Source organism: Accipiter gentilis, chromosome 26, assembly GCF_929443795.1.
Source record: "Accipiter gentilis chromosome 26, bAccGen1.1, whole genome shotgun sequence".
Taxonomy (NCBI): Eukaryota; Metazoa; Chordata; class Aves; order Accipitriformes; family Accipitridae; genus Astur; species Astur gentilis.
In genome coordinates, this window is record NC_064905.1 from 19,576,781 (window position 1) to 20,149,770 (window position 572,990).

The 572,990-nt window shown below is 45.2% G+C and overlaps 12 protein-coding genes and 4 long non-coding RNA genes across 45 annotated transcripts; 7 read left to right on the forward strand and 9 right to left on the reverse strand.

Moving 5' to 3' along the window:
- Positions 1–367: 367 nt before the first annotated feature.
- Positions 368–13,992, reverse strand: C26H5orf24 (chromosome 26 C5orf24 homolog). 2 transcript variants are annotated; one of them, XM_049829899.1, is made up of 3 exons: positions 13,861–13,992; positions 4,357–4,786; positions 368–2,471 (listed from the first exon to the last, which is right to left on the reverse strand). In XM_049829899.1, exons 2-3 carry the CDS (start codon positions 4,781–4,783, stop codon positions 2,431–2,433), a joined length of 468 nt encoding a protein of 155 aa, XP_049685856.1. In that variant the 5' UTR covers positions 4,784–4,786; positions 13,861–13,992; the 3' UTR covers positions 368–2,430. The 2 variants fall into 2 exon arrangements, with proteins under 2 accessions (XP_049685856.1, XP_049685855.1); XM_049829898.1 differs by having other exon boundaries at positions 368–4,786.
- A 5,308-nt stretch (positions 13,993–19,300) lies between these two features.
- Positions 19,301–43,354, reverse strand: DDX46 (DEAD-box helicase 46). Of its 4 annotated transcripts, none has more exons than XR_007509719.1 (24): positions 43,250–43,354; positions 40,856–41,044; positions 40,438–40,578; positions 38,468–38,585; positions 37,404–37,569; positions 36,953–37,104; positions 36,530–36,643; positions 34,671–34,836; positions 34,204–34,324; positions 33,675–33,850; positions 33,107–33,228; positions 32,230–32,308; positions 30,326–30,408; positions 29,409–29,573; positions 28,902–29,064; positions 27,782–27,975; positions 27,073–27,210; positions 26,443–26,592; positions 25,615–25,812; positions 24,756–24,974; positions 22,803–22,947; positions 22,078–22,151; positions 19,928–21,279; positions 19,301–19,599 (listed from the first exon to the last, which is right to left on the reverse strand). XR_007509719.1 is itself a non-coding variant. In XM_049829871.1 (24 exons), exons 1-23 carry the CDS (start codon positions 43,264–43,266, stop codon positions 21,232–21,234), a joined length of 3,138 nt encoding a protein of 1,045 aa, XP_049685828.1. In that variant the 5' UTR covers positions 43,267–43,354; the 3' UTR covers positions 19,301–19,599; positions 21,201–21,231. The 4 variants fall into 4 exon arrangements, 3 of the variants coding, with proteins under 3 accessions (XP_049685828.1, XP_049685827.1, XP_049685826.1); XM_049829871.1 differs by having other exon boundaries at positions 21,201–21,279; XM_049829870.1 differs by having other exon boundaries at positions 19,301–20,117; positions 21,201–21,279.
- A 1,510-nt stretch (positions 43,355–44,864) lies between these two features.
- Positions 44,865–50,885, reverse strand: CAMLG (calcium modulating ligand). The gene is made up of 4 exons (XM_049829895.1): positions 50,676–50,885; positions 48,750–49,204; positions 47,912–47,977; positions 44,865–46,233 (listed from the first exon to the last, which is right to left on the reverse strand). The coding sequence occupies exons 1-4, from the start codon at positions 50,839–50,841 to the stop codon at positions 46,042–46,044; spliced, it is 879 nt and encodes a 292-aa protein (XP_049685852.1). The 5' UTR covers positions 50,842–50,885; the 3' UTR covers positions 44,865–46,041.
- A 2,258-nt stretch (positions 50,886–53,143) lies between these two features.
- Positions 53,144–79,343, reverse strand: SEC24A (SEC24 homolog A, COPII coat complex component). Of its 3 annotated transcripts, XM_049829867.1 has the most exons (23): positions 79,148–79,343; positions 73,486–74,007; positions 70,993–71,160; positions 69,254–69,331; positions 68,756–68,922; positions 67,979–68,151; positions 66,837–66,939; positions 65,904–66,030; positions 65,437–65,546; positions 64,932–65,044; positions 64,138–64,256; positions 63,441–63,496; positions 62,912–63,118; positions 62,486–62,606; positions 61,738–61,896; positions 61,034–61,207; positions 60,513–60,623; positions 59,935–60,110; positions 58,308–58,445; positions 57,535–57,639; positions 57,302–57,394; positions 56,637–56,740; positions 53,144–56,229 (listed from the first exon to the last, which is right to left on the reverse strand). In XM_049829867.1, exons 1-23 carry the CDS (start codon positions 79,218–79,220, stop codon positions 56,115–56,117), a joined length of 3,312 nt encoding a protein of 1,103 aa, XP_049685824.1. In that variant the 5' UTR covers positions 79,221–79,343; the 3' UTR covers positions 53,144–56,114. The 3 variants fall into 3 exon arrangements, with proteins under 3 accessions (XP_049685824.1, XP_049685823.1, XP_049685822.1); XM_049829866.1 differs by lacking the exons at positions 53,144–56,229; positions 56,637–56,740 and adding an exon at positions 57,003–57,130 and having other exon boundaries at positions 79,148–79,319; XM_049829865.1 differs by lacking the exons at positions 53,144–56,229; positions 56,637–56,740 and adding an exon at positions 57,044–57,100 and having other exon boundaries at positions 79,148–79,319.
- Positions 79,344–79,497: 154 nt separating this feature from the next.
- SAR1B (secretion associated Ras related GTPase 1B) lies at positions 79,498–95,210 on the forward strand. The gene is made up of 7 exons (XM_049829897.1): positions 79,498–79,693; positions 84,212–84,285; positions 87,906–88,025; positions 88,834–88,899; positions 89,464–89,567; positions 89,725–89,856; positions 91,300–95,210. The coding sequence occupies exons 2-7, from the start codon at positions 84,228–84,230 to the stop codon at positions 91,414–91,416; spliced, it is 597 nt and encodes a 198-aa protein (XP_049685854.1). The 5' UTR covers positions 79,498–79,693; positions 84,212–84,227; the 3' UTR covers positions 91,417–95,210.
- Positions 95,211–98,513: 3,303 nt separating this feature from the next.
- Positions 98,514–108,570, forward strand: LOC126051127 (uncharacterized). The gene is made up of 6 exons (XR_007509723.1): positions 98,514–99,548; positions 99,945–100,975; positions 102,165–102,376; positions 102,941–103,079; positions 105,927–108,081; positions 108,434–108,570. It is a non-coding gene; the product is annotated as an uncharacterized LOC126051127 (long non-coding RNA).
- Positions 108,571–118,154: 9,584 nt separating this feature from the next.
- JADE2 (jade family PHD finger 2) lies at positions 118,155–231,314 on the reverse strand. 15 transcript variants are annotated; one of them, XM_049829881.1, is made up of 14 exons: positions 200,541–200,600; positions 197,925–198,401; positions 197,493–197,605; positions 193,214–193,271; positions 190,102–190,187; positions 177,528–177,685; positions 156,621–156,790; positions 145,139–145,350; positions 140,944–141,111; positions 140,310–140,426; positions 133,713–134,174; positions 128,316–128,433; positions 123,596–123,724; positions 118,155–121,065 (listed from the first exon to the last, which is right to left on the reverse strand). In XM_049829881.1, the coding sequence occupies exons 4-14, from the start codon at positions 193,269–193,271 to the stop codon at positions 120,164–120,166; spliced, it is 2,580 nt and encodes an 859-aa protein (XP_049685838.1). In that variant the 5' UTR covers positions 197,493–197,605; positions 197,925–198,401; positions 200,541–200,600; the 3' UTR covers positions 118,155–120,163. The 15 variants fall into 15 exon arrangements, with proteins under 15 accessions (XP_049685838.1, XP_049685837.1, XP_049685840.1 ...); XM_049829880.1 differs by lacking the exon at positions 200,541–200,600 and adding an exon at positions 198,518–199,130; XM_049829883.1 differs by lacking the exon at positions 200,541–200,600 and adding an exon at positions 198,518–199,130 and having other exon boundaries at positions 197,476–197,605.
- Positions 231,315–231,457: 143 nt separating this feature from the next.
- On the forward strand, positions 231,458–232,068 carry LOC126051129 (uncharacterized). The gene is made up of 3 exons (XR_007509725.1): positions 231,458–231,676; positions 231,808–231,865; positions 232,031–232,068. It is a non-coding gene; the product is annotated as an uncharacterized LOC126051129 (long non-coding RNA).
- Positions 232,069–252,637: 20,569 nt separating this feature from the next.
- Positions 252,638–265,006, reverse strand: UBE2B (ubiquitin conjugating enzyme E2 B). Of its 4 annotated transcripts, none has more exons than XM_049829903.1 (6): positions 264,909–265,006; positions 257,485–257,565; positions 256,723–256,748; positions 255,573–255,662; positions 254,026–254,114; positions 252,638–253,205 (listed from the first exon to the last, which is right to left on the reverse strand). In XM_049829903.1, exons 1-6 carry the CDS (start codon positions 264,962–264,964, stop codon positions 253,077–253,079), a joined length of 471 nt encoding a protein of 156 aa, XP_049685860.1. In that variant the 5' UTR covers positions 264,965–265,006; the 3' UTR covers positions 252,638–253,076. The 4 variants fall into 4 exon arrangements, with proteins under 4 accessions (XP_049685860.1, XP_049685861.1, XP_049685862.1 ...); XM_049829904.1 differs by lacking the exon at positions 264,909–265,006 and adding an exon at positions 261,200–261,301; XM_049829905.1 differs by lacking the exon at positions 255,573–255,662.
- Positions 265,007–268,616: 3,610 nt separating this feature from the next.
- Positions 268,617–290,370, reverse strand: LOC126051128 (uncharacterized). Its single transcript, XR_007509724.1, has 3 exons — positions 290,287–290,370; positions 284,617–284,766; positions 268,617–270,074 (listed from the first exon to the last, which is right to left on the reverse strand). It is a non-coding gene; the product is annotated as an uncharacterized LOC126051128 (long non-coding RNA).
- A 284-nt stretch (positions 290,371–290,654) lies between these two features.
- On the forward strand, positions 290,655–307,926 carry PPP2CA (protein phosphatase 2 catalytic subunit alpha). Its single transcript, XM_049829893.1, has 7 exons — positions 290,655–291,020; positions 303,650–303,859; positions 304,370–304,543; positions 304,735–304,824; positions 305,278–305,439; positions 306,218–306,336; positions 307,114–307,926. Exons 1-7 carry the CDS (start codon positions 290,919–290,921, stop codon positions 307,184–307,186), a joined length of 930 nt encoding a protein of 309 aa, XP_049685850.1. The 5' UTR covers positions 290,655–290,918; the 3' UTR covers positions 307,187–307,926.
- Positions 307,927–308,011: 85 nt separating this feature from the next.
- On the reverse strand, positions 308,012–318,236 carry LOC126051126 (uncharacterized). Of its 3 annotated transcripts, XR_007509720.1 has the most exons (6): positions 317,942–318,236; positions 316,412–316,598; positions 313,808–313,900; positions 310,480–310,606; positions 308,656–308,877; positions 308,012–308,112 (listed from the first exon to the last, which is right to left on the reverse strand). It is a non-coding gene; the product is annotated as an uncharacterized LOC126051126 (long non-coding RNA). The 3 variants fall into 3 exon arrangements; XR_007509721.1 differs by lacking the exon at positions 310,480–310,606; XR_007509722.1 differs by lacking the exons at positions 310,480–310,606; positions 313,808–313,900.
- A 276-nt stretch (positions 318,237–318,512) lies between these two features.
- On the forward strand, positions 318,513–333,740 carry SKP1 (S-phase kinase associated protein 1). Of its 3 annotated transcripts, XM_049829901.1 has the most exons (7): positions 319,547–320,115; positions 321,436–321,532; positions 324,044–324,117; positions 325,345–325,488; positions 326,192–326,332; positions 327,101–327,162; positions 333,666–333,740. In XM_049829901.1, exons 1-6 carry the CDS (start codon positions 320,083–320,085, stop codon positions 327,134–327,136), a joined length of 525 nt encoding a protein of 174 aa, XP_049685858.1. In that variant the 5' UTR covers positions 319,547–320,082; the 3' UTR covers positions 327,137–327,162; positions 333,666–333,740. The 3 variants fall into 3 exon arrangements, with proteins under 3 accessions (XP_049685859.1, XP_049685858.1, XP_049685857.1); XM_049829902.1 differs by lacking the exons at positions 319,547–320,115; positions 333,666–333,740 and adding an exon at positions 318,513–318,640 and having other exon boundaries at positions 327,101–328,374; XM_049829900.1 differs by lacking the exon at positions 333,666–333,740 and having other exon boundaries at positions 327,101–328,374.
- Positions 329,135–404,908, reverse strand: TCF7 (transcription factor 7). Of its 3 annotated transcripts, none has more exons than XM_049829891.1 (11): positions 404,507–404,908; positions 404,341–404,407; positions 403,844–403,950; positions 354,218–354,350; positions 351,007–351,097; positions 345,163–345,273; positions 344,713–344,875; positions 344,449–344,556; positions 340,407–340,455; positions 338,275–338,349; positions 329,135–330,497 (listed from the first exon to the last, which is right to left on the reverse strand). In XM_049829891.1, exons 1-11 carry the CDS (start codon positions 404,711–404,713, stop codon positions 330,436–330,438), a joined length of 1,173 nt encoding a protein of 390 aa, XP_049685848.1. In that variant the 5' UTR covers positions 404,714–404,908; the 3' UTR covers positions 329,135–330,435. The 3 variants fall into 3 exon arrangements, with proteins under 3 accessions (XP_049685848.1, XP_049685846.1, XP_049685847.1); XM_049829889.1 differs by lacking the exon at positions 329,135–330,497 and adding an exon at positions 331,574–334,078 and having other exon boundaries at positions 338,277–338,349; XM_049829890.1 differs by lacking the exons at positions 329,135–330,497; positions 338,275–338,349 and adding an exon at positions 333,868–334,078.
- Positions 404,909–478,186: 73,278 nt separating this feature from the next.
- On the forward strand, positions 478,187–494,568 carry VDAC1 (voltage dependent anion channel 1). Its single transcript, XM_049829507.1, has 9 exons — positions 478,187–478,228; positions 484,898–484,967; positions 485,547–485,596; positions 486,295–486,447; positions 486,538–486,590; positions 488,800–489,027; positions 492,105–492,255; positions 492,724–492,781; positions 493,613–494,568. Exons 2-9 carry the CDS (start codon positions 484,901–484,903, stop codon positions 493,702–493,704), a joined length of 852 nt encoding a protein of 283 aa, XP_049685464.1. The 5' UTR covers positions 478,187–478,228; positions 484,898–484,900; the 3' UTR covers positions 493,705–494,568.
- A 1,189-nt stretch (positions 494,569–495,757) lies between these two features.
- Positions 495,758–502,935, forward strand: C26H5orf15 (chromosome 26 C5orf15 homolog). The gene is made up of 3 exons (XM_049829641.1): positions 495,758–495,900; positions 498,960–499,582; positions 501,343–502,935. Exons 1-3 carry the CDS (start codon positions 495,801–495,803, stop codon positions 501,472–501,474), a joined length of 855 nt encoding a protein of 284 aa, XP_049685598.1. The 5' UTR covers positions 495,758–495,800; the 3' UTR covers positions 501,475–502,935.
- The last annotated feature ends 70,055 nt before the right edge of the window (positions 502,936–572,990 follow it).

The window sequence follows — 572,990 nt, forward strand, 5'->3', positions numbered from 1 at the left end:
ATGCTGTCAACAGGCATCTTCAACCAGAGTTTAGAAGCTATTAAAAAAAGCCCAGAGAAAAAATTGTTAGGTTTTAAAGTATTAACTTTATTAATAAATATACATCCATATGATGATGTAAATACAGATCATGAACACTACTCCATTCCCATACACATAATTGCACACGAGTAGCTCAAGTTCATGGACATAAAAACATACACAGTATCTAATCAGGCTTTTTACAGCAGAGGACGGGGTGCTGATACTAGTTATTTAACAGATTACTGTTTCCCCCAAAGTAAACCTGTGGAAAAGCAAATGATGAAAGATTAAAGTATCAGAAAGTGGTTCAAATTTCAGAATACAGATTTTTTCTATTTGAAAAAAAAAAAAAAATCACAAGGAGAAAGGTCTAGTCTCTACTGAAGTCATAAATATATTTAAGCAGTGTTAAAATATATGCATTAAAATAGAGAAGAATAAACTTCTTTTGTGGTCAGAAATGAAGTCTGCAATTCAAAGTATTTATGATTGTTACCAACTGTTTTAACTGTCAACTCTAAGGATAGCATGAAACATTATTATACATATAACAAAGAACAGCAGAGTCACAGCTGATGAAACCATCGGACAAATGACTTCACATTGCTCTGCCTTTTAAAGCTCTTCAAAAATGGGGGAGGGAGTTAAATTCTCATCTGAATTACTCTGTGTATTGTAGTTCCAAGTAATTCTTTTCACAGACACATCACTTTTCACTGACAAGGCTTGGTTTTGTCCTGACTGAACTCTAAGATCTTTCAGACAAAATGAAAATATATTCATTCAGAACAGAGATCTTCAATGGCTCTTGATACATAGTTATTTTGATTAGTTTAAACTAAATCCAAGATATAAAGAACATTGCTTTAATGACAAAGCTAACTGCTGATTTTAAAAATACTATCTTTGATATCAAAGTCAGCCACTTCTGATGGTATCTGATTTTTTTCTGCCAAAATATGGTGCTAGCATCTTGAATATGTCCAGTGCAAGACTTTATAGTAGCAAAATTATTTGGTTTTAAAGTTTAAGTAAATTTAATCAGAAACTGAATAGTAGTTACTATATGTATATTAAACAGTGAACTTGTATAGCATCATTAAGGAATAATAGCAAGCTAATATATTTCATTTGTGCATAAATAAGACGTTAGAAACTTGATAATTAAAAGAAATTATTAAAAAACAAACTTGACATGTAGATCTTCTGAACAGTGTTAACACACAACAGTGATCCTAGCTTATGAATAGCTGAATTATGATATATAATATAAAATAAGCAATTTACCTTACAAGTAACGTTTTCATACTATGGGGGGAAAAGGCCAGTTTTCCCATTGGTACTAATAAAGTTTAGGCATTAACATGCTGTTTCAGTGTTTCTCATGGAAAGAAAGGTGTTGGAAAAAAAAGCACAATGTATTCTGCAGATTATACATAGGAAAAGCAGAAATATTTGAAAATTCCTCTTCTAGTTCACTTTGAATCTCTTAACTTCTTTTTTCTTCCCCTCACTGCATGGCACCAGTAAACTATAGTTAGATAAAAAATAAACCAGAATTAGGAAATGCCCAGCAGTGCACTTCTGGTCTCCTTGCTAAATCTAGAGTGCCAGGCAGCCCATTACAGACTCTCTGAACACTTTTCTACTTTATGCTCATCATTTCACAATTGACAATGTTAATTGTTTTTTACTGGGATTATATTCCATCTGATATAATTAATAAACACTGTAATGAACAGAAATTGCTTAGATGATTTCATTATTTCATCAGCATACTTGAATACAAAATTCATTATACTAGCAGAACAGCAATACATCTGCATTATCTCCTGACACACAGCACAGCACCATTGAGTAGATGCACAAGTGAGAAACCGAACAGGAGCAAACAGGATAAACAGGAGGAGGTAAGAAGTGGAGTTTCTCCAAGGTACAGTGGTGACATGCAACACGTTCCTTGCCAGCGAGGTGTGACTCTCCTGCAGTTATTACATTCAGCTGAAGAGGACTGCTTTCCCAGCTGAGTTCAGGAAAGAACTTAAAGCAGTCTTTTGTTGAAAAATCATCTGATTAAAAATTCCCAATACAATACAGATCCTGAGGGTGAATTAACTCATGTTAGCATTTTGCATGTGTCAGAAGTTACATCATTCTGAGAAAGACTGCTAAATTTCAGACTTGCGAGTTTGTTGAGGAACAGAACGTATAACTGGATTTCATAGCTTCAGCACGAAGAAACTATTTTTTAGTAGCAGTTTAGCTGCCATTAGTTCGTCTATTGACTAAGGAGCCATCCAGTATAGTTGAGGTTCATTGTCTTAGTTGCCAGTGCATACACAGTTCCCCCAAAACAATTCAACACACCTATTGTAAAGTACAGCATAAAGTCCAGCTCAATATGTGTTAGGCATCACTGGAACACCTGAAGGCTTGCTGCTTTTTTCCTGATAAAAAAGGTATGAAACATGACATCTGTTTCTTAAGTTGTCATCACTGAAATCAAGAGTTCTCATCAAAATGACAGCAGGCCAGAATAGCATTTATGTTAACAAAAATTATCAGCATCATTACTCATTCAGCACAGGCTCAATTAACCCAAATTTTTATGCTCCCCCAAATCTGCAAACTCTATATGTTCCCCCCTCCCCAGATATTTGAAGCTACAAATTTATCATAATGTCATATTATACGTGAAACAACTTAAACATAAACTTTCTTCAAGATGGGGAAAAAAAAAAAGCATTAATTCCAGTGAAATAAATTTAGAACAAACAATATGCAACATTGAGGACTGATTTTTTCTGAAGTCTAGATTAAAGTATTTTACACACACACTCGCACACTCTCTCACATGTAAAAAAAAAATTAAATGCACCCAGTTGAAAAATGGAACATTTCTTTTAGAAGGAGGGGAGGTTTTAGTTTGAGTCAAGAAAGGTATTTATAGTTAACCAACAACATTTTTTTCAGCTTGCATGCATAGATGAATTACTTCATATCTGGGGTCTAGCAGTGCAGTAAACTGCATCCTGTTTGCATCAGCTATACAGTTTGCTTTTATAAATCATGAAAATGGCGTCCTTTGGTAGATATATAAGCTTCCATAACTTAAATATAGTATAAGTGTCAAACAACGAAATAACTGTATTTCCAGGAATATCTGGCAAAACTAAGTCTGAAAACTTGGCAACAGTGTATATTTAAAAAGTTTAATTTGTAAACATTATAGATTAATACTTTAAAAGCTATTAAACTGTCGCCACCTAAGCACAGATTTTAAAGGCAAAAAACAGTGTAAATAGCTATTTACAGATTTAAGAACATACTGTTCAATATTAACCAAGTGCGTAACTAGAATGAACAGTTCTTAATTTCCTATAAAATATTTCAAATTTCAAAGAATTATTTGTGGTTTGGTATACATACTATTAGGCATTTCAAAAGTACACAGCAGAATCCTGTAACAGCATAACCAAAAGAACAGCTATCACCTAAAGGCAAATTAGCTCGTATTAATAAGGCGCTGTGAAGCTGTAATGTGCTGTACAAATGCTCAGTTTTCCTTAATATTTTCAAAAATATTTTTGGAGCATCAGTTGAAATTGACTTAATGCTACAACTCCAGAAACAAAAGCCACCTGAAATCAGCACTTTAAAAAAAGGTTGGGTTTTATTGTTTGTTTGTTTTTTAAGTATCTATTTGAGGTCTGTAGAAGCTCCTGCAGAAGTGGAAAATGTAGCTTGCTGCTTTCTTAATCCATTTTTTCTTATCAAGTAAGAACTCATCTGGCCAAGTTCCTTATTGTGGGGTAGGCCACATCATGAACCAACAGCCAGCTAATTCTGTCCTTCTTATTTCAATTATTTAATGCATAACGACACAACTAGATTTACCAGAAATTGAATGTAAAACTAGGAACATGGACATCACTTAAGTATCGACACCAAGGCATAATGCATCACTTCAGACTTTCTTATAAATTATGACTTAAAACCAACAAAAAAACTTTTTAAACCAGTGCCTTCTCAACATTGAAAAGATACTGAATTGCACCCGTAGCCTATGGCATTATTTGAATAAAAATAAAATCTAGAATCTCAGACTTAGGCAAACACTACAACAAAATGCAAGAAACATGCCAAAATTCAGAGTAAAGCAGATTAGTAAGGAGTTACTAATTCCCTCCTTTCATTCATTTGGCTGTTTGATTTTGCTACTAGTTTCACCAGCAGCATGTACTCCTCTGTTATGCACCATAGGGTAGGGAAAAGCTGCACTGCCACAAGTATAACTTAGATTTGCAAGCCGTGATAGAGCTTTAATGCTACCTGGAGGTCTGCCTGGGCTGACTTTGTATCCTGCTGCTTTAGTTGTACCCAAGGGTCTGCCTGGACTTGTCTTAAATCCAGCTGCTTTGGTGGTCCCCAGGGGTCGACCTGTGCTGGTTCGGTACCCTGCTGATTTTGTGGTCCCTGATGGCCTTCCACGTTTACCAGATCGGTTGAGGTTTTTCTTTTTCTTTAGTTCATCTTTTGTCTCTATATTCCTGCCACTTGTGGTCTGCAAGTGCGATTCGTTCAACGCATCTTGTCTCTGGCATGCAATTGGTTTGTGGCTGACTGCGTGGCTGTATTTACTTTGCTGTGTGGCATACAAGTCAAACTGATCGGCAGATCTCACATTGTCTTCGTTAAGGCAAGAACTCTTGCCGGTCCCACAGAAAGCTGTATTACTGCTGGCAACAGGGTGCATCATTTTCTACCAAAAATAAGAGAGACAAATATGTATCAATATACAATAATACTGCACCATTCCACAAGTGAGCATCTTTCAAAAGCTACGTCTATTTCTTAAAATTAGTCTGAACTACTTTGTCTATTTTTAATAAACAGTATTGATGTCAGTAAATTACTTTTTAAGATTAGTTTTATTAAGCTTTCACTTGAGGTTTTGCACAGTAACCTTTACACAGTTAAAAATGACAATTAAACCCATGTATTATTCAGATAGGTATAATTAGGGAAGAAGTATGTTACAGAACTGAACAAGAGCATTTAAGCAACCAAATATACAATATACACTCACCCACCACAGTTTCAGAACCTTTCTAACTGAATCTCATGTAAATTCTAGCCATCTAGTTGTTAAGATTAACCTATTGCTTGTGAGTCAAGGAAAAATATGGTTATCACTCTCTTGATTTAGTAGATACAAGCGCCTGAAGATTTTTTTTTTCCATTTAACTGCAGCAAATTAATAAAACACTGATCAGTTTTGTCATTTCTTGTCACAATTAATGTGACAGAAAGAAACAGGTTATGCATTCAGCAAAGACAATGGTGCCATAGTTGGGAAAGCAGAGGTACAGAATGAATCTATTACAAAGTACAAGATACTAGACTCCAGAAAAGCCACTGCTGTCCTAGTTAGAAGAGCAGGTGCAAGTTGCTGGTAATGCCAACTCCAAGGTAACAACTTTGGGAAAAACAACATGACTCCTGTTACAGACGTGCACGCTGTCACACATCTCCAAATATTCAGGAAAACAAATGTGGTCCGTCAAGGTCATCAACTGTTTTATATAGCCTGCTCTTTTCGTTAGACAAAAACAACTTGAGCTGTGCTTTGTTTACAGAGGTTTACTTGTTTAAACAAGAATCAAACCCCTATCTTCAGGATGGCAGAAGGGTGACGCTCACCTGCATGTTACTGCAGGCTAAGCCCTGTTCCAATGGACAAACTGATGTCCAGCTGCTAGAAATCATGTACAGCCACCATCATAATTACGAGCACCTATTTCTAAGTAAACTGGTTATGCTTGTATCTATCATATCAAATCCCTGCAGCATAATGTACTGGGGCAGAATCACAACAATTAACAATATTACTAGTATACTAAAACGTTTTTAGGATTAATGCTTCTAAATACCAACTGCACAGATACTGCCTCAGATTTCTTAAGAGTGGCAATACTATAAGAAGCCAGCAAGGCACACAAGGAGCAACATGATCTTTTCATCCATTCAACTATACTGGTTCTACAACTTCAATAAGCTGTAAATACTCAGTTTAAGATAGTAATATTTAACCATGCTGAAGACAAGATTAAGCCAATCAATACCTGGCACATCAGAGTGCTTCTGCGCCCTACAGACATGCTTAGGACACCAAATATTTCTTCCTGTGGTAAATTTCTCTAGTAGATAAGGTCTGGAAGATTTATTGTATTTTCCCTGCAGTAGTTCTGGAATATCTCCTACAGCAACCCAATTTAAACTCTACCATTGATTACTGAATTTATTTGGCAGTTATGAATGTCTCCTCCCAGCCAGAGAGAAAGTGTACAGCAGAGACAGTCTGTTTACCCAGGAGTAAATCCCTGTGCCCTTTTCTTCTGATTACAATGGATACATTCCCAGAGTAACACCCAATTTACAATTTACCTTGGCTCGTCAAATGCGCATTACAGTGTATGCATTACTCTTGTGCAAATACTCGAATATGGTTTTATGTCAAATAGTGAAATTATGATAGCAATATCGTTTAAATATTTAAATATTCTAGCAGAGATTATCTGAGCGCTACAAGTCTGGTGTGCTGAAGGGGGTACGGTGCAACAAATGTGAAATCACTGTTACTGCAGGTGTTGACTAGCAAACGAAACAACTAAGAATAATTAGCAAGTCTGCACTTAGCAAAGAACAAGTAAGCTACAGGTCAAGAGACCAGACAGACTCTTCTGTGCAGCAATAAAAAGGAATCTTAAGGTTTTCTACAATTAGCAGTCAAAAAAAATGTTACCTTTCTTTAACCCCACTAGAATAGGGCCCACAATATCACAAAAAATACCTGAGATTTTTCATGATACGTAATTGCCAACATAAGGGTTCTGATAGTATACTTCTGCTGCTGAGAGGGTAAGCCCAGCGGCTCCGAAAGGCTATTCATCTGTTTGTTGATACACTAGAGGACACTTGGAATGGTTAGCAGCATTCTTGTCTCAGTACTCACTTTAAACGCAGGAATACTGGCTTCACCCCAAAAAGCCTCTCCAAGCTTGACTGCCACAAAGAAGGATCAGTTCAGCTGCCCAGTATCCAAGGAACACACCAGAGCAGGGAGAAGGCACTGAATAAAGTGAGGGCCTCCGGTATTTCTCAGGAGACCGACCACCACTCAGACTTGCTCCTGCCTATGTTACACTCCTATTCTCTGCTTTTTCTCCTCATTACAGTCAGGGGTTTTTTTCCTACAGACACCATCCATCCTTCCTGAGAACTATCACAGGTACTCCTAGACAGTGAATATGTCCTGCTGTAACTGCCAAACGTTGGAGCTTCATCACCATATGCATGTGTTTTGTGTCTACTGTAGTATCCCTGAGAGCTCTTGACAAACACTAACTTTACATACAAAACCTGGCTGATGCTAGTTTACCTTCCATCTGGCAACAGCCAGTATCACTGTAATTGATGAAAGAAGAAAGACATACAAATCAGTAACTGTTTAAAATTTCTTACAAGAGGAAGCTTAAAAAACCCCACACACTGTTGGTGGAAGACAGCCAATGGGATTTTTTTTAATGCTCCCCCCCCCCCCCCCCCCCCCCCCCCGTTTTTCATCAAACCATGAAAATTTCAAGGAGTAGCCAAGGTTCATTTTGTGTTTTTTTGATTTAAGACTTTTTTGAAAAGTTTTAAAAAGGAAATCTGTAATTGAGCTTAATTACCCTAACATGGACATCTCCAGCATAATTTTACTTCGTTCACATTACAGCAGGGAATAAAAGAATGTAGTGAGTCTATCTGTAGAGTGGAACCAGGTTTCTTGGCAGGGAGATATACAGTATAAATGAGAACTGGTATAAAATGCAAAGCTACACCAATTTAAAAATCACACTGTAGCTAAACTGTGGAGCCAAACACATACAACTTTGTGTGCGAGCATTCTTAAATAAAACTGGCCAGAAAAGTTTTCAGTGAAATTGAACTTACTTGTTTTAAACCTGTAAATAGACATGTAAAAGATATTTGCAACAGTTTACTTAAATCAAGTTTTTAAACTGATTCAACTGACTAGTTGAATGTTTCTATGTAAACAAATAGTTAAGATGAGGCATTGTAGTAACAAAATTGAGTCGTATTTCAAAAAGGTTTTTACTGGAAAGTGGCTGTGAAGGATTTTCTGTATGGGTCCTTTTCTATCTGGTAATTTATTTCTATACAAATGCTGGGGAAAGGAGGAGACAACTGGATAAGCTAGCTTTGGGAAAAGAGAGGCAGCATTAGAGCTTCCCATGCAACAAAGCACAGAAGCCCCACAGCTGCTAGAAATAAAGAAAGAAACAGGACCATCCATGCAGGACCCACAAAGCTTTGCTGTGGGGGGATTTCTGGGCATGGTAACAACCCCTCCTTTTAAAGTACAGCTGCGCTGCCACTCTCTTGCAAAGTTAACCTGCTTTAGCACCAGCGAGGTGAGTCTGAAGTTTTGTTTTGCTCAGATGACAGCCAGGCTACTGATCGGTCAATACACAACATATGAGGCTGCTGTTAGGATTCTTTTGTATTTCAGAGTCAAGCTTGATATCGTTTGCTTTATTCTGCTGGGAGATGAAACAGTGTGCTGGTTTTGGCTGGGATAGATTAATTTTCTTCATAGTAGCTAGTATGGGGCTATGTTTTGGATTTGTGCTGAAAACAGTGTTGATAATAGAGATGTTTTCATTATTGCTAAGCAGTGCTTACACAGAGTCAAGACCTTTTCTGCTTCTCATCCCACCCCACTAGCCAGCAGGCTGGGGAAGTTGGCAGGGAACACAGCCAGGACAGCTGACCCCAACTGACCCAAGGGATATTCCAGACCATATGACATCACAGTCAGGATATAAAGCTGGAGGAAGAAGAAGGGGGGGACGTTTGGAGTGATGGCGTTTGTCTTCCCAAGTCACTGTTAGGCGTGATGGAGCCCTGCTTTCCTGGAGATGGCTGAACACCTGCCTGCTCATCGGAAGTGGGGAATGAATTCCTTGTTTTGCTTTGCTTGCATGCACAGCTTTTGCTTTACCTGTTAAACTGTCTTTATCTCAACCCACGAGTTTTCTCACGTTTACTCTTCTGATTCTCTCCCCCCCTCCCACCGGTGGGGGGAGTGAGCGAGCGGCTGTGTAGGGCTTAGTTACCAGCTGGGGTTAAAACACGACAAACAGAAACCACATTATAGGCAATACAGACACAGCAAGAAACTTATGAAATTTCACCTAATTCCACTGATATGACAGGTTTTGGACAGACAGAGAGTCCGTCCTTGTATCCCCAAATACAGGTTAACATACTGCACCGCTCTAGCTTTTAACCGCTAAGGCTTCTGTTACTGGTATGGGCCGTCCCTCTCTAGGCTTGAAACTATGCAGAAAATCCCCATTTGTGTCTTGTTCACAACACAAAATTTTAAGATCAAAGCTACTCACTTCACATTACATAAGAACGCCCTCTTGGATTGTGACATGATGCTGTCTTTAGCTTTCAAACATCACGCCCTTTGCCTTCTTCATGGGCAGAATTCAGCTGCCAGCGTAGACAAGATGAAAACTTTCACAAGCAAATAAAGTACACAAGCCCCCAGAACAGGCACTTGCTCATTACCTATTGTATACTGAGTACTGGACCTGCGACCCATTATCTGCATTAGCAGAATAATCAGTTCCAATATAAGAAGCAGGCAACTGCTCTGGACTCACCCACCCCAGCCTGCTTTCTGTAACTGCAGCCTGGTTAGCACCAGAACAGTCCTGACTCAGCAACTGCTTTTGACTTCTGGTAAAACACGCTTGAGTCTGAACAAAACTGGAAGTACACCTATATTATAGGTTTTCAAATGATGGAATACCAGGAAAGGTAAACTCCTATCACCAACAGGGACAATTTTTTTTTAATGAGGGTTAGTATATAAAACCCACTCATTTTTCTGAAGTTTTCCACAGCTGAGCTTGCAATAGTTTCAACAGCATTGATGAAGCTGTAGGAGGCTGTAGAAGTACATTTTCATCATCATCCAACACAGAAAAAGTATATGACATGCTAAAAACCACAAGCAGATACAAGTATTATTTCTGCACTAGTACTCTGAACGTCACTTCTACCAATTAAAACCATTGCAGTGGAGCACAGGACCAGCTCTGTTCAAGATCTCTGCATAAAGAACGCTCTATGCCACATACAACAGCACAGGGCCTGCAGGCCCTGGGGAATACCAAAGGGCTCATTTTCCTTGCAGGGCGGGAGTTCAAGCAGCAGCAGCGATATTTTCCCTTTCAAGATTGCAACAGAGATACAGTATAGGTTCTGCTCTTCTCTCTCAGGATAGCTGGTGTGAGAAATACTTTCATCACTCAGTTAAAAGAAAGAATTACATAAATTTAAATGTTTTTAAAGTGTCCCTTTTATTGTCAGCTCCTTTTCTCCACATTAACTCTTGCTAAAGTAGGGCTTTACCCAAATTTTAAAAACCTGCAACCACTTGTTTTCACAATGTTGCACCCACCTTAAGTATTCCCATAAATGTAAATATTTTAAAAATACTAACTATGAAATCCTATCAGTGGTACAACATACACTGTAACACCTGAACCTACATTTGAAATCTAATCTACTTCTGAAGCTAGATAACCAGTTCCTCCAAACTGTGCTGACGAAGCACTTTCTACAGTTGATTGCATAATATGATTTTTCTCGACACTAGATAAAATATATTAAAAACAGCCCAAATATAAGAACAATTTATTTACAGCAGTGACTTGCTAGAGCTACTACATGACACTATGTTGTTTCTTCAATTTGCAGTCTCATGATTTTGAAAACAGTTTCTTTCTCAATTATTCTTAGTGCAAAAAGACTAAGAAATTAAGAGTTCCCCAAGCAATACAAAAACTTAGAAGTATTCCTCCAGTGACCCAGCATCATTTTCTTACATGATGGTAGTTAAGCGAAGAGTTATTTGGAGCTGATATACCCAACCCCTTCAAATTCCTCTTCCCCAGATGTGCCAGGCGGAGGGGGAGCCTTCCCTCACAAAGGGGCTGCGACTCCTGCTCCTTACTGGAGAGCTGCAACCTGGGTGTATCTCTGCCTCTGGGAGTTCAAGCCTTTCGACTCAGGCACCCTTGGAGAAACAGTGCTCTCCAAAGGCTAAACACCAGCTTTGTATTAAACACAGAGATCAGCACTGCTCTCACAAAGATTAGATGTTGTCAGGCGCTAGCTAGGCTAAGTGTCAAGTAAACTGTGAACTTTTAGGGATCGTTCATGATGTGATTGCAGAACCAAGCAAACAAGTAATTGTTAGGCTTTCTAACCTTAAAAGACAAGTAAGTCATATCGAAGGGCAGAGTTTCACTAGATGCTAACATCAGCAAGAATGTCAGCTGACTTCTTCCCACCCTAAAATTAAGATCATATAACCATGTGATAATGTGAAACAGAACACCTGAGAGGGTTAAGATAGCTTCACAAAAATTAAGGAAGATCACGTCAATGATTTAATTAACTGTGCACCTCCAGTTACACTGACACAATTGACAGTTTGGTTTCATAATCAGTAGAAACCACTCCAAATCCGCCTTTTTTCTGAACGGGACAATCTTGCCCTTTTGTCGTCTCCCACATTCCCACTCCCTCTGCCAACACTAACTATTGTGCAAGAGCAGGACAAACCAACACAAGGGATCTAACCCAGGTGAAAACTAATCCAACAAGAAAGCAAAAGCAGCAGTCGGCTGGCATTAAGGCAAGACAGGAACAGAAACAAGCATTTCCATTAGAAGCACAGAGACAGAGGCCCCAGGTCAGCCTAAGCCACGTTACCCACTGGCTGCCACTGACCCACTCGCCATTGGTCCCAGTTACTTAAAAAACTAACTAGACCTCAAAAAGATGACTTTGACAACTTAATGGACTTAAAAGACCTGAATGAAGGGCATGACAAGTCCCAAACACAGCACCAGGGAATGGAGGTTGGGGAAAACGCCCACATCTGGGGATGGGGCAGCACAGAATCAAGGCAGCCATCAGGCCAGATAGACTGGCTTAGAAGACTAAGGTTGTGAAACTGCACCCTGATTATTCTGTGGTTCTGTAATTACCAAACTTCAAGGCAATCCAAATATGCATATGAATGATGGAGCAGGTAGAGGTAGATCTTTACAAAGAAAGGATTATTAGTGTTTGTGAAATTGTCCGTTCACCTCAAGGAGCTATTCCCAGGTAAACAGGAGCAGACCTCACCACAGCCTAGAACAATGGCTTTGAGGAGCTCAAGATGCTTATTCATCTCTGTGGGTGTTCTCGCCCACCCGCTCTTCTCCCCAGGGAACAGACCTTGCTGTAGTCTAGAACAATAGCTCGGAGAGGTAAGAGGTGCTCATTCATCTCAGTGGGTGTTCTCACCTACCCTCTCCTCTTTCCATAGCCTCCTCCCACAAAAGGGTTTTGAAGCTTAAGAGATAGATCAAACACCTCCTTCCTGATGTGCACTTCCATGGTGTTTTTCTGCGACAGGACTGGTGCAAAAGGCTCCAGGCACCTGTCAACACACCCAAACACAGCCACTGCAGCATACTTATGCTAGACCACAGAAAAGACAAAGTCCACTTGTTGAATCTGTTCAACAATGGTCAATGGACAAACATGTGGGACTTTTTTCTTTAGGGTTGCATCTAAAACCTGAAGGATACAGATACACACAAAAAGAAAGAAGTTGTAAGAGAAAGTGTGGCATCTGAAGACTGAAATAGAAATAAACCATCATTTAAGAAATATATTAACTCAGTGTTCCCCCTTCTCTTTCATTTTACAAAAATAAAAACCATGTAGATCAAAACAACTGTTACTTTCTTTAAAGAGATATCCAGAGAAAAATGCATACAAATTAAAGGTGCAACTATTCACTAATTAATTACCCCAGAAGGGCTATGCACGAATATGGATGTACTAAACTATCTGTAACTATATGCAAGAAAATACACCACTCACACGCGTTTTGCTAGAACGCAAAGAGGCTCAGAAGGAACATTACAGAGGTTATCCAGATACCCTGACATGCAGGTGAACGAAGGCATCCGCTACCCAGGTACGCCAAGGAAAGACAACCATGGACTGTACGTACGCATTAAGATCCCACACGCTAATGGAAATCTAAGTAAAAAGCACTGCATATACACTATCCCCACTCACAAGAGCTGTAGGTGCTGAAGGGAATTAATAATTCCTGACCGTGGCGGAGTGACCAGGCTGGGACGCAGCAGGAGGCCCCAGCTCCACCTGAGGAGGCCAAGGGCCAGCTGAGGGGACAAAGGGGCGGCACAGCTCCCTCCGGCCCCGGCCCGCCGCCTCAGCTGCCACCACAGCCGCGCCTGGGGTCACTGCGGGGGAAAGGGGGCTCGCCTCCCGTGTCACCTGTCTTGCGTGGGTAGCAAGAAACAGGGCCCAGCCCCCCGCCTTGGCCCAGGGCACGGCCCGGCTCCCTCCCGCCCGGGCGGGGGGACAGCGGGACGGGGCGGCGATGGCGCAGCTCCCCTCCCGCGGCCCTGCGGGGCCGAGCTCCCGTACCCCGGAACGGAGCGCAGGCGGCCCCCTCCCACCCCCCACCGTGAGGAGACCGGGGGATCCCCCTCAGCGGCGGGGCTGGACGCGGCCGGCGGGGGAGGGGAGGGGAGCGGAGCTCCAGCTCGGCTCCGCTCCCCTCCCCCGCCGGTCGCGTCTCCATCTTGCCCGCCCGCCGCCTACCCACCGCGCGGAGAAGGGGTCGGGGGACCGCGGTCCCCGGCCCGCACCTACCTGAGGAGATCGGGGCGGCCTGCAGGGCGGCGGACGAGCGGGCGGGCGGGCGGGAGCGAGCGGCCGCCTCCCCCACACCCCGCCGGGCAGCTGCAGGGAGCGGCGCTGCGGCGGGCGCGGGCGGGAGGGAGGGCGGGGCGCGCTCCCGAGCGGGGGGCCGCGCCGCGGGGGCGCGCGGGCGGCGAGCGTGCGCGCGCGGGGCGGGGCGGGGCCGAGCCGAGCCGGCGGAGGGGGGAGGGGGGAGGGGGCTCCTCCCGCCTCTGAGGCGCTCAGTGTGGGGGACCCGCCGCCATTTTGTCCTGCGGGCGGGAAGGTGGCGGGCGGGCGCTGGGCTGAGGTGCGAGGCGCGCAGGGGGCTGCCGAGGGGCGAGGTGAGGGGAGGCCGGCCGCCCTGACGGCACCTGGCTTTCGCACACAGGAGAAGGCAGGGCCGCCGGGCAGGCAAGGAGGGCAGCTGGGATGGTGCGCGGCGGCCTCGGGTGCAGGCGAGCGATCGCCATCGCTATCGCCCTGGGCCTCTGTGACAGGGCAGGGGAGCGCTTGCACTGAGCTGTCGTTCCTGTTCTTCTCCACCACATAGCAGCATTATTCACATTCATCTTTGCAGCTGGCTCCCAAGGATAGATCACCCGATCTATTGTGTAGTAAAATAAAGCATAGAACGTGGCCTGTGTATGTTAAATACCGTAAACGGTTAAGCACATTCATGAAAGCTGATTCAGGATGCTTGGTGTTTCCATTACTTTCATTTGGATAGAGGAGTGTGATATTTTCTGTCCCAAAAGTACACGTGTCGCAGTCAAGCTTTAGGGCTGTTTTAAAATAACATATTAGGTTAGTTCTCTTACACGTCGCACTAAAGACATTTCCAATGTAAATCATACAAGGGTTGAGTCCATGTACCATTAGCCACTGGTGTTTTGCAGCACCAGCTGCAATGAAGTACTGTTATTAAATATTTTGCCGTTTCATCCATCTATGTTCTGAAGAGTTTAGTATTGCAGTGGCACTTCGCTATAAACAAGGCTTTATAGCTTCGAGCAGGAACAGCAACTTCAACTATTTCCAAAAAGATCCCACAGAAACGGGAATTTTAAGTGCCCGACACTTTTCACAATCTAACCTTCTGTTGTCAAGGTCAGTTTTAGTATAACAATGTGACGGCCCACTTTATTGAGGGCTATGACCAACAGATTTTTTTATCCACGTTTGTTAATGATGCTGACAGCATCAGTGCCACTGTATATTCATCCAAACCTTCCTGCCCTCTGATAGCGCCCTTGGGCCACTGATGGACAGTAGCACATAGACCTTCAAACCACAGGGTCTAAATGAGCACGCGAGTCCTTAAATGACTGGCACGTGAAAGAGTCTGAAAGATGTTCTGTGTTATTCAGATGAGGTCTTAAAAATAAAAGCGAGAAAGACCAGGCAGAAAAAGAAACTGCAGCTTTTACAAATGGCTAATTCTGTTTTTCTAAATATTTTCCTCTTCTGCTGTTGTTTGGGCAGCTGACTGCTGTACTCCAACCCTGTGGTACCCCATTTCTACAATACTTGGAGCTCTTCAGGCCGAAAATTGCTGTGAAACATCCTGCCAAGACGATGGTTCATTTTTTTTGCCAGTGCTTCCTAATGCATGCAGGAATCCTCACTTGCAATATAAGAAAGCAGCAGGGAAAAGCAGCATTTATTTAGCTTAATTTAGCAAATGATTCATTTTATTTACGAACCTCATCTTTCTGCTGTTTTTAACTCTTGCTGGAAATGCTGCCACCAACCAAAAGTGGTAGAGTTTGATACCTCTTTGGTATCCCGTTATTTTCCTTTTAATATCTTAGTCTGGAAGGTGATGGAAGTCAGGCTGGGCTCAGGCTCCTGATTCATCTAGAAGAAACCTTGATCTCAACAGCATGCAGAACTGGTCAGATACTAGAGAGGAGTGAACTTGTAATGTGACGCAGTGAAAGGTGCCATCCCAAGAAGCTGTGAAACCTGAATCGGGCTGTTGTCGACGCTATTGCCAGCAGACTGGCAGAGCGAGATCTAAATGTTTGACCTTGGAGCTGGATGTGCCTCCGTGAGGGTGCTGCCTGTGTGCGACTGCTCTGTATTGTGCTCCAGGCAAACCCACGCCAGATGAGCCAGCTCCGATGCCTACAGTGCTCAAATATTAATCTGGTAGCAACAGGGTCCGGTTTCCTCATCCGCACGCTGTGCTAATAAAAACAGGAACCAAACAAAAGACAAATTGGTCTGCAACTGTCTTGTTTTGTGAAATCTCCCCAGGACCTGAAGCAAGGCTGCTACTCAGGTTGCAAATCTGCTTCCTCCTTTTCTTTCTCTAAAGGACTGCTCTTGCTAGCAGTAGCGAACGATTACATTAATTATCTGTAAGGTAAAAGATGCAACGAAATGCCGCCCCCTCCTACATCCAGACCGCAAAGTCCCATTCCCCTCCTCCCTTACTAGACATCTCACTCGTGGATCCAAATTTTCAAGAAGAGGAAGGGCCTAAAATCACAAGTTCCTTCTGGCAATGCATGACCTTCTCGGCAGACCTCAGCTACGCAGTGCGCTCAGCAAGCCGGGAGAATTCAGCACCATAACTGCCACAACCTCCTGTCTATTTAACTATGAATTATCAGAGCTGGTAATTTCTACAGATTCACTCGTTTGCTAACATGCACAGGCACAGGAAACGTAGGTTTTAGTTAAGATGAAGGATTTTCGTTAAGTGTAACATTTTCCTTGCTCAGCAGTTAGTTTCAGAAAAGTTGCCCAGTGGTATTTATTGTCTGAGAAACACGTTTGTGATGATGAACTTTGTACTTGGAATGGCCAAAGTATAAAATAACTTAAGAATCATATGCTCACTCCGCAGTAGGTTATTAATAATTTCTTAGCTCACTAGCACTACTTAGTTCTGAGATACTAATTAATTTACCTCTGCTTATGCTGGTCAGCTTGACAATTTTGTATCTTTTCCTTTGACTAAAGAAAAATATTTAAATCTGTTTCAGATGAGAAGTCTCAGAAAAGCAGTGTTTGGGTGGCAATCACTCAGACTAATGGTCATTTATTTAAAAACAATTGTTTCCACTGTAGCTAAAAATTATGAAAACAAATCTTCCTTTCTAGCACTGTATAAACATTTTACAAAATGTACATTTGGGGACAAATTTGAGTCCAGCTGTGCGCCTTTTATCTTTACGTTTTTTGGTTGCTCTCTGCCTCCACTCCCCCCATACAGCCACAGTTAGCTAGAAGCCAGAATTTCTTCTGCAAACGCCCGAGCTCTAAGAACACAAACTTGTTTAAGCTGAGACCATATTTGGAAGAGATCTGGGTCAAGAAAAATAATCAAAGGAAAGTGCATTCCTTGAGCGTCACGTGAGGAGGCCAGAACGAGTAACTCGCTGCAAGTAGGCTTGTGGCAAGGGCTGGTTTTACACCAACATTCACATTGAGAACCACCTCACCAGCCTATTTAAGGGCATTCAGGCAAATTTAGAAAAGGCTCTCTTAATGGAGGTGTTCAGAAACACAACATCAATAGTACGTGTCCACAGTAGAAAATTAAAAACTAATTCTAGCAAGCTACACAGGCTCCATTCTCACAGATACACATACCTGTCTCTCTAAGCCTGTCACTATTTTCACTGAAGTAACTGCCATTTCTTACAAATGTAAACATGTCTGAAGAACTGAAATAACAAAGTGCACTCTCTCTCCCTGAGACTCTGGCATTCTTTTTCTTATTTTAGGAAGATCCTAGATCCAGCCTTTGGTGTTTGTTTTATGTTTGGCTATTACAGTTGCAGAATTTTAGCAAAGCTTTGCTTAAAAATCTTTATTTTTTTTGTCTTCCACTTGGAAGACTCGAGTGAGAAAAGCTCCTACAGATGGCACTTTGAGCCTCAGAATCTTTTATTTAATTAGCAGCCAAATGCACATTAAACAGACTGCACTACTTTAATTGTACAAGTAAAATCTCAAGCAGCCAGGACAGGGAACAGCTATGGAACGTGCCAGGCTGTGATCTACGCTCATTACATTTTTGTTACAAATTTTACAGCATAAAGACTAACATGTAAAGTAAGCCTTAAGCTGCCTATTTAATGAAACAAAGAGTGGTGACGATGTGCAGTATCGTTAGGGTAGTATAAAATTCTGAACCGTGATTGCACACATCTTTCATCTTACTGTGAATTCCGTCTTTCCCACCCAGCACACTGGATTTAGTCCTCCTCTCCCATTTTCCTGGCTAGGGCACAGAGCAAAACCTCTGCCCAGTTGCCCACTCACGTCCATACAGAGAGTAGCTTGACGTGCTGCATCAGCTCTCACATGCAAACGGCCACCACAGCGACAGATGGGATGTCCGTATTAAAATTTCACAATGTGGTGAGGAATATTGCTGTTTCAGTCTTTGGTGGGCCACTTGCACAGAGAACAAGGGAGCCAGCAGGGCTGCGATCAAAAGTCTTGCTCTCTCCCTCCCCTAACCTCTGATGTGGACCCGCTGGGTCCAGGACCTCAGGCTGTGGTGGAGGTTTGCCACGGAAAACAGTGGCACGGGGCTCCCCTTCTGTGCCTGCAGCCACTCCCGGTGCTCACCGTCTCTTCCACATTCACAGACCTTCACCTACACAGCAGTTCTCTCTTACTCCACTGCCACCGAAAAGTGCCAGTGTCCTGTCCCCTGAGAACAGCAACACTCCCAGAGTATCGCCCCTCACCACCTCCACTGCATGAGGTCAACACTGCATTACTGGCACACACGTGCAGCAACTCATTCATGATCCGCTATCAAATACTTGTATCACTCATCCACCCCAAATACCACTGTTTACTCAAGCACTGAAAGTGTAAGGCAACCTAGAAAGCTGGTAGTGTATCACCCTGGGCAGATAACAGAACAAGCTCTGCTTACGTGCATTAACAAATAAAATAAAAAAAAGAAAAAAAAAAAAAAGAAATACAGCATCCCTGTGCTCTTCCAAGAACTGGTGACAGGAATCTGTCCAGGGTAGATTCCCTGGAAAGCAGCCAAACTGGGATGTTCATAAAGATCTTGTCTATATCCATGGAAACACTTGGAAAGAACTAAATATAACATTTTTCATTACTTGTGTCTTCTCCAAACTTTTATTCTCATCTTGTTTCCACTATTTTTTCCTTCTGTATTTGTTAATTTCAGAGTTTCTTCTCCTCTGGCTTACATACATTTCGCTCCTGTTTTCATGTATCCAAACACCTTCACTGTGACTTTCTTAGCTGAGTCAGAGCTGCATCTCACTGCATTTCAAGCAGAAAAACACAAGCACTAGTTACTCTACACATCACCCTACTCCAAAAAGTATGAGGTTAACTGTCATAGGAAAAAACAGAGAAGCAATGTAAGTGCAGAAAACAGATAAGCTATTCAGAAAGACAGTTTCTGAAAAATATACATTGAAATTATTTTTATTTTTGCTGGAATTTTAAAAAACATAGGAATATTGACATTGCATTTAAAAACCCCAGGAAGTTAAAGATTATACATTGTTGCATCTCTGAAATCCAACAGTGCAAAGCTGGAAATCACAAAAAATGTCTCCGTCATGCCGTTTTTAGGAGATACCAATATATATATGAACATTTTGAAACAAGGTTTTTAAAGAAGTGTCAGGCTGTCCAAACTTGAAAGTGCTCTTCATTAAATACACCAAAATCTGTCACTCTTCAGGGGGGACACTGTCAAAAAGTCAGACAATTCAACAAGTTGTATGAAACATAGCAAAACCTAGTTCTTAACAGAAGGAAAACCAATGTATTTAAAGGGAACCATAGGGCTTTAGTTTGAGATTTCTGGTTTAAATTTTGAGAAGTGTTATTGTGTGTGTGCTTCTTCTCTTTGTTCTACTCAATGTATTAATATTGGCAAGTATTGGGTGTTCTTACCCTAAATGTATACTGTTAGTTGGTATAATCATTACTTTTCATTTCCTGTATTGCAAATAAGGTACGCTGACATTAGAGTAACAGACGGTTGTATGCAAACAGAAATAGTCATTTAAATTACCTGAAGTTGGGAAACAGAAGTTGTGAATTTATACAGCCATGATGCAGGATCTATGATTTGTCTTCACCAGGGTTAAAGCAGTATATACACAGCTGTTTTAAAATGACACATTTCTTCTCAATGTGTCAGGTAAGAAAAGCTTTCTACAAAAGTCCTTTTGCAAGTCATCATCTTGAAAGTCTTGCAGCTGCTAGAATGAGACGATTCAAATTGCTACCGCTTAGGCTCCAGATAAGTAGACAGGAAAGTTAAATGCTTAAGAGTAGTAAGTGTCCATCATGAATACTAATGGTTACGGGGATGAGACCTCAAAAACAAAGGTCTTGTCCCAGTAGCTTATTGACTGCAATGATAGTCAATATTTGTGGAATTCACTCATAAATATTATTCATTTTTACTTAAAGCCATGTCCTAACAGTAATAAAGACGACAACCCTGGGGGAAAAATCACATTAAATGTATATATAAGAATACTATAAAAAAGTGACAAAGTCATATTCCATTACAAAAGAGGTTTCTCTTTTTTTCTGAGAATTTCTTTTTAAACTAAACAGGCTTTCATTCTTATGTCAGAGAATGAGGGAAAAAAAAAATAAATCCTAAAATTATGATGTTTAGAAAAAACCAGGAAAACTATTTTCATACTACAAAACATTTCACTTTACAAAAACCCCGTAGAGTTGTTCTATTACCTGGATGATAAAGACAACATGGGATGTGAAAAGGGTAAGAAGATCTTAAAACTAGACCTCAAGTATTTCTGGATAAAATTCTCTACTCTGATCACTGCAAGACTCTCTGACCTTAGGGGGACATTTGTACAGGGAACGAATGTGTGTGGAACCAGCCAGAGAGATGCTATGGATCAGGAGAAAAGCCTGCCTTTATTTTGGTGTTTTATAATTTTTCCAGTATAAACTGATATGGCATGAACCATCCCCACAATATGAAGCAGGTACATTCTAACAATTTCCAACACAAATCCCAACAGTGTTTAATTTACTTAACAGTATAGTCTGTCAGAAAAATTAAAATCTGTTTTATTTTATATTCTTTATGATGAAAAGTATATAAACTGCAATTTTAAATTAAATCATGCTCCGCCAAAACTGGTCTGCTTTAAGACTGATAACTTTAGTGGAGAGAATTAAGATGTTTCAGCAAGTATCAATTTTCTGTTAAAAAATGTCCGCAAGACAAAATAAAAAAATTCTTAATTTACAATAAGCAGTGTAAACAGCAAAAACAACAGAAGCCACAAAGTTTCACGCACCAGCCACTGGCAGACAGATAACTCCAAATACTCATAGAACTTTGTATCTTCCTTTGTTGGTTGGTTGGTATGAATTTTGCTGCAAATAAAGAAGAGCATAATCACAGTTTGAAGTGAAAAGGGATAAATGAATTTCAATAAATCCACATTACATGTACATTAGCAATTCCTTAGCAATCACCTTCCTTTGGAAAACATTTTTATGGGAAGGTCAACAATTTTGAAAAAAAAACCAACCCCAAACCAAAAACAAATCCAAAAACTAACCCCAAAACTATCAATAATGTCTCACAGCAGGACCACTGGAATTGACTGCTGATTTGAATGGCTACTTAAGAGAAAAAGCCAAAGACACTGTCAAGTCTAATGTAGTATCACTGAAGGTTATTCTAGAGAAAGCCAAGGTTTCCTCAACCAGAGAACTCAAAATACAATTTCTCAAGACAGTATCTTGTTTGAAAACAGAGTATGTTGAACATAGACGATTATTAGCTGGGTACGCTGTGAAGTTATGGCAAAACAAATCTCTCAACACATATAAAGTATTAAAATGAGGGGAATAATTCGCCTCTCCCCTGCCTGATGGTGCTGAAATTAGGAAATTTATTGGGACCTAACTCTTCAAGGGGTCTTCATTCAAAAAGCTCTGTTAATGTGTTATCTCCATCTGCTGGCTGGATAATAGCCGTATATCTGGCTGATTGAACACAGCAATATATTTTCTAGGCTGTTCAATGAAACAATGTTTTTGAGATCTATAGGTCCCAGCCCCTGATATTAATGAAAACATATGCCAGAGCGTCAACGTTTGTAGAAATCAATCTCACAAAGCATAAATTAAGGCACTTTCCCTCTGCATTCCGGACATTTCACTCACCAATCTGATGAGCTCCTCTTTTATAAGTCGTGTGATTTCTGCCTTTGCTTTCTGTACAGCCAGTTCATTGGCACCTGAAGACAAGAAAATATTACTATCTTAAACATTTTCTGTATGTGAAGCCCACAGAATAAACACTCCTTGCTATTTTCAGATAAAACTTGCTGAATATCCTAAGCTATTTGCTGAAGAACACTCTAGTATTGTACAGACTGTCACAGCTAGACTGTGTTCTGTTTTAAGGAAGATATTTAAAACACAGTCATAAGTTACACTATTCAGAAATACCTAGGATTAGAGGTTTCTTTGAGAAAAACTTTACTTAACCATCATGAGATTAGCAATGTTTTTGTGTGGTAGTGGATGTAATTTCTTATACCTTTAACAGCCAGCCCCCCCCCCCGCCCCGATCCATTTTCTTCCTTATTTAACAGGGCACAGACATCTTTGTGCTTATTCTTTTTTTCTTTCCCTCTCCTCCAAAACTGATTCCATTTTGCTGTTGTTCTGTGGCAGGGCAGTCTTCTGAGGAGAAGCATCTGTGATCGCCATGGATCACTTGACAAAGTGTATTAAGATAAATGACTGTTTCTTTAGTAATTGCAAAGTTAACTACAGTGGGTCTGTAACTGAGCACCTGAACACTGCAACTACAGAGATTCCATGTCTAATTACAAAACTAGACTCCTATCTTTAAGTGAAACATTTATAAAAAGAATACTTACTTTCTATAGCCAAATAAATCTTTCGTTCTCCTTCCTTGGGTTCTTTGCCTGGAGGGAAGTAAGTTCCTCTGATTGTAATAGCAGCTTCAGAATATTCACTGATTCTCTGTAGTGCTTCTTTGGAGGTAACTTTCCATCTGGCAGTCTGCAAGGCAAAGGATATGGGAGGATCAATGAGGAGAAAGGCATCACACAAAATGGCAATCCAAAGGTTAGTTGACATTTTAGACAAACAACAAGAACACTGCACTGTGAAAATCAGTCATGTCATTCTACTTTAAAAATGTAGACTGAAATTTTAGCCAGTTATTTTTATGCAAGTATATTTAAAAAACATCTGCCTCATGTCAGCAAGATAAAGTTATGGAAGAAGGAAAAAAGAGAATGGATGCATAGTACTATTGAAGCAAGAACTCTATAGAGACCTTCCATGTTGCTACACTTAAAGTTAAAAACTTGTTATTTTTTCTTGCGATTTTCTAAAGCAGCACTCAAGTATTTTATTTAGCACTTTTTGTACAGGAATAGACTTCAAGGGCAAACATACACTGTCAATGGCTGCAATTACTTCCCTTTAACAAAATAAATGCTATTTATTTCTACATAGTTCATTGGTTAAAGACAAAAATAAGTAAACCTTAAAATCTTCATAAATAAAGCCTAAGGAATAAACACTGCCAAACACTCAAAACCCTGTAAAAATTGTCCCAAATCTCTACAATATCCTCAAAAATACTTCATTATGATAAATGCATCCCATTAATTTAGACAATGAAATTACTAGAAAGCATCTAGTAGATTGTTTTTAAGTTACTTGTAGACTGAGACAATTGCATTAATCTGACTCTCAGAAATGACTGCACCCGTAATCGGGAAGCCTACCCTATGCGTATCTGACACGCGATGGTATTGAATGGTTGTGTAGTACTGCTATAAAAACCAGCTTACAGAGTCAGCTGTCATTCTTGCTTTAGGCAATCATTTTATCTTACTTTATCTCTGTCACCTCAGATCTGCACTGTGTTCAGTATTATACACGCATACAGTACAAGAGGAGTACCACTTCCTTATAGAGATTTTCAAAGGACATAATGAGCAGTGGTGATCCTCACTGATGAACTGCCATATATACATCAGTGTTTCAGAGAAGATGTTACAAAATATTGAAGAACAAAAAGACGACCAGAAGAGAGCTATTCTTTCTAGTGCAGCTCTACAAAAAAAAAGTAATCTAAAGATCTACAATTTATTTATTTGCAGACACACACATGCAGACAACAGAACAGTTACCTGTCTAGCCATTATGGGCAGGCAATGCTTTGTACCTAGCAAGCGTATCCTTAAAGGGTTTGAACGATCCTTAGCAAAATTATAAAATCTAGAACATGTTCTATGAATGAGAAACCGCTTAGGATAAGAATTAAGAGGATTTCTGAGAGGGGAAGGGTAACAAACTAATAACACAACAACCTGATAAAATAAGGCAAACATGGTCAGAACCTCAAAGATAAATACAAGGAATTTGTGCTTGATACTGTGGAATATAAATCCTCAAAATAACAGATGAGGTAGACTAGAGCAGCAATATTGTGAATGGCAAAAATACTCAGGTAATAAAAAAGCAGGCAGCAGTATCAGTCACAGTAGTATGACCTTTGAAATAAAATGCCAGACAGTGTCAAAGATTCAGATAGAAGAGAAGTCAGTGGCAGAGGGTGGAACAATTTTTGTATGATAAGGAATGCTTGTTTTTCTGATATTCTCTGGAATATGACCAAAGCACTGTGTATCTATAAACTGAGAAATAATCACAGATAATGTAGTAATTTCAATTAGGTATGATAAGAAATAAAGACAAAATATTTTATTGTTATAATCATAGTCTAAACTATGAAGATAGCCTTTGTTAAATAATGGTCATTTACACTTGATTATAGCAAAATGGTTACTTGCCTGTGGGAAGTCATTGATCTCTAATTCTTCTTCATATCTCTTAAAGGATTCATTTTGTCCTCCATCCTGTTTCTCTTCCTCCTGCTTCTCTATGGGTACATAATTGAGCTTAGCATTGATTTTTTCAGCCAGTTGCTCTGCAATGGTCTTGGCAGATACAGTAGGAGCCTGAATTGTGCCTCCTCTCAGGATAGCATTTGTAGCCTGCTGCATCACATCCTGTAAAAATATAGGTCCATGTTGAGAACAAGGTAGCCAAAGGAAGTCCTATATAAACCAACAAGGGTTTCATTAAAGCTTTTTATGTAATATAATTGTCCACCTAATAAATACGTTCTCCAAACTTCTCTTTCTCTTCTTTCCTTCCTCTCAATAATAACTCCCCTCACATCTGCACAGAAAAGATCTTACTGGTCTTTTGTATCTTCAGCTCAAAATACCTTTGGACAATCCAGATCACATTAACCTAAATCTAAATGGATTGTATAACACGTGCTTCAAACAGAGAGAGATGTTCTGCAACTCTGCTGAAGCTGACAAAACCTAATTGTGTAATTTTATCAGTAATGAATTAACTCTTTGCCAGGGCAGACAAAGCATCTCCAGTTCTGTATTAAATCTTATTATCATATTACAAATTACAAATCCTACAACTACAAATTACAAATTACAATTACAAATCCTACAACTTGTAACTGAGTTAGCCCAGCACAAATGAGCTAAATAATGCAGTATATTTTTAGTGTGCAGAAGCACTAAATAAAATGGCAGCCACAGAACAAAGGAATTGCTTTTATTTAAAAAAAAAAAAAAAAAAAAAAGAAGAAGAAGAAAAAAATTGCTCTCTAAAGAGCCTGACCTTAAAGTGGAAGGGGACCAATACTTGTGCCTCTGCTCCAAGATTCTTCTGGGCATTGATTCTCAAAGCCAATCTTTTAGCAATTTCCAATTTTTCTGCATTCCCAGCTGATGGTGTAGGAGCATTTGATGTTCCTGGTGCTGCCATGTCTTTTACTCTTTTCTTTGAATTGAACATGCTTTCAATTTGTTCATCGATCTAAAGAAAATAATTATTATTACATCACTGCATTTACCATTAGATAATCTTATCATCCTAAAGAAAGAAAACACTAAAGTGCATTTAGTTTACATGCTTTTAAAGAAATTAATCCTATATGAATGGTAGAAGCCTGTCCAGAACTACAGATCAGAAAAATGAACAGATCATTAGGAAAAAGTCTGAACATAAGTGTTTACTTTCCAAGCCACAAAAATGACTCTTAACAAACATTAAAAAAGGAATCTAGTAAGGTTTTAGAAATAGAAAATGCTACTATGAATTTCTTTAAAACAGTGCAAGTAAAAAATGTTTGTAATGGAGAGCAATGGTTCTATTTCATTTACACAAGATTAATATTACAAAGAAAAGAATTTCTGTGACATTTACATAACTACATTTATTAAGTATAAAATATCAGTAAGTCAGAAAGATACTTTCAAGATCTTCATAGCTATATATCTTTTATATCGAAGAAGAATACACAGAGGTATACTCATGCAATTTAACTAAATCAGTAGCATAGGACATGGAGTAACAAAAATCTGCAACATTATGTAACCTACTGGGAAAAAAAACAAATATATTGGAATTCCTGAAGCAAGTTAAATCTTATTTTCAGGTGCTTACATCAACAGCTGTATCTTCATCATCTGAATCCTGCAAGCCAAGAGCTGCTTTTTGTAGCTTCTTTCTTTCATTAGCCAAAGCCTGTTCTGTTTCATCAAATTTAAAACCTTTGCCAGAGAATCCACTGCTTTTTTTAATCAACTTTCCCTCCTGAAAATAAAAACATGTATTTTCATACAGAGAAGTATGTCCAGTAGTCATAAAATAACTATAAAATTATACAAATAATTTTGAAATTATTTAAGAAGCAATATCTAATGGAAAAACTCCAAAGTCACTCTTCTCAGCATAAGCAAGATCCTCTGATGGCAGGAGCTCTAGAAATAATAATACAAATTCTGTGAAAGAACTTCATTATCTTTTATGTGAATTTTGATAAAAAACAAAGTGCCCCTTATACAGTAGGCATTTCTCTATCACATACCAGATGATAATATTTAAATTCTCAAGAACAGTCCTGTAAATGACATTCAAGATCCCAATCTTGAAAATAGACACTTACCTAAGCATACGTATGTGTTCTCAATGAAGTCAGTGAGATGACTCATGTATGTATACTGTACCAGTGGACCCACATGCATACGCGTTAAACCCAGACCAAAGCCCACTACAGAAGAAAGAATTACTTACAGCCTTCTGTTGGTCTTTGAAGTCAGCCCAGAGCTTCTCCAAATCAGTAGGAATTGGATTCCCCGACAATTCTAAAGCCTTAATGATATCACCAGCATACCGTGCCTGATCCTCAGTAATGAATGTATACGCATATCCCTGGTCAAAATTAATTTAAAAGATAATAAAGAAAAATCCCTGAAGACACTTTATCTCTAAATTTATTGAAGCACCCTTGCACAGACACAGTTGTTCTGGTCAATAAAACTAACTATGATATTTACGCATAAACTTTTTTTAGTGGGAACGTAGAATGAATAATGTCATTTCCCAGGAAGCTGATACAGAGACAATCAACCACAGATGGTAGAAACTGAAGTCTTTCCTTTCAATCTTGTCATAGTTAAAAGTTTGGAAAATAAAATCTTATAAATTTAGTAGGGCACATTTCCAACAGTGAAAAACACCCAAACTTTCAGCCACAAACAGGATTTAAAAGAACGTTCATACATCAGAAGAATGTGCAAGTTCCAATCTTCACAGTGCTAATATTCAGAATATATTTTACACACGATCACTCAAAAACCTTAGATGTGCTCTAAAGGAAAACCCTCTTCCCACCAATAATGTAAACAACTCCCTCTGTAGCTATGCCTTAGGAACACTTTGATCAAGCAATCAATAAGGAAAAATTTTCAGTAATAACCAAAAGACAACTGATTATACATACTTTATTGCCAGCTCGTCCAGTTCGGCCTGCTCGATGCACATAATCTTCATAATGGTTGGGACAGCTATAATTGACTACCAGCATCAACTGTTTTACATCCAAGCCCCTTGCTGCTACAGACGTGGCCACCAGAAGTTTACAAATTCCATTCTTGAAATCATTAATTATGCTGTCCCTGTCATACTGATCAATACCTGCAAGAAACCAGACAAAACAGTTAATTATAAAGCTCTGCTCTGAGCCAAAAGAATTTGTACACAGGTCAAAACACCCTCCAACCTCAAACAACTGAAAGCCTAAGCAAATAAAATTTCAATACATTCACTCTTTTACAGGCAACATACATTAGCCCAAACAATCGCTCTCTTAGTCTACTATCCAGAATAACAAAACTTTTAGTTTTTCCACTACAAAAAGATGTTTTCCCATACCAAGATCCTCAAAAGTTTCTTTAATATGATTCTGTATGTGACTTCTTATATTAAATGGAGACATCATTTGGAGGTTTTTTCTGTTCTCTAAAGGCAATAGAAGTCTCAGAAGAATGATCATATTCTTCCCTCTTCCATTGTTGCACTAAATGAGCAGTGGTTTTGTACTTATTGGTTACCGTATTTTTAAAAGCATTATATATAGAAAGTTTTAAAATACTCTGGGATGGACAACATTCTAAAGAGATTTCCTCCTCTTGCTACTAAACTACTGCTGTTATATTACTACTTGATGGCAGAAAAGTGAAACAACAGCTGCTATTATTGTGGAATCTCAAATAAAAATATCATATAATATTCCCCCCAATGGCATTCACTGCTCTACAGCAGCAAGTAGTTAGTAATATTCCCCGAGAGGTGTTCACTCTCAGTAACAATCCTGCTGCACAAAGACAAGACTTGGCATCTGATGACATCTCCCAGGGAGCAATAAAGAGTAATTATGGAAAGCTATCATGCCTATTTCAAATTAAGAGACAAATATCTTTCCCAATTATAAAGCAAAAGCTGCTTAGGAAGAAATAATAATTGGTACTATACAGGAACTAAGTAACTTATTCTTTATAACTACTGAATACCAATATTCTAGTTTGGAGTTGTTAATATAAATCCTTAAGATTGCAAATTACCTCCATGAAGAGACAAGCAAGGGTAAGAGGCTCTCATTAAATCTTTCAACAACCCATCAGCGTGTTCTTGTTTATCTACAAATATGATAACTGATCCTTTCTCCTGATAGTGTCCCAGCAGCTCCAGTAACTTCAAAAACTTGTTCTCCTCTTCTATGACAATCTGGAAAAAGACATACAAAAGCAAAGCAGAAAGAGTATAAATTGTATCTTCAGTCATTAAACACATTCAGGCAGGTACAGGAGATGACTTTTTCAGGCTGTTTCCACAGCTCGTGGCAAAACTGCTGTTCAGCTTAGTGGTATAAGAACAAGTTTTAAAAAAAAAGCTATCACATTGCATTTGCAGATTAGGGTGTTAGTTTATCCTGAGTTCAGCTTTAACAAAGTCACTAAACTTCTAAAAAATAAAAGCTCTGTGGGTATATTAGTTTATATTCAATATTGCTGGAAATAATCTTTTGCAAGCAAATGAGAAGATGAGCAAGGCAGATGTGTGATACTCACAACATGTTGCTCCACATCAGAACAGACAACACTTCTGCCTCCGACCTGCACTTCTATAGGTTTACTTAGGATTCTCCGAGCTAACGCCTCCATAGCTCTGGGAAAAGTAGCAGAGAACATGACAGTCTGACGATCAGGCCTGACGTTGTCTACAATGCGCATAACCTGGTTTAAGAGAACATTCCTTGTTAATATCCAAGTACTGTAACTGAACTTCATACAGATAGAGAGCTGTTGTCTTTAAAGTTAGGTGGTATCAGCACTACACAGACTACAAAATATTTCTCTACAGATTTCCTCTTGGGACCTAGGTGCTGGCATTTGAAGACAGGCATAACTTGCTGGATTCAAAGGGAAGTTGAGTGGCAATATACAACCCAACAACAGCCCAGCAGAAATATTAAGACATGCAGCAGAAACCCTACAGCTCAAGAGCCAAAATAAAGGAATTTTTCTAGTTTTGGGGGACAATATAGCCTGATGACAAGTGAAAGAGTCCTGGACGTCCCAAGCTGCCAGCAAGTAATTTTTCACCAACATTTTCAACGTTTTGTTCCTGCTTCCTGCACGACATTACCACCAGACATCAAAGACTTTATAAGCAGGCTTCAACTACTAATATGACACCTGCATCAAGGGATTACATACAGTTACAACATGGCCACAAGTACCCAGAACTACTGTGCCAAAAAAAAAAAAAAAAAAGTATATTAGAGAAAAATCCAAGCTATGTAAGAATTTATTGAAAACAAAGCATGTGAGGATAATAGAAAAATTAAAGAGTCAGTTTAAACTGTTGTCCATATGTAGCACATCTTTCTGAATACTCATTGGCAGAGTAATAATAACGTAGCATTGCAAAATCCTTTAAGTGGAAAACAACATCTTGTGGCAATATCACTCAAGTCATTAATTACCTGAGGCTCAAAACCCATGTCAAACATTCTGTCTGCTTCATCAAGTACAACGTATGTGACTCTACGGAGATTTGTTACCCGACCTGTGAAAGGAGAGGAAAAAACACATGGGAAACAAAATCAAATGGAAATTTAGTTTCCCTCAGGAATAATTTTTTTTAAAAAAATGTTATATAGTCTCACTATCTTCTAACAAAGACATTAATTAATTTTTTAAAAAATTCACTAAATGTGAATTTTAATGTTCTCATTTTAATCACATATACATTCTGGGAAATGTGTAAGTATGCACAAGGCCCTTTATTTTGTCAAACTCTTCTCTTGCATACCATCATAGGGCCAGAAGAACCTGTAAAATTCAGAAAACTGCCCTCGCCAAAACACATCATAAAACTAAGACTGAGATGAAGCAAGGAGCCACATCAGCCATTATCTGACAGCGCCACCTAGAAAAAAACATATTAGAGATTACAGCGCATGTGTGGAAGGCAAAGTCCAGTGCTAACTGTTGCAGCCTCAGAAAAATTCCTTTTACACATATAATATGTAATGCTTCCTTGGAGATAGAAATAACTATTTGAGGATAATCATACTAATTCTAGTTAACTGCTAATAATATGCATAAAACAGAGTAAGCAGTCTTTTAAAAATGAATATTTAAAGATTAAAACCTACCCAGTAACATTACTAAGTGTAAAATTAAGAACCACCCCAAACTCTGGGACAGCTGGAAACAAAATAAGCAAGTTGTATATCTGTGAACATTTTGAAATTATGATGGACAGGATAATTAGCACCCTTCCCAAACAAATAGCTAAGATTCCCTTTCATGAGAAGGATTTAACTCAAGAATTTAAGAATCATATTCTCAAACAATATTAACATGTGAACACATTCAGTTCCAAACAACTGTGGAGTGACACTGTCAAATGCTCGCAGAATGGAACAGATTTTTCACGTTTTCGACAACTATCACTCAGACTTGTGCCTATCAAACTACAGTAGAATTTGGTCCTCTCAGCTTCAGCAAATTGTAGCTGAATCCTCAAATTATTTTTTAGAGATTTAGCGCTGAGTTTTTTTAAGATATGGAATTCATACTTAAGGAACAAAATAAATATTTCTTAAAATCTACATATCTATTTAACATCTTAACACTTTCATCCCCAAATAATAACTTTGTAAAATTACTTGGGAACAGCATTAATGTACCTACCTTTGACGATTTAAGTCTTGGAAGCCCAGTTCTATATGTCTTGAAGGTACTTTTTCCACAGAAGTTAAATAATGTCAACAGTTTAGTAGAGGTTTTGATGTGGAATAATTTAATAATAAAACTTTATCTAATAAGCATGCAATGGTTACACTAGGACAAAACCTCTTAAAGCTGCAGCGGCTCAGTTTAATCAATCTGAGTATTTGATGTAAGGTCAGTTCTTTTGCTTTTGAACAGTTATTTAGGGAGGGCTTCTTTGTCTGTTTGTTTTTTAAAACCAACAGATAAAGGCAGTCAGATGCTTTTACATAAAAGTGCGTAACTGCTGAGCTACACTAACAATAATAAAGCATCAGTGGGCAGATAAAATAAGCAACTCTTATATAACCTTTATCTAAATGACTTGAATTTAAAAAATTTGGACCAGCACATTTTAAGTTTAACAATGATAAACATTCTCAGAAACTCTTCAAGAATGTAGTATTTCCTGTCCTCCCCAAAAAAGTCAAACCAATGTATTATTAAACCTATTATTAGTACTATACATTCTCAATAGCTAGATAGTGCAGCCTGAAGAGATATAAGAAAATTCCATAAGACCATTTATCAAAATACATGATCTTTTGAATTTGTTAGAATTACACAACAAATATAAAAAAATCTCCATAGGAAAAGGTTTTCTACTCACCATTGTTAGCTGCTAACATGTCAATCATACGTCCAGGTGTGCAAACAATAATTTCAGCACCTCTTTTGAGTTCAGCTATCTGATTTCAAAACATAGTAAACAAACTATTAGAGTGGTCTTTTGCTTTGTGGTTGTTTGTTTTTTTTAAAACATGTATCAACTTGCAAAAAAGAAAACGACATACACTGTAATACAGCTGTTCTACTAATGTGAATTGTTTATGTAAAGATTTTACGCAGCAGTTTCTTTAAGCCTTTGGAAAACTTTGCTTTCCAAAAGAGTAACTTCTGACAACTTGAAGTTGTTATAATAGGGATATGACTTCTATACAGTTAAGGGCCTATAAGAAGTGTCACATGTTTATCGGGGACAACTGATACTAAATAAACCATGTTCCATCACAGATGATCACTGCTGTTGTTTCCATAAATGCAGGTGGGGAAACCCCTTGAAATTAATCTCTAAGTTACTCTAACATGCAATATTTCATAATGCAATAAACGAAAGTTAACATTTTCTGGCTTTTGTTATCTTGAGGAGAACTCTCATAAAAGTATAGCTTCTCAATAACTTTCAAACTATCACATCCCACTAATAGTTTAACTATTGCCATGCTCAGTACATACATAAAAAGAAACAGTCTGAAACTTTTCAGGACCATACTTGAGAATTTTCAAGATTAGTACGTTTAAGGCTAAGTTAGGTGGAAACGATTAAGCCTTTGCATTACAACCATTCATACAGAGAAAATCCATAATGAAGGCTGCAAAAGTACTGGATTTACGGGAGAGAGAAAGGAACTAAATCCACTGAGAAAGTAACATTAACTAATAAAGTTAAAGAGTTATTTGACAAGTAAGGTATGTCTTTTGTGTACCTGTTCACTGATTCCTGTTCCTCCATAAACACAGACAACTCGAAGCCCAAGTGTCTTTGAGAATTTCTTGCACTCCTTGGTAATCTGCAAAGCCAACTCGCGAGTAGGTGTCATAATGACAGCTGAAAAGCAAAGCATTTTCATCATACATTGTAATATAAGAGATGTTGTTAATTATACAACAAAAATTAATCATTTGTAATAATGTTTACAGCAATTTACTTATATATATTTTTAAAAATGTAATTTCAAGAAAAAGAGAATTAAGACAGTACGAGGATGGAGAGGAAATCTGGTCAAAGTTTCAAAATCAAAGGAGTAAGGTCTCCCTTTCCAGATACATGGACATGCAAGTGCTCTTGAAACAACATTAGATAGCAAAGTGATCACGAACAAATTAAATAGCACTGTGATCATTAACTAACTAAAAAAAAAAGCCACTCATAAATGGTGATCAGTAAGTAACCATTCCTCCCTATAAACAAGTGAAGAACTGAAGACCCTTCTGAAGTGTACGGTTGAGTTTTTATTTATTTAAATAGCAATCTTGAAAATAAAAGCTTTGTACCTATGGGACCTTCTCCTTCTTCTAATGCTCTCTGATCCATAATGTGTCTGAACATGGGCAACAGAAATGCAATAGTTTTCCCGCTTCCTGTTTTAGCAATGCCAATCAAATCACGTCCATTCATAATCGCTGGGATAGCCTGGGTTTGAATGGGAGTGGGCTTTTCATAGCCATGTCTTAAAGAAAGGAAAAAAAGATATTTTAAGAATAAAATACACAAAATTTCACAGATGTGAATCACAAAGTCATGCTAAAAAAATTTGCATACTTGTATTTACATATGCGTATCAGTGCCATTCAAAAAACACAGCTTAAAAATGAGCAGTAAAAGCATGATACAAATGGCAGAAGGAATAGTTCATAATAATAGTGCCATACTGAGTGATAAACACTGATGACTATATATGTAGCATCTATAAACATGGGCACGTTGCATTATGCAACAAAGAAAAAGGTTTTTCTCATAAACATATGATAGAACACAGTGAGCAAAATCAAGCATGATATAGTTCATAAAGTGCTTGCTTACTTTTTGAGGGCAGTGAGAATCTTCATGGAAATACCACACTGTACCCAGGTTTTTATTGGTTTGGGGCAGCCTTTTCCCTTGACTGTAATTCCCTCCAACTCCAGCCTGTACACATTCACCTCTGAAATAGAGTTTGCATTACAACAGAGTCAAACTTGACCTTCCTCTACCACCTTGATCTGTCCCTGAACATGAAATATTAGTTTTAGCACCACCAGAATTAGCTTGTTATACATAAATACAGGAGGCAGGTGGAAAGTACTCTGGTAAATTTTTCACTGAAAGCCTCATATATAATGATATGAAGTTATAAGTAATAGGGTTCTGACTGATTCAATGTTTTTGTATACCAAGTTGCTCCAAATGCTCTTTATATTCCAAAAGAATTTGCTGTTTTTCTACACATCAAAATCCATCTTTCTTTTCTTCAATAGTAACCAAGGTGTTCTGGTTGTATTTGTCCTTACCTTCTTGAGTCATTTTAGCTAGTTCTGGTACTTCAACATAGAAGTTTTTCCTGAAAGGTTCATATTCTATCTTCCCATGATCCACTGGTTCTAGCAGCTTTCTCTGCTTGGTCTGATAGCCAGTCAGGGCAGTCTGAAGATCAACTTCCTCCTCTTCTGAGGAATACTGCATAGATTATAATTTGTGTGTAAATTAGTATGAATGATATTCTGAGAGGCTCTGTTTTTTCATTTACAAAGGAACTTCACGCAGATGTTCCAACAATTCAACAGTTACTTCTTACCCTATTAGACCAGGCACTGAAAACCCGCTCTCAGTTTAAGAAGAGTCCCAACTGTTCTTTCATCTATTTCTTTCATGTTTCTCCCAAACCTTAACTTTCATTGTGTGCTGTATCACTTTCATGACTTTATGAATACTACCAGCCTTGTCATTCAGAAATAATCACTGCCGTGCAACAGAAACAGTAAGAGGAAAATATTAAGAAAAAAAATCCAGCCAGCATACCACTGATTTGTGTCCCACTGCAGTCACAGTTCTGACAGATGCACTCAACTCAGCTTTAAACTAGCTGAGTTCTACTAACACTGGAACTGCAGCAACATAGAGCTTACCATGACCTAGCTGAGCTACAGTGCTAGCAGGGTATCTAGTCTACGATTTGGGCAAGGCTGTCTCAGACCCCCCCGGACAGCAATATACCTATACACTTAACTACTATTCAGGCCTACAATACCACACACAACCACATTAAGCACTCAATATTCCTATTCTCCTGAAAGCATTTTATGAAGGCAGTTTGGTCACAGAAGAGTAATTCTGAGAAGTTCCGGTCCAATCCCTGAGCAAGATGGCTCTATGAGAATCCCAGAGCATTGTGCTGTTAAAATTCAATACTCATGCTCATCTGCCATTGCTCAACATGCAGAAAAATGTGTACTGTAAAGACTAGGGGGAGATCTACCAATTCATTGAACCCACATCCAGAAAGGGCAGCTTACATTTATCTACTTGTACCACCTCTTCCTACTAAAACACTGTTAGTTACAGCCACTGTAACAGACAATGCTTATATATTTGGTTTAGGGTGCCCTCTACTAGAACACGACTTGGCACAGCATTTTGTAGCCCCAGGCAGAATCAAACTCCTTTCTACTCTTTCCTAAACTGTAAAATGAAAACATCTACCTCTCATTTGTGCTAAAAGAGATGTCTCATCATGATTTACGAAGTATTTTGAGATCTGTAACTTACAGGTATTTCGGGAATGAATATATTTCTACTTACAAAAAAATTCAGCAGAACTGTAAACCTAATTTTTTTCAGATTAGATACATGCAACTGAATGTGCAGACTGAGCAGCTGTATACATACATAAACACTCTATGCTAGCTTGTGGGTCATTCACACACAGGATCACCAGGACTGCCTGCCCAATTTCAGTAACATAAACACATGAACTGAACACACACTACACGTGACATACACCAGCCCAGCCATATTAAGAACAAATACAAAGCCAGGCAACCTGATGCACTCATTCAGTTCTCATCTGTATAACACTGCCTCTGAACAATAAAATGGCAATGGCAATTTCTAAAAAAAAACAAACACAAACAAGAAAAAACTAACAAAAAAAACCACCAACAAAAAAAACCCACCCAAAACCCAAAACCAAAGAACCCCAAACAGTACAAGTAACAAGAAACTGCATAAGATCAAAAAACCTTCTGACCAGTGTGCTGCGAATTAAATACCTAAATGTTTATCTCCTAGGAGATGGAAAAATCTCATTCTCATGCCTCTTATCAGAGGCACATTGCCTTTTCACAGTAGAAATACAAGACACTTCCATTACCTCCATTGCATCTTGGTCATTCTCCATGAGCTCCCCTTTCTTCTTTTCTGACTCTGCAGCTGCTTTTTTGGTTGTCACCACGGTTACTACTTTGGTAACAGTTGGTCCAGTTTTCTATAAAAAGTTAAGAAAAATTATTGCACTAGCGTATAAAACAAAAAACATACTGTACAAAATATATAGAATATTTGTACTTCTGAATGCATTATGCTGGGTTTTTTTCAATTCCTTCAGTGAAATTTTATCAGAATAATGCTTGATAAAAGCACCAGGAAATTAAAGTTAAGGCAAACAGGCATTAAGTGCATCTAACTTACTTCTTGCTTTTTTGCACATCCTCTCTTTTTTCAAAGCCATTTTGATATTAAAACACTAAGTAATTTTTAAAAGACAAAGATAAAAAATCTTAATAAGTGATTTCACCTTTTCACTCCCACCTCCACCTTTCACACTTCTCATATTGAACTTCTTGACTTCTTCTTTTACTTCTTCCATATAAGCATCCAAAGGATCTAATTCTTCATCTTCAACCTCGTTGCCTTCTTTTTCTCCTTCTGCAGTTTCCTCTTCATCATCTAATACGAGCAAGAAAGACGGGAATAAAACAGGGAAAGAGAGAAGTGCTCACATGTGTTAAATTATTAGTCTACCCAAATAACTACAGTCCGGTTTTATTACTGTATCATTTTTCCTCATACAAATCTCTCCAGTTTGTTAATCTCAATTGTATCTTAAACCATTTGAAGCCACAACTAGATTTAGGCTGTTATTTTATAGTTCACCTTCTGAGAAGTAATTAAATGCTTTAAAGATAATATAATAAAAACATTAGGAACAAAAGTATTTTAACTGTCCTATATAAAAAGTTAAATACCATCATCATCTTCTAAACTCCATTTTTTCCCCTGTTTCATCTCTTCAATTTCTTTTTTCAGTTCTCCTATGTTTTCCATAGCCTTCTTGCGTTGTTCTTCCCTCCATTTCTCCACTCTTTCTTTTCGTTTTCTCATTTCTTCTTCTAGTTTGTTCTGATCAAAATTCTATGATAAAAAACAACCAAATAGTGAAAATAAATGGCCACTGGCTTTAGCCTATGCTTCTTCAAACAAATGTAACTGTTGTGTGAGCATGCTGTAGGAGACTGGACATCCACAAACTTATCACAACAGAAGTAAATGAAACATACTAACATCAACTATAATATTTTAAAGTAAAATAATGCAGTTACTATTTTACTTTACATGATAGTAGCTGCTATATAATTTTTAAGATAATAGCAAATTAAACTTTCCTTTATTTACTAGGGAAAAAAAACGTAACTCACACCAGTGAGTTTCAACTCATTTTAGCCATTGATCCATAAAAGACTAAAGAATTATCACGTTACCCTCTACTTCCAAAAGTCCTTCTAGTACAAAAACCTGTGATTGGTTTATGCCTGGGGAGCTCTCACTGACAGTGCAGCCACTGTTAACAAAGGAGCGTTAGTAACAACGTGCTGGTCTAGAAGAGTTAGCTAGAAGGGCTAGTTTGGGAATTCTTCATCTAGGCACATCTTTTCATGACATGGAACAAGGCAAAGTGAGCTTCCCTCTCCCTTTGTTCTTTGATTGCTGCCTGGGTCCAGAGGCCAAAAAAATTTTCAGCTCATCTGTTGACACCTAATGTGTGAAAAATGTGAGATCTTCACACTTGCCTGTGGTTCACAGTCTAAGCAGTTTGAAATCCTGAACTGAGAAGAATGTTTCTTATGCCAAGAACTGGAAGTGTACCCCATGACAGGAGTTTGTGTTACTGAAGAGAACACTCTCTCATTCAGTGGGGATTTTGTTCAGCTCTAAGAACAGGTTTTCTTTTGTTGATGCAGTAATCTATGGCTAACTTAATTCCTGGTTTAAATTCTTATCTTATAAATTTATAAGTGTTAAAAGCTTCTACCTCAGTGGCCACGGTATTTGTGGTGGCATCTTTATCCTTCTCTTCTTCTTTGTCTTCTTTGTCTTTTTTCTTTTCTTTGGAAACTTCCACACCTTCTGTCTTTTCTTTAGATCTTGATCTGAAAAGTAAGATCAAAGATTTCTTGGAACATTACAGCTTTTCTTAGGGCAGGGATACACATGTGCTGGATAAAAACAGAACTATGAACACCCTGTACAGGCTTATGTTTTCAAATACCTTACAAAGCACACTGCCTCCCAGAGAATTGTGCCATGTTATGGAAATATTCCCTTTAACTACTACCAGAAATGCAATCCACCAATTCACATGCTTTAGCTCTGTTCTTCTCATTTCTCTACAGGGGGAAGTTGCAGACTTCATTTCCAAACACTTATAATTGATACGCTAGTGGTTCTGCAGGTTTTTTTACACCTCCTTGAAGACAGCGCTTAGAAAAGAGATACTAAAAATTTCCTGTTTGTTGAATTTCTAGAGAAAGGTAAAGTGATCTAGCATCTTGCCACAGAAGCTTGAATGTCCCCCTGAGCGTACAGTACTGGCTGAAGGACATAGAACCACCTCTCTCTGGGAAAAGCTACTTATGTAACTCAAATGTAACATGCAGACTTGCATTTAATATAAAAACCGTTTGTCACAGATTTTATTATCCTTGCTTCCAATTAAAAAAAAAGAAAAAAAAAAGCATCCATGTGCTAACTCATGACAATAAATGTAAAATTCACTTTAGCCAATTAAATCTCATTGAGCTACTCTAATACAAACCATACACTTATTCCAAAAGACTTTGTGATTCCAGCTTCTCACGATTTCTAGATTGTCACCAACTTGCTTATTCTTTATACAGACTGCTGTTAAAACTTACAGACTTCCCACGCCTTTTACAGTATAGCATGATTATATGCTGTTTGTAATTATATCTGAAAAATCCATTAAAATATATTTAAAGGAACATAACCTGTAGTAAGTTTTTACACATTTCTAAACTCAACATCTACAAAAGTTCAAGCTTCACCTCTTTACCAAGTCTATTTACTAGACAGTTTTATTCAATTATAAACCCCTAAGACCAGTACTTGTCAAATCTGTATTGACTGCAGCACTAAGCACACCCACAGAATTTAACAAACAGCATCTAAAACAGGTGGTGGCTTTACCAAAGCAGACTTTTTGAGCTTCACTGAAATGTTACACTATATACTTTATTTTTCTGCAAAAATATCATTTTAAAAAAAAAAGCAGATTTCAAACGTTATTGACTTACAGTCTTTAGAACACCTTTTGTGTAAAGAATGGCTTAAACATTGAGCTCAGGTACAATCAGTGGCACTTGTAACAGTTCGGGAATTCCTGTTATAGATGTTACCATGATGCCATTTATAGATCCCCTTCTCCTACCCTACCTGCATTTTTTAAAAGTCTTGTACATTTCCAAAGAAATAAATTGCTTTATTTGAGGAAGAAAATGATACAGCACATCACTGAGAACACTACACTGGAGTAAATCTGGTAACTAAAACTTACTATTCCCTAGAAATTTACAAGTTTGAAGAAAGTTATACTACAATGTAATGCCTGTGCTAGAGAGCACCTGTACTTTATTAACTTGGGCATACACGCTGGGACACAAAACATTACTTATTGATACTGGAACCCGAGATAACAATGAAGCACTACAAAACTTTCAGAATGAAATTCAATCTTAAAGTAAACTGCTTTTTTTAGCTGCCACAACTTGGAACTTTTTCTTTTACAGAAACATTCTCACAACAAACTGTGTTAAGACACATTAAGCAGTGGGAAAAGATCATAACAGTACACTCACATAGTATTCTCCTTATTCTATAAACCAAAGCTTTGCATAGCTTTGCCTGATGATTCCCTCCATCCTACCAATACTTTTACAATATTTTGTCACTATGACATTGATTATAATTAGAGGACACAAATACCTGTTTTCAGTTTTCCTGTTTTTGCTTGGACTGGAAGATCGAGACCGTCTACCTCTACTTCTGCTTCTAGAGCGCCTCCTCTCTCGGCTCCGCGATCTTCTTCTCTCTCGGCTCCGTTCCCTTTCTCTACTTCTTGAACGTCTGCCACAGAAAACAAATTGTATTTATTTAGCATATGATCGTAGTAAAATTTTAGCCTGCCATTGAGGAACCAGTTGTAAAAGGAATCCCAACAATAATCAAGACCACCAAGAGCTTACAAACTCCAGCACCAGGAGATAGAAACCATTTAATAAGCAAAAACATTAAGCATAGTAAAATCTAACATGAACAACAGCAAACTAACCAATTGTAGTGGAAGAACATATTCAGACAACAGGCATTTTTATCTACTTTGACTGGAATTGATAAGTCATACCTTTGACGCTTTCTGTCACGTGATCGGGACCTTCTCTTGTCCCTACTGCGTGACCTCTCACGTCTACGTTCTCGATCTCTACTTCTAGAGCGTCTGTCTTCTCCGCGTTTTCCTCTTTTGTCAGATGGAGAACGACTCCTAGAACGGCTACCAGAGCGTCCACGTGACGCAGAGCGCTTCCGATAATGCCTGCATCGTAAATTCACAAAAAAAGATGAACATGAGCATGAGAACAATTTACAGTTAAAGGATATTTGTCATATTTAGGTGGACAAGCCAAAAAAAAAATTATTTATCGTAATTTCTTGGACTTTTTAAATTTCTAAACATTTGTAATCATCTTGCCAAACCGATGAATATACATACACTCCTGATGATGCTGAAACTAGAAGGATTACTTGGTCAAATTTTTGTTTTGGTTTTAGAATACTACTATAAGCACATCATGAGAACAAGAGAACATCAAGAACAATTTCCTTTTTGAAAATCCACTGGTTTCCATTATACATAGGAGAAGATGAAGACTCTTTGAAGCTACCTCAAAATTTGTCAAATACATATAACTGTTCCTTGTTGCTTTTTATACAATATATGACTTTTATTCAGGTAACCTAGGTAAATTTATATTTCCATTTATTTTTCCAGGACCCGCAGAGCCTTTCTCCTGACAAGGCCTAGTAGCCAGGCTCGGGATCCACAAAGAAGCAGAGAAAGCAAGACCTCAAGCCCCCCACCTCCTTCTCTCCCTTCCATCATTGCCACACAGGGTTGTATTACAACAGTATTGACACTAAAAATAATATAGTTTATTTCAGCACTTTAATATATTTAGGTACTATGTACATTTGGAATCAGTACAGTAGCAGCACAATATCCATATACTGCCTACCGTCAGTACAACTGAATGCAAAGAACATCTGTCAGCATTAGATATCTCTAATTTCTTTCCCATCTCTGTCACAAAATGCCATGGGATTTGCTCTGTACTTCCCCCCTTTCTAATCCTTTAGTTTTAGAAAACTAAAAATTTCTTTTTAGTTTTCCTCTACAGTGGCAACAAAGCTGAGCATATGATTTCCAGGTTCATCATCCCCAGTCTAATGAACATCAACTCCAGCACACGCAGCCCACCCCACCTACCTCCACCCACTATTCAGTCTCACCCTCTTACTACGTCTTCATTTTTAAAACTTTTTGTGGGTATTAAAATAGAAAATCAATACAAGTTTAAACCCACTTTTTCTATTATTTTTAGCCAAACAGAGCTGTACTGTGATAAGCGAGGGAGTCCTGCTAGCTTGAGCGTCAGCAGTTTGGCATTCAGTTCCCAGGAGATTTTGCAGCCTGAGTCTCTAACAGTGTCCCGCTGGCACCAACTGCTGCCCTAGCTAGTTTGAAACTAATTTAGATATATCTATGGGAGTACCCAGCTCTTCACTGAATCACTAATTTGAACCCAAGCCGGCTGTTAAAATTTCAGCTCATGTGCCTCACACAGTATAAGTCTCCGTTAAGGATCTAGGAAGCTGTTACAGTGCAGGCACAACTGCATGCGGAGACTACTGTGTCACAGTTTTAGTGTTAATATCTGATGGTTACATTAAACTAGGAAACGGAGACGTATGCCACAACAGCACTTGCAAATTCTGGAGCTGGTTTAAAGCCCGACAGGTGTGAGCAGCTCCAAATCATCTGGCAGCACAGGCTTGACCCGAAACACACAAAGTACACGATCCCATTGCTGCTGAGTGGGTTACAACACCTCTTCAGGTGTTTATACCAGCTGCAAGGGGACAAAAGACATGCGAATCTGCAAAAACGTCTAATCCAGATAAAAAAGCCTACCGAGCTAAATATGACATTCCTATTATTTTAAAACAAGCCAGCAAAGGCCGGCTGGGCTGAGAGAGGCTGGGGGCTTCTTCTCCGTTACCCCCAGCACCTCGGACTCAACGCCCCCCACCAAAACCGGCCGCTTGTACCCCCCCCACAGCACACCACACCACACCACCCCCACCCCCCGCCCAGAGCCCCGAGGCGCCTCCGGGCCCAGACCCACGGCCGGCTCCTCACAGCGGCGGAGGGGCTCGGCGGCTCCGCGGGGATCGCGGACCTTCCTCACAGCGCCTCGGCCGCGCGGCCCGACGGGGTCCCGAAGGCCGGCCCGGGGCCCCGAAGGCTGGCGCAGAGCCCCGAGCCCTCCCCAGCCCTGCCCTCAGAACCAGCTACGAGCTCCCACCGCCGGCCCGGGCCCGGGGCCTGCCGTGGCCGGGCCCGCCGCCGCCCTTTGTTCCCCACCCCCCCCCCCCCGCCACGCCGCGCCGCCACCCGAGGGAATCGCCGAACCCCGAGCGCGGGCCAGGCCGATGGCGGCGGCGACCCCGTTGCCCTCACCTGGACTCCCGGCCCATGGCGACGGCGGCGGCGCGGTCCCTGCGCTAAACGGCGGCGGCCATTCCGCGCCCCAGCGGCCGGGACGACGAGAGGCGCGGCGGGAAGTCTGCGGCCCCCCCCCCCCCCCGCTTCCTGCCCGCCGCCCGGCTGCGGCGCCCCCTGGCGGCCGGAGGGCGCAGCAGCGAAACGGGCAGGAACGGGCGGCTGCCACCGTCCCGGCGCTCGCCGCAACTGCCCGGGCAAAGGCTTCAGCCCCGCTGCCCGGTCCCGGCGGGATTCCCGGTGAAAAACGTCCTCCGCCGCACCACGACCCTCTTCCCCAGCCAGGACAAACCGCCAAGGAAGGGGGTAACAAATATACTTTTAATAGAAAACGGTCAGTTTGGCAATAAACGTTAAAGAGAGTTATGTACACGAACAGGGAGAAGTTAGAAATGGAATAAAAGGGGTTCATTTCTTGACCCGAGGTGAACGAGCACAAGCCCCTCCTGGTGCTGTGCCCGCTCACCCAAGGGTGGGGAGGCCTCCTCCAGCCCACCCCAAACTCACCGGACAAAAAAACCCAAGCGTTTACGGGCTGAAAAGTTCCACGTTAGGTCTCGCAGCAAGATTTCTTTCACCGCCTGAGAAGAAAACACGCTTCGTCTTTCCGCGCACGTAAGGATGGTGCAAAGGCTTGAGTTGAACGTACATACAGCAGGTGGGTCAGCCCTTTTCTTAGTATTTAGCTGATCAGGATTAAAATTTTTATGCTGAAGATTAAAAATTCATTGCTTTTTGCAGGTGTTAATACACAGTATTTTTGCAATTTATTCTTATTACGTTTAGGCATATAAATAGAGTCAGAACAAGCGTAACTTTTGAGCAACCTCATTATTTACATATCTCAACCTTAAATGATAGCTATTTCAATGTGCTGAAACTCCTGTCTAATATGAACAGATTTAAAGCTTCTGAATAAATATTTGTGCTAATAGACCTAAGTCAGAATCTTTTGCAGCCCAGCCCTGGACACCTTTAACATAATACTCACTGTAAAATAATCAGTAAAAAAACCCTGAAAATGGTCAAATCAAAACATAAGCTTCTCATTTTCATGCCACGTATATCTAAACAAACATATATCTAATTCAGTAGTCAGAAATGCAGCACTAACGATAGCAGGAAGCTTTAATAGAAAAGAGTAATCAGAAAGCAGGGCCATTTACTTTTAAACAGGCATAATCAAACACTGCTGCTCCCTAAAAAAATTTCTGCAGACAAATACCAAAATAAGTAAGTGTTTCCCTATGCTAAAAAAGGTATTGGCCTAGATTACCTGAAAGTCCAGATTCTAAACAGAAAACTACAAGTTGAAAATATTACTAAATTTAGCTTAAATAGAAATTTTTACAGATTATCAGCGTTTAAGCTGACTATTTGGAATGACACTTCCTTCCTCTCACTGTGCAAAATTCATATGAGATTGAAAACTAAAGCATTCGCTAGCTTGCTACTTTCTCCAGTAACAGGATTCATCTGTATTTGTCTTTTCACCTATGTGGTTGGATGCCCACAGAAAAAAATACAAAATGCTATTCTCCCTTCATACATAGATCTTCGTGTGGGAGTCAACTCAAAGCACTGTTTTTTATTTCACTGTCACTTGTGGTATACAGGATTTTAACAGGAATGGCTACTGTGGTTTCACTGGGGCAATTTCACAAACACACCAAAAAAGTTAACGTAAACAGCTCTGCTGAATCAAAGACTGTATACGGTTGGGTTGTAGTATTACACAGCAGGAGCAGAACTCTTCTGCAGTTAAGATCCTGTTTACATGCAATGTCTGGTAATAAAACAGATACAAATGGCAGAAATTAATGTCTTATTAGAAGTTGTCTTATGCAATCCTGCAAGGAGCTAGAAAAAAAAAATAGTTGCCTTTTAAGTTTTACATATACTAGAGCAAACATTTCATACTGTAGGTTGGTTACCAATATATACAACTTTCCCCTCATGAGATGAACTGTTAAATAATGAAAAAGCATCAGAATGAAAGCACATGTATGAGCTACACTAGGATTAGGCTGCTGGAAACTCACAAACAGGTGAGACGAACAATTTTGTTTCTTCCTATTTTTTGATTAATAACATTTGTAAGCAACAGGGTTTTTTTTTGTTGTTGGTTTTGCTTAGCTGTTTTGCACTATAATCATCAAATGAAATTAATCGCAATCACAACAAATAATGTATAGCAAGGCAAGGATTAGGACAACAAAGTGGCATGTTTCACCAACATTCTCCAGAAGCAGCTACTTGGTTCAACATTCTGAGTTTGAACAACAGAATACAGGGATTTCTTTTATTTAGAGCTTTCTTAAAAAAATGGGAACATCACAAAATGAGCAGGTCTTGTTAGCTATAGTCATACTGGATATATATATATGGTTCTGCTGAAAGGAATTCTCTTTGTTCTCACTGGAAAGAACAAAGGCAGCTTTGTAAATATTTATGAAGGAGGCTGAGAAGGGCATCATCTAACTAAACCAAATAAATCATCCACTGACACTTGCATCCTATTCTTCACATTTGTAACAGGCAGACACAGTATTTAAATAAACTGAACCAATACAACTGGCAGTCTGGGACCTTGCTCTTCCTTTCCCAAAATGACTGGATTTAAGGCTCCTTTCAAGCATTCCAACAGGTAAGAATTTCAATGAAGGTTTAAACCTGTCTGCACAGTCAGACATTAAAGGAATACAGTCCAGAAAGCTTTAGTGTAACTACCACGTTGAATTCTACAGCCATCATGGTACTTCAGAACCAAAAACCAGAATAAGTTCATGGCAAAAGATAAAAGTAAAGAAATAGACACAAAGGTCTGTGAAAACATCTCCCATTTTGCTGTAGGTGTCCATGGAGCGACTAATCACTTCTGCAGGGATTCCAGACAGTAAAAGAGCAGCCGTTAATACTGTCGTTTTCACCTTCTTCTCACACTAAACGAAAAAAAACAAACACAAAAAACCACACACAAACAGCATTACATTAGTTCTTCTGTTATAGTGCAATTCTGCTTTACATTTCACAAATGTTGTGACGGTTTCACACACAGCCAGGCACATTTCAAATTTATCGGTAAGATTAGCAGCTTTGGATTGATTCTCTCCAGACACCCTCCAGGATTCACAACACTTATCCTAACTACAGATTCATGTTGTGATGGATCCAATGGAGCTGAGTGAGAAGCTAGTTAACAGCAGGTAAAATTCATCACAGGTATTATGCCTACTTCATGCTGGCACTACAAGCAGGCTGTAAAGTGGGGCTGTGCAGCAGCTTCTGCATGAGCAGGAAGAGTCCCAGACAAGGGCAGCCTGGGTGTAAGAAGCCAAGCCAGGCATCTCCACTGGCAGAACAGGATTAATCTCTTCACACTACTTGGCAAAAAATAGTTACTTTTCTAACATATAAAAATGATTTAGAACTGAAAACCAACTGTTTCTTTCTATTTTAGCATGACTCCCTTTGGCAATTTTATCCTCTCAACTCAGAAATGCCCAAAAGCCCTTTTGAAAGCTGTGCTCCTGTCCTTAAGATAATGAATCCTGAGGATGCAAAGTCTGACAGGCAGGAAAAGATGATAGTGGCTGAAAGTTTTGGCAATTTGATACTTGCTGAACATCTTAATTTAATCCAATCTAAATTAAGCTTTCAAGAATCTTCCTAGGTTTCATGAGAGAAAAATGAAGGATAACAAGCTGATTGACCTCACCTGGGTGTAAGTGCAGTAAAAGCAAGCTGTGGAAAGGCACCACCTCTTTAAATTCTGAAACTGAAGAGCTGATTTTAAAGACAGCAGAAACAAGATCAAAAAGATCTAGCAGATGAGCTAGTGCAAGTCTAAGGCTAATTCTACTGTTCTGTGTTGTGACACGTCAGCTTAGAGTGACTACTATGAAGTTTAGTTTTCAATGATATACTTAACTACAAAAGAACTGCTGATTTATTCCGATTTGCTACAGGTAATCTATTATTCCTTTAAAATGCAAATTTTCCCTTTCAACTATGGCTTGAGCATCATTCAATCCTGCTTTGCACTGTAGACCTGACAAAATCATCAACCAAATACTTCAGCACAACTAACTGGTGTAAATATATAAAGCAAGTATATAGCAAATCTTGCTAATAAGCAAGTTTCACACACGAATAAATTTCAAGCTGCTATTCAAACAGATACTAGCAATGGAATCTAGAGCCCTTAAAACCCAAGGACTGTCTCATTTTTTAACGAACACCCTCCCAAATTTCATCCAGGTATCGCATGCAAAGAGCTGCTGACAGAGCAAACAGTAACCACAGAACAGTGTGGTCTAGGAGAAAAGCAAAGATTTCCTGAAGACATGAAAGAACTACCTGGCTTTCCTGGTCCGATGCTTTCAATTAGGCTACAGCTAAACAAGCTGCTAGTCCATGTTTTCACAGCAACTTTTAAAAAAGATTTGGACTAAATCTGGGAAGATTAAAAACTAGTATAAACTATCAGCATTTAGAAACTCTCAATTCTACAGTTTAAAACAAGGGAAGAATACTTCACATGCATTGGTCCTAAAACAATACAATCTAAGCACAAGTTTAAATTTAAAACATTTCAAATTAATGAAAAAAATATTTTACCTTTGGAAAGTACTTGGACAGTCCCATGTAAGCAAGTTGCAGAGTAAGAAACGGTGCAAATATTGACTGAAGGAACAGAAAAGAATATACAAAAATTAACTTGGTCAGAAGTAATAGCTAATAAAACACAGTAATTTAATGCTTCCCAAGTCATAAAAGAAAGTTACATAGGTAAAAAAATGATTTTTGGACAATAGCAACACTATTCTTGAATACTACAAACCTAAGTAGACAAGTTACATGTCAAAAATGAGGTTCTGCTTTATTTTCTTTGAGCCTAAAAACCTGAAAACCTGAAGCATACAGCAGCATGTAAAAATGAGCCCAGTGATCCAGGAGGTGGCAGGCTGTACCAGCCACACACCTCTGTATGATGTACTGGCAGACACCAGGAATATTGAGGAACTACTTTTCTCAGAAGACTGATAAATGAGTAGGATCTGCTTCTCTTGGACAACTGTTATTGTTCTTACTCTATTATTCTTTTGTAGACTCCAAACTAGAAGAGCAGTTGACTCATGCTCACAAAGATGGAAATAAACTTGCAGGGGACTGAAGCTGCAACAACTATTCTAGTGCTTCTGCTCCTCAAACACTACAGGCCAAACGCGTGCTACTCTCAGCTGTTAACACAGTGGCTGTGTTAGGTAACACAGATTCATCTTAAAGAATTTAGAGATTTTTTTAAGGTTTTATACAGTTGTTGGAAACGTAGCGTGCCTGAAGTTCCAAACTCAGTCGTTACTGATGGACTTCAGCCCTAGATAAAGGATATTTCCTAGTAAGTTTGCAGTAAACTAGCAAAACAGAATAGGATTGTTTGTTTCCCTGAACTCACCAAGTACTTGCACACAAAAGCCCTGACTGCGATGGCAAGCAGAGCACATCCCACCAATCTAAAAATGCGGAAAGAGTCAAACTCCTCCACTGCATTCCCATTCTCTTGGCTTGGCTTCTCATTCATCAGCTGGTTCCTCAGCTTCAGAGCTTCATCAAATCTGGATAAGTACTGGTCTAATCCATGTCTAGGTGGCCGTGGTGCAGCTTCAGATGGCAGTTCCCCTCTATTACGGTGACGGAGCTCACTTGTACCCTCATTGACAAGCTCTGGAGTTTTACTGTACAAGTCCTTATCCCCTTTGAGGTCTACCATGCTGCCTGCATGGTCAGCTGTGCCTGCCATACTACAGACAGAATCACCAAGCACAATTCGCTTGGAAACTGAAGGAATGGGAAGGGAGTTTGATTTATCTTGTTCGTGCTGAAGCTTTGATTCTGTGTGACTTTCGTCATCTAAAGAAGAGAAACAAAAATACAGAGTTATGCGCACCAGGTAAATGGAACACCATTTGAGCCATACTGGATTGGGGTCCTGGGTTGATGCCTCCACTTCCAAAGTGAAAAGACAGATTTATGATTAATAAATGTGCTAATTATTAATCACAAAGCCATTTGACATACCTGAATACAAGCAATCCCATTTTAAAAAGAAACGGGTTCAGCTCATACACAACCTACTTGTGTACCAAAGGAAACATTTACACTCAGACTTTGGTTACACAACAAATGATAACAAAAAGGGAAGAGCACAGCATGGCCCAGACTGAAAACACTCATCAGCTTCACCAAAATTACATTTTTACACAGCTGGACTCAGCACACTCCTGGATCTCCTCCATCAGCCTACAAAGAACCCTACGTGTACCTGCTTTTCATTGCAGGGCACTCTTCAGAAACGGCGCAGACATGAGACAGAAAGCTGTGCAACACTGGTTAGAAGTTGAAGCTGTCAGTCAGCAATAGAGAAATTAAAACATCAGACTTCCTTAAGCAACAACGTTGCATGCCCAAGAGGAAAGTTGTTCCAAATACGTGAAGTAACATTAGAAAAAGGACTAATATTTACAGAAAGTGCATCACATGGAAGGAGCATTAAAGACTGACAAATGAGCAGGCAATAGAAGGAGTGTACTTTGTCTTGTTCTTCTCTATTGTCAGAGGCAAAGCAGTGTCAACCTGCTCTATGTTAAACCTGAACACCCCATCTTAGAGCGAAAGAGATGATCCTAGAGAACAAAAACCAAACCGAGAGGTGTGCAGAACAGGTCTGGTCCTACCAGAGAGGAAGAACCAATGCTTAAAGAGTATTTTTCAGCATTAAAGCATATTGATTCATGGCTTATGGGCACCCTTGTAAACTGAAATCAGAGAGCTCTTTCCTGACAAGACAGTCAGCCTCCTCGAAGTATGTACAGAAATATAAATGACCTACCTATGAATCTGCAAGAAAATTTTGCATGTCAACCACAAGCACCCAATGACTGGTTGTTATCCAAATGCAAGAAAACTTCGATATGAAAACACAGCTATGAAAGTAGTTACTGTATGAAAACGTAGGGGAGGTTCATCGTTTCTTCAACCAAGAAAAACTACGTGAAGGGAAACGACAAGCTTGTCTGCTCGCTATGGATGAACAGTAACAGCCCCAAGACCCGATCTCGGCACATTTCTGGTGACACACGTATTCTATCCGCGGGTCTCTCGAGGACCAGAGAAGGTCGTGCTTGACTTAAAGCATCGCTGAAACGAAAGATCGCACCGAGAGGCCAAACAGCAGCCGCTGGGAGCCAGCCACTGTCCCGTGAGAAGACTGCGGGGGGGAGCGGTTACGGCAGAAGGAGGCCGCAGCCGGACCTCACCGCCAGCCCCGCGGCCGGGACCCCTCACACCGCCGCCGCCGCAGCCCCGCCGCCACCCGGCTCACCCTTGCCCGCCGCGGGCCGGTGGAAACCCATGATGCGGTTGATCCGCTCCTCCGAGTTCATCAGCAGCTTCCTCCGCCGCAGCTCGGCTCGGCGCTGGGAGGCCGAGAGGCCGGCGGGGGCCCCCGGGGGCGCGGGCACCGCTCCCGCCCCGCCGCCGTCCTCCATCCCCGGCAGAAGAGGCCGCGGCGTTACCTCAGCGCCGCACAATGGGGCCGCCCCACCTCAGCGCGCAGGCGCCAGTGCCGCCCGCCTCCAGCCGCTGAAGCAAGCGCCGCCATCTCGCGTAAGGGCAGGAGAACGGGGAACCGCGCGGGGAGAGCCCTCGGCGCGGCGCGCTCACTGACCGGACGGCGCCCGCACTGAAGATGGCCGCTCCGGCCTCGGAAGTGACATCACGGCGCGAGAGGCGATGGCGTCAGTGCAGCGAGGAGGCGGGAAGGGAGCGATGGCCGCGGGGCGGCGCCGGCCCAGCGGGGCTGAGGTGGCGGCGGGGCGGGGGGACGCCGCGCTGAGGGAAACCTGCAGCCGGGGTGAGGCGTTTTGCATGCCTATAGGAAAAGCAAACCAGCGGTGACGTGACTTAATGCTCTGAGAGCCGGCGCTGGCCAGCACCTTCCTTGGTTTGCTTAAAATTCTGGTTTTGGTAAACCTGGCAAAGCCAGGAGGAAAATCTGCTTAACGATGCAATATAAAAACTGGTATAGGCTGGTAGCATTTTCCTTATCATACAGAGAGATATTTCTACAGAGTTTCTGTGTAGAAACTTAAAGCATTAGAATAAGCAAACGTTCACGTTCTAACCAAAGTAGTATTTACCTAACACTCTGTAACTAGAAAAACAGTTAAAACTGTGACCGTACAAAAGCAGCAGAACATCAGAGGCGTTCACAAGGCTAAGTTCACAGAGATGTTTAATTTCCAGCACGCAACGTTTAAACTACAAAGCGCGAGCCCCCGTTGCGCTCCTCAGGCAGAACAGATCAGCGCGCTGAGGGGGAGCGCAGTGCCGGGTTTTGAGATTTTCTGTTGGAAAAGCTTTGAGGGCTGCTGTGCAGCTGAATTTAGGAAGTTAGCTTGTCACCTCTGGGCTCACTCCAAATGAGGGAAGAGAATATGCTGATTATTAGAGTGCCAGGAAACAGACGTTTTTGTGTGGACATGAAACGGATACACAGCATAGGGAAATGCCTTCTGGGTGCTGGTAGGCAGCACAGGTCAGCTTCCCAAATCGTATTCCCAGTGTAGTGTCACCACACTGCTGTTAATATAGTGAGCAGCTGAAGAGATTGACTATTCATATTGAGGAAAAAAACAAGGGAAGAAGGACCTCTCAAGGATGCTAGAGTTACTGTAACATTATAAAACAAGGAGTGTCTTCAGTTCTTTCTAGCAAGATACAGTTGGCATAACATCCATATTTATGTACAATAAAAAGTCTATCACACCTCTACTTGCATGACAAAAAGCGACAAAACTGGGCTACAGTATTATTCCCTTAGCTGAACACTCACAGAGCTAACATGCGTAGCAAAAGGACCCGAAAGCCGAACCACATGAAAACAGGGACGTGGATACTTTCCATCAATAATTCAAACTAATTACCTTCAACATCCTTGACACTGAATGACTTGCACTCCTTAACTCACAGACTGCGCCACAGGCACTTCAATTAGAAGCAGGACTCAGCTTCAAGATCCTGTACTTGCGAGTTCCAAAGACCAGTGCTAGGATGGCTGCCTGTTGAACGCCGAGCTACAGCTGGAGTGGTGAAATTCAGCAGCAGCAGGACAAATCGTTACATGTATTGGGGAAAAACTTTATGCCAACAAGTCCAGTTAATATTTCTGTGATGCTAAGTGATTTAGAGAATGATAGGATTCTGTATTCAAAAAAACCTGATAAATACAGAGGTAAAAGTACCAAGCTCATGCATTAACATATGTATGATGAACCAGAAGCAGCAGTGATGACAGCTCATAAAAAAAAAAACAACTGGCAAGCATAAGATGGAATGACTATTACAAAAGAAGTGTTGAAAGACTAGGATGTTAAATGAAGATACCAGGTTACCTACAATAAAATGGATCACCATCTTGGGAACACTGCTGAAGGATAAATTCCAACCATAAATGTCAGCTGGCTCTTGAGACCAACTTCCAGCCAGATGGCAGGGTACCACATGGTGGGGTGCAGCACCACTGCGGGCTTACTGGAAGAACAAACCCCAAGGTAGGGCTGAATAACAGTGCTGACTGACAGAGATGCTCTGGAGGGACAAAAAAAAATGCCAGTGACAGAAGAAAAGTTTGAGTCAGCTGGAAGTAATTTTCTCAAATTCCCTCTCAGTTTTTATCACCTAAATACTACATTTTAGCTAAAAGCAGAATTTATCACTTTTGGTACATGGTATTTATCTCAATTGATCAAATACATTATTTATAAGAAAGGACTGATGGACTTGCATGAGTTCTTTCAATTAATTTTATTGAGTAGCCAAATCTGATAAATTAGCACAGATAAAATAAGCATTTGCATGTGTTACAAATGACTTTTTACAGGAATAAAACAGTGAAAATTACAAACTGTAAAAAGGAGGACAAGTAAATCCTGTCTCAAATTCAGAAGGGGGAAGATTTATAACTTCATACTGAAGATCAAATGTTTGAGTTCAGAAAACAAAGATTTAATATTACAATATTATACACTACTTTACAAAATTAAATTTACTATAAGGATTACATCCATAATAGTAAACAGAACCTTAAAATCACATTTAATGGTCCCTTACTTAACAGCCATTCTGCATCTTTGATTAAATTCTGTTAAGAAATTAATTCTAAAGAAAAGTGAATCATCTAGTTATTGCAACACAGTCTATGTGGACTTAGACTCAAATATATTAAATTAAAAACGATAATGAAAGCAAAGTAAAATGGATGGTAACAATGTTGGCTGAACACTAATGTGTCAAATACAGAAATAGTTTAAAAAAAGAAAGTCTTCAATTAGAAAAATAGAGTACATTTGCAGTGGTAGAGTTGTCGTGCTGAGATCTAAGTACCAGAGCCACTCTTGCCCATTTTTGCAGTTCATCTTCAGTGTCCTCATTTTTCAATTGCGGGTAAAAATGACACATCATAGGTAGTTTGTGTGTTCATCTGTCCTGTATTGCCCTTACGGCAACACAAGGTGAACCAGCAGGCCTTTCCCACTGTGAGGGAATAAACTAACAAAGTTCAATACACAATTTCTTCCGAAGTGAACTCCAAGAGGGTTCATCTGAGTCTTGTTTATAACGTTTTGCTCTGTAACACTTAGGGACTCTACTTCAAAGTTATTAATTGCCACAAAGACTGGCATCTTTAGCCATTAGTCTGGTATACATAAAGCAATGAAGCCATCTCCAACATTTTATGTTTTTAAAAAAAATAAGGGATATAGTAGCAAAATACAGTCACAGTAAGAAACAGACTTTGGGTGGGCTGTTAGATGCAAGGATGCATTTCAACATCTGAGTGATAATATTCCCCAAACACAAGTTTTAAGTCATACCCTATGCAAGTGCATAGCTTCCATTTATGATTTAAAGAGACCCTTTCCGCTGGGAAAAAAAAAAATCAGACTGTCAAAACTTAAAAAACCTCTTCACTATGACTAGAAACCGTGCAATTCTCTGAAAATCTGTTCAAGTAAATATACTCCTGTTTGCTATGTAGACAGCAGACAGGGAAGCTTAAATTGGTTCTAATAGTCTTTTCATGCTATTTTAGACATTGTTCTGAACTTTAGCTTCTTGTGCTCAAGCGACAAGAACAACTTCCGCAAAGAAACTTCTCCCCTGAAGTAAGGCAACTCCTGACAATCACGTGCAGCTACAGCCTGAAATGGCAGCAAATGATTACCCTATGATGTCCTTTGACATTTGTATCACAAAATGTAAGTTAACTAGCCTAATCACAGTACACGTTTGACCACTTGTGTTTTACCTGTTCAAGTTACTTGCCTCAGAAAGTAGGTTTTGCAAGACCTTTAAGTTTACCACTATTAAACAAAAAAGCAAACCAAGACTTTTCTATATGAAACACTTCCATGGGCATTGGGATACAGTAATTAAATACTCTTTATGTTGGTAGCTTTCAGTGATAGCTTAATCTCCAAAACAGAACAATTACAAATACACTTTTACAAAATGATTTAAATATTTTTGTATATAAATTTTCATTTCAAGTTCAATGTCAACTTCCATTTGTAGCTCTGGCAGGTATCTGAGAGTATATTTAAAGCTTTTATTTGATGCACACTGGCTTTGGACCTAGGCTCATTACACAGCTGCAGTAAAAAAAGTTGTGGTTTTTTTTTTTAAAACTTCAAGTGTGTCTCAAACCATAAATAAATCTTCAAACACAATATAATATTTTTCATCTTTGGAAAAATAGTTTCTTTTCCAATTTTTAACATCGAAATATTCAATGTTGCCTTGAAACATTGTTTGAACTGCTGTCATACAAACTCACTTCAGAAACACACTAGATTTTAGGGGCCTAACATTCAGTTAATGTAAACAAGAGCCAAAAGTCTAAACATAAACCAAAAAATCTGAAATAACCTTCCTTGCCCTTCTCCTCCCACACCATTCACAAACTAAAATTAGAACTATTCCTCTTACTGAAGAAAAAACAAAGCTTGCCATCTACCTAAGTCTACTTTTGCTGCTGACTCAGCCACTGACTTAAGATGTCTCTCATATAGGGCCCACTCCTGCCCACTATTTTTTAATTAGAATACTGACTTATTAAAAGCTTTAACAAATTCAGCCATCTTGTCTGGGTTAAGCTTACCTTTAGTCCTATTAGCCATAATCCAATCCAAGCACTGGATTCTACGCTTCATAAGTATTTGTTCGTTTCACAATGAACAGTTGTTTCATTGCTACTTTAAGCATTAAGTTGAACATTGAGATGTTCTGTCTGTAATCACTGGGTGCACTTAGAAAGAATTTCCCTGCAAATCATGATCAGTATTGTGAGGTTTTATATCTAGCAGCAAAAAAAAAATTTAAAAAAAATGCAAAGAGTTACAGAAATATACATTTTGAACAACAAAGAACTCTTTATTTTACAAAATGTATTTCACCTTTTCAGTATTGCCTTTGTAAATGTACTTCATGCTGCAACTACTTACAGTAAAAACATGATTTGCAGCAAATTAAAGGTGCTCAGCCAGTTCCAACAGTTTGATTTTTTTTTTTTAAGGTACAATATTATGTAGTTGCACATTTGATTCTCAGATGTGGTCCTTTATTTGCTTTAGTTCGTTGAAATCACAGTGAGAACTTCTCATCAACTGCCTCAGGCCACAGATTTAATGAAGATACTACAAGCACAATCGTTCTTTACTGCAAAATCTTTCCTTAAAGAAGTGAGCCAAAGGCTAGTGTTTCATTTATTCACTTGCTGCTGTATATGAAGGAGGAATTCATAGTATGATAAGGCTGATTCTGTTCTGTCTTCAATCATATTTTGCAGAAAACTTGATTTCAATGGACTGTCGTCCCTTAAAAATGAAAATATAAGCATTTGAGTGAAATAATCATTTGCCAAGATCTACAGTGGAATGCATTAATAAAGCTACAGGTCAAGTGGCAAGATATTTCAAGAGTTTAAGGACATATGAAAAGAGGGTCTCAACTAGCCTTTGTGATTAATCCTAACAAGGGCAATTATCAGCATTTACAACACTTATCCAACATTAACTAAAGATTGTTCTATGGCGTAGTCTTTTTTTAGTCTGGAAATTCTAAGTAGAGACAACTCATAACAAGTAATTTCCGTTGTCAAATCTGTTAGGGGCAGCATGCACTGTTGTTAAATTTTCATTAAGAAAGTTCGGTATATGATATCCAAATACGTATTGTTAAGAGGTCCCTAAAGAAGCACAAAGACCGTTAAAAAACCACTTACTTTATTATATATAGTATAGGAAAGAAAGGTCTCTGTTCTCTCAGCCAAGAAATGAAAGCTATTGTTCTGATGGATTCTGCAGTTTCAAGTTCTGGGAGATGTGTCTAAGAGGCAAAGGGTATTATTAATACATACATGATATTTTTCAGAAAAACAGCAAAAGGAACACTTAAAATAGCCCAACTCTATCCTAATCATGTATAAAGGAAACCCAGACAGATAAGTTTTGTGATGTATAGTTTTAGTCTAGTCTCCTTTTAAAGGGCTTGAAACAGTCAGGTGCACTAAACTGGTATCAGCAATTGGCTATCAGAACAGTGATGACAGAGCTGTGATTGATACCTGTTTTATTGCAGAAACTGAAGGATTTCCCACTAACCCACTGTGCTTGCTGTTTGCAAGTATTCTCAGTCTGCTCCCACAGTTCTCAGAAACTTAATCATTGCCAGCCTCTTCTTACTGTGCTTTCATGGGAAGATCCATAGAGTTTTAGCCTGGAGAAACTCCAAGAGAGGTAATAGAAATTCTTTCTTTCTTTCCCTGAATCTGGATTTATAGTGAACAATAACTAAAGGGCTAATATTTGAATAGTAGTATTTCAGTTCTCACAAAAATAATATTCTGGCAGGACTGTACCATTCGTGTACAGCAAAGTAAGCACGTACCATGTTCTGTGGTATTGAGCCATAATTTGGAACTCCAAGGACTTGGCTGATAAAGCTCTGCCCACAGTTCTTCCCAATCCACAGAAACATTACCTGAAAGATACCCAGTAATACCAACATTAATCCAATGCAAAACCACACCTGAGCAGTCTCTTACACATTTTGAATTCTCAGAAAGAACGTATCAAGTAAATTTGGATACTTTTTAAGATCACCACCACCACACAACTTACAGAGCCAGCATCCATAAGGTAAGCACCATCCCTACTCAACTTCTCCACTGACAGCTGGAGAATGGGTGGCTGAGGTATAGTTCTATCATTTATGTTAAGAGCCCCCTAAAGGAAAAAGCAAAAAAACCAGTGGTTCACATCTTGATGCATTGAAACAGGCACAAGAACAGAAGGTTAAATAAGAATAGGATGTATTACACTGAATACTGAAGCTGGACCCTTTTTCTCCATTTAGTTCAAGTCATACTTCAAGTGCATAATTTACTAATGAAGCTTATAATGTTTTATTTGGAGAGGGTGTACTTCATCAACTTCATCTTAGTTAATTAGTTCTAGAACTGGAATATCAGATTTGCTATGTACAAAAGACATGATTTCTAAAATTTTTCAGGCTTTTACACAGACATTCACTGTTCACAGAGCTATTTTGACATTTTAAAATAAAGGAAACTACAGAGGGACAAAAAGCATGTTATACTGTCTTTACGTATATGTGATTCATAGTGCAAGATAATGACACAAGGCAAAAAGTGAAGTAATTTAGAAAAAACCTTCCCCATCCACCCATAGCCAGAGCACAGCTTCTCTCCAGAATTCCTCAATCCAGTCCCAAGTAACAAATGCATAAATGCAACAAATGGGAAAACATGAAACAGTAAGTTTTAGGTACACAGCTTTAACATAGAAAACGTGAGATTAACACAAATATATTTTCACATCATACAAATCTTTGGAACCAGACAAACAGACCATGTAGCAATGCAAATACTCACCTCATCTGTGAGATTATCAACTCTGTACAGACTGGGATGTGTCATAAGCATGAGGTAAACAAGGGGCTGGTTTTTCACTTGACACATGGTAAAAATGCGTTCATCTAAACGTGCGTTTGTCCCAGTTTGAAATGCTTTCTGCAAGATCAGGCATTTAATTTGACCGTTAAAGCAAAGTCAGATAAGCTGAATTTAGCGCAGCATCTATTGTTTATTTCTAACTTACTTAAGTCTTAGGGATGAGCCATAGGTATCTTCTCATGGTATGGTATTTTACCACTGCTATTTTAATTCTCCATAGTTCTCTTCAGTGTTTCACATATAAATCATACAAGTCTCCTTATTCCCATTTCTGGGTTCTAGAATTAACTGTGACCTTGCACCATCAATCCTTTCTAGTGAGCGCTACAGCTGAGATGACAGCATCTTGAAATATATCTCTTCTAACATGCACCTCAAAAATGCTACTTGACGGAATTTAAAAGAACAAATATTGGAGCAGTTTACGATTGCTTCAATGTACATAATCTTAGGTTATTGTGGATTTACAAGAAAGAGATACTCCTGGCTCGATGGGACAAAAAAACCCAGCTAGAACTGAAACAAGGGCTCACTCCTCCCACTTGACTGGGTCAAACACTTACAAAGTCTTCTACATGAAAAGCTCACATGTCAGGATGAACATGCTAGTAACAACATGCTGGGTAATTCCTTATCAAGAGGCATGAATCAGAAAATTCTCTCTAGAACAGAAAGCTAGCTTGTCCAATACTTACAATCACTTCTAGTATCATTTCAGCGAAATACAGTCAAAAAATACTTACATTGAGTAAATACCGTGAAATGCTTTAAACCTTTTGCAAGATCAGGCAGCCAACTACCTCCTTACCAGCCAGGTAGCTCTCTTAATCCACACTGAACTGCTATGTGGAGCTACGTTTCCAGAAATGCACAAAAATTAGATTTCTGAAAAATCACTCTACCAGTACCCTGCCACATTCTCTAGACTAGTCAGTGCCTTTAATATTTTCCTATTCCCTTGCCTAAAACATTTGTATTTTTTTTTAATACACACTTCTGAACTCCTGCTTCTCAACTCGATCATTCTCCATAGTGATATTCTTTAAATGTCTTCTCTATCTCCTATCACTCTCCTCTGCAGGCAAGAGCAGACCTGATACATTTGCTCATTTGCTCCATAAAATTCTCCAAATCCCTCCATTTTTCATAACAGACTCCAAGATAAAAACATATTCACCACCTGTAAAATCCTACGTTATCTACCCAGGCCTGAGAAACAATTAAATATGATTCATTCTACACTGACCTTTCAAGTAATCAAATTCTGGGGGGCAGAGAAATGGAATTGTTATCTTGAGAGAACTTTTATCTATGCAAGAAGGATCATTCTCAAATCTAAAATCTCTCAGTACTCTAATGGCAAATTGCAGGAAGGCTGGTTTTATTAAACAATCTAAATGAAGCAACTTCTCCATTTTGAGTCCTTCAAAAATACTGAAAGAGAAGCTAGATGCTATTTTGTACATCGAAGAAATGTCTTTTTACTTCAGGTTGACATGCCCAAACAGACAATCATGCTCTTGCACAGCTTCCTTGTAACTCTTACCTGTTTTAAGAGTGCCAGTACATAAAGTGGAAAGAGACGTAGTGAGAAGGGGGCCATGAGACCAGGTTGTTGAATGCTTAAGACTGATGAACGGTAAGCAGATAAAGAATCTATCACTGCGTTGACCAAGGCATCCCGAGCATCACTCAGGGTAGCAGAAACTGATCGATCCACAGCTAAAAATAGAGCACAAAGCTCAAATAAGAGGCTTTTCGTCCCTTGGTAGGAGTACAGTCACATATGTTAACTTTTCTCATTTTAACATATATTTCCATGCATCTTAATAAGCTTTTACTACACTATAGAGGAAGCCAAGACAAGTGATTCAGAAAAAAAACCAGCCAGGGGCCCATGATGATGACCAGAGTAAGTCCAGGTGACTATATACATCTATACTGATACTTTACCTAAGCCAAGCATTAAAAAAACCCAACCAACCAACCTCTTAGGTTTGCAACTTAGAAAGCACTCTTAGAAAGCAACAATCTTTTCTTCTAATGTTACTCCCTAGAGGACTACTGCTCAGAGCTTTAGGGCTATCATCCATACCCATCCAAACGAGCTCTTATCGTGCTTACCCATATTGGCTAACAGCCCAGTGATGGCTTGTACATCTGCCCCTAGGTAGACCTCACTCAGTGTTGTTACAACAGGTAAGCACATAGTGTGGACACGAATTCGTCTTTCACCTGTAAGAAAAGAAAAACTGTAGTCTCCAAACATAACTTTTGTTTTATGAAAGAATACAAGAAATACCACTGTTTACTCGATAGCAAAAAGAAAATTTAAGATTTAATCTAATTTATCATACAAGTGGTGAATCAGGCCTTTTCCAGTAACTTTTAAAAATGGTTAGGTCTCAGTTTCTGGGTTAAGTCTACCTATTTTCAGACCAGAACTAAGTTTTCCAAGAAACTTCTCGGTCTGGAGGAAGCAATAACATCAACAACATAAGTAACATATCACAGCTGTAATCTTGATACTAGATAAAATAGTTTGTCTAAGGTACTGCAACTGAATTGCAGCTGATAAATGGACACAAGAAAACTTATGTGAATACTGTACTGTCAATGCAGCTAACACTACCTGTATATCTTACCTTTGCTGGATGTGTACAGGAGAGCTGACTGAAAGGAAACAACCTGCATATCAGTAAGACTCTCTTCTACTGACATTTGCACAGCATATCCTGCATCTGGGTTTACATTGGGTAATGACAACAAGTCTGTAGATCGTACGAAGAAGTTCCCATGGAAGGTATGAATGGAAAGACCTACAAGATAAGCATGGCATCAAATAATTTTTATTTTTATAGTCGTGAAGTACAGACAGCACGTACACATGTGCCTTCACTGTTAGATTGCTTTGTATCAGAATGTTAAGATCATTCTCAATGAAATAAAGCATCTTCAGATAAGGTAAACATCCTAAACAGACAACTAATCCACAGAATCCACGAAGCCTCACAGAAAGCAGGAATTAGGAAGTCAAATCAATGCAGAATAGTAGTAAGTCTCTAAACTGTAAAAACAGTCCCTTGTTGAAATAGCAGTCCAACAAAATTTCCAGTTTTAACCACTGTAAAATGGAACTTGGATGCCAGTAAAGATACTGCAAATACAGTCTTTAATAAATGGTCTGATTCCTGGTACTGAATTTTACTTTTCTAATCTTTGTCTTTTAACCATTTAGGCTTGCATAACAGCCAAAATACCAATCAAAACATTTCTAAACAACAGTAAACACCCACTTCCCCTCTGCCTGCCTGCCCCACTCCCCCAAACAAAAAAACTGCATTCAAACCTTTGGTGCATCTTATCCTCATGACAGCCTCAAACCCAATCTTCCTAGTTAAATATCGTTTCAGTTCCTTTTGCAGTTTCTCCACCTGGACAGGGTTGTGTTTGTGATGGTAAGACTGGTAGTAATAGACACTACCTGCAGAATACCTTGATATACAACCTGAAACAAAACCAACATATATTGGCAGATTGCAGACAGTTGCTGGTGTTAAGTCTTTTAAATATACCATTTGAATGCAATATTCCCTTTAATTATTAAACTGTTCACACCTGCAAATAGTTGTTGCACAGTTACAGACCGGCATACAGAGACATAGATGTAACACAACTGTATGTTCAAGTATGTGCGTAGTTTCAGGTGTTAAAATAATTTTCCATTGGCCTGAAATTACAGGTACTTTGTCACTTGAAAGTGGTTAAATGGAGAAGAAAATAACTAAAATGCTAATGCAGCTTTTTCTAAAGATGTTTACACTGATGGTTAAAAGGCATAAAAGAAGGAGAGCCACTTATACCAGGATCACAAGAATCCTGACTCACTAAGGGAGAATATAAAAACAGCTAGGTTAAATCAGGAAAGACTGAAAGATTACATTCTATTCACTGTCACTGCTCATGAAGGATGAATTTGCATCTTAACACACTAGATTCATTCAAATCATGTTTATATACTAAATATTAATGTAGATTCTATGTATTTGCCAGAAGTACAAGAGTTACACGCCCCAAAACAGTTTAATATGACTTACCTAGAGAAGCCAAGTCAGAATATTGTCCACTAAGAAGAAATAAATCCACTGCAACCTGTTGCCCTGAGCAGTCCAAGGCTAACTTCTTGTAAAAATCAGTCGATGGTGTCAGATGTATGTCCTGTTATTACAATAGAGTATTACAAAATACAAAAGGAAATTCAAACAGATAACACATTTAATGCCTGTTTTCAGAGACACTAATAATTGATTCTTTATCACTGATTACAGTGACATCTTAAAAAAATCAGATTATTAACCTGTGTTTATTGTCCTTGGGGTTTTTTTTGTTCTTTCTACCACTTTAACAAAGGAAGGTTAGCCCAACAAGAGAACGACAAAATTAACACAAAACAGGCAATTCCAGAATCACCTACATGTACAGAATAGGGTAGTCAGTTCTCTCAGCCTTTTTGCTTTTCTAACCTTTGCAGTTGCTCTTTGGTTTGGCTCTTCTCGTGACTTGAGTGCTCCCATTCCCACAGATGGAAGCTGCGTCTGGAAGACAGAGATTCTACCTCCAGTGGGGGACATCAGTTTAAACGCAGCCTGTAATGCAGGCCCCAGAGCACTCTGAGTTTCCAGGGACTTGGTAAACATCTGTGGCAAGGTCCTCAACAGATCTTGAATTAGCTACAATTGAGAAAACAAATGTATTAAGGCTAGGAGTCTTTAGAGTCGTCTTCTTTATAGAGCTGATTGCTCAACATACATAAACACATATAAACACTTCTAATACTAAGGTAGTAAAGAAAAGGCCCTAGCAAAAGTCAAGTACTGTCTTGTTTCAGGTTGGCAAAAGTTCACTGTCACATAGATAAAGTAAAAGACCTCTTTTTTCCACCTCATACTTGGCATTTAAACTGTAGGTGTTAAAGAGCATTAAGTAATCCAGAAATTATCAAGTGTATCCCAAACTATGTGAATGTCACTAGTTCTTTAAGGTCGTTCTTACCTCTTTATTTTCATTTAAATTTACTAGTAAGTTTTCTGGCATTGGTATAAATACATCTGGAAGGAAAAAAAAAGTATTTATTTTTAAAAAACACATCAAGCTTCCCCCAATTCTACTTGCCAACCATTACACCTATTGAAAAAAGAATACAGTATCAGTGTGTAAACCCATTTAAACACAATTACGTGGATTTCTTTTTTTTTCTCTCCTAAGCATACCTGTGGCTAGAATGCCATGTTAGAGTAGCAATCAACAGGGCTGAAGGATAATTAAGACTATTAAGTAAAAATACATAGCGAAGATTTTTCTAGTGTTCATTCTGCCCTGCCCCATAACATACAGTAAAAGGTGACTTGAAACTAAAGGCAGAAGAACAAGCGCTAAGTATCAGTCACCACAGAATCTGTAACAATTTACCAAGCATCGGTATTTGGGATCATAAGAGAAATCTAGATAACTGTACAAATTAAACTAGAAATTAGGAAGGCTGTCTTCATGTTTTACATCATGAACAGCCACAGCATTGCTCATACATCAGGGGCTTCATAAACGAACACAGACATATGCTACTTCTAAAGCCATTACTAGGGAGACTAAGGATCTGATCTAGAAACTCTCACCAGACATATTTTTTAAAAAGGCTGTCAAAACCAGCAGTCATTAGTAGATACTAATCACAGAATTTATTTCTGCATACCTTCAATATCTGAAACTATAAGCATCTGAGGCTGAGAAAGACCTTCCTGAAGACTGTAGAAATGGATTGTGCTGTCAAATGTTATGAAGCCTATTTTTGTTCTAGTGTTCCCAGGAAGCCTAAAAATGAGACATATGGTGTTCAGCAAGATGAAATTTCTTTTCTGCAGGCTTTTTTTTCTTTTTTTTTTTTTTTTTAAAAACATCCACTGCACCTGTCCGAGGTTGTTACCAAGTAGTTAGCTTAACAGCTACACTGCAACAGCTTGACTAAGTCATTTTGGAGAAAAAAAAAAAAAAGAAAAAAAGGAGCTCATAGTAAAGTCACCTAGCAGACACTCAAGATTTTTAAGAGGGTATTAAGAAATGGAAGAAAAGGAAGAAACAAGCTGCAAATATCAAGCAGCATTTATATTGGTTCAAACAGCATGCATTTTATGAAAAGTTTATTAGATGTAAGCACTCCTTTCAGCAAATGCTTTTCTGAACTTCAGCTTTTAAAAAATACAGTTCAAAAGACATCATAAACAGGATGTTTAGTCCTTTGGGGGATTGATGAAGCAGATAGGAAAGAGCCAGACTGAGAAACAAGACTCAAAATTACTTTTGATACCAGTGTAGCTGTGATGGGAAATAGACTACAGCTTTACACTACATTTTAATACATCATTGGCCACTGCTGGCCAATGCTAGGAAATTTCTCTTCTAGACAGGAAGTACTGGCATGTTGATGTCTATCACAACATTCCTCATTAGAGGAATGAAAAAAGGAGATTCTAAGAAAAAGGTACTTACAAGTCAAGATTGTCCAACAAGGTCTGACAGACTGTATTCAAGTATCCTGTCTCTACTGCATTATGAGAGACATCAAACACAAAGAGGTACACAGGTGGTTGAGGTGGACGTAGCTGAGCAAAAAAAAGATTACCTTTAATTTTCAAATTAACATTTATTAGATTGGGTTTATTCATTCCACTGCAAGTTTAAACTCTATTAAAACAGCATACAGATGACAGCTAAAACTTCTGAATGCGTTTGTCTTATTCAGTAGCTCTAGAACTATAGTTTTCTTCCAGAAGACCTACAAATGCCTACATATTTTAAATGCAGAACTTTGACATCATAAATGTTTAGAAACGAAGAACTATCTGAAGTCCTTCCCATGAGTTCTCAGATACACTCCTTGAGGCAGCAACTGTTCTACTAAGCTGAAAAGCATCCTCTATAACAAGGCTTTTTCTGACTTCCCTCTGGAAATAAAACAAAGGGAGAGAATAACTAGAAGTAAATAAAGCCTTACCATGTATTCAGATGGAGCCATAAACTCAATAGTAGCATTCTGGACTTCAGGTCTTTTATGAGGTTCTCCATAAACTCTTGTCACAGGATTATACATGAATTCTTCAGGAACTATGCAGATAAGTTTATATATTATTACTTGACACTAGTATTAGCTGTCCTGCATTTTAAAACAAATACATCAACTCTTTTGTGCCTGTTGGGCAGTGCTTCTTGGAGAACTACACTAGATAGGACAGCTACTTTGTCACCTGCTAGGGTACCTTGGAAGACGACATCAGACCTACTGTGCTTCATTAGTGACACCACTGTCTTTGCCCATGGGAAACATTTCTCATGGCTCACAGCCCCAGCATGACTGATGACAATCCCTAGTACTGATACGGCCAACAATATTACAGTCTCAAAGGCCAAGGTGGGAAAGGTTAACCTTAACAGTTTAAAACAATAAGCACATTTAAAACCTACCATCATTCACTCTATAGCACAAATTGCATTTCCATCTCCTTTGGTCTAGAAAGCTGACAAAAGGGTTAATGTATGTCCTGCAGGAACGGCATCTCACAATAGTACTTGAAGTGACCACTGGCAATTGCTGGAAAAGAAAAGCTTCCTGTTTTAAAGCATCACCACACTACAGCTATTCATCTACGATAACAATGTTATCTTCCTGGTTAGCTAGTCAAAACATACTTGTTGAAGGAAGTATTTCTGCATCCTCACAGCACCCCTACAATTCCTTAATAAGAGGACTGGTTGGAGCTCTAACCTATTTGACTGCATAAGTTCCCTTTTCAAGCCTCTAAAGTCTTGCATTTTACGTTGATCGTTGAAGACCAAGTCCTATACCCAATACAGATTAAAAAAAATCAGAAAAAACCCCCACATCTTTGAAAAATTACTTAAATTGTGAAAAATAACAATGTTTAAAAGAGGCACTGCTAAATTCAGTCTTCTGGCTATCTGAGGACATCCAAACCCCTTTGACTTTGTTAATTCTTTATTAAGAATCAGTACTAGGTTTGGTATAGGAAATCAATAACTACAACTGATATCTCTGACAAGATAAAGCTATCTAAGCAATACTGGAATTTAAATGTGTTGCCTTCTGTCACAGTCCAAGGGCTGTGCTGCCTTTAAGCTTCTGGTTCTTTGAGGTTTGAGAGGGTTTTTCTTAATTAAGAAGTGAGGCTTGAACATTTAAAAATGGCAGGGAGATAAATTTCAGAAAAATTACAATGATCTGTATGGAACAGTGAAACGTGAGTTACCAGGGTAATTTTTCTGGGCCAAGATTAGCCAATGTACTTGCCCTTCTTTTATAATCCATTGTCCAGCTCTGGACTTTAATACAGGAATAGTTGATATTTCAGCATTTAAAGTTTTGAATATTTGTCATACCGATAAGTCTTTGAAAGGATGAAGCAGGAGCCCCAAAGGAAGTTTGGCTTTATTCAATAAGGCCTGAGTTTGAGGAATATTAGTCAGGGTACAGCGGAACAACCTACATGGAGGACAAAGGGTTATTTTCAGAGGCTTTCAGATAATAAAATGATTTCAGTAGTACAGAGCACCCTTATATTTTTCTAGAGCTGGTGATGGTGAATATCCATTTCCAGATAAAGCATCTTCTCCAACTCTGTCAAATCATTCTGTTTTAGTCTGAGCTTGACCCACAGTACCTACTTTGAGTTCTTATGTTATTTTATACACATGCTCTTTGCACAGAACTGAGCATCACTTTAGTCACTTAAGTCAAAGCTAAGCCTAACAATGTTCAAAGTTGCACCAAATCTTTATATATGAAGTGTTATTTTGGAATACCATTTTGAGGTGGCCTTACATACAAATCTGAACTAGTGAAATTTAAAAAGTTCTCTTAAAACTACACAAAACTAACTATAAACAACCCCACAGTCATTTCAGGGACTTCAGAACTTAGTGGCTTCCACAAGTGCAGATGTACACAGTACTTCTGCAAATCCAGTCCAGTTTGTTTGTTTGAACAACTTCACAAAGATGCTGTTATTTCCTTTATCTATCATAAAAGACTTGGAAAGCAAGAGTACCTGGTTATACACAGTTTGGTTGGTGTCCTCAAAGAGAGGACTTGAATAACCAATTGACAGACTCTTGTTTGACATTCCATTTACTCCATTGTTTTAAATGGTTACTTCAATATGGAGGTCACTCATGTTTCTGCATTCACAGTCTTTTTGGTGTACTTCACTCAAGTGAGTTAACTCCTATTTTATATCTTTTCTCAATCATACTCACTGCCAGCTATATTGTAAAGTTTTTGTGTTGTACCTATCTATAGCTGCCTTGCAAGCAATGTATTTTTCCCTCATACTTTCTACACAGATAATTTTCCACATTTCAAAATTTAAACCACTTACCGCCTTTATAATAACACAGTGAAGCCTGTTTTCAATGTTTTCTACTCACAAAATTAAGGAAATATTTTGTGAAGAGTTATGTCTACAAGTAGGCATTTATAATTCTACTTATTTTGATGAATTATAGCAAATGGATAATCTTACTCAGGGTTACAATTGAGCTTCTGGATGTCCTCATGCAAGTTTGGGACAGGAGCCTTCAAGAGGGTCATAGGAAGAATATTCCTTTCTTGAAGAAGATTCACAGGTCTTAATCCTTCTTGCTGTAGACTCAGGCCCCCCATAGATGCAGTTAAGTGATTAGTACCCAGGGCAGGCTAGAATCAAAATTTCAGAAATTAACACCAATTACTTGGATGAAACCCACAGTTCATTTAAAAAGCAAACATATTTGCCTTTCAGTTTTTTGTTTTGTTTGTGTATTAACTGCCATTGTATTACAACAATACATTTAGAAATAGTACTTGCTACATAAACTTGGACTTAGGCATGTAACATAACAGAGGTAAAAATTAGCATACATTTGCTACTAAGCTCTTGAAATACAGAGGCTCAGCTAGTGAAAGTGTTCGTCAGTTTGCTTTGAAATTTCAGGAAAATAACCCAATACTCCAGCTAACAATAGCAACCTGAGGGAAGAAAAACATGCCAAAAGCAGCTGAAAGTTTTAAGAGTAATATTCTTAACAGATTCAAGGATAGGAAACTTCAGAAAGAGCTGGCACCCAGCTTTTCCAAACTGATACAAGGCATCAGTAAAAGCATTAGTTTTAGACTACATCTACCATACTGAACAAACGGCACACCAAACAGCAAACCGTAGGAGCAGCACCCCACAGATGCACAACACACACCAATCTTCGCTTTTCTTTACCCACATGCACCACGGGTAGTACCAAGATAAAAACCAGACAATTTTTACCTGGTGGAAATGTTTAGATCCATCCGGATATTGCAAAGCAGATGCTTGCATTCCTGGTGCTCCAGGTGGAGAAGTATTTTGGTAGCCTGGAGGTAAGGTAGGGTAAGAATACCCAACACTTCTATTCATCTTAAGATTTGGAGGTGCAGGAGAAGGATGTGGAGTTGCTAAAGGCAGAGAAGACAAAATACTTAAAATTAATTGCTGAAGAACAGCAACTTGCTCAGTGTGTTAATAAAGCAGGAGGGCTTTTTGTTGTCATTTAGTTTCTAAGTGTAAACAACTGATAACTGCTGTCAATTTTACAAAATGTTCTTAACTGCTTTACCATACTTACAGGCAGACATGCCCATTGTCAATGCTTCAAATTTCATATTTAGTTTCAAGACATCGAACCAAGTATATATGTTTGTACATAAATGCCTAAAATTCTGTCTGTCACAGACTCTTTTAGAAAAAGTTACATAATAATAAACATTTTTAATTCCAAAGCCTTACCCATGAGGCCACCACCTTCTATTGCATCATAGCTGTTTTGCACCACAGACCCATCGCTGGCAGCAGATGTAGCATTGCCTATTAAGAAACACAGCCTCAGTAAAAATTTTCACAAGTTACTAAGAAGTAGGATTTATTTGCAATTACCTCATGACCTGCTGAATGAATATTAAGATTACTTTGGAACTACTTTGTTCTGTCCCAGGACGAAACAGAATTAAATATAAATCTTAACCTCTTTCTCACATACACTTTCCCTGCTGATGTGACCTCAAAAAAGGACATTCATAAAACCCCACAATCTTTTTTCAAGGAAAACAAAAGTCCCTACACTGCTGGTTGAACGATCTTTTAGGATTACTTCAGATTAGATATTTGCCTTAACTTCCAAGCTGATACACAATAAAGTGTCAGGGTACACTTCCTTCTCAACAGAAAAGTGTCTGTAGGCTAGCTGCAGTTTTCAAAGCACCTTAGAATTTAGGTACTGAGTTGCCTGAAGAACTTTTTCCACTGATAATTCACAGAAACACCAAATTCCCTTCACTTACACACTTAGTCCAGCACTGCTCACCCAACACCAACAGTTCTGATATGGTCACATACCAGTAAAGATATAAATTCCAGCTGAGAGAAGAAAAACCTTGACATTGAGAGAGTGCTCCTAAAGGACTGCTTTTTGTAAGCTAGCTATGTCTCAATATACAAACCCAATTACCTATTGCTAAGGAGAAGTAGGTACTCAATTTAGTTTTTATTATCATTAAAATCTTTAAAGGTGGCCCAATGAAAGGAACTTGCATTATACACTGAATCTTGCTAGTACGCAACAGTCGAGCTACTTCACAGACTAAACATTTCTATCTCTCCATGGCCCTGGAAATGTTTCTCTTCATTTTGAAGAAAAGACTTTCTAAGCAGAAGCAGTTTTCTAGTGCATTTCATATGTTCAAAGCTAAGCTAAATCTCAATATACTATTCTTGTATTCACACAGCTACCACATACAAGAAACTGTCAATCTGAACATGCAAGGAACCAACAGCTTTGACAGAACAAACTATGTATGTAAAAATAAAACTGCCGACTACCATGTGGCCCCATCTAGCATGGGCACTAAATGCAATACAACTATAGGTCTGTTTGATACAGAGCCCTGATGAGTTCTTAAACAATGGCATATTTGTGCAAGGCCCACAGGAGACAGAGGAAGTCAGGTATCTGTCTTCAACAGCTGACACTTAACAGCCTCTAGTAACAACCTTCAGAAAATGAACAAATCCAAGATATGTGTTTCAGTGATTTTACACAGAAGGGAAGAATAAGGTACAGCTACATAAACAGGCAAGGAATTGCAGGGTCTGCATTTTAGCTTTCCTTGCAGAATAAAACAGTACAGGAAGTTATACACAGATTATGTCCTCCACAGCAGTCAAGGATGCAGAGAAATCAAAATTTCAGTATCACTTTAGAACATTAAAAATAAAAGAGATGGCAACTATGGGAGACATGGACATGTCAAACAGCACTTAGGAATCTATTTTGAAGTGTTAATTGTTTTATTAACAACTGTCAACAATAAATATTTTACTTCCTTCCAAGTCCTTACCTGCTCCTTTCAGATAAAATTATGCTGCATTAGTATCAATTTTACCATTTGAGTGTCTAATAGAACAGTGTACTTGACTTTAGACCAAGTTGTAATGTGCAAATTCAACAAAAAGAGCAAATTATTTCTTACCGTCTCGATTTGCAGCTGAATTTAGCAGAGACTGTGTATTAGGTGGTCCTGCTGTCAGTGTTGATGGCCTAATTAAAGGTGGACCACCAACTGGTGGAGGTCCTAAAGGTGGCCTTGCAGGAGGGTGGAGTGGAGTTAAAGGCTGAGTCACTGGTGGAGGTGCAGATCCTGTAAAAAGATTAATTCTTAGGAGGAGTTTAAGCCAGCTGAAAAAGTCACAAAAGTTTTGTTACAAAAACATGCAGATTGAACTCTAAATATTCCTCTTATTCAAATGATGAATAGCATGACATACATAAATACTAACATGCATCTAGAAGGTTTAACAACTTCGGATTGTTTCTGTCACACTCTTCTCATACTGGGTTCCTGTAGCTATTATCCGTGATCTCTCTTTCAGCTTTTTGCTGTTATTGTTGGGAAGAATTTCAAGAGGTATAGAAAGCATCCCAACTTCAGTTACTAAGTCTGGACTTTATAAAGTTATAGTACAGCCCCATATGAACGAACTAGTAAGTGTCTAAACAGATCCCTTCTGACAGGATGCTCATCTTCCATTTCAATAATCTGATACAAAACAGCAACGTACAGATTCTATAGCTACTAAAATTGCTTGGGAAAAAGATTTCACTTGGGAAAGCATCAGCAATGCGCAGTTTGAATAAACTTGCTGCGCGAGTGTGAGGTGTTTTGCTCTGAAATGTTTAACCCTCCACGTTAAAAGTCACAGGAAAGTTTTTAATTGCTTCTGTTTTGAAATTCTAGGACTTTCTCAAGCCAAGACATTTAGAAACCCAATTGCTTTTCTTCCCTTCAAATAATGCCAAATCCTAAGAGCACTTCCACCCCTTTTTTCCCTATTATTCCAGAGGCCAGTAAAACTGCCCCTTTAACTCTGGGAAGACACCAATGTTTTAATATAAAAGCTAGCCTTTCAAAAGATAAGGCCAAATTGTACAGTATTAGCAGGTCTCAACATGGTATAGAAGCCTGTAAGCCATACACAAAAGTATACTGACGAATTCCCCACCACACAAAATATGCAACTTCATGAGCCTCCACAGTATGGTCACCTTTAAGGGAGGAGGGAGAGAAAAAAAGGAAGGAGAAAAAAAAATTACATTCAGTGAAGTTACCTGTTTGTTCGCTTAGTGTTTGATACTGCAGAACTAACTAATAATTGCTATATGCAGGCAATACTATCACAGAACTTGGAAGAGATTCTGTGTCTGAGAGGCTGTCCAAAGTTGGCCGTGCAGGCAGGAAGCTGGCAGAGCTTTGTTGTAAGAATGAGCATGATCAGCAAAACAAGCTAAATTAATTTTAAAAGTGATCATTGTTCTACAAAAAATTACCAGGGAAAGTGCTCAGGAGGAATCACCGTTGAATGGACATAAGAACTCTGTTATTCCAGACACTCGCTTATTTCATATGCCACTTTCCAAAATTTCTCAGCACTTTCCTCCCTAACTCCAAATTCCTAATTGTTTATTCCAATAAACTGCCAGAATTTGTTTCATAAATTCTGTGAGCTTAAGACAGTTTGAATATCCTAACAAAATTAGTCAGGCATGTAACAAAAAAACTAGCATCAAGAAAAATATCTAAGGAGTCTAAAAGCATTTCACAAGAAAAAAATATTTGCTTTAACATATAAAATATTTCTGTATGTAACTCCTGTTAGCTCAGTTTAAAAAATCCCTCTGTAAGGAGGAACAGCAATCTGGCAAAGAGAAGCTTGAGTATTAACTTTGTTTCCCTAATAATCACAAGTTATATAAGAGAGCTATTTAGTGTTGAAAAAGCTTTTCGCCACTGCATATACCACCACACAAGCAGCAGTAACAGAAGTGGTAATTCTTTGCATCACATGCTTTCAGAGTACATTCTAAGGACTGACAATTATTATTAGATAGTGAAAATTACAAGTTTGGAGGAAGGAAGCTTTCCATTCAACTGGCCTCTATTTCAATGGCACAGAATGCTTTTCAGTTTTCTTTCCAGGCTGTCCTCAAGTTGTTTGCATCAACCTGACTTAGCCTGTTCAGAGAACTAGATGAATCAAGTGATTAACAGAAAGGCTAACAAGTTTTAAACAGCAAAAGACCATACTCTCTCAACAGGACTACAGTTTTCAACCATGAAGTCCCAAAGTCCCCACTTGACTGAAGCATGCCAGTGCTCCAACAGCCACCCCAAGGAATGGTGGAGGTCACAGAAACAGCACTACTCACACACAGCTTCCCAAAACATCGAGACACCATTCAGGAGTTACCTGCTTCAGCCAACTGAAATGCCTGACCCACACACAGAACTTCCATTTCTAATCCAAAGAAACCACCCCAGTATTTGTGATGTACATTGTCTCAAAGTATCTCCTTTGACAACCTTGTTTCACAAGCACAATGCCTCTGCATAGTCAATTCTATATACTTTTCTTAAAAAGGACACGGAGAAATGGGCACTGGTAAAATATAAAAAATTTATGGTTACCTGGCTTCATATAGCTGTTCTGAAGTGGAGGACCTCCTGGAGAAGCAGCATATTGATAATTTCCTGGAGGATTTGTATCTCCTGATAACGACGACGGTGGCTGAGCTGACCCTGTCCCCGTCATGTGAGCCAAATGGCTTGTTTGAGACCCAACTGGCTGACTCACAGGAGTCTGGCTGTACTGCCAGTTTGAAAGCACTGGTGGGCTAGCTCCAGGAGGAAAGCTACCAGCAGATGATATAGCAGCTGAGTTTTGCAATGCAGGCAGCAGCACTTGTGGAACAGGACCTGTCTGTTGTACTGGTGACCCAGAGAAAGGTGCCACTGGTGGTCTATTGAGAGTCTGCCCAGGTCCTTGATAATTGTTTAATTGAGAAACGTTCTGAGAGCCACTATAGTTGTACTGTCCAGAAGTCTGATGGGGAGGAACCTTTGCTGGCATCTGATGCGAATACAATCCCGGAACTGAAGGGCTATATCCCTGGCCATCTGATGAATGCATCAGCTGATTTTGAACAGGGCCTGGAAGAAAAAAAAACCAACAAACCCTTTAGAAAGTCAGTGTTGTGTATCGCTTCTGAAAATCAGAGATGTTCCTGGGAATCTCTTTCCTTAGGATTTTATTAGTCTCCAAGCCATAAAAGTAATCTTTCTTTCTTTTTTTCCCCCTCAACCAACCAGGTGTAAGCGACAGAAGTACTGCTGCAGGAGACATGAATTTGATAGGATTTTGCACTTAGATCTTTGTTTTGTTTTACAGTAGCCTCGCAACCACTAAGCATTCCAGTGCCTGAGCGCAAATCTATCCTCCTAGACTGAAATTCACATAGAATACTATTTCTATCTTCAGAAACACCCAAAAGCAAGCCAACCAAAGAGGAGTGCTCTCCCATACAGCTGGCAGCAGTACAAGTGAGAAGACAAAGCGGAAGCATCCATTACGTAATAACTCGGTTTCATTTGACGATTGACACCAACTTAAACTTTAGCTTACGGCAAAGGCATGAACACCCAGTTTCAGCATAGGTCACCATGCTGTTTCTCAAGTAACAGAGTTAATCTATGAAAGTTTCTGCAGTTAATTTTAGTAAGAGAACTATTCCATACACATACCACTCATGTGAGTAGCTAACTGGTCACGAACATGGAATGAAGGGTGATTTTATCATAAAATAAGTATCACCAATCAGGAAAATAAAACTTGATATGTTAATGGTGCATTTTATGTATTTGTTGGTTGGTATAGCTGAACCAAGTTTTACTCTCATTTGAAGAAAAAAAAAATTGAAAAAAGGTTAGTAACTCCAAACAGTAAACAACTCTGAGCATAATCAGATTTCTGTTTTACACAGGAACACAAAGAGACAGAGTAATGTGAGATTTCCAGTGCAATACAAGCTCCTTCAAGAAAGTTACTACTACAGGTTGTTCACACTGTTGCCATAAAATGAACATTCTGAAAAGAGACTAGAAATTTTCAAGTGAAATCCTTCTGAGCAGAATACACTAGATAATGCATGCCACAGCCAGCCATGACTCCTTAAAAATTACAAAAGCGCTTTCCAATGTTGTATCATTTATTTAAGCCAGCCACGCTGTGGCTCCCCCCACACCCCCCAAACACACAGTTTGAATACTGGAGACATTCCACATACACAGTTAAAACATCTGAAAGCAGAAAATATTCTCTTCATGGTTTAGAGTTAAGATCCTTTTCTTTGCAACCCTGTACTATTCTCCAGATTTCCAGAATTAGTTAAGATTTGGACAATCTTTTGGAACCTAGATAAACAAAAGCACTTAATTTTCCAGACCAGAAATGCCTCCAGGATTCAACACTTAAATTTTCAAAAACATGCCAGAGAGATAAGCTTGGAAAGTGGATATATATTTACCATACAAGTACTGGAAACAGCTGCTATGAGAATGAAGTCACAGAATTTCATTTAACATTGAAACAGAGACAGCTGGTTTCCTATTGAAACATTCTAGTTAAATTTCAAAAGGTGAGGAAGATCACATTTCCAAGTTAAAATAACTTTGAACTCAGGCATTTCTGACAACAAATTAGGCTAAACGCAGAATACATTAAAATACTTAGGACAAACACTGCACTGGTCATTTAGCTCCTCATTCCCTAGAAAGCCTTAGGCTATGGATCAGACAGCTGTTACTTCACTGAATATCGTACATATCCACGCTAACTACATAGTCAAGGCAGTACTACAGTGCCAGTGACCTCATCCTCACTGCCTCTGTTATTTGTGCATAAAAAGCACATACCATATTATTCTCCACCCATTAATCTCAATGCTACTTATCGTTCAGTTAGGAAATCCAGTTATACCCTGCTGTCCTTACAATGCTCCTCACAAATCCTAGTAATTAATAATTCTCTACAACCAACAGTGTCTAAACAAAAAGCTTGCAAAGATGAAAATGCTAACAATTATAACTCACCTTTGAAAATTACCCTGCGGTGTATCAGATGGGTTTTCAACAATCGATTTACAAAATCCATTGTAAATTAAACTTGCTAACTCTAAGAATGATGAAGAATTCTTATGTGATGCCAGGCCTCCTGAGTGCATCAGCATGTACACCGATATAACAATATCACTATAAGCCATATGAAAAATACAGAACAAATACAAATTAATTTCATAACTTGATTATTCACGTTAGAGCACGACTCCGTAGCCTAGGCAGGAATCAGAATACTTGGACTGCTCTTACACACACTGTTTTCCCTGCTTGAGGGATAAGTTTGAGGATAAAGCAATGGAACTGACCTGATATCTTCTACAGCACTTTGCTTTAAAAAAAAAAAAATAAAAAAAATTAATTCCCGAGAGCATGATGTTCCAAATTTCAATTTTTATTTTTAAAGTCACAAGCACAACGAGAAGACTCGATAGCCTGTGCGCAGTTCACATTTCCAAGACAAGCCTGCATAAAGCTGCCAACAAAACTAAAGCAACAGCATTGAGGGGTGCAAACCCTTTCCAAAGGGCTTCACAGTGCACAAAAACTTCTCAGGACTTGCTGTTTTGCTGCTGCCAGGTACCCATCTTGACCTGACCTCTTTACTGAGGCCTACCAGAGAGCATGTAGGCTCTCCAGCTTTCCCCAAATGCTGCTGCTGGTTTTCTGTGCTGTTCTGTAAAGCCAGGAACCAACAAGGAACTCAGTGTAGACTGAAGAGCTAGATCACCTGCATGGCAGCAAAACCACCAACACTCAGAGACCAGAGAGACGAGTTAGTAATACGAGGTAGGCCACCTACTTCACAGCGAAAGACGCCTCTACCGGAACACAAGGTCATCTGCCATTTCTAAGAGATCAGGAACAGCACCAGAATATATATAAAGGTTGCCTGATGGTTCTATAAAATGAGGGGTCAAAATATTAGTGCAGAAGGCTAGGAATCAAGTCGTATTTTCTGCCATACAGAATTTCAGCATGACCTACTCCAAGCTAGTTATTTAGTACATTGCTTTCACTAGCTGCCACCTCTCCAACTTCCAGGGAGATGCAAGATAAACATACTGAAAAGCTGCATCCCAACCAAACTGCCATGGGATTGGTCACCACCAGTGCCCACTTCAGCTGACGTTGACCCACTGGTTTCCAAACCAACAGCTTCTAAAGCATCTCATGACCTCAAAGCACCACGCCTAAGATACCACATAAGGAGAGCAAAACAGTTCTAAAAGAATTGTTTCTCCTTCTTGTTTGCACTTCAGATCTATTAACTGGAAAGCAAATTAGTAACCTACAGTTAAATGAATACAGAATACTGGTCCTATTAAAAGAAAAACACAAATGAAGTAGAAAAAGGTTGTTGCTAAGCAACCTGATGCTCTGTGCTAAACAATTTCCCAGTCAGCACATGGTGCTGCTGTGACAATTTACTGCCTTCACTTTATGGACACGCAAGCTTGGGAAGTTACCTGCAGTAAAGCAAGCAACAAGTTGAGAGGAAGAGCTGACAGCTATATAACAATTTATCGTTCTGTTGACAGCTTTCTTTCCTCATAGACCACTGTAAGTACCTCAAAAGTACTCTCAGTACCCTCTAGTCTGTTTTAAAAAGCTTTGTTTTTACTGTAAAGGTCAAGGATTGCAAGCACCTTCTCAACATGTATTTTAAACAATGCTAAGAACAGTGCATGCTTGAATAATCAAATTTATTCAAAAGGCCAGCAACCCAAACCTTATCTCTAACATACCATAACAACTGTTTGATTTTATTACTTTGTATTTGCGTAACTCTAAGTTTCGGTTCTTTATTTTTTATACACCTGATGGCCGGGTAGCCTGAAATACCTCCTCCTCCGACTGCCTCTCCAGAACTTCCATTATGTGCTTAATCTGACTACAGGGAAATCAGCAAACATGAAGCAATGCCAGTCTGTAAATCATCCCACTCGATTACTCCATTAGCTAACGTTCTCTTTGTACATTCTCTGCTTAGACCGTAAACTCTCCAAAATAGAGGCTCTCTCTTCAAACTGTATTCATACGCTTCCCACTTTCTTGACCCTATAAGCAACTATATGGTTGTTTGTAAAATGCCATTTTGCAGATGACTTTGAGGAAATGTAATAAGTGCGCTGTGAAGGAGGAGGGGGAAGACAAGTCAAACCATTTAATTACTCGTGCATAAAACAGAAAAATCAAAAGATCTCATTATAACTGAATTGCTTATGATGCAGCGCAACTACTGAAACACAGAAGCATGTAATTAAGGAACCAAGCACAGAGGATGCTGCCTGTATATGCGAAATCAGGAAATACTTCCAACAGCACGGAATTCCACAAATGCAAAGAAAACAGATACGGCGACAAGGCTTGCCTTGTGTTTCTTTCTTCCTAGCTTAAAAGGCTGGTTAGTCAGTTATTCAGTTTCACCTTTGACATCTCATTTGTGAAAATCAAAAACAACAAAAAAAACTATATATACATATTTTGAGGGGAAGAAAGTCATCAAGACTGTCCCAGACCGTAGCACAAGTAGCAAGACAAAATAAAGACAAGATAAAAAATAAAAAAAGCCCCGTTTCGCTGCAGCCAGGTCTCCCCCCCGCCAGCGATAACCACAGTGCCACATGTACAGCTCCGTTCCAAAGGGTCAGGGGCGCAGAGCGCTGCCTCGGCTCCCTCGGGGGTACGGGCGGCAGAAACATCGCACAGACCGGGAGACGCTCCCGGGGCGGGGTGGTGGTGGGGCAGAAGGACTCGGTCACCCCCACTTTTTTTTTTTTTTTTTTTAACACCCCCCCCCGCCCCGAGACGCCGGGTGTCCGGTGAGGGCGTCGCTAGAGCCGGACACTCAGCTGCCCCCGGGGCCGCTGCGAACCCCGCCCGTTCCTAAGGGCTGTAACTGATCGAACCGAGCAGCTAACACCCCCCCCCCCCCCCCCCGCCACCCCACCCCTCGTCCGCCGGCTCCCCCCGCTCCCGTCACCCGGGACGCCTCCTCCCCGCGGGCACCAGCACCCTTCCCCCGCTGCCCCCGGGGAGAACCACCGCAAGGCGGCCCAGGAGCGGGGGGGGGGGGGGGGCTAAGCGCCACGGAGCGGGAATCGCCCCCACCACCACCAGGCCCCGGCCCTGCGGCCCTCTACCGCCAGCGAGGCGGCCCCGGTACCGCACTCACCGTTGCTATAGGGCTGCTGGCCGGCGCCGTTCTGGCTGGGGTAACCGGTGGGGGGCCTGGCGGGCTGGGCCATGGCGGCGGGCTCGGCTCGGCTCGGCTCGTCCGGTCTCGTCGGTGCCGCCCGTCTGGCAGCGGCCGGCCCAGCTCGGGGGAGGAGGGAAGGGACGGGCCCCGCACCGGAACTACCGGGAAGAGCAGCGCAGGCGCACTACGTACACGTGGCACTTCCGGGAGCGGCGCTCTGCGGCAGTGGGCGGGACTTAGCGTCTTAAAGGGACAGGAGCAGGGGCTAAGGCCGGGCCGTGGTGGGTGAAGGGAGGGCGGGAAGGAAGAGGAGGCGCCGGCGGGGGCCCCGCGGCCCGGGGCCGGGCGGAGCGTTGGGCCGCACCGCACCGCACCGTACCTCACCTCGGCCGTGGTGCCTAACGACGCGGCCGGCCGGGCCCGGAAGGAGCCGCGTCGGGGGCGGAGCGGGGCGCAGCCGCGGGGTGCGGTGTCGGTGCCAGCGGAGCGGAGCAGCCCGCACCTCAGGCTCGGCGGCGGCGGGTGAGCACGGAGCGGGGTGGGGTGGGCGGTTGAGGCGCCTTGTCCTCCCCGGCCTCGCCCTCGGCGACCGGCGTGAGGGGCCGGGGCGAGCTCCGCAGGGCTGGTGGGCCGCCCTCGTATCCTACCGGCAGCGGCCCGCGGCCGGGCCTGGCCCCGGGGCTCCGCGGCCTGCTCTGAGGGGAGGTGCGGCCTCCCTCCCGCTTCTCTTCGCTCGCCCGTGGGGCTGGAGGCACCGGCCCGTGAACCTTTGACGGGTGTGCGGCAGTTCCTTCGTTGCCCGGGCTCTGCCTCGCCTGAGGAGGGGGGTCTGTGGTGTGGAGGAGCGCGTCGTGAGTATCGCCCCGTAACCTACAGGTGCTCTGCAGCCTTCTTGGGCAGCTGTCTGTCAGGCTGTGATCTGTCAAGATTTATTCCGAGTATTGTTCTTTCTTCAGAAATCAAGACTTCTAACGTATTTTTTAGATATACGTAAAAGTAAGTCACCTGCTGCAGTAGGCCCTACGTGGAGAGCGGGCTCTGACAACTGGGTTTCTGCGAGCCAGCTGAACCGCCGCGTTAGGTGCCCTTAGGAGCGAGCGCGTGTTGCAGTGCCGTCCTCACAGATAAACTGTTTGCTGTTTCGGGTGGGCTTAAGATCTTTGCGACATTCAGACGGGCTGTCTCGGAGTAAAAGGTGTGATATAGCTAAATTTAAGTCATCTGCCAGGCAATATGTTATCTTTGTGGTTTCTGACCCGATTAGCAATGGACCAGTAAGATCATTGCTCTTTCCAAAATCTCAAAGATCACTCGCTATTAAAAAAACTTATTGAAATACCCAAAGAAAGTCTGTGCCGTTACCTCATTTTCAAACTCTGTCCTTTTCCTCAACTTTTAAAATACTACATCAATGTGCAGTTTCATATCATAGAATAAACCATGCTGTAGAAGGCAGGTATCAGTTTATTCACTGAGTTTCTTGGGGATTTTTATTTTTGTGGTCCGTGGTAACATTTTATGATGTTAAAATGATCGTATGTGAAACCATAACTTTAAACGATCATGTTTAGACCCTACTTGAAAGACTGCAAATACACCCTTAAGAATAGATTAGAGGCTTTTGCGTGCAAGTTGTGTTTGTAGACTTAACTGTGGCTGGGGTGCGGGGCTGCTGCAGGTAGGTTGGACAGAGGTTTCTCTCCTAGCTCTTGCTGACAGTACCCACCCAGGCGCAGCACAGTGCGTTTCCAGTTACGGCAAGAGCTGTTTAGCTTGGGTGTCGCTGGTATCTGTTTACTAATTATTCCATAAAGGGATTTAAAAACTGTCTTTAAAAGCCTGATATCTTCTCTTATATGAAGTTTCACAGACTCTAGAAGCACTATTCTAACTGGTTCAGAAATGAAATGATGAATTTTTAAGGTAGAAAAATGCCAGTTGAGAGTAGGGGAAAAAATTTCCTGTTTATTAGAATATAAAAGAAATAAGCGTGAGTGAGTTTGCTTGCCAGTCCTTGCTGCCAGCAACATTCCCTTCAGGAGGCTGGCTCAAGATGTTGCCAAAGCCACTGGGTGGGAATTCCACATCCCTGCGGTCAGAAGTGTTGTTCAGTAAGCAAACCCGTCTCCTTGGTCTATAGAGTGGCTTACAGGGCTCCATGGGAGTTGCCGAACGATACTTTGCTGATGAAATAACATCACCCAGGGTTGCTGGAGACATTTTGAAGTGATAGCCATCTGTTGTTGATGTGATGCTAGAAAATTAATTTTCCTATTTTTGTTAAGGAGGCACAAGTACGTTGGTGATGTCTGTAAAAGTGCTTGGTATCAGAAGATTGTCTTGTGTCCAGTACAATTTTTCATTATAAGCTTATGCCTGCTCGCAACTGATTATTTTCAAGGATTCCCTTGAAATAACCTCAAAATAGTATTTTTGTCTTCATCATGGCTTGTGAACAGTGATTGCCAGAGTTTTTGTTGTTCTGCTTTTATGATATTTTTAACATGAGCCTGAGAGTTTGTGTTCGCATGTGTTGAACAGCCTCGGTTCTTCCCTTAGTTCAGAGTAGCTCTGTGACTTGGACGTGTTGGCAGCGTAACAACTCTTGATACCAACGCAGAGCCACTATGGCTTTATAATGCTCTGATTTGACACTGTTGTGAATTATGTAGTTACTTTTCTTGTGTGATAAGAGTAGATTTAATATCTCTATTCAAATATTACCAGTGTGCCTTTACAATTAGCTGTCCATTTTTTCCCCATTTAAGAAGTATTTTCCTTTAAGTGCTGCCAGCTGATACGGAGGCTGTTCTGGGTGTATTTGGATTTGTGGTGATGGAAATTTAACCTATGATAATGCCACTCCAGCTGTGTTTGCAGGTAATCCTGTTCTCACTTTAATAATTTGAATCTTGCCCCTTAACATCTTTTCTGTGATGCATGAAGATTTTGTTTGTTTGTTTTATCCATAAATTTAATAGGTGGAAAAGGTTAGTACAACTAAACACTGTGAAGTTATTCTCACCTCAGTAACCTGAGCACTTCTCTTACATCAGGCCATTTGCCCTGATTTGCAGGTTATTTGAGTCGATCGTTTTTCTAAGCCCCGTAGAGGCTTTTCTCGATTGGTATTTTGCTCAAGCAATAAATAAATCTGCTGACGTGTATGCTCTGTCGTGTTTGCTTATTCTTGACCTTTGCTTTTTAGCAATGCAAGGGACAGTTTCAGTCGTGATGTTGTGTAACTGGGTGTTTATGCATTGACAAGCGTATTTGATTTGTATTCTTAAAATTTGTCCCTCTTGCAGCTGATCAGTTATTCAGAGTGACGTAGGACATAGGTAAGGGTTTCAGGGTTAGTTGTTGACAAACCAAGACTCCTAGTGCTTCATCATCTGACCAGATTTTGTTCCAGTGCAAGCAAACCTAATTAAAATATTCTTTCCTCCTCCTTCCATGTTATCTTTCTATGATAGACCTGTTGTTGCGTAGTGGAGAAACTCTGTTCATTGTCACAAGTGTAATTGCAGTGACAGGTGGCTGGATTTTGGTCTGGTTCTGACCTGTGTTTTGACTACTGTGTGATGTGCTCCAGGGTCAAAGCTGCCCTAAAAGTCCTCTTGTGATGCCTCAAGGCACCGCCGCAATGTCAAAACGAGTGCGGCAAGACAGCCTGCAGCGACTTAGCAGTGCGGTCCAGTTTCCCAAGGATAGTTGAACTCCGTCCCCTGATGTTAGCAGGGGTTATGCACTCCAGTAGAAATTAGCTGGCTAAATGTTTATAAGGATGTTGCCCTTTAGTCTTTCAAGAGGTTTTCACACTAGATACTAATTCACTGTGTCAAACTGGTGCTCAGTGTGATTATCCTCGCTTTAGATAATGAGGAAATTAGGATGAAAGCTAAGAAATTAATTGCTCATGGCTGCACATTGAACCTTTATTCTTGCACCCCAAAGCTTCACTTCGGCAGTAGCGGTGGTTCCTCCTCTGTGCTACCTGTCCTCCTGCACACTCAAGGTGTGCCAGAGCTCCCCCGACACCTCTGCCGTGGCTGCTTGTTTGGAAGACAGACCTGTCTTCAGTGGCGGAGGGAAGATGTTTTTTTCTGGGGCAGGAACAACTGAATTTCTCAGTCTCTGCAGTCCATCCTGGCCTCTTGCTTCTTTCCCAGGGACAAGCATAGCAGCCTTATATTTTTTAACCGTACCACAAAGAAGGGGTATTTGTGGAATGAGTAGCAGAGCTTCATCCTGGTAGCAGGGGGTCCCCTGCCTGTGATGGTCAGCTGAAGTTGGCTGACGGCTGTATGGCACAGCTAGACTGGTGGTTATAGTCACCCTGGCTGATCTTAGCTCGACCTTTTGTTCTAAGCTGAAGGAATTTGGTGGGAAGCATGGGGTTCTAGAGTCCTTTTTTAAACGTAAGTTTTGCATTTAAGGTTTAAATTGTGGCAGCCTTTGCAGGACAGTACAGGAGGTCATGGTCCCTGAATGGCAATGCCAGTGCTTTGTGTTAGGTAGTTGTTACCCATTACGAACCGAACAGGCAGGTTCTGTGCAGACAATAGGGATTTATTTGGTATCAAACTTCTCTGGATTCAACTTCACAAAACTTAATCTCTTATCACCGCTTCTTCAAACCCCAGCAGCTCCCAAGTGCAGCTGGGGCACTGAAATCCTTCTATTGTCCTCTCAGAAGTGCCACTTTCACCTAGTTGAAAAGTTTGTGTGAAGATCCCATTTGAAATCTTCAGTGGAACAGCACACACCTCCACCAAACCGTACTTAAGATAAAATTGTCTTTGCTGCTAGCTCACAAGGTCTGGATTCTGTTTTCCGTTTCTACACTCTTTTTTTTTTTTTTTTTTTAATGCATTGTGGGGTCACTTAATTGGTCCATGGTACAGTTTACCAAAACTAAATTGTTTTTTATTTTTCACCCAGGACTTTGAATTACTTCTGTTACCTATAAATATCTTACAATGTTTAATGTGCTGTTCTGACAGATCTTAAGTGCATTATATTTTCTGTTTATTTCAGACTATAAGATTCAGATATGTCCTTCATATTTGATTGGATTTACAGTGGTTTCAGTAGCGTATTACAGTTTTTAGGTAAGTTTTTCTTGTTTGGCGTTTTTCCTTTCTGCTATTCTTGTATAAAATGTCTGTTCACCTCTGTTATCTTCAAACATAGCCGCTGGTTAAATAATAATATTTGTTTTGGTGCATATTCAGTAACACTCAAACGAAAGTTTCACTTATCAATATTGAGTATTTCCAGAGTGTGCTGTCCAATGAATCTTGGGTTAATCATTTAACCTCTTGAAAAAATTACATATTCTTTCATAAACACAATAGGTTTGATTTTTCTAATTATACTACATTTAAGCTGCTGTAATTCAGTTGACTTTTGTGGGGTTTCTCCTGATTTTTCTCTGCTGTAAAGAACTGAACTCAGTTATTTTAGTTCACTTCTTTTGCACATGAGGATATCACTTGAGAATCCAAATATGAGGGACTGTCTACAAAAAATTAGTGCCAGATATTGAAGCCCTTACTCATGTTCAGCAGTGTGTTATTTTGTGACTGATGTCACTGAAATCAGTGTGAAACTTCACTGGCATCTGCTGAAGAGCCTCAGGAAAATATTCTGTGGCCAAAAGAGTCTGCAATTCGTATCAATCCAAGGTAAAATATTAGCTTGTGCAAAACAGGAGAGGGGGAAGAAAAAAACCAAACAACTAGGAGGAAGAGGAATGTTAGGATACTAAAAAAAGGACTAGAAGTTGCAGCTCGTGTAGTTTAAAGGCACAATTTACAAGTTTGAAGGATTTTATTGAAGTGAATAAAAAGCATTTGAGATGAAGGAATCGTAGCAAGCTGTGCCACCTGCCTTTTATCAGTTGAAAGTTTAAACTTTTTCACTGAATGTTAGACCCTTGGCCTACTATTGAAATATTAGCCAGTGAAATTTTAACTAAGTTGACTAATCTTTCTTATCTCCTCTTACTTAGCCGAGCAGTGATTACTGCATGCTAGCCTGCTCTCCCATTCCTGTGCATGCAAAGTCTAATTCTGGTGAAAGATACTGGAGCTTGAAGTAGAAAGGAGAATTACTGTCAATATGTCCCTCTTACTCTAGAGGAAACACTTTTTCTTTTCATTCTCATTTACTTTTACAGTTGAAGGAGGTTGATTATAACATTTGGGAAACTCCCTGCAGTTCCCAGTGCTGTCCTGTCAGCAGGCTGACAAGATCACTTTACGAAGTACATCTTTGCACATGTATACTTTTAGAATGCACAAAGAATCTTTTTATACAGATACAAATAAACTCTGGTCTTGGTGTAGCTAATAGCTGAAGTATTGCTGCTTGTTCGTCTTGCGTTTCTATGAAAGACAGTTGGGAAGCTTGAAATCTTTCAGAGGGAGCAGCAGCACTTGATTTGGGAGCAAAAGCTCCTGGATGTCCAGGCTGAGAGTGGCAAAAATATTGTTTTACTATGGTTTAGCAGAATTTTGTTTAACTTGTAAGGTAAGTGTGAACTGGAGTTTCTCCTGTGGCATATGTTGATATATCAAAATGTTTGCCCACTCCTTCTTTCTCTGTAAACATTAATACTTTCTCCTCCACTCTGTAGTTTAATAGGTAATATGTATTTGGGCTTGTGAGAAGGTGAGTTTGGGAAGTAAGAGTCGTTGCATTTGAAAGAACTGTGAAGACTCTCTAAGCGTATTTCCTGTAGTAATAAAGATCATTAATGAAAGAAGCTGAGGAATATGAAAGAATATTCATTCCTGCAAGTTACAAAACATGTCCCGCTGGAATGTGACCCCAGAGATTAGCTTAAAGGCAGAGGGAGAGGTGAGCAAACAGCAGCAGTGTAAAGGTTGGCCAGGCAGAGGCACCTATGCCCCTGTAATGCTGCGGCATCAACAGGGCTGTCTGAGCAGCCACCTGTGTGACACTGTCGCTTAAAATCCCACCAAATAAAACTTGTATGAGAATAACACATTAGGTAAGAAGAAAAAAAGTAAGGGCTCCAGAAACTGATGTTACTGGCTGGCTCTGCTTACTACCCTCCTCATGCAGGGAGACCCAGGCTGGCTGTTAATATATCCTTTAGATGGCTACCAGCCTCTTGCCTGCGGCCCCGAGGCACAGTGCGTAGTTTGCAGTGTTGGTTGTGCTTGCAGGAGAAGGTGCAGTTAAGTATAGGGACTGCAGCGATGGGATGCTTGAGCTTTAACAGTAAAATCTGATTGTGTACTTCACAAAATGTTTCTATATCGTCGCAGTGGTGGCAAAATAAAATTTTCTTCAGCATATTGCAAAGTACTGTAATATTATGACATGGTATAGTAAAAGATCCTGATGATGTAAAAACCTCGCACATTGCAATATTTGGCTGTGTTTTGCAATTCTTTTTACACAAAGAAGAGAGAATTCTGTTAGGATCATAGCTCAGTTTTGCTTTTGAAGAAGTGTAATTTCAGCATATATGTGTATGTATTTCCTCACCCTCTGTTGTAAGTGTTCTGCCCTCTTCAGCACTTGGGAAGGCTGTGGGGTCAGTAGTGTTTCCTAAGGAAATGTGCAGTGTGTCTTATCCAGCTACAGGTCTTCAAAGAGGGAATAAGGGAAGATTTTTCTGCTTAAAAAAGGCGAAGTTAAGAGACTGTTATTTCAGCAGTTTTTTCAGTACAGAATGTGATTTTTTTGTTGTTGTTGTTGTTTAATTTGTCTTTAAAATGTTTTACTTTGAGTGTCGATCAGTTTGAAGCAGTGAAAAATAATCCTGGCATAGGACATAGTGTTGGCAAGTTAAAAGAAAATTGCCCTTTGATAATCTCAAACTTCAGAAAATATGGTGTTCACGTTTTAAACATCCTTCCTCTCCTTCACAGCAACTGTTGCATTTATTGGGGTTACAAGTAGAGGAAAAAAAAAAGGCAAAAGGCATTTTTATAAAGATGACAATCAGTGAAAATAAAATTTCTTATTCCTGTTATGAAAGCATCATCACATGACAGCAAGTATGTCAGAATTGCCCTGATGATGCCATTCAGGATTTAGCAATTTAGCTGGGCTTATGGGTGAGTGTTACTTTTTGTCAAAATAATATATGAATCAACATAAAAGTCTTCATACATATACTAATTATGACTATTGACATTGAAACCGATTTCTCTGTAATATACTGACTGAGGTCTGAACTTTCTTTTTGCCTTGTACAAACTTTTTGTCATAATTGGAGGTAGCTGAACAGAACACCCTCTGTTCAGGTTCAAGATGGTCCATATTTTAGAGCCTGCTGTTAGCACTGTACTTGCATGCCCCCCTCTCCACCACCTGTGAGCAAAACTGTCCCTTTGCTGGGCCAGAGTAAGCTACACGGGCAAAATTTAGTCTTGTTCTGCTGTGGTTTTCTTAAGACAACGTAAATGCGTTTATGCGAGTGACACGTTGCATCAGTTGTGAGCCTCTCCCCCTCCTGTAAGCTGCACATGGTACACGTAGTGCAGCAGGCACATGAGCAAGTGTGAATGTAGTTTGTACAAGTAGGAGAACGTGGATAAAGGGCATAGATAAAGTGCACGGTGGAGCTTGGCTGTTCTGTATTTTGTACCATGACTGAACACTTTGTTCTTGGGAGCAAAATCATCTCTAGAGCTAGAAAGTAACTCCCACCAATTTAACTGATTATTCAGTAGGTCCTTCTTTGTTCCAGGACTGTACAAGAAATCGGGCAAACTAGTGTTTCTTGGACTGGACAATGCTGGAAAAACTACACTGCTGCACATGCTCAAAGATGACAGACTGGGACAACATGTCCCCACGTTACACCCCAGTAAGTTAATATTGCTGATTCCATAGCTAGAAAGTATTTAAAGTGTTGCAGGAAAAGCAGGATCTGATTATACGTCATAAGACCAACAGCATAACTGGGGAGAAACAAAGGAATTTCTGGGACTATGATCTGTAGATAGTTCAAGTAATACTCAAAAAAAGTGCGTAGGATAGTTCAATGTGGTATATATAAAATTAAGAGGTGAGCAACAAGCAGAATGGTGGACCTGAGAGTCTAGATTACAGAAGCTGAGGGAATTGGAGCTTGCAGTGTTTGGGAGCAGCTTCTCTGTGTAGCTGGAAAATTAGCATTTATGCACACTGTTTTGATTTTTTTTTGGCTCGGAGGTTGCTGTGTAATTGTTATCCTGGTAGCCTTGCAGGAGAAAAAATTCAACACAGGTTAAAAATGTGGATTGGTGAAGTCCAGTAAGGAGGTGAGAAATTGGGAAAGGGTGTGAAGAGGAGAAACCTTGAACAGTATTGTACATGAAATGCCATCTTTGTGGCAAACTGGATGCCAGAGCCAACTGTTGTTTGTGTAATGCGTAGGCGTAAATAATGTACAAATATTCTCTGCTATTTTTAGCACTGTAGATATTTCACACGTGTTTTAATGGTTCATAACATTTGGTTGTTAAACAAATATGTCATTGATTTTGAGAGAAAATGTATTACTCTGATTTGCTTCTTGAATATAAAATACTGAAAAGAAGCAAGAGAGGAGGTAAAATCTATATGCTAGAAGGTTGGACTGTTCCAATACACTGCATAATCTTCATAGAGATCATAATTCTGTGTATTTCTAGCTTCAGAAGAGCTGACAATTGCTGGCATGACTTTCACTACCTTCGATCTGGGTGGACATGCTCAAGGTAAGAGAATACATTGACTCACTTAACTTCACTGAATTGAGTTAGAGTTGTCTACGGTCCGTTTGTTTCCAATCAGAAATACTACCATACTGCAGAGGTTGACTTCCCACGCTCTCTTTGACAGCATAAAAAACATATGCTGCTCTTTTGTCCGTCTCCACCACTTACCACAAATCCCAAATACAATTAGGCAAGAGCTGCAGTAGAGCAGAAGTTTTTGACTGATATCTGTATTTTGAAGAGGATTCTGTACTTTGAATTGCTTACATTTACCTTTAAGCTTTATGCTTCAAACTTGCCTTTGTTGACATAATTCTTGGGGAAACATAAAAAGTTTCAGTACATCAGTGTACATGTGGGATAGAGTGGTGATAACAGTAAAGGGAATGATACTTTTGCACCATTATTTCAAACTTTGTAAAACATGAAATTCCATCTTGAAGATTGGCAACATAAGCTAAGTCTTCAGAAAAAAACCAACCTGTTGCTGCTTAATTACTGATGTGCTTCACTCTGAATTTTGGGATAATTCCCTTTTGTTTTTAATTCACATCTTCCCCATAGCTCGCAGAGTGTGGAAAAACTATCTGCCTGCGATTAATGGCATTGTGTTCTTGGTGGACTGTGCAGATCATGAAAGATTGCTTGAATCAAAAGAAGAACTTGATGTAAGTTTAAATAAGTTTTTGAACGTTTTAACTTCTAAGAAATAAGCTCAAATTCACAGTATCCAACAGAGCCCTGCTACCACCTGGACATGAGTAATAGCAATTTGGCCTTCTAGATTCTAAATTAACCTCACCTCCTTTCTCTTTTCCTTTGCAGTCACTAATGACAGATGAAACTATTGCTAATGTGCCTATCCTAATTCTTGGTAACAAGATTGACAGACCTGAAGCCATTAGTGAAGAGAGGTTACGAGAGATGTTTGGTCTGTATGGCCAGACAACAGGAAAGGTAATGCTCTTCCCCGTCCCCCTCCCCCTTTTTTTTTTTTTTGTGGTTTTGTTGGTTTGGTTTTTTTGTTAGGGAGTTTGTTTGCCTTATATCTGTGTGTAGACTCTAGTTCACTCCAGCTACACAAAAGAAATGGTTTTTAATATATAAAGTACTTGGTACATAGTAACCATATATGGAATGAATTCTGGAGTCTTTTTTTGTGTATTAGATGCATCTCTACTATTCAATGCCACATTTTTGCAGAGAAAACTTTATTAGAATAACTTTTAATACTTCAACTCTCCTATGCAGTTTTTTTGAACGATGAACAAGTTTTCAGAGGCTATAGTTCTAGTGAGAACTGTAAGAGAAAACTAATAGTCTTTAAGTGACTTTTCTCATTTGAAGTGTAGACTTAGTACTTTCGTTACTTAACACGTTCACCTAAAGCTTAGAAACAGATTTACACTATTGTAGAAGTCTGAGTTTATAGGTCGTGAGAGGAAAAAAAGTTTCTACTGGCATCCATAACAACAAAGCAGATTTCTATTATGGATCTTTGTGATACTTCAACTCTTCTTAAAGTAAATACAGTGTACTACTTGGAGGAGACATTTGGGTACAGGGCACTAGAAATAAGTTGCTCTGTTGTCCTTTGCCCTTGGAAAGACACCTCTCTGCAGCTGAGAAAGCCATTCCAGTGTGGCTTCCATGCCAGCTCCTATTAGATGACCATCAGTGTGGCCCTGCTGAGGAGGGCACCTGGTCTTGTAATTCCTCTTTGCTTATTCACTCTTAGATGCTTCCCTTAAAGTTTAGTGCCAGTCAGAGTTTAGGTTGAGTGGGAACAGATCTTTATCTTTTAGTTTTCTGCATGAAAGAGAATTGCACAGGTTAGTTTTAGAACAGATGTAATGGGCTATAAACAGTTACTACTGACTTTTATTAATTTTTTGTGTGTGTGTCTTGGCCTGGTTTTTACAACACTGCATGTAGTCTATGAAGTATGAATACCATTGTGAATCTGCAGTTGAGCAACAGCTTTATCGCACTGTGCCAATCTTGGCAAGCAAGCAACTTGCACTCTTGCTATGGTCAGTCCTACAATTGGTAGCAAATGCTCTTTTTATCTGGTTGGAAAGCTGTTAGAAACAGAGCAGGGAACTGCGACTGAAAACCAAGTATAAGCTCTCAAATTCTCTATGCAAGTGCTTGCTGTTGCATTCTGGTTTCATGTACTTCACTCTCTCCAAATGTCGATGCACATGAAAATATGCTTCATGTACTTCTCAAGTGATCCTAATCTTAGTAACATGTACACGTTTTAGAATAGTTTATTTTCTAAAATTCCAGTATCCAACACAAGTTAAATAATGGCTTCCCATAGAAACAAATGTCAATGTTAAGTAGCTGTCTTTTTGTAATGATACCGTAATTTGGAATACTTCTGTGTCTCTGCAGGGCAGTATACCATTGAAAGAATTGAACGCAAGGCCACTAGAAGTGTTTATGTGCAGCGTGCTAAAGAGACAAGGCTATGGAGAAGGCTTCCGCTGGATGGCACAGTACATTGATTAATGCCAAAATTGCATCAGTACATTCTGTCCCATGTCTGAATATTAAGTCTGCTCCTTATTTGATCACTCAGTGTACGTAACTTGAATTCATTTGACTGTTTAGTTATAAAAATACACATTTTTAGCTAATTATACCATGTATGCTAGATTGTCAGCGTGAGGGTTGAAAAATTATTTCAAGCAAGTTTGTAAGTTTAAGTACCACAACCTGTGAGCTTTCTAATCCCATGAAACATTCTTTTGCAGCATTTAATTTAACGAGTCTCTGGCACCACTTTTGGTCAGAGCAACTTTCCAGTACAGTATGTTTGAATGCACTTTTTAACAGCTAAAAACTACGAACATGTGAAAAATATTTAATGCTTATGTTGAATTTTTTTATGTACTTTTTTGAAACTGGTTTTATAACTTTAGAGTATATAACCATCTTTCAAGGAATAATAAATAATTAGCTGATGGATAATTGCATGATGCCTTACGGTTTTCAATAATATACTTTCTTATGCAACGTCATGCAATAAATTTAAATCCAGTTTTTGGCAACTTTAATGGAAAATGTTTCATTTTAATGTGTCTTAACTAGTGAGGCTGCCTGATGATCTGAATATGTGGGATATTTTCCTGAAACACAGAAGGCCACAAAGTAGTTTCATTGTATGTTAGAGTAAGGTGTTTTTTTCAGACTACCAAATTGCATTTATTTTAGGATTTTGCATTACTAAAAGAAAAATCTAATCCGATGCCCTTATAACCACCACCTTTAAAAAGTAAAAATAATGTATATCAGCTGTGCCAATGTAAATCTTGAACTAATGTCAAAAGTAGTCTTACTCTATTGGTCTCTTGAATTAAACCCCAGAAGCGACACAAGAAACACAGAGGTTTTTTCTGAAGAAATTCAGAATACCATTGCACTAAATATTCTGCTCCTAATTTAATTAGATTTGGGGTCTGCCAGAAGATTTGCCTGTGAAATTGCCAGGGAAAAAAAAAAATGTTGCCATTGCTGCTTCTGAAAATTTAGCAGCTCGCACCCAATTGGCCAATTTTATTTTTGGTGTTTTGAACTGGGACAAGATGGATTGTTTTTCCGTGGTTTTGCCCTGCAACCTGGCCAGTGTGGCAGCTGATGGCTGCCCAGGTGGCTTATTTCTGCGGTAAAATTTGGTTATCTGCAGTTCTTGTTTCCAGACTTCTATTTTTCCCCATCTTTGAGTGCATTAGTTCCCTGAGGAGAAAGCAGGTTATTTCTGAAGAAAGGGTGTTGCAGCACTTGCATCTGTCAACATCTTGTTGATGCTGGCTGACACTGGCATGGTGCTGTGGTTGGTGCTTCCATGTGCTGGGGATGTTTTCTTGTAATCTGTTGAATGAAGGTAGGGTTTCAGCCCTGGAGTCACCACTTTGCTGTGATGGGTTTGAGTTTCGCTGTGTAGCTTGTTTTCCCCTTGTACAAGTACAAACTGTGCAAGTGTTTTCACTGAATCCCTGTTACTCACTGTTGTAGGTCTTCTCTAAAATACTTCAGGCCTTATGTTTCCAATATCCATGGCAGCAAATGTATTTCTGACTGGTTTGATCTCATAAATTTCTCTCTTGGCCTGCTGGGCTCGAATCTCAGCTTTAAAGCCTATAGGCTCACAGCAAATAAATGAGACTTATTCCTTGCCCAGATCTGAACTTGTATGGTTGAATATTGATGATCAGTTTCCCGCAGTCCTAGATTGTGCATCTGAATAAGATGAATAATTCAGAACCTAACTTAATGTAAATTGTAACTGAAGTTTATTACTGCACAATCATATGCAAAGTGTTAAGCCTAGTTTGTGCATGGTGAAGTTCAGAGTGATGGTATCGGATAGCTTTTCCAAATGACCAACATAAGAGCATTCATAGAGCTGGTGCTCAGCTGTAGAGTAGCGTCTCAGTTGCATAAATCAAAACTGGAGGTAAGAAATGGCCTCTCACCAGTGCATGGACAATATATGAGTCTTTACTACCTACAGCTGTTACGTAGGGGACATGCCTCTTTCTCTAGATTTTTCTGATGATGGTTATAATGCAGAGAACAACAGCTAAATTAGTAGATGGTGTAAATAGTAAAAATATTACTTGCAGAGTCACATAGTGGTGTTGATGTGGGAGACTTGGGACTGTGTTGCCTGTGCAATGATATGAAGCTGGAGGTGTTCTGCTGCAGACCGCTTCCACAGGCTGAGCCATTACGTGGGCACTGAGAGGTCCTCTTCACCTGCTCTTCCAACCAACTGTGAATAACATTAGCAGTAAGGAAAGGGTTGATAGTATTAAGAATTAAAAAAGAAGGGAGGTGGTACTGCTTTAAAAGTGTGTGTTAAGAGTAATTTGTAGTATTACGGGAATACTCAGATTTCATGTTTCCTACTGTAGGATGCTAGTTTAAATGTGGTTGTAATAAGGGCATGAAGAAATCTGGACCTTGTGTTTATCCACCTGGGTATTGTTGGTTCCTGTTGTGGGAATAGCTGATCAACACTCAGTTAAATACACAAATAATCTCGCTCTGTTTCATTTCATTTAGTAGAGGAAGTACCTTTCTTCTGTAGTTTACGTTCTGTTGTACACATGAATGTGAATGGGTGTTGTGTGTCTTTTTGTGAAGATTTCATTAATAGGCAGATATACTGATGAGAGTTTTTTCTGGTGGTTTTCATCCCCACCCCTTCCACATCTCCCCAGCCATTTATTTCTGGAGTTTGCTTATTTCTATGATTGTGACCAGTCTTACTTAACTAAAAAAAAAAAAAAAAAAAAAAAAAAAAGGCAACATTCACATTTGGGTCCGACTTCTATGAATTATTTTTTTTTTGCACTCTTGACTATGCAGATTTCAATTAAACATCACTTTAAGGAATGTGAAAAAGGAAACTCATTAATAAAGATGTTATTTATGAAGCGTCTCACTTTGTTTTTACATTGCAACAGTTCTTTAAGTGAAATGAATGCAGATTCCTAAGATGCTAATAACTACTTCTGACAAAGTGGCCTGTATTTCACTGTAGTGACCCCATACGCTAGTGTCTATGGGTTGAATAAGATTTATTTTGCTTGGATTTAATTAAACTTGGGGTTTAGTATGTCTTGTGTAACTGACAGGTATTGGTGTATTTCAGTCTTCGTTTAATAAATTTTTTGGCAGCAATGATTGGCATTGGAGATGGGAAGGATCTTTGAGCTTTCTCATTTAAACCTCTTGCCAGATCAAGATTATTTCATTAATATTTCTGTATTCAGTGTTCAGGTACTGTCTATGATGTGCCAAAGATGACCTATGGCATTCACTGGAATACAATACCTACATGCATGCGAGCTTTTTTGTATTTTAATCATTGGAATTGAAGGTCAAATAGAACATTTGACATCTACTTATTTATAACTAAAGTCCGGTCAGGAAAGTGACGGTGGTGGTCTCCAATCCCAGTGAATTCACAGGTCTGCTTGAAGTCGAATTGTTCTTCTCTTGTTTGTACTGTCAGAGTATTTGGTTGTTACCAAAGTCCAATATTTCTGTTGACTACAACATGCTCAGATTTAGTGTAGGTAATGTAATTGTTCGTTATGGACTTAGGAGTTATATTAAAAACGGCCTAATCCACTGGCTGTCAGTGGGGGCATGTAACTTATTTGCACTTAGATAAACCACTCTTTGCACTAGTATCTCAGTGTGAAACTAAACATTTTCTGTTTTGAAATGCGAGTGCTCTAACTGTTTAAAAGCATAATTTATTTAATAAACTGCAGAAGAAAAGCTAAAGATGAAGGTGTTCTTAAACATGTTCTTAATGTGGTGTTTGTTATGTTATCCCATCCCATGCTTGAAATTTAAGTGTTGGGAATAGAAAATAAAGTTCTGACTTGGAATTTGAAGAAAAGGAGTTCTAAACAGGTAGCTCTTGTCTAATTATCAAAACCAGAAAAAAAGTGTGCTGACTTAGTACGTGGTCTAGTAGTGAGTTTGGTTTTTTTCAGCTGGATATATAATAATTCAGTCCCTTCTTTGCTAGGGTTTTTGTTCATGTTTGCATGGAAGCAAACCCTCTACTTGGAAAACTCTTTGAGCATGGAAAAAATGACGTTTCCTTTGTTGCAATTTTAAAATGAGATGAAAGGTTCTGATCTTACAGCCAAATGATACTGCCTTAGAATCCAGCTGCCCTCTAGGATTTGCACTGTTGGTGGCACTACATTGAGTGGGGATTGCCACCGAGTTTAGGTGTTCCTCAAGCCGAATCCACTCAATCCTGTTTGAGGCAGCCCACAGGAAAGTGTATTAACCTTATGTGATAGAAAACTATTTTGCAATCCTAAGTATGTGTTCTCATTAGTTTGTTTTTCAAATTATTTCTTACTGGACTGCTTTGGAACTCGAATTAGAAATGTGTTTGGTAGTGAGCAGTTACGGTAAAATAATCATTAAAAACAGGTATCCCTTGTTTTTTCTTATGACCCTGTTTCTTATGGCACGTGTCCCATCACAGTAAGAAATTTATAACATTTTGGAGCCTTCAATGCCTTTTGTTCCAGGATCTCGAAGTTTTCTACCTGCTAATGCTGTCTCAACACCCTTGTGAGGCAGAGGGCTCTTGTTGTCCTTGTTTAACCTTTGACGAAGGTGAGGTCCAGAGGGATTAGGTCGTACTTGGTCACTGCCTGAATAAGAAGAGCTCTCACAGCAACCAGCAGCAACATCGAATGAAGCAATGCCTCCCTTAACCTGAGCACCGTTTGCCTGTGTCCTAGAGTGATGACAGAAGCCTTCATTACATGCAAGTTAGTGAAGATACTGCACAAATCATGTGTAAATCAATGGCATTTTGGGTCACCTCTGCATTCATAGCAAAAAAAAAAAAGCCACTCTAAGCATGTACCATTCACTGTCAACTGTGTTACACACAACTATGACAATATTTAGTAGGTAACAAGTTAAAAGAACAGCACAAAAACTTGCAATGTGTAGAGTGGGTGCGAAACTTGGATCTACTTGTAATTTCTGATTCTCTTTCCTAAATGCAATGTAAATAAACACTATCCATGTAAAAGGAGAATTTAAAGGTACACTTTCAGTATTGCATCCAAATGCCTAGTTTTGGTACAGGCAAATAAGAATTTGTATTCTTGGGTTAGATTTTTCCCCCACAAAGGTGGTACTTTACTGTCAGAGTGGTTTTATTAACTCCCAGGAGCAGCAGCAAACCCCTGGCAGTAGCTTGGAGCAGAGATGAGCTGTTGGAGACTTGATCTTAGCAATTTAATGATACTTGAGTACCCAAACCCAGGAGTGGATATAGCTGGTTTGTTGACAAGGGGTATACTGTGACAAGCTGCTGGTCCGGGAAGGGATGGGACTGGTGCTTGCAGTAGTATGTGCAGATGGGGAGGCTGAGCTAACGAGGGGAACCTGATCTTACCCTGTTGAGAGGATCTGAAGTGGTTCAGGTTTTGTAGCACACGGGGTTTCTGAGCAAAGGAAGCTGCTTTTCAGTGAGAATGTGGCTCTTGAGAGGAAGGTCGGAATTTGTTTTAAGTTAAGAGTTTGTTAAAATCTTTGTTAAAGGTTTGTTGAAACCTAGAAGCTTTGCTGGTGTCAGGAAACCGTGCAGTGAGCAGGCTGGAGGAGGGGGTCAGCGCTGGGGACCGTGGTGCAGGGGCTGCCCCGTGGGTTGTGCGAGCATCTCTAGGAAATACTTGACCAAGTTCCAGGCTGTGCAATGGAGGAAGGGAAAAACTAATTGGGTTGGAAAATGTTCTCTTGCCAGCGAGGTAAGAGGGAGAACAATTATGAACAGGGCTCCTAATGCTGCTCTGCCACAGCTTGTTCGTGGACTGACCCTGGGGCTGTTATTTGGAAATGCTGGTGCTTGTGAAAGCAAAGGGGCGGGAGAGAAATTAGCTAGTGATAGGAGCTGTATTTCAATCGGTCTGTGCATGCTATGGTAATGCCAGCATTTGTCAGGTTATTTTGAAATCTGTCCGCTATCCTACAATTAAGCTGGTTTTTGCTAAGTCACTGCAAACTGCTGATCCTTGGTCGACTGTTCCCCAAGGACAAAGCTGAGGTCACTTGTTTAATGCACTTGACTTCTGACCAGAGATAAGCATGGGCTGCAAAACTTAAAACCATATTTTAAGCTCTTATGCCTGTTGGCACTTGGAGCTAGATTTTGAGTTCAGCCTAGACTATTGGTTCCAGCCCCAGTGCCCGAGTGCCATTTTCTCTCTACTTTCTTAGAGCAGGATTTTGGTTTAGGTTCAAATAGATTGGAATTGTAAAAGGAAGACTCCTGTATGTGCCACTTAACTCTTCTGTTCCTTGCTCTGTGTGTGTGTATAAATGTATGTAATATATATTAAAATATGTAAATATATATGTATGGATATATATACAGAAGATGTTTAAAATATGTTCAAAATATTGTTACTCAGATGCATTAGCATGAAATTGCAGAGGACATTCAGTGAAAGTCTGTACTCATAGGTTTCAAAAGCTAAAAAAAATCAGGAGTCTGCAGTAGAGAAAATTAAAAGCTTTTGCTTTACTGCTGGATAATAATTACAGGAGATACTGTGGGAGAAATTCAGATGTGCAGCTACAGTAGGGAGAGCAGCTGGAGTTCTGGGTGCTGCCTGGAGAAATAGTGTTTAGGCAGAACAGAAGGAGACAGAGCTAATAATACAGTTTGCCTTTTTTTAGAGCTTATGCTTTGTTACTGGCATCAGAGACACTTCTAGCATTGCTGTAAAGAAGTATGGGTGTTCCTACACAATGAGATGTTTACTCAAGCATTTTTTTAGAAAACGTGTCCCATCCGCTTGCTCTTACTCACTGCTGTGGTTGTGACAGCTGGCTCTGAAGAGCTCTGATGAACATCCCCAAAAGAAGGTTGCGTTGATTTGACACTTGTACCTGAAAATTTGTAAGAGAACTTATTTTTTATTTATAGTCTTTTTTTTTTTTTTAAGTTCTCCTCTAGTCCTCCTGTCTGCTATTACCACATCTGTAATATCCTTTTGTTTCCTAATCTGTAATTTGAGTTGCCTCCTAAGTTTAAAAAACAATATGACTTTTTTCCCCCAGGCTGTTTTGGGGAGAGCTTTTCTTCCACAGTTTGATGTTTAAAATCTTGGGGAAGAAAATTTGTAAGGGGGCCCTCTATCAAAGAAGAAATTCTGCTTGTCCTTTCAGAGCCGTTGTCAGGCAGAATGCAAGAGACGGTCAGTAAAAGATTTACACATGTTGTTTGCCATTATTATTTTGAGAGAAATGAGGAAAGCCAAAAAAGTTACAGTCACCGTGGTTAGTTGAAGTTCATGGAGCTGTTCTAAGTCTGACTGCAGCAAAGAATGTGTAACAGATCCTCATGCATGTGACTGTGGGATGGAGTCTATTTATGTCTCTGTAAACATGAAATTATGAAATAACATGCCAGGGAGATGGTGCTGGTGAAGTCCTTGTCTGACCTGGTCAACTATCATTGGACTCGCACCTCTCTGGGAGCGCAAAGTGAATTTGAACTTGCTGCAGAACATGATGCTGCTGGAAGATGTTTATTGACAGGGAAGTAGGTCAAGCAATAAAGCAAAGAAACCACCCAGTACATTACCAGGTAAGAGGAAAGGTGCTGTGAGTTTCTGTAATAAAGTCTTGCACACCTTGTGAACATAAGAGCACTTCACAAAGACAGCGTCTATCAAAAAAATCACCAAAACCCCCATGTTTCTTGTGTACAGTCCACATTTGAAGTGAATTCTTCTTAAAACGGATGTGTAGCTGAGACTTGCTTCCTTTCTGCAAAATTAAAAAAAAAAAGTGTGTCTCAGGATTGAAAAAGAAGGGAAAAAAATACGTGGGAGAAATGGGCCGTTCATGCTTTGCTTTAACACTCGTTAGGTGGTACCGATAGTGACCTGCGTGGTACAAGGCTGCGGTGGGGAAGGAGCTGGTCCTGCCCCGAGTTGTCCCCTGGAGCCTGCCTCAGCCGTGCCCTCCCCTGCTGCTGCTGCTCTCCAGGAGATGTGTCCCTCCTGCACTCCCTGGGACCAGCCCTGGCACCTCTGCAGCAGCTCCGGCGCTGAGCCTGCATCCCAAGTGCAAAGGTCAGTGATGTTCCCCACCCTAGATGCTTAATTTCTTCCCCAAAACTCAAGGGCTACCATAGGTCTGCCCTAGCATAGCGTCTCCTCATCCGGCGCCTGTATTCAGTGTAGCTCGCTGCTGTAGGGAGGCTTAGGCAGCTCCCTTGGGATCCAGAGCCCGTTGCCGGAGGGGAATGAGCGGGCAGGGAGTGGGCTGGGCGCTGGGTTGCACCGGGCAGGAGCTGGTTGGGACAAGCGGCAGCCTGCCTGTGCAGGCAGGTGGGAGAAAAACCAGAGCCTGTCCCGGGGACCGGGTGAAAAAGTTGTGCAAGGAGGGAGAGCAAAAGCATAGAGGGGGGAAAAAAAGGCTGGTGGGATCCTGGATTTACTTTATTCCTGTCTTTTTTCATTTCGCAGAAGAGGTGATCGAACTCCTGCCTCGCTGCAGCAAGTGCCTGAGCAGACAGTCCTTTCAAAACCAGACGGCGGCCCTCCGTTCACGCACCACGTCCCCGAAGCTCCTGGAGCAGCATGTGCCTTCATCTCTCTCCTGTATAATGTAGCCTATAGGGCATGCGTTGCAACCCTGCCCCTGTCCCCTTCAGCCTATATTTCTGTATCTCGCTAGGAATTAATCTGCTCTCAGTGCCAGTTTTTGGAGAGTTTGTGGGGTTTTGTACTAACACTAAGAAATTGGGTGAAGTGGAAGCTGGAGCATCCCCCCACAAAGCCCTCTGCGGAACAGGAGAGGTTGGTGGTGGAAAGCTGTGCCGGATGAGGAGGTTTCAATCAGGAGCTCAGGCTGACGTGTCACTGCTGCTCAAGAGCCAAAGAAAACCCCAAGCCCCAAATTCAGCTCATTCCCCCATGAAAATAAATTTGCACCCCATGCTGCATGGCTGGGAAGCTCTGCCAGCAGTGAAGTGTTGGTGACTGCTGTGGAAATTTTGGCTAAAGATGACTTTCAAAGGTTTTTTCTGTAAAGGTGTACAAAGGACAGCATAGAAGAGTAGGAAGGCAAGAAAAATTAAACTGTGTTAAAATTTCACATCAATAAGCTACTTGCTGTTAGAGAAAACCAGGAGTTTATGCCCCAGTTACCATGGTGTGCAACCCACTTTTGGGGTACTTAACAGAAATCATCATAGTCGTAGGTCTGGACATTCTTTTTATTCTTCGCACTGGTTTTCAAGCAACGTTCTTGCGCTTTTCTCTGCCTCGGACACGACTGTTGGCGTTGAGGCTGCTCTGTGCCTCGTGCGATCCCCCTGCCCTTGACGTGAATCTCAACCCAGATGAACCACGGCGAGAGTTTGCTGGAGCAGCGCGCTGCCCGAGCTTGCAGCGCCGCAAACTCGGCTCCCTCTGCCTCCAGTTGGCACTACGGCTGCAGGAGATTTGAGCTGTGATTTATGTCCCACCAGAAAGCGCAGCATCATGTATTTAAGGTAAGGTGCTGAGTATCATTTGGTCTTGGCAGCTGTGGGATTTAGAAGGAATAATGCATCCGAACTCCTTAGTTTCTTTGTTTTATTGATACTTATTCGGTAGCAGAAGTACACAAGGAGGATTACTGGGGTCTAGGTGCATATGAAAAGCAGGATCAAACCTTTCATTTTGCACCTTTAAACTCAGAGGCTCGGTTTTGCTTGTCCAAAATTCACTCATCCCTCCCATGCTGCTGCTGGCGCTGCATTTGCTGGGCAGGGGTGATGTAGCTCCGGGCTACGGAGGGGAGTCTAGCTCCAAAAGTGCTCCTTTTGACTTGGATTTCAAAAAGATACAGTTATGATCTGTGTGAGAGCTTCAATGAAGCGGATAATTTTGATGTTGGCCTCCTTTTCCCCATTAATTCTAGTACATGAGGTATGTCTCAGTAATGAGCAGTTGTGTTTTCTGCCTCGTGGCAAGCTGGGTTCTGGAAACTCGGTATACTTCAGCACTAGCATTTAGATACTTGTCTCTCCTTACAAGTTTTTGTATTTGTATTTAAACAGCAGACAGACTGTCAGTAGGACGTGGTTCGTGTGAAAGTTCTTTATAAAAGACAGCTACAAAAGCAACCAGAATGATCGCTCTGGGTTCACGGTTGGGAAGTAGGAACAAAATGAAGCTTAAATAGCGATGAGTCAATGCAGCGATGAAGTGCCTATTTATTGGTAAATAAAGGCTGGTTGCCATTGCCTGCTTCGAAGCCTGTGTGCCCCCGAGGGGTTTGGAAAGTGGTGATGCAAACTGATGAGTCACAGTTTAGAACAATAGTTTCTTCACGCGAAATGACTCAGGATAAAAGAAAAACAGGTTTTTCAAGAAGCTGAAGCTGATGAAATTTTTAAAAAAAGGAATAAATTAATAGGACATCTTTAACCCCGTGTTGAAAGTATGAAATCTTTTTCTAAAGAGTAAGGCAGTGGTTGTGGTGGGTGCCTGACACCAGCGGGCTAGACTGTGCCTGCTTTTGGTTACCTTTTCACTTTCAGAGCATGCATGCAGATAACCAGAGGGAAAAAAAAATAAAATAAAAATGAATACCATGTGTATAAGCATTAAATATGATGTATATAACAGCATTTCATATAACACTGGATTGCAGTCATTTCTCTGCATCAGTCTCCCCATCCTCTTCTTTTTGTCCAGTTTAGGACTGGTCCCGCGGAGCGGAGGGCAGCACGGCTCCCGCACGGTCCGGCTCGCAGACGGGATGCTCTCGGGGTGGGAGCTCTCTCCGTCCATGCGTGGTTGTATGTGGCTGGAGTTTCTGTCCCACATCTGTGGAAGATACTGCCTGACCTCTCTCCTTACGCTGCCACAAACCAAATAGCCTCTCCATGAACTAGAAGCTCTGCTAGGTATGATGCTAGACAAAGGGCATGTCCCCTTTATGATAGATAACCCTGTTTCCTCCAGTGAGGGTGGAATAGGCCACCCTGTAGTTTCTGTGGCCCCACAAATGTCTATTTTAGGTATTCTGCAGAGTTTTATTGCAAAAATTATCTCTTTAGCAATCTGAATGCAAATATGTACAATTTTTTTTTAAGGATGTAAATAAATCAGAACAATTAGGTAAGGGGGAGGGCAAGCTACAGTCTGTCAATAAAAACACTGTAATCAGATTAATCCAGCAAGCCAAAAAAAAAAAAAAAAAAGGCTTATTTCCTTTCTTGGACTACGTGTATTCACATGATGGGTGGCAAATTTCCCAAATTTCCAGAGTTTGTCTGAAGAAGGAGAAAGCTCAGGTCTTGTCCCGGGCTGCTGGCATGTCCCCACTGCCAATGGCTTTTATTCAAGAGTTCAAGTCTTCACTTCAGCCAGCCGTGCCCCCCGCGGTGGTTTTCTGCTCTCACTGCTTTCCATCCATAGGTGGCAGCAGGCTTTAAAATCTTTAACCTCTCAACATTGATGTTTTTTAGGAGCTCGGGGAGTTGTGCGATGATCTCCAGGACTTTGGTGAATGGAGCTGAATGAATTATGTTCAAGGAACAAAACATCCTTTGCAGCCGTTCACTGAATTGCTCTGTGAAGACAAATAGCAGAAAGTCCATCTCGGGGGTAAGAAAGGGCAGACGAGCACCTATTCTGGGCCAACACACCCTTGCAAAGAGCAGCAATTTTGTCTGGTAAGTCACCCAGGAAAAATAACGTTGCCTTGCCTTGCAAAAGCACGCGGATGCAAAAAGTCGGGTTTGTGAGGCAGATTTAAGCCGCTTTACTCAAATTTGGCTTTGCATTTTCTGTTATGTCCCTGCCTGCATTTGGGGATGTCTCTTCTCTCCCCCGTGGCGATGCCTGGCCGCTCTCTGGGTCAGCCTCGGGCGGCATCACCAAACGAGCGGGCTCAGCGCGGCGGGGACACGGGGACGACGCGGGGCAGGGTTGGCTGCTCGTGCTCCAGCAGCACGTGGAGTATGATCTGCTCCGTGGGGATGATAAACCCAGCTCCAAGGAGTGCTCAGGATCTCCAGTATTCAGGCTTTCCATCCCCGCGCCACCGCTTCCAGCAGCGTCGCACCGCCGCTGCCCCAGGCTTGGCGGTGCCGTGAGCCAGCCCTCCTCCAGGCTCCCCGTCCCAAATCCCCTTCTCAGGATGGAACAGATAAAAGACAAAGGTCAGTGTCAGGGTGTCTCACAGTATTTTTAGGTTGCGGGTCCTGGCTAGCACCGCTTGGCACATCCCGGTGAGCACGGTGCCACATGCCAAGCGTGCCGCCGCGACTCTTTCCAGTTTGCTTTTTATTTTCCCCGCGTGCCGTGCCAGGCTCACCCAAACAAATCAGACCGTGTTGACGAGGACCAGCCAAAAGGTGCATCGGCTGCAGGCGAGGTGGAGAGGTCAGCGGGCTCCTTGGGAGGCAGGCACTTGTCTGGAGAAGGCAATGAGTCACGGCTGCCTCCCGGGGTGATTAATCAGGAATTTGTTAAAGCATGGCTGGGCCACGGCTGAGAAAGAAAAGCGGGTGTGCAGGAGCAGCACCGGCTAAGCGTGAGGGAAGCCCTCCGTATAAGTCATTATACTTCTCCTGTAAAAATTAATCATTGCTTTAATTGAATGAGGTATTCTTCTCCACCTGCCTGTTAGCTGATGGGGTGTTGCTGGAGCAATGGTCACGACTTGCTTAGAAACCACAAAGGTGGCAGGACTTTTGACGGGCAGCAGAGCAATCCTAAATGAAACCTTGCAAGCTGTACACGGTGCTTGTGAAAATTAAATAATAATAAAATAGTAGTTACAGTAGGGCGCGTATGCGCGGAGAGCTCTGACTCGGCCAGGAGGGGAGGCAGCCAAAGGGGACGGAGAAAGCCTGGGTTTATGTACAGACCTCCTGGGGTTGTCGGCTCTCCCGGGAGAGGGGGACAATACAGCGTGTTCGGTTCAGCCGTGGAAGATGCAGCGAGGGAGCAGGATCAGGCCCGGTGAGCAGAGGAGCTGGGAGAGGACGTGGTCTCCTCCAGCAGAGAGGGAGCCCATCCAAATCTCCGCGCGTGCCCGAGTGGGTGCCGTGCTCAGCTGCACCTCGGGGAATTGCATCTTCTTCTGGGTGCACAGTGAATGAAGCCGCATTTCCATCCTCAGCCTTCGTTTTCTGCTCCTGCAGGGAAAAGCACGTGCTGATTTGTCTCTAATTTTTCCTAATAACGCGCTTAAATACACGTTTCACGCAGCTTGCTCGCACGAGGTAAGGAGGTGACTTCGTTTAACGGGGTTGCAAATGCCGGTGCCACCACTGGGACGTGGGGACCCCGTGCCGGGACCCGAGGCTGCCGCGCTCCCTGCGCCGTCCCGGGACGTTATCCCACGCTGCTGGTGAGCGGAATCTCTCCGTCCCCACGGCCCCTGCTCCGTGGCAGAGCTCTGAAGCGAAGCATGATCGCTTGTTTACAGCCGTTAGCTGGCATTGCAGGCAAAATTACCCTTATTTTGACACCTCTCAGAAGCGATGAGTGACGGCTCTTCCAGAGGAGCAGCAGCCCCGTACAGCCTGCCTTTGACAGTTGCAGCTGACAGGAATATGAGGGCTTAATTATTATATAATTAAGTTGGAGAGCGATCATCTTATGTCTGTTTACTGTCTAACGTAAAATGAGCTGGTGATCTCGGTCTAGTTTGCGGCGGCCTTTGGTTAGAAACCGCTAGTGTGCAGGATGCGAGTGGGTGCTGGCACCCCGGGAAGAAAAAGGGGGGATCGGGGAGAGGAGTCCTGCCTGGGTGGTGGAGGCTGCATGGGAGACTGGGCTTCTGCAGCCCAGATTTGGGTGGCTTTTTCCCTTCCCCACCCTAGGAAATGCCCCAGGAATAATTTTCGCGTCAGACAGCTGCGAGAACAGTGGTTCTTCATCTGTTGTAGCATCAAATGCAGGTTTGAGCAGGACACAGGGGTGTCGGCGTGCAGGCGGTGGCTGTCCTCGGAGCTGGGCTCGCTGCGGTCCTGCCTGGCCCGAGGTGGGAAGGTGGGGAACCCCTCAGCATCCATCACCCTCGCTGGTCCCCAGCACCCAGCAGGAGGGCTCCCGGTACCCAGGAATACCAGCAAAAATCAAAATATTTGCAAAACCGCTACTATTCAAACCAGCAATATATACCCTGGCTTCTTGGTAGCCCTCCAAAATCCTATTTCCTTGGAAGTAGGGTTCAGAGGATGGTCCCAATCCAGAATGAGCACTTGCCACAGGGGTGCAGGGACCCCGCTGTGCTGTGAGCACCCCAAGGCTGAGCCTTGGCGGTGGCTGATGCCACACGTTGTGACAGTAAAGGACATGGGTCAAGGTCTCTCTCTTCCCATGTGGAATTGGATTTTTCAACCTTAAATTCTATGAATATAGTTTTTCCTATAAGAATTCAATCCAGTTGTAATATCCTGTAAGATACTCTTGTAAAGCTAAAAACCCTTTTAATTTCAGGTAAATGCGGATGCTGGCGCTGGTGGGATGCTCAGCCGTAATGCCTGAAAAGCTTCTGCGCCCGCAGGTGGGAGCTGCGTAAGGAGATGCTGCTTAATCCAGCAGCTTTGCCACAGTTTTGCTTTTTGGTGGTTGTTGGTGCCATCCGGCTTTGTTTTATTGTTTTTCTCTCAGCAAGAGCGGCGTAGAAAACGTTAGAACAGGTGTTAGGCCGTGTTGGTGTTTTAGAGGCATTTCATATTGTGGTTCACATCTGCGTAAGGAAAGCCAAAGAGAGGTATTGCAGGTTATTGTGGGAAATTTACAGTTCAAGCATCGCACTTAAATAGAAACCCCTTCTGCTCAAGCTTGGGCTATTACTGTATTATTCCCAGCCTCCATCTGTGCCTGCTGCTCCAACGTGCTGAGTGCCTGCAATTACTTCCAGAAGAAGTTCAGCCTCTGTTTGAGAGCACCCATTTCCCTCTGGCTCGAGCTGTCCACGGCTTTCATCCAAAAAAGATCTCAGCGTGCTTTTTGAGCTGCGTGACTCTGAACTGGGGGATGCGGCAGTTCCCGGGGGGGGGGGGGGGGGGGGCCCGGCTGCCGGGCGGCTGAAATGGGATGTTTTTTCTCCCATCAGGCAGGTTACGCTCATTCTCTACAGCAAGTGCTGCTTTATATTTATTTGCGTGATTTCTCTGCATAAACCACATGGGTAAGTAAGTGCCGTGCAGCTGAGCGGCATTTGTACCTAACAAGAACCTGCAAATTTCAGCATCTCCCCACCCTTCCCCTGCGGTTTGCTGCATTGTTTGCTGAAATAATGGTTAATGTGGTGTTCGATAAAAGGGCCGAAGCTGGGAGCTGTGGCAGAGCTGCCTCTCCACGTGCCCAAGCAGGCACCGCAGCCGCTCCTGGGCTATCCCAGGGGCATGAAGCTGCTCTGCAGGCACTCGGTGTGATCCCGAGCAGCTTCAAACCAGCCCCGTGGCATTGCACTTCCCAAAAAATGTTTTCCCCGCTGCTGGGATGTCTGCCCGGAGGTGGCTGTGCCCGGGCCAGAGCACACACCGGTGGGGTGTTCCTCAGGGCCTTTGCCAGTGCTGGGGCCTCGTATTCCTGCAGAAAAGAGCAATTCCCACGTGCTGCTACCGTGAAAGCTGCTCCTCCGTGCACGGCCCCGCATCCCTCTGGGTCGCTCCGGCTCCCGTCCATCCCGGGGAGTGGCTGGGCTGGGGCGAACGCTACCTGAAACAGGCTGAGTGCTGCTGTTTCTGAGGGTTTTATTTATTTATGGATTTCTTTTGCCAGGTCCAGCCTAGCTCCCACCCACCGGCTTGCCGGCTGGTGAGCCACCAGGATGGATGCATGGGGACAACCCGGTGTCATCTGGAGGAGCAGCAATGGCTCCGGCACGCTCTGCAGCGCGATCACCCGCCTGCAGGGCTGGACTGCCGCTTTGCCATCAAATTAGACTCGAGAAGTCATAAAATTATTGCGGTAACATCTTCACGCTATTTTCATCGTTGAGCAAAAGAGCGCTGCGCGCACAGAGCCCGGGGAAGCGGACGGTCCTCAGGCTGCAGCGATGCTGAGCATCCTGGTGTGCTTCGGGGGGGGGGGTCCCTATCCCCATCCATCCCCATCCCCATCCTTGTCCCCATCCCTACTGCTGGGATGGGAAGATGCTCAGCGGGGCTGTGCTGCCAGCGCGGAGTGTGTGTGCAGCAGCGAGGAGAAGCTCTCTTGGAGCAAATCCCCTCTCCACCGCATCAGACCCAACACAAACTGCTTGGAGAGCCGCGTGTAGCTTGGGGAGACAGGAGATGAGCCCAGTTTTTTCTTTCTGAAGCCAGCTGGCCCAGATCAACCACAAAAAAAAAAAAAAAAAAAAAAAGTCTTCTGAAAAGCAGCATCTTTTCGAGCGGAGCTGGTGGCTGTTGAAAGTGGCGGCGGGGGAAGGAAGGAAGGAAGGAGGGGGCCGGGTGCTGCCGAGAAGCCAAACACGCTGATTTTGGCTGGCTCTCTTCAGCAGCGTGTGGGCAGAGCGCTGGGATCCTGTGTCTCGGGCTGACACCGGCTGCGCGTTGCGGAGATGACTCATGCCTTTCGTGGGGAAGATGATGCTCTCGGTGTCGCCGACGGACGCCTTCCCCTCCCTCCCCTTCTCCAGGTGAAGGTGCCAAAACTGTACCCAAGGGACACGATGGCACTGGCGAAGGGGAAGGCAGGGGCTGAGCCCTGACCGGGACGGGCAGCACTGCAGGCTCCTCGTCTCGGTTAGGAAGGACGTGCAGTGTTCCCTGCCTTGATAATTTGGGGTCAAAATTGCACATGCTGGAGCACGGGCCAGGCATCCCCCCGTGTTGCTGAGCTGCACCGAGCTGCGGCAGGGCTCAGCTGCGCGGGGTACTCGTGGGGGGCAAAGCCAGTGCGGAGGCTGGGGAATTTGGGCCAGTCATTAGAGGAGCAGAGCTGGGGCTGGGTCGGCCACAGCAGCGTTTCAGTCCGGGCTTTTCCTTTAGGTCTACATTTGACGGTGTCACAGGATGAAAAACAAATTCCTCTGCAGAGGAGCCGAGCCTGTCAGTCCTCTTGCCCGGATCAGGTCCAAGAGCATCCTAAAAGGAGCTGCAGCACTTTGGGAGGCCAGGCTGGGGAGCAGAGGGCACTGACTGTCGGAGGTGCCAGGCAATGAGCCGCTCTCGGCCCTCTGCAGCCTCCCCGCTGCCTTCTGCTCCCGGGTGAGGGTGCAAGCCTCCGCCGGGTTTCGGTGTTTCACACCCCCCACACCCCCACCTCCACCCCGCTGTGACTTTCGTTCTGACTTTCAGGTTGGGATGACTCAAAATCTCAGAGCAAAATGTAGATGAAACTGCTGCCCGCGGTAAGGTTTCCACTTGTACCAGCTCGAGGGGGCGTCCTCGGGGGGGGGGACGGGACAGCCCTGCACCCCAGTGCCATGTCCCATGGAGGGAGGGACAGTCCCAGCCCCGTGCACCTTCCCGGGAAAGGGAAAAAGCAAAGTGAAGGGGATGGAGATGTTTTGTCAGCGAGACCTCCGCTCCTGCCGCTTTCCTTCAGAGAGCTGCGAAAGCTCATTCGAGCTGGGTTTAGTCGACGGCTGAGTCTGGGAGACGTTTCAGTCACTGCTGGGAACTGACTCCTCGTTCTTTCCTGCCATTCAATAATGAGCTAATTCCTTGCTTATTTACCCCAGCGGTACAGCCCTTCAGCTCCACGCAAGCCCCGGTCAGCAAACCTTTCTCTGCGCCCCACTTCCCTTGTTTTCAACAAATCCCTTTCATTGATACGTACAGAAACCAAAAATGCAAAATGAGTTCATAAATGCATGATGAGTTCATCGCTGCCAGCCCCCGGCATCCCCTCTCTTCTTCGGCAGCCAGCAAACACTACCTTCAGGCTGGGAAATCAGCCGAAATGGGATTTTTGCGAAGGTCCAAACACGTTTCCTTCTGGCTAGCAGGCAGCGCTGCCCTTGGGCTCGCTCAGCCACACGTTCATTAGTGTGAGGTAATTCTGTGTGCTCAAGCAGGTGGTGTTGTCCACTTAATTGTAAGGAGATGGGAATCCTTAGCTATGCCAAAGATTTTATGAAAGTATTAAAAAACCCCAGTGAGCAGTCTCGTAAGCCAGTAAATGGTATCCTGCGTCCCCCTGTTAGAAAGCAGTGAGTTACACTGAGGTTAATATTTCATTCGGGAAATAAACCTGCTCTGACTCTATGCAGTCCATAAAAGCAGCCAGGCCCAAAGTACTCCCCGCAGATTAGCAGTCCCCAAGTGCCAGGAGTTTGGAAAAAACCAGAGTCCCCACTGCAATTCGTACAACAGGCACCAGCGCTGTGTCCTGCCATCTTCGCCTGTGCGCGGTCCCGGAGGAGCCGGGCTCACGGTGCAGATGGGGCTGTTCGTTGGGGATGAGCTGTCTGTCCCGAAGGGGACGTGTTCTCCCGTTGGGTGCGCTGGCCTCTTCCTTCTGCACCCAGAAAGGAAAGCAGAACCGCTGGCAGAAACCGGCATCGTCGGTGCTGAGCAAAAACCAGAGGAAAGAAAGGGGGAAAAAATACTCTATTGATTTATCCAGGCTATTTCCCCCGAAGTGAAGGAACAAACATTTTTCTGCATCTTGTCCAGACTCTGTTTGAGTTTTGGTGACTATCAGGGCATCAGGCGTTTCTGCCAGGTGCAAATGCACCCGTCCTACCCCTGAGCTTCCCTGCTGCTGCACACCCTCTTCCAGTCCAAAACAATCCTCTTGGTGAAGTTTATAGTCTTCAGAATTACATTTAATTTTGCTTTTAAGACACTTGAGCCAAAATTTGCTGTCTCTTTGAAGACATTCAGAGAAAACCACCATGACAGCTGAGCAGTTTACCTTTAGTCTCCTGTCACTTACCACCAAACCCAAATGCAACCTTGCAAGCAGAGCTGCAAAAGGGACGTTTTTGATACAGACTTTGCTGGGTTTCCTGGTGGTTTGGCGTATTGCGCCCTGCATTTAACGGGCTCTTTTCCGGCTTTCCTGCTGAGACGCTGCTGAGACCCAGAGGGGAGGTGGGCAGGGAGAGCTAGAGCAATAAAAACACCCAGAGCCAACCTTTTTTTCCCCTTGCAGCTGCTATACTCGTCACATGGGAAACAATCCATTATCTTTTCTCTGCATGTAGAACAAGCCGGAATACTCAGTGCATATTTGCCTTGTCCCATACGCATGTTGACATTTTTCATCCTTCTGTTATTACAGATGCTGCAAAGGCAATAACCCTGAAATGTCACAGCTGCAGATTTGTATTGCACAGATAAGATGGTGTGGTTAAATACGGAATCACTCGACATCTAAATATTAGGTAAAAGACAACAAAATCTGTGAGAACAAGAACAACACAATGTACAGTAACTGTGGGGTTTGCATCCCTGCTCAGCTTGGGAAGCTTTGAATGGCCTGAGATAGTTAAGCTAATTTAACTGTCTTTTAAAGTGCTGGAAAGCGTGTAGAGCTCAGCCCAACCACACTTAGAGAGGAGATCATCCCTCTGAGGTTTAGAGCTGATCTCTGCTCCTTGCCTTGCTCCCAGCAGCGTTCAGCAAGCTGTTCAGCAGAGGAGGTTTGCAAGCCACAGGCTGAATAAATGACTTTACAGCAAAGTTACTCCTCAGACATTTGCAATCCCCATTGAAGGACCGTGCAGTGGGTCAGGTTTTGGGCTTTCCAGCGTCCGCGGGATGCTGCGCCGGGCTGTCGGTGCCGCGCCGAGCACCCAGGCAGCTCTGCTGCTCCTGATCCAGCGCAGTTGCTGGTACCTGGGGCTTTTCCCCAGCACCCTCCCGAAGCATCTCCCTCCTCTTCCTTGGAGAAGGTGATGGCCCGAGCAGCCACCTCCCGCTCGGCTCTTGCTAGGCACCGCGGGAACACTTCATGGTCCGAAGAGATATTCGGTTTACCTGCAACCACTCACTGACGCTGAGAAGAAGCTGTCAGCACTGCAGTTAAGTCTTTTCCCACCTTGAGGATGTCTTCAAGTGATAATTCTGTTTAATTACTGCTTTAACACTTGCTGGTGACCGATTGCTCCCAAATCAGCTGTGTCCCTGCTCCCTTCCATCCAGCTTCACCTTTGCTGGATGGAAGGGAGCTGGATGGAAATACCTTCACAGGGTATTTCCCACCGGAGCTGCTCCCCCTTCTAGGGCTGGGAGAACCAGATTTGTCGAGTTTCAAAGTTCAGGTCATGTTTTCCAGCCGTAGAAGACAGCTGTGGGCCGGAGGCGGCAGTGACATCTCCCTTGGTGTCAAGTGGGGCAGTTACTTCATCATCACCGACTATTTTCTAAAGCTCGGGGTGGAAAATACCACACACGCCTGGCAGGTGGGCTGGTGGGAATCTGAGAGGTGGCTGCGGTTGCTGTTAGTCCCGGGGGGGGGGGGCACGGCCACTTTCGGCTCCAGCTGTGCCGGTGCCATCCCATGCCCATGCCGCTTCCAGCCCGCGCTCCTGGAGCTCGGCTATTTATAGCGCTTCTTCCTCCTGGTGTATTTATACGAGCCAGTTTTATAGCTGTTGTCTAGCACATGCAGAGGACTGGGGAGATACTTGAAGGCTTCAGGTCGGAGAAGTGACCAAAGTCCTCATGGCCTGCCGCACATCTGGCTCTTGCCGTGCCGATAAACAGCAGCACTGCTGCCCTGCGGCTGACTGTGCCTTGACACCCCCCCGCGCCTCAGAAATCCTAAAAAAATCAGGCATGGGTGCCTTTTGCTGCTAGAGAAGAGCTGGTGCCGAGGAGGTGATGCTCAGGGCACCGGGGCTGCGTGTCCCTGACCTGCCTCTGGCCATGCAGCGATGCTGCTTGGCTCTGTGCTGCTCCGGAGGGTGCTCTCTGTGTGGTGGATTTAAAAAGCTGATTGGAACCAGGACATTCCCCACGGGACTCCAGAAGCAGCCCTTCAGAGGGACTGGCCCCCCCCCAGGTCTGTGTGCTGGTCTCACTGGGTGTCAGGGACTCCCGTGTCCCCCAGGATGGCACCTGGCTCAGGCTGTGTTTGGGAATGCACGGCACGCGGATCGGCATCCTTGCTGCTATGCTTTATCCCTTAAACTTAGTCATTTTAAAGCTGGAGCTGCGAAAATTGCTGATTTCCCTCTTTTAGAAATGCTTTATTGATCCCGCTCGCATATTAAGGGCAGGAATTTATCCCCCGCCTGCCGGCCCCTCTGCGCAGCGTGAGTGTTATTTGTGGTATCCCATACAACAAACACCTATTTTTAGCTGAGCCTTCTTGGAAGCGGTTTCAGTCCCTTGTTTTCCACAGGGCGTTCTCTCACTTGCAGGGTGCCTGGAGCTGCTCGTAGCGCTCCAGCCTGCGCAGGGGGATGCTTGGATGGGGGCAGAGCACGTGGCAGGTCCAGACCCATGGGGATGGCCGGTGTCCCGCTCCGATGGCAGCAGCGTCCTAAACAAACACAGCGTCTTCCTCCTGAGAATCATTTTCCCGGGAGTTATGGCCGCAGATGTGTTGTTTTGCTCTTTGACCTGCCTGCCTCCCAGGAAAAACTCCATTTCATTGATCAGACCGTTTCAAGCTCATTGCAGGGCTGCTAATGACCAAGCTGTAACAGCAGTATTTTAACCTCTGCATTTTCTCCTAGTGTTCAGTGTCAGCGTTATAAAGCACCACTTAAAATACAAGCACAGGCAGTCAATTAGTTTAATCTTTATTACATCTGAATGTACAGCAGCTACATCCGAGCAAAACCACTGCGCCTGATACTCAGCAGAGTGGGTTTGGCTGGGAAGCGCCATCCCACCACTTTGGGAAGCTCCATCCCACCGCTGCACACACCAGCAGAGCTCACGGACACCCCCAGGGCTCATTTCTCAGGGCAGCCACAGCACGAACAACACCCCCAGCACCTGACCCCTGACTTTGGAAGGAGCTATATTCCTCCTACCTCCTTCTAATTCTCCTATGAATTGGTTGTTGTTTACATGTTTTATACCCCTGTGCAGGACAAGGTCCAGGATCAGCACCCTCTCAGGGATGAGGGATGGATACGGGCAAAGCCGTGGGCTCACCCTGTGCCCCCAAAACCGCTTGGCTGGGGGCCGAGCACTCCCCACCACGACTCCGTCGATGATCTCTGGTGTACGGGGCCATCACAGGAGCAGAAAGAGCTGCCCGCAAGGAAAACCTGCCCCATCTCATCACTCCTACTTCCCCGTGCTAATCCTCTACGAGCAAGGTGCCTGGTTAAACCCTCCACGTCGCACGCACCAGCCTATTTTTAGCTTGTGCATTAAATGAACAGGGAATGAGTTTGGCAAGTGGAGCTTGGGACGGGCAAGACGTCAAGGCAGAGGCGGCGCTTGTGAAACCCGGCTGGTTCAGCCAGGGTCAGCGTTGGCTCGAGCAGGATTTTTCCCTTGTTTTGTGGGTTAGTCATAGGTTTGTTTATTTTTTTAGAGGTTGGGGTTTTTTTTCTTATTCATCTGTTGCGATCAGAGCAGACGCATCATTTCACAGCCCTACATGGAAATCCAAGACCAAGGAACTATTTTTAGCACACAAAATGTCTCCCCTAAATGTATTAACTTTGGAAGAGTAAATATTAAATACACTCTCATCACATTAGAGGCATTTACGCAGAAGTACAGCACCAGCATTTTAATGGTTAGGGGAAATTATGTTATACCACTAGCACTTAATCAAACAAGATCTTACTGCAATTCTTTCAGGATAAGTTGAAAGGAAACCAATTCATTTTCACATCCGTTGCCCATGATTTACTGACACAGGGGCATATTTGCCCCATTAGTATTTATGGTGGCACTTGAACTCCTTATGCAAAACATATAGGGGATAGCCTAACATTTATTTTGCAATGAAACTGAAATGATTCTTCACCTGCTCACTCCAGACCGAGGCATTCAGCAGCATCTCTGACAAAAGTACTCTAGGCAAACCCCGAGCAAGCAACAGAGGGAAAGCCCATATGCTATAAGTGGCTATAAATATATATTTTTTAATAGGAATGGCTTTTTCTAACTTTACTGGGGACTTATTTCTCAGGCTGGGCTGTAGGAGAAGGATGATGTGGTGCTGCTGGTAGCCCCCCGGTGTCCCTGCTTTGTTGGATGCCTGAACGAACAGCAGCGACCCTCGTGGCTGGTGGCTCGGGGACCGGTGCTGGTGGCTCTCACCTGGTGATGGGCAGTGGGGATGCTGCCCAGGTTTGGGTACCCAGGGTTTGGGTCCTGTCCTGGCGGAGCTCCCCACTGCACCTCGCTCCTGTGAGAGCCAGCTGGTGGTTTAGAAGGTGTTTGCCTAAACAGAAGGATGCCAGAATTAAGGAGCTGAGCTACTCTTGGTGAGTTGGTTTCGTTGTCATCTCGGTTATTGTCTCTCCTGTGAAATGGGCTCTCTGGGAAAGGGGGGCATGGACAGAGGTGACGTAGACCTTTTAGCTGCCCCAAATTTTCTGCTTTCTTCCTTTCCTTCCAGGCATTTGGGTTCCATTTCCCAAGCCCATTCCCACGATACATTTGGCCAGACCATCTCAGCCACCTCTGGTCTAACACAGGTGCCAGAGGCAGGGATGCATCTTCCCAGGAATTTGGCTAGCTCTCTCTTCCATGACACTCAGATATTTTGGAGACAAAATCCTTACCGGTTGGTATGGCTGTTGCCCCGTGCTTCCCAGCATCAGACCCTCGAGGCCTGGCTGGGCTGTGTGTCATCTTCCCTCAGACATTTTGGGAGTATCCCAGGGCCAGGGGCATCAGGGAATCAAACCAAAGGGGTTTTCTTAAACCAGGAGCACGGCAGGCTGGCCTCGCTCCCTGCTTTATGAAATCAAAAACTCTTTAGTATCTCCCTGCCTAGAACAGGCAAAAAACTTATTGTAGAAGATGATTCTTGAACCGGCTTTGGACAGACGGGTTCATGCAAGATGCTGCAGGCATCGTGCCAGCACTGTGGGGCTGCATGGACCGGCCAGGAGTTGGAGTTCATCACTGGGACGCCTCGAGAGCTGCGAGCAATAACACAGCTTAGTAATAAAATCCTTAGTTTGCAATAAACTGACCCTTTACCTTTTCATTTAATAGCAAAATATAAGGCAGTGCTAGTTTAAAGGCAGATTTTCTTTTCTTCTTCCCCACACCCCCCCAAGAAAACCCCTCTCAGACTGATGGGTTTAGCATCGTCTCCACCGTGCACCGTGATTTCCCTCACCAATCACTTCGGTAATAAATCGAATGTAATGTCTAGTAAATATCTCATTTTCCTTCAGCAGCGATGGTTTTTCAAGCTGTCGGGATGAGCCCTGCCTCTCCCCCCACGCTCGGCAGGTGGAGGTGTGATGGGGGGGACAAGCCCCAGCGCCCGCCTGCCCGCAACCCCCATCAGCAGGATAACGAGCAGCGTCTTAATGAACAGCAACACGTTGCTGTAGTATTTTGGATTTCACAGCTTGCTTTCACTCCCATGAATAGCAAATACAACAGCGTGTTTCCCCGCCGGTTACGCCAGCTCTTGGCGCAAGAGGCTGCTCCTCCGAACCTGCCGTCTCGCAGCGGGGCTTCCCCTGCGTGTTTTGCTCCAGATCTGCAAAATAAGATTAAAATCTCCAGGAGAAGGGCGGTTACCTTGAACGACAAAAACTTTCAGGCACGGGGGACTTTTGTGAGCACCCTCTTGCTTGGGGTCTCCCCTCCAGCTGTGACAAATGTCTCCAGCTGCGCTCCTCGTGGGATCGCTGCCGTCTGGCAACAGAAACGCAAATGGAAACGCAATGGAAATTCAGAAATTTGCTGTTCACGGGCAGACACTGGCTGCATCGGCAGGGCCGGACCGGCTCCGCATGCCCACGCGCAGAGCTGCATCCCTTGGGATGCTCCGACGGGCCCTCTGGTCCCTGGGTAAATTTGCTCTGTGTGACCTTGCTCACTACACCGACACAGAGGTACACAGAAAACACTGCTTTATTGACTGCATTTGCCAACACACTGAGGAATGCAAAGGGTTTTTTCATAAGCAATGGGCCATGGTCCCAATGTGTATTAAAGCATACACTGTATCTAAACAGGATGAAAATAATGGCAGACAGAGCTATTCCAAGGCAACACAAATAGCATGCATAATACAGTCTCACACAGAACGAGTTTGATAACATTATATTGCTTTAAGGATTAACTAACATGGAAAATGTACAAAAAGGAGAAATAGGTTTTTGCATTAATGAAAAATACATTTTTTCTCTACAAAGGAATTTCTAATACAAGAAAATAAATATTGCAACATAAGCCAAAAATAATTTAAAATTGCTCTTTTCAATATATTTTCAATATTTCTCTTTTATATTAACAAATGGCACATCACGTTCTTTGAAACAAAGAAAACAGAAGGGTTTCTCCTCCTGCGACATTCATATCGTTTCCTGTTAACTGATGTGAAGTGGGTCTGTTTCGTGTGTGGAATGGCGCAAACTGTGGGGGGATTTCCTTAAAGAACAACCAAACCTCACGCCCTGCGGCAGCATCTTCCCACTGGCGGCTGCTCCAGCATCCTGCTATCGCCTCCCAGCTCCCTCCTGCATCCCGCCTTGGGGCGAGCTCTGTGGGACAGCAGGCATCCCAATCTCATACTATAGGTGCAAGCAAAAAAAAAAAAAAAAAAAAAAAAAAAAAAGGAGGGAAAAAAAAAAAAAAGAAAAAAATTTAAAAATGGGCGTGGGGAATCAGAGCTGTCGTCGGGAAATTCCCGCAGCCATCGGGGCTGGGGTTGATGTTGGGGCTGTGCTCCATGATCAGGGCACGATGCTATTTGCATCCTCATCTCAACTGCAACCGCCGCTGCTTCTCCAAGGAAACGGGTGCTCTTACAGTGCAAATGTCGATTCCTGCAGTTTATACATCTTAAAAGACAACATTTCTCTACTAAAATAAACCCTTTTATTTTATTTTCTTTCTATTCTTTTCAAAATACATTTACAGTAACATCAAAAATATTTGCCTTGTGCATTTTCTCCCCTGCTCGGAGGCAGCGGCGAGGATGCTCCGGGCAGGGGATGCGCCGGGACGGCCGCAGCCATCCTGCTGCGGTCCAGCCCTCGCTCAGCCCCCCCAGCTCCCGCGAGCCCCTTTTCTCCTCTCTATCCCCCCCTGCCCCGTTCTCCCCCCCACGTCTGACATGCCCCACCAGCCCCCTCCAGCTTTCCCCACCTAAACGCCGTCTCCCGATGGCAAAAGAAGATGCCTGACGTTTTGGGAGTGTTTCAAACTGTTTTATTGCCTGGTGCTGGCGGCGCCGGGTTGGTTGTTCTTTAAAGTCTCCCCCCTTTTTGCTTTCCTGTACTGAGAAGACAAGTAGTGCAGAAGCTGATGAATGGAGCTGTGTACAGTGAGATTTGTGGATTGCTTTTTTTTTTTAACCATAATTGAGTGAAGCACACGGAAGCAAGATTCATTAAAAGGCAGCATATTGATTATTGTTATGACTCTTATACTAGGATACTGTAGCTAAAGCTAGCAAGCCTGATAAGATAAACTAAGTCCTATTTACTGTATTTAACATTATCTGAACATACTGAGCCTTAATTAATGAGCAGATTTTCATTTCCAACCTCAATGGATTATGCTAATTTATAACAAAGGTGGTTCCCGTTTTGTTGATTTTCTGGTTTTGTGTTTTCGCCTTTTTTTTTTTTTTTTTTTCCCCCCCCTCCCCCCCGCTAATAACACGTGTAACATTTTTCCCATCGGAGGAAGATTCCTCCCCAGGCATGGTCAGTCTCAGCCGGGTTAGTGTCGGGCTTAGCCAGGGCTGGGTGCAGGCGCTCAGCATCCGACCCGAAGCCCCCGCCGCTCGCCATGCCTGGGATGAGCTAGGCTGTCATCGCTTATCTTTGCTGCAGTTTTATCACTAATAAGGACTTTGGAAGGCTGATAAAGATGATCTACTCTAAAACATCAGTTGAAGGAGTCTCAGAGTTTCAAAAGAAAGCTCACAGTGAAATGAGCAAAAAGCATCGGAAATCAAAACGGCAGGATGCGGTCTCGGAGCAGCAGCATCCCTCGGAGCAAGCTTGGAACCTAACGCCGCAGCAGTGTGTTATGAGTGTGTCTTTAGTCCTTTGTTGCTAAATAACTTCCAATTTTTTCAAAATGACAAGTTTCCGGTTTCTGGCTGTGCTGCTTGACTGTCAAAATATTCTTTGGCATCCACAAAATTATTTGACTGATTGGTCTGACAATTGCAAGGTGTTTTTGTTTAGTGATGGGTTTAACCGGTTGCAGAAGTGTCCCAGGTTTGGTTTTTTTTTTTTTTAAGTTTTTTTTTTTTAAACATTTTTTATTTTTAAAAAACAACAACAACAAAAGTTTCAGTGAATTCCTTTTTTTTTTTGTTCCCTGAGCTCACACTGGGGTCACTCCAATAAAACACGTAGCACGACTTAACTGTGACCTTTGAAGCCAAAACCGAAGTAATGGTGCAATTAAGTGCAAACATGGAAATTCGCCTGACTTGTAGGTAACATGGGCTTTTAAACAACATTTAAGGCTTACTGGGGACATTTTATGCATTAAATTATTGTAATATTTATAATGTCAGCTTCTGTGAATCACCCTCCCGCAACAAGTCAACAGCTTGTAACCAGGATTTAAGGAATAAAAAAAAAAAGGATGGGGAGGAATAAATTCACCATTTCCACTGTAGCGTTTAGTAGGGAAACAAAATGGCGAAGGCAAGCGTTTCCATTTCCCCTCGGTGACGGTACGTTTGGCCTCGGGGCCAAGCGTTTCGCTGTGCAAAGGGGATTTCAAACGTGCCGCCCCGGCACGGTGGGACCATGGCAGCCATCGGAGAGAAGCAGGGGCAGAAAAACTTCGCTCAACCTCCCAGGTTAAACCAACCCCGACTCCCCACGGTGTTTTTAAAGGATGCTTTTCTCCTCTGTCCTGCCCCGCATTTCCATTTTCCAGCTCGCTAACAGCTGACCAATTCACCTGAGTAAATCACTTCAGTTTTTCTAACGACCTCAACGGGGTCGACCCATGGGGCAGGGACGGGGAGAAATTCTGCATCCTGGCCCCTGGATGGATCCCGACCAGATGGAAAGGTGAGGGGAAAAATAACTACTGAGGTTTGGGGTTTGTTTTTTTTTTTCTAAAAATAGAAACGTAACGTTGCTCTCTTCCACCCCAAGCGCTTTCCTCCAACAAGCTTTTTGTGCTTTAGTCATTATTTATTTTAGTATCGCTTATTTTGCTTCCTCGTATACGCGCCCACAGGCGGGTATCTCCCCTCCCGCAGCTGGCCGCTACCGTACCCTCCGCTCGCTCCCTGCTCCGGGGGCAACCGTCCCGGGCAGAAATCTGCCCCTCGTTAAATAATGCCCATGAATTAAAACTTTCATCCCTGCAGAAAGCACGGGTACCGGCACCCTCCGCCCTCTCGGCACCCTCGGCATCGGTCCCGCCGGGCGCCGGCAGCTCGTGTTCCCGGGAAGCGGGGGGGAGGCGGGGAGGGACCACTACTGTCACGGTCATCGATGTCGGTGAAGCTGAAGCTGTATCTCAGGCATAGAGAGAAGAGAAAGACAACAGTGCCGAATTTCCAACTATATACACATATTAAAAATCCCCCCTCGCTATGATACCAGGCAGAAATTGGACATGGCAGTTGTAACTGGGTTGAGGCCTCGTCGAGCCGGCGCGGTTGGTCGGGAGGAATTAGGATGCCAGGATGCTCATCCTGACGATGTCCTCGCCGGCCGCATCCAGCTGGCCCCGCTGCGCCCTGCCGCCGCGGGACTCCCCGTCCGAGTCGCTCATCTCTGCGTCGGAGAAGTAGCCGTCCGTCTCGGCGTCGAAACGACGCAAGGGAGCTCCACCGGCGCCGTCGGGTTTGGGGGGCTGCGACCTCCGAGTCCCTCGGCTCTCCTTTGGTAATTTGAACCGCACGACGGTTTTGGGGCTACCTATGGAGTCAGGCACTTTGGCCGCGGGGCTGGGCTCCGGCTGGGCGCAGCGCGGCGTCTCCTCCTCCTCCTCCTCCTCTTCCTCCCTCTCCTCCTCCTCCTCCTCCTCCTCCTCCTCCTTGCCGACGCAGCCCCTCGCCCCGGCCGGGGGTTGAGGTTCGCCGGCTTTCGGGAGAGAGCCTTTCTTGGCCGCCTTTTTCGCCTCGCCCGTCCCTTTGCGGTCGGTGGGAAGCTTCGCCGTCCCCTTCTCCGACTTGCTCGGTCTGGAATCCGGAGCGAAGGGCTTGGCGGCATCATCCGACAAATCGCTGGCGTTGTTAGTCCAGGGCTCCGAGCTCTCCGGGTGGCTCCCACCCACGGCGGGGGGGCTGCTCCTGGGCAGCTTTTTCTTAGTGTTCGTTCTCGTTCTGCTTTTCACTTTCTTTGTGGCCTCGCTCTGCTTGAACGGGGACCTGAGGGAATGGTCCATCATGAAGCTCAGCAAGGTCTCCTCGTCCTGGAGGAGCTCCTCGGAGAGGCCGGGGGTGCTGTCCTCGTGGTGGGCGTTGTTGAGGGACCACTCGCTCATCGCCATGTTCTCGGCGGTGATCTGGACCGACTGCGCCAACCAGCTGTTAAAGAAAGTCCCGTCGATGGGGAAGGAGGTTGACAAGCCTGGGAAAAACAAAAGCGGAAGATTGTCTCAGAAGCCAGGGACGGCCACGCTGCCCTTCGACATCGCCACCAACCTCACCGAAACTCCCCGGCACCGGAGACGCGCTCAAAAGGTCGACCGTTAACGCACCACATCGGGACACAGGAGAGCGTTTACTCCAGCACTAATGCTGGGTTTGGGGTTCCCTGAGGCCACAGCACAACAACCCGAGTGGTCCCCCACATCCAACACCCTGAGAACTTCCCCAAATCTAAACTGAGCAAAGATGCCGAGCCCCAACCCACTCCACCACGGGTGGAACATACATTCCCGTGCAAAGGCGGCAGACAAGCGATCCAGGCGTAAGCCGAAAAATTTGGTGACTGCTACCAGAGTGGGACTTGTGCCCAGGCGAGGGGCGACAGCTTCTCCAGGGAGCAGTTGCCACCGGACCACCACGTGCTGCCCAAACCCTGGCCACCACCGGAGCCGGGCGGTCAGTGGGGCGATGGGACCGGGGCTAAATCTGCGTGCCAAGGCAGGGAGAGCGGGAGGCAGGGCTGAGAACATCTCCGAACACTCCAGAGGCGTGAAAACTGAAGAAGAGGAGCAGAGGTGACAGGCTGGAATGGAAAAAGCTGAAAAACTTCCTAATGATTATCTCTTGAGAGCAAGAGCGAGCATCGTGGGCTGGGCTGGGTCTAATTAGCGACTGGAAAGGCGCATACCTGCCTGCACAAGCACATGCAGTTTTAATCCCCGCAACAGAAACCCACAGGTTCAACATCAGAGCTGGTTTTCCAGATGGAGGAAAAATTAGGTTTGATTTTTGATTTCAGGTAAGAGCTTTCCTTTTAAAGCAGTCAGCCTAGCAACAGCAGAGGGAAAGAGCAGCGGCACGGGCAGGGTGACTCACGTCCGCAACGTTTGCTGGTCTCGATGGCAGCTTTGCATCACCCTCCCCTGTGAGCAGCGATAGGGGACGTGACCCCGCACCTCCACGCTGCGTGGATGAGTGACCATCGTGGGGGGGGACACACACAAACAAAACGCCCTGCGTGATGCCAGGGCTGCTCAAGGGTGGCACTGGGGAGGTCGGTCAGGTCGGATTCCCCATCCCTGGAGGTGACACTGTCAAGGTGGCAGTCCTGCAACTCCTGGCAGGTCACCACGGTCCTTTTGGAGAAGACGGCCCCCCAGCCCAATGCAGGGCAGGGGAAGCGGGAGCAGGGATGAGCTCAGGGCATCGCGTGGTACCCAGGCGCCAAACAGCCCAAGGTCTTGCCAGCAAGGCCCCTGCCAAGCTCGCCTTTCCCCGGCCCTTCTCTGATGACTGCAGCCCCAAGTGATGCTTCAAGCCCGTAACAAAATCCAGGAGCTTACGGGACCCTGGTGAAGCTCTGGGTTGGCTGCCTGGCTTCCCAGGCTCGCAGCAGTGGAGCTTTTCTCAGAGACGCCCCAGCCCTCCATCATTTGGTGGAATTTGCCCCAGGAAATCCAAGGTTTCTTTGGCAGAAACAGGATGAGCGCAAAAGCCCCGTTTCCAAAGGGGCTCCTGCCTAAAACCCAACAGCTTTGAGATGAACAGAAAGCAGCAGAGTCAGGGTGAGCAACGGGCAAAGCAGAGCAAGGCAGGGTGGCCCAGGCCCCCAGACCCCTCCCAGAAACTCTCTGTATCCCCAAGAGGCATTTATAGCACCCCCAGACTGTCCAGGACCCCCACAGGACCGGTGCCTCCCCTGTGCACCCGTGGGACAGCTGAGCACGTGTGAACTCATCACCTCCTGCCCTGCATGCTGGCAGAGGTGACGGCGCCAGAGGAAATCAAACAAAAACCCAATTCCGTGTAAAAACCCCATGCGGTTGTCAAAGATCTTGCCAAAAAAAGACTTTTTTCTGTTTTTTTTACTCCCCCCCACCCCAGCCTCGACTGCCGCTGAGCAGCGGTAGGTTGTAGCTGATGGGGAAGAGCTGGATGAAGCATCCGCAGAGCCAGCCTGCAGCTCCTCGCCCCCCCCGAGCAAATTCAAGCGATCAGCCGTGCTTTGTGCCCGTCTCCTGGATGCTCCCGGACCACCAGCACAACCAGCGTGACTGCCCAGTCCTGGCCAGTACATGGCATGAAAATGCACAGCCCAGGTGCTGTATTCACCATCGCTACACAGCACGGAAGATACGGGGGATTAGCCCTAACTGTGGGGTGGGTAAGTCTGATTTTATCACCAGAAAGCAAAATGGCACTTCAGCAGCACATCACAGGTTTTGTAACACAGTCTCTCCATCTGGGCGCAAGCCCTGGGGCTGCGGGGGGAGGATTTTATGCCCCCTGCCCCACCAGGGACCTCGTCTCCGACGCCGTCTCTCCCGTAGGACCTCGGTAATTCAGGCTGATGCTCACAAGGGAGAGATGAAGAGGTTCCCACGGCCTCGGGTGTAACTCCACCGTGTACGTTCAGGAGGGATCAGGGGCCGGGACTCTTAACCCTGCTCCCCAAAACAGGGAGCCTCCAGCGGCACGGGTCAGCTCTGCGCCCATAAAATCAGACTTACCCAGTTGTCCCAATACAGTTTCGTTGACTGATTTCCTTTTCTCTTTCTTCTCGGGACTATTTTTTCTACCATCTCTTCCTTTCCTTCTCGGGTCACTTTTCTTACCCTTTGTCTTCTTCCCAGTTTGTTCTGGCATTTTTTAGAAAAAAAGGAAAATTCCGTGTGAGACGAGGCATCAGGGATGCTGCGGTGAGCAAGTTCCCCTGGGACACACCCCTGTAGTGGAGACCTGGACCAGACCTGCAAACAACTCTCAAGCCAAAGGGAGAACAGCAGCCAGATTTTGGCCAACTGTAGGCTAAGGTCTCTATACGTTAAGAAGATCTGAATCCCGTAGTTTATATAAAAAAGAGGTTTGGGCCTTGGATATGAACTTAACGTGGCCGCAGGAGCAGTCCCACTGAAGGCAGGGGAACTGCTGGAGACTCTGCAGCCACCGACGTGTCCTCCGGGACCGGGGCTTTGGGTGAGGACCTGCGGGAGCAGCAGAAGGGATTAACCCCGAACCCTGCTCCGACACCCTCCAGGAGACAAGGGGACCTCTAAACCCGGCGGTGTGTCACCCATCACCGACAAGAGCATCTCCTGGAGGGATTCAGCTGCAAAGCCAGTTTGACAGCAGTGGTACCGGCAGAGTTTTTAAGCAGACCTTGATTTGATTTGACCTTTCAGCAATAGTAACTGCTCACACTCATACTGTGCGGGCGTGAAAAAACCCCAAAGCTATAAAAATTAAGCAGTGTATTGAGCATAAGTAAACGGAGTAGGGAAGACGACCAGCATTGCCTATGGAAAGCCAGGGATGTAACTCTTAGCTACGCAGACTTTCAGCTAAAAATCAGTCTTTCCTAAATGACTTTGAACTTCTGTTGGATTTATTCCTCTTGGGTAAACAGACAAATACCCTATAAAAGTATGACTTGTATTGCCAAGCGAAATACTTCACCAGTTTTTACTTACTCCGTTAGGTCGTTCTCCCACAGAAGTCCATGCTAAAACTTCTATTAACTTTCAGAGGGGGAAGGATATTGCCCTTAAACCAAAATGTGGGTGGCTGATGGAAACAGAGGCATGACATGCGGTTTTTTCAGTCTGGCCCATAGGTTGAACCTGCACAAGCTGTGCGGCTATCGGAGCAATCATTTTAAGAAACGAAATCGGTTTATTGTGTCGGCCAGCAGCAGACCTGCAAACAGCCTCAGCAGAGAGGCTATGGACTGGATGGGTCAGAGGGAATAACCTCTGCTCTCCCCTCGCTGCGGCAGTGGAAATGTACTGGGCGAGCAAGGGAGGGAATTCGCATTGCACCTGCCTGAGTCTGGATTAACAGAGGATTTACAGCCCTGGGGTTGCCAAGCCAGGAACCCCTCCTGACCAAAGGACTCACTGAAAGAAAGAAAAGCAAAAGCAAAACTGGTATTTGCTACGTTCCTGCCAAATAACTGCAGAAAGGCAGACACATTTTTCACTCCGCTTACAAAATAAAAATCTAACTTTGTTTAGACAGCACAATGGGGCTAAAGAGAAACCCGAGCAGTACTTTTTGAAGAGGAACCTGTCAAAATAGTAGCCGTGTGTCAAAGCCAGACGGTGTTTACTTTCCACTCCATGCAAGAAAAATACAGGGGAGAGAGGTGGGTTCATTTTACACGGTCAGTTCTCACTAATTTTATTAAAAATCTCCTGCTTAAATGATCATTTGTCAGCAGGAAAAATGAACCCCTCCAATTTTGAGTTTTATGTGGGAGCCATTCCAAAAAACCCTTTGTGCCAAAACCATCTTTGGAATAACCCCAACAGATTTCACTCGATGACTACCGTAACAGCAGTTAAAAACCTGCCTCAACCAGGCAAAATAATGGAAGACTTCTTCCTTTCTCCAAGAAAACCCGGGTAGGCAGAGCAGCCCGGTCGGGAGCTGTGCGGAGGGGATGCTACAGGAACCGTTCCCCTGCTTTCAAACCAGCCAGCGCTTTGTAATGACGGCAAATTCAGCCGTGAGTTACCCACAGCTTTGGTCCCGCTGGGCGCCGAGTATCTTTAGCTCAACGTATCGTCAACTGGCATAAAGGAGGTTTAGCAAACGTGTGGGTGTTGGGAGCGCTTGGTAGGATCGGGGTCTACATGGTGCGTGTTTGGGATGGGACCGGGATGGGACACCTAGGAGCTGAAGCAGAAAATAAGCACCAAACCGCTTTCTGCGGCTCTGCTGTGCGATGCCACGCACGGGTGGCACGGGCACGGCCGTGTAGGTGCCGTGGGAAGGGCAGCCGGAGGCTGAGCCCTTCTCTGATCTCATTTACACCTCCTGCCCGTCTGTTCCATGTTGCCGGTGGCCCCAGCGCTTGCTCCTGCTGTCGGGCAGGACCTGGAGATCAGCGTGGGTTGTGTCCTGCACTCTTGCCTGCACTACGACCGTCACCGCTAACATTTGGGATGGCAACTTATGGCCTGATGCTACGTCGTGGCACGGGAAATCCTCCCGAGCTCAGGAGAACCTACACACCGATGCCGAAAGGCACTCGGGTCCCTCATGGCCCCCTGCCATGGGAAAGACCGCAGTGCCCAAACCACCCAGAGATCCTGGGACCAAACTCCTGTACCTGGGCCCTTTTCCCAGCAGCAGCGACTCGTGGGAGCCGGGTCCCAGAGGCAGCAGCCCCTGCTCAGGCTAAACCAAAAAGCCCATCTCGGGAGAGATGAGCAGCTCAGCTCCGTCAGTTCAGGGTGGAAAACGAATTGGCAAACGCCAACCATTTGGGGCAGGAGAGAAGAACATTTGCATCAAGACGTATGAAGCAATCCCACCGTCTGCACACCAATCGCCACCCGAGTCACCCTCTCGCCGTGGGTTTGTCTCTTGATCACTCACCTTTAGGCAGAACGAACATCACAGTAACGGCAGTCCTGCTTTTCCCTGAGTACATGCATTAAACGTTTTCAGGAAGGGCAATTGCACAGCGCCGGCACTCGGCAGCGCAGACAGCCCCAAAATGTGAGCGGCAGAGCCCTGACACAGCTCTCCCTCGCTGGTCGGCATCTGCACCCCACCGGGAAGGGTCCCAGCTCACCCTCCCCGGGAGGAGCTGCCGACTCCCACCCCATCGCTGCATTAGAGAGAGGGTCGGGCATGCACTTGAGGTCAGACTCCCCAAGGCATTTGGGGGAACACAGGTCCCCAAGGGCATTTCCAGCCACCTAACACCCTGTTTGCAAGGGAGATGAGCTCAAAAAGCTTTCCTGGAAAACCACCCTGAGCCTGTCACCTTCTGAGAGCTGCAAACGCTAAACTGGGGGTACCCAGCTGAACTGAAGAGCATCACTAGGTCCCCTGCGATCCTCCCAAAAACCGCAGAGCCCAGCAGCAACAGCGCATGGCATCTGCCTTCAGGGTCTGAGTTTGTTGCTCTTGCCTTTTATCCACCCGTTATTCCCCAGCCGGACCTCCCGCCTCGCTGCCCCAGCCAGCAGCGTCACCGCTGGGAGCACCAGCCGGCACAAATTTCCCGGGTGCTAGGGAACGGCTCTCGGGATGTGCAATGCGGGGTCGCCGGTCGGTGGGAAGAGCCGGGAACACCATTTTGTGTGTGCCCAGGCTGGTGAGCCCTATCGCTGGTTCAGCGAGGACATACGGAGCAACACACGGTGTCACTGATCTGTGTCACGGGGACCAAGATTTACAGGACCCACATCTCCCCGGAGCACACCCTGGGGTCCCGGCTACCCCTGGCTTTGGCCACCAAGAGGAATTTGCACAGGGTCCGAGTCACAAACATCTCACTGTACGCATTTCTCAGCCTCCAAACCTTCAGTCAAAGGAAACTTTTGTCAAGGAAAGCCCAGACGGTTCCTGAAGAAACCCCAACCATGTGATGGCTTCAAACACAACTCCAAAGCCACAAACACAACAACCGTCGGAAGAGCCTGCCAAAGTGCCAGATGCTGCTGCTGGAAAAACTGTTCTGCAGCCATGGGGTTTGGTCTGCCCTGCCACCGAAGGGAAAGGAGGAGGGAGCAGGAGCTGTGGGCTCCGGCACCGCTTGTGCAAAAGGAAAAAAAAATAGAAAAAAAGGGGGACAGAAGGAAACCAACTTCATTTCAGTTCCTTACTAAAAGTTGTCAGAGGCTTTGCATGCAGTAGCGTGATGTTCTCCACCAATAGGTATGTGGAGCAGAGAACTGCAGCCGACCAGAGCTAAAGGAGCCCGTCTCTAGGAGCAACAGACATCCCGCCAGCAGCTTAACCTTCGATTCTTGACAGAGCCAAAGGCATCTGCAAAGAGTCCAAAGCGAGGGCTGCTGACCCATGCCAGGGAGCCAGCTGCCATGGATCAGCCCCAACACCAGCAGCCCCGTGCCCAGGATTTGCATTCTCCTCCCAAACAGCTCCGTCTCCACGAAAAGTCGCCAAAACACTGCCTTAGCATCACCACCTAACCAAACGCTTGGTCTTTCTGACCGATTCCCAGGGAGAGGAGGATCGAGAGGGATCTGTGAAAACAAGGAGCTCCGGTCACCCAGGGTACGGCTTTATTGTGTTTTTCTGAAAAACCGGAGATGGGCAGAGTCAACATATGAACTGTGCTTAAATAACACTGCAGGGGAGGGGGCAGCTCTCGTTTCCTGGGGGTGGGGGGCTGAGGCTTGGGCACCAGTCTTTGGCTTCGGAGGACGGCAGGGACAGCGTCTGCAAGAACAAACTCTGGTAAGCGGTACTGACCTGGGTAAAGATCTTTCTCAATAAGCTTCATCTGGAGATGGAAGATCTGCTCCTGCAGTTTACAGATGGTGTGTTTCATTTTCTCCCGTCTCGTCACCATGTAACAGAGATTTCTAACCTACAGAAACACAAGAAACAGCGTCTGTTTTAGGCAGGGTCAAAGTGGGTCCCCTCAAGCTGTGTCACTGCTTCTGTCACCCAGGGAAATGCCCACTCCCCGGGATTTGGTCTTCTTCATCTCATCATCATCCACGCTGCACCAAAACTCCTACCGGGAGCTCTTTGGATGTGCCAGGACTAGAGGTGAGGGCTCTTGATCCAAACTGTGTAACATATACAGGAAAACTGTGCAGAGAATGATTTAAAGCCTAAATGTCTCTGTTGCGGCTCCAACAGCCAGGACCCCGTGGGGGGCGAGGAAGGCTGGCCGGCTTCTCCAGCACATGCACTGGGCATACAAAAGCTGTAAGGAAGCACAGTATCGCCAGAGATTTTCTTACCCCAACGGCACGTCTTTCTTGTAGCGCCAAATCTCCCTGCAAAGCCCTGCAGGTACTTGCCAACGTGCCCGGGGCACCCACCCCAAACCAGAGCAGCCACCGTGGAGACCCCAACCTCGGCTCCACCAGCCTCTGCCCCGGCACGAGGGACAGCTCGGCCACCACTGCTCCCAGTGCTTTGGGCAGCAGCGAACTGGGACCGTCCTGCCCGGGGGACTGGGGCAGCCCCGGGTCCAAAGTGTCCACGTAGGATGCTGCATGTAGGGGAGTCTCTCTCTCTCCTGTCTTCTTCTGAACATAATACATAAGTTAATCTTTAACTGCTCCCGCCAAAGGCCTGAATTCGCAGGCAGTGTTTGCCCTTCGGCATCAGTGCTTTTGAGGGCACAAATTTAGCCTGAATAACAGAGCACGCAGGGAGTCAAATGGGGCCGAGCGTGCTGCTAATCTGCTCCGATTAGTCAGGATTAACTTTCAGTACTTGTTGCAGCACATCCTTTAACTCTGCTGTTGATACACATCAGCGCACAAAGTGACCAAGACCCAAAATGGGAATAGAGCCAGGAGAAACAGGTAAATTATTTTGTAATCTTACCCAGGTACAGCAATGGTGTGGACACACAGGCTGTTTTAATCTCCTGTTAATTGTTCATAGACCTAATGAAGAAGTTAACGTCTCTATAGGATTTGGAAAGTCTCGGAGGGGAAGATGCTGTAGAAAGAGCATTATAAAATATGCAAAGGCCCAGCAGACGCACAGAGCCCCGAGCAGCCGAGCATCGCCCCGAGCTCTCGGTCCAGCAGCTGCATCACACACGTGCCCTGTTTGCACCTGACATAGAAACCTGCACCAAAAAAAAGCCAAATGCTAAGAAGTACCTTGATGCTCTGCGGACAATACGCCAGTTCTCATCCACAAATTGCTTCTTTTGCAGGGAGGGAGAGACCCTCTTCCCACGGCCAGTGCAGGGAAGGGGCACAGCTGGAAGGGAGCTGCAGGTATGAGGCTACCGATCTGCTGAATGTCAGAGCTTTACAAAACTGCCTGTTGCCCTAAAGCAAATGCCAGGACAGAGCATAGAAAATACAGCAAAATATCCAGCTGATGCCAGCCCAGGTCAGTAGCCGGTGCAGCTCCCCTACCCCAAATCTGGCTCCTCTATACGGTTGCTCACATTTGCTCCGCATCTACCCGCAAATCACTGGTGCATTTTGTCCCAGTTCAAGAAATTTTATTAACCAAGCAGGAAGCCCTAAACGCGAACAGCAAAGCACAAGACATAAACACTCGCAAGAGCTAGCGCAGCAGCGGTTAAACCTTGCTCATCGCACGGGGCTGCCGATAAACACCTCCAGCAGCCCGAGACGACAGAGCTACGGTGTGATACCCGCTGGCATCTGCCCTGTGACGAATTTCAGTGCCACGCTTTTTGCCAGCCCTCTGTAAAGGTGGCTGGAGAGCCGGGCTCTGTCACCATGGCTGCGGCGGGCATCGAGGCTTTCAGAGGAAACGGGAGGGTTTCAGCTGCGAAACAGAAAATGCTAATGGTAGCTAACAGGATTTGACAGCGTTTGCTCAGCTTCCTGATGCTCTGAAAGAGCCTGTACTAAGGTAAGAAGGAGGTGGGCTGAATGGAGGCACGGGCAGGGACGTTCGTGGGTATGTCCACGCTCACGCGTGACCCTGATGTCTCCGATTCCTCCCCCTCCTCGTCCTCAAACCCCTCCCTGCAGAGGAAGGCTGGGGTATTTCGAGGTTTGGGGGACTGTCCCTATGGGGTTGGGAGCCTCTGTGGCTCTCACAGTGGCAGAGCAAGCCAGACTGGCATGCCACGCTTAGCTAATGTCTGCCACCAAAGGCTGTGAAGGCAGCAGGATGACCGTGGCCATCCCCTAATGATATCGGTCTTACCTGAGGACAATCGGGAAACACTTAGGAATACAGAAGAAAAAGCTGGGTTTTTTCTTGTTGAATCCCCTAGCTGTAAATACAAAGCAGCAAGCTATATGCTATGTATTTTACTACGGTCTCTTTTTTTGTTCTGGATTGGAGAAAACATCAAACTAAAATTTCTTTATGAGGATTACAACTGCCTCTGGCAACCTGCATCTCAAAGTGTTTGGCTGTATCTCTTCTCTATGATTTGATATTCCTGGAAGAAAACATTACTTGTGCTCTGCTTAGAGACTGCTGGTATTTACACACACTTCCACAGCTAAACACTACCCAGCGCTGCTTCCCCAAGCCAAGCTTAGACGCTGGTATGAAAACCTGAAAGCTACAGTTTTTTGTTAAAGCTCATTTAAACAACCAGTCTTTGGAAAAAGCTTTAAAAAAAAAAAAAAAAAGGCAAAGGGGGTTAAAAAAGGCCAGAAAGAAAACGAGGGGGCTGTATTAGGATTCCCAGGCAATAGCTTTAATTTGCTGACACTGTAAAGTGCAGAAATGACAGTGGTTAGGAGATGGCAGAGAGAAATGCCATCACCCTGGCTGCTCCGGCATCATCTTCCCCACTGCTTCTGCCTCCCCGACTCCAGGATCCAGATACCATTATCAGCCCTCAAATCACAAACGTTTCCACCGGATTAATTGCTGAAAACAGTAAAATTGAACATGCTGCCCCGCGGACACCCTCTGAAAGCCGCCCCTCCAGGCTGCTCTTTTTCGACCCCTATTTGATGCGATGCCTCACTACCTGCAAGTGGAACGGGGCGGCTGTGAGCGGCGCTGACAGACAGCATCAGATACCTGGGATGCACTAGCAGCAATTGGATTTAAACCCGTATCACCCATCTGAGTACCGGACTTTGATCTGGCGAGTGTTTATTGTTCCCCCTCTTGGAAGCAGAGCAAACAAACAGCTCTTCCAGGGCCAGGCAGTGAAACCTGGCAGGGGGTTGCTAAGCAGAGGCTGAACGCCAATGGGGAATGACCCCATGAAGCCTGAAGCCAACTCTGGAAAAAAAGGAAATCTGGTAAAACGCGTAGTTTTGACACAAAGAAATCAAAGAGAAGCTGCCGTGTCGTGTCTTTGAATGAGGCAGCCCCTGGAGCAAAGTGCTGTACCCAGAGATGCACAGTGGTTTGCTGCAGCTGGGGAAGTCAAGCTGGCAGCAAGTGGAAGCAGAGGGAGGTGGAGCAGCCTGGTTTAGATTTACAATATAGAGAAGCAGATGAGGGGAAAAAAGTGAGCTGAACTTGTCATCCTCGGATCCGGCAGCTACAGCCTGTTGCCTACAGCTTGGTGCTGGAGACCCATTAACGGTGGCACCAGCCCAGCCCAACACAGAGGTGGAAACGTGATGCAGCAAAGAAAGGCAGGAGCAAAGGAGGGACAGACTGGCAGAGCGATGGCAATGATGGATGCAGGGATGAAGGCCGATAGGGCCACAGAAAAGAGACCAATAGCTTGAAATCCAATCGCTTTTACACCAGAGAAGGCTCTCAGGCTCCGAGACCCACCGGGGGAGGTGGGTGCAGCAAGGGACCGGGGCGGACTGGTCCAGAGCTGAAATCCAACCTGGACACGAATGAACCCAGTGCTCACCACCACCGCCTTCCTCCCCATGGGTTAAATTATGCCGCAGACCCCACAGCAGCTTGGGGAGAGGGTTCAGGGACACGCAGGGGCAGCATCAATGCCACCTTGCCTCCCAGGGAGCAGCACGTCCCCTGCAGCACCCTTGGCCCCCCTGCTCAGGGGACCAAAGCACCACCTCCACCGGGTGAAAGCAATGCTATTTTCTGCTTTCCTCCTTCCCTGCCTGCTCCCAGAGACCCCCTGAGCCCTTCCATGGCTTTTGCACCCTGGGTGGGCAGTCAGGCAGGGGTCTGGGCAGGGGCCATGGACTCACCCCTCTGCCAGGAACGGGAGAGGGGGAACGAGGCAGGGCTTGGGTTTTAAGGAGAGGAGGAGAAGGAGCTTAGCCCCTGTGTGCCAGGTTTGGCAGCCCTGCCCTGCCTGTCCCCATCCCACTGCTGCCCAGTGCCGTGCCTGTGTCCCCCCCCCGCAAAAAACCCCACTACGGCACCCATCCCCTCCCTGGCCGCTCTCTGCCATCTCACTCCGGGTGCTGCGCTTCTTCTGCAATTCCTCCCCTCGCTGCTTCTCGCCTTCGTCGCCCCTCCTCCTCTCCAGCCTGCCTTTGCCCCATCCCTGCTCCTTCCCTCCGTGCAGCCATGACAGCCAAATCCGCAGGCAGGCAGCGCGATGCGGCGATGAGAGGGGCTCCGGCACCGCTTTGGTACTGCTGCTTCACGGATGCTTGCTCTCTCCCAGAAAGCTGCCGTGGAGGTGGCTGCTCCCTCCCCTGTGCAAGGATGTCCCGCACCGTGGGGAGCTGCGGGCACCTGCATCCTCCGGCTGCATCCTCCGGCACGGCTCTGCCTGCGCCGGCAGCTCCCCGAGGAGCCGACCCACTTTCGGCTGCAGCAGGGCAGGGAATGCCCAGTCCCGCTGGCCCTGCTGCTCGCTCCTGCCATTCACCCGTCTTTGACGTTTAATGTAAGGAAATCATGACATGTTCCTGTGCCTTGCTGCTGGAAAGCATCTGAGGGGCAGCACAGGATAATTTTGTGGTTTGAGACTGCTAAGATGTAGTGGATGTAAGCTGCAGCATCATCTGCCTCCCATCCACCCAGCCCTGCCGAGGCACCTCTCCCTCGTTCTTTTGAACCCCTGGCTGAGACCGTCGCTAATTTATTTCACCAGTGTCAGTGTTTTGGCAGTGATGATACACGCGTGCTGAGCACCGTTCTGCTCTGGACGAAGGGACGCAACTGTGTCAAACTGAGTCAAGGGGGAACAGGGCTTGTGCCGTCTATAGGCAGGAGCGCACATTAAAGCAGCCCTGACGGAGCATACGGGTACACCACTGAAGGAAAAGCTGTACTCACCCTCTCCAGGTCTTGCCTGAGGTGCATGAAGAGCTTTAAGCGTCGGTAGAGAACGTCCTGTTCTTGCTGGGCCAAGTTGTCCACTTCATCTGTTTTTGGTGTCAGCAGCGGTTTGTTGGAATTTGCTTTCCTCTTCAGCTTCCAGTACTGGTAGACAAAATCCACCAGCGATTCGCTTAAGTCAAGGTTCTCCGCCACCTCCGAAGGCTTCACGAGTTCATAGAAGTCCTCCTCCAGCTGCTGGAGCTTCTGCTTCCGCAGCGTGACCTTCTCCAAGTCCAGCTGGGCTTGGTCGGGCTCTGTCCGTGCCTCCTCGGGCAGCTTGGTGGCACCTGTGCTGTGCTCAAGGCAGAAGGACTTGAACTTCACTTCGTCGTTGTCTGCTAGAATAGTCCGCATGTCGAGGTTGTGGTCGAAGGCGCAGGTGACGTGGAACGCAGTGACGCAGGCGGGCATGGAGCACTGCGGGGAGAAGGACAGGTCTTACGGCCAGGGCAAAGCACCGTCGGTTGGAGGGGGGGGACGGGACGCTTCCCAACACAACGGGACCACAAGGGCTGACTACAAAGCCAGTGACACCCAGCTGAGTGACAACACCTACCGTGAAGTGATGGATGCTCCACTACAGGTACTTCTTATGGAGGGACACCTGCATTGCCCAAGTCTTACACACCCATGAGCCGGACACCATAAACCAAAGCAGAAGAAACCCAGGGTTCACTAGATATCAGCCAGCACCTTATCTGCTTTAATCCTTCTCCATGACGGGCCCTGCTCATCTTTCACCTACCATAAGCAGGGGCTTCCGATGGTTCTTCCAATAAGACATATCAACAGCCATAGACAACAGCTCGGGCCAACGGGATGCTCAAAGACTGTCAGTGGATTTCTCCTGATGGAGGAATTTTTGTCTGTATTTCACCCTTAAACTACTCCACTCTGTTACCACATCAAAAGCTAATAGGCAATTTTTATTGAGAGCTACAGATCGTGTCAAGGTTTATGAGTGAACGTGGTATCTCAGAAGCAGCCAACACTCCAGAGCACGATGTCTTTCTCCTCTGAAAATTACACAGCCTCTAATTAGCTCCATTAAAAAGAAAAAAAAAAAAAAAGGCAACTCAGCATATACAGAGCAAAACATCATGAAATGAACTTTTTAGAACCCGTACAGTGGCTAAACTGTTGTCAAGCTTGTATCAGATTAATTTTTTAACAATTTCCCTAACTTCCCTCCTGCTTAAATGGCTTTGGACCCCACAGGCAACAAACCTCAGCCTGGTTTCCTACAGAGGAACCCCCCCCAGCCAGTGCTGTGCCCGTGTCCACGTCAGCACCTTCTCTCCCTCTACTCATTAACTGGTTTTTAACGGCTCAGAGTGTTAGGTAATTATTTCAACCATAACCCGTAAGAAATCAGTCTATTCCAGCTGCTAATGACCAGTTAAACTGCAATAATGAGACATTTTAAGTGGGCTGTTACTGTAGGCACCATATTTCAGCATTTATAGAAGAATTGTTCTTGCGGGGGATGAAGATGCAGTTGTGGCCTGAAGGACCAGGCAGAGGCACATGAAATTTCCTGGATGTTGATGACAGACCATTCAGGATGCTGTAGAGTTTTACTGGGGCTTTGCTGCACTTCAATTCTCAACAACAACAACAACAAATACTCTGGTAGTAGCCATGGAACAGAAATTTTATGGCTTTTTCTCTTCATCCCATCAGCCCTGAATTACTGCTCACTCACCCAGCCTGTGAACTTTTGACATTGCTGCTTTTAGATATTTTCCCTCGACTTCGTTTATGAATCTGCCCGTGCTTATGAAAGCGAGAGGCTCGCGCGGCTGCCAGGGCCAAGAAAAGTGTAGGCAAGCGGTGTCCAAGTCCTCCACTTCCAGGGCTCTCCAGGCCCCGCTCCAAAGCCTCTGAAACCAGCGGGAAGAGCTGGATGCGGCCCTGCTGCAGCCAAGCCCGGAGCTGTACCAGCACGGCTCTGGGCAGCGATGCTGGGCACTAACTCCTGCAGGCACCAAATGCAAGTGGATTATGAACTCCTACCCCCCGCTTCCCCTGTTTAAATATGACCATTTGGTCCTTATTTCAGCCTGAAATTGCTCGTGAAAATAGCTGATAGCTTGCAAAAATCAGCTCCCTCTGCTACGCTGCCGGCGCTTGCGTGGAACCTGGCATCGTATGGAGCTGCCGGTGCTCCCCGTGCCAGCCCAGCGCACCCACCGCAGCAGTGGGCAGCGGGTTCTGCCCTGCCCATCCCGCGGGACGAGCCCTGTCACAGCCTCCCACGCGGCCGAAGCATCGGCTCCGTTCTCAAGGATTTATTTTTGGTACGGAAGAAGGGACAGAAGGAGCCCAGCCTGACTTGAAGCTTCCAGATTCACTCGGTGCAGTCAGTATATCACACACCGGCTTTTAAAGCGCTGGCTGGCGCTCGCTCCTGCAGCCACGGAGCGAGCGCTGACACGAGAAGGCGACGCGATGCTCCTCGACGGAGTCATTCTTCCACGCTTTTAACGGCACTTTCAGGTTGGAGGCCTTTGCCAGCTGGAAATTCCCATGGTCGAGTTTCTTTGCTGGTAGCCAAGATGGTAATGGTGCTGCATGGAGCTCCTGATGTACTCCTGACGTACTTCTGATATACTGCTGACATACCCCCGATATACTCCCGACGTACTCCCGATAAACTCCATCCTGGCTGTTTTGGCGTAACAGCTGGGGATGCTTTAAACTACAGCATCCTTTTGTGCTGCTACGCACGTAAGTATCTACGGTAGAGAAAGCGGACACCGAGAACTCGCCGCCGTCGGTGAAATAGGTGAGCTAAGGAAAGCCACGTCGCGATGTCCCCTCCGTCCTGTTCCTGTCACCGGTGCTAATACCAGCGTGAGCGACACGGCCGTGGCTTCTGCTAGGACAACGGCCTGCTAACGGCAACGACCATCACTCCACCTTAGGAATAAAGCAAATGGAATGACACCCGTCCTGGATCTCTCCTCCGACAGATGGCAAGCAGCACTTGTCAGAAACCGTGCCCAAAATGCAAATAGAAAATAATTAGGCAGCTTGGCTGACAGGGCAACAAAGGAAGGTACCTGGTTGGCCACGGCTACCCAAGGACCTTGCATAAACCGACAATAAAAACATATTGATCCAGCCCAGAATGACGCTGGAACGAAGCCGCTCTTCGCGGGAGGGAGGGATCTGCCACGCAGAATAAACCAGGCTCAAAAGACTGGAGCAGCCCCTAAGTCTGCTTCGTTATCGATCATGCTTCGTTGTCTTACAGCACCTTTCATTCAAGGATCTCAGCATACTTTGCTTATCCAGGCAAATCCATCCCCAAACAGAATTCCGAGAGAGAGGGTGAAAACTGCACCAGAGATTAACGTGGGCTGTTAAGTAGTCCTCAAACCACTCTTACTGGGGAGAAATAGAGGGAAGATTTTATTTGCCAAGCAAATTCAAACCGAAGTTTACCAGCTTACAGTGGTGCTCCGCTGCAGTTTGGGGCCGGAGGGGAAGGAAGCGGCTCCTCCAACAGACCTGCGAGGGGAACTCAGGAAGGAAAAATTAATTACCGGTGCTGAACTCCAGCCAAGCCATCGGCCGCGACAATTCTGCATCCTTACAAAAACTACCATGTGATTTTTAGTGACCACAGATGGTCTGGATCTTGGTAGCGCTTCTCAGCTGAAATAGGCAATTTCAGCATCGCAGACGTCCTCGGAGGATGCGGGGCTGAGGCAGAGGATGGCGTGGGGGCTGCAGGGCGCACACACGCTGCTCTTCCCCTGACGTCAAGCCGTACGTTTTCGGGGCTACAGGCGCAATCGGACGACAGCTCCGGGAACCACCACACCAGTTAACCCAGTGGATGGGGACCAGTGGCACAAGCAGCTCAAGGGGAGCAGGCAGCAGCGGGCAGAGGAGTGATAATGAGTGAGTGGTGCAGGACACTTCTGAGGGCTTTTTCTCCAGAAAACGACAAGAAAAAGAAAGCTGGATGACAGCAGAAGACCGTACCCTTTGGAGAAGCCTGCCAGCAACTAACAGAGACCTGGCATTTTGCGCTGCATTGAAAGGTCTTGGTGAGCTCTTCCAGTTGCTCCGAGAAGCGAGGAGGGAGCTGGGTCCCAAGCAAGCGCGGTCGGGACTCTCTTTTCAATCTCAGCAATGCAAACAAGAAAATTCCTGCTGGATACTGAGCTCTCTTTGGCACCTCCTGATGTCTGACCACAAGAACCACCATGAAGTCATGATTTCCCCTTAACAGGGGCCAGGGAAAGGGTGCTTCCAGGGCTGCATCCCTGCCCAGCGTCCGGAGCTCCGGCTCGACTATGGCCATGCCGAGTTACACTGGGTTCACAGCTCTGTACCAGAAAGCAAGGGAAGTAATTATGTGCAAGCAGCAAGGTCAGAGGCATGGAGGGCAGTGGGGAGCCCTTCCTCAGGTTTCCCTCGGTTTGTTTTCCTTTTCGTGGTCAAATTTGGATGAGGAAAAATACCTCGATGCACAGAGATGCCTACGCGAAAATATCTCACACTGGTCTCTGTAAATGTGGTTGAGGTGGGTGTTTTCTTAAGCTGCAGTGCTGCCTCTGAGCATGCCCGTCCCCCTCTGGGATGACAGCCTTCCACTCCTCCAGCTTGCTTGTCCAGATTTCGCATCGCTTTTCAGCAAAGCCCAGTTCCAACCGGTTACTTGGAAAACCCCTTCTGGAAGCAGCACCCCTCCTTCCCCAGACCTGCCCCACCCGGAGCACCTGATTCCCACTGCCAAGAATAAAAGCTCGGTGCTTTAACAGAAAACAATCTTCTCCTTTTGAGCTGGGTCATAAACCCAAAATGCTGACAAAGGTAGTTAGATTACACCTGTATAAACAGGCACTAATCAAAAATATGCTCCATAAACATAAGCTTTCAAAACAGAGCTCTGTACTGCTGATGAGTATGGAGCACCTTTTTTTATCCATGGGTGAACTTACTGATATACCCCATAAATCCTTACCTAAAGGCACTGCCTGCTTTTTTTCCCCTCTTCCCCCTTTTCCTTGAAGCAAAACCACCCCAAGCGTGCTAGGGTGGCCTCGGCAAACGCTCCGGTGACAATCTCGTGCAGACTTATAAACCATGAGCTGCCAGCACATGAGACAATAAAGCTCCTGTTCTGTCTCAGGTGACCTTTAATGCAAATCCATTCAGTCCCCGGGATCTCACAGCTCCCGTGCCATGCCGGCGCTAAGAGGATGAAGCCTCAGAGAAGCTGAATTCTTTTTGATGCTGCCAAGCCTGTTTGCCTCCTTCCCTGCCCTTCCGTTCTTTGAAAGCAGTTGCTGTTATGACACAGTATCTCCATCTGGCAGGGTGAATAAGCAGATCCACCCAGAGCCATCAAAAAAGAAGTGAGTCAACGCTAGAGATTTAAAGAAGTATTGTGAGATTTCATTTCAAGCTAAGGGGATTGCTTTTAAATAGCTCCCTTTAAAGTATTAAAACCCAAGGCGGTGGCACAAACGCAGTGGAGCCTGCAGACCTCCTACTCCTATCGCCCTCCTGCAACCAGCCAGCTATTCCAGTCCCCAAGAGTCACCGCTGCGTACGCCGACCTCCCGGGTGCAGCTCCCGTTGCTGATCAGTCGGAATTGGCACACATCCCAAAATTTCTCCCAATTTTTCAAAGCCTAAGGGCTATTCCATCCTAGCCCCCTGCACGCCAAGACTGCTTCGATGCCTGGTCTGCCAACGAAAGCAACAGGCACCGGCACCGTAGAGCGGCAGATCTCCCAGCCCGTCCCCAGGGACCACCGGGACATCACGCTGGCCGAGCAGGGGGAATCACTGGATGCAGCAAGGCTCCCCAAATGCTCTCGTACCAAGCGTGCTGCATTTTGGATGGGAACTTCTGTTCCGCCGCCCGGGAAAGAGAGATTATGGCCCGGGAAGCTCTGTCCCATTTCTGTAATAGGAAAGCCCAGAGCGTCCTGCTTTCTGCCTGAAATGAGAACGTCTCACCCCCTCTTTAACACGCTGCTGCTGCAGGGCGAGCCGGCGCTCAGATGTCTGCACTGGTTTGCTTAGGTGTGGAGAAAATGTGGGAATGTAGTACATGGTAAATACTCAATTTTCCCAGCCAGCAGGCTAGTGAGGACTACCTAATCCTGGGGTTTTCCGATATCCTCCCAACTTGGCTTCCCAGCCAAGCCCCACCGGTTTGTGAAATACCTGGGGCTTTGTGTCTCATGAGTATTTCACTTTTCTGGCAGCTATGCCAAGCCTTTCTGCTGGAGGTTCCCGATTTCAAACCAAGGTCATTTGCAGTCCCGGTAATTAGTGTCACTACAGCAACAACACTGTGTTATGCAAAGAAACTTAATCTAGATTCCTAGCACTCAATACGTTAAATGATTGCAAAGAACATCTGATGATGTCTGATGGGTGCTCGTGCTCCCTGTCGTTAGGTTTATTTGCAGCAGGAACAAGCCTCGGCCAGATCGTATCCACCAGCATCTCGAGAATCTCCGGTGGCTATTACAGGCACAACCCCGGAGGTCTGAGTTTCTGCAGCACCGAGTTACGTACCTGAATACATGTCCCAGTGCACTCCTTGCAGAGGCTGCAGGACAAAGCCCATCTGCTTGCTGGGATATGTGAGATCTTTGTAATGGGTTCCATTTTTTCAGGACATCCAATGCTAACCTGGTCATGAAATAAAGACAAGTGGTAAATACTGGTTGCCATCCCAAATCTCCTACAGGGGGATGTCTGCGGCAGTCTGAATGAGGGATGGATTTTTTATTTCTTATTTTTCAGGGTCACTTGTAATTGGGGAAAAAAACCCACCCCAAACTGCCCAAACCAGAAACAAATTTGGATGAAATGGAAGAAAAAATTTATGTCGGTGTTTCCTCTGAACTAATTCCTCATTTGGATGTTGCCGTATATCTCGGATGGGCACATGAAATCAGCTTTACCCTGCCCAGGCAGGTCCTGTGAAAGCCCCCCACCTCTGTGTCCTCCCTTAACAGGGTGCCTCTTGGCTGCTAATTAAACACGCAGCCCGGTGACCGACCGGCATCGCGGCTCTGACCTCGGCACAGCTTGACGAGCCAAACCGGACTTGCTATTTAGACCATTAACAAATATCCTGGGCTGAGACCTGGGAACCAGGTCTGTGCCCACCCGCACGTCACGAGGAGGTTGGAAAACATCTTACTTCAGGTATCCATAAGGCACAGCTAACGTGGACCCATTTCGTCCCGCTCCGGGTGGGCTTCAGCGCTCCCCCTCTCTTCGGGCAGAGTAGACACTTTGGCTGAACCCCGAGGGCGCAGGTCCGGCACAGCCAGCTCCCGATGGGAACCTTCAGGATGCCGTAGCACGCCTGCGCGGACACGAGGGAGGTGGGTTAGTCCCCGTACCCCAGGATGAGCGTCCTCCCAGACCTCCTCCTTCACTCCCACCTTTTTCATTCCCGCTGGCTTATCCCCACCGCATCTGGGCATCCTAATAAACAGCAGACGGAAAGCAGGTCCGCAGTCGCAGACAGCGAGGTTAAGTTCTTCCTTCCTTCCTACCTTCCCTGTTTTCACATGGATACTCATGCCGGATCAGTGTGTCCTAGGTTTTAATTAAAAGCTAAGTATAAAAACGTGCTGTGTATCATGGCAAGCATCTGCCCAGCTCCAGGTCAGGGGTGGGCAGCCAGGCTGCTCCAGCAGAGCCCCCACCACCGGCAGCTCTGCGGTGAGGACATCTGCCCGCTCATCTCCTGCCCTTTTCTGAACAGCTACCCGACCCACGAGGACAAAAATTAAGAAATGCCACGCGGAGAAAACCTCTGAGGTAGCTGAGGGCTGAAAAGCCACAACCCCCCCATTGAGAAAGACGGCCACACTGGTTACGCACCCAACGCAGCCTAAAGGGGAAGCGAAAGTAACCATGGAAAGGGAAAAAGGGGAAAACGATAGTCATGAACATAAATCATACGGGAGGAACCATAAAGGATGATAAATCTAAAGGATGATAAATCTAAAGGATGATAAATCTAAAGGAGGCAAGGACAAGTCTACGGCCAAGAGAGTGAGAACTCAAGGACTCGGGTCGCCCACAGAGCTCCCTGACCTGCTGCGATAGCGCAGGATGCAGAGAAGCCAAAGTGTTTCGTAAATATTTCTCTTCCGTACTTGGGGAAGAGCCAAATGATAAGCCATATCACATAATGATGATGATAAAATACTTTCCACTTCGGCCGTAACTTATGACTGTATTAAACAGCTACTCCTAAAACCAGACAGTTTTTAACCGGCAGGTCCCGATAGCTCGCACTTAAAGGGTTTTCAGAGAGTGGCAGACAACTGCCTTAGGCGCTAACGTGAGGCTGTGTCACTATTTTAAGTGAGGCGATGTAATTAATTCCAGATCTGGCTGCTCTGACGTCCCTCCAGAAGGCAAGCGGGCAGCGCCGATAAGGACCCCCAGTGCTGTTGGCCGTAAATTGAGCTCAGGCATTTGTCAACTCCACTTCTTGAAGTTTACCCCAAAAAAGAACAGCTTTTCATCCTGCTGCTGCACGTCCCCATCACCGTGAGTGACAGTGCTGCAGGTGGGGACGGGGCACGGGGGGCACGTGGAGATGCATGAGCATGGGAAAAGCGTACCCTCAGTCTTTACTGGCCAAGAACAGACTTTCTAACATGACTTTAGGTTGCCCCAAAGCACAAATTGACTCTGATAGTGATTTCCAAGGGGAAAAAGCCACTTCCTGAACAGATTATTGGGATAATAAGGAATTAAGGGAGGTAATATTATTGCTGCGAGTCTACATGGTTCAGAGAGACTTAACTGTGTGTTTCACAGTGCCTCCAAATCTGACAGATAAATCATTTCTGTAACAGAGTTTTATAAAACATGTGATTTAGGACCAGACAAAAATCAGCCTGCTATGTACTGCCAGGAGAATAAACTGGCAGACTGATCTCAAAATCCAGGGGAAAACAGGAATTATGACCAGGTGTGCATCTCCAGCAGAGTCTTGGCTCTCGGTTATTTATTCCTACATGTTTTAGAGCAGCTGAAGGTGCAGTTCTGCTCCTAGGAGAAAATACTATGAGGCCTCTGTCCTGGGCAAGGAGCAGCTCTAGAAATGAAGTGGGTTATCAGCTAAACACGCTCTCCCAGCCCAGCACCAGCCAAAAGGTGCTCTGGGAACACGGAGCCGGGGCAATGCTGAGTAGGAGCAGAGCAGCTGTTTTCATTGCTGTGCCTATCACGGGTGCAACATCATCCAGAAGGGGACACCAAAAGAACAGGGAGGATGCTGAGCCACAGAAAAGCTTGGTGTGGTCCATGTAAGATAAGAGAAGGAGGGCTTGGCCACATCCCCACGCCAGGGAATGGGAATTTGGTAATGACAGGAGCACGGCACTTTGGCTGGAAGCTGGAGATGGATCGTTCCCATGCTAGAGAAGTGCGATGTTGCCACCACGAGAGCGATGAACCACAACGATTTAGCAGCGGGGGGGAAGGAAGACTCCTTATTGCTGAAAATTTTAAAATGAAGATTGCATGTGTTTTCTAAAAGCTACGCTTCACAGGAATTAATTAATAGCACGCCTCATGGCTTGTGTTATGCAGATGAAATGATTACAACGATCCCTTCCAGCACCATAACTCACCAACGTGTGTCTGAGCACATCCCTGCCTCTGCCTCTTCCCGCTGGGATGCAGGAGGATGAAGCACGGCTCCGGCCGTGTCCCGCAGGACCCCAGCTCCCCTCCACCGCTGCCCAAATACCCAAAGCCCGTGGCATCGGCACCGGGATGCCCGCAGGAAAGCATCGTCCCCGGCAGGTTTTGGATGTGGGGCTGGCAAAGGCACGGGGCAGGTTAGATAAGAACCATGTTGCCACGTTAACACCCCGTGCTGTGGCTCTGGACTTTGTGGCTTAGGGTGTAAATGGGCGCAGAGATTAAATCACAGGCAGCTTACGGGCTGGCATCGGGCTTAGGGCTGGACTCTGCTCCCTGAAAACAACAGAGAATCTCCCTTTTCTTTCAACAGCCTTGAAATCCGGCCCGTTGCATCCCCTCCTGCAGCACCGCTGCTGAAAGCGGAGCCCGCGGGGTCCCACGGCTCGCGGTGGGCACGGCGGGGGTCCGTACGTCCCCACGGCAGCCCTGCGCACGCCGACTGCCTCCCCCCGAGCCCCTGCCCGCCGGCACGTGTCAGCTCACAGCCTGACATTGCCACTTGGGCTTGTTCGAAAAAACCAACCCCAACACACAACCCCCCCCGACCCCAACCCCAACCCCAACTCCAACCCTGAATCGTCCTGGTATTTTGTGGAATCTGATTCACGGATGGAAGCCGTTCAAAACACCCACCTCCCGCTAGTATAGATATCTCCAACGCTCTCCCACCTCCAGGAAGCGCTGATGGAAAAGCTGCCCAAAAGATGAGCAAATGGCTCTCTTCAGAGGAAGAAAAAAAACTCAAAGCCCTTCACAGAGAGGGTGAAGCCCAGGATCTGCTGTTCCAGCATTGCACAGCGCTTCCCCTCGAGGCACAACCAGCAAAACATCCCCGGACCCATGCAGGACCCAGGAGACCCTTGCACGGATGCTTTCTCCTTGTCAAGGTTTCCCCAAGCTCAGGAGCCCACAACCCCCACCCCACCCCCCCCCCAGCAAGGGCTTGAAGCATTTGCATTCAATTCTAAAAATAAAATTATTTTCCTCCCAGGCAGCAAAATAAAATGAAATCCTACTCTCATACAGCACGGAAGCTGGGATAGAAATCCTGCGATGTGAGACAGCGCTGGGGGAGCTGGAAGGTCCTACTACCCCCAGTATAACGCTGCGGAGGAGGCTGGAGGTCCATGCAAGCCCACCCATCCAGTGGGTGCAGGGTGGGTGCAGGGCTGCAGACCCACATCCCTCCCAGCCCACCAGCCAGTCCCGCACACGGTGCTGGTCACCCCTGGTTGCTAACGATCCCACAGCAGTTTAATAAAGAAAGATGGGGTAAAGAAAGAAAATAAGCACACTAATGGAAGAGGGGGCACAAAGTAAAATACCACAGAGACCGGAGAATAAGGAGGAGGGGGCAAAGCAAGCTCGCAGAAAGTGGTTTTCAACTTCTGGCTGCGTATTTCCCTGGGCACTTAGGAAGGGCTGGGGCTAAGAAAGTAGGAAAAGCAAGTTTGCTGCCTGCCAGCTACCCAAGACCCCATCTGCTATCCTCGCTCCACTGGAGACGCACTGGGAATCCATCCGAAAAGCTCAACAGGGGTCTACGGCAGCTCAGGGAGAGGGGGACGGTGGGGACGGGAGGAACGCAGAGGAGGGTGCAGGAGCGTGATGCGCGGACAGCCGAAACCGGCCGCTCTCCCCCCGCGGCGGGGGCTCACCTGGTGCACGCAGACGTTGCATTTGTCGCAGAACACCATCTCGTTGCCGTCCTCCCCCTCCGGCGAGCGGCAGACGTCGCACACCACGTCCTCGTCGTACTCGATGCCCAAACCCTCCTCCGTTTCGATGGCGATGTTCATGTTCTCGTAGCACATGGTCTCCAGCTCCTCCAGCACTCGCTCCAGGGTGATCTCGTCCAGCTCGGGCTTTTCTGCAAGGCAGAAGGCAGAGGAGGACACTGATGCAGCTCCGGCGCAGGAGCCCACCCGCCTTCAGGGAGCGTTTTGCAAAGGGCTGAGCGTTTTAGATTGCAACTCAAGAGGCAAATCCACGGCGATGGTAAGAGCGGCGATTCAGAAAACGGCTGCTTCTAACTCGGGCTGCAGTTTATATTTCATAGACAGTAACAAAATATTGCTGCTGGCTGAGAGGAAAGAAACCCATTCAGCTGAAGCAATGCGGATAATTAGGTCTGACAGTTTAAACGTTCAAGGAGACAAGTTTTGCAAAGATGCTTTCTGCAGCGAGGGCTCAGACAAGCTTTGGCAACACAAAGTCAATGCTTTAATTGTTAGGACTGAAAATTGACCCTTTTAAGGCCAATTAAATGGCACTGTAAAACCGAAGCCAAAGGCTGAAATTGAGGACAAATAACCTCTTTTTTTTCCTGGTTGGGTTTAGTGAAATCAGAAGGTCAGACACTGCTGTGTTGTGTTTTATCCCCCCCAGACCAGGACCTTTAGTGGAAAGAAGCGACAGAGGTGTTCTACCAGAGGTTTACCCAGACTGACAACCAGGAATATGAGGCCAATAACCAGGAGAGGCTTTTCGAGAGCAGCAGCTCCAGCAGCAGAATACCCAGCCGCTGTTACAGGCGGGACGCTGCTGCCAGGAGCTCGGCAGCACCGGAACAGTGCCACGCTGAACGCTGCTCCCAAAAGTGCTGCCTCTCACCCACACACAAAGATCCCGGTGCCGCAAATGCAACAGGAGGTCACTCCAGGTAAGGGAAAAAAGAAGGAAAAGATCTGTCAGCAGCAGGAGTGATGTTGTCTACGATGGGAAAGAGGCAGAGTTAAGCCCCCACCGCACCCCGTCTCCCCGTGAGCACTATTTCATCACCAGGGAAGGCACAGAGATGGGGACGGAGATACCAGCAAGATGCGATAAAAAACATTTAATGTTTGCATTCCATTTGCGTATATTATCCGTGATGACGGCCAGGATGCTCCAGAATGCGCCAGTCAGCGGAGCAGTCCGACCCGCGCTGCTGTCCACCTTTCTTGTTGCAAGGCAACGGGAGAAAATACCTGATTTATGAGCAGAGAAGGGGGAAAAAAAGGCTTGAGGAAGTACTAATATGAAGCAGTTACTCATTAAATGTTCAGTGAGAAATTTTCCATCCTGGGCATCTCTCGAACCACAGTGTGATGTCCCTGTCCCAGGCTGAGCTCTGGGGCCCCGAGAAGTCCCCGGGGCTGGGGAGGGACGGGGCCGCAGGGATCCCGGCCAGTGCTCCCAGCACTTCCAGCTGGATGGGGCTGGCAGGGGCTGCCCCTTCCCCCGATGGCCAGGGACCAGCCAAAAAAAACTCTGTCAAGGGGGAAAAGCAACCCGTAGGCGAGCTCGGCAAGCGAACGCACCATTGTCTGCCTTTTTAAGCTCTTCCCCAACGTTTCGCATTGGCACCGTTTCCCTCGGCTTGACAAGTCTCTGCAAACATCCAGCCTGGCATTTTACACGTCTGTGTCGAGTCTGAGATACCATCTAAGACAGACAACACTGTTCCCTATCACAACCCTTTCAAGCGCCCGGGCTGCCGTGCCGCAACACGCCGAGGAACCCGACAATACCTGTTTTATGTCGGAGCAGCCCCTGCGATGGGCGCGGGATCTCTGCGGAGCCCCAGGCTGGCACAGGCTGCCCGGGGGCTGCCGGAGCTCAGCGATGGGAACCATCCTGCGCCGGCACGGCGGCACGGCCAGCTCCGCGCGCCGGAGCCGGGATGGAGCCACCGGCTCGCTCTTGGCATCGTGCCGGTTGGATGCGACAGGGCAGGGAGCGGGTTACAAAGCCAGAGCATTGGTTTTTGCCTTAATCGCGTCCCTTTATAAACACACCACCCGAGTTGCACTTGGTCCAAGCCATGACTTTATGCGAGCGTTAAACAAGCCCGGCAAGAATAAAATCCTCTTGGTCAGCGTTTCAAGTCCCCATCTGTGACTATGATCCTGGGTACCGGAGCGTCAGCCTGGAGTTACTCCCTTTCTCCCAACATTTCAGGTTCTGCTCTCTCTGCTCTTCTGGAAAGTAAAATGATCATTAAAGTGTTCCCAGAGCTTTTCACCCCGCGTTTTCTAGAGCTGCCCGGTGCTCAGGGGAGAGGGCAGGCAGAGAGCCGGCAGCTGCAGGCAGCGTGAGGAAGGAAAGGGATGGGGGTTTCCACAGGAATCACGACCCTGACCTGCCCTCAGGGTTGGGATCGTGCTGGCATCGTCACCGTTCCCGTTTCGCCTCGAGTGGAAAGAACCGGCTCCCATCCCATCTCCTGCATTTTCCAGCCACAGCGATGCCCGGGCATCACCAGTTTAACCCTGGGGAGAAAGTCCCCACCGATCCCAAAACTCTCGCGCCGGAGCGAGACCAGCACCCCAGCGGGGTTTCCTTATCAGCCTACGTGCAATGTAGTTGTTACACCGTTACATTGAAAAATATAGATCTCTCCCTCCCGCACGCACACACATGCACGCTCTCACACTCCATTTAGATGTAATTACATTAGGAATTCGTTTGCCAAGCGCCATTCAGAATACCTCGGAGCTTATTGAATTGACAATTGCACTTGATGGGGATGAAGCGATTAATCGTTTATGAAACACTAAACAATGGGGCCTGGGGGTGAAGTGCTTTTCCATTTGTGCTCCATTTATCTCCTTCTGCATCCTATAAAGTTTGTGCTATTAAACTCCATTCATAAAATTGTCATCTTTTTGGCTGTGAAAACTCTATCTGTATTGATCGTGGCCAGCGAAATCACAAAAACAAGAAAATACTCCACCAAAACACTCCCTGTGTACACATACAAGTGACACTGTTATTGTCCCTGGGGAAGGAAAAGCAAAGACCCAGATACTAATCTTGGCTACAATGAATAAATCCAGTGACATTCAGGGAGTAAGTCACGTTTGAGACCATCACGAGGACCGTGGACTCTACCGGCTGACCAAGAAGAACTTATTTTTACCTGGTTAAGGTATGCCAAGGTCTTGTATGAAAAGGTGGGGGAGAAAAACGAAGCTTTTCTGAGCCTCCGCAGAGCCGGGCAGTGTCTTCTCCATAGTTTCTGTCCGGAGGGAGACACTTCTGTCCAGAAGTGAGAATTCCACCTCACACCAATATAACCACTGGCCATTTGGAGCCATGTTCAAAACAGACACAGGAGTAAAAAGCTCTACATCCCACCACCCCTTCCAGGAGGGCACCCGTACCCTCGCCCCATTAACACTGAGCGCGTTAACGATGACTGGTTTTGATGGGACACCCCTGACATCACCCCAGGGTGGGAAGGACTGTCACCCAGGGAGCACTGCCTCCCACCGCATCCCAGCGGGAGAAAAGCTATCTTCTCTCGGTCCAGAGCAGGATCCTGGCAGGCAGCATGGACCCAGCCAAAGGAAGCATCCCCCGGAGGAGGAGGGAGACTTTGTTTTGGAAATGGAGGAGGAGAAGAGGCACCAGACGACCATGCGCTACAGGAGGTCTCCAGATCTGGTTCAGGAAGGGAAAACGCGTAGGAACCCGGCCTTTCGTTTGAACTTTGCTCCCAGCAGAAAACTCTTCCCCGTATCTCTGCCGTCGGGGTCTGCCACGATCCCTGCGGCTCCGCAGCTGCCTGGCATTCCTCTTATCCCCAAAGAGCTCCCAAGGGTCCCGTCCCCGACCCCACACGCCTCAGCTCCCCCAGACCTCGCAGCAGCTGCCCATATGGCACCCGAAACACAAGATTTAAATATTTTATCCCAAAGGAGCTGGGATCGCTGGGCTGGCACCGAAGCCACGGCGCCGGGTCTGGGAGAACCACCAGGCACATTCCTTTACACAACGCCGCTCTCCATTATAATTATTTCTGTAATATCGTAATTTATGTGGCATGAAGGAGCAATATTCTTCTGCTAAATGAATTCTCAGCTACTCCTTGTCGTGGTGTGAGCTGACTCACTGCACGGGGAGAAAAAAAAATAGCTGGAGAGCCACCTTTCACAAAACGGAGACCTATTTCTGACTAAACTGTGCTCCACTAAAATCAATTTACTGAAACAATAAATCCTTTTACCCTGTGGAGGATACCTGGAGATAAAGCAGCTCATGAACAAACAGTCATCAGGACTGCAGGCTATGCCATTAGCTGATTCAGAAGCTATAAACCTTGGAGTCTACTTTTTGGTAAAAATATATATGAACAAGCAAAATTACTTTTTTTTTTTTAAATAAAAAAAGGAAAGCACTTCTGAGATAACGTAGGCTTGTCTATTAGTATCTTTGAAAGACTGAAAGGACACCAGCTCCCTGATGGGACAGGGGTGTTCACAGACAGCACGGCTCCTGAGATCTCCTTCCAGCTCAGTGTCCCTCCAGCGCACCCTGGATGGGTCACTTCAAACCTGCCTGCTTCGGCTTCTGCCTCTGGAAAACTGTGCTGAGGATCCTTCCCCCCTTGGAGGCCGGGAGAATGAAAGCAATCCGAAGAGAAAAAGCACCGCCTAGATGCTAAAACCGAGTTTAGGCACCGCTGTGCAGAAGGACACCCTGGGAGAAGCACACTTTGCCTCTGAACAAGGCTGGGAGCTGAGCACCCACGCGCTCGTGGCACCGATGGGGACACCAGCCACCCCTGCCCTGGGCTGGGAGCATCCCGGGGCATCCCAGGTCCTGTCCCAGGCATCCTTTGCAAAGGACGGGGGATGACGGACGACCACCCGAACCCCACACGGGACCATCTGGGACTGCCCCAGCCACCCCTAACCCATCACCCGCAGGCACACAATGCTTGGGAGATGCAGCAATTGTGCATTCGTCTTTTACCAGTGTTATTTATAAACAGACCCTTACCGTAAAGCGTGACCAACAAAACAAACGGCGACACGCAACCTGCCCAAGCTCGAGCATCCACAGTGAAACTTCGAGATATTTTGTTACAAACACAGCTTGCTAATGCACTTAAGAGATTTACAGGAACCAATTATCACCCTTTCCGCCACCCACCGACATCAATTATTGCTCAAATTTAAGATGATGACAAAATGTTTTAGAAGCCACTTTATAAGCTGCTGTCTCTCTCCAGCGATGCTCGGCACTGACAGAGCTGTCCTGGAGCACTTCTGATGAAAGCCTCCTCGCTCCATCCAGCAGCAAAACTCTGAATATTGCTGGAAACTACTGCAATTACTGCGAGGAATTTATGGAAATAGCAAAACAACGACTTGACATAAGAACTGATTGTGCTGAAAAACCTGGAGGTAAAATGTCTAAAGCTTCTCCCGCTGATTTCCCACCCTGCTAATCTATACATTAACACGGCTTTCCTGCAGTATCTGTTTCTATAAGGAGTTAAATAAGCTTAGCTTTCCCTTCCAGAGGCTCACGGTGTTCTCACCTCTGCCGACAACTTAAGGCGGCAGAAAATACTGAAAATACTTCTGGATTTCCTTGCTTAAAGATAAGCTTAAAGGCCGAGACTATTTTCACCCAAAATTCACCTGGATTATTTAAGATGCAATTATTCTTCTTCTTCCTCCCCGCCTTCCCTTCACCCGCCCCGTGCTGCGGCACCCCAGCAAACCGCCGTGTCTCCCACTGCTTCAGGAGCATCCCGGCCGGCATCGCTGGAGGTATTTTCGGCAGGCGATGCCATTTACCCAGGAGAAGAGCAGAAGCCCCGCGCATCCACCTCCGCCTCTCCGAGACCCACCTCCGAGACCACGGTGGGCTCTCGCCTTCATCGTTTCTCATCACCATCACTTCTGTGGCTCTTTACCCCCCTGGGCTCGCCGACTTGCCCGTTTACACAGCCGGAGTTCTGCCCTCGCCTTAAATTGGGGTATGGAGCCTTACGTGAAGAGCAACAGCCCACCAGCAAGCGCAAGCGTGGCACCTGCCTACGGGCAGCTCAGGCGAGTGAGTCCTCCTCCCGTTGATACCAACGGCGCTAATCCAGATCAACGGCAGCGTAATTGAGAACAGCTTCCAGCCCTAAATCTGTTCCCAAGATACTTCCACGCTGTACATCGGCACCTCTATTAAATACATCTCTTGCTTGTAATATACCACCAAGTAGCAGAGGATTTGCTGGTTCGTCTATCCACGCAACCAAACGGGTCTGCTGCTGAAACGATTACTTGTGCAATGAGCTTAGGATCTCGGCGGAGAACAAAGATCTCGGGCTACGCGCGGATGTTTGTTGCGGGCTGCAGCACAGACGTGTTCATAAAACAGCTCCAAACTGGCAGGATTTCTTCAAAACAAGAAAAAAAAAATAAAAATCCAAACAAACAGACCCTGAATTATTAACGGGCTAAGCTTGCACAAGCAATGAGCGGCAAGCAGGGTGATCCCGGGTGCGGGGGCATGGGGGGGAAGGTGGTGGAAGGGCCATCGCTGCGAACGGTCCTTTATGGGTGTTGGCTCGGGGAATGCGCTTAAAACGGGGAACTGGGGCTGGTGGTTAAAGGAAATGGATCCCACTACAAAAAGGACAGGCTCTGTACATCCTCCCAGCTAGCCAGGGCTGGGGAGCATCCTTGGGGGGGGGGACAGCAGCCCCTGGATCCCCCACACCGGGGAGCAATGGTCCCCATTGTAGGGCTCCCTCCGTCCGGCTGCACCGGCGGGGAATGGGGCTACACGGCGGGGAATCGCTCTCAAAGTCGTTAAAATAACGGGAGAGCTTCAAATGACAGATATTGGGGGGGCCCTGCTCAGCGGAGGGAGCCTGGCCACGGTGGGGGGCGCCCGTTGGGGGGCGGCACCTGCGTGGGGACAGGTTCTGCCTGGGGAATGCCAGCGTGCTGTCTCGGGTAGGGGGGAAAAAGGGGCTCCCCGAATCCCGAAAGGACACGGTGGGATGGGGATAACCTCGGACAGGGACTCCTGGCGCTGCCAGGGAGGCGAGGAGCCGCTCTCCGAGGCGTGCGTTTAACGGCAGCCTCTGCTCCATCGAGCACATCTTCCCCGGGGTTACTCCGGCGACTTCGGTTTATTCCACATCTACTTGACCAATCTCACCTCCGCCGAGGGAGGTATCATCTCATTAGTACACAGACATATCTCAAGTATGCAGTGATGAATTCCCCCTGGAGCTTCAAAAGCAATACATGTGACCTTTGCATGTTCCTGCCATAAAATACCAGGAACACCTCCAGCTCCCAAGATAGAAGCTGTGGTGGGCATATGTGAGCAGCATACACCATATGGATTAAGTCAAGGGAATACTTAGAAACTTCGACTCTGCCTTCAGCAAAATTGATTCCGGCAACGTTTTTTTAGCAATTTCTTGAGGATTTTCCGTGTGTTTATGAAGTGCCGATCACCGCAAAGGGATATTTCAGCCTTGGTCTTTGAAGTCTCTCTAGCCTTGCTTTTACAATAGCTTTGGATTTAGGGAAGATCACAAAATACAGCATAAAATGTTAATATAAAAACGACGACTTACGGCATGGCTCCTCTCTAAAAGGAAAGGCCTGTGCTGCCTGGAGTGGCATATACAGGAATCTGGCTCAGGGTTTCATTCAGACTCCTTCTGATCCACTTTTTTTTTACTATCTCATATTGCAGCAGCAACAAATAAAACATTTAGGCATGCTGAAATATTGATTTCATCTCTAGTGCACAGAAGTTCTTTAAAACTACATTTCTACCAAGTACAGTAACAGCTACTGAGGTATCTTACTGGGGAGTTTAAAGATATTTAAAGCTGTTTTACGCGTAAAACTTTTGCTTTTCGGAGCAATTCCACCTAATTGGGAGAGGAGCCGGCAGAGTGCAGAGAGCTGGAGCTATCTGGAGATTTATCTGATCTTGGTGATAAAATTCCATCCCTGGGGTGACCTAAAAAGGACTGGAAAAGGCATGTGCTACGTGGATCAATGCGCGCTAACGGCAAAGCGAGATGGATGATCTCATAGGTGTTTTCCAGCTCTCCTCCCCGCAGCTCCTCAAGAGCCAGTCAGAGATCAGGCTCCTTCTTTGTCATTAAATATTTTGGGAATGACACATTGTGCCCCTGGACTGCCCAGTGACAACAGCTCAGCCAAACACCCAGGAGGAATTTAAACTTCTGCCTGTCTCTTGACGCTGGGAGATAACTCCTGACTTCTCTGAATAGGAGGAGGCTGCAATTCTCCAGTTAAATCACGTTAATGATCTCAGAGATTAGCAAAGCCGGTTTGGAAATCTCAGTATGTCATTAACGTCGAGGGCTTCTGGGAGAAAGCGCTATTTACGGACTGCCTTCAGACCAACCTCGGCAGGCGGCAATCTTCTGCGTTGGGTGGTGAAGGGCACCCAAAATCCCACCCCGCTGCCCCCGGCTGCACGGCTTCTCCCATATGGGAAGCAAAGGGAGCGGAGCCTCCGCTCCGGCACAGCCCAGGAGGGTGAGCAGCGACAGATTTCCTGCAACACCTTTCCTCTCGGAGCACCCAAACCCCATCGACTCCCACAGGCAGCAAAATGCATCCCGAGCAGCCCCGATGCCCCGCAGCCGCTGCGGTCCGGCTCCCCGGGCAGCACCGGGCACGGCCGGCGTGGGCGATGCACCGTGGTCCCGCAGCCAGAAGTACGAGCATCCATCCCGCTCCTTACCTGCCAGACCCCCAGCTCAGTGCCGGGGATGGGTTATTAATCGATGCCACATGTTTTCCCTTTCAAGTCACTAGAAAAAAACGCACTAGCCCTCGCACAGCTAGAGGAGCGGGGAGGGCTGGGGGACGGGGCGAGATACCAGAATCCTTTGGGCTGAAGCCATACCCGCAGTGGATTTCACACGCCAAACGCTTGGTTTTCAAAGCTACTCTCTCCTCAGCATATTTTAGGCTCAGCCAGTAATTACAGTGCTCTTTCAGCAACAGAAATGGGCTGGAGAATCAGCTGACGGACAGTAAGGCTCTTGGCATTACCACTGCTGAAATCCCCTGGGTTCGTTATTCCCGTCTCTAGTTGGTTACGGCAGGAGGGCTCAGGGGCTTCGTCAGAGACCGGTGCTGTACAAACACCTCCTAAGGACCATCCTTGAAAAAGCTGACTGGCTGATAAATGACAAGGAGCCGGAGGGAAAAAAAAAAAAAAAAATGCATCTCGTTCAAAATTCCACAGAGGGTCAGCGGCAAAGCATCGCCTCTGTCCCGACATGGGGTTCAGGGGGTGCTCATTGGGATGCTGCGACGCCAGCCCGCCCAATGCACCTGCACGGAGCGGGGTTACTGGGGGTAGATAGATAGCTGTGAGGATGCTCAAGCTCCCCTCTTAAATCCAACACATTCCCAAGGCAGCACCGCTGGCAAAGCCGCCTCTCTCCCCCAACACGCTCCGGTTTGGCACGTGCCAGCCCGAAGGTGACGTGCCGCTCGTAGCCGCAGGGGACAGCCAGCTCCCGTCTCACCTCAACCTTCCAGTTACCCATCAGCATGGGAGCTCCGCATCTGAAAGCCATTTAAGACATTGCATTTGTAACCTAATACTTTGAAGAAATAATAAAGCGAGCCAAACTTAACCCAACTGAGCTGCACAAGCCAAATCTCTGCCTGCTGCCTTTCTAGAGACTTCTGAAATCCGTACAAGGGGGAAGTGGAAATAGAGACAACCCTTCTCTGGAGCCCAGAGACACCTCTGACGGCCACCCAGTTGCGGAGACAGCGAGGGAAATGCAGCAGGAGATACAGCGAAAGCACGGTGGAGTCAGAAGGACATCCAGTGTGGTACAATCTGGTTTCTTGATGCAGTAACGGCAGCTCTGTTGTGTTAGGAAGGGTGGATCCTCTGCAAGGGACCCGAGCAGGACCTAGCCACTCCGCTTTACCCAGGAGCACCTTCTGCGCTGCCCAAGGACTTGACTGTAGCTGCCGGTATTTCAAAACCTGGGTGTGCTAATGACAGAGCTGAGGCTGCTAATACAGGACCAGTTAATGAGGGCAAAGCTGACTGCGATTTGCTAGTGATACTATGGGCTCCACAACACCGAGATTATGGGAAATCCAATACACAGGATACATATAACAGATAATTAGCCAAACTCTAAAAGCAGCCTCTACAACTTTCTCAAGGTCCCAGAGATCATGGTAACAAAACTTGCTTGTAAATCACAAGTACATCAGAAGAACAGAGATCTTCTGCCACCCAGATCAGCCAATGTGGTGGCCAACTTCTGGGCTCGTTTCTGCTCCGTGCAAACTTACGGAACTAAATCTTACTGAATGTTGCTGCAGCTCTTAGCCGGCAGGCTGTGAGACTCAGCACAACCTTCCTGCTCGGCGGTGCGCGATCCCGTCTGCTCGAGCACTTGGTAACATACTTTGTCCCACCCTCGAAAGACCTTTGCAACGGGGAGTAATGCTTCACGTAGGCACACTTCAGCTTTCACTGACCTCACAAGGTGAATGTTTTATGGCGTTGTTATTCTTACCTGCGTCGCAGCAGCCACACCGCAGCAAGCCTTACCTAACAAGGACTGGAAAATCCCTCCACGGTCTGGCAGGACTACACACCCACGTGTCTGTGCCAACAAATGTGCCCAGCAGACCATGCTAAGCGCTAGTGCCAATGGTCAAATTCCAAGTCCAGGTACTTGCACTCAACCGAAATGCACTAATGGATTTTAAGAATGTGCAGTGATATAACAGCAGGCTACATTAAGCTGTGATTTATTTACAGACACTTGGGAACGGAGAGACAACCCAGGACCAGCATTTCTGAGAATTACACATTTTGACTAGGAAAGCCTCTTCTCTCTGACTCCACCTGCCTGGCTGGAGAAACGTTGGAGAAATGCTTTCAGATCTGGCCAAAGGAAGAGGAGTCAGGTTCAACACACCCATCCTGACCAACACCTCCTCCTGCAGTCCAGATGCTGCAGGGATCAGTGCGGGAGTTGATGATGGTCATGCAATCACAGCATGGTCATGAGGGATCTGGGTCTATCAGTTCTTCTGCGAATCAGACCCCTGCTCCACAGGGCACGCTGCAATTTTCCTACCGTCATCTGGTTTGCCCCGTCCTTCTTGCACCACATCCCAAAAGCCCTATGTGAGCGAGAAGCGTTGAGATAGATACACTCAAGATCCTGCGCTGTGGCAATCCACATGATCTCTTTTGGAGAGCCTTAAAGAAGATTTCTTCTTCAAGGCCTTTTGGGCCACAATTACTTAAAAAGCCTTAAGAATGCCCGCTCTGGGATGCCCAGGCAAGGAGAAAAACAACAGCAATACTCACCCATCTCCTTGAGCTCCATGTTAACAAGTTCCAACCAGCAAGCATCGAGCTCATCCAGGTCGTAGCGGCTCACTCCTTGCAAGTAAGTCCTTGTAGCTTCCGAAATCTCAGAGCCAGGCAGGCTACTCGGTGAAACCTGTGAAGGCGAGTTCTCCAGCTGCGGTATGATCCTGGAAGAAAAGAAGGAGAGGTTGAGAAAGAGCTACGACTCACAGAAGTATCCCACTTCTTGCCATGGAGGGTGCGACCACGCTGTGCACAAACCTGAATCGAAGAACAAAAACAAGCCCAGCAAAATCAAAGGGGTTTTGTGCGCTCGGGTGTTGTCTCCTGCGCCTTGGACGCTCTGAGGACAACTTGGGCACAAGCACTTTCCCAGAGACCGCTGGTCTGGGCACCTTTATGTGGTGGTTTGAGTCGGGATGCATCCAAACAAGCCGATTTTCAGGAAACGCTGAGCACAGCCTGGCTGCCAGCTCCCCTTCCTGGGACCTCAAACCCGGAGTTTGTGCTTTTCCCCGTGTCCCAGAGAAAAGCAGCACGGAGAAGCAGCACCGTGGCAGCATCGCTCCGGCATCGCGCCCGCCACCTTGGGCCAGCCTGCATCCCACCACGGCATGGCTCCGGCTCCCACCAGGCTGGCTTTCTACACAGCACCACGGCCACCCGCCTCGGGCCACGATCAGGAGGGGAACGAGCGGTCTGGGAATCAGGAATTTGTATTTTAGCCTGTGCCTCCATCTGCCTCAGTGTATTCTTCCCTTCAGATCGGTGGTGTAACACCAATCCCTTCAGAAATAAAACTGGCATCAGTGCCGCATGCAGGCTTTACCACCACATCTCATTCTTCCTAAACGCCCACTGATGTTTTTCAGTACGAACCAGCCCGTGCCCCGCACGGCTCCACGCTGCAGAGCAACCCCAGGGCATCACCGAGCAGGCGGCTCTGCGCCGGGCTCTCCGCGGTAACATGCCCGGTCTTCAACAGTTCTCCGATTCCCCCTCACACCATGAGAAATTAAGCCATTTTTCCACTTTGTAGGGCTCCTTTCTTCCTCCCCACCTTGCATTACCACCAGCCTGGCGGCAGCAGCCTCCTCCGTGCTCGCGTTCCTGAGTCGAATAACTCGACCTACGGCTACAGCTGCTGTCATCAACCTCACGTTGCTCCCCCTGGCATTAGAGGGTTGTTTCTCCCCATGGGGGGCTCACGGAGAGGCTCACGCAGGAATACCACATCAGGGCAGAAATAGCCTGTTTGGGAGAAATCCACTTTCCTGCCTGTGAAACCGGGAAATCTAATCTGGAAAGCACATGCAAGCACAGGACCGGGGTCGTTACGAGTAGCGATGCTCTTGGTGGTCCTGCTGGCGAGGGGGAGACCACGGCACCGACCCATCCCTGGCTCCACGGCCACAAAGGGGCATCCCACACCCTCAGAAAAGCAGGATGCGCCCAAGCTGTGGGATAAACCCGAGGACAGGGCTAAGGCAAGGACTTCTGCTCATCGCGCTGCCATCTCAGCCACGCCGGGGATCAAGCTCCTTCCCCCCTGCGGGCAGGAGGGCGGCACGCAGGCGCCGGGTTTGGCACCACCGCGCGCTCTGCGCCCTGCAAATACGAGATTCTTTGCCCGGTGGATGAATTTAAGCGCAACGCTCTGCCCTAGTTATGTTCGGAAACTTGAGCCAGCGGCAGCTGAACGCCTTCTCCCCGCTGTGCCCTGCCCCAAGCGCTCAGCGGGAGCAGAGGCGTCTCCGGAGGTCTCCCCAGTTCTCCCAGTGCTTCCCCTCTCACCCGGTCCGGGACCTGACTGCAGGAAAGATGGGTTATAGTTTGGTGACCAGAAGTTGCCCAGCTTTGCTTGCTGCCCCCTCCCCGATGATGCCGGCCGTCTTGGCTGGGTTCTCTGCTTCCAGCCCCATTGCACCAGTTGACTGATGGGCTCACGCTGACAGCCGGTCCCAGCACGGGTCCGTGGCAACTTTCCTTTACCTACAGCAATAGTTTTCCCATTCACCTATGGAAATTAACTCTTTACATGAGAAAAATGAGGTCCAATGGATGCGATGGTCCAAATACTGATAGCAACAGTGACTCCTCCAGCCATTAATTCCCCAGAAGCAATTACTACCAATTTACTGGGGCACAACAGAGATCGGATCCTGGTCCTGGGCTGCTCAGATGAGATACCCTGGGGAGTGGATACCGGCACAGAGTGGGTCGGGCATCACCTGCAGGCAGAGCAACCCCTGATTTAAAACAACCTCCAGCCAAGCCCTGGCGACCAAGCCCCACGCTGCAGGCAGGGACACCTTCAGCACGCTAGTGCCACATTCAAACCGTGCCGGGCAGCACTTTGGCAGGCTCGGCAATGGACAACATCCCACGATGGTCTGGGAGATTTGTTCCGAGCGCTCTCTGATCACAACCACAGGGACAGGGAAAGGAACTGCCTCATCTGCTGCACACTCCCTGCACAGAGAGTGAACAGGCGCTGGCTGTCAGCTCTTCTGCCTTTTCTTGGCAACTCTGCGGCAATATGCATGACACTTGCCATGCACACGTCAACAGTGTCATGCATAATGACATGCAAGCAGAGGACGAGCTGGAAATGAAAAGCAGCCTGTGGTGCCAGCTGACAGATCTCTGCGAAGTTGGGAGCTGGAGCTCGCTGCAGTATTTGCACAGCTCACGTTTCCTCCCCAAAATACCACCTCCCGGCGCAAATGTCAACACAGAAAGACACTGCGAAGAAACAAACAAGCAAACAGCAACCCGCTGCAGCACATCACCCCCTTCCAAGCAGCTTCTCTGCCGTGCAAAGCCTGAGGATCCAATTCTGCTCTTGCACCAGTGCCAGCTGGGAAGCCCGATGGCCCCTGCAAGACTTTTATCTGCCTTCTGTCCCAATATGTAAGTTAATGTCGCAGCATCATGCTCTGTGATGTGCCTGGGGCAAGGCCATCGTGCCCATCACATAATCAGCTGAATCGTGGTACCAGATGCTCCAAGGTCTGTAAGCACCGAGGGAAAAAAATTGTGCACAGCTGCCCTCGGGAACAGGGGACCCTACCTGCCTTGCCCAAGGCTGGGAAGGAAATCTGTGGCAGGGCAGGAAGATGAACCTGGAGCTTCTCCGGACCCAGACATCTAGTTTAATTGCTGCCCCTGGCACTCATGACCATTGGAGGCGCTTTCAGAGCCACCAGCAGGAGAAGTAATAACTTGGTTGCTCGGAGAAGGAAACATCAAGAAAGGTGTTCCTTTTGCCTCTTTTGCCTTACTCTCCCCATCAGTAAGCTGAAAATAAAGATGAGTCCCCATGCCCTGAGGACATCTCCAAATTTCAGTTCAGGATCTGAAACTAACCCCATGAAAAGACAGCTCTCAGTCCCCAGATTTTAAAACGAGCTCACTGTAATCTAGGACGGGGCTTGGGGATTCAGTAACGTCTGTATTTAATGCAGACAGCAGTAATAACACTGAAACTAGGCACGCTCCGGTCAGGCTTCAGGACTCTCACCTAAGGAGTTCCCAACCCCCTAAAATATACAGAAGACACCGGTACGACGTGAGCTGGTCCAAGAAGGACCGAACCTCTCCTTCCCACGAGCCCAGGTCCAGCTCAGCTTTGCAAAGCGCCAAGCCCTGGGTGGATGCTCAGGCAAGCTGGGCACAGCGGTCTTACAAGAGAAAGCTCGCAGCTGTTGAGAAAAAACCAAAAATCCTCCAACCGCGATGAGCGTTCCTGTTGGAAAGAGCTGCCTGAGCGGGCACAGGGATGGTGCCTTCAGCCTTCGTTAAGCCGAGTTACACAAGCCGCTCGCCGAACAGCCGCTGCAACAGGTGACAGTGTGACACGGGGCCAGCCGGGGATGCTCGGGGCGTCGGGAGAAAGGAGCTGCTATTTTTAGCCTGGCATAAAAGTGCAAAGATTAATGCTCTGTGTACGGATCAAAGGAGCGGCCTGAACAGGTCATTTACTGTATTGACAGGCACCGAAAACGCACTTAGGCTGATAAGGATGCTGACGGTGACTGGAGAAATCTCTTTGGGTTATCTATAACGCGGTACATACGATACCACCCGCCGAGAGCCGACGCGTTCCCGGTGCGGCCAGCGTCCACGACACGGCGCCTGCCCAAGCCCCGCCGTGTGTGCGCAGCCTCTGCCGCCTTATTGCAGGTTATCATCTCGTGGAAAAGGATTTTTGCTGAACGCGATGCTCAGAGATGGGAGACGAGTGACTCTCCCCGGTCATGCAGCCGAATGCTACCAAACTGCCCCAAAACACGGATGGGTGTTTAGACTCTCGGGTCCTGGCTTTGCGCAAACCCTGGTGATGCAGAGATCGTGGGGAGCTTCACGGGGTCGCTGATGGTAACAGCACTGCCGGCACAAAAGCTCGATGTTCTGCCCTTCCTAACACTGCGCCGTTAAATGGGAGTTTTGCTTTGGTTTAACGGGAACCGGAATTTACAGAGCGACTCTCTGCTTCTCACCACATCACTGACGATGAAGATCAAGTTAATTAAGATACAAAGATCTAACGGCGTGCTCCACATGCTCGCTGGCGCTCAGTTAAAAGGTTTGAAATGTGCCAACGCAGCGATGGCAGGTGCCTCCCCCTGTTTGGAAACACATTTTGGGGAGGGTTGATCAAGTGTTGCAGCATTTGGTTACCGCAGCACTGCGCTGCCTGCACAGCTCCTATCTCACTGCAGTTTGCTTCCATTAGCAATTATTAGTGCTATACAGAATAAGTATTAATAAGAAACGTATCTTCTAAAGAGAACCACTAAACTTTACTACTGGAGTTTCCTCTTCATGGGCAGGACCCTGTGCCCCCTCATTGATCCAGCACCACGAGCCGGCGCTCCCCGGAGTTAATTTTGACTTGGGGGTGCTGGGACACATTCATGCCATGTTCTTGCCATTTCAGGCTCAGCAAACGGAGGAGGTCAGAAATGAAGAAACTGCACAAAGGCGGCACCTGGCTGAGAACTCCTAACCCCAAGCCTGTTGTCTGTAACCAAGGGAAAAGATGAAAAAGGAAAGACATCCCAAATGGTCCGCAGTCCCCCGAGCCCCTTGGCATGAAACCTCCGAGACCAACACAGCCGTGGAGGAGGGAAGTGCATCAGCCAGAGCCTCCCGAGGCGATGCCCACGCCGGGGGGACGCCGTGCCCCCCAGTCCCAGGAAAACAAACGCTGCCGTCGAGACCTTACCCGCAGATTCCGCACACCCAGCGATGGCCAGACCCAGCGAGGCTGAAACCTCACGTAGGATACCTAATTGGAAAACAAAAACTGCAGGTTTGGATCTGGCTCCTCTTACGCTAGTTTGCTACTGACGTGAATTTTATGACTTTAGCGTAGCTAAGGCCGATTTGCACTGGTGGGAGACGAGACTCCAGAGCCAAGTCTGCACCTCCGTAGGGACAGCAGAGCCTTTCATCGGGACACTGTGCCCTGCCGGGTGGCTTTGAGCTGTGTCTCGAGCGGTGCTGGTATGTGCTGCCCAACGGCGCCTCGGAAATAACTGCAAAACTATTTTTTTCATACAGCGAGCAGCTTGTATAACCCTACAAAGACCCGCTGGATGCCTGGTCCAGATCAAACCCCCGACTCTTCCACAGTACTTAGTTAAACACGAGGTTTTTACGGCTCGCAAACGATTCAGCAAACCGTACGAGAGGCTGTGCCTGCTCCTGTGAGCATCCCTCCCACCCCGAGGGGTGCAGGAGGCTGCCAGATGCTGGGGCTCACATGGGACACCCCGAGCCTCTGGGAAGACCGAGCAGGACACGATGCCCGGAGGTGCGCAGCCTCCCCATCGATTCCTGGATTTGCTTTAGTGGGTAAAATCATTTTCCTAAAAAGCAACCCGTTCCTCCCTGACACATGCTAACACACCTGCAAAGAGCTTGTCGGCGTTCAGATATAAAGATCAATGACTGCAGAGACAGTTGCCTTGGGCTAGGAGAAACAGTGCAAGGAAGAGATCCTACAATTTAACACAAAAGAGCAATCCTTTGGAAAAACCCATACCCTGATTTACAGCAATAGAGAGAACAGACCCTGCTGTGCACCCCTCCTCATCTACAATAACATCAAGAAAACTGGAGCCCGAAAAGCTGTAAGCTTTGTGCTGCCCAGACACACTGCAGTGGAGATGCAGCTAGAAAAAGGGAAAAAAACACGGAGTGCCCTCGCCAGTATCTCCTGTCCATCTCCTGCTGGGCTCTGAGAGCTGGGCCTGGCAGGGACATCATCAGGGCTTCGCAGGAACAGGGCTTAATCCCTCTGGAAACATCCACGTTTCCAAATAGCTGCTCAGTGGAACAAGAAAAACCCAGGCTGGGTGACGAGGATGTCTGCACACGTGCCACCAACTCACACAAATTTGTGGTGAATTTTGCATTACGTACTAATATTCTTCACATCCCAGGTTCGGGCATCAGTGATTCCATAGGAACCAACTCTTCCTTTTTATTCCTAGTCTTGTTTTTTCAGTTTTCCTCTCCTATTCCAGCCTCGGGCGTGGTGGGGAAGATGCAGAACTTCTTACCTGCTTCAGGATGGCAAGACATCGCCCGTGGTGCGGGACGCGGGTGATAAGGGGTGCCAACCATCGCTGCCGGGGCCGTGGCGGGCAGTAGATGCCCGGAGGAGTCTGGCAAGAAGCAGGTACATGCTGGAAGAGATGGTTTTCTGACGATTGGTGAAAATACCTGTTCCTCACCCTCGGCGAGAGCCAGCGGCACAGCCGTGCTGTGCCCCAGCATCTGCCTCGGCGTGGGAGAGCGTCCGCATCCCCTCCTGCCGACGGCAGCAATGCGGCCGCCCAGGCACCCCATTGATTTTTCTTTTCTCTGGGAGAAGGCAAGAGTCAAGCTCTTAATTACCTCAATTACCAGTTTTCCCATTTCCCTTTATCCGTACCGAAGGGCTTATGTTGGCTTGTTTAGAGAATTGCCCGCTTTTTAAAAAAATAGAAGTAGTCAGGTAAACTGCAAAAGCAGTGCTAAAAAATTCATTACCGGGGCATTTGTGAGGCTGAGATCTCATCGGCCCAACTCGTTTGCACTGCCCTGCTGTCTCCATCGGGGCCAACTCCTGCACGAGCAGATCTCCGCAGCACAAGAGGAATTTCATGCGTCTTCAAGGGGTTTTCCCGTTCCCCCAGAGTTTGGGTGCTTTAGTTATTCATCCCTAGACTCAGTTCAAAGAGGGTGAGACATGCTTAGCCCCAGGCTGCATCAGCCTAGCCCCAGGCTGCATCAGCCCTGGCATGCTCCAAATAAATGGTGATGGTGACACAGGAGCATCCCTGCAGCCAGGGACCCTGTGTAGGGCATGACCAACCAACCCAACCAAACTGGGTCTGCAAGAAAAGCAAGAACGTGCTCCAAAAAGCCCCAAACCACCTCTCTCAACCTAAATTAGAGCAAAAAGAGTCTTAGGTAGCAAGCAGTGTGTTATGAAGCACATGGAGAAGGCAAGATCCTGAGCTTCTGAGGCTCCGTGATGTGCATGGGGTGTTGAGAGAACAGAAAGTATTGCACAGGACCCTGCGTTGGGGGAGGAAAGCGTCACGGGGCTGGGGTGACCCACACCCCAACGGGGAATGTCTCAAATGCACCAAACTGGGCAGGTGGCAGAGGATAAATAATGCCAAAGCAGGAAATGAAAACACTACAAAAACAAACGGCGTTGCCTGAAAGTTCATTAGTACAACATAGGTTCATTACAGAGACTCATTATCCTATTGCAGCCACACAAGGATTCTCTTCATCTCAAAAATACCTTAAAAAAATTCAAGCAGAAACCTCTTCGCTGGTGGACCCTGAAGTTTTACTCGGGTAAAAAGCCCACGTCTACTGAAAATAAAAAAGAAACAGTGCGCTGCTGAAGAGCACAGCAAGCACCACGCTCCCCGAATGACACTGTTCTTGGGGAAAAAACCCGTGCTCTGGGCCAACAGTTTCTCGGGGGTGCCACCGACCAGCTCGGAGAGCAGCGAGGTGCCCTGGCTCTCTGCCCTGCGAGTGGTCTTCAACTCCATCCCCACCCCCCGCCCACCCCAAAGTGACCCCCAAAGCCCTAATTGTCCCCCCAGCCCCTACGGCGGAGGACGCGGTGCTGGGAAGGACGGACCTGCCCAGCTCCATGGTGGTACGACAGCTTTACCTGCGGCTGAGCACCGTCACTGAGCACCCAACTGCAGCAGACCCCCAACCATGAGATAAGTCGCTTCTCGCCGATGCGCAGCGAGGTGACTGGTGGGTTCTGTTGCCCTCCTTAGCCCAGAGCACTCTGGCAAGGCTCCGATGGTGGGACCGCACACGTTCCCATCGCGGTTACTGGGACCGGCGTTTGCTGGCAATGTGCCACCACCAAGACGCCGCAGGTCCCCCCGCACCGCCACGGCGAAGCATCACGGGGGCGAAGCCTCCGCCGAGTGCCGAACCGTTCGCAGAAGCTCGATTACGCTGAAGAAGCATTTACTCCTTTATTTACCCAGCCAGCCGGAGACTCGGCATTTTAAAAAAGTATCTGTATCAATCAAGGGCTCATTTAAACGAAGGGCTGAAAATTGGGATCAGGCTGAAAAGCACAACAAACCTGAGGCCATTAGTCTGAAAGTGGTTCTCAAGGGCACTTGAGGAAAAGGAGTAAGTGGACCCCAACACTCTCGAGGATCACATCTATCCCTGAAGAAGATTACGCAGTAATAAAATACACTCAGCAAATTCCCATGGTTAATCATCTCTGTAAACGGAATGCTTCACTTGGCTGAAGGGAGAAGGCATTTTTTTCTATATGCTCCCTTTTAATATACTAGATAGAAATAATTAATCCTGTGTAGCGTTTCTCTTCTGAAAACACTTATTACAATGAAGGCTTTAGTCAGTCATCTTTTCTTTACCCACGTTCCAGTCTAAGTTAGTCTTGTCCAGTGTCCATAAATAAATCAGCTTAGGAAAGTCAGTGGAAAGATAACTCTGCCAGCAACCTTCAGCGGATGCCGATACCGTTCTTACCACCAGCTCCGCTCACAGGGGAATTCTCCTGCAGCACATGATGACTTTAAGAAAGCAATTTAAAGGGATGATTTTCATTTTCTGTTTATTAAAATAGTACCTATCAGGCCATTCGGACCAGATGCCCAATCTTCTTATGAACTTAAACTAATAGATTTTATAGGCGCTCTTGCTCCTCGATAGCAGAGCGGAATTTAAGATGTTAGAAAAAGAGCCTGGTGGCGTAAGGGCGAAGCACGGGGTTACAGATGGTGGTGGATGGTCACAGTAATGAGCTGCAACCCACAAACACAATTTTGTGACCCTCAACGTACCCAGGCCCAGATTTACCGACCATGTTACGCCTACTTATTCCACTTTTATGGCTTCTAATAAAGTCTGTAAAACCATGAGCCAAAAACTACACTCCCAAAGCTGGGTTCAAAGGAGAAAGAGAACGCCAAGAAGATATTAAATGGGTTAGGTTTTAAATTAACTGGCCTGACGTTTAGCCCTGCATGCAAGCTGGGTGGACCAGCTGGATGAGCCTAAAAGCATCTTTAGGATCCAGGTCTTGGTGGTAACGGGTGCCTGTGCACTTCACCACTCCCCTCCTCGACTGAAGATGCTCCAGGTAACACGGGGAGCACCCCGGTCACCAGCGCAGGGTGCTCGAGGGACCACTGGTCCCCAGCATCTGCCAGCGCGTCCTCCGGTGTGATGGAGCAGAGAAAGAGCTGGAGGCGGCCGGTCCCAGGGAGGAGAGCAGTGACGCAGCGTGTCCCAACGCGCCACTGTCACCAAACCCTTTTCTTTTAAAATAAACAAGAACCTCAACAGAATTAAAGCCCTGTTTTAAGCTGGCACTGCTGGGACCGCTTTGTGCAGAAAAGTAAGAATTTGCAGCATTTCCTTATTGACTGCTGGAGCCAAAACCCCTCAAGATTTGGCAACGGCTTCTGCAAATCCACAAAAATTCATACGTACATAACAGAACGGCTGCGGGCACAGGGCTCGGCCTGGGGGTCAAAGGTGGGTCTGGGAAGGGGACCCTGCAGTGGCTGTCTGGGCTGGTGGCCGTTTGTAGGCTATGCTTATGTCAGGGGCTGTAACAAGCACATTTCTAGCAAAAAAAAAAAATTGATGGAGGTAACATAACATCAACCCTTCCCCTGTACATCCGTGCTCGAGCAAGCAGCCCGCTGCAACCCTGCGGTTCATCACCAGCACTGCTGATGGGCGCGACGGATGGCTGGGCTGGCACTACCCTCTGCTAGAACCTAAACCTTCCGTGAACTGCTTGTCCTGAAAACCTACGCAGGCAGTAAACACTTGGTTCAGCTCTCAAGCTCTCGCTTGGCTTCTTGCTGCTGTTTTAGAACAAAGCAGCAGGATTTGGCCCCGGGAGGATGCACCGAGCTCCTGTAACAGGAGCAGCCGTGCCCAAAAGGCACCCCCTGACCACGCGGACATGGGTGGCCAACGCTCAGCCCCGTGAAGGTCCCTTTGTGTTATCCAAGTGGCACTCGGGATGCTCAGGAAGGGGTTAACGCTGCTCGCAGCAGTGTCCTGCCCTCCGGGTACCAGCAGCCAGTGAGTGTGGCTCCGGGTGACGTAATGCCTGGGTGGCTGCGCAGGCTGCACACCCCATCCCTCCGGCACTGGAGATGTGTCAGGGACCCCGGGATGCGTCAGGGACCCCGGGATGCTTCAGGGACCCTGGGATGCGTCAGGGACCCCGGGATGCTTCAGGGACCCCGGGATGCTTCAGGGATCCCGGTGTCCTCTGCCAGGCAGGGACCTGCCCAGGGCAGTGCAGCTCAGCTACACCCACCATCCCTTTAACTGTTGTTTTTCCCAGCTGAACCCGGGACATTTGGCGCTATCCAGTGAATATTAAAAATTATCATTATCAGCTTTTAAAACATCCCCAGCGATCAGGAGCGTGCAGCGACTGGTGCCGCGCAGCTCCGCAGCCCCGGCACCACGCACGCGTCTCGGCTGGGAAACTCCTTTTGGCTCCGGGACCAGCCAGGGTCTCGCTGTTTGCCTTTGGAAATGCCCCTGCGACAATCCTATTTCTGTGCAAAATGTTAAGGACGGGGTAGGGCGGCCCCTCACGTGGTGCTGGCAGTTGAGGATTTATACAGGCAGGTTCTGGAAGTTTTACAGAAATGCAGCTGAAGGTCCAAATCGCAATTAACAGGTGCAGTAAGAAAAAGGCTCCGTTTTCCCCTCACAATCTAAAATCTCCTCCAGTAACAGCCTGTAACCAGAGTGGGTCCTTCCAGGCCTCTGGAATAATGTAATCCTCTAAGGAGAAAGTGATTCACTCTTCTTTGATGTGATAAAAAGAGGAAAACAAGTGAACAGGAGGCACTAAACAGCCATCTTGTTAAATCCAGACAGCTTTTCCAATTTCGTTTCTGAGCTGTTTATCACCATATAAAAAGGCTGATACTCAGAAGACTAGATAAAGACCAGAGTGTTGATGTCCCTGTCTTTCTCACATTCGTACTCCAGCCTAAATCTCACCGAGATTTAGCTCAACAAATGAATTATTTAAGTCTCAACTCTGATTCAGTGCCCAGAAAATCATTTCAATGTAGACCGGAGAAGGGACCTGGTAAAGAAGCATTCAGGTGCAGCGTCGGGAAATTGCAGAGCAGCGTCCGTCTTCCCGAGGTGGAGGAGAGGACGGGCACCATTTCACAGCGGGGTTCATCTGCACAACTTCTGCGCAGAAGAAAACCACGGCTGCACGGACAGACAGCGATGGCCAGGCAGCGGTTTGCTGGTGGGCTGGCTGGAACAACAAAACGCAGATGTTTTTCTGGTTGACTAGACAAAAGCAGCGTCTGGGCTGAGAGCAAAATACACACATCATTTTCGGTGCTGTGCGAGGATCCTTCTTCGTATTCCTTTCCTCCTTTTCTCTCTCGTTCAGCCTTAATGGTGGCAAGGAAGGCAGCAGGAGGGGGCTCTGACCCCCTCTGGGAGGAGGCACAACCCCTGCTGCTCCTCTGGCTCTGAAAACCAGCAAAACATGGCAGAAACGACCCCAGGGCAGCTGCAGGGGATGCTCAGGCAGCATCTGCTCCCCAGGGGTGACCCAGGCAGAGCCAACACCAGTGCCAGCACCCATGGGTGCTGCTCTCCTTCTCCCCGAGCACCGCTGACCTACCTGGTGGCCCTTCGGGGACTCGTGTTGCACGCCAACCTTCTCCAAACCCAGCCAGCAGGCTGCTAGGATTCTGCTCGTTTCCACTTAAGCAATATATATATCTTGGAGTTGCTACTAGGGAAGGCAGGGACACTTGAGTGTATGTTTTCTGGATGTAAAAAGACGAAAAATGTTGCTTCTTCATGTAACTTAAGCCAAGCTACTAATGTTAAAGCATCTGGAATTAATTATCTCAGCCAGATAATGTTTCCACTGTTATTTCAGTAAGAGAAACAGCTCCGCTGGTATTTGTGCCCATCTACTATCGGGGACCAGAGGCAGAGGCTGCGAGCGACGGCTGCAGCCCTGCACCTGCGATGCTCTGAGCAAGGGCTGGGGGCACGAGTCGCAGCAGATCGGGAACTGGCCAAATCCCCCCAACCCTGCTGCCAACGGAGCTGAGCATCAGCAAGCTGCAAATACAGACGGGGGCACAAAGATGACTGTGACGAGCACAGCGCCAGCGCACGGGTCTCCTTACAGAAAACCAACCCAATGAAAGCAAAGCTTTGAGGAATTTGAAAAGGCAGCATCCAGCCTTTTTTAATGTGTTTTTAATCACTGCACTAACGCTGAACCCTGAAACACATGAGAACGGTTTTGACGCTGAGTCACTTGCAGCAGCGCACAGCCCATCCCACAAAACCAGAAGGGATCCGTCTGCCTCTTGCACCATCCACGTACTGCTATGCAGCTACACTTGTCTTGGTGCATTTTCCAGATCCTCTTCAAGTGCACCGAAAAAACCCACCTGCCAGCTCTCCTCCACCTCACCACGGTCCTGGGAACACGGTAAAGCTCACTTTCTAGCAATGCAGGCTTCCCCTAAATTCAACGGGATTACAGCCACGGCAGCACCAAGAACCGCGCAGCTATTCCTGCTGCTGGGCTGTCCTGGTCCTCCCATCGCTCTGAAGAGCACTTAAGAGTAATAGTTTCTTGTATTGTTCAATCGGGACGCAAGGTGCACTAAATCACTAAGAGGTGATTTAATTACTGCTGCGGTTGCAAGCAGCAGCAATCAGATCTGCTAGGGTTTGCCCGACTATACACTAAATTCATGGTTCTGGATGGAGAGCGGAGGTGATGGAGTGAGATGCGGAGGCTCCTGAGGCTGTACCAAACCAGAGTCTGTCCTGAGAGCCATAAACCTTGTTACACAGGCGCAGGAAATCAAGCCTGCTCATTCTATACATTTACTGCTGAAATACACTTGACTTTCTGTGAGCTTGATCCAGTATAAACCACAGGCATCCACTGGGAGGATTAGCAAACATTCAAAATAGAAGTCCAAGTGGCTCGGTACTAGGTAAGAACAGGCTGGATTAACACGTTCCCTGTAGCGAGCTAATAAAGGTGAGGGCTTGCTGAAAGCCCACACGAGAACTTGTCAAGCAGACTGTAAACCAGAAATGATTACAAGTAACAAAGTAAATCACGCTTACTCCTTTGCAGGCAATGGGCACAAACGAACAACCCTCTGCAGCGCCGACAGCAGCACCTTTTGCACTGCCCAGGTCCTCTGAACCAGAGAACCGCTGCTGCCAGGGATGCGATTCACCCCATCCTAAATCAGGTATCTCAAAGACCGGCAGGACAGACCACCCTGCAAACAACCCGTCCCTCCCCGCTGCTTGCGGGGAACAAGGGCTGCCTGAGCTGATCCGACTGGAAACCTCCCTTTCCCAGTGGCACGGTTGCAGAGGGAATTCACTGATGTTACATCACCGGGGTTGTGTTGTTTTGGTTTTTTTTCTTGCTGCCCTGGATCAGTGCCACCGGCCAGCCCGTCCTCGCCGCGGGCAGGCATCGCGGCGGGGGTCCCCGGGAGCGTGCGGAGCATGCAGGCAGCAAGCTTCCCTCTCCCCACGCTCCCGTGTCCCAGAGCTTGTGATCTAAACATTTAGGCCTAGGGCAGTTGGGATTTTTATTTCTTTTGATCAGAGCAGAGTCTCAGATCTTGAAAGGGAAGCATACACGTATTTCTGAAGCATACCAGAATCCAGGCGTATTTAAGGGCAGGCAGCCACAGAATGGTGATAACTGACCCAAGAAATAGCCCTTTGTAAAACCACCAGCGTGCCATCTGCAAGCCCCAAACTCACGCGTTTTTCATGATGAGCTGGAGGGAAGGAAAAAAAAAAAAAGAAAAAGAAAAGGAACAAAAAAAAAAAAAAAAAAAAAGGATCATGTTAAAAAAGAAAAAAAGCTCTGCTCCAAAAGATACACAAACTGCTGCAGAATCCTGCCTGCCCCTTCTGCAGCAAAGCCCAAGGGAAGCTGCTGATGAGTCAACAGCCAGCCTCCGTCGCCGACCGAGGAAAGGAAGTCCAATCTCAACACTCGAGAACAAAGTGTGCTGGTTCATAACAGTACACGCTGAGAACGAAGCCTCGGAAAGCCCTCCCCGGGCTGGGAGCCGTGCTGCCGCAGGGATACAGCCTGGCCGCCATCCAGGGCTCCCTCGGAGGAAGAGGGAGAGGTGAAATCCAGGCATTGCTGGGACGTTTCCATCGTGCCGTCCCACTGCCGGGCCAGCCTGGCCGCAGCTCCTCGGCGCTACCACGCTCCACGCCGCGGCCAAGATCGCTCCCGGCGTTATTTTCTCCCTTCGCTGGAGCCGCTCCCTCCCTGTGCTGGCTGTTCTGGATGTGGCATCCAGCCCTGCTGGGATGAGCCGGTCTCCGCTCACCAGGAGAAGAAGGGGAAGAAGAGCAGGGACGTGCCCTACTCCTACACCCATTACTGGTGCACCAGTTAATTCTCCTCCCCGCCCCAGTACACTCACTTCCAACGCCGCTCCCCGCGGGCTGACCTGCTCTGTGTGCCTCCTCTTGCTCTTTCGCAACGATGCTGGTAGCACAAAACAACGTGGAACACCGCTGCCAACAACTCCGCACCCTCTCAAAGAACTGCTGGACCTCCTGGAGATGTTGGGGCAACTCTTTATGGGACTGGAGCTCACTAAGGAGCAACACAGCTCGAAGCAGATGAATGCCGGGCAGCTCCACATCGCAATCCGGGCACAACCAGCCCTGCATCAGCTCGACGCATGCCCAGCGGCGCAGCAAGGAGCTGCTTTACCTGCGTGCGTGGCCATCGGAGGAGAAGGACCAGAGGGGACCCGAGGGAGGAGGACGGGACAGTGACACAAACACCACGCCGATGTCGGAGACGGCATCGCCGAGCCGGTACTCGCGGAGATTGTGCCTTCCTGTTGCCACAGCACTTGCTGTTTTCTGATAAAACAGGGCCACAGCAACGATGCAAGTAAGGATCTGCAACACCAAGAGTATCTGGGAAGCCTGCCAGCAAGAAGCAGCCTTCCTGCTCGTCCTCCCGCTGTGCGCAAATTCACAGGAAACAGAATCTACAGCACATATTAATGGGGCTTAATGCGAGATCCAAGAGCCACCTCTAGATCCTGCCTGCATCCCTGTCAGCCTGGGGAAGGAGCCACATGCCAAAAATGCTAAATCGTTAAATAAAGGAGGAATTAAAACCCGTACAGGTGCATAAAACACCACGTAGGTGCCGGTGCTTTATGGAGGGATGCTCTGCTGAGCAACCTCAACGCATCGCCGTGCATGGCACCGGCATCGCTGCCAGTGGGTACGGATGAGCCCGGGTCGGGTCCCTGCACACCCGCTCTGCAAAAAGGGCTTCACCCCCTCGTACAAGCACCCGTGGCAAACCAGCAAGGCCCACTTCCCTCTTGGGTGTATCACGGCGTGATTCTGGGAAGACAAAGCTCCTCCAAAGCTTCTCTTTCCCATTTACAACAGGAGTGGTACCTGCAGCCCCGATGCTCTGAGACCGTTGCAGTAACTCTTCCTCCTACTTTACCTTGCATAATCCGTAAACTCAAGCCGTGCTGAGATGCTCCAACATCGCATCCAGCACCCGGCTGCGCTCCCACACCAGACTGGGACCCGGCTCTACCACTGATCATGGTGGAAATCTCCGTGCCTCAGTTTACCCAATTGTAAAATAACTGTAGAGCTCACAGAGGGGCTGTAAGGCTCCTCTCTGGTTCTGGAAAGCCAGTGGAGATCCCTCGGCTACGGGCTCTAACGCAGGTGGGATGTACTGTCATCGCTGGGATGTAGCATCACCACCACCCACATCCCAAGGCGGGTGACCTGGAGATGCGCGGGCAGCGGATGCCAGCCTGCCGCTCCCTGCCTGTCGGAAGGGAAACTCGCCTCGAATCCTCATTCCCCTGCTCTCATCCGACTGCAAGCAGCTTTTCTCGCCACGCTGGAGCCCTTCAAGTTTTGGGCAATTCTCAGGCGTGTTACCGTACAAAATAAAACCCTCTTCAGTAGCGACAAGCCAGAAATGATTGTGGAGAGGAAAGAGATGAACCCCTGCACTGCCCGATAACCCTGGCACGTGGGTGGCTGTTGGCAGCATCCGTGCCTCCCAGGACACCGAGGCAAGGGATGCTGCACCTCTTCCCCCACCGCTTTCCTTGCAACTGCACTGCGATTTGTGCTAACCTAGAAAGGTCCCCCGAGTTTAAGGTGGCTCTTAGCGGAGGCATTTTGAGACGGTTGCTTTCTGGGGAAAGCATTCCTTAAAATACAGCTCTTTCCTTCTGTCTCACCCCCAGCTTTTGACATTTTAGAGCTCCAGAAAAAATAAAATGTTTCAAAAAATCTAATTTTCAGCTTTGGAGGTACAAAACCTAGAGGCAGGGTGCGGGTAGGAAGAGCTGGTTTCCAAGCGCCCAGGCGAGAGATGAAAAGAGCAGCAGCGGCTGCGTACAAGGCGCTTTTCCGAGGGTGAGATCCGTCTCTGGAGTGGGAAGCCACTCTCGCACCCTCCGCGACAAAACCTGCTCGCTGCCGATCGTTCAGCCCAGGAACCAGACCCCTGGGGTCGCAGGATGATGGGCTGAGTATTATTTTGCTGGCAGTGCTTGCCTGCTCTCCAGCTCCCGGGGCTCTAGTGGCTTCTCCCCCCCCTGCCTCCCTCTGGGAATTTCACATGGAAATGGCTGTCGGGAGTGACAACGTTAGGACTGGATTACCACGGGCATCCATTCCCTGCTGCTGCAAAACGAAGGGCAGGATACTCCGTTACGCCCTTGCATTATGCCTTCGAGATGGGGGGGGGGGGGGGAGCAAAACGCTGTCCTGACAGCGAGAAAAAGCAGCAGTTGCTGGGCTCCAAATTTTCCCAGTCTACAAAAAAATCAGTGCTGGGCTTTTTTTTTCAGCAGAGAAAGGAATCTGGATTGCCCGTATCCGACACAGGGAGGATCTGCTGGGTTTAGGTGAAATTTTTTGTTTTGAGTAGGGAAAAGGGGAAGTTTGGAAGCAAAGGGGGAAAGTGGTGCAGAGCCCATGGGGCAGCAGCCGCGGGGTGAAAACAAAATCAGCAGCTCAGGTGGGACCAGCGAGGTACCCGCTCGCTGCTGCCGGGATGGAGACAGGGGCAAATTAAAGCAATTAAACTAGGGAGGTACATGGAGCTGTAAGGCCTTTTAAGGCTGCTCTCTTTAGGCAGATGAAATATAGTCATCTCCTGGAAAAAAACCACTTGACATTTCTCCAAAGGAGGGCAAGCTGCAAGAGGGAGTTGTCTAACACTGGCGATACGAAAGGGACTGCAGTCTTCATCTGTCCTTGGCAGTCCGAACGCTGCTCTCTCCATCTCCGACTCTCACATCGGTGCCCCACGTGGGAAAACATCGAGGGCAGGGATGCTATCGGAGGGAGAACTGCTCGGGAGGAGCACACCCGTCTCCGCTTTGCCTTCTGGTGTGCACGTGGAGAGATGCTGTCCTGATTAAAAAAAAATCTGGCAGCGTCACCCCTTGTTCCCCTGGGATGCCCATCATGGCCACGAACCAGGTGTAACCATTAACGCTGCCATAAAATGAGCTCTTCATTCCACTCACATCGCACTAGCGAAGGCAAAATGTCCTCAACGGGCTTCAGTCCAGGGACAAAGCCCTTCAGGCCGTGCCTGCTGTCTTGCCACCAAAGAGAGATGGTTCAGGCAGACTGGACACGGTGCAGGACAGACAGACGGAGCAACAAGAGAGGAAAGACCTCCGAGGAAGATAAGGCTGTGGGTAAGCAGCACGATCCCGCAGCAGCCCGGGAAGAGCAGCCTGGGATGAGAGGGGCATGTCGCAACCCAGAGGGGCTGCCGAAATCCACCTGGGATTAGCTGAGAGTGATGGAGCCACTAAGGAGGATCTTGGAGAGGTCACAGAGAACGGCTCAGATTTCAGATGACCAGAAGACGACACACGTTTTCTGCCTTTAAAACTAAAACTCAGGAAAACCACTGAAACAAACAAGCCATCTCTATGAACGCACGCAGAAAATAACACAGGGTAAGAACCACCCGACAAGGGCTGGGACCTCGGTGGTGGGTGGATAGGAGAGGAGCAAATGGGACCCGTCTTGACTTAGCAAGGCTTCAACGATACCCATCAGGAGATGCTCCCGGTGTCCGTGGGCTGTGCCGAGACCTCTGCTTCCTCGCACGGACACGGGGTACGCTTGCTCGGTCTGCCGAGTTTAACTCCGACGAAGGGCAAGTCACAAACTCTTTGGAGAGCAAGGCTTGAACTCAAAATGGTGTTGAGGCATTGAAGAAAGAGCTGGAACTATTGCAAGAGGCAATTCATCAAGGATTACGGAATAGCACCGAGCTCGAGAATAATCAAATGAGCAAAATAACCCCAAGAATCAGGAAATTCTTCAGAGGAGGATCTGATGGTGGAAGTGAAACCCAAGCTTAAGGTGAGTGGGCAGCGCCAGGCTGTGGTGGGGTGGCTGATGTCCCCTCCGAAGCCCGTGGGCACGTCCCTGTGGTGACACGGGCAAAACCAGGGGAAGCCTGGAAGACGGTGACAAAAATGTTCACAGCTCCAGAAAACACGACCTTTGATGGAAGCTTGAAATAAATGGATCTGCTTAGTCTAGAGGAGAGAGGACTGAGAGGAAACAAGATAGCGGCCCCCAAAAATGTGAAAGATATTGGGAAAGGGCTGGTACCAGAGCGGGACAGAGTGGGATGGGGACCTGGGAGGGATGACCTGCACCAGGCATTGGCAGAGCTGCCCCAGGACCCCCCCAAACAAGGGCTCAGGGAAAAGCAGAGGGGCACGTCTGCAGCCTGCCCCATGCCCCGGCAGCCCCCCGGGCTCAGAGGTCTGGGATGCAAAACCTCACCCGACGGAATGCCGGGAAGCAGCGCCCGCAGGCAGCCGGCTGTTGGGGCTGGCTTTACATGGGCACCGCCAGCCCAGGCAATGCCGAGCTATCACTTTTCAGCTGGAAATAGCACCGGCATGAGCCCTCAGCTGGGGAGCAGAGCGCTTGTGAGTCCAGACTGCGGTTAGCTATCAAAGACAACTAAAAAAAGATATTCCACACATAGGGGTTTTTTTCCGCCCCCCTCTTTCTTTTTTTTTTTTTTTCCCAAGGATTAAATCAACTCAACAGCCCCCTTTACAACTTCCCTTTTGATGTGTTCAGACTCATTAAAGTTTCATTTCTTTCTCCGTTTTCCCCGGGGGAGGAAGGGGAACGTACACAAAAGTTTACTTCAGAAGCGGGGTCGGCAGCTGCAGCAGCAGCTGCTGTTGCTGTGGGACAAGCGGAGCCTTCGCCGGCCTCCGTGCCTTGCCCAAATCCCTCGGCAAAACGCGTCCTCCCGCAGCCGCCCCGCTCCCACGCGCAGCCCCAGCACCACGCCGGCACGATGCTTTTGCGACTGTTTTTGCAGGATGCGCGCCCAGGGTCGCACGCCACGAAGGGAGCACGAGAGCTGCAAAGCTCCTGCAAACCCTGCGAGTTTTCGGGTCCCACCCTGCGAGTTTCGGGGTCCAACCCTGCGAGTTTTGGGGTCCCTTTCCAACCTGCCCGCTTCCACCCGCCGGCAGCACCAGCCTTTCCCCCCATCGCCCTGGGATAATCCCTTGCACATGGCGAACGGGTAGCAGCTTCCCCGTTTCTTTTCTGCCCGAGCAGCTGTTTAAGTGTCTATTTTAAAACTCAGTTCCCTATTTTAAAATAGCTAATGAGACACCGATCTAGGCCGATAGACATCATCTCTACAAGATCCAGGAGATGCCTGTCTATTCGCCGGGCTCCTTTTCCCAAGCCCCGAATCTCAGCATGCCCATCACGTTTCCAATACGCACGAACAGCTTGCACGGTAAAGAGGGAAGTTTTTAATTTAAGGGCCAACTCCTGCACCCCTGCCGTGAAATACCAACGGCACAGCCACGTGCTTCTAGACGGAGATGCATCAACCAGCCAGGCAGAGGCTGACGTTCTGGGTGGTTTTCTGTTGGTATTTTTTTTTTTATCCTCTCTTTGATTTTATCAGACCTTTTTAAAATTCCCCGACCAAAAGCAAACAAGGAGCTGGCCTGCCTGGCACGGCTCCTCGCCGCTGCCCGAGAAAAGCCGGGCGCACCCAAGAGGGACTTTCAGAAATCAACTTTCAGAAATCAACCGTGGCAGGGTGCGGTGGGATGTCCCCGCGCATCCCCTTTACACGCTCTCCAAGATGGTGGGCACCCCACCGAGGCAAAGAGACCCCACGGAGGGGTCCAGCCCTAGGGGATCCCGCAGAGAAGACCCCACGGAGGGGACCCCACGGAGGGGACCCCGCTCGCTTACCTGACCACGGGCTCGGGGATGGCCTCGGCGCTCGCCGGCACCTGGACGCCCTTCTCCCACTCCTGCCTCCAGGGATCGGCCAGGACGTAGTACTCGTCGGGGCTCAGCTGGAAGGAGTCGGGGATCTTCATGGCCGTTATCAGATCCGTCCGGAAAACCTGCGCCGGTGAACAAAAAAAAAAAAAAAAAACAAAATCCAAGCGGCAGGGTGAAGGGGACTGGCAGAGGCTGGGTGCACGCGTGGTCGGGGAGGGTGCCCTGGGGAATCGGTCCCCGAAGGACAGCGCGGCGAGTGCCCGCGTCCCCAACGGTACGGCTTCAGGGTGGCGTTTTATGTCACCTCCAGGGTGAGATTTGGGCAGGAGAAGTCACGCAGGCAGGGACGGACTCCCCTGCTTGGCCAGGCAGCGCCGAGAGTCCGAGCCCCTGCGGGTGCAACCCCTGCGAGCTGCCCCCAGCCCAGGCAGACGTGAAATCCAGCCGCAGGGTGCAAGCCTGGCCGAGACACGCACCAGAAAAATAGTATTAAACTAAAGAAACAACAGGCTGCTTTCTCTTAGGGGATCGATGTTTTCAACACAGCCACGCGAATATCTACTCCAAACACCGAGGGGTGTACAGCAACTGGGGGCTTCTCCACGTTCAGCCTTACTGGGAGAAATAACGTTCTTGACATAAACGAAGCTGCGGGGAACACAGAGCCACCTCGCTGCCCCGAGCAACTCTGTGTCCCCATCATGTCACCTCACTGCCCCGAGCGGGGACAGCCAAAAACTGAAGGTACCCATCAGGGCTCGATTGCTCCAGTGGCGATTGCACACCAAGGAGCAAAAGGCAAAATAAAGCTAGGCTGGGTTGCGCTAGAGCTAGAAAATATCCAACTAAAAGGTGATCTAGGTGCCTGCTTAGACAACCGCAGCCAAACACACCGAGAGTTTTCCTGACCCAATACATCTCCTGTGAGATCGACACTGGACCCCTCCTCTATGACAATCCTCCAGCCCCTCGGACAGCAAACGGGGTCGTTCTCCATCTCACTTCTGGCCCTGCAGAGTCTTCCCCGAATACACCACAATGAAAAACTCATTCCAAAAAAATCCCTCACGGTAAATAAGGTATTCCTTCCAGAGGGCTGCCTGACAGCAATGACTCGAGCAATCCTGCCTCTTGCAGCATAAAAATAAATTGTAAATGAAAATGGACGATTTCTCCTCTCTACCATCTGCTATTAGCTGAAATGATAACCGACGGTGCCAGCAATCATGCCTGGCCACCATCTCACTCCATCCACTGCATCCCTGCTACTTCTGTGTTACCTTCTGGGGGGCCAGGATGGATCAGGTGTTTTCTTCAGATGCGGTTTATCTGTTCACAGAATCTATTCTCCAAATGAGTATTGCTTTCTCAGAACCACAATAAATGATACAATATGGTTTTACACTTTCGATATACAGATAACATGCTTTGGAGAGTATTTGGGAAACCAAATCGGCTGAGATGCAGGAAACTAGACATTAACTAAGACCACTGAGACCAGTATTTAGGTCAGTTTGTTTAATCCTCAGAGTCTCAGCTGCTAACCCAATTAGAGTTAAATACAATACATAAACAACCTTTTCTATGTTGGGACCTCTCTGAATTTTACTGGTACTTTCCTCCTGATGCATCTGCTTGGAGACATTTTTGACTGCATCTATATAAACCTGATTTGAGTTGGCCAGACACAGTCTCAGCACATCCTTCAATAAACATAATTAACAGCCTACATATTACAGTCAGAATTAGGCTCAGTTTGAGAAAGATCGGCTTCCTTTAAGTCTCCGTGTGCTACAAATGCACAGTTATGGATGCCACAGTAACCTTTTACTGCGTTGCCAGTGTGAGAAATTAAAAAGAAAAAATTAAGAAAAACATTAATCAAACACGAGAAGGGATATGTGAGATGTCCAAGTCCTTCCAGTGCCTGCACACCAAAACAAGCAAAGTAACCCCACTTTACCTTGTTTTCTAAAATACCGCGTACAAACACACCCCCTTCTTGACACCCCCCCCATTGCCAGGGTCACAACTTGGGCAAACGACATCTCCGTTACTCAGTCCTGGTGCCCACCTCCGATGAGGACAACGCAAACCCCAGCGAACCTCCCCACCCCGGACCGCTCTGCTTTGGGCGACGAGATGCTCCCCCCGTGCCTGGACCACGCGCGGTCCAGGGCAGCGCCGGGGGCCGGTGCCACCTCCCTGCTGCGGCCACCTGCACCGGGGCAGGAGTGTGGCAGCACTTCTACGCCGCTCCGTTTGCAAAACCGTTATAGAAAACGCTGTTTTGGAGACACTCGGCCTTGGGATTCGTGGGAAAAGCCAGGTAGGAATGGTTTCCAAAGGTGCTGGGCACCCAACAGCTTTTTAAAACTTCCCAAACTGGACCCTGCTGACGTGTAAGTGCCCTCCACCTCCCTCTCCGCCGACTCAGCTGCGTCCCGAGGACACCCATTTCAACGCCGTGGCTGAACACGCAATCGGGAGCAGGGCATCACCATTTCACGGCATGCAAATCTAAGCAAATCCTCCAGGAACCTACCCAGCATGGTGCCGGCAGCACAGATCACGCTCCTGCCGCAGGGCATGACCACCAAAAGGGGATGTGGGACTACCCTTTCCAGGGCAACTGGCCCCCAGAAAAGTCCAGCCGTGTCGTTAACCTGCCCTGAGCCATCTGCCTCCCCCCGGGGGGCTGGCACCCACCACGGCAACACCCTTTCCAGAGCCTTACCCCAAACAAGAATCCCCATTTTCTTTTTTCAAAGTCAGCACCGGGCAACAGCTTGAGAGGGGACGGGCCCCATCGCTTCGAGGTTAACACCAGGGGTGGGCAACCTCGGCGGATTTATGTCAACGCCTGGCCCATCGCCTTCCTCCTACCGACGAAGAGGAGCCTGCACTGTGTCCTGCAACCACCGGGGAGCCCTGGTCCCCCCCAGGGCTGCCATCCGTGGGCAGGAGATAGAACGGCTCCACCCGATCCTCGTGTCAGAAACTAAACATGTTTTGCTTGGCTAATAATTATTACTTAGGTAATTTCTTTAGTACACTCCGCTTTTTGCTGGGGTCGTGGCTTTGGCAGTTCGGGCGTCCAGGCAGCATCCCACGGGCAGCTGGCCGTGCATCCCACACCACTCACCGCTGCTCCGAACCGGCGGGACCAGCCTCACCAACACTTCGCAACAGCCTCAGCAGATGCAAAACCCTCCGGCAATCCGCCGCGCGTACCTCGCAGCCTCCGCGTTGGAAAACGCGGCAACGGCATCAGCCCTCGGTGTAATTTCTCCCCTCTGCATGGTGCGGATCCCAGGCTCGTGTTTTCCTGCATTAAGTCTTCCCCAAATTCATCCCCTCTGGCTCTTCAGCTCACATCGGCGTAGAAGCTTAGTTTTAATTTTAAGCCAAATAAGCACGATTGTATCTATTTCCCTGAAGATGATAAGACACATCGCAGGCTGGATTTGCAATCTCGCTACTTCATTTATTTAGTCCTTCTTGGAAAACAGATAAGCTCGCCCATCCAAAGGCAGCACGCACGCACGCACTTTATCACAGCGATGCCTCTGTCTTTTCATGAAGAACTGGAAATGCTCAAATTATTAACTATCAAAGCAGAACACTTTAGAAATGATAGAACGGCACAGAAATTGTAAAGGAAAGCAGATCAGTTGTCTGGAAATCTCCCAACAGCTAATACGCTCAAATTGTAATCTAAATGTCTTTTTGTTTTGAATTGTCTGGGATTAGGGTTGGCAAAAGACTCAATTATTCTACTCAAACTCTTCTGAATTATTTATGAAAACCAAATAAAGGATAAATTGGGCACTGATGAACCAAGGACCTGGCGGTGAAGAGAAAGTTGGGTACCACAAAACAAGCAATTTTCCCTCAATAGGAGTGTTTACTGTTTCTCCCCGGCCGCAGGAGCTGACAAATTGTCTCCGAGGCCAGGCTGCTCCGCTCCCCGCTCCCCCCGTCACAGCCGCAGCCCTGGCCAGGCTCTGTCCTCCCCTTCCAGCCCGGCAGTGGGATCCAGTTTATTGCCTATCGATCTGCCGGCAACGGGGAAGGCCAAACCGAGACGTTCACTTTATTACCTCTGCTTGCTCGGGAACCTCAGGCAGGTTTCAGCGATGCTCAGAGATGCATCACACGGATGCTCAAGAGATGCATCGCACCGATGCCCAGGGGCCAGCCTCACCCTTCGCTATCGTCAGCTTTAAAGATGGGGAAAAAGAACGTGAAATTGCCAACTCCCAAGACATTTTTGCCTTCGTACTGCCAAGCGAGAGGGACCAGGAGTGGGGGTCGGCGTGCTCGTGCAGCCTCGCACCCCAGAAGAAGAAAGGCACAGGGAGAAACTCTGTCTCTTGGTCCCCACTGATCCCACAGCCGCACGGATGAGCCAAGAAGAGTGTTTCACGGCAGAGCAGAAGGAAAAGGCAAAAAGAAGGCAGGTGCCCGATGGTGCGGGAGCTGCAGCAGGAAGGTGAATCTGGCAGCTCCGGCCGGGGGCTGCACCTCTCGCTCCCCATTGCCAGCCCTGGGCACCCACGGCAAGACCACCCCTGGACCCCACCACGGGTCCCGCTGCACCCACCACCGCCTTCCCACGCTGCCTACAGAGCACCAGATTATAACATGCAAAATGTCTGTGGATATGACAGTGATGGATAAAGAGTAAGAATGCATAAAAATACTCCTGAAGATACCATTCCTCGGCACGAGCGTACCCAACGAGGCACGAGTGGCAAACCATCGAGTACCGTCTGAAAGCAGCAATCGCTGCAGCGGCCTCCATCACCTCCACTGCCATTCCCAAAGCAACCCATCGGCCTCACGTCTCGCCTTCCCAGCCAGCTTCCCCTGCCCACATCCATGTCGCTCATACGACGAGGCGGCAGGTTAATTCCCAGTGTGATCACACCGACCTCCCCCCCAGCAGCTCAGGCCACCAACACAGAGCTCCTGCTGCTCCAGCTTACCACCAGCTGCGTGGAGAAGCTGCCTGACACAGTCCCATCCACATCTTTTTGTGTTGGAAACAACTTCTAGGCAGTTCTTGCTCCCTGGACCGAAGAACTACTGGGCAGTCGCAGGCTCGAGCTCACCCCTCCTGTCCCAGGATGGTCCAGCATCCAGCCGCTTTGGGTCAGCTCCATTTCCAAGGTCTGTAAGCCTTTAAGTTACCCTCGGCACTCACATCTCACTGGCCGGGCAAGCCTGCGTTACTGATCTCTACTATTTCCCCATCCTTTCAGCCCACCAGTTTGCGGTGTTGGACTGACTGCCTCCCCAGGACAGGTGGTCCCGGCGATCCAGGAATGTGAAAAGTCGCTGGGATACCAAAGCCATCGCATTCCCCAATGATACATCAATATTTTCTGTTATTTCTGTAATCTGCTGTTGTGCAGCAAAAGCTGTATGGATTTCCTCTCTAAAAAAAAAAATAAATAATAATGTAAAAAACCCCCGAGCTGAATAAATGTAACACATCTTCCAATTTTCACAGCCTAATGCTTCACTCCACTTCAGCCTGGTGTGGGAAGGATGCTCCTGTGGTTATGGCAGGGACCTGCAAGGCAGGGGTTGGATTCAGCTCCTCCCTGCCCCACCAGCACCTCGTACATCGACCGCTCCACCTCGCAGATCTGCCGCTTCCCCCGCCAGACGCAGCCGTTCCGTCGTTCCCTGCACCCTCAGACGGCTGCAAGGTACCTCCAGGAACTCTCCCATGGACCAGCATCCATTTGTCCAACGCCTGGAGAACCTCAGAGAGAAACACCTACCCCTGGGAGGAGATGCCAGGGCACACGGCGCCTCGCTGCGATGGGCGACGGGCACGCCGCGAGGCATCAGCAACGCCGCGCTCCCATCCCTCCCTTAGCAAAGGACTCGCAGGCTGTGCCGCTTTGCAGCAGCGTTCCTCCTCCGTCTCTCCCCCGCAGCCAACCAGCCCCTCTCCGAGCCTCTCCGCCACCTTTCTGTGCAATCCTCGTATCGATCTCCAGGTTCTTTGACTCGCTCTCAAGCCCCTCTAATAAAGTGACCCTGCAATCTCACCGCCATTCAGCTCCCACTTTACCTGCTCTGTCAAGGACTCAGCTTTTCAAGCGGCTGCACTGTAGCTCTGAGCCTGCCAATTATTCCCTTAGCCCCAAATACCGACCCGAAAACACCGAATTCAGATCCCGCGGTAACAACTTTCCGCTTGTACGAAACCACCTCCTGGGCGAGAGCCAAAAAGCTGTATCTGTTTTGGGGCTTTAAATCGAAATGAAAAGAAAAAAAACCTCATCTAGCACTGGTTTTAATTAGCTTTTAAAAGAGCAGCCAGCCCCGCGACTGCCGTGCAGGATCCGGCACGGCCGATCGCACCCGACGAGGCGGCACGGCCTCGGCATCACCCAACACGGGTACGCAGCCGGGGCCGCTGGCTCCAGGCGCCTGCTGCAAACCAGCGCGGGTGAAAACCGGCTCCGATGGGACCAGGCGGCTCAGCCAAACACAGATGGGCTCCAGCAGGCCGGATCCCTGCTCACGAGGCTTTCCGAGTCAGCAGGAATTGCGTTACGCATTTTCCCCTGCGTTTGCACCCAGCTGACCTTGGGGCTTTTAGACCTTGCTCTTGGGGCAGCGGGACAAGCTCCATCCCTCCTCCCTGTCCTGGGATGGGATGCAATTTTGTTTATACACAAAAACATCTGTATCCCTGGAAAAGTTTTAGCAAAAAATAAAAAACCTTTCCAAAGCACTCCACACCGCACAGCACTGGTGCAAAATGTAAGAGAAACGAAGCCCATCATTCAAAATCAAGTGCACGGTGGAAGGGAGAAGGTGGACAGGAGAAGCGGGAATGGACTGGCCACAGCCCGCATCTGAAATCTCACACGTGAATCTGTTCCCTCCTACAACCCGACAAATCTGCCATCCTCCCCCAAAACCCTCGCATCCGCAGCAGCGATGCGGGATCTCGCACGGACGACCTCTCCGTAGCGAGCGCAGGCGGCTTGGTGCTCCGAGCATCGCTTTGGAGGACGGACAGCAGCGGGACACCGCATGACGGACGTCGGAGTGCTTTTTGACACCGAGATAACAGGTTTTCTTTAGGTTTCGGTTCAACACTCTTTCCCCCCCCCCCCCCCGACTGCAGTCCTGGCAGTCGTGTCCCGCGTACCCCTCTCCCTGGCCATAAATCCCTGCCTCCACCCACACCGGGAGCACCGGAGTCTCTGGCTCTGCCTTGTTTGCAGGGCTCCCTCCTCGTTTCCAGCCAGCACTATTAGCCCTTCACTCTCTCAAGCATAAAATTGTTTGCTGTAGCTCATGAGTCACAAGGATTTTTAGAGAAAGAGAAAACAACGGGAACAATGGGAGCCCTGGGAGTAGTTTTTGGTTGTACAAACTGTCTTCGTATCAGCTTGAGCTGGTACCTCTGTGGGTGCAGCCCTCGGCTGCCCAGGCAGCTCCCCTCCAGCCCCCCCCAGCCCTGTTTCCCTGCCGTTATATCACATTTTTCCAGCCCTTTCCGAAACGAGACGAGCGGCAATATTCAGCAGCGAGGCTCCGAAATGCAGCAATGCCTGGTGTGTATTTGTAAGCAGTGATATTATCTGCCTGTGGGGAAAAAAATACTTACTCTCATGTTCATTTGGGAGCCAGCCTGCTATCTCTTTATCTAGTCTTGTTTCCTCTCAAAATGCTGAATGTTAAAGATTCAATGAACAACAGAATTTAAAATAGGAACAAGAAGCATTTTTGTCTGGCCCTTCTCAGCATTCAGAAGACAATGATATTAATCTGTTATCCCCACGCCGGCCTGGAAGTGACAAAGCCACCGCAGTCAAACCTTTCAACAGAGACGGATTTTCTCCTCATCCAGCCCAGTAAAAGCATGTCCAGTCTTGCTTGGCCATATTTATAAAAGCCCTTCTTCAAGCATGGAGAGCGCAGGGACTAGATTCGCATTGCACGGGGCTATTACATACCCATCGCAGGGAAAAAAACCAAGATCTAATGCACTAAGAATTGCTTTTAGAAGGGAAACGATGAGGATGTTTGTTAAAAGGGTTAAATCCTTGTAAAGAGATATAAAAAGAGATCTTTCAAAACACGGAAGTAGTATCTAAACAAGGCAAGCAGAAAATAATGTAAACTGTATAAATTCGTGGTTTCCCCTTCATTTTGAACCCTGCCTGCAGCTGCGGTCCCCTGGTCTCCAGAAGGTCTGGACCGAAGGAGAAGGGCGATGAGGATGTCCGGTGAGATGAGCAGCACCCGCAGACGAGAGCCGAGACCGCGCGGGGCTCTTCGGCTTAAAAAAGGGATGGCTGGAGGGGTGTCACGCGGGTGGCTTGCACAAAAAAGCAGTTTAGGGGTTTTTTTTCCTCCTACAATATATTCTAGCAGTGTAACTCATTGCGGGGTAGTGTTTCGGATCCCAAATAGTTCAGGAGCTAATGACTAACACAGCGGCTAAGGCAGTGACTCAGAGGCAGCATCCGAGGGAGTCCCCAGGCCGCTGATGGCTGGGAGCTGGCAGATAGAACCGGCGACTATCATTACACACTTGCCTTGTTCTTATATTCTCTCCTTAGACGCTGACAACTGTTCCCCGTCAGAAACAGGAGAGAGGGCTTGATGACTGCAGCCTAACCAGCGAGGCTCGCGCTCGTATCCCCAGCAGCGCTATAGCTGGGGGCAGGATTGCACCGATACGCCACTAAAAGAAAGAGAAATCCGTACTTCAGGCACATCTTATTCTCCGTGGCAGATTCAGCATCCAAGACAGGGAGGACCCGATCGAGCATCCCCCTCCCTCCACGCCGACCAGCATCTCCTCGCCCGGCGGTACCCGGCGATGGGTACCGGCCACCCCGCTCCATTCGAAGCCAGGTTCAGAGACACAACGAGCTCCAATGAGATTAATTAAAATGACCAGATTGGTAGACTGCTATCGCCGCGGATGCACGAAGCTGCTGGCAGCTGCCCACGTCCATCCTCTGCCCACAGGCAAAGGCAGGGCAGGAGAGCCGTGCCCGTGCCCGGAGAACCAGCGGCATCGCGCCGGAGCTCTGCCCCGGGGTCTCTGCTGCCCAGATGTGGGGCAGGGGAGGACAACTGTCACCTCTGCAAGGGAGACAGCCCAGACGGAGGCCTGCTGCCTGGGACACGTCAGGCAAGAGCCCGGGCAGAGCCCCGTGACAGGCACAGATAAATATAATCGCCCTCCCTGGCAATGGCCCCCTTCACGGATGTTTACAAACAGCTCAGTACTTTTCCATGTTAAGAAGCTTGTTTTTCCAGATGCCTTGTATAGGGTGGTTTTTAATGTGTATAGTTAATCCCTTCTCACAGAGTCTTTCATAACAAACATCACCCCCTGACCTGGCTAATAACTATGTAACACTAATGCTTTTAATTTTTTTATCTCCTGCTCGGGTTGTCAGGGGGAATGCGGGCGGCAGCTCGCAGGGAATCGGGGACGTGACTTTGAGAGGGGCAGGAGAGCTCGGCGGTTCCCCACGCACACAAACCCCCCCACGCTCCCCCCAGCCCGTCCTCCAGCATCGCCGCCCCTCGGGACGTGCCCGGACCCTCTGCTCTTGATGGAACTACAAGCCATGTGTCAACCTGGAGTTTGAGTTACTGTTTGAAAAGGCTTGTCCAGCCCCAAAAAGCCTGGGGCAGACTGCCCCGGGGGGGTTCAATATCTGATAAGAAATTCATCATGCTCTCCCAGTTACCCTCCTGTGGTTTCCATCCTCAACGGGGCAGCAAAGAGAAAGGTACTTCGCTATTTCATGTGAAATAGTTTGTCAGCGGTGTGGTTTGTTTTACACTTCCCAGTACTTGCTCCAGCGGGACACGACGCCCATCCCAGTCTGCACCTGAAATCCTCCAGGGCTCCTGTGAGAAATCCCACGGGATATGCCAAACTCCGCAGCGTTTCACAGATGACGGGCAGCGGATCCCACACACGGACCAGACGGGTTCACCGGTGCTCAGGGCAAGAGCCAAGTTGGCTCACTCATGGAAAAGTTTGGAAGATGCTGTCGTAGAGGAAATCCAGAAAGCGGCGCTCACCGGAGCGACCTCCAAACCATGACCACACACCGCTACGGGTCTCGGACCTGCCGTCCGGGCAATCCCGCGTCCAACCCCAGGGACACACTCTCCTGACTCCTGGGTTTCAGCTGAATTCAAGCAGAGCTGGATGCCAGCAGCCGCGGGGGAGATGCAGGGTAAGGGGAGTAAAGCTGAGATCTGGACCGCTCCCATCTGCTCACGTTCCCACCACGCTTTTGTAAAAGATGGTTTGTCAGCTTGAGCATCCTGGCCAAACTCCAGCTTGAGTAATTACACATCGCCTCCCCGAATTCCCCTGGAGTTTCAGTTCAGATATGCCACCGGGGTCCACTTTCTGTCCCAACTGTTGCTAAGCTGGGCACTGTTAAGCTTTTGCTCCACTTTATTTGTTCCAGAGCTACATTTCACTGAGAACCATCCTCTGGACATAACAGAGCATGAAGCAGAGGGATGAGCCTGGCCTCTGCAGGCCCCACATCTGACGTCTCCCTGGGTGCCGTGGACTAAGATCTAGTTTTCACTCCAGCTGTTGCAGAGCAGCAAAACTTGGATCCGGGTCTGACCATCCTTCACCAAGTGCAGAAGCATTTTCACTTAGAGTCTTGGACTTATATCCAGTAACGTCATTAACAGCCAGGTAAACTCCTAGCTGGCTGATGAAGCCAATTCGTATTAAAGACAAAAGTGTGTCTGTACCAGTGATGCAGAAAGAGATCTCCCGACACAGGCTCTCTTGGAGGAGGATTTTACAGGGTGGCACGTATGGCACTGCTGGTGACACGAGTCACATCCTCGTGCATCTAACCAGGTCTAACGCCAGGCATCTCCGCGGGACTCCTGAAGACACCTACACAGCTAATCTGCTGCCTTTACGGATGCACTGGGCACAGGGATGGGCAGTTATTTCAGAGAGGGAGTAACGGTGTCCCAGGAGGAGGAGATGCCCTAAATGGTTCAATTTTTCAATGGCGGATTCAGCGCACAGAATACACCCCCTTGCCCATTTCAAGAGACAGATCTACAAGCAAAAAATGACATGACCAGCCCTAATGCACGACTTTCTGACAGCCTTGTCAGCAGCCAGTGACATCTGCACCCCGGGTCTTTGCTCACTGGAGTGTTTCCAATTACCTCAGCCGGTAATAACAGCTTTTCAGCCCCTCTCTTTACCCAAGGCACAAACAACTCGGACTTTTTAAGTTTCTGTCCACCGCCAACATGTTAGATATATCGATGTAAATCTGTCAGAGCGGTAAGAACTAAGTGCAGCTGTAATTCAGGCAGTGACCACAGGAAAACCTCAAAATCTCTACTCAGCTTGACGCAAAGGGGGGATGTTAAGAGAGGTTTGTGCTTACTGGGCCACGGCCTCAGGCGAGGCGTAACGTGGGGGCTCGGGAAGGAGTTTACAGCCTGCGAGCAAGCATTGGCTGTGCCAGCTTCACCTGCTTCTAAACCTAGCTCTGTTTGACTCCAGACCCCGGTCCAGAGGAAAGGGAATGTGAGAACAATGTCCCCCTGGCTTCGCTCACGCTGCTCTTGAAATGAAGATGACCACCACTAAACCCTGCAGTTGCTACAACAGCAGCTCATGCCTGGTATAGTTTCCACGTCTAGTGGAAACGTATCCAAAGCACGTGAGGGAAAACGGGGCAGAGCATCGTACCTTCCAGCACGGACCTCGGGAAACACCTCTCGTCCCAGACCCTGCACCACAGAGCGGGCAGGGGCGACCTGGGCGATGTCCCCCCCCGCGGTGGGCAGCGCTGCCCGTACCAGCTAGGAGCGATGGAAAACCCTGCAGCAAGGTCAGACACCGAGGGTCTCAGCTTAACGCCCTTGAGGCCAGCGACGGGAGGAAACCAACACAACGTAATCTGCAACTCAGCTGTGCTGTCTCTCATTTCACGGCTCTCCGTACCTCCCACTTATTCACGGGGAGAAGCCTCCATGCCAGCAAGCCACCGTCCCCTGGCATCAGCGCTATGACCTGTGCCATTAACGAAAGGGCATCCAGGCAGGCACCCAAAACAGGGGAACCTCAGCAGGTAGCCACCCTGATGCTGCAGGACCTCCCAATCCCACCAAACTCAACCTCTCCCCGCTTCCATCAACAGGGAAGGAGTGGGCACAAGGACCCCAATGGGAGCGGGCACAAGGACCCCAACGGGAGCGGGCACAAGGACCCCAACGGGAGCGGGCACAAGGACCCCTCACCCTTCATCAGAGATGCCCACCGGGTACCTCCGCCTGCTCCCTCCCAGCAAAGCTGAGCACGAGGCTAAGGCTGGCTCTGCACCGTGGGCTCTGGCTTCTTGGATTGCCCTGTCCTGGCACCCACCGGCCACGGCCAGCCGTGGGCACGCTGGTGGCCACCCCATCTGGGCAAGCACGGCCCCGGGGGGAAAGCTCTCCTTTGGCAAAAGCCTAAAAGCCCGCCTACCTCAGAGGGCTTCTTCTCCTTCTGCCGTGACCAGGTGGATTTGGTATTCGGAATTTTGGAGCATCTGGAGGCGGACGTGGTGTGACCTGCAACGAGGCAAGAGAGACAGGTTACGTGGAAAAGAGACAAAGTTTTTTCCGTGTCTTTGTCATCAGCCCCACTGCTGCTACTACAGCCTCAACTAACACTTTGGGTCAATGCTAAGAGGCAGTAATACCTTGACATTAATACCTTGACATGGAACTATTTTTGTGCACATCCCAGGGTACTTGGCCAAATAGATGAACATCACTTTCCTGCTGCTACAGATGAAACAGAGGCCTCTGAAATTTGAAAACACGGTTTTCAAATGCAGACATCAGAAATGAGAAACCCAAAGTCACAAGAAAGAACAGCTTCTAAGAGGGAATGAGCCAGGGCTCATTCCTGGAATCGGGAATCTATTGGGATCAGGAATTAAGGAGATAAGACTAAAAAATTTCTAACAAGGATGCTTAAAGACAAGCATCTGAACTGCTCGAGGACTTCAGACCCCCAGGTCAAAAATATTGACCAAGTTGGGTTAAACTCCTCTGCCCACGCCAGGACTAGGAATTTCCACGCCTGCGTGCAGTTCAGCATCTAGTGGGAACCACGCAACAGGACACATCAAGTGAATGCACTTTACACTTTTCAATAGTAAGGCAGCATTTGCTTTGGGATTACTTTACTCTGGGAGTATTACGAACGGACTCCCATCATCCCGACTGGAGCAGTATCAGCATCACCACTACCACCTCGACAAGGCAAGGGAAGCTAAGACCTGAAATATGCTGGGACCATTATGTTATTAATCTCCATTTCCAACCTGTACGTGTTCCTATCACTTAAAAAAAAAAAAAAAAAGCTCTATGTATTTGGTAATAATAAACAATAAACTAATTACTGGACTCTTTTTATAATCACGATGACAGTTGGGTCTTCTGCATAGCAGGACCCCTCCAGGTTCCACTATATAAAAATGCTTTTGTCAGGATGCAACAAATTCACTATCGATAGGCCTATTTAACACTGATTTTATCCTTGGATGGCTGAATAGGAGGAAACACCACCGTGCACATAAGCAACTGCCAAACACGATGGAGCCATGCACGCAAGGACTTCAGGAGGGGCTCTGGCCGGGAGCTGAGCTGGCACAAGGGACCAGGGCTGTCCCTGGTGCAGGACTACCGTGCTGGGAAATGTGCCTCCCTCCGCCAGCTCAGGCCGTTGAGTCCCTCATGAGCCCAGCTGAATCTCACATGCCTGATTTTGCTTGCAGGGGAAGAGGCACTAAGTTCACCTCGCACTCTTTTACTTGGTAAAGCCCCTTTCTTATACTTCGTAAAATCAAGACGAGGTCTGATGGCATCAGTCATTCCCGAAGGACAGCTGTTTTTCTGACTGCAGTGTCAGGCTAGGTGTCATTAAAGTGGGCTCCACGCAAATGCATTTTTTTTTTATCATTTCGGTACGTAACAGGACTTGCGTAGGCAAAGCCCACAGCAGAAGTCCCTATGCTGCACCCGCCGGGAACTGCCGCTTTATTCGGCAAGCTGCTCAAAACATTGCAGCAGCAGATCCACAGTTTACACTGAGAGATCGAGTCACTACTTTCCACCTTGCCCCCTCTTCTCAAGCTACAATGTGGTGCTACAAGTGTGTAGACTTAGATAACGTGCCACTACCACCCTTCCCTGGCAGAGGCGTAAAAAAGAAGGTCATCACTTTGTTTACAATTATCCTGCAGGAGAGCATTTGTCAACAGCTTAGATATCACCTGCAGCATAAATATCCAAACCCAATAGAGATAAGGCCATGTTGTTTAATACCGTGATTAAAGATGCCTTACCCCCGAAAGGCAGAGAAGCCAGCTAGCGCGGCTCGGCTTGGTAAGCCTCTGAGCATCTGGGGATTAGGAGACGGGAAGTTTGGAGCACGGCTTCCAAAACAAACCCCTTTCTGAGATAGAGATGTTTTATTTTACGAGAAGCCGGCAGCGTTGACAGAGCCTGAAACGCTTTCCATAGGCGCGGCTCAGCCCCCAGACCCCCCCAGGGCTCCAGCAGAACGGGGGTCCCCTCCAGCAGCCAAACAGCAGGTTCCCGTCGGCAGCAGTGGTGCAAACTCCGCTCACGCTGACAATTTTTTTGGCTAAAGCTGTGGGAACAGCAGCCAAACCCAGCAAGATCAGCCTTTCCATAACCCCCTGTAATCTCCCCATCATCCTGTTAGGAAAAGGCCCAGAAGTTTAGTGTCTTTTAGCAAAGTCCCTTTCGTTCTCGGATATCCAGCAGCCAGATCCTGTAAAGTGTGGAGAGCAAATTCCCAGCACGGCCCAGATGAAATTACTGTGACATTCGTAAGAAACCAAGAGCAACTAGTAGGAAGCTCCGGAGCCCAGACAAGGGATTAGACTCGTGCCTCGAGGGTACTGAACACTAAGGCACTGTGGTATGTCTGCAGTGGGTGAAACCCTGGAATAAGTGGGAGAGGAAAGCGCTCTATTTATAGCCAAAATTCAGCACACTTGCACATGTTTATTGTTGAGCACATGCTTCTGTGCTTTCCTCAATGAGGATGAAGTGAGGTAGATGTTGAAAAGCAAGCGTGGGCTTGCAAGCTTTGCTGGCTTGAGCCTTATCCCTTTTCCCACGTCACTCTTCAGCTCGCAAGAAGGGAACAAGGCGGCTCCGGTTCTACCCTGACTCCAGTAAAAACTTCCCTTTCCCCCAGTACAACTCAGTCAAGAGCTAACTAGTCTCAGGCTGCAGCTCACAGGAAAGGACAACTTGTCTACAAAGGGTGTTTGCTTCGTTAGCAGATTTGCAATCAACAGCTCTCCCTCGCCCAGACTCCTCACACGAGGGAGACACTCTCATCAGTTAAGAGGAGCCACAGCCGGGCGTTTAAATTGGTATCAGCTTGTTGCTGCATTTCTGACAGACCCAGCCCCGCGCACAGTTCATTGTGCAGACACTTCCCAGTAAATGCAGTATCCTCCACTCTTTGCAAAGTAATTATTCAAGCGTTTTCCCTGCTGGAGGTGAATTGCTTAGTTATCTCGTTCAAAGCCTTGAATTAAAGGTCTTACTGTCAGTGGTGTCTGAGTTATCACTGCTGATCGAGTACTTGCGTCGTTTTTCTTCCATCTGTAACAAAAGAAATTGAACATTACACTTAATGCCTAGGAAACTCATCTCGGCACCAAATCACTGCTATCTCTCAACATCCGCGCCGTGTTATCCCAGCACGAGCCAGTACTTACCCTCAGGACAGACAACTACCCAGGGGCTTTAAAAAAAGGAAGAAAACAATCCTCACAGGGCTTTTTTAAAAAACTTTAAGGGTATCACTGTCTCTCCACCAGCTTTCCCCACTCCTAGGCGGTACAGCGAGCGCACTTTCATCACTCAGCTTTGCACGGCGATTTGCCTACGCGGGGATTCGCTACCAAATGCCTCCCTCTCCCTCTGGCAAGAGCATCGTCACCGGAGGATGCCCCACCACGGACCACGGCACTGCTGGACGGGACAAAAGACGAGAACCACCCGTCTGGGCTGCAAATTTGAGAGGCGCACAGACAGAAGAATGGAAACTGCGCGCATTCTCAGTATGTCTGCAGGGGGAAGTCCGAGCATCCCGGAGCTGAAGAGGACCCCCGCGTACAATGAGACCGGGGTTTTACCCTCTGACTCATCTTCCCACTCAGGCGGTATCTACTTCTTTTAAAGACTTCTGGTATATCTGTCACACAGCCAGCATGCGCTAGCCAAGCCTGAAGCACGCTTCCCATCACCCAGGGCTGCTCTGCCTGCTTCGGCACAGCCGTGCAGCCCACCGCCAGCACCGCAGCTCGCGGGGGGGTCAGCAGGCAGCTTCTGCCCAGCTGCTGTGGCTTCTCCATCCTCTCAGAGACAAAACCACAGCAGCTGGGTACCACCGCACCGCTCAGGAGGACAGGAGAGCCGTTTCAAGCTTGGCTGCTGATTCACTTTGTGACTTTGAACAAGCCCCAGAACCACTTGAAATCTGCAGGTTCTCCTGAACTCACCCCTGAAGAACCAAGCACTCAGAGCTGAAAGTCAAGTACCTGTACCGGTAGGTGTTCTGAAGGAAAGAAGGAGAAGGAAAGAAGGAGAAGGAAAGAAGGAGAAGGAAAGAAGGAGAAGGAAAGAAGGAGAAGGAAAGAAGGAGAAGGAAAGAAGGAGAAGGAAAGAAGGAGAAGGAAAGAAGGAGAAGGAAAGAAGGAGAAGGAAAGAAGGAGAAGGAAAGAAGGAGAAGGAAAGAAGGAGAAGGAAAGAAGGAGAAGGAAAGAAGGAGAAGGAAAGAAGGAGAAGGAAAGAAGGAGAAGGAAAGAAGGAGAAGGAAAGAAGGAGAAGGAAAGAAGGAGAAGGAAAGAAGGAGAAGGAAAGAAGGAGAAGGAAAGAAGGAGAAGGAAAGAAGGAGAAGGAAAGAAGGAGAAGGAAAGAAGGAGAAGGAAAGAAGGAGAAGGAAAGAAGGAGAAGGAAAAAGAAGGAGAAGGAAAGAAGGAGAAGGAAAGAAGAGATTTTAACTTTTGAAGACCCCAGTTTACCAATGTGGCTGGTGGCTGATCAATGTGGCCCCCAATACAGGGCTTGGGGAGCTCTGGATGGAAAGGGCTACCCACGGACCAGACAACTATCCAACAGGCTGCGAACTAAAATACACCCACAGAAAACAATGTTAATCTCGTGGAAATCTTCCTAGTACTTTCTGAGATATTTTCTAAGAGTCCAAGGTTGTTAACATGGCATACACACTACTGCTTCCGCAAACGATAAGTGGAAATGATAATAAAACACTGGTTATGTGTGGTTCGGTCGCAGCAGGTACTAGCAGCACACAGACTGGATAGCAGGCTAGAGCATGCCATTTCCCCCCAAACAACAGCAGAAGTTCCACATAAGCATTTAAAACCCTTGCAATGCCTGTATTTTACAATATATGTGCTACGTTTTATCACACCATTATAAGGGATAATCCTACAAAGTATCGTAAACATTTTAACTATCAGTGTTGTGGTAAGGCATTGTCAAAGCATGATTTAAAACATTCCTCGAGAATATGGCAATATCAATACCTTCCCCCAGTGATTCAAGGGGAAACACATGTTATTAAACCAGGCTCATTCCAAGTAGCCATTAGATTTTGCTTGGGGAAAAGAATATTGAAAATAGCTCTAACTGCAGTTTACTTACTTTTAGTGGAAATTCTACCTGAACCTTTTTAAACTGGTTCCTACTAGCGTGAAGTGGCGAACAGGCTTTCGGAGCACAAAGCTGGAGCTATGCTTTTATTGATTCTGGAGTTCCTAGTCACAGAGATTAAATAAGCCAAAGTCAACAGGGAAAAGAAACACCTGAGCTGAAGCAAAGGAACACTACTGATAAGCAGTGGCATTTCCAGCGTTTCTCATCTTTGCCTTTACAGCAAGACAGTGTCATTGACATCACTCTCCTTCCAAGGGAGGGAAAAAGGTACATGATTAATGCGTAGCACAGATGTCAGGATGCTGCTACTGGTTTTGGCTCTAATGTACATGTGAGAAGACGCACCGATCATCCCCTTAAGCGAACTTGGTCCCTGCACCCTGCTCCTGTCCTACACCTACCCACACAACACACTTTCAGGCCCTCGCTATATAACGGCATAAATTCATATTCACATACAAAAGTGGTTCACATCGCAGGTAAAATAGCGGCCCTACTTCCGTAAATCATTTTGCGGCTGTTTGGCAGGATCTAAGACAGCATCCTCTGAACCAAACTGCATTAAATCGCTCTGAACGAAATTCTGGCTCCAGCCAAGTACAGACATCTCTGAACACAGCAGCGCTCAAAGGCAACCACCGCCTGGGTAGGGGATGGCACGCAACAGCCCATAAGGTACCCTGCGCCTGAAGGGAGCGAAATTTGGGGCCAAAACCACAGGGCTCGACCAGCCCCTTTCAGAAAATGGTTAACTTCCAGGCAGTGCAAAGAAGATGCTGTTTTCTGAAGGACTCATCTTCTTGAGCAGCCAAACAGTAGTAAACCGCATGGTACTTAACAGAGGAATTTACTGTAGAAGAAGGGTAATTGGGCCATTTCCCCATCTGGAGCACAGGGTTATAAAGTCTGATGGTGGCTGGGGGAGGCTCCCGACACCCCTCCGGCACCCAGGGCAGGGGGGGGACCCATTGCCCCGCATCCCTGGTACTCCCAGGGCCCCAGCTCCGACCCCCAACAAACCTCGCTGGGAGCAAGCTCTCAGGAGCAATTCACTTGGTGTACTACTAAGCAATTTAAAGTCTCCACAAAACACTGCTCCAAAATTAATCTTTTGTTTACATTAGAAGCTAATTTCACCTTTAACTGACCCATTCCCCGCATGGCATCATTATTAAAGTCATAAACAAATACCAAAAAAATTTGTAATACTTTGAAAAGGTCGCTCTTAGGTCAAACTTGGCCCAAAATCTAGCTTTTACAGAGCCAGAAACCAAGAGAAAGGTTTCTATGTATGCTCGCTTAAAAAATTCAAACAGAAACAGATGTGGGTTTCTTTTATAAACAAATGAACATCCCCCTGAAGTGTCTGCAACTGAAATCCACAGGCATAGCCCTGCGCTAATGCCTGGAAACCCAAAAACGGAATTGCTTGCAAACTAACACATGTTTAGCATTGCCTTTGTTCAAGCTGAGAAAGGCGGATAAATGCTAAACCAAGGAAGATGATGGCCCTCCATCAGCCTAAACAAATGTAAATCACTAGAGCCTTGGACAAATTAGCAGCAGGATCGGCGGTAAAATTGAGATGATGGCCTCGGGCTGCCTGGTCCTGCCTCCCAGCAGGGGAGGGTTTGAAGAAGACCTTTTGGAGATGCAGTTTTGCCCAGTCCATGCAACCTGGGAGAAGCAAAGGCAGCAGGTAGAGAGAGATGCGAGTGCCCAGACCCTGAGCTCCTGTCCCACCTGGGCACACTCCTCGCCGCCTGGGCCAGCCGCACGCTAAACCAAAATGCCTCCGCCAGCCTTCAAACAACTCCTCACCCTCTGCGGACCCCCTCCACGATCCCCGAGCTCTGGGGAATCCGCTGACGTATCCCAGCTCCCTGCCAAACTCTTCCGTACGTCAAGTCCACGTGGGATTTTGGAGCTCCTGGTGGCATCGCAGCACCCTGCGCAGGGGCCGTTCGCGAGAACGAACCGTTCTGGACTGTGGCAAGCAAACTAGAGAAATTCATAACGTGCCTGCGCTCGCTGCTGGCTTCCACAGGGAACAGGCACAGAAACCTGCGTAAGTTGCAGCAAAAGGAAAAAAAAAAAAAAAAAAAAAGTATTTGGTCATCACCTCTTCCCAGCGCTCACCCGCACGTTAAGGAATGCGCCGTGCTCGGTCCCCCTGCGCCGTCACCTCTGACGCCGTGACAGTTGAGCAACACCGGCTGAATTATGTGCTCTGTTTGTGAGCTGCAATGAGACTGCAGAAAAACCACTTCCCTGTTTGTTCTTCCAGCCCAGAAATAGGAACACAAACAGAAAATAGTGCCCCCAGCGGCATGCACACCGCTCCGGCCAGCCCGGACCCCCCCCTGTTCCCATAGACACCCCCCCCCCCAGGGTCCCTGAGCCCCTGTCCCATCCATCGCCTGCGCCCGGGTGGGTGGATGGATGGAGGCGAGGGGCTGCTCTCCATGCTTTAACTATTTCTTTGCTCTGTCTAGGAACACCAGCCAGTTGTTAGAAAGCATAAGAAGAAGGGTGGAGGGCTGGAAGGTCCCATAGGAAGGTCGCTTATACCGTAGGAGGGTTGTCCTCGTCGGATTGCCTTTTCTCATTAACGATTTTGGAGCCAAGCGCTGCTAGAGGAGGCTCTGAGAGAGCAGCAGCATCCCCCGACGCAGGCACAGCCCCAATTTCACAGTGCCAGAAGAACAAACTTTTCGCCCAAAGGATGCGCGTCAGCTGTGCCAACAGACCGCCAGCAAATCTTGGTGCTCAGCCCTCGCGTCTCGGGGGAAGCCGCGCTGCTCTGCTCTTAACCTCGCTGGTAAGCCTGCAAAGTGGAAATCCAGAAAGGCACGATCCTGGTACCCAGGAACACTCATTTTCTGGGCAGCAGGAGCCTGTCCCTGCCAGCCGGGGCTCGCCTGCCCCTCCGCCTCCTCCACAGGTTGCTGTCAGCTCCAGCATCCTCAGCAAAAACTCAACTGCCCAGGTGAAGAGCGAGCCATTCCTCCTCTTCTCCACAGCAACTCTGCTGGCTGTCTTGGCTCCCTGGGGCAAAATTTAATCTCATTTCAATTTAAAACAAAACAAGCCCTCCTTTACTTCCTGTGCTTTGCCTTTTTCCACATCTACGAGGGGTTGGGTTTTTTTGCTTTACTACTCACAACTGTGCTTGCCTCTTCTGACTTGTTACCCTCTAATTATCCGGTTTTTTCTTCAGCAAGCCCAGGCAGAGCACAAGTAATCAGAAAGGTTATTGCGGGCACTCGGGGCCACCCCTGCCTTCGGGCAGGGACACAGGGCACAGCTCCTCGCTCCCAGTCGGCTGCCCTGTCCTGCAGGTCTCTGAGCATCCGCAACTCGAGAGGAAAATCAACAGGAGCTATGGGCACTCCAACCCTTGGACCAAGTACCCAGAGAAAGGCAAAGACCAGACCTTATTTGAAATACCTTCGCTTGAAGACCACCTACCCACCAACTTTCAGAACTCGGGGTCAAACCCTCTCAGCAGCCCCCAATACTTCAAATGAATTGCGTCTCCCTGCCTACAGACCTAACATGTACCCTCCCATCCTTTGCTCCAAGCCTTCATTTTTGGACATCAGCCTCGATTTTCCTAGGAAAAACAAATTTAACCTTTGATTTAACCTTTCCGCAAGCTATTTTTACTTCTATCTCAAGCTTATTTTAACCTCAGTAGCCAATAAATGCTTAAAGGTCAAACACCATTCCTAAGAGCCGGGCTCCTTACCCCGGGGAGAAGGGCTGAAATCACCGATTTCCCCCCCCCCCCCAAGCAAAATCCCCTCTTAAGAAACGTCCCAGCGGTAGCAGGGTCTAGGCTCAAACCCTCAAATAAACAATTTTCACTGTGGGTGCTGAGAGAAGGAGCAGGGAATTTTCCCTCTGCATGCCATCCTTCCCACTCAAAAAGCGCTCAGGATGTACAGGTATGGAGGCAGCTATTTTATTCCCCCCCCCCCCCCCCCTCCTTATTACACCCGAGATTGACAATTCAGCCCCTTCTCCCTTTTGCAGCTCTTCCCAACTTCCAGGTCGCTGCCTCCATCCCCAGAAGTGGAGCAGCCCCGGGGGGGGGGGGGGGGGGGGTAGGTAAGGTGCTCCCAGCCCCGCATCCCAAAAAACCAAACGCCTGCCCCGCTCCGCAGCCGGGAAAGGGGCCGGAGCGCCCGCGGGGGCGGTGCGGGATCCCGCTGCTTTCCCCCCCCCCCGGGAGGGAGGGGACCAGGTTACCGGTTCGGAGCCCAGCAGTGGGGGGGGGGGGGAACCACCCCGTGGGACCCCCGGCAGGGCCACGGCGATATTTTTGGAGCCCGAGGGCGATGCAGGGGGGTGGGGGTGGGGGGTCAGCGGCCGCCTCCCGGGCACCCAGCGGTACCGGGGGGGGGGGGGGAGGCAGCGGGGAAAGCCCCGAGGCGCAGCGGCGGTGGGGAAAAAAAAAAAAAAAAAAAAAAAAAAAGAGGGAAGAAGGCGGGAGGGAAAAGGGAAGGGAAGGCGGGCAGGCGGGAGCCGGCAGCCGCCACGCCCCCGGGCACCGCCATCCCGGCCCCGCGCAACGCTCCGCGCCCGCGGCCCCGCCGCTCCCCGGCCCCGCGGCAGCGCTGCCCGGCCCGCGGAGCCCCGGAGCCGTGGTTGTGTGTCCGTCCTTTCTCCCGTCCCCGTCCCCCCGGCTGTTTCTTTCCCCCAAAAGCCCGGCCCGGTACCGCACATCGCCCCAAGGAGCCGCGGTGCGCGTCCGTTCACCCCCCCCCCCCCCCCCCAACCAACCTCCATCCCTCCCTCCCCCGGGCGGGCAGGGCGCGCAGCAGCCTCTGCCGCAGTCATTAATTTGGGGGGAAAAAAAAAATTAAAAAAAAAAAAAAAAATTAAAAAAAAAAAAGGCGAAGCTGCGAGCCGAGCCTTTAAAAGTTCTTGTTTACATTCCCGCTGCCTCCCTCGTACACTTTAAAACAAGAGTGACCAACATGCGCAATCCACCCCTGGAAATGCTGCACATCCCCCGCCTCGCAGCCGGGGGGAGGGAAAGAAGGAGAGGGGGGGGGAAGGAAAAGGGGGGGGGGGAATAAATAAAATAAATAAATACAAGCGAAGCAGGGGGAGCTGCAAAATAACCATCCGCTGCAAAATAAGCCCGTTGCCGCCGCCAGCCCCGCCGAGCCCCTTTACCTTTGCCAGGAGAGTGTCCTCCAAGAGTTGAGGCTGTCTCTCGGGTTACGGGCGGGGAGGGAGGCGGGGGGGGGCGGGCGGGGGATGCTCCCGCAGTCCCCGGCCCGGGAGAGCCCCCTCGCCGGCTTCAATCCGGTGTCATTGCCGGGGCCGTTGCCGGTCGGGCCCTCCTTAGGAGCCCGGTAACTCCATGGATGCGGCCCCCGGTTGTTTTGGTTGGGGTTTTTTTTTTTTTTTTTTGTTGGTTTTTTTTTTTTTTTTTTTTTTTTTTTTCCCCAACCGAGATGGCCGCTCCGCGGCGGCCGGGCGAACCCTCCCCGCCTGTTTCTCTTTCTCTTTTTTTTTTTTTTTTTTTTTTTTTTTACCCCCGCACTTCCTCAGGCTCTCCTCGCCCCGCCGCCGCTCGGGCTCCGGCAGGGAGGCGGGGAAGCGACTTTCGGAGCGGGGACGGATAATGGTGGCTACGCTTCCCCCCCCCCCCCCCCCTTTTTTTTCCCTCCCCACCACCCCCCCCCCCCCCCTTCACACACACACCCCCCACCCCACCTCGGCCGCCCCCAAATCTTCTAATTTCTTTCCCTCCTGCGGTTTTTTCCCTCCCCAGGCGCAGCGGCAGGGCCAGGTGCCACCAGCGCCGGTCCCATCCCGGGCCGTAACCGCCGCCCGCCCCGTTTCGGTTTTGTTTTTTTTTTTGGGGGGGGGGTGTTTCACCCCCCCGCCGGCCACCGGGACCCCATGGCGCTGCCCCGGAGCCCCAAAAAACCGGTACACCCGGAGCCCGGTGAGGCGTCCCGCCGGCCCTACACACTCCCACCCGCTCACACTCTTTTCCCTCCTCTCTTCCCCCTCCCCCCCCCCACTCCCCCCGCTCCGCACAGGCGTACACGGGGCCGCTTCTGCAACCTTCAAAAAAAAAAAAAAAAAAAAAAATTAAAAAAAAAAAAAAAAAGGCTTATACTTAAAAAAAAAAAAACAAAAAACCTTTTGGCGCCATATTAATGACGTACTTAAAATTTGCCATTTCTCCTGCGTCAAAAAAAAGACGGTTCTTGCCCAGCGCGGAGCGGGTGGGGGCTGCGGTGCGGAGCTACTCTCCCCCCACCCCCCCCCCCCCCGCCATACACACCCCCCCCCCCACCCACCCACCACCGCTACTCCCTCCTCCCTCCGTGTAGTAAACTTGCGCGGCCGGCGTGGGAATTGCCGCGGAGGCTCCGCGGGCCGCGCCGGTACAACGCGATCGCTCTGGAAGCGCGCAGCGCCCGCGGATGGGAGAGGAGCGGCTGGGCATGGGGCGTGGAGGGGTTTGGGGGGGGGGGGGGTAATCATCCCCCCAAACTTCGCGGAGTTTCCGCGGAGAGGCTCCCGCCCGCTCCCCAAATGGATGGGGTTGGCTCAGGGCTGGCCAGGGCTAGCTCTGTGCCCGGGATTAAAAAACAGCAGCGTGGCTGCTGAGATAAAAAAACCCACTTTCTTAAATTAAAATAATAATAATTGGATGGAGGGGTCTATACAATGTACATCTTCCCAAAGTCCCGGAGGCCCTCCAGTAAAACAAATTGCAGAAGTTGTCGGGCGCTGTTTTAAGCCGTCGCTGCCCAAGATTAAAATTCGGGTTAAAGATGGTCTTTCAATCACAATCTGCCATCACGTCTTAAATTCGTTAACCTGGTCAGCTCTAAAACTCAAGAGTTACCGGTTGCGAAAAACCATTGGACCACAGCTAGAACCACCACCGCTAAGGCAGTCGGACGCTCCCCGCTGTACATCCCTGTTCTGGCTCCTTATAATTTGCCAAACTTGAATGAATTAGGCTGCAACTTTCTGCCTTGGCAGCCTGTGCTGGACGTTTTCCAAATGCTCCCAAGTCCTTTGGCTCTTCCAAGGATGAAAGCGAGAGGAGGAGAGGAGCATTGCTTTGGTCATTCTTGGGCTTGTTGAGGTTTTTTGGTTTGGCTTTAGGAACGTAACTCTGGAAGTAGGGTCTTGAAATTTGGCGTGAGGCAGCCTTTTATGGTCTTTTAGATAAAGCCACCCAAATTAGTCACGTTACTGGGCTTTGAAGATGAGCAGGTCACAACACGCAGCAAAAACGTGCCCCGTTGTGGCTGCTGAAGTCCCTCAAGATGCTGCTCTTGGGGCACCTGCCGCCCCAGTGCTCAGACCCCGCTCCACGGCCCCCCAGGGAACTGGAAACTTCATCTCCTAATTAAAACAGCCTTTCCTGGTAGGACAAGAGCAGTGGGACGCATGAGCACAGCCCTTTCTGTCGGTCCCCGCCAGCCCCAGGCACCGCGGTGGATGCCGGCCCCGCTGCCAGGACTTTACCTCTGGATCGATCCCACCCCATCTACATGCGCAGGCTGTGCAAAGGGATATTTTGAAGGTCACTATGTTACCTGGTCACAACGTCAGAAATGGCCAAAGTGAGGCATTCTGTACCAATTTATGGAGACTTTCTTGTGCATGCATATGCCAATGCAGTTCTTAATTACACTGTCACAATCTGTTTTCCATACGACACCTGCACGCCATGGACCGGCTCGGTAAGTCAACACAGAAACAAATTTTGGCCAGATCCTCATCTTATCTGCAGAACCAAAAACTTGCCCACAGAACAAAGCAAGGGCTGCAGGACACGGATGCAGTCTGACAGTGAGGACAGGATGGAACTCTCCCAAAGACCAGGAGTCTCCCCTTGCCCTTGCCATAGGCTTTATAATGCTAATGAAGTCATTAAACTAAACTTTTGGGTGCTGACGGTTGTATTGCCCACATTGTGGGTGCATAGCTTGAAACCTTTAGCCTGAATTGCTGACATCCATCTTAGTACAGCTGGAAGCAGCGGGTGCTGCGCTTGCACGTATGAAGTGCTGTATCATGTTAAATGCTCTGAAAAAGCAGACATTACGCTTCTCAGATGGAGTACCCCAAATTAGTCAAAACTGACCTTAATCCATCCACGTGTCACCCTGACCTGTCTTCGTAACGGGTGTTTGGGGAGGATTAATGAAGGTGCTGAAGCACTGATGCAGCGTAGTGCAAAGTACCGTAGAAAAAAAAACCATGAGGAAATTAATAATTCTGTCTTTGGAGGAACCTGCCAACATCCCTGCTCCGGTGGGTCCTGTATGGCACACTACAGCCTTACGACCCTTCCAGCCATTTCTCCATCCCTCGATGCACCCTCAGTCCGTTTTTGTTACCCAGAAGATGAGCACCTTGTTCTGCTTTGAAAACGGCACGCGGAAATATTGGAGCCATATTTTCTATTGCGGCGAAATCCAAAAGTGGTCAGACATGTGAATAATGTGCTGAGCTAAGGCCTAGGATCATGTGCTGAACAATAGGAACAAGGCAGCATTGCTGAGCCCCTCGCTGACCATCTCACGCACTGCACGCCATAGCGATGCAGAAGAAAAATAGTATCTGAGCGTGCAATTAAAATCGTGTTCTGCTTCAAGAAAACGGTGTAGATGAAGTTGCACTGACAACAAGAATTCGGACATTTCTGCATTTGGAGTACTTTCCTGGGCGGTAGCGATCGCACGCTCAACAGATTTTTGGCTACCGTAAAGGCACACTTAAACAAAACTTGTATACAAATGCATACATGTAATACATAAAATACCCAGAGATAACACCTGACGGATGGTTCTACAGAAAGGTCACGTATATGATATATACGATACTCAGTTTACGTATTATGACATTTATGTAACACTTATGAAGAGCTCTGACAGGGTGTTGTCAGTTGGCATTTGCTAAGAGAAGAAATAAATCTAATGATAAAAAGGAAAAAAGCATTTTGGAAGAAATAATACTGCACAAATCCTCTAAAAGGACAGAATTGTCTACACAACAAAGGCTTGGCTGATTGATGCTAAAATAAGCAGTTATGCAACAAGTAAGAAATACGATCTCCAGGGAAGAAACCAGCAACATTTTCCTTTCATCTTCATTCACCGGTGCTTATTTTTGCAAAGCTAGAAGAAAAATATAGGCAACCTTTCGATGATGAGCTCGTAAGTAGAATTAACAGATGGTTTTAAGCGAAGGACGGAGTCTCGATGAGTTTTGTATGAGTTCTGCGGAGTTAAGTCCCGTCACTAAACACGAGTCCCCCGAAAGTGCCGCAGAGCTATTGCTTCCACTGCCCGTGCCGCTGGGCTGCCGCCACGCTCTGGGGGTGCACGGTGCTGGTGTGACTAGGTGTGAATACGCTGATTTTTAGGGGTGAATTGGCTCACCCTAGAGCTACGGGTACAAAACCATTAAAGCAACTTCAGGAGGACAAGCGTGCAAAATAGTTCACCTCCCAACAGTTCGGTTTAATAAAACTTCTCAACAAGACTTGAGACCAGCGAAAACCTCGGTACAGACAGATCTCACGGGAGAGGAAGAAGAAAACCCAGTTGCCTCGTTGGCATTAAATTCGATTGCTGTAGTACATTGGCACCAGACACGCAGATAGGACAGGTCCAAGGGAGCGTGAGTAGTCCCCAACCGTAATGAAAATCCAATGTCATTTTGAAGACCTGGAGAAACAACCTATTTACTAGCGTTAGCGAGTGAGAAACCACGAGGAAAGCTCAGCTCCCTCAGCCCGTTCCTGCTGCAATACCCACCTGGCCCTGATGCCGGGCACTGGAGGACCACCACAGGGCAGGGAGATGCTCTGATGACAGAGAGCTCGTGGAAATCCTCAGAAGCACCACACAACTTGAAAACAGTGCAGGAGACACGTGGCTGCTCGTTTACTGCCTTAGAAACCCTCTTCTGAGGCCTCCGGTAGCCAGAAGTCATCAAAATAGCCTTGCGACTACTTTAATGTCTATCAAAGACCATTCCAGGATGGAAATGCGAAGATGATGAAAATCTTGCTGCATCCGTAGCCCAGATAGGGCCGTCCAACATCCCAGCTATAATCAGGATATTTAGTTTTTACTAAAATGTGTGTTAATTTGGGAAGTAGTAAGCAGATGCAGCAGAAGGAAAAAGAACAAGCTCGGTTCTAAATTACAATAGTAATCGCTCCCATCTTTGAGAAAGAACTACTACAGAAAGATCAAGGGAGAGGTGGCCGCTGTGGTCATTATAGAAACTAATCTCTTTTCTTTCTCATTCATTCTGCATAATTCTTTTCCTCTCTGAAGCTAAGGAAAAATACTACACTTGGAGGAGAAGAAAATTTGATTTGGCAGATCAGTGATAGAGATTTTGTTTGCAGTCTCAATTACCTTCAGTAGCTAGAAACCTGGTATCAAGATAAACTGTAAACAACAACAAAAAAATAGATACAGCATTAAATGTCCATCCCTTGATGGATAACTCAAAAATTCTCTATATTCTAGCAACAGCTGCTTTAATATCTTTCAAAGAAATGGCAGCCTCTCTCTGTCTGAAGGGATTACCTTCAAGGAATGCATCCGTAACTGGTTTTGTGCAAAGATGCTCATGTTCTTGTGGGTTTTGTGCACTGCATTTTTTCTGCCAAATTTCAAGAATCCTTTTGTTGTTGGTGGTGGTTTCTGTTTTCTGGAAGTTCACTTCTATTGCAAAGCGCATCTAATACGTGGCACATTTCATGCAGTCCCCAAGCCTGGAAGAACCGGGGCTTTCAAAGGACCCTCAGGGGTCGATTTGGGGAAACGAGGACGCTCAGCTGAACGGCTTCAGTGCCGCTCCTGCGACAGCAGACCTGCTGTAGTTCCTCCTGCTTTGGACGGATCCTTGGGCCTCACAGCAGAGCCCCTTGCAACGCACTTCCCCGCTTTCCTTCCTTTGCTCCCTTTTTGTCAGCATTCCAAACTTTGCCCGTTAGAGGCGGTGATGGGATATCACGGCTCCTCGGACCGCTCGCGGTTTCAGCGTGAAGATGTTTGGGTGCTGTGGGCCAAGTGTAGTTCTGGGGGGTGGACGATGAAAACAGTAATAGGCGTAGAAGATTTAGAATAGTTCAGGTGGAAGGGACCTACAAGGATCATCTAGTCCAACTGCCCGAGTACCTCTTCTCTCCCTCATGAAAGGCTGTCCCAAAGGCAGGACGTGCCATTCCAAACCCTTGTCCTGCCCATTCCCACCCTGCGGCGCAGGGAAGGATCCGTCTAGGTGTAAAAGCAGTTGTGTTTTACTCCCCTGAGCAGGCCAACAGAGTTTTCCTCCTCCCGCAGCTGCCCTGGCTTAGGAAGGAGGTTAATAGCCAGGGGCCAGCACATGTCTTCCTACCTGCAGATCCCACCACAGAACATGAAATTACTCTCCCAATTAAAAAACCACAGACAAAAACCCCCCAAACATTAAAGATCTGAGTCACAATTCAATGCGCCATTTGAGTGAATGGTACATATGCTAAACAATACACGCATCAGGACTGTATTAATCCACGTTTTATATGGATTCCCTCTAGACATTCAGTTTATAACCAAGTTGGCTATTTCCCCGTATTTCTCTGGAGTTGGAGGGTGTGAAAAAGACATTTCCATTTCATTGACTAAGTTCCCAAGGGGAGCGTTTATGAAAGTGCAAGTGCATAATTTACTGCCTGACAGGATAAAGATGGTATCCGATTTTAAAAAAATAGTGTACCCTGAAAAACAAAATTGCTAGAACAGACATTTGTTTTCCATAAGTACCATATTTTAGAAGCATTTAATTTAGCTTAGAAGCACTGTTAAAAATATATGCATTGTAAATTGCAGCTGTATAACATGATATTTATCAGATAATGTCACTGAATAGTCTCCTGTTGCAATATAAATGCCAAGGCATTTATAGAAAATAAATGTTGAAGTAGAGCGCTTTCTTTTCGAAGTGGAAAACCATTATCTCATCCAAAAGTCATAAATAAGATGATGAGAGTTTGCTTACTGGGTTGGTTTGAACCATAGGGGGGTTGACATGGACACTCCATCGCCTGAACACCATTTCCAAGCAGCAAACTTAGCCTGGATGCAGAGAGCGGAGAAGGAGGGACATGGGACGGGTAAGGACAGTTCAGAAAGACCTAAGAGTAGCCAGCAGGACAAATGAGCTGCTAATGCATTTGAGGAAAAGAGATAAAGTTGGAAAGTGAGAGATTTCTTGAGATTCACAACTTCACACAATATTTTTTTCAAGAAAATTCATCAGGTCTCAGTATAGCCAGGACCCGACACAATATGCCCCAATACCAGCTTTTGAAAAGGGTGCCTGAAAGCTGCCTCCAAAAGCCACGTTCAGTCTCATAAATGCATGATCTGATTTTCAGGGGACAGAGCACCTGGCAGTTCCTATTGATTTCTTCAGGGTACGGATCAAGCCGTGCATGTGCAGCACTATTTATTAGCATAAAGGGCTATGAGGGAGGGACAGTGAATAAGATTTTGGATCCAAGATCTCCACCTCCTGCTCCTCTGAAATTTGAAGACCCTGAGCTAGCCTTTCTGTCTGCTGTTAGAACAGGACTAAGACGTGGCTCACGCTGCCGCTCACGCAGATCAACAAAGCGCTTTGCTGAGCAAGCCGCTTGCCACGTAGGCAGCTAGGTCCCCTCTCACGTGCTTTTTGCACCACAGGTCCGTTTGCTGGCATTGCCAAGACTGGAAAACACGGCTCCGATGCGACCAGGACCCCCCGCGTGAACTGCCTCTCCATCGCCGCTGAAGCACGATAGTTGGAGGTGCGAGGCTCATCGCGACACGGGACGAGCGGACGAGGAGAACCCGCTGCCTCTGGCGTAATCCCGCTAATTTAATTTCAGTTATTCTGGGTTTGACATAGCCAGATAATCCACGTTTTAGGGGATTTGTAATTTTCCAATCCTTTTTAGGCTGCGTAGTTAGGAGCAAAGTCTGCCTGTAAATTCAAGCAAGCTGCAGCCATAACCTTTATTTCGTTGTGTCTATAAAGCCAGAATGGCTACCCTACCATCCATCAGCATGCAATCATCAGTGCCAGAGTGGGGAAATGAGGGCATCTGAATTTTGGTCACAAATCAGACACTTTTCTAGTTAACAGTAGAAGCCAGAGTGGATTTCCCACCCTCAGATGCCTCCGAGAGCAGCCACTAAATCTGCCATAGCTGAAAGCTTGAGCACTGCTCTTCTAAAAGAAGGCATGGGATTCCTGCAGCCCTCTCCTGGCTTTATGAATTTATCCTTTTGTGGTTTTGTTCCTCTTTTAGCCCCTTCTCAGATGGCTCCTGTGGTGTATTGTCTGCTGCTTCCTCCCTCTCTTTTCTCCCTCTGCTACCCACCGCATTTTTCTTTGCACAATCCGGTCCACTGATCCTCTTCAGTGATGATATTCATATCAAATTGCTGGCTATCTGCCTTTCCACGCTCTCTCATCTCACTCCATTGCAGAGCACGCTTCAGTCTGCCCCGCAACATCACACCCCGGGCCGCACAGCCGAAACTGAGAGTGGATGTGCTGAGCCAAGCCAAATCCCTCGTTCTTCTCGCCCAACTTCATCCGTCCGCTCTCCCGCTCAGAGAAGCGACACACACCTGGCACGGCTCACCTGATACGTTGTCAAAAGCACTTTATATGATGAATGATACAACGAATGCCAGAAATGTGTCTAAAATAACTTCTACATACAAGAAGTGTCTGGCTGGATGAATGGATGGATGGACAGCTGATTCACCGGCTCTTCAGCCATGCAGGGGAAGCATAACACACCAGCAGGACAGGGTTCTGGGCCACGTTTAGAAGAAAATACTTCAGTACTAGTAGCTCCTCGCAGAAAGGATCCCACACTGAGCATCACCCTCCTGCGAGCACAGAGGACCTCGAAGTTGCGCACTATGTTTGTAAAATATCACAGCAACGAGAGCACGAAGACTCGTACAATCATCGAGTCTGTCCTCTCCTAGGAGAGGATTACAGCCCCTCTGCAAAGGATGTGCCAGCTACTGATTTGAATTTACCTTTGTCCTTCGAAAAGAGGCCACTCTTAACTTGTGCTGCCAGGCTGCTGAGCAGCCCCACATCCATGGGAGCCGTTTTCTGGTGAGCTCCATGGATGACAGACAACCATCCAAGCAACAATTCCTGCATGCCAGGAATTTAACACGTTGTATATGCAACGCATACCCCCTTTATAGTGGTTATAATCTTCAAATCAATCGTACCTGGCAGCGGAAGTTTAACATTAATGACTTTCTTATTATGGATGGAAAAACCCTTCAGAGCTAATGAGCAGAAACAAGACCGCTTCGCTCCTACCTGAGGAGGTGACTCCACGGTCATGACCAGTGCTCGGAGCAGAGCCGTAGCGATGCTCGCTTTAGCGCAGCGAATCCAAAAAAGTCGGTCTGGCAGGCTACGCTGCCTCTGCCTTTGGAGCCAAGACCTGAGTTCAGAAAGGGCTTTAAGGATCTCCACTCGTGCCCGCCTAACAGGCAGTTCCCCATCCCACAGCCGTCAACCCAGATGCATCGCCCTTCCCTGCAATACGAGCTGGGACCTCGGTCCCAGGGGAAGCCTTGCTCTCCCCAGCCAGGGCCAGCTGCCAAAGTGTGAAAGAGGGGGGGGTCAGTTTAATTTTATCTTGACAGCCAGGAGAAAAACAGGACCCAGCGAGTTATGCATTTAATTTCCAAGCCGGTCCCGCAGGGCAGAAGGAGCGGGTGAGCCGGGGAGGGTGCGCACCCTGGCCCAAACGTGGTGCCCGGGGGTGGTGGCATCTGCCCTGGCATACCTCGGGGAGCAGCACACCGCAAGCCTGGCTGCTGGAGGAAAAATAAACAAATACAGTGAGTCACAAAGGCAAGCGGCATATGACGGGGACAGGTACTTATGCAAATAGACTGTTAACACCCAGCCAGACAGAGCTGATAAGCCTCCTAGGCCAGCTGGAGGCTTCTTCATCCTGCTGGGGGGGGGGGGGGGGGGGGGGGGCAGGGGGAGAAGGAGGAGGAGAGCTTTAGGATAACAACAGAAAACTGAACAGCAAGAGCAAGGCAGCTCTGGGAAGGTTGCACAGGGCTGCCCGGCTTGGGTACCAGTCTGCTGCACCCTGCCATGCCAGCCTGTCGCCGCTCAGCTCTGCTTCCAGAAGCATCTTCCCGTGCCGATGGGGTTAGCGTGTGCCGCGGTACCCATCACCGATACCTCCTGGGGGGGTGGGCACGTCACCCCTGCACACCCACGGCAGCAAGGGGATCAATCGCACCAAGTTTCTCAGATTTGTGAGGCTACAGCACAGGGGGTGCGGGGGGAGCTGCCTTCCCCCCATCTTGTGCTGTCCCCATAACTCTCCCCCCCCCCCCATCTCTGCTGACCAACCCCCTCCAGGAGCATGAATAAGGCAAATTATCCTTCTGCAATGCTGCTGGGGATCCCCCAGGAAGCTTTATATCTGGCCTGGCTGATAATCAGATAGAGGGGGTTTAAAATAATCAAGCCTAAGCAGCTGAAATCCAAACTGGAATAGGTAATGGGGTCAGAAAACAAACACTGCAGCCAGGGCACAGCCGGAGAGCTGGTCTGCAGGGCCCAACGGACAGGGCACCACACACACATTTGGGTCAGGCTGTGCCAGGAACTGCGGCCCTTCTTCAGGATGCTGCCCAAAAACCAGAGTCTCCCAAGTCCCATGATTCTCTGGCACCGGGAAAAGTGTGTGAAAGACCCCCCTGTGTTTCACCCTGACAGCCAGGTGGGCTCCTTCCCCCCCCCCCCATTGCCACAAGGCTGAGTCACAGAAAAAAGGATTTTGCTGCCCCAGAGCTCCATTAGTCCCCAGGGCCCCAGCACCACCAGCAGCTCAGGGGGTGCAGGACACCTCCCTGCTCCTGTAGCATCATCACACACAGGCTCCCAGTCCCCTGGTCCCCTGTCCCAGACCGGCTCTGCCAACACCTTCAGCTGCCTTCACCCGTGGGCCGGGAAGAAGGGTTGGAAGCACCAAGGAAAGGAGGGGCTGCTAAGTTTAGGGACTATTTGTCTCGCCCGCCACTCAGATTTTCAGCTCGTATTAATGACGTAATGGTGAGAAGCCAGAGTTTGCCCTTCCTGTGGTATTCCCTTAGGAAAAAAATATTACTGCAATGTAAAACTGAAAATTGAAACAGGCTGGTGATTCACTAGAGAAAACGCCTCTCCCTTTTTCCCTATTCAGTGAGGCAGAGATGAATGTTGTGAGGTTTGAAAGAAAAACTGAAAAAACCTTTAATTAATCCCTGGAGGCTAAACTATGCCAGATATGGACAGGATTTCTCCTCTGCCTCCTTTTGGAGCAAGAACTTGCTGCTGCCTTCCTGCTGCGGCTCTTTCCAGGGGATTCTCCGGTCCCCAGAGGAGGATCCAAAGCATTTTCCAAAGCTTTTTTGGGGGAGAGGGTGGCTGCCAGGGAAGCCTCACTGCTGTCCCAGAGCAGCAAGGAGACCAGGAGCCCCCTCCGGCATTTCCCAGATCAGCACAGACTTTTGGAAGCCCCTACCTGCTGGGAAGAAACTTTGAGTTCAAGGTCAGGTTTGTTTGTGTTCCATCCTGACAGAAACAAACTGTTATGCAATATTCAGGAAGTCACTTTTATCAGGCTCGATTCAATTTATAAGATTAAGAGCATGGAAAAACAAATACTAGCGCTGGATGGAAAGTGCTGGCACTAACCAGGCCAACACTTTGTTTGTACAAAGATTGTTAATAGGGTATCTCTTATTTCCACAAGTCAGTAAGGGCAGGATACAAAATGTGCTGCTTTTTACAGGGGGCTGGTGGTGATGAGAAAAAAATTAACCCTTGCTTAGGGGAGCAGAAACTGTAGCAAAGGGGTTTTTTTTGAGTGCGACTTCTGTGGCTGCTACTCGTGCAGAAACTGCTCCAGCTCGGGAGCATCCCGTGATGTAAAGCAGAAGGCAGAGGAGTGCAGCTGCATTGCTCGCAGTACCTGTGCTGGCCAGATTTCCTTGGATATAGCTACCTTAGTGCCAGGCAGGAGCGTGGCTGCAATACAGGTAAAGGCTTTGCTCACTAAAAAACAAACTTGCAAAGTAATATGTAAAATAGAGCACGTGCAATTTTCACAGGGATCGACAACAGTTGGCACAGCCAGATGACCTCGTTCAGAAGATGCACTGGAGAAAAGAAATCTTAACTTGCAGAGGGAAAACAGTACCAAGTAAGACTGAGGCTGGCCCTACGTCTTATCTGCAAGTCTGCTGAAGCCTTTAAATAAGCAGAGCAAGAAGAAAAGCACCAGGAACTGCAACGGGGGAGCATCAGTCGTCATCCCATGGAGCGGAGGCCCATGCCAGAGATCACATCAGCCACAGTCCAGAAAACGCATCTGCCACCTTGACACTTCTTCCAACCAAGGCCCTTACAAAGTTTCAATAATCACTGCTATCAAGACAAGTTCAGACAGTGCTTTCTGTTGATACAGGAAAAAAGTTGGAAATCTAGTTTCCAGTACTGAACTCCCTTAGTTCAGTACCATGTATATAGATATTATACACAGAGAAAGTTAAAATGTAGTAACACAGAGCTATCAAGTTGATAATAGCTAAGGGAGAACCTGAGCTTTGAAAGAAAACTATTAGCAATATCAGATTTGCAAGTTCAGCTATGGGAAGGACCACAAAGTCTGAGCACATGCTATATATCTTTGTTTTATTGACTGCTTTGTAGGGAGCTGCATTTCTTGAAGTTGAGAGCTGCAGACTGCACTCTGTGTTGATTCTGATTATGGAGCGGCAGTAATTAAACCTCTGGAGCATTAAGTTACCATTTTAACCAAATGCCTGCATTTTATCTTGATGGGAAATTGAAAGTGAGATTCAGATTTTCACAGTAAATAAAAACTGTTGGCTGTTTCACAGATAATCCATTTCCTCAGTTTATATAAGAAAAATCCTCCTGTACAGTTTCTTCTTCCCTTTTGCAAATGCACACGCTCCTTGAGGAAGCTCAGCAGCAGCACCGCCAGCCTCTGCACACCGTTCAGCCCGTAATACAATAATTATAACGTGGCTCCCTAATAACACTCTTAATCCAGGGACCAGTATCCTTATCTCCATGTAAGAAAACAGAAGCACACAAAATTTCGCTCCAGTGATACAAGTGACCAAGGCCAAAGCCGGGAGTAACCCAGCACCCAGGTTACCAGTCTGTCTGTCAGCTATATGGGCCACCTGGCTCTGAAGTACTGATCTTATCTACAGATATGCAAGGTGCAAATCTAGTTTATTCTTAGACTCAGTTCCGTGATGACAGCCACAGGTCTGCGTCACTGCACACCTGTAGCTTAGGAATTGGGCAAATACAGCCATTTCAGGTCACGCAGATACAAGCTAGCCATCTAATGGTGGTTCTTTTCTCTCTGTACAACGCTGAGCCTACTTGAACAAGCAACCTAAACAGGTGAATCCCTTAAATCCACTATTTTACTGCAATTAACAGCAATATATTGGCTGGATTAAGATTGAGATACTCAGCACTAGCAAAAAAAAGGCTGCAGCGTGTGCTGGCTCCGTTGCGTGCAGGCAGCGGCGTTAAGTGCTTTGGGAGATCAGTTATTCTGATAATAAAACAGTTGCTTGTGCAGACGATTGGGCTCCGTCGCTTTCAAAGCACAGCCGTTGCCGCAAAGGCTTTCATCCTTTGCTTTCGGAGTAAAGTGCATCCTCCCTGCCCAGGGCAGCAACAAGTTTACCGCAAAATAACTTGCAGCATTTGATGCCTGCAGAGGCAGGTATTGCTCACCCGGTTGCTTCTTATGCAAACGCGTTACCATCACTGGGAAAGCGGGGTGAGGAGTCCGAGTTGAGGGCTGCTGGAGATGCCCATCCTTGTGTGTCATCCGAGACCAAAGTAAAGCCCAGCCGCAGGGCTCGTTTGGGGCCGGAGTTCTCAGCAGATCTTCCTGCAGATCTGCGGGTTGACTTGCCACATGAGAGCATCGGGAGCTGCACGTTTCTGCGGGTACCAGAGTCTGTGGCTGCATCCCTTCATCTTCATCATCGTCACTCCACCTCCAGCCATTTGTTGAGAGGAAACGAGAGAGCTGTCACAGCACATAGGTGTACGTACACGGAGACGTCGGCAAATTCTTGGGAGAGCTCCTGGCCGCACAGAGAGAGCTGTCAGGAGGAGATGCCTCCAGCACAGACCTGCTCGGTCCCCAGCAGACATCCACACAAGCCGAGACACGACCCGGAGCATCACCTCCCGGAGACCCTCCCCAGGAGGGTGACACTAGCAGCACTGCTCCTCGCTGTCCCACCCCGTCCGCAGTTCAGGAACTCCTCGTGGAAACCCAAGCAGACTCAGAGCCAAAGTTGTGGTGAAGGTTCCTCCAGGTAGAAATGCGATTGTTGCTGGTGTGGTTGAGAACTAAAATCGAGTAAGATGGCTTCCAATTTGAAAAGGATCACAAAGAAGTCACTTATTTTGGAGAAATCTGTGTTTGCTCTTGAAAGAGTCTGATTTATTCTATTATTCATATCTAATAAAGGAAATGAAAGCTACAAGAAGTACTGCTACCGATGTCTCTGGATCCAGGATTTCACACCTTCTTCCCATCACACCATACTGGGGTATGATGCTCTCCAAGTCTAACCGATATAAATCTCCCACCCATATCCAATTGTTCTACATCCTGTTTTTATACTCCAACATGAACAAACCAAAAAACTGATATAAAAATAACTTTTTTCCAGCCAAGCAAATTAAGGAAAACAAATCTACTTCTTAACATTTCTCGGTGTAAGTATTTGGGGTAGGAGAAAGAAATAGCTGATCATCTTCTGCATTTGATGGGACAAATATAAAAGTATCTTCTTTAAGACTCATGTAGGCATTATTTTGCATTCTGACATTAAGGGAAACACTACCCGTTCCTGAGAAAAAGACGCAATCAAGTAAACTGGTCTGGTGGTTTGGAAAAATATAAGTAAGCATCTATTTTTTTAATTATTTTTCTTTTTTCCACAGACCACTGCCATTTTTTATTTGAGTGAGTGATGGCCAGAGTTAGAAAGGATAAACCACCACAAGACAAAATTTTCTCAGAGTATTTTTCTGCTAGGAACTTCTGGAAATTGCAAAAGAAACCTTGTTTGCATGAAGTTGGTGTCAGATGAAGAATCAGGCTGACTGAATAGCCAGGGTACCATCCACAGCTACCTACACTTTGTGATGCTGGGTAAATTACCAGAATCAGCAACAATATAAAGATCCATTAATCAAAAAATAAATTGGAAAAATACTCATATAACTCAGAAAGAGTGCAACAGCTCTACAGAACAGCTCAGACCTCCACTTTGCACCCCTCCTGGTAAGCCAGGCACTGGCAGTTTGCTGCCATCCTCCCTCTTTTCCCCCTTCCTTCTCACCCAGGTGATACCCCCGTCCTCTCACTCAGGCCCAGTCTCAACCACATGCACAGGCTGGATTTCTCTGGAATCGTGTCTCAAGCTTGCTCTTTTTCTTTTTAACATCTCTAAAGCCTTTTTCTTAACAAAAATATCCTACTCCAAGCCTCCCTCCTCTCTCGCATCAGTTATTGCGATCTCCAGTTTTAGCAGCTGCCCTCAAGACCACATCAATTCACTCCACAATCGTACTGGTCCTTTGTTTACATAATTTACAAGCTCCTTGCCTTCTTCTCTTTATTCCTATTACCTTTCCACATCTCCTCTTACCTCGCTGAACCAATAACCTACCTACCATACGGCCAGCCCATAACCTTTGCCCCGCCAGCCTCCATAATCCGTCTGTCAGCTTCTTCCCTAAGCGCAGACTCGCTTTCTGCCCAGCTTTCTTTTAAGCCTGGGAAAACCTCCCCGATAAAATCTGAACAGCCACTCCTTTCTCATCCTTCAAAACTATCCTTACAACTCACTTCTGCCAAAAAACCCTACCAAACACAACCTTGGCTATGGCTGGGCAACCGATGAACCAAGATTTTCTTTCCTCCTTTCCTTGCTCCCTACCTGCACTCTCAGCTAAGCATTAGCCAAACCAAATTACACTACCAAAGAAGGATCCTTGCCTTATATCTATATTTTTGTATGCTGCATCCCCATGGTTATTAGCGCCTGCAAAACATAAGACCTTCAGGGCAGGGATTGCCTTTTTTTCCCCCCCCTGCTTTTGCAAAGCACCTAGGACAGCCGTGGCTCAATTCCCTGTACGCGCTCCCAAAATATAAACGCGTACTGATAACAGCGCATTCCCTGGAGGAGAGGTACGGCAGAGCTGGGAACCGCCAGTGAACTGCAATTGTCACTGGCACAGAACGGGAGGGCAAAGAGATCAGACTCATTGGACAAGAGTGAAATAGGAGAGCACCGAGCACCGAAACTGGTGGTATCGGGTGCAGGAGCAAGCGACCACTGGCACTTCCAGAAGCTCCTGTATTTCTTTCTGTGCTCCCACCCATCACAAAGCCTTCAGACTGCTGGAAGCGTCTCGGCTTCCCTATACTTAACGCCAACTTTGTTTTCAGCAAAACCCAGTGCTTTCAGCCTTCACTTCTAAACCAACCCCATATTATGATAGCTAAAATGTCAGAGCTAATTAAGAAGAGGAAGCTGTGCATAAACCAGCCAAGATGTGCATCTGCCACCGAAGAGAGAGCGCCCATTTTCTACAACCCTCGCCAGGAGCCGGCGCGCACGGCAAGTCTTCCCCTAGAAGCAGATAGCTAGCTGGCAATTTGGTCAACCCTGAATTATATGCTGGAGTGCTAACTTCCCTTGTGGTTGCAAAAAAGAAAGGCTTTAAAAACATGATTTTAAATGATGCCCAGGGGTATATTTGAAGAACAGCTAGCCAAATACCACGCTGCCTGCTGGAGCACCGTCAGGCTCCAGTGGGGTTGCAGAGCAGATAAGAGAACACGGCGTTTGGCCAATTAGTTTTAACCATCATTATATAATATTGATGTCATATTGAATACACATATATATTCTGGCATAGCAACTGAAATTACATTGATTTATTAAGTTGATAGCGTGCACCAGTGCCAAGCTACCAGGTAATTGATCAGCTGCCTGGGCTGAACTTCAACATGTAATTTCCAATGCAATTTGACTGATCAGCAATACCGTAATTGGTTGCAAATGTCCTTCCTTCTATTTGTTTTGTTAAGTGGCTTTTTCATTAACACAGCAGTGCCAAGTAAATAAATATGACTTTACTATTGGACTGAAGGCAGAGAATAGTTGAGAACTGGATACAGACTGGGACAGGACTGCGCGATATTGTCAAGCCAGCACTTTTTTAAAATACGTTCTCCATTTTGCTGCATTTAGGGCCCTGGTTGCTTCAGAAGAGATGTCCTTTTAGCAAAAGGGACTCGGCCAACACTATGCTCAGTAAAACACAAGTTTATTGTATTTATGCCCCCAAATGCCCTAAGTCAATAGGTTTATTATTAGGTCAAGCCTTGATGTCTCTACTTAAAATATGGTCCTCAGATGGCCCTGCTAAGGGAGGAAACCAAGTCAAGTCTCCGGGAACAGGCTCTCTGCTCTGAAGGGCAACGCTCCGGCATCTGAAGGAGCTGGCAAACTCAGAACTGGGCACAGAGGCTTCCAAGGGAGGTGGCACCTCCCTCCTCCAACCTGCCCTAATGCCAAAACCCAACCTGAACTGGGCGGTGGGTCCCATCTCCAGAGCCTCATCCCAGGTCAGACCTGCTACTGCAGCACGCTGCCAGCCCTGCACTTTTGCAGGACCACGTGGCCTGAGCCTCCATATTTTAAAGAGCAAAAAGCATCCGACAGGGTCTGAGGCCAAGTTGCAAACTTACTGAGAATACTAACTCAAGCATCGTATCTGTGAGCAAGTCCAATTATTTGAACAGGAGGAAGGTATAAGTGTGCTGCTGTGGCACCAGCTATCCTATGAAATAGCTCTGTACATCACCGGATTATCACAAGCCATTTCTGATTTCCAATAGATATACAAAACCTTGTTTTCTGGGCATACGATTCCTCAGTTTCTGCTTTTTAATGCTCTTTCCATCTCTTATTCTACCCTATTCTATCGATGTCAGCCCATTTCTGGCTATATTCTAAACATTCATAACTGCGTTAGACCAGAGGATGAATAGCGGTTATCTGGTGACTTCACAGCAATGAAACATTATTACAGACCTTTCACACTGAGTCACCACGACGCATTATAGGAGCAAAGGCAATAAAAAAAATAATGTCAAAAAGAATAAAGGCATTGAGTCAGGAGAGAACTAATCCATTATTTTCAACTACTTTCAGCAGTTTAGGACTTCATACCTTTGATACTTTCCATCCACTGGACTCTACCAAATAGAGTCATTGTTTTTCTCCTGTTAGCTCCCTGAAAGTATCTGACAATAGCTTATTCCACTAAAATTAAAGACTAAGCTACTTAACCAATGTGTGTTCTTTGAACTACCCCGTTTACATCTCCAGGATACCAGCATGTTGCAAACAGGCACACTTCATTAGCTGATTCTTAAACCTGTCCACAAAAGAAATTGGGATGGAAATACTCAATACCTTTTTTTTTTTTAAAGCTTTTTCTGTTGCAGGCTTCGAAGGGCTCTGGACTGCTGCTATGCAGACCTGCAGGGCTGCCTGGAGCACAAGCCCCGCAGCAGCAGCACTGGGAATAATACAGTTTGATTGAAGAGGTGGATGACAAAACATCACTCCCTACCCATTCAGGGCATACGTGGCACAGGGCCGAGGTTTGCGATTCTGTATATGCTTTATAAAGAGCTTAACATAGTCATTACTCAGCAAATAACCAAAAGAAACAGGTTTGTAATTGGTTTGTTCAGACAGTTGTAAATTATTAGCCTTTACTATGCCCTGGTGCAGGTACAGCCCAGGAAAAAACACCCTTCTTGTAAGGGCCTGTCCTGCAACTTCTGCTCAGAGCATTTGCTCCTGTGAGTGGGGTCACAGAAACCATCACGACTATTAATGTGATTAAGCAGCAAGCACCCTGCCCCTGTATTTAATTTTGAAAGTGCTCCAGTGCCTGGATCATGCCAGGTCCCCACCTGCCTCCCATCCCGACCCGGCTGCCCAGCAGCTCCTTCCCACATCGCCGACTACTTCTGTCCCTTCACGCTGCTGCTTTTGAAGCCTGAATCCCAACTTCACAGGAGCACAACCTCCCCAAAATCTAGGGCAGTGCTCCCGGCAAAGGGCACAGCAAACCAGAAGATTGCTTTTCATGCAAAGCACAAAAGTCTGCCCTGACCGACTGGAGGGGATGTATTAATTGAGCCTTGAATTTTTTCACCCCTAGCTCTTCACAGGGAAGGAGGTTGGGTTGCAACAGCTCCAGAAGTTAGACATGAGAGGGAAATGTGCACCAGCTTTCAATGATCTGTCAAGGGCAGCGGCTGCTTCTTGGCAGGAGCCTCTGCTGAAACACCAGCAAGCATCTCTCCCACTCCCAGCACAGCACTAGTGCCAGTGACTAAGCAGTTTCTATAAATCAAGCTGCAGCAGAGTTCAGAAGCCTAATAATAATCTGTAGATGTAAAATAATAATAATATGATGGTTTTAATGTTAAGAAGGTCACAGATAAGTGTAATAGGCATTCTGATGTTGAGACTTGTAGCTTGGTTTCGAATAATTTTAGCACTCTATTTGATGTCTAGTCTTAGAGCACTAGAAACTGGAATTAAACGATGCAATTAAAACACAGCAAAGCTGTAATCTGATCCTATTTTCTACTTCTAGCCTTGCTGCTTCACCTTTTCCTCCGAGCCCTTCGCGTCTCACACGTTAAAACCATTTGCCATCGCCTATTCGGGGTTTGGTACTAGTTTGCCTGCCAAGACATCAGCAGTGCTCCTGCTCCCCATCCCGCTCTATTTAGCGGCCAAGGCCACCACAGCAGCTGGATGTTCACGGGGTGGCTGCAAACCAGCGGCGTACGGGTGCAGACGTCCTCCCCAGTACCATAAACATCCAAGGCTTTTGCTCAACGCATCCAAAATGCCTGACAGTGCCTCTACAGCTGGCACAGGACGAGCCCGGCTTATGCCATTTACTGTAACTGTCTCGTTATTACTTTGTTTACATTGGTACAACTTAATCCAACTAATTACCATCATGGACTGCAGCACGCTAAGGCCCTGGCTATAAAGGACTATTGTACTGCACTAAATGTAATCCTCCTTAAAGTGTCCTGTGTTCATACCTACCAATTTTCCAAGATCCCATCTGTGTAACACATCAACACCGAAGGCTTCGCAGACCTTTGATGTACATGTGCTGAAGCAAACGTCTCCAAAGCAGGCACAGCTTTGCGCTGCCGGCTCTTTTGGGGCAGGAACCGTTTGTTACACGTATGTTCAGTACCAAGCAGTACCAGACACTGTGGCTGGAAGTAATAGACATTCCCAGAGCAAGATTAATGAAAACCTTATGAAACGCCATCTCCATATTGCCATTTGCTTTAGTTTTAATGGGAGAAGCCATTTTCCTGAAGTTTCCAACCCTGTCTAAAGCGCAGCGTGGTTCAGGACAAGGCAAGCTGCTCTTCTCCACAAAGCTGAAGGATCAGCTCTGGATGTTTTTCCGGAAGGATGGGGACCAGGGCCAAACACACTGCTGATCCAGCTCAGCCCAGCACTGTTCACATTAGCCAAAATTGTTCCTGAGGGCACGAAAAAGCAGGCATTTCAGCGATGCCCAAGCTTTGCAATGGCCTGCTGCGCAGAACCAAAGGAAGGGCACTATCTCCGGACGCATAAAAACATCCCACGGCAGCAGTACATCCATCAGCTTCGGGAAGGATTCCTGTGTCAACACCAGCCCTTTGCCCAACAGTCATCTTTCACCGCTTGCATACACCACACATCCCAAAGCTCTTCCATCGCTTGGGAATACTAATAAAGAACTTGATGCACACATCGCAGCGTAACTTGTCACTACCGTATTACCTTGCAAGACAACATCATGGTGATCAAGCATCCAAAAAGTCCAGCCCCTACAGCAAATAACACATATAACACATCACACTCTTGTCACATAGTCAAAGGCTTGAAACTTGAACTGGTGTTACTGGGGAGGTCAGCAAGCAGATCATACCTTAGAGCAAAGCCACCCTAACAGCAAGCCGGGATAAAAAGGGTTAAGTTTGAAAAGAAGACTTAGTGATTCTGGTGATACTACTGAGCTCTGTGGAGCCTGGGACCACCTGCACCCAGAAGGAACCATTTTCATCACACAGCCTCAGGTTTTGCATAATGCAGCTTTGAACCAGCATTGTATCCAGCGATAGCACAGTAACATTCAGGTGCACATCTAGTCCGGGGTGCAAGCAATAATTTTACTGGAAAATAATCCAGTTTTATGCCGCTTCGGTGTGCAGGGTAACTTACCACACATGATTTGGGGATGGGGAAACCGAGGCGCAAAAGGACCTCGCTGCATTTGATAGCTGGCAGATCCCACGGCCTCCCTGAGCCAGCGGGAAGAGCCTCGCTGCTCCACCGCACGATCCCGCGTGTGCCCACGCAGCAACACGGGGAGCCCTGCACCCCACTGCTGCCCTGGGTTCACAGGAGCCTGGCTCTTCTGCAGCTCAGCTGCTGCCCGAGACCAAGTATAGCTGTGAGAATGAATCAAGCCCTCCACCTCCCATCAATCCCCTGCTCTGCCAGTAAGTACACCACCATTATTGAAGGACCTAAAAGCCAGCCTAATTTTCAGAGGTCCTGGGTGTCTGCATTGAGTCCAAAACCATCTGAGAATCCTCAGAAGCGCTGAAAATCAGGGCACTATTCTTGAATCAATATTTGTGTCTCTTAACAATACATCATCTTAAGCAAAGAGAACAGCAGAAGCCCACAATACGCTACCTGAGCTATAAACTTATGTGAAGGTGTTGTTATAGTCAAGGCATTGCAGTGGGTTATAGGAAATCCTGCAGAAATCACTTCATTTCTGTGTGCCCTATTTCCGCATCTGTGAAATGGGGATAACAAAGACATCATGTTGCAAGGTGTGAGCCACCAAGAGTTATTATGGGAGCCGCAGAAGTTGCTATAAATACCTGAAGAACGAGGGCATTCAGTGTTACGCTAATAGAATACAAAGTCTATAAAAGCTTTTGCATTTTAGAGATGAAGGCTTGAGATAACTACAAGAAGCTGAAAAAAAATCCTCCCAGGCCTTCATCCACAGCCACTAATGTTCCCCTGCAGTCCGAGGCACATTGATACGGTGGGAAGGCAGTGTTATCCTTTAGAGAGGAGGATCCAAGAGCTTTCAAGCTGGTGACTGGTTGAACTTAACTTTCACAGGGAGAAGGTTATAGTTTCAAAAGTGAGCAGCAGGGCTTCTGAGCTCACTTTCAAGTTCAAATTAGGCCAGGTTTGGAGAGACCGCAGACCATTCTACTGCTCTTGGCTTTCTCCTGAAGCCAGCCGATGTCAAGTCCCCTTCACATCACCCAAGCAAGTACAAAAAGACTTTAGGAGAAACCTGTTCCAGGCTTCCCGCGCCAGCTCGAGCCCTCTTTCTACAGCAAGAAGGTGCTCAACCAACTCCTGCATAACTGTGACCTCCTATTCCTCAGACTTACAGAGACTCTCCTGCAAGATCCAGCAGATGCAGACGAAACAAATGCATGAATCTTAAGGAGAGGGGAGGAGAAAGACCTGCCCCTGCACAGGTGGTGCAGCAAAGCTTGTCTGGAATCATGAACCTCCCTTTAGGTTAAAGAGTCTGTTTCTGTGGGCCAGCCACAGCTGGCAAGTCTCTGCAGCACAGCCCTAAGCCAGCAAAGCAGGAAAAAAGCAGACTAGACAGCAGCAGAGCTCCACCTGGTTGTACCTCCACTCCCCCAGGAGTGGTCTTCAGGCTCTCCAGCTTTGGGAACCCCCAATATTTCCCCTAAGGGGCTGCAGTAGGTCTGCTTTCCTTAGTTACTTTTCCCAGACCCTTGGAAGGAGCCCACGGACAGCCCTCCGCTTACCACAAGTGAAAAATTTCTCTGAAGGAGTCTCAAGACTCCTGCAGATCTCTGAGGATCAAAAGGATTTTGAAGGGCTAATCCCCGTTCTCCTCCAGGGCAATCACCATCCCTGTGTAGGTTAATTTAGCAAAAAGGCAGCAAAGGAACTTCATGTAGGGTTCCCCCCCCATGCTGTGCTGGTGGCTGTGATGAGAAGCAAGGAAGAAAGAAGTGGGGAAAGCTGTCAATAATCCCATCTCACTGCCATTACCATCATCTGTCCTGTATATTATGTTGGCAGCAAAAGGGAGGTGCCTGAGGCAGAAAAATACCATGAAAAGTACTTTGCTACCCCCGACCTTGTCAAATAATGTATGTTCCTGGTGAGATGTTTCATTTCTCCAATTCAGCTGTTTTCTCAACAAATGGATCTACACCTTTCACTGGGTGCTTCCGCAGGTTAAAAATTGACTGAACACACTGATTTCATGAGCCCTCTGGAGCTGTAGCAGCTTTATCAAAGCTGCAATCAAACATATTTATTGAGCCGTATGTGTGAGAGAGGTTAAGATGAATCGTATCTACCCATTAATTGCAGAGTCTGCCTGACTGTCCAGCGAGGACTTTTGCATGTGCCAGTCAGTGGGGCTGGAGAAATGAATATACTCAGATAGAGCTGTCGTGGTGCAAATGTGCTGGACAAGGTCAATCTGAAGCACTGTCCTAGTGGAGCTGCTGCCCAGCTCCCGTTCACGTGGGAAATGTTCAGCAGAAGGGAATGAGAGCTCAGACCGGTGGGCAGAGCCGCGTTAAACTGGTGAAGGCGCCTCAGAATCAAAACAGAACGTACCATAACACACCTAAAACCCAGGGAAACCTTTAAATTACAATTGTCAGCATTCAGCTTCCAGTGAAAAAATGATTTAGTTACCATCCTCAGTAATATATTCACACATACACGACCAGGAAAATTTCTTGTCTCTAATGCATTACAATCTGATTAAGCTACATGCTCCAGCAATAGCCTCTGCAAGTGAGGTTCACAGGTTTGTTGTGACCATGTTTTTACATGTTACAAAATGGGGCATTTAACCTTGAGCATCCTCCTTTAGTCAAATTTTAAAATTATTTGATTGGTCTTCTGTATTTCAGTTACTTACAGGCAAGAGAAATAAATACTAGTGTTGGCTACATAGTTAAAACAAATTAATTTTTTTGAGTACAAACTATTTGGAAAGTTTTGTGGTTTTTTTAAAAAGGTGCTTGGACATTGAAGACATCCTAGTAGGATTTTTATAAGTCCCTCAGCCTCCAGTGACACACTCACATTCCCCACCTGTAATATTTTACACCTGATATTTTACCTGGAACCACAGCAATACCCACTCCAGCACGTACTCCAAGCCTCTTATTTGGCCACAGCCTCAGCCCTTCTGGGAATATACCCTGCCCTTTTCCTCCTGCTCTTTGTCCCAGATCATGACAACAGGAGAAGGGACACTTAGGCAGTACAGCCCCATCTTGTGCACAGGAACTGGGGTTGTGTCATCACTCCTATGCTGCATTTTCAGAGGCACTGTGTGCTGGAGTCACTGGAATGACATGTTAAAGGTTTCTATGTCCTTCCTCTGGGCTTAATTCTTATTAATTTGAGTATATTACTATATAAAGGATAATTTAGCTGTAATATTGATTAATTAATGGTCAATTAGTGTTCATTAAGGTGAAGTGGCAAACTCAAAACTGATAAGACGTGCTGTTAGATTTGCTAGAAGAGGTCAGGGATGCTCATAAATCAGCAACAGTCAGACCCAAGTCCTACATGGGTAAGTATATCCAGAGCCACAAAAAAAACCCCAAGATTTAAGCCAGTCCCTACGAATTAGAACAACATCTTTGGGGGGGGGGTGGGAAAATCAAGGGGAACAGATTTATATGCATGTGCCTGCCACTGTATCTCTTGCATCCTCTTCTGCAGCATCTGGAGCTGGCCACTGCTGGAGAGAGGGCGAGGGAGCCAGCTGGACCACAGCGTGGCACAGTTTGAGACCTTACATACTTGACAAAAACCAATCTCAATCACATGCCTATAGTTAGGAAAGAACCAGCCTTTAGAGACCTTGACTGCAGACATATTTAGTTACATCAGAACAAAAAAAAAACCTCAGTAAGAGTCGCAGCTTTACTCCATCCTGTGCTTGGGAAGACTCGAGAGCAGGGAGGTGCAAGCGACAGCCTCACACTCTGCAATGGAGCAAATGAAGAGTTTGGTTCTAAAAGCCTCCAGATTCCGGGGAAGTTCAGGTTCCAGTTTGTGCTTTCCAACTTTACACTTCACCCTTGTTTGTGGTATCTCATTTCACTTGGCACCGCTGTCATGTTTTTCAAGCAGCAGACATGGAAACCTATTGGTTTTGGTTCTGTCCAACATTCTGGGAAATGGTTCAGAAACCTGGAATTTGACTGAGACTCGTGTCTAAGCTCCACCGAACACTTCCAAGCACCACTGTTAGCATTTTATTATTCAAGTTTCACCCAGCTCTCATCTTAAAGCCCTGGATCCAGTCGCTTATCACAATGTGGTACTACACTTTCTCCGGGGTGCCTCTCCTCCAAAAAACCCATCCATTTCTACCCATTTACAGAAACTGTGCCAGCTTATTGTTACAAACCCAAAGCAGAATCAGCCATATCTGGCTACAGCTCCGGTGTTCTGGTTAAAACACTTCTCAATGCCTGCATGGGGCTCGGGGGGGCTTTGAGGCCACCACGGCTGCTCCTGGCCAGCAGCAGGACACTGGCCCCAAATTGCCCCCCATCGAACCCAGCCCTTTCTCATGCACCTTGAATAAGGCTTCAGCTTTGCAAAATCCTACAGCAGTCCAAGCACGTTCTTAAACTTCCAGCACATGCATGTTTCCCCTTATTTCATCAAAGACTTGAATTTCTTTTTGGTGACATAATTTGTCAACACATGCAGTTCATAACAGAAAAAAGGTTGATCAAAGAATAGCAGGTAACTCTTATTTACCACATGATAGCAAGCTAAATTACTGCTGTAGCATTGTATTAGCAGCTCCGCATTTAGTGCTTTTATCAGCATTTAGGCTACAACACTCTTCAACTTCAGATAGACAATTTAATAACCAGAAAAGAGGGGTTCCCCCCACCACCACCACCACACAAAGCTCAGTGCCAATGTTACAATGCAGAAAGTGTTACTTACAGCTAGTGATTAACCCCCGATAAAATACTGGATTTGCACCTGACGCAGGAAGACAGGGAGCCATGCCCGGCTGTCTAACCACGAGACAACAGTGCAGGGCTGTGGGTGCTTGCGGTGGTACTTGTTAACGGACAAAGGCAGCAGAAATGGTTGAAAAAAAATAAAAGCAAGCAGTGGATGGCAGTGGCTATTGAAATTCAGCTTCAAATTTCCAATCTGTGATAAACCCTCTGTTATTCGGATTCATCGCTTCCATCACATATCAGAATAAAACCATGTCATTTCCAGCACAAGTTCACACACCCTATGGGTCCTCCTCATTTCTGTCTCCCTCGGCTGCTACCTCCCACCGCAGGCACAGCTGCTGCGGGACAACATCCCCATCCCCAGAACACCTGCGTGTCCAGGAATTCTCTGGACATTTTTCACCAAGATATCTCCTCCTCACCGGTGCACAGAGAGGTGGCTCAGTGCTCTCCATCCATACAGCTCTGCCCATACTGAGAAGCACTTTGCAATTACTTCTTTTCAGAGGGGAATGGGCCAAAGCAGGGCACGCTGTGTGTATGCCATAAGGGCATCGACCCCGTCCTGTGCTCTGTACAGGCCTTCCAGAGCTGCAGTGGTAGATCTGAATACAGACTAACACTTTAAGCCTTCTTTAAGAAACTATCAGACTTTAAGAGACTGCTTCGCAGCCATTGCTAACTCCATCTCACTTCCTAGTAATACCAACATCCCTGGGTTTCAGTCTCGATTTGGGTGCCAGTGGGTCAGGCAGTATCTTGCACATTGACAACCTGGACATACAGCACCTACGTTTTTAAGCATTCATCTCACCTACAACTGTAATCTTTTTTCCTAGAGAATTCATAAATGCCTGAGGAGTGCGGAACTCCATGGGGATGTAGCAGCCCTGTGTCAGCTGAAGTCTGTGGGCTCACCTGAGCACCCCACATCCCACTTGAACAGCCCATTGCCCTCTCACACCCAAAAAACCTGCACGTCACACTCCACACTGCATTAGTAAACCTAATCTATCTACCCCCCAAGAGTACGTATTTAATTTATCAGCTAGAAGGCAGCCCTGGACAACACCATACCCCCAGCACAAACTCCCAGTCCTGGGAAAGAGTCCCATTTCACTGAATTCATCAATCCCTGCCACGAGTCATCCTACCAAACTCAGTTTAAAACAAAAAAAAGAGATTTAACATTTAAAAGTCTTCACAGGGACAAGGAAGCAGGAGCCCAGCCTGGTAACACACCCAGCAAAGCCCTCAGTACCTGAGCAAGGTGAGGAGAGCAGACCCACAGATCACAGCCAGGCTCAGCCAAGAGCCCACATCATCAGGCCACTTCACAGGGACAAGGCAGGTCTGAGGACAGACAGAATCAGCCCACAGGCCAAGGGAAATCCAGCAATTCCCCAGCAGGTCCATCACAACATCAGGGCTCTCACCGAGGCAGAGAGTCCATGGATCCCAGTCCGATTGGGAAGGGGAAATCCATGGCCAGCCCAGATACAGCTGGGCTGGAGCCCAGCTCCTCTCCAGTACAGCTCAGAGAGAGACTAAGGGTCCTGGGTTGAGCTTAAATGGGGTCCTGGGTTGAGCTTAAATGGGGTCCTGGGCAGAGGGTGTGGGTGAGTCCCCAGCTGAGGCTGCTCAGGGTCGTTAATGCCCATTAGTGCCCTCACCTGCCTCCAGAGCCTACGGCAGTGAAAAGACTCACTTTCCTTAACAGTAAAGTATATACTTTGATTGCAATCAAAAATATATTAAAAACATAGATACCTATAGCTGTATCTATACCATGCTTCAACTTATACTAAATCCAGCCTGGTCAGGATTAGCAACGTATTGTAAGACTCTGCTTCTAGTTTTCTGTATGAGCTGTAAATAATGCTCAACAGTTCAGGTCTCTGTGAAGGAAACACACCGTGAGAGGAGGCCACCTCCTCGCTTATGGCTACATCAAAGGCAAAGCTGCTGCCTTCAAAGGCAGACAGAAGACTCTTTTTCTGGAGAAATCCCCATCCCAACTCCTAAGCATATGTGAAAGGGAGGGTTTTTCAACTTGTGACTTAAGTGACTTGAAACAAATCAGATGTTGAACCATATGGGTTTGGGCCTTTTTGAGACTGTAAACTTTTTTCATTACAGATAAAGCTAATGATGACGCAGCTGTGTGCTCCAGAGCTGCTGGCCAGGAGGTCTGAAAATAGACGGGTGGAGTGAGACGGAGGGTTGATGCCGTAAGAATACAGAGGGAGGTAAAATTGCAAAAGGTGATTACGTGTTGCTGGGTCTGGCGTGACAGCAGCTCCATGGACATCGCGTAAGGGCTGAAGGGCAAAATTTGCCTCCCTGAGAGGCACGCTGCTGGCTGAACAGCAGGCTGAGGGGAATACCTGAACGCCACAGAAGACAACGCACCGATCTTGCTCTTGGCTTTAGTGCAGCTGAGCAGCCCAGGCAGGTTAAGGGTCTCAGACCACACGTTATACCTGGCACACGTGCCCATTAGTCACTCTGCACGACTCCAGAGGGCTGTATTTGGACTTATAAGCTGTGTATTGGTCCTCTCTCTCTCTGCTTACCTCTCATTTTTTCTACCGTGCCCATCTTTGCTCCCCTATACTATCAAGCCTATTTCAAAACCAAGATGATAGTCCATTTTCCACAGTCCCAGTCCTTTTCCATTTCATATGTCCAGCCGTCTTGATCAGGCAGGTTTGTAACAGAGCAGTTAAGAACTACAGACTTCCAAATAAAAGAAAAAAAAAGATGGCTGTGTACCCTTATCTAGGCTGGCAACGGGGTGGCAACATAAGGAAAAAAATGAAAAAGAAGGTTTGAAGGGGGAGTGTTGCTTATCACAAACCAAACATTGATGCTCCAGTTAAATAAAACTATCAGCACCAAACAACTTCTCAAAGAGGCAGAGGGAGATCAAATTTTTTGTAGTTTTCATTCTATCTAGAATAAAAGCAAAGAATCTTTCTGCACTGTGACATAACATTCATATTTGGACCAGAAACTACCTCTCTACTAACTCTAGAGAAATTTTATGATATCAAATCATCATAAAGCAGAATAAAAAGTGATTGCTGTAGTTAAGCATGGCCACAAGTTTGCTGTTAAGGAAAGAAATGTCCATGATGAGTGTTACAACACTGCTGATGTGCAGAGGTAGCGAAGCGGGAGTGAGACTTTTCACAGTTTTCTGAGACGAGTAAAGGGGCATAATCCAACAGTCCCACATCTTTGTTCTCATAAGTACAACTGCACTTACATCATATGCAAATAAAAAGGTAATACATTACATAAGATATTTTGTTCAAAATATTACACCTTTGGCTGCTTAAGGAGCAACAGAGGCAAATGAAAATGATCTTTAAGTTGCAGTCTTCTGCTACATTTTGCATTTTGCGTTAATGCTTTTCACCGCCTTTCCAATGGGCGCAGTGAGATCTGCCCGTTAATCCCCACCAGCTCTACCAGCCTCACTGAGTTACGGTGAATCTCTCAGTTGTGTGTCGCAGTGAAACTACCACTCCAGAACATTCAACAAAGAAATCAGACATAAGAAAGGCTGTACTGTAAATATCTGAAGAAGTACAAGGTGCAAGTACAGTTAATGGCATACTTTGGTAGCAGATCAACCTATAGCCTACATTATTTTGGTAACAGAATAATGTTTCATAACTGAGACAAATAAACCTGACCCTTTAAAAAAAAGGGTCATATATTGCAAACTGACTACATTTAAAGTCCAGTACCCGAATGGCCAAAATTTGGACAATTGCTTGCAGCGTCTTACAGAGAGAAGATATGAATGTGGCTCCAAATGCAGCGTTTTAACTTGAATGCATTATCCCCACCAATTAATATTTCTTTACCAGCTTGCGACGAAATTAACTCATTTTTAGCATCCTAACCTAAGCCGAGCCAGGAAAGAATTCTTCTGACATTCGCCTTATCTTCAGCCAAGCCAGCTACCTTAAATCCCCATTGATCGTCCCACCAGTAGAGATAAACTGAATTCCTGGATATTCACTTATGGGATTCACCTTCCTCACCTTCAGCTGTCCAGGCGCTCGTTGGCCAACAGCCGCTGGAGAAGAAGAGAGCCCAGCCCAGGCACCCATCGGACACACGTAGCTTGAGAGGGAATGAACCGTCCCACGCCGGGCTCTCCAGCACCATCTCCGTCTCAGGTGAGATGAACTCCACCTGGGAATTCTTTGAGAACACCCAAGTACGAAAGGCTCCTGGGATGTCTTTCCTCTGACCAAATAATTTCTCCATTTGCTTTGTAGCACATTGCAAACCAGCCGCCCTCCGCCGCAGAATGCTGGTGATGCTGTCCTTTCTGGCCACACCGAGATGAAAATTACCATACAACGGTGAAATATTATTACATAGGTAACATCACGTCTTCATTTCTTTCCGTTAACTCCTTTCTCCCAGACAGCTGAACGGTTAAACGCGAAGGTGGTGACCGCTGAGGGTGGTCACCTCCTCGGGAACAGTTGCGCCGTGCTCTCCAGGAAAGTTTATTAAATGCAAAGCTCCGGATTCACCCCGCTGCCGCAACCCCGCTCGCAGGACCGAGCCCAGTGAGTCCGGCGGGGGAAAGGCTGGAGCGTGAGCAGCTGCCTGCAACAAGGTCTTATCATCCAGGCAGCAGGACCGGGCAGGGAAGAGGTTACAGGGCAAGGCTGTCCTGGCAGGGCAATGTGCTGACTCAGCACCGAGCAGCTGCAGCAAGGAGCGGCAGAAACCTCTGGAGAGGCTGCTCTGAGTGTAGGTGTCCGGGTCAGCACTTCTGCAAGGCTGAGTTGGATGGGGAAAATAAGACCTTAACATTGCTCTGCCCTCGTGAGTCTGCAACGGGAAGAGATCTTATTCTTCTCACCTTTCCTCGTATTCGCTGATGGTAAAGACACAAACACCTCGACACCCAAGAGGGGATGTAAACCCCCATATCAGTGCTTGAGAGGTATGAAGAAGCTTGCCCTGGCACCTTGCACAAATCCCGATGTTTATCCTCTGTTTTATACATTATATTGGATCATTAAGCTTAGAAGGATGTTATAAGTCGGTTCATATTAGATTTTCATTTTCCTCTAGATCATTTTTAAAAGAAATTATAAAAGAAAGGGAAAAGCTACAAGGGGTGAAAAGCAACGTAAGTATCATCAGTGTCAAAAGCCTTACTGAGGTCAATATATTTAACATCTGGTTTTCTTCTATCCACATGGCCCGTTACTATTTAAAATGAAATGTGAGTACTTTAACACGATTTGTTCTTGACAAATCTGTATTGGCTATTGCTCATCTTATTATTTTCCAGGTACGTGATTATTTGCTCCAGCATTTTTCTGGATTTTGAGGGTAAGCTGACTGTTATACAGTTCTCCTGCTCTTTTTTCCTCTCACCTCTCCCACCTTTCAAAGATAAGCAATACATCAGTCTTCTGGTATCACCCCAGCCCATCCATGAATTCAGAGATACCATTAATAGTTCTGAGATTACTAAAGCCAGTTCTTCAAGTACTGCAGGATTAAGTCAGCCCCAGCCAATTTAAAACCCTCTAACTTATCTAAGTATTCTGTAACCTGGTTTTCCCCTAATCTATGCTGAAATATTTCTTTTCGTTAGTATTAATTGTGGTAAATGCTTATTCACCATTTACTTTTTACTGAAGACTGGTGAAAAAAGGCATTCATTCTTCTTATTTTCATTGATCAAGGAGCTTTACCTCTCTACAAAATAATGGACAGATCTTTCATTTGCTCTTCTTCCCGTTATTAATGGGCTTAATAATGATTTCTTGTTATCCCTGGTATCTCTTGCTGGCTGCATTTGGTTTTCTACCTTTTCCGTTTTAACTATTCCCTTATGTATTTGAGCTATTCCTTTATGATCATCTTCAGTAATCTTACAAATTATAGTTCTTTCCTCTGTGGTCGGTAAAGAATTTATGATTTAGTAAATCAATGGCATTTCCTATACTCTTTCTGCACTGGGATAGCGCATTTCTGCCTTTTCTCTCCAATGAAACTCTGTCAGTTCTGAGTTTAGGCAAGAATTCTGAAGGCCAATCTCCCTTTCCAAGGACCATGAAAGCTATCGTCTCATTGGCAGTGCCACCAAGCTGTCTTCTACCTTCATATTTCCAGCTCCTGAAAGGATAAGATGTCCAAGAGCCTCCCCTCTAATTCTTTTGCTCATCTTCCCTATCCAAAAATTGTCTAAAAGTCTTGGAGGTGGCTCTTAGAGGAGTTGGTGGCATCCTTTAACAGCCTCAACCTCCCCTGACCGTTGCTTTGGTTTTTGGATGATTCCTCTATCACTGACAACAGGCATCAACCATCTGACCTTCCTGGCTCTGTAGCAGACTCAGCCTACTGTATTTGATGGGCAAGCAGCCCGTTCTCCTTGTTACTTCTTTATTAATAGCCCTTTTCTCCTAGTTTTTCAGCCCTTCTCCAGGTTGCTGTGGGTCATCTATACTGTAGTGGCCTTAATTAATTTTTTTTTTCTTCTGATGTTGGCAAGTCTGAATCTAAAGTTGGGGGGGGGTTGTTGGGTTTTTTTGTGGTTGGGGTTTTTTGTTTGTTTGTTTGGGGTGGTTTTGGTTGTGGGTTTGGTGGGGGTTTTTTTTGAAGTATCAGCTTCATTTATAGAAAACAGCTCATGAAACAGTCTTGGCCATGGGAGTCGGAACTCTCTTGGCACTATCACCCAAAGAGCCGCGCGGGTTTATGGCCGTGCTGTGGGGCTTACGAAGCTACAGAGATAGGCAGAAGTGGCCACGCAGCACTTTGCATTGCTTTGCAGCTGCGGCTGCTAGAATAGCCTGTGGTACGAGATAAGAGTTTCCAGACTGTGCTATCTGCCTAACTGGCTAAGACTTGTACAAAGTGTTCATGTTGCCAGAATTCAGTCTGAATTTGCAGCTCCCTGGCTATTCATCATTTTTTCCAAGGGTCATGAAGAAGATATCATTGAGCTGGCAGTGCTGATCCGAGGATGCATCAGGGATTTCACTATACCAGGAACTCAGCTATAAGTCTGCTTTACACATCTGGAGCGATGGAAATAGCCTTAATTGAGGCTATAAACTAGCTCACGATGACATTTTCTGCCAGTTCTGTGTATCGCAGAGGATACGCATGCACTGAAAAGTCTTAAATCATTTCTGAGCTGGAACATAAAATCAATCTATTTAAATATGTTGTTTAAGAGTAAAAGGTTCATTGAAAACTGCCTTCTACTTTCAGGAGTAGAGACTCAATGGTGTGTATAGAAATATCCTCCACAAAGTTTCTTCCCATAGGTTTTGTCCGAGATGCTTCTGTACCAAAGTTGAGAGTGGCCAGTTCCCCTCGCTGCATCATTTTCTAGAGGCTTATGTCAGCAGCAGGTTTCAGTCAGGCTAAAGATCAAAGGCTCTGATCTCCATTCATCTCGATTTAACTAAAAGGAAGCCACATCTGGAGAATTTATCTAATTCTGCAAGCTATAAATATGTATGGTTTTGGTACTATGTAATTAATCAAAAGCCTGAAACAGAATACATGTGCTAACCTGCAAAGATGTTGGATTGCAAACTATAGGAACTGACGAAATATCTTCTGATGCATATTTCTGTGTGTAAGTAAACCGCACGGCGTTTTAGCATTTTATCTTTGTTTAAAGTGAACTCAGTGCCGAGGACGCAAGCCTTCAAGAGTTCTTAAGAATTAAGTCAGTTATTGCTAAGCAAATACAAGTTTCCTACAGGGGAACAACCCCAAGCCTTTCTTTGCAGGATTTTGAATCAGTCCACTCTGAAGACAGGGCCTCGGTAAAAAACTTGGATCTAGGTCTGGGTCCGAGTCCTGAATTTTTCATTCTCAAAATCTGGATCAGCTTACGTGTCTGGATCCCATCTCTGATTTTTCCCATTTACTCCAAATCAGCCATAAACAGCACCAAGTTTAATCTAATCAGGCAGCACTTTTAAAATATGTAATCAGGCTCCAGTGGTGACTACCTACTTTAGCCTCCTAAATACAACTGATTTGTGCGCAGAAACGCCGAGACAATCGGAACTGCTGATTAGCTGAATATGCCACTCATGTGGTTATTTTTAAGCTTGTGTACTTTTGCTGCAGGTTTTTCAAGAGTATGTAGTTGCTTTATCTGAAGGCGGTACCTAGAAGCTGGTGGCATAGCTACAGCTATTGAAATGGCTGAAGCACGTGTTCGCAGATTAACGGCCAAAGTCTATGCTGGGAACCGGATGGGTTGGCAGATACGTCGTCTGATTGGGAACCAGTCCCAAAATTTCTGAAGACAGACTGGAAAAATGAGTAATGAGGATCATCCGAAAGATACTCCCAAAACAAACAAGCAAACAAACAAGCATCAGGCTCTACACCCGCCTGTGCTGCTGGCTCTTGCTTCTGGCTCTTGCAGGACAGCATTGCTAACAAATCTCTGCGTGGCTTTCACCTGCCAGACCCAAGACGCAACTGCAAAAAAATAAAGCTCAGAAAAAGACTTTTCTTTGTAGTCATCGCTGTCAATGGATTCATTTCTCTCTTTTAAAACTCCTTTTCCACCAGTAGGGGGGAAATAACTGTAATGAAAGGCAAATATTGAGGAGCAGACCAGGACAGCTCTCAGTTTCCAAGCAACACAGACACTCTGATCATGACTATTATGATTTCACCTTTTAAAGAATCTCCTGTCTATGGCTAATTTTACATCATGGGCTTTATTAATATTAATTAAAACTCACAGCTCATGTGTGATGTAGCTAAGACGTACAGTTTTGAGGCAAAAAGACCAGAAAAGCTACATGGTTGTGAAAGGCATGAAGACTGTAATGAAGTCAGAAGAAGTACTCCTCCCTCCCAATTCCCTCGTCTCCAGGACCAAACCTAAACGAGCCTCCTCCCCAGCAGCTAGGATGGCTGCTGCTGCTCATGTTTTCCCACGGAACGGTTGCGGTTCCATAGCCTCTGATAGCATCACCCAGCACCGATAACCACCCAAAGCCGAGCAGTGTCTCCAAACCAGAAGAAATGGAAGAAACAGTCTTGTGCCATAAATCCAGCACAAAGAATCACGTCTGGTAGACAGTCCCATCATACTTTTAAGCTTCTCCATGTTTTCTAGAGCAATTCCAGAGCAAGATTGACTAGACTAATTTACAAAGCAAACCGCTTTTCGTCCTCTCTGCAGAAGACACTTAAGAGAAGTTGGTTTCACTATTTTTGTCCTTGCCAAATACTTGCTACGGGCTGTGAACAGATCCCTTTTCTTTGGTGTATCTCCTCACACACCCAGAAGTAGAGGGTGTTTCTCAAGAGGGGAAAAAAAAAAAAGTAAAGGACTTAGAGTCATGCTTACTCATTAGAAGACCAGCCTCTTGGGAAAATATCTCCTTACTTTGCCATATTTAAAGCAGATCTCTAATTGGTATTCTGTTGACTCAGTATTTTTCTTGTCTGTTCACACCCACCACTGGGTAATGGAAATTTGATTACTGATGGTTTGCACCACAAGAAAATAAATTTAATGCTTTTAAATGGTATGCTTACATGGAGTCTGTCCATACCACTTTTTTTATTATCTGGCTTAGAGTAATTAATTATTATTAAGCCTTGTGTGCTGAGTTTGGGCAACCACTTTGAGCAGAAGAGAATTCAGGACAGTGAAAGGCACATTTCAAACCTGGTCCCTAGGGTTTATTTCACCAGATTTTTGCACGCTTGACTGACCAAGTCTGCAGTATGAAAATCCAGGGGTAACACAGAAAGTTTAGCTCTACACTGGTTTCGAAAAAGTAAAATAAATCTAATACGCTAAAATTTATCCCCAGGGTTGCGAAGAAGAGAGTACTTTATTTGTATTGGAGGTTTAATAATTAGTAATGAACAGCAACTGTAGAATCATTCCAGCAGTAGCGGTTAAATATCCTGTACGAGGGAAAGTAAACGTGATGAAAAGACTGCAACATATAGGTACCTCCCCAAATATACTTCCTTTGCAGGGCAGAGTCACCAGACCAAAGACAAAAAAAACTCACAAGGTGGCCAAAAATAAAGCAAGCTGGTCAATGTGCGTGGATACGCTGGTGAATAGGGTCACACAAACATCCATTCTCCAGCCTAGAGGTGTAAAACCCCACTGTAAATCCCAGAGGGTAAAGGAAAAACATCCTTTCATGGAATATAACCTGATAGCCAGCTTTTACAGATACTTCTATATTGGTATCTTATTGACGTGTGATGGTCCCGACATAAAGCATCATCACGGCTGCGCTTTACTTCCCCGGCCCCTGCACGAGGAAGAAAAGGTTGACTTGGTGTTTAATTCATGCCTGCAGGAGATGCAGTCAGAGCTGTATGGAAGAGCTCTCTTTGTCTCCCATCCACGGTTTTACTCAAGGTCACTTTGCTGTTTCACGGGAGACCCAACGCTGCCGATATAGTGTCTTCATAATAGTCACAAAAAGCCTTGTCTGGGACTAATCCCCAGGGAGAAGACGACAGCTCGCCCTTCCTCACGCGAAGGCAAGAAGTTAGTCACAAAACCGACAGCTGCTAAGTCTTACACAATGGTTATCGGTTGGAAATGGCCAAAGGAGGCATCTGCTTTTGGGACATCCTCCTCCTGGCTTCACACGGTTACTTCTCATATCTGCTCTGGTCCCGTGCCTATTGCCAGCAATACCCGGCCAGTGCAAAACACCAGGCAAAGGGATTTTGGTAGAATTTAGAAGCTCTGAACTGGTCTCACTATTTGGTTTGTGGATGTTCACGCACAGGAAGAAACACAAGAACTGCACATCACATCACGGTTCATTCCTCGAGTAGCTCTACAGCCCGTGAGCACCGAGATGCTGCTCCCAGCAAGCAGAAAATCCTCACACTGGTGACACTCTAAGTGGCTTTTTCATTTAGTATTTAAAGACCACTTTTTCTTTTACGCAGGTTAGTACCCTCGAAACCTCTCCAATCAATACCGGAGGGCTTACGACCTACATAAAACCAAGGAGCTGCTGTGAAAGGGTCTCTGCAGACACCAACCACCGTTTCTGTGCGCGGGCTCTGGTATTACTGCTCAGGAACGAGACTCTGCATTCCAGCTGCTGTCAGACTGCTGGATACTCAAAACCACCCTCACTTGAGATCTGCACTTGAGGGTACTTCAGTTTATAGTTTAACCCTTGAGGAACAATGCCTGAACCGGCACAGGGCTTTCAGAGGAACGGCTAAAAGGATCACAATGCACTTACTCACCCACAGGCTGAGCGTACACACAGATGTAAGTGGCGTACTAAATATCTCCAGGCAATTCCAAGCCCTTCAGAACTCACCCCATCACTTGGCTTCTGCTTTAATTCTGTCACACGCCTTCTGAGCTCCCTGGTCACGGGTTGCTTTACGATTCCTGCCCACGGCGTGTTTGTACCACTCCTCCCATCGCCAGATACGTCCCCTCTTCACAGCACTTAAATACACGTTTGCCTTTACCGCTGGGGGTTTTCCCCTGCTGTCAGTCACTTGCAGAGACCAGATTTCCTCTGCTTTCACCCAGGTCAGCAGCCTTGCCTCCTTCCAGCAGATTATTACAATAAATGACACTGGGCTGCTCTTCTCACAAATCTTTAAGCTCAGGTCTGAAGCAGGCAACATAAATTTTGAAACAAACCTCCGAGTCTTTATACAGCGAGGCATTAAATAATACAGCAGCTTCATGAATTCAGGCAGAATTCATAACTTTGATACAGTTGAAATGTCCTAAACCTTCACTTTATATTTCCATGCCTTGATGCCATAGGGAGCTGATGAGTCTCCAAGGACTTTGCTGCAGTAGAAAGTTGTATTGTTGCAGAATTTAACACGAATCCATAAACCAATACAGTTCGACTGGAGCGAGGACTGTGTGGACACTTATTTCCATATAAAGTAGCTTATTATGGGTTAGTCAAACGCGTTCCCAACCAAGCCAGGAAAAATTGGTATTACTTGTATTGATTTAAATTTAGAGATTAGTTGTAGCGAGGCGGCTCTCTCCTGTAGATGATGGCTGCGATGTGTCGGTGAGGACAACACAGCGAGGCACCAGCACGGGGAGCTCTGTCTCTGGCTGCAGAGGAATCCTCTGCCGTCCCTGCAGCGCCTCATTTGTGCTCGAAACGGTGGTCCTCTCCCTGGTATATGGCTGCACAGCTGGTGTGAATATGCTCGTGCTGTACCCTGACATCTGTCTGTACAAAACCGCAATGGTTTTACCTTTGCCTCATACACCGCACCTTGACTTCTGATGGGATGTAGCATTGGTAGGAAAAAAGAATGTACAGGAGGGTGTTCAGCTGTTGCACGGATGGAGCGGATAAGCAGCTACTCTTTTGCTAATTTCAGGGATTTTTTCATTAATTAACATCTGTCAGATTCAGAATCCTTCAGATTCATAGATAAAAGTCATTTTAAAAGCTCCGGGTACTGTAAAAAGCAGAAGTCTATGCTTTTATAAAATCACACAGCATACAAATGACTTTGCTTCAGTAAAAAACTCTGAGCTCTGATTTTGTACTGTATCTTTTGCTACAGAAAAAACATCTAGGATCTAGGTAGTGGCTAACACAAAGAACGATGGTTGAGGAGATCCCAGTTTGGATGTGTTTTCCTGGTTATTTTAGTGACTTGTTGAGTAACAGTGCGAGAAGAACCCGCTCCGTTCCCTGCGCTTGTTTCGAGTCTCTGCGCTGTGATTAACAGTACTTCACGGCACTTCTGTGAAGCGTTTTGCAAAGTTTTCAGACAGAATAAGTCACAGAATTATACGCATTACCACAATTACGCACGTGTAGACCAATGCGTTTTTATTAGTTGAGTAGCCAACCAGGAAAATTTCAGTCCTAATAATAAGTCCTCATAAGTTTAGGCAATGTATTAGATAAGAATGACTTGAAAATATATCTCAGAAAGGTGCTGTCACCTGGTGTTGACACCTGCAGAGAAGACATTTGCCCAAAAGAGAAGGATTGGGAGGATGGATCCATCAAGACAAGACACGAGGAAGCCCTTTCCCCCAGGACCAGAGTGGGAATACATGGAAATAATTATTCTGGAGAGTAAGTAACTGAAATTCCTGTTACAAGGACTGTTTTAGCCATAAGCTAGTGAAGAGATGAAAAACTGCCATCAGAATGAAAAGTGCTAGAAGCAGCAGAAACGCATGCAACTGAAAGGTTAGCAATTGGGTAGGAAAAAGGAGAAAAAAACCCTGCAGAATCTTCACTCTCAGCAAAAATTTAAGGAAAAACCCAACAGACTCTGTTTAAAGAAATCGTTTACAGCAATTTTCTTTACTCCCAAGTTATAGCGTGCATGTTCTCATTCCAGCTGAATAAGGGAGCCTTTTTGCTGATGCAGAACACATCTTACTAGTTCATTTTCAGTACAATGCACAGAGAATTAGGTGCACAATTCCTCATAACAAGAATGGAGATTGCGCACGTCTCCTTCCTTCCTGCACATCGCGGAATAAATAACCGGGCGTGTGGGGCAGAGAATGCCAGACACATAACTCTTGCTTTGGTTATCAGGAGTCAGAGGGCTACGGTTAAAATCCATCCTAAAACAGAGGAAATATTTCTCTGCTATAGCAATTCCTCCTATCTACCATTTATAAGACCGATGACCAGCCTCAATATGCAGCAGTTGAATACAAATTGCACAGTTCTGCGCTGTGCAGAACCATCAAAAATAAATGCCTGAATTTTACCTTCTCGGGAAATAATGTAAACATCAGCACAATCACATGTCTTGCTTCCAGTATAATCTCAATCAGGGTGCAATTCAGCTCTGACGGGCTTTTGTAAATATGTGACTGACCTTTTTAAGCATGTGACATGGACTTCAGCGAGGCTTCCCTGGCTTCAATATCTGCCTGATCCTCCGAGGTGATGAGCTCCGTCCATGCTCATTGAGCTCATAAGGATTTAAGAGAACGCAGACTCTCAGACCTGGGCCCTAAGCACTCGATTCAGCATCTATGAAACAAGCATGACATTGATCCTTGACTTTGATGGACGCATGGGTCTAAGCCAGAGGCAGAGCTACATTCAGTCACTTAGGCATAGAAATGTGGTTTTTCTTGCAGCAGAAAATACCTTATTGAGAAAATGGTTTATAATGAAACTTTCAGGCTACGTGTAGGATTATAATGTCTGTTGTTTTATAGCTTCTTCTAACTGGAATTTTTTCTTTTATCAAGAAAAAAGGGTATGTCTCTCCAACCGAACTGAACATGCTGGAGCCTTTCCTGGCATTGGGACTATCATCCCTATTATTAAAGCCTCCCCCTCTTCAGAGCAGAGTGGCATGTCCAAACCACCCACTGAAAATGGCCCAAACTAACTCTTAAGCCCTGTTTAAGACAAGAATGGTCTGGGACAGTGCTGATCCCAGCTGAAACCATGCTAGGGACCAGCTAACAGCGGAAAGCACAGGCGATGGCACTGTTCCCTGTTCTGGCACAAACTGGACGGGATGAGTCTCCTGGAAGAGCTCGCACCTTCCCAGCAGCGGCCTCCCACCACCGACCACCAACCACCGCAGCCCCGCACCGCCTCGGACAGACAGCTTCTCGGATGCACACACTGGTACACTTTCAACTGCTAATTCCATCGTTGAACCCTACATTAAGGTTTCCAGCTGCAGTAGGCAGGTTTCTTGTACAGCCATCTTTCAGCTACAGCCCATGGACTCATTTTACGGAGGTCTCCAAGTAATGATTGTGAGGTTTCTAACTGGCTGTCTGAGCTCTGGAGTCCCCCCCTTTTTTTTTTTTTTAGGAAATAGCTAAAATATGACACCCCTTTACCAAATAACTGAAACAAACACAATCTCTTTGTTTTTAACTCAAGCTGATGGTGATGAGTTAGATGCAACTGGATTTTGTAATCATCAATGTCTCTTATGAAGAGAAGGTTACCTTATTTAAGTCCTATAACTCTAGTTTCCAGGATTGGTTGACAAGAGAGAGAATCTTCCAGTAAACAAACTGGACCAAATTAATTCCTGAATTATACCCTGTCATAATGAGAGAAGACTGCTCGTGGTGTAAAGCATACACAGCATCATTTCATTCTTTCTCTGTAAAAACAAAACACGCTCACCAAGGAACAGAAATAAAATTCAGCAGTGTCTGTATTGCTAAAATGTGCTGTATTTCAGACTCTCATCAAAAGCTGCGTCTGTGGCATGTCCACGTGCTCATACAATCAGGGCACTCTGAGACTATGCCAGCTACAAATTGTATTTCGCTTGCTGCTCTAACGAGGAATGGTTTTCATCGCAAACCAAAGAGCAGCCCTGCCTGGAGTTCCTGTCTCTGAGCCTCTTCGTGCATCTATAAATAGCAAATCATCAACTCACCTCCTCTGAGCTCATCACACACCCTTACTTCACCGCCTGCCTGTTTGTTGAAGCTGTCACCGTGACTCAGATCTCCCCTATCAGATTCCCTGGGCAGGGAGATTCCCCATACATTATATGGCATCGTGAAGCTATTAATCTACTTAGGTTTATATCACCTAAGCTGCTTAGGTTTCTATCACCAGCAGTGATATGCTGTTGAAGGACCTGACATTTGAAGCAATGTAATTACAATTTAAGGTCTCAGAGCTCCGAACCACTTAAGTTAACAGAGAGGGTCTGCATCGTTTTGACGACAACACTGGGGCAAAATAAAGTGTCAAATCCCAGACAAATGTCATACACAAAAACAATGACAAACACAAAGCTGTGACCATGTAGGACTGCAACATTTCACTGATCCTCTTGCAAAATTCCCTACAACCTAAGCTACCAGGTATCAATCTCTTTCCATGACACCCAGCCCCCTGCTCAACAAAATTATTATTATTTACACCGTAAAGCAAAATGCTCTGTTATTCTTTGCTTAAGAAACACACTGATGAAAAAAACATGTTTCTCATTGTAATAGACTGTTAATTTTCAGACTTTATAATTATTGCTGAAATAACTGTAACTTCACTACCAATCTAATCTAGCTTTCAAACTCCTATAATGGTATTACTCACGTATTCATCAAACTGGATTCATTCACTGGATTGTTTGCACTAGAAATCTCCAGATAACCTGCTTACTCAGTGACGCTAGAGAGATCTGTCAGGCCCTAATAGTTCATTTCCTGAATAAATGTTTCATAGACTCCATACTCTGAATGTGAAAAGAGTAAAATATTCTCTTGATCATTCATTTGAAATATTTTCTTCGTCCTTTAAAAATGAATGCAAACCAGCATGCAGTCAGCAGTAAGACAATTAAGTTGGTTAAACCAATATACAGAGATTTAATGACATTCTTTAAAGTGATTTAAAACCAAAGAGTCTCACTCTTCTCCTGCATAAACCTGACCTCTGTTTTACCAGGTTTAGGGATGAAATGTCCCCGAAGATGCTGCCCAAACTTTCCATTCAAGCTGAGTGCTCACAGCTAGTCTTGATGCCATAGCTAGCTGGCACATACCATACATTCAATGTCTGGGCACTCCCACCCTTGAGATCCAGGGCAGATTTTAAGATTTGTACCTGTACATGCCCAGCATTTCACCAATTAATATTGCCATAAGTCCTGCCCTGCCCATGCCGAATTCAGAAACAAGAAGTCTCGTGATTGACCCAGAGGATCTGTTTCTCATGAAATAAAAATACTAGAAAATTCCGTATTTGTTAACCCACGCAGAATTGCTGTGATATTAATACCTACAAAACCACGAGGAAGGCATAATTACAAGAGTTGTGAGTCCATCCCTCTTTAAGTGCATGTGCCTCAGTAGAGCTAGAGAGCCAGCATGAGAGCTAGGCTGCTTTTCGTGTTGAACCTCCGTAACTCCTACCTGCTTGGTAAGCAAATACAGTTTGTGGGAAAGAACAAAAACAAGCAGCAATTTAACTTGGAGTACTTAAGAATACTTTGAAGAATCCTTTTAGAAATATAGAACTACAGAAAAACAGAGGTGGAGATCACCTGGTCTGTGAAAACCGTATTGTATAACCTGGTTTTGGAGCTGAGATGCACCCACTGAGGACAATTTGGCTTCTTACTTCAGGTGCGCATAACTCTGTAATTATATTTTTTAATGACATGTATAAATTGCCAAACTTGTCTATTTATTTATTTATTACAGTGTTTGATAGTTGATTAGCAATAGTGAGACCACTAGCTTTCTTGGCAGTAATTATTATTTTGTTATTTTCTTTCCTTCTGTGCCTGACTCTGTTCCCTGTCATTACCTGCCTTATACTCGGGCCGAAAGCCCTTTGGAATAAAGACAACGCACCGGTTTTGTTTCTGTAGAGCCCATAGCATGTAGGCTCCTGGCCATGACCAGGAGTCTGAGACACTATAATAATTCAAATACTAATATGCCAACAGAATCCAATGTCATACATTGAGAAGTTGTTTCCACTCTGCTTTAAAACACCAATAAATAAGAATTTTACTTGTGGTGTTGCTTATTTTGTTATGTATTTTTATCAAGGGAGCCAGTTGCCACAAGTAGAAGCCTGAGCTGGTTAACGCTTATTTCAAGTTCATTTAAAATAAAGCACTCTCTCTCTAGACTCATACGTCTTTACAAAGAAAATGGCAAGCAATCCAGAACATTCAAAGCATAACGACATTCAGATGTGTCTAGACATAAATAGCAACTTCTAAACCAAGAATTTGCCTCTGGAGTCTTTTCAGTAGGCCCTCAAATAGAAAATATTTAAAGGGAGACCATGATAGTATAATTTCTCTTTGTTTGAGGCAAGGATGGAGTGAATGTGTCATAAGGCACTAAGAAAGAACAAGAGAAATCTCAGTAAGCCAAAATGAAAGGACTTCATTATAGACAAAATCCTCACTCCATTTAAATCAATCATAAATCTGTTGACTTCGGTAGCCAAGGACTTCATGACACAGCTTCAACCAAAAACAATTTTCAGCACCATATTGTACAATTTGAGGCCTCGATTTTCTCTTTTTTTCTGTAAATTACTAAGGATCTTCGTATACAAGAGCTGCAGGATCCGGCCATATGCCTATGGCAGAGCCCCCACTGGAAGCCGTGGCTGGAGCAGGGCTCACCAGCAGCTTCCAACAACCCCTTGAGCAATATCGCAAACTTCCAGAATGGCAAAACTCTTTCTAAATGTGAGTATTACTTGGGATTTCTTTGTGTATTAGTAAATCATTGGAATGTCACTGCTAACAAGTTAGTGGTTTAACAAATTTACATTAAAGGGTGCCCTCAAGAATAGCTGGCACACAACCGGCGATAGGGAGGCACTAACACTACCTGCTAACAGCACCCAGTCGCACCACCGCTGACCTCTCCCAAGCAGGAGATGTGGGAGACTGAAACGCTCTCCTCACATCCCGGTTTCCAGGGAAAGACACCAGCAATGAGTGAAACAAGGAGAGATCTGCCTTTGCCTCGTGGGTTATCCCACTGCAACCACACACACCCCCTTATCTACAAACACAACAAGCTTGAAGCAGATGAATCGCAATGCAAAGACCTGTAACTTCTCCCGGTTTATTTCTTTATACAGAAGAGCAAGCACACAAACAAAACTAGGAACAACAAATTGAGTTCTCCAGTCTACTCCCTTTCCCACTTAATAAAGGGTATGCTTTGCTACCACTTAATTCAATGGAAAAATTCCTTTAGGTCTCCATGGGAACAGCATTGGGTCTATAATACTTAACTATAAGTACCAAATTCTATAAGCTTTGGCTGAAACTTTTTAGTGTCCCTTTAAAGATCTCTGCGGATAAAGAACTTCAGGCTCTGCAGTCAATAAAGTCAATGAAGCAGCTTTCACAGGCATCAAAAGTTCACTTTCAAACTTTTCTACAAAATAGTTACTGGAATTTGGGGAAAGCGAGCACAAAGAAAACACTGTAATAACTAACACAATGACCCTTTCAACAAGGAAAGTGAGCAGCCTTTTTAATGAAATTGGACTTAACATACGTTTGGACCAGACAGTGAAAGGAAATCTCTCACCAGCACATCACAAGGGCAATAATGTGTAAACAGATAAAAGCAAGAGCTGTGTGGTTCATAATTAATTCAAAAGAGATGGCATTTCTGCCTTCTTCTCGGTTTTGGTCGGTCATTGAAGACAATTTCCCTCTCAGTCTGTGTGAAGTACTGTATTTCAGAACTAAATCCTTCTACTCCCATATAACGTGAAGTAATAAAAATAACAATATTTGCATTTCCTGGACATTGCACTTGTGTGGCAGAATTCTGGACAAAACCCTGAACCCATAATCTTCTCTTCACATCCAAATAAACTTCAGAATGAACACAAATATAAATAATACATAAGTGGTGATGATAATGAACAGTGTTATTAATAATCTGACGCTGAATCCGAGCAGTTCAAAGTTCAACTCGGCTTTGAAAAGAACGTGGAAGTGTTCACTGATTTGTAAGCAAAGGTTTATCTAGGAAAAAATTGAACGTGGGTCTCAGATGCTTGGGATGACCTTACTTTGACTAACTAGTTCCCTGATGAATATGTATTTAGGTTCCACTTTGTGCCCAAGCTCCAGGGGTGCGGAGGTGTTGCGGTGCCAGGTAGACCCTCTACTCCGGCTGCAGTACCCTTTTCAGCTTCACGGCTCCCCAGCTCAGCCTCTGGTATGTGTACCAAATTGGCAGCTGTCAGAATTATTCAGCTTAGAAATGAATCAGACACGGCAGTTAACGACCCAAATTGAAAAACAAGGAAAGAAACACAAGATCTTTTCAGTTACACGGGTTGAGGACTGATTACCCTGTGCTACAGGTGGAGGCTTGGGTAAGCGAAGCCTACCCACCTTCAATGCTAACAGCCTCTACAGCAAGGTCTCTAATAAATCAGTCAGCGCCATCATACCATAATACTGCCTTTATACTGTAGTTTGACACAGCCCTGGCACATGTTTAAGGGCAAAAATAATTTATTTTATGACATCACTGAATTCCTGATTAAAACATTCACATGCTGGGATTTTAAAATGCACTTTCTTTTACTAACATTTTCGCTAGCTCAGAAAATCCCACGCTACGTGCTTTGACCACATCATAAAGAAAAAGGCTTCATTTTGGATGCTGAACAACATACACTGTTTAAGAGTAGCATGTTTACTTTCTGGCAGGATACAGCTTTCACACAGACCAGCTCAGAAATACAGCTCTGACACAAGCATTAAGAATGGATTCAGGCAGCCATGGAGGCTGGAACATTACCATTAGTGGGACAGTACCAAACACAGAAGATACCCTGTCTTAAAAATCTTTATTTTCAGTGCAGAAACATGGGAGAATGACAAGAAACCTTTAGGGAATATTGCAATTTCCATAGCTTGTTATGCTAATTACAGTCATTATCACAGAGTCTAAAAAGTTCTGCGTATTTTTTGTTCTCTGCTCATGGTAGCTGGGATGTGAGACAAACTCAAGGTGCAATGACAATGTTAAGCAAAAAAAACCCACCCAAACCCCAAACCCTAAACCCCAAGCCCCATTTGTTTTCAATACTGCTACCTAATTATTTAAAGTTTCTAAAATAATAAACTCAAAAAGCCCTCTCCTCTCCTATGTACATACATACACATGATCCAAGGTATATTATTTTCTAAAATGACAACTTCTATCCTTTGAATGCACAGCAAAAGCAGAACAGCAGAGAGTTTTTAATGGGTTCTATTCTTTGATTCTACATATATTTTTTTTTTTTAGATTTAGCTTCTTTTTCCTTTGCCTCTTACACCATTCTTCTTTTAATATAAACCGATTTCTAGAGATTAACTGTGAAGAAGACTCATGTTCAACAAAACTGTCCACATGGGCACAATAATACACAATTCTTCTTTGGTCTCCTAGTTTTGGACTGCTTTTATCCCAAAAGCTTTTATGAAATAAAAAGGAACGCCTCCTAAATCACTCACCACTCTGGCTGCATGGCATTCATATGGCCCAAGGGCTAGATCCAAGCAAGGTTTATAACAGTGACTAGTGCAACATCTGAGGTTACACCTTCTAAAGAAGTCAGGTGCCCTGAGAAGGATCCGCAAGCCATCGCTGGCACGGGCAGCAGGCAGGTGCCTGGAGTTGGGCACTAGGACATATACCGTATAGGAGACTGCCTTAAATCCTGCACTTCTCTGACCAAAGCCAGTGTGTTCAAAACGCGGGAGGAGGAGGCACCATCCTATTTTCCTACACTTACACAACAGTCAAAGACCTGAGTTTATTCCTCGTCTGAGGAATTTTGAACCCATAGCTCTTCCCTTCCAGAATATCCCAATGCTACAGGGGGGGCACATGTATTCTGTACTCTGTCAAAGCGCTTCTATTAGAAAGATTAATGAAATCAGGGGGGAGAAGGCCAGATAATTGTTTTACCCAGTGACTTAAATAACAAATTATACAGAGTGCTGGAGCTGGCGCTGCTCACAAACACATGCCTGCCCGTTCATCCGGAGTCTCTGGTCACTCGTTTCCCACTTGCAGTCCAACCAGGCTCTCGTTCTTTCCTGCGCCGTGGAGCCCCATCAAAAGGAGAGGTGGAGAAACGCTGCCTTGCCAACTCACACATTACAGCAGATTGTCTGTTGATTACATCTCTCTTCTTCCAAAAAACAACTCTAAACAAATAAGGCATAGTATTTGCCTGGGACAGCTTCCACAAACAGTAAAATGCTCAAATAAAAACACTAGGTAGGAAAGCCTGGCCAGATGAGAAGGCTCTTCCTCTCCTCTGCATTTTTATATACATCAGCAGCTGGTCTCACAGAATCTTGACGTGCTAAACGCAAAGTATTTAACTATCTGTCTGTGTTATCCTACCTGTTTTATTTTGAATAACTGAATGCCACCGTAGTGATCAGGGAATCTTCCTCTTTTCCTGTAAATTTTTTATTAGGGACCTCCTAATCTCTAAATATTTAAAGCTTTATTTGTTTGACACGTTGAATTAATTGACTATTAATACAAAACCTCCCACAAAGAAGCGACAGATATACCACCTCAAGCTGTGATGTCTTTGCTTCTCACAGCCTAAGGCCTCGATTCTGCAATTACACACATTTATCTGTACTATGGTGAAGAATCCCAATGGGACGACTCACACTAGTGAAGTTAATCACATTTGTGAAGATCTGAGTCCTGTGTAGTTTTGGCTTGGGACTGTATTTGGATGAGATATCTTCAGGGAACCAAGATCTGAAGAAAGTAGCACCAGCAGTGTAGTGTTTGATGCTTCTTATGAATAACATTAGTACAATAAACCTGAAGGCGAAGGTGTTCTCCTACTTGAAACTGACTGGGGAATCGCCATGAACGGCTCCCACCTACAGCCCTGCCACCAGCTTCCTCTTGACCTACACAAAACTACTGCAGGTCTGGATGCCTGCGCCTGTCCATCTGTAAAATCAGATGAATGACATGCATACACAACACAAAAGCACCAGGAGTAATTTTAAAGTGCCTCCAAAGTGATTTGAGATGTTTATAGGGAATTCCGTGGAAAAGAAGTGATTATGAACTGTTTAGTATCAGTGAACCAAAGCCCCGTGAGAAGATATAAAACCAAAATCTGCGTACCCATCAGCACTTCCTTAATTAATCCCACCGTCCTAGCAAGCTTAGTGTATTACATTTCCTAATTAATTAACTAAAAAATCAGGCATCCCAGTACACCAGTTAAGAAATTATCTGTACCACAAAGTTTATCGTGACTATACGGTGCTCTTGCAAATCAGTATACTTGAACACTTCGGTCTTTAAATTTCGTCGGACTCCTGTTCTGTGTAGCGTAAAGAAGGAAATGGCAGTACCTGCTTTTACGCTGTCCATTACCCACGCTCCGTACCCATCATTTTGCCAACAGAAAGTTCTCGGGATGCCCAGGGGCACTGCGTGCGTTAAGGGCATTCTCGCTCTCTCCTGAAGGACGGGTGGATTACCCCTAATTTGCAACAGCCAGGTGCCAAACCGACGCCAGCACCGGTGAAACCCACCCTGTGCTGTCCCAGACCCATTTCTAAGCGACGCCTTCACAGGGGGTTTCTCAACAGCCACCGAGCTGCCGACAGCCACGGGCGGGATGGGTTATAGCAGCTCATCCGACACCAGGGGACTTCCTGGGGCTTCCCCAGACCGCCTCGGCCTCGCACCGCAGCCGTTTGCCGCCTTCCACCGCTCCCGGGCCTGACTGACAGGGCAGGCCCGGGGGGCGGGAGCACGGCCGCCCCACAGCTAAGGCACGAAGGACGGCACAGCCCCACGGCCTTGCCGCCCGCGGGTGCGGCCTGCAGGGTCCCGGCACCCCCGGCGTCTCGGCACCCTCGGGGTCCCGGCGACCGGCGGGGCCGCGGCCCTGAGGGGATGGCGGAGGCCTCGGGCGCGGCCCGCGGTTCCCCTCAGCCGCGGGCGCGGCTGCGCGCAGAGCGCCTGCGCGGGCCCCGCCTCCGCTCCTCCAGGGCAGACGAGGCGTGGGGCAGAGCGGCCGCATACGAGGAGGCCTTCCGGTGCCTGCGGAGGCGGGACGGAGGGGCCCCGGCAACCTCTGCGTCTCAGGAGAGCGGCAGGGACCGGGGAGAGCAAAGGCAACGGCACCAGCCCGAACAATCAACGATAAAAATGAACCACCCGGTGATGTTTTCACACAGGTTTCAGGAGGAATCCGAGCCCAGGCCGGCCAGCGTCAGCCAGCCGGAAGGGCAAAGCGAGGCGTTAGTCAGGCGGAGCGGTGAATGGCGTACCTTCACACCCTAAGCAACGGGCTCGTTTGGCCTGGTAATCAAATTAATTCTCTATCACGTTTTCACGGGTTTTAACCCATACCCGGTGAGTATTTTTCACACGTCCTTTGGGAGGGCTCACAGAAATTGCCGATCCTTCTTCGCCCTCGCCGCTCGCGGGCGGATGCTGCGCCGTCTCCTGCGCACTCGAGGACTCCCACCTCGCGGAACGCCGGCTCCTCTGTACCAGCACCTCCCCACGGGTCGTCATCAAAAACCTGGATTTTCGCCATCCTGACGTTCGCATCCCGATTCCGCAGTCGTCAAAATCCGGTCAAACTGGGGAACGTCCTGCCCCACCACACACCAGGAACACAATAATGACCTTCCTCCGTGGGACGGCAGGACATCTTCCACCCGGACTGTAACTACTCACTGTAGGCTCCAAATTCTGCCTACAATGGAGAATGCTCATGCCTTCACACGCGTGCCTGTGCCTATATGTTGCGCCCGGGCACAGGCACTCCGAGTTTGCCGTGCTGATGGCTAGTTAAACCTCCTTCTGCTCCAGTTATGTTTCTCAGATGTACACTGCTTCCACCCCAGATACACAAAAACATTTTCTGAGTTTCATCAATCTGTAACTAAGCTAAACTGGCTGTTCAGGAATAAGCAAATTAACATGGACTCCAACCAATGGCAAATTCATCTCACACACATGTCAAATGAACAAAAATAAACACTGAAACAGGAGGCAAAATTAAGAAAAATCTTCAAAGTTCAGACATTCTTAGAAACAGGAAGCTTTTCCATATCATATTTGTGAACAAAAGTCTTTGCACTGATGCTGCTTTAAGCTACCTAACACCACTTTGCTGGTGGTGCTGTAATTTCACCATAGTCAAAAGGCAAACTGGATCCTTTGGGGCTTCTGTTAATAATTATACATAGATTGAAGAATTCTTAAACACAAATTCACTGGCTCAAGGAAAGCAAACTTACTTGTCAGGATTGTAGTTTAGTATGACTTTGCACAATGGTTTCTAAGCCTTTGCACACTAGCTACGGTTTTCTAACAATTCTTATATAAGGTAGAATAGTTTTGCTCCACAAGCTACTGACACAGAATGGTCTGACTAGTATTCTTACTGCAGTTTCTAAACTGAATGGTGCTGCTCCTATAAATTACAGAATGTGAAGTGTGAATTAATATCCCTGTTTCACTGTGTTAACAGAGACTAACTTTTTGGTAATTACTATTGCTGATAAATGACATTTTCTCTTCTAGCTGAAATAAACTTCCACTGCTTTTCAGGCAACACTGAGCTGTATTTTGAGATGGGATTTGGGGGTTTTAATACATACGTAATGCTGGTTTGAATTATGACAAAGGGAGTACAGCTTCGCTGCTGGGAGAAAAAAAAAAAAAAGGCCTAATTCTTTACTGTAGTCATCCAGCCTGGTTTACAGACTACAGTAAGAAATTACCACATCAACATTTACAAGAACAAACCCAAACTTCTTTAAAACTGGCAACATAAGAGGATGTGGAACCTCTGTGATACGGACATGAGACCAGACCACGTAGTACACAGCCAAGTTTTAAAAAGTAACTCCATTAAATCTGCAGGCATGTTTTCTTCTGTTGGCAATTAATTTTTTCCCTACCCCCAAGGGAAACTAATGGGACACCTCTTTAATCATTAGAAGATACTCAAAACTATATTACAGTATCAGTATGTGAATATAGGACAGATTTAGATGACAACATTTTACAACTTGGTAAAATACAATCTCCCTGAAAAAGAAAAGTTATTAGAACACATTATCATCAAGCCTGGTCATCCAGGTCCTGTTTGCAACTCTGCTGCTGGTTTAAAGTGGGACTTGCAGCAAAATAGTTACATCTGTTTCCCCATTTATCAGTTGGCAGCTACCAATACTCCTCTTCCTCATACAACTGAGGAGGCACAGAATCAAGTTAAGCTCTGGTGCAGAAGCAGAGACATCCAGTGAAGACAGTTACATCATGGATTAACTTCTCTGTTTGTAAAGTGCATGGTATAATCAGCACATACCAAAAGGAAAAATGGACTAAAAATGAGCCCTTTGAAAGAGATACAGAGTGAGAGGAGAATGTCTTGCACTAAGGTTATGTATTTAACAGTTTTACATGAAATATTTATATATAAAAACTTTAAGTGCTTTGTCTCCAATTTAAAAATCTAAAGAATTCAAAAATAAGGCATTCAATATTTGAAAAAGTACAGATTTACAAAATGTGTATATTCTGCCATGAAAACTCCACACCAACATTATACACTTGGAAAAAAAATACAAACAGGATATATTACAAATTTATGTAGCAATAACTTAGTTCATACCATGCAATAAAAAGTACGTTAATCAAGATACACAAGCTTTTAAATTTCTTAAACTGGAGGGCTTAATTCCATTTGCAAATGAGTTTTTATGCAAATTCTTAGAACTGTGGCACTTGAAATTTCTGGTAGCCTTTCTATTGAGTGTTAAATTGTACATAATGATTATGAGGATGGAGAGTAACAAAGCAGCTGTTACGAATCATTCCAACTTTGTTCGACAATAGCTGAAACTCTTTTCTCATATTCGCGTTTGTTCTCCTGATAGAGTTGTGCCGCCTGACTGTTTGCTGGACTGTTTGGATTAGGTTCATCAAGCAGAGACTGTAAAAAGGGGAAAACAAAATGTGAGACAAACCAACACATTTTAAATCAGGGAAAAATCAACTTAAAACTTTCAAATCAAATGTGTTTCAGCAGACAGACACGACTCATAAGAGCCCAACAGAAAAAAACCCCAACAGTTAAACTCATGGTTAGGCACCCACAATTACACTACTGAACCTCAAATTATATATTGCATAAGCATTAGCACTGCGTACACTTCTAGGTTCACAAACCTAACAGATACATGGTCATTTGTGCCAGTTAGCAGTATTGCTAATTGATGCTAACTGATTATTTGGTAATTACACTACTACTGTCATCCAGGACTAAAGAGGGGCTTAAGATGCCTCCTACAAAACTTCCCTGTAGAAAAATAAAAACAATGACACAGGAGAAAAGAAAACGTAAATTTTTGCTGTGCCAGGCCATTTTTACTTATTCCAAGTAAAGCAGGTTTCAGCAGTGTTGTCTCCCTGAGGACTTCACAGGGCAAGGCTTCACGATAAAGTCTGGTGTTTCAAACATAGGCAAATTCCTACATCTGATATGCTATCTTGACTAAAAACAGTTAAAAAGGAATCCAAATCAGTAACAGTTTTCCTGTAAAAAGTATCTAATGGCACTTTTGTAGCTCAAAATTAGTAATTACATAGGCCAGCACCTTAAGCTTTATTTGATCTAAAAGGCTACTGGTTAGCTCACAGGTATTTGAAGTCCCCCTTGACGCAGATACCTGCTAGCCACATCACCGAGCTCCGCATTTGGGAGTAGAGACTAACACCACTACAGTTACTTCCTAAAACAGATGTAAAGTTACCTGAATTGAAGTTAAAATAGATGAAACATCGTATGTTGGACTCCAGCGATTCTGAAGAATATCTAAACATATGCTACCATCCGCATAAACTGTAAATACAACATAGATATCATTTAGAAACTATCAGATTTACTTTAGTTTGCTCATTACATACTGTTCAAGGCAGAGCTACTGTTCCAGTTCAGACTGTGCTTAAATTAATGTTTTAGGAAAGAGGACAGCAGTTACGTCTCACAGTTTTCTGTAGTCTGACATCCTGTATTTTGAAGGAGATACATTACTGGCAGTAACAGAACACTTAAGTGGAAAAGAAAGAAGGTCTAAAGATTATGGCACTAGCACAGGAGCTGGTAGACTTGGTTTCTTGCTCCTCTTGTGTGACTGGCCCAGATCCACACAGAGGTGAGGCCTCCTGGAGAGCAGCGAGCCATTTATGGCAGGAGTAGAATCCGCTGCACCAGCCATGGATCTCTCAGTCTGAATGGACTCACGCACTGAACGGCGGGAGTTCTTGCCCCGCTTTCACATACTCTACGCTCACTGTGAGAGACACTAAGGCAGACAATAGAAAATACTGAAAAGTCTGCCTGAAACCCTACTTCTGTCTGGATACTTATCAGTAGTCTTAATACGAGAGCCCGTATGAAACTGAGACTCGCCACTCAAACTTCCTACGCCCTAGTCTTCTAGCTTGTTCATGCCAGTAAAAACCAACAAATGATAAAAACCCTGTCAGAGGCATACTGGCCTGCATGTTACGCGACAGGTGAACGGTTAGATGGCACTGTCTAAAAAGTCACAGCACTGAAGCCAAGGTCAGCCTCTGTTCAAAGAGGGCTCAAGCTACAAGAAATGCTGAATTGGGCTTATGCTGCAACCCTCAAATTGAATCTATACTCCCCTTTGCTACAGAGGGGCTTGGAAAAGTAGAAGGCATGGTTTGTGTTTTCTGCATGCAGGAATAACTGGATAAAACCTATTAAGTGCTGGAGCATGAACCATGGCACGCTCTCTCATAAGGCTGCCCTCACCATTGAGTTTGGGTCAGCCTCCTCCTCTGCACTCTTCCTACGACCGTGCATTGTGACCGTCTTCCTTGTGCTAGTACTGGTTGGTACAGCGAACCAAGCAAAGGCATGGAATGGGCTGAAATCTAGCCTGACAGAAATAAATAACATTTGGCTCAATCAGTTCCCTACTCCAATTTATGATGTGGCTACAGATACACGATTGCTGTTAAATGGAAGGGGGCAGGAATCTGCAACCAGAATTGCCTCTTTAAGCCAACCTAAGTGCAGCTGCTGCTGAAAATGCTCACAGGCCTTGCTACTGAGGCTATATATTGATTAGAAAGAGACAGAGAGCTGCTTCTTAATAGCATAGTAATTCTTAATTTTTCATCAAGCAGTTGCTGTCCTAGGCATCTACTTAGGAGGTAGCAATGAAGAGAGATGGAGAGCTGTTAGGCATTCTGGAGCTTTGCAGAATACATGACCACACTGTAATATTCAATGGGTATTATGGCTAAATAAAAATGATTTACTCACCATTTGGATGGAACATTTTTGATAAAAACCTAACAGTTGGAGGCTTATTTGGATATTCTTCGGAAAATTCTATTACTAGTTTAAAAGTACCTGTCCAAACAAACATAAATACAATCAGATAACTAACACCAAAAGAACACCTCCAGGAACATATACAGCATCAGCTAATTTATCTGCTCCATGATCAGTATTGCTTCTCACCATTATATAAACAAACAACACCGGGTCTGGTTTCTTTTCATATATTTCAAGTGATAATGGAACTACTACTCCAGTGATAGTAATAAACCCAGCAGCAGCAGCAGCTAGGTGGAAGCTTGGAGACTCACTGTACATATGGCAAAGGCAGCTAGATCCAGCATCAATCATTCCACCACCCTCACCTTTTTCTGTGACCCAACATGCCGGTTCCACGGACTTCAGTGACTTTAAGGCGTTTCATTAAGAAGGCACTGTGGTGCCAGCAAAGAAATGCTGGAATTTCATAATCGGCAATCTCAGTCTTTGGAGCTCGTGACTGATTCACTGAAAACCTTTGTTATGGATCAGTGAATAATTTACTGTAACTCCTCCAACCCAACACAGAGAAAAACCCATCTGCTGCTGATTACTGCAATAATACTATAATTATTAAACTCATTATTCCTCATATGCCTAAGGGAGCTTCATTACACACCAACTTTCATGTTTATGCACAAATTCGGTATTCCCTCCCCCTCACTGAGTTCTATATTCAGAACAATTGAAGATCCTTCACCTGTTCTTCATTAGGAGAACGGAGATGAATCAAACATGCCACAAAGATGAAACCAGAAAAGCACGCTGTCTTGTTGAGCTTAGCTATGGAGATGTGAAAACACATCTGGCAGCATTAGGCCAACTTCCCCCACTAAAAGCTCTAGTGTATATGTATAAACAAGTCTTGGTATAAGCACTGTTTCATAGCTTCCTACCATCAACCACTATGACAAGACATTGCTTACATCAAAATACTTATTTTTATAGCCAACAAGACCTTACTCCTTCACTTGCTTGCTTAGTTTGTTCCAGATTATATACAGATAGCATCTATTATTTTTTCAAAGCAGAACAATGTTCATACCAGCAATATTTATAAGAATGACAGAGAATATAAAAGTTAGCGGCTTACCATCTTCAAAAGGTGTCCCTTCTGGCCTGAAAGGTTTTAAAAATAAACTCCAGTTAAAAATGATCATTACCTACTTCTTAACAGGCACAATGAATTTGTATCATCTTCTTCATCCTCCCCAAGATATAGGTAGAGGCAATAATTTAAATATTTAGAGAAGTATCCAGAGGCAACCTGAGACCTTTGGCGTATCTAAGACACTTTCCCATAGCCAGTCTGCTAGTTGAGATATCTACTTTATCATCATGCCAAACAATATATATGCCATTATGTGACTAGATTGGAATTAATGAGCAAATTACTAGCAAGCATTCTTCAGTTTAATGAAAGGATACTAAGCCAGTTCCTGTTCTGTAGGATATCTAACGTAACTTCCTAGACAGAACCAGTACCGTGTTCTACTGGGAATCAATCCAATCACTGCTAATACATCTGGATTTAAAGGCCGAGAACATGCGGCTCTTATGTACTTTAAAGAGGAAGCCTGCTTTTTCATAACCCAACTCCTACACAGTCTAACCTACTTCTTAAGCCATATGCAAGCTTTATTCAAAAAAGATGAACAAATTCTAAATTTTTCTTTCCTATGCATTTTGTATTACCCCTGAAAACAGACTCTTACCACAACAGCACACTTGGTCATTTTTCCAAGTTTCCTGACTTCGTGTACATAAAATAAGAGAATCATTGTAAAAACGAAACCCAGGTTTTGTTATATTTAGCCCTTTGATATAGAGTTTTATAGTGATCAAAAACTCTTACCCAAATATAACTGCATTCCACTGCATTATATTATTCTCAGATGGTGCACCACTGACACCCACAGGAGGGTCTTCTTGCAATCTAAGAATTACAAATATAGAAAAACAAGCCTTATATAAATGAAATACTTCCACCTGCAAGTATAATTTAACAGTAATATCCAGAATTTGTAAATATTTTCTCATTCCAAATCAGAAGGTACACAAAGCATTACACACAGATTATCAATACTCCGCAGGACAAACCTACAAGGTGATGCACATCAAGATTTTCTCATGTATTACACCAACACGCTACAACAACCCAAGAGGTTAGATTAAGTGTACAGGGAGCAAAGCATTAACTCTAAGAATAATTTAAAGCACAATGTACAGCTGGGATTTACAGTACGAGATAGTGAACTGTGGAAGAGCAATTGTTGCTGGCTGCCACAATGAAGAGAACAAATTGCAGCCACAAACAGGAGCTGAAAACCAGCCAGTGACACTTACAAAGCCCACTTGCTGGGACTAAGCGAGAGGGACCGTCAGTGGAGCTTTTCCTGCATTCCCAGATCCGTATGCGTGTGTGGCTAAATTTGGTATAAGCCTATTTTGACTGGCAAGCTGACTGCTTCAAAAGGGAGCAAGGGGAAAACCTGTGTACTGCTCCCTCTTAACCAGTTCAACAAATGTGTTTCTCTAAAGTAATCATGTAAACATTTTGAATTCTTTCTAGTTCCTTAATCCTTGGACTAAGGAAAAGCATGTTACGTATTGAAAGCCACATAAACTTGGGCCAGACAGAAATATATATCGCAACCAAAGAACCAAAGGATGCAGATACTGTCCTTCTGCCCATCCTTCTGTATACCAATATTTCTGCTTAAAGGTCACCTAAGACCCTGAACAACGCAAACCAGGAAGCCCCAACTACCTGATGAGCAATTTGCCTGATCAAACCCCTTTGGTGACAGCTGCTACCCGCCCCACCTATTCAGCCCAGAGTTACACAAGAATGAAGAAAATGCAGTGACTGCCCTCGCTTCAAAAGCAATTTTTCAGCGTTATCATGAGGTTTGACCACGTCACAGTACACTGTTATGAACAAGTCGCCACCAAAAGCCCTGCAGACCAAGGGACAAATTCTAACTAAATGTCAGTGTGTAAATGCACATGTATTCAGAGCTGACACTGGTATACAGCCAGTCAATTCTCCTGCACTTGCACTGCCTAAGTCTGTGGTAAAACGGCATGTGTATATGGACACTGAGCAATGGCGCTGCCCTACAGAGACAGCCCAGAAGCAGGGCTTGCTCCATTTGCAGCTCGGATCGCCTCCGAACTCTGTGTTTACATCCTTGCTCTCCGAGCACACGCAGTTCAGACAGCTTAGTATCAACAGCATAAACCACCTACTATTTTGGTCAGGGAGAGCAGGAACAGGACTTCTTCCTATGTGACAGCCAGGCTGTACGCCAACAATAATGCCTAAGCGTTCAGCCTGACAAATGCATCTGATGGATGACTTTGGTTTTAGATCAATTTAAAAGCTGACGTGCACCCTGCTATCAAAGGGTCTAACTACAGAAAGGTTGTGGCAAGGACTGGAAATGAGCCTGATCTGAACAGGGCCCAGAAATCTTTAACAGCTAGGGAAAAGGTAGTATTTGTAGCCCCTTTTCTAACAGGAAAAAACCAACCAAACAAAAAAGCCCCTTATTTTTCTGTTGGTTTAGTCAAACAAATTAGACGAGACACAAAATCTGTTGAAATGTTCTCTCTCCACTGCTCTTGACCATCACAGTTTGCAAAAGGAGTTTATATTTAAAGAAGTGAATCAGAGTTCACAGCACACAGTCTGCTTTTTCAGTATGAGGTACAAGTAACATAAGGCTGAACAAATACGTAACTTACAGTAGGAAAGAGAAGAGTAAAAAAAACTGACATGAAAAAGTCATAAGTTTTAGGGTATCACAGTTGTCATTTATTTGATAAATAAATTTGATTTGTTTTGTGTTTACTTGGCTATACTTCACAGCTTTAGTCTTCTCTCCACCTTAAATTTCAAAATTATTAAACCAGTCCTTCTACAATTATAAAATCATAAAACCCACATCTGATTGCAATCTTGAAAAATTACTTAAGTCTCTCACCCTGAAAAAAATCACTGGTTCATGTCATCTGCATAACTGAATACAATAAAAAGGACTGAATATCCTGTTTTGATTTGAACAGGAATCAAGCAACACCCACTTAGCAAACACCAACACCCAAATACAACAGAAGAGGCTGGCTCCACACCTCAAAAACATCCAACTTTTTGTAGATTCACAAATCAGGCTTTTACCACTGCAGCTTTACATGCAGTCACATAAGGCAACTACAATACGCATCAACTGTTTACTGATGTATTTTCAGGTACTGGTATAACATAGCTAAAAAAAGAGACACTATCAAAGCTGACTCATCAACAACTTATGAGTGACTCCAGTCCAGGGAAATCAGACGACATATTGTAAAGCTTACAGAAGAACCCCCCACTTTTTTCTGTGCTCTCGGTTGTAAGTGTGTTTACATGTCAGACGGGAAAGAAATTATTCTAGAGTCTGTGGTTCGGCCATTAGCATTTAAAAGAGTGCAACTAATAACTGCTTCTGTAGCAGTTTGTATATATTATACAGAAGATTCCTCACGACTGAAAACCTTAGACGGAATAGCATGCGCGTAAAAACATTAAAGGGCGTTTTGCTTTTTATCACATACAGGCAAATGAAGCGTTTGCCAACTCTTTGCGCTTTGTTTTTAGATGCCCGTCCCGAACTGTACTTCTCTTCGGAGACCGTCAGCCCGAGCGGCCTCAGAGGGATCTAAAGCCCGGTCTGTTCAGGAAACCGGGCCAAACACCTTCGGTATGCAAAGGGAAGGCAAGGGGGTGCGGGAAGCACGGCGCAAGCCTTCGGCCTCGGCCAGCACCGCACCGCCGGGCCCTCCTAGGGCAAGGGCACCTGTAAAACACACTCGCACCCAACCCAACCCGTAAAACACCCCCACCGAACCCCGGCACCTGACAGCTCGCCGCCAACGGCCCGTCTCCCACCCCCCCCCGGGGAGGCTGCCGACCCCCGACCCCCGCAGGCGGGGAGGCCGGGTCTGCCCGTGTTTTGAAGGCACCAACTTCAACTTTTATCCTCAGACGCCCCCAGCCGTCGGCTCACGGGCGAGGCGGGGCGGCCGGGGCCGCGGCGCTCAGCACAAACAAAGCCGGCCCTGCCCGGCGGGACCCCCCCCCCCCCCGCCCCGGCAGGTACGGGGACGGCTCCCCGAAGCGGGATGGGGGGGGGGGGGTGGGGTGGGAACGGGGGAAGCGGCTGGCTGGGAGCGCACCCCTTCCCCTCCGCCCCCACCGGGGAGGACCCGGGGAAGGGGGGGCTCGGTGCCAGCCCCCGTCCCCAGCACAAAGGAGCTGGGGCCGGAGGGAACGGCCCGGGACACGCAGTGTCCCGTCCCGGCTCCTCGCCCTGCCGCTGCCCGCGGGAACGGCCCCTTCCCTTCACCGGGGCAGCAGTCCGGCGGTGCGACCCCGAACCACGGCCCCGCAAACGGCCGGGTCAGGCCCGCAGCCGGGCGGCTCCGGCTCTACCCCCGCTGCCAGGCCGGCCCTGGCCCCCGGAGAAGGTGGCCGAAGGAAGGGGAGGCGGGGGGGGGGGGGGGGGGGGGCGCCGCTCCCGGCTCACCTCTTGAAGTCTCGCATCAGCCTGCGCCGCGCCGGGGTGGACATGATCGCCGCGGGGAGGAAGGGGGAAGGAAGAAAAAGGGGGGGGGGGGGGGGAAGAAAAAAAAAAAAAAAAAAAAAAAAAAAGAGTCCGCGGCCGCGGCGGCGCCGCCTCCCTCCGCCGCCTGCACAAACAACCCGCAATGGCGTCTCCCTCCGCGGGAGGCGGGCCGCGCGCCGCTGGGCCGGCCGACGTCGCGGGCGGCAGGGAGAGGAGGGGGATGCGGGCCGGCCCACCGCACCGCTGGGGGGGGGGGGGGGGGGGGGGGGGGAAGGAAGGTGCCTGCGCGCAGCTCCGCGTCCGCGGAGCCGCTGCCGGCGTTTGGGAGAGGCGGCGCGGAAAGGCTGCGGGATCGGAGAGCCCGGCTCCGCGTCGGACGCTATTTTTGCTTGTTTTGTGTTTTTTTTTTAAGATGACAGTTTTGGGCTCGCACGAAGCAGATTTTAGGAGGGGAGCGACAGCAAGCTCCGCTTTTAGCGCGGAGCCCTCTGCGGCCGGGGAAGGGAAGAGGTGGCTTGGGCTGCGTGAGCGCACCGGCCTAAAGGCAAATGGATGTCGTCAGAAATAATTTCAGAAAAAGACTCGTACCCCGTTGGTTTACACTCTGAAGGGAAGGTGGAGGGGAACCAGGGAGGTGATGCTCCCCCCCCTTTTTTTGTTTTTAATCCCATTTCTCCAACAGACTCGAGCAGACCTCTTTGAAGTCATGACCTAATTCTTACGAGGAGCCTGGGAAGTTAGCCCTAGAACTTGGATTTGTGTGACTGCGTGCGCCTCCTCGCCTTTCTTTCACATGATTGTAAGGAGGTCTAAACATCATGAGACTCATAATGAAGTAACAGAAACAAACACCATCTTCTCCCTCTGCCCGTTTCTTTCACCTCCGGCTATCCGTGTGCTTGAAGAGCATCAATCCTGGGTTTAATATAGCACAAAGCTCCTAACTGCTTTTTGCCACAGTCCATGCCAAACCCGTGCTGCAGCAGCTCCACTGACGTGGGTTATTTTAGACACAGACTGACCTGGGCGCTGCTCTGAACCGGTACACCTCACAGGTCAGGATTTTACCCTGCATGGACTTACGCTCTGAACACTTTTTAACCCAACATCCCACCTCAGGGAAAATATTTGGATGCTTAAAGTGAGATGTAAGCATAGGAATTTACATAAAGCCTGGTACCGCAAGGGAGCAAGCTTTTCAAAGAGGCTTGGTAAGAAACTGTCATTCCCCACCCACTAAAACGTTATTCCCCCACACTAGTGAGAAATGGTTCCCGCCAAGCAATCCTCTCCTCTGGATTCTCCTCCTCCTCCTCCTCCCATCACACAGACGTTTTGATTTTACATTCCACTGCTGCTCCTCTAGCTTTATACAGTTTATATTTAGCCCCAGCTAATTGCAAAGGAGAAGACAGACTGTAAAAAACAAGCGCAAGCTTGGACCTGTGCAGATAATTAACATAGGTTTAACAACATTCATTATTTCGGTATTAACTCCCGCTCTGCTGCGATTGCCCAGACAGGGCAGTGAGAGCATCCCCTGCCCCAAGGGCAGCTCTCTATCTACCCTTGGAAGCTCAAGCCACCCTCAACCCCTCTGGCTCAGAGCTCCCCCGCAGGGCAACAGCCGCTCCCTGTGCAGGGGAAAAACAAAAAGCCAAACCCCAAACACGGAACGAGAGTTAAATCTGAAATCCTGCGTTGTTTCCACCTGGCTTGGGAACTTTTTCAATGTCAGCTCAACAGCGACAGTATTACTTCTTCCCTGACACCACCAGGGAACAGCCTGTTGACATTATCTAATGGAACATTTTCTCTTTAGTCCTGCCTGGCAGTTACACAGGTGTGGCCGGTAGTTTTATTAATGAATTGAAAGCTTTATTTTTTCCCTCTGAAGAACCAGCTGCGATTTCTGCTCTGTTGATTGTACAGCACACGTAGGTATTAAAATGAAGTTAACTATATCCCAAGCTAGTTTCAAAAAAATCAGTCCCACTGTAACGATAAAAGAGAGGATCTGCCCTTGCTAAGGTAGTTTAATAGGTCTCAAAATGAAATCCACACTAAATAACCACTTTAGATTTCTATCTGCTGATAATTATTTCCAGTACCCCCTTGCTTAATGAATTTAAGTGCATCACTGCCATTACTGTTTAATTCACTGTGGGCATTTTAGTTTAAACTTTTTCCATTTATCATATACTTGTAACCCACTGACTTCCAGAGCCAGGTGGAAACAAGAATTTCAGAACTAACTTTTTCATTTGGTGTCTGGGGGTTTGGGTTGGTTTTTTTCCTGTACAACCATTAAAACTATCCACTGTAACGGTGCTTCAAAAACTTGGAAAAAATCCTTACACATTGTGCAGTCTAGAACATGAATGAATGTTTTCCTTCTACAAACTTCTTGAATAATAGTGAAATAGATATAACAACTTCCTGACCAGAAGGTTGGTTCAAGTTCCATTTTTATCACTATTTTTTCCCCCAAAATGACATCTGATGGGGGATTACATTAAATAAAAAGGTAGTATTTTGCAGCACAGTCATTCTATACTAATCTTGAGTAAACACTACATATTTGTGTAGCATTTTGCAAAAGCAAAAGATTTCTAAGGTAACTTTGTCCCATCACAAGATGAGAAGGTTGAGAAGTAACAGTAAAAGGAAACTACTTGCTTCTCTGTTTGTTAAAACAAACCATCCTCCTAAAAACTTATTTTCTTTTTTTCCCAGGTCACTCTTATGCTGCAGTGTCCCTCTGAGAAGAGTTATTTATATTAACATCAGCCAAGCCCAAGACTCCAAAATTAGGGAAATGATTAAGCCAAGTTACCTGTTAGAAACTGGTTTTGTTCTCATTCATTGCAGTGGCTGCTGAGGAGCTACACAGGGAGACTCTGCCAGGTGCCACGCCATGCTGTTTTTCAAGACAGACAATCCTTCTTCCCAAAGCACTTGGGAACAAAGATAATCCACCAGGTCAAGAGGCAAAGAAATGACTGCTCACCCTTAGCCCCAATATAGGAGCAAGTAAGCGGTGCCACAGTAAAGAGGAGAATTAAGGACCTTATTTAATTCACACAGCAGCAGAGCTAGTAGCAGCCTCTGAAACCCCCACAGCCCATTGATTGAAGGGTGTTACTTCTATGTACCCCGATTCCCAGTTCATCTTCCAGAGTCCCCAAGCCTCCTGTGTGCCTGTTACTGCCTCCAACCCCACTTCAGGTTTTCAAGAAAAATACCAGACTCAGAAAGAAATACCTGTGTGGACCTGCTCAACCTGTCCTCTTATTCTGACAGGAAACTATTGACGATTATTCTTTGACTGCATTTCGGTGAAGCGTGCTCGTATTTACTTAGGGGCATACTACCTACAGGAACCGTAAGCACAACAAAAACCCCAGAGCTACCACACCTGCCTCCCTCTCTCCACTACACCGGCTAACCAGAGGGTATTTAACACTCGTTCTAAGTGACTCCACTTCCCCACAGGCTCAACGCAGCCACCTGCCTCAGGACTTTTCAAGAATCTAAAGGAATTCCCTCAAATTTTATGTATGTAGTCGTTTATTTTCACAAAGACCGGAGCGGGGAGATGGCAGTTCTGCCTCTGGGGGCAGCAGTCACTCCTTTCACCAGCCCGGCGCTGCTGCACACCCTCCGTTACCTGACGCCACGACCCGCGGAGGCAACGGCGACCGCGTCTGCCCGAGCAAGAGACATTTAACGACCGGTTCCCGCTGAGGACAGACCAGCCGCTCCCACCGGCGGCAACCGCCGTTCTGAGGGAGCGCGAGGCGGCGCCCCGCCCTGCCGTGCGCCTGACGTCACCGCGCCGCCGCCCCACCCGTTGCCATGGCAGCAGGGCCTAGCGGCGCAGAGCGGGACGGGAGGCCCGGCGGGACGGCCCCGGTTCCCGGCCCCGGTTCGCCCGTCGTTCCTCTGGAGCGGCGGGGCCAAGGCTCGCCGCAAGGAGAAGCGGGTCCTGGGGGGGCCGTCCCTCCGCAGCTACCGGCGACACCGGGCCCGGGCCCAGCCCCGCCGCGCTGCTGGTGGGGCCAGGCCGCAGGCGGGGCCGTTCCCAAAACTACCAGCAGCCATTTTTGGGAACAGGGCGGTCAGGCAGATAGGCGGGCGCTTCCTAGCCACGCTGGTCGCATCTTTTATTTTTTTTCTAGAAGGTGGGGATGTATTTTATTTAAAATTTTCATTCCGCATTTTAAATGGCATGCGTTTAAAGGTGGGGTTTGGAGAGGCCTCTGTGAATGAGTGTAGAGCTGGTTCTTGTCTGCTGCTGTACGTGGTTAGAAACAGCGGGACCCAGGGGTTGGGAGCCTCAAGGGCTTGCAGAAGCATTTAGGATAGTGTGAGCGCTGCTGTCTGCAGGTGTTACTCCTCTTGAAGCGCTGCCTACAAATGCATATTTAAAGAACTGTATGTGCCCCGAATTAATTAAAACTCTAGTCCTTCCATGAAGAAATAAGAACAGATTCAGATGTACGAGATCCTTGACAAAGCGGGAGAAGTTAAAGAACAGCAGTGAAGTGCAAGCATGAGGACAAGGGACAGACAGCGGCTGTTAAAATATTGTATGAGAAATCAGAAAAATCTGTTAACAAAACCACAATGAGGGGTGTAAAGTTGCTATGGGTTAGCAGCTTTAAATGCGTAAAACAAGGGGGAAATGGCTTGAAAATTAGACCTCCATCATTGCCAGGGTAGGTGGTGACTTGTAGCCTGCTCTGTGCTCAAAACAGCATGAAAAAATATTGTTTCTACAATACCTTGCTGCCAAATATAATGAGTATCTAAAGTAAATTTAGAATTTGGAGACAAAGTTTGGAAATGACGTTGGCAAAAGCAGTCCCGGTTTCAACTAAGCAGTGGAAGAATATGTTTGAGTTCTGCTGAGTTACTAATTATCTGCCTGGGTGTTGTTGCTGTGGGTACTTCTGTACCAGAGCTCTTGCCTGCCCTCAGCACAGGAGAGGGAAAGCGGAACTGGCCAAAAGGCTTCCCCTCTTGCTTCTGCAATTCGAAGGTCAGCATTGCAGCTCACACTGTGTCCTGCCCCAGCTTTCCCAGCTGGCTTTTTTTGTCAGCTGTGGGTTACATCACTTTCCTTTGGCTCTCTTCCCAGCATCCCCACTGCACACTGGCTGCAAAAGGGGCGGTGTATTTATTATACCAGTTCCCTGCCATCCCTAAACAGAAGAGGGATTATCTACAAATATTTCCTCGCAAAGATATTTCAGCATTGTTATGGTGCATTGGGGATATCTCCCCTAAAAGCTCAGTGGTAACTTTTGAGTTTACACCTATGTCCATGAAAGTCTGCAAGAATTTTAGTCTGGATGTAGGCTGTGTTGGATTTTCTCCTAGCCAGAGATACCAGCTCACTCTGATTTAATTGAACTTCTGCAAAATATGGGAATGATAACCTGTAGTAAGATTACAAGGTCATAAATTTCAATTCTTACTTTTCGGCTGTATATTCAGCCCACTTCCACTCTTTGCAGTAACTGGATGTTTTAAAAATTTAGTTCTTATCAATTTTTAATTAGGCATAATGGCACATTTTGCCATATGGGTCTCTCAACTTCTCTCAAAGTTAGTGTATGCGGAGGCCTTACCTCCAAATGCAGACTGATGTCCTGGTTCTAGGTGGCATTAAGGAGATGTGGTACCACAGGGACTGTAGCCCTCAATTAAAAAAAAAAAAAAAAAGGTAATTAAAAGGACAGGTACTTTTGTACTGAGTTAAAACTAGCTTTGGTTTTAACCTAAAGCAGCTTCAAAATATCAACAGATAGGAATGTAAAAATGAAATGGTAAATGGACCTCAATGTGAAATAGTACATGTTATTAATGTGATTCTTTGAATATGTGAGTTCTTACCTATGATTGATTAGTACAAGTAAAATGCATTCAAGAGGTTATTTTTTAAGCTAATGAAAAGAGCTGCTTGTGTCTTTGCTGTGTTCCTGGCTCAGCAGTATTAGTTCAGAGTCTGGAGATGCATTGTGAAAAATAACTTGGTAAATATGTTTGAATATTGGAGGAAGGCGGATGGAGAAGAAACAAAGACTTTTAGCGTATTTTCAAAAGAATGTCAATCTTTAATTAAGCAAATTATAGTTCTTGTTATCAACCTTTTAAAGAGGAAGGCTATATGAACTGAAATAAAAAGCCATGTTAGAAAGTGTTTTTCTTCTTTTACCAACAGTGATTTCATCATAAGAATATTGTCAACCTGATTCATGTATTTAGGCAGAAAAAAAAGACTTCACTTGGTGTTTGAATTTAATCGATCATACAATTCTAGACAAGCTCCAGCATTATTTCCACGGATTGGATAACAAAAGGCTTAAAAATACCTTTTCCCATTACTACAAGCAATTGAGTACCATCACAACAATAATGTAAGAACTCACTTGAAAGATGGATCATAAATAAAATGTCATCACTTTCAGATCACACTTTTTCTTTTTTGTAGTGTTTTGTCATACAGATATCAAAAGTTTTAGTTCTTTATTGAGAAAAAGGTTTTGTTTCATAGTTTAAGACTTCCAAGTGGCTTGAAATGATCTGCAGAATTGGAACAATACAGTAAAGAGACATCGGACTAGATGATCGGAGGAGTACTTGGATAGTAGTAGTACTTACTACTGCAGAGTATTTGGACCCATCTCTGAAACTCTGACGAGATAAAAATATTCAGTACTTTATCCAGCCCGTTGCATTACTACCTTGCCAGCTGTCTTCCCTGCCTTCCCTTGTCCCTTGTCCCACCTCGTCCTTCTCCTTCGTGCTGTCTCATCAGTTTTAATCACTTTTGGTTTGTCCTGCTATTGATGGGTGGGGTACTGCAGAAATCGGTACTGTACTGTGCAGAAATCCCGCTCTCTTTCACTCATCATCTACATTAAACAGTTGCTAACTGTAGTAGTATCAGGACATTGACGACTTTGGGAAATGAGGGCACTGTGTGCCTCACAGAGCCAATTCTGAAGTAGCAGGAGGGTTCTTCTCAGTCCATGCTTTCATGCCTTGAGAACTTCTAAAGCAAACAGAACCTTATTAAACTATTTCGGGTTTTTTTTGTGGTTTCTTCCTTTTTCTTTTTTTTTTTCTTTCCTTTGTCATACACCATGATGTCAAACCTGAGAATATTTTGTTAACACAAAGTGGAATTACTAAACTTTGTGATTTTGGTTTTGCTTAAACATTAGCTACCCCTGGTGATGCTTATACAGATTATGTGGTTACGTGATGGTACGGGGCTTCTGAACTGGTTTTAAAAGACCCCACATATGAAAAATACATGTGGGGGGTTTTTTTTTGGGGGGGGGGGGGGGGGTGGTGGCATCTGTAATTCAGCAGGTATAGGAGAAGCACTCTCCTCCATATGATCTTCTGCATACAAAGCAACATTAGCAAAAATGAAAATAATCATATAAAAGCTAAATTAAGACGGTGACATATAACATGCCTACATATAAGGTCAAAGATACTGTTATGCTTTGGTTCCAGATTTAGTGAAAGCAGTGCAAGGTTTATCTTTAAATACAGCACTGTTACTATATAAACCAAACAGATCGTTCATAATTTTTTTATAAATCTCTAGAAGATCATTATCTATGTTATTCCTAGGTACCTGTGACCGTTTGCCCTGCAGATGATTTTCCATATTATCCATATGAAAAATGTCCAGCAGTGTTGGCGCTGAGCCCCTGTGATGATCAGTGATAAGGGTTGTCTGAAGAGCCCTAAGGAGCTGTGCAAGAGAGGATGCTGTAAAACTGAGGAAAGAAAGATGTGGAACTTCAGGGATGTAGCACACGTGGTTAACAACATGGTAACTTGGAAGTGCTAGGGGTTTTCCAAGCGTGTAATTAATTCCCACTAAAGATTTTATTTTGTATTTTATAAAATTCTGTTATTGTCCACCTACTGTTATGAAATTCTGGAGAGGAAGTTTGGACTTGCGGAGAGGAGTGATAATTCCTGTCTGTATACTCTCATTTATGCTGTTAGGTATTGATTACTATTATTATTAATAATAATAATAATAATAATAACAGTACACTGCAGTAGTTGTTCTGGTAATGTTGAACTATAAACAAGGAGGTAAATAGCTTAACAAGCCAGGATAATTCCTTTATTCTCAAACCTCAAATATAGTTTATAGAGCAGAATGAGTCAGCGGTAAGGATCTGCTTTTACGTATCCTTCTCTGAGAGAAGAAGCACAGAGAGGAATATACCACTGTTGTATAGTTGGATTCATTTCAAGTTTTAAGATAGCAGGCTTTTTGATGAGAGATTTTTAATGTATTTTAGCCATCCCCATGTGGATACTAGAATATGGTATACAATCTTTGTATCTGTTTTAACCAGCTCATTTATTATCTGTTCATAATGTACTTTTTTCCAAGCAGTTGGACACCTCATCTTCAGAGTATTTTATAAGGAGCCCAGGTTTTTCAGGCATGGTATTCCCTGCAGTCCGGCATCCTATAAATGCAAGGAAAAGGTTTCCCCAGCTCACTGCCTTACCTGCAAACGTGGCACATGTACGTTAGAGGAGGTCCGAGTTTCAAACTTCGTAACAATTCTTACTAGTAATTGTGTATAATTTGTAACATTACCAAGAATGAAAAACCCTCTATCTAATATATAGTGATTGCAATCCATGTTCGTCAACTTAAATCTGGAACACAAATCTGTTCCGGGGAGTGCAGCTTCCCTACCCAGTGTCTCTTCTTGAGCATCGCTTCCAAGGAGAGTTGTCCCATGATTCTGCAGGAGTTCTTCTGTTCTGGAGAGTGACTCTGTCATTGAAATGGGCAGTGAAGTTTAGGACATGAGAAATGCATCCATTCAAAAGCACTTCACTAAGACGAGTTAAGATTTCATTGCTTGTCCTAAGTTTGGGGATTATTTTCATGTGACTGAAACATGATAGTACTTTAATTTGTCAAAATTCAGTATGTTTTTTCCTATGAGTACAGCTGAATGTGAATTCTTATTCTATGTGAACACAGCATGTGAATACATTTTTCTATTTCATCTGCTAAATAGCATTTTCTATTAGAAACCCCATTCAGTTACAGTCTGTTGCCCTAACTCGTATGAGGAGTTCAGATGGTTTAGTTGTGAATGTCCACACATGAAGAATGTGGCACATCAGAAATTACTAATTAGAGAAGCTGGGATTTCAGAAATGCCAAGGAGATTCAGGAGCGTAAGTGCCAGTCCACAGTTTCATACACATTTAAATTAATTTAAATTCACTGATGTTATAATTACTATATTCACTGAGATGCAGTTGCAGACACTAATGGTTTAAAAAAAAAAAAAGTGTTCTGTTCAGACATCAAATCTTGTTTCCCCTGATGTCAGTAGGAACGGGAATGGATTTAGGTTTTGCCATTTCCATTAAGCAAAATAAAAAAATCCAATAGGCAATTTCCTGTCATAAAAAGATCTGAGAGCAGATGGAGGAAGAATAATCTAATTGAGATGCATTTCTTTTTTACTAGCTTGCTCTATTTCATTTTTAAGAGCATAACTAAAATGTCTTCTTCCACAAAGAGAGCTTGTTCATTAAGTCTTAAAATAAATGACAAGCAAAAAAGCTCTTTTATAAATCCAGAATGCTAGTGGTGATACCAGGCATTTCTAATAACCTATTAACACCACAAAAACTCAAAACAAAAAATTATGAAGCCCACTGTTGAGTAAAGCTTTCACCAGCAGCAGGCTTTTCTGACTCATTCTTTCTCTGGCAACAGAAAATGCAGTTGCTGCAGAGAAATGAAGGATCTCATTCATTCATGGGGGACGGGGAAAAGGAAAGACCAGAGGCCAAGCTTTCCTCCCACGGCTGAATTATAGTGCTGGAGAGGGTTTACTCCTTCCCTCTCTGGTTCTGTTACGTCCTTCCAAATCTCTGACAGTTGTAGTGGAAAATGTGTTTAAGTCTCCAGAGTCATTGATCTGGTTGATGATGGGTTGACTTTGTGTTACGGCTATCTTTTCAGAAGGTGTTAAGTTATGACATCTAAGTTTAATACTTAAAATGAAATGGAGCTTTGAAGTGTATGAGAGAAGAAAGGGAAAGCAGTTTATCCATTAGGCTACTTGGATTCCTCAGAAGTCTTTGTAACCCTTCAAAATCCGTTCACAAACATTTTGAGAGCTTCCAGGAGGATTTATTTTAGTTTGTCTTAGTGTGTTTATTTGGGTTTCTTTTAGGTTCCCTACGTTTAAAATGAATCACACAGACACAGCATAAAGGGACATTATAAAGTGACCCACTTCAGAAGTGGCCACCATCATCCAGCTGTGGTAGCTGGAACCAAAATGGAAATGGAGGGATGGAGGATGTTCTTTCAGAATGAGGACGTGATACGGGAACCTGGTCTGTTCCTATGTATTTAGAGGGGTATTAGCCCATCTATTTCAGACATCTGAGTTATTTGTTTAGGTTAGAAGCGTCTGTTTTTCATCTGAACAGCCAAGGAAGAGAAGCAGAGATTCTCAGAAAATGCTTCACATCACCCCAGTTAGGCAATAATTAAACTCTTAAATCAGATGTTCGAAACTGCTTATGGAAGAATGTCTCTGTTTATTGGGATAGGGATCCTACCTTGCTCACCTAGGCCCTTTAGTTTAAGAAGCTCCAGGCAGGCAGCCTTAAAAGTTGGGCGATATTCCTCAGGTATGCAGAAGAACATATGCATGTGAGATAAGGTAAAATCAGCTCTGGAAACACTGCTGGCAGGGAGCCTGGATCCACCTGAGCTGAGCTGCAAGCCCCTCGTATCTTCTGATACGCTCAGAGAAGACGTTATGCATCGAAGGAAGAATGTGTAGTCAGAGATGACGTGTTTTTCCTGGCTGGCCAGAAGATCTAAATTGATGATCTTATGGTACCTGTCTCTTGTTTCCTATTCCATGCTCAAAACCTGCACGACTGCAAGAACTTCAGGCTCTGTTCATGCATGTGAATTGCATCCACAGATGCATAAAGGGTAGGGCAGCACACATAATTGCAATTTGGAAATAAATACAGGGACAGATCATTGGCTATAGAAAGGGGCAGCATGGGAGGTGAAAAAGCCCTGAGTGGATGTATAGTTGCCACATCTACCCTGATAGTCCATTCATAACCCCTATCCAACAAATTAACGGAGTATTTTGGGACAGTCCTCAGCCAGCGGACTGCTCCTGAAGGGAATATTTTCTCCAGTATAATTTAGATAAAACTCTGGGGCCCTTACCTACCCTAGAACTGGGAGCTAAAATAATAACTCACCTTCCACCCACCCGCTGTACCAATTCAGAAAGATGAGCCAAAAACCGTGAACTAGGTTACACAGCAACAGAATAAGATCCAGACACCCTAGATGTTACTGAAGTAGGTGCAATGACAAAAAAATTCTGAGATAATTTAAGTAGAGAACAGACACCAAATAGCACTAGATGAAAAGATTCTTAATAATCTAATGAAATGAACAGATATAAATTCATAACTACACACACACTGGTAAACGAGTCATCCCCGCAGACTGCAAACCGTCCTTGGTTTGTGTGTGTGTGCAGCAAAGTAGAGATATTCAGAGGAGCCTCAATATGTCCCAAAAGGTCCCCAAAAGCCTGCATTTCCCTAAAGTTCTATAAGATCTCTCACAAAATGTTAATTATATGTTCTCCTACACAAGAGTGTATTCAGAGACACTGGCCAAGTCTTCACTGTGCTAAGCCTTCTTCTCAAGAGGCATAAATTTATCATGGAAAAGCACCAGATCTGGCCTATTGCAGAACAAGGAGAAATCACACACTGAACAGTGAAGAAAAACCATTTTGCTGCCACCCAGACAGAGGCTGAGTAAAGCAAACTCCCCAGTCAAAATAGCAGATAACATGCAATCACCTTTTAATGTATTAAGAAAGGCCAATGGGTTATGGTAGCTTAGGAAGTGCAATTTCTAGCTTTTAACTTGTTGAACACTTGGCTTGGCCACAAAGAGTTTTTTACAAGAACCTCCATACAGCACTTTGTATAATACTTTTTAGAAGGTGCAATACAGCATTAAGCATTGTTTTGGAGTGATTTCTCTAAAAATTACCATTCATTTCATCTGTGTTGTGCTGAGCCTGCCAGCCAGCAGGTGTGGCTGTGGAGCCTTTTGAAATCCACGGGATTTCTTCCATCAGTCCAGAGGCAGTGGAGAGATGTCATCACTGTGCCCAGTGGTATCTAACAAGGATATTCTAACAAGTTACGTGTTTGCTTCACCCTCGGAAATCCCAGGGTAACTGTAAACACGAGTGACATAGGTACGGGTGTCTTTTATGCAGACGTTAATGTCAGTATTTTTTACTGCAAAGGACTTGAAACTATCATTTGTATCCTTTGCTGACAAGCTCCATTTTTAATGTATACAATTGGCATTATCCTTAGAACTACTCATAAGTTATTTGGCTCTCTGAGTTGTTAAATAACAGATTTACTTTAGATGCTGGCATATAATTTTAAGAGAAAATATTCTTTGATATAACTTAAAAGATCATTTCACTGTTTGCGATCAGATTCTTACCAGAGCTGAAAGCCAACTTCTTACAAGAAACAAAATTAAGTTCTCCTTCAAAGCACAGAGGGAATAACAAAGATGTAGAACTACTAAAAGATGAGAAGTACTGTTTTTCATACCTGTCAGAATGGTCCATGATTTGGGAAGGTGAGAAGTGCTTTTCTTAAAATATTTATTGCTGCATAAAATTGTTATTGTAATTACAACACACCGGTGCTGGATTAGCTGGGTGTCTTCATGGGGCTGAATCTAATCAATATCATTGCAGCAGCAAACAATGTTGATTGTGAGGGAGAAGTTATTTCCAAAATTAAATAGAACAAAGCAGACTTTTAATCTGCTGTCTTGTATTTTGGTATTCTAGATCGGACCCGAATTCAGTGGTTCATTTGTATTTAACAAAACAATTGAGCACATATTCAACTACAAGTGCATCAGATCCAAGCACACACTTACTCGCTTTTATAGCAGGATGACTGGACTGCAGGTTTAACCACACTGCTGAACTAGAGACTGCACACCTGTAGCTAAAGTGCAGGGGGGAAAAATGCATGCACAATCCAACCTCAAAGACTTCTCATCCTGATACTTTCCTACTTTTCCTGTCTAATGGTGTTCATATTTTACAGGTGGTTTTAAACACCAGCATCAAAAAAACTTCCTCACTTCTTAAAGAATCATCCATCTAGGGAATATGGGACATCCTTTGGGGGTCTGCACATTATTTTGGAGTATTTCTCTTGCAGATGATCATCTGCTGTTTTATTTATGTTAAGAAAATGCTGGACTGAGTGTTCCAGCTGATGTTTTGTCATGGTTTCCAAAAAGAAAAGAAAGTAAATGAAGATTGTACAAAACCAGTCATGATTGCCGAGTCAGCAGTTGCTGAGCTGACTTACACTTGGAATAACAGTCAGTAAAAAAAACCAACAAAACTTGGCTCATAGAAATTTCCTGAACTGGAACAGCCAACAGGATTATTTTTAGTTCAGGTTTTAATGTTTTATCATTTAAAGGGTAAACAGTTGCCAGATGAAAAACATTACGTACAGTTTTGAACAAAAGGTATTTTCTTATGTGCTAAACTTTAAAAACCAGATTTTTAGAGGGTATGTTTTCTCAACTACCTCTGTTTCTTAAGCTTTCCAGCCCCAGCATCATTAACAAAAATAAAGCTAATGTGAAAAAGTGAGAAGGGACATTTTAGCCAAAAGCTATTTTTGGTGTACTTTTACAGTGCTGTGAGTGGATACTAGAGTTAGTGGTCCACCATTGCCCAGGAAACCCCTTTCCTCCTAAAGAGTGATTATAGGCTGTAGCGTGGCAAGCAGCATGACAGCCATGAAGGATTTAAAAATATTTAATATTTTTTATTGTTAAATATCTATATTTAAATATTCACTGTGAAATTACCTATTTAGACTTCATAGAGTTTTCTATCTGTTTTATTCTATGTAATTAGAAGCCAGATTTAGCTTTGCCTATAGCTTTCTATCCCAACAACTAAATGCGTTTCATCTGCAAGTGTTCTGAAACTTTATTTCAAAACTGTTTCAAAACAAATACTCGGTAGAGCTTGATTAAAGTTTCTTTTGGCAGCAGTTCTGCCTTATGCAGCCCAAAGTCATGTTGTTAGTTACCAGTCCCACATCTTTCCCTAAGCTGTGCTGGCGTTAATTGCATGTGGGGTTGTGCAGCGAACCTGGTCAAGGACTTGATGTTGACTAAAATAACCTGACCAAAGATGGTTATTTTGAACTTGGATCCCTTTCCTGAACAATGGCTTCATGAAGATGCAGTGGCACCAGTGAGATGGTAGCCTGGGAAGGGAAGAGTGAGAGGGGCAAAAGGAAAAGAGAGGCTGCTTCACCCAGGACATGAAACCGACTGAGACCCCCTGCATTGACTTTGGCCCGTTCAATATCTAAAGAAAATAGAAAAAAAAAGCGCAATTGCATAGCTATGATACTGTAGTTGTGTGTTAATTATGTTTCTCCAATATCCATGTCTAAATCAACTGAATGTACTATGAATTAATGACATGCTACAGGGATTAGCATACATAGACAACATATGAGGAATCTGCATAGTAATGTAAGATTAGGGAAAACACGCAAACATGCATTTCTAGGAGGAAGATCTGCTTAGAGAACACAAATTACAAACAAAAACACTACCAGAAAATGAATAGGTATTTTATAGTTGTCTTACTGTTTTCTGTTACCAGCCCTGATTGATGATGGGTCTGCAGCAAGATGAACAGTTATTCATTAATAGCCAAGTAACTACAGCATGATTCAAGAGGCCAGGCATATACCTGATTGTTGGTATTCACTGGGTGTGAACTGAGGATAAATTACCTGCAGAGGCGGTAAAAGAAGCTGGAACTAGAAAAATACCCAGCGGAGGCGAGCTAAACTGCTGTTCCACATGTTTAGCTGAAACTGGTAGGAGTTTGGGTTATATGAAAACTGTGTTTTTGGGGCTATATAGAAAGTGTTATGGGGGCTCTCTTGTCCATCCTGTCTATTTTGGGGGAAGTAATTTCTGCCCAATCATTACATTATCTGGTATTGCGAGCTGTCTGTAAAGTATTTCAAGAATCTTGCTGAGCAGCAAAGCTAACACAATGAGGAAACTGGAAGAGTTTATGAGCAGTGAAGTCTGTTTATCATATGAATTAGGAAGCAAATTCCAGTTCTTATTGGGATAACTTTTCCTATTTATTGTTACATATTTAAAATTTTTCATTAGCTTTCCTCTGTTGCATTTTTCAGGTGGTCACTGACATTGCTAGGAAAAAAAAAAGTACAGACACCCCAAGCTAGATAGTAGGACGTGGCAGAAAGCTATAAAAAGCCTGGAATGTTAAAAAAAATAAACAATGTTAAAAAATAAAGAGCCCTATTGTTATGTTTAAGTTTAAAATAAATATTTCTTTTATTTTTGTGGCTTTATAGCATGGTAACTATTTAAATTCAGCAATTACAATAGAAAATCTTGAAATATGAACAGAGTTTTGGATAACATTTCATGGCAACAAAAAGCCATACCACCAAAATCAGGATAATTTGAGCACATCTTAATTTCTTCCTATTTGGTCTTACATTGCTTATTAAACTTAAGCATCAGGACAGTGCAGCCCTTCCAATTTTGCTCTCTGGCCTGTGCTTTGCTGCCAGCCTGTTTATGCAGGAGCGATGCCCCTGCTGTGGCAGGATTAATAAAGCATTGACTGACAGATTCTAACTCTAACAGCTGCTTTTATGGGTTATCACATGTGGGTGTGAAAAAGCCCCACTGGCCCTCTGAGGAAAGCAGATTTACTATAGATAAACCTTTAATGACATCACCTGGATGTAACCAACTCTTTAGAATGCTTCATAAATTTGTAATTATTTGTAAAGTGTAAATCCTATACATGGCTCGTCCTTACCAACACTAGGCTAGTACAGCTCCATGCCCTGCACTCAAATACTGGGACAATTAGAAGAGATTACACTGAGATTTAGATGCTAGGCTATTTTTAAAATCTCTTCCTCTCCTAATGCGTTTTCTCATATAATCCTATCTAAAAATTTATTTTGAGGGCTCGGGGTAAGTAGGGAACTGGGGGCTTAAAGTCAAATCCAGAAAAAGCGTACGTGGGCTAGGGGTTAGGTTAGAGCTCAGAAAAGCAGATTTCATTCACTGCATCCCAGCTCAGGAGATGCAAGAGCATACCTTGAAGATCCCAGAAAGAAAAACAGTATCTATGAGGCTCAAAAAAAAAAAAAAAAAAAAGGTGTGAAAGGGAGGCAGAGGTAGCAAATTCTGCAAGAATAAATAATAAAATATTTTCCATTTAAAACGGCCAACTGGATCTGACACTAGCCTAGAAGATGTCTGGATCACGTTCCTTCCTTGCTGTGCTGCTGGCTGAGATGGTTTGGGGTAAATAATCTTGTTGCTGAACACGTCAGATTCCTCATCTGTGAAGTGGTATTGACTTTGCAAAGCCCACTGAGAGCTACTGATGGAAAATGCTGTTCTAGAGTTGATATTAAAATACGATGCTTTCCCCATAAAAGACTGGCATTTGAATTATTTTAGACATGTGCTCAGTTTGTTCTAGATACAAACAATTATCAGGTTTTAGAAGGGTGGTCAGAGAAGAGCAGATAATCAACTAATCTCTGCTGTTAAATGCTTTGCCTATGGAAAATGAGTAATTATTTGCCTACATGCTGTATGCCTCCCACCACTCTGTGGGGTTAGCAAATACACCACCACTGAAAGAGGAAATGATAATACAAGCAGGAACCTCCTTGCTGGAAGAAAACTGGTGGTGGGGTGTGTGTGTGTGTGTGTGCTTCTGTGAGTAATATGGAAATAACTACCCAATTCAGAAATCTCTATTGCATTTAGTGATGCAGCTGAAGACACGTCCAGATCGCAGCATCACCAGCCATGGGCTATGGAATAGGATCTAGCACAGTTAGACCAACCATGCAGCTCTAAGAGTTCCGCTCTTCGCTATAATTTTCTATCTATTTGTTTTTAATTATTGTCTGCAGAGGAATTAATATTAAAATTGTTAAGTATTTTATTGCATACATGGATAAATGTTTAAGAAACATGTCACAATTACTCAATTGCAGAAGTGTATTTTCCCAGTGAAAAGATTGATTTTCAGAGACTGTGTTAGACAAAGACTACCTTACTTACATCAAACATTATTTTGAAGTGTTTCAAACAGATTTCCTTTCTTGTTGGTTGTGGGGTTTACTGATAGTAAAAGCTGTACTTCTTAAACCTCTGTTCAATGGCATTCTTTAGATTTAATGGAGAAAAAGTTGCAACAGCTGTTGAAACAAAGTAGTTATTTTCCTAGCTTAAGTATTTTGGACTCATTGGTTAATTCTTTCCTTTGTTCTGTTGCTTAGAAAGCTTACACAGACTGTGATGATACAAAATTACATCAGATACACAAACATCCTCTCAAAATTCAGAACTCGAATCTTCCCTTGAGTCACTTGAATACAGCTGCTAATTATCTCATAGAGGGCATTCTGCTGCAGTTTGAAGAGCATATGATACCAAAGGAGAAACTGCTCAGTGACACCGTATGTTTTACTTCAACTGTGTGAATGTTTCTCCAAACCAGAAGTCTCTATTTTTTGAAGGGGAAAAGGGATAACCTAATAGTTAGAGAAGTGAGAACAGCCAGCGCAGGACACGTCTCCACTGAGAGCTTATAAAGGAAGTATAGTGAAAGTTTTCCTTCCCTGACAAACAGGGAAAAGGGAGCAATACGTCTCATCTCATGCAGTGCTAGGTGAAGACTTAAGCACCACATATCAGGTGCCCTGGCAAAACCCATTGCTGTTAAAGCAATGTTCTGCTTTGTTCTGAGAGGTGGGATGTGTGATATTCTGAAACTATTAACCACACTATTTTTCACTTCCATACACCAGGTAGAGAAGCTTCAGTATGTCTGAAATGACGTTTCAGTAATTGACTGCTGAAAATTTGAAATCCTGAGATCTCAGTGAGAGATAAATATGTGCAGTTAATAAATGTATTATTCTTTTATTAAGTCCTAGAAGCAAATGCAGTATTACTGAAGATGGAAACAATTTTGTTGTTATCACTGGAGTTGAACACACTTAAGCCAGAATGAAACATAAATGTCCACATAATCCTCTGTGACCTCTCAATTATTCCCACGCAGTGCAACAGTGATTTCACAGATTACACTGAAGGGAAGTGTAATTTAAACTTTCCATGGTATGTGTGCTTGTCCCTTTAACTTTCTTATTTAGTAGTCATTAAGGCAAGTTAATCTGTAGTGTATTTTAGTTGGAGTAAGGGTTGCAGCAGAGACACTTGGGCCCATTGTGAGTCTTTGTGTTCTTTCTAGCGCTATTTTCCATAATGATTTCATCCTTATCCCAGTGTCTGATTATAAGAGGAATAGCCTTTGTATGCAGAAGACAATGTATTGATTGCTAGCCATGGTGGAGCTGCGTGGGAGACAAGTATTATGTATCTACAGCTGGAGCTTGCTGGAGTAAAGAACCACTAGTACAAAACATTTGCTGTAACTTTCCATGGATAAAAAACATTTCAGTAACAAAATACAGGATTACCAAAATGTAGCTTAGACAAGTTTCGCTCAAATATTTACAGTTAAGTATAAATGTTTTCTGAGATTTAGGAAAACTTAGCAGTTTCCCCTGCTGCTTATAAAATTCATGCCTCTACTTCTGGATTTTCTTTTTCTGTCTTAACTATAGTAATTAAAATCCCTGTCTCGACAGAAATGAGAAACAGAAACTTTTGAAATTGGTTGCCATCTGAAGAGTAACATCTTGATTCCTGGAACTGGCAAAACATTCATTGATTTTTAACAGTAGCAATGCTTGTTTTGGATTGCCTGCCTTAACTCTACCTCTGAAACCCTGTCAAACCCAGCCCCTCTTGTTACACCGTTCTTAATACTAGACTAGCTAGCTTGTGCTTGCTAAGATCTACCCTTTTTAAATACATGCAGTCAGATTACATTGACCCTCTTTGGTGTAACATAAAATCCACAGGTGTATAGTCGAAAAAAGGTTCACTGTAGAGTGGCATGTGAAATATATTGGCACGAAGAACCACCCTTTTTTAACTGGGTTGGTCATATGATTGGTATTTGGCAGAGACTCATAGCATGACTCAGTAAAATCTTTTAACAGTGAAGCTTCTCATATAGTAAACATTCCCAAGCACTACACTGTATAGTTTTATTTCACTGAAGTAAAATCCCATTATATTAAATTATAATGTGGAGACATTCTCTAAGTTAATTTAATGGATGCAGCTCTTCAAGTTCTCACCATCTGTTCCACCCTTTAATTACAAAAACAAAAAAGTACAATTCACAATCCCATCATAAAAAAAAGAGGACTAGAAGTGATTTGGATGCACAGGTATGTATTATACTCAGACTGCCAGCATCTGTTACATACATGGTTTCACTTGACAGTAAGCTGTACTTTGCTGGTAGCACCCCCACTTTAAAAATAGGTATTGGTAGTTTCAAAGTGGATAAACGGTTAGTCACTCCCTCACCTAAAAATCTTATTGTCCAGTGCTGTGGTTCAGACTTCATCTTAGATAAAGCTGCTTTTCAGGATAAGTTGTGCCTCCAAGGCACTGAACACTGCAGAATCTTTTGGGACAAAAGAGGGTACAGAAATGCAGTAAGTGAAAAGCCATATTATAACTGACCTTTGTTACTAATTTTTAGAGACGCTATCCTCTCTAAAAGGAATATATGTATTTTTTTCTTCTGGATGATATGTAGAAAGCATTTGCATTTAAAACAGATGAACAAAATGCAAGTATTTGCATTCAGTGACACTGCCCACAAGCGTTTTCATTCATAGACATAAGAAAATGAGTTTGTTCACCTAATAGTTATGACTTTTCTGTTAAAGGTATCTTATACTTTGAAGAAAGTGCATTTCAATTTAAAAAATCTGCTCATATAACTAGCCAGATTAATAGTAGCTCTAACGCTTCACAGAAGGGGAAGTGGGAGTTGAAATGGCCCTGAAAAGCTTTAAACAGGACACAAGAGACGTCTCCTGTCTCCTGATCTGTTCGCCAGCCCATGGTGCCTCCTGCTATACTGGTTTCATAGTACAGAGTAAGAGCAAGAGTTATTTTCTTGAACACAGAAGTGTAATAAATAGTCACATAAAACCTGAAGAACTTGTTTTGGAAGAAGTCAGCCCTATCTCAAGGCTACTGTAATGTACACACCTCTATTGTGGAAATTCTTTCACTTGGTATATTATCTACGTGAGAAATTCTTGATAGATTTTGGTACATTTGCCTGACTGTCTCCAGTTGGACACTGTCAAAAAATTAGACCAGTAGTAGCTGTACCAGTTAAGTTTTCTGGACTAATGGAAGAATGAATATGAATGATTTTCCGCTGTAATAGATACCATTTTTTAAGGAAAGTGTAACTATAGTCAGGAGAAAGAGGGCAATTTATGAAAAGGTACACTGATGGACTTCATCTAGGAACAGTTGCAACATGAGAATGGTAGGTTTAACACTTAATGCTGTTGAGACTAATTTGTACTATAGCTTTGGTGCCCTGGAAGGTGCTGTTTCTGAAATAAACATTCTTATGAGGAGATTCAGCCAGGTTTTTGTAAGATTATCTTTGACAGTAAAACGTGAATCCAAATTAAACTTGCTGTGCAGTGTCCCAAAGCACTGGGCCACTGATTTCATGACAGCCTCCCTCGTGAAGCTGGCAAGATTCTCCCTCTCATTCTGTGCAACTGAGATCAACCACTGTTGTAATAGACCCTGCATCGCCTCTCTACTCATTCAGTCCTGTAATAAATATACATTCATTATGGAATTGAAAAATTCTAATTGCTCAAGTTAATGACAGTTTTCTGAAACCAGTTCTCCTCTCTGATAATATACCTGATATCATTATTTGATTATGGAGTAATTATTCATCCAACAAAAACAACAGTCATAATTTCATTGATCTTTTCAGTTTGTAGTCTGAGGAGGAAAACCACACTGAAGTGTACAAATTAACATTATGCTTGTGCTAGATATGTATTCCTGAGAGTAAATCTCTGTGTATCATGGCAGCAAGCAAGGTTAGTACTAGCTCCTGTCTTTGAACACATAGAGACTCATAGCTTTTGGATGCACTTACTGCCCATGAGTGAAATTCAGCTAACGCAGCTCAAGTTCAGCATGCACTTGGGCAGCCCAGCACAAGCACAGCTTTTAAGCCTGCAGACTTATAGGATTTGTTGGCTTGGGCTTCCAACAGCTGGGTGTGTGTAACATCTGTATGACAGACATGCAATACAGTATAGTGGACACATGCGCTCTGGGGCTAATATGAGGAGAATGTTACTTGCCAGCAAACACACTCAGCAGCTATCACTAATGCTATATATATCAAAAAGGAAGTTTGATGTTCTGTCAGTAAGATGCCAGTTCCAACTGAAATGCCGAGAGGTCTGGTATTACCAGTGAGATTAACGGGTCACACTTCATGGCCATTTCTCATTCTTTTGCCAAATGCGAGATTTTTATTAGTCAAATTTATAATTGCATTTTTTATTTTCATTATACTTATCCTATACACAACTTCAGGGAGAAAAGCCTCTCAGTTTAGAATGACATTTCCTGAGCTTACAAGGTGTTGTGGATCATTTGGCTAAATCCTATTCAGTGAGGCTGAAAAGGGGAAGAAATGAAGTTATGCACAGGAAAAGGGACAGAGGAGAAGAATGACAGTCAGGAAGAATGATGCTAGCTTTGATACAAAAAAATGTCGATCAAGGAGGGCAGTCACAGCATGCAATGGAATAGGAGATGAAAAAATAAAATTTATTATTAAAATAGAAGAGATCAGTGTTTGTTGTTCCTGTAATCACTGGGAGAGCTGGCAAGTTTGTTACACCAGAAGGGAGGTATCTAATGTTCTCAGGATTAACCACAGCCTCTTCCCAACCATTTTTCATCCTTCCCAAGTCACATGAGTTTGATGGATATGATCAGGAAAGGTGGGGAAAGGTGACCCTGCTCAGGGCTGGAAGGGTAAATAGTCTTAGCTAATAAAAACGGAGACAGTACTTTGCCTATGAACACAGTGTTACTAATGAGGAAGCTCAGGTTTATCAAGTTGAGGAAGCTCAGGTTTATCAAGTGTAGCTCCATCTACCTGGGGATATTCTGTTTCCAAGTAATTTACCATTGTTATTTCATTTTACATGTTTATATATTTACTATTATTATACTGACAAATATTTTGACTGTCATTGAGTTGGCATGACTAGTAGTTTCTGCTTGGGCAATATAGGATTACCAAGAATGCTTACGCTCAGGACTGAGGTGTGCTGACAACACAACTTTATAATGCCAAAGCCGAGGTAGTCCACGCATTTTTATTTTCAATGATATCTGTATTTTCATGAATATTAAACTGGCTCTCAAAGTTTCCTCAAAAAAGAAGAGACAGTTCTATCTAGGCTCTGTATAAGCCAGCTACAGTAGTGCAAATAATTTCAGGTTGCTACAGCATGTTCTTCCACTCCACCCTTAAAATAAGGCTTTTGGTGAGAACACTGTTATGTAAGGCTGCAAACGAGATTTGGAACAATAATAATTATCCAACTTGTCACCTATTTTTAATACCTAAGATGGAAGGCACTGAAATTCTGAATGATAATATTCAAAGAACAAAGCACAGCAGTGAATCCACCTATTACAATGAAATCTGATTCAGTATTAGGTTAAAAATAAGGTCAGGTTATTATTTGTAACTAGTTATTACTAATAATACACTTGTTAGCCACAGTGAAGCGAAATCATGATCTAAGAATAAGTGTGCCTGTGCAGTGAATATATCACGGTTTTCCTTTGTCCTTTAGTACATACACAAATAGATTTCAAAAGAAAATTTCCCTCCCCAGTCTCTCTATTCAGAGGAAGCATTTAAGCAGCAGCCAGGACACAGCACTGCTTGGAACTGAGCTTGAGAGCTGATGCTGAGCTGGATGGCAAAGCAGCAGTATAGCCAAGGCATCTTTAGCAGGTTCCGTGTACCTGTTTTGTCATGCAAGACACCTGTGGCATCTCCAAAACAACATGGATATTATATTAATACACTGCTAGAAGTCATGGGTACTCCCCAACTGGGTTCATGCTTCCTTCGCTACAAGATACTGGCAGTGCTATGAAGGAAACATACATTTACCTGGCAGGGAAGTGAGGGAGGAATACCGCACATTTTCTTGCTGGAATCCTTTTTTGCAGTCTTTCTATAGCTTAACTCTCTAGTTGCTTGGCCCAGATGAAGGTCATCATGACAGTAACTGTGACATAGTATTAACTGAAGAGTAAATATCTGGGGGGGGGGGGGGGGAAGCAATAGCTATAATATGCAGAGAATCTCATTCATTCACTCAAATAGGCTACAGAATGGCTACATCACTTAGGTGTTGCCTGGCTTAAGTGTAACAGGTTCTCCAGGACAAGACAAGAAAAAGAGGCACAGAATAAAGGTAAAAGTCCTACTTATTGGTTGAACTGTCCTATGTACTACTTTGCAAGGGCAAAGTAAAAGAGCAGAAATGTTATGACAAGCATGGGCAAAATGACTCTCAAAGCGCAGGCTTAATATCCTTAAGTCTGCGGGTATAGCACTTGGTCCTCCTGGATTTATAGGCATTTAATAGGATCACCGTCTTGTTCCAAGGAAAACAATTCTCATTACAGTCCTGAAGCCTCCCCAGCTACATTAGCCAGCTGCCTTCTTTTGGATTAGCTGCTGCATTTTGCTATAAGTCTATGCACCAAGAAGAGAGGAGAAAATATATCCTGCAGAGGTTTTAGCTGTAACTCAGCTGTCATGTTGTGTTTGAAGTTTCACAGAAGTGAGCAGTGCAGCCCCTTGCTAAGATGTTGCAACTTGAAAAAAACCACCCTCTTGCAAGTCCTACATTTTTCAGATTCCTAAAGCCAACCATCTGAAAGCCAGAAACAGTGGTTTCTCCGTAGCGTGCTGGCACGAAAAGCAAAGATATATATCTATCCCATGCCTAGTGCAGGAAACATTATATAGGAATTGTCTGTACGAGGCACGTGGGATGTGCCAAGTTTGTGCCACTTATTAAAAACCCCCACTTTGGATCATATTATCTCCATGACAACTGCTTGTATGTATTAATAATTTGTTGTGTGCTTAAATGTAGCTTATGGAAAGGACTGAACAATAGGAGAGCTTTTCCAAAGAAAGTACTTGTAACATGAGGGAGACGCTGATCAGAGCACCACACCAGCAATCAGCAAGTCTAAAGCCTCCTAGCACAAGCTCAGCAGGACATTTCACAGATGTTTACATTATTTGTTTAAAAGAAAGGAATTTAAGCACGTCACCAAGTATCTATTGAACTGGAGTCTCTATTCTCTTGACTCTAAATGCTTCTGTCATGTTTGGAAAGTTAGTTAACCTCAGTATCTGTTTCCTCAGCGGGCCTGAAATCGTGTATTTGTCCATCTGGCCAAGATAGCGATAGTATTTGTCCTGGCAGTAGTAGTATTTGTCAAGTGCTCTAAAGATTAAAACTGTTAGATGATACATAGCATTTTCAGAACTGAGGAAGACCACGGCCATGTGCTGAGGTGCACAGTGATGCACCTACTTCAGCAGTGATCCTGCCCAGCCAGGAGACAGCACCAGGCTGGATGTACAACCCAAGAGCGGTGTTCAGTGCTGCCACGCTCATGGGGAGAAAGCAGGACAACAAATATTTGCAAAATATTAAAAACCTAATGTTTGTGAATGAGCACTCCTTTCCTAGCTTTTGAAAGATTCTTGAGTATGAAATATCTGTATCCACAGTGATTTGAAGATGTGATTTTCACAGTTCTTCTTTCAGTAAGACTGTACATTTCCTGCTTTCTCTACAACACTAGAGTGAACTATGAACTACCAGATTTCAAGTAATATGTTTTGTGGTATATAAGGTGATTAATAATGACATTCCACCCTTTACAGAAGCCATTTAATTGAACGTTTAAAGTGAGTAGGCCTCTGTTGATAGTGTTGTCAAGGATTTTGTCATGCACTACCTGGACTCTGGAATGAGTCAAATATACAGAAATAATATTTGTTCATGCTGCTGTTACACAAATATCTGACATAAATAGCTTCTCTTCCAGCTCCCATCTTTTGTAATTGTTCTACTAAAGATCACAAGATTTATCTCACTTAATGGGACTATTAAGACACAAAACATACAATGTTTTGTCTCAGTAAGTGGCCAGTATCTGAATATGTGAGCGATTACATGATGTATACTTCTGACTTCATCTGATCAGGAAAAGTCCCTTTCCACAGAGGCAGTTGACTTCTACACTGAAGTACCAGTGTCTATACTGTTTGCTTACAAAAAAATGTGTTAATCAAAGAAGGCAGCCCTCCATCAAATGTGGCAACTCATTAGTACACTATTGTATAGCCTTTTAATTCTGCATTTAGTATTAAAACACCATAGCAACAGCCACTTCAGACATGCACTGACTGATAATTTAGAACTAGTAACATATTCAGAGAGAGGTAAGTGTGAAGAAAACTAATTTGCGTGTTCCTTACTATACAGTATTTAATCAACACTACGTTCACATAGTTGTACGATGCCTGGCAATATAAATCTGCATTGTTTAAACGCTGACTGATATGTCTTATACTACAATGGAAATGTTGGTGTTACTGCAGTAACTGATTATTGTAATTGCTAACACACACATCAATGAGTTTGAGATTCATTTCAGACCGTTAGAGAATTAGTTGGCACTATAGGTGGTTTTGCAAAAAAGTTGAATAATCTACCAACTCAGTGTGTGTAAACATTAAGTGCAGTCAGCTTGAATAGTTAACCTTTTTAAAGAATGCCATACATACAAAAAACACTTGTCTCTGACTCAAGTGCTAGTATCGTGTACAGCAGTATAGACTGCCCTTGACTCATCATGGCAGTCACACCCCGTCGATCTCCTTAGTTACAAACCACACACACAAAAGCCTGGCATATATTCACATACTAAATACAAAGTATTATTACTGCCGTCTCACAATTCACAGTTTAATCTTACTGTATATCTGAAGTACTGACAAACCCCCAACTTATGCAACACAGCAGGTATTCTTTCATTATTTTGATCTCCTTTGAAGGCTCAGATAATTATCTAAGAAAGAGGAGAAAAGCAACCATGATTCTCTAAACTATTGATTATGACTCTCAAGAAGGAGGCAGGAACAAGATCTGACTTCTGATCCACAAATAGACTACCTGAAACAATATAAGGATAAAATACAGAGCTAATGCTTGGGATGGAGATGGAAACCAAAACTTTCCCCTTTTCTGCGAGTGTCCAGATAACCGAATCCTGAAATTCCTGTGCCAAGTCTCTCCTAGTCAATGGCACAGCTTCAGCTGCAAGCAGGGAGTGCTGAATCACCTACCCCTTCCAAAGTGGGGTTTGTCCTGGCAGTTAAGAGCTATGACTGTCTTTTCAAACAAAAAGGGTTCCTTTCTTAGGCGAGCACTTTAACACTACACTCCTGTGAACCAATGGTGGGTTTGGGAACCATCACACTTGCTTTGAAGACAGCAGCGATTCTTATTGCAACCTGTAAGGAGCCCTGTCTAATCCACAGTAGCTGTGCTTTCCCCACACCTATCAGATAAAACATCACAGGAGTTTGGTACTTTCATAAGCAAATAAGCCACGTTAAGTTTCCTGCTGCTGAGGAGGTTTTACTTCTCCTCTCTCGCTCCCATCTTTCCTATTCCAGAAACACAAGATGGTTGCAGGCAATGCAGTCCTGCCCCATTTTGAGCACTAGGATCGGTACCCAGCACACCCTCTTTTTCAGCTGGATCAGCTGTCTGCCACAGAGAGCCCAAGAGTTACAGCTGATAACCAAGGCCCTGCCTTCAGCTGAAGGCTGGACCAGATTATCTCCACAGCTCCCTTCCCACCTGGCCCCTGCTGTGATCCTGACCCTGTGGATCCCTTCCCATGCCAGCTCACACCATTTGTAAATCCACACAAAGAACTGGACAACGGTACAGATGCAGCTAAAAACACTTTTTCAAGTAGAGCAGGTTTTTTTGAATGCTCATTTTTTGCTGAACAGAGGGGGAATAATATTGAGAGAGGACTGCCATTGGTGCCATCTTCCTATCAGCCCAATGTGACCATCATCCAAGAGCACAGAACACCTTGTTCTGGATGATAGACTGACGAGGTGCTGAAGCACTTGTTTCTCTTGAGATTGAGGCATATAGTAGCAAAATTGTAGGTTCAGATTTTTCTGAGTGTTGTGGAAAATAAGTAAAAAAAATAACACTAGTTATTTTTTTGTAGACAGGAACATAATTAACCATAAAACCGACACCATGAGGAGTTCAAAGACGTAATCTACTCGAGTTTTGCCAAGAATTTCACTATCTGTATGGAAAACAGGGCTAAATGTGGTCTTAAAACATCTGACTATGCCAGAAGGTCAACAGTTATTAAAGAAAATAAACTTTAGCTTGACAAGTTACACAAAAGATGATGTTATTGCGTCATGTTCTTTGCATTTATTTGTTCAAGACTATTTTGGGAGTATGAAGGAAGATGTGCTACAAAGTAAATTCCTGAAACCTATCATTTTTCAATGAACAACACTTTTCCTTCTACAACTTAAGTACAAAACTAAGAACGTCTGAAGATGCAAATCTACGTAAAAAGTGCAAAAACATTCTGGAAGAAAAAGGAAACACCTGAGTTAGGTCATTCAAACCAACTGGTGTCTACTAGTAGAGTATGACACCAAGAAACCGAGACTGACCTTTGAAAGTAAACATTCTCTCCCCCTTGCTCACTATGTAATTGTTAACGTGCTTCAATAGCAGGCAAAGAATTTAACAATTTAGACTCTGTATTAGGCAAACCCTAACCAAAACAATTAATGCCTATTAACTAGGAAAAGTCCTTGTTGATTTGATGATTTCAACAGGGTACATTTTGTCCAAATTTTGACCCATTTAAGGGAAAGAATATTTTTTTTTACTGATCATTTCATGTCTTTTGCAAGTTATTTAAGGGAAATCTTGCATTGACTGATACCTCACTGCAAACTGCAATAAAATACATAATCCATCACAGATCACAGACGCATGTTTCCTTCATTCCTTTTTATTGCACCTTATTTGTCTCCACCTTACTGATACCTTTAGGTAGAAAACCAAGTGTCAGAGTACACTAAGGTAACTGAGGTGCACCGCTAGCTTCCTGTATTTTGCTGAAAGCTTACACTGTGCTTCACTTATTCCTTCTCTCTTAAAAGGTCATAATAAACCTAAGACTTCCAAGAACTCTTTCAGTGTAAGTTGCTTTGAAGAAAAGAAACGCAACGCAGCCTTTTTAACCCAACCACTACACAGTGGTACAAGAGAGAGAATATTTAACGCTCATGCTGGAGCTGAATGAAGGTATTTCTTTCTAAGCACCTAACGCCAGCAAGTTCTCTCCACTTCCTTCTTCCCAGAGGGACACGGTAATCGTCCTCAGGACTACAGGGATAAGCACAGACACTGCGAAGCCGGACGAAGCGATCACAAGCTCTCCCAGCCCCCCCAGCAGACATACGGCAGGCCGGGCGCCCTGTCCAGTCCGTGCCCCCCCCCCGAGGAGCCACCGCTCGGCACACCGGGGACAGGCCGGCCACAACAGCCCCCTCACAGCAGCGTCCATCGCTCCCGCCTCAGGGCTGCGGGCGGGCGGGGCGGGGCTGCACCGCCCCCCTCAAGCAGTACCCCACCGAGGAGAGCACCGGCCCTCAGCGCTCAGCGGCACCGCTGGTCTCACGCACCACAGGCCCGGCGGGCTGCCAAGGCGGATAGGGATGGGACCGGGACCGGGACGCCGCGCCTCACACACCGAGTGGGCGGGAAAGACCCTTCCCGACGGCACCGGCACACCCCCCCCCCCTACCGCGCATGCGCCGACAATCCCTCACCCTTAGAGCGCAAGCGCCGCCCCCGCCGCTTTGTGCCGCGCGGGGCTGCGCAGGCGCAGACGCGTCTCGATTCCGTCCCGCCGCCGTAGCCGATCGTCCTGCCGGTCGGGCTGGTCCCCGTCGGCCCGGGCTAGCGCGCACGCGCGGCCCCGCCCAGAGGCTGCGCATGCGCTCTTGCCTCTCATGGCCTCTCCCTCCCCCTCCCCATAGTGGAAGCCGAGGCGGTGACGTCAGGAGCGGCGGCCATTACACGGTCTGTTGCGAGGTGAGCGGGCGGCAGAGCTGCAGCTGCGGAGAGCCCGGCGCCGGTCTCTTTCTCTCCCCCTTCCCCTTCCCCGGTCCCCCGCCCCGTTCCTCCGCCTCGTTAGCGCTCCGGGCCGCTTCCGCACCCGCCGCCTGTCTCATCCTGCCGCCGCTGGGAGCGCGGATCGCAGGGGGCCTCCGGGGGTGGTGCGGCAGCAGCCGGTGAGGAGGGGGAGAGCGGGATGGAGGAGAAGGTCTTCACCAAGGAGCTCGACCAGTGGGTGGAGCAGCTCAACGAGTGCAAGCAGCTCTCCGAGGGGCAGGTGAAGAGCCTCTGCGAGAAGGTGAGGGGCGGCGAGCGGGCGGCGGCGGGGTCGCTTCCCGCCGGCGGGTGAGGGGCTGCGGGGAGGCGGTGGGGGGACAGGGACAGGGTCGCTGCCGGTGGGGGTGGGAGGCGGCGCCCGGTGAGGGAGCCCACGGGGTCGGGGCGGTCGCTCGGCGGGAAGGCGAGGGGCCGGGGAGCCGGGGAAGGTGCTGCCGGGCGGGGGAGGCGCCTCTCCGGCGGGTAGGCGGGGGGGGGGGGGGGGTCCGCGGGCGGGACGCGGGAAGAGGCGTCGGGGCGAGCGGGGCGCTTGGCCGGGGCCTTTCGGGCGGCTCCGCGGGGCTGGGCTGGCGCCCGAGCCGCCGGCGGGGGTAGAGGGCCGGGCGAGCCGCGGCCCCTCCGCGGGCGGATCCGCGCCCCCTCTCGCTGCGCTGGAACCTGGCTCCGCCTCCCGCCTTTTCATCGCCTCCTAAAATGGCGCCGCTGCCGGGATTCTCGGGAGAGACCCCCCGAACGGGGCCGCCATCCCGGGGGCGGGGGGGGTGGGGGCCGGCCGGGCGGCTCTGCACCGGTCCCGGGGCCTTCCACGCTGCCCTTTCCCCTTCCTCGGGCCCCGCTTGGCGCGACCGGCCTCGGCTGGGCGTGGGGGGGGAATCCGTGCCCGCGGCCGGGTGGCGGCTGCCGGTCGGTCCGGCCGTCGTGTACGGAGGGTCACGCGTGAATCGACGCGACGTACTGGCATGATACGGTCAAAATTTTAAAGCAGCCCTAAAAGTGTAAGTTATTACAACAGAAATAAAAGCTTATGGTAATCGGTTGATAATTGCAGGGGGTAAAGAGCTGCTGCTTGAAGGTAACAGCTTTGATATTTTTTTTTTTGTGTGTGATAAGCACAGACGCATTTATAACTAATTGAAGGGTAGATTAGCTTTGGGACTTTGGTTTCTCTGAATAAGAGCCTGGGTTTCGTGACATTCACAGAACACGCAGTTGAGATCCTGTATAGCTATTTATTTTTATGGTGGTGGATTGAAAATGTCGAGATGTGGATGTTAGAGTACTGTGTTGATTATTTATAGTTTAGAAAGCTCTTAAAATCAGCCCAGGATAGATTGCATTTTGGAAAATCAAGGAAAAATTTGCTCTAGTAGCATCCAGCTGCATTTTCCAGTTGGATTCTAATTCTGGGTGTAACTTAATAGCTGAGCAAGTTTTTTTGGTTACTGAAGGTTTTACGTATTCCTACGTTTCTAGACCAAAGGAAGTAATATTTGTGGACTGTTTGGGAACTGGAACTTAAGGAATATGGGAAGCTACTGATGTATTGGGTTCTAAAGAAGGCTGCGTACCTGCCACAAGACGTAATTAGAATATTTTAAATTTGGCATCATGCCTCCAAATACTACAGCTTGTTGTTTTGGAAGCACATTGTTTCCAGAGGACTGTCTATGAACTTATTAAAAGAACTTGCAGTGGTTTTGGCCAGATGGGTTCTTGCCTGAGTACAAATTTTAGTTCGCTAGTACTCCAGCAACTTAAAATTGTTACCATTTGATACAGTTTGTGTATTTTAAATTGTGTTGCAAGCAAGTGGCAATGTCACTGCCTGACTATTTTTCATGTGTGTCTCTAATGACAGCTGTCCAGCTTCTTCCTTGTATTGCTTTGTTGGAGAGGCAAGTATTCCACTTGCCGTCATTTATAAACTGATGCTGGTACAGTGTCCTGAATGCTGCTTAAGTGGGTCTGTTTTGTAGGGTTGTATGGTAATTTGCAGGAGCGTGAGGAATATACAAAAACCGTTCAGTTTACTGGTGGTTTTCAATAAGTGAGGAGTAGGCATACCATTAGAAATTCCTTACAGAAGATATTGTAGTCCCAGTCATCATTGTTGCGCAAGACGACATTTTCATTTTTTCCCAGTGAAGAATGGAAATGAGCTGTATTTCTGGATAAATGCGTAATGCCTGTCACCAAAATAATGGTAGATAAAAGGAAAGGTCACAGAAAGTTGTGTGTCCAACTGCTGTGTTTTGAGATGAGAGACCACAAGAATGTGTGAGAAATCTACTTGAAAATTATAATTTAGCAGCAACCTCATGTTGCCTCAAGTTGGGTGGATATGAGCCAGCTCTACACCAAAGGTAGTATTTCTCCAGGTAGCGTGATACTGCGTTTGAGCTGAAATTCCCTATCTCTGACTGGTTTGTGGTCAGCATGTTGCAGAGTACAGCCACACGGCTGTTTATGTTAAGGAGAGATGATTTGTCGCTGATAACTACAGGTGGATTTACTGGGACTTCCTGCTAAGAGTAGTTAAGTTTCTACATGGTTGCTGATGCAAGGAATTGGAAGTAGGCCCCCGAAGTCTGAGTTTTCTATCAAGTTGTGTCTGTTCCCTTGAGTGGGAAGCTGTGTTCATGAAAGCAGGGTGTTAGTCGAATTCTGTGCCCTCCTGCTGAGGGACAGTATTTGCTTTAACATGTTTCCATGATTCCAGCACTGACTCTCAGAAACTTCGCGGAGTTGTGCTTTGTGTTTTGATTGTCCTAAGTAGTTTTGGGGCTGTAATCACACCCAAAGGTTATTTTTTTCCATGAATAGCTTAATGTGCTAAGGACGGTGTCAAATATAGCTACAGTTCCAAAGGACAGATAAAGACCCTGCTAGGTGTAAACTGTCATTCTTCACCACATTGAATTGTAGCTAGGGCTAGTTAAAATAAACAAATAAATAAATAAAAAAGTCTTTGTGAGGGCTTTTCCCCCATAACACTGTTTGATTGGATGATCTTCCCGACTGGTATTTCTTGATCTGCTGGGACTTCATGTGTGCAGACTGGTGCCTGTCTAATAAGAATAAGCCTAAGGGCTCTCTTGTATTTCAGTATTGATATCTAAAGAACATATCAGCTGTTTACAAACATGATAATTAAGTGTGGCCATTCCTGCATCCCAGTTACTTTCTTCCTGCATCTTATATTGTGCCTGGTTACCTGGGTGATGGTGGTGGTGGTAACTGGGCAGAAGTGTCTTCTAAGTCTAGGAATAATTCGTAACCATGAATAATACATAATACTTTCACAGATGATTTGAAAAAATATGAACCTCTTTGAGTGGCAGTTAAGTTATTCTAGGCTTAATATGTGCTATGTATTTTATGTTATGTCAGTTGTGTGACTAATTGTGAGTGCTTTGCTTGAGGATTTGATAAGTGCAAGTTTTGAAGAAGCAGTCAAAATGTACACCATATAGTCACTGTTATGTATCAGCAGTGTTTGTCCTCTTAACACTGTATTGTTTGTTGAGTGTTGTCTGTGAACAGAGGAGAAAGGAAGTCCTTTACTCTCCCAGGTGAGGGTTTTTCCACTGGCCATTTTGAATGAAAGAATGCTGTTTTGGAGGACTGTTCTTTTCCATACTTTGTGAGGATAGAGGGAAATGGTCTTGTCTTCTCACTGTGGTGTATAAATGCCCTTTATCAAAGGAGATGGGGGTGTGGTACATTGCTCAGGAAGGTGGGATGACAGTCTAAAAATGCGCAAAGGAATTAGTTGAATTTGTGGATAGAGTCTCCATTGGTTATTTCAGAAGGTATCTAGTGCAGGTGGAGGAGGTATTGGTGTCTCTCCCTTGGAAATACTAGTCTGTAATTAAGCAGGTTGGAACTTGGCATCCAGTTTTTAGAAAAAGACGACAATTCGGTCATTGGGTTCTCTACCCGTGTACTTGAATTACTAGTAAAATACCTCTGAATAGACAGTGCTGCTATTCAAAATTTTTTAAACTCAGTGTAGGGCTGATTCTGGTAAAGGCATTCAAGAACCCTTGATTCAAGCCTTGTCTCCTGCAGCTTTTGATCTGTAACAATGATCTTGGTTACATTTGCTTTTTGATTTGTCACCAGTGCTAATTTTCATAGTATAAATATGTTTCTGGGCCATACTGTTCTCTGGTATGTACCTTGTTAATGGTCTATTTTTCTAACTTTTTTTTCCTATTGCAGAACTTCTGCCTTTGTTTAACACCAGATCTTCCAAGTTAGATTTTGTGAGACTGATTGCAGATGAGAACTAACCAAACATGCATGTACCCACTGCAGCTGTGTGAGCTGCTTGAACTCGTTCAGCTTATGTTAAGTGCCTTAGTTCTGGGAGGGCAGTACGTTACTGATGAAGCTTTCTTTTGGGTCAAAAAAACCCCTGCAGTCAAAGTTCATTTCCTCTAATGCATAGGACCGGCAAGCTTCGTGGATCTCAATCCTGTGTTTTAAGCTATTACTGCCCTGAGATGTCTGCCCCACTTCTTTTTTTGGTCAGAGGCAGGCAGACATTCCCTTCTGTCTCCTCTGCTGTTTGGGAGTTACCTTTCTTAGCTGATTATTTTTGTCCAGAAGTGAATTCTTTTAAACTGTCCCCAGCTGCGTTTGCAAGGTCTTTTCAATTAGCTAGCTTTTGCATTCCCATATCTTTACAAGTAACCATCACAGGTAACTATTCTTCAAACAAGGATGATTGTAAAAATGAATGTTCCTGTCTGAGCTTGCTGTAAATTGACTGAAAACCTGCCCTGACAGAATTCGCAGCTAGTAAGAGTTTCCTTGTGGTGGGCTGTGTATTGGACAAGTTCTGTGTCCCTCCAACCCTACGCCTGGCAGAAGAACGTGGGTCTGGAAGGCACAGCATTTCTGTTCTTCCTCGCTACTGCATTGGCTTCTGGATTCACTAACAAGGAAACCCTTGAACTACTGCCAGTGGCGGGAGGGCTTTCTTCAGTGGTTCCAGGGGCTGCAGGACACCAGAAGATGGTTTAGGGCTCCTTTGCTGCCGCTTTGTTGAACATACCCACGGATCAAGCCATTGATGGGCATGTATAGTTATGCCTTCCACCTCTGAAGAGTTACAGGTGTATTGTGGAAAGCTTTTTGTGACATTTTAATAATTTTATTTCAGATGATTTTGGAACACTTTCACAAAGAAAATCCTTTCACTTCCAGTGTTCTATGGGGGTTTTTTTGTGATGGTTGGTAATATAAAATGGAAATTGTCTCTTTAGACAAAAGGCATTTGAAGTGTCAACCTTGCCAGCTTTCTCACCTAGTCCTGATTATACTTACAACATTTTGATGTGCGTGTGAGAATTTAGTCTTGTGAATTTAGTCTTGTATGTGCTAATTCTTGTAGCATCAGCAGCTTTCTAATTTTTTTCAATTCTAGGAAATTCTGTAAAATTGAGTTGTGCTGGCAGTTAGGTGTGGGGGGTTTTTTGTATTTTTTTGTTGTTTTTTTTAATTACAACATTAGTTCTGATCTAATAGGAGTGAAAGATATTTTTGTGTTGCTTTAGAAGTTATTTTGGGCATAGCTTAAGATAACAGAAGCAAGCACTTGTAAGTCAGAGCAAGCTTCTGTTTGAGTTCTACCAGTTTAAGGCTCAGGACATGGATGAGGCTGTAGATTGATGTCCTCTTCCAAGTCTACCTGTGGTGAGGCTGTTGCCTCCTAAGATCTGATGACAGTGCTGCTCTGTGATTGCTCCCTAGCCATTTTCAGTTAGTCATCTGGGGTTGCCTTAAACAGTGTAATAACCTAACCTGTCTGGCTCTGTCTGGCAGGAGTTAAGGAGGCCTTGTACAAATGGCTGTGCAAAGGGAATCAAAGGAGCGGTGATTGCATTTCCATCCTTGCTTAGGGACCCTTGAACACTACACCTATATTCAGTAACACAGTTGTTGCCCTCAGTTCCTTTTCTTTAGGTAGTATGTTAAGCTGGAAAAAGTCTGTTCCTGGCTAAAGAATAAATACTGGAGATCAGTTGCTCAGTAGTCAGGTCTCCAATATTTTTGCTGGGTGTATTGAAAATACTTCCAATATAGGTGTTGCATGCTTGCTAGTTGGTTTTGAAGTACATTTCTTGAGTTTTGACACATGCGTCTACACCATCCTCCAGTTAGTATCCTGACCGTACCTTTAACATGACTGGGCCTAGCTGTGGTTGGAGTTTGTTGAGCAGAAGAGTTGAAAACCTTTTATTTCATGAAGCTGGATTTGTGGATCTCAGTCACAACTAGTTTGGGAATAGCTTTAGTGTATTTCTTTTTTTAACAATTTGAATGATACAAAATGAATACAGCTTGTTCTACAGACAGAACTGAAGGCCACCTCTGTGTTAAGTGGTCAGCTTCCTGCATTACTACTGTTGTGTTTCTTGCAACTCCGTGTAGAGAGGAAGACATCTGTGTTTCCTGAGATATTTGGCCTCCTATATTTTTAAAAAATATTTTTCTAGGCTTTGTTTTTCTTTTAATTCAGTGTAAAAGGTACTAAGATCTTTTGCATGAAGCAAAAAGATGACACCAAGTTCTTTCAGAGCAGCCCCTTCCTATCCTCGTTTTCCAACTGGTCTTGTTGACTACTGGTACTTAAATAGCAGTTCCCCTTTCCTTCCCCCAAATCTGTCTCTAAGGGAAAGAACACTCCTTTCAGTTACGCTGAGTATGTAAGACTGCTATTGATTTTTTCAAATTGAAGTGTTGAGGAGACAACCAAGGCTGCGAATGGTGTCAGTCATTACTTTGTAATACAAAGGAATAATAGAGGGTTATTTGGCAAAAATTTACTGCCTGCATGCTTTCTCGTAGACCTTCTAGAATTTACAGGAGAAGGAAGGTGGTTGTCTCATACTCTTACATGCAGTACTGGCATTAGGGTTGATCTTTTGGTTGGCTAACATCTTGTGTTTAACTGGTCTCTCTTCTAACCAAACAGAAATTGCGAAGGGATAAGGGAGCAGTTGTTGCTGAGTTGTGGAGCAGTGAAGAAGGGTACTTCGCTGTGTGTTGTAAAATACAAAGCTCATTGGATTTTATGCTTTTTTGGTTAGTTGATTGCCTGTTCTTGTTCACTGACAAAAAATCATCGATACGTAAGCTACTAAACTTTAATTTTGCAAACTTTGAATTAAAATAAATAGCGTTCATTTCTTAGTTCTATTTGCCCTATCCCAAGAAAATTAAGGGCTAGAAATGTAGTGACCACATTGTGACACACATGTTCTCAGGAGCTGCACTGTGACTCTTTGACCAGGCATGCCTTGTTTTGTTTCGCTCAGTTCTAAACCTCTGGTATTGCTGGTAGTGAAGGAGGTTAGAAACGGAGGTATAGGTGCTAGTCACAAAACCAGAGAGAAAGCAGATAGGTTATCTTCCGTTTCAGTCCTGGGAAAAGAGTATTTTGCCGCTGTGGCTTCTTCTATGTGGATGGAAATCCTGGTTTTACTTACTTTGGAATACTAAATAATTAAATGCCAATGGGGAGTTTTGTATTTTAATTTTGTTCCTACTTATACATTCACATTGAACTCCTTAGTGGATTCTGAAGTTCAGCATAAATCAGTTTCCCATTTGTGTCATATGTAATCTGACTGCTGGCATACCTTCTTCACAGAAGGGTGATATTGGAGGCCTCATTCCTCTTAGTTTTGTTTAAAATGTCAACAGTGAATGAAAATACCTTTCTCTAAAAATGGTGAGGCCATCTTTTGTCTGAACATGTTCCCTTTCCTCTGCAAGTACGTGGTAGGAGGAAACCCTTACATTGAAGGAAACAAATGCATTCACTGTGCAGAAGACTTGCTGACTGTAATGGATGACTTTGCTTGGAACTGGAATCTCTTCCAGGCCAGGGATGTTTGGCCAGCTAAAACGAGTATTCATCCCAATTAGCTGGTCATTGTGCCTTTAGTCACATCCTGTGCATCTTGACGACAGGAAATTATGGGTGTGGTTGAAGTCTTCGATCACATCAAAATATCTTTATGGTAACTACAAATACTTTTTTTTTTTCTTGGTTATAGTGGATGCTTCTCAACACACACTTTACTAGACAACATGGTGGGTTGCAGGTGTGAATTTTGCTTTGCCAAGAATGACACATTACCGTCTGCAACCATGACTTCAGAGCTATGTTGTCTAATTAAAATAATGGTTGTATTTCCTTTACTGAGTTAGCGGTAATCTTTTGATAAGTGCTTTATAGCACTTATAAGCATTGTTCTACAATTCTACAAAGCCACAGTAATATTTGTTGTGGGTTTTGGGGGGGTTTATTTGTTGGGTGTTTGGGGTTTTTTTTGATGTGCCCCAGAGTTTTTCAGGGTAGATATTTGGTTTGATTTGAGTTGTCAGAGCTACTGGTATAATGTACGGATCTAAGAAGGGGTAGGAGTAATTGAGAAATATCTGGTATGTTTTGGAAACACAAAGGAATTTGGGTACAGATGAATTCAGAGGATATTTCAGAAATGGACCACTTCAAATGAATTCTGTGAGGCAAAGCTGATGATGTACTCTGCTCATGAGGGAAACTCACTTGTCCTCAGTGTAGAGCAAGTTGAGAAAGAGAATGGATGGATTATAGCCTTTACGGCACTCGATTCTGAGCCTTATTCTGTGGCATATAGGATAAAAATATGTGCAGGGAACAGGGGAAATAGGAGATACCCCCGCATCTCATTAAATAATTGTGAAGATCTGAAAATCATATGGTAGTAGCTTTAATGGTCATACAGTTTTTTAAATTCTTATCCCTGGCTGTTCATTATAAAATGCAGAGTTTACACTTCAATCTTGCATTGTCTTAAAACAATGAAGCTAATCTTTGTATTTTAAGAACAGCGTTTTGCATAGATGATGTGCTTTGTAAACAAAGGGAACAAAACAGTGATTTACTGTTCAACTGGCCATTCAGAAGATGTGCAGCAGTCCAGGAATGTTTTGATTCTTAGATACTAGGTTGTGGTTTTACGCAGTGCTACTTGCTTTACAATAAAGTGAAAATTTGGTCTTTTCTTCATCTGTGTTTAAACCAATATTGGTTTTATTCTTGTCTTTTGGGTGTTTCAATTGTACAAGTTGCCTCTTTCCAGCAAAATGGCTGAGTAAGCCAGTATTTCAGATATCAACTAGGAATGAATTCCAGGCACTATGACTAAGCTGAAGTGTATTTGATATATGCATATTGTTTGAACTTTGAGATTGCTTTAAGTAAAATACATGACTTTCTACCTCAGCAATTGTTGTTTATGACAGCATTTTACTTAGTTCTTCTTAGGCTCTCCTTGTGCAACTGTGTCTTATAGCTACAGGTTTTTTCTGCATTAGACTTTATTGGTGCTTGGCTGTAAAATTAGCATTTATGAATTTGAAGTAATGGGTTCTTTTCAGTCTTAATCTGTATCCGTTTGCACTTGATTTTGAAATCTGAGAGTGTGTAGTGCTGACAAAATACTTAAGCTGATTTGGAAGTAGGGTCTTATAACTGTAATGTAGTAGGCTGTGGTTATCGAGTTTTTGCTTAAGTTAGTTCATCTATTTTAAATTGTATAATACCACCACAAGTTAAACTTTCTCTGGTGTGGGGTACTTAGGAGGATCGAAGACATACAGAGGTTCAGGCCTGCCTTAATAATTGTTAAGACCTGAAAAAAGACTGAGAAATAAAAGCACTAATAAGTGATCAAGAAAAATCTGTTTCAGAATTGCATAATTGTTTATCCTGGTGACAGGCAATGAAACCTGGATGTTTCAAAATGTTGATGTCAAAATACTGCAAAGTGTTGCAGTATCATCCTTCGTGGCAAGGTTTTGAAATACAAGGAATCAGGTGTATGTCTCTTCCCTAGTTCTCCTTCATCGTGTGGTTTGATCAGGGAGTACTTGGTCTTGTACTGAAGGCTGCTGAAAAATGCTCTACTACTTTCTGGGAGGAAGTGTCGGAGAGTTGCTGGTGGGAAGTCCCTGTTTGTTGGGGGGGGGAGGGGGATGGACAGGAATAGACAGGGAGGGAGTTGTGTGATACGGCTGAGCAAGTAGCATCATTGTGGATCTCGGGGAAAGGATCAAGAAAGGGATTAGAATCACATGAGGTTGCACAGGACAGTGTGTGGTCCACTACAAAGTCAGGGTCACAGATACTTCAGCAATAGCTTACCTTTGTGAAACTTGAACTGTGAAATTGTAATGTTACGTGTACTGTTGTCTTACCAACTTGTGTTTTTGTTATGCTACAGTATATTAAAACATTTATTGCTTTACCCTTTTATAGGAATTTATTTAATGTGGAAATTTGGGGTATGGTTGATGGACCACTGGTTGGTGGCTTGTTTGCAGGGTGTTATTTTTTCCGCTTTCAGCTCTGCTGAAGCTCTTTTGTAGAGGCCAGTATGCTGCTTAAGCAGTTCAGTATACGACACTGTTAATGCTATGGGATATGATAAGACTGTAAATGGACTAAGCAGTTCATAACACAGTATTTCATGAAACTTGTTTCGGAACATGGAAATACCAAAACCCCTGCACCAGCATTCCTCCACTGCAGGATTTAAATAGAGATTGTTGTTTTGAAAGTTGACCTGGAACAGTCTTTTTCCATCAGAGTAGCTGTCTGACTTACCTACGTGTTTGGTTGTATGCATATCTGAGTGATTTAATATTTCAGAAACTGAGGAAGCAGCAACTCTCTTGCTGAGAACTATGCCATTTTAATCTCCGTCAGCATAAACGTTGCATACCTTTGATGAAAAATGAATGCTGCATTCTTTGTGCAACACTTCCAGTGCGTTAAGAAAATACGGTGGTAGAAAGCATTCTAATTAAAGAGTAGGGTTTTTATATTGAAGCGCTATAAGCATCTGTAACGTTCTCTGTCAAAAGGAGAATTAAGATGGCTAATGCTTCTGATTGTAATAGCGTATTAGAAGAGGCTAAGGCTGTTAAAATACCTTCAAAACATCCGGTGACTGTCACTGCATTAAAATTAACTTAAGTCAGGCTATCTTAAAATAAATCTACACTTTTAGCATCTACCACAAGCCAGCAATGACCTATCTTTAGTACTAGGCACGGCATGAGTGGAAACTGTCATATGAGATTGACTTTTGATGTAAATATGTCTGCAGAGTGATTTAACTCTGTTGTTCACGCTGTAATATCTAAAGCTCTGTGTTGTGCAGGGTTCTTAACCACAATTGCATTTTTGCATTTCTTTCTAGTGTTGAATGAAATGTTGAATTTCATGATTCTCCATCATTATACTATGTGTTGCTGGCACTTCTCTTGTTTGAAGTGGTGACCGTGGTGGGTAGCCTGGACAATGTGCAGGAACAGCGAGACCACTTTTGGGGTGGGAGTGGGAGTATCAGTCACTGCCCAGCTAGTGGCTTCATGAATAAGGTGGAAACTTGGACACACTAGCATGTTTCTTAATAGCTTGGCTCACGTGAATACCCAGCATTTAATATACTGTTTAGATTCTAACTTGAAATGTTTCTTTCCTAACCTTTTAAAATCTAATACTCCTTCAGATTATGATGAATTTTTTCCAGTGTCTGAGAATACTTCTTTGCTTAGCAGAACCCCCCAAAAAATGAGCATGGTGCTTTAGTTGTCAGGTTAGGTTTGAGAAAGTTAAGAAAAGTGACCCTAAAATGAATGTAGTATTGCTCTTCCATCTGTCTCTCAAACTGGTGTGTGCTTCAGAATATTTTTGGATTCAGTGTAGCCTGTGCATAGGTAGTATTTGGTGCCATTTTGCAAGTCTTATAGACACCTTGGGTTATGAAATAGAATATATTTTTTATATATTCTCTTGTCATTCTGGTAATGAGGTAAAAAAGGGGATCCTTTTTGAATAGGAACGTTGGTGGTTGAAAGGCATGGAAATCTTTGTAGTTAGTAACTTGTGAACTTGTTACTATTTATATTTCTAATACCCTCTTGATTTAGAAAATTATTGTGGCACGTGTTTGGTGACTGCTCTGAGAACAAACTGTAACAACTGGCAGTGTGATGGTACGACTAAGGAATTCTTGTGTTATTTCAAAATTACCTTTCTGATGCTATATTTAGCTTGTGGTTCTTCATACAAATTGCCTTTGTCTGCAACTTTTATGTACACAATTTTGTGGGAAAAATGATGATGACAAAGTTGTTTTCCTACTTTGGTTTATAAAGATATAACTTGCTGTTTTTGCTGATACCACTGGATGTTAGTTATGTTCCTGCTTCTGCTTCATGTAGGACTCTCTGCCTTTGCATTCAAAGATGTATGTGTAGATGGGTGGCAAATGGTCTTCTGAAGCAAGATGTCGGAACTGTAGAACTCCTTGGGAGCTTTTGCTAGCTGATACAGCTGTGCTCACCTCCCTGAGGGAGAGTCTTGGTTTTGGCCATGTCTGAGTTCAAGCTTTTGGAGGGTTGGCGATAAGACATTGGTGTGATTTTTAGATTTAATTTTCTCAAATACTTATGAACTTCTTCAGTTCCAGCAGTGATGATGATTGTTTTATGCTTCACAGAACCATTTTTGTAGAAAGTCTGAAGTTTTTCTTATGCCGGAAATTAATTCTGAAATACCCTCCTCAAGGAGGGGGAAAAAAACCACCAAACCAAATTTCTGCTACTAATACAGGGTTGCATAAAGCAAAAATCTTATTTTAAGTAAAGATAAACTCTTCTCTCAAGCGCTTCAGACAAGGAAGGGACAAGATTTCATAAAGAGAGCAGCTTGTTGAGAGCTGGAAGTGGTAGAGCATATTTTGAATAAAATGACTGTTCATCGACAAATTCACAATTTATGTGTTTTTTGTTTTATAGGCTAAAGAAATTTTGACAAAAGAATCTAATGTACAAGAAGTGCGATGTCCAGTCACAGTCTGTGGAGATGTCCATGGACAATTTCACGACCTCATGGAACTTTTCAGAATTGGAGGCAAATCACCGGACACAAACTATTTGTTTATGGGGGACTATGTTGACAGAGGCTATTATTCAGTTGAAACAGTCACATTGCTTGTAGCTCTTAAGGTAACTTTTCTTCTCAGCTGTACAATTATGTATAAAACATATATAATTACTATCCTGACTACACTTAATATCTATTATGATTTGCACTACATTGGTATTCTAGGTACAAAAACTGAAATGTCGGCTGTCTTAGTTTTCTGAGATACTTCTGAAATAAAATCAATGTTCAGATGCAAGCCTGAACTTTTTCTAAAATTAGTGCTGTATTTATTTTTTACTTGTCTAAGTAGCAATATTTAAGAATCTGCTTGGAGAGATCAGCTTAATGCACAGGTATAGTGAAGTCCATTAGTAACAATGAATAAAATTTGTAATTAATTTCAAAAGTATTTGCCATCTGAAGATTTGAATGAATTAGCCGTTCTTGTCTCAAAGGTTATAATTGAATCTTCATCTTAAAGGGCTTGGTTTTCATTGCTTTATTATATGACGGGTGGTGAGGGGTGCAAATCCTGTGTTTTGGGAAGACAGGCATATTTTGATGTCTCTAAAATAAACTGTTATGTTTAGGTCCGTTACCGTGAACGTATCACAATTCTTCGAGGGAACCATGAAAGCAGGCAAATCACACAAGTATATGGTTTCTATGATGAATGTTTAAGAAAATACGGAAATGCAAATGTTTGGAAATACTTTACAGACCTTTTTGATTACCTGCCTCTAACTGCCTTGGTGGATGGCCAGGTATGTTGATACTGACAAGTTAAATGTTACTAGTTGTAAAGGGAGCTATTAGCACTGTATTCTATCAGCTCGCAGCTTTAAAGGAATCTCTTGCAGATTTTCTCCTAGTCATTTATACTAAACAATTATAATTGCACTGATATAATTAGTGTAAATGAATGAGATAAACTTCATGTATCTAACTCTTCCAGATTTTCTGTCTACATGGTGGCCTCTCTCCATCGATAGATACACTGGATCACATCAGAGCACTTGATCGCTTGCAGGAAGTTCCCCATGAGGTACTGAAAAATAATTCTCAACTTGTGGGATTCATGATTCAGCATATATTGGGTATTTGAGTACACAGGCCGAAAATGAAATTCAGAACAACTGAGCAATATGAAAGTGCCTGTCTTCCTGTTCTAGTTTTTTGAAGGGAAAGTAAGGGTTGTGTTCTTGCCTGAAGAAACAAACATATTTTAGTGTGACTCGCATCTCAACAGGTATGACTTGATGATCTCAGAGGTGAGAACTACTTCTGTGAAAATTCTTCATTCAGGTTAACTTCTTGGTAGTATTTCAAGTGTTAACTGCATGAGCTGTTGTAGTTGGTAGGCATTTTTTTTTTAAAGTCTTAAAAGAGATGCTGCAACAAGCTGTGCAGGGATGGTGTGTGTGCAGGCTTTTTGTGGTTTTGTTTCGTTTTGGTTTTTTGCACTTAGGTTCTGAAACATCTTCTACATCTCTTACAGGGTCCAATGTGTGACTTGCTATGGTCAGATCCAGATGATCGTGGTGGCTGGGGCATCTCTCCTCGAGGTGCAGGTTATACATTTGGACAGGATATTTCAGAAACCTTTAACCATGCTAATGGCCTTACGTTGGTTTCAAGAGCTCATCAGTTGGTAATGGAGGTAAGCGGGATAGTCTGTGTGTTTAAAACTTTTGATTGCATAGTTTGGCCATTAATACCATACTCTGTGTGTCAGGGATGTGCATATACTGCTGTGACAACTGATGATCGAGCTGAGAGTCTTCCAGAAACTCTACTTTGACAGTGTTTGTGTGCTACTAAAGGAGTTTCTCAATTTGACAGTGGAGTAACCTTTATTTTGGCTTTTTTTCCCTGAAAATTTCCAGTAACATCCCAAAACAGACTTCAGCAGTATATGTGGTATTGCATTTCTGTGTAAATAAAACGATTCTTCAACATAAATGCTGAGTCCCTCGATAAGAAAATGCACACAAATGTGTGCCTTGAAAAAATAGGTATTTTTCTTTTTTACCTTGGATGCGTGTTTTTGTTCTTAGTCACTAGTTATCCCTGGCAGTTACGATTTTTAAATGTGTGTCTGGATTCTGGTTTTGCTGATGAGTGCTGAAGATTCAGAATAGATTGTGTACTTCAGAATTGCTGTTTTAATTTTTAACGCTAACACAATGGAGAACTTTTGCAGATTTTTTTTTTAAATATGCTTGGCTCATGCTTACTAGAAAGAAGCAACATATGAAAGCCAAAACTCCTTTTTACTTTTTTCTCTCAAGAAGACAAAGACATAGCCTTAATCTTATTTAAAATGACACTACAAATGCCACTTTGGGTTTTGTGCATTAAAAATTCAGTTATTAGTCAGACGGTTATATGGGGTACAACAAATGAACTTGGATGTCACAATTTTTTTTCCTCCCCAGGGGTACAACTGGTGCCATGATCGGAACGTAGTAACAATTTTCAGTGCTCCAAACTATTGTTACCGTTGTGGCAACCAGGCTGCAATTATGGAACTTGATGATACTCTAAAATACTCCTTGTAAGTATCTTTAAAAATGAGAATTACATTGCCCATGATTTTAAGATAGTTGCTGTAGCAAGATACCACTTAATTATTGTGTTAAGGTATGGGTTTTTTCCCCTATACAGTCTTGGGAGTTAAAGTGAGTGTGGAATTGTTGGGTTAGTCGCATCATAAGTCTTGGGGTCAAATATCTGTAACAGTCATTGTTGACATCTTGTCTGTTAGATTAAAGTCAGATGACTCCTTTTTGTTTGGTATAACTGGAGTTCAATGAAATACTATAGAGGTATGTGATTTGAGAGTAGGAGTACTGTCACATCTGAGGTAATGCCTTCCTGTCAGTTGAGGGCAAGAGTCTTTCAGAATCTTTGAATTCTTCAGATGTTAGGATGTCAGCTTTTTTAATGAGGTTTCTAATTAACTACCTCAGCAGCAACTTGACTAGTAAATGAGGCAAAAGCATTGTGTAAACTGCCCCCTTTGACAATTACTGGAGGATTTAACTTTCTAAATATGTACTAATGTTTGACCAGTTTGAGTCTTAAAAGCTAAGATTCATTTCTCTCCAGTCCTTCATAGTAATCATAAGAGGGGTGTAAAATATGGGGGTGATAAATACATACTAATAGAAGGAGTGGAAGAAGTTGAACAGTTGTTCTGGAAGACTTTAATCAGTTGAAAAAACTTGAAAAGACTTACCTATGTTAAAGACCACTGCTACTGTAATTCAGGTAAAATATACCTGCATGTAAACTGAACTCTTGTGGTTTCATTAATATCTACGCTTTTCAGTTTGCAGTTTGATCCAGCACCACGTAGAGGTGAACCGCATGTTACTCGTCGCACCCCAGACTACTTCCTGTAAAGAGATTTTAGACCTGTACAGTATTGCCATGAACCATATGTTGACCTAAAGAAAATGGGAAGAGCAACAGTAACTCCAAAGTGTCAGAAAATATTTAACATTCAAACTTGTTTTCACATGGACCAAAAGACGTGCCATATTCAAATACAAAGCCTCTTGTCGTCAACAACTGTGACCACTTTAGAATGAACCAGTTCATTGCATGCTGAAGCAACATTGTTGGTCAAGAAACCAGTTTCTGGCATAGCGCTATTTGTAGTTACTTTTGCTTTCTCTGAGAGACTGCAAATAATAAGATGTAGACATTAACACCTCGTGAATACATTTAACTTTCCATTTAGCTATAGCTTTATTCAGCATGACTGTAGATAAGGGTAGCAGCAAACAATCATTGAAGCTTAAAGAACATTTTTAAAATAAGTACCAAGGCCTCATATTTGTTCTGAAACTGTTTGTTTGTTTTATTTTCAGGGAATACTGTTTAATTTAATTGTATTGATTTTTTTTTTGTCTGCACTCGGTTCCCTTTTCCACTCTTTGCCCTACCATATTGTCCCTTGTAATTGTCCAAGGATAGTGAATTACTTTGAACAGAACCGTTTTTTTCTGTAAAACAATGTTACTGCAGGACAGAGCTGCAGTGTTTTTCATAATAAACTTGTGAACTAAGTATGGAAAAATGTCAAATCCTAATTGCATCTCAGGTCAACTGTGGTTTAATAAAGTAACATGTAGCTGGATGGGTTTTATAAACTTGCATAGAAATTTCCACCTTAAATAACTAAAACTGAGGTGATTGGAGTGTGCTGGAAAACTGACCTTTTGAATTCTGTCCCAGGGAGGTGCCTGGTCATATGTCATCATGCAGCTGAGAACAGAGCTTGCTTATTACTGACATGTTGCTCTCTTTCCCTCTCGGTGCTCTACTGAAATATTCAAAAATGGAAGAATATAGGATCACTTAATTGATTGAGTGTGGCTTTTTTTTAAGTGTAAATCTAAGTTTGAGTAATTTACAATGTAGGTGCTAATACTTAAAATCATTTTCTGAAAAACTAAGAATAAAACCAGTTTTCTAAATATTAAAGGAAATAACTTGAGATTTAGTACTACGTGTATTGCCCAAGCTTCCATTCTGAAAAATGGTGGTATGTGTTTTATGTTAACTTCTGTTAAAATATTTCCTTTCTACTAATTTGTTTCAGAATTTGAATCCTGATTTGACTATTTTGTTCAAAACAAATTTAAATTTTATGCCTTCTTAAGGCTTGTGCTTGAAACTTACTGGGCATATCTTAAAAAGACACACCTGGGTCTTGTTTTAATAGAGGGTTCTTAATTTTCATATTGTTTAAGAGACTTTAAATTCCTTGGGCACAATGTAGATTCTGTAACACTATAGAGGATTTTTTTTTAACACTGCTTGCTTCTAAGGGAAAGTACAGGAATTTTGCAAATGTCCAACTTACCTGGAGGCCTAGTCCTAGAGAAAGGCCTAGTCTTGCTTTTCTGCTGGAGAACCACTTAATTCTCTAACTAGCAAAGAAGGTGCTGCATTTCACCAAGCATTACTTCATCCCTTTTCTGAAAGGCTTGAGTGGTTGCTTTTTTCTTCACCAAAAATTCAGACTTGTCCTGTAGGTTGGGTTCCAAATGGTTTCTGGAGAGCGCTCAGTCTTCTGCAGTTTGCTCTGTTACAGGAAGAAGTGCATACTAAAAATAAGTGCATCTGAAGTGTCTTTTTTTAGTGTATCAGGAACTTTTGCTTTGATCACTATTAAAAAAACAAAATCCTTTGCTGTAGAGAGTAGTTCACTTTAAATTCCTTTCACTTGCCATTCTCTGTAAATGTTTTTGTAGACAGAACTTTGTGTCTTAATTGACACCATTCCTTCAAGAGTAATGACTTTGCCCTATTTTCTGTTTTCCCTGTTACTTTAATTGGTGTGACTCAATTCCTGCTCTGGGGGGGAGTAGTCAGTCCATTTGTTCAGTTTCTGTATACAAATGCAAGCAGTTGTTAGTAAAAAGTCAATGGAAGATGTTAGAAGTCACTCCGGTTTTTGCACTTTTCCCCCTGTTTGAAGATTGCATTGAGAATAATCACATTTGTGAACAAAAAATTGTTACTCTGATGGAGATTGGCTACCAGCAGTACTAACCAGCTAAAGGCATGTTTGGAAGATTCAAGAGAAGAAAACTTCAAATATAAATAATTACTGTCTGATTTAGTGGTGGCTGATTGATTAGTTCACCTGAGCAAAACTTCCTTCACTTCAGACTGTGGTGATGCTGAGCGTAACTTGGATTTGTACTTCTGCTGGAGATCAGTGTTGATGTTTCCTCGTTCACTACACACACTGGTGAATTCCATGAAACGTGAAGTAGGAGTAGCTGGAAATCCCACAGTGTGGTAGTTTGGTATTTTTTTAAGCAGGATCGTTAAACCCAGTGTTCAGCGAGGAAGGCTGACAGTGGGGTTTAAATTGTCAGAAGGCAGTCGTGACTGAAACTTGACACTTTTCTACAAGCTGCTCCAAAAACTTCCCCTTTTTTCTTCTCTTTCTCAGAATTTGGGTAGTGTCAGTAGAATCTGTGGTTGGACAGGCAGGGGAGGGTTTTGAGCTTTCCATATTGTGTTTTACTTAAGTCGCACTTAATGATGTCCTATCATTTGGCCATTTCTCTGAATTTGTATATCAGACTGAAGTAAGTACCATTCCTTTGTGGAGGCCTGTCCTTCTGAACTAAGGGGTCATTAAGTCAAAAACAAGAGGCAAAATTGCACTCCTACCCAAGGAAGTATTCAGTAACTTTTGGTTTTGAAAGGAAAAACGAGACCGTTTTGAAGTGTATAGATTTTCCAGGTTTTTTCCCCTTCACACTCTTTCTACGCCTTCTGCCGGTTCCTATGTGCTGCTCTCTTCCCTCCTCCCACGGCCCACTCTCTGCCGATGGCCTCCTGGCCGGCCATCCCTGATGGCAGAGCTGCGCTGGTGCACCTCTTCTGCAGAGCCCTGGGGAACGGGGCTGGCTGCTGCAGCAGCCCCAGCTCTGCTGGTGACTGACAAGGAGTGCTGCGTGTGTAGGTGGATGTTTTCTCCAAGGTAAACCAGCGCATGTGTTTGTCGGCTCGTGCTCGTGTCAGATTGTTTCCAGCTGCTGACATTTGCATACATGTTCAGTATCCCTGCTTCAAATGCTTGGGCAGCATTACCTATTTTAGAACTTCTGATAATAGTCAGGAAGGATACTTGATGCACGGGCAAGTGAAGAGAGAGAGAGCTAGTTACCTTGTTCTTCCGTGTGTGTCTGGATGATAATGGAATAAATTCTGCCTTGGGGGAAAAGGTGGTGAGTGGACATACTGCTGATGAAAGCTTTGACATTTCATCTGCCTGCTTAGTATCAGAAGTCCATCTGGAAATGTTAGTAGAGAAAAGATTTCTGAGAGTTGCTGATACCTGCCAATCCATGCTTCCACGTTTCACTTTTTTTTATAGTGGTAAATTTAAACACTGAAAGTCATTTTCATAAAGTAATTGTGTGTTAAGAGTCTGAGACAAAGTCTTTGCTCTGGCAATTTAGAAATTCAGCCTGAATCTTAAAGGCAAAGGATTTCCTCATGTATAATACAAACCCAAAACTGTTACGCAAGTGCCAGGTTTATTTTGGGCCTTTTTTCATAGTTTGGTTAACACATTCCTCTGTTTTTCCCCTCTCACCCCTTCATTTCTGCGGCAATACTGGAGCGCAGTTCCTGCTGTCTGAGGAACTGTGACCTAAGGAGCAGGAGAGGGCTGAAGGATAAAAGTGCTTGTTCATTTGGGAAAAGTGGTCTGTAAGAAGAGCTAAGTGTGATCAAAGCACAACTTTGAATTTCAAATTAAATGCTGCTCCAAATTCAATTAATTGAAGGTGTGGCTCCACTCTTGCCACTTCCTTATGCACCTGTCACGCACTCATTTATCACTTAACTCTAGTTGCTTCTTGTTTTGTCTGTATGCTGAGTGCTCGTGGAAACTCAAGATCTGTTTTAGGGGTTTTTGCATAGGTTAAAGCAAAGTTTTACCAAGAGAAATAGCTTTTTAGTATTCTGTGGTTTTTGCAACCATATGCATGGTTTATATGAGCTTAGATTTTGGAGCAAAATGATGGCAAGCAATGGTTTTTGAAGTCCTGTAGAATGTGTAGGGTGCGTTCTGTGCACTACAGCGATAGCTACGTGGAGTATTAGTTCCCTGCAAGTTCCAGGAGAAAGTTAGAAACAGGTAAAAGTGTTAAGTAAAAATTACACTGGACTGTGTAGAAATCTTTCAGTACTCGTGAATACACTAAAAAAGCCCTGCAGAGTAAGCAGTTCATGAGTCATCATACTGTGGTTTTTTAAGAAGTTATTTCAGTGCTCTAATTCATTTGGCTCTACTCCCTTCTGGATGAGAATAAAGGCAAGCTGCTCTATTGAGCAAGGGACCAGAGTTCTTTGGCATATATACAGGAAAAAAAGGCTGAAGCATCACTTTTGGTTTTAAATTAAGCAGTGCTGCATGTTTCAGCCTTTGAAAACCTGTGCTGTGGCTTAAAAGCTTTATTCTTGAAGATGGGTTGAACTACAGCTCCTGATCTCTTAATTGCTCTACGGTGAACAGAACTGCTTTTGGATGAAGATTTAAACTGATTGCTGCTGGTGTATAAAACATTAAGCACTAATAGTACCTAAATACTGTATATACATAATTAGCCAACATATAAAACCAGGTTGGACATAACAGCTTTTAGAATAGGAGGGCACTGTAGCACTGGAACAGGTTAACTGGTAAGGCTACAGAAGAGCTAGTCTTGGAAGTTTTCAGGACAGGGCTAGGGAAGGCCACAGCTGAGCTGGCACTGGAGCTAGTGCTGCTTCAGGGGGGAGAGTGAGGTCCCTTCCAGATGACATTTCTGTGTTTAAAACAGCATCTTAACTCGGTTACAGTACACAAGACTTGGGATTGGTGGTTATCCCATTAGCTCGTTCATCAAACTGCTGTGAAGTTGTCAAGGCTTTGGTTGTAGTTTGCAAAACATCAGCAAAAAAAAAAAAAAGGGGGGGGGGGGCAGGTGGATGTTCCAATAGCTTCAAACCAGTATTCGTTCATGTTTCCTGACCTTGCTAAAGGCTGCATCGTGCCACCTTACGCCGCCCTGGGACTGGTGATAGAAGAGGAGCAGCACAATTAGGTATCCTGGATGAAAACTTGCAGGCAGGTGCTTCTGAGAAGACTGTCTGGTTTGCAGATGCTTGTATCATTGCATAGGGTTGTATAAATCAAACTAAACCTTTGCTATTTGGTTTTCTTGTTGACTTCTGTATACATCTTCCTCATCAGATTTCCCCAAACACAACTGGTTTCTTTGGAGAGGTGTGGTTTTGGCTTTTTTTAAAATTTTCATTAAATATATAAACTGTTTTCTGGATCATGCTTTTGAAAACACAAGTGCTGAACTGTCAAAGAGGAGTGTACTGTTTAAACTGATAATTGCATGATCAATTGGGCTGAAAGGCTTTTACCCTGGCTCCCAACTGCCTTTATTTTTCTGGCAGTTTGAAAAAACACCCACCACCACCCTGCCTAACCACAAAACCTGCTGTGAAAGCCCCTTCTTTATTGTAGCCGTCAGTGCGAGAGTGGCCAGTCACTGCTGCTCTCTTCTGCCTCCTTGTTTTCTAAAGAAAAGGGGGGGCCCTGGCGGAGCTTTGTCTGAGAGGATCCTATGGTGCTCATTCCACGCTTGACCCACTTTGCAGGCAGCTTCGCTTCTTTTCCAGTGCCACGTTTGTCCTCGGGGAAGAGGAATGCAGCCCGCCGCTGCTGAAGCGGGGACCCCTGCCCAGGAGAGGGGGTGCCGTGGCTTCCTGGGAGCCTGTTCTCTTTTCTTCCCCCTCTCAAAGAAAGGCTGGTGATGGGTTCTGTGTTGTGGCTGGTCGTGAGTTTATGTAGCTTTAGCTCGGCCATCTCAAAATGTTACTGGACTGTCCCTTTTTCCCTGCAATCTCTTTAAAAATGGTTTGAATTAGCCTGACTTCTGAAACAAACAGTATTTATTCCCATTGACTTTGAAACCTCAAAGCAGCTGTTCTTTACCGCCTGTGGCATCAGAACCAGTCCAGAATCTGCTTTTTGGACTGTGAACAGCTGCAAGTTTGAAGACTGGTGCCACACAACCCTTTAGAGCCAGCCCAGTTTACTTACTCGCACGCTTGGTTACGAAGGATATTCGCGATTTTATACCTTGCCACTGAAAGCCGCTCTTTAGGGCCGTTTAAAGCAAGTCTACTCTTTCTTTCACTCAGCGCACAGACGAGCGCACCGATTTGGGGATGAGCCTTGCTGACCGCTCCCCGCCGCCTCCCGTCCCTCGGAGCGAGCCCCGGCGCCACCGCGTGGCTGCGTCCCGCGTGTCCCCGCCGGGACCGGGACCAGCAGGACCATGACCGGTGTGCCGTGACCAGTGGGCCGTGACTGGCATGCTGTGAACTGGCAGGGTCGTGGAGCCATTTGGCTGTCGGGAAGGCTCGGGTACACGCTCTCCCAATTACAATTTGGCAGCCTCAACAGGCTGGAGGTGGGTGACTCTCACCTGGCAGCATCTTCTTCAGCGTGAACGCAGCCACAGCAACCACAGGACCCAAGCTTGGCTCCTTCGGAGCAGTCCAAATGGCTTCAAAGGATGCTAGGGCACAACCGGTACAAAAATTGGTCTGTTAAGTACGTGGAGGTGAGGTGAGGATGAGGTTAGGAAGTAGATGCCGCATAATGCGCTTGAGGTAGGTGTGTTTCTATTTTTAATCTTTTTTTCCCCCCCTATCTTTAGTCTTCTAAACTCTCTTGAATCCCTGTAGTTATGTAAGGGAAATATGACTGTTGTTAGAGGAAGAAACAGAAGCTGATAAAGAAAAACAGTTGGTGTCTGCTTGACAGGATTTGGGAATTGAGTTTTGTCAGTCTATCGGTGTTAATTGGACTCTCATCTAACCGGTGGGCTCTGCCACCCACCCTCTTGCGTTGCTGGGCTACAGCTTGGATGAAAAGCGACACCTTCTCAAGGATGCTCCTGTAATACGAGTTTTGATGAAGTGGAAATGCAATAATTAGCTTTTTCCAGAGTTGTACTGAGAACAAATTTTCCTCTTATGCTGCTGTGCTGTTGTAAGATTGCTTTAAACAACAGTGGCACAGGCCTTTGAGCTCAGCAATGTCTTTTGATCGTCCATCTCATGTGAATAATTCTGATGTTTTCTGGTTTTACACTGAAGCAGTCAGTTCAATTTTTTTTTAACTTGTTGATGTGGCTACTTGTTTTAAAAAATGTTGCTCATCTTTTGGATTCCTGAAAAAAACAGGCGGATTTTTGCAGCAAGTCTCATCCTCCCCTGCACGTAGGGGGGATGTTCCTGTTCAGACTGGGTGGTCACACCTCATTTTCCAGCAAACCATACCTGTCTCTCTCTGCTAGAACAGCTGTGCTCTTGAGACCCTCGAGTCCAGCCCTTGCTGGCTGCCCATCCCTGCAGTTCAGGGACTCCAGCCTGAGTTTTGTGAAGTTTCCCAACTTGTTGATGGAGCAAAGCTGAGCTCTTTCAAGCCTGGTTCTCATTAGGCTTTGGCAATCCCACGTCACGCTTGTGGTATTGAAAAATAATCAGTGTGTTATCTCCATAGTCTCTAAATTGCCACCAGCAGAAAAAAACCAAACCACCCACTTTCTCTGTAAAAGTGGAGAATGTGAGGTATTTTGAGGGGTGGAGGGCACAGTAAGTTTTGCCTGACAGAAATAGGAAGAGAATCCAAGGTTGTGGAGCAGATGCAGTGCTGTGTCCGGAAGGCTGCTCTCTAATGTTCAGCGTGTTCAAATCCCCTTCCCCCTGCGGCTGCGTCGCTGCTCCACTGGCTTCGCCCGCAGCCCAGAGATGCTGCAAGTATGTAGGTCAGAGCTCTTCTGGATCTGGTAAGCGTTAAATCAAGCTTGCGCTGATCTTGGTTGCTCCAATCTTTTCAGGTATTTGCTTTAGCGTTCAGCTTCCCCCTTCCTCCTCTGGGTTCTCAGTGGTAAAAGGCCCTTAATTGTAATTTATCTGTGGCTGATACATGGTGCCGTTATCTTTACGGCTCAGGGTGGCAAACCTTAGGTTTAGGATTATTTGCATTGCAATGATTACCTATGTGCGTAACAATTGAAATTGGGCCACCCATTTTTTGAAAAATCTTGGTCTTTGCCTTGCAGCTTTAGTGAAGTATGGGTCTTTTGTGTTATTAATACTGACTTACTCGCAGGACTTTGGCTATCTACGCTGCAGCAGCTGCTTTTTCACCACAGATAACAGAAAGCATCTGGACTAGCTGGGGAGGTTCATTGTATGATATGTAGGGCACAGTGGGAGGTGGCCGTTGTGTGATTAGAGTCTATCTGTGACAGCCGTCTGGTGCTTTTTTTGGGTGTGGGGTGTTTTTGTTGTTTTAACTTCCCCAGACTTCTAATTCAACAGCTAAATTCAAAGTCCATCGTGGACTGAATTACGTCCTTTAGAAAGCTGTAGACAGCTGTATCAAGTATAAAGCTCATCAATAGTTATCATTTTGAATTAAATTCATACACAGACCATAATTAAGCATGGAACTTAGCTTTCTGCCTGTTCCTAGATTTTATTAGACTTGTGTAGAGAGCAAACCCCACCCCCCTCTGCTGAGCCTGATTTGCAGTCTGAGAGCTTGTGCTCACTGATCACAAGCCAGATCAGAAACCTTGGTCTTTGGCAACATTGGGAAAGGGGATTTAGGATTTGCAGATATGTTTTCCACAGACCACCTTCTGTCATCATCTGATCCTCTAAACCAAGGACTTTTAATATAAAATAAAAAAAGCACATGTAAAGAAAATGAAGGCAGTGGTGTTTCTTTTTTAGTGCAGTGAATGCGGTTCTCGGCACTGGAGTACGAGATGGAGTGACTGAGGAGGAAAGAGGTAAATGTGATGATGGTACAATCAAAAGGTCACATTAGGCATAGTTTGGAGGCTTCGCACATCTACTTTTTTTTATATATATATATAAAAAATATGATAATTAGGTCCCAATGAATGGTGAACAAACAGCTTATCTGGTTACTAATACCAGGAACTTTGAGAAACCTCCGTTAGCATCTAAGTCTGCTGTATAAGCATCACCTGACATCTTTGGATGCTCACCCAGTTGTTACGAAGAGTTCACTGAAGCGCATGTTCCAGAAGCACACAGTGATTCAGGCTGGACAGGAGTGCTGAGGTCCTCTAGACCACATTCTGAATTTAGAACCATCTTCAAAGTCAGATCAGGTTGCTCAGAGTCATCTTCAAGCGTGTGCTGTAACTAACAAGCTGCTCGGCATCCTAAAGCCTGTGAAACAAGATTCCCAAGTCAGGCAGTTGTCTCCAACAGTCCTCTGGAATTCATACAGAAACCTATTTAAGTGATACGACCTGATGTAGAATAGTCTTACTGTCACCCGAGTTCTTAGAGGTTCTTCCTGGCTGAGAATCTGTATTTGAGTCTTCCATCTCTCCAGAGAGTCAGCCCTAACCAACAACCAACCAGCAAAGCAGCCTTCTGAACTGAGAATTTCTCAATCTCAGGAAAATTCTTTATGTTAGAAGGTATTTTCTAGTGGGTATGACTGTCATTTTTTCAATAAGGTGTGTGGTGCACAGCATGGGACCCTCTGGGACCCCAAAGAAAGGGAAAGCTGTGACTTACACTGTACTCATGCTCTGCAGTGCAATGCTGTTGCAGATACCAGTCTGCTTACAAGTAGCCTGGCTATGCCTGCTCTGAAGTGCTGTGAAAACATACTTCATTTCTAAAAACATTTTTAATTAAGATTTGAACTAAAGCAAATTGTCATCATCATGGGTTGCCACTGTGTAAATATCTTACCTACTTAAAAGCCACTTTGCCACAGAGAGCTGATGCAAAACCGGGCTCAACAGCATAGCATGGAATGAGTGCTGTGTGTGACGGCACAACACAGCACCCCTAACACCTCACGGGTCCTTTGGTGGACTCATAGCCTGGTCTGCCTTCCTCACTGAGCAAAAACCTTTAGATCTCTTTTTTTCTGAAAACCTAATGCCTGTCGCTATCTAGCACATACTCTTGACCTTGCAGGTGCTGTTACCTGCCCTGGGGTACAGCACTCAGGTGGGGTGGTTGTGCTAACGCAGCACTGCTTTGGCTGCATTCTGGTGGTTCCTAGCTGCTAGTTTGCTCCTCCGGCCTGGTGGCTCCTTGAGCAGCTGGTGTCTGGAGATGCTTTAATGGGGTCCAGCCATGGGCAGAGCTGTACCTGCCCAAAATTCCTGGTGGGGTCCGGGGTAGGTGTTCGGTGATTGCTAGTTAGACCTAAACCTGTTTCTAGCACCGTGAACTGTCCTGAGCTGTTGCTTATGTATTGCCGCTTGAGGAGAGCAACCTGTTGTCCTAACAATTTTAAATTAGCCGGTTTTTCAGTGCAGTTTTTTAGTTAAAATGTTTTCTGCTGCCTGAGTAGCCACTGAAGGCCGTATTTGCCTGTATTTACATGCAAGACGCTACCACAAAGAGAAGCAGCCTTGCCCAACCCCTCGCTTCAGGTACCCCCTTGGGGGCTACCAGCACCCCCCGGCCTTGGGCTTTCTCCCCGTGAAACCCCACTAGAAAGAAAAAAACCAACGTGGGGGTTTTGTGACCAGCCTCTGAATTACCGTTTTTAAAGCACACACGATGACACCCGTGCCCGCGGGCCGGTTGTTTCCCTGGTTTGTTTGCAGATACCACAAGGCCGCACCTCCACCCTTCGCCATCGCGGGTGCTTTCCACAGGGAGCGCCGGCACCGGGCTGCACCCAACACCCTTCCCCGGCCTGGGGTCTCCCCGGTCCGGGGTCTCTCTCCCCCCCGCAGCACCGGGCCCGGGCCGAGGCCGCGGCGGCCCCTCAGGAACCCCGGGGAGGTGGGGGGTGGGGTGGGGAGACGGAGCGCCGCAGCCGTTGGCCCGCGCGAGGCGCCCCCGCCCATTGTGCCGTTCCCGGGGTCGCCCGCGCCGTTGCCTGCAAGACCCGAACGGCCGCCTCTCTGTTCCCTCACCTCGTTTCGGCTCCTCTTCTCTCCTCCTCACCCCGTGGAGGAGGTTCGGATCCGTTTCTTTTTTTTTTTTTTTCCCCCGTCGGCCGCGCTTTGCTCCGTTTGGGAGCCCGGGGGCGGCGTGTTTTGTTCAGGCGTTCGCGGCGGGCAGCCCGGTGGTTGGGAGGCAGCGAGAGGCGGGTCCTTCCCCCGCCCCCCTCCCGTTCCCCTCTTCCCCCGCCATATAAAGCCGCCGCCGCAGTTGGGCCCCGACCGCCGCCGCTGCCGCCAGGTCCCGTCAGCACCGAGCCCGGACGCCTCCTCCTCCTCTTTCTCTTCACGGTAAAGGCCTGCGAGCTCGGTGCGAAGAACCCGGTGCGGTTAGGGTGGGGATAGACCCTTGAAGTAGGCGGTTGGGCCGTGGGGCCCGCTCGCTGAGGGGAGAAGGCCCGGCCCGGCCTGGAGCGGGCGGAGGGCGGCTGTGGCGGCGGAGCTCCCAGGTCTGGGGAGGATCGCTGAGGGGGGCGGGCCGAGGTCTGAGCCTTTCTAGAGGAATGTGGGGCTGCAATGCCCGCCGGCCCCCCCCCGGGGGGGAGGGGGCGCCGTTTGCGGGGTCTGGTAAATAAAGCAGAGGCGCTTCCCCCCACCCCGGCCGCACAGCATCTGCGGAGCCGGCCCCCCCACCCCCCACCCCCGGCGGCTGTCAGACTGCTCCAGGGCACCCCCGGTATCTCTGGGTAGCGAGGGGAGTTTTGGAGCGGCAGCGCAAGTAGAACGGCTCAGGTGTGACTTTATGAAATAAATGCGGCGTTAGAGCCAGTGACATGGGAAGGGGCGGGGGGGGGGGAAGGAGCGGGGACCCATCCGGAATGGCTTCAGGAGGCACGGAGTTCTCTGGTAGGGCTGTTTTAGAGGGCTGAGCTCTGCATTTCAGACTATACATGCAAATTACCGTTGTAATTCTTGTTTGCCTTTTAACTAGTTCCCAAGATGTTTTGCTGTTGTCGAATAGAGCTTTTAGGACTGGTCTGCTTAGTCACCCGATTGTGTTGCTATCCAAGGCCCATCTATTTTCAGAGCTGTATTGCAGTTTGCTAAAAATTACTTGTTTTTTCTTGCAGGAGACTGAGCTCTGTGGTATAAAAATAATGAAATTTGGATGAAATCCTGATCTGTTATCAGTGATAAGGCAGTAGATTAACTTCATTCCACCTGATTCAGGCTCCTAACAATAACCTGAAGGTCTTGACAGAAGCGGGCTTGGGTGATACAAGGGTCTAAAGACAAATATTTATGCAGGGGCTGCACTTGTTAAGGCAGCATCCCTGTCTCTTGTGCAGCATTATGTAATCCCAGACACAAGCACAGAAAAGCTGGCATCTGAAGCTGGGTTTGTTCTTGAGTGTTCTCAGACAATGACTGCAAGAACACATGCATTAAATCTCAAATGTATGCCTAGATCACTTTTTTCAGAGCATTGTTCAAACTACCAACTTGGAACTGTTTTAATCTAAATTTTATTTTCATGGATATATGTGTGTATGTATATTTTTTGTATCTTTGGAACAATCTTGACTGTGACCCTCCAGAACACCCATCTTAATTAGAAGTAGCACTGTCATATAGGGTTACATTACTGTGTAAACATTAACTAGCTACTCACTCTGCCAAATGGAAATTAAAGCAATGAGGACTTCAAGCTGGTGTGAGCTGCTTAATAACGTGCTTTGGCTGGCCTCCATTGGACTGGGTTTGTTGCAGTACTGTCAGGCTCAGCCATACTGATGAGCTACAGGAGGCATTTGGAAAGGGCTAATGTAAGTTTGCTGAAAGTGGTCCAGCTAATTCAATTTTGGTAGTTCAAGTACTAGTGCAAGGAGCTCAAGTACTACTGTAAGGAGCTAGCATGTGTAGCTCTTGGCTTTGGTGGGGGGAGAAAATTTCAAAATGAAATTAACTTAATTTGAAATTCTTTGTTCCTAGAGCTTCTCTTTACAGTGCCTTGCAGGCTATATTTACAAATACATGCTTTAGAGATCTTTAAGCAGGTAACTTGAGGGGGAGAAAAAATGGGACTATTGCAATGGTCTGCTGCTAACAAATATTTTGAGTGGTAAAGGAACACATCCTACTAGTTGGTTGAGAACTGATTTATAACATTTATGTGGCCAGGCAGTGATGTTTATTATGTCCTTCAAGTCAGTTGATTCAAGTGCAGCGATACCCAAACAGACTTCATGTGTAGTTTCAGGCAGAATTTGTAACCTACTAGCTGCTGTATCAAGTGCATTACTTCTGAGTTCGAGTTGTTAAATGTCTGGAAAGATGCATTCTTCTCAAGTTTGACTATTTTTCTGCTAGTGACATCTTTGAAGTCTGCTGCTTCTCTTTATTGTTGGTCTTATCACAGTTTGTTTGAAAAACTTTGTTAAAATGCATAGTCATCTTAGTCTTTCCTAATGCTAACAAAGTGCTTATCTAACTTCCTATTTTGTAAGAGTAGTATTGAGTGCTGAAAGTCTTCCTTTTAGTGGTATATTGCTTTTTAATTTCTTCAGAGAACCAAATGTTTTTCTGAAGGAAAGCCTTTGATCCTGAGTAACCTGGTCGGTCTGACTCTATTTGGAGCAAGGGAGGCTGGACTAGACCTGGTCTAGAGGGGTTTCTCCCAACCTCAATTTTGTGATTCTGTTCCAGAGGCTATTGTTTGAAAACTAATTTGAGATCTGACTTCATTTGAGTAGTCAAAGCAAGTAGCAATTGTTTGGATTTGAAGACAAGTAGTGTTTTGGAAGTGTTGTTGAAAGTTATTTTGTGAGACAGCTCTAGTGTTGCACTGTAAAAAAATATAAGCACTACTGACTAATATATTTTGTGTATTTTTATGCTTCTGAATTAAGAAAAACGTTCTCTTCTTTTAAATTGGTGTTAGGCTCCTATCAATCCTTAAGCATGAGGATTAATGAATTTAGGCCTGTTTCAAGCAGTGGATAATCTGAGCGTGCTTTAAGTGGCACTGGGCTATCTGCTGTTGGTAAGAAACAATATAATTAGTAAAGGTAGTGTACATCTCTGAGTCAGCTAAACTTGTAACATCTGCTGAATATTGTGTGGAAATAACTGTCCTTCTTTTGTAGATGCCTTCAATTAAACTGCAGAGTTCAGATGGAGAAATCTTTGAAGTTGATGTTGAAATTGCAAAACAGTCTGTAACTATAAAGACTATGCTGGAAGGTAAGAGTATGAAGCCTTGAGGATCACTAGCTGGTGCAGAGATAGCTGTGTGTTCAAGGAATACTCTCCTTGAACAGGAATTGTGACTGAAGGAGGCAAACCAGTACTGTGCTGAAAAAGGATTCCCAGGCCTGCGAAGCAGCTTGCTGTCCTGTGTCGGAACAGCTGGAACAATTGCTGCTGTAGCTGAAACTGTGTTTTGGGTGGATGTGCTCTTGCAAAAAGCTTAAAGTTCAGTCCTCTTGTTAAGAGTGGTTACAGGGAGGCTAGTAAAATACGAACACCCTACTGCCTTACCTACGGTCTACTTCATTTTTGTAAAAGTTAAGCAAACAGCATCTAATAATATTAAAACCTAAGTCTATTTAATCATACAAACCAATCTTACAATGTAAATATCTTTCAAGTGGGGTGCAAGATCAAAAACCAATGAAATGAAGAAAGAGCTGAAGTGAAACCTATATTGTGAGCTTATGGATGCAGTTAAATTATTTGGGATAAACACTTAGTTCTGATCTCCTGCTGACATAAATTTGAAACAAAAGAACTTGTGGCGGGGGAGGGGAAATCTGCCAGATGGCTAGGATACAGAGCAAACTGTGTCTAATCCCTCTAGTGCAAATCCTCATTGTTTACTGGTGTGTTTTTCCAGTTTTTGGGTGTATTCATGAATTCACTTAGGAAAAAAAAAAATCTTTCTGTAGATGCAGTTAAAATTATGTTCTTGGATATAAATATTTGGTTGTAACACTTTATATGTAAGAACAATAAAAATAGGGTTGAAATACTCCAAGCATTGAACACTTTCATTTTGTTAATAAGATGCTGTTTAACAAGACTAGCAACGTGAACAGGAAACATAGCAATTGGTTGGAATACATTAGGGAGAACAGTTCTCAGTTTTCTCATGCAGAAGCTGTGTCACTGCCTGTGTTTACTGACAGTCAGGTGTTGATGAAAAGGAAGTTACACATGGTAAGTGTTGTAAGCTAGGCACCATAAACTAGCCTCTTCCTAATCTGGGTGGAAACCAGTCTCCTAGTACAGATGAAATACACTTGCAGTACAGCTGATTAAGCATTGGTTAATAAACAATGTTTTGTGTGTTGGGTGCTGCAGCTGAAAGGGGAAGAGCTGGAAGGTGGGGTTCTGTCAAACATCGTGGGACCACCAATGAAGTATCAATGTTCTGATAAGATGAAATTGCTGTTTTGGAGGTGGTGGGGACAAGTTGAGCAGAGTCGACTAAATGTGAGATACTGCTTGAATTATTTCCCCATGCCAACAATTTTGGCCTGGTCACTTCTTACACTAGTGTCTGCCACCGTGTTGAGAGTATGCATTTGAAGTTTCCGTTAATTGGTGACACATGCCATACCCTTTAATGTCAGTATTTTAGTTTCTGAATCTATGAAGTTAGCTATTCCAAACAAAAAGTAGTACTAATTAATACCCCACTACTAATAATAGTAGTTGACTTGCCTAAATACAGAAGTACATGCTATTTTAATTATGCACAAATGTGATCAGTGGTGATGGTGTGACAGTCATCTCTTCTTAAAAATTATGTTCCTTGGTGATGTAGAATTGGTTCATCTGTGTATATAATGAGTGAAGGTCTGTAGTTGCTCAGTTATGTAACTAATTACAAGATGTTAATCTTTGACAGCTAGGGTGTCATCCAACTGTTAGCATTTGTGTAGTAAAAAAAGCATATTCTCTAATCAAAGATGGCTAATGTGGTATTTGTTCTGTATATCCAGTCCAAATGTTAATTACATTTTTTTTCTCAATTTTTACTTTGATTCCTTAATCATATCAAGGGGACAAAATGACAAACTTTATCCAAATCTGTCTTGAGCATGCTGACAAGCTTTTAAAACAAGGAGTATCAGAAGCATGCTTTATAAATTGTTTTTTTTATTGAAGGATTTGTGCTGCTGTCTTAGCATGTGAACTTCTTCAGCTGGTAAGAATCAGCACAAGTCCTTCAGAAGCCAGGTAACTGGCATCTCTGTGGCTGCAGTATTTACTGCTCCTATTGAGGCCAAAACATTCTCTACTTACCACAGTAGAATTGAACTCTTATTAAATAATAAATTGAATGGGAGAGCTCAGTTGCAACACTTTGGTTTAACTTGTGGATTGAACTGTTGGAAGTGGCAAAAAATAACATACTTGTCGGATTCTTCAACATATCCTATTCCGAGAACACTGAACTAGCAAGTTCTGCTTAACTGACAGTTTGTTGATGCTCTTATTTGATGAGGTAGCCTTATTAGCTACTTAGCCTAAACTTGGTATAACCTAGGATGTACAATGCAGCCGTGGCTCCACAAAGCCTCATCAAAGCTTTCTAAAAGCTTCTGGCTTCACCAGTTAGAGATCCTTTGCTACCAATCTGTTCAGCCTCAGTGGTGTTAAAACAGTGGAGAATTGGTGAAGCGGCACTCTTCAGAGAAGAGTAAATGGTTTTGCCTGCCAATTGCTTAGTCATCTTTCCCTTTTTAGATTTGGGAATGGATGATGAAGGTGATGATGACCCAGTCCCTCTTCCAAATGTTAATGCAGCTATCTTAAAAAAGGTAAGATGCTGAAAGTGCTAGTGTTGTATGGCAGTAACAAAATGTGAAACGCATGTTGGAGTTGGGTGTTATGAACTATTGTATTAAAGGTACTTTTCATGTGCTAGCTACAAGCTTAACCAATTTGAGGTCCATGAACACAGGCATCTAGGTTATCTGAGAACTGGGGTGAGGCTGGCAGGCAGATAATGGCAGAAGACCTGCAGGGGTGACCTGGAACAGCAGCTGGAGGCCAGACAGGCTTCCTAAGGCGTTGAAGTGGTGCTGAACATCTGTGCACACTGGTATTTCATGATATTAAAGCACGGATTTTAATTGGATTCTGTGAACTGAGGTGGCTGTTTGAGATCCAAGTGTTAGGAGGAAGGATTAAGTGACGGGCAGTGGTGAGACTACCTGGCAGTAGCCATGCCTGTGTAGCAGTTACAGTGCGTGAGAGACACTGTGTGCACTTGGTATTAAATTCAGTAATAGACCATGACTGTGTTTGGGTCAAGTGAGAAAAGCAAAAAAGTATGTTGCTGTCTTCTAAGATGCCTTTTCCTCTGCAGTAGAAAGTGTTGTGCCAAAATAAGCACTGGACTGTTTGGGGGTAAATACAGGGTTAGGAATTATTTCCTAGTGAACATACACATAAATAACTTCAAACTTTTGATGTTTCTTGGGTTGGCAAAATGGAACAGGACTTTACTTGCAGTAGATCCCTGCTCCTTTTAATTGTCTGGGTGATGAGATTGCATGTTCTCAAGCTAGGCTGTTTTTTTTAAAAAGCAAAATTTTGCCAGGTGAACTTTGTACTGGGGTGAACATGTCCTGCTGGTAGCTGTTACCACTCTACGCTCTTCCCCTACATAGTATTTTGCTTAATAGAAATTATGTTTCTGCAAACAGATTAAACACCGCAAAATGAGGTTTAGGTTTTCTTTGTACAGTCTTATGTGTGTTAGCACAGGGTTGAATAACTTTGTAACAGCAGCAGCTGGCTTTTCAGATGGTAAGTAATTAACTAGCTACTGCCTCAGATGGGATTCCTGAAGGCTGTTGTACTCCAGGATTGGGGATCAATTGTTCTAAAATTAAAATATGGGGTATTGGAGCATGTTCATACAGGATTCTAATATTAATCTAGAGAAAAAGGTTTATTTTTTCTAAAATGAAGTTAAGTTACAGTTGGGGCCTAATGGGAGAACCATTTGGATAAAACTTTAATATCAAAACCATAATTAGGTGATTCAGTGGTGCACCCATCACAAGGATGATCCACCTCCTCCTGAGGATGATGAGAACAAAGAAAAAAGAACAGATGACATCCCTGTGTGGGATCAAGAGTTTCTGAAAGTAGACCAAGGAACGCTTTTTGAACTTATCCTGGTAAGTATGTTCAAGAAGTGTAAAGGCTGTGCCTGTGAAGTGTGGTCTGTTAGTACACTTTACAAATAAAGTCTTTATGCTTCTTGAATAACTTCTTCATTGGTGCGGAGAGGGGTGTGGAAAGGGCAAGTAGTTCTGGCAAATACTGGCTGAAATTGTTGAGCATGTTAGAATGCTTGTTAACCTAATGCTAGGCATTAATCTATACTTGCTTGCTTATCAATTAATATACTTTTCTTAATATGGAGTCCTACAGCTGTCTTTATTCTTGTGGCTCTTGAGTCTTAGTTGAGGGCTTATTACTAGAAATAGAGTTCTGAGATCTGGATAGAAATTAATATCTAGCTTTGACTTTTAAAATTTGTACCTTGTATGGTACTGTGAGCCAACATTACTTGTCTTAGCTCGTTAACAGTACTTCAATGCTGAAGATCTTGGATGTTTGCAGGCTTCTGAAAGCTGTTTGTAAAAGGAGGTGCTGGGGGGGGCCTGTCTTTCATGGTACAAATGACTTTCCCTTCTGTTTGGCGAGCAAGTTTTAGGTACTGGTGCTTCAAGGCTGTAGCTAGAAGCTTCTCAAAGTGCAGACGATCTATTTGCAGTTACAGTATTCTACAATTTCAGTGTAAGTGTAACTTTAGGAGTACATCTACAGAGGCGGAATATTGATATGGAGGTTTTAAATTTGGAAACTCTTCTACAGGCTGCAAATTACTTGGACATCAAAGGTTTGCTTGATGTCACATGCAAGACAGTTGCAAACATGATCAAGGGGAAAACTCCAGAAGAAATTCGCAAGACATTCAATATTAAGAATGACTTCACTGAGGAGGAAGAAGCACAGGTACTTGATCTGGGTTTAATTATATTTTAGCTGGTTTTTGTGCTGAATTACTGTGTGGTGCTTCATAATTTAATGTGTGATGCAACTGACTTGTTAACAATAAATGTAAACTAATGCATCAACTCCTCATAATTGGGTTGCTACTAGTGCAAGACCTTTCAGTGCTTGCAGCCCATTACCTGAAAAAGTCAAAAGAAATCATACTGACTTCCTAGCTCAAATGTGTGTCTGGTAGGAAAGCACGTAGGATTGTTTGTGGTAGCCTTAGTTTGCTGTTTTGGAGCTGGAATAAGAATACCGATGTGTTGTATGTGGCTAGAAAGGTAAGATGCTTGGATTCCCTGTCTTTATTGAACTCATTGGTCCTAGAACTTGAACAACAAACCAACTGCAAAATGCAGAGTTGGGAAAGATCAGAGCAAGATGCCTTGTTTAAATACAAAGGCACTGAATTGTACACTTTAGTTTGTCTTCAGCGCTATGTCATGAAAGGAGCGATTTAGTCTTAAGCTAGTCCATTTGCTTTACTTGGTGGAAGAAATTGCAGCTTTGATCAAATCTAGGCATGAGAAATAAATTTCTAGGCTTATATTGATAAATTGGTCAGTTTGGAAGACTGACTTTCTAATTACAAACCCTGCATGAAAAGTTAAAGCTGCTTCCAAGTTTATGCCTTCCTGCAGTAAGTAATCCTGAATGCTTATGGGAATTTACAGCTAACTTTTAGAAGTTCCCTGCAACATATTAATAGTTAAAATGTTCTTTCAGGTACGTAAAGAGAACCAGTGGTGTGAAGAGAAGTGAAGTATTGTGCCTGACACTCGAACACTGTAAGGATTGTTCCAAATACTAGTTGCACTGCTCTGTTCATAATTGTTAATATTAGACAAATGCAGCAGCAAATGAAGTTGTGTTAGCAGGATATTGTTCCCTTTGCATGTGTAGTGTTTTTTTGAGTACAAATTTAAATCTTCTGAGTTTTTACTAGTGTAATTGGATGTCTTTTTACTTTACTCTGCGATGAATAAAACTGAACCAAGTGTGGATTCTGTACGGGAAGTAACACTTAAGGTTATCATTTTCATTACACTTTTAAGCTGTTCAAGACCAGTTACAGTGCTAAGGATTGACTCCATTGTAAATAAAACCACCTATGACTTCTTCATCCAGAAGAACAAAACACTTGTATTTACAGGGTATTGATAGCTTCAGAAAGACAAACCAACCAGAATGTGTCTTGGGGAACTAGGTAAAATAAAAAAAGTTACTGGATTTCTTCCAAAAATATTGTGGGGAAAATTAGTGTTACTTAAAGCTATATAACTTTCAAGATGGTTCTTGTCCTGCATTTAAAAAAAAAAAAATTGACCACTTTCTTGTCCTGTTAGTCTTGCTTTATAGACTAGTGAAAGATGTGATTTAGAACTAAGCAAGCTCCTGACAGTTAAATTTGAATACTTCAACCATGTCTTGAAGACCTGCCTCTAGCTGGTAGCAGATGAAAAGTGTGTCTCTTTATGCACAGGATGGGTGTGTTTTTATACATGTTACTGTTAAAAGTGGAATCCAGGTTTGACCAAAAAAAGACTGACATTACCAAAGTTAATATTATTGACCTGTGCATGCCATTAGTGGCTGGTTTTTAGGCAATTTTAAACAACCCTTGTGATGTAGTTCTTTAAAACATGGTTTCATGTGTCCACAGGAAATCTTATGCCTCTGTATGTGATACTTCAGCTTGTAGAGACTTAATTATTGCATACAAAGCTAATGCAATATCAGGCTTAACTTCTTTGGACAAAGCCACTTGCAACTAGTTAAACAGTAACTGGTTTTCTGATTTTTTTTTTTTTTTTTTTTTACAGTTCCCTTATAGGGAGTAGGGGATGGTTGTGTGGTAGATCTTTGAGGTGTGCTCTTAGCTTGTATTGCATTCCATTCTCTGTATAAACCCTAGAGTAGAATGAACCTTAATAAACATACTTATCTCACTTTAAATATCAGTGTTTCACTTCTGAATTAATAAAGGGCTTTTAAACTTTTGTTTGCAAATGGTTCTAGTTATTTGAAACTAGACAACTTTACTGTCACTTATTACTGAGTGTACAAATAATTGCACTGAGGCAGTGGTTAATTGAAATAAAACAGATGTAAGTATTTTGTTAAATGACTAATGCAAGCCACTAGTCAGACCCAGTGGGCAACTTCTCAAATTAAGTCGGAAGTTAAATAGCAAGCAACCCAGTGATGCTGTGAAAAGGCTCAGGCTTCACCAACTAATTCTTGATGGCTTACCAGCTTTTAGGTAATCTTGCTTTAATGTAGCCGTTAATGAAAGCATTCATAACTTGCTCTAAAGCAGCATTCAGGCACATGCTTTGGATGTGGCTGCTGCTTGTGGCTGCTGCTTGTATCTGCTTATTCACGAGGGTGCTGAGCCTGCCTTTGTGCTGGTGTGTATATTATATGGGCACATTATGCCCACTGACAATATAGTATCTACAGAATACCCCAGTGCTAGACTTGGACATGGTGAAGCCTTTCCAGCATCCTGTATTGCAAATAATACACTTCAGTTTAAAATTGCTACTAGAGAAAATCTTTTGATGACCATTCTTTCTGTGGCTATAGTTGTAGTTTAATGTTCAGCTTATCCTGGATTCTTGGAAGAAATAAATCCATCTGTGTGTGCAGTTAGTGTTCCAGAACATACTAGTTTCATCCTTGGAGTGCTGTGTTGCTAACATAGAAGCCTAGACTATAATTGTGTTCAATGGTAGAAGCCTATATAAATTCCTGTAGGTGCTTGTCATCAGACTAGGATCCAGGGTTGTTAGCAGCCGCTGCCTCCTGTGGTGCCTCACTGTGCTGTAGGATGAGGAAGAGCCAGAGACACATAGTTTGTCTTCCTCATTACCTTGCTGCTTTGTTTGCCATACCTGCATAAAACACACCTGTGCCCTTGTGGTAAGACTTGCTCATGACTGGAACAGCTTGCCTAACATGTAACCCTTGGTGGTCAAATGCTGTAAAGCTCCAGGGTCGTGCCAGCTGGCTGTTGATCCTGATGTAAGCGTGGAGGTACACCATAGCCATGTGCAGAAGAAAGGGCTGGTCCGGGTGCTCACAGCATTACATAGCTTTAAAAGATTTTAATATTCTTGATAGTCCTGGTAGTTAGGATTCCAAACAACTTATTTTCTCTAATTGAAATTCCCCTCTAGTACTGTCTTCATCCAGATTCAAATTCTGTAGCTGCCTGACATGTATGTCAGTATGAGAAAACACTTTTTTGTTTGTTTTTTTTGTTGTTAAATCCCTGGAGGTACACCCTCTCAGATGATTATCCACACTAGTAATATTAGTGCTAGGCTATAGAGAATGACGCTCTTTACGCAGGTACTGAGACAGCTTGGCGTACCGTGCAGGTGCTGCGTGGATTCTCTCTAGCTGAACCTGATAGTTGCCTGCTGCTGTCATAGGCACCAGCTGTGTACTTTGAGATTCCTGAAAGGGGTAGAGATTGTCCGGTTTCCCACTGTTAAATTTTATGTTACTGTTTAACTTGTATGATGCTGCCTTAACTTTTTTTTTTTTTTTTAAAGTAATGGCGTGATCAGGATAGCTGCTCTTGGCTAAAGTGATTAAGTGTGGGGGTAGGGAGAGGGAAGGCAAGGTATCAGTAGGGATTGTAGAAGAAGGTATTTTTTCTTAGTCTTGGTTCACTATTTTGGTCTTACCCATTGAAGACTAGTGGCAATTATTCTCAAAACCATTCATACGTACAAATGCTGAAGGGAAGAAAAAAAAAGGCAGGAATCCTCTTGAATTCTAAGAAGTAGTTAGTTGAGAGTTTGATAGGATTATAACTTCTAGTGGCCTATTTTGAATAGCCAGTCTGGCAATTACTTTATTTATAAAGCTATAAACATATTTTGAACATAAAAGCCAAAAAATACAAACTCAATGAAGTAAAAAAATTACAACAAATGGTGGATAGTCATTGGACAAATGAAAGTACAGCTGCAAAACATTTATCCCTGCTACATACATACAGTGGTTTTACTTGGTTTAATGAAGTGGTACTTCCATGACTTCTACATTCAAACTGATTTCAGGAATTCAAATATGTATTTCAGGAAGAGCTGAAATTGCTGTAAAAGAACTAAAAAAAATTCTTGTTGCGATAAAAACTTAGGGGCAAAGTTTTCCTTCTGTTAGAAAAAGTATTAACACAAAATAGTGACGCTTCATGTAGTATTTCTAAAGACACTTTTTTGGTATTAATAAATGTAACTTTGTTTTGGCATTGGTTATCAGCCATGGGGCACATAACAGAAGTTGGTCATGCTCACTGTTTCGTCTTGGAAATGGGCAGCTTCAAGTTCTTATCTTGTGTGTTTTGGGGAAGACAAAAAAAAAAGATTAAATTTCTTCAGTTACACCAGTATAAACTGACCACATTAGAGGATGCCAAGTAGATATTTTGAGTTTACACTGTGGTAGCTGAAGCACAGGGTAAGGTCTGGCTATAAACCTGTACGTATAGAGCAGAGTACAGGGTCAGAACAACGCTGTGTCAGAAAATGTAACTGCTCCAGCTCTCTGGCTGTGGAAATGCTTCCGTGCTGTGAACGCACGAGGAAAGGCTCCCGCAGAGGGGCAGTAGGTTTCACTAAGGACGTTTTGCAGGAATCGGATGGAATAAAAACAATGAGCGGAGGCTGTAATACAGGTGGGCCTTCTGCTGGTCAGTGTGCCCTGAACCAAGGCAGGCATCCACAACACCACGGAGGGGCCAGCGTAGCCTTGAAATAAATGGGTGAAAGTCCTGGTGAATTCTGAAATGAATGACGGCTGGTCTGTGTACACTAGTACTAGCTGGTCCTTGGTCAGGTTACGCAGGTTAATACTGTTCAGGACTTTCCCCTAAATTTCCTCCGGTGTTTATTTAGACACATCTGCTTTTTCTTTTGTACCTGCCTTTGCTTTGCTGCTAAGTTACATGTTTCATCCAACCACAAAATACCGATGGGGTATTAAGTTATGCCAGCTTTACACCCAGTGTAAATTAGTTACACTAGGCTGCTGTGGCTGATTTGTCACCTGTGGTGTTTACAGTAGCTGACACTTCTACAGCACCTTACATCAGAGGGTCTCAGAGTGACAAAAGGTGAGCTGAGACACAGCTCTTTTTTTTAAGCAATTTTTTTTTTTTTTTTTTTTTTTAAATCAAGTGATAAAAAAAAGAGTATGTCAGATCTGGGAAGAGTCTGCCGAGTTCCTCTGTTCAGCACTGGAGCGTGTTGTTGTCTAAGCTTGCTAAAATAATTTAAAACCGAGCAGATTGCATATCGATCTAGTGCTATATAATTAACCCTCTGAGTGCAGTAAGTACATGACTAAGTGTACAGTTGGCAGTCAGTTCAGGTAATGCTACTTCTCGAAGGGTTAAAATGATTCTTTCAAACTTTAAAATGACTCTTTTCAAAGTTGTCAGGTTTGTGCACGTAGCTTTCATTCAGTGCTTCTGAAGTTACATTTACACAGGAGAGGAATAAACTAATAGGTTTAGATCTTCTAAACTAAAACTGGAATTAAAACATCTACACTACTATAAGCAAAAGTACCTAAATAAAGGGAATAAATCCAAAGCTGCTCTACAGACTAATCAGGTTTGTTTTGTTTTTTGTTTTTTTTTTTTAAATTTTCAATCTTTGAGGGATAAACTTGTTTAAAAAGTTATGTTTAGTCCAATGTAAAAAATTAGGGTTTGTGTTTTTGCATTAAGAAAAAAATATAAAAATATTTTGTACATTATAAAGGTCATCTTAAATTTCTTGCAGTTCTACAATAATATTACTACATAATTTGTATTCAGTACTCTAAAACCTATTCTGTAAAGTAGAAAAAAATAGACCCCCCTCTCCCGCTCTGTGGTGTTATTTTTCTCTTCAGCAGTCTAGAATGTATTTCAAGCAGGAAAAAATCAGCACTGGACTAGATGGTGGTCTGTGTGAGAAGTCTGTAAACCTGAAGTAAACCCAGAACTTGGATTAATTTAGGATTTACGTCGGTTCAGGGAGATCTCAATCTGTCCGCAGGTTTTTTTTTTTTTTATCAAGCTCAAAATTTAAATATAATACCAGAAACTGGTAAACGTTTTCAAGCTGGAGAGAATACATTAACATTTGGCATCATCACGGGGGTGGAGGGAGGATCTTCTAGAAAAAGCTAGAATAAGGTTTTTTTTAAAAAAGTTGCACACCAAATCATGAAAAAAAGGGTTCTGACCCAGGGTGCGTACAGACGGACGCCTGGAGCGAAGAGCAGGCTGCCGGGGCGGAAGGGGGGAGCTGCGCGCGGTGGCAGAGCTCCCCCCTCTCCTCCAGCCCCTCCGCTCCGCAGAACGCGGCTCGTTGGGCCAGCGCGGTCCTCGGCCTCGGGTCAGCCTGCCCGCCCGCCGCGTAGGCGCAGAGTTAGGTCAAGGCCCTGGTAGCAAAAACTGATTTTTGAGGCTTTGCCCGGCCTACCCGGTGAGGTTTCTGGCCGTCCACGTCTACGGTGGACGATTCCTACCAGCAAGGGAGACCCTGTACCTGACTGACGCAGCCAGCGATCGACCGTCAGACCTTCCAGCGGCCGGTCCGAGCTCCTTTCGCTGTCCGGTTAGCGCTCCCGTTTCCCCTGCCGTGCTGTACGCTCGCGGGGTGGGACGTGCCTGCAGAGAGACCTGTTACCTGTAAACAGTATCTTCCTGTTCTCAGACAAGAAGTTTAAAAAATTCACCTCGTTGGTTTAAGTATTTCCTTTCTCTGTTATCTGGTCAGATCAGAAAGCTAGCGTCGCTACATTTAATTTTCAGACATAAGGGCTTTTAAAAAATGCTCCTATTCCAGCTTTTCCAGCTCCACGGTGTAAGGGCTACGAGAGATCTGTGAGTGAGTGACTACACTTTAAAGCAGCTCAGAAGGCAGGGAGAGGAAGCCAGTGTTAAGATTGATAGCACCTACCATCTACTGCAGCAAGCTGGGGACTTTGTCTCTGCTTTCTGCCATACTTGAAGATAATGCAGTAAAAAAAAAGAAAAAAAAAAAAAAAAAAAGAAAAACCCCAAACAAACAAAAAAAGCAGCACAGGGCAGGGACAAAAGGCTTGTTTACTCATCAGCACTTTAAATTTTGGCAAGTACTTATTTTTTACCTTTTTTTTTTTTTTTTGAAATCGCTTTTCTATCTTTAACCCCCCCCCCCCCCCCCCCAAAAAAAAATACCAAATGAGTTTTCCAGCATCCTTAAGTCATCCCGTCGCCTAACTTTGCACGTTTTTACAGTGAAACGGGGAATTTGGACGGGCCTCCGGTCCTTCTCAATGGGCGGCGAAACCAGGTGGGAGAAAGCGAAGCGCCCAGCGTCCCGGCCAACGCGGCTGGGCGCGCGGGACTATGTCCCCGTGGAGGCCAGGCTGTACGCGGGGGACTCTGCGGGCGCAGAAGAGCACCTGGTGGTGGTCAGTCTGGAGGAGCAGGAGGCGGTTTGGAGGTGAGCGGAGACGGGGAAGGGCTCGGGCTGTTCGCTGTGTGCGGAGTCAGCGGGGGCTGCAAGCTTGTCTGAAGGAAAAGCAGAGGAGATGCATTGGAGTGCGTCCAGAGGAGAGGGAGGGGAGTCTATAGCACTTCCATCGGAAGAAACTGGGCTGGCACAGCGTCCTTCTCCTTGTAAGTACCGAATGCACTTCTTTTTCCTCCTAAGAACAGTGAAGAGAGTTATCTGTGAATAAAGGGCGAGTTCACGGTCACGCACCAGCCGTCAACCAGCGCTCGGCGCAGACCGGGGCACGCAGCCAAATGGGCAGTCGCGGTCTTCCACCCCTCCCTTTCCCCGTTCACCGCGGCCCCCGGCCGGGCCCTGCCTTCTGCCCCTTCTCCCCGGCCGGGGTCGGGGTCGGGGTCGGGCAGCGACCCCGCTGGCTGCGGCCCCGCTGCGGGGCCGCGCTGCGCCCGCTAGGCGGCGCCATAACAGCGGCCCCCGCGGCGCGGCCGCCGGGGCTGGGGGCGAGGCGGGAGCTGCGCGGCCGCGCACAACCGGCGCCGGAGGTGGCGGGTTCGCGTCCCGCGGCCGCCCGGTAGGTGGAGATCGGTAGCGCTGCTGCTGAAAAAACGCGCTGCTCTGTCAGCGGAATTCAAATGGAACGGCTCTGCTCATGAAACGAGGAGAGGAGGTCATAAAAACAAGAATAAAAAGAAAATAAACAGTAATGAAAATAATAATAAAAATCAGCGCGGTAATGAAAATGAAAATAGTAGTAAAAATCGATAACAAAAATCAAAATAAGGAGGTCATTTCTCACCAGCCACGCTTCTCTGCTTCTAGGAGGCTGAGTGGGGTGAACATGCTCTCGCCGAGTTCAAGACTAGAACATTCCCCCAGTGCATAAGCCTGCACCCACCTCCTTGCAGAGCACACGGGACACGCGTGTGCGCGTCGCGTTACGGGGCAGGTTGGCTGATGTGCCACGGCACGAGGCCACGGTGCCGGCAGGCGCCCGGCAGACGGCTGTGCCCGCTGGGACAGGGAGCGGGGCGCGCGGCACGGCTGTGGCCGGGAGTGCCAGGTCAGGCGCTGCCAGGACGCTGCCCTCCGCACCGTTTTTGGCTTTTCTCCTCAGGCAATGCAAGTCAACCCAAACTCTTAAGGTCTTAAGAGCCCATTTCCTAGCACCTTCCTAGACTTGTGCACAGGACCATCTACTTGGCTCTTCTTGCTGCAGCAAAAGCCTCCGACCTCAGCCTTCTCTGCATCTCAAATTACTTCCCGTTCATTCCCACCTCTAACGATGACTCAGTGACGGAGCTGAGTTGAAAGTGCTCAACAGAGGTTCACGAAGAAAGTGGCCTGGGACCGGCTGGAGGAAGACATGGTCCGAGGCTGCCTGAGGTCCCGCCTTGGATGTTAGGCTAGTCCTGAGCCCTTCAGAAGACTTGCTGGTCTTTGGAGGGTAGATCACCTTTTAAACTGCTATCTAAACTAAGGGAAAACCAGCTCTGACACTTCAGCCTGTGGCTTTTCTGGGCAGGAAATGTTTGCTGCGATCTCTCCCTTAGGAAGCAGAGGGCCAAGTACAAAATGCACCGTGGACAGATGCTGGAGAGAAAGGTTAGGCAGAAGGAGGACCTGAATGGACCTGCAACTGTGAGAGACTCGATTCCACGCTTCCTTTCTGTGGAGCGTGACAAATAGAGCTCATCAGCTGGGGAAAGATTTACTCACAGAAAGGGTTTTTTCCAGAAAAGTACCCCTATCGGCAGCAACTCTCCTCCCCAGCCCCGCTCTTCTACCAAGAAGCCCACTGGGACCGGGAAGGTCCCGAAGACAGCAGCGCCTGGGGAGCAGGGTCCAGCCTCCCTTCGTCCCCGGAGAAGATACTCAGGTCCCCCACTTGTTCGTATGTTACGAGTTGGGGGTCTCAAAAATACAAGTCTTGCATCATCCTGGCTGTAAATGAATTTGGGCACGATTTCTCCACATCCATTCACGATTCTGCTGTTTAGTATCAAACCCAGGAATATTTAGCCTGAGTTCCAGTTGTCATCTCATACGCCCACATTATTTTAACCACTCCTAGTTAGAGAGTTAGTCCCTCGCAGTGTCTCACACTGTCTTTACATACTCTGTGTTGAGCTGGTTTTCCTTCTCTTCGTGTGACAGATCCCTCATGTCACCTGCTATGGATCCTTGAGCGTCTCAGTGTAGTTTTAAACAAAAGAGCTTTCAAGATGTCACCTTAATAGTAGCGAGGGAACAATTCCTCTGCTGGAGACGGTATTAATGATTTTACAGCTAAAACAGCTAAAAAGAACATCTTCCTCCCGCCCGGCTCCCTGCCTCGGCTGTCTCATTTGAGGAAAACAGATCAAATGGAGAACTCGCTAATGCGGGCACACACCTTTCTTTGATCTTACTAATGAAAAACTAGACAGTGTTAGAATATGTATTAACTAGTCCAGTATTAAACATGACTTTGCACTGGATGTGAACAAGAGAAGTGCTATTACTGCTGTCAGTGTCATCGTTAGCCGCGGTGACCCAATTAATGCGATATGAAACACGACAGCCCCGCTGAACTGAGTATTTAACTCGGAGGTTATTTTACACGGGCTGTAATTTCCCAGAGCAGACAAGCCCAAGGAGAAGCTGTTTCCCACAGACATCTCTGCAGTTGCTGCAGGATGGAGAGTTTCAATGACCTGTTTAAGAGGATACAAATCTATCCATCGATTCACTGGTTTGACTTAAAGTAACAGGGGAGGAAAAAAAAAAAAAAAAAAAAAAAGCAGATCTGATACTACACATTGCTGATAACAAACCGGTTAGTGAGCCCACGGCTGACCTGGCTATTACACAGCTAAAGGGATTTATCCCTCTCCCTTTAGGAACTACAGCACCCTGGAGTGGTTTACCCAGGGTGAGGGGGAGGAGGGTGAGAGCTCGGGCAGGAACACCCAGTTTTAACCAGTTAACCTCTCCTGTGGAGTGGAAATCCTCCGGTGGAAGTTGCTCTCCGCAGGTGACCAGAGCACAAATGACAGGAGCCCTTGAGCCGCCAGCAGCACGTTAGTACGGGGAATTGCAGAACAGCTGTGACTAACCAGGATTTGAGAGGCAAAGGTTAAAAAATAAAAGCATGCCAAGGTCTCCGAGCTCTTCAGCAGCCTGTGTTAATCGGGAAGCAGTGCAGAGAAGCTGAATTAAGAGAGTTCAAACGAAGGCAGAGCGAAGTTGGAGGAGCTGCCCGCAGAGCTGCAGCCATGCCCTGCGCCGCGGTACGGGGCTCTCGGCTCGGTGGCATTGCTGCCCGAGTGATGGGGGTCCACAAAAATCCCTCTCTGGACATCCAAGGTAAAGTATTAACGAGGCATTAAGGGAGCTCTGTCCAGATTCTTAATCAGCTAAAAAATACCACTTGATGACATTACCCAGTGTGTAACAGCCGAGCAGGGAGGTCTGCTGTTGCGCAGCACCCCGAGGTGCAGGATGCGGCCGCGGGGAGCAGAGCCCACCTTGGGCTCAGCCACAGGGACCTGAGCTCGGGGTGCCAGCAAGATCAGTGGCCAAGCACCGTCAGGACTCTGCAGGGCTGTGCTTTGGGTAGACGAAGTGATTTTAGTCACTTTAAGCTGCAGTAAGCACGTTAAGCAATACTTTACTTCCAGCTTTTGCTAGAGTCCTCAACGCATCGGTATAAAAGCGTGCTGTGAACCGTAGACCTCCGTCCAGGCTGGAGGCTCTCTGTGCTTCATTGCCCGGGTCCAGAAGCCCCCCAAGGAGTTTTTTTTCTGCCTGGCTGCATTTGCAGACCCCCTGAGCCAGGCAGCACTGGGTTCACACACTAAGCTTTACTATCGCCTGACCGTGTCCTCTCCCTACAAGCCCCAAGGCACAGGGTGCATGCAAACCGTCTGGCTGCTTGAGGCTGTCCCACCCCAGCCGTGGTGGGTACTGCAAAATTTCAGGGTCAAGAAGCGCTGGATCTTGAAATACACGGTTAGCCCTAGTATAAATAGGAAAAAGAAACCCATTAACTAGTCACTGCTGGCCCTAGGGTGCTATTTATGCAATAGGAAGTCTCCAACAGGGAGGAAAAAAGCCCCACATGAGGGTCACAGAGATCTCCACCCTGGAAATAAGCTTTTTAGACCAGGGAAGTCCATCAGCTGAGGAACGCATACAGCATTACACCCAAATTGCCCTGGAGGGGTAAGAAACCCAGGGTGCAGCCTGACCCTTGCAGCTCGGTCAGCAATTCCTGGCGATGCCCAGAGAAAACCCCGTCCCCGCCTGGCTGGAGCAGCCCCCGCCGGCGCTGGGACGGCTGCGGGAGGACGCACGGAGCCGAACCCGGTCGCCCAGGAGCACCCCAGCAGCGAGGAGATGCCGATACACACCTGCACGGGCCGCACCAGTCCGTTTGTTGGTTGAGGCCAAAGCGAGCTCTGCATTTCTTAGGAGAGGCAGGATCTGAACACAGAAGCATGCGTGGCGGAGAATGGGCAAGGCAGAGGCACAAAGAGGAGGAGGAGCAGGAGGAAGAAAAGAGGCAACATCATTTTAGCCACTTTAACACACGACTAACAGACTACAATCCCATTTTTTTTTTTTTACTGGAACGGTGCTGGCACCACCTCTCCTGGAAAAAAGTGATCGTTAGGCAAATATCAGTGATCACTGCTGGCAGCTGGAGAAGAAGGAGGTTTGGGAAACGGCCTCAGCTCTGGCAAATATGGGCAATTACGGGGAAATTCACGGCTCTCAAAATTTCTTAAGTTTGGAAAAGCTGCCAAATCTCAGAGGCGCTGCCTGCCTCCTGTGTCTGCATCCTTACCTGCTCCCTGCCCTTCCAGCAGCAACTAAACGGGGCTGCCAGCGAGCTCAGACTGCGCACGGAAAAGAAGAGGAGGAAAAGTTGCAGAAGCAGGCTGAAAGCAGAGTTAGCACCAAGGAGACCCAGGCCCAGGTTATTCTACTCTGCCCCCCGCCATTCCCCTTCCAGTTTTAATGGAAAAGCTGTTCTCCATGGCCTTCCCTAAAATGTTGCAGTTTTACTGTACAATTACGGGACTCACGAAGGTGAAGCCCTATTTGCTTTCAGGCACGTCGTGTTTTTTCTCTAGTGCTGTAAATGGGATTTGAACAGCACATTTCAGTGCTGGGTTCACACTCCCTCTTTCAGCCACCACCAGTGTCTCCTCTTGTGTACAACCAGCAGCTGGTTTTCAATCCGTAACAGGTGAAATGATCATTTTTGTATCACACAGACAAGACATATATATGGATATATATATACACTACATATAAGCCTAAAAGCTTATATTCCCTTATCAGTCTAGACACTGAATGAGATCAACAGTGTTAACTAAACTGAAGGTATTACTGAGGCACAGTCATGGAATTGCTTTTCATGGACAATTCGAAGGGTCCTCCAACAGCGATTCATTAAATTAATGAGAGAATCTGAACTTTATACATTATGTAGGCTGCAGGACTCTGGTTGCATGGAAGCGTAACCCACGGCAATAACACCAGAGCTGGGCTCCAATGTCCTAATCAAGAACTGACTGCCCAGATGTAGCCAGCTGTGCACCTCGGGGTCCCCAGCTCAGGTGTGGCAGGTCTTTGTGTGGGTGCACAAGGCCAGGAGAGCAACAGGCTGACCTGGCACCCTCCCTAGGGAGCATTTCTGGAGGGAGAGAGAACTGGGTGACTTAATTTCATCCAAAAGTAAATAAAAGCAATGAGCAGTAATGAACTGCTAAGCTGGAGAGCGGGAAAAGCTCTTTGTAAGTCTACAGGCAATCACAGATCGGACATATTGGAAAAAACAGGTTGTTGAACTTTATGTATACATGATGCCATAGTGGGCCAGGACAATCTCTCGATGTTTTATAACGAGTATTTAGCAGTACAGATATTATTTATTCCTGATATGGCAGCAATGCTTCAGAAACCAGCACAGGAATAGCCTTTGATGATAGGGACATGTGTGTCACCAGCTGAAATCTGTCAAAAGGGCCTTTTCTAATCAACAGTGTGGTGCAGGGAGGCAACTGGTACATACTTTTACTTTGACTTTGCTTGAACTCTAGGTTACTTTGAAATAAAAACCAAATTTGGGGTAGTCCCATGGGTGATCTTCAATCCTGTCACTGCATTTAGTCCCACAAGCAACACTGATGCATTTGAGAAGAGTTTTCTTTAATTAATGTTATCTGTAGGGCTGATGGGGACATTCACCCTGGATGTTTTGAAGAAATTAAGTTTAGTGATAGTTTATATGAAGTTACGCACTTGCCAAAAATCTAATCTTTTCAGTTTTCACACACTACCCATGTTCTAACTCAAATACGTCTATGAAAAAGTCAGAGAAATGTTTTACCACGTCTTAAAAAAAAATAAATGTGTAATTCTCTAGTTAAGCTCAGGAGAATGAAAGAAAACATGATAAAACATGACAACTGCTTCAGATCATCCCCTCTGAGCAGAAACAAAGGGACAGCCACCGAGCCGCACGCATTTACCTGAGTTGGAATCTTGCTGCTTTTCCCGTGTTCGTCTCTTCTTTTTCCCCTAGGAAATCAAAGGAAAGGCCGTTAGTCTGTGCTCCCAGGAGACCGAGGGTGCTGCGCAGGGTTTTTGGGGCTGGATCGGGTCGGCGGGGAAGGGTGCTGCCGCCCAGGTCCTCAGCTGTAACAGCCGCGGTGCTGCCGGCTCTGCCCATTCCAGGGAGAGATGAAATGAGAATCACCCCAAAGGGACTTGCTCGGGTTTATCTACGTGGGCATTCCTTTCCTTTCCCCAACTGCCCAGCCCAATGCTCCTGAGAAGAAACCTGGGAGGAACTCTCAAAGCAACCACCCAGATTTATGTTTGCACACAGGCTGATGGCCGCATTTTACACAAATTTGCTCTGGGCAAGTACCTTTTCTCAGGAATAACCCCTCCTTTCCAGTATCCCCAGATCCAGCACCACTGGCGCTTTGACTCATCCCAAAACTACTCTGCACGAGATCCATGCGTACATAGAAAAGGCAACAGAAACTCAGAGGAGACAGCAGCCGCATCCCTGCTACCACCCCCCACATCTACTAATTCTTCCTCCCACCACATTACTCCCCTGCTCTGTTTTATGAGTCCACAGCCGTGCTACAAACACAGCTGAGACCCTGACTTACGCTGCAGTCTGCACGAGAGAAATCATTAGCGGATACAAACCAGCTATAATAAACCCCATGTCTCTGCCTGCGCTGCTCAGCACCTCTGCCAACTCCTGCCAGTACTCCTCAGCCCACCCTGATGCATTTCACCTGGGAATCCCACCCATTATTACTTTAATTAATTAATTAATAGATAATTTAATTAATAGATTTAACTAGATTAATAGAATTAAACAAGTTTCACCCCATGCAGTGGAGGCAGTATGACCAACAGCTGATCCTCCTGGTGTATTCTTATTCCTCCTCCCTCTTTATGTTTCTAAAAAGCACGTAGCCCATTTTAGCACCTTCCCTGGTTCCAATATGTACTTTAATGTGGTGCCTTATACCCGAACAGAAATTGCTCTGTAATGGGTTATCAGGAGAAGAATCCCTGATTTCAAACAGGAAAGTAAGTTTTAGGAAATCCCCAGAAATGTATTTTTAAATAATACTTATCTCTCTATTTCAGTGCTTTCACAGCTCTGGACCCATCTCATTCTGTTTTCTTCCCTCACTAACAAGAAAATGTGATTATATCCCCAAACTGCCTCCGTGACTCACAATACACAACTTCCCTCATCTCCTAATGAGCTTATTAATGAGGGCACAGCGGCGCAGTGGAGCAAATCTGGCCTGTGTGGGGCAGGCATCACACAGGGCTGCCTTTGACCCATGACTTTTTATATGACTTCTTGTGGTTTGAGTGAAGGTGGAAAGCTCTGAGCTGCGGTAAGCTTTTTCTTCGGTGTGGCAGCAACTGTATTTCCTGCTCGATATCCGCATCACGTGTCGCAGAAGTGACCTACATTCCTCCTCCTCCTCAACCTCCGGAGAGAAAAGCATCTCTTGCAACAACACAAGACCCAAAGCAGCTCCTTGCTGGTGCTGGGAAAGCCAACGTGCACCTTTGGAGCCCACCAGCCGCTCTACCTTCTGGAGCAAGGAACCAGCCCTTGTCAAGACGAAGGATGCTACGGGATTGAGATTTCCATGGAGGATGCGCTTGGTCTTGGAGGAAGATGGTGCCTTGCTCTCAGCGATGCTGCTGCCCTCCAGATGTTGATGCCCTCCAGATGTGGGCCCACCGATGCTGCCGCGGTCCGGAGCCGTCCTTAGAGAAACCGGGGCAGCACCTTTGGTGCTTTGGTGCTGCCCCGGTTTCTCTAAGGACGGCTCCGGACCGCGGCAGCATCCACCACTGATCCTGGAAAGCTGCCTATGGATGCTGAGCTCCTGGTCTGTGCTTGCAAGGAGGCAGGGATATCTGTGCTGCTGCAGGAAAATGTGGGCTGGGGGCTTCCCGTAACCTCTGCTTTTTCTGCATCATCTCTGCCCTCTGGTTTTTCTGGGTTTTGGGGTGTTTTCGGTCTGTTTAAGGGTGTTTTCTCGCCCTCGGTAGAGTTTGGGCTTTCTGGAAGGAGGGCTCGAGTGAGGGTGGGCTGGATGGGTGCTTGTTGTGTGGCTTCCAGGGGAAAGAAAGTGGCTGTGAGGGCAATAATGGAGCCTTAGATCAAAGGGCAGAGCCCTCAAGTGGATGGATGGACATGTGAAGACTTACGTGTGCTTTGCTTCAGGTCTCTAATGAGCTCGTTAGGCACGCAAGATCAAAACAGTAGAGAAAGCCACTAGAAAAGACCCAGAGTGTATCCCGTGCTTCTGGGGTACTGCTACACCTATGCAACCTCATTTAACACGGTGCTGCTGAAGTGATTAATATAGCTAGGAGGAAATGAATTTTTTTTTAAGAGTAAACTTTAAATGTTCCATAAAGGAGCCCAGAGGCTTCCCAAGTGCTGGCCCTACCACCACGAGCTGCGAAGCAGCTTTGTCCCTGTGGCCAGCCCAGAAGCTGCTGCTGGTACTCCCCAGGGAGCTGGGGGGGCTCCAGGAGCCCCAGCCGTGCCAGCGTGGCTGGTCTACTGCAGGTTCTTCCAGAAAGAGCCACTATTTTAGATGTAGAGTCAAGTCAGCTCTCTATAAAAAAAACAAAGCATGGGTTTTTCTCTGCTCATGCCTCCGGGATCGGTTTGGCATCGATTGCTGCAGCAGCGTACCTCAATACAGCCAAAACCAGGGGAGGTCAAGGCTGGAGCTTCCCTTCTCTCCCTTGTACACAGGGAAAGCTCTTCTGGCTGTGGGAATGCATGATCCCAACCCTCAGCATGTTTCAGGGCCCTCTGCACTAGTTAATTTTTATTGCTGAGAACCACTGCTATTTGCTGCATGGCTCAGCTGCTCCACTCAGCAGCCACCGCCTGGTTTGGAGGATTTTTTTTTTCCTTTTTTCAATCTGGAAAGGTTGGTTTTTTTTCATAACAGCAACCTTGGTTGGGAAACAGGCTCACCAAAGAGCTGGATTGAGCTCACAAGCTCGCAGAGCGAGCAGTGCTATTGTCTGCATTTGCTCAAATTGCTCATATTGCATTTGAATCCTTTGAACGTGGTGTCCTTGATTTGATCGGGGTCCTCTAATAATGATTGGTCCAGCTGGGATCAACATCCCTGAAGGACAGACAGAAACTCCATGACTGTCATCCTGTGAGCGCTGCTTACATGCCCTGCAATACATGGGGCTGCTGCTTGGGATGCAACCCCACGGAGAGTCCTAAACTGGACCTGAACAGCCTGCGAGACCGAGGTTTGCACTACAACTCATACAAAGCAGCTTACGCTTTCCTATCTTGACTTTTAAAAAATTATTTCCCATTATTATTATGGCTCAGGCAGACACCCTGCGCTAGCTTTAAACCCACAGACCCGAGTCAGCAGCCTGCAATTTGGCAAGTCCCCCCAAACCTGCAGCATGTGCCCGGGCTCAGCATCACATGCCCAGAGCTACGGAGCCTGCAGTCCCCAGTCCCATGATTTAAAGCTAATAAAAGAAGCTCTACCGCAAAGCAAAGGCTGCAGGTGCCCGTTCAGCCCCCCTGGCCATCCCACCCCGAGTTTTTCCTCCCGTATCTCTGGCCCATGCTCTGGTCCCACTGGGCTGATGTCTCAGCTGCTGCCCAAGATGCACAAAGCAGCAGGTTTCCAAAAACTGTATTTCCAAAGATCATCCCCATAATTTAAAAGTTACTCTTCCTTTCTACTTGTATGTACTTGGACAATAAGTAAAGTAAGTAAACTTACAATAAGTAAACAAAAGGTTGTGGTAGCTGGGGAGCTATAACATTCAAGCTATAGATAGGCAGTGAGCCAAGACGATGTTCAAAATACTCCTAAAATGTGAATTTCTAGAGCTATCGTGCCATCAGGAACAGCATTACCAGGTGGGATGTTTGGCAAACACCAGTTGTCAGCCCCCCCGGATCGTTTCTGGCCATGCCATGGGGAGGGGGTCCGTGTCGCTGCAGCCACTCACATAGTTGTCTCTGGCAGACCAGCCGGGGTAGAGCTGCATGTGGAGCTGCCGTTCCTTCCGAGCCAGTTCGTAGTACTTGGCCTGCTCCTCCCGGGACAGTGCGTGCCACTGCAAGGAGAAACACGGCGGTGAGACGTGGCCCCGCGCATTTAAAGGATAAAAGAACCTGGTTTTGAAAGCATATGCTTGTTACATGCTTAAGAGCAGCTGCAAGGACAGGGATGCTGCACCGGGACGATGGTGCTGAGCCCCAAGTACTCTTACCCTTCTTCCCAAGATCTGGTTGATAGCGGCGCTCTCTTTCAGGGTGCATTCGGCAATGACTTTCGCCCGCATTTCTTTCATATACAACATGAAAGCGTTCAGGGGCTTCTTGATAGTGGGCTTCTTGGCTTCCTTCTCTCTCTTTGGTTCTGGTTGAGGTTTCCTTGGTGGGAGCAAAGGAGGAGCTGTCAGCATCAGAGCCACCCGCCAGCCTGGCTGCCTGGTGGCACCAAGCTCAGCAGAAGACTCGACACCAAACCCAACCGACGGCACGAGCGGGTGACGGGCCCGAGATCTGCACCGCGGATGCGCGCCGTTGCCTGATGCAGGCAGAGCTCGGTGTTCATCCATCATCCCCCCCGCCCATGCAAGCATTAATAGCGGTAAGTGAAAAAATGGGCATTAAGGCACTAACGCTCTTGAGGAGCCCTGCCCGCGCTTCCAACTTACATGTTTCGGTCATAGTGCTCCATCTCTTGCTTGCCGGAGTGGGGCACGATGGCGGGGTGCGGGATGCCGGTGGTGTGCATGCCGGAGCCCAGCATCAGCGGGTGAGTGAACCTGCAACAGAGAGCGGATGAGCCGTGCCGGGAGGGCTGCGCCGGGGATGCTCGGGATGCTCGGGATGCTCAGGCAAGCTGGAGCGGCGCATCTGACGAGACGGCACTGATGTGGCAGAAGCAGACGGTAAGCGGAGGACACGGAAAGCAAACCTGTGGGTGCTGGCAGGCTGGCATGGGGCAGGCGGTGCCCACCACCCGTGGATCACCCCTGCCACGCCGGCAGCGGGCACGGCCGGCCGAGCCGCGGGCACGTGGGTGGAAAGGGTCCGGGTGCCAGTGCGAGCAAACCAGCCTGCAGCGGGAGCCAGCCCGACCGAGATTTCAGTGGTTTCAGCTACTCGGATCTCTGTTGTTGCGGTATCTTATTAGCACCGCAGAAAGGAACAACAAACTCGAGCCAGGGCTTGGACGGGAGAGATTAAGACCACCCTGCACCTTTCCTTTAACAGAAACAGCCTAAGTCTGAACATGAACCAAACTGCAACTCTAGGAGGTGCACCTTGCCTAAGCAATGCGCTCCACCAACACGGGACTGAGATCACGAGAGGTCTCGCTAGCTTTCAGGCTTCATTAGCTCTCTCGAGAGTTTTAGAGGGTAAAGCCAGCGCAGTCAGCTTTGCCAAGCTTGCCACTTTATGACTGCAGCTTGAGATGGCAGAATTGCCCATGGGAGATGAACAGTTCATTAGATATGCTGGCACGAAAAGAAAAGCTGTTTAATTTAATCCACCAGCACAGTCTGATCCTTATCTGACCAGGTGTACTTTCTCGGCTGCAGCAGCGCTGCAAAGTCCGCCCCAAAATCCTGCGCGCAGGAGCTCCTGTGCCGGGTTTGGGGAGGCTGCCGAGCCTCCGCGGGGAACCGTTAGCTCCTCTCTCGCCTTCGCCTTTGCGGCCGGGCAAAGCAATGCCTCGGCGAGCAAGGAGGGCTGGCAGCGCTCCCTCGCCTCTGCTGCGGGGCTAAGGCTTTGCACGGATCGAGGGCTGCACGGATGGAGGGTTGCACGGACCGAGGTTTTTTGCATGGCTGAGGGCTTGCGTGGGTAAGGGTTTGCATGGTTTTCCTACGGGAAACCTCCGCAAATGGCTTTTCGGGACGACACGAAGCAGAAGTGAAAGCTGGTGCGTGAGCACACGCAGCGTGCACAGGCGTCCTCGCTGGAGCCACGGGGGCTTCGCCCACCGGCGTGCCCGGAGGGGCTGGGCTCTGTGATTTCCATCCACAGGGGTTGTATTTTGCTCACCGGGACATCACTGGGATCTGGGTATATTTACAGAGAGCAAAATTTGGTCCTGGGTGACCATAAACTTGCATTATGGATGGTCCAGGGCTGTGCTAACGTGGCTCAACCCGCTTGGTATTTAAGGCAGGTCGTGCCGCAGGGCCAGGTCCTCGTGGGGAGAAGCAGGGCAGCGATGTGGCCGGCTCCTGCCGACCCTTTCCCGTGTGCAGGGTCCGGCCCGCGGCCATGCCAGCCCCGCGCTGCCCGACGACGGGATGGGGGAGGCAGAAGCTACGCTTACATCTCAGAAAACTAACTTGTGCCGATGGGAGGACAGCAAACCGCTGCCCGCTGCCTGTCCTGCTTTTAAGGCTGAGACCAAGTAAAACAGATCAGTCTCTGCAGAGCAAAACCCAGCGGTGGTGGCGGCAGGGGTATATTCGGGATTAGGGTTAGAGACAAGGAGCAAAATCCTGAGCGATGGATTTCACCCCGTTTTCCCAATGCTGAGCTGAAGGCAGGGGTTTCTGGCTTTGTTTTGACTTCTGCTGATTAAAACCCAATCCTTGGGCATCCTCCTGGGATGCTTGATATTTCCCTGAGCACCCTTTGGACCAGACGCTGCCTAAAAGCGCCTTCTCTTCCCACGGCTGCCCCGGGGAAGGTGTGTGGCCGTCCCTGGGTGGCTGCGGTCTGCTGCAAGCTCCTACCGCACAAACTGCAAGCTGCGAGACCAGCCGAGCTGCTGCCCTGTCTCACACAGCTCATACTCACCTGGAGAAAGAAGCCCCAGCAGAAAGCGCTGACGAATACGGCTGTCTAAATCCACATGACGGGAGCGGATAGACAGACTGGCTCTGCCTGGGATCGGGAAGAAAGAGTCTATAAAGTATCCACAGCTACGTGGTATGTCCTAAAGATATCCTTTGCTAAGAGGACTCAGACCACCGACGACCCAGGAGCTCTGCCTGGTGGGATGCTCGGGGTGGCCCCTGGGCTCAAGGGGCAGTGCGGGACTTGGACTTTTATTTTGGGAGAAGCTGGGCCTCCCTGCAAAGGTTGGATCCAACTCTGACCCCCCCCCCCGCCTCCATCTCCGGTGTTGAGCAACACCGCAGATCTGAGTTTATCCTGTTAAAAACGCAAAATGCGGAGGTGTGCTGAAAAACGAGGAGACGTTGCTATTGCACAGAAGAAGTTGCTTAAAAGAGCATAATTCGACCAAAAAAACAAAGCCTGGTCAGAGTCTCTGTCTGTGCGGTGCACAAGAGGCTGCACGGTTGCAAGCTGCACTGGGAGGATGCCCAAGCACGGGAACCTCTCCGTGTCTGGAGAGAAAGCACCTACTCTGCCCTTGTATGTGCTTCAGAAATGCTCTGATTTCCCCAGCGCATCGTTTTAAGGATGCCCATCATTTTTAAACAAGCAAAAAGCTCGGTTCTACATTTCTTTTGAAAGTTGTTTCATACTGGGGACTAGGCATGTACCAGACCTGGAGCTGAAAATTATTTTTGAGATAGTAAAATAACTATGCAGGAAGTTCCTCATTGTTCCCAGCAAGGGAAACCCCCCCGTTTTCATATGGAGAAAGCTCAAAAATACCTTGGCTTGTTCTGCAAACCCACCAAAAGATGATCCCAGCCTAAAACTGCACATAGAAACCGAGGTGCCCAAGGAGGGCACGATGGGGTGCGTAAACCCATGCCGATGCTCGTGCTCCTCCGGCCAGGCTGCACAGAGCTGTGCCTAAGACCAGCACTGGCTATTTTCAGCTCTAATAAGTGAAAAAAAAGAAAGAAAAAAAAAAAAAGCCCATTATCATTAAGTGTAGTGCCCTGTGAAGGACTGAGCTCCTGGATGCCAGGGATTTTTCAGGGCTAAAGACAGTTTCTGCCCTGAAGAGGAATAACGACAGTGCTGCGGCAGTCAGGCCCTTGAGCCGTGCTGGGGAGGAAGGAGGTTTCTGTTTCTGCCGCTCAGGGAGCTGCTGTGTCTCGGCTTGACCGAAATCTGCAGGATCTCTGTAGGAAAGGCAGCCGAGGCGGCGGGGCTCTGTTTACACCCTGCCAGGCAGAAGCCCTCTCCCACCCCTTAGATGTCGGCGGGTATAAACACACCAACAAACAGCCAAGTGCTACCGCACATCGGGAAACCGAAACAACCTTTGAAGTTGAAGGCGGCTGCCCCAGGGCCGAGAAAACACTCGGAGCTAATCCAGAAGCGACATGCGTTACTGCAGAGGCTGAGATATTGGGATAGAAAAGGAGCCGGGCGCTCGCAGCTTCATTCAAAGTGATTCTGACGTGCAAATTAATGCAATTGCAAAATCAGTCCCTGATGGTTGGGAATGCATGATTACAGCCTCTGTCGCCCAGTGATGGGAAGGCGGCTTGGAAAAAAAGGCATGGGACGGCCATGGAGCAGGTGAGCGACACGGTTTGCAGGCTCCCGGCTGATGTTTGCTGCCAGGCTCCCGTGAGCAAAACTCACTCGACTGGACTCTTGGAGGCTTTTATCCGACTGTCATCCCAGCTAATTACAAAGAGAGTGATTGCAGCTCCTCCTCCCAAAGTGCTCGGTGAGAACAAAGTCCGTTTCTGCCCAGCTCCTGCCTGCCGGCTCGCGAAGCCGCTTCCCGCGCGTGGCTGCACCGGCTCGGCGGCATCGGCACAAGCATCCCTGGCACCACCGTTCCCGGCACACGGTCCCTGCTGCCCGCTGCCTCCTGCACCGGGGTCGATGCTGCCAGGAACCTGCCGGGCTTCGGTGCTTCTGCACCCACCCGCGCTGATGTGCTGAGCCTCGGCTGAGGACTGGGCACTTCGGGAGTGGTTTTGGGACTCTTCCCGTAAATTTTGGGAGGGCAAAAGGATGAGCAAAGGCTCCATTACAGACACACGCGCTTCGAGGTGCTGCTCGCTGCTCCGTCGGCTTTACCATATCCTTTCCCATATCTGCTCTATTAGTCACTAATGGACGCGTCTGACGAGGTTGCTTGAGGATGCCAAACCCCGCAGATGCTGGAGCAGCTCTCAGCAACGCAAACTCCCTCTGCCACCAACCGACCGACAAACCGTCTGCGCAAACCAGACTTCTTTCCCTCCGCACACCCAGGGCTGCCCTTCACAGCATCCCACCCCAAGAGTGGACCTTGCATTTGGCAAACAGGCTCCTTTCTCACCCCCAACTCTCTCTTTCATGTTATAGCACAGTCACCCCAGTACTTGTTTTTCATGAGGATGAATCACATCATATGAGGAGTTAAATCATCACCCAAGAGTAGCAGATTTAGCACAGAAGGCAAAATGTAATCTCTTTGAAGCCAAACTTGGTATCAAAGGCCTCAGCCTCTGTTTCCTTGTGGTTAAGTATCTGGAACGTGAAATTCATAAACAAAACAAAACAAAAAGCTAACATTTTACTTTGTGTTTTAATACGCTTCACCTCTCCCATTTTGCAATATATTCTTGTACCTGGCGGTCTCTGCCGGGCTTTGCTGGGGTTTTATCAGCCGGCACCAGGGAGGATCTGGCTGCCTGCCCCCACCATCACCCTCCCTGCACTCTCTGCCCGTCCCGGCCGCCCCAACCCGCTGCCTGCAGCCATCAGCCTCCCCGCAAGCCTCTGCAAGGTCCCTGCATCACCCACGGGGATTAAAAATTAATCTGAAGAGTGACGATGCCCACACGGCACCACCCGCCAGACCTGCTCCCTCGGCGTGCTTACAATCACAGTGACAAAAGCCAGTGGCAATGACCACGGAGCACATACCGGTGTATTTTTAACTTGTGTCCCTGGGGCAGGTTGCCCAACAGGCTCTGCTTTGTGGGATGCTGCTCAGCGCTGGCCCATGCAGGAGGGACATTTTGGGAGTGCTCCAGCTCGCAGTCCCTCCTTCCCTGTCCCCCCGGGGGACGTGGGTGCCACCGAGCCGGCTGTGCTGTAGCCAGGCTGCGGGTACCGGGGTTGTTTGCTGGGCAAGGTCTCTACCACAGTGTATTTTTTCCCTGTGTGTCAGACCCCGAGAAGCACCATGGCCCGGTGGATGGAGCATCCCATTAGATTACGCCACGCTGGCGGCACACTCGGGGAAAGCACTGTTTGTGCCAAAAGCCCCAGCGAGGGAGAAAATTACCTCCTACTCAAAAAGAAAGGCTTTTCTTGTGATTAGAAGAGGCAGGTAGGAAGCTCTCCCTGGGTTTCCTAATCTGCAGAGGCAGCTAGATGCAAGGCAGGAGACAGTTTTGAATGGGGCAGGTTGTAACTCCGCTCCAGGAATGCCCCAGCCAGGACAAAGTCTTCAGCCTCTCCGCAGATCTGCTCCCCATCTCTAAAACAGAGCTAAATCCTCCTCCTCATCCCACAGCACACAGGAGGGATGAAGCCAGGACGAAAGCACCACGGAGGTTATGGAGAACGGCTGCGCGCGGTTTGTTCAATAAACCGTCCCCCCGTACAGAGCGGCTGGTGGGCCGGGGGCTGCGCGGGGCTGAGCCCTCCACACTCACCATCCCATCGACGGCGTGATCTGTCCGACTCCACCGGGAGGGAGGGGGTAGAAACCGGGGATGTCTGAGGTCTGGGAAGGACGGTGCACCCCTGGGAGAAGGGAGAAGGAGATGAGTTAGACCCAGCACCGCGTTCCCCGGCTGACCCGGACCGCTCCCGACCCCCTGGCTGCTCCATCTACGGGCACTTGTGGGCAGCAGGGAATGTATGTGAAATAGCTGTCTGCAAGTGGCAGGATATTATTATTATTGCCCTTTTTATTGCTCTGGTTCTCTCTCTGGGGATGTGGTGGGTCGTCCTCGTTGCTGCAGAATCACAAACACTCATGGAACGGGGTGGGGAAGGCAGCTTGCTCCTGCACAAGCATCATCCCTGCTCTGTGCCACCCTGAGGCCAAGCAGCAACTTGCTTTGGTAAGGATTTGACGGACTCTGGGAATCCCTCTGCCCTTCCCAGAGAGCCTGTTCAGATACACAATTGATGGTCAAAGCCTTTCCTACACGCCCTTCTCATCAGTCATCCCCAGGACCCCCCATGAGCGGCCAGCGGGGATGCTCGAGCAGGCATCTCTGCTATCTCGATTTTAAACAATTTGAGTCCCCGTTCAAAGCAATTGTTTCGCGGGCTCGCTGGGTGCCAAGGAATGGCAGAGGTGGGTATGGTGCCAGCTGGGAATTCACCCTTTGCACGGGGAATCCCTACGTGCTCTTCAAAGCTGCTGGCAAGAGTGGAATGGCCAGAGGAGACAGCCACAGCATCTATCCATTTCTATCTGGACTTGGAAACAGCCCGCGGAGCCTGGGGCTGCGGGTGGGACTTAGACAACCACAGTACTGCTGGCAAAAGCAGCCTCTAGCTGACCCCCGGCATGGAAAACTGGAGGGGAGCTGGGGCTGAGCTCTGCCGCAGCATCGTGTGATGCTGACTGCTAACGAACCTCAGACAAAAAATCGTGTACAGAGATTGTCCAGCAGCTGTCCTGGGCAATAAATACATTGAATAAATTGGTGATTAGGTGCAAGCAGTTTGCAAACACAGAAGTCTGGATTATTCTTCTAAGTGTTATTAAAAATAAATTATTAATTAGGAATGACACCAACAGATTCTAAAGATCTTATTAGGAGTTAGCTAAAATAAATATATGACTGAGCTGAAAGGAATATATAACTTAGTATGAGAATTTACCTACAGCTGTGCTCAAATGGGATGCAGCAGCCCGCTGAAGGTCAAACAAAACCAGCATCTGCGTTAGGCAGCTGCCAGGATTCGGACCTCCAACAATACGAGTTGCGTAAGCCAGAGCACCAGTTATTCTTGCTGGCCCAGTGGTTGGGGCACCAGCCACTGACTCAGAAGATCCTGCTTGTACTTCCTTGTCTGCGTGTCCTTGGGCTACTGTGAAATACTTTAAAGGGATGCTGTGAGAATGAGTGCGACGGTGACTCTCAAGCGCTTACACTAGGTGATAATGGGAGATATTTCAGTGATGAAAATAGAGATGGGACACATCCAGAATGAACAGGGAAGGGAACCCTTGCCCCAGCAGCATAGGGATGGGGGATGCAAAGTTGATCACAGCTGCACCACTGAGGCAGGTCGCAGCTGAAGACAACCGTCTGAACCTCTCCATAAATAGGACCTGAGGGGTCTGTGGGATGGACAGACTCCCCCTGCCTCCGATGTAAATGTACAGGCTAATTGGGAAGGGGTAGACTGGAAAGTGCCTGCACTGAGGGTGCAGGTGGGTGTGCGGCCAGAGGACAGCTTCCCAGAATTACTGACCCACTGCAGAGATGAATGCTTGTGCTAATCGTAGCCTCCATGGAGGGATATAACCAGCTCATCCCTTGGGTGAGCTGCTCCTGTATTGCTTAAGGCTTTCCAGGCTAACAGCGCGTCCCTGGAGGCAGCTCATGGGAAGGGGCTTTTGTGCTCTGCAAAGCATCTGCAAAGGCAGCGTGAAGGAAGGTGTGTTGGGTCACCGTCCCAGGAGACTTAGAAATCTGCACGCTTCCTCTCGAGAGTCGGAAATCTGCTATTAGCTGAGCTTTTAATAGGTTTATTTTGTTAACTCTTCACATTTTTCTGCTGAGTTTATTATGCTCTGATGGCTGACGAGCCATGTGCTGGCTGGAAGAAAACCAGGATGTGCCTGGGAGTCTTTTACACAGGACCTAAATCCTCTCCATCAGCATCCCTGATGAGTCCAGAACGTGGCCTCTGGGTTCAGACCAGGGATAATTCAGCACATCCTCCCGCCAAGAGCATCCTCAATATCCCATCATTTTAGCAATGATGTTAACTTGGTGAAGCCAATGTCTCCGGGACAGTTTGGATCACTCTTGGATGAAGGCCTTTGCCCAAATCAAACAGCTGGTTTTGTGCCTCTGTTTTTGCACTGGTTTCTGGGCTGTGATGGACCCTGAATCCCTTCCTGAATGTAGTTTGACACAAAATTGTGAATTTGCTTTCTTTCACGTGAAATCAAGACCGGGTTTGTGTAAAAACCTGGGTAATCTGAACAGACGTTGAAAGATTCTGTTGCACTAACGTAAAGTTGACGAAAGTTTGATTTTATACTCAGCTTGCCAGTAATCCATGAAGAATGATGGGCTGGGGTGAATTCCTGTGTACAGACCTGAATTTTACAGTTCAGGGTTTAACCTCTACCTACTGTACTTTCCTCTGTAGCCTCACGAGCTAATTGACGTGTCCTGGACTCACACAGGAACCCAAAGAGCCAAACCGTGTGACAACCACGTACCATGTGGCTATGGACACACACATATAACAATCCAGTTAGCTATCAGACACCGATCCTATTTAGTCAAAATATTTCCTGTTTCAAGCATTTATTTTCTCAAAATGACAACCTGACAACAGTCTGGGTATGAGTCAAAGGAAAGATTACTTTCCATTTTCTGGTTGACTCTTACGCATCACCTTGCAGGCTCTGGTCTGGTCTCAAGCTACAGGACAGCTTGCACAGAGAATTGAGCATACTTGATCAGCGGGGTTGGCACTTTTGATATCAAACTCCTCTTGACCAGGATTACAAAGCATTGCCCATAAGCTAAATAAACGCCTACTGCTAAGCGATGGCCCAGTTGACCAAAGTTCTTGACTTTTGCCATTGATTTGAGACCCTGATCTCAGTGGTCTCCAGCACTGTCCCCCTCCCACCACGCAGATCCCCAGCGGTGCCATTACCTTGTTTCTGGTTGATGTCGGCGGGCAAGTGAGGCGAGTGGGAGCCGTGGCTGAAATGGTCGTTGCTGTAAGGGATGAGCGGGGTGAGCGGGTGGACTCCGTGGGATGGCTGCACGACGGGAACTTTGTTGGACTGCAAGACACAAGGAGGGCGAGGGCTCAGAAGTTGTCGGGCTCCGTGAGCAACAAGGGCTGGTGCCCTTTGCAGTCCCGTCATTGCAAGATAGGCTGGGAATTACTAAAAGTCCCCAGTGCCTCTCAAGGGCAAGGCAGAAAATGCCCTTGCCTACTTAAATAAACACTACAGCGATCTGCAAGAAAAATCCATAAACCAAGCAGCAACAACAGCTGGAGACGATTGCACGGGTAGGTGGAAACCAGCCCAAATCAACACGAAGTTTTCGAAATTCAGAAGAACTTTTTTTCATTCATTTCCAGTATCTTTTATTCCAGGATGAATGCTACAAGCGTGTTACCCAATGCACCGCTCTTGTTTTCTGCCTTGTGCTACCACAGGGTCTAAATCTGGACTTTCACATCCTGCACATTCACTCTGAAAGCCACGCTTGGGCTTTCCTAACCGGGGCTCTCAAGCAGGGAGAGCCATGCTGAGGGCAATGCCTTTGAAAACATGACATGGTCACCAGTGAGCCCTCGGGCTGAAATCCCCCTCGGTCCCAGCGCCAGTGCTCGGAGAAGGACCAGAGGGAGCTGAGGCAGCACTGGGGATGCAACAAACACAGGAAAATGTAAAAAAGAAAAATTCGATCTCCTCTTGCAGCTACTCCTGGTTACGCACGGCGAGGCCATCGGAGCCCAACATCTTTGTAAAAGGCGCTTTTTTGTGAAGGCAACTGGGAGTACTTCTGCGTGTTGGAGCAGAGAGAGGGGAACCTGTTCAAAAGAGCTGTAAGGAAAACACACACACACACACACGCTGCCGTCTACCGCCAGCCTCCTCGCCTCGAGCATCTCAAGCTGCTCCCTACATGCCCGGTTTCGCCCATGGTTGCCTTTAAACCCAAAATGACTTCGCCTTGGTGGTGGAATGTTAGGATTTGTCCCAGATAAATCCAGAAAGAGAAAAAGGACTGACAGCACCCCAAAATGGGGAGAAAATGAGAACGGACCAGGTAAGACAGCTCTCCAGGGGCTAGGAGCCAGGTATTGCTAGCCAGACCTGTCGTGTCCCACCAGGACATCTACAGATGATTTGGTGCGTGACTTCTGACAAGTCATTTGTGATCTCTGGACTTGATTCACTGGTGCCTTTCACTTTGGTAATGATTTTGCTGAGGCAGAGCGAGCACGGAACGCCAGTCAGCTTTGGTGGAGGTGGTGCAGCCGGAGCCGATGGCTCTGGAGGAGCTGTCCTGGACCTCTCCCTGCCACTCCGACCTGCTTGCACAGCAGCCCGAGAGCCCTGGGCAAGTCCTGTGTTTTGCATCGCTGCTCCGAGGAGGAAACCCATGGAGCGGAAAGGAAAACAGACCGATGGAGATGCCGCTTTACATCTGCCTTTCCCACAAAGGTTTGCTCATGCAAATAAAACCCAAGAGGCATGCAGGTTTGCATTTAAGAATGAATGAAAACCCTAATTCCCGATGCTTACCAGGTGTAGATTTACTGCGTACAGTGGGATACTGGGAATGTAACCCCCCCCTCCCCAGCACAAACTGGTGTGGTACAGGTGTTCCTGTCCCGCAGCAGGGCCATGGGCTATGTGGTTTTCCCATTGAGAGCAGGGCTGGCTCCTGCTTAGTTAAACACACGTTTGGAGCTCTGAGCTTTTACTGTTCTTGCCCATGAAATGAGATAAGAATAGGTTTTCAGTGATATTTCTAAAATTAGCTACGGTTTAGTTTATTTAAGAGGCAGAAAGCCTAAATTAGGGATATGCAGTTCTACGCGTACATTTTAACATGACACTGGAGCAGAACGAACTCGATGCTGAGCTGTTTTAAAAACCTCAACCTAAGCACTTCTGCTGTTCCAAGCGGGGCAGATCTCTCCTTCCCATTTGCACTGATCCAAAGCACAGCACCATCCACCAGCCAGCCTCGCTGCCTGACGACTGTTAACAGCTTTTGAAGCAATGACAGAAGACACAGACCACTACAAAGGCAGTTGAACAGTCCTGATGCTGATCCACAGGATACCTCAACAGTGAAAAGCACAGAGCACGTGTGGTTACAGCAAAGGCAGAGTCTGTCCTTCTTCCCCATCAAAGCAGAACATGGTAGCTTGGTGGTACAGGTTGCAGCTCAGTTACTCAGATTTTCCATCAGTTCAGATGGGAAACAAGATCTTGCGCCAGTAAGAGGAGCTGGCCTTCCCCATGTCCCTTCTACATTTGCACTTCCTTCACTCAAAAACTTTTCTCCTACTCTTTAAAGTCATAAAAAGCTGGTGAGGAAGGGTGCTCAGAGAGGAGGCTATTCTACAAATTTCTCCACGAGGCTATTCATCCCCCTTCCGCTTCCTCCATTAGGGAGTTTTTGGTACAGGAACCTGTCTCCCAGATTGAACCAACCAAAGGAAGAAGGAAACATCGCAAAAAGGTCTGGAGAAACAGAGAAGACCCCTTCAGTGTTGATCCCCAGTTGAAACACCGCAGCTGCTAATGGTCACGGCCCATGGCCGTGTCTGCAGCTCCTGGTCTTCACCAGATGTGCTGTGGCTGCCGCACGCGTCTTTGCTGTGAAATCATACCTCGTTTATAGAAACCTACACGCCAGAGAAAAGGTATCAATTCCTCTTTGTTACAAGGTCTAGACTTAGTTCCTGCAAATCAGCTGCAGAGCATGAACTTTGAGGAGGCTTTTCAAAGCCAGAACTTATCAGCTGACAATGTCTTACGCCATAAAATTAACCTGATGTAAATGTTTTGTGCCGAGCGGACTGATTTAACAGGAGGGCAGTTGGTTTGGTCTCCTCTCGGCAGGTCCCCTGGGAGGATGTGGGGTGGTGCTGGTCGGGACATCACGGGGATGTGCTGCGGTTTGGTGAAGCATCTTATCGCGTCTCCTCCCGACAGCCGCGTTTCAATACAGCTCAGAGCAGCGGTGACGGAGCTGCTGCCTACCCACCCACCCAAAATAACGCAGCTCGTGCCCAGCGTCATGACCCCAACCCCAAGTCAACCCAAGTCACCTCCCATCCTTCGGCAGCCGTGGGGGGACACGAAAGGGCTCTGAGGACAGTTTTGCCTCACCTCTGCCAGCACAGCCCTTTGAGGGCAGGTTGGGGAATGAGCTGTGCAGCCACGACCTCGCTACAGAAATGAAGAGACGCATTTACAGCAACACCAGAATGGTATTTCCAGAGGGGACGGAGCAGCAGAATGGGTTTTGCAAGCCCAGAGGGCCTTTTTCCCTCTCAAATTTGCTAAATCGCAACTCTCCCGAGTGCCCACCTCCCCGGCGAGCGGTGCCTGCTCGGCGCTGGGGCGAGCACCGACGCCGCAGTGCATTGAATCGGCCCCCACCAACCTCGATGAAAATAATTAAAAAGCCTGACTGTGAGGGAAGAAGCTCCCGCTTTGAAGCCAAAAAGTGACTTTAATAACTAGAGGTAATTGGATGAGCAAAGAGAAAACACGGTCACATTAATTATTAAGAAAGACTAATTGTTGGCAAGGCAAAATTAGAAGACCTCACTGCTCACGCACGGGTGTCTGATTGCGATAGGAGCTCGAGGCTATCTAGAAAACTCTCCTTTCGCTGAGCACACACAGACCCAGCAGGTCTTTCACGCGAGGATCACCGTCGCGATCAGAGCTGCAGTGTTATTTGGCTCCGAAGTGCCGGACCAGGAACAGCATCCCTCGCCTTTGCTCCCATCCCACATTACACAAGGGGGTAATGCAGCGTGCTCCGGCCACGGGCAGCCGCGGGATTATACAAGCTGCTGGGAAGGTGCTGGTTGATCGAACCATAAATTAGGGGTTTTTAAACAAAATGTGGGTTTTTCATTAGAAAACGGTGACAGATTGTAATCAAACATTGTCTGGAAAGCACCTCGTGTTAGCAAGTATTTTGACTCATTTTTTAAAGACTGATCTATTTAGTCGTGACATGCTAAAAATGAGTAGTTTTACTTTGCTGGCTTGACAAAGGATTTTTCTTTTAAACTTTAAAGCTAATCTTAGCAAAATGTAGCACGGAAGGTCAAAAGTCAAACTTTGAGCGAAATGATCAAACCAAAAAATTTCCATGGCTGGCGAAACTCTTTGGGTTTTTAGCTCTGTGAAAACATTAGCAAAAATTGTAAAGAATGTTTTCTGCTTGGATCAGTTTAGGAAAAGAAACAAATAAAAAAAAAAAGAAGTGAATGTTTTGCAACCTGTGAAAACTATTCTTTGCTACAATTGAAAGCAGCTATTAAAAGCAGCAGTGGTCACACCAAGCAGCCTGGGTGGCTGCTGGGGATCCCAGCATCCCACCCGTGCTGGGCTCCACCGCTGCTTCTATGGACGGGAATTTTTTTCATTAATTTTCTGGTAAAAGGCAATTCATAACTAAAATAAAGTAGCTTAATTCTACCGCCCCTTCCAACACTTGGTACCCAATTTAGTGAAAAATGTTTTGGAACATTTCATGATGGCTGCGCCAAGCACCCAGGATCAGTCCTCGTAGAGGGTGGTCGGAGCTGTGTACCCGACCTGCACCATGGCGAGTTGTTTAATACATTAAAGGAGAAGAGTAAACCTGTCTGCCACAATTCAGGTTACATCAACCGAATACAGGAGCTCATCTTACAAGGCTGATCTTGATCTGCCCTGTTGCACACAGGCACAAACCAGCCTTCCCAGGAATAACTCCTTTTCAGTTTTGATGACTATATATCAAGAGTTTTTGTTTTCCCCAGATTTTGAACAAAAACAACCTAAGTGAAAAGCTAGCTTTTTCATAGATTGTTTTTTAAGGAAAGTCACATAGGTGACGCTGTTCTGTAGGAAAGAAATTTATATTTTACAGATTTCCCATATGTTTGAAATAATAGAACGAATTTAAGAATTTGCTCGCACTTTATAAAAGTCAGCCCGAAGCCCCCAGGAGATGTGCCGCACCATCAGCCAGTTCTGAACGTGCAGCATCACCTTCCTGCAAAAACAGGGCATCATTCACAGCATCACCCGGCTCCCCACTCTGAGTGGGGAAAACTCCACTCAAGTTTCTGCCACAGGACTTCTGGACTTCTTAATCCTGCTATGCCACTTCTGCGTGATTTTTTTTGTTTTTTACAAGATGTTTTAACAGCTACTCTGAAATGAAAGACTCTGTGTTTGCAGATGAGCCAGCTGGGGCTTCATCATGGGAAAGCAGCTGTAGCATTTGGGCTCCAGCTGAGAACAACTTCTGCAGAGTCAGCATGAGAGAAGTGGGGGGCTCCCAGCCGATGGTGACCCCAAACACAGAGGGGATCTCATCGGCATAGGGGACCCCACAGGCGTAGGGAACTTTATGCACATAAAGGACCTGAAACACATGGGAAGCTGCAGGCATTGTGGGGCCCATAAACGTTGGGGATCCCACGCGCATAGGGGATCCCACGCACATATGGGGTGCCCCCCACACAGGGTATCCCATGCACAAAAGGGACCCCATGCACACGGGGACCCTGCAGGCCAGGGAAAAGGGACAGACTGTAGGACTGTGCACAGCACCAGTGTGGCTGGGGTCCAGCACCTTTGCGGATGTGCCTGCAAGGGGAGATGCGCTCCCTGTGAAGGATAACGGGGTGCTGCCTGCGCCTTGCACAAACCTCAGCTTCCAGCCACTGAACACACATCCCGCTGATCACAGCCAAAATCCCTGCGGGCAGCCTAAAAGCAAGCAAAGCAGGGACGACCCTGCTGGAAAGCCCTGCACCGTGGGAGCCACCATCCATCCCTGCAGCCCCTCTCCATGGATGCAGAGGAGTTTGCAGGGAGAGGAAAACCCCCAAACCCCTTTTTTGATGCCCAGAGCCAGGTGCCTCCATCACCCCAGGGCCATGCTGGCGCTGGCAGCAGGCTCCTGGGCGAGGGGAGGCTGGAAGCATCCTGAAGGGTGCAGGATCCGTCCCCCAGTGGCACGGCTGCACGAAGAGCCCTGGCGCACAAGCCGGCAGCCGGGGAGAGCGCTGTGGTTTCCAGCCTCGCCGGGGAGCCGAGCCGCGGTGAGGCGAAATTAGTCACATCACTTTCAAATTTTCCCACATCGCCGGCCCCAAAAATAGTGAAACGAAAAAGCCGTGGGCTAGCCTGGCAGAGGCTGGCGTGGGGTGAGGGGCCTGGCCGAGGGACGGCAGCTCGGGTTGGTGGTTGTGCCGTGCCGGTGGTCGTCACCGTCGAGGCAGAGGGGGATTTTGGGCAGCCTGAGAGCCCCGTGCCACCGGCCGTGCCGTGCGTCAGGATGCTGGGAGCAGCCCCTGGGGTCGGTACCGGCACAGAGCAGGCAGATGGATGGGGTGAGCTCCGAGCACGTCTGGGTGCTCCTCTGCCCCGCTCCGGTACCTCCGGGGTTTTGAAAGCCCTGGGTGAGGGCACAAGGGCTGCAGACTGTGGTCCGGCCCCAAGTTGCCCCAAATGCGTTCGCTTCGACGTCACTTCTCAGAGAGGGCGAGATGAGTCGATACGCCAGCTATGAAAAACAAAACCTACAAAGTTTTGCTGTTGCTGATTCAATGAGGAATTAATTCCTTTTCACTGCAAAATTAGTCATCATGCTACAAAAAGAAAGGTATAAGGTCAGGCTGCACTGAGCATGCACCGCTCCTGGAGAAGGTACCTGTTACCGGCGGGACCGTGCCTTTTGCTCTTTATCCAACAATCAATCCAAATTAGCAAATTATTAGGGATGTTATTGGGTACATCCCGCAGCATCAGATATGCTCCTCGGAGGGCTTACACAGCAACGCTGTCATTCGGGGCACTCGGGGACCCGGAGCCCGTGACTCAAACCCAGCTCTGCACAGTTTCAAGGGACCTCTGAGTTCTGATAAAATCTCCCAGCTCGGGGCCCCAGACCATGTCAGCAGACACCTTCACCCCTCGTTTCCCTGTGGTGTTGCACCAGGAGATGCTGCGATAAAAGATCACCCCAAATACCCACTGCAGACCGTTTTCGGCGCTGACTGCAAGCGCCGGGGCTGGAGCCCTCGGCAGCCCGCGGGCGAAGGCAGCGTCGACTCATTTCTCGTCTCAGCACACTTTTTTTCTCTTTTCTCACTTTTGCTGCAGTCGCATTGCCCCAGCCCGCTGCCACAGCAGAAAGGAAACAGGGAAAGTTAAAGCCACCCACGCTCAGGCACTGCCCTCACCCAGCCATGCACCCCTCCAGCAAAGCCAAATTTTAGCAGCAGCAGCAGCATCGCCCCTGCCCCTGCCCAGGCCTGGGCCACCCAGCACGGCCACAGCACGGAGGGCTGGAGCTGGCCCTTACCCTCAGCACCACCAAAGGTTCCTCCAGGGACCAGAAGACCACGTCTCCCATGACCAGAAGAGCCCCGCTGCCCTGTGCACCCCATCTCTGGCTGGCACAGAAGCGCTTACAGGCAGCAGTCAAACAAAAGGGAAAGTAATAATATGCAGCTATTAGTTCTTGCATTAATTCTGCATATGAATTGCAGCAAGGAGCTGATCGGTTGAAGATATACATCGCCCATAGAGGCGAATACTGTCCTTGCTCAGGTTTTTATCCAAATACTGCCCTTGCTCAGGTTTTTATCCAAATACTTGTCCTTGCTCAGGTTTTTATCCAAATACTGTCCTTGCTCAGGTTTTTATCCAAATATTGTCTTTGCTCAGGTTTTTAGCCGTGCGCTCTACGTTTTGTGGTTGATGAAGCATTTATTCCCTCAACTCTTCCCTTTCCCTCTGATTTCTTTCAGCTTCTTTAAAACCCAGCTCTGCTCTGAAAATGCTAATAAGGCCCCTGCGCAGCCCTGCTCTTTTTTGCACATCGAAGGGGCTGTGCTCGCCTTAGCGGCAAAACTCAGCTCCTGTGATGCTGACTCTCCCCTGCGACTCGGAGGTGCATCACAGCGGGGTTAGGGGACTCGGCTTGGGTACCAGGGGACAAGTTCCCCGGCATTTAACACCTTCCCTGCCCCAGCACTCAGAGAGGTGGCCAAGCTCCAGACACGATGGGGAAAAATACAGGGAAAGAACTTCAAAACCTTTTAGAAGTTCTCAGTGACCTTCCGTGCTGCTGCTGGTTTCTGTTTTTAAGCAATGATGGTTATTATTTTTAAGTTAAACTCTGCAGGGGAAATAGCTGAGCTTTTCACCGTTTACGGGCACAGGAAGAGCCGTTTCACTTCTCAAGTATTTATCTTCTAAGAGAAAGATGTAGGTGGTTCTTCATTAAAAAAAAAAAAAAGGCATGGAAAAATAAAGAACAAAAGTCCCTCCCAGAGGCAGCTCTCTTACGGTGACAGGGGGCAAGTGCGGAGGCAAGTACACCCCATACCAGAGAGGAGAAATCCCCTGAAAAAGGAACTTCTGGCATCACCACCCCATGTCTACAATCACATTCAGCAGAAGAGCCACCTCACTCCAGAAGCCTCCTCAACTGTGCAGAAAGTCCCCTTGCTCAGCACTTGCCTTGCTCGGGAAATGCTGCTGCCATCGTGCTAAAAGCAGCTTCACAGTGCTGCATCTGCTCAGGAGGGGACAGAAACACCCCCCGGTCCCCGTGTGCCGGCTGCCACAAAGGGCAACAGCGACATTTGGCTTCGTGGAAACAAATGCCGGGGCAATATAACCCGGGGGCTGTACTCCAACACCAAACCCCAGCTATTTTCTCCCAGGTGCCAGGGCAATATAACGGCGGGGCTGCATCACACCCCCAGCTATCATCTCCCCTGTTCTGCAACATCCATCCCTGGTTATTGCCTCTCTCGTGTTCTGGGCTATGGAGAAAAAAAAACCCAAATCTCTGTCCCCTTCATGCTACGTGGTTCTGCGAATTTGAATCAAAAGCTGCAAACCCTGGAGTTACCGGTAACACTTGAGGCTTCAAATGAGAAGTCACTTACTTGACCCACGGAGGCTGATAATATCTGACCTCCTTTATTTTGCTCCGCTTCTCAAAGGCGAGCGGTTGGTCTGATACCCAGAATTAATCAAGAAAATGTCCAAGAGGGCAAGGGAAGAAAGCAAAATAAAAGCATGACACACAGCCAAAGCACACCCTTCGGTAAGGCTCAAGACTCTTTCTAAAAGGACCGAAGACGTCACCCTCCATGTACCCAGCTCACAGGCAGCACAGGACCGGCCAAATCTCTGGGTGCAAAGGCTTGGTGAAAGGCAGAGGGTTTGCCCTGCGGTAGCTGCGTCATGGTCTCAGACAACAGCAGCTTGGGGGATTTTCACCTGTTTTGAGAAACCATTTGCAAAGCCCAGCCCTAGCTGGGTCCTGGATCTGAACTGAGGTGGCTTTGACGCCGGGTTGTCACATCCCTCCCTGCCCGGGACGTGCTGCAGCAGCAGCAGATGGAAAATCCCGTGAGATTTCTGGGTGCATCTGCCAGTGAATCAGCCCAACAAGAACCCTCCAGGTGTCAGTGCCGCACAGTTTTCTGGAGGCAAATGTTTGCTTACGTGTCCCCTAGGCATCAGGAGAGGGCTCCTGGCTGCTCGGCTGGGCTTTTTCATTCCATTTAAAACAAAAACAAAACCAGCCCATGTACTTCAAAGAGCGCAGGGGAGTTAACAAAACACACAACGCAAAAAAACTCTGATGTGATTTAAGGCGTTTCGATTCTCTGAACATCAGAGGGGGCGAAACCTGCCCCTTTGCAACGCAGTGGTGACGGGGCGTGCGGCCACTGTGGGTGACGCCGTCCTGCTGGTGTCACCGCTGTCACCCCAGGACCTGGACAGGAGACCCATCGCATGAGTTTTGTCCATGTCTTTAGGCTTGGGATGGGACGGCTGCCAGACCCTCCTGGCAGGCAGCATAGTTCCTGTTTTATTCTATTCTAATTCTATTCTATTCTATTCTATTCTATTCTATTCTATTCTACTCTATGCTTTGCTATGCTATGCTATTCTATTCTACTCTACTCTACCCTACCCTACTCTTTTCAACCTGCTAGTCTCAAAGCTCATCTTCAGGGGGGAACTCACCATGCGAGAACATCACTGATTGAAAAAAAAAAAAAGACAGCAAATCAAAAGTGTCTCACCTCGTCTGAAAGTAAATCCCCGACTTGGTGACTGCGCTGTGAAAAAATAATAGTAGTAACAGTAATAATAATAACAATAATAATGATATCATAATGCTGCTGACTTGTTCAGAGAAAGCTTTCTCCCGTCGCGTACGACCGCTGAGGCCACGCACCCGCACAGCATCAGACGACACCAAGAGAAGATCTTTTAACATGTCGGAGGCGGCCATGCCCAAGCACATGCCACCGGCTAATTAACAGATAAGACGAAACAACCGGGGATGATAATTTGTAATAGTTATCGTCATTCCTGGGTACGCATTTCCCTGCTAGGGTGAAATCCTTTGATATTTATACGGATGTCAAGCACATTTCCAACAGGGATGGCCACAAATGAATGAACGGTGGCTGCTCCGAGTCTCCTCCAGGGTTTCTCCCAGACCTTTCCACAGCATCGCCGCCTGGACAGTATGGGGATGGCCGGCTGCAGCTCGGGATGTCACTCCCACCCTAGGATTAATTTTGCCAACCAGCTGTGAAGCCCAAGGGGCGAGGGCTGCGGCGAGGGGCATCCCTCTCCACTGGGATCCCCAAAACCCATCGGCGACCCCCGGGCAGGAGAAGGGAGAGGCTGCCCACTGCCCAGCCCGGAGCTGCCCCCGCATTATCCTAATCTGCGCTCACACTTTATTTCCCAGTTTCCATGATAAACGGCTCTCTGGAGGATGCGGAGGGAAGATAATCCCCTCTGGAGCCGAAGGGATGCTTTATTGACACCCTGCAGCTGTAAGGCGATAGCAGCTTTCCTTGTTGCTCACTTTCAAGGGTGACATGTTTACAAAGAATGCTACAGCCGCTAATCCTGGATGATACCCTGTGTCTGCCTGGGAGAAATCCTAATTTTCTTGATAGGAGGAATTAGTTCCTTTAATGCTTAATACCCCTTTTTTCCTCTGAAAGCAAGCAAGCGTTATTGTGCAGAGCGGAATAAACATTTTAATTAAAATGTGGAATTTATCTTCCAGTCGAATTCGTACGAGCCCCCAATGATACGTCAAACTCTGCTTTCCCATTTTGAATCTTTCTCTGATCTCTTAATGCGAATGGCTGAATTAAAACCTGGGCTTGGTGGATTTGCATATAATTAGAGAGCAAGGGAAATTAATAGGGAATTGAATGGTTTTCTCCTCTGCCCATCTGATGTTTCTACCAGATTAAAAAGAGTTGATTTTTTTTAATGACTGTAGAAATGTATTAAATATTATTTAACCTTTTTTTTGTTGGGGGGAGGGAAGCAGACAGACTAAAGAAACAAACTTATACATATGATAATGAACGTCTCCTATCGTGGGAAGCAAATATCATTGTAATTAGGATTAGAAAGGAATCCTAATTAATCTCGTCCTGCCACTTGACTTCTAGAAGTTCCTTAAATGTTACCTCCAATGAGATGTAAAACAAGGAGCAGTTTAAAGGCTTGCCAGCTAATCCCTGCATACAGCATCGAGGAGCTGCCATGGCCATGGCCATCCGTGGCACGGGGCAAAGTCTCCCCGAGCCTCCCGGCCGAGAGCCGCCGGATTTAGGACTGAGTGGGCTGATCCCGGCATGTGAGCTGGATTCAGACTGAAGGGGAACGCTCAGCTCTGCTGCCTAAATTTCCTAATTCCCCACGACAAACTAGGTAATGAGATAGCAAACCAAGAGAGAAGGGATGCACCAAGTACCACAGCAATCCCTGACTCCATAGAGGCGTCTTTTCAGATCTTTTACCATGGGTCTTTTTCAGTATTGTCTAAATAGTCTATTTAGCAATACTTACTGGGCTCATTTTTCGAACAGGACTCAAGGTAAGGGATGGGAATAAATGAGGTAACTCTAGCTCTGTGCCATCCCCACCCCATGCCTCGATTTCATCTTCTACACTCGTGATGATAAAGATTACCTACTGCGCTGGTATTAAGTCATACATATTTTAACTTGGCTCTTGTCATGTGTCATCAGATCCTGTTTTTCAGGTATTGAGATTCATAGATATAATTGCATAAGATTTTACTACGGGAGTGGATGGTCATGAGATTATTTTCATCTTTGGGTCTCAGCATGGAAAGCAGTTTTGAGAGAGCTGGTTTCTAAACTTCAGACCCTGTCTGAAAGTCTCATTTTCTAAATACAGCTCAATACAGTGCAAGGAGGTGCCTTGGACTAGTAATGAAACACAGCAAACTTTATGCTTTATGCTAAGTAATAAATAATAAATGAATCCTGCTATAGCTAGGTTGCCTTCTCAGCATATTTCTTCCAAGAGCTCCAGTAAGTTTTTGGCTACGGCTTTATGAGAGTGACTGTGAACAACAGCCTGGGAATAACATGGTTAGTACAGACATGAAAAATTTTCACTTCGAAACCAGAGACCACACAAAATGTGCCTGGTCTTAGATTTCATTTTAACCCAGGCTGATCAAAAGTTCACAAGGCAGGACTGATCAAAGACTTCATGTCAAAAAAATGAGAAAGTCACAATTTCGTATGGTTTTGATGAGAAATATAATTGATGAAACTTTGCTCTTTCAACCTGGTTTTGCTTTGAGTTTGGGGTTCGTCTGAATACAAGAAGCAACGGGTGCAAACCCACAGGGGCTGAAATCTTAGTACTGTTTTAATGATCTAGTTCTTACTATGGGAGCTTGCCACCTGCTCCAGGACTGCACGGGGTCAGGAATTTTAAGCAACATTATTTATTTTTGTGAGAAAAACCAAGCCATGGAAACCACAACTCTTCGTAGGGTGCATCTTCACCCAAGTTTTGTTGGGAGAAGGTTAGGTCCAGGACAGAGTTTTAAGCCACCTCCTGGTCGATGCACTCGCCTTCCCAGGAGGCAGAGGACCCAGATACAAGCCATGCTCATCCTGAATCTTTCTTTTTATTTTCATGCTCCAATCGGATTGCAATAGCAATCTTCTACTGGACCGTGCTGCTGTTCATGAACCACGCTGGCTGACCACGAAGAGAGTCCTGACCACGGGTGGCCCGACCCCGACTGGGGAGAGCAGCCCGAGCGCAGTGGCTGCAGGCGCGTGTCTGTTCCCATCACCACAAATTCGAGATATCACCATTTCATGCAGGTGGTGAAGGGGAAAAATGTTAAAATACCAACTTTCCTGGCTGAGGTCAGGCTTGTTTTCCAAAACAGCTCGCCCTGGGAGCTCACCCTGCCCCACGGTCAACCACGACACGGGACTCCATCAAAAAAGGTTTTCCAGAAATGTTAAACAAAGCAGAACTGAGCAAACAGAAGGGTGTGTATACAGCCGGTCCCATGCTAGGCAGGGATCAGGGCTGCTGAAGCGCAAGCGGGCGGCTGCGTCCCAGCGCATCCCCGTACATCCCCGTACATCCCCGTACATCGGTCCCTGCGAGGTCTGCCTCTGCCCACGCTGGACCTGCCCACGCCGCGAGACCCCAGCCATTCCACCGCGTGGGATGCCGGTGCCACCAGAAGTGTCCCCAAGGCAGGTGACTGTGTAGGCAGCTCATTTTGGGGGATTTGCTGGGAAGTGGAGGGTGGTTTCTTAGCTCCTCCTGGGGGGATCACCTTGGGAGAGCGTGGGGGGCTTCAGCCCTCTTTGACATGAGAAAAACCTTGGGGTTTCCATGGAGGCGTTTGCTGAACTCGCTGATTTGGGTCCTATTCTGTGCCTGCTGTTGCCATGAAATACAAACTGATTCGCTACAACTGCCCCAGCTTTTACACCCATTTAGATGAAAAGAAGAAGAAAAAGAATTCAGTAAGGAAGAACAGATGATAATCCAGGGTACCATCAGTGTATCAAGCTTCTGGCACAGATTTTTTTCCTAACCAGATAATTAACTAATTTAACCCACTACCAGGGATCAGCTATTTAACTGTAGGTCATTTTGTAACACGGACTCTTTTTTTAAACTTATTTGCAATGCCCTCTGATCTGTTACAGTAATTGACAGCTCTATTTGCTGTATGATGAAACTGAGGTTACACAGAACATCAATTATACTAAGAAAAAAAAAAAAATCTACCACACCTGTATGCATACAACCTCCACATGCCTACAGAGCATTTTTTAGCTTAGGTATTATTTAGGGCCTGAGCTGGAAGTCCATGTGTCCCACATCTGCCTTGCGAAAGTCCAGGAACGAAAAACTTCTCTTGCTGTCAGGACAGTGATCCCCAGGTAAAAAAAAATCCCCGCTTCAGAACATTACTACACAATCAAATCCTATACTAGTATTTCATTTTTTAAAGTAAAAGTGCTCTTCATAACCAGCGGATTGTACATTTGCTGAAAAATCCAGTTAAAACACTATTTCCATTGGGTTAGGATTTACATTTTTCCCTGCAAAGTTTGCAATTAAAAATTAAACCCATCTATCTTATGTCCATCATCTAAGCTCCTTAGAATGCAAAAGGTAAAAACCATATAGCTTATAAAGGATTACGCTTTTTACACCTCTCTTGGTTTTGTCTGAGGTGCTACGTGGAGAAAGCAATTTCTTCTTAAAACACATGCTTAATATAATATCTTCCCTTTAATTTTTTGGCTGGAGCTCTCCACTACTGTAAGACATAAAGCAGCCTCGGACTTTCTAAAGAAATAAATCCCCAAACGCAGCCAAGACCCAGTCGATGGGATTTAGAAGGAAATTCTACCTCAGAACAGGCGAGTCCCTAAGTCCCCCGTTGAAGTGTTTGGGGGTGACCCTGCCAAGGGCAGAATAACGTGCCCGTATGCTCAGGTTGCTGCTCCCCAGCCTGCACCCGCATCTCCCGCACCGGCCCCTGCAAGGACACGCCACACCGCATCTCCAAACCGCTTTTAGCAGAAGTCTAACAACTATTAGATACAGAATAAGATTTTTAGGTGTACAGGCTCCTTCCCTATTCAGTCCATGCCAAAGTCAATGAAGGTTTTTCCACTGATTTATCTCACCTAAGGCCAAAGACATGCTGTTATCTCCAGTGCTGGCAGGCGTTCATTCAGGTTTTGAGAGACTGTGAAAGTGGGAAACGCTATACCTCACCAGCCTGGGAGATTTCAGGTGTTTTATCCGCTGCATTTTGTTTTTGTAGATGTGCACAAACAACACCAGGTGCTTTCAGCTCGTCAGGCACGCCGATTCTGCAACGCCGCGCGCGGCAGGAGCATCGCGTGTAGAGGAGAAAATCACTCTCAAACTGCGAGTTTGACAACAGCAGGAAATTTTAGTCTGTTGAGCTCTGCAATGTGTAGCACCTCTGCTTCGACTCGGATTTACTCATTTCGGAAACCCGCTTCATTTCCCGGCCACGCTCCTCGGTACGAGGAGGTTCTGCAGCTGCAGGTGCTCCCTGCAACGTTCCCAGCTCCGGCTCCGCAGCAGAACCGCCCCGATCCCGGTTCCCAGCCCCACCACATGAAAGGTGCTGGGTTTCGGAGGGGCTGTGTGCTGAGCAAAGGTGACAGTGCTGCATCACCGGTTATCTCCAGGTTCCTGCGAGAGCCTCACTAGTCACCCCAAGCTTCCCACAAGACAAATACTTGTTTGTTGCGTTACGGGGAGACCGGTGACACGGCCCGTAAAATGTTGCCTTTAGTCGATCTCTCTTATCTTCACATCCATCTGCCTCGGCGTGACTGTTTCATATTCGTACGGGGCTATATTCAGACCAAGAGTTTAACAGCAATTGCATTTCTTAACTGTAAAGTGGTTTTTTAAGGGCAGAGACCCGTTATCTCCTCCATCTGAACAAGATCGAGCTCAGCAGACTCACTTCTGGTTGTGATCTTCACCACGAAAACAGTAAATATTGCTTATAACAGGAGATTTTATATAAAATGTTTCTATACATTTTATGCAGTAGTGTAATAATAACTACCAGTTACCAACCAAGCTCTTACATTCAGCTTGGCGGCGTTTGTCTGTCTGTCTGTCTGCCAAGCCCAGAGAGAGAAGAGGAGTGGAGAAATTACTGAGGAACAGAGGCTAATGAGCATTTCTCCTTATTTTGTCTTTAGGACAGCAAATTTCGCCACTGATTTCAAGAGGAGTGTCACCTGGCACTCTATAGCCATTAGCCTAAGAATTTATGAGGATTAGAAATGGGTTAGAAAGAGCTAACAGAAAACGTGCAGCCGGTGCAACCGCGATCCACTCCCCTTAGCCATCCCAGAGCTGCCGCACATAAGTTTATCTGTAGGGTGCCTGCTCCAAGGAAGCATGAAATTATTCTGAACCGGTGAGAAAATGGCAATAAATCACCTGGCGCTTACGGACAAGGCATGGTGACCCCCCAGCAGCACGACTCCAGCACGGCGCGAACCCCGACCCCGTACCAGGAGGTGACACAAAGACAAGGTCTCGATGTCCCGTTTCCAGCAGCACGCCCACCCAGCAGCACGGCACGGGAAAGGATGGCGCGTTGTCACCCAGGTACTTTTTGGGTGAAGGGGCTGGGCACAGCCCGCAGATTTGGCCAGGCTCCGGGGATGGTGCAGCTAGAGGGGGATTTGGCCATAATGAGACCAAATGACTGCTGAGGCTTCACCGACATCGACACAGCTGTAACACAGCGATGGCCAGGAACGACCAGGTTCTGGAGACCCAAGGAGAAAACAGAGGGAAGCCAAGATAACACGTACCGGCACCGAGTCACTCCTCTTATCAACACCCCGGCTCCCGGCACAGCCCACGGCTCGGTGTGCTGCTGGTCCCGAGACCCCCGCTCGCCTCGCAGGGGCCAGCGTGGCACGGAGCACGATTCGGGAACATCCCACGAGCTCCCGGTGGGGAGGGAGGAAAAGGTGCCCTGCATCCCCAAACAGGCTGCTGGGCACCGGCACGCTCACCCTGCCAGTCCCCCAGCACTACGCCCGAAGTTACTGAGAAGCGGAGGGGGAGCACCCCGCCAGCCCTCGTTAATCCTCCGGCTTGTTAGGTTACGAGGACCTAACTATCCCCATAAAACCCAATCCATTTGCGTGTTCCTTTTTAAAAAAAGTATTAATATTTTAAATTACTATAATTTGTGCTTGGGACTAATAAATCATAATTATTCAGCAGAAAACAAATTGTAGCACAGAATTTAATTCCTCATATCTACTCTATCTACTATAAACTAGCTACCAGTGATCTCAGAACGAGCTACCTGGCAATCAGAGATTATGGTTTATTTTTTTATTTTCATTTTCCATCGGGTATTATCGGAATACCTGCAGTGCCTCTGTTCTCACCCAACGTGCCCTAAGCTGCGCTAGCTGCAATGACATCTGCTGGTGGTTACAAACCTTCTCAGCTGGCCCAAGTATTTTTATTTACCATAGTAAAAGAAGCAGCTATGTGCTCCCGCATTTTCGGTTTTGTTTGTTTGGCTTTTTTTCCCCCCCAGCTTGGTGCAGAGCTATGGAACAGTATTTATATGAAAAGGAGTAATTATGCTACATCAGAACAAGCTCAAGAGGTAAAACTCACTGGCCCACCCCAGCAGTCCACGGAGCACAACGCCGCTCTGAAACTTCTCGGTGGTTTCTCTAAAAAGCCCATGTGCCACGCTTAAAAAAGGAAGGGGCGGGTTTCACCGTAATGCAAGAGTCAGTGTAATTATAAGTTACAGGATCATGGCAAAATCCAGAGCAAAGAAAGGCATTTCCAGTGGCAGATCTCTAGCAGTTTCAAGGAAAGATAACCTCAGTTCTGTCCTTGGGTGGCAAAGACGCGCGTTGGACACAACGGCAAAGCGCCACACGGACTTGAGTTTTGCAGGACTCCTGAGCCCACAGACTAGAAAACATTTTCCTCTTTCTTGCTCCGGGGGGTCTGCTAACGTGCATCCCCCATCTCCCAGTGCGGCTGCAGCAACCGCCCCACCGCTGTACTGGGTATTGCTTCCCAACGTGCCGGAGCACCCAAGGAGCCCATGGGCTGTTCCCGACGAGGAAAGGCTGTGCCGGGGCAGCGGGACGGCGACAGCTTCCCTGCGGTGCCACGCTGCGTAGTGGGTGCCCAAGCATCTTTCAAAAAAATGTCCCCGTTTGGGTCTCACTGGAAGCTAATTATCTTTATGCTAATGGCTGAGCCTGAATCCTGGTTCCCTTTGCACCAGGATTTCTGCGACCAAACCTGAGGTGCGCAGGGAATGCGGAGGAGGAGACACACCACCAAAGCCAATGCATTTCAAAATTTAAAGGCACGCTGCAGATACCAATACGTAAAGGAATTTGTCGTAAGCAATCCTTCAAATAGGCCAGCAGTCACGGAGGGTGGTGTTTGATGGCATCTTTCTGCTGAGACCGAATTCCTCATGCTTCTGCACCACAGACTTGAATGCTGATTGCAACAGCCCTGCCCTGGCCAGGGCAAGACAGCTGGCACCCAGGCAGGACACGTAAGGAAGTATTTACAGTCACCCCTGTTGCTTGGGATTTTTTGCTAGAAGGCACATTACTAGAAGAAAACCACTGTAATATCACTTTAAAAATTTCTACACAAAGTTAGTCCCCAGAGTAGAAAGAAGGGAACATCGCCTGATACCACAGCTACTCTACATAAGGGAAATACTTCTCATCACTTGCTACACGTGATGGGACCTCTCTCTTCCGTGATATTGTGATAAATTAAGAGTAATTTAAATTCTGGAGACAGTCACTAAATGATTTCAACGGGAGGGGGCTGCAGGCAGATTTCTGGCAGGGAGAAACTTCTAAGTCCAGCAGCCATCCCACACCGCAACGTGACCCAGCCATGGTCTGTGGGCTTCCAGGCGATGCAAGAAGTGAGATGGTGGGTGAGATCAGGGCAGGATGGAGACTGAGGGACACGAAAGGGTTGTTAAATTTTGCATGGTGCTGAAGACTACCAGTCTATGGAGCTTGGGAGCTTTGAAGAGCCCGATTTGTAAAATCGAAAGAAATGAAAATAAAATAATTAAATAACTCAGATGGCAGCCAACAGACTGCTCAGCTAGCATTTTCCCACCTCGGGCAGGAGCTCTGATTAATGCTAATTAGCTTATCTTCACATTAGATCCTGATGATTCATCACTTACTACCCCAGGAATTATGACGCACTGGGGAGAGATATATTTGTAGATTCCATGGGTGTATGCCATGTCTGGAACACTTAAATGATTTTGGCATGAAAAGGGACCAACCACAAGCCCAGCTAATCAAACCAGCATTTCTCAACCTACACCTTCCAGTAGTTATAAAAAAGATTCAGAGCAAAGACAAGACTATGGCACTGAAGACAAATTTATCTGCCTCATCAGTGGTGTACAATCTTTGCAGAACAAAGGGCTTTATAGGCAACCTGCCAGGAGCCTGTGGCTGCTCCTCGTTTGCATACAAATTTAAAAAGAATTTTAATAAGTGTTAAATGCACATGATTATTCCTTATTTATAGCTGAAAGTAGGTGTATGCAGCACTTTAAAAAAACACAGAGAAAAGAAAAAGTACCTTTGGAAGTCTGAATGGCAAGCAATGGAAAAACCTGCGACTCCTTCTCTGAACCAACCTCCGGGTGCGCGGCTTTACTCTCCCGTGGCCACGGGCACGGTGGGGACGGGTTTGCATAGGAGCCTCCTCCTTTCATACGGGAGGCATCAAATCAGAAAGGATGCGCTCACAGATGTGTGTGCCTCCCAGGAGAGGCGTGCAGATGGCCGGCCCCCCCCGTGCCGCCGGGTGACTGTCACTCAAGGCAGGTTTGGAAATGGAGTAGCGTATCCTCAGGCAGGTTTGAGGGGGTGGTCTGCAACACCGGGCATGCAGTTTGGGGTGGACTTTGGCCTCGAGTTTTTCTGCATTCAGTTGCGAGCAAGCATGCAAACAGCCTGGAGCTTCTCTCCTTCTGATAGTTTTTGAACTGTTGATTACATAAATCCCAAACCTTCTTTTTATATGTAAAACAGGAGTAGCTGTCATACTCCTTCCAACTGAAATATAATATTCTATTCTATTCTATTCTATTCCTATTTCTTGAGCATTTGTCACCTAGCTGCAAGGAAGGGAAGGTCATTCCATTGCCCTTATTGCACCATCAGGACCTGCCACCAGCCTGCATTTGGTATAAGCAGGATAAGAAAAAAAAAAAAAAAAAAAAAAGCTGAATTTTCCTGTGGGGGTTGAAGTTTCAGCTATCTTTCAAGAGCGATGTGGAGTCATGAAAGAGAAGAGATCAAAGACTTAGTTGCAAACTTTAGAGCTATTATTGGATACAGTACCTTCTCAGTCAAGGCATCTTTACCTCTTCTGGAATTCAGAAGAATCTCCTCAGAAATAGATCCCTGTGCCAGTGCTGAGCTGCAGGCCATCAAAGCACCTTATTTACAGGAGGTTAATTAAGGAAACTGTTCTAACACAGTCATCTCACAGTGACGACATCAGGTACTCTTCCTTGAAGCCTGTTTTTTCCAAGGAAGACTTTTGTCAGACTGTGCACCTACAGTACCAATTTTTATTTTATCCATGTGACAGCAGACAGGGAAATCTGGGACAGGACGCTCCCCGACCCACTCGCTTGGGAAAGCCGCACCGGTGACCAGAGGCACGCCGCACCGTCAGCACTCTCCCATTTTTTCCTAGCTCATGGCTCCCGTGAAACATGAGCCTAAAGTAAACCCTCAACTTAATTTGGAGAATGATATTAATCCCGGACTCAACCCCAGTCCCATCTCATGGGAGTCTACATCTTAATGTAGTTTCTACCAAAAAAGCGCGTTCTAGCAGCTCCACCTGGATCCCGTTTTAAGGCAGGTGGAGTATAGCTTGCATCTTTTATGGCTCAGGTGAGAGTTTTGGTTAGGGTTAGTATTTGACAAGGGGAAAGCGATGGCACTGAGGCACTGATGGCATTAGTGCCAGGACGAACAGATGAAGTCAGGTCATTAAAATGTTCAGTGGAGGCGGATGAGCAAAGTAAGGGGAGAGGACACAGAGTGCTTTGAGACCATTTTCTTCTGGGACTGGTGATGGCCGCATGAGTTTGGGAAGGTCCAGAATTACAGTTTTGTCAGAAGAAACTGATGGGCTAGGATAATAAGGGGATTTGGGGGAGACGGCAGCAAAATCGAAAGCTCGTGTTGAGTGAATCTGTGAGTCCTTTGAAATCTGGGGTCACCAGCAGTCACTGGAGCAGTGAAAGGGCTGAGGTTGAGGTCAGGGTTAGAGTTTGAGTCCAGCAGATTATATGGTGGACTCTAAACGTGCCGCCACGTCTCGAGCCATTATATTTAGTTTGGGAACTGGGAGACGTTCCTAGGGCTGGGCTGACGTTGAGTGCAGGATTAGGGCTCGAACCAGGAGAAACCACTGAGATTGCACTACAGAGGAGGTCACTAAAGCAATCTGAGAAACGCTGAGCGCCCCTGGGCCACACTTCCAACCATGGCCAGCAAGGCACTGATGACCAAGGCTCAAGGTAGTAGGGAAAACAACAACTAAATAGTGCATCATGGTAATTCAGGAAGCAGCTACACTGTCCCGTGGCTTTTCTCAGCCAAATCTTAATCCTAAAATTTTCCCCTCCTATCCAGTGTCTCCTAGCAGCCCTAACCCCCGTGCAGGTCAGCGCTCTGTCCTGCTCCCCAGGCTCACTTCCAGCTGTAGCTTGTGCTCATTTAGTTCATAGGTCTCTACCAGCCCAAAGCTTAACCCTAACACATACCTTATCCTAACTCAAAACCAGATTTCATTTTTTTTTGCTGAACTGTACATTCAAGCCAAATCCTCCCAAAGTTGTTGCCATGTGAAAAATGATCATGTCTTGCTTCTCCCAATTGCAGCTGATGTTCTGTATTCAACTCATTATGGGTCTTTGCGCCACATGAAATCTGTTTCCTCCAGGGCAGGTTGACTGACCTGTGAAACCCACACACGTTGTGTTACAGACTGTAAACCTTCAAGACTGCAGAAGGAATCAAAAGTAAAAGCAATTATGAATGTGGAAGGCAAGTCTCTCACCCACCCCATTAATGCATAATGATAAATACATCCAAGCATCCTTTGCATAGAGTCTATACTGGGAGATTCTTTTTTTTTTCCCACTCCCAAAGTGGAAAATTTCCATTTCAGATGATGCATTGTAGATCTGGTCAACCGTACTTTTCCCCCTGACTTTTTGAGTAGCAAATAATACCACCACTGAGACTCGCGTCCTGCCCTTCCTTTCACAGGCACAAGTCAATGGAAGACAGGCAGCAGCTGGAATTGTGCTGCTAAGGGACAAGACACGAAAGGACTCCTCACCCTCCTTGTATTTTTGGGCTTTACTCCCTGAATCTTGATTCTCAGCGTGTTTGGAAGCGGAGCAGAGGCAGCCTAGATGAGTCCTGTGCACGAGTCACTCTTCCCGGCTCTCTTAGCTCCTGCAGAAGGGCCATACCCTGCCTTTTCCCTGCCACCTCCAAGCTGGGAAGATACTGTCATCCACGTGGGATGCTGAAGTCTTCTAGGTCTTCTATGCGCAAAAGCAAGGAAGATTTTTATGCCTTATTTCTGGGAAAGCACTTACTAATTAAAGACTTGCAAAGACTTCAACTTCCTTACGAAGATGCATAGAGGCTAAGTGTCTGTTCGGGTTTGTACAGAACGTGGCTAAGGTCATCTCCGTGAGCGTCGACTCCTTCCCACCATTGCAGTGAGCTCCTGCCGTGCAAAACCTTCCCTCCGCGGCCGGGGGAGGTCGGAGCTCCGCTCACCCACTGCTCCGAGGTGGCCACAGGTCGCTGCTCACTACCAACCTAACCGCTCTGCAAACAAAAATGGTACGAGGAAATCACCCTACATCAGCGTGTGCGTGTGTGTGTGTTTATCTGTAGTTGTCTGTGCGCACGCTGAGGAACTTAATTTTAGTTTCGTATCTGAAATTCTTCACTGCTCGAGCTACACGGGGTCTCCTCTGCCTTCAGTCTGTGTGTAGCAAAGTTCAGGTGAAAAACACCGTGTCTGTATTTTCCATGGTAAACCACAAGGGGTTTAAATTCACATCACTGTATTTGCAAACAAGCAACTTCTGCATGCACAGAATCCTGTTTCATTTGAAACCCTCACCCCCAAAGTGTCTTACGTTAGAGCGCATTCAGAAAAAAAGAAAGTTAAATTCTCGACCACAAGCAAAAAACCTCACACTGGCCCCACTGCATCCTGTGTACCATTAACGAAATAGGAGCCTGTGCTTTGATTTCCATGCCATGTTGTCTTTCTGGTCTGGCTAGGGTTGGTCTAGACTGTATTCTGAACAGAAGGAGAAGCTAATCCTTCACCTCCCTCCCCCTGTGCATCTCTGTGATACGGGATGAGGCCAAGCGTTCTCAGGCACAGGAGCAGGAATAATCACCCTCCAGGACCACACATTAATTTGTTCTGCTCTGTTCCTAAATTCAGTCTCTCTGTTTCAATTATTGCTCTTGTTTTCCACCCAACCCACAGCATGAGATTTTTGCAGGCTGGGTATTTCAGGCTCTAGGGCCCAGATCCTAATTCCCCATCTCTGCTCCTGGCTTCCCATGCTATGGGAGTCTTTTCTTTGCTCTATACATTGGCTGAAGAATGGGAAGCAAAACCAGGGCTCTAAAAACACTTTTTACCACCCAGACACTTCATTATATTGCTCCCTTTTTAGCAGGTGCTTTAAACAGAAACATTCAACTGAGGGAAAAGAAGATTAATCCATTTGTGAATGACCAGATACTCTCATTGGCACTGGCTGCTAGTCTTTTCTGCCGAAAGATGCACCACTGAATCTGGCTTGCCTACATTCTTTGTAGGTAATGTAATCCTCATTTAAAAGAGAGTTTGTGGCTATCCAACGTCACTTGTTGCCTCCCTTCCACAAATAGCAGTGGAAGGCCGAAGATGCAGAAATTAGACTTTATCCTTGGCTTGTACTCTACGACATAGTAGAGGCTTAGTTTACCATGACAGAAGTGAACTAAAAAACAGGGACAAATGAGCTGAATTCCTTGTCCCAGCTCCTGTAGTATCAGCACTGAGGCAGCTCCAGGCAGCGATGCCCAGGGTTCGGGGACAGGATGAATTTGGGATACACCCGGCCCTCGCCACGGCTCCAAGAACCTCCCTGCGCGCTCCCTGTGAGTAATGAGCATTATGCCCTGCCGACTCATCCATTACTCACGAGTAAATCCATGCGCGGTGGCTTGGAAATGAAACATAAAAAGAGATTTTTATATAAATATCTATCTAAAGGTGTTGCTGAGACTATTAGCTAGGCTGAAAAGGAAAGTACTGTGCAAGGCCACGTTAGCACAGATTCGCCGGGAGGGCACAGGAGTTCTTCCCGGCATTTCCAAGGAGTGGCTCACTGCTGCTTATGGATCATTTCCAGGCATTTCCACTCCTACCTGTGATTACAGCAGCTCAAGCTTCTCCCCTCCCTCTCTCCGGGCATGTTTTTGGGCGACCCATCGGTAGCTTGATTCTCCGCAGTTGGTGGTGGCCCCAGCACTGGAGGAAAACCCTTCACGCGTGCTCTCTCCATCAGAGAGCAGAGCTGAGTCCCCCTCCTTTCCAGCTGATTTTACCCATCCTCTTTGCAAGGGAGAATCGAAATCTTTACGAACTTGTTGTTTAAGGGAGCAGGAGAGCACAGACCAATATCCAGCAGCTCTCAGCATGCTCTGCTCATCATTTAAGAAGCAGAGTTTTAAAAAATACATCAGAGTAGCAACATTTTGCTTCCTTTTCTGTTCTCTCCTGATCCGACACTCACGGAATGTGTTATGTCTTAACCAAAAGCACCAACGGGCAGAGCGATGCAGCCCGGTGAATCACCCTAAATAGCACACTACGTCCCACAACCGAAGTGACGAACCCGACAGCCATTTCTGCTGCGTATGGAAGTTGGGACATTCCACACGTATGAAACAGAGAGATTGAAACAGTTGATATAAACCCGTCCTTTCCATAAAGCTGATCAAGAATATACTATGCTACAACGCAGGGCATCGGGCAGTGCCGCAGAAACAGCAGAACGCCAGCGCATTATCCGAGGATGCTGCTGTCCTTAGGCACCGACCTCACGCGCTTCCCTGGGAGTTTGATACCCAGGACACTGGTGTCACTGGATTCATTCCCCGTTTTGAAAGCACCGCTGTGCTGCCGCACCTCCTCCCTCTGTGTGTGATTTACCTGCCGTCACCGTGCCAGGAATGGGAAAATGGGAAAGGACAGAGTGTCCCGGGGATGCACCCGGGGAGCGAGGACTCAGCGCCCGGCAGCATAGGGATGCAGGAGAAGGATGCGCTGGAGACACAGTCCTCTGCCCCAGGAAAATGCAAATAAATACCCCCCTCTGCCACCCTGACCTGTATCTTTCCCCAAGGGGGGAATTACTCTGAGGACTGGGGAAATCCCACAGCATCACTAGATTTTCTGGGAAGGCTGGAGGACAAAAAAGGCACCTGCCTCCATTCAAGTCTCTAAAATCTTGGAGGCCTCTCTGCCAGCGGCACATCAATGAAATAACATGGAGTGGTTTGTGGCATTGGGATAGTTTTATGTAGAGGTATTTTGAAAAAGCAGGATCACCACCACCTGGCAATAGTGTGAGTCAAACGTACATCTGAAATCCTCTTCAACTGCAGGAGAGGTGCTCTTAACAAAGTGGAGTGGTTAAAAGGAGATACACTTACAGCTGCTTTCCAAAAGCAAGTAGTTAACTCTTTTTTCTTAATTCAGGTGGAGGAGCATCAGTAAATGGCTCCAAAAAATACCCATATTGGGTTCCATGGCTGTCAGCTTGTGATTTCACAATGCAATTCCAAGACTGAAATTAAATGGCTGGTTTTTTCATGTTAGTCATGCAACCTTCCTCTGGGATCTGAATGTCAAGCTGGGTCAAGCTCTCTCCTTCCTCTACATTGTCACCAATTCTAAGGAATATATAGGTCAAATTCTACGCAGACACTCCTGTAAAGCTATTATTTCAAATTATATGTCAATTATGTATGTCGAATTTAGCAACTCTTCCTTTTAAATGCAAGCTTGCTTGAGGACTTTAAAACTCTTGGTATCTGCAGTAAAGTATTTTGCCTTAGAGTTGTTGCCCTGAATCCAGACAGGACCAGGAGTGAATTAAAGTCGTCTTCTTCAAGGAGCTGTGTGGTGGCCTTTGAAATCAATTTCTGATGGTCACAAAACATCAGAAAAGCTCAGCACCACAATTACTCCTAACACTGACAGGGAGGCAGAGAACTGAATGGACAGAAAAAGTAATGATGTTTGCAACCTAAACGAAGAGATGTTAATCGAGAGCTTTCTACCTCTTTAGCAAGAACAATGCAGAAAAATTGTACAGCAAAGAAAACTGTGTTCACATGTAACTCAGGTGGAGCTGGGGAGGCTGGATTAGAATTAGGATCTAAAGAAAACATTAAAGAATCATATTCCTTGTTTTGCATAGGGCAGTACCCATGAAAAAACACCTAAAGCACAGAAATAAGCATAATTCATTTTCTTTCCCCTAATCCGGTCATCTGCAAAAAGACCTGGATAGCTTTATACACATGGCAAACCAAAAATGTAAGAATCCAAGCGCAGCCAATGATTAGGACAATTAAATGAAGAAATTCAAGCAGAATGAGATGAAGATGAAAGAGAATTTCTGAATGACGCCGTTTTGCAGGCCTTCACAGCATCACGTACTGGTTGGCTCCAACAGCAGGACACGAGATTTTACCACTTCTGTATTTTTCCTTCATAAACTAGAAATTATACATTTGTGGGTTAATTAACTAGAACTAATACTCTCTTAGTGTTGAAGAACAATACTGACAAAATGACAGAAATCCGAGATTCAGTAAGCAAAAAAAAATAATAAAAAATTAAATGCGGACAGAGTCAAACCAGGGGGCAAAGGCACCCCCAACTTTCCAAAGCACAATTTCCTTTAGTTTGATGATCTAACTGCCCTACAGCTAGAACACAGCAGATTGCATGCTCCTGGTGAATCTGGAGAACACAAGCCCTGCCAGCTCCCAGACCACATGAATCATGCCTTAGGATTTTCAGATTCAAAACATGCAGGAAAAATGACCCTTTTTGATACCATGAAGGTCCTAAAACGTCTTCGGGACTGGGATTTAGTCTGTGGATGAAGTCCCCTCCCAAGTGCTAGGTTGCAATGTCTAGAAGAGCCTTGGCCCACTGCAGCGATGAGGTGCACCAGGGTTATCACCTGGGAACGTTTCGGACACGTAATGATAAAGAAAAGAACAATGGCACTCAGGGCAGGTTTCTTCCATGTCTGTCAGAGGTGGAGGTGTTGGGCGCGCGAGCAAGTGGAGAATTCACGAGCTAATTTAGCAAAGAAAAGGAAGTTTGACAGGCTTTGAGGTAAAGTCAGTTAAAGTAATGGTATAGTACTGAGGTAAAATAACTGAAGATACAAACCCCACACCATCCTAATCTCTGTTTAATCAATTGCATTGAAAGAGGCTGAGAAAAAAAGTGTATACTTCACTCTGTCAAAAATAGACATTTTCTGAATCTAGATTGCTGGCAACACAGCATTCGAAATGTTGCATCCTACAGGGAGCTGACCTGCTGGAATATCCTTCAGTTTATCATAAATTTTAAAATTTTATGAATACTGAGGTGTGCTGAAGAAAGGCATATGAGTGGTTGCTATTGAAATTCAACAGGACTTCTGCAGCAGAGACCTCTGAGTACCCAGCCGACAAAGCTTTTATGTATCAAAACAAATAAATTTACAAACTAGAAGTCCTTGATCTTGCATGTATAAATCCAACACTTGCAAATACAAATATATACAAATAATTTTACGCACAAATTGTTAGGCTGGTTTCGACAAGACGATCCATATATGTGAAATCATTTACCTACGTGAGCATCTGCAGGTCCAAGCCTTACGCACAGCAAAGACTTTGGGAACACTGCCCATGGAAGAGGCAGTAACCATCAATTTAGGAACACAAGGCATTTATGGCCATGAATCTTTAGTGTCCATACAAATCAGACAAAACCTGAGTTTTTGATAACTAATATATAGGTTGTGCTGCTTGGACATTGGTACCCTCTCTGTGGGACCCTTACCCACTGATGGTGAAGCTGCACCAGCTCAAACCTCTCTTGTAGACAGGTTGTGCAGTGTAAGCCACAACTTGTAACACAAGCTTATCCCAGATAGCCCGTATTCATTATTTAAGAGAATTACAGAACTGAAAAGGGATTAAAGCAATAAAATATGGAGACATTAAACAACCGCCTTCAGAATTTTATCTAAAAAGCTACACTATTTTTAAAGAATGATACCCTTTGTGATGACCATGTTAACTGTGGTATGGAAAGGAGTGAAGAATTACGTCTCTGAACTGTATTAGAGAATTACACTCCCCGCCACAGAAATCTGTAGGCTAGAAAAAACCACCATAAAAAGATGACTTTAGATCCTCTGGGAGTCTTGCACATGGGCACATCCTACCTGGAAGTAAGTTTCATAGGAATCTGAGGACATGGCTCTTTTCGGGAATAATTAATAAGCAACAAGAATAGCCAAAAAGTAGGAAGAGCTGCCGCTGGAGAGAAAGACCAAAAGTGGATCACAAAAACCAGGCAAAAACATGGACCCCCGGGATAACGAAAGCATTGGGGCTCTCTCAAGTGCTGACAGCACGCAGACCATGCCCGTGCCAGTTCACACCAGCTGAACATCCAGCCCTAGCTACAAAGGTAGGTATCCAAGGATGTCATATTCCACCTCTGAAGCTAAAGAAAACAGATTACCCACCAGCAAAGAGATCAGTTTTGCCACTAACGTGTTTTGCAAGTGTAAGATACAGCACTCCCAGCTTCTGCCTTTACTTGTCATTTTGTGCGCAGAGCAGCAGATCCAATTCTTTCCTGATGAGATAAAGCACTTCTGCGCAGCGCTTGGACTAAAGGCAGATTGTAAATGCAGGGTTATGATTTATTTATGTACATTAGAAACTAGCTAATTTGCACTAGTGACTAGATACCCTATTGGAGGTTTTCATATTTTATGAATCAGCAAGCAACCTAATGAACAAACAATTAAGGAGTGAACAAAGAAATGTACTTTGTTTGTTACTTTTAGTGAGCTCAAATAATACAGTATATTAGGGAATACATTTGGTTCAAGTGATGCAGTCTAGACAGTAACCCACACCACGCGCTAAGATATTTTAGAAAAGAAGTGAAATGTCTGCGCGGGGTGCGATAATGAGAAGCCGGAGAGCGAGGCAGGGCTGCCGAGCCCTTGTGTGTGAACCAAACGCCGATGGGCGAGAGAGCAACAGGCAGGCAGGGAATTTCTGTCCGATGGGATGAGCAGACGACTGAGAAAAAGGAACGCTGCCTTGGAAAGTCTGGGTTTATACCCTTAAATGACAGCTGCGGGTCAACAAACACGCACAGAGAAAACACGCATAGAGAAAAATCAAGATATCTAGAGGAGGTAGAAATTAAAGCAAATCGTGCAGGGCGTCGCTGTGCTGCCCGGGTAAGCGCGGAGGGTGCCGTTGGCTGACGATGCGCAGGAGGTGGGAGGGCTGCCACTCTCAGCTCCCAGAAAAGAGGCGAAAGGAGGTGCTCCGGCAGCACGTACCCCCCTGGTTTCGGACCAGCCTGGTCCCCTCCACCCCCGTCAGGAAGCGTGGCACGTCTGCACCCCACCGCGCACCCCGCGGCGAAGGCACCCTGCCTTCTGCAACCCGGCCACCCCGACCCTGTCGCCGAAAAATCGGGGTCACGGCTGCACGCCGGTGGCTCTGCTCTGCTGCCAGCTCCCGTGCCCGAAATATCCCATCGGGCAAACGAGCCCGGCAGCTCCAGTAGCTACCGGCAGCTAGAGCTCGCTGGCTCTTTTTAGGCCAGCTACAAAGCTGGTAAACACTTGGACTCGTCTGACAAAACACTCGAGCAGGAGGAAATGGGGTGTGTGCAGAAATACTCCATTACATATTGTAATGGCAGACATTAATTCAATGTTAATAACACTTTGCACTTTTCAATCACATATTCTAAAACCCTTTAGATAGGTGGGGAAGCATTTGGCTGATGATTACTGGGCAGAGCCCAAAGGTGTATTCTTCCCTTAGGCGCGAGGAGATGAAGTGACTTGTCAGAGTGGCAGAGCTGGGAAGAGAATCTACATCTACCCATTTGCAGACCTACATTCCCATCTAGTTGCCAGAAAGAGGAGTTAATTTAAATATTACCGTTTGCTGACCTACTTACAACACTACCATCAAAACTTGGAAGCTGTGATCAAGTATATTCTTCCTCTATACTTGGGCTTTTTTAGGATAACACTATCTTTGAAGTACGCCTTTCAGTTGCATTAAACAGATGGATCATTATTATTTGCTCCACTTTTTTAACGAGTCCCTGTTTGCTGCGATTCAGCCGCTGCAGACTTTGGATAGACTCTAGCTCAGCCTCGCAACCCTGAAAAACACCTTCCCGGCGCAGCGATTGCTCGCTGCTATTATCACCCTATGGCTATCGTCACACCTTGCCCAGGGAGCCGGCGGGATGTAAAGACGCAGCGCCTGCGCAGGAAGAGCAAAAAGTTTGCGACCGTGCCTGTACCTGCTCCTGTTTGTCCTCTTCCCCTCGGTTTTCTTTCTAAACAACCTCCTCCTTCCTCAGCCAGCCTGTTTTCAGCACTTAGTGGGCCACTTTGACACCCTCTGTTGTCAGCCTTCCTCCCCTTCACCAAAACCCCAAACCCTTTCCTGCTTGCAGAGAGAACTACAGGCACAACCGAATGTCAACAACCACAGCATGCAATGTGAAAGACAAATTCAAAATACATGCTGTCTCCTTCCCGGCGGCCAACATCACCCATCACGGCCCTTCTCCTGCGGTATCTCGGGTCCCGATCCTCGCCAGCCCGCTGGGCGCTCCGGTGCCAGGCAGGGCGAAACCTCACCGGAGGTTTAAGATTAAACTAAGATTAAAAAGCTGATAGTGAAAATGTGAAGCAAGAGGAGAGAGGAAACGGTCAGCGTTGTGCCCGGTTTCAAGGGCTGACCAGTATTTCCAAAGTAGGTCACATCGTGTGGAGGGGAAATCACTGCCGACCGACCCCGCGATCGCGGAGCTCTCCCAAAGTGCCTCCCCAGGGACGGCCACCCCGACCACGCTCCGCTCATCCCACACCCTGCCTGGAAAGCCGACCCGCAGAGCCGCCTACAAGTGTACGGCCACGGAAGGGCAAAATCCTCATTTTAATCCCCCGGGCGATTCCACCCCGGCAGAAACGCCATCCCCAAAACTCCGAGTTTCTCTCCCCGCGCTTGCCTGGGTCGCCAGGAGCCGTTAGACGTCCTCAGCCTTGCCATAACCTCACTCTATACAAACTGTTTACAGACATTTTATTGAGGTGCACCAGGTGTGGATGCGGTTACCAACTTTGAGACTGTTTACCTCATCCTCCTTTCTGCATCACGTTGTCACAGACTGTATATAAAAATCAGATAACAATGGTACTTCGGTCACAGCCAGCTCAGTCTCTGCACACTCGACTCACACATGCACTGGAGGACGCGGTGCATGTACAATCCTCGCAGCAAACCACACATGAGCTGGTGCAATCAAGTATCTATCTGCCTTATCTCATTTTTGCTGAAGTAAATTACACTGAATTTTTTTTTTTTTTTTACCCTTTTCAAAGCCAATACACAAATGACAGGATGTTGTTGAAGGAAAATATGAGCTTTCATAAGCTATTATTATTAGCACATGCGCACCTCTCCGCTGCTTTGATCTTACTGTAGGTTCGTGTTTATTTCTCCTGACTCTGTACCGGCTGAACTCAAACCCGATGTCTGCTCCGATAGAGATCACGAACAATTAAAGTTGGATTTGTTAGCCACAACATCGTGGAGCCAGAGCTATGGGATAATTGCAAGGGTGACATTTGGCCGAATGCACTATATATAGTTTTCCCAAACTCTTTTGGCCGTGACGAGGTGTTTGCTGTAAAACGGAAGGGTGGTAATGTGTACTGAATAAGTGCTCTTTGATATTTCGCATGTAAGTAAGAGCACATTCAGGTTTTGTTTGCAGCGGAACTGTGCTTCTTTCATTGTTTTCCGAGCAGAAAAAAACCCCCCAATGTTCAAAAAAACCATTACAGGCTGCCTTAAAAATGGTGCCAAGGATTCACAGCCATCTCTGCTGATTTCAGTGACCAAAATAAGTTTACATATATTATTATCTATGTTTTTTTAACACTTCTGCTGGCAGCGCAGCAAACCCTGCTGCAGAAAAGTAATTCCCATGGAGCTTCTGCTTCGGTCATCAGGGGCATCGTTTGCTGAGCTCCAATCAATTACACATCCACAACCTCACTGAAGGCAGGGGAGTTGTACAGATAATACGCAGGGCATGACTTGGTGGAGATGCGCAGAAAGAAAAAACTCATTTGGCTCTTAGTCCCTGGACTAAACGGGTAAGGCCAGCATTCAGAAACAAGCAAGCGGCTTTTCAGTGAGAAAATACGACTCTATTATAAATTAAGTCCTGGAGACTCCAGTACCTGGCAGGGTTCATTTGTGCTTGATGCTGTACAGGCTTACAGGACCAGAGCCCTTGAGCTGTAAATCCAGCTGAAAACAACCCCTTTTACCAAGGTAAATGGAGGGAATGAGTTAGAAAGAATAACATTAATGGGAATGGGGTAGGTGATTCTATCAACCGGCTTCGTGCACGATCAGACAATTTTAGACAGCCTGCGTTCAAAGCCCTGCCATGCTCTAGCACATCAACAGGGCATGAAAGACAGCACGTGGGGATGGAACGCTGCAGCAGTGGGAGACCCGTGTCTGGCGGGGGGACTCGTCTGTCTGTCTGTCTGTCCTTCCCTGCATCAGCTGCTGCTACAGCCCGTGTGCCCCATCTCCCCCTCCTTTGTCCCCAGGGGGCATTAAAAATACCCCTGCAAAATGGGGATGGGGGGTATTTTTAAAACCCTGCTCAGCTCATTGACCTCAGCAGTGCCCCACCAGCGTTCGCCACTCCAGCCCCGCTGGTGGCTCGTGAAGGCGCGGGCTCACGCAGAGCAATGCCACCGAAGTCTCAGTGAACGCCACCAGGTTTGGAGGTGACACACAAGGCGGCAGGCGGCTTACAGTGTTGGCACAGGTCCGCTGCAAAACCAGATGCTATTTGTATTGAAGGGTGATGGGAGGCTGTGCGACGGCAGCGTCAGGAGGCTGGGAAGAGCTATGTGAAAAATGCATCAGGGAAAAAAAAGTGCATCAGGAAAAAAAAAGATATTCTTGATGATTTTTGTGAAAATTCTGACCTGCCTGGTGAAAAACATCACCTATTCAATGTTGAAAACAAAATAGAAATCAACTGAGCATGGGCAGTCTTTGAAAAATACCAAAGACGAGAAGTTTGCAGAACTCTGAAAATTCCCCGTCAGCCCTAACGACTGTGGAAAGGGAATTGGGAACAGCAGCAATCACAGGAGACAGCGGCTGCCAGCACTGCTGAGTGATATTTACATCAATGTCCTGCCAACAATACCATTACTGGATTATCAGGGCGGATTAAGCCTTTAGCCAATTACCCCGACTGGTAAATTGTAGATTGTCTAGACTTCTTCATGTTCAACAATATGCATGAAGTTTCTCTTTATCGCTACAGCATCACACGATGCTCTTGTGGGATGTAATCCTGCGCTTCCCCAGGAGGTTCAGGTGAGCCATGCCTGCAGCTCTGGGTTGACTTAGTGTGGCCCTGTGCACAGACAGATTTATTTCAGACAGGATTCTCATAAATTCAGAACGACTTCCAAATTTCTTGACTAGGAGATCAAAGAGGCGAGCATTTGCTTCATGCCATCTGTGGAGCTGCTCAACAGGGCAACGCAGTCTGGGGAGGGGGGAGGAGAAGGGAAAAAAGAAAGTCTTGGAGATTATGCCCTCAAAAACAAGCTCAAATGCCACCCTCACATTAAAAAGCACTGGTTGGCAGTAACAATTAATTTCTTAACTGAAACCCGCCCAACTGTGTCCAAGTGTTTTAATTTGCCTATTGCTACAATATGCAAGGGAGCTGGCAGTAATGGATTTGCAATTAAAACTAAAACTGGCAAAGAAATCGCAAAGCTGGCAAAAGAGCTAATCTGCAAGCCATGATCACAAGATTACAAAGTGTTTATGCACATGCTAATTACCGGAGTACATCGCTGAGAATGACTTGTAGGAGAGAACACTGGGTTTGCGTGATCTAAATCCCTGGATCCGCACAGCCAGCCCAGCCGGCATCCTGCCTACTTCCCACAGCTCCCGCAAGCTGGGGAATTCGGGGGGATCGCCGCGGTCCCTGCGTGGAAGCAGGGAGAGGGACAAGGGACGGGCGGGCTGGGTCCCCCCAGTGCCATCCCGCATCGCAGCCGGGGAAGGACGGCAATTGCTTCTCAAGCCGGTCAAGGCCAGTGGTCACGGGGAGCCATGTCCTCAACTGGAATATGGACCCATCGGTGCAAAATGAAAATCACCCTGAATAAACCAGCACCCAGCTATTCACCCTATTTGCTTTCATCCTGCTATCTCTTGGCTCTAAAAATAGTTATTCCAGCAGGTCCCTGGAGATCAGCGGGTTGCACAGCACATGGCCCTGCACTGCAACCACCGAGGACAGACGCGCACCTACTGCCACAAGCACGAAACCTTTACAAATTACCTGCAAAGGACAGCATGGGAAGGGAAAAGGACTTAAAAGTGACCAAAGATCCATGCAAATAGCTTGAAACAGAAAGTGACAGTGGTCAGGGGCACCATGAAGAGCAATTTTGAACCACAGGAGAGAATTTCAAGGAGAAAACAGAGTGGAAGAGTAGTCCCAGAATAAAAGGCTGCTGGGAAAACTGAGATTCTTTAATATATAGGATTAAGGATTGCCAGTATCCTCAGGGAGGAAATGCAAATGGGGTTCAGACCATTTTTTCCATAAAAATTAGGAAGGAGAAGGAATAGACTTTGAAGTTCAACATGTTAGTAAATGAAAGCAACAGCAAAGGAGACACAAAGAGAAAGCAAGCCCTGGACGCCTAGAATTATGTCTTAAACACTTGGTACTGAAAGACAGAACCTGAGGTGATGAGGAGACTTCCCTTCATGCCACGCACAGATCCCAGAAAATCTCTAGATTAGAAACTGCCTGAGAAAAAAGTATTGCACAACAACAACGGTAGGATGGAGTACAGCATTCAAATGGGATTCTTCGTGCCTTATTCAGCCAGCCCAGGATGATGAGGCTGTGAGGAGCACATCAATGAAGACCTGCTGCACATGCCAGGCTGCTCTCGGATGTGTAGAACAGCAAAAGGATTTCTGGACAGTGCTCTTTGCTCTACGAAATGGTGGCTGGAGTTGGCGTGGCAGGAGGTAACAGCTAATGGACTTCTATGGAGATGTCAGAAATCCAGCGGGGACCTCTACAGTGATTTGCAGGCTCAGCTGCATTGACGAGGGCTGATCATTCCCGACACACTCATGAAAGCCGGACGGTTAGTCCAGGCTGCACGGAGGTGGTGAAGAACCAGAAGGACATTGTAAGGATGCACAGCAGTAGTCACTGCTGGGTCTGGCAGAGGTATGGATGGTCTCTGTGGTGACTTCTTGGAGGTATCAACGGCCTTGCTCAGTTCTGGTAGCTGGCTGAGATGGGCAATTTGTATTTGGCTGATGGTCATTCCAACCTGTGTACTTGGGTAAGGCAATTACAGAGTGAGTTCAACCCATCGTTACTGCTGGCTGTGGAATGCCATGTGTCAGGAAATGGCACCCGACCATCACCAATGCAGATAAGCGCTACGGAGTTAATTAGCACTATGGAAAGGGTGGTTCAAGGAAGAATTGCTTCAAAACTTGGCTTGGAGATTAATTTATCCATCCCTACCTGTAACGCACTGTCAAGCAGTTAATGGTACGTTCAGCTACTGGGGTAACTGAATGAAGTTCAGGAGGAGATGATACACCATGATAAAGAGGAGATGATATAATGTTGGGTCCTTCAGACTAAGAACTCTACAGCTGCTCCTTGCTCCAAGTGAGACGTGTAGACTGTAAGAGTTTAGAGAATATAACACAGCCACAAAGTCTTTTGTTAGGTTTTTTTTGTTAAATACATTTGGGAGAAATTTTTCTTTACATCCAGAGATTCGGTTGGCTTCTCCGTACTTGTTACCCAGCATCTAAGCCAGGCTCCGCTGCTGGGGTCTGCCATTCTGCCTTTCGCAAGGAAAGCCCCAGATACAACTGTTGCCTATTTAAAGTCATCTACAAACCAGTTTAATAAAAGCTGACTGCATCTGCTTCCATGTTATTAGTTCTGCCCCAAAACTCTGTTCCTGGCAACACAATGTTCCACGCTAATGAGCCAAATCTTCCCCTCCCATGGCAGTACTCCTAAACCTCCACACCATTCAGTTCACAAAGTTACCACCCTGTTTTTCCCTCGGGGGAGGGAAGGATTGCAGCTGCAGAGGGGGTTCTTCAAATAATATGAAGGCCAAAGATCTGTGGGAAAATCTGCTCTCAGACAAATAGCACTTGGGGGCATCTGCAGAGAGAACCAGCCCCTCTTTACTTCTGTCTGGGTCCCACGTCCTTCTGGCAGCGGAGTTTTTTATGAACCAGGCTGCCATTAATCCCCTGCCAGTTCCTACACCCTACCATCCTCTGTGGGTAGACAGCACAGAGTGGGAGATAATGCTGCAGGGAAGTGGTATTTACTTCAGCTGGATTTTGTGGCTTCATGGGAGAGTTTCTACTCAGGGCAGTTATTTCTCACCCGCTCCTGCTGCAAGAAGGAGAGATTTGATGTAGACTAGGACAACTTTTCTCAGCCCCTTTTCCAGTGAATCTTCACCCATTCTTGCCACTTTTCTCCTGGCAGCACCGAGCGCGAGATAAACAGCGAGTCGAGGTTATCGCTCTGTAGTGATGCTGCTCAGATTAAAGAGAAATCAGATAACTCTCATTACCTAACTGAAACTCGCTGCTAGACTTTTATAGAGAAACGATAACGTCTGAGAGCTGGAGGACTCTGCTGCCCTGGCAGACACCCTGCGGCACCTGGGCTGAGCTGGGGGAGCTGCACCCTGGCTCTCCTGCCTGGTTGCTCCCGTGCCCGAGATGCGGAGATGCCCGGGATGCAGAGATGATGCCCGGGATGCAGAGATGATGCCGATGCAAGACAGAGCCCCAGACACCATGAACACGTGTGGTTTTGGCCTCCGCACGCTCACACCTGGAGCCTCCAGTAAGGAAAATTTAGGCTTAGAAGTTGACACGGGCACGATTGATGGCTTTAATATTTTACAAATGGATGCGCTAGCAAAGCGGCCGCCTCTACCCCATCGTGCTGAGTTTCCTCCTGTTTCTGAAAGTTGGACTGAACTCATCTGTCCGCCTCCTCTAATGCTGTTATAAACCTTTCTGCACCACATGCGACAGCAGCATCTCCTTGGAAAAGATTTCATTCGCTTCTGACTTTGCCTCAAGCCATTAACTGACAAACTGGCAGCTAACTACTGTTAACAAATGATTTCCTAGAGATTACTGTTTAAGTAAAAAAGGTTCCAAGATAAATAGACTCATTCTTCATGACAAGGAATTTGAATTATGCATCCAGGGGTTTGGTACGTGTGTCCAAAAACTATGCTGTGCAATCCTGGAGGTTGTTCTCATCAGCATATTACAAGCGGGTAAAAAAAGAAATGACATTGTGTCCTCGGTATAATAGTGCAGATTTGTGCAGGAAGTGTATTTGAGATAACGTGTTGGACCATCCAATCATCGTTCCCATACAACTAATGCCACTCTATGAAATTACCATTTCGGCTGAAAAAGCGATTTGTTTTTAAAGCAAGAAAAGATGCCAATCGCCTTGAAGGAGTTGTGGTTTTAGGGCCACCTGCAACTTGCTAAAAGATTATGAAATTGCAATTTGTTTAATATCTTGAAGTAAATAGTCTAATAAGCAGCACAGCTTACTTTTTTTGGCTAGTCCTTCTCTGATCGTTTCTGAAACATCCCCTCTCGCAGCAGCCTGTGTTGGATTTTACAGGGGGTTTTTTCAGTATGGACGTGGCCTTCCGTGCGGTGCTCTCCAAACATAGCTTACACACGAAACGATAAAGCTTCAAAATGCTCCTGGGGGAAACTGAGTCACGGAAAAACAAGCTCCTGGGGGACTGGGAGCAGAAGCTGGGATAAAACCGCGCTTCCTCCACCGCAGCCCTGCACGGCAGTTACAAGACTATCCGGTTCCTCTGCTATAAAACTTGGTAACATGCCTCACTTCTTACCTGATTTTGAGAACATCCTGTGTTAACACATAAACAACTGGTGCTACTAATGTCTGTTTATTTGGCTATTTACATGCGTCTGACACGGCACCTGGTGCTCTCCGGTAAGAGGATCGCTCGGCTCCGTATCAAACGAACTCCCAGGGCGCAGGCAGGAGAGAGGCAGCTCCCACCCACGGCAAACAGCATCGCACCCGCCCGGGAGTCAGCCATTTACCACTGCACTGCTTCTAGAAGAAAATCTGGATGAAGAGTGATGCTTTTGGATTTGGGAGCTGACCTTTCAGGGGTTCACTGCAGCCTGCCTCATCCCTCAGTAGGCATTTATATGCTGATCCACATACTAGATCAGTACAAATAGTATATTATAATTTTAAAACATTTTATTTTGCAAAGTTTAAATATATGCATGTATTTATATGCTATTTCCAGTACGTGCCAATAACCAAGCAACTGGCACTGACATTTAGGTAATTTTCTGTCCTCTTGAGTGACAAAATTACATTTTCTCTACAATAACTCTTGTATTCAAGTGCTGTCAGAAGTCCCAGCCAGCACACGTTTAGTGTTTTTACCTGAATTCTGCTTCTAGCAGGAAAAGCAGATTTCACCAGGATAGTAAAAAACTTACATTGCCAGATATAACCTGGTTTCAGCCATCAAATTAATTATGGAAAACACAAAAGGGCTTAGGCACGATGTTAACTTCAAGCCAGAAGCATTAAAAACTTTTTAGCTTTTTCTGAACACCAGTATCTATTGCATTACACGGAACACGTATGCCAACATGAGCCAAAACGTCTTTGCACTTAGTTGGAAATACATCCTTAAATCACTGCCAACTGCATGTAGAAATGAATGCATTTACTCTATAAGGTTTAAATAAAATTATTGCCTTGTCAAGGTGTTCCCATGTCCCCAGTCCAGCTGTTTTAGGGAGCTAAATCAGCAACAGCAAACACATTTCTGTGATGTCATTTTACAGTACTTGATTTTTTGAAGTTGCTAACAGCCTGCAAGAATTCAGCTCATTGATCAAAAAACTTGAGAGCATGTTTCCATTGGAAAAAGACTCCAGACCTGGACAAGGGACAAGAGCTGCCCTTGAGTAAAAACAACACGGGGAAATGACTGTAAGTCTCACAGTGAATCACTGAGTTGCATTACTTGAAGAGTTTGTGTCCTGCCCCATTACAACCACAGCTACATCTGATTTGAATGAAACTTCAGACTTAATGATTTTCATGCCAGCTATTTAAGAAGCAATGTAATTTTCTTCAACACTCTATTATTTCATTCGCTACCTCCAAAGGTTTTGCTCCAATTCCAAAAGCAAACTCATTTTGAGGAAATAGACTGTTTCCAACTGACTTTAGAGGGGCCACACGCTTAAAACCCTGGACCGGCTTAAACTGCAGCCTTCAGACATCCTCATGTTGGAGGCTATACATCTCCAGCATCCCCATCTCTACTTAGAAAAATGCAAACAAGAGATCAGCACTGAAGATTCAAACGTTTTGCAGAAAGCTATCCCTATAGTAATGATTTCAAACAAATAACAAGCTAAAACCGAAACACAACAGCGATAAAATAAAATCTGATGAGCTCTTCAAAAAGATCTCGAGTGATATCAATTGGCAGGACTCTGTTGTCTGTCCCAGAGCTATGGCAGCTTATCCCAGCCAGGGCTTTGCTGCAAACACACCAAAGCCAGGAGGCTGCATCCTTTCATATTTCAAAACAAAAGCCAAGTTCTGATTGCTGGGACAAGGAAGAAATTTTTTGTTGTGGATACATTACTGTGTAATTACTGCAGATTTCATTTACTTTCTTTTGAATACTACAGCAGATACAAAGGCTGGGTAGATGTGGCAGCTCCTCGTGTTATCATCTAGTGCTCTAGGTCTACATTTTGACAGTTAGCCCTCCAAAATATCAGGGATGTGTGTGTGTCTATTGAAGGAAAAAGAAAATATTTCCATTGATAGGAGACAGGGAAATACAACCGATACCATCAACCACCATCAAACTGATAGCAAGGAAAGAGTTTCATGTAAAATTAAAAAAGAAAATAAAATCATTTATCCATTTTCTCAATAAAAGCAGGGTTAGAAACATGGGGATAAGATCAGAGAGGAACACCACTGGGTAAGGGACTATTCATGGGACCAGAACGTGGAAAATTCCATAAAGCACAAATGTTGCTAAGAATATTCGAAAGTCAAAGCTTTCTGTGGGTGTGCATGCATAGAGATGTCAACACAACTATTTCATGATCACCGAAATTGCTACTAGCCTGCATCCTCTCTGAATGGCTATTTTTAGGACCCAGCCTTTCATGTGGTATAATGATGTGGATTTTACAAGAGCATTTATAATGTGTTTCATATGGTGTACAGTCCTGGAGAAATTGCTTTGTATCAGAGAAAGTTAAACAAAAAGGTTTGGGTGGGTTTTTTAAAAAACTTTATTTCTTATTTTATATTATTGCTTCTGTTTCAGATTTAGGGTTCATGCGCATATTTTAATTTATCCTATGTGACAGCACTGCCTGTCCCAAAGGGACGCTCAGCGCAGCACGATGTGATCCCGCAAAACGTCACCTGGATTTCTGAATCCGCGCATCCCTTTGGGCGGTCGGATTTCAAAGCTGGCAATGCCACACGGCTGTAAGTTATAGCAGGAAGCCAAAGCTCAAAGGCCAGATTTCGACCTCGGGTATGCTGGTGTCAGGGGTTGTGCACTGTCTCCCACGTTAGAATCGGCTTTTCTTCTTTTAGGGCAAAGTCATACAAAGCGAGGTTTGTAGAAGACGACAACTCCTCCTCGCTATCTCCACTCCCGCGCCAGTAATTCCAGGGCAGCGGCACGTAACGAGAACCAATTCATCAGCCTCTCCATGCTAAGAACAACACATTTTCATGTGGTAGATCTTAAGATGGTTTATTTCCTAAACATGAAAGCAATCTCTGCAGTGCCATCTCCTCAGTATTAGAATAAAAATTCCACATTTCTGATCCTTTCTGAGCATTTTGCTGGGAAGAATATCTCCCCAGCACTTCTTCCACAAGTGTGTTTGTAATTGCATCCCCCTCGTGCCGAGTCAAGCATACTTTACGATCTTGGGCTTTCACGTTTTGCTTTTGTGTAAGTCCCATCAGAGGAGAACCTCTGTTTACGCTCATGTATGCTATTCCTCAGAGCAAACCACAGGAGAAAACAAATTTAACATATAGCATACAAGTTCAATCACTAAAAAAAAAGTCTTTTTTTGGTCAGTCCATGATTACCGCGTAGCTCTTCAAGGCAGACATACACTTTGTATATTATAGCTCCAGATTCTCAATAGAACAAAGGAGATACTGTTGAGATGTTTTTTTGCCTATCATTTAATCAAATGTAAAGTTGTTATAACCGGAGGGGAAAAGTGCTCTAGATTCTAGTATCCAGCTTTACTTTGGTTTCAAAAACTTACCACAGCATTGTTGAGTTTATTGTTTTGTTTAACAAAATACTAATTTTGGGACCCCGTGAAACACAATGAAGCAGATTCTTTTCATTGCAGCTGAGCTGTGTTTAGCACAGAAGCGGCGGACGGGAGAGAAGCAGTGGTTTAAAGCCACTTTGGTGACCTCTTGCCCAGCGCCTCCAGCCAGCAGGATGCTCTGGATGGGTACCACTAAGTCTACCAGGTTTTGCTAACCTTCCTCATCCTCATTATGGACCAACTGTCCCACATTCTCCGTGAAACCACTTCACAGAGGCAGTGGTGGTGGAATAGTCCTTCATAACTTCGGGAATGGTCATAAAGACTCAAAGGCAAAAATCAGTGAAGGCGCCACAGGACAGAGCAGCGATAAGTTGCTCCCGTAAGGAGGTGAAGGTGAGAGCTCTTTGTCCAAGACCATTGGGAGGTGACCAAGACTCAGAGGCGCATGATGTTGCAACCCCTTCCTTTAAGACACGAAGTAGGGGGGTTTGTGAGCCAGCAGCATGTGCTGAACTGGCAGTCCCAAGGCAAGAATGAAGACCTCGGTTGACATTCACCGAGGGTTTGTACGGACTTTGCAGGTTCCCAGGACATCTCATCATTCACGCCATGAAACACTCGCCCTGCCTGGGGGCTGGAGGGAGCCGTGCCCTCCTGGACAGACCGCTGGACAAGCCAGCAGACAGAACAGGCGTTCGGTCTTTACTGATTCAGCTGGATTAAAACTGGAAACTAGGAAACGAACAGCTCTGTATCCTGTTACCAACCCCCTGAGTCACCCATCCTCCTGCCGAACCTTTGTTTCATCCTGCAGACACGGAGACTAATGAGCAAGTATCATGTTATAGCCTATTTTTTAAAGAGAGATTTGGAAGAATAGCACATGAAAGAGCCTGTGGGGGGGGGGGGACTCGCACATCGCAGCTTGGCACCAGCCTGGGATTTGGTCAGGCTGAGAAGTTTTCCTGCTGCAGTGGCTCTGCAAAGAGTTCAGGAAGCAACTTGCACCTATTCTCCTATGGAGGGTGGGTGTCCCCTCCACCCACCATTGGTAAATGATGAGGTAAGAGCATGTATACATCAGGCTGAGAGAGATGCTGATGTAAGCCATCTCCTGGCACCAAGAGCAGTGAGCTGGAGCGGCAAAGGCATGGGAAACCAAGGAAATGAGCAGCAAATGAAAGGAGAGGCGTTACACGATGGCTGCAGACAGCCCAAAGCCTCGGAGGGGTGGGATGGAGAGAAGCTCCAAGAGGACAGTGCGGGGGATGTCTGGCACCCAGTCCTTCTTCAAATCAATGCAACCAGACGGGAGAAGACAATCCTTGAGGAATTTGTGACTCACACACGGTGCAGATTTTAGTAACTGAGTGGCAGCGTGTGCTCGACTGTTGTTCACCCAAACCTGCCCAGTCCAGCACAGCCTCCCCATGAGCACACACGATGCTCACAGACGCATGGGTCCTTCCTTCACCTTCTCTACGGTGAATTAGCAAGGGGGCTCAAAGGCCAACCTGTATGAAACGAAGACTAAATTCGGTCTTCCTAAATCACTCATGGCCAAAGGGCAGACCAAGAACTGCAGGTGTCAAATTAATGGCAAGCTCTAGATGTTTCCTCTAAACTGTTGATGTTTCTCAGCGCTTGACTGTGCTCTACCAATAACCGTCATGTCCTCTACACACAGACACACAGAGTCCAGACCAGACTACAATCTCAGGCGTGCAGCTCACACCACCCGTATCCTGAAAACCTGCTTCACTTGCAGATCACACTACAGATAGAGAGGGATTCAGCCTGTGATTAGGATCTGGCCCTTCACAGATGATCTACGGGAGCAGTCAAGGGAGTCATCCCTACAGAGTCGGCAACGTCTGTTTAGTCACAGGAACACACGCATGGTTACTCGAACGGGTACCTCGGAACAGCAAATGCCAGCACACCCGACTGTATGGATTTGTCAGAGTTTCCACCCTAACGCAGGAATTTAATGGTGCCTGTAGACTTATGGCAGGAGAGAGACCGCAAGCTGCGAGGCGACACGTGAGCACGTTGCAGAGCTCCTTGCTGCCCTCCCGCCGCTCCCCCCTTCTCTCCGTTAAAGCTTTGGATACCAGACCAGCTCTGTTCTTTCATCTTGGACATGTCGTGCACCGCTAGCACCCAAATCACTTTGTTCTTCACAGTTAAAATTTCAAAAATATTAATCATTAACAGGGATGAGCTTTGGGAGCTTGGGTTGATTTTAGGTCTTTGCTTTTCTCTCCAAATTCTCAACCGGTGGCAACAGTTGGAAGCTTGCAAACGGTGCCTTTACCATACATATCTCATAACAGCTCCCCACTGACAAAGCATCCTGTGCTTGGGAAGCCAGTTCCAGGGTAGCCTGCGAAGGAATCCCAGTGGGAGAGCAGATATTGTTGAACTGTCTGAATCACGTGCACGCTTATTCACATGCACGGATTTACATAAAACTTGCTTTTGTTTCCCTGTGACATTTTTCTTTCTCATTTTTTCATTCCAAACAATTTTAAAAATAAGGTTATATTAGACCACACACAGACAGTGCTGTATCATGTCACTGCTTCTTAAGCAGAACTCTCTAATTTATTTCAAAGGGAAGTTCTGCTTCAAAATTGAGGGTGTGATATGAACTCAGAAATTAACACAAGAATTTTCCTTGGGGGGGAACCAAGGCTGAATCAGACATGCAATAAATGACCTCGGAAGCCCTGCGCCTTGGTACATCCACCTATCCAACATTATGCTTTAATACAAAAAATTATTTTCACCATTATCCTATTTCAAGCCAGGTAGAAGAGCTGAAAGAAGTGGATTCGCTCTGGTCAGGAGGGGACAAATTACTCATCTGTCTGTCTGCCAGGACGTCCATCAGCAGCCACCGCACTCCTAATGCTTTCTGCCAGGAATTTAACAATTTAGGGAGACACCGTACCATCCCAGTGAGGTCCCATAGCACAAACCCCGCAGCCAGGGAACCTGGCTGGGATGCTGCCGGCGATGTTGCCCTCCCGCAGCAGCAGGCACCGCTGGGAACGCGCGGAACTGCTGTTTGCTTGCAGCTGCCCTCCCTCCACGCGCAACATCTGGAGAGGGATGCAGCAGCCCTCTCGCAGCGACAAATCGCCATCACGAAGTGACTCCGGGGAGTTTTGCCGCCGGTTTCAACAGGATGAGAACTCGACGCAGGAAAAAAGCAATACTGAACTATTGCCACGACAGTGCAAGCTAGGACAGAAAGACCTCTACAGAGAAGCAGCTGAGCTGCAGATTTCCTTCCGCCAACTGCTGCGGGGGCAACAGCCTCCTCCCGCAAAAGGATGGAGCAGCTTTGGGGGAAGGGGGCTGCAGCAGAAGTAGCCGCGTCCCAGGGCTCAGCTGCTGCTGCTTGAGCTTCTGTCCGGTGAAGGGCAGCGGGAGACTTTCGGCTCCATGCTTTTTGACCTCGCGTTAAGACATTTGGGACTTGTGGCCCCAGGCCAGCAGTAACTGCACTTTCATCTTGCCCTGCCCAAGGGGACGTTTCAAACCCACTGAACAGCAACCGAGCTCAAGGAGCCCGGCGGACCACAGGGAGAGGCTCTGCGCTTGGGCATTACGTCCTAGGCCTGACATCTCATTTGGGGACCTGAAACGTGCAGAGCTCGGGAAGGTACCAGCACCCTTCTGCTCCTATGTGAGCTCTGGTTAGACAACTCGGTAATTAAGAAAATGAGGTAGTGTCTGTTTTCCAAAGAAATAGAGGCTCTTGGACCTCTGTTCCTCAGACAGAAAGTCCAGTGCCTCAGCTTTATATATATAGAACATTTGCGTTCCGCCTTCACGCACCTCACACGCTCACTACACGCAACAGAGGTGCACAGAAGGTGTGAAGAGCTCCCACGGGAGCTCTCCCACCGGCTGGAGTGGGGAGAGCTTGTGCCCTACATACGGGACAACGCGGCTCATTCCCCTATTTTATAAACCTATTTACAAAAGGAACTTATAAGTGCTCCTTCTACCATTTAACTACCACATGGTACAAGATATAACAATGTTCAGAAAACCCCCTCGGGTCTAAACTCAATTACACAACTGTAGCAAGAAAAATATTTTAATCTGATCAAAGTGTTAACATGTTTGACCATGTCTGACCTCTAATGTTTGTAACCACCTAAAAGGCTGATGTTCTTACTAAGGATGTACCTTAATTTGATTTAAAGTCATTTGTACTATTTAAAAAAGGATATAGTTTTATGATTTTACATTTCATTTAGAAAAACAGTTCCTCAACTTGTTAATATTATTTGGAAGTTTCTTGCAGAGTTTTAACCGGCATATCCTATACATTTCACTCTGGGAAAAGCTGGCCTTTGCCAGAGTGGGGAGCGTCAAAGCGGAGTTACGAACCACCACGCATGCGACACCTGAGAGCCGGGTGAGAAACGGTTCTCCTGGGGCCTTGCAAAATTTCAAGATTTCAGATGCACGGCTCTTAACACGCTCGACCGAGAGCGTGCTCTCCCCAGCCCGGCCAGCCGACGGGGGGGTTCACATCATGCTCCCAAAACAGGGGACACCCGGGCTCAGCCGGCTGCCTTGTCCCCATCTCCAGGAGCATCTTCACTCACCTGCACGCCCTGGACCACCCCTCAGTCCTCCTTTCTCTCTTGGATAGCTCTACTGCCAGTCCAGGCTACTCGTGCACTCTCAAACCAGCATCGCTCCAGACGAATGACCCTAAAATGGCGTTTGCCACCCGCAGCAAAGGTGGGTCACTGAGCTGAGCGCCCAGGACCTGCCCGCTGCAGGCTCTCGCCGCATGCTGCGGCTCACTGGGGACATCGGCTGCGCTTGGCGTCGCTGCTCGTGTCAGGTACCCGAACACGTTCGGTCCATCACTCTGGAGCAACGTCAGAGCATGTAAATAACACAAGTGGCTGCGTTTTGGTAAAAAAAAGAGAGGATTTTGGCTGGGGAGATGCAGGGAGCCTAGCAGGATGCTGGGGTGAGCTGCGGCGCAACAGTTAGCGGGCTACAACCACCTTGAGGGAAACAAAGCAAAAGTGATGCTGCTGAGAAAATAAGAAAGAAAAAAGGAAAGCAGCACGTCGCTAATGCCGGTAGCGACACACCCACCCGGGCAGGCGCTCCGGGCTGGCTCCAGCACCGCTTGCAGCACCCTGCTGGGGTTCGGAGGGAGCCCACAGAAAAAAAAAAAATGTGGTTTTACGGTGCGTCGCAGGGCGGGGGTTCAACCCACAGCCTCAGTGCCGGCCGCCCTTCATCTTTCAGAGAGCTGTATTATATTTTTCAGTCAGGTAAATATAAAGCCCTGACGGTTTGCCAAAGTACTCCTGGGTTAATTTTGTTAATCTTTATTTTCTGAAGATTCTGAAATTAATCCTAACTGCAAACAACCATTTCCAGGAAGTCTCATTAGCCAAAATACAGTCTCCACTATCAAGCGTACACATGACTGTGATACGTAATCCCATTCACTCACACAACACTCCTCCCCGACTCTACTTGTGCTAAAGTGTTAATTAAATACACTTTTATGGATGGTTAAGTATCTGCAATCTTCGGTCACAGATTTGACCTCCTCAATTATTGGAAGCAGCCACCAGATTATAGCCCACACTTTATATAATACACACAGTAGCAATAAATCTGTACGAGAGCAATACATAATTTACTATGATAACCTCTGCACAGTCAATATAAATACAAGACAAAATTGCTCAGAAGGAGATATAGGAATAGCTGTTGTACCAAGTCAAAAAACCAAGTCAAGGAAGAAATCTTCCTGTCTCTGTTAGGTAACTGATTTTTAGCTGAAAACATCAAATCAGCTTTTTAAGTCACACAACATAAACCACCGCAGGATCCGAACAGGCCTAAGTAAAGCTGTCTGCTGAGGCAGTGGATGATTTTTGCGGCTCTCAAGGGGACGGGATCTTTCCTCTTCTGCTACTCAGTTTTCTCCCCTTCGAGTTCTGCACAGTCTATTTACTCCTGTCTGTTGCTCCAACAGCAACCTCTTAGGTTTTTACTACATTATCAAGGGGAAAGGCGATTCACAAACCACAATCTACTTTTTAGCTTAATTGCTGATAAATAGGCTATTGTACTTTGTTGCCCATCTAGTAAGGGTGTAAGATTAAAGCAAATATTCTACTACAGCGAATAGCTGCTGGGCTAACGTAACTCTGAATTTACCCGTCTTCTATACCAGGGAGCAAACTAAACGCGTTTAAATAAGACAAGTTTAATATCATTGTTTAAAATCTATCAAGGAGAGAGCAGCTTAGTATTTTAGAGGGGTGAGGAAGACACCTGGTACCTGGAGGAAGGAACACGAGAAGCAACAGAAGAAACGCTTATTTGGATTACAATAACGTATATTGGCCCTGCCTCGCAAACGCATCTTTTCTTGCTGTAAACTGCAGGAAGACTTCAAAATTTAAGGACGGCTCCTCAATATCTGCACACTGACTTCAGCAAAATTATGACAGTCTGCAGCTGGGGAAGCCAGCTCCCCCAGGAAGGGCTGAGCTGGGGTACGGGCAGGCTCACGGAGGGACCCGTCTCCTTCTGCCGCCCAGGCCAGCAGGGTCGGGCAGGAGGATATGGCAGTGATTCCAGAGAACAGTATTTCACCACATTTTGAGTTTCATATGCCACAATCCAGCCATTTTTCATAACGCCAGCTTAACATCCTACCCCTCTAGTGAACAAGTGACTGAAATTGAGGAGGCCATTATATATTCTTTTGAACCTTATCCCTTTACAGGTTAAAAACTAAACCTGCAGTCAACCCAATGATGTTCTGTTCTCATTTACTGACTGTAAACGCAGAATAACATCCGAAATGAATGTAGCAATGCCGGCTCCCCAGAAGCGACACGAGCACCGACTATCTGCTGCAATGTCGCGACATTATTTTCTGAAGTTGCGATAGAGATGGTGATGGGAAAAGACAGCTTTTGTAGAGAAGCCTTTAGTTAATTATTCAGATAGCAAAACTTATAAACATTAGAATATACAGAATTACTAAAGCGGATTTGACCCGAGAGGGAAAACTTTACAGGCAGAAGACAGGAATAGTCCTCCGGCAGCATTAAGCCTTCTCCTAAACACCTCTATTGCCATTTTAGAAGCATGAGATCCATCATCCACAACAGAGCCCTAACCAAAGGCAGGCCAAAACCTGGCCGTTTTACAAGAGGATACATCGAACTGAAGTTAAGCTGCGGGACGTATCCCTGAACAAAAACACCAGAAGCTGCTCACCTCCACAGCCTGTGACCCAGAAAAAAAAACAAAGGCGCATTCTTACATTAGATATTAGGATTGTTTGCTGGAAAAGTAAAGGCGAACCTAGAGGATGGGGAGATTGGAAAAGACGCTCCTCTGGCAAACTCGGAGCTAAGCAGGCACTTGCTGCCGAGCATCTTTGCCCCTTCCCACTCCTTCTCCTGTCGGCTTGGACACAGCAGAGCCCGGGCACTTTAGAAACCGGGCCGCAATTTGTCAGGAAAAAAAGAAAAACACGTGTAGGTGCCTGCACAATAACTGCAACATAACTGCGAGAGGCCACGAAACTTCTCCATAAGGAGAGGATGAACTCACCAGAGGTGACATAGATCCATTTGGCAGATAAGGGTCTGAGAGCATTAGGAAAGGGTAGCCAGAATACGCGGATCCTTTATACATCCCTGGGTCCTGATGCTTCATACCTGCCAAAATTAAAGTTCCCCATCAAGATTCTCCTTACGCCAGATGATTCCTCTGCCTGTCAGGGCCCCCTCCCTGAAGAAGTGACAGCGCATTTGGGGAATCGTTTTTGCCCTCTACCCCTAGGAGAGGGTGTTGGGGGGGTGCCAGGGTCCCCCAGGGGTGCGGGGTCCCACAGGGGGGTGAGGGAGGGGGGGCACTGGCATGCCTCGTTGCTGAGAGAAGCAGCTTTCCCCTCGTGGGGGGGGTGGGTGGGTGGGAGGGGGCTGTGGCGGCCAGGCCGGCACCCCTCACTCCTGGAAGATGGTGGGCTTGGGGACCAGGAGGGGCTTCACCCACCCGGGGAGGACTCGGGGAAGTGGGGGGGGGGGGGGGGGGCACCCACGACTAACCATCATCCATGTGGTCCGGGAGCTTCTCCTGATAAACCCTCTGCGGATCCTGCACACGCCTGATGGCCTGCATGGGGAGGAGAGAGACAGAGAGAGGCAGAGCAGGGGCTTGGCGGGGCGGGGGGCGAGGGGCCGGGGCGGGGGCGGCGAGGGCGGCCCGGCTCACCTCAGGGTCGGCGGCGGCGGCGGCGGCGGTGGCCGGACTGCCGCTGCCCTCCGACTCGTTCACCAGCGAGGACTTGAGGTCGGCCAGGTCTCGCTCCGTGAAGGCGTTCTCGGGGATTTTCTCCTCCTGCTCCCCCTCGTCCTTGAAGGCCAGCATCTCGTCCGTGGCCCCCAGGTCGTCCCCGCCGCCGCTGCCCAGCTGCGGCATTTTCCTCCCGCCGCTCCCTCCCGAGCCGCGCAGCAACTTTCCCGGCGAGTATTGTTCTCCGCCGCCCGGATCAAGCCCTTCGCAATTTTTTTTTTTTTCCTCTCCCTCAATTTTTTTTTTTTTTTTTCTCCCTCTCCAAAAAAACCACTAATAATTTGCTCCCGCTTGAAATTTTTCTCGTTAAAGTTTTGGGTTTTTTCCCTTTCCTTTTTAACTTTCCAACTTTTTCCCCCCCACCACCTTTAATTTCGCTCCCCCCTTTCCAAACTCCCTTTAAATCCTTTCTTTTAAAAAAAAAAAATTTATAATCGTCTTTCCTTCTTAAATCTCTTCCTTACCCCCCCTCCCTCCCTCCCCCGGCGGCTCACGGGGGGCTCGGCAGGCTGCGGGCGGGCAAACGTCGCGGGATGCCGGGTTCGACAGCCGCCCCCCACCCCCCCCACCCCGCCGCCGCCGCCCCCCCCCCCCAGCCTTTCCCCCCCCCCCTCCCTCCCTCCCTCCCGCCCGCCGCTTCTTTTTCTCCGAGCCCCGGAAAGTTTCCCTGGGAGCAGCGGGCGCCGGCGGCAGCCAAAGGCACGGAGCGCCCGGTGCCTGTGTGCGAGCGCGGCGGCGCGGCGGCCAAGGGCTGCCGACATCAAAGCGGCCGCCGGGTGATTGGCAGCTCCGGGGAGGGGCCGGGGGGCGGGCACACGCGCGCACACACACACGCGCGCGCACACACACGCGCACACACACACACACACAGATGCACACACGCGGAGGGACTTGCCTTAAAGGGACCGCCAGCCCGCTTCGGGGGGGGGGGGCGTTTGTGTGTGTGTCCCCAGCGCTATAGCGGGGTGACCCCCACCCCCGGCTCGGCCCGGGGAGGAGGGACCCCCTCGGTCCCCGCTGTTGCCAGCCCGGCCCGGTTGAAGGTGGGGGGGGGGGGGGGGAGGATTTGGGGGTGCGGGGTGACCCGACGGTGGGCAGCGCTGGGGGTTGGGTGTAGCCCCCGGTGGTGTGAGCAACATCTGGACGCGTGGGTACACACGGTGGGGGCACGCGTCTCTGCTGGCACATCTGGACGCTTCCCCTGCGCGCTCACATCTGCCCACATCTGCAGGCGCGGGGGCCGCTGCGCGCCCGCACAGCTGGACGCTCGGCGTCTTCACGCGCGCCCGCCCGGGGCTCTGCGCGCCCACGGCTGCGCGTGGCCGGGGGGCGCGCGTGGGTCTGCGCGGCCCCACGCGCGTTTTCTACAGGTGTCCGCGTGTGCAGCTACACGCGCATCCGGACACACGCGTCAGCCGGGCACACGCGAGAGGTCACGCGCCTACGCGCTCACGGGTGGGATCCCCACGCGTCCCCGAACACGTCAGCACTAGTGAGCGCGCAGCTGGACACATCTGCAAACGCACAGGCGTGCGCGCGCACATCTGCACGCGCAAACACTCTGTACACGCACATCTGTACACACGAACGCTTCTGTACGCACAAACACGTCTGTACGCACAAACGCTTCTGTACACACGAACACATCTGTATACACGCACACATCTGTATACACGAACACGTCTGTACACACAAACACGTCTGTACGCACAAACGCTTCTGTACACACGAACACATCTGTACAGACGAACACTTCCGTACACACGAACACATCTGTACAGACGAACACTTCTGTATGCACAAACACATCTGTACGCACAAACGCTTCTGTACACACGAACACATCTGTATACACGAACACTTCCGTACACATGAACACATCTGTATACACAAACACTTCTGTACACGCACATCTGTACGCACCAACACACCTGTATACACAAACACATCTGTACGCTCATATCTGTACACACGAACACTTCTGTATGCACAAGCACATCTGCACACACAAACACTTCTGTACACACGACCACATCTGTCTGATCACATTTGCCCCCGAACCTACAGGCCCAGGTCGGCAGACACACGACTAAACGTAGAGGACCACAGTCTGTATGTGGAACCGCAGACACACATCAGCACGTACATGGGTGCGCACACAGACACGCGTGAACACATACACGCGTGCGCACACCGAGACAGGTCAGGCCGTGTACGTGTGCACGCACAGATGCACATCAGCACGTGCATGTGCTCGCACACGCACATCAACGTAGACGTGCGCGCACGCAGGCACACACCGGCGCGTGTACGTGTGCACGCGGGCACGCACCAGCACATACGTGTGCGTACGCGCACACGTGCGCGCACGACAGTTGCGTCCTCGCGGCCGTGGCGATGGCCGCAGCGTCCGGCTCCCCACCATCGCTCCCTCATCCCAGGCCCCTTCGGAGGCACAGACGTGACGTCGGATCGCAGAAAATTATTAGTTTTCCTGACTGGCCCCGAGGGTCAGGAAACACGAAATTACCATCTTCGCAGCCAATTTCGAAGACACTAGACACTTCTGTGTCGGCGTCGGAGTTTTTTTTTAAGCAGTTCCCATGGAAAAGGAAACTCCCCATCTCTTCTGATCACATACGACAGGTCCTGTGCATGTCTCCGGTAGCTTAAAACAACACACCGATATTTATTTTCCTTAATTAAGATTGCATAAGATAGCCCTGGGTCCTGGAGACTTTTCTACAGACTGTAATGACGCCATGTAAATTGTTTTTTATGACCCAATATACTACATATTGTCACATTCAGCCCTTGAATAGGAAGCTAAAAATCTCAGTCCCTATTTTTCTTGTTAATTAGGGTATTATTACTAGGGATATAATCTCATTACTTTTTGGGGAGGAGAAGAACTAGTTGGAGCCACTTTGAAAAGTACTGAATATATTTAAATGAAGCAAAATCTGTCTTTCTGCTAATTGCTGATTTTGCATGACACAGAATTATTGTTCTGATTTAGGGGGCACAGTTTACGCTGGGCTGAAGGAGATGGGAGAGGGAAGGGATGCTGTTTGCTTTTTTACTGCTCAGCTCTCCCATCCAAGCGAATGAGCGGGCTACCCCATAGGAAACTCCGCCTGCAAATTTCCATTCTTTTAAACATCACAAAAATAAAATAAGCTGCAGCCACTTTGAGTAATAATCATTTGAATGAAATATTTGCTACTTTAAGATTTTTTTTTTTTCTTTCAGATGATCCTCTTGTTTTGCATGTGAAAAAAATCGTCTGAGATTTACAGCCCTCCCAAATGGAGATAAAGCCTTGGCAATGAGTTGGAAACCTGTTGTAATCTGTGATCCAGGAAACAAAGAGCCTCATTAATGCAGAGACTTTGGTGAGCCTTTGATGTTAGCTAGCATAGCATTCACTCTCAGTTCCATTTGCATTTAAACATTCATAAAAACATCATCTCTGCTTCCTTTGCCTTAAGCAATTTAGGAGTAAAGTATAGCTTCTATTTAAAGAAACCCACTGTGGTGAGGCTTAGAATACAAATATCACATAATCTTCAAGCAGAGCAAATATTTTATCCTACATTTCTGGTGGGCACATTTAATAATATTATATTTAAGACCCAAAATAAAAGATCCATCTTATTTTCATTAACCTTACACCACATATTTGAGTGAAAAGAGAGAAGGGGCCCCGTTAATTCTAAATATACTACCTACCAATTTGTGGCAGTAAGAGAATCCAGAGGATTTTACATTATTCACAAGAGTTGAATTTTTGAAAACTAGATGCCTACAGCAAGGTGCCTGTCTGTATTTATGCACACAACACTGAAAATTTTGAACAAAGTTAGGTTTTTTATATATATGTAGTTTTTTGGACAGCAGAATCTTCATCCTGGTTTTAGAATGGAGTAAAAAAAGATTTTTTTTACTTTTTTGATTCTTTTTTTATTATTATTTTATTTTTTAAAAAAAGAAGTATAAAAGGAAAATCAGAATAAGCCTAATGTGTGGAGATTTTCTTCCAAGAGAAGGCACTGTTGCTTCTGGACGGCATCCTGAGGGAACGGCAGCATGTGCGGAATTTGGGGAATCACTTAGAAAACAAAGGCATATCTGTCTTATTATTTTCAAAAGTATTATTCGCAAGCACACCTATGAGAAGTGGAACAGTGCTAAAAATATTGGAGTCGGCTTGACTTCATGTTTGGAAATATTCAACGCAGGTCGTCGACGTTCGCTGTACCATTAAAAATAACAGAGCGAGCTGAAATTGATCCCGTGTCACATCGGGAGCTCTTTATGTTTTCACTCGGAGAGCAAATATAAGGAAATCTTTATGTTTGGTGCTGTGAGTCAGTTCAGCCAGACTGATGTTATAAGCATTATAAGCAAGTTTCCTATATGATGAATACCCAAAATTAAAAACTGAAATGGAAAACACTTAAAAACAACTTTACCTTGGATAAAATATTTCTGGACCTCGATCAAAGTAAAACAAAAAGCCTGGCTTACTTGTCAGATCATATCTGCACTGAACTTCAAGGTTTGATTTGTATTATTTACATGGAAAAGGTCCCAAGAAACCAATTTGGCACTAACTATCTTCATTACGTTTTTTCGCTTGTATGGGTGATTAAATCAATCTAGGGTTCCTATTTTAATTTTTTTTGAAAGGTGCAGCCATCTGTGAATTGAGGAACTTTTCTGATGTCATCTTTGTGCTTCACACATACTTTTTCCCCCCCTCCTTTTTTTTTTTTTATTAAGAAGACTTTTAAAGGAGCATGTTTGTTTCACTCTTAGAGTTTCTAACTGTCCTCCAGTACCTGTTTAGAATTAAAGGTGTATAATAACTTTTTAGAACATTTTAACTCTAACACCTGCAGATAACAGTAAACCAGATTAAATTATAACTAAGTCTGTCTGTCAGTCTGTCTGTTCCTCATCCTGCATTTATCAACATGTTCTCTGAATGCTCTGTGTGAAACTCAGCACATGTATTTTTGTACCATGCTATGCACAGCGGCATTACGTGGCTTCACCATACACATTATATTAAGTGAAGCCTCTCCTTTAAAGTCGATGTAAACGTTGCCACTAACTTCTCTTGGGCTAGGGTTTCACCTTCTGGTCTTTACAAGGGGCTTCAGAGTGAAGCACTTGGATTTACTTAATTTAGTTTATTTGTTTTTCTCAATTTTTTGTTCATTTAATAGAATCAGTTTGGAGTTTCTCCCCTTTTACTCTCTTTAGACACATTTTATCCTCTCATACAAGTTCATGTAAGGTGGGTACGGGACACATCTATCCCGGGCAGGTTGAACTTCCTACATCTGCCTTTCTATTTCATTGTATTTGCAGCAAATGTGTTTCCCTGAAATGCATACACAAATCAAAGCATGCTTTAATTTAAAAAGAGATTTATTTCAGCATGGGTTTTTGTAGCAAATTAATAAATTCTCTACTAACAGAGGAACCTTCTAAATATTTACTATTCTCTTGGAGAAAAACATTTGCACGATCGTCCCATAAGGATGACTTGATTGATAGATTGGCACCGCAAATGCTTCAGATGAGGCGGATGAGAACTCCTGTGCGGGGTTCCAGCTGGGAGCAGGAGCTCCTGGAGGATGGGCTGGTACCAGCTGAACTAATCCTGGCAAGTGACCAGAGTAAATCAGGCCACTGAAAGCTCTGTTTTGCCCAAAGGGGTTTACACTGGTGTAATTACCTCAGCATAGTCATAGCAGGAACATTTCCTTAGTCTAGACAAGCTCTAATAGGTAAAATAGATCTATCGTTTGCAACTGAAACATCTCGGCCCAGCTAAGGCAAGGGCAAAGCCTCGCGTTCTTCTTTCCGCTTTGCCTTTCCTTTGCTCGCGTGTGCCCGAGTACAGCAGGATTTTGTGCTGGATTGGAGCATCCTCCAGTTCTGTTGGTCTGCGACGGAATAAAGGGTCAAGCAGTCGCTCAGCCATTTCCCTACTCGATTCACTCTGCCCATCTTAATCTTGCATGATTTTAAGTGTTTATTTGACTTCATGCATTGATCTAAATGTACTTAAAGGATTCACTGGCAGCTGCCGAAAGATTGCTTTTAAAATAACAACAGAAAATTGACTCCCTGACATTACAATATTTAGGTTGCTTTTGAATGTCTACATGCTTTTCTGGAAATGTTTCCAGCTGCTAGGACTGGAGACTCCTTTTTTCCCCCTTGGGAGGCAAGTAGCGAAGGCACTGCAGTCTGCCGACTGGGGCCAGCATCCTGCTTTCTCCAGGAAAGGAGGTTAATCTCTCTCAAAAGACTTCATCACATGTCAAAAGCCATAGTGTGAAATCCATTTTGGAGACTGTGATCTTTGGATAACTCCCTGCATGTACAGCACAACGTGGCACAAGCCGTCGTCAAATCTCCCAGCGCAGTTTTTGGCTTTTCCTTTGTTTAGAAGATACCCTCTGTTTCGATTTTGTCAGGTTGTAAGACCGTCTCTTCAGACGATTTTCACTTAACAAGTCTTTTCTTTGTTCCTGATACAAATAACACTTCAGATTATTAAAGGACTTTAAAAAGACTCATCTATTTTTCACTCTATGTGTTTTGTTCACCTCTTGCTGTTGGAACTGGACCAAGCAACTGGCATCGTGTTTAATATTTCTTATTACTTTCACTGTCAGGTTCTCAGGCGCTTGCCCAATGCTGAAAGATCTGAATTTCAAACAGGAAGGAGCATGTTTATTTGTTTACAAAAACACTTTTCCAGGGCTGCATCCTGTGGTCATACAATCATCCGAGTAGTCCCTGCTTCGATGAGTCATACCTCTAAATTAAAAGGACCCATGAAGATGGATTTGCAGAATCACACTCATTGCTTCCACAACCGTTTTTCCATAAACCATAGGGAAAAGTATGTTGATTTTCAGGTCCGTAAAACCTTATTTTTACCAAACCAAAGTACTGGGTTCCTTTTTATTCTGACAGTGCCCTTTACATTTTAACAAAATCCTTAAGAGCCGATAGAAGTAGCCCCTTGCTGTACATTTGGTACAATTCACATGAAGTACACTTTGTCCTGGGATTCCTGTTTGTACATTGGATGGAACAAAGTACAGGAGAAATCCAAATATTGTTCTTTTAGCTCAGGCTCTGCTCAGACATGCTATCCAGGCTGCAGCTGAGCCTGGTTAAGAGGTTGTTATCCAGAGCCAGCTTCCAACTGCTTCTTCCCTTCTTGCACATCTCCCACCGAAGGTGACTGTGCTCCATCATGTGGGGCAGCGTAATTTCACATGTAGGCACTCCCCAACCTGCTTCTGTCTGAATGACCCTGTTTCTAAAAGACAGCCCTATTGTTGAAAGGGCACTAACAAGAATAATTTAAAAAACCCAAACGGGTTAGATAGATCTGAATGAGGATCATTGCTGACAACGGGGCTGGACGTTGGCAATGATCTGCTGAACTCAGTGGCAGACAGTGAAATTGGTTTTAGTTGTCGTGACCTGGGACATCTGAATGGAGAACTGCTGTCTCTGGATACTCGAGAGGGCAGTGAAAGGAACGAGACCCAAACTAGAGGCTGCTTCGCTGAGAGGTACCTGTGGGGACTGGTCCTGCTGCGGAAAAGTGGAAAGAGTTTAGGATTATTATGACAACCTTGGCTGCAGCTCTTTCTGTGATCCCCACATTAGCACATCAAACTCCTGCAGAGCAGAGCTGGAGGCTTTGGCAGTCTCCTGCCTTACACGACCATGCGTTTGAGTCCCATGGCAGGAAGCCCTCCCTCAGTCTCTGCAGTCTGATCACCTCCTTCCCAGGGCCTGGGCTATGCAGAAAGAAAGGGGGAAAGAAATGGAAACAGCTGGTAGGAAGCGAGACTAAAAGGAAATTGTCAGGGTAATGGTGGTGGGATAGGGTGGCCAGGTCAGCAGGCAAAGGAAAATAATTTCAATGTCTAAAAGCCACCCATATCATATGGGGCATATTGATCACTTCTGATACATTACTGCCAGCACCACTGCAGACCCATGGCAAAAGGTGTCTTTCTCTGCACTTATTAGGGGTTTTTTTCTGTATTGTTTTTAGTTTATGATTGTTGCCTGCTGTGAGGAAGAAGAAAAATAATTGAAGAGATGAAGGCGAAAATGAAGCAGGGAAAAGAACCTGGGACTCGGGGGAGAATGCTGAATTTATAAATGAATGTTCACACCAAAATTATTGAAAGGAAAAGGAGGAACAAACCGAACATATTTATGAACCTGAATTCTGCAAGGCAGAGCTTTCTGTTAATGAATGCAGAACACTTCATTTACTACTTGGAATATATTTTTATTTATTTTGCAGATGCTATTTCTTTCAGATCTTTACTGATGCCTTTCTCACTGAGACACACTGACAACAAGCCAGGGTGAGCTTGTCAGCATCATACTTCTCCGTACTTCAGACTGAAAAATGAAAGAAAAGTGAGGAAAGGTAAAAGCGGAAGGGAGGCTTGTGTTCCTGCATCATTTATGCCACCCCCTTTATCCTCGCCTTTTCCCTCTTGCCAACAGTTTCATCACTTCCCCTAGTTCAAATGGATGTGGGGGACCTTGTGCAAAGTACAGCATGGTTGCCCCTACCTACTTCTCTGCGCTTCTGAAGTGCTTACAAAGAAACCAGATTAAAGCAGCATTAAAAGCTGTGCTACAAATCCTACCATATTAAGCAAGACAATTCTTATAGCTGTTTGGGGCTAGCTGAACAGAAGGGGTGCCTTTGAGTTGAACTACATGTTTCAACAGTATGTTGTTCTGAAAAGTGTTGTATATGTGCCGACATCCGCTGTTGGCATGTGTACAGACTGAAGCTTGCCAGCTCCTCCTAATCTGGAAAGAGGAGACATGCAGTGTTAAATACATGTGTCATCACTAGTCATTCCCCCCCCCACTCCCAGTTTTATCATTTGGTTGTGCAATATATTTGAACCAAGTCAGCCCATTCAGTTTAGATGAACTTAGGCCAAATAACTGTACTGGAGCTGACTTCAGAGGCTTGAGAGGAGTTGCTGGAGTAGCTCTTCCATAAGTAAATGTGAACACTCTGTTATGCTCCTCATTTTACTCCTTAGACAAAGGCCTGTTGGTAGGGTTGCAGTCGGAGGGAGGGAGGGAGAGGCCCTAAGAAAACAAACAAACTATGCAGCTCATTGCATCATATGACTTCTGACTCCCATCATGTTAAATCTTATAGGCAAAACAGGGCCAGGCCTAAGCAGGGCTTACAAAGGGGACTCCAAGGAAACCCATGCTGCCCGGGATGGTTTTGGTGACTCAGTGGGTGACATGGGTTCTTCTGAGTCAGGACTGAACCAGTGTTCTTGCATGACGTTAGCACACCCGAGCTTAGGATGTTTCTTAGACTGGAAGCCTGACTACTCATGCCAGTAAGGGTCCTGGGAGGCTTTTGCATTCATACAGATGGTGATCCCAGTCTCCTGCTCAAAGTCCAGCTGTATTAATTGTGTTTTCCCTCAGTAGCTGCTTTGTAAGGTGTCAATTATTGCCCCCTTTAAGGCCGTGACCACGGTCTATGCCCCAGCCCTGAAGTATGACTGTAGCCGGTTGTGATGCACCTTTAACTGATTAGCTGGAAGCCAACACCTGGGCAACTACAGTGTCAGCTGCTCAGTATTTAGGCAGGGATCTCAGGGCTCCCTCTTTTCCCCTGACGATGGCTACAGCACTAGCAGTACGTGAGCTCGCTCCTCTAAAACAAGCTTGTGTATGTCCACAGGGGCTGTAGGCACACCTTTGGGTTTCTGGGCTGACTTGTGTGGTCTTTTATGGCTCTGCGCTGTAGCACCAGCACTTCACTGATCCTGGGGTGTGCTCAGGAGTTACCGGCAGCTCTCTTCTGTTTTTCTGAAGTGGCTTTGGTGCTCCTTATCTTGTCCTACAAGTGGGCTGAGAACAGAAGCCCTGAATACAGGCAGGAGTCCAGGGTATGTCTTGGTGGATCGTGGTCCAGACTTCAGCTCTTGAGACCCTCAGTTTCGGACTGATATGTGTGGGAGTTTGTGGCCTTAATTCTGTGGTGAATCTGTTAGTTGTCTGCTCGTGATGTGTGTGTGGATCCAGGAATGATGCAGTAGTAGCAGACGACACGTTTCTGAAGGCTATGGAGATGTAGAAGGTGTGCAGTTGCAATAGGCGGCTTGGTAACAGACAAATAGAAGTTGTGAAAAGTTTTGGTGACTAGAGAAGAAAGCACAGAAGCAGCGACTTTAGAAAGACAAGAAGAAAAAGTACGTAAAAATGTGATCACCCGTTTTAATGGCTAAACTTGAATTATGTTATGAGATGCTTTCATCTTAGCATAGGTTAGCATTCCCCAGCTTTTTATATTTGTATATAAATATTTTTCTTGAAGTAAAGTCAGCCTAATTGGAAGTAAGAGCTATTCTATGTCGTTTATTTTAATACTCTAATATATTTCCCCTAGTTAATCATTGCTATTTCTAAATATAAATTTCCTTTCCTTTTCTTTCAAGTCACTTAAAATGAAAGGGCCTGCTTTACTCTTTGACCTTCTCTAACAAGCAGACCCTTGAAATGCAGCGTTTCCAGAAAGCAAGCTGTAGGAACAACAGATGGATTTAGTAAATTACAGCCTGCAGATGAATTGTATGAGGAGTCAGTTTGGGATGGAGGCTTAAAATACACTGAAATTTTTCTATGCTGTAGCTTGTTTCTTGCTGTCAAACACTGCCTGGTAAATGTGTAGCTTGTGTGATGTTGGCTTTCTGTACTGATTGATTTGTAGAAGCCGTTCCATCCCAAATTACCAGCTATTTGGGTCTCAGCCTGCAATCCTACTCAACCAGGAGACTCTGTCCTCTAGGTACGTTTCAGTATTTTGCATTTCTTTTATTTGCTAAAGCTATTCTGACAGACTACTTACACTGATCAGCAGATTCTAAAACCTGTTTGTGGTTTCCCAGGGATTTCATAGACAAATTAACGCCTGTGTATTTGCAGGACAGGTGACTCCTAAATGATAAAATTGTAGTTTATAGTCAAAGTGCCTTGCTTGTAACAATAATCTTGAGCTCGGTATTTGCTTATCATCCAATGTATTAATCCTTTTCAGGATTAACAATTCATTTTTCAAAAGCATGGTCTTGGTTCTGCAGACCTCGCTGATATAACTAAATCTTACTGAGTTCATGAGGTGTAATCGTGTGCAAGGACTGCAGGTATGGACATTCACCTCAGTAGGTTTCCTCGATGTGATTTAGCTAGCACTCTGAGGTTTGAAGCTCCATAATGTATTTGATACAGAGTAGCAGCAGTAAGTTGTCATTGTGATCAAACACAAAGCTGCTGTGGGGAAGAATAAATTATTTGCATGGGTGTGATGAACGCTTAAAGGGAATTTGAGAAGTTGCATGTTGAGCACTGGGAAAATTTCTGAAAATGATCCACGTTGTTCTTCATGATATCAGAAACTTAATGATGAAAAGAGATCATCGCTGGCTCTGGTTATTGCATAGTATTATTAAAGGTCTTTTGAAATGAATATATCTAAAATAGCATGGCAATCAAGACAAGATCAGGTAGGCCTAGGATTTTTTGCATCAATAAGGATTTATTTCTAATCTTATAAGATGGTCAACACATTTTACAACAGTTTCCTATGCTGTGTCTGAGTTTGCAGACCTTGAAGTCACTTGCATTTAAATCAGTTGTGTGACAGGCTTCAGTGAAACTCTGCATCAGGGTTCTGCATGGAACCAGTGTGGTTCAGCATGGGACTTGCAGGAATCGTGTCTGCTTTAGCTAAAATATGACTCCCTTTTGTAAGGAAAAGATGTGTATGTTAATTATGTGTATGGCAATAACAACAATCTTGTTAACACTTGGGAAACTTGTGCAAAGTATTCTTAGTGCTGCTTTCCGCTTGCCCACTGAATGCGGGCTGCAGCGTCAGCAGCTGCAGTTCATTACTGCCCGCTGCCCCGGTCCCCAGATCCTGGCGACTGGGGACCTCTCAGCACGCAGCTTGGCTCCCATCCCCAGGCGTGCCCTGGCTTCCTTACAAAGGAAACTAGTGCATGTGGGGGACGGCTGTGCATGCAGATCTCCTCCTGAAACAGAGACGGTGTGGGGCGAGGGTGTGTACCCAGGGACAAGGATTGCAGGGTGTATTGTAGGGAGCATCTGCCCAGCAATATAGATACTGCCTCTAGGGAACCTTCCTTTAGAAGAGTGTCTGGCATTGTAAATGCTCTGCTTGCAGAGCAGGTCTCAGTGCTACAGTATTTAATGTGCTGGTAGCATCCAGTGGCCAGGCTACAAATGCCATGCTTACACTTGGTAATGGTGTTACAAGACTCTGCAAGATTATCGTATAACTCACGGATCCAAGCAGGACTGCTTCTATGAGAAACAATGACACAATGCAATCTTTAACAATTAACCCCAGTAAAACAGCAATCCTAGCCTGTACCTATGAATTTTTTCCAAGGCAAACACTAAGTGAAAATACAACCTCTTTTTTTTTCTCTCTTCTTTTCAAAAGGTCCATCCCACAACCGTTATCTGCACAGTAGGTTTCACTGCATTCCTAGGGCTACTCATGTGTAAAAGGGCTGCAGCAATGCACAGTAACCAGAATAGTTTTTCTGTGACATGATTTGTTACTGCTCTAAGGTTTGCAGCTCCGTAATATGAGTTGTTGATGCAGAATATCAGTGAGTTGTCACAGTGATCAAACAAAGTCCTTTTCTTAAGCCACTCACAGCAAGGCTACATAACGGTTTAAGATCTGAAATGTCCAGCTGAAACTCTACAGAGAACTGCTTAGGGAGGCAGAATGTAATTACCCATGTTGGAGTCTGGCCAGGTTTCCAAGGTTAACACCTTTCATCTCTACATCAAATCTCTAATGACCACATGTGGTAAAGACATTTGTTCAACATCTCGTTTGGGAATATAGCATATCTAGAGTTACTGTACCTCTACTGTCATGTTGGAATATTGGTTCAGTATCGGTCTTAAGGAAAATTGCTCTCCAAGTTGCCAGCAATACTTCATGGACAGCCACACATTTCCTCTGGAGACTCCTATTGGAGTATAACCAGGACCTACTGGTTTGATTTTTCTTTCCTCCAGATGATCTGATCCTCTGTCCTTCTTACAAGCTAATAGCGAACACTGCAATTACCCTTATGTCCAGGTTGCCAAATAAAATAATTAGAGAAGTAGGCATTGTGATTTTGGAAAGATACATTAGAAAATGAAGGGGAGTGATGACAGGATGTTCACGTAGTGCCAATTAAAACACTGCTGAGGAGATTCAATGCTACTTCCTGGAGATCTAGGCAGACAAAAGAGATTCACAGCGATTCAGTCAAACAGACGGATCACAGGAAGGCTCCTTACTGCTTCTGAGCATATGGCATACAGAAATACAGCCAGGGGAATAACCTATAGAGTGACTCTCTTGAGCAGTACGTACCATTTAGAAAATCTGAAGTATCTTTAGGGAAGGTATTTGTTGTGATATGTGAGATGGTCTAGCTGAAGCAAAGAATCATTAGTTGCATTTACCTATTAATTAGTCCTGTTCAGTCTCTAACAAAGACTTCCCTTTATGACCATTAAGCACATTAAGCTTTCCAGTCTATTAATCTCTGCTTAACTGTAACTTTTACTTAAAACAAATAAATAAAATTCTAGGTTATGAGGGTTTGAGGCACATTGAATAAAGGCACAAAAAGACTGTGTGCACAGCGGCAGAGGAGATCATGAATATCTCATAGTATACTGAATACAAACTGTATCCAGACTGTAATTCTTAATGGACGTGGAGAAATACCTCTTCCTCAGCAGCAGTTTTAATTGCTGTATGAACAGCTAGATCCTAGTTTTCCCTCTTATAATGAACTATATGATCCTCTCCACATGCCAAGGTGGAGCATAAGGCTTCAGTCTAAGTCTTGGGGTTTTTCTGTTGATTGCACAGCCATTATGTTAAGGTCTAGTCCAGCACTTTACACCCACTGCTCTTTAGGTACTTTGCAGTGAAGGTATGTAAGTACTTTGGAAAAATGAAGTTTAGATGTTGCTTATATGAAGTTAGTCACAAACTAAGTTTTTTAGCCTCTCTTCCAACACTGATACTGGAGCATACCACTATAAAGCAAGGGGAAGTTGGGTTTGTCCATTTCTAATAGCACAGCATCTCCTGAGCTCAATGTGAACTTTCCTGGGTTCTCTACAATATATTTTTGTTCATATGAAGTAGCATTTGGAGTGCAATAAAAATCTAACTTGTGAACTGAAGCAAGACAGGGCTAAACTTAAACTTGAGTGAAATTCTGCCCTTTAAAAAGCTTTTTTCTTTTCAGATTATTGACATGTATCTGTTTCTTACCAGTCCAACTTGTAATCTGCTAAACAAGTCAGTCCCATTTCTGCCTGACATCTGTCACATTCAAACACCTATCTGTTATAGAGAGCTCAAAAGCTTACAGCTGTTAATGTCACTAGCTATACAGTTTTGCTATGCCTCTGTTTAACTGTTTCTCTGGACTTGGTCTGTGGTAGCATCTCTCCTTAGTGGGTGTAAAACAGCAGGAGTTCCGTGGTTTCTTGTGTGGAGTGTGACCATGCACTGTGGCAGTTTTCTTAGGAAGAAGTGTTGTAAGCCAAGACAGACAAGAGGTTTGTAAAAGCTTTGGCTGTTTTCCCTTGAGGTGTGTACATCCCATTTAGTCAAAGAGAAGCTACAGGATTACTAGCAGCAGCTGTAACCACTGCGTGCCTCCCCTCTTGGTGTGCTGCATCCTTGTAGAAGAGGAGCGAGAAGACCTCCATGTTCTATGCAGGTCTTGCTGGGGATGCCAGTAACTATTTAGTCTTGATGGTGTATTTTGTAGCAAGGTACCATATCCTTTAGGAAAATATGAGCACAATGACTCTCAAATACTACAGAGGTGAAAAGAATGGAGACTGGAGCATCCAGGGCAATATAGGTGACAGATCGCATACACAGCTGACCAGCTAGAGACTACATCAAGATCATCTTGTCTATTATAATAGAAGTATCTGCTATGAAACAGTTTTTCTTCTTCGTGGTTAAACAAATGCATGCCTGTATCCAGGCAACATTTGGGACCTGGTGCCTTTCAACCTCCACCAGAATCTGGTCATGCGCTTTGCTCCCCATCTTTCTGTCAGTGGCACTTCAGCATTTCAAAATGTCTGGGCTGGTAAATTTATGGCTTTTTTTTTTTTTAGAAGTAGTAATAAAAAGAAGCATGTGCTCTTCAACTGGTGGTGTTGCTGTAGCTGAGTACGATCTCATGAGCATGCTTTTGATGCCACGAATAGCTGCGAGGCAAACCTGGAACCACTACTTTAATTCCCCAGGAAAGGAGAAAAGTCTTTTAACCCTTTTTGTTTTAAGGTATTGGAAAGCACAAAGTTTCCACCTGATTCTTGTTCCTGATGCTGAAAACCCCTCAGCAATGGGGAGGCAGTCGGTATGCCAAGACCTGTGCTGGCTCCAAGCCAGGGCTGTCGTGTTTCCCTGTACTCCTCGCCCTGCTGACCCCACTCTCGCCCGTCGTCTTCTCGGGCACTGAGTGTTTGGGGCATAAAATGTCTGTTTGCTCTTTGCAGTCAGTGTTTATGTCCTAATGGATTAGGAGACTCCTGACAGGGCCTGGGGCAAACCTCGTGCTGGCTGTGGCTGTGCTGTGGCAGCAGCCCTCTGCCATCTCCAGGTGGGTCTTGTGGTGGGGCTTGAGTACGGCGGTGCCAGGCAATGGAGTCTGCAGTTAACCTGCATCGGACAGGCTGCCCGCAGCCGCGCAGACTCCGTCTGGCGCACTGCCACCTCGCAGGGCCCGTGTGTGGGGCTGAGCCTGGCAAAATGGCCGCCCTTCCCCTCCAGGCCAGTGCCTGCCACCCCCTGAGCGGGAAGACAAAATGGCTGACGGCCAGGCGGGAGGAAGACTGAGAATATATATACCGGCCTGCATTTGTGGTGACCCTGTTTCTCCAAACCTGAGAAGGTTAAATGCAGAAAAACGAGGTGTTTCTTGCTGGTTTTGGTGCTGACTGACGTGTGGGGCTGGCGGGACTGTCAGCGTTCACTGAGAAGCAGGTACTTGCTGAGGAGCCATCTGTCCCTGTGGGGCTGGCAGAAGAGGAGGCCTGGGGACAGTCGTGCCCCTCCATCCTGCTGCGGGATGAGCCGTGCCGGCCTTTCCCCCTCCTCCTGCCCCTGTGGTGCTTGTGTTGGCCTCCTTCCACATCCAGCCGCGTCCCACAGGCTGTTGAATTTCGGCGGAGAGCTGCGTGGCTGGCAGCAGCCGGCGCGGGGAGGCCATGCCTCTGCAGGCACTGCGCCTCGCTGCCCGCTGGCCTGTGCCCGGTCCTGCACAGCTCCTGCGCTCCAAATTTGATCCCGAGTCCTGTGAGAATCTATAAAGTCCTTGCTCCTGCAGTCCCAAAGCTTGGCTTGCTCTTTGTTTTGTTAAAAAAACCAAACTGCTAAAAATTCTAGGTTTCATGACTCCATAGAAAAGCTTGGAAAAAAGGGCCCTGATGTCTCAGCCAGAAAGGAAGAGAAAGCCTGAACACCTTTATCAGTTCAGGTTTTTTTAATCTCATGATTTTTATTTTTTTTAAAATCAAATGTCTCTATTTTTTTTCCTTTCTTTTTGCGTGCAGTCTGACTAATGACTTTTGTAAACTTGTGTTGGCAGAACTAACAACAGCTTAAATAAAATGACTAATTGTTTTCATTCATCAGCTATTCATTGCAAGAGCAATTATAGTTTCAGCGTTCTGCCCCCAAATGAGGGCCGGATCCTGCAGTCATGTATTATTTATATTACCTGTCTCCCTATTTACATTCTCTAGCACATAGATGGCTCCAATCAGTGTCCAGGCCCCTTCTTGTAAAACCTGGTTGCTTCAGATTCAGGTCAGAATTTGGGCAATGCAGCATACCTGTTGGTCCTCTTGATTTCAAGCAAGAAATAAATTACAATCTACTCTTGTAGCTTGATTTGTTCATATGGTGGTAGGTGGCTACTAAAATGCTAAGATGCTCTCACTTACCTTTTTCTGTTAAGCTGAAATTTAGCACCGAAGGCAAGTTGCCATACTATCACCAAAGTATCAGGTTCATTTTGTGAAGAATACTAAATATTTCCAGCTCGTTAGTAATTTTTTTTATTTTCCCCACATATAAGATTTAAGAAAAAAAATCCCCATAGAAAACCTCAGGTTTCCTTGGCGAAGCACAGCCAGTCTGTGAAAGAACCAGAAATAGTTCGATTTGAAATGGTTAAATAAAAGACTAATCTTTCACCTGCCTGTTTGACATGAGTCGTAGGAAAGACTGAGTAAGCTGGTCTGGGAATGGAGCTCGTGTTCCCTGGTGCCCCGGGTAGGGATGAAGGATGAGTCTCCAAAGGTCTCATCGTCTGGGATTTTGTCGTAGTTGTGTGGTTAGAAATCGTACCAGGATGGAACAGCTCAGCAGGGATTCAAGTCCTCTCTCCTCCAAAGGTCCACTTGTGGTCGCGTACACTGTATGCCTGGAGCACAGGGAGTGTTCAACCCGCGCAAGCAGTGGGAGAAATGTGTAGGAATGGAGTCATGTTGCTATAGGCACCTCTATCCATGAATATTGCTTTTTGTGCCACTTCACTGCAACATGGCACAGGCACAGAAATTATCTACTTTGGCTCTATCTTAGACCTGAAATTGAGCCAAAAGCCCAAGTAAAGACAGCTTTACTGGATTGTGTTGAATTCTGGACAAGGATTGAAAGTTTGTAATGTTCCCTTGTCTTTCTAGTGGGCAGAAGTAAAACTGAGGCTTTGAAAATCATTAAATGGGGAATTTCTCACCTAATCTGAATTTCATAGCTTGATCCTATTTCTGCTACCACAAACTACAGTTGTGCGTATGATACCCTGAAAGGTACAGTATTCATTCCTAAACCCCTTATCTTCTCGTCCGCAAAGCAGCTGTAGTTGATAGCAAGTAATTTGGGGGGGGGGGGGGGGGGCGGGAATCAAAGTGAAAATGGTAATCTTAACACTCTACTTTGTACTTGGCAGATCTCAAAACACTTCATGAAGTGAAGGTACCTAATTTTAAATCCTTCAGCCACCCAATGTGCTAGTTAAAAGGAGGGAGGAGAAGCATTTGTTTGTAACTGAGTTATTAAATGTAGGATTTGTGTCTTCTAAAGTGGCAGTGTTTCTTTTCAAGGCTGATTAGGAATGGTGACTAGATTTGGGTCTACAGCCCTTGAAATGAGTGTAAAACTCGCTCCACTTCAACGGGAGATGGACAGAGAAAGTTGTTCCTGTTCCAGTATCTTCCCCTGTGAGTGTCTTGAGTAGTGTCATCTTGAATTGCATGAATATTGTACCTAGGTTTTGAAAATTCTGGAAGTAATCCTTAATGCTAATGGGTAGCAAAGTGATACAAGAAATATGAATCTCCTAAGAATTTAATTTTAAACACTGCATCTGACAGCAATGCAATTCTATTACAACATCAAAACTACTTTGCATATATATATATTTCTCTTTTTCAAGGCTCTCAATATGATTTATGAGAAGCAATTAACTAAACCTTTTAACACCATGTGACAGAGGTGTTGCTGGGGCCATTTATGAACTAGGCAAGCTGAGGCACAGAGGTGTCAAATGTAGCTTGGCCGCGATGGTATTGCAAAATGAAGACCAGAACCCAAGAATCCTGAATCATAGCCCCGATTCCAAGAGCTGTCCATTTATTGTTATAAGAGAAGATCATTAAAATCCACTGGGCTTGTCTGGCAGACTTTACAAACCTATACATGCTTTTAAATGCAGAGGGGTTATCTTTATTAAATGATGAATGTAGGAGGGTTTTAACATAATGCTGAAGAAACACGTCTAAACCATGATGGAATGAGAATCAATATAGGTCATTAAAAAAAAAAAAAATCCTGCTGAAATATTTTTTCCTGTCATTCCGCAATGTTTATGTTCTGTGCTCCCTTTATGCTGCTCTACCTATGTAATATAAAAGCCCTTTAAAAATGTAAATGGCAGATTGCTTGTAGGATACTGTACCTTAGTGCTTGCAGACCAGGGGTTTCCTTCCACCTCTGGTCAGCAGGACTGAGACTCTGTATCAGTCTTCAGTGCAAGGGGTAGGTATGAGCTCTGTGTGTTTTATGCTTACAAGATAGTCAGGTTTTGCAAATCTGTGTTGGAAAACTGGCCTCAGTGCTCTCATTGGAAACCTCATAGGATGGTATAACTCTCCTGGCTGGGGAAAAGCCAGCAACTAAGCACCACGCAGCCACTTGCTCGCTCCCCCTGCACCCAGTGGGATGGGGGAGAGAATCAGAAGGAAAAAGGTAAAAATTTGGGGTTGATATAAGAACAATTTAATAGAGCAGAAAGGAGGAAACTAATAATGATAGTAATAGCAATAATAAAATGACAATAATAATAATAATAAAAGGATTGGAATATACAAAACAAGTGATGCACAATGCAATTGCTCACCACTTGCCAACCAATGCCCAGTTAGTTTCTGAGCAGCGATGCACCTCTCCTGCCCAACTCCCCCCAGTTTATATACTGGGCATGACGTCCCATGGTACGGAATACCCCTTTGGCCAGTTTGGGTCAGCTGTCCTGGCTGTGTCCCCTCTCAACTCCTTGCGCCCCTCCAGCCTTCTCGCTGGCTGGGCAGGAGAAGCTGAAAAATCCTTGACTCAGTATAAACACTACTGAGCAACAACTGAAACCATCAGTGTGTTATCAACATTCTTATACTGAATCGAAGACATAATAGTAGAAAGAAAATTAACTCTATCCCAGCCAAAACCAGGATGTCCAGTCGAGGTAAAATTAGCTAAGACCTTGTGGTGTCCCTCAGATACCATGTTCACCCTCAAATGCACTGCTACTGCTGCAGCTGTAATGGTACTGGGGCTGAGCTGGAATGAGGTATGAGTGTCTGCTTGCAGTCATGGTCCCACAGCACCGACAGAAGAGGTGATAATGCTGAAATCAGGATACAGCTGGGTGTTTTAGGAAAAAAAATATGGGTGTTTGAACTTCTATTTTACAGCACTGTGTACAAAAGAAGAAGAAATTTATAGTGCGTCTTGTAGTTTCTTACCTGCAAGCACATTCATATTAGTAATATGGTAAGAATTCCAGAAGATCTGCCTTGCTAATTGTGGAATGATAGAAACATGCGAAAACTTGATAAATACAGCACAGGGACTTGCCATGTGTTTAAAACTTGGAAAGGGAAATGCTTTATTCACATCTGAAACTAACAGCTATGTAGTAGTGGAAATAGTACTTTTTTTTTTTGTTGTACAGAGATTTCTGCTGCATGGCAGATGATTTAATCGGGGGATTTTTTTTTTTAACAAAAAAGGAAAAGTAGAATACAGATGTGGGTAATTAAATATAGGAGAACCTATTTCTGGTTTTAGTGTAAATACATTTATTATTTGTAAACCTGACTCATTTGTAAAGACACACACAAAAAAATGGGCACACATTCAGAATTGTCCAAGTCCTTGTATGAGTGTGAGCAGTACTTCATAAGCTGGTAACAAAATGTTCCCCAGTAATGGTCTGGGCTACCAGTACAGCTATTGCTGTCACTGATATACATCTTCTGAATGTTTATTTTCACATGCAGCTATATTAAACTCTGGGCAATATTTTACCCTTTGCAGATAAGTACTTAAAAGAGAATCAGGTAAGCAGGTAATATCCCTGAAAATAGCCTCAAAGACATAAAACCTATTCTCAAAATCAAAACCAAAGGCAAAACAAGTAGCCTTTTAGGACCCCGTAATCCAACACAAACTTTGCAACCATAAGCATAAGACTGGATGATTTGATGATCTTCATAGTGCTCTGGGCACCCGATTCAACTCAAAATCCTGCAAAATTGTAAGGCAATCCCTGCCTATTGTTTGTTTGGTGTGTTGTTGGTTTTTTTGTTTTTTTTTTTTTTCCTCTGGCTGAAGGTGCAAAGCAAAATAGGTCTGTGGTCCTGTTCCCATTACAGCCTGTGAGAGTTTGCTTACACTGAAGTCACTAACAAAACCCTCAATAGTTTTAATGGGGGCAAGAACAGGCTCACCGTGATTTAGTCTAAAGTGTTCAGCTCAAGGCAGAAAGACGGGGGCTCTTTGAAAATGACAACTTGTGGGTTTTGGAGAGGTCATTAACATATTTGTCATGGGGGAAAGAGGGTAAATAAGGAACTTGAAAAGAAAGACAGATATTAATTACGCTTCAGACAACATTGTTGTGTGCTGATGACATACTGTAGCTCTCCAGACAACTATAATTTGCAAGTGAACCCAACGAGTATGAGACTTTACAACAAGCTGAGCAATTAGTTCTTCCTGAGTTGCAAGAGTGACATCATGTGTGCAAAACATGCCTTCGCCTTCAGCTAACAACACATACTCATTTATTCTTCCTGTAGGGTCACTGTTTGCTGTGAAGGCCATTAAATCATACCTCTGATGGATGTGCTAACTTTCAGATTCTAGTGACTAAGGGTCCCTGAAGTGCACATAAAGAAACGTGTCCAAAGCACCTGCTATCAACAAAAGCAACTCCAATATCTGATTTTATGCCTTATAGCTGGCCTACAAAATTCTTGCATTCTTCTAAATACCTTAAGTTATTTTTCCAGAGTCTTGAAAACTTGTCCCTGTTGAAGGGATCTGACTTGATAAATGTGAGGGGTGGGGTTTGGGGGGGTCTGGAATTTGTCAAGACATTGTTGGCAAAGGTTGAGGGGTTGCTTCTGTGAGCTCTTTATATAGAGTTCTGAAAAAACCAAGGATTTTATTAACTGGGAAATGTAATAGAAATTAAATATTTGAACAGTGATGTTAATATGTATCTGGGTATAAATTTCCAGTAGTGTGTGTGTGGTTTCATAGGTTGGATCACTTAATGTTTTGCACTGCATGAGTTTATCAAAGAGACTATAAGGATCCATCTGATACTCAAGGAGGAATAAATTATGGCATTGATCTATAGTGACAATTACATTTATTCTTTAATCTGATACGTAGTCCCAGTGGAGCCACATACTACTTACCTGCAGTAAATCAAGCTCCTGCTTAAGTGCTTTGTAGAATCAAGAGCCAAAAAAACCTCATGAAGATTTTCAGCATTTTTGTGTGTTAGAAGTGTGGTGCAAATTGTTATGTAGTTTTTGATATCTTTGGTGGATTAATGAAAAAGAAAAATGGGATGTGAAGAAGCTTGACTTTAGAGATATATTTCAATGTTTGAAAAGCTGCTTTATCTTTTGAAGAAAACTGTTACTACAAACACAAAATGAGCATTTCACCACTACATTTTTTTCTAAAAATAGCAGCGGGCACAAAGATTTGGCAGAGCAGATGCAGAACGGGGCCACAACTAGCACGGCACAGAGAGCTTGAGGAGTCTTGCATCAAATGGGAGCAAGTTTCTCTGACTGCAGTGAGGTGCCAGATGGCTGTACACATATCCTCGTTGCCTTTCGCCAGTCCTGATAGCATTTGATGCTCAGTGTTTGTTGCTCTCAGTGCATCTCTATCTGTCCCAAGTTTGGTGTCTCCCAGTGAAGTAGATGGGAAAGCTCCTCTTTTTGGCAGCAGCCCAGCCAGACCTGTGATACTCCTGTGCTGCCCTTTGTTCTGCAGATCTGTGAAAGTCCAGGGCAGTGACTTCATTAGAGCAGGATAATTGGATCTGATCACCCACCCCGGGATTTCAGCAAATAATCTATCTGGTTCTTTTGTTTGTTTCTAGCTCATATATTTACATAGTCCCCAGAAGATTCTAAAATTAGAACCTGAGGAAAATAGAAACCTGTTCTCCAAAGCTAGCAGGATGTCTTACTAGGAGCTGTTATTGCTACTATTAGGAATATTAATAATCTTACGTTAACCAAAGGCAGGAATGAATCTCTTGCTGGACTGTGCTTGGGATGTGTGACATGTCTTTATGTCCTTACAAAGCTGTGGCAAAAGCCATCCGAGAGAAATGGTAATGCTGACGATGGCTGTTACGTAGAAAGGTATCCCGCAGGGAGCTGCGCAGCCTTTGAGTCTCTTCTGACACTGAAGTGTCTTGGTATTTCTTCTGTTTGTGACAATTCATCCCAGCATAGAGACACAGATCGTGTACAGCATTCAATTTACAGTTTTCTGCAGTAAAGTTCCTGTTTTGATCACAGCAGTGAAGGAAGAGATGTCTAGAGTATGATGGTAAAAGTGCCAAGCGGAGCCCAAAGGGAGGGAAAAAATTCTGAATTCTGTGGAAAAAGTTTGAACCCTGTTCCTCAGCTTCAACTGCAGGGACTTCCCTCTTAACTGAAACCTGAGGATCCCTTCATATAAGCCTATTCAGTTAACTTCTTTATCTGTAGCTGCCAGCATGGCCACAGATGTGATAGGGGAAACCATTGGTTTTGGTGGTGTGGTCAAAAGAGGAGTAAAGCATGCTTGCATGAACTGTCTTTTTGACTAACAAGCTCTGCACAGCCTGAAGAAGTGAACCTCCCACAGAGCCAGAATCTGCCTGCATTGTGGACCATTCTGGTTGAATTATTCCTCTGGCAATGCACCCCCTGAGCTAAAGTTTAATAATGTAAAGCTGGTGACAGGCTGGTTTAGGTTTTAAGTGCATGGTTTTGATTAATTCACTACATTTCAAGGGCAAAAATGTGTAAACTTGGTCTTTACTGAATACTACACCACTTTCCATGTGTTGTTGACCTACCAAAATCGTACACCTTTTTTGCCTACCTGACATGTTTTTCCGCATATGGGAGAGGCAGAGCTGGGACACTCCACATTTAAATCAATACTTAACAATCTACCTGAAGTTGCACAGAAAAAGTGAGGTTGGGTAAGAATTAGGTTGGAAGCTTTCAATCTCAAAAATGAGTGTGTGGGCAGAGAGTGCAACTGTTACAAAACATACATCCTTGTCTTCTGTCCACCTTGCCTCATTGACACATGGTATACAGAAGAGGTGAAAGTTGTCTCTCCTCTCTTCTGTATACACACATGTGTATCCATGTGCATACCCACCAAGCTCCCCACACAGCATGTAAGAGAGAATCTACTCGGTGGTTTTAATGAAAATGCAGTTTCATAGCTCTAATGATCAACAGCTGGGAAAATGCATGCTTTTCCCCTTCATCTCTAAACTTATTTGAACGATTTTTGTTTTGTGGCTTTACTGGGTGACTTTCCTGATGAACTGATTTTAAAAAAATCATTTAATTTCTTCGAAGACTATAGTGGTTACCATAGAAATACGTTAGCTGCAAAACAAGGAATAATTAGTTTATGTTTGTTCCTTTGTGTCTCCTAATTTCTTCCATTCAGGATTTTTAAGTGTATAATTAAAGGGATTATTCAGCTTTGTGATTTTTTTTCCCTCTATAAATTCATTTAAAGACAAAACTCTGATGTCTGTAGAGCATAAATAATAATGATTATATGTGGTAATTAGTCCAACCTGTTTGTCCACATAGCAGAAAACAATGTGTTTTCTGTCGAAAGACTGCAATGCTGACTAGTGGTCACTCTAAGCTTCGACTGCGGCATTCCCAGTTATCTATCTCATCCCTTATGGCTACTCAACTAATTACCCATAACGAAACATGGTTTGGAAGTGGGCCTCTCGAGAGCACTGCAGGACACCTTCCTGTGTCATTCAAGTTCTGGGGCAAGCGAAATTCAACAAGAAAAGCATCAGCAGGCTCCAGAAGTCTCTAAGGTCAGGCGACAATTGAGCAAGGACGGGGAGTATTGCGACACTGGGCTTTAAGGTAGTTATTTAACACCTCTGCCCTGGCAGGATTTGCCGAGTAGGCAAAGTTCTGCCTGTCTGTGCGGAAGGGCTGAAACTTGTAGGACTTCTCCAGCAACACTTGTGATGGATTGGGCTTTTTTGCAAAATGGCAGTTTTCCCCGAACACAGGAAAGGGTGTTGGAGCCCTTCAGTTCAGAGTAGTTCAGAGGTTAAATCACTTTGCAGCTCTTCTCTGTTGGGAGACATGCTCCTTCTTTAAAGCTCCAAGATGAATAAACAGGAATAAGAGTCTTATTCCAGAGCGACACAGTCCTGTTCCCTTTCTCCAGTCCAATCAGTCTGGAAATATTCCATACTAGCTAAGGGAAAAATATCATTTATGTGCAGCCTTCTGTTGCCCATCCAACCAGCCTGCAGTTTGGTAGCTGCTTACGGAGGTGAGAGGTATGGCCCTACGTCCCCGGTGCCCCGGACCAGTGTCCAAACCTCCGAATTCTTCTCTGGAGAAGAGATGAATACTGCCAGTACCTGATCTGGTAAGTATATTCCGATGACTCTCCTGGATCTAGCCTTTCAGGAAAAATAGTATCGGTTGGTGTCGTGTGGTTTTTGAGGGCTCAGACCTGAGCCAGATCCCGAGATGCTTTGGCCTAGGCCGAGGGGCTTTGGGTATGTGTTAATTTAGTCACCTGCAAATGGTTGGGAATTCTGAGCATTACTATTTTGGGTGTGGGGCTTTAATATCTACGTTAGTCCCCCTTTATGCAACTTGCTCCTTATTTGACCGTAATTTTCAAGCCTCTCTTTCTGTCAAGCATTTTACACCCTCCGTATCACCTGGGAACAAAAGCCCTGAAGTTCAGCTGCGTGTCCTGAAATGCATTTTCCGCTCTGCTCACCCTGAACCCACCCATGCCTCCACCTCAAACTACAGCTGTTTATTTAAGAGCCTAAAGAGGACTCCACTTAACGACAGAAACCAAATTCCAGCGCTTGAGCCACGCCGGCAGGCCGTGAAAAACCCAGCTGCGACCGGTCCGAGGGCTGCAACCGGTCCGAGGGCTGCGACCTCCACGGGTGACACAACCCACGCTGCGAGGCCTTGCTGGCTGATCCCTTTTCCAGCGGCTCCCCCGCCTGCTTTCGCCCGCGGCCGCTGCCGCAGCTCCCTTCGCCTCAGGCGGGGCAGAACCGCGTTCCCGCGCTCTCCCCTCAGCCCAGCGCCGTTGGTGCGCGGCGGGCGGGCGGGCGGGCACTGCGGCGCCCCCTGGCGGCCGGCGGCGGGTCCTGCCTCTGGCGGGCAGCGGGGGCTCTTTTCCCACCTTCAAGAAATTTGGGGAGAATCTGCGAAACGCTGTAGGACGCCGGGGAAGGGTTGGAGGCTGGGGGGGGGGGTGTGGGGGGGGTGGGCTTCCTTTCGGAGGGATCCTACGGCTTGTGGCAGCTTGGTTCCCACAGCTAGTGTTTTTTTTTTGTTGTTGTTTTGTTTCGCATACGTGCGCTGTTTGCTTTAGCTTCTTGAAGTACAAAATTAACTTCCTAATGCAAAGGTGACTTTTGGTAGTAGAACATCATATCCAGGAATGGACACTCAGGGTAGAGCATTCCACTTAATGCAACTCTCGCACAATTATGAGTTGTTTACCTTAAACATTATTCTGAGGAGTAATAAAAAAAAAAAAAAAAGTAAGGAAAATTCTGGTTAATAACCTGGGCAAAACAATTATCCTGCTAAGGCTCTTTATTGAATCATGTATGCAAAACACAGGTTTTCATAACAGATGTATTTAATCTTGATGTAATGCTTGGTTTTAACCCCACAGTGTCTTGCAATTCAGTCGGAGCTCGACTAGTTCTGCTGTGCTTGAATAGATGAGACTGAGCCAGAAGCCACTGGGATCACAAACAGGACTTTGCTGTTGTGGAAGCCCCTCAAAGTCTTGTTATTGTCCTATAGTACCCATAATAATGGAGGTCTGGAAGATCATTTATATAATAGTTCAATGGCTTGGTTAGTCTTCATAGCTGTCTGCAACAGGCTTTTGGAAGCTCTCCTGGTGTTTATTGAAATAAATGTCAGGGCAAGACTATTGTGTTGTTTGTGTCATAGATGTAAACTCTGGCAAAAGGAGAATAACCTTGTGGCATGCATTGCTCCAGAATTTTACCCTTCTAGGGAGAGGGCAGCATCTGACAGCTCTCTCTGCTCTTTGGTTGAAAAGGCTCCCCTAAAAGCAAATGTGTTAGACTTTACTGCATCGTATCCCATGATGTGGTCAGGTATAAATACAGCACTAGATCTTAGAGCTGGCAAAGCACTAGTGGGTCACCTAGACAATTTCCTTACTTCACAAAGGATGATTCTCCTTGACGAATATTTATTAGGGCTTTATCGTGCTTGCTTTTGAATTATCCAGTGAAGGAGTTCCCACAAATGACCCTTTTGCCCCCAAACTATTTCATATTCTAATTTCCTTCTTTAATTTTCTTTCCTTATATTGAGCCTAAATTTCTTTTCAGTTTCCTATAATTGCTCCCAGTTATCCATCCTATCCCATCCTGAATGCTTCCCTCCCCTCTGTGAAGCTGATACCTGTCAGATATCCCTGGACTGTTTCCTTTGGTCAAAGATACACATATGCAATTCCTCTAATCTTCCCTCTACCATCCATTCCCTCGGGCTCTTCGTTATTTTGCTAGCCTTGCTCTGAACTGCTTCCCATTTATCAATATTATTTTATGATGGCTTCTGAACCGCTCATGCTGCCTTGCTGGCATTATTCTCTCCCCGCCCACGTACACGCAACCCACGGAGGTCGTGTTTTGTGTACAGACCTGGCTGATCCCACTCTCTTAGCTAAGGAATCTTTCACAACCAGAGAATACCCTGTCCCACCGTATAATCATATACTCTGCAAGCGGGAGCATGGTGCGTCAAATACTACTTGCTGTTAAATGTTTACTCAGAATAAAACATTAGTGGCAAGAATGACTGATGAGGGAAGAGGACAGTTTTTTCCTGATCACTTAAAATTCCTTTTCTGAAGACTCCTCTAGTGTCTGAAGTCTTTGCTTGCCTGGCTCTTTTGCAGGCAGGAGAAGAAAGCAGGAGCAGTCGCTGAGACACAGCTATAAGTCATGTAACTTGCTTTCTAAATCACTATTTATTCTCCATCTATATTGTCTGCTGAGTGCTTTCAGTGTGTCTGTCTCCTGCACGCTGGGAGCCTTGCTATCATGGTATTTCTTGCGACAATAACGGAATATGATGCATTTCTGACGGGGTGTGGTGTACGTGCCTATGTTGTTGTTTTAAGGGCTTTTTAGCTTATCTGGAAAATAAGCAGTTAGAGTCTGCAAGTGAAGTTGGTTTTGGGTAAGAACATTTTGAGACTTGACTTTGCCTTAGTCTCTTTGATATAACATTCAGGTTTCATTCTGTAATGGACAAGGAAGTTTAGAGAAATATATGTTTAAGAGTCTTTTTATAGTAAACAAATTATGTTAATATGTAGAACAGAAAACAACTTTTAAAACCACTAAGTGCTAGTAGTGAAATATAGTGACCACCAAGTATTTCATTTCTGAAAATAGACCACCAGAGAATTATATTTCAAAATGTTTCACTGGTTGGACGTCTTTCTAAAAAGTTAATCTTTACAAGAACAAACGAAAAGGCTTGAACAATAAATCTACATGAAATAATTGTGTCAGTAAATATCAAGCTAGTTAAGGGAGCAAAACTTGAGCGAAACTCACACACACAGCGCGTGTGAACAATAAGCCAGACTGTGACCGAAATGGGTGGCCAGACCCTCCTTTGGGATAAATCACTGGCTTAACGTGAGGATTTGGCTCAGGGTTTATGATTACAATGTCTTGCTCCTGGTTGAAGTGCAGGATGTTCTGTTGGTTCTCTACTCTACTCATTTGCTTTGACCAATGCTGAGAAGAATAAGGGAAGGATACGGGCAGGAGCTCCTGGAACAGCAGCAGTTGCTTTGCTCAAAGAACATGCAATTCTGCTGCCTCTTTGGCAGTTATTGTTACTCATCTTTATGCTTAATTTCTTCTTCTCTCTTAGTGCTTGGAAAGGCTGATCTTGGAAATGACCTCTCTATAATGGACAGAATCTTAATGTTCTTGCCAATGCTTAGATGTTACATTGATGGAGGGGCTCTGAACATGGTGGGAGAGGGTAAGGGACACCCAGATGGTGGGTGGGAAAGGAATCAGGATGACAGAAGATCTGAGAGATCTGTCAATGCTTTTGTTGTTGTTGTTAGGCAAAGACAAAGAAAAAAAATATGAGCCCAAGTGTGCCATGGAGAACCTTCTGTGGAAAAGTGCTTGGTCACTGGAGCTCCATCCTTCTCGCTCAGGCCAAGCCAGTTCCTGGAGCACTCTGTGGGTCTGGAAATGAAAAGCAATCAAGGTGGACTCTTCCCCGTTCCCACCATAGATCTCTGTCAGCAGAGTGGAGTTGCATCACCTCTGTGGACCTTCTGGGCAAGGTTGGCCACTAACTGTTGTTGAGGGTTTAAAAATCCAGAAAATCATATCATTACAACATCCATGAATCTGCAGTGGCATTGTGCTTGGTTAAGTGTTTGCTTTGATCTTCCTGGAGAACTTAACCATAGCTAGCTGTTTAATAAGCAAGGAAAGGACTTCTCAAGTCTCCTGCCCCATCCCCTGAACCACTACAGGAAAAACTACCTTTGTCATTCTAGTGAAAAACTTTTTAATATGTTCTTAAAGACTTCCCGTGATGCTCTACAGCTTCTCCAGTCAACCTATTCCAGTGCTTCTCTCTCTCACTGGAGGGTTTTCTTGAAGTCTAACCTAAGTCTTTCCTGCCAAAGTTTGTCTGTCCTCCTCATTGTATCTTCTGTGGATGTGCCCAATAAACTGTTTTCTTGTTTGGATGCCATTTAGGGACTGTGATGGTGTCTTTCCCTTGCTGGGAGCAGGGCTCAGCACTGAGCTCAGCAACCTCAATTTTCTCCGTCTTCTCCTCTAGGCCATATTTTCAGGTTGTCTGATCAATCCTCTTCTCGGCTTTTGCACTCTCTCCAACTGCTCCTCTGGATCTTTCTTGAAGTTGAAGCCCCAAAGTGGCTTCGTAGTACAGCTGAGACCGCACCGATAATGAACACAGCAGCAGCATTTCACTGTGTACCCTACAGGAAAGACTGCATATACATGCCAGTCTGTTATTCACCTTTCTGGAAACAACCTGCAATTATTGACTCCTATTCACTGTAACCCTTTCACAAGGTGCATCTGCAGGTGTGTATTAGTGCTTACTCCTTTCATTTATGACACATATCACCTGCCCGTATTGAACTTCATCCATTTTCATTTCTATCGTAAAGATCATGTCGAACTTCAGTCTTGTTTTCTGGTGTGTTTGTAGTGGCTTCCACATTCACATCATCTGCAAATCTAAACGTGTTTTATCATCCCTGATTTTAGAGAAAACATTGAACAGAATTGGATCCGAGACAGTTTCCTGCACATCTTTGATGAATCAACTTGATAATGAGTTGTTGATGTTCACCTTCTGGGTATGGCTGGATACCCAGGTACCTGGGAATGGGTAGCCACTTTGGCACCGGTGCTGAAGAATTACTCAAACCTTATGAAATCAATAGGGCTAAAAGTGGCCAAGTACCCCTATCTGTTTTATCTAAACATGACCAAATCTGAGGCTCTTTTATGCCTGAAAAATTATGTTTATTGCCAGTTCAGAACAGGAGTTACTGAAACCCCCCAAGGGCAAAAACATTGCCGCCTTTGGGAACTGGAAACAACCTGAGAGCCACAGTCTCATGAGATTTCCAGCTCATACAAACTAGCTTCTGTGTGGGTAGGAAGCATTGCGGTAAAGGGATCTGAAGATGAGAAGGGGCAGAAAACTTCTGAATGTAAAGTGTGAACCAAAGCACAGTGAAGTCAATGGAAACTCTCTGACTGGTAGCTCATGGCCATGTGGAGGGCTGTTAGAAAAGCAGAGCAGAGAAAGAAAAAATACACTGCTGAAGCAAAAAGATTGTTAAGATAGGAGAGGAAAATAGATTTCTGTAGAAACTTTGAGGGCTGTGGCAAGATATCCTTCCAAAGGCTACTTGGAAATGTTTAGAGAAAGCCCTTTCCAGTTAAGTACTAATGATAACACAGGACCTGAAAGAGAGAGAGGAGGTGGAACAGAATGAAAACAAAACAGAAATACAACAAACTTAGAAAAATTGAACTAAACAAACTGCTAGCTTTCTGAAACTCCAGGTGGTGTGTGCCAGCCCTCGCACGCTTTAAGGTTTCTGTTTTGAAAATGTACTTTCTCCTGTCTGGGTAGTGAGCACGTCTGTTGGTGCCGCAGGGGAACTGCCCAGCTCTCTGCGGTGCGGGAGCAGCAGGGACGATGGGGCTGTGGGCTCTGTGTGTCGTTGGGACCCAATGCCATGCAGCTTTTTTCCTGCCCTCCTCTTCACTTGTGCCTTTTGCTCCCATTCAAATAAAGGCTCTGTGATGTTGCTGGTTGGGTGTCAGCGTTTCCTCAGATAAATACTCTGCCTTCTGCCTTGTCCTGCTAGTGGCTATTAAAAGTGGTGCTGTCGGTGCCTTTTTGGCATCTGCATGGGTACGTGTGCTTATATACAAGCCCGAAGGCAGAATTTGTCTATGCTGTAACATTTTACCAGCAGTAGCGTAGGAATTGGAGGAGAATTAGTCCCTGGCTGCTGTTTGGTTTCTAGAGCCTGTAGACTGACTGCTTGTTACAGTAATGAGAAATGCAAGTAAGCAGCATCGCATCAGCATTTGCAGTCCCACTTTCTATTGCTGTCATCAAAGGGTTTAGGAAAGTTTGCATTCAGAGTAGGTTTTTTAACAATGCACGTATGCATTTGCACAATACTCTCTGGGAAATCTTGTGCTGTAGATAGCAGATTATGGGTAAGGCATGATTTGGGTTTGGGTACTTCGTGCAGTGGTCATGGCCAGGTGAGAACCAGGATTGGAAGCAGAAAGTCAAGGTAAGTCCAAATGACCCAAGAAAGAAGTGTGTCTGGAGCTGGATCACAGCCAGAAAGCTTAAAAAAGTGACATTGTACCACCCTGGTGTATGAAGCTGATGTGGATTTTAAGCAGACAACTGGAATCATCCTGACTCTCAAAAAGCACTTAGAGCAAACACACTTGGAGGATTGTAGATGCCCACACTTTGCAGATAATATTAATTTCTGCCTTTTTTTGGTTTGGGGAAGCGGAAGCTTTGTACTGGCTAAAAATAGTGGTGCTTACAACCACTTACACACTTTCATTGTATTGCAGGAACAGAATTACTGCTTTTAGCCTGGATTTCTAGCTACTGAAGAGTTAGTGTTGAAATCTGGAGGTAAAATTCCATGGTAATTTCCTAGCATTGGATTTCATGTGGTGCTTTCAAGTTTACCAGCCCCACAATAGACTGGATAAAACTGGTAGTGATAAAATTAGCAAGAAATGCATTGCTGTAGAGAATCCTGAAATGTCATCGATAGGAGTCCCAGGAACACATCAAGGGATTATGAACAGCCTCTATTGTGGTCAAAAATAAAGTATTTACACAACACAGACCCTGAAAGTGAAAATTGCAGAAACATTTGCTAGGAATGAGAAATTCATCATCTGAAAAGTCACATTTGCAACCTAAGAGTAACCTTTTGCTTTTAAGAGCAAGGATTTTTTTATTAATCCTTTTTGCTTCATTTTTCTCCTTTTTGCTTTATATTGTCCCTCCAGCTTGGAATAAAATAAAGCAAGGGATTGTCACAAAATCTGTGCACCTTTTATAGCTCATGTGAAGTTTAAAGAAAGACATAAACAGGAGATACTCAGCTGGCCTCATCTGAGTGCTTCACTTCTAGTAAACACTCAAAATTTGTATTTTGCATAAGATGAAACCTAACTATATGTCATAATAAAGGATCAGAACTTATTACTTGTGTACCTATCTGTATGTTAGGTTTTGTCCTACACTTGGAGGCTATTTTAGATTCCAAGAAGTGCCAAGGTTTCAGAGTACTGCTTGAAACCTCCAAGAATACTTTGACAAACAGGTTACAAACTGTCTGTACCAAAATAATGTCATCGCACCAGAGTACTGGATGGCATTTTAGCATTGTCGTTGGACTTTGCTATCACTAAATTCTTTTTAAATTATTATTGTTTTTTTAACCCGCTGGTAGGCTGCCGATTGTACAGTGGTTTAGATCACATGCCCTTTTTTGGTGTTCTTCAGGAACGTCCTTTTTTTTTCTTTTTTTTCTTTCCCAAACCCACTGTCATACAGCCCTTCCTGTACCTGTGCACCTGGGGGAATGGAGTGATATAAATTTGGAAAAGTCTTCAGCCTATTAATTGATGTCTGATTCATATTCCGGTTTTACAGACAAGTTTTATTATCAAAGTTGTGCTTTTTAATCCTTTGTTACAAAGACCGAGAAACTATCAGCTATAGTTAAAACTGAACTCTAGTAACCATGAGGGAAGCAGGCGGCTCTTGAAGCCATCAGATTTCTTTAAGAAAGCAAAATTAGTCAGAATCATCATCTAGATTTTATTGGATTTATGTATTTCACTTCATTAATTTTTAAAGTTTGGTTGCAAAGAAATAGATATCCTCTTTGGAACTGCATTTAAGTGTTGGGATGAATATTTAACACATGATTCCCAGAAAGATGGGATTTTGAAACACACAACGTTGTAGCTATTACAAATTAATGAACGTTCTCTTGAATATTTCTGTTTTATAACTTTGCTTTCTTAAAGCTTTGCCAGTATAGGGGAAAAGAAAGCTTGATAAAAAGAAGCAAATTGCTTTTCAGTTTACTAGAAGTGGTTGATTTCTGTGGACATTTGAATGCCTCTTCCAGCAGTGCTGGGAAACCAGCGTGTGGATCTCACGGGCTTCTGTATCGGGTCCTACGGTCTGGATTGAATCTGGTGTGAGTTGTCATAGTCCTGCTGAACTCACCAGAGCTTTACTGAATCCCACTAGCTGACGATGTAGTCTTTTTCCCCTAAAATGGGTGCTTAGATTTTTATAAACTGAGGCATTAGTTGTGTTAGAGGAGCGTCTTCACGGCAGGATTAATCCGAGTTCTGAGGTTTGGTAGAAAGCCCACCTGGCCAAGAGCTGTGGGGACCGAGCGGTGAAGTGTGAAGCCCACGGGTGACAACCTCCAGCCCAAACTCTGGGTAATAACATCTAACCCAACTGCGGCTGTTGGTTTCAGGGTGTATAAGCCAAGTCCTGTATCAAAGCATCTTGCAGCAGCAACGGCTATTTGCTGTTTGCTGGCAAGGAGCCTGGGGCTAGATCACAGCAGCAGCATGGTAATAAAAGACAGGGAGAGGCAAAAAAAAAGAAAGAGGAGGACTGGATGTGTTTTTTTGTGATCTGGTAGGTATCTGTTTTCTCCAGTTTGGAAAACGTTTGAATCCTCCCATCTAGAATTAATCGGAGAATGATCCTGACTTCGCTGAATAGTCATTTGTCAGCAGTGAGAAGGGGGGAATGGACAACGGAGAGCAGGACTGCTCAGGCAGGTCCAGCCGTGACCAAAGGTCCCATACAGGACCCTGGCCACCACACCAATTATAACCCCATATTTCTCAAATTTTAACTTGCTGCTTTAGTTCTGCTTAAGATCTTCTATGTTGCAATTGCCTGACTCAGTAGTTCAGAAATTATTTTTCTGCTAAAAAAAAATATGGTGTGCTAAATGCCAAAGAAATATTTGAATCAAAGATAATTATTTCACTTTTATATGTTTGGTTGTGCTTTAGTGCAGGCCAAAGCCAGGTCCAGAAGCCCCCAGCTGCTGTACCGTGCACCAGCAGCGCTGGATGCGTTGTGATCAGCTGTAACTCATGGAAAGCATAGAAAAGTTTATTACTGAAGAAGTAAGAGAGAGAAATATAGAGTTCAGTACACTCAAACTACGAATTTTAAAAGTTTCCATTGTTTACTTATCTAATTAAGAATCTATCTCCATATAGGCACACGAACGGCAGGTACAAATATATCTAGATGTCTATCTTTGTTCCACTGTACGTTTGCCTGCAGGTCTCTATAGATAGAAACATAAAACGGCGTGTATATCCTGCTGGCTTTTGAAACTTACAGAAAATTACCAACAGTTTCTTTTCTCTAGTTTGCTCAAATGCTTGTGGTTAAATATTCTGAAAGTATAGAATTAAAAAAAAAAAAGAAAAGAGAAAAAGACAAAAAGATTTAAACACTTTGAAAATTAGTTGCTTTGTTAAAAATGCCTTTTTTTTTTTTTTTAATAAACCAACACATTATTTTGATTCTCAGCTTCTGTGTGTCCTATTTAATAACATAAAATTGGGTAATATTGCTGATAAATATTGATTCAGAGGTGGACTCGCGTACAGTGTGTGGCACCTGACGGCTGGAATTTAAGAGTGAGATGGGGGGATTTACAGAGCAGGGCTGGATCGCGTGTTTGTTACCAGGAGAGTCTGGATATAATAAATGAAGCTTTTGCTCAGAGCACACAGAGCCCTGTTGCATCTTAGTAACTGTCTCAAAATCCATACTAAAAGGAGAAGTTGAAAAGAAAAAATGTAAATAAGATTAAGAGGACTATTCCTTGTAATTATTTTATTCAAATAAGAATCAAAACATTTGGTAGCAGCACTTAAACGTGAAGAGTTAAATAAAAAGGGAAAATGCCTTAATGAAATTGTACCAAATGAACATAATGAACAGAAATCATATTTAATAATTGAATTAATCTGGCTTTCTCATCTTTTGGTTAAATTTGATTATCTTCCTGATTGTCCATTAATATTCAAAATCTACAAAGAGTATGAGCACACCTGGCCTTATTTGCTAAAACAAGACTGAATCAGTGGGGACAGCACTTTGAATGTAATAATTCACATCAGTACTTGAAGACTCAAAGGAGCAAAGATCTGTAATGTGTTATTTTAAGCAGTTTCACTTTGAAAGTTATTAAAAAATTGGCCATAGCTTAGTATTCCGTTAAAACAAACCCCTCACTCTTGTAAATTTATGATGCTGTAGCGTTGTATATGAATGAGTGTTCCCATTTTAAAAAAAATCTTTTCACTGCTGTGTCATGCAATACTGAATTAATTTGATACTATTTCTAGTTATGAATCTACTGGGCTTTCTTATTCTTGATGCTGTTAGGTCTTATCTTATGCACTTTCTAATTATAAGTCCATTCCTAGTGACCTTGGTATGAATTAGTAGAAAAAAGTTAGTGGCTTAATCCTGATATCCTCACATAAAAAATGACTGGACAATGATTTCAGTGACAGGAGGAATCCTCCAGCTTTCTCTTGTGATTTTTAGCCCTGATTCAGGAAAGCTCTTAAGCACAGGTATTAAGTGAACCACCCTCTTAGGTCTCAGTGATTTCAGGGGAGTTTCAGAATCAGACCATTTGGAACATATTGTTTATATTGCATCTGTGTCAGCTGCAGCAGAACTACTGGTTAAAATCCAGCTGGCAAAATCCATCCAGTCCTAAACCCACTTTGCTAGATTTACAAAAATTAATATTGAAAATCATGAATTTATCTGAAAGAGTTCTAGCTCAGAAATGAAGGCAAACACAATACCCACTATTTTAAGGGGATAATTATTTGCTGAGTTTGTGTTCCTTCAGCCGTGTGCTCTGAGGGGTTGAGCATCAGGTGTCTAAGGAGCTTGCAGCTTTTTTTTCTGCTTCAAACTTACTAGTTACAAGTAGCTCAAGGAAAGCTCTTGCAAGCTAAGTGAATTTATTACTATCCCAGATCTGTTATAATCCCAATTGTTATGAAGATGCAACTGGCTAGCCCTGTTGTAGGGAATTGTTCTTTTCCTCTATTGAATGGTTTTAATTTTCAATTTACTTCCATGTCTATGACAGCATGCAAGCTGAAAACTTGCTTTCTGTGAGCATTCATGGTAGCAGAGGAGGCTCACACATACCAGTTGGAAAGATTAAAACTCAAATTAAAAAAAATAAAATAAAATCCATGAGAATAAGCAGAATCAAACAGCAACAGATCTGTATGGTGTTCTCTTTGGTGAGTCTCTGTAGCTGTGACCCGCTCCTGGGTCTGCAGCCTGTAAGGAGGTGAGACATTTAGCTCTGGGGTACCACAGGTTTTTGAGAGGAGCTCACCGTCGCTGTCCATCAGCTGTGGGTTTGAGGATAGCTACGTGCTGGTAGCCCTAAACCCAAGGGTTGTGAAGGTCTGACCGACCCTGTGTGGTGCTGAGCACTGTTCCCCATCAGCTGGGGACCCCCATCTCTGCGCGGGACGCAGCCCAGGAGAGAAGTTCAGATAATCTCCTGGTAGTGTCGTGGGGTGGTGGTTTCATGGTAGTGGATGGAGGTGTGGATGTTCTCCAAGGAGAGCGTTCCTCTGGAAGGACTGTCTCCCCTTCATCGGGGGGGTGTGCAGAACTGCCTCTGGTTTCGGTGGAAACTCTTCGTGTGGACTCAGTTTGGGCTGTGAGAGAACTGACGGCATGAATTTGGGATCCACAGTTTTGGGGAGAGTTTTGCCTCAGTGAAGGACCTGAAGCAGCTCTAAGTTTCTCACTTACTTAATTGTAACGTGGAGCTATGAACTAGCTGTATCCCCCGATCTGACTTGGGTTTAGCAGAGATCTGGGAGGCCTTTTCTTAGCAGAGTTTGTGAAAAAGATGGTTTGCATTAGAGTGCAAGGAAAATTGAGGCTTAGTTTTGTGTATACAAAGGCACCGAAATGCGACATTAGGGGTGGTTGAAAGGCGAAGGCATCGCAAGCGTGCGAGAGCACATGTGGATGCTGGAGCTGGAGATCCGCGTGTTGCAAGGAAGGGACGGAGCAGAGCCCTTGGAGCTCTTCAAACCTGGAGACCTGGCCCGGACGGTGAGCCGCTGCTCCGCGGACGGCTCCTTGCAAGGTCGACTGGTTAGACTTTGTCCAAAGGTATGAGTAAAGACAAAAAAATTTGTAGGGGTTGCTCTTTGAGGAAGCATCGTGGCAGGCTGCGTTGCGAGGGAGACGGGCTTTCAGCTGCAATTTTGGCGGATCGCTTTGGCAGAGCACTTTGGGAAGTCTCTTACAAACGCTACAATCCTCGCCAGCGCCTCTCAGAGCCGGGTTGAGCGTTGGGGTCCGGTCCTGTCCTCTCGGCTCACCGAGGGTTCTGCCTGCAGCGTTCCCACCCAAATCTATCCGCTTTCCTTCCCGCGGCAAACTAGCCCGTACCGCTCCTAAAGCATCCCTCCTGGCTCTCCCTGCTGCAGGTTTCCCCGTCGGGCTTTGCAGCTTAGAGGAGCCGGCACGCCGGTGTCCTGGTTAAACCACGACAGCCGGCATCATCCCCCGTCCTCCCCGGGAGAGCGTGGCACGCAGCCGGAGCAAAACCGGGAGGTCTTAAGCCATTTTCTCCAGCGTCTAGTTTCCTTTGCAATAGTTTGGGTAGTTCTGTTAGTGAAAATCGTAACGAAGGAAAGTTTTAATTTGAACAGTCAAACAGACACGCACACACAAAAAAGAAGAATGATCTGGAAAAAAAATCCCCCAAACTCCTTTCGCCTGCCACGCAGTGAGAAATGGAAATAAAGGTGGCCACTGCCTGTACTCGACAACGCTGCGACATGTGATATTTTCGGAGGTATCTCGGGAGCATCTACCACATTTTACAGCATGTGAGGCATATCATCTGGAGCCGTTTTGATCTCCTGTAACCTGTTCACAAATGCATATATTTCATAACAGGCCCTGCGCCCCGATAAGGATCTCTGAGTTTCTTCTGCGCGGTATCTGCAAACAATTCAAAGCTGTTCCACACAAACAAATGTGAGAACCCCCTGACCACAGACTGCCTTTAGAGCAGACCAAGATTTGATGTTACTCATATCTTCCAGTACCTGTCAGAGTTCAAACAGGAAACCTGGTTTTTCCTCTCATGTCAACAACTTTTTTTTCTTCTTTTTTTTTTTTTTCTGAACAGGCGTTCGGCAGCAGGCTTGCGCTCAAGCGGTGGAAGTCCTGTATTTCTTCAGGACAAACAAGTACTTGCTCTGGTACGTCATTGCTGACATTAACAAGAGCTGAATATGTGGTTTTCAGTGATCCTGTGGGTGCTTCTATAGAAACGGACATATTGGCTTTGAACAATCACACAAAAAAGGAATTCATTCATACAGGATATAGGTAATGCGCAGCCGAGGGCTTGCCGCAAATAGTGCTTTGCTTGGGAAAGGTCAGAAAAAAACCTGGGTACTCTTTCTCCTGGTACTGCTATATTTTGTGCTTACTCGGTAACACTTTTATTGCTTCAGCCTGTTTGTCACTTATATGATATCCTGCTTGCCAATACCCCAGTGATGTCACTTGAAAAGTTTGAACAGAATAAATATTCATATTTACTGATGAGGAAGTTTCATCTGAGCATCTCAACTGTTAATTAATTAACATGTCCCCAAAAAGCATGGAAAAAAGCCTCATGCCCGGGTCAGACATTTGGCTGTAGCCACTCGTGTATGTTTTGGCACTGCTGGGAGTAGAAATTAGGAATTATAGCTGACATACATCCCCCTTAAGCGGTACTCATTACTTATCTTTCATGATGCTGATCAATGAATGTAGTCAAACCTGAAACTCTCAGCACTTTCCAGTCCAGGGTTGGAAATGTTTTAGTAACATTTAACTTCACCTCCCCATGAATGTGGGAAGTGGAAGTTTATAATGGAGAATACTTCTTGACATGGACTAATATTTGTAACAGAAAACACCAGCTCTATCAAGGAACAGGCTAGTTCTGAGGATCATTTTTCCCTGTTTGATTTATGCTTGACAGATGCAAAAACCATCTCAAATACAGCTGCGTTAAGAAAAGAACACACAGGCATTTCCATGACTTTCATCTTGCTTTGTATTTATGTCATTATAAAACATGCTTTTGTGGCATGCATAATCAAGGGGCAGAACATCTGGCAAAACCTTGTTACAGCAAAATGTCCATGAAGTTAAATATGATAGTTGTCATCTTTTTAAAAAAAAACAAAAAAAAAAAACCCAAAAAAGCCAACCCAACAAACAGCTGGATAACATTATGACTAGTAATAATACTCACTGTGAGTGATACATGCTGAAATGATGGTTATAGACTCACAAGATGCAGAGAGAAATCACAGTTTCTTGGCTGTGAGCAGGGGCAGACGAGTGTGTGACAGTGGGTACCTCTGAGCTGGTAAAATGGCCTTTTGAGGCACCCTCGAAATCACACAGGCCTTTCTGGTAATGTGCTTTGTTTGCTCTTTATTTCTACATTTCCAATAGGGTTTCTGCCCAAATGATTAAGTTATTTTAGTTCTGTTGCATTTTTTTCCAGTAGCTGTTTCAGGAGCCAAGCACTTGAATTAAAATCCAAGGTATAAAAGCTCCCAGAAAATGGCACTGTTAGTGCTGGTGTTCAGCATGCTCCCATTGCTCATCTGCAGACCTGAAAAGTCCTTCAACTCTCGCTTCCCCAACCTACCTCTGCCTTAAACGCTTGTAGACCAGTGACAAGAACAAAGGAATTATTTGCATTTAGTAAAAGAAATCTTTCCTTTCTGTTTTTCTTTCTAACTCTTAATATTCCATGAAACATCAGTGGAAAAAATTCCAGGTATGGGCTGCTTAAAAGCCTGATTCAGAAAAGAAACACGTACGTAGGACACACGGCTAAAGTAAAGTACGTGCTGCAACAGCCTGCTGAATAGGTAAGTACCTGTGGTTCGAATGAGCGGCTTGTATCAGAAATGAGTATTAAAGCATTTACAAACTCTTAATTATTTGCCTCCTGCTTTGCAAAATATCTCTATGCGTCCACCCGGTTGACGCCCCACGTTATCCATAGGATCTTCACCTACTGACTGTGATTCCCCAGGGGCTGAGCCTGACTTTGAGGACGCCGGCGCAAGAACATGGGTTCTGCAGATGTTCTGCCAGGCTTCCCTCGCTGCAGGCTGATGTTACGCAGGGTGGCAAGAGATGGGCTGACCCTGGGAACCGGCCGGCGTCATCTGGGTACAGATTAAATGGATTAGTTCTTGGTGCTCCCGTTCCCCGAAGGCAACGCAGTGCTCCGTGCGCACCGCCGTGTTCAGAGGTATCTTTATGAAAGTGCTACTGATCCCCGCTTAGTCAGGGGTGTGATGAGCTGCAATTAGGTAAATATAAGTAATAACAGTCAACTACTGTTTTAGGGCAAACTGAGCTTTACCCAGTAATTGTAGGCATTACTGTTACCAGTATGCATGCAGTGGTATATATTTTTATGTTTATGAAAGCTTACTAGTAATTGAACGGTAGATTATTGCTACTAGCCTGTACATTTGGGAGAAAACAACTAATTTTGTTGCTTTTTCATGGGTTCTGTTACAAATAGGAGACCTGATCACTCCGTAATATTTAGAAAACAAATGCTGGAAAGTTGCACATGCGTTAGGAGCCTATGCTCACGTAACCCAGCATCCATAGGAGTTGTGATGAACATATGCATTTGGGTTTATGGAGGGTTTTAAACTGATTGAACAGGCCTACGGAGAATGTAACATCATGCCCCAAAGAGAGCGGCGCAGCTCGCTGACCCCCTGCGATGTGCAATGGGTATGTCGCCAAATTCAGCTCCCACGGGCACGGCCAAGCTCTGGGAATTCAGTTGTTATAAAAACTCGCTGTTTGTAACTACGCTTCACGCTTTTACCAGGATCGTTGCACTTTTAAATTGCCAGGGCCCAGCCTAACAGCCTGCCTGGGTGGTGGTCTTATAGGTGGGGGGTCTGACACGGGTTTTCTCAGCTACGCTTCCCATTAGCACAGACAGCCAGAGCCACGGCAGGGTCAGCAGTAGCCTGGTGCTGCGTTTGTCAGAGAAGGAGCTAACCCAGTGCCACAAACTTGTTTATATTAGTAATTCTTTCAGACTCTGGGCTGGATTTTATCCGTTTGAAATGGAAAACTCTATACCAATATCCTTTCATTTAGCTACCTGTAATATTTTACAGTACAGAAGGCAAAGAGACCAGCTGCTCGAATGAAATCAAACGTTTTCCAGATTCTGCTCAAGAGTGAAGGTCAGGAGCCTTTGCTTGATTTCTCAGAGTCCGCAGGGTAAGAAAAGGGGATTTGCTGGGGACCTCCGAGCCCCCGAGGGAGCTCAGAGAGGGACCTGGGCTGGTGCACGCGTGGCAGCACGCGGGTTCCCTCGGGAAAAAGAGCTGTTCAGCTCTTCTGTGGCTTCCACCCGCGGTGATCCAGGTGCTGTCTGCTCCCCGACACGCTCGAGTTTTTCATTTTGCCGATGTGGCAGGCCCTGGGTTTTGAGGCAGGACGGGGTACGTGCACTCAAAGCAGCGCGGAGAAGGACTCGCCTCTGCGATGCACTGGTGACTGCCGGCTTTATACCGGCTCGGCAGGGCAGAGGGAGATTCGGGTGGGAAATCACCGCCTGCCCCGTGCTGGGTCGGCTGCACTGGGATGTACTTGTAGGAGGCTGCAGAGCTGCTTCGTGTCTTCAAGGCCATAACCTCGGTCGAAGGTGTCAGGATGGCACGTGGTGGGGATGAAGATGGTCCTGCCTTCCTTTTTCTGCTGCCCCCGTGTTCATCTGTGCAGCTGGACAGGCTGTCTGCAATGTGCAAGGGTTTCGCTGGAGAAAAACAAGCGTCCCTGGCTGCTGTGCCGAATCCTATCTCGGCTAATATCAACCACAGCAGTCACGCATGCCACAAGATCATCACTCAGGCCAGTGGCAGTCTGCTGAAAAACAAAGGGTTCCTTAATAGTCGAGATAGGAAGGAAGATAAGGCGCTGCTGTGCTCTTTAAAGCCGAGTATTTATGCCTGAATAAAGTTACTCCAATTTTGGAGCAGGGTGTTTGCCTGGAAAGCCGGTATTTACATTCCACCTCAGGGACTGAAGTGCCTTTGCACGCTTTCATGTATCTCCTTTCTTCAAAGTCATACGCCTTACCTACAGCTTCATTACTGCCGACAATTACAACGTAGAGCTCCCATCAATCGTTTCGTAGCTTTTTTTGATAAATGGTGGTGGCATGCACGGAGGCATATACAAGCTAAGTCTGTACTTCATTACCCCGCTCAAATAAAACGTTGTGCGCTTCGGGACAGCCCTGTGAGTTAGGAAAATGGTGTGTTTTACAGATGGGGAACTGAGACAAAGAGCGGGTGAGCGCCTTGCCCGGGATCCCACGGGATGCTGGCAGCAGGGAGTTGTATTTCTGTCTAGTGCCCTAACCACTGAACCATCCTGTCTCCTGCTTTCGGGCGAGAGAGTCTGAAAATGCCATTGATTAGAAAGTGCTGGTGAAAAAAGGTAGGACTGACTAGACTGTACTAGGAGACATGCAAAAATAAACAGAAGACAATAAACAGCGTGATGTAAATTAGCTTTGTAAAACTTCTTTCTGCTTTAATAATCTAAGAAGCTATTTAGAACACACGGGCAAGGAGATGTCTGGTTTTTTAAAAAACAAGATATGATTTTAACCAGATAAAATCCCTTTAATTAGTCTGAAATTTTTGCTTATGTTTTTTAACAACATATTTCCATGTGCTTGCCAGAAAGTCGGGGAAACATGGAAATAATTGACAGTCTGCAGCATTCACTGCTGGGATACAGCAGATTATTTCAATGAAACCTACATAAATTCTCTGCTTGTAGAAAACATTTGTTTGGTGGTCCCTTTGCTTTGCTTTGTCATCTTCCACTGCACATCTGTTTTGGGATGGAATAAATGAGCCCATGCTTGAGAATCAGGTTGTTTATATGATGCAGTATTTAAATCACATTTGTTTTTTGTAAGTCTGGAAAACTAATTGTCATCTTGGTGGCACGGGTTACAATAACAAAGCCCTCTTGTTATCGTGGGTGAGCTTGGGCCACTATGGAAAGCAGTTTTCTCCAAAATAGAGATGCATCTGCACTCAGTTGAACTGATGCGGGGACAAGGCTTCTCCTACGGCTGCTCAGCACCAAGGTGGCCCTGAAGGGAATTTTGCAGCCTACCACGGTGCAAGCGATGGGGATTATTAGTTGGAATAAAATTGCAAGACTTCTTTGTTCATGCACATCCCCGGGAGATGCGCGAACGGCTGATGGGGAGATGCTGGACCCTCTCCCGTCCTGCCAAAAGCGTGGGGCACAGGAGCAGCTCGGTCCCCGCCGTGGAGCTGGATTCAGGGCGAGTGCATACTGGGGAAGGGAACGATCTTGCATATTTTCCATTTAACTAACCACAGACAGTTTGTTTTTAAGCACTTCGGTTACTGCATTGCGGTGTAGGAATGGGCTGCATCGCCTCGTACCTCCCATCGCCCCTTCCCCGTCTGACACCCCAAAACGGCGCGGGGCTCCGGGGCTGAGAGCTCAGCCCTGGCCGAGGAACCATCCTGCTCGTTCTTCCTGACACCCTGCCTTTCATCTTGAAAGACTGAAGGTATTTTCCCCAAATCTCTGGTTGCCTCCGTGAGATGTCCGCTTGGCCCCAAGCCTGGCTGCTACCCCCGGGGACACCAGCCCCTTCCTACCCCCGCGCCTCCAAGAAGGGCGATGCAGCCTCCACCCCGAGCACTAATTACCCATCTTTAAATTGGTACCACGTTTTCCCATCAGGTTTTAAAGCCGCTGCGAGGTTTGCGGTGACAGTTGACAAGCTCAGGTGTCACCTCTGGCAATCAGACAATTTGTCGAGGTCCGCCGAAGCAGAACAGCGAGAACGGGGAAAGGCGGGGGGGGGTGTGTGTGTGATTCGGAGAACTCTGCCCGGGAAACCACGATTTGGGATGCGTGCCTCTCGCCCTGCCGCCCGGCTCCCAGCCAGATGGCCCCACGGCGTGCCTGGGGCTGGCACCAAATGGGGAACACTAAAGAAATATAGCGGAGAAACCCCCTACCTTCCCCCCCTCCGAGGCCCCCTGATGGGAACACAAAGCAATTTTCTATTCTTTCGGGATTTCTTCGCTGTCTTTGTTTCCAAGGTGAGAGCAGGTGGTTGCGTACACGAGCGGACTTTTGGCCTCCGTTTTTCACAAAAATGCCTGTACAGCTGGGAAAAAGCCAGAGCATCACTTTGAGAAGGGATGGTGTTTCATTTGCACCTTCTAACATGACATTTTTTCCACAGCCGTGCCGTGCACAGCCAGGTCTGTGGTCCCACCAGACAAAGCGTCAGAAGCTTTGTGGACACCCTTCACCCTCGGGACCCCCCCCCCGAGCACCCTCCCTCCCTGCGTGGGCACCCACCCGTGTCAGACCCCCACCTCGGTGGCTGCTCCCTCGGGAGACCTCTGGGTCTCCCAGTTAATGCCAGGGAGGGAACCCCAGTGCTAAACAGGGGCAGTGACGGCTTCTGCTCTCAGGGGTTGTATGGTCTTGGAAGACGTGAAACCTTGATTTTCCAGTCACTTACTGGCCTGGGTAAGAGAAGAGCTGTGCAAATAAATGCGATGTATAATAAAAGTGAAAACTGTCAGAATTGGGTATTCACATTCACTGTAAAACTGAAACTCGATTTTTTTTCTTTGTTAAAAAATTCACTGGCTTTTTTTTTTTTTCCATTTAGAAATGAGTTATTTTCAAATAAAGAGATGAGGCTTTGTTTAGAAATGAGTAAAAATTGTCCTATGTTTAAGCAAAGGGGATTTGCAATGGGAATATCTCGGTTGGCGCAGTGACATACATGTGCGTGTTCCTACGTGAGAACTCTGCTTGACAAAACAGAGAACCGAAGTTGGGCAACGGTGGTTGCAGCATCACCCGAAAAGGGATGGTGAAGATGCTCCACAGATACACTTGCCAGCTGTTTGCCAAGTCAGAGAAGAAATCCTTTTCTTTCTCCACACTCTTAAATTGTATTTTTGTAAACTTTTTTTTCTTTGGGTAACTGGGCAGCAGAAATACTCCATCGCTACAGGAATGCCGGCCATGTTCCTTAGCATCCCATTCTGCTATTAGTAAATGAGCATGATTTACATTAGTGGTAATGATTTGCTCTTCATTTGCACTGTTCAACTTGACAAGGGCTCTTCTCCATTTGCTCTTATATATGTGACTGCAGAGCCCGCGCCCGCACAGTCTGATCGATGGGGCTGCTGCTCTGGGAGAGAGCAGAATGTTTCTGCTGGCTTAAGGAGGAGTTAAACAAAGCCCAAAGTCAGATATTAATTACATGTTAATAGCCTTCTTATTTTCAGAATTAACCACGTTTTTTTTTTATTTTTCCATCTTTGAAAGAATATAATCTTTCCTGTACTTTTGCAAATCTCGTCACTGTTTCTGCAAGCTCTCTGCCCTTTCCAGCCATTCCCCTCTTTCCATCACGGCTGCGGCTTTATTTAACAGAAGAAAAAAAAAAGTGGATTTGCTGTCTGCTCAGTGGTAATTATGGTGATCGCTTTAGCTTTGCTCAGTGTTGAACTGCAGCAAGCTGTGAGCTAGCACAAGTCTAATAAACAGCAGGTCACAACATGCATATGGATTTTTTTTAAGAATCTGGGTATTGTAGGTTTTTTTTTCAAGCTGGGCTCCTTCTCATGTTTTAGTTGGCGTTTTGGATGAGAGCACTACAGTAACAAGATAACCAGCCAAATGTAAATGAGCCCTTAATTTTATTTGATCAGAGATGAGGAAGATTATTAAATGCCAGGAAAAAAGTTTCTCCACTGCTACCCATTTATTGAAAAACTTGCATTTTCTCAAACGCATGGTGATTGATACAAAATGAAAGATAGATCCAGAATCTTATAACGTGTCACATTTGTAGATGGAACAGGTAAGTGAACCTGCTTGTTGTCACACAACTCTGACTTCAAGAAAGTGGCTAAGGAGCCTTTTGCAGGCATAAAACATCCCTTAACACGAGCGTTTGCACAGGAAGCGAACCAAGGTAACCAGTTACAATCCAGTTCTCGCTTAACGGCACTGCTGCTAATAGATTTTTATGGATTATCTGTAACCACCCATTTTTACTGAACTCAGCGTTATTTAATGGACTGCCAGAATGCTGCTGAAACGTCACTTTGCATGTGCTGTAAACCAATAGCTTGAAACACAATCGAGTGTTGCAAAAGCAGCACGAGGGCAGCATCCAGGCAGGTCGACAGCAATAGCTCTTTCCTCGTGGGCTGCTCCTGTGCTGGGGACAAGGGCCAGAGCAGCTGAAGTTGCCCCATGGAAGATTATCAGCTCCATTCGGAAACGACGGGTGAATCCCAGCGCCTAGAACACGCTCAGTCTCAACCTGCAGGTACCAGAGGTGCAGGGGAGCAGGCATGGGGAAAGGAAGATAAATAAAGTTTATCTACTTCTGATGTGGGCCAGACAGAAATAGCTCATTTCACACTTAGACCGAGCAGGTGAATTCACTCACTTTTCTATTTATCACTAAACCACCGCCTCCTGGGGCTCTTGACCATAACACCGACTAAATTCTCATTCTTTACAAACAAGAAGTGCTAACCATTGATCTCCGAACAATGTTTTCAGTTCACAGTGGCCTTGTGCCGGAGATGGGGTTCTCGCCGGGGTAGTTTAATTTCTGTGGGCACTGTCACCATCTAGTGGCATCTCGCTCTTGGTTTGTAGGGGCAGCTGCTGCATTATCGTCCCGTGGGGTTTGGCCCACGGTCCCTCATTTCTCCCACTTATCGCTACTGGCTTTGCCAATTCTCAAGTTAAAAGCCTGCAGGTGTGATGGCAACTTTATCTGGCGGATTTTCCCCTTCCCCTTGCTAGGGAGCAGCTCTGCCTGGTTGAATGAGGAGGACTTCCATGGTAAGGGGTCTTTGGAGGGGTGTGTTTAAAGGTGTTTGAGCGCAGGAGGAAAAGCTTGTGGGAGAGTTTTGTGCTCTTGAGCGCTCGGGCTTTTCCAAAGTGGAAATGCTGTGAGTTGTGACCAGCCAAAATAATCTCTAGCAATAATACAGCGGGGATGGGTGTGTGTGTTAATCATACAGCCATGATTACGTTATTTAGTGGTTTGCTTCAGTTCACGAAGGAAATGTACAGTGAAGACACCCCCTGCCTGCTGCTCAGGTCTCTGTGCCATCCCCTCTGGCGTGAAACATTTGCTTCTCATGATCAAAGCCCAGCTCTCACTTTTCTGTCTGATGCTAAAAAATTTGACATGAGCAATGCTGTGTGTTTATCCTGGATTTCTCCCCCCTCGCTGTATCCTTGACAGCCCTTAGTGGGTTTCTGTGATGGCCCACGGGTGGGTGATGTGCTCACGGCTGCTCCTGTGCAAGAGCTGGAGGGTGGCACCTCTCGCCGTGTGATGGTGCCTTGAATTTACGGGGGTTGTTTCCACGCAGGAAAGCAAGCAATGGACCCATAAATCAAAGCAGAAATTTCTCCTTGCCAAAGCTGAGAAGGGACAATAAGGAGGACGAGGGTTGTGGCACTCTGCCTGGTATTGTGGGTTTCTCAGAAATGATTTTCAGCACTATAGATCCCACTCGCTTTACATAATAATGCAACTTTTGGGCGTTTCTTCCCCATGTGCAGCTTCGGTTTGAGTTTTCTTTGGTTGTGAGTCACTGGTGGCCCGCAGTGTGTGCATCAACAAGGAATACGGCCATCAGCTCTGTTGCAAAAGCAAAGCCTCGCCTGGTCGATCCAGCTCGCTTTGCCTTTCCCACAGACACCCTGCACATCCCCAGGGAACCGAGCTGCTTGCAAGGTGCTCTCTTCCTTGCTTAAGAGAGGAAGGAGTCCTAAAAGTAGTGAGGAAAAAGGCAAAAATTGGACTCTCCAACGTAGTCCGTGTTAGCCGGCAGCCTCGGCTCCCGCGGAGGTCCCCGCTCTGCGGCAGCCCTGGACCCGCACCCTTGGGTGCGCAGCTCGGTGTAGGAGACCTTCGGGAGATGGGAAGGCACTTGGACTTAATTCTGTAACTTCTTCTACTCCCGACATCTGTCCGTGCAGCTGAAGGACTGAAAGGTCTCAGCTCCAGGAGGACAGAAGGCGACGTGGTCAGGTCCCCTCTGCGGGCAGAGACTCGTGAAGTCCCGTTGAGGGGCCTTTGTGCAGCCCTGGTCCGGCTTAAAACAGCCTTGAAACCTCAAATAACGCCACTGCTCGTGTCTCCTCCATAGCACTGAAAACTTCACGTGGTTTTTTTTTCAGTTTCCCACTTTAAAATTTCAAAGATACCTTCCCCTATCCATCTGCCTTTCCAGTTAGCAAGTGCCCTGTGAGCAGGGGAGAGAGAACAAACAAGGAGCTATTCTAAGAAAAATGAAGGTAACCACATCTGAACAAACAAGAGCATAACTCTCACAAAGAACAGAAAATGAAAAGGACTGCTTTTAGACCAATTAAGTTAACTGTTGGGTTTTTTTTTTTCGTTTTTTTTCTTAAATTTTTTTGATTTATTATTATTCCTGGCTGAAGCTTGGAGTTAATGAAGCATAGTGAAATAGCAAATACACAGCTTCCTTGAGATACCTACTATTAGCTCCTTCTGTGATAATTTGATACAAACTACTGAAAGAATTGTATGAGTTCTGGTAAAAACTTGAATTGAGTTATAAGAGCTGAGCTATTACGAATTTTATGCTATATTGTATATATGACTTATAGGACAGAGAGCTGGAACCTGTGTGGGGTTTTTTTTTATTATTTTATTTTTAATTAAATGTGATTATAGTAGCCCACATCTCCCTATGGAGCAGCTGTACATTTCTGGCATGAGCATATTTTTAATGGTGGGGAGGGAAAGGAGAGAAATTGATAAAATTGTTTCTGAAGGAGGTAAATGATTCTGTAAAGATCTTTCATATGGAAGCATTACCAGTGTCTCCCTGGAGCCAGGGTTGGAGAAGTAGTTAGGAGTTTGTCTTGAGAATGGCCCAAAGCAGCAAATGGCAGTTCTTTTCCCTAGGATATACATAGAGTTTCTTTTCAGTCAGAGTGGGACGTATGCAAATAAAAGACAATTTTTGGCCTCCATTAACTTGACATCGCGCTATCAATGCCGAGGCTTTGCAGCACGTTAGGCGGAATAACAACCCCATGGATAATCAGTGGGAAAGCTGTCGGCTTCACCGGGATCACCTCCCGTCTCCTTTCCTGCCTGGGAAAGGTGCTGTGTGTCAGTGTGGGGAGGGGACAGGATGGGACCACGCTTGGGCAGCACGCACGTGGACCTTGAAACTGGAGGAGGGCCTTTTTTATTACATTATCAAGGTATTTGGAAGCAATGTGCGTCTTAACTGCATTGATGGCACATTCGTATTTATTCACCTCGCAATCTTGGCTTCAAAGGAAGAACTCGCGGTTCATTTTCCCTCTATTGACACACTTAAAAAAAAAAAAAAAAAAGAAAGCGACTGTATTCAGGAAACCTACTTTTGGGGTATTGCCAGTCAAAATATTTAGCAAGCTCAGTCCTGATTAAAAGGCAGCAACTGGAGGTCAGCTCATCTCCAGGTACAATCCTCAGAGCTGTGGGTATCGGGGCACGGAAGGAGGAACCGTGCTCACCAAGCAGCGGAGGAGTATTAATCCTCAATTGCAGCTTTGTTCCCGTAAGGTCCAAACCTACCTACAGGTTGCCTTAAAATACCTAAATAGCTGCTCATCAGCTAAAATCAGATACGTACCCTGTGTACGTTCTCCACCAAAAAGCAAGTGCCAGCAAGGGTTGGCGGGGCTCTCTGGACCCGCCAGGAAAGGTTCACACAGCAGGGGATGCTTAAAGCCAAAATGTAATTAACTTATTGGTATTTGACCAGGATGCTGTGGTCAACTCTTGTGAGAGGTCATGAGGTCTCCACTGCCCACAGGAACTTGGTTTTGCATCTCATGGCAGGTACGGTAAACCTTCAGTTAATGTCTTCGTATAATGCACCAGGCTTTGATCTCTCCCTGTAGCAATCCTTTACGCCCCGCATAATAAACCATGTGTAGTGCATGGGGAAAAATCCACTTACCTTTTCTGCTGACTTTGTCCAAAAGATGACTTGGATATCTAGTCTGATATTTGCTTCCAAGTTTTTCACTGGTGTGTTTTGAATTCATCTATAGAGAAGCAATGACACAAATTTCACCACCTCTTCCCCAGGAGAAAAGCAGAGCGAAGGGGGTATAATATTCTACACAGGTGTTCTGTAGAATCTCTTTTTGTATCTTTTGCGAAAGGAAGTTTGGGGCTTTGGCTTGGTTTCAGTTGACATCTTATTACCGCAGAGCCGTGGTACATCTCCTGGAGAGCTGGAGCCCAAAGGGCTCGGTTAGGACTTGCACAGATGGGTAATGGACCTAAACCCATTAAATGCAAGTTCTGACAGCATGGGTCAAACTCCTATGTGTCAGTCTTTGGGTTCCTCCTTTCTCATTCTCTTAATTGGGCTCATTTTCTGTTTAAAAATAATTGGCAGAATTTTATGATGTGAAAACAAAAATAAGGCAACTGCTGCTGAGATCTGTGAAGGCAAAACGTTTTCACGGGCTTTGGAGTTCATGTAACAAACCTTTCTGTCAAAAGATGTGCTAAGAGATGTGTTTTGCCGTGACTTGCTTTCAGCTGGCGATTGGGAGCACAAGGGGCTGCTTTATGCGACTGGGTGACAGAAATATGACTTTTAAGTTTGGATCACGTAGAACAATGTGTGTAGTGAATGCCCTGTGGATTAGTCAGGACTGAGCAAAAAAAAACTAAGGGGGGAAAAACTCAATCCATTCTCCCCATTGATCTCTGAAAACTCAAAAAATAAGGAAAATTAGTCAAAACTTCTTCCTTCTCATATTTTAGAGACCTTTCTTGCCACAGTGCTTGTGAAAGGGGAAAAAAAAAACCCAAAAAGACTCCATCGTCCCCCAATGCTTGGAGATAGGATTTTCATACCGACCAAATCCCTGCTCATCAATTAAGCTGCAGTCCAGCTTTTTGCCAAATGCTTGTTTAAAAATAATCTGCATGGGCTTGATCTCTTTTAAAGAAGACTTCCCAGCAATTTACTGGGAAATTAAAAAAGTGGGGAGGGAGGAAAGAAAGAAAGAAAGTGGGCTGTTTGGACTGCAGCAATCCTGGATGGGATCGCCATGTGGGCTGCTGCAAGACCGGGCACAGATTTGTGGTGCTTGGTCCTGCGCCGGGGCAGGGCTCGGGCATGTCTGCGCCGGACATCCAAGCGTGTCTGGAAACGGACAGCTGTCTCCTGGGCTCTTGTTCTTGCTCCAAGGAAGGAGAAAGCTGTCCTGCAGCCACACGTGGTCCAGCGCATGGTCCGGCGTGCCCCATGGTGAGGTGCCACGGCCAGGAGATTTGTGCCCGTGGCTCGCAGACCCGCTGCCTGCTCGCCTCTCCGTCTCTGGGTGGAGGCACAGGCAGGAGACTAATTCAGGTCCTGTCCATTTTTTGCAAGGTATTCCTTATTCCGCTAAATCAGTTCTGTGAGCAGCTTATTTCTGTGCGCTTCGGAGCAATTTATGGGTGTCTTTGGATTGCAAATCCACGTTGTTTCCCACTGGATGAGTATGTTGCATTCTGCGTTTCTGCTCCCTCTTTAGGAGTAGGTATTTCTAGGTTTCAGCGGCTGCTAGAAAGTTCAGTGTGATGAGCTGAAAATGTGCGTTTTGCTCTTACCCTGAAATATGGGATTACAATTTGCTGTTTCGGTGACTATCCCCAGTGGTGGATTTATACATTTAGGCTTGGCATTTCATGGGGACTTAATGGAGTGAGCTCCCCATAATGGAAATACTCCCCTTACGCATCCCTCCTAGAATGAGTCCGACGGATAAGCCTGAGTAGTTCCTTGAGGGTCCTCTAAAAACTCCAGCCAGAGTATTTGGATTAAGCAAACGCAAATGGCTGTGAAGCTGGAAAGAAATTAGGTTAGCGATGGAAATAGCAATTCACAGTTTGGGAGCAGAGGGGAAACGGTCACCAGTTATTTCACAGGCTGGTCTGGATGCGCTGGACATACCTTAGCTATTGGTTGTTATTTTTGTCAGAGTGAAATTTGCTGTTTTGCCAAAGTCCAGAGCAATACCCTTTTCTTTTCACAGTTTAAGGGGGATTTAAGTGAAGTGCAGACCTTGTGCTGACTCTGTCCGACAGTGAATTTCACTCCAAGCGAGCAGAGGGAATTTCTGGAGAGCTCTTATAGCTGAAGATTTGTATCATGTGAAGAGAGGCATCCAGAGATTTCAGCCACTCCTAACGTACAGGTCAAACCCCGGAGAGTCCCTTCGACATCCAAGTATTGGAGGGAATTGTAGAATTTAATATGACTACAAAGTTTCTGCTGGGTTTATAAGCATGACATGAATAAGGATCATTCAGTCCTATAAAATTCTACTGGATGCGTCAGGAAAGAATATAAACAAAACTCGATGTTTTTGCAGCACTTCTTTTATATAAAGCCTTGTAATGTTTTTATAGCTCTGCACTGCTTTCATTCCCATTGCATGAGGGTTTCTTACAGCCAGTGCTCTGGCAGCGAGGAGCTGAACGGCTGATGCATGAAATGATGATGGAGTTATTACCCCTCTGTCTGCCTCCTGTTGGAGTTGCCCATAAATTTGCACTCTCTTCCCAGATCTCGGATGCTGGAGGCACTGCAATGACTTCTGTCACACAGAGTGATGAATTCTTAGCTGAGGAAGAGGAGGAAACTTGTGGAATATTCTGTCAGGTAGAGATCCAACTTCAAACTGCAGTAGCTTTGACAATGGCTTGGCACTGCTCTTGCTCTGCACAGAGATGTCAACTGCCAGATTTGTTTTTATCGTGTGAGGAAACAAACTGTTTAGTGAATGAAATCAGATGTGCAAGATTGTGCTGAAAGACCTGCAGTCACTTTGTAAAGAACTCGAGCCAGAAGCCTTGGAAAAGGCACATAAAAACATTCATGGAATTCATTCTTGGCAATTAAAGGTAAATATGCGTTATGCAGATATTCTCTTTTAACTGCACTATACTCGTTCCTTGCATTTCCACACAATCGTGCAGTGCAGGTCTCCAGCACCGTCTATCTGTTCCTCATCGTCCTGCGTAACTCATCGTGGGACACGGGCTGGGAATAGGGCTGGGAGCGGTTCCCTGGATGTTTTCTTCCCAGAACAGAAAGATCCAGAAACACAAGTAGCTGTGAGAAGAGCAGGTCTTCTGACACTAGGTAGAGCAAATGCGAGTTAATTCTTGAAATGAACCAGGTCGATATAAAAGCTTGCACAAACAGCTGGTTTCAGTTTGGACAATTCCCATTGACCTGAGTGGTTTCTCCAACAGGACCCAGGTGGATTAGTCAGTATAGACTGCCTGTCATCCACCATGCAACCAGCATGTGTTGCAACATGTTATTCCACAAAACAAGCTAGTTAAAACTTCCTGAGACCTACTGAAATGCTACTAAACTGAAAAATAAAATGCCTTGTTAAAAATGGATTGAACCAGAAGATACCTTGCAACTTCACAGCACAGTCCAAATCACTTTAAATTTCTTTGATACTCATTTTATTAATACCAGTCAGATGAAAACCCCATTGTAACTTGAGTGAGAGACTGGTTTTTGTTGGTGGTATTTTTTATTTTTTTTTTTTGTACCCGAAGTGAATGATTACCTTTTCCCCAAGAGTCTTATTTTCACCTTAATATAGCCAGTAACTGCTATTAGAATATGCTGCGGTGATGGACTTGACTATTAGCCAAGGCGTGGTGCCACCAGCCCACGTTAGCAAATAGGCAGCGATGGCATTTGGGAAGGAGGTTGGATGGGTGAACCCAGCTGATGCCATTCCCATGACACGTGGGGACCAGCACAATAAATGGGAGAGCCAGAATTTTCCAGGTGAATCTGAAATGAAATTAAATCATTTGTGTTTGCTTTAATATAGGGATGTCTGATATTATCTGTCTACAGCATTAGTCTGTGCTGCTGCCTTTGAAGCTAATAATTGGCATTAGGGTGGTGTGTTAGTTTCCATGTTAGGCATGATTTTGGAATGAATCTCAGTTATCCAGACAAATGGGCATTTTCATGGTATTATCCACTACCACATGATGTTACATATTCCTCATCAGTGGCTGTGTTCAGGTTTGGGCATCACTGGGGTTTGGGGTTTTTCCTTAGCTAATTAAGAGCTGCGAGAAGGGCAAAAATATTTGGGGTGTTGGAGAAGAAAGGTTAAACCAGCAAAATATGGCAAGCTTAGCCAAACGATGCTTAAGGTGGTCATGGCTTGTGATGCTGAAGGGGTTCAGCATTGGCGATGCCACCATTCATTAGCACAGTGTGTGGCATGGCAAGTAAGAGTGGGGAGAAGCAAAATGCAGATGAAATATCAGGATATGCCCTTGGAAATGGGATCTTTAAAGCCCAGGTTAATCCTTTGAAAGCTACGTTGCTATAAATCTCAGGGAGGTTTGGTAGAGAGCAATCTCAGTGGGAGAAAGGCAGGCTGGAGGAGCCCAGGAGCTCTTCACAGGCTTTGGTTCTTTGGTTTTGGGTGTAACAGTTGACTCCATTGCAATGGGCTTACATTAGGTATGAGTTGGATCTGGTTTGTGCAATGGCTTGAGTTTTTTGGATTACGAGTTCTTAGATGATGGCCACAAAGGAATTTTAATTAGGAAAGTAAGAAAGGTTCTGCTGGGAGACGGGCAAACCACGATAATTATTGACAGTGAGAAAGTCAGCAAAGAGCAAGTAATCAGGGAATTTATAGAGGTCTTACTGAGAACTACATAAATGTAATTTTTAAGGATACCCATGAAGGAATCTTTCATAAGGAAAATGACTTAAAATGACAGTAATGTCCACTCCTATGCTTCACCCACTGTTCAGCAGTGCTTACAAACTTTAATGAACACACAGATGAGGATCAAACTAGCTTTGTGGCCACTGAACACCTAATCACCACAAAAGTCGGGATTTCTGGAAGAACCCACCAGGGGATGCCCATTCTGTGCTAGTGTCAGTGGAAGCTCCCAGGCTCTGGCAAGGTGATCGAGATGCACAAGAAAGCTTATCTGTCTCTCCGGGCAGCGGATCCAAAATCCTTTCAAAAATGGGGCAAAGGGCACAGTTTAAACACAATTCTGTAAGAGTCTGTATTTCCAAATGTATCTCTCTTGAAACTGTATATTGAAACTTCAAAATGAAATGACCCTTTACATTTTTCTTTAGGAAATAGTGGGTAGCTTTGCTCTCCTCTCCAAGATTCTGCATACCAAGGAACCCGGCAAGGAGATCATCATCATGCCAGCGTAACTTGTCCCTTGCACCGTACTTTGAGTTTAAACTAACGTGACCAATGTCACATGAAAATGCTCTTGGACTAGCAAAGTGCTTGCTTGGCTAAATCCAGCCTCCAACTTCTGTCTGGAAAATCGGAGCTGCACAAATTCTCCTCTGCCACTTCTGTTTATGAGAATAGTGTCCAAAAGTGTCACTCTGTGCTAGTGATAAAGCTTTAACTTTTCTTCGTAGACAGTCAGTTGATGGGATAGGCAGAATTGCCACGTACGCAGTTGAAGGCCGGTATGAATACGGGATACCTTTACTGGACAGGGAATGACACTCACTGCTTGACCTAGAAGACATGCCTGGGCTGAGCAATATGCACACCTACGGTCTTCTCATGGGAATAGTTCTTCCATCGTACGTAAAGCCGTGAAGCGCCCTTTGTGGTAGCATGTGTTTCCATCTTGAGGACGTATCTCAGTAGAAACATCTGAAAAGTTCATACCCTTGTTCCAAATTCTCTCCTCTGGCCCTGGCTGAGCTGCGAGTAAGACTGTTCAAGCAGTGGAAATGGGTTGCACTTCTCAGGTGTATTTGGAAGATTAGATCTGACCTTCTTAGACTCTGTGACCTTGTTCTGCTCCCTGCTAAGGCTACCTCTCTGTGTATCAGCAAAGGGGGCTGCTATTGAAGGCGTAGGAGCTTTGTGTCTGTAAGAACAAAACCAGTATTTGCAACAGATGTCTTCCCGAGAGGATCCTGGCTCTGACACAGGCGCTGCACAGCCTCACGCTAACTGCTCGGGGCCAGACTGCCAAGGTATTTAAGTGTTGGTCACCTTTGAAAAGCTGGTCTTTAACCTCTTGATCTTGTATTCATAATGAAATGGGAGGGATAGGAGGAACTTGCACTTTCTGATGTGGATTTTGCTAATTAGTCTAAACGCTTCTCGAACACATATGGATATTTAAGGCCATGCACGCCATTAATGCAAACTGCTTACTTGTAACGGAGTAAACAGCATTGGATAGACCACAGTGCTAACACCAGCAGACTCCCGACTTGGGAGACTGTAGAAGGTTGCTCGCCGTTCCCAATGCATGTGGGAAGTAGGTTTTGCAACGGTGCGACTGCATATTTTGCTGATGTCCTGTCGTTGACAAAAGCAGCGGCGGTAGGTGATCGCAGCAGGCGGCATCCCACGCTGCTGTTGCTGCTGGGAGAGGTATCGGATACCCACGTCTGTTAGTCGGAGCTGCAAAACCTTGCTCCTCCCCGGCTTTCACGCGTGTGTCGGGGGCGAAGGGGCAGCCCCGGAGGTGCTGGTGGGGTTGGTACTTGGTGCAACCCTTAGGCATGAACCACAGAGCCCTTGGCTTTGTCCGGGGCAGAGACCAGACGAAACAGGGTTCGTCTCCCATTGATGAATGCTGCAAAGATCAAAACACAGCAAGCCCTTTGTAGTGGTGGCTGGTCTTTCGCTCTGTACCTCTTCCCATCTAAGACTGTCATGCGCACTGAGGAATTGAACTGCTTGGCCCTTCTAAGTGCCCCACTGGTACGTGCTGCCTGTAAAATTAAGGTAAATGGCTTACCAGCAGTCACGCTATCAGCTGGTCGCTCTTGACATTTATTACAAAGCGCATGATGCATCAGAGAAGGGCAACGGGTCCTATATCTTTTCGATGCAGAAAGCGGGCGATGCGACGACTACATCCTGGCTGGTGAACGTGTGCCACGTACCACAAGCAGACCCTGGCGGTGCCGGCCTTGGCACGAAACCCAGAAGCAATGGTGGAGGCTTTTCTTATAACAGCAATTATTTGCAATGGATTTGGGAGGTCTGGTTTTGGTTCAAGCGCACGTACTCGCTGTCAAGAGTACTCTGACCGATGCAAGGTATAGATGCAGGCTGGTGAGAGATGAGGAGCAGGAAAGATGGTTAAAAAGGGACTTTTTGTCATCTTCCTGTTAGCATACCTGTTTTAAGTAAGGTGAAGCATCTGTAGCCTGATACACAATCACACTTCTGTAAAGACTGTGGTTGTGTCCAGCTCTGCTGAAATATTTCTTGATCAAATCGAAGGGAAACTGCTCATTACTCCTACAGCCTGCAAAGACCATGTACCATTTAAGTTTCAGTTAAGATCTCCAATCTAACTAAGGTAGTATACAAGGATCTCGGCAGTTCATGCACTAGTTTAAAGGGAAAAAGGGACTTGCTTCATAAATAAGGTATGTGGTAGATGTCACAGGCTGAAAACATGATTGATCTGTGAGGCTTTGCTCCATATCATTACAGATTGTATTACTGAAAAACGGATAACTCCTTTAAGTAGTTAATTTGAATATACAGAAGCAAAAGGAAGAGTAGGAGGAAGATGTAGGTCAAGTGCTTCAGGAAGATGCCAGGCGAATGTTCAAAGAACCGCAAGATTGGTGTTTACCAGTGTCAGAAGTAGCTGCCTGCACTTCATCTGTTGGTATGGAATTCATTTTGCTCCTATTAGAGGAAAAGTAAAAAAAAAAACAACAAAAAAAACACACAACCCCCCCAAAAAACCCCAACAAAAGAGGCAAATAAGTAACACCCTGCGGTGCTGCTGTGCAGTATGGGGGCACCTTGCTACAGCTCGTCGGTGTCCCTGTTTAGGAGCTCCCCCCATAAGGTGTCCCACCCTGACCAGCTGCCCTCAGCGCCGTCCTCCCGAGCCATCCCCATCGCAGCCCGGCTCGACCGATCGTTGCTCCCGCTCGTAAGGGCGTAAATAGCTGAGGTCAGCAAAAGAGTTGGAGGGAGAAATTGCTTTTGCTTCCTTTTTAGTATGGTGAAGGAATAGGAGTTTATGATTGATTTCCCTGATTTCAGAAGTATTAGAGGATGTTTGTGAGACTGGGGAAATTTGGGAGGCTGGGCAAAATCTGCCACTAAGTCTTCTTTTTTTTTTTTTTTTTTTTTCTTTTTCTGAGAGGCTGAACAAAAGGGCCTTTAAATCTTGTGGGACCGTCAGACTGACCCAGAAAAAACATCCCAATTATAGTGGCAAGGGTATGGGCAAGCAGTGCTTCAGCTTTGCTTTTTGACCTCCTCCGGCCTCCCCAAAAGCCCCGCTGGCACCAGCTCCTTGCTTTGTCACAGAACAGGGGTTTGGATCCAGTTTATTCACGCTTAGGCCATGCCTCTGCTACCTAACTCTTGTGGCTTGTGCTGGCAGGCTTAGCCTAAGGAAAGCTTCACCAATGCAATAATTTTATTTGGAGGCTGGGGAGACCTGATGTTTGTAAGGGAACTTGGCACAGACACTGCTGCCTTTTATGAAGAAACCCACTGAACAGCCATCATTAAAATGAATTCTTTTTGCTTAGTCTGACTTAAAAAAAAACACAAAACCAAACAACAAATAATAAAAAACCCAACTCCTTGCCGTAAAGCTAAAAGCTTTTTAGCCTCTTTGTTTTAATATGACACCATTCCTAAAAACGGTTGCAAATGTGACTTTTGCACAAGCCTGTCATACGACACATACGCTGCAGTAGTCGCTTCCACCGTGTGTTCCTTGCCCACATAAAAAGTACACGGTTCTCCTTTCGAGAAGGTGGAGAACCTTGTGTTATTTCTCCTGTGACCTACTTGGGTCTGAGAGGCTCCGTGCAGAGCAGCGCTCTGTACCTCTGCTTGGATGCTCTGCTGGTCATATGGCTTATAGAGGTTTTGGGGCATTTTGGAGCATTTTGGGGCAGTTCTTGCCAGCCCTTCAGCTACTTGGTCTCAGCCTGGGGTGTGCTCACGGCACAGTCTCTGGCTCGGAGACTGCCGAGCGCGGGCAGAGGCGTGAAGAGTCAGGGTAGGAGATGTGGCAGAGCCAGCCCCATGGCTTTGAGCTGGATGGAAAGGATAGCGGGATGGGAGGAACAGGGACACCTCCGAATCGCCGAGCTGCTCCACAAGAGCTCGTTTAGGTCAAAGGAACTAAAAGAAAGAGAAAGGAAGACCTAAACTAGGTCAAACTTGGCTTCAAAGAAGAACTAAATGTTAATGCCTTGTGTGTGATCTGCGCTGGGAAACTTCACAACCCGTTTCCACTTTGGGGCTCAAATGGTAACGTCTGTGCACCGCACGTGTTTGCGGCCAAGTCGCTGCTGCGGGTGATTTGCAAGAGCCTGTGAACAGGGCACCTTCCAGGAAGGCTAGGGCGTGAAGGCTGGTGTCGGTGCCCATCTCCAAAACCAGTCTCAGAAGGTGCCTTTTCCACAGTAATATTAAGAACAAAGAAAAGTGAATTTAGTCTTTCTTTGCCCTGGTTCCCCTGCACCCTGCAGACTCAAACAAGGAAGAGTTTGCAGCCTGGGAAATGCCATCCATGGCTTTGAAAGCGATGAACGTGAGTTTTGCTCTTTGGGGAATTTCTAACTTGTCATCTCTGAATTATGAGGTTAAACTTGGAGCAACTACAGGGATACCCATCAAACGTGGGCAGCTGGCAGTGCAAATCTCGCTGGCCCTAAAATGGGAATGAATTAATTTCTTTAACTCATGACTCCATCTACTGAGAACTCATTGAAGGAGAGCTATGACAACTGATCTTCCCAAGGGATGCAGGAAAGCTAAAACCAAGCAGTGTTTTCTCCCCTGAGCATAGGAAGCTGTTAACTGGCAGGATATGTGGTGCTGGCCATAATTTTTGAGGGCTTTGCTCATTTTTTTGTGGCTGCTCTTAATCACATTCCTGCACTTCATAGCTCAAATCTTCTTGCTGGAGTCCTGAAATTGATTTAAAAGGGGACAAGACCTAATAAAGTCTGGTGACGTAAAAATATCAGCTGGCAATCACAAGTTCTGGGGGTCATTCTCTCTTCATCCCGTTTCACGCTCCAGTGGAGGTCTGGTTTTGCCAATTTAAAGCATTTCCTATAACTCGGCAATAAAGGCAGACTAAGATTTTGTCTCTAGTGTGACAAATCTTGGATTGGGACATGTTGTGGAAACCAGGGAAGGGACTGCTGGAGCTGCAGAGGGCAGCTCTGAACTCAGTGGGGGAAAAACGGAACAGGCACCAGCTCTGCTGGAGTTAAATCTGTAGAGAGATGTGGCCTGCAGGTGAAGACATTCAAGCAATACTCCACTTTACAAGTGGTGGGTGTTTGTGGATGTGGAGCCAGTCAGGCCATGCCAGGTTGTAATGCATTCAATGTATTGAAATACACCTTGCGTTTAATTCGGAGAGTGATGCTGGAGGTACCCCCCAGTACAGCTGTTTGAGGAACACCAACCACCGCTGGAAACGAGCAGCGTGATTTCATGGGAGCACGCAAAATGAAAGAGAAACTATCTCCGAGTTTGTGAGCAGCCTGCCAAAGCCTCTTCAAACTTGCAGGTTTTCGGGGACTCCAAGCTTTGCACCAGGAGATGAGATTTCTGCAAGGGAAGACACCCGAGGCAGAAGAGAGCAAGGCTCCTGAAGTCCAGGAGCGAGTGACTCTCACCGCTGGAGTAACCTCTGATGGAAAGAGGAAAGGTGCGATCCCAGCCTGGGCCAAAAGGCTGGAGACAGCCAGGCTTTTCAGAAAGGAAAGAGACACCATGGCAGCAGAGATGGAGGGACTATCAAAATATGAATGCAAATGGGGTATTTATGGCTTTCAGGCTGGTAGCTGGTGAGCACCTTAATGTCTTGCCAGAAACAATGCTCTTAATGTTGAAAGAAAAGCTGCGGGCCATGAAAAAACGAGCAAGAAGAATTCAGGGCTTTCAGGGATAAGCTTAAAGAAATATGAAAGTGGGTGTACAGGGAAATGAGAGATAAAATCTCCCGTTGTTTCAGGGAAAAGGGCAATCGTTTGGGGGTTGAAAGCGAGTCGAACTATTCATCTTATGACTGAAGGAGCAGGGGATTAAATGGTTTAGGAAGAATCTGGGGGTGTCTTCCAGGTCCCAGCGAAGGTCTCGGCAAACGGCAGAATTTGAAACGGCCAAGGGAAAAGTCAGGTCACGTCCCCGAGAGCCGTCCCCTTGGGGTGGCTGAAGACACGGGTGAGAGCAGCTCTCCTCCTTCGGGGGCAAAAATTGAGCACTGCCTGCAGTGAAGGAAAATGTCGACCCATTCTTCTCCCTGTGTCTTGTGCTTTGAGAAAGTATTTCTTGGAGTAGTTAAGTGGGCTATAACAATCCTGCGTGAGATGTAATTGCCTCGGTGAAGGTCGAAAATATCCTGCAATAAAGGGAGGTAAATGGGAGCGTGAAAGACAGAGCAGTTATAGGTAAATATGGAAACTTGTTCGGACAGATTGGATGCAGACAGGCCAAGTGCTTGTGTCACAGCTCTCACGAGTTTTGGGGCTCAGAGGAGCCCTGGGCTGCAGCCCGGTCCCTGTGCCCTTGGCACGGCACGGCTGGCACTGCCCCGCGGCACAGCTTAACCACCCCCAGGGACAGAGATTCAGGTCTGGGCAAACCTCCCGAGGTGGCAGCTGGATTCGCACTCCTCTAATATCCACCCCAAAACGTGTCGGAACCTGCTGTCCTGGGCAGTCGATCTCTGCCCTGACCGTCTTGGCTTGTTTTTTTTCTGCTGTTCGCTGCTGTGGAGCATCCTGCTCAGCCCATTGATTTTTAATAAGCTCTTGAGGAAGCAATTCTTTGCCAGCACTTAGCAATGAGTGCCGTGGTTCTCCATCCCTCGCCGCCGCGACGTAAAACGGTCTCGAGCCCATCGGCGCAGGAGAGGCTGTGGGCTCCGCGGCATCTCCCTGCCCATCTCCTTCCAGCCTGGACGGGAAACTCTGCAGAACCCGTTCTGCATCCGAGTGACAAATGCAGCAGTAAGCGTATTAGCACGAAACATTTCCATTTTTCTCTCTAATGGTTATTCCCACATCCTCCTTCAGTCTATGCCCTTTGAGCCCTCTTCCAGTAATTAAAATGGTAATCCCAGTGCCTGCCATTCGTTTGCCGCCTTTGTCACTTTGCCCTTATAAATCCTGCACAACCCCAAGGTCTTGATCTGCTTGTGTGCTCTGCCCCGGATAATGGTACCAGAATGTCTCTGATTGACATGTTTTTAAAAACCTTGGGTTTTCTTCAGATTTAAGCGTTGGTGCATTAGTTCCTAGTTCTGAATAGTTATATTATTTAGCTCTTAGCTATTTAGTTATTCTAGTTTTGCCAGGTGTATTTTTTTGTACAATTGCATGAAAAAACATATGGATTTGAACACAAGCCTTGCTACTATAATTGGGAAATTTGGTTTGGGGTTTGGTTTTTTTTGGGGGGTCTGGGTTCATATCACTCCCAAGCCTGTGCATGGGGTCGGGGGCTGCGCCGGCAGCCTGCGGCTGTCAGACAGGGCTGAACACCCAGCCTCGCTGGTGGCCGTCTTCGTGGCTACGGGCCCTCAAACCTTCCTGAGTATTTTTGTTCCTGCTCAGAGAAATCCTGGTATATGAAATATTAGCATCACTAGATGGCACATGTGAGCTGCTGTTGTCTGACTAGCAGGGGACAAGCCAGGCAGTGAGGTTTCATCCCTCAGCTTTATTTTTTTATATGTCTGTGGCTGCTTCTGCCAGCAGGATGAGTATAACACATCCTGACCTGCCCTATAGCCCCGTTAAATACCATCCTGCTACCCGGCATGGCTCTGCCACCTCCCTGTTCCTGCACTTTCCATCCCACGGATGGACCAGGATAGAGCTGTTACTCTGCCATCCTTCGTGAGCAATAAATATAAGCCCAAGAAATACCATATAATAAATAAAGCAAATGCTGTATCTTTATAAAGATTCTTTGATCGTATTTTATGAACTCTGTCTTTGTATAAATAATTGCTTTTAATCATATTTTATGAATTCTGCCTTTGTACAAATAACTGCCTGCAAAAATATCGGCAAAAGTCTAAAAATGGAGAAGGGCAGTGGTCTAATGGTCTGTGCTGGCAGGGGACAGGGTGGTGGCTGTCCCACTGCGTGGCCCTGAGCAGCTGGTGGCCTTCCTTGGGATGTCTGTCCGTCCCGTCCCCCCCCCCCCCCCCGTTGTCCCTACAGGGGGGGACATGCATCTAAGTTATGGCCTGAAGTGGCTGAAACCAAGTGTCAAACGTGCTCCTAAACTGCCCCCGGGCTAGCGTTAACATCTGCTGCTTAATGGGACCTTTGTCGCGTCCACTAAGAGGAATTATTCTGTTTATTAGGTGCCTTGTTCAGGGCTTGGCGTGCCAAGTGTTGAACTCGTGGAGGAATTTCCTTCACTAAAGCTTTCAATCAAAGTTTAAGACCAAAGATCAAAAAGAGGCTTTTGGACAGACAGAAATAAAGCACTTTGATCAAAAGAGAGTAGAAATTGGTAGCGCTAATTATAATCAATGAAACCAAGAGGCTGATGTGTATGTGCACGTGTGTGTATGGAGTCCGAGGGCAGTGTTTATTGTCAACTTCTGCCTTATTCTTTCATGATAATTTAACTGTATTTCTACACCGTGACTGATGTTTCTCAGAGCTGAGAGGGAAATTGCCTTTTCCTTCTCTAAGGTGGAGTAGACCAAAGAGCAGAATTTCTCCCAAAAGAGGAAACCCACATTCCTGCAGGATGCTCTGCAAGCTGCTATTACTGTCCTGCTCACTGGACTTAATCCAGGCTGGATGCAGAAAGGAAAACAAATCTCTGCCGAGCTCTCGAGGCCAGCGCTCCCGCGAGACGGGCTGCTCCCAGCCTCAGCAGAAGTGCCAGACGCCGGGTAATGTTTGGCTTGTGTGCGGGAAATAACGTCTGCTCCAAACCCCGTTGGGATCCATGAAAAGACTGCCCTGAGCTCAGCTTAGTGCAGTGGAGCATCTGAACTATTTTTTCACCCGAGCAAGTAGGTGGAGGTTTTGCTCTGATCTTCCCTCCAATGTGGAAGGGAAGCCCTCCTCACCTCTCTCGCGTGGACTTAATTTACAAAATCTTTTGCGCCATCATTTTGCAGCATTTGCACCCTGCGCCTGCCTTTATTTTGTATAAACACCGAGCCAGAAATTTTAAGGATTCTTGGCTCGAGTCACCCACTGATCCTCCCTGCAAGTCTCAGTGGGGTGACCCCAAGGCAACCAGCAATGCTCATCACCAGCTCTAGAAAATATTTCTTTAGGAACAAATCTTTCTTTAGGCATTTCTATAAACGTAAAGCAGGCTGCAAAGGAGAGCTCCCGGCCAGTACTTTGCATGAGATCCTTGGCTGGGAACTGTGAACTGTAATGACCATAAAAAGCCCCTTTCCGAGGAGCCTGGAGCAGATGTGGTGACAGATTTTCCCAGCAGCGTGGCACAGCCTGCTCCCCTGACAGCAGGATCCGTGCCCTCTGAGGAATACCCCTTTGCAGCTGATCCTTCTTCTTTCATCTTCCAGAAAAAAACCCAACCAACCAACTCTTTCCCAGAGCAGTCCCCCGGCTTCAATTGCAAACAGCAATTTGTCTTGTGCTAATGCAGTCCTCTTGCTCGGGATGGGATTACAAATGCATTTTATACCCAGCTTCAATTTGATGCCAGGACTTGCTCAAAGGGCTGTGAAAGGTCTTTTCTTTTGCAGGCTCCTGACCATGTAATCCCTCCTCTCGAGTTTCTGATATTACATCCCTACTATTCTTGCCAATCAGTTGTTGGCCAGTCCTAATATTTTGAGTTTTTTGAAGAGGAAAACCTGTGTGTTGTGGAATTGAAAGGAGAACTCTGGCTAATCCTGTATAATGACAAGGATGGGTCTAAACCCACAGTGAGGTGGGAAGGACCCACGGGCCACCTCTGGTCCTCTCCGTGGGTGCTTTGCTTCTCTGCAGTACTGTGTGGGAAGGAAACTGAAAAATGCAGCTCGTTGGCATGGGCTGTTCTTCCCTAAACCAGAGATGCTCCTTTCTACCATGGGAAGAAGTAGCTCAAATGGAAAAGCTGTTTATAAGATAATATATACTCCAATAGACATCCTGTGTACGCCCTTCTGCATGGGCGTACCTAACTTATTTAGGACATCCAATAATTTAGCGAATGTTATTTATTACACCAAATAGGTGAAATTATTCTACTGTCCAAGTTTGCTGGCAGTTTCCACCATCTCCTTCAGTACTAATCACAGACGTACCCACTCAGCAACAGCAGAAACAATTTGTCACAATGCTTAGACAAGATCTCGTTTACATACTCAGTTTTATCTGAAGGAATTTAAAGACCTGTAACCTAAACCTATTTGTCCTATTTTATTGGGTACTGAAACTACAGCTGCATTTAAGGCTGAGGATGCGCACACAAAACTCAGCCACATTTAGATTTGATCTCATGCATTTGGTTTAACTGCACAGAATAAACACTGCAGCTGATGAACAGATGTTCTTAGTTTTGTTTTTTTTGTTTTTTTTTGGTGTGTTTTTTTGTCTTTTTTTTTTTTTAAACTGTTACATTTTGTCTGTATTTGCAGGATTATTCAGTCACCCTGAATATGACTTGATTAAATAATGACTAAAATAGAGCTGAACCACTCACATTTTTTTGGCAAATATCAATCCAATGTGAGTATTTTGCTGCCAAGCCCATTTGCTTCCAGCAGCGTTCTAGTGCTTAAACTTCATTTGTGAAGATAACAAAAAGAAGCATCTTCGTAGCTCCAGCCGTTCTTGCTTGCCAAGGTGAATTTTCCGTGAGCATTTTACATGGCTATGAAACCTGCTGCTGTGCCAATGTCGGCGGGCAGCAGCGAGCCCCAGCAGCTTCTTCCTTCCCTGAATCTCTCATCCATCACTGCAGCTCCCTGGAAAATGCACCGAGGATGAGCCACGGTTGCACTTTTGATACCTAACTAATCTGTTGTGTGAGGGCTGCTTTCTCTTCAACCAGTTTTCAACGTGAAATGCTGGATATCTTCATTTTCTGACCACGTTCTTGCCCGGGAACACCCAGCGGCGAAGTGCAAGCTGTGCTCGGTGGCTCTGGCCATCAGCATCAGGCTTTGAGGTTGCATTTTGGGAGGGTGCCCACAGAGCGACCCACTCCACACCTGACCCCCACCACGATCCAGCCCCACGGGGCCGGGCAGGTGTCATTGCAAGGTGCTTCGTGTCTCTGTGTTCCCTCTTCGTTACAAAAATGTTTCCTGGTGAGGCTGGAAAGGTTATTTGTGCTCTGCTTTGCAAACAGGTTCAGTAGCCAGCGGCCAGAAAAATCTCTCACCTAGAGGCCAGCTTCTGCCATCCCCGCTGCTTGTAACTTATTTGATGAATAGTTTTTTTTCCAATTCTATTCAGCAGTCTGGTCCTGGACAAGTAAAAGAAGTGTTATATTGTATTGCTAATAATCATGTTTGCAGCTCTGTAACCACAATGTGGAAGACTTATCTGCCAAATTAATACCAATGCTTCCTGAATTTAAATAGCCTACCAATGATGTTTTGCTTGGCATGTATTTATTACCTATTTATCTTACATACCATATCTTCGCTGCTTCTCTAACGTTGCTTTCAAGACAAAGATAATCATGTATATTTAGAAAATACAGTGGCCTGTGAAAACTTTGGTTTTGATTTTTCCTTTTCCTGAGAGGCGAAGGGGGCTGCCATGTCCTTCAACATCTGCAGAAAAAATGTATGCTAGGAGGGCATGACTTCAGCTCCTTTCCTCTTTTCTTCTCTGAAGATCCCTTTGGTTCCTGCAGTCACAGCTCTTGCAATGATGGCACGCGTGATGCCTCTGTGTCACCCACCACTTCCTCGTGGTTACTGATACCGTCCGTGTTCTGTCCTCGAAGAAACAACTACTCCAGCTAGCCTCGCCCGACAGATTAAATTTCCAACTCTCCCCAAACAATTCAAGTTGTAAAAGCCATGACATCTGTTTTGACAGCCCGCACCCAAGGCTGAGGGTGCGTATCACCTTCCTCTCTCCCCTGCCCGGGGAGGTGCACATTTGCCTCCCCAGGGTGAAGATTTGACTACTGAGACCGCGGGAGCTCGTGCTCCTGCAAACAGCTCTGTTTGAAGCAGACTACTGTTCCAGGACAGGCGCGAGAGAAAGCGTTGCAGTCTTTGCAAGTTTTGTTCGGGGTGAAAAGGAAAATATACAGTGATGGAGAGGTTCGTGGCTTTGATCATTGCTGGTTACGGGGAATAAAAACATAACCCAAAGGGAGTGAGCGAGGGGCGTAATAATGTCAGGTCAATCTCTTTGTTATTCTCCGAGATCAAAAGGAGCTGGGGGAGTTTAGCTTTTATTGCCTTCCCCTTTTGTTTTTTTGCTTTTTGCCTTTCTTCCTTAAAAATCAATACAGCTCTCTCTTGGGCTTGTAACACCCCCGTGCCCCCCACCCCTGCTAGCCCCAAGCCCGCTGCAGACTGCGTGCACGGCGCTGGTGTAGCACGCCGATCAGGGATGCCCACCACTGCTCAGCCTGCTGGGTGCTGCTTCAGTAGAAATGCTAAAATCAGGCTTTCTTCTGTGCTGCGAACTGGGATTTATTCTCTCGGTAGAGCTCACCCTGCCGTGTTGACGCAGGGTACTTGGGTGCAGCCAGGAGAGAGCCCAAACAGGGCTCCACCGTGCCAGAGATGCGCTGATCCTCGCAGCATCCACCCACAGAATTCCACTAATAACGTCTTTTTCCTTCATTACCTGGTGGTTTTGTCAGCATCTCAAAGGATTGAGCCTGGTGCGCTGGGGAAAACCAGGATCTGGGCTGGTTTATCTTGCTAGGGCAGAATATAAACTTCTGTGCGTCCGTATCTTGATTAAGTAGCTGAGCAGTGCCTGGAAACTCCAGGAAGGTGATGGACTGGACAAACAGGGATGGGAAGGACCAGCGACCTTTCTGGCCTGAGCCCTCAGCCCTGCAAACCCCCCCCCCCCCCCCCAAAGTGGTTGTTTGCTGAGGTACGCAGATAGGTGGCTGTGCTGCGGGTGGCAAATAGCTGCTTATGCTCGTTCTCGGGGACCAGGAAAAGCCCATTTACGCTGGTTGAGGCAGAAATTGTTAATTATGATATACAGATGCCCCACGGAGCACTGGAGCTATGTAAGCACCCCCCGATGCAGTGTTTTCTGCGGTGGAAACAACCTGTCCTCTGACACGGGAACAGCAGGCAGTAAGGGCTTGCCTCAGCAGCAAAATCTGGTTTGAGTTTATAAGTTAAGAGGCATGAAGATGTGTTTAGATAGAGTGATACCTAACTGAGAGGCGTCCTCACTTATTTTATCATTCCATCAGCATGTTCTTGACTGATTAGGAATTAATTCCTTGCAAGTTAACAAGCTGAAACCATTTTTGTTATTAAAGAGGGCCAAATCAAACTCTACTGAACAAATACATCTTGGGTCTATGGCTAATGAGTTTTTCAGCTGTTCAAACACGTTATGTGATACAAATGAAGCTGCAGTTGAACTCGACTTAGCTGTTCATGTAAAATTCACAAGCTGCAAATGAGCAGCAGGGCAATTTTTTCTCACAGATTCATTTTAGGCAGCTAAATTCTTTTGGGAAGCAGAGGGAAAAGTGACAGTTTTGCATAGTTTAGCTATATAAATGTGCTTAATGAAAACAGTATTTACTGATCCCGTTTCATGAAGGAATTGAATCAGAAGCATACTTTGAAATGCAGAAGGGCTGATCCTCCCATGCCTCCCGCCTTCTTACCACTAACTGCCGTACAGAACAAATGTAGAGCTGCACCCCATCAAAAAGAGCAGAGGGCAGAGCGCGGTGGGGAGCCCAGCCCCGTTACTATAACCCGATGTTGTTGGTACCTGCAGTGAAACTCTACTGACCTTCAGTTATTCCCAGTTCATTCAGTATGAAACAGTGTCAGAACCAGGGCCACAGCTATATCCGTTAGAGATACAGGACAGAGCTTAAAAATAATCCTTTGACTGACACGCAGATTTATATAACAAAGGGTGGGTCAGTTCCAGATTTTCCAGCAAACTGGTGTTAAATAAGCCTCTCCGAGTGCTCGAGACCTAAAGCAAGGAACATTTAGATGGACCTTGGATCTGAATTATTTGTGGCATTATTATTTGTCAAATCCGTTATTATGGATTCCCTTTTATTCTAGTCAAATAGTAAACCCTAGTAAAATAAAATTAATTAATTTTATTCTGGTAAAATAAATTAAGATGTAGCATTACCCAAACCACAGGTTGCCAAAATAAAAGGAACTGTCATTTAGACCATTTTGGTGATTTCTTATACTGTTGAAGGAGTCTCCAAAATTTAAACTGAAGTCACAAGCACAGATTTTCTCCCTTGAGAACATCGAGTGTAATCCTTCAGTTCATCTGGCGCTCGCCAGGATAATCTACAGCTCATAGCCTGTATGAAAAATAGAGCCCAACAGAGCAGATGACGCTGATGCCAGCTCCATACGAGGAGATTTGCTGCCATCTTTTGGTAGATGCATGTTCCACAAAGTAATGAAAAATTATCTCTGCACAGATACGAAACATTTTCTCCCTCTGCTCATTCTTAGCCCACCAGCGGCATCCCCTAAGCCCCTACTGCAGATGCAGCCTGTGAAAATTTAATCTCAAGCATTGATACCCCCAAAGAGACCCTGAGCACCCCGAGAGTGCCTATGGGGCTGGGAGGGCTAAGTGTGGGGCAGGGGGCCTGGGCGGTTTCTTCTTGGTCTTGCTGGTGAAGGGGAAAAAGGGGAAAAATTTCTTTACTGAGGGGGTTGTCAGACGCTGGAATAGGCTGCCCAGGGAAGTGGTTGAGTCACCATCCCTGGAGGTGTTCAAAAAGCGCGTAGACAAGGTACTCCAGAACATGGTTTAGTGGGCATGGATGATGTTTGGACTCGATGATCTTGAAGGTCTTTTCCAACCTAAGTGATTCTATGAAAAGCTCAGGCAGAGACTGTGAAAGCCCAGAAGGAGGAATCTGAACACTGGGGAAAACCAGAAAAAGTCAAAAGCAGGGTAAACAGCACGTGTGCAAGAGGGATTTTCAAAATAACATCGTGAGGGCTTGACTGCTGCCTCGTTGCTGCTGCTGCAGGTGCCAGCCAAATGTTTCCCTGTGCCCGTAGCAGAGGGGACATCCCGCGAACCGTCTGGCCCCCCACATCCATCAGCACCTCCAACAGGAACGGGCAGGCAGCAGGCTGGCCCTGCGGTTGTGGTCACGTCACACGCCGGCTGCGATGGATCTCTGCCTGTGTCCTGCCTCTGACCATGCCGCAAGTCCTTTGTGGTATAAAAATCTGAGCTAGAGAAAGGCTGTGGGGAACGGGCTCCAATCTCTGCGTGCCTGCAGGTAATAAAAGAGTTTTTTATGCCTGGAGGTGCTAAAAGAAAATATTTGAGAAGATGGGGTGGCAGTTGGGACGATGCTAGGGGAGGGAGCAAGGGAGGGAGGCGGCGCTCTATAAATCACGCTCGTTGTGCGATTTACCTTTGCAGAGGGCAGGTTGAGGAATTGCTGCTCAGGATCAAAGTGCACCTTGTGGCTGAGCCACAGGGGTGATGGGGGGTGTCCTGTGCCCCTACTCCCCTCCAGGGAGGACAGCCCCGACTCTCCCCCTCTGACTCTCAGGTAATGGGGTGCAATGCACCCTAGCAGAAAGCTGCCCAGCTGTTTTTGCTGGGCTAGGTTTTTTTCATGGGACAATAAGTGAAATCAGCCCAGGGCAGGCTCCAGCAAGCCCCAGAATGCGGGTGAAGAGGGAAGGCTGTGAGCAGGAGAGCCGAGAGACACTGTCCAAAGCTGACACTTCACCCTGATTTCAACCCTTGTGCTCTTGTGACGAAACCCGTGCTCGTAGAGTTGCCTTGGATCAACAAAATGACTGTGTTGAGAAGTAACTTTCCAAATTTGAGAGAGACGTCTTGTTTCTGTTTGTTCCTATCCTGGTGGCAGGCTGTGCACTTTATTTTAGTGCAGAGATGGTATCAGGCACAATTACTTCAGCCTTTGCTGCCACAGCTGCATTTCCAAGGTCTGCATGTGGCTACGTGCAACCCTTTCCCCTCTACCACCCCATCATGAATGCCAAGAAATTCCTGACATCTCACTGAATCCCACGCACCGCTTCATTTATATGTTTCTGTTCAACATGAAGCCCCTTGCAAAGTTTATTTAGTTTGAATACTGACTCAAAATTCACAAGTGCCTTGCGTGTGTGCTCCAGTTGTGTTTCTGAGCAGGATGACTCCAACCTCTGCTCCCAGCCGTGCGCCAGTCGCCTGCTGCGGGTACAGCCCTGCTTTCTGAAGAAATGCTGCTGGGAAAGCAAAGGCATGAACCAGGTGAGAGCACGAAACTGCTTCTTGCCATCCCTTGCCACTGTGCAAGGGAAAAAGAGTAGGAAAGAATTCACTGTAAAAAAAAAAAAAAAGGAAATACGAGTTCATGTGGGTGGGATGTGAATTCTTAGCAATGCTTTCCTTTTCTAATAAAAACGTCCCCTGGATGCTGGGGCCAGAAGGGTGACTATCAAGACCACCAGCAGTTTCCTGGGTGGGATGATTCTCCTGTTTATCTTGTGGGTGATGCTCTGAGCTCTCCAGGAGCCTCCAACAGTGGAGGACCTGTTTTGTATCTCCTGAAAGCAGCACAGCTTCAGCCTCTGTTTCTCTCCGATAGCGGAGCACTCCCCACCTGACCTCTTGTCACCGGGAGAATTTTGTTCTGGAATCAGCCCCAGCTTCCCTGTAAGCCGTGAGGGCCGATTCATGTGTCCGAGCGGGAGTCAGGAAAGATGTGAAGCTCCCTAATTCACCGGAGCGTCTCTGTGCCCCGTGGCTGGTCCCGCTCCGGGAAGGCTTGCTGCCTCGCTGCCTCCCCATCCCTCCAACAGCTCCTTTGGACCCTCGCCATCACACATGCCTTCTTCACCTGCTCAAAAACTCTCTCCCAGGCTCTCCTTTCCTTCTCTCCAGCCGCTCTTGGCTCAAAAGCAATATCAGGAATGGGAATTTTTGTCTAGATGGGGAGGTAGGATTTAACTAATTCTAGGTCAATTCTAATTTAACTAATTCCAACTAACTGGGGACTTCCCACCACAGCTGAGGATGCTGCTACCCGGAGCTCCCCGGTTCCGGAGACCGCGGATCCCCCCGGTAGCTGCAACCGGTGCATCTTTGGGATGCTGCGCCCCGAAGGGGGGGGGGGATGGGTGGGTCCCGCTGACCTCTCGGGGGAGCATCTCCCGGTGCCGGTACCGTTCCCGGAGAGCGGTACCCGGCAGCTGGATCCCCTTCGTTTCCCATGGAGCGGGTTCCCGGTACGGCGGCAAGTCCCGCCCCGCCGCCCGCCCCCTCCCGCCCGTTCCGTCCCGTTCCGTCCCGTCCCCGCCCGCCGTCACGCAGCCGCCGCCGCCGCCGCAGAGCCCGGGGAGGCGCCGGGCAGGGGCAGCCGCTGCTGGAGGAGGAGGAGGAGGAGGAAGAGGCCGAGGGTGGGGGGAAAGCGGGACGCAGGCGGCTGCTGCCGCTGCCGGGCCAGGTAGGACCGGGAGCTGGGGTCCCCCCCGGGGGTCCCGGGGATCATCCCTGGGTCGCTCCCTCCGAGCCCCGGGAGGGGGAAAATTTGCGGCAGCCGGTTACGGGTGATGGGTGGGAGCTGGGGGGATATCGGTAGCAACCCGGGAGGTTGTTTTTTTTTTTAATTAGAGCAGGGGAATAACTGTTTTCTTATGTAATGCCGAGTGTTATGAAATTAGGGCCTGTTTTTGGGGGTGACGGAGGGCGGCAAGGCAAGAAGGCGGGGGGTAGCGGGTGCCGACATGCGCCCGTCTTCGTGCGATGCCCTCGGCTGTTCCCCGGGGAGGTCGAGCGCGGGTCCGTCCGGACGCTGGTCCCGTGATGGGGATTTAAAGGCCGTTCGGCCACGGAGGTGGGTGGGTGAAGGTTTCTTGGCTTCCGCAAGCGGGGATCGTTTTGCACGTTCCCGGGGGAGCAAAGGTCGTGGGTGGCCGCACCTGCCCGGATTTAGCACCGTTGTAACGCTGACGTCCCTTCCACCTCGGTCGTCCACGCCCCTGGCATCTTTTTTGCGGGTTGGCAAATTCATCCTGATGTGCACCAAAAACCCAAACCCCACCCCATGCAGTCAAGCTGATTTTTGTTTCATTTTTATTCTGCTAATTCTCAAAAACCAGCTCTTTACTCTGGGGAGGAATAATGTCAGTTTAAAAATCTGGAGGACTCGGTTTTCCCCTCCCGAACCAAGCAGGGAGCGACGTGCAGCTGCAGCAGCAGCGGTGCGATTGCCTCCATTCTGCCTCGTCACAGCCCTCACTGGGAACAACTCTTGCTGGAGGGTGAAAGACTCATTCAGTCTTTGGGCATTTGTTAAAAAAAAAAAAAAAAAAAAGTAACAAAATTTTCTGAAAACGAAGCGGAGCTGACTCATCCTTACTGACCGACGCAGGGTTGTGTCTCTGGGGAATATTTATAGCGATACCCGCTGAAACAGATCCCATCTCGTTTCTCAGGCCGTCTAGTGAGGATCAGAAGCGGGTTGCAGTTTGTTTGGTTCGGTGCAGTGGATGGTTGAATAATCACCTGTCTCATGGTGTTTCAGCTCTGAAATTTTGTCAGAATTCCTTCACAAAAGGGCTTTTGCACTATTGAAAAGACATCCTAGAACAATCCCTCCTCCCAGCACTCTCCATTGAAGGTTTACGCTGATCCACGGTCTGTACCTTTTCTTCCTGCCCACGTTTCGGGGGGTGTGGGGGTGTGTGATGGTGCGTGGGATGCCGCTGTCGGTTGCCATAGCAGCAGGAGCGATGTCCCCAGCCCCGGCTCCCTGCGGGATGCAGTCGGGGAGCACAGCGCAGGCCCTCCTGGCTTTGGCATCTTCTGCAGGTAGAGAAAGCCCCATCCACCGGCTCTGTAGCCCGAGCTCCGCTGCGGTGGATGCTCGTCTTCTGTGCGAGGAGAGCAAGCTGTCAAATGACGCTGGAAGACAAAATGCCCTTTTCGTTAGTCATCCCCATTGATCTGGCGCTGGGTGTTCCCGCAACGGGGCCGGGAGCGAGGGACGTGTGCCTTCTTGAGCGCTTTGCCGGGGCGTGCGCCAGCCTTGCCCCTGCGCCGTGCTGGTGGCACGGGGTGGGACAGCAGCGCTGCTCGTCTCCTCCTCTGCAGGTGTTTGAAAGGAACAGATAGTTAACCTGAATGTCTAATTTAACGTATAAGGTATGTGGTTCTTTGTTCTTCCCTTGCGGTTTTAGTAACTACAGTAGCTACGGCAGGCTGCAATATCCCCAACTTTGTTTAATTGTTACTTCTATGTGATAGTTTAATAAGGGGTTGCCGTACAACGTTGTCGTTCTTCGTTTATACCCATACAATTAAGAGCAGGCTCTTTCTTTCTTTAATTCCATAAATATTAGTATAGACTAAATAATAATATTTACATTTGCTTTTCAGGGGTTTATCTCCTCTATTCTCCTGTGTTTATTGGGCTACAGAGATACCGCATAAACCAATCTCTGAAACCTAAATCTGCTCCATCATGTATGTAGTTCAAAAGCAAAGCTGCGGTAGGAAGGCTGTGATCCTACGAGTGTCAGAGGGACGCTGCATGGGTTTACTAATACCTGCATGAAAGAAACTGTGGACTCCTGAGTCTTAAATTTTGAGTCATAATGGTGCATGGATTATACAACGTCGGCACAGTAGCAAGTTGGGGCAAAAAGTGTTGTTAAGTATTGTGTCCCATAATGCAGAGTATTTACAAATCACGTGCTTATACTGGCTTCTCAAAAGACTTTTGAATGTGCCGAACTTGATGTTTGACCTCAGTGGGACTACTCATGTGTTTACAGTTAAGCGTATTTTTAAACCTCTGCACAATTAGGCTTCTGAACTTGATTCAAAGCAGACCGTAGTCATGACTTGAACGGATTTGGGATCTGGATCATAAAACCCAAACTGTGGAGCCAGCACCGTGCTCACCTGGCAGCCCAGGATGTTGGATGGTGGGACAGGGACACCGGTGCTGTGCGGAGCTGGTGACTCCGGCCAGCCTGCTGTGGCGTGCGGAGAGAGCTGGGCCCTGTTCTGCCTGAGAGCAAAAGCACCGTCGTTCGTGGCTTATTTATTGATACAACGTGTGCTGGTTGGGAAATGACACTGCACAGGCTGGGGGTCCAGAAAGGCGCTTAGAAGTTGCTTCATACCAAGGAATAATTTTTCCTTTAATGATGGAGATAAACGAGAAATAAATCAAGTTTTTTTTTGATCTTGAGGCAAGAGACCCTAGTGCGCTTTTTTCCTCATGTGGACAGACTGTACCTGGTCTCATAACCCAATGCTGTCTGTCCCTCTCAGCTCGCAACGCAGGTGGGACGTGTCCCTGGCAGCTGTTACGCATCAGCTCTGCACTTACTATCTTTTCAGGGGTACCGCTTGTGGAGACGGGGACCTGAAATGTTCAGAACTACTGTTACCATCAAGAAATGGTACAAGAGTTCAAATTTATGAGGGGAAAATGTGGCTAGAGTAAGGTTAAATCCAACCTTTTTATTTTCTTAGCCTTGAATCTGATAGATTCCCATTGTCTTCATGGGAATTTTATTCTTATAATTAATTTTATTCTTATCTTAAATTTTTAGATTGCTTTTCCCCCTCAGGTAAATATCATAAAGTTGCTAAGTCTGTGGGGCAGCTTTAACTGAAGCACATAAGAGAGTTATCAAGCAGAGATGAGTTTTCCTTTGGTTGCAGCCAGTCCTTACATTTGCCAAGGGTACCCCGGGGGTTTGCTGCCTATTGGGCTGATTTTGATTTAATTGCCCAGAACTGCATCGTAGGATGAAAACTTTGCCATCTGTGACACTGGAAAATACACAGATTTGGCCTGCTGGAAGTGCTTCGTCTTTAATGAAATCTTCACTAGGGCTGGCTCTTGGGTCCTGCAGCTCCAGAGGAAGCTTCCTATTTTCTCCCCGTGGCAGTTATAAATCAGGCGCTCGTGGCGGTGGTCCTCATAGCAGCTCTTGGAGCTAACTCCTCAGTTCAGATTTTCTTTAGTCAGGACTCGTGCTACGGTATTTCCTACTCAAGAAAAAATATTTTCCTACTTAGAACACATTATATGTATTCTACTTGGCCTGCTTTGTGCAGGAGTTGAGGTGCACAGTCACTCTGAGCTATTTGCACGGTTGGACACAGATAAAAGCAATGAATTCATTTCAGCCCTAACCTAATCTGAGTTAATGTGCTGGAATCCCACTGGTGAAAAGCAAGGGCACTTGGCCATGGCCATTCCTTGATCCTTTAAGAGTTTGAATCCCTGTTAAGCATGCTTGTCTTACAACCTGCACTCACACAGGATGTAATCAGTTTTGTTTTCCATCTGTTAAACAAGAGGCTTCCGATTAGTCAGTGCAAACAGAAATAATTATTTTTGTTCTTGCTGACAACAGCACGGTTAACTACCACGTACCTAGCTCGTAGTGTTTTTCACGCTCAGCAATTTTAAACACCTTGCTCTGGGTGCGTTACATGATTTGCCTTACGACCGGCAGGGATTTGGCTTTCAATATTGTCCCTTAATTATAGTAATTGCCTAAGTGGGGATCTCGACGTCTCCCACTGTCCTGTAGCCACAGCCCAGACTGCAGCAGTGGAGCAGCCTGTCACAGCTCATCCGCACGAGGAGCCTGACCACATCCAGTGGAGAAATACACAAACATCAGTGGGAGCAAAACTTGGCTTCATGGCTTGGAGGAGGGAAAAACATAACCTACAAAATCCAAACCAAAAGCACACAGCATTCAGTTTTCAAGAAAATATTTTGGTTTTATGGAGTGACTCAAAGGGACTGTTGGTAAAATATATTTGGTAGATTCCAAAGTGCAGCTGGCAGAGCAGTGCATTATCTTCCAAAGCAATGCTTTATTTGATTTTCAAGTGTAGGATTTTTAACATTTTTAATTTTTGATGATGCTAAATGGAAATACCCATCAGAGGGTTCTCATGAGACTGGGTTGCTCTGGCAGGGAAGAAGCACTTTCTGAACACGTACAGCCCTTAGTGAATCCTGCCACCCCTCTCCTGAGTGCTGCCTTAGCTCTGACCTTAAGGTATGATCTCCAAGCAGGGCATTGTACTCTGCTTCTAGTGACTTTAATAAGGAGCAGAGGAATTACTTAAAGAAATCTGTTAATGCTTGGTTTGGGTTTTTTTTTGTGTGCATATGGTGGGTTTTTTTCTTTTTTCTTTTTTAAAGGCTGGTTTTGTATATAAACATTAAAGCCCTGCTTTCACGTTTGCACAAAAAAATGGAGAGAGACATTTAGGTCTCATATAAGCCGCTAAAAGTGCTTTGGAATATGGATTTTTTTTCTTTTTCCTTTTTTAAAATTTAACTGTTTAGCTGCTTATGTATCTGGGGCTGCGTCCCATTACTGAACTATAACTGGAAAGAGATGACATGCATCCAGGTAGTCTCTGCAACTGAAGCTACAGCATAGTATGCGCCCTTGTATCCTACTTTATTTATGTTCTGAGAAGACTTTGCTTTTATTTAGCTACCAGATCTGTTTTGTTCCCTCTAGGATAGGGATTCTTCATTTATGCAATAGCAATATCCTGCTTTAACAGGCAACAACTTGCTGGATGGAGTGCTTGAGGCGTTGAGTGACTGCTGAAACTCCCTATCTGATATTTGTGGGGTGGTGTGCTTGCCCAGAGACCTGCATCCAAGTCTACAGCCAGAAAGCCTATTAACAGCACCCCTCATGTTCAGAGCTAGCTGTTTTGTTTGTGGTTTAAAGGAATACTTTTCTGCTAACGTCGAATAGTCTGGAGTAAGGATTGGCAGGCAATTTTTTTTTAAACACTTGCATGCTTGTGTAATAAACTGCTTATTGCTTTTGTATAAGCGGAAAGTTTGGGAATATGGAGTTTTATTGCAACATCTGGTATCGAGAGGACCAGATTTATAAGTATGATTTATCTCCTTTGCTTTTTTAAAATTACAAAATCTTGTCTGTAAAGACAGAAGGTGTACACCATTTCAGATTGTTTGACTTTGCTCCCCTAGAACAAATTACTGTACTTGGATAAGAAAGTAGATTTGGTTGCTTTATTCCTCTCAGGATCCTATTTCCTCCTCCATATGTGATGCGACAGTTTTCTCAGTGGCAGAGAAAATGGGATGCATTCACATCTCTTGCAGGAGGCCACTGAACTAAGAATGGTCAGGGCCTGCTGAAGGTGGGAAAGTGAGGACCTACATGGCGACATGGGCATCCTTACCGAACAAAACGTGATGGAGAAAGCTGCCGCTGCAGTGTCCACGGCATTGGGCTGGTGCCTCGCTCCAGCCTTTGCAGAGAGCTCTCTAGGCAGCATTTGGCTGCTGAAGTGGGCTTGTGCCTACGCTCCTGACTGCCCGACTTCTCAGTGTAGCATCCCTTCAGTCTTAATTTTTCTCAGCAAGCTGATTTTTTTCCCAGTTGATGAACAGAAAAACACTTAAAGGTCAATGTCTAAGGAGACATCTTAACCCATTAACAGCAGTACCAAAGTCAAAGAAAACTGAAGCAGAAAAATGACCATTTGTCGATTTTGCTAATGTGCTATCCGTATGCTGCTCTGAATTAGGAGGAGAGAGATGCTCCTGATGCTAGATGCTTGTCCTAGTTAGATTTCCTGAGTGGATGACTTGGGGCCCTAAGACTTGGGGCCCTAATGCTTTGCATCAGAATGCATAGATCTGTTGCAAGTAACAGGAAAAATGTTTCCAAGAAATGGTTTTAAAAAAAAGAGGTTGTTCATTCATGCAGTTATACTGATAAGACAACAACAGTGAAGTCTTTGGAAAGGCATAGACAGTTTATCTTTTTTTTAATATATATTATTTGAATATATATTTAATATATTTTTTAATATATATTTGTTCTGCAACCTGTTTCTCATCCTCGGTGGCAAATGCATGGTAATTGCTTCTGCTGGCTAATGAGCAAAATCAAATCACTCTATTTGCCATAGCTACTTTCTTCAGGCTGTATTTAATTGATAGGTGGTGGATAGAAAATAAAACTGGCTGAAATGGGCTTAAGTTTCTTGTTGCGTAAATGAATGAAATAAGTTTCTGAACACTGTAATTTCCTTTTTTTTTTTTTTTTTTTGTTTGTTGTTGTTTTTTTTCCAGAAAATGGCTGTTCCACCTGCTTATGCTGATCTGGGTAAATCCGCCAGAGACGTTTTCACCAAGGGATATGGTAAATAAAGCCAAAATAAATTTGGTCTTTTGCTGCCTACCTGATTCCTGAAACTGTTGGGATTTTATTACTTTTTTTTCTGATAAATATTCCAATAATTTCCATTAGAATCCAGAGAATTTTCCATCATAGCTTCACATTGCTCTTGCTGTCTAGAAAGGGAGGGTAACTTTTCTTTTGACAAAATTCCTTCTGTTGCCTGTAGGACTGTTGTTTGTTTTGAAAGAAAATTGTGGGTTGTATTTTGACTGTTTCCTTGTATCATGAATAGGATCATTGATGCCAGTAGTTTGCTTATGAACAAAATGCTGCTGCTCACTATGAATAAAGACATTATTACCTAATTTGGTCCTGATTCTGTTGCTGAGGTCAGTAGGATTAATCAATCAGTCGAGTGCTATCTGAAGTGAGTACGCGCTGCATAATCTGCTTCATAAAAACACATGGTTTGATAACTGTACCCTTGGGTTTACTTTTTTAATAGTTCACAGGTGATTTAGAAGGGAGTTTTACAAAATAAATCAGAAATGTTTTTCAAATTAACATATATATAACTCATACTTTTTACTCATCTTCTAGGTTTTGGCTTAATAAAACTTGATTTGAAAACAAAATCTGAAAATGGACTGGTGAGTTTGGAAAGATATTGAAATCCAAAACATTGCAGTGTTCTTGTGTTTACTCTATATTTCTTTTTAAAAGTAGAATCCCTTACCCTCCCCTTATCATTTTTCAGATATATTATAACCTTGCAAGTTACTCTGCATTTATAATTTTTGTATAATATACGAGACTGTGCACAAATTAGAGTAGAAGATACAGTGAAGGGCTCCCTTGCAGCCATGCTAATTGCTTAGTGTGAAAATTGTGTTGCTTTTTGAGGCCATCGCCACGGCCTGCGCTCGGAGGAAGTGTCAGTGCTTCCCTTCTGCCTTCCCGGATTGAACGAGCAGAAATATGTTGGTTTCTGAATGCGCTGCATTGCATGCTGATTCACAGATGCACCTTGTACAGACTAGCACCTTATTCTGTGTTATGCTGCTGGTACGAGTTATCCACAGTCCTGTCCAATTCCCATTCCCTTAGCATGCAATGTTTTTTCTCCCTGACAGTGAAATTTTTTGTGGTGCCAGGGTGTGTTGGTATTAATGACTAGCAAACATGTTCTTAAATCTTCTGAGAAGTCTGCAGTATTGAATAATATCCCAAATTATAACGACTAATATCTTCTACAAGTATAAATATTTACCTGCATGCAAATATATATATATATATATATATATATATATATATAATGTAGATATAAATTTTTTTTTTTTCCTTTTAGGAATTTACAAGCTCAGGTTCAGCAAACTCAGAAACAAGCAAAGTTAGTGGTAGTTTGGAAACAAAATACAAATGGGTGGAATATGGATTGATGTTCACGGAAAAGTGGAACACTGACAACACACTAGGCACTGAGATTACTCTTGAAGATCAGGTAATTTTTGGCTCAAAAGATGCAATTTAAAAATTAACTTATGACAATCTCTAATTATGAATCCAACCAGTGAAATTCTTTTCTGTTCAGCTTGCACGTGGCCTGAAGCTGACCTTTGACTCCTCCTTCTCTCCTAACACTGGGTAAGAAGTGAGTAAGCTTGAGTGTCAAAAAAAGGCATTTTTTATTTTAGTTTTCCAGAATACTGTCTTGCTTCTTTACTCCTTCTGTCTGAAGATATCAAGACAGTTAATAATCAGCCTGTGTGTGATGAAGTCATGTACATCTGATTTAAATCTTAGTATTAACAATCCCTTTTTAATCCTAAGCTACAGCAAGCACACTTTTAAATACAGTAACTTGAAAATTATAGTCAGAATTGGGGTGGGAAGAAAAGGTTTTGTTTGCACTCCTGTTGTGTATTTCTGGCCATGTCAGAGGATGAGCTACTGTCTGAATAAAAGCCCTAAACAAGTCAGCTGTAATGCGAAGCTTAACAAGCTCCAGGAGCCAGTTGGCCACGGCTCTAATAGGTCAACACAGTAATTGGGCTCTTCTCCCAAGCTGAATTTATCATCTGAATTCTTGCTGGCCACAGCATGCCTTGTTGGTGGATGAGTATTTCTGACACAGCGATTGGATGCCACGTTTTATGTGGGCCAGAGGGATTAAGCAGCAGCTGTAGGTCTAGATGTTGGTTTATTTTTTTCCCCTGATTATCTTTTTGTAAGCAGCACTGCCAGTGAGTCAAAATATTCTGCACATTAGCTTCCCAGAGCAGTACGCTGCACTGCAGGCTGCCGGGGTTACAGTCCCAGTGGAGGTTTCACCCTGTCTTCTAGATTGTGTCTTGCATTGTAAACTGTTTCCAGTCCATTCCCAATTCTGCATTAAGTAGATATTTTTGTATTTGTTAACCAGAATAATCTCTAGTGTTTGTTGATAATTATTTCTTAGCTGGTAGGAATCTTAAATAAAGAAGAAAAAACCTGTACGAGAAGACAAGTTACAGCTCTGTAGCTATTTCTTAGGCACCTCAGACGCTATAGTATCTGAGTTATAACTATTGTGTGGGAGGACTATTATAACTTGAATAAATGGAGTGAGATTCAATCCTGGTGTGACCTGGTTTAGGTTGACATGGATGCATCATGTCTGAATGTAAGGCACCTTCTCCCCCTTACTTACTGGCTATGATGACTCTTTCAACAGGGAAAGTCATTTTTAGGAGTGCTCCGTGTTAGCCTGTCCTGTTGACATTGGTGGGAGAGGTACCACTGACTTTTACAGAAGTTGCAGATGAACTAATGCTGAGTGCTTTTGGCACTCCTGCTCTTTATTTCTGATTTTGCAAAACACAAGAAATTCCTGAGTCTGAAATAATCATAATAATAAAGAGAGCAATCTCTATGTGGGTCTGATACAGCATTGAAACAGTTCTTGGAGAATGTTTTTGCTAGCTGAAGTGAAAGGTTGATTTGAAATTTCAAATTAGCCTGACTTTTCCAGAAAGATATCAGTAAAAGATTTAGTCAAAGACAGAAAACTCTTGTAAGGTAAAAAGAGAAGAAAAAAATCTTAAGTAAGAGTAGCTGAATATATTAGATGTAACTCTCGTGCCTTGTGAGGGTCGGCACCCTTGATGTAAGGCAACCTAAGGACACATGAGAAAACACTGCTCTGGCCAGTAATATAAAAATAAACAAGTGACTCGAGAAAGTTTATTTCTGTGTTACCTGGCAGCCTTTCTAATGGCTGTAACCATTAAACTTCATAAAGCATCCAAAGGAGAAAACAAGGTGTCAGAGCCACTGAAGCAACCTACTTCCTTAGCAGCAGAGACTTTCCCTCAGGAAGCTGGAGACAAAGTAGTGATTTCTTGACGTCTGTCACAGTAAATGAAATTACCCAGTTCACTAGGATTGTCTAAAAATTGTTTGTTTGAGACAGGCCAACTACTATTGACTTTCTGTGGCAAACCTGTAAACTGCTACATTTTCCATTCCTTCCTTGCATCTACCAAACTTCCAAAAACATCAGATTAGTTGGATGAGGATTTGGTTTTGTCACCTCCTGTCTGGCTTATTGTGCTGCCGCTTTTCAGAACACAGCCCAGAAGTGCTTATTGGGGTGCCACACCGCATTTTATTGCTTGATTGCAAATAATTCATTGTAGCTGAATTAGGGTTTTGCAGATGTGAAAGGTAAGAAGGTGACATACCATGTGGCTCTCCAGGTATGTATACTTTGTCTTCAAGAACTATTGAGCTGAGTTAAAGTAACTGATTTGATTGAATTGCTACCTATGAGCGTACCTTTTCAAAGGTACGAGATTCTTTCTTTTCTCTTTAGGAAGAAGAGCGCTAAAGTTAAGACAGGGTACAAAAGGGAACACATCAACATTGGCTGCGACATGGATTTTGATATTGCTGGTCCTTCAATACGTGGAGCCCTGGTGGTTGGCTACGAGGGGTGGCTGGCAGGTTACCAAATGACTTTTGAGACAACGAAGTCTAGAGTAACCCAGAGCAACTTTGCTGTTGGCTACAAGACTGATGAATTCCAGCTTCATACTAATGTGTAAGTATTGGCAGACGGGCATTCAAAAGGAATTTGAAAGGATTTTGCTGCTTACTAGAGCAATGAAAGGGACAGAGTTTCAGAAGTGGTGAAAGAGGGAACGGTATAGTTGAAATTACTTCTTCGTTTAAGATGGCAAACTGCATTTTTTTAGCTGCATTAACTTTTCTTTGAATTATGTGGGTGAGGGAGTGCATGATGGAAGGAACTGAAACTCACTGAGCACCCAAGCATCCAGTGTCTATCTTTCTAACAGATACGGATTATTAGAATCTATTAGCAGAATAATAAAACAAGTGGGTTATAAAAATACTCTTTGTGAAAGTTGAAATAAAAGCAATGTCTTCCTTTTGCACGTCAAAATCAAGCAAAATGGTGGTTTGATCTGTAGGTGAAAGAGTTAATCAGAGGATGAACAAGAACAGGCAAAAGGGAACAAATGGGTGGAGATATGGACTGGGTTTGTTTTAGTACTGAAAGGGATATGGTGCAAAAGTTTGTTTTAACAGTATATCTCCTAATAATCTCTTCATGCAAGCATTTGTCCTTTCTGAATGCTTGAATAGTGGGAAACCAGGACCAAATTCCATGAAGACCTTAATTTCTCTGTCTCCTGTTCCTCTTAAAAAAGCAATTTATGCCTTTGGGGAAGACATTTTTTTAAGATTAGGCAATCCTAATCCATTCCCCCCACCTCCCCTTTTGCATTCCCTTGGGTAATTGGATATTTTGCATGTAGCAGAGCTATTGCAGGCTGTTCCCATTTTGGGGGCTGAACAACTGTTCTGCCTTCCTGGAGCTGCTTCTTCAAAGGCTTTCTGTTCTGTTTCATGCTGTGTTGCAGAGATCTGGTTTAGGAAGCTCACACTGCCTTACAGAACAATTGAACTTCACAGCCCAGACAGTATGTTTGAAGGATTGCCAAAGCACAAAAATGTGGGCAGAAAACTTTAATCAAAGCAATATGCGGGGTCCCCCTCCGCTCAGTAGATAGGAGTTACTCCTTCAAGCACAATGACTTTCAACATTGTCATACTGTAGCAGTTCAAAACATTGTATTACTGTTTTTTGCTATAAAATGCTGTAATTATTATTACTCTTAATTAAAGCAACAGCAGAAGATAACTTTATAAGAGCAGAAGGGGCTCAGATCTTACTGTACTGTTTCTTGGATTCCTAATTGTCTATTTCTTAGGTTGCTGTTACTGTATGTGGATGATAAATCAGCTTCAGGAGGACGCCTAGTTTGTTTATTTAATATTCATACCCTACCAATTGACAGGCAAAACCATAAATGTGTGATATGAATAGAAAACTGATTTGCTGATATTAATAGATTATTTAGGTATTTGATGTGTTTCAGCTTTGAAACGTGTCAGAATTTTTATATAGTCCCAGAAACGGTTGTGTGTGTAACTCCCATCACTAGCCTGCTCGGTTGTAATATCTAGACAGTTCAGTGTTTCACATGGGACGCTGTGGCAGAGCTGATAATTTAACTAGGTGGGGCTTGAAGCATCGTCTTTTGTTTCTGGTGTTTCACAGACCAGCTTGGGGACTTTAGCAAGTTACTTTCCTTAATGGTGCCTTAGTATATTCATTTTCATAGGGGGATAATGTGGGTTTTTTTATCTGTATCTGAAAAGTGTTATTATTTCCGTTAGACTTAAAAGGAGGGTTGACTTTTTAATTATTATTATTTTTTAATAATAACTAAAGGAGGTAGGGCTGGATAATTTCTAGTTTTAAATATGACTTTCCTCGTTTTTTAAGCATAGCTCAGACCGCCCCCCCCCTAATGTTGCAGGTCAAGACAGAGCTGTGTGGGAACCTTGCACAAAATCTGCCTGTATAACCAGCTCTCCTCAGTCCTTTTTAATCCCTCCTTTTCTTGAGAGCCAAGCACATGCAGTTATATGTGAGCTTCAGTCTTATCTGAAGTAAGTATTGTAGTGTTTTTCTGGAAGAATTGCTCTAACAATTTAAAAGGCTGCTGCTATTGCTTGAACCTTTAAATAGGCATATCACTACAATTGTTTGTGCAATTGTTATGAGCAGGAACATCAGGCCAAGGGGGTAAAAGTGAAGAGATTTCCCCCCTTTTAATCACTAGAGGTTTGGTATACTCTAATAATTGGAACCAGATTATTTCATAGTTTAGAAATAATTATAAGTGTTTTATTTTCAGAGGTTTTCCTGTGGTTTAACGCCCATTTTGTGCAATACGCTTGTATCCTCTTAAGAAAATGAGCGAAAATGGAAATTCAGACGCTCACTAGTTTACAAGGAGTGCAAGGCTTTTAGAAGTCTTTTGCTCTTGTTTTTATGATCTGCATGCTCTAATGTTTTGCATTTTATTTACCACGCTTTATTCCCTGTGTGACACTGGTGTCAGTAGTAATTGGAAGTAGTGCTACTCGGTAGTGGTTGTAGAAGACTGTCATCCTTCAGTTGTTGTCCAGTGCTCTGCAAAGTAAAATTAGTTTCATTTCAATTTCTAGTGGAGAGACATCTATGTACAGATGTACCGTAAGGACTATTGCAAATGGTATTCACTTGCAAAAGCTGATAGGCTTGGATATTAAATTGGCATCTTCACTTCTGATACAGTTCATCTGTGTCTACTGGTAAAAGCACGCTGACAAGGCAGTGTTAGGATGACTGCTCAGGCTCAGTGATTGGGGCACAGCCCTTTCAGGGCACTAGGGAGTCATAGGCCTGAGACAATAATTATTTCAGAGATACGCAGAGAAGAATAAATCTCTTTACTACAAAGACTCCCATCTAGAGGGAAGGGAAAATTGGAAGTTGTCATCATTAGTCTATTTCTGATTGATAGATTGTTATGGCTTTTTTTTCCCATTTCCTAAGTTGTTTGTTGAAATATAGTAATTGTCAATGAATTTAAGCATTTAAAAACGATTTCAGAACCAGTCTGGCCTAATGTCTCTATCTTTGTTGTTATAGGGATGTTAAATGAGGTGTAAGTCAATGTTCTACAAATATAGGTCTTACTGGAAAAAAAAGATGACTGTTTTGGGGTGCAGTTTAAAACTAGACTAATGCATTCCTTCCAGGAATGATGGAACGGAATTTGGTGGCTCCATTTACCAGAAGGTGAATGATAAACTGGAAACTGCTGTGAATCTTGCTTGGACAGCCGGTAATAGCAACACTCGCTTTGGAATAGCAGCCAAGTATCAGATTGACCCAGATGCCTCTTTTTCTGTGAGTGCTATGCATGTACATTTATAAGCATTTGAAAATAGGCTGTCGTAATGGAAATGTGAAGCAACCTTTACATCAGTGAAGTACAGTTTTGATGCAGTCCTATGCTGTATAGTTGGCACATATATCTATTTGTCTTGGGTTTGGCAGCATGAGAGGAGAACTATTGGATTTTCCTTGAAGTGACACAGAATGTTTTATCATATTATTGGGCGCTATTCTGAGAATTTTTTTTGTGTCAGTCTTGAAAAAGTTAAAAACTATGTTAATAAAAACATTATTTTCTATAGTGACTGTAGATTTGTTGAGATTTGGGATTTAAGTTACAGCAAAATTAACTCTAGGTTATTTTGTGATTTAAAACATGAAATCCTTTACCTGCTAAAAAGGTATTACTTAATTTTCAAGCAGGAAGGACTTTGAAGAAAGATACTGAATTATTTACATATGGTATTTTTTTCTTTTAAGGCTAAAGTGAACAACTCCAGTCTGATCGGATTAGGATACACTCAGACTTTAAAGCCAGGTAAGTCTATGCAGAAGGAATTCAGAATCAATAAAGTGATATTTTAATCTTGAAATATCTGAGGGCTTTTTGTGACAAAATGTGATTGGTTTTGTAAGACTGCTGTTCTGCTTGGCAAGCCAGTGATGAACTTTTCCAGGGACTGCTCTGTTAATTTTGGATGTCTATTGGAAGCAGAATTATTAGAGACCGCCATCCACTGACCAGTCAGATACTCTTATGTTGACACAAAATACAACTACAATTAGGTGTTTCACAGACAAGTAAATGCATTTTCAGTACTTTCAGAGGCTTCCTATTACCGAGTTTATTTTGCTTGAAAATGCAACTTTCTCAAAGTCCCCTGGTCCAGGAAGAGGACAATCTTACTGCTGTGAAATTGGTTTTAATGTAGTCTCATAAATCTGCTGCCAGAATACCAAGCAGATTGACATGAGATATTACAGTAGACAGGGCTAGGGCCTTTTCACACCTAGATTTTAAAGTGGTTTAGAAAGGTGGGTATGTATCAAGGTCCCAATTTTTCATAATACTGGACTCTAAAATTAGATTAATCAGTAGACCAGCAGCAGTGAACTGACTCAGAGCTTTAATTACTTGGAGTGATAAAAAGCAGAAATCTATCACTGTGGTTTATTGTAACTTTCATAATTCAGAAAGATTTCTTATCTGCAAATTGTTTTAAAATGCCCAGTCCTTACAAGGCTAGCTGCCAAATTACGTTAACCTAGATGCCCAATAAATTAAAGCAGTAACACAGACGCACTGAACGTAAACCTCATTCCAAGTTTTAACAGTTGGTCTCTTCTCTCACTTTTCTCTATTTTGCAGGTATCAAACTGACATTGTCAGCTTTGTTGGATGGCAAGAATGTCAATGCAGGTGGTCACAAACTTGGTCTAGGATTGGAATTTGAAGCATAAGGAGTGATTCTACAATCACTAATTTGAAAATACAGCATAGCTACCTTCAGAATATAGTGTACCTTTCAATGTTTTATGTCTGGGATGCAAGTATTGCTAAGTATCAGTCCTGCTAGTCCTGGTTAAAGACAGCTAAGCTTTAAAAATGATGTTGTTACAGAAATGGAGACAAAAGCATAAAAAAAAATTCCTAATTCCAGGCTTTTTTTTTTTTAATGTTATTGCCCATCACATCTGTCAGCTGCCACGATAGGAAGGTATTGATTACCTTTACTAACGTGTTGACTGCACAAGGAATATATTGATGTGGTATAAAAACTTGAGACGTTAAGAATTGCAGACCACTATATTGTACTGTTAATTCTGCAAGCAAAATATTCTGACACTTAAGGTTTCAATTCACGATGGAATGTGCAAACTTGTCTGAAAAAGGGATTTTTAAAAATTTTTATTTAGATAGGTATTTCATGAATGGTTTATCTGATTTGGTTATCTTACACCTACAGCTGTCTCCAGAATGGTTTAGGTTGCCCACCTTGTGTAAGTCCGTTGCAGAGGAGGTTTGATGTGACTCAGCCAATACTACCTGTCCTGTGTTGTGGTTCCTTTCCCTTGCACTGACTGGAAAGCTTGTAAGACAGGGCCATAATCAGGGAAGAGTCTTTGTAACTGCAATCACATAGTTGCATCACTAAATTTAAAATGGACTTTTGTTTTATTACCACTTTTTTTTAGCAACTAAATGGGTACATTTTTAGAGAGTCTTCCATTTTGTGTGGAACTAGACCCCAAAATGCTGTACTTGACACTACTAAAAATGGATAAAAAACCCAAACCCAACTTGAATAAAATATTGAAATGTCACCTTTTACTTTGTCTTTATATTAAGTGTGATAACCATTCCATATTAATTCCAGCAGCAGACTGCCAACATCTCAGCGCATATTTTGTGCCACACAAACAAAAAATACTTAGTAGATTTAAGTTGCAGACATGGCTGTTCTTAGTGCTCGCTAAGCTCTGGCAACTGCACATATGCACGTGTTTAGGTCATGGAGAAAACAAGATCGTGTGACTTGTTTCTCTTTCATTGCAGAATTCACAAAGTTGAATTACCTTTCTATGAACAAACAGGTGTGAGCAATGAACAGTTATCAGTTGGGATAAACTTCAGTGGCTTTTCATTAAGACTTTGTATTTTTTTCACACATAAGCCATCGACGTGGGTGGAGTGCAGATGGCAAGAGCATGTGCCCGATGAGGCAACGGCGTTACGACATCGTGAGACTGCAGATCCGCCTCAGCAACAGCCCGCAAATTGTGCAATGCCGGCTGTCTTCCCTCTTATCACGAGCTATTCCAGGGTCCTTCCTAGCATGCCTTGTCTCAAATATTTAACGTAACACGCCTGGGAGAAGCGTTCCTCTTCCAGACTTCACCGACTGAAACAAACCACACGCAGCCAGCTCGCAGTACCATGGCAAACGCTCAAAACTAATTTACGTTCCTGTATGCTGTGCACGTCCTGTGTTCTCTCAGCGTCCCCATAAGCCTTTGGGCTCCTTGCTCTTGCTTTTCTCATGCTTGAGGCATGTGTGTTTTGGAAATTTTTTTCTCTCGCGATCAGCTTCAAGGCTTCTCTCAGGAATGCCTCACTTGCGGTGAGAACGGGAAAACATTCTTCCATAAACCTACCTTAATTCTGCCAAAACCGCCCCACACACATATGCGGACGCTGGTGAGCGGTTTCCCAGGGCAGGGGCTTTGTGGGGAGGCTCCAACCCCTAACATCAACCTCCGACTGAAGGAAGGAGAAGGAAACCCCCTGTTTTCTGTCAGGGGAGGGCTGGACACGCTTCCACCTCGCCGCTCCCCGCCTGCCCAGCCCACTCCCTCAGGCGCCACCAGCTCCCTCGGCTACCGGACCCCCTGGGCGCAGCCGCGGGCAGCCCCGTGCCCCGCCGCGCTCCCCTCAGCCCCTGCGCGGCGCCCACCCGCCTTCCCTCCCAGGCGCATGCGCGGCCACTTCCCCGGCGGCGCCCGGGGTGGGTGGGGGGGCGGTGCCATCGCCACGTCTGTGGAGGGTGCCCGGGAAGATGGCGGCCGCCGGCGAGAGGGGCGTCCCGGCGGGCCGCGCTCTCTGCCTCTTGCTGCTCTGCGGGTGGGCCCTGGCGATCCGCGACCAGGACGAGTCCGGTGAGTACGGCGGAGGACGGGATGGGCCCCGGTGGGTGGGTGAGGCGGGCGGCTGTGGGCGCTTGCGCGGCCGCCCCGCCGGTCTTACACCGGACTCGTCTTCAGCGCTTTTTGGGCCTAAAGGTCTCCGGGGCCGCCGGCGGGGCTCCTCTGCCGCCCTCGCACGCCGGTAGGCCGCCCTGCCCGCGGGGGCTGCTGGTGAGGCGAGACGGGGGGGGGGGCGGCCGGGCCCGGGAACCGGCCTCGGCCCCGGGAACCGGCCTCGGTCGGGTTTTCTCTTCGTCTTTCTGAGAGAGTGAGCGCCGGGGGAGAACGTGGGCCTGTCAAGTGCTGCTGCCTCGGCGGGTGTTGACCTTGTTTTATTGCTACGAAGATCGGTTTAGCTGACTGCTTTGCTCATCCGACTTAATATTTTGTTCTAGTTATTCTAGTTAGGTGCCTGTTTTTAGCCCCCCCCCCCCCCCCCCCCCCCCGCGAAAATAAGTTTTATGTTATTCTGCAAGTTGACTCCTAAGTTATGTCCATTTTCTTTCTACCACTTGCCTTCAACCTACAAACCAACTGCAAGCAAATGCTAATAAGAAATACCTATTTCAAGTGCAGTGAATTCCTCTTTGTTTTAGATGCACTCTTGGTTGGGCAGTGAAGAGAAAGGGAATTATTGAAGGAAATGAAAGGGGCTGTTTTGAGCAGGCAGTTCTTTTCTTGCTTGTCAAGTCAGTATATCCAAACCAGCTCTACTTGTGGTGCCCCTCACCTGGTCTAGTGGGTAGGCAGTAATGAAGGAAAGGGTTCAGGATGTGGGACAGAAACCTGTAGGAAACCAAGAGTTTCTAACTTCAAAATCATGGAACAACTTGCTTTCTAAAAAGTAAGTTTTCCTGGAAGTGAATTTTGACCCTGTCAGATGTTTTTATGTACAGTGTTTACTAAGAGGACTGTGTTGCTAGTTCTGTCACTGTGATTGGACATTAATATCTATTTCTCAAGCTGAGGCATTTCTGGAGTCCACACACTGTGTCTAGTATCACCTGACAGTGTTGTGTAACTGTAAACAGTGCAACCACCATTTATAATGCCAGATAGTTTTGGGTAGATGTCATAAATAATTGTGGTGTAGCTGCTGAACTTGCCACTCCTATTAAAACAAAAAATAACTTCTTTTAGGAATAATAGGAAATTATTCTTTCTCAGTCCGAAGCTGCAGCAGTAGCTGGTGGGAGTCCCTTGTGTTTAAGCATATATCCTTCTAAAACTTTCATGTTAAAATGAGTTTAAGAATATTTTGAAGTGTAAGGATACATGCAGTGTAGTTCTGTAGGAAAAACATGCTTGTTTATATTTCAAACAATTTAGCTGTACTTTTTGTCTGTTTGGTGAGGGTAGCGGTAAGGTCTACCTGCCTCCCTCATAACGTGCCAACTAGCTATAAATATGAAACTGTCTTGCAGCTGCCTTTCATCATATTTATCTCCATGTATGTAATTAGCTGGCTTGACTCCTGAGGGGAGATAGGAATTCCCTAAACTTGTCCTGTACAAGAACTGAACAAGTTAATGTTGATACGATAATTCAGACTAGTAGTTTCTTCAGCAACAGTAAGTGTTTAAATGTAAAGTAGTTGGCTTTGAACTTCAGCAGAGAGGCACCATAACGTCTAGTTCATGTGGGATTAGTTGAGTCTTCTCTGTTTTACAGTTAAAGAGTAATTCATACTGGGAAAGTGTACCACGTAAACAAGAAGTATGTGTAACTGATCCTCTGTAAATACACATTTCATGAATAACATGATTCAGTCTCCCCTGTATAATATTTTACTTACAAGTAATTTGACACAAGCAGTTGGTTGAATGCTCATTTCTAGAATCTGTAACTTTCCAGTGAACCAGGGAGGTCCTTGGGAGTGCTTAATGAAAGTATTGTTACTTTTTAAAAATAAAAAAACTAAAAAGTAGTTTGGCATGCCAAAATACAAGGCAAGTATTGTTCCACTATTTAAATTATGATGTGTACAGAAAGTCTAAAATGTGTTCTTCATTTTTAAGGTGCCTCCTGATTTGAATCTGGAAGTGACATGCTGTAAACATTAGGAGTTTGCTCTTTTCTATTTTTTTTTTAGGATTAAAATCCCATTGGCTGTTTATGAACTCCCTCTGCATCTTTTTTTTACCTTCCATTGGATTGAGAAAAGGGATGATGGGCCCTGCATGTGGTTTTAATGCCTAGCTTGTCTTTTATGTAGTTCTGCAAAGCCATCCTAGCATTGGAGAGATTATGAATTTGCCTAAGGGTGCACTGTTACGTGGTGCTGTTGCTGGCTTACTTCATTATAATAATTTGCTGCCGACAAAAGGCTTTCCTGCAGGAGCATATGCAGTCAGATTGTCTGTCCTTCAGCTTTGTTTTTTAAGCTGTGGTTTGCTAGTTTCATTTGAGTTAACATAAGGTTGGAAATCTTTTTCTGTGTCTGCAAATCTAATAAAAATAAGTGCCTGGGAAGAGATGCTAGGAACTTGTGTCCTGACTAAAGTAGGTATCGCAGCATGTTCTCTCTTTTTGTTGGTAAAATATGCAGTGGTGAAAGATTAAAAACTTTTAACTGCAGGATAAGCTTTACTGAGAACTTCTTCCTCTGTAGACCTCAGCAAATTATGTGGGAGAAAGAATTTGATGATGGGGAAAATACTAATCCTATATGATTCTACAAGACATCATAAATCCACAGAGGGAGGGAGGACATGTCTCTGAAGTTCTAAGTCTGGAAAATACACATGCTAAATTTTTCAGGGACGCTTTGGCATACTAATCTGGAAAGCATGTGTTTCCTGGCTTTAATTCCTGTCCCACTCAAGACTTCTCTTGAAGTTGCCAAAGTACAGGAGTGTGTATTTCTGCATATGAATTCTGAAAAGTTTGCAGAGTGAAATATGCCCTGTTCATCATATGACTTCTTGTCTATAAAGTAAATGCCTTGCAATAATTTTCCTTTATAGCTGAAGTTTCACAAGAGAAGTTAGTGCCTTGTGCTTAACCTTGACTGTTTCTCATCCTTTTCTCAGAGTCTGTGAAAGTGGAGATGCTTCAGAAGAATATTTCATCTAAAAGTGAGAATGAAACACTAAGTAGATCCCAAAATTTGACAGACAGCTTGCAGAGTATAACCCCGACAAAAAAAGATGCAAGCCCAACAAAAAAAGAGGCGTTCCCAACAACAGCTAAAATCAATTCGGTGACTGCAGTAAAACCATCTACAGCAAAAGGTGATTCTCCGCCATATGTTCTCTCTCGTGCGGTGACTGCTAGTCCAGTATCTCAAATGGATGTTGATGCTTCTGAAGATACTAAAATTGAGGAAGAGGATCTTCTAACAGATTTGAAAGACACACTAAATAGTTCACCACCCATCATAAAAGAAACGATGGAATCAGATGGAGATGACTATGGTCCTTATGAAGTGACATCGAATTCCAGATACAACCCAGACCTCCTAGAGATACCAGAAGATGATGACTCTGACACCATTAGTAATTACAATGAGGAGATCAAGACCCTTGATGAGAAGATAAAAGATGTTTCTGTCACAGGGTTGGAAGAAGAAGAAGACAGCCATTTCTTTTTTCATCTGGTTGTAGTTGCCTTCTTAGTAGCTGTTGTATATGTCACCTATCACAATAAGAGGAAGGTAGGTGTGCTGTGAAAGGTTGAGAGAAACAGCTTTAGTATTTAAAATGAAGTTGCATTGCTTTGCACACTTTTTTGATAAGAGAAACTTAGCTTTTTTGGAGAATGAAATCTTTGACCACTTGTCTTGCTGTGATGCTAATATGCAGATCGTTACTGTCATTTTTGTCTGCACAATGAAAATGAACTCAAGTCAAACATTTTAGATTAGAAAATCAGTTAATTGATAACATCAGTAATCAATCAGTTCAGTAATGGGCAATGGCAGTGTACAGCTTGAGTTCTATAAATGAGACCTGAGCCAAATTGAGTGAAGGTGATTCATTAACTAATTTTGTTTCTCTGCAGGGTTATAAACAGCAAATTAAGGAAGGTTTAATCCCAAACGGTGTGGGAATGTTCTTGTTATAACTGACAGTCCTTGTAATAAGTATTCACTTTAAGGTGGCCTTTGTATCATAGATATTCTGAGGGCTTAACTGCAAACTTTTAGGAAGTGTTTAACTCTCTTTCTGGTTTTACACAGAGAAGCTCAAGTTTTCAGGTAACTATTTCTTCAGTGCAAACTAATTCTCTGCATCTCAAAAGTAGCCTGATGAGTGTTATTTCAAATGTACTGCTAGCATAGAAAATTAACACCAGCCCAGCCAGACCCAGTAGAGATGCATGCACAAATTTGCAATTAAATCATAGGTTAGTTTTTGGATATGAGGAAAATCTAGTGTTTATCCTTGTAGAGAACACTGATTTGGTCAGCTTGGGGGACTCTGAAAAGAACGCAGCTAAAAAACCCCCAAAAGTTCTGCTTTACAGTGCAATGGCATATCTGGAATATGGTTTGCCAAATCTTTATAGGGGAAATTGTTGAAGACTCTTACATTTGAAAATTTAACTTTTGAGGGAAGTTCAAATAAGTGATAAAAAAATGCGTTGTCTTTGCTACATAGGTAAAGTAATGCTTGTAGTGTCATTTGAAAAGCTAGCTGTTGATACTACTTTTTAGCACTTAGAAATAATTTTGGGAACAGAAAATACAGTAGTACTTTTAAGTACATAGGTAGTGGCATGTATTCGTGTGAGACAACAGTCAAGTTGGTTTAGGTTCTCCTTTTTCTTTCCCTGTGCCCCCTTACAGCATCCCATTTCCCCTTTTGCCAGTATAGTTGCCCTGTCTGGTACAGTGGATTCTTAGAGGATGTCAGTAAGAAGCAAGGCGAAATAGGGTGAAGATAATAGACATTTAAAAATCTGATTACTTGAGTGCTTTGATTTATCATATAGCCTCTTTAACTGCTCTGCTGATATTGCTGAAGGAGGCACTGAGCTGTAGTGCAGAAACATTTTATCAAGTTACACCATTGCTGCTTCTGTTGCCTTTGTTTAAGCACCAGTAATACAATTATTTTTAACAAGGGTGAAATGCCAGAATAGGTAAGATGAATAAATGAACAAATGTCACCATCTGGGGATAGTTTAATAGCCTGTATATGCTATGTGAAGCTATGCACATATCTTTACTAGAAGAGTTATGTGTTGAATGCCGTGTTTTTGCCAAACTGCAACTGAGTTGTGCCAGGAAGTGACTTGATGGCAAGGACAGTATGGAAATGGCTGACTACTAGTGTAGTGTTTTATAGCAACAGTAATGCCATTGCCAGGATCAAGGGGTAGAACTGTGATATCAATAGAACTGTTAAGCTGTCTATCAAAACCAAAATGTCTCTCCATAGCATTACTTAAGTTGGCTGCTTTTTCTTTCAGATCTTCTTATTGGTCCAGAGCCGAAGATGGAGGGATGGCCTGTGTTCTAGGACAGTAGAATATCATCGTTTAGATCAAAATGTTAATGAAGCGATGCCTTCCCTGAAAATAACTAATGACTATGTATTTTGAAAGCACTGTGATTTGCGTTTGTTGAACTTATTACTCTTTGCCTGCCTAGTCATGTAATGATATTCAGGTATTTGAAATACGCTGCTTGTACTGAAATGAGATGTATTCTCTTTGACCTGGATGTTTTTGAGATTAAATCTCATGGAAGATCAAGGGCATGATACATCTGTTTGCTACTTTGGTCAGGTTTTATATCAACTATAAAGATACAGCGTTTAATAATTTGTGCTCTTTCCATTCATTAAGCATCATCCCTTCTGTCTGGAGCAGTCTTAATAGTGGTAACACAAAAAATAAGCATAAAATATTTTAGGTCTAATAAATTAATGACTTTGGCATCACTAAATCAAATTAACGATCTCTTTGCTAATCACTTTTATGGCTCATAAATCCCACTATATTGCAAACTTAAAATATAATTACTTTTTTCTATGCTTAAATCCTAATGCTACAAATCTTTCATCTTGGTTTTTTTTTTGTGTTCTGTTTTCTTGTTGCATAATTTGATCCTATTTTAGGCAGAATAGCTAACGTGGCAACTTCATAATTTCCGTATGGGTTCATGCAGTAAGTGATTTAAAAATAATTACGTATAGCCCATTTTATTTCAGAAGTTATATACCATATATTTCCTTAAAATGTTCAAGATCTTTGTGAAGGTATGCAGCTTCTTGACTGTCCTTTTTTTTCTCTGATGGTATTTATGACTATTTCATTATCTTTGTAATTACTGAATGGAAAATAAGCCTTGTTGAATAATCTTACTGAAATATAGATTCTTGAGAGGCTTTCAATACATCAAAGCTTTCTGTTGAAGTTTAAGACAGTTGGGAAACAGTTATGTGGTTTATTATACTATAAATGGGAGAGGCCTGAAAATGTAAGAATAATTTATTTTGTTGTTGTTCTGACCCAGGTAACAGGCAGATGAAAGTAATGGTGTGTGGGGCTACCAGTCTGTGGACAGTGCACTCTAATTTTTGACAAACATTTATGCATTAGTGTAAATCAAATTACTGGTACACTAGGTTTTTTGTTTTTTGGTTTTTTTTACCTTGTCTTTTGTACTTCCATTATTTATGTTCTCATGAGTTGTAAAATATAAAATCTTAGTTTTCTGTACATTCTGTTTGTGATTTAGTTTTCAAACTGATAAATATGTAAATAATGGTGGATCAGAACCCCATAATTAATGACTTGGTATTCAAGTAGTTACATAACATTTTGAAAAAATCAACTTTACAGCTGTCGGCATAGGGAGTCTGAAGGCATGATACTATCTTACGAATGAAGTGCTAAAAGTTCTAAATCCTACTGTTAAATGCATTCTTTTCATAACCATAAGAAGTAAAGCACAAACAAAATATCCCAAAACTCTTTTCTTGCAGTAATTTTTATCATATTTGGACTTGTATCACTTAATATTTTGAATAAGGTTTTTAAAATAAATGACGATAATAAGCTTGTGTTTTTTCTTAACTTTCACTGCTTTTATACAGTACCTTACGATAAAGAGCTTCCTTAGGCCTGGGATTGGACAACCAGTTCAAAACCATCTCTTCTGTTACTGATTAAATTCGCTCTGTGTAGGGGTTGCATGGAGTTTTGTTTTATGCATCTGTTAAATAGTTTGTAGGGTAGATAGCAAGGCTTAAATGAAATCTTTTAAGCTGTAGGAATTAATAAATTCTTTAAGAAGTAGTTTTTTACTTTAGTTGTATAATTAGTAATTCTCGTGGAAGATACTTGAAACTCTCATCTGAATGTACGCACATTAAAACATAACATTGCTGTGGTCAAGATCCAAAGGGAAAGGTTACTTTGCAGAACTCCTTTAGGGTGTTTAAATATCGGAATTGGAAAGAAGGACGCTAATGTTTTTGCACCCAAGAAGTTGAGTAGCTTTCTCCTTAAATAACATTCATAAGGTGTAGTGATTTTGACAGGAGAGAATAGTATGTTCACACTTTGTGGAACACTTGTGTTTTCATTTTGGCTCAGTACCCCAGGCCTTACACAGGACACCGTATGAGATACTGAAGTGCCTGACTGCACAGAAGTACAGTGGTACCACATGAAAAGTGTCATTTCAAATGTCATTTTCTCTTAAACACATCCAGTGAATTAGGCCATCAAGGCAAATTCTACATTTTGAGCCACCTGACTGGCTATAATAGCTAGAATACTGTTTAAAATAATGTAGGAAATTAACATTGACCTAAATTAGTAGAAATAAGGCAAATTTTGTTGATTTCTGGCATTCATGGATGTGTTACCTTATTTCATCTTGAACATCTTCCAAAGCCCTTGAAGCATAGTTCAGCTGGCAGAGTCAAACCAATCTAAATGTTTTTCTTCCAGGCTTTCTGAACAAATAACAATGTCCTCTTTAAGACTATATGTTAATATATTGGTGGAAAAATCTTGCGTTTTCTTGCCCTCTCCCTCAGATTGTTTGTCCTTGTGAAAAGACTGTCTGTAGGCAGAGAAATTTATTAGCTTTCCAGCTTTTGAGCTGTTCCTTCCAACAAACCAACTTTTTTAAAACCCAATAACTTTTGCTGGAGGAGGAATGCACGCAGCTAGTAGCAAGATTGATTTTTGAGAGATTTTTAGGGAAAACTGTCAAAGGCCTAACATCAGCTCAGTTACTAAACCTGCTGCTTTGCAGTTTGTTTTGCAGTCATCCCATTTTAAAATGCTCCTATGTTTAGCTGTGTTGTGGCAATACTTGTCCCACAGATTTAGTATTTGTTAGGTGCACCTAAGAGTATTTAGGCCTAATGGACTGCAACTTGCTTTGGCTGTACTGCAAATGCTAATAAATTCTCTTCTGAAATGTCCATTTAGCTGTCTTTTCTGAACATGCTCTTGCATGAGGTTACCTTAGAGGAGAAAATCGTATCTCGAGTGTTTTGCTCTTGATAGTCGTATCAGTACTGAAATCTTTTGAGTTAGGTATCTGATACCTGAGGTCATGAAATCATGGCTTGCATGTGTGTCTTCTCTAGCAGAGTGCAGCTTTGCCTCATTCTGAGTACTTCAAGCACTTAAGATGAGCAGTTATTCTTAGCTTTTGTGCACAGCCTCTTTCTCACAACTAAGAAAAATTTAAATATTTATACAATTTTTTTTTTTTAATAAGGCTCTTTACTAATGGTACTAAGAGCAGCTTATTCAAATGTTTTAAAATTTATAGGGAATTAACATGGATTCGAAATCCTTGAAGTTCTTTGAACAGTGGGTTTCATTTGGGGAACTGTCTAAATGGATTCACTTCTAGGTTGCTAAGGTATTTTAAGTACTTGGGGTGAATCTTGTTCCGTGAGGTTGACAGTGATTGTAGCAAGCTGCCCCAAGAGCTAGGTTTGGTCATACTGAAGCAGAAAGTTTGTGGATGCATCTAAGCAAGTTAATCTAGATAATGATGTTTGTGGAATATCACTGTTAAAACCTGTTCACTGCTGATCTGCTCCAGCATTCAGCTAATAATGCCAGCATAACATAGAGGCTGCAGTACCAATTAACACTGGTTATTCGTGTCCTGAAAAGGTGAATGCTAAATAATTAGCCTGTTAGCAAAGGCATCTTGCCATCCAGTCCCTGCAACATGGCGTATGCTTGCTCACCTTCACTTTTAGCAAGATAATACTGGAAATAAAGAAAAAATAGTGAACTGTCACCTCCACCCTGGCCAGCGACTGTGCAGAATTGCTTCTCCTGCACCCTTGTGTGTCACTATGTCATCTTGGTACTGTAAAAAAAGGGACTGCATCCTTGTACAGACAAAAGTTTTGAAAGGTGCACAGTGACATCGATACTTCATTTTTTCAAGGATATTTTTTCATTCGCAGTAGCCCTTGGATTGTTCCCTGAACAGGGGAAGTGCCTTGCTGAATTGACTTAGGTGGTTGATAATGCTGTTTCCTAATAGTACCGATAAAGAGGGAAAGGTTTCTCATGATCCAGTTTTATAAGGGCTCCAGCAGCAGCAGCAGAGTGGGGCATATGTCATCCGTTGTGCAATAAAAGAGCCATTTGCTGATGAGGTAATCAGGATTGAACTACTGTTTTTTAATTTATTTAATTGAATTTGCTTGTGGAAAATTAAGAGCAGGCAATCTAAAATTCGTAAGGTGCTGAGATAAAATAGAGGAAAAAGCAAGCGGATTTATGTCAGATCTTACCAACAAGAAATGTCTTGATGAATTTCTTTGCTGGAGAAAGGAAACTTTCTCACATTACGGTGAATTATGACTTCCATCAATATTCTGATAAAAGGAATAAAATATTCCTGAAGAGCTTTCTGATTAAACTTCTCAAGATGAAAGTTGAAGCTCTATTTATGTAGGTTCTTGTTACTGGTTGAGTTTTATGAAATGAGGAAAGAAATAATGAATAGGATAGTTTAAACAAATGATACATTCCACTTTTACTATCCAGGAAATCAGGTATTTTAAAATATTTATGGTTTAATTTTCATTTAGCACCAGTGCGTATTATTCAGCTAAGTCAACTGTCCTTGGCTGCTGCTCAGTTGTATACAGGGTGAGTAGGGAAAGGTTTATCTGAGCAAGGTGGTTTGAGTTATGGGAAATTAATTTGCAATGTGAAGATGAAAAAATGTGATCGCTCTTAAATTTACATGCTACAACAATAATAGAAAGGGAAAAGGGATATTTCTGTGGCTCTAACACAGACTACCGTTAATATTAGAAGGAGAAGGGGGATGCTCTTAGAGCTGTAACTCGGGCATGGGAAATCTTTGTTTAATTTCCAAATAGGGAGCAGCACAGCTGCAAGCCAAGGTGGACAAAACATCGGTCAGGGCTTTTCCAAGCCATGGTCAGTTTAGGAAACCTGCGATGAGCCACAGTGGGTGAGATCTTATTAGCTTTTATTATCGGTGAAAAGCTGGCATGCTGAGCACAGAGAAATCTGGCTGTCAGCTGGTACTCGCTTGGGCCTCGTTTTTCTGCCTAAATCTCGAGGCAACGATGCCGCCCAGGGCCGGGGTGAAGAGGGTGGTGTGATCCGGCAGCTATCCTTGCTCTCGAAGGGAAGGAGCAGGTTCTCCCAGGCAGAGCTCTTCTGCCTGAGCTGCCATCGAGAAGGGGACGGTTGCGGGTCTGCCCGGCAGCGGGGTTGCGTTATTGAGAGCGCTTGACGCCCCGAGAGGAGGCTCTTGCTTCCCCTCGCTGTGCCACGCACCCCTGCTCTGGAAGGTAAGCAGGTTCCTAACCTGGTGAAACAATTTCTCTTTTAATCTTTCTTCTTCCTGGCTTGATTTTCAGTCATTTTGGGGCACTGAGCTGGTTTACCATGCAGCCAGACCAGCGCCAGAGCTGGCTCAAGGCAGGCGATGGGAGCCTTTAGAACAGAGATGGGCATGTTCCCCATTTGGTAGCATAAATTGTTTATTTGGTTTCTCGTAAAGCTGTTACTAAGCTCTCTCATAAAACCAAGCCCAAACAAGAGCATTTTACGTTGTAGAGTCCTGGCGAGTGACTGGTTGCTGCAGTCGCAGCATCGTGTTTTTTGTTGCGGAGAGGCCAGCCTGGCCAGAGGATTTAAGGTTTCTTTTGGTTTGGGTTGTTTTTTGTGGTTGTTTTCTTGGAGGGAGATCCCTGAGCGGACTCACTGGGTGGTGCTGCCCCACTGCAGTGACGGTGGGTGCGTGGTCCCCTAATGCCACAGCACCTGCTTGGCCGTGCGGCTTCCCTCTTCAGTCCCAAATCCAAACCGAAGCTGCGTTTTGTGCTCCTACAAGGCTGAGTAGCTTTATGGGAGTGCTAAATCCTCATGTAAGGCTGATAGAGCAGTAATCTTCAAGGCCGTATATCCCAGCCACCTCAAAGCAGCAGAACTAATAACATCATTCTTACACCTTTTCTTTTACAATCAAGTGTCCTTTAAAGAGGAGTCCCTATACTGGTTTTCGTTAAACTTTTCTGATACGGAGCATGTGAATGTCCTCACTGTAATGAAAAATGGTTAATATCAGAACTTCTCAGCTTCACTGTTTCCAATATATCTAATTAGAAAGGGAAGAATGACATATTTTCTGTAATTGGTCCTTAAATCATTATCAAAATAATTTAGCAGCCTCCTTAAACTTATTTTTAATTACAAGATACATTGCCTTGTTAACACTGGAAATCACTAATCATGGGAATTTCCTATCTTTATTAAAATGAAAATGCAAAGGTTCTGTTACCCTTATTGAGGTGCACTCACTGAGGTTTTATTAAAGATTAAGTGAAATCAGATTTAATCACTTTGTGCTGTTCTGTAAACAATGTTGAAATGGATGTGATTAAGCTATTTAAGGAAGCTGGTGGGGTTAAGAACTGAAGTTCAGGTTCACAGGTGTACCAGGGATGCTGAAATATTTCAAATTCAGATTACATGAATTAGGGGACACTTGCATTTGTTGATCACAGAGCTGATACTCATTATCAGCTAGCTCTGCAAGGCAGTGGAGTTACGTTGTTAGCACCTTACTGCCTTTCATCTCCAGTGTCACAGGGTGACTTGTGATGACTGATGGAAATCCTTTTTGTCCCTGCATTCATTTACTTTTTGTCAGAGGTGAAAATGGTTATGCTCTCTGCATAACTGTTGCCCCTCTGCAAGTGGGGGACAGTGAAAAAAACTTCCAAAAGTACCTACAAGGCATAGTTTTTGCATTACAACAAGCTGCGATGACTCACCTTAGGATGTATCTTTTAAGGTTAACTCATGCTTATCCTTAACAGTTCTGTTAAGTTTACAAATTAAAGTGTAACAGGATGACTGTTCTTGAGCTGCAGTCACTGGGGCAAGAAACAGCTGATTATCCTTTATGAAAGTGCATAGTGTTTTCAACATCTAAAAATTGTCCTTTCAGTATTAGCTGACAAATTCTACCAGTTAATCTAGAACATGTTTTAATTTCTAATGCATGTTGACTGTGAATCCCAACAGCTGGAATGCCAGATGTTCAGAAAAGGAGAATTATATTCCATGTTGTTTGGGGAGGGAAAGGAGGTGGAAGTGACTGGCGTAACGGCATCATGCAGAAATTAAGCCACAATCTTCCACGGAGTGAGGTCACATTTTCAGTATCATTTATGGGAAGGATTCTCTGCATTTGAATAGCTGCTCCCTAGAGAAGGAATACTGCCCTTGATCCTATCCAAGTACAGGGGGTTTGGGCTGGATTGTACAATAAAATGACAAAAAGGCTGTGTGACATATTATCTTAGCAGTACTGGGGCAGTTTGAGAGGCAACCTTCTTTTGGGCTCTTTGTTATTAAGTTTAGCTTAATATAAAATGTGCAACTTTATATAGAAGTGGCTGAGGTGCCCTCACACGTAGCAGTTTGGTGACTCTGGAGGAGGTGATAGCATCTTAAGTCCTTTTCTGTGGCCATGTGGTTTGTGATAAGGTTTAGATGGTGGTTAGCTTTGCCCAAAAAGCTCTCTGCTGGTTCAGGAACCACTGTCAGCTAACGGGCTGTGCAGACGTCTCCGTCTGGGATCTCCTTCTCCTACCGGGAACCAAATGAAGATGGTCCTTCTGGAGAGTAGTAAGATGTAAATATTCAAGAGTCCCAATATCACCCTGGCTCTGAGTAAGCAGTGGAAAGCCCTGGAGCAGCTATATATACTTTATATACTGTACGCTCCAACTGTTTGCGGCTGAAGCGTGTGGGACAGGCTTTTCTTCACCATGTCACAGCCGAAGGTACAATCTTCTTGAATGTCACATGAGAGGAGTCCAGCCTTGCTCCTTTTGTCAGCTCCATACCTGATTTCTCACTCTGAAGGTCCAGAAATTGCAAGAAGTTGAATGCACTTGCCTGATTCTCCCTCTTCCTACCGTCACGGGCTGGTGTGACAGGTTTAGGGGACTTTTGCTGACTCGGGAGGTTTTGTGCCCACCCAGGTCGGAGCGTCCCAGGAGCCCAAGCCCTGCGTGGGGAGGCGAAGCTGGGAAGTGTGAGTTCACCTTTAGTGACCTGTGGATGCACGTGTTAACAGGCTGAGCCTCGGAAATAAGGTCGGTCCTTCCACCTCGTCCTTGGTCTGCACGGGACTGATTTGCAGAAGGTGCTTTTTTTTAAAAAGAAAGCCAAGAACAAAGAGTCGGGCGGTTTCTTTAGCTCCTCCACCCCAGAAAAGCCCTACACTCATCCCTTCTCATTTCGGCGTGAATATTATGGGTATCACAGTACAAATGAGATGTGTTCTGCTGCTGGCCAGGCGGTGGCTGTGAGAACCAGAGGATCCTGCTGGCATCCATAGCACTTGCCCCAAGCACTGCCTGCTCCTGCCTGGGCCTCTGCTGGTGGGTGAGCAGATAAAGCGTTAAATGAAAGTTGTATTACAGAAAGAATTCGGTGTTGAGGCAGACGAAGGTATTTTAACTGGCAAGGAAGCTTACCTTGCTGGCGCTGTGAAACCGTCATTACTGAGGACAACTTTTCTCTAAGTAATACCCAGAAGAAAAATAATCATCAGTTTAGATATTAAAATAATTTTCTTTTTCCCTGCTTTTCCTGATGCTGCCCCGCTTTTGGAGAAGCAGCCAGCAGGGGGGAGTGTGACTGCACCATGCAACGCAGCCTTCCAGCCAGCAAAAAGCTGGAAAAGTGCAAAATAAGTTTAGAAATGAGCGTTGGGATCCCTTCAGCCAAAAGCTGACACGGTGATCCCGTAAAGCACACGCCTTCGCTTTCAGCTGCTCGTTTGGGGGGCGAGGAGGGGTAGGGCTCTCCTGCATCGTGCAATTGAGTGTCTGCTCCAGCGGGCTCTGGTCGCACCTGCGGGTGCTGGTTCCGCACCAGCGGGGTGGTGGGATGAGGCTGGAGGGGCTCTGGGAGCCCGTCTGCTCAGCGAGGCGAGCACTGGTATTCAGGACGAGGTGAATTGGGGTGCTGGCCCATAGCGGGTCCTCCACTGTTCCTGCACTGAGGCGACAGAAATGCCGAGGGGTGTTTATCTACTCTTTTAAATGTAATTAAAAAAACAAACCCTCAAGTAATGGAGTTTTTTCCTTTGAGTGTGTTGTTCTTGCAGTGCATCCCCAGAGCTATATTTTTTTTTCTCCTGAAAAATGTGGGCCTCTAGCATCACGAGCCCTTATTATTACAGCTCAGATGGATTAATATATATGATTATAAGAATAAAAATAGTCTTTTGTGGGGCTCACCAAAATAACCTCCAACTTTGAAATCACAGAGATCTTCTCTAACCCTGAGGAAAATAGATCTGCTTCCTCAACCCAACGTACATCTCTACTATATTGTGCGAGAGGAAAACACTGGAAAACAGAGACACCAGTATCTCCCTAAATGTTACTGTGTGGTAACAGGAATATAGAAAACGAAAAAATGTGGCTAATTATGGGATTATAATATGATGAATTTTACCTGACAGCACCTAACCTTTTTCAGAGCAATATACAAATGATTGCTATGTGCTTGAGTAAATACAGATTTAGAAATCCATCACCAAAACACTAGTTAATAGATTAATTGCATGCATGCTGCTAATACCCATTTCTTTGTTGAACTTGGTGTCTGAAAAGTGGTTATTTTGTATCTGTAAACAGTTTGCTTGCCTAATTACTTCCTTAGCCATTTCTTCTTCCAGTTGCACACATGTGCAGTCATTGTATGGGAATTGCTAATGCCTGTGGAGCTGCAGTGTTGGGCAAGAACGTGTCTTAGAAGAGGTGGGGGGGACTTAGAACATGGAAGAAACATTTCTACATTTGAGAGAGGCATAAAAATTCCCCAGCTAACAGCTGCTTTGTCTCAGGTGATCTCCAGTTAAGTCGTCCTTCTTTCCTTCCCCAGTGCTGAAGGAAATGCAGTGCCAGTGCCAAAAAGGACCCCAGACCAGTGAGCATCACTGTGGAAATTGTACATCTTCTGCAGTATCTGTGTGTCACACTTTCTTTTTCAAATCCCAACATGGTCCGTATGGGTCCTCCAATGGCTATTGAGCCATCAGTGGCCATACGAACCCTTCTGAGGGCTGTAGAAGTTGCACAGATGCTATATTCAGTATATAACAGCAGAGAGCAGGAGACGGTCTCCTATCCCCTGTCCTCAGAATCCCAGTCCCAGAGTGACTAAAGCCAACCCTGTACTGGTGATTCATTTTCATGTTTACAGAAGCAATTAACTTCTCTTAAAACCAGTTGTGATTCCCAACAGGGAGTGCTCAGAGAAGAACTCTGTTAATATTCAAAGGACTCTGATGTACCTCTGAAGCATGTCAGTCCTTGATATTATTCTTCTTTATGCTCCATGCAAAAAATAAAATTGAATATAAAATTTAAAACGCTCGCTAAATTGGTGCCGTCATTAACACGCCCCTTTTCCCAAGATTAAGGTGACTGATTTCCTAACAAAGGTTAATCAGAACTATTAACGGAAAAGGAAAACGACCATCATGGCACCCACCACGCCCCCTGGTTGACTTCCCACTTTATTTCTATGCCAGTCCTAGAACATAGAGCAGGATCCAGAGGTGGAAATATCAGCAGCAGAGATGGTTTCTCATTAAAAATATGCCAGTGAGACTTTGGGAGAGCTTGGAGATGACACAGTGCTTAAGAAGTGGTGGTTCAGCAGCAGCACCAGAGTGTTATTGGATGGTGACTCGTGATTATTCTAGTGCTTGTCTTAAATACTTGAATACTACTACTCTGCATAAGCTGAATATTCTTAGAAGCTTTGGACTGAACTGCGTGAATTTAATTCACTTATATTATTGAATAAAAGTGCTGTAGCTCCTTTAGACTCCTCTGGTTTCCATCCAGTGATGGATGCAGGCATGACAAGGTTCTTCTTCCTCATGGTAAGGTTGGTAATGTTTTGGGTAGTCCTGCGAGGAACATGGAGTTGGACTCAATGGGTCCCTTCCAACTTGAGCTATTTTATGATTCTCAGGTTGTGTAAAGCTCCTCGGGTCCTGCTATTAATAGTGGTAATGAGTAAGGGCCCTACCAAAGCTCCCTGCTGCTCTAGCTGTGGTGGTAGCAACGGACCCGAGACAGGCTACGTTCAAAAGGCAGGATGAGAGTGTGAGTGATGGTTGTAGGAAGGGTTTAGTACCGTGAACACAGCAAGATTGAATGAGTCTACATATTTCTGTCCAGTTTCTTGTTGCATTGAGTGTTGTTTAATTCCCTCTCTACACTGAATTGCAAACAGATGCTCGGGTAATTGAGGGCTGAGGCTTTAGAGATGATGGTCGAGGCTCTGATGCTGTTACTCAAGCTGGATTATACCTTACTTCATAAGCAATCCCACCAGCCTTGGTACAATAAACCAAACAATATTGAAGGGGGGGGGGGAAGCCTAAATTAAACTGAGCACTGTGTGCAGCACTATAAATGAAACTTGTTCCTATTGAAATGCCACTGACAGCTTGTGCTGGAGATGCAGGAAGGACAAAGTGGGCTTTTAACAGGCTTTGCTTCTTTTTGCCAGATGGTCTCATTCTTGTTTGGGTTTAGAGCACTCTTTTCCCCTCTCTCTGAATCACGTCTGGGATTAATGTCAGCAGTTTCTGCAGGAGGCTCCACTGAGGGCAAGGAGCAAAGGGAAAGCATTCTGTCTGTGTGAGAAAATAAAAGAAAAATGCAGAAAAATCAGAGGGTGGTTTGGGTGCTTGGCCCTAGTTTGAGAGCAGGGGGAACGTGGTTTCCCCCCCTCTCTCCAAGCCTCGCGGCTGCAGCTTTGCTGACACCTCGCCAAGGGTGGGAGCTGCTGTGGTGTGACTATAAAAAGAGGAAAAAAGATGCCACTTCTTCTCTAAAAGTAAAAAAATCCTTTCTCTTCAATTCATGGCGCTTACTGCAAAGCAGCAAAATGCCCTGTTGTCCCAGGGAAGGGGTTGGCTGCGTTCCCCTTCAAATTAGGGAAGCCTTCCTGGGAAGGTGGAGCCACGTCCGTGTTCAGGATGGGAGATGGGCAGGTAGCTCTTACATGAGCACTCAACAAGCAATGGGGTTTAAGAGTGCTCACGCTGCACCCGCAAGCCTTCCCCAGACTGACATCGCCCTCCGAATCCCGGTTGTGTTCTCCCCCAGCCTCAGGATTACGCAGCTCGACCAGCTTGATCGTGCTGAGCCTTAGTTTGCTGTTAGGAACCCAACAGCGATGAAGGCATTCAAATAAAGTAGCTAGTTTTTTTATTTCAGGACAAGCTTATCTTGAAATATTTACTACAGAGGTGTTGATGGAACCAGCATGTTCATGTCAAAATGTCTGACTGACATGTTGGTTTTCAAATAACCCTTTGCTCTTGAGATTCTTAAAAGCTTTTCCAAACATATTCCCTTATCTCTGGGGGTATAATCTGCTTGTTTCATTTCTGGTCTGCTAAAGATTGTCATTTTGCTTTTGGGTGAGAATATTTGAATGCCACAATTTCTTCTGTTTGAGTGGAACATTTACAGCTTTTTATACAAGCATTTACCATTGGTTGTGGAAATCACTGGTCAGATAGAGGTCTTCACTACAAAAATGATATATGTGATGTATCGCCTATTACCATCAAACCTCTAAAGAAAAAAAAAAAAAGCCAAACCCTCAAATCTCAAATATTTTCCTCTATTGAAGATACACAAAAGCCTGTTGCTCCTAGCAGAGTTTTGACACCAAAAGAAAAGTGCAAGAGCCGACAGTTTTCAAAGTTACTGTAGTTACTATAAATACTCAGATACTACGGTTGCATGTGGAAGTATGCAGGTATCATACAGGAAAACAAGAACCCTTCTCTCACTGAATTTATAATCCCAAAGACATTTTTGAGCCTTTAATGCTGCAAAGTTACCCAAAGAGTGGGGAACATAACACTTGGCTTTAGGCAATCACAGCTAAAGTGTGTCTCAATTGCAGTTTAACAGCAGAGCCTCCTCCTCTTCTGTGATGTCCGGCAGCTCAGGGCACGACTCAGACCCCACGTGCTGAGTATAACTGCCACAGATCTCAGAATTTCAGGAATGTGTGGCATTTGAAAGTGACAAAAATATATAGTTGAATCCTTTCCTCTCCAGTTACAGTTTCCATTATTTGACTACATTTTAGGGCTTACATGTGAACTTTTTCTTTCCCTTTTTTTAAGCACATTAACACTTTATGAATAAAGATAAGAGAATTATGAAAACTCTGGAGAAAGATGGTATTTGTGGTGATAAATTATGCAGTAGCCCTGCCAGTGATGTGTGTGTTCATTAACAGTGTGATGCGACACGTATTTTATTTAACGCCAAACTGAAAGACAAGCCTTTCCTTGTCTGTGCGACTGATCCGTGCATCCTCGTTAAGCAGCGGGACGTTAACGAACTCCGCACGTAACAGAGCCTGGCGTGGTCCCCGGGTGGGTGCGAGGGCTGGGACCACAGCCCGATCCTGGCAGTGCCGCTGCCTTCAGGAGTTATTTCCAACTTCTGTGCCTAATGACGGCCATCTGGGCTTGGGTGTGCTGTCATGTACCTAGATCTACTTACAATAACACAGCAACAAAATTGCAAGATGCCTACAATCTGTTTGTAATCTTCTCCGGAATATCACCACCTGCATCCTGTGACTAAAAGATGTAAATACTTCCTTCGCGCAGAGCGGCTAAAACTTTCCCAAGGCTCAATTGCCAAGTGAATGGTTTAGTTTTGCTAATGTTGTAAAGACAGGTTTTTCCCCCCCCCAGGAATGCAGCTTTTGTCCTTTTTTTTTTTTTTTTTCTTTTGGCTTCCTTCTTCTTCAGGGAGCCTGTTGTTCAAAGCTCAGCCCAAGGATTTGCAGAGCCCTGGGAGATGTCGGGTTACGGCTGACCTGGAGGCTCTAGAGCAGATGAGATGCTTTGCAGCAAAATTGTGCATAACACCTGACTTATTCTGTATTACAGAGGGGGAGAGAGACTGTTAAATTAGGTTTGTGTTCCAGTCCACACAGGTGTCTTCTCTGGCTGTAACACTATCTGAATCTGAGGTAGGCAACTGGTATGAGCTATGAATACATTTATTACTGAATGATAGCAATGGGATATGTAGTACGTACATGCAATAAAACCATGGATACCTTCCAACTGCTGTTGGCAAAATGCTAGATTTGGTTGAGATTTATCATAACAAATCATCTCTGCTGGAGGTGGGCTTTCAAATACCTTTGCTGCTGTACCGGCTGTCTCCTGAAGAGCAGCAGTCACAGCAGTGGGGCTGAACTTGTGACAAACTGCAAGAAAAGCTCATCCTCTCTGACACTTGCAAAGTGGTGATGTGCCTTTCCTTTGCAGTTCTAAAATTTCCTGCGAATAATTTTATTACAGCGCTGTCCAAAAGCGTAAACCCAGCTCAGAGCTGTGATGTACTGAACATGCTTTCACACCATAAAAAAAAATAATAAATTAAGCTGATGAAACATGGTGCATCTCTGACTTTCTCACGAGCATTACAAGGCTACCTAGTCTGTGCAAAATATTGCAGTACTTCACTCTCCCTGCCTTTGACTATGATCTTTGCATGGCAATTTGTATTTTGGGGTGGTTGCAGGATCTGATTTATACCGAGGCAGCTTAATCTTAAAAGGAAATTAACGCTTCCGTGGCAGCATCATTTATAAGGAATAGCACGTTTCTTGTCTAGAAGATCATCCTTGCTGTAACTAATTAACACAGCATGCTTAATTGCTTTGTGCAATTGAGGATGGAGTTCCATTTACCTCCAGTTAGATGGGGGGGAGCCTGGCAAGCCCCCTCTGTACAGAGGGAGAGCAGCTCCGCCGCTTGGCACCAGGGCTGCACTGGACCTTTCGGTGAGGGCAGAACAGCCGTAGGGAGTCTGGCACCTATAATTATTTCCTTTAAAAACTCTGCCATGGCTGAGCATTCAGAATATTTAATTAGCTGAAAGCCGTGATATCTGTCAATCACGTGTTGCCTCAGATTTCGGGTTTAAAGGGCAGAGTTATTCCTGAAGACTTATTATTAAAGGAAATTACTAGTACAGTTGGCTCCGATCTCGCTAAGAAACAAGATTATAGATGGGTAATGTTACCATGGAAAGCCAAACACTTTAATCATACCCCAGCACGTAGTAATAGAGTTTCGAAAGCTACGCTACAAGAAAACTTAACAAAACCCAGGTGTTAGATAGATACTTGAATATTAGCAAGCGCTCAAAGGAACTTTTAAATGGTTGAATTTGTCACGGGGCTTTGCAGCCTCAGCAGCAAGTCCTCACGTCTGTCTTGCTTGCGTTTGAGATGTATGTAAATGGCTGCACAGCTTCACAGGGCAATGAGGAATTAAATCCTAGGGGAAAAAAACCCAAACCACAAGCTATCAGATTTCCAAAAATTAGGAAGTTCAGGAACACATTGCCTCACAGAGGCTACTGCGTTGTCTGCTGGTTCTGGTTCACAGCTGCAGTGTATTTTACTGGTTTGGTGCTCTTCCCTGAAGAGCAGGACTTGAGTGTGTGCTATATGTAAATCCCAGCCAGATGAGACTTGCAGTGTGATGGAAACCGTGAGCACGTCGTCTTCAGAAACCTCTTCTGAACAACTCTGTAAAGTGACAGCGCTCACCTGGGGAGCCAGGCCGCACGAATGATGTCTTCAAATGTCTTTCTCCTGTATGAATGACATCTCAGCACTCCTTTCCCTTGTGAAATCGTGGGTTTTGTGCTCAAGATGTGCCAGAGATTTAATGGAGTCTGTTAGGAATAGTGCTCTGAAAGTATTATAGAGGGAAGGAACCTGGCTATCGAGGCAGTTTTACCCATTCTGCAGTCTCTGGGGCTTTATGTTGGGCACATTTTCCTGCACCGAGAGGGTACACATCAAGGAGGACAGAGAGTAAATTACAGCATCTTCCTGCTTGGTCACTCAGTTTATGGGTCCCTTAACATCCCCCGTGAAGGACCTCTGCCAGGAGCTCCCCAGGAGCTGTGCAGACCCGATGTTTTCTGACCTCTCTTGGCCCTGGTCACCCAAGTATGGGGCAGGTTGGCCTTGTTTGGTTCCCAAATTTGGGCTTCTTTGGAAGAGCAGGAAGAAACTGCCATGGCAGGTCCCTGCTCCGCAGCGGTGGTTCTCAACCGAAGAGCTGCAGAGTGGGGATCTAGGTAGAAAGTGGCTGGATTTACCGAATGAATTGGTCTTATTCCATAATTGCTGGAAAAAGATGTTTGCCAACAGTGACATACCAGGAGAGACATTGCTCCTTTTTTATCCAGAGAGAAAGTGAAGGAGAAGGATTACTCGCTCATGGCCAGGGATTAGGAGATGTTGGTGCCAATGTTCGGGCATGCACAGTTCAGAAGTTTTGACCGTTCTTTGGGGCAAGAAGTCATCCCCATGAGGCAGCAGCCAAAACGACGGGCTAGAAATCTGTGCCATGTCTAGTGGAAAAAAGTCCAATATCCCTTCTCTGAATAGATACAAAACCATGATAATCCACTGTCCCCAATCTATTTAGAACAAAATAGTCTCAAGTGCTCAAACTTTTGATGAAGCCAGGATAAGTTGACTTTTACTGTACTCCGTAACTCAAGGCTGAGTGAAGAAGAAATCACACCGTTTGGGACCTCCTCATGTTGTGGTGAGACAATAAGAATGACTCACTTGGACATTTTATTGTAGCCACTGGGAACCAAATGTAAATTATATGCTTAAAAAAGGAAGCCGATAAAAAGCAAGAAGATTTAAATAGGAAAGTGGCACATGGCAGTCAGATTTAAAGCCAGCTGGAGGTTATGCAGTGGCAATGAGATTACAAAAGCCAAAGAGAAAGCCCTGGGACATAATAGAGCTGATTTGTTATGGGTACATAGCTGAAAAAAAAAAATTATTATTATATTCTGCCTGTTGCCACACTCTTCTCCTGATCTCATAACGTTAATAAGATCATAACGAAATGCTGGCAAATTTTGGTCTCAGTCATAAAACTTGAAGGGCATGCTCTGGTCGTCTTCTCCTGAATGTCATAGGACAACGCTTCTCCACGCTGCAGACTGATAATAGTTTCTTCTCATGCAATCGAGTTATGAATATTTTGATGCATGTTCTCTTAGGCAGGATTTAGTGCCTGAACTGTGATCAGTGTCAGTAATGAGATAATACCTTTCTTTCCCCTTCTCCTGTCTGTGCATAAAGAACAAGTATTATCAAATACAGCGAAGGGGTGAGTTTGATGTGAGCCAGGAGAACTTTTTGATTGTATTCCTTTGAAGGAAGCCTGATGCTCAGACCAGTCTGTGGACATGTGCTGATATCTTATGGATGTGTGCTAGTAACTTCCATGATGGAAACAGATATTAATCTGTTATCTGGGAAGGCATTTCTTGGTCCATTTGAATCGGGTTAGCATGTTTCCGGAGCTGCAATTTCTGAACCTCATGAAACTGGGAAACAAAACGAGAGCTGTTGCAAATGGATCAGCGCGGAAGCTGGTGTAAAGAAAATATGGGTAAGTTCCTTTCAAAGAGTTAGTGCATTCTGTGAAATTGGATTCACGGCTCAACAATATGAGCGAATGCATGAAGAGGCTGTACCTAATCCCAAATGCTCTCAGAGTCCGAGAACGGTCGCTCATGGATTTCAGGCTTTGAGGTCAAACAGTTACAGACTCACTGATGCTTATTAGTTGTCCAACTCTAATCATTTTCTCATTCACTTCTGAGTAATCCCTATTAGGTTAGAGCAAAACTCTTTAGCTTTTAATTGCTCCTTTTACTCCCAACTTTGGGGGGGGTGCCTTCATGCCTCACCAAACCATCCCTCCCTCTCCCAGGACAGGATTGCTACCTCCTCCGTGGCATGTGCTGTCCAGACCACACCATGACCTGTGTGAAGGAGATGCCCACAGCCAGTCTCATCATCTCCTTGCTTCATTCTGCTTCTGCTTGCAATTACAGAAATCTTCCTATTACTTAATGCTTTGTAAAAATAAGTAAGCATATTCTGTTGCTATTGCAACCCAAGCTCATTGCTTGCTAGAATAGCAAGAAGGATTGTGCATTTAACTTCCAGGCTTGTTCAAAGGGAAAGCTGTGTGGCTGCAGGCAGTGGTGACGGCTGCTGGTGTTTATAATGCCTCCATCTGTAGCATTCCTCCAGGAAAGGGTTTGTTAGATGCCAGGATCTAATAGAAGTCCCTGCCTTGCTGGTACCAACAATGTTTTTATCATCAGAAGCTTTTGTAGCCTTGCTCTGCCACACTGCCTGTACTGAGTGTTGCCATAAAAATTCCAGCTGAGCAAACTGACACTCTTACACCCATAAAAAGTTCCTAAGTTGGTAGCATGATAGCTTCAGAGACAACTTAAACACTTTCCCTGCTGCCTTTGTCTTCCTTTATTTCTAACTTTCTACACCTCTTTTTCTTTTTTTCTTTTTCTTTTTCTTTTTCTTTTTTTTATTTTTTTTTTTTCCTCTGTCAGTTATTGACCGGTGGTCTTATTGTTAGGCAAAGTATGGGGGCCCTCCTAGGTAAAGGACTCTGTCCCCTCTCCTCCTTTGCTTTACAGCCGGTTTGCACACTGTCAGTTTGTTGGTTAAAGCAAAAGGTACAGAAATGGCATCGTATCCCACTATGAGCACTTAATAACTAATAGGTGTTTCAAGTTAGTCTTTCGTTAATAGGTAAATGAAGTCGGTAAGTTTTCTTTTTGACTCCTGAAGATAAGAGTAAGTATCTTGTAACTTAAGGGGATGCATGTCCAGTTTTATTGATTTGTTATGCCTTGGGCATGGCAGATGAAAAGAAAATGTGTGACTGGGGAATAACCAAGCCAAAAGCTGAAGTTTAGCTAAGAAAAAGGTTGTCCTTCTTGGACGTAGCTTTTTAGTTTTAATTATCTATGTAATGTTATCTCAAGAAAATATTTTTTTTGGCTAATTAGTTAATCCCTGACTGGTGCTAATGGAAAACTGTGTTTCAGGGTGGTTTGTTGTTGCGCAGCTGAGGACTAAGGCAATTAGTAGTAACACACACTAAAGCTGAGTCTCCGAACTTACACAAAATGTTTAACGAGACAACCGGGATAGATACGATCGGGAGCCAAATGTGTTGCAAGTTGCTTACTGTTATTAAACCGAAAGCGTGTGGTTTGGAGAGTCTCCCTTATATCTACCCAATTCCTCCCTGTGCCCCGTTGGCTGGATAGAGCCCCTCAGGGCAGCGGTGGCTGGAAGCAGGGTGCTGTGCTCACAGCCCCGTCCAGATGTTTTGCAGAGCCGTTGAGCGCTTTCTCTTGCTGCCAGATTTCCAGCAAGGTGAACAGCTTTGTTGTAAGCACCGGATCGCAGCGTCAATAATTGATTTTTTTCGATTCCTACTGCGATCTTGGCAATCCGATCCCTGGCAGCCTGGAAAATCTCAGCAGTGAGGTAGAAGATCTTTTGTCTTGGAAACTTGTATTTTCTGAAGATGTATGTTTAATTGATGTGGCTATTATTTCAGCTGAAAGAAGGCACATTATCAGATAAACAACCTAGCTGCTGCTTTAGTCAGGAGCCTTATGAATTCCTGTAATTCCAGCCTTGCCCAGATCAAAAGAAATACATACCATGTGGATCTTGGCCTACAGCCATCATTCATTCAGCTGAGCCCCAAATACACATTTTGAGGGCTGTTTCTCTGCAGACCACCTACCTGCCTGTGTACAGGCTTTGGGCTGAGAAGAGCTGGCTTAGGCAGTGCTGTCGGACACCGCTGGCTTGGGCTGAGCTTTGGGTGCAGCTTCTTCAAACCCAAGTTTTTTCTGGAAACTATGGCCCAAAGTACACGTGGTGGAGGGGAGAGCTGGGTCTCCATCTGCTCATGGTGGTGATGCTTATTTCATGTCCATTGGTATCACAGGGGGTAGGAACCGTTGCTCCTGGGCCATTATGGGCTCGTTGGCGAGATGCATAGTTATCCGAGTCCACCTCTTCATCCCCTTGACAGTAGGAGGAGGCTTATGGGGTTTTTATTTTATTTTGGAGAAGTTGGACAGGACTCGGAGGCACAGCGTGTGTGTCCAGTTCAGCTCATGAACATTACAGATGAGTAGCAGAAAGAAAACATCCTTAGTTTGGCTGTCCTCCCCACACATGTCTATCAGGTCAGGATTAGCCCCTAGTTTCTGACTCCTTGTGTGTAACGGTCTCAAAAATGATTTAAAATTATCGCTCTCAGGTTTCTGTCTTGTATGCAACTTTCACAGTGGAATAATCTCTCTTTAATTTAGTTACAGAGATGGGGTTAACAAACAGTGCAGTCCTTACAGCCACCACGACCTTTCTGCCTAACTTCCACCATCTCCCCAGCTACCCTGCAGCAACATTATTATAAAACTCAAACAAATAATTTTCTTGAAAGAAATGGCACACCAGAATGAACTCCCAGGGTGTCTGTCTGGAAGAGTGGTTGGCTCCCTAGCAGTAAATTGCACTGTAGGAAATTAGAGAGGCATTTCATAACTTGAAAATTGATCATTTTTTTAATAAATGTTAATATATTCAAGGGAAATTCTGTGATCCAACTGTGCCAGCCAATGCAAACATTAAGGCAAAGAGTCAATCAAGACATAATTTTGTGATCATATAATTCAGAATGGCTGGGTATTCTTTCTAACTCACTTATTTTTTATTGCTGTGGCTCTATTACGGATAGCCGTAAAATGCTGTTTATGCCTATTTATTCATTCTTTTGACCCTTATTTAAAATATGGTTTTTTTACAACTCATTTTAAGCTGACAACATGTCAAACTCTTCAGGTAATAAAAGTGTTAATAGGAAAACACTCTAACTGCAGGCTTTCTCAATGCATTACACATCAGTTGCTAATTGGACTTGGAGAAATTGCTGAAATATCTTATGAAAGTTGGGTCTGATCCACCGAAGCATTCCTCTGGATCTGTGTCAGTACAATCAATTGCCTGACATCTGGTCCCTTTCCAATTCCTTAAGCCCAGAATAGCCTCGCATAGTTTGGATTTTCAGAGCGTAGAATTAAAAACTGGCTAAAAGTTGACATAAGTGATACAGGTCACAGCATGGACCAATTTATTTTTTTAGCTTGGTTTCCTAAAGAAATGGCACGTGTTATCAGGCTGCCAGCATACACGCTTGCTTGAGGGGGTATCCTTTCTGCTTGCAACTTTGGAACCTGTTAACACATTTTAACCCTATTTTCCAATAGTAGAACCTTTGAAGCGATGATATTCCTACCAATTTAGTGAAAACAGACAGCAGAGAAAATCCTTTTCAGAGCTTTCGACTATGGGAAAGGCTGAAGTGTTACCTCAAGTCCTTGCTAAGCGCCAGGGAATCAGCAGAGGAGAGGGATCACCTTGCAGGGATGCTGCAGGTGAGCAGAAAGCTTCCCCAAAGCTTGGGCTTTTGAAAGCAAGCAGGAGCTGCGCCGGCTCCTGTAGAACCGCTTGTTTAGGTGAAAAGGAGGAGAAGAGCTGGATTTTTTTAACCAAGTCACAAGCCCTGTTGTTTTTCTTAATTGCTATAAGACATCTTTCACGCTCTCTATTTTATCTTTGGATTCTTTGCCTTGGAGTAATCCAAAGATGAAGCAACCTGAAAGATTGCACGTGTGCACATTTTAAGTATTACTGGTCTGGCGTGCAAGGTTATATTTCTGGCTGCAATAGTATATTGGGTACATATATTTTTTTCAACAATCCATCTCTGCAGCACCCTTGCAGGGGCTGTGTCAGGCAGTAGCTTGCCTTTCTGTTCAACTGTTGGGTTTATTGTTACTTATAATACACTCACGAGGCTGCTGGTTGCTTTCATCTTGCCTTTTTACTGCCTTGCTTATTTTTATCTTCATCCTGTTGTCTCTAAAGAGGTCTTTATAAAACAGTGTCTATCTGCTATGCACATCTCTCTTTTATTAATAATTCATTAATCAATTTAGACTAGAGAAAAAAGGCACCAAAACCAACAGCTAGAAGTGATCACAGCTCGGGAACCGCGCTGTGCATATTTTGCACCTCAGGCTGCATCATTTGCTAGCGCTACCTGCAATACTCCTGCCAGAGATATCTGGAGGTCTTTCTTTGTAGATCTGCTTTTAAAAAAAGAAAGGTGTTCTTTTTTGTTACACGGAAAAATGTTCCCTTGGAAATCGATTGATATTGAGCAAAAATGGCACCATGTTTCTGGAGCTAGTGTTTGATTTTTGCAGAGAAGCAGGCGTTCGCCTGTGCGCTTACCAGAGTCTGCTGGGCAAAGCAATTACAGGTTCATCAAGAATTAAAATTCACCAGTGACTGCACAGTCATTTTGCTGAAGCTTCTGGTAATAAAGTCAAAATTGTTTCAATGACATGTAGGAATTAATGCCTAATTCTGAGCAGGCAGCTTGTTTTTACAGCCAATATCATTCGCCAGTTACTTTTAATACATTTTGGAGAGGGAGATTTTTGGCTTTGTCTGTGTGTGGTCCTGAGGACTTCCTTGGTCCGACCGGCTCTGAAGAAGCCCTGTCCCATCCCGGGGCAGGACCTCGGCACAGATCCCCGCGCTGCCCCTCGGTTCCGTGGCCGGTGGTAGGAGCATCCGATGGAGAGCGGCTGGGCGGCAGCCGGCGGTGAGAGCGTGACCGCTGCTGTTGCGTTTCAATCTAATTGCTCCCCAATAAGAGCTGTCCAAGACCTGCCGCTGCCGCGGATGCTCCTGGTGCGGGGCGGTTTGGTGATGCTGCTTCTCCCCCGCTTCAGCTGCGTGCAAACGCCTCCTCCCTCGCGTTCGCCGCTGAATCGTTTCCGAACGCCGTTATTGTACCCTAACCAAATTCGCTCTGCACGCCTCAAGGCTTCGTGTTAAGGTTCACCTTTACTTCTGTCCTCCAGACAGAAAACATAAAGATTTGCTCTGTTTTCCTATAACCTTCAGCGGGTTCGGTGGTAATCCTGCAGTGTTAAGGCAGTTTAATGCTCCATTAATTATTTTGGAGGCAGTCTGGGAACTGCGCATGGTAACAACTGCATTATTCAATGGGAAACAACTTCTCAGCACAGTGTTAACCCCCGTTAATAAATGCTGTCTGGTCACCAAGGAGATACTTTTCCCTCTAAGGAAAGTTAAAACCTTTTCTTAGTCTGCTTCTGACCCAGACTTTGCCTCCTATAATCCTCCTTTCGGGAGGCACAAAGCAGCGCACTGTGAATTAACGGAGCTTGGGCAACCCTCCGGAGTTAGATGAATCCCCAAATACGTAAGGTGTTAAACAAGTTCCCATACTTCATCCAAGCTTCTGCCACTAAGTCACAGGAAGGGATAACATTATGAGTTTGTAATTTATTTCCATATTCTTTAATCATATTTCAGCGGCTGTTTAGTTTATGACCTTTAAAACCACCTTAGATTTAGATTGATAAATGGGTGGCAAATAAATTTAGCAAAATAAGCAATTTCAGCCTATGGAAGGTCAGCAGAGGGCTGTGCAATCACGGCTTCCATTAATATGTTATATTTCAGTCAAAAGCTTTTAAACACTGAAGGTTTTCAGAGGGAAAACCTATAGCTTTGATGAATGGGTTTCTTCTAATAGCTGAATGGGAAATGAAAATCAAAGTAAGGGAAAAAACTGCCTTGTTTCTGAAGCAGAGATGAAGTTAGACAGCAGGTTTTCCTCTGCCATAGGGGCAGGACAGTCGAGTGGGCTCAGTAACGAGCAAATTACATTTCAGCTCATACGGCCATTTGAATAGTCTTGTAAATTAGTTAATTGACAGAGATTATTCATAATAACTATTTTTATTATTGACATGGGGCTTGAGCAGAGGAAAGCCACACAGGACAGGTAAACTAAACAGGTATCTTTGTTAGCAGATCTTAACAGGGAGCGAGAAGAGAGACCTCAGTGATGGCAACTCTCCATTTCCCACTGGCAGCATTTCCAGCAGTGTCAGCCGGGGTCCGAGCTGGCCAGGCAGGGGATTAGGCCTCTTTCGAGAGGAAAAGTTTGTTAAATTAGTTACTTGCTGTATATTAGCTCAGCTACATTCATAACCACGTAGAGGGCTCCCCTTTTTCTGCTGTATAAGAAGTCAAATTAATGAAGAAAGCAACAAAAAAGCTTCTTATGGGAATGAGATGAACTTTTCTTCATGTTTAAAGCTATGGAGCTTTTGTGCGGAGTAAGAACTTGGATCTGCTGAAAGCAGCGGTGAGGGAGAATCATTACAGGAGAGATCCAGGAGATGCACGAAAGCAGCACATTAAAGGCTGAGTTAGAGCTTATTTCTGATTCTCACAAAAGAATATTTTCACCACAAGTGAAGTTAAAAATCCATTGTAAAATCTCTCTCTCTCTTTTTTTTTTTTTTTTAAAAAAAAAACACACCAATGAAATATAGTTGGTTGCTGCTTCTAAGAGCTGTAGGTCAGATCATTGGCCTGGATAAAAATATCTTGAATGGCTCCCGCAAGTCAAAGTTGCCTTAGAGGTGATGTGACTTGCGGGGCCGGGGTTCCCGTGGGACAGGGAGCTGGGACAGCTCTGTCCCCTGGGTGAGAGGTTGCTGGCGTGGGCTGTGGTTTGCCTCTACGAGATGATTGATCGCGGTGGCCTCGGTCTCCTCTGCCCTGGGGCCGACGGGAGGAGGTCTCAAAGCCCCCAGCCCCGGGGAAAAGCAAGCAGAGATGTTCCAGTGCCTCATTCCTCTGGTCCCACAGGAGACACAGCTCAGCTGCAGCCATCTCCCAGCACCTTCCACCAGCCGAGGTGGAGATGTGGGGCAAAATGTGGTTGGGGAGAAGAAGGACGGGTGCTGGCTGTTCTCCAGCGTGGGTGCCGTTGCTGCAAAATGCAACCTCCCTGTTACACTGAGCCACTGAAATTAAAATGCGTGTGACAACTGAAGCGAAGGCTTGTCCGTGGGACTGACGTGCACAGCAGCAGCGATATGGGACAGCGTGGCAGGAGCAGGGTTGGGGCTGGCTTTAAGGGACACCGTGAGGTTTATGCTGGCAGAGGACCTGTTGTCTCTGGAGCAGGGAACTGGTTATTAATGCTTGAATTGCCAGTGGTGTTTGCGTCTGATTTAGTATCACTTAAGTAAGTGATGTATGATTTCAATTAGGAAGCAAAGATGCTTACTGCATCTCCATGATATGTTTGGATGGAGAAAAGTGCTTTGCACAGTCTTTCTGTTTCGGGGGAGGTAAATGGAGCACGGGGTGTCAGTGGGTTGCTTGCTGCAAAGTTATTTCAATGTCGGCTGGGAAAGCAAACTGCATCGAGTTCATCCCGCGTGTGCCAAAGTCAATGTAAAGTTGCTGGGGGGGGACTCGAGGGCTCTGGCTGGTACTGGAGCCAGGCTGGTGAGTGCCGTCAGGGGATGCTTTTTCTCTTGGGGTCAGTGTTCTCCATCGAGTGCTGTTGGTCCTGCGCTGCTGACACCCAGTAGATCTTTGTTTAGGGTCGTAAGAACCTGTGGTCTTGGAGGAAAATGAAAGTTTCATCGTTGTTGCTAATGTGAAGTTCATCGATGCCTGTACTTTACAGTTTGCAGTGGTCCGAGGAGCCCCTGGAATTATTAAAATGCTAAAGCTTTGTCCTGCAATACGGAGCAGGCATTAGTGCCAAAACAAAACCCAAGGCTGAGCAGGGGCAGGCAGTGAAGGGAAAGAGGGTGACATCAAAAGACTTTTAACCAAGACCAACCCCGAGATGCTTGAGTCATTAACATCTGAAAGGGCTTTATGTAGCGGGATGCACACATGTTTCTGGCTGGAATTAGCCCAGTGGTCACAAGGAGAGCCATGAGCGGCATCCATGCCGCTGCACAGGAGGTACCGACGTCTGGTGAGGACGCAACACCTCCTCCCGCTCCATCCTTGAGCCCAGCTCTCCCTCCGAGCCCCAAACTGAGATGTTCAGGGCCACCATCACCCCAAAACCACCCCCAGGCTGTCAGCCTGTGCTGCTGGAGTTTGCCTTCGCCTCCTGCTGTGTGTTTTAGCAGGAAGCAGCTGGAGACGAGCTGTGGTTTGTGCAGCCCAGCAGCTGCAGTGGCAGGGGCAGAGCTTTGGGAGCTGGATGTATGTGTTACGTAGGAGATCCCCAAACCCAGTTTCATTTAATAGGCCTCCATTAATTCTCCTTCCAGGTGTCTCTGCACTTTGGCTTTCTCCAAGCAATTCAAAGCCTTGCTCTCATTGCTTTCTTGCTGGTGGGAGTTGCACAGGGACTGCTGTCCGACCCTCAGAGACCATCAGCCTGATGTGCCAGGCAGTTTTGCTTCCATAGTGGTATTTCTTCTAGAGCCACAGCATTAACTATTTTGGTTAACTGCATCAAGGTGTTAAGATAAGGGATGCTCCAAAATTACAGGCTCCCTCCCTGGGACAGCAGCTAGCATTTTCATGATGGTTTCTAAAGTCTTGCCTGTCTCCTCAGATCACTGATTGAGATCAGAGAGGGGTAAGAATCAGGCTGTATTTAGGTATAAGTAGTAGCAGAGTATCTCTGACACAATAAAATTTTAAATCACAGGCAGGAAAATGTGCAGTGCCGAGGACAGCCAAAACCAGAATCTGTGATTTGGTGTTTTTCACGCACTGCCTGGCATTCTTGCTTGGGTCAGCTGGAGACCTGCATTCTCCAGGCAGCTGGGCTTCAGCTGTAAAGCACACGAGGTACGGAGTGTGCGTGGGTGTGGGTTCGAGTACCAGAGCTACGCTGGAGCCGGCGGGAAAGTGAGGTGAAATGGCTGACACATGGGTCCCCTCACGCTCTCCGTGCAAATGTTGCATAGCACTGTGTTTCTTAGCAAATTAGCTGATACCAGTACTATTATCCTTATAAAATAAATGCCAATGGTGATTTAAAATGTTGTTTTCAGAACCCAGTTACTACTATCTCTCCTGGTGAGAGATGTTCCCATGTTTCAGCCCTATGAACATTCAAGCTGCTGAGCTAAACAGAAGACAGATAATTTTCCTTTAAAATAGCATGGTTAAGTGCTTACGAACAAATTAAGAGTTAACTTACGCTGATTAGAAGAGTAGTTGGAAAGCCCCTGTAAAGCAATAACAGAGATCACTTAATTGCTCCGGGTGTGATGCATCACCAGTTGTGGTAGCGCTGTGTTTCCTACCAGATCCCATCCGACCTGTAGGCAGAGCAAGTTTCCTAGAAGAGGAAAACCCCAACCGTCGTGCTTTCCTCTGGTAGCTGGGAGACTTTCTTTCTCAGTGAGAACATAGCAGAAACCTTTTACGGGTGCTGGAGTGACTGGAGGTGCTGGACAAGGGCTGCTTTGCTGCCTACTGGAGTATCCTCTAAAAAGCAGCATCCTTTCTCTCCTGCCACCTCCTACCTTGTGCGTGACTGTTCCTGCTTTACCTGTACAGTCCATCACTTTCCTGCATCACCCCAACGTGCTCGTTCTACTTTCAGGAAGGGTTTTCCTCTTAATTAAATGTGATTTATTTATAGTGTGCTGAAGTCCAGCAGAGTGCGAGAGGGCAGCCCCCTCCGAACGGACGGGGTCACCTCCCAGGTGTGTCGTCCATCCTCAGCCAAGGGATCCTTCAGGTCCAGGCTCCAACAAGCCACATTTCCAAGTTGAAGGTGAGGCTGACAGCAAGCTCTTCAGATTCATGCACTATTCATGCAGTCCTCTAGGCTTCAGTGAAGCCCTTATAAGATAATAAGAAATTAATGAAACGTGGCAGTCTACACCTCCACTACAGTTTTCATCCAGGGATCTCTGCATTTCACTAATATTTATTAACTGAGTCTTGCAATAGTCCAGCAGGGTCTGAGATTCATTTTAGATCTGAGGGACTCTCTCTGTGCGGTGAGTCCGTGGCAGGGTTGGGGTAAAACCTCAACTCCAGCTTCCACTTACTGGTTACGGTGTGAAGACATGGGCACCCCGTTTTGGACTCCTCACCCCCATTGCCATCCCTAGGGTGCTATGGGGTTTGCTAACAGAGCTTGCACCCCTGGGGTACCTCTGCCTTCAACACTGCGGGAATGAAATAAAAGCTTTGGATCCAGTGCCTAAGGGGGGTGAAGACAAGGGAGCTCAGCAATATTAAACGCAGCTGTGAGTAGAGATAGGTACAGCGGAAGGATAAAATGGGCGCTGAAATGGAGGACAAGGTCAAAAATGACGTCCCACTTCCCAGCTCTCCTGGGGCAGACGGAGAGAACTGAAGTATCTTGGGACAGAAAGTTACAGATGAGAAAGGGTGGGAGAGCAAGCAGGAGAATTTAGGGAAGGACAGACCTGAGTCAGAAGGGAATGGCAAAGGCAGGAGCTGGAAGGTGACAAGAAACAGGGGCAGGGAAAAGACATTCAAAAAAGGACAAAAATAATGGGCTGGGAAAATAAGAGTTACCAGGAAGGATTAGAAAGCATCTGTATGCATTCATGGGCCCTTCTGTCTGTAGGGTGGCTGTGACTGAGTCACTCCCTTGCACATTTCTTATTTTTACAGAGGTGTAAGTGTTTTTTCCAGCTAGGTTAAGTGTGGTGTCGGCTCTTATTTCCATTTGAAGGTGACTGAGATGACCCAGCACCGGGGGACATACCGTCCTGCTTTGGGACTTGGAGCTCCAGACAAGGCAACATGTTGACCCAAGGAATGCCCCTTGCTGAGAAAGCAGACCCGTGTACGGTCCACTTGAAAAGATATGCTAAAGAAAATTACTGCCATGATTGATGAGAGTGCATATCTGCCTTGTATTGTATGTGGCAATGAATGTGAAAGAAAAAGTCCATCTTTTTTCAGGTTATTGGATCTGTCTGTGTAGCCAGCCCACAGATATAAGGCAGTTGACATTCTGCGTTTGCTTCAGAAATCAGAATAATCCCAATCCACAGGCAGGCTCCCTTTCACAGAGATTTCATATCCTTTGTTGCTTTTTTTTAAAAAAGAAATTGGACGACTAGCCTTAAAAATACCTTTTTATTCTCTATGCTTCCTAAGCAATATTTGAAAGTAAGTTCCTTCTGTACTTGTAGCAATTTAATTTAAAAATGTTTCTTTAGATCTGTGATATTAAGGAGCTATACATGTTTCACCCATAGGTAGTGGCATCCGTGCAGAGGCAATGGTGTTAAAAACTGCCTGAGTGACTCCACTCCAGCCCTTGTCGAGTCTGATACCTGTATTTCATACAGTGGTGGATACTAGATGCTGTAAAAGCCCCATCATAGGCAGATGTGAGATAATCTACTTCTGCCTCTCAATATCTGATCCTAATTCCTAATAGTCAGTGAGTGTCTTAGCCCCAGAAAACCCGAGGTTTGATATTCTTTGCAATGCTTTCTCCTGTTGTTAATTATAAACCTCTGCCTATTTGTTAATGTTCTGTTAAATGTTGACATCTTTAGCTACAATCCTTGAAAAAAACCCTCTTACCAGCAATTTAAACTAAGACTGGTATTGTAATTTCTTTTCTCCGCCTACTAAAATTAGAGTTCCTATATATTATTTACAGTTGTTTACTGTCATCCCGCTGTGATAAAGACAACAGCTTTGTGGCTTTTCTGCAAAAATCTGTTGCTAGCTTGCCGTGACATCCCCTCACACGACTCCGTGTGTCAGCACAAGGGTGTTCCTCATGCGGCGTGTTGAAAGCCAAAAATGATTTACATCTGCAGAGTGTCACTTACCACTGAGGTTACTTTTATGAAAATCAGTGCTTATAACAGCTGCTTCATGTGAGTTGTTTGTGCATTGGTGGTTTGTTTTTTTTTTTTGTTGTTTTTTTTTTTTTTCAGTATCTCATCCGTATCAGTTGGTTTCTGCTGGGGGAGGCTGAGCCTCATAGGAATGAAGAAATTTGGGGTCACCTGGAGCTATGCCTCTTCCCTAGAGCAAGGTGAGTCCCCGTGATCAAAGCAAGCAGTGACGGTGACAGAAGACAGAAGACCGCCTGGCCATACCTCTCCTTCCGTAGCCCCAGGGCGCTGGCAGCAGCACACCTTGTTGTTTCTCAAAGATGCGGGAGCAGGAGGAATTTCAAAGCACTGAACGGGATCCTGCAATGAGAAGCCTAAGGGAGGATATATACCTGAAGTCCTGAGTTACTGTAAAATTGCTCTTTCAAAGGAATGGAGCGAGTGAGAGAAGGTGTTTGGCTTCTGTAAAGAAAATAAGGTGTCTGAGCAAAAACCAATAGCTCCTGAGGGGTAGGACCGAGCCAAGCATCTCCATTTTTGGGGCATGTTCATCATTCAACTCAGGACATTTGTGACGCTGAAATCTCACAGCTGCACATGGCTGAGGTGACTCAGATGCCCCGTGGCACGGCAGCAGGGCTGGTGGCCGGGGCTGGGTCCCCCTTTCCCTGCTGCAGACCAGAGAGGGGCTCTTTAGGGCACACTTCCATGAAGATTTGAGTCACCAGGTAGCGAATATGTTACCTAGAGATGCAGAGAGGTGTGTATCTCACCTGACAAGGTGCTCTGCCTTTGCACCTCCATGTGTGAGAAAAGGATAATTTATTTAAATTTATGATGGCTAACGGGCTTATCTAACTACAGTTAAAATAACTTGCTGAATTATTCATGTGATATTTGGAGTCATGATTGTGGGAACAAATTAGCTGACTGAAAACTGGAGACTGATGTTGCTCATTAATAATGCATAGCGGGAGGCCGGGTGCTGGGCGAGTGGGCGGGCTGGCTCCAAGCATACAAATGGGATGTTTCCATGTTAGAAATGTTCTTCCTGGGCAGCGGTTGTCTGGAAAAGTATCACCGGCTCCGCTGCTGGCTGAGCGGTCGGATGTGATTGCAGAAGCAGGAGTCTGCGTTGCATTGGGTAGGTATTCTGTCCCTGCTGGTAAGGGTATTTCTGAGCTGAAGGACCATGTCCCAGACAAATGCATGGCCATCCCACGGAGAATTTACACTATTTTTAAAATGTCTCCAACAACAGTCCAAATGTTGCCAGTTTCACTTGTGCAAGTGTTCCCCTTTAGATTCTAGAGTTTCCTTATAAAGTGGTACCCTAGGTCACTGGGTATTTAGCAGAGTGATACTTTCCTTCTTTCAGGTCTTGTTTAAAAAGTCAGATAATGTGGTGGACCTGTAACAAAAGCCATCTTATCACCCGGAGATCCTCTGATGGGCATTGCTCTACATAGAAATCAGTTCTTGCAGCACCAAAGAACTGGAAGATATTTAAGGACTCAGGATCACATTAGCTCTGAGGATTTGCCAGATGGTTTGGTGTGCCATCAGATAAGGATGATATAATACAAACAGGGCACGACTTGGATAATGAGGGGCTATGTGTGAAGTGACGTGATTGCTTGATTAAGATAATAGTTGAAGCATGTAGAGAAGGAAATTATAATTTATATATTGCTGATTGTGAGGTTTATTTTAAGGACATAATTTAAAGATTGTCAAAATCAGAAAGAAAGATTCTGAGCAAAAGGAAGTCACTGAAAGAAAAAAGAGAAATTGCTACTGAACAATAAATGTCTAGGGCCAGGCAGGAGGTGGGCAGCAAAGGGTGGAGGCTCTGGAGAAGACAAAGACAAGAGTTCCTATTCTTAGCAAAGAAAAGAACCAGGAGCCAAACACTTGTTGGCATCAGGAGGGGAATTAGATGTATCTACCCCATCTTTTGTGGGTAGGTGCTGCCTAAGTTCAGCTGGGTGCATGGAATCTCCGGCTGCCGGCTCTTCCAGCCACCCAGGTCCGTGTTGTTTGGGGTACCGGCACATGGGGTCTGAGCTAGCCAGTCCCGCTGCACGTCTTAAGCCATCCGCACAATGCCACGCATCTTCCGCTCTTGACAGATATCTGGAAAAATGATCTGGGGGAAAACACGCTGTTTCCAAATCAAGCCAAAACATCTAGTGTGGGTGTAACAGCGACCGGCCGTTAGCATCTGGGCGATGCTTTGGTGGTGGTGAATGTTGTTGGTGATGGTGAAACACTGTTGGGTGGTAGGAGACTGGGGAAGGGGACGGGTATGGTGGGCAGATACGCGTCCCGGGGTCTCCTGTGTCTGGAGCAAGTGAGGACTTTCTCGAAGGCAGCCAGTTTTCTGCCTGCCTTGCTGATTTGTTCATCTGCAATGTCTTTAATATGATTAATGTAGAGGGTTTTGCAAACTGATCAAGACAGACCTGCTCTGCCTGTAATTTCAGCAAAATTACAGTGATGCTCAATTTCAAACATACCTTTGATACGGTAATAGAAAAAGCTAATTTAGCATATTGTGCAGACTTTGGGTGACGTGGAAGCGATACTGAATATTGATCAAATACATACACAGGTAGCAATATTGGGGGATAGTGATAAATATTTCTGTAGAGACTGAGTAGATTTATATTGTTATCCCTCTGCAAGCTTGTACTTTAACTCCTAATACCTTTAATTAGAGCTGTTCAGGGCAGGCTTTCAGCTTGCTTCCATTGTATTCCCATTATGAATCAAAAGTTTATTTGCTTCTCTGGTTGATGTGTGGGAAATAATGATATGGCACATAAGCTCAGAACTTGCACAGCCACCATCAAAATGCCACGGTGAATGAAACTACCCATGTGTTATGACCTTGATGCACAATTTAAATAGATGATTTTTCAAGCCAAATAAAACCTTTCACATTAGGCAGTAGATGAGCCACTTGTATGTGCTACAAATGCAGCTCCCCTCTCTCCTAATTAATAATACAAAATAGTGGTAGAATAGATTTATGCTTGTCAGCAGAGCAGTTAGCTGTCATGCCACTGATGAGTCAATGGCTTGTTGCATCATAAGTGCTGATAATACCCAGACCTGGGCTGGGCACTAAGCTGTGATATGGCAATTTATTTTTCACACACCATTTAGTTATGCTTTTATTTCAGATTAATCTCTGTTTTTTCCCCTTTTTATTTCAGTTCTAATGCAATAGGCTCAACAGTTACCCAGGTCACACTGTGAGAACTTGCCGTCATAGCCTGAACTTCAGCCGTGCCTGTTTCTGTGGGTTTTGGAGAGAAGGATGCCTGGCAGAGCCAGGGGAACAACCACCTCACGGGCACGCCAGCACCCAGTGATAGCTAAGGACCAAAGTCCATGGTCACAGGGATCCTACAAGCAAGAGAGAAGCACCACCGTGGGTAACTGAGGTTGCATTTGCCTTTCCACAGCAGCATCAAATTCAGAAATTCAAACGAATCGAAAAAAGGAAGAGGTGCGCTGATCCCCAACTGTGGGTTTTTTAGAGGGAGGGTAATGTAAGGGCTCTTGGGCTGATACTGCATCAGCCGAGGGTTATTGCTACTCCACATGATTCAAAGTGGGATTTAAGGTGAGTTGAGGTAGCGCAGGAAGGGTCTGGGTCTGAGCTTGGTGGAGATAGTACTATAGGTTGGATTGGAAAAGGGCTGCAAGTCTCTGTTAACCCACAGACTGTCTCTAAAACAGCGAAATAGCACTTCATGGGGAAGTGCTGGTGGTCTGTCTTATTTCGAGGCTCCTCAGCAAAGATTCTCCTTTAGCAAAAGACATGAATGTAAATGATCAGAGATCGTCTCTGGGCAGCCACCAGCTGTATTTGGGATTTCATGCATTTGTCCTGGGCTTTGTGGTACCTCTCTGGTACTTTGTCTTCCTCTGAGGGCTGGTACACTGGGAATTTTCTTTTGGTTGATAGTATCTTCACCTCGCTTTTCCTTGGGAAGGTTCGCCTGGATTCCCAGTGAACCCAGTTTGTTTTACAGGTGACCACAGCCCTTGGAATGCTGCCGTACCTCAGCATTTAGTCCACAGCATTGGTGTTTAGGGAGCGTGATGGGTTCAGGAGATGATGGGGGTCTGCTTCTTCTCACAAAGCTCTCAACCCACCTTCGTGGGCCTGCAGACTCTTTGCTAAAACGGTCCTTGCAAGCTGAATTTCAAAGCCTTTTGTGCGGCAAAAGATTTTCCCTGCAGACATGGAAACGCTCAATACTGTGCAGACCAGGATTACCCTGAACCTGATTTTAGCGTTGCTCTGGTTGGCACTTCAGCAAAGTTGCATTGAATGAATTCATCTGGGGAAGGAAACCTTGTAACCCCGTGCCCACCCTTACATGTGGGCTTCCCAATGTTAGCAGGAAAATGTCCTTCAGGGATATGAACCTAAGAGAGACAAGCGTTATTTTTTCAGGAAATGAAATGACAAGCAGAAAAAAGGAAAATCAGCCTGCAAATAATAACGCATCTTTAAAAATTCTTTTTTTAAGTGAAACGTTTTCTATTATATCAAATCTGTGTGTATTTTCTCACATAGCATAAACAGCTCTCTTGGTGCTAATTGCAGCTCTGTCAGACTGACCCAAAAGGTGGAGGAAGATCTCCCATGCATGTGGGACAGAGATGCCTGCAGCAGGGTGGAGGGCTCCGTGTCCGACAGCTCTTCTCTGTATTTTATCACTCATAGTGATATTATACAGAATTCACAAGGAGTCTTTATATCTGCCGCCCCAAGTCTTAAAGCTTTTTTAAAAATTCAGTCTGACTGTTCTTCGTGCTTGTGAACATTCTACACCGAGGAAAGGTTTTAGTCCATCTGGAGCAGGGTCTGGAAATTCATTGAAAAATAAGACTTGGTAAAATTAAAACGTACAAGGGTCATTACTCCAGCTTGGTGATGGGAGATGAAAGGTAGCTGGCTGCTTTCTGAAAAGCCTGCTTTGAGAGGAATGTATCTGACACCCAATTTTTGATGGGGTTCCCACACCATTCCTCCCATTTCCTCGTCCGTCACTGTGATGGTCTGTGCGAAGTGTTTTTGAGGCAGCATTTCCACACATTTGACTTTTAAATTAAAGTGGGATTATAGTGATAGCACATGGTTATATGCTTAAATGTGTGAAAGAAATTGCATTTTATATTCTTTAACCCTACAATAATGGGCTCTGGGTGAAAACTTTCATTAGTAATTTCAGATCCCAATTTTGCAGTTGGATTTGCATGGCTCATCTTTCACACCTGGCCGGCTGCTGGTGGCTTCAACATGACTTCATGTGGCTGTAGGGATGCATCGCTGGCAGCAGAGCCTGTGCAAGCCTTTGTGTCCAGGGTTAGTGGCCCCTACGGTCAGTTCAGAGAGTATCTCTCCTCACCAACACTTTCCTTTTTTTTTTTTTTCTTAAACATCTCAATTCAGAGTCCCTGTTGTTCAGCGCAGTGTAAATTAGGCCATATGTCCTCTGGTGCTGGGAAGGCTACCTTTCTGAAAGTAGGCTTTAACATTACTATGATTATAGCCTAATGCAAGTTCCTCGTAGGACATGGCCTCAATTTAAGGATTTATTTTTTAGAAGGAAACTAAGTGGGTTAAACTGAAAGCAACCCAAGTGCTCAAATGTCAATGCACTGTGGCATTTAATCATAATGAGTAGCCAGTCAGTAGCTTTTGAGCTATGCTACCTGTGCAGAGGAAGTCAAAGGCTCTTCCTATTTGTTATTTTCAGTATTTTTGCATATTGAAATTTTTTTGACATTTGTGTGTGGTGCAGCCGATACGCTGGAGGGAAGGGATGCTATCCAGAGGCAGCTTGACAGGCTTGAGAGGTGAGCTCATGAAGAACCTCATGAAGTTCAACAAGGCCAAGCGCCCGTGGGTTGGGGCAATCCCAAGCACAAATACAGGCTGGGCGATGAGTGGATTGAGAGCAGCCCTGCGGAGAAGGACTTGGGTATGTTGGTTGATGAGAAGCTCAACATGACCCACCAATGTGCTTTTGCAGCCCAGAAAGGCAACCGTACTCTGGGCTGCATCAAAAGCAGCGTGACCAGCAGGTCGAGGGAGGGGATTCTCCCCCTCTAGTAGACCCCACCTGCAGTACTGCATCCAGCCCACGTGTTTTCAGAACAGGTATTTCTGACATATTTTCTGAAGACCTATAGATAACTGTAAGAAGGCTGCATTGAAAAAATATAAAAATTAGTAACAAATGAGTTACAAGACCTGCAATACTTAAAGTTTCTGTTAATAGGTCTAAAAGCAATAGAAATACCATAAAAATTTTGGAACGGCGAGGGGCAATAAATCTTTTAAAACTAACTGCAGAGTGTTTGGATGGAGAGGATGCTGGAGAAGCAAATACTGGAAGAGGAAATCTTGTGTATGTGCAGGTAACTGCTAACACTGTGATACTTAGCCGGCTCCTCTGAAATATTAATGATTTATTCTATGTACAGTGGCAGCAGATGTTACCGGAGACAGTTCTGACCATTTCTTTATCTCAGTACTGGAGCAAACAGCCTGTTCAGGGCAGATGTCCCACACGCTGCTATTTCCTCTGCGGTGCACAGCTCTCCGCAGAGGGACCTGTGATCTCAGCAGCAATAAGAAGATTTTTTTGTTTTTTTTCCCCACCTCACAGTCCTGCCTGGCAGCATCAGCTCTGGAGTACGGAGCCTCTAAGAAAGGGGAGACGTGCACAGTGTTCATGTCCTAGCTGTGCTCCAGGACAACCATGTGAAAATACAGATGCTTTGTGTAGCTGATAGCCACTAACATCAGTAATGTCCACTTCATAAAAAAAAAAAACACAAACCAACAAAAGAAGCTTGCAGAGGCCCTGAGCTTGGCCTTGGCAGAACAGCAACAATATTGTCCTTGTTTAATGGGTGGAGAACTGAGGTGCTGGAAAAAGCGTGTAGGTGTCTGAAAGTACTGGCAAAGAGGTAAGGCAAGGCAGATCCTGCTTTGTTTTAAGCATCAGGTTGTCCTTCCCTCGGGCACTGCGCTAAAATTGTGTCCTATACCCAATATGCCTTATGCTGAGGCTATTCTATTTGAGCTCAGGGGACACGAGCTTGATTTGCCTGTGGCCAGTTAGGGCTGGTTTATATTTCCACTACCCGTCACCCTTTTATATTCTTTGTTCATATACATAAGATAATAAGGCTGAAAGAGGAAAATGGGTATGGTGATAGAGAATATATAAAGAGAGCAGATGATGCTAAGTAATGACCGTTAAACTACGTAATAAATCCTTGGCGATAGTACAAAACCTTTGCATCTGCTCACAAGGTAGAATTATTTCATTGCTTCCAGGCGCCGTACGTGGATATATGTCAGTGCATCAGCATCTTCAGGGACACATCCATAATAAAGATAATACTAATTTTCATAGCAATGTTTTTTCCTGTCAGCCAAAGGTAATTAAGTGGTTAAAGGAGAACTCAGTTTGCTACCTAATGTAAAAAATAACTCATGCGTTTTATGTCTCCTAGTCTTCTAACTTTCACCAGTGTCAGGCCACATTGGTTTTGCATTTACTGTAACAACCTTTCAGTAGATATAAGACAGAGCATGCTAAGTCTGGGGCTTCTAATCACTTTTCTTGGGTGTCTGATGTCCCAGCTATCCACGGACCTTAGGCATGATCAGGTCATGGCTCTGAACTAATCAGATTTAATGTAGAAATAAAAGAATGGATCCAAAACGAGGTGGAACTAACAAATGAAAATAATAAGGAAATTAAACGACAGTAATTGAAAAGGTTTCTAATGTCTTAGATGCAGTACAATAACACTCCTTTACTGTTTATCCAGCCTTGAGACCAGTTATTTGCTTTTGAAAAGGTTTGCAAATGTATATAGATTGATACAAGTGCTGTAGTTTCTGTACCTACTCTACTTAGACTAATTGAAAAGCTATCATGGAGAGGAAATCGAGTTGGTGTTGGGAGTTCGTGCTTGTGCTCTGATATTCAGGAAGCTATAGAAAATCTCCAGAAAATTAATTGTTTAGACTTGAAAGTGCTCCATGAAGCTGAGGTAATGGGCAAATTCTGCATTCCTCAATAGTGATCTCGGGTTTCTTCCAAATCTTACTTCACTAATCATTATTTCTGCGCCATTCAGACCCGTATTTTCTAAGTTTGCATAGCATATATTGCCAAATTACCTCTGCAGTTGACGAGGCATCATGGCAGAGGCAGGTACATTTTAAATTACAGTGCCTGTTTTAAAAGAGAAGATCATCCCAGGGTGGCAGTGCCCCCCGCCCCCGGCACTAGGAGGGTTGTTAAAAATCCCCGTAAGAATAAAACCACGTGTCGAAGTTCATTTTTAACGTTATTTATGTGTGTGTATAAAAGGGAAATGTAAACCTTGTTTTCTGGCCGGGCCCCCGTGAAGTCCATCCCTCCGAGGACCACAACCCTCCCGTGCCGCGGGACCAGTCCCTCCACCGACGGGCACTCGCGGCTCCCCATCGCCGGGGACACGTCCTGTGGTTTCATCTCCCGTCCGACCTGCAGTGCCTTCCAAGTGCAGGAAATACTTTATTTTCTTCTCTTTGTTTGCTTTTTATGCTTTTCCTTTTAATGGTGTATTAGTGGCAGAGAAGCTCATAGAAATAAAAGGTCTCCACAAAAAGGCTACAACAAAATACTTGATACCAGGGAGGGATGAATGAGACCTTGAAATTACAGCCTGCAATATATGACTCAGTCCTGCTCGTGGGTACTAAAGGCATTAATTTCTGAATACTGTCTGCTTTAGTAGGTAATTTTTGTGAAATGCCTGGAGAGGCTGGTGCATTTCACCATATACTATAATGAAGTATGGCAGGTTTTAGAGAGATGAAGGACTTTGCAAAGGTGCAGCAGCCTGACACCGGGATTCATTTTGAGCATGAGCTGGTTCCTATTTTATCTAAGCCTGATTCCGTCATCCTTGGAAAGGAGGGTGCTTGCTTTTGATGGTGAATCTTGTTATAAGTACTTATTTGGCATGCCAGTGAATAAGAAAAGCTATCATGATTTGACATGTGAAACGTGAAGTCTCAATTACTTTTATGTTGTTTTTCCTTCTGTAGATCGGGAGTGAAAAATATATTTTAATTAAAAAGTGAAATATGATATCCAGATCTCAGCATGCCTCGTGGAGACCAATCTGAATTTTGGAGTGCTTCATAAGTCTTGGAGCAGAGCTTACGCTGCACTTCACAGGCATGGGCAGCAGGCGTGGCTGGTAACGCTAACTGATTTATTTGGCCATTATCTGACAGTTTCTTTACTTAAGGGAAAAGGAGGCTGCGGATGATCTCCTGCATAATCAGATAGCTGTTATTGTAATGTTCCTTTATGTATTTTATATTTTAATCCTTTTTTTCCTTGCAGACCTATTTTTTTTTTTTTTTTAAGGAATGGGGGTTATGAGAGTGTGCTCTCTACCCTCCTTCATCACCTCCTGCCCAGCCACTTTTGACTCCCTTGACCAGCCTCACCTGAATTTGATCATGAGATGAAGGCTCAGAGATATTAAATCTCTGGAAGTGCTGCACCAATCAGTGGTGAAGCAAAGATGTTGCTAAGGTAAAAAAAAAAGGGAGAAGCTGGTTATTGTGCATTTTTGCTGATAATATGTGGGTTATTAGCTGGCATCTAAGATGGACTCTCAACTATGCAGCAAGCCAAAACAAAGCCAAAAGCTACTGAAAATGCAAGGGCATTTCTGAACATTTTGTGGTGCTAAGGTCGTGTTGGGAGAACGGCTGCGTCTGTATTAAGGAGTTGAGCCTCTATCCCCCATGTCACTACAACCTGGTATTATATTTTCCACTGACCAGAAATATAAGCAAATTAGCTCTTTTGCTCAAATTAATGCCTAATTTAAAATAAAAAGGATAATTCTTGGCATGCTGGGCAAAACCATCTCCTAATGCATTTTCAAGAGCTATGTCTGAAAATGTAGAGGGTGTTTTCCTTGCCCGTGTTTCTTGATAGTCGTTAAAGGCATCTCACTGTTAATAAATAGTAACACATTCCCTCAATCAGTCTATTTAGAATAAAGACCTTGGCTCCTCCTCCATTACGGTAAATGGACTAAAACTAAAGCTTTTTCTGGAGCTCCCTCTAATTTCCAGATGTAGTGCACCACTTCACCAATAAAGCACTATTTTTTTCTTAACAGAAAATTCTATTTACCCAACACTTCGCTAAGCTAAGTGTGTTGAAAGCTAACCATTTTTAATATCTAGCCCATAATGATGCTTGCACTTTCCTTTGAATGCTCCAGCTGCTAGGGGCTGCTAGGGGCTGAGATCACTGCATATTGATGGATACTTCAGCTGGTGCTTCTTCAAAGCAGCCTCGCTAAGCAAGCTAAAATTCAGTCCATTCCTTACCGAATAACACTAGAATCGTAAAATCCTGTGCTATGAGATTGGCAATCACTATGCTTGGTGGCGCGTGGTTTAAGCAGTACTCTGCGTAGCTGAAATTGTCAACAAGTTAAAAAGGAATCAAAATCAGTTATGACAAAAATATAGGTGGATAATTATGCAGTATTTTAATAGAATCATAAAAATTCATTATATTATCTGCATACCTTTCTCTCTTAAAAAAAAAAAAAAAAAGGTGGTGGAACGCTTCTGCTCCCACCCCATGTCCTCCCGCGGTCGGTATGGCCGGGGACCCCATCCTCTTCTCCAGGCGTATGGAAACGGGCAGGACTCGCCGAGATCAGGGGTTGCTGTTTATGAGCTTTCTGCTGAGTGCTGCTCTGCCCATTTGGTGTATGTAGCACACGCTTTTAATTGGGTTAAGGGGTCCATGAGTGAATAAGTGGGGTCTTTCTACATTAGCCCTTTTGGCACTCTAAGTCAGGCTAGAGCTCATAATAATTGTTTATTTAATACTTAGTTTATGTCACTAATCATCTTTACTTGCAAGGAACTGATTATATTTAAACCCTGGGAAGTCAATGAGTATTTTATTACCAATTTCATTAAGGCCAGAATTTTAATCCTTGCCATCTAAATCTCCGCATTTGAGTAGAATTTTCTCGTTACTTTAAATATGAGAGCAATGGGTGAACCTTACCAATCACACCATCTATTATTATATTTAGTACTGGGGTAGCTGCAGTGCTAGAAGGACTCTTCAAATAAACAGTCATTAAGTGTGACAGTGATAATGGAATGTGCACTGTGAAATTATCTAATTACTGACACTTCGAGTCTGTATCAACAATTTGTTTTGAAATAGAATACAATTAAATTCTTTTGCTCCAAGTACATCCTGAAGAGCAATAAACTTTCAGACTTCAAATAACAAAGAGTGAACAAAAGGTGCCATGTAAAGACGATTTTGAACATTTGGAGGATAATATTCTTGCAGAAAACGTATGTCATGACTACCATTCTTGGACCTGTTTTCTGGGATCTATTAAAACCTCTTGATGGTTGTGGAAATGAAAAGGATGTTCCCAAAGGAAGGGGAGAAGATGAGAATAGTAACAGATGCTACAGCACCCCAGAATGCTTTACTGTTGGCTGTGGAAGATATCTAGAGCCTGATTTGAACAGTAATTGCGTTATTGGGTCATAGCTTTGAAAAGTAATGTAGCAAAGTGAACAGATGCATCTAATCTGTTATTCAGAATAAGAATGATCATAGATGCTTCTAAGCGTAGAAGGTCATCATTGCAATTTGTTGATACAGGCTGTGAAACAGAAATATGAGTCAGTGTGCTAAGTAATAATTAGAGTTAACTGGACACTTGGAAAGGTGTCTGCAAACATGTTTGATCCAAATCTGTTAGTTTTCCATAAATCTGAGCGTATGACTGTTGCAGGGAGCAGCTTGTATTTCGCAGTTGTAGAAGCCGTGGACGAGGCCGTAGGAGCGTGCCTGTGCTCCTGGCGATGAATAGCAACGCAAAGACAGAAGGGGACCCAAGAGGAGCGCAGGAGCTGGGAACCCATCCCTTGCTTGGCGTCACTTGTGGAGTGGGTGCTGTCCGTGTGGGGTGCTGGCTCACAGCGTGGGACCCTGCGCCGGGCAAGGGGTGTCTCGCCGTCGGCTCACGGGAGACACCGACTGCGGCACGTACGAGGCGCCGCGACCTTTTTTCTCTCCTGATGCGGCGGAAAGCATTACATTAGCTTTGCCAGGAGTCTCCAGTGGGGAAATAGACTCTAGAAATAGTTCGAGGAGGAGCCTTCCTGGGCCCTAGCACATGTGCCCTTGTCAAGAGTGAGAGTAAAATTCAGGAAAGAAAAGACAGCAAGGGAAAGAAAAAAATGTTTTCCAGGCTACATTGCTTGTAGCTTGCTGGAGCTCCTCCCTGTTTATGTCTGTAACAAGAAATCTAGGTTGCATGCATTTTTAAAAAAATGTTGCTTTTCATCTACTAGCAAGGAAACTCGGGAGTAGCGTTCTCTTCTCATCATTTTTTTGAATTAATTAAAAAACATATAACCCAGCAGTATAAAACAGCCAAGAATGTAATCTTTCAAGTATCACAGTCCTTAATAAAAGTCAGAGTGGCACCGTTCATGACCATCTGATGTTTATGGCTGCTGCTTCTAAAGTGCATTGTGTTTCAGCATCCATCTTGGCTCGTCTCCATTCTTGCTTTAACCTCAATGACTTTGGCATAGTTATTTCAGTGCTGAACTTCGCCCATTTTGTCTTCTGCAGAATATGAAGTCTGCTGCTTGGTTATCAAATATGAAACTGTGTACAACTGGGCAACCTAATGCTAATGGAATCGATATAGCAAAAGAGATCTTACAACCCCTCTGTACTTTTTACAATTTACTTTGTTCGTCACCCATTAATTCTTATATTGATTTTGCTATAAAACACAAACTGCATTCCTATCACAGCCCAAGAAAAAAGCACATTGATTATATTGGAACAAGGTATGTTGTAAAAATGAAATGCCTAAAACATTTAAATGTAGTAAGCTCTGCTAAAGTACATAAATCACATTGTTTAATGTTGTAAATGAGTGGTGCTGCCTTAAACAAGGGAAAAATATGGCGCCATAAAACAATTTTGACACAAAATAACAGTCTCTGTTTCTTTGTACCTGCCATTTTAGAAATGCTATCAATAACGGTTACAGTTGTTTGCAGGTGGGAGGGGGGAAATGTTCTCAGTATCCCCTTTAAAAAGTTCCTTCAAAGTCACTTTGTAAAATTGACAACAGTGGTGTTTTACCTAGCTATAAATAAAGCCTGATTATTACTGTGTCCTGTTTACTTTTATCATTCACTCATCAAAAACTTTTTGATGCATCATTACTAATGATCGCTTCAGGAGGCAAAGTCGAGCCACGTGCTTGACTGTTATTGATGGGGAGGGAACCGCAGCTGCTTCCTACCACCTCGGTGACCACATCGTCTGCTGGAGATCATGGACACCGTTCCACCAGCTTGAAGGGAAGATGGGTCAAAGGGAATTTGTTTTTCTGCACCACTTAGCGTTTAACCCTGAGTAGAGAAGACTACTGATTAGATATAATTCTGCACTGAGGGTGTCATGGCAGTGCAGAGTGAAAAAAGAGAATTTCACGGTGGTTATAAAATAGGTGCTTTTTGTCACCAAAGTTACGATTGTAGAAATCTATTCCAGTTGAGATTCTTGTAGTGCTTCAGAGCCCTGGTCGTGATCCAGGACTCCACTAAGCCCAGTACAAGCCTGGGAAAGTCGCTTTGGAGAGCCTGCAGTTAACAGCAAGACAAGTGGCAACAGCCAGGAAGGGAGGGATTTGGGTCCAGCAGGAAAGAAAGGGAGGATGGGGGTAAGAAGGATTGGGAGTGGTCTCAACAGCTTAAAAACCTAGGCTGTTTCCAAGGCTTTCAGGATCTGCGGAAATAGATTTGATGGGGAGTTGAAAAGAGAGGAAGGCAGGAAAAAAAGAGAAAATGAGGGTGATTAAGATGGGTATTGTGCATTTACTTAACATTTAAGCTGGTCAGAGCTGGGGTCTTGGCTTCCCGCTCAGTGCTGTGTCTGTGCACGATGCTACAAAATCATCCCTTGTGCCAGACTTTCTTGAATGAGTTTGGGAAGAGGGAGAAGAGGAATTAACTCATCTTGGACTAGACATCATAAAGCAAGGATGGGACTGTTGTCTGCTGCCTAACTCTTGGATGGGTGCTTCTGTTATTTTAATTCCTGCTTCATCTTGTTCGATACATTTACCTTTTTGATTCAACTTTTCTTGTGTGTTTGTCTTACCTGTGAATCAGAGCAGCTGCTGCAGAATCTGGGATGGCTCTGCCAAACTTTATCTGCCAGCTAAAGCGTCCCTGCTTCCAGCTATAACACTCTCAAACCCAGCAAAACTCAAGCGACTGTAAAGAGGTTGCTATAGACTTTACCTAGCAAGAGCAGAATTTGGCCCGTTCCTCTGAAAAGGAGAGAAGCAGAGGATTTTTTGTTTAGGTGATGTGAAAATTTGGTACAGCTGCTGAGACTGTTCCCACACGTGGTCTCTCCCAGGACAAGGCTGGTAGAAATGAAGCTGAGCGACAGCCCTTGGTGCAAGACGTAGCACTAAACAACAAGGGCTGGGGGAAGCCAGCACACCTAGGAGATGTGCTGGATACAAGTCCTTTTCTGTGGGAAGGGAATATTGACTGTAGGGAGGTGGCAGACCTGAGACTGACTTTGCTCAGCAGGAAATCTGCAGCTGCAAAATTCCAGTTAATTCCTGGGTGTTTGAATTCATTAGCACCAGTTTTTCCTGTGTGGCTGGCAATCCTTCCTCCTTTAAAATTCCAGTGTGCTCTTCTGATGGGAGGTTGCTCTTGTCCCTGTTGGGTCAGCACTGTTTTTTCCCATTCTTTGGGAAATTGCACTGTTGGCAGAGCACAGCAGGTCTGTTCTTCTCCATGGGTTTGCAGGGCCGCAGGACTTCTTCCTCGCCCACTTCCACCCTCTCCCTTCCTCCCAGATGTTGCGGGGAAAAATTCACAGAATGACTTTAATGTAAAAACCCCTGTGAAATGGATTCCTGTTCCTGCAAGAGGGAACTCCATGAGGACTGTGCTTATCTAAAAGGTCAGCTTCAAGGCTTTTCTGAGTTTAATCATTAAGTCAATTATCTCAGATCTCTCATCAAGGAAGGCTCTATTTTTCCAGGTTGAAGCTCTAAATTTTTTATGGCAAGGATCAATCCTGCAAGCTCCTCAGAAGTTTAGTTAGGGCATTTTGTCCTCCTTTGGTCAGCTGCTGCTAATGAAGGGAGCTGCAAAAAGTCCCTCAGGCCTGCGTGGGTGGTGGAGGGCTGGTCCCTATCAAAACAGCTGTGGAAACACAGAAAAGCTGAGGAACTGGAGAGAAAAACAATAAAGGAAAGAGCCTCATTTCTCTTTTTATGAGTGTTAAGCCCATATAGCTGTCGTGCTTTGCCCGCATGCAGCGCATCTAGGAGAGCAGGTTGCAGTGATAGATGGACAGGAGCCCCTCAGAGAAGTGGCTCTAGATGGGCCATTTGGTACAAGTTGCTGGAGCTTTTAAAAAGGCACAACAAGTGTGCGGAATTAGAGGCAATCCTCTTGCAAGCACCAGGGTGCTGAATGTCTGGACCAGGCTTTTGTGGGCTCTGCTCAAAACCCAGCTCTCGCTGCTCCGCGGCGACTCTTTACTGATCCCATAGCTGTGTGTTGGGGACACGTGATAATAACCAAACCAGGTAATACGGCTTATGGGGTTCTCTGTGGGATAAAATGGGGACTTTGCCTGAGGCCAACAAGCAGAGTTACAAAGGGGCAAGTTCAAGTCATTGTTAATTGTAAGGGCTGTTTTATGATGGCCCCGTCTGCGCTTCTAAGAAGGTGCTGTGCCCTGAACTTGAAGTGTTTTGTCTCCGTAACTACTTGAATTGCTATTTTCTGTCTTTGACATAGGTAACTGTTATTGCTGCAAAATGCTTTCTTGGATGATTATCAGTTGACTTGTATTAATATTTACAATAACTTTTTTGTTAGTAATTTTTTGCTACAACAGGAAATGAAATGCAAATTAACAACTGTAAAGATTAAAACATAATGAAATAGGACATGAACTCCAGAAAACTAATGAATAAAGTGGCTCGAAGGCACAAAAAGATGTCCTTCAAAAACAAACATAGAGATACATAATAAGATAAATAATTTTGAGACATTAAGCTGACAAAGAGAGAGAAATACCAAGTACAGGATAAATTGTTTCATGCTAAAGTTATAATTGCATTCCTTTTTCTTAATAAAAAGATGAAGTTTCTCCCTAAAGTTAACCAACTGTGTAATCGCTCCATGGTAGATTTTTTTTTTCCTAACTTACAAATTGGCTCATCAAAACATCTCTCTGTTTACCTTTATTGTTCTCATCTGGCTTTTTAACAAATATGTTGGTCTAATGGACAGAAACATTTTTTTTTTTAAATAGTATTTCTCTCCTGTGCTTTCTGCTTTCTGAAGTAGAAATGTGTATCTGAAGCTTCTGGGTGCTTTTACTAGGTGTTTAAAGCTTGTCCAAGCTGACAGGTGTTAACCCCTGCTTCGGCAAAGCTCCCAAGCCCTGACATCTCTTCTCTTTCATGAGACTCGCTTTGGCAGTTGGCTTTAAGACAGTACATCGCTCCTTTGTTTAACCAAGGGCTGGGGCCAAAATCTGTACATAGGTGCTGCTGGCTGCTTTTCAGGGCAAACTCCTCGTTGACTAGATAGCTACGTTGGTGAATCTGAACCTGGGGCTGACCCTGAGTTAATATGCATGGCTGTAAACATCGGCTATATGTTGGCTTCACTGGTTTAAGTTGTCTTGGCTCTTGTAAAACCATGAGGTATCTCTGACTCAGCGCATCTTTGATGCTCTTTAATGCGCTATTTAGTATGGTATAGCTCTAGCATGGTGCAGACATCTGTATGCCTCAAGTCTTTAGGTATGAGTCTAAAACACCTCCCCTTAAAATCAAGGAAGGTGTTCCCCAGGCATTGCTCACGGTGGGGTTAGTCCTTTTGACTATAAATATTGTCAGGGCTGGAGTTCTCTCTCCTGCTCGTGGTTAAGCCATGTACAGCTCTGGCATTTCAGAGGAGATGGAGAGGAGCCTTCAGGGAGTTGCTGCTCCCTGACTTGATAAGTTTATGACAGCACTTGTTGCTCGGGAGGATACAAATGTCTTTGTAATCCCAGGCCATTTGGATTACCCAGCTGTAGCCGGAGATGCTTCTCCTCTTGGTCTGCCTTCCAACACTACTGGTTTTATTAGGGAAAAGGACGAAGGTCTGGACTTCTGAAGTATCTGCATACTCCCAGGTGAAGATACTTGGCTAGCTGGATATTCAGGAGTGCTTGAGCCTCCCTGGAAATAAATTGAAATTAACATTGAACCTGATTGAATTCCCAGGCTTTCAAAATTAAATAAATAAATCAATGAATCTTTTTGCCGTTTCTGTTCACCCACCTTTTGTGAATTTTCATGACACACTTTGAAGACCCAGGTGGGACCTCACAGTAGTTACTTGCCCAGGTGAAGTTTGTTTGTACGTATGAGTCAAGGGAGTCGCGCTCTCCAGCAGCTCATGTCTGAGGCCTGTAATGGTCTGTAACGATTCAGCTTGGTTTTTACTCAGATTTTTTTTTTTTAGCATATTTCTTCTTTGTTCTTGATGACAAGGGACAGTGTCATAAAAATAAGAACCTTTTATTTTTTTAAGAGAATTCATGCAAACACCGTTTCTATTTATTCTCAACCCGATGTCAGAATAATTCTGTGTATGATATTGCATTCATTATCATACATCAAGTTGTGATGGCAAACAGAGGGCTTCATCCAAAGAGCAAAGAGGAGGAATGAACTCTCAGAAACAGATCAAACCTCAAAAGTTAATTTTAAAAAAGAGCTAGCTGTGCAAAACAATGTTTTTTCTTTTCTTTTTTTTTGTTACTTGCACTTCAGATTCCCTTGGATAGCCAAGCCCTGACATAGTAGGTGTAGTAAAAAAGCCTCTCCTGATTGAAATGTTTTCAGCTTTTTATCATGGAGTCTTCTTGCCTCTTAAATGTCATCTATAATCTCTAGTTCCAGCTTTGTATCATCTAGCAGTTTTTGGTGGCCTCAAGACTGCAGCTTGATTGGTCAGAGTTAGTGCTTTCCAACTTGGTAGCACCTCATGATGTCTGAGCAATTAGGGTACAAGATATTATTTTTATGCTTGGTCTATTACCCATAGAAGACGATCCATCCTAGTAAATATATCTGGGGAAAAAAATCCTGTCAACATTGATATACATTCTCCTCTACCTCTCCATAACCTTGGTGGCAAGTTATACAAATATTTCATCTGCTGAATGCAGACTTGGCTTTAGAAAGTGTGTATTTCAGCTCTCCATAAATAAAAATAATGGGCCTAATTTTCATTTTTGCTAGGGACCACTTGTACCTCTTTGGGGATGGATCCTTAGCTAGTGTGACTTGTCGTAGCGTCCCTGCAGCCAGTGGAGTTTGGATGCCTTGCACCTACTGAGGGTTTGTTCCTGGGTGTTTCATGGCCCCGTCGAGTAAGTGCAAATTTACACCAGAGCATTGCATAGTGCCTGAGCCGGAATGAGAAACAGGTCTAATTAAGTTTTGTAACTGAAATCATTATTAAGGTCTTGCTCATTTCTCTATACAAATATTCCAGCTGAAAGGATTATATTTACAAGTGCTATTTATAATTAAGCATTTCACTTGATTTGCCTGCAAACAGAATGTAAATCATATTTTGCTCTGCTAAAAGGCAAGGAAAAGGGGAAAGTGTCTCCGAGTAATTTATATTGCATTTTGTGGTTCGGAAAAACACAGGTCTGTGCAAATACGTCTCTGTTGAAGTCTGTATTTTATTTGTAAGGGTACTTTATTTCAATCAGGCTCTGTTGGGCAGAGGAGAGGTTTGACTTGCTTATCCTCTGCAGTGCAGCTGAACAACCCCTGGAGATGCTTGGGCTCTGAAACCAGGTTGGAGGGTGAAGGTGTCCCCCCATCAGTGGCTGTGACAGCCAGGCTGTGCTTGTAAGAAGTGTTTTTAGCGGTCCCGGGAGGTTAGTGGGTACCTGAACCTCCTGTGGGATGGGAAAGGTCTCGGCACATCTGTCGGGGGGTTGTCTGACGTCCAGGGGATTACCTGTTCCAATCCAGTCTGTCGAGATGTAAGGAAAGATGAAACCCCTGCTTTGGGCTGCCTCGGGTAGGGGAAAGCTGTCTGGAAGGAGACACTTGATTATGTAGGGAATGCTTTTATGCGGGGATGAGATGAAGCTTGTCAAAGCACTGAAAGATCAGGATAGCTAACTCCTTTGGTACTTGGTGGCTCAGGTACAGAGCAGAATTTCTTGCAAAAAAAAAAAAAAAGAGCTCCTAATGTTGCTTAAAGACTTCTAGGGTTTGTTCCTGAAGATGGAAGGAGAATTAAAGACTTAATGCTCTGAAGGCACTTCTTTACCCCACCACCTCGGGAAGGTGATGCCCAGCAGGTGACCCCTTGGCTATGGCAGTAGGATGCTGTGCAAGAGTTGCTGGGTATTTTCATGCTGTTAGTGGTGTAGCGCATCTCCCCGCCATAGTTCAGCTGCACTCCTTGGCCGTGTCAAGGTGGATATTATATCTCTATAGATGCCAACTTATTTGTTTTGTGAGTCTTTCTGTAGCTGCTCTGGCAATATAAATTAATTGAGGTGAATGGTAAGGATGAAATAACTTGGAAATTATTCTCCTGATGTTAGCTGGGCCTGAACATACAGGAATTCGTCTTCATGCTTGCACATAAACATCCAAATAAGATTTTTTTTTTAAGCTTGGTTTCTCATTCCTTCTTGTCAACTAGCAGTTCAAGGCCCTTGTATGTGGTGTGCATTGTTGTTTGTTGTTCTTTTTTTTTTAACCAGCTGATTTACTAAACTATTATTTTTTTCACTTCATCTGCTGTTCCTATGGGAAGAGGATCTTTGAGGAGTATTCCCAAACTTGTTACAGAACCAGATTCCGTAGCCTTTATCTGCAAAGCTAAGTTCTGATTTGCATTCGATAAATAATCAAAAATTTTCTTCTTGCTATTCACTGAGTTGCAATCGTTGCAGGCTGCCACTAGCTCTCCTGTTGACGGCTGGAAGAGTCAGCCGCAGGCTCACACCGATGAGATGATTTTTTAAGCCGCATTAGGAAACACGGCATTGCCAACACCGGTGGCTGAGGAAGCTTTTCGATTTCTGGTGACGCTAACACCTGATGGAGCTGAAAAGGTGGGAGCAAAGAGCAGTCCCTTATCCTCCCACAAAATGACGGTGTTTCAGAAAAATTGCAGTGATGTCTGCATGGCGTGCGGCTGCGTCTGACTGTCCCTGCTGTTGTGAAAGGAGAAGAGCCGTCCTCTAATCCGAGCGTACGGGCTCCGCATCGAAGACGAGGGAGCCTGCCTTCCTCCACGCGCTGGGGTTAGCGTGCTCAGGCACTGGTATTTTGTGGCCCATCGCGCGATAATTTGGAAGCGTCGCCTCTGGAAAAGAGCGGTGTGAGACAGTCGATGGGTAAAACGGGGCGAGGGGAAGGCTCGGACTCGAGCGGGGGCCGGGACGAGGTGTTTGCTCCATCGCCGGCGCAGCAGCCATCCCCGTTCCTCTCCCGTCTGAGCAGGGCTGGAATGGCCGGTGTTTGCTGCTGTGCAAGAGAACGTGCACAGGTGTTAGTTTTGGATAAACCTTTCCTGAATTCCACCTGTTTCTATCTGATACCAGCTAAACAGGGAGAGAAAAACTAAACTCCCAAGCCAACACGTTTCGGAGCCTTGGCTCCCTCTCCTCGTATTTTCCTGGACTGTGTTGCTTTTCCAGTTGCATGGCTCATTCCCAGTTCCTCGGGCTGTCTGCTGGCCACTTGTTTTATCAAGTTTTTTTTTTCCCGTCTTCTGCGCAGCAAGGACTGGTGAAGGCAATCAGTGTGTCGGGGAGGGGGAAGATGCGATACTTCTATGCCACCATCTGTCCATGAATTGGGTTGTTTTCCCTCTTTCAAATGCACTTTGTGAGAGTGTTTACTAAGGAGATTAAGTTGGAAGGAAACGGAGATGGATTCTGATTTCTGCACTGATAGAGATTGGGAATAGTTCAGTGCTGAGCTATGGTGTTCAGGTACAACCAGATCAGTGCGACTCAAGCCCACGGGGAGTTTGTGACTTGTTCAGCTGTAACCACCATTAAACAGAGAAAATGTGAATCCTGGGCCCCCGCAGGCACTTCTGCTCTATACCCAGTTAAGAAAATGAAGCTTAAAATAACTTCAGTGAATTGTGAACAAATGTTCATGCCATGTTTCCTTATGGGTACTTAGTATTTTCTGCCCCGATTAAGTGGGTCGTCCGTGCAGGCTACAACGTTATGGGTGGTTTAAGCTGCTGGAAGATGCTGCAGCTGACAGAAGGGGTGTTTCTGACATCCCCTTTGCCTTGGCTGTAACGAGCGTTTCCTCTTGGAGCAAGGCAGGGGAACATCCAAAAATGTTCCTAAAGAACTGGGAAAAGGAAACAAAAGCAAGTGTTTCCAGCTGGATCCATGAGCTTGAGCCTTTCCATGGGCATGTGGTCAATAGAGCTGTCACAATGAAGGGAGCGTGGTTTCTTTCAATAATTTAATTTTATACGTAAGCTATGAAAGCATATTGTGTTCGGTTTAAATTACATGCCTTTTCAACCGTATTTTTGCTCTACTTTAGGTATTTATCCTTTGGTTATCCCAGTTAATTGAGAACTGACTCTTCAATTTACAACTGGAAATGAAATATTTTCATTACTGTGGTGATTAGGAGCTCCAGCCAAGGGTTAGTCTCTGTTTGTGTTAGATACTGTACAGTCATAGCTCAATAAGATGATACCTGCCTTAAATACTTCATAATCCAATAGGAAGACAAAGAAAATATATGTATCTAATTACAAGGGAAGGGTCTGATGAGCGGAGGCCTGGGAAGGCAATAACCAAGTGACGACTGGCACAGGGCTCTCAAACCCTTCCCTATGGGGGGGACACGTGAGTCTTGCTGCCAGTTCTGCCTGAGCAGATCTCCAAAATTAGGAAAATTTAAAGGCCATCTGCTGGTGGATTAGGTAAATAAAAATATAATGTAATTGGATTGGGTGCTCATTTCAGCCTTCTGGGTTATAAACTATAGGGAAAAGGTCACATTTCTTCAGGCTATCTGAAGTTGAGTGGATTTATTGTCTCGGCTTTTCATAAAGCCCAGTTTGAGATGTAATATCAATTTCACTGTTATCTTTTTTTAGTCATGGAAAAACTCTCTTGTGATGCTGTGTGCGGCACGGCGCCGTCGATGCCGTCTGGACCCACGCCAAAGGGTTGCGTGTTTGTATCTCTCCCGACTGTGTTTGGAAACAAGTACATTTTTAAATGAGGGGACAAATCAGTTGGGCTGGAAGCTTCCAGCTCGAATAATTACAGTTCTGTAATCTCCTGCTTCAAAATTTGGTGTTGCAGATACCAGCCTCCAGGCATTACAGGAATAGCAGGAGCTCAGCTGGCACAGCTGGATCCTGACTGGAGAGAGCCTGTGGCACCTCTGGAGTGGGGTGAGCAGGGCAAGAGGGGAGGGGAAGGATGGGCAAATGACGGGGAAATTTGGGGAGGACGTCTCAGGCAGGAGGTGCCTCAGGCTAAGCAACCAGAGGATGAGATGCAAGTGTAACACAATGGTGATTAGTGTTATTTTGACTTTCCTTCAATTAATTGGGAAGCCCTGGAGATGTATGGTATGACTGAGGCAGAGATGAGGGATGCTATAAATTATTTTCAAATGTGAGACCCCCAACCTGGAATATTTGTATGTACTCGTCAGTGACACCAACAGGATACCTGGATTAAGAAAACGCAGGTCAGGGGAACAAAACTGATGTTTAAATCGTACACATTCAGTTTAAAGAAAGAATCAGATTTGGAAAGTGAAATAACTGCTCACAAGCTGGTGCCTGTATTTTAAGATGGAGCAGTTCAGCAGCCAAGAAGGCATCCCAAAGAGGAGAGGGAGGTTGCATTACTGTATCTGCAGTAATGCAGTCAAAGGAAAACATGACCATGTGGAAAACAAAGGGCACTGAGGATGTACCTTTAGTTAAGTAATTTCTTCAGAGCTTTTCATGAGAAACATTTATTTATTTATTTAAAGTTTGAAATAATAACACTTCACAGAATAGTTGATTTTAATTACAGGAACTAATTTAATATTTTTGGTGTGAAACTACACTGCTTTTAAAACTTTCAGATTGATTTATCATAGGTAGACATATCCTCAACAGAGGCTTCCTTCCCTATAAACATTTCCCTTTCACGTACGTGCCCATGCCTCTCCTCCATCTCACCTCCTGCCCGCTCTGTGGCTTCCCACAGATTAGAATTGAAACGGGGTTTATTTTCACCCCAAGAGGACCAGTTTCCTTACAGCACCGTTATGCAATGGCACCACATGTGCCCAGCTGGAATTCCCACTGTTTAATTTCTGATATTTTAAAAAGTGTCCAAACAGTTAATTTTAGGCCAGCTTTCTTTAGACACAGCCTGCCACAATATGTAGCTATGAAAATGTCTTTTTAAAAGTCCCAGCTGCTAAAGGACACAGGCGAGGACAAGGGCTGCTGGGTGATGCAACTGGTAAGAAACAAGGGGAGGACACGTCCTCCAAACTAAAACGTGAAGGGTACCACGTTGAAGACGACAAACTCAGCATATGAGTGTTATTTAGGCAATCGGGAGCTGGATGTTAAATCCTAAAAAAGCAAAGCTCGGTTTCCCCCTGTTCTCTGTCCTGGTTTTGCAGAGGTGCCATAGGATTGCTCAGGCTGGGAGCCAGCAGCCCCAAGATATGCAAAGTGGGGAAGCTACTGAAGAGCACCTTTAATGAAGTAAAATGAAAACATGGAATATGGGGTGTGGACACACAAAAATGGAATTGTGGAGGAAAAAAAAAAGAGCTCCCCAGGCCCTGTAATGCAGATATTAAGCAGCCCATTTCTCTTCAGCCTGTTTTTCTTCTTGCCAATCTCTGGCAATGCTTATTCAGCCTGTGCTTGCAGAGGAACCCCGTGCTATGAAGCTTGGAGGGGTTGGAGCATTGAAGGGTTTTGAGGCAAAGCTGGTGTTTCTGAGCTCGCCTCGCTGGTGGGACGTGCATGTACCAGCCTGAACATGGTGGGGGTTTTTGGGTGCCAGAAATACCCTGCTTGGGCCAGCACAAACATGCTTCTGGGCTGGCTGAAGCAAAGCCGAGGCTTTTCCTGGCACACCGAAACAAATCCGTGTGAATCAAGTCTGTGTTCAAGGAAACAAAGCCCATGAAGATAAATAGGGCTAATCCCACCACAGCCAGCAAATAAACACCACTGTTCAAACCCGAGACCGATAACACAAACAACCCTGGGAAAGCAGTTTGGAGAGTGTCAAATCACATGACAAAGCCAATATATTGCTCTGTGACTTCCAATTAGAGACTTGCTGCTGTATAATTAAGTTTCTGACGACACTGTATTTAAAGTCATGTCAGTGCTTTCATTTATAAATACTGCTCTGCAGGTGGCTGAGCTCCCAGCTGGAATCTGGTTTTCAGGATCTAATCCTTGAAGTGATTTTTATTCTTTTTTTTTTTTTTCTCATTTCAATTTGGAGCGGGGAAAAAAATTTCCTCTAAGCAGTTAAGGTACACAGAAGGGAAAAGAATTAAATGTTTTCAGTATGTTTCAGTTCTGCTTTAGGTCCCAGCTGTTGATAAGTATGTTTTATTATCGGCATCGGGGGGTGTGCGTACCCATGTTTGCACATTTCTGTAAATTAGCAGTAATCAGACCTGGAACCTGTGTTCTCTGGCAAATTTTATACTTTACCTAAATTGCAAAGGACGTTAGTTCACCTATGGTTTTTTCCTTCTTTATTTATACTCCTTTGCTTGTAGGATTCATGCATGCAGAACAAAATGTCCTCGCTTTTCCTGCACTGTTTGTGGCATCCCAAAGCCTCAGTGGGAGAGGGTTCGGGTGGTGTTTGGTAGGGAGGCGGCCACTCTCCCGCTGGGACAGGCAGCCTATGTCCCTTTTGGATGTATTTATTGCCCAGTCGCAGTCAGGATTGGATGGGCTGAGAGTTGGGGCTGGCGTGTGCCAGGTACCGATATTAAATCTCCTCTTATGCTTTGGCGTATAAAGAAGTGAGCTGGGGGGACTGGGAAGCAGCCCACCCTGGATGCCAGTTTGTACCCTCATCTTCTAATGTGCCCAGAGCTGAGAAGATCCTAACTTGAGCCAGCAGCCAGTCCCAGCCAGAATGACCATGCCTATGCTCTTATTTTAATTTTTGTGTTTAAAAAAAAAAAAAAAAAAGAAGTGGTGTAAGTTAATTGCAATAGAAAGATGAACACCACCTCTGGATCTGCTTTGCTCGGAACGCCAGAGCAGATGGAATTTTTCACCCCCAGCTCATGCGTGCAAGCTCCATCACGCGGGAGCGGTGGATGCTGCCCAGAGCAAGGGACGAGCGTGGCCGGGGCTGTGCCAGCCTGGGCTGGGGACCAGGCTCTCACCTGGGCTTTCCCCTCCTGAGCAAACACAGTTCACAACGTGGTGAAAGGTGTCGAATGCTAGTGACGGCTCCTTTGCAAAGGTAGCGTCCCCCAAACCCAGCGCAGTCTCTGCTCTCAATCGGGGTCCGTGGCTCGAGGGTGGCTCTGCAGGCATGAGGGGTGGTGGGGTGGTGTGGACAAGTCTGTCCCTCCTCTGCCACTGCCTGTGGCAGGGAAAACGGTCTAATGAGTTGATTTGCTTTTGAATATCTTTACCCCCCCCGCCCCCCCCAAAAAAAACCCAACACAAACCCAAAAAAATCCACCCCAAAACAAAAAAACCCCACTCAAGCTGTTGGTCATTACACTACATTTAGAGCCAGGTGCGGATGCCCGCTGGTCCTTTTGATTACTAGTTTTTCTGTGCTGATTGAAATTATGGGGAGTCTGCAGAGTCCCGTGGGGTGAGGAGGGCTGTCGGTGCCTTTCTGCGGGAGGGACGGTGGATGTGGGTGCTCCTCTGTTGTGAAAGGCGTTTGCTCCATCAAATTCAACAGACGTGAATAATGATACCCACAGAGCTGCGAAACTGCGTGTGTGCGCTTCCTGAGGACTAAACCATTTGATTCGATCTCGCTTAAAGGTCTGGAATTTCCAAATGGATAACTGAATTCCCGAGTCCATTAAGCAAGGCAATTTACAATGTTCTCAGGCTTTGCCCATGGAAACACATTAACACAGTTTCCCATTTGGCTTGTTGAAAAGCCATTATTCTAAATACAAAAAGGGGAAGAAAAATAATTTTGCTTTTTCAAAATGTACTTGTTGTGTTTGTTCTAGCACAGCGGTGTCGAGTGGTGCTGTGCAAAGCCTTTGACAATGTTGGAGGGAAGTGGGGAGGAACGCCGTATTCCTGCGTTAGGAGTGCTCTCATCAGCCCGGATCTATCCAGGTAGCACCTGCTGCTGCCATAGAAATCTGCATTTTTCTGTTTTAGACATGATCTAGCAAATGAAGAATGAAGGCAATCCTTGGAGCGGACCAGAAAGATGTATCTTGGCATACCTGACCGCTCCTGAAATTGCCAAAATATACATGAGGAGAGATGGTAAATTGTCCCTGGTGCTACCTCTGAGAATTTAGCACCTCCAAAGAGATCTTTAAGATGATTGATTGCCTGTGATAAGATCAGTTGTGTTTTGGTTTTGGTTTTGTGTGGGTTTTGTTTTCTTCTTGATATGCAGTCTCTTTTTTTTTTTTTTTTTTTTTTTTTTTAAAACACTGGAGGAGTATATTTCTCCTTTAGGTGTGAGAAGAGGGATGTGTTCGAGAGAAATAGGTGATGTGAAAAGAGGTTCTTGGCTGGGGTTGGGAGCACTTTGTCTCCCTGAGTCTCTGCTTCCCCTCTGTAAGTCAAACAGCTGCTCGTGCCATCTAGTTTCTTGCTCGTGGCTTTGGCTCTCAATGACATCTGTGGACAAAGCACAGCTACTGGATAGCTCTAGGGATGCAATTTGTTTTCTGCAGGTATTGGCCAGTGACTTTTTAATTCTAATTTTGAAGAGAAGTGGAATTTATCAGTAGTTAATACACTTTGTCTCAAAGAGGCAGCCCATGTAATCTCGCTGTTCAATTTAATGCGTTAACGCTATTTTCCTTTCTGTCAGGGTGATGTTGCTGGAGGCAGGGACAGTTGTGGAAGGGGATACCAAAGTAAACCGTACACATTATTCAAGTAGATGGGTAACTTTAGCCTTACCCTGCTCCCTTATGTTTCCAGGAGAAAACACTTTCAGCACATCAATATTGGGAATTAGCAGCAAATCTTGCTTATCTATCATATGCTAGCTAAGTAAACACCATGTATTATCTCAAGCCACCTATGAAAAATCCACTTGAAGATGACAAAACGGGTAGGACCTTTTACCTTCTAGTGGTGACAGTATCTCCAGGAAGGTCTACATTAAGTCAGTGTTGTGTAAAAATAGCTAAGTCAGGCAGTAAAGGCTCTCCTTTAGATGGAGTTAATTGCTGCTGATCTCCGAATTCCTTGCGCTGGTTTCTCTTTTGCATTTTTAATTATTAGTTACTAATATGGCTTTATATCAGTAAAGGGGAACTAGAGTTTTGCCTGAGGAACTGTGTTCCCTTGCTGACTTGGGAAGATGCTTCCCAGCTCCCTTTGATAGGAGTTCACATCTTGCTGGTAGAAAGTTATTCTTTCTGCTGACTTCAATGATATATTTTTTTTTTTCAGTTTGTTGCTTTTTCAGTCAGATTGCAATAATGTGTCTAGTTATTTTTGCTTTCCTTAATGGTCTCTAGAAACTTGCTCTACCTGGCAGGTGCAGCTGGAGCTTTATGGGTGGTTGACAAGAGGGTGGTCTCACAGCCTTCAGCAAAAGTGGTCTTCTAGAAATAGATTTTAAATATCAATTTCAGCTAAAGTAACTTTCTATTGACTTTCCTGCCTATGGCACAGCATCAAGAAGTGGTAGTTTGTTTTGCTTTTATGTTCTAATTGCTATCTGCTGGTTGAAATTTTGGCAGACAGTTTATTTGAACAAGATGATGTGCACAAGGGTAGGAAAGAAAGGAGAATACAGATAGGGTATTGCCGCAAGAAGAGCTGTATTTACAGGAGGAACTCGCTTCAAGCCTATTCAGAAGGATGACAGTTGAAAGATGACACAGTCATACCTTCTAAAGGCCATTTCTTCCTGTATGTGGAAGTGGGCACTCTTTATTATTATTACTTCTATCCATACAGGTGAAAGAAAAATTTTCTTAAAGCTATTTCCACAGCACACGGGTAACTGGAGCTCAGTACCAGGAGGCAGAGTTGTAGCCAAATGCTTGAGAACACTTAAGAAAAGATTAAGCAGGAAAGAAATGGGAAAACAGCAGAAAAGAGAACTCCAGAAGTTGCAGAGATGCTAACAGATTCTATTGTGAAAGAAAAAAACATAGAAACAAGGTAGTTGCTTCAAACCAGAGCAGTGGTGAGAAAAATGCCAGACCAAGTATTTCATCGTGAGTAGTAAACAGTGTGTGGGTATGTGTGTGTTCACGGTCATCTATGTCTGTGTGATCCTCGTGCTGATGGGGCTAATTTGAGCAGAAGTACTTAGGTGCATGGTTTTTCCTTGTTCTTTCATTTTTTTCATGCTTTTTTCAACTCTTAAAAAACAACAGCTTTTAGAATGGTGGAAAATGGAGGTCCTTCATGTTCTTTATCTTGCCTTGAGGGGCTCTCAGAATAATCAGTGTGGTGCTTCAGGCTTAATCTGGATCTTAGTAGGCTCGCAAACCTGGTAGAATTGCCCACTTCTGCTCATCAGTGAAGGGGTAGAAGTCACGCAGTATGAAAAAGCTCTTGCTCCCAAGTTACCTCACTGCATGGAGACTTCATTGGACTCCCTCTTTGGAGCCGACTGAATTTTCTCCAGCTTCCTGGTGAGATTTAGGGTGCACGTGCCTCTCGCAAGGCTCGCGATTCATCACGGGCTTAATGGTGCTTTCAGGCTTGCAATGCAAGGTGAAGCTTGCAAGATCACCTTCTCCAGAGGTCACGGTTTGAAGGTCTGGCAAGCTCCGCGCCGTACCGTGCTTTAGATAAAGCAGGATGTTATTTCCTAGATTATCTTGTACGTCTTACCACCGGGCTGCGGAGTTTGTTCATTGCTGAACCGCTGCAGCGTGCTATAACTAGCGTGATGTGAAGGCTCTACAATTCCAGCTGATGATTCACAGCAGATCATTTGATATTTAGGGCTCTGTTCATTAATAAGTTATGCTCCATTTACCTTGTTTTCCATGGAATTTATGAGTCAAAAGTGCAGAGTGCACCAAAAATGATCCATTCATCAAATTCCTCTTCTCGCTGTATAATTGGCTAACCCATCATCGCAGCCCCCGGGGGCACATTGCACAAAAAGGTGTGTCCCGCATGAGAGAGCAAAGCGGCCTTAGGAGGGGAAACGAGGATTCCGCTTTTGTTTGAGTCTGCAGGTTGCCCCGGTTGGTGTCTTTTGAGCTGCGTAGGCAAGAACCTTCCCAAGCAGATTTGTTTCCTTGTCTGCTCTCTGCACGCCCCAGGCGTTGTGACAGCAAAGGAGACGTCCTGCTCGTCCGCAGGTCCCGCCGAACGCCGACGTTGCAACTGCAAGAGTCAAGGGGCAAGAGGGACAGCAGGGGGAGGAAAAGGCTGTTCTGATAATCTAGATCCATCTGCAGTCTGCTTGCATGCACGTTAGCATAACCAGGCCCGTGACACGGAATAAAGGTGAATTTGTTGAGTGACAGGAAAGCCCCGAGGTGCCAGAAATCGTAGCGCTGAGGGACTGTCTGCTGTGGGAACGCAGGGAATCGGTGAGAGGGGCAGGTTGTCTGAAAAGCAGAAGAAATGGGGTGGCCTTTTGCTTGTAAATAACAGGAAAATGTCTGCAGACCACAGTGTCTCTAGCTGGCATCTAAACAACTAGTGCTTCTTTTTTTTAAATGTTCTTTTTAGTTAAGCACATAAATACTTGAATGTTGGTACAATTACTTACACATTGACACAAGCTAGAGAAGCAATTTAATAGCAATGAAGACAAAAGAATAACTATTGCGTATATCCTTTTGATTTTCCACCACTTAACTGGTAAAGCCCTAAACAGAAGACAAAGCAAATAATAATTAGAATGTACTGCTTTACAGGATGAATTGTGAAAATGTCTCTACTGCTGTCTGCAGTGTAATGTAAAGATACTCACAATAGCTTTAAATGATCTGTCTAGCTGGTAAAGCAAGGAGACTAACATAGATTAATTCACCATTTTTAGTACTTGGTATCTTCTTTAAAGCTGCTCTGGATAACTACAGTATCCTGCAATATAGATACACTGACTCCCTTCTTTCCCTGGGTTACCCCTGATGTTGAATGGTTATTCATCAAGTATCTGAAGTGTGGTCTTGGCTGACTTTGGGAGAAGGTAGGTTGAGGAAAGTGGGGCTTAGAAATGCAAAATAAAACTTAATTTCATATGCAAAGAGCTGAATTCTGCATTACTGGGTAGCTGATTTTCATTCTTTTCCAGAATCTTCTTAGTATCAGTTGCGTATAAACTTGGAATAACAGACCAGAGGTTTTGTTTTATGGTAAAAGGAGATACTGATGCTTTCCAGGGAGCTAGGATTCACCCGCAAGTAACAATTCTTGAGGAAAACACATTTAAAAAATCTCTCGCCCCAAACTGCTTGCTCCCTACCACAAAATGGGTGGGTTGGTACTTCACCAGGCGGAATCAGAGATGGTAAACAATCCTGGCAGATCCTGGTCATGATTCCTGTCTTCCTCTGTTGGATAGACCTATCATTCCATCCAATTAAAAATATTTAAAAATGCCTTTCAGCTTTGAAGCTCAGTCAGGAGAGGCTAAACATGCTCCTTGGTCTTCCAAAACCTGTGCTCCGTTGGTTTCAACGGAGTTGCCAGGTGTCTAAGGCTTCTTGTGCTGAAGTTGAGGTGTGTTGGATGGTGTCTTAGCGGTGTAGATGGCCGTTGCCTTGGGCAAGTCCTGCTGCATTCAACATGGCTGAACTTGTGTGGTTTGTATGATGCAGAAGTTGGTGCTGATTTATAGGTGACCTCAAAACTGGTGTTTGCTGGAGCTCTGGCTTCCCCATGGTGCCTGTGAGTGGGGTGCAGCCAAGGCACCAGGTTGGGGAGGGGAAACCTGGTCTTCCCGGCATGTCGGCAGAACTGAACTATCATTTATCACGGACTTCAGCTCCATGCACAAAGCACGCTTTTTAGCGCTTCTCTTGAAGCAGGAGCCAACTCCACTTGACATCAAGCCAGTTGATGTGCTCAGCCACTTCCAAGAACGGAGGCTCCGGGCTGAATCTGGCCTCTCCAGCGCAGCTACGGGACAGCCGGGCTCATGTGTCCGTGCACCTTACTGCACCAGGGCTTGTGTCTGTATGTGCCAAGTCTGGAAAGATTGAAGATTTGCTTTTAAAATAGACTCTCTGTATGCAACTTCTGATGTAAGCCTAAAAGAAAAACTAATCTCAATAATTTGTCTTAATTGCTATAGTACTTCAAGAGAAAAAAACCCCACCCCTGTGCATGTGAGTGGAAGAAAGAAGAAAATATCTGGAAGTGTTTTGGAGGTCGTGATATTGGATTGGAGCTTGTATGAATGTAATTTCTGCTGGGAGTCAAGTCTAATAGCAATGTAATTTATACGAAATATATAGCTGGGGGCTATGTCTCAGTTTCACTGAAGTTAATGGTAAAACTCCAGTGTCCTCAGTGGGGGCAGGATTTGATGCCTGGAGAAACGTTTTATTATTAAAAGTTTATTAACACTTCATATGGAAGGGCTAACTTCCCTCGCCGCGTTGTTTCTTCCGTGTAGGCATAAGAGCTGAAGAACCTAACAATAGAAATAATGCACCAAACCTTCCTTTCAGGCTGAAATTCTCAACACAATGTTGTATTAAAGGACTGTATTGAAAACGTATGGCAAATAGACTAAAATATAGTTCCTTTTAGACAAAGAGTCCTTGGAGCAAGGTGTACGGAAGAGCTGTAATGGATTTTTATCCCCTCAAATTTTGCAGTGTAATAACTCATGCTGAATTGCAACAGGCAACCTACACAAACAATGAGCAATTTGGCTTGTTAATTTTACATGCTTCTGTCACTGTTCCTGCAGGATTAGCTCTTCACGCACCTGATGAGTCCTTCCCTTTCCTTGGTTCTGCCTGCCTGGGATTAATCTCACTCTGCTTTTTTTTGTACACATTTTGAAATAGCTCTTATGTTTTAGAACATAAGAGAAATTTTTGGTCCATACAAACATACTTGACGACTGTCTGGTTCTGGGAGTGTCACATGTCATTTTCTTTTCATTCAGATGTACTTCAATGGCACTTTTTTAATGACCTTATAGTCCTATCAAACCTGTACTGCAGTTATGGGTATTGCTCTGTCACATCACTTTAGGGGATTGTTAATCTTATAATTAATTCCCACCATAATCTCAATTAAACGTGCAGACACCTTAGCTTTGCGCTCTTGTCTATGGAAAATGGATGGTCTCTATTATTGCATGCTGATGACTGAAGGTGCATTGCCTGCATATGGAGCTGCCGGCTGCTTTTTTAACCTTGGAAAAAGGTGCCCTGCAGTGGAAAGGCAACACTTAGCACAAGCAGAAATGTTCTGGTTTGCTCGGTTTTGGACCAGTTCTGCTGCCAGATGTGTGGGATTCGTGGGGGGCTTATGCAGGCAGATGAGAGAGTAAATTGGAGTTAGTCCCTTAAAGGATTTCGGCAGCTCTCCCTGGGTGCTCTTCTGCATCTTTAGGCAGCTAAATACATTTATCAACCTGACTGCTCGTCTTTGAGAAGCGGCTGACTGTTTACGCACAAAGCTAGGATATTCCTGGGTATCGGGATGGAGAACATCTGTGACGTGCGATGGCTGAAGGACTGTGCTGGTGTTCCTATCGCCTGCAGCGGGTCGGTGCAATTGGGCTGCTGGTTTACGGGATGCTGCTACCAACCTGCATCCCGAAGACCTGCAGGACCAAAAGAGAAGTTGAAAAATTGCTGTACAGCTCTTCATCTCTGTTAGAGGCTGGAGAGAGACAAATTTATTAGTACTTCACAACATTTTTCCTGTTAATATTTCATACAAGTAAGTTCCTGAAAGGCTTGAAAGGAGTTCTGAAAAATTACCGAGTCTTAGTTATTAACACTATTGATAGCAGTGAAAAATTCAGACTACTGAGCACTCGGATAGGACCTGCAGAGATAAAAAGGCTGTGATTGTGGGGGTGGATTTTTTGGATGTATCTTTAGAGCTAGCCAAAGGGTTATAAGGCTGTATGACTTGTGAGAAAGCATTTCTTGTTATAAGCATTTGCAGAAGAAAAGCCTGTTCCTAATCAGTTTTGAAGTCTGCCTAATTCGAAAGCAGGTATTACGAAATCAAATCCGAAATGACAGCTGTGTCCACAGCTGCCGTGCAGCAGGTTGTAACCTTTGCTGATGTCTTGAAAAAACAGAACAAGAGTTGATTTTTAGCTGTCAGTTCTGCTTTCCTCCTTTTGGCTGCACTTTGAGATTTCCAGACTGCGCTATTTTCCTTTAAAACCAGCCAAGCTGGAAGATTTCTTATTCTGCCTCTTACTGGGTTTCTACCCCTGCGTTATCAGTCCCAGCAATGTAGCTCTGTTGACATGGTTTTAATTGGAAGCCGTATTTATTAACTTGACATCTGGTACAGCGTGCAGGATGGAGACCAGGGAAGATGATTTACCTCCTTGGGCTTTGTGGACCACCACAAGTGTGAAGGTGAAGAGCAGACAGGGCTGGTTCTCAGGAGCGGGGCTGCAGCTCCCAGCCTGAGCATCACTTATCTCCAAGAAAAGCAAGCTGGAGCTGCTAAAGCAGCTACCACCTGAAAGGCACAAGCATTTAGGAAATGGGATTTGGGGAGAGAATGTTTGAAGCAATAGAAAGCGCTTGAGGTCTGCTTCATCCATAGTTAAATGTCTTGAATATTTGCATTTGAAAAAGCAGCCACCCCAGGTAAGGCCTCTAGCCAGAATCTGTTTTAACAGCTTTGAAGTCCAATTCATATTTTCTTTTGCAATTTTTTTTTCTTTCTTTCTTTCTTTTTTTTTTTTTTTCCAGAAGGCTCCATTGTAAAGGCCTGGAAGCAAACAAATATTATCCACAATGTCTCATTTTAATTCAAATTAGTCCAAAAGCCTTCATGCTTCAATAACTACAAACTCAGTGAGTTACCGGTGTGTTCAATAAATAAATAATAAAAAAAGGTAAACATAGTGTCTGAGTGTTTTTTAAAAAAACCCCAAACAACGCAGCAAACCAACCCCCCCCCCCCCCCCCCCCTTAAATGTCCCTCCAAAACCAAACAAAGCCCAACAACAGAAAAAAACCAGACCCCAAAACCTCCTTTCTCTTGGTGGTTTGTCTCTAGGTGCTAAAGGTGTGCTAGGATCAGGATACCCTGACAGCATTAAAAATTTTCTGCTGCCTTGAAGAAGTCTTTGAAATGGATGGGTCCAGCAGAGATTTGCAATTTGGAAGAGTGGGCAAATGAACGTGCTAAACTTTTTGTCCCCCAATTTCACTTTTAAAGAAGACCTATAAACTTTATAGCTTTATGCAGCATTTAATGAGCTTGGCTGGAACAATAAACTGGCTTATAAAACACCATGAGTTAAACCTGTTTTCCTTATTTTGATCCTTTTCTTCCTACGTTACTGCTTAAGAAGGAGCAATACTCAGTGGCAAGAGAGAATTGCATATAAATTGTGAGGTTTAAAGTAGCAGTAGTAGATAACTAATGCTTGATTAATAAATGGCCATGGTAGTTAAGCATTTAGGGGTAATAAAATGCAAATGTGCTTTCAGCACAAGTTGTGGTTCTTAAAAAAAAAAAAAAATTCTTTAAGAAAAATTGTTGCAGTAAGGTTATGGCTAATATTAATTGCTGAATTTACTTGCTGTACCAGACACTACTTATACTAAACAGCAACTTAAGGAACTGCTTTTATTAACATATACAAGACAACTTAAATTGTCTGATCTTCTGCAAGGTAAAATGTGAAGTCTTTTCCCGGAAGATTCTCATTTTAGCCTCCTTGCTAGCACATCTCTCTTAAAAGATGGTAGACAAGTTGACCCTGTTCTTCATCTAGAGAATATATGAGCACAGAATACAGTTTGCTGGGCTCTAAAGATTGCTCTGCTGTGAAATGGGAAGTCAGACCACAAACATGCCCTTCAGGTCAGGATCTGGTGTCTGTCTTTCAGCAGGAACGATATGCCATCTGTTAATATTAGCAGTCTTTGTGGATGTAGAAGATGATTTGCAAAATACCGATGTAGGCGAGTTATTCCTCACCTGTTCTCCCATCTATCTTTCTTGCATGCGTAATGCCATGTTGGTGTTGTAAATGCATCCAGTTAAAGCAAAAATATAATTATATTTCTGTAGGTAAACTTAAATAAATAAAATTTAATTAGGAAATATTGTAAATAGAAATATCAGACATGGTAGATAAGTGTGAAGAGCTTCTTTGTAGAGCAGAAACGGAGCATATGTGATCTCGGTTGGTTAAGGAGGAATAGCTGTTTAGGAACGTGGAGTCCCTTGGCTGTCTGTTGTGGAGAACATGAGAAGCAGCTGCTTTTCCCCCAGCTGATAAAGATTTTGCTAACGAGATGCTTTAGCATGAGACCTTTGCTTCTGTGCTGGAAAGAGCGGTGTGTCCGTGACCCCATAAACACGCTGGGAGGGGTGGGCAAAGTCCCCACGGTGGGGCCAGGCTGCGCTGGTGGGGTCACAAAATGGGACGGAGGTGCTGAGACTGGGACTGGCAGAGCAGCTGTGCTGGATCTGGCCTTTTTGGGAGCCTATGGCAGAAATATGGCCGCAATCAGCAGTTACACCTCTCCTTGCGGAGGACTGCAGTGTGAAAATCTGTACTGGTACCACAAGCGGTGGAGATGCTGAAAGCCCAACGTTGCTGCCGAGCGCCTGCATCCACTTGCTGACTGGGGTTGCTCTTTCCATGTATCAGAATATTGGAGACATTAAAGAGATTTTATGGGCTAATCTATACTTTTGATTGGCTTTAATGATCTTTGCAGTCTGTTATTTATACACGGCATTATTACACAGCAAGCTTAGTAATGCATTAGGTCATTAAAGCATTCGCTTTACAGCTTATTTGTTTTGCTGCTGAGCTAACCTGTCATGGGTGTTCCTGGGTATGTGCCTTGCTTCCAGATGAGTCTTCTTTATTGATAAAGGCAAAAAAAAAAAAAAAAGAGAGAAATCTAAAATGGCTCAGTAAGTGAGGGGGTGGTGGTTTTCTGATGCAGATCTTTCCTTGGGACCTGCTAGGATGACGTCTTGGTTGTCCCAGTCCTGGCAAAGTTGGACCTTTATTGACTTGTTCCTGCAGAGGATCGATTCCCTTGCAATAGGTAATGGGACCAGACAAAAGACATTTCTCAGTTTTACTTCTGTTTGCTAGATAATGTTATGTAAAATCCCTCAGGTGATTCATTTTGTATAAAGCTTTATAGCCTCTTGATGTTTTTTTCCTGGGCTTTGACTATAATTCTGAGGATGGGAGAAAGGCAAGTAAGTGTGCAGCACTGCTTTCCATAGCCAGGCTTTCAAGGTGGGTCGTCACTCCTCAAATCTTGATGGAGGTGATGTCTGTGGCAGGGAACACTATGGCCATGAGATAACAGGTATGCTTCAGAAGAAGGATGCAGAGTGCAGAAGGAATACTCAATTTTCCTTTGCATCCTCCCTGTGTTGGAAATACTTTTTTTTTTTTTTCTCAGCTCTGTTCTCTGCCACCGTTCCCATGTGGGTCCCTTTGCTGCCTTGTACCACTGGGTTGGGAGTTGTAATCCTGTTAATGAATGTAGCAACGATTGTCTGAATCATGTTTTATCATTAATTCTAAATCTCTTTTTTAGTAAGAAGGGTACAATTCAGAAGCTTCTACTTTGATTTGTGCTGCAGAAGTTGTTCCCCCACTGCAAAGTGTGGGTTTTTAACGCCAAAATTAACAAAACCACCTGATGTGAGAAGGTCCTCATTAATGACTAATGTAAAAGCCTGAGTAAAAGGCATTTCAGCTGCAAAATGTTTTAGCAGGGCAGACATGGTCGAGTGACTGAGAAGTGGAGTTTTTTATGCCAAAGGAAAGTACATAAGTACAAACACGTAGCATTTCTCCAAGCTGACTCATAAAACACACGCATTAAAGCATTGAGGCAAATTAATTTTGGACAAGAACCCCAAGTGATGTTCAGGTATTCAACACCAGGACTTGCCTTCCTGGGTGCCGGAGTACTGGGCAGCTGGTGAGTACTGGGGAGAGCTGGTGTCTCTGTGGGGCTTGGGCTGGCAGCAGGGTCCTGCCTATTTTTGGGACTGGGTTTAAATGAGGGGTGCATCTCCCTTCCCCACCTGGGGTTGCTGCCAGTGGGTGCAGGGCTCTGTTTGTGCCATTGGGGTTGCTTTCATACAGTCTAATTAATTTTTGATGAGTTCCTGACTTAGGGATGGAGTCCTTCTGTGGTTTAGCTCTGATTTCTACTCCTGGCCCTTCATGAGTTTTCCGCGTTTGCTAAGGGCATTGCTCAGTCTGTGGAAGTGGTGGATGATTTGATAAAGGCCATTTCGGTGACAAGCATTGGGTAAAAAGGGATGTTTTTTGTATCCCCTCCTGTGTTGCGAGTCTGACAGCACCCCCCTGCTCCACAGCAGTGTTAAACTGCTGAACAAATGGATGCTTTGAACTTGCACTGAGCACCCAAAAAGTCTCATAAATGTAAATAATGACTTGCATCCAGTTTCTATTATTTTCCTGTCGTATAAATTAGCACAGGATGAATTTTCTGTAAAGGACTGGAACTAGTCAGAGCCTAAAATTTTCTTTTGGTGGGAAATTCTGTCATTTCAAGGCTTTTCACCTAGAATTGGAATGAAAAGATAAAATTATGTGAAGAATGAAAATTACTAAAGAAAAGTATGTGAATTATTTACAACTTTTTTATTATTTCAATAAGACGGAATTATTGCCTTCCTATGATTCTGAAGTTTTAATATGATAAAATATGTTCTTTCAATTACTTGAAAACATATTATAATACATTAAGCACGTATAAGTGAACAAAGCTAGTATTTCAGCGTGATAAAAAATTTGAAATGAAATTAATTGAAATAACAGGTAAAATACAAGCTTTTGCATTTCGGAACACAGTGAGAATTGTCCATGTTTCCCTGTGACTTTTTTCTATTTGTCCACGGTGGATGTATTGCTACAGATAGTTTCAGTTTTACAGGCATGGGTCTTCTCCAGGAAAACAATTCCATCAGAGCAGGGTAAGCAGCCCTGGTGGGGTGCCCACAGCACCATAATTGACCTGCACAAAATGGGGCTGGAAATCAATATCTAAAGAGACGTCCACTCCCATAGTCAGTTTGACTAGCTGATGTGTTATAACCCTGAATATATCAGATATAATCAACCTGCAGTTCAGAAATAGCTGGGATGTTCTTACATGTATCCAATCTGTTTCTCTGAGAGCCCAAAACCTTGTAGGAATTTTGTAAGTGAATTCCAGGATTGTGCTACTAGCTGCGTGCTGCTGCTCCACAGGAGCCCAGGGGTGGGTTTTGCAGTATTTAATAGTAATTCACAGTATTCAAGGAATCTGGGGGCGTGATGATGGTAGAGTTGTGGTGTGGTATGTGGTACTACAATTTTTAAAGGGCTTTCTAAAACAGGTGAGGTTTATGCAATTTCTCTTGTTTCCTCCCTTATCTGTAATAACCCTTGAATCCACGGACCACTCTGGACCTGCCTTGGGAGAGATGCAGAGTTGGACAAATGTGTAGTCCCCACAAGCTTAGTGAATTACTGGGTAGCAGAGAGAGGATGGGGAGGCAGGGGACGTGCAGCTACGTGGGTATCATGGCCAGTACACCCTTTCCTTCTTTTTTAGCACCAATTGTTTACCTTGAAGCTTTTCCTCGTTCAGCATGTGCTGGCCTCTTCCTTCGGCACCGTGAATGCCTGTCGGTACGCAGAGATGCACAACAAAACACGGTGAGACTGCAGCTCTGAGCTGCCCCGCCTGGATCAGGGTTAGTGGGACGTAACAAAACTCTCTGCCTTTACTTCCCCCCTTTCCACTTTGGAGTTGCATGAGAAAAGTCTGTTCCTTCTGGCACGTGAACATCTCCTGGCAGAGGCATCTTCAGTGGTTTGACAGGGATTCTCTGGATGTTTTACATCTGCTCTTGATCCTCCTCTACTCTGGCTTCCTCCGAGGAAGAGGAGCGATGGGGACGCCTTGGCGAGCAGCTCACCTTGAGCAGTAAGCAAACATCTGGGAGCAAAGAAGCTGTTCCGGCAGTGCCTGACAAGGCGTTGTGCAAATGCCCCTTGCCTTTAGCACTTGGGGGATGCAAAACCGAGCTCCGCTGGAGGAAGGGAGGTTTGTGCAGGGGGGCCGACGGGGCCGAGCCACGGAGCCGCGGTCTGAGCGGCTGCACTGCAGCGACTGTCACCCGTACGGCACGTCGGCAAGGTGTGCAACCGCAAACGCTTTCACCCCCCTGAGCACGTATCCCGATAAGCTTGAAATACAGCATAATTCACAAATGGAGCTATTCTGGTTAAATAAGTAGCTCATTGATTGCGTATTATACCTCTGGTGGCTAACTCTTGGGCAGAGAGTGCCTATCGGTGTTATTACTGTTGCACGCTCAGAGGGCAGACGGCATCTTTGTTTTCTTTTGTTTGTCTGCTCCTGTTTGTCTCCAGTCCCCAAAAAATGGGAGCTGGTGAAGGCAGACCCTGGCCTCGGCAGCCTTGCCCGCAGCTGTCCCAGCCCGCACAGCCACCGTTGTCCGCGGGGTAATTCCTCTCCGTTCCCTGCGCTGCCTCTGCTTGGGATGAAGCATCTCATGGCAGAGCAAAGCAGAGCGAAGGGAAGACCTAAGCAGCGCCTTCGAAAGCAGCTGCTGTAAAGCACTGGGTTTTGGGAAGATGGCTTTGGGATGAGATTGAGGGAGGGAAGCAGGAGCGATGGGAATCCTGCAGAGAGGACATGTTGTGTATCCTGCAGTGGGTGCTGGGCGGTCAGATCCTCCTGGAAGGGTGCTGGGGGACTGTCTCGGACCTGGCCGTGGTGGGAAGGACTTGCACATAGCACAGCTCTCTGCTTATCTCAGTTTCTTATGCAGCTCATGCAATGCAATGGACCAGAAATCGGGTGATGTGCAGTTGTATCCCTTGTTAGCGGTTGTTTTTTTGGCCCTTGTGAGTTAAATGTGCTGAACCCACCCTGACTCGCCCTGGCCCATAGGGTGCACCCATACTCCTCCTAGGCTGGGTCTCAATTGCAGATCCCCTTTGAAGCTGAGGCTGCCTCCCAGACATCTTATTCAGTGCATGTATAGAGCAATGCTGGAGCAAATGGAAAAGCTTCAACTTCTCAGTCTGGTTTTCAGTCTATGCTGACAGGCACAAAAACTTTGATAGGAACATGAAATAATAGGAACCTGCCCTGCGCTCACAGCGTGGCCCTCCTGTCCCAGCGACCCTGAGCACTGGGGTGTTAATGTCATTTTCTCTTTGGAACACAGAAAAATGGAGCAGGTTGAATTTGAGGCAGAGACTGCCTGTTGCTTGGGCTGCGGCATGCTGGGGTTTAAGATCTGGCTCTGAGTCTTAGTATTTTATAGTCCAGAGAAGAGCTCAGTGTGGGCGGTGGAAGGGGAGGGAAGGAGCCTCTCTTGCTGGCTCGAAAATTTGTCCTTCCTGATAACATTTCCACTGGAATAAATAAGCTTCAAAGAAACCAAAGCAGCTTTCTCCCTCCTCTGTGTCTCCTTGTAGATAATGATGGTAGTTGTGCTCAGCTGGGATGCTTTTGACAGCTCTCCTTGCCTTTGAATATCTGGCAAACAGAGGCAAAGCATTCTTAATGGACAACGGTTGGTGGTGGCATCCACTGCCTGAGAGAGCCAGGTTTCATTGGCCTTCGAGTCCTTCATGAATGGCTAATCCCTTTCTTCAGCACTGTCTGAGGATGGAAACAGTGGAAAACAGGCAGAATTTTCTTTTGAGGCAAGAGTCTTCTGGACTGATAGTAAAACCTCCTCTTTCCCCATCTGTGTACCAAATGCAGTCTATGTCACGTGAATTGGCGACATCGATGCCACGCAAACTTCCTGATACAGCACGTATTCCTGATGGGGTATAACTGGTGATAACTGGTGCGACGGGCCCAGGCTAGCTGAACGTGCAAAAGAGACACGCGCTGCCTTTGCTGCTGGAGTGGAATAAGAAATAAATCTTGTCCTGGTATTCTAAAACAAAATGATAACAGCATCCGGGGATTTCATGACATCTCCTTAGAGAGGTGTTCTACCTTCTCTGTGCCAAGCTGAAAGCAGATCTAACAGCTATCTGGCTCAGCGGGCTGCAGTGGAGGAGGATGCTGGGGTCTGTGCCGACACTGCGTGCTGAGCCCATTATGGGGTGACTCCTCCCTGCTGGGGTGTACTGGGGCTCTTCCCTGGGTGAGCCCCTTCCCAGGGTCTCCTCCTGCCCAGAGGTATTGTCTGTTGCAAAGAAATTAAGGAAACACTTGTTC

What these genes read in the sequence shown, in the direction of transcription:
- C26H5orf24 (XM_049829898.1), bottom strand. Translation starts at nt 4,783, where the DNA reads ATGATGCACCCTGTTGCCAGCAGTAATACAGCTTTCTGTGGGACCGGC.
- TCF7 (XM_049829889.1), bottom strand. Translation starts at nt 404,713, where the DNA reads ATGCCGCAGCTGGGCAGCGGCGGCGGGGACGACCTGGGGGCCACGGAC. An exon ending in CCCGGACCACATGGATGATG is followed by an intron (nt 403,951 to 404,340) that starts GTTAGTCGTGGG and finishes TAATTTTGGCAG; the next exon opens with GTATGAAGCATCAGGACCCA. An exon ending in GCAGCAAGATTCCAACTCAG is followed by an intron (nt 338,350 to 340,406) that starts GTAAATGCGTGC and finishes TTCTGTGTTCAG; the next exon opens with ATCCTGCCTCTCCTAAGAAA.
- SKP1 (XM_049829901.1), top strand. Translation starts at nt 320,083, where the DNA reads ATGAGCTACAGGAGGCATTTGGAAAGGGCTAAT. An exon ending in GGCATTTGGAAAGGGCTAAT is followed by an intron (nt 320,116 to 321,435) that starts GTAAGTTTGCTG and finishes CTTCTTTTGTAG; the next exon opens with ATGCCTTCAATTAAACTGCA. An exon ending in TATAAAGACTATGCTGGAAG is followed by an intron (nt 321,533 to 324,043) that starts GTAAGAGTATGA and finishes TTCCCTTTTTAG; the next exon opens with ATTTGGGAATGGATGATGAA.
- JADE2 (XM_049829872.1), bottom strand. Translation starts at nt 231,074, where the DNA reads ATGGTAATTTTCATCTCGGTGTGGCCAGAAAGGACAGCATCACCAGCA. An exon ending in GAGCGCCTGGACAGCTGAAG is followed by an intron (nt 193,272 to 230,753) that starts GTGAGGAAGGTG and finishes CTTTTGTTACAG; the next exon opens with ATGGAAGAAAAACGACGCAA. An exon ending in GCACTGGGACATGTATTCAG is followed by an intron (nt 134,175 to 140,309) that starts GTACGTAACTCG and finishes TTCTCCCCGCAG; the next exon opens with TGCTCCATGCCCGCCTGCGT.
- PPP2CA (XM_049829893.1), top strand. Translation starts at nt 290,919, where the DNA reads ATGGAGGAGAAGGTCTTCACCAAGGAGCTCGACCAGTGGGTGGAGCAG. An exon ending in CTCATCAGTTGGTAATGGAG is followed by an intron (nt 305,440 to 306,217) that starts GTAAGCGGGATA and finishes TTTCCTCCCCAG; the next exon opens with GGGTACAACTGGTGCCATGA. An exon ending in GATACTCTAAAATACTCCTT is followed by an intron (nt 306,337 to 307,113) that starts GTAAGTATCTTT and finishes TACGCTTTTCAG; the next exon opens with TTTGCAGTTTGATCCAGCAC.
- DDX46 (XM_049829871.1), bottom strand. An exon ending in TTGCTTGTCTCTTCATGGAG is followed by an intron (nt 27,976 to 28,901) that starts GTAATTTGCAAT and finishes GGTTTCTTGCAG; the next exon opens with GTATTGATCAGTATGACAGG. An exon ending in GATTTATTTGGCTATAGAAA is followed by an intron (nt 22,152 to 22,802) that starts GTAAGTATTCTT and finishes TCTTGTCTTCAG; the next exon opens with GTGCCAATGAACTGGCTGTA.
- VDAC1 (XM_049829507.1), top strand. Translation starts at nt 484,901, where the DNA reads ATGGCTGTTCCACCTGCTTATGCTGATCTGGGTAAATCCGCCAGAGAC. An exon ending in CGTTTTCACCAAGGGATATG is followed by an intron (nt 484,968 to 485,546) that starts GTAAATAAAGCC and finishes CTCATCTTCTAG; the next exon opens with GTTTTGGCTTAATAAAACTT. An exon ending in CACTCAGACTTTAAAGCCAG is followed by an intron (nt 492,782 to 493,612) that starts GTAAGTCTATGC and finishes TCTATTTTGCAG; the next exon opens with GTATCAAACTGACATTGTCA.
- C26H5orf15 (XM_049829641.1), top strand. Translation starts at nt 495,801, where the DNA reads ATGGCGGCCGCCGGCGAGAGGGGCGTCCCGGCGGGCCGCGCTCTCTGC. An exon ending in CCGCGACCAGGACGAGTCCG is followed by an intron (nt 495,901 to 498,959) that starts GTGAGTACGGCG and finishes TCCTTTTCTCAG; the next exon opens with AGTCTGTGAAAGTGGAGATG. An exon ending in CCTATCACAATAAGAGGAAG is followed by an intron (nt 499,583 to 501,342) that starts GTAGGTGTGCTG and finishes TTTTTCTTTCAG; the next exon opens with ATCTTCTTATTGGTCCAGAG.
- SEC24A (XM_049829867.1), bottom strand. Translation starts at nt 79,220, where the DNA reads ATGGCCCAGCCCGCCAGGCCCCCCACCGGTTACCCCAGCCAGAACGGC. An exon ending in TTCAGCTGCAAATCGAGACG is followed by an intron (nt 69,332 to 70,992) that starts GTAAGAAATAAT and finishes GTTTCTTAATAG; the next exon opens with GCAATGCTACATCTGCTGCC. An exon ending in TATAGTTTCAGATATTGAAG is followed by an intron (nt 63,497 to 64,137) that starts GTATGCAGAAAT and finishes TTTTCCTTCCAG; the next exon opens with ATGTATTTATACCAATGCCA.
- SAR1B (XM_049829897.1), top strand. Translation starts at nt 84,228, where the DNA reads ATGTCCTTCATATTTGATTGGATTTACAGTGGTTTCAGTAGCGTATTA. An exon ending in TCTGGGTGGACATGCTCAAG is followed by an intron (nt 88,900 to 89,463) that starts GTAAGAGAATAC and finishes TCTTCCCCATAG; the next exon opens with CTCGCAGAGTGTGGAAAAAC. An exon ending in ATGGCCAGACAACAGGAAAG is followed by an intron (nt 89,857 to 91,299) that starts GTAATGCTCTTC and finishes GTGTCTCTGCAG; the next exon opens with GGCAGTATACCATTGAAAGA.
- CAMLG (XM_049829895.1), bottom strand. Translation starts at nt 50,841, where the DNA reads ATGGAGGACGGCGGCGGGGCGGGAGCGGTGCCCGCGCCCCCGGGGGCC. An exon ending in CTTTTGTGTGCAAGTACTTG is followed by an intron (nt 47,978 to 48,749) that starts GTGAGTTCAGGG and finishes CTGTTCCTTCAG; the next exon opens with TCAATATTTGCACCGTTTCT. An exon ending in TGTCCAAGTACTTTCCAAAG is followed by an intron (nt 46,234 to 47,911) that starts GTAAAATATTTT and finishes TTTTTCGTTTAG; the next exon opens with TGTGAGAAGAAGGTGAAAAC.
- UBE2B (XM_049829903.1), bottom strand. Translation starts at nt 264,964, where the DNA reads ATGTCTCTTGCTCGGGCAGACGCGGTCGCCGTTGCCTCCGCGGGTCGT. An exon ending in AAAAATGTTCCATCCAAATG is followed by an intron (nt 254,115 to 255,572) that starts GTGAGTAAATCA and finishes TTGTATTTACAG; the next exon opens with TTTATGCGGATGGTAGCATA. An exon ending in CTATTTTAACTTCAATTCAG is followed by an intron (nt 253,206 to 254,025) that starts GTAACTTTACAT and finishes CCCTTTTTACAG; the next exon opens with TCTCTGCTTGATGAACCTAA.